Source organism: Alligator mississippiensis, chromosome 16, assembly GCF_030867095.1.
Source record: "Alligator mississippiensis isolate rAllMis1 chromosome 16, rAllMis1, whole genome shotgun sequence".
Lineage (NCBI taxonomy): Eukaryota > Metazoa > Chordata > Crocodylia > Alligatoridae > Alligator > Alligator mississippiensis.
The window spans coordinates 24,472,919-25,004,966 of record NC_081839.1 but is presented as its reverse complement, the minus strand read 5'-3'; the positions used below and the strand labels follow the sequence as shown (position 1 = coordinate 25,004,966).

Here is a 532,048-nt window from a genome sequence, read left to right as displayed (position 1 = left end):
GCCTTTCTCGTTAGAAAAGCCGGAATAAAAAACCCCAAAACAAAACAGAAAGATACACTCATTTCCCTTAAATAAGGACCGATTTTTATAAAAGTCTAGATAGGTAATTTTTCAAACGTTTCCACAATGTCGTAGTCATTACATAGAGAAGATAGATCATTTTCTTCCTTAAAAGCAATGAAGGACGGCACCGGCATTTACCATCAATAATAGTTCATGCGAGCTCCTTGCCATCTCTTTATTCCTTTTGCTGCGGAGAAAATTGAAGGTGTTGGGTTGTTTTGTTTTTTTTTTAAATCAACAAGATCTCATTAAAAGCTCTGATGAGGTCAAAGAAAAAATGTTTCCTACTACCCATTTTTTCTTTGCAAAGGGTGGGTTGCGGTGCAGAAATCGCGAAGCGTGCAACGATTGTATCGGGACAGTAACAAGCAGGGCTTTGCGGTAATGCACGGCTCACCTCCTCACTCCCTTCCAAAACGCTGTTTAGGAACATTTGCAGGTAACGGAATTATAGGGATAAAGATTATTGCTGGGAAATTAAACCCGGGACCACATGCCCCCGGTGCCAGAGGAAATGGTGAGAGTCACGGAAGGAGAAACTAAGCCCCTGTTTGCGTCCTGGAAAGGAGGAACCGAGCACGAAGGGAATCGAGGCAGTTTGTGCTCGTGGCTCGTGCTGCCAGACGTGCCCTGCATTTTATGCCGCTTCATCTGAAAGTGACACGAGCCCCGGGACACGCGCGCGTGAAACTGCCCAGCCCAGAAACCCGGGGCACGGGCACGGGCACGGACCGATCGCCGCAGGATCGAGTCCTTTTACTCTGCTCTAGACAGAGATGCGGGGCTGACACTTCGGCCCGGGCCCACGGCCCATGATCGCATCACACTCCGGGAGCCAGCGACGCCTCCGCTAGATCCCAGGGAGAGATGCATCGGCAGATGGGATCTGAGCTCTCTGAAGGTTGCAAGGGAAGGGTTTTTTTTTTCTTTAATAAGCAGAATTCTTTTTGAAAAGTGGTTAGAGCAATAACACGGTGTATGAAACACACGCTGACTGTCAATCAAAACGAGGGTGCTTTGGTCAGAAATAATCAGGGGTTTTGTTTCCAACATTAATGAAGTGGCTGGAATAGCAAACATCTGCCAAGGGGACTCAAACCCTGCACAGCTGTTGGAGCCACCAAGACCCTTCCCATGCAAGGCCGCCTGGCTGGTAACTACCTCTCCCCTATGATTTCTGTGCTTGCAGAATGGGGTTGGGGGAGGGAAATTGTACGCCTTGAAAGGTTTGGAGACAGGCTGGCATTTCAGAGAAAGGGACTGGATACCTGCACTCTACAAAAGCTGTATCCACCTGAGGTGTGATAGCAGCTGGCTGGGACTGACACGTGTGCCTTTGTACGGTGTGTGCATGTGTTGGAAAGGGTAAGGAGCCCGGGAACCAGATCCTTCTGCCCACTGACTGTAGTAGGAATTTCTTTTTGTGTAAGGACTGTATCAAATCAGGGATGAAGCTGGCTGCGTTGGAGTGAAGCTGTAGCCATGATGGTCCAGGAAATATGCTAGCGGCAAGGATTTTGGGGGAGATGGTATCTTTTATTGGACCCACTGCACGGTTGGGATAAAGTTAGACAAGCTTTTGAATGGAGGGCATTCTTCATCAGGTCAGAGAGCATGAAACCACTAATCATCTAAGTGTGTCAAACAGTTCTGTGTCCTTACATGATAAAGGCAAGAGGGGTCATCCTTGCTTCAGGGAAATGAGAGCAGAGTGTCCGGATGATAAAGTCACCTGCCTGGGCAGTCAGCAGAGAAATGAGTGGCCTTGCATTCAGGGCTTCAGGTGACTCAAGTTCTGCTCCCCACTTTGGGGCAAGCTTCTTGCCTGGCCTCAATCAAACCATGCAGGACTTTTCAGACAAGCCTGCCTCACTACTGCTCTGCACTTTGACCTACCATTTCCACCTGTGCAAAGTCATTGGGAAATGCATGACTATACTCACTTTATACAGATGGAAATGATGGCAAGGGATGCAGGAGATGCTGAACTGGGCCCTGAGAACTTGGGTAATTCCAGCATTGTTGGATGTACTAGTTTAGACAAGGTACAGGGCGTTAAGCTTCTGTGCTGGTGGCTAACACTGCCCTGAGAAGTTTGTACAGCACCTAGCACAGTGGGTCCTGGTTCATGACTGGGGCCCCAAATGGAATAGAAACAATGGTAGGAAACCTGTTCTTTCTGTCAACACTAGCTCTTGTATTGCTAATACCGGTGCAACCTCAGTGAGGAAAGTTTGCCATCTGCATGCCCGTGCTATACCTGACCTGCGGATAGAGAGAGCAGTTCAGTCTCGATGTCAACAGCACAAAATTCACACACACAAAGAATTTAATATGCAAAAACCATTTATTATCTGTCTGGTTCAGCTTAAAGGCACCCAAGCCTAAGAACACATCACTTGTTTCTCCACACTGTTTCTTTGCTGAATCTGAGGATAAAGGCACAGTTCACACAATGCCAGTGGCAGTAATTGTAATTCTCTAGATGAATTTCTTTTCGTTTCCAAATAAATTTAACCCATCCAAAAAAAAAGTAACACAAAGTCTATCTCTCACAGTAGGGTTATAACTTCAGGGAGTACAAATTTCACATCAGAGGTTTTCATTGGAACCTGAAAGAAAGGGATCAAAAAGGATACAGAGATGAGAGGGAAGGTGCTTGATATGTAGTTAGTGGGTGAAATGTCTCTGTATGTAAAATCACTGCTCATTGCTTCATTAGCATCTGTGGATTCAGTTTCTCTGTTTCACTCCCCCTAGCAACTTAGCCACCCTGCCCAAAGAGATCAGAAGGAAGATTTGCCTTTACGTGATGGTCTTCAGAATTTGTTTCCCAGCTGGGGGTCTGTCACATAACCAGTGTGCCAGGTCAATTGAGCTACCTTGAGTGTCAGGTCATATGCGTGTTGTTTCAGTGACCAGGCTGTTACTGAGTCCTTCCTGGCATTTACTGGAGTTCCCAGCCTCTTCTGTCCTGGTTTCTCACTCCTGATTCTGGGCTTCTAGCAACTGCAGGCAAAATCAAGTGTTCACTTAGCGAGGCCTATATTTGGCCTATGCTCTGGTACACATAGTATCTGTGCCACAGTCATCAGAAAATTATACCTGCCCTATAAACTGTTCGCTAAACACCTGCAGTCTGCCACGGAGCCGGTCCCAGGATCGGTGATTTATTCTCTCCAGTTTGGTGTGTTTCTTGATGCCTTAAAAAGATTGCAGGGCACACCCAGACATGAGCTCATGGAATCTCATCTGGCCACTAGGGAAACCAATGGCAAACTTCATATGATTTCAGTGGTAACAGACCCTAGAAGAGTAGAGGCTGCTAAGTTTGTGCCTATATATGCTTCCCCAAGCCCCATCTATGCTACCTGGAACGGGACTAAAATACAGACTTGGAACTACCTTGGAACTGCAATTTCCATTCTAGAGGACAAGCATGGCTGGTTTTAACATGGATCCCATTTTGACTGGAGACATGTTTTGTGGTTCACAACCCCAAGCCCAATTCAGGGAAGAACAAGATGAAAATAGCAGACCTGTGTTCACTGGGCTTTTGAATATCCTCACTTAGAGGCAGCAAGGCCCAGTGGCTAGAGCAATGCACTAGGCAGGAGACCTACGTTCCTCTCCTGGGTGCAGCTGAGTAACCATGAGATAGTCGCTTCCCCTCCCAGTGCAAGAGGGACTAATCCTTGTAGAGTACTTTGATACCTATTTATAAACTCTGTATAGATAGAGAGTACACAGACACACACTGCCACCGCTCAATCTGCTGAGGGTACCTCAGCAGACCCTTGCTGTCTGTGAAGTCTCTGTACAAGGCAATGAGTCTGATAAGTGCACACAGGCAGGACCGGATTCTGATTTTATACCAATGGAAATAAGACATGGGATTAACAAGGAGATTGGAATCAGGCCCTCATTCTGGAAGCTTTCTCCCTGCAACCTTCACAACACAAAAAGAAGCAATGTATATAAACAAATCTATGTGCACTCTAAGAAAAACCAGTTGCATTGATACTTCGCAAAGGAAGTACTTTAAACCGAAGGATCTTAATGGTCTTTGAGAACAGTGATTAATTGAGCCTCTTTGCCTAGTTGAGGTGTCATCATACCCCATTTCTAGATGATGAGGCTGAATCACAGGAAGATTAAGTGACTTGCCCAAGGTCAATAACAGAGCAGGAAATGGAACCTAAGTCCTGACTCATGGGGTCTGGCTCCAATCCCATGGCAATGAAAGTGAAGAAAATAAATCAAGTTTCATATCTCAGTTTATGTAACCACTCCCTCTATAATAGCTGTCACTGTCTCAGACTCATCTAATGGGATATTGCTGTCCTGCAGCCTTTTTGGCCCAGTCTTGCATACCTGGTGAAGCCAAAGCTCTTAGTGAAGCCAACCAGAGTTTGGCTTGCAGCATGGTACCCTGCTAGGCATAGTTATCACAGTGAGCCTTCATTGGAAACACTGCAAGGTTTGGAGTAGGGACATGCGAGGTGCGGCAAGGCGTTGAAAAGCATGGCTCTTGGAAATCAGCCCAGCTCAAACTGTGGCCCACAGCTGGCTGCAAATGGATGTAGAGAAGTCAAGAGAGTAATATCCTCGCGGGGCTTCAGGTGTGTTTTGCACAGCTCAAGAGTCACAAATCCATGAGGACAGCTGCATTTTGAATGCTGGCATCCTGCAGTTAGTCCATTTGGGAGCTGTGTCCCTTTGTAAAAGATAAACCAGAAACCACATCTTTTCTGAAGGTAGCAAAGCAGGTGTGGATACATGACAGCATCGGGATTTCTATTGCACTGTACATTGTGTTACCCTGTGGTATCATAGACCAGATTCTGAAGTCTACAAAAGAGGAGTGGGTAGGCCCAGAGGTAAAAATGAGGCAGACTTCACTGCTATCCCACAGCAGGGCTCCTAACTCTGCAGAAGCCTTCCAATGGTAGGGTGGAGGGATGCTCTGTGGTAACCCACTCTGTATCACCATGCAGGGAAGGGTGAGGACAGAGAGTAAGTAGCCTGAGGAATCTGCATGAGCATTGATTGCTAGTTGCTCAAAAATGATGTAGATCCACTGATCAAATTGCTCTCATGGTGGCAGGACTTGGAGGATAAGAGCCTTGGAGAGGCTGGTTGGGGGAGGAGTCCACCCACCACCCCTGCAGCAAGGCTCCTGAAGCTCAGGATATTCCTCATGTTTTGTGCAGTCTTTAGGATCTCTCACTGGATCCTGGGCCATGCTGCCTCCAAGTCAGGATTCGCATAACATGCATAATCTAAACTTGTTTGATTGGCCTTGGATATTATAGGGGCTTCATGCATCAAGGCCTCTTGAATATAAAGGCCTATAGCACATCAATACGCTCTCTGTTCCCCTGGATTTCATATACCATTTACAAAACAGCAAGGCCAGGACCATCCCCTTCAGCGACATTCTGGATGAGTTCAATTCCAGAGCAGATATAAAACGCAGGGGGCCTCTTGTGATGTGGCTGAGATGATGTTTCCCTTTGCTTTGTGCCATAATCTTTGTGCAAGATTTTCATTGTGTCTCATGAGATTCTCAATCCTAGCTTGAAGCTGGAATGTGTTGAAAGCACACACTGGCTGTGTTTTGGGTCAGCAATGCCAACTCACCTGATTTTGGCAATGCTGACCTTGAAGTCCAGGGCCAGGCTGGCTGTTAATCTACACCAGAGCTGAAAACTGGTCAGGATCCACACAAGAGTGCATCTAGCATCCAGCTTACTGAAAGCCAATGATTTGTGCACAGCTCAGGATAGATCTTAGTTAAATTAGGTAGCAGCTTGTAAAAAATCAAGACAACTTCAATTCCTTTTGCAAAAGACACCAGGACCCTTTGGCCTTCAATGACTGATGCATCATCCACGGCCACAGGGCTTGTGCCTAACTGATTTTTTCTTTTTCTACAGAAATATTTACCTGAAAGTAGAGAAAAAGAATTCCAAGCCCATAGCCCAAACATGTGTCTCTAATCTCCATAGAGACACCAGCAAAACACTGGTCATGTGGGCTTTACACAAGGAGTCTATTCATACAGGAAAGGGTGGTGTCCTAGGAGGTTAAGTAACTTTAATATTCTGCCACCACCTCAGCCTGCGAGAATCAGCCCAGAGCGACTTTGTGATGCCATCAGACATCAATCTTTATAACCGGTTTGTACACAGGTGTCTTTGTTCAAGGCTCTACAGTTCTGCAAGATGTCAGATGGGAGCCTGGACTGCGACTCTACATGACCCTACAGCAGAAACACACTGCCACCGCTCAATCTGCTGAGGGTACCTCAGCAGACCCTTGCTGTCTGTGAAGTCTCTGTAAGAAGCTGACAGATGTAATGGGAGGGCAATGCGCTAAGATACCAGGGGACAGAATAAACACACAGATCCCATTTCTCTCCTCACTTATACAAGCTGCACAAAGATGCAATCCATTAACTTCAATGGAGTAACTTCTAACTTACTCTAGTCTAAGGGAAGGGAGATATAGGCCCTGGGGATAAATACAAGATGATGTATGAGAATATACTGTACCAACTTTGGCCTGCAGATCCCATTGCCTGTGTGGGCACCTTATACCCTTTCCTGACCCTAATAGGAGGTTAGTATATTGTAATGATCAGAACGTGTGTATTTATAGCTATGATTAGTTTCTACAGGACACCTGCTTAAAGGTGCAAAAGTCCATTCCAAAGATGGCCTTGACCAAAGCGTCCCTAATACACAATCCATTTTTGTAGCACTTTCCCTCCTAAAGCTCCTATTCACAGGATGAGGAATCATCACATCATTAAAAAGAAGCACCTGGGGGGATGGTAATCAACTGGTAGACAGTCATAAAAGAAACTGGAATGTAGGTGGACAGTCTTGGAATAGGGAGGGAAGATCTCATCTCTTATAAAAAGAGCCTTTGGCCTGATCTTGCTGACCAGGAATTCTTAAGGTGCACTCAGATTAAAGTAGTAGGCCAGTTTTAATGGTCACTGCCTACAGATTGGGACTCAATTTGATGATTATGGGAAGATGAAGGATTGAGTCAGCCAACAGATTCCTGAGGTTTCAGAGAGCCCAGGAACTTTAACCGCAGCGTTTAGCATGAATGCAAGAATTAATGCTCTGCTCTCCGGGTTCAGAGCACTGTGTTCTGGTGACCTGTGCTAAGGGGGATATCCTGTCCCCAGTAGTGTAATGTGGGGTGGGTGAGTAGGGCATGTGCCTTGTCACCAAAGGGGAGAGGCACACCTCACTGTCCTGTTCCCCACTGGGTTTGCACTTCCCAGTGGTGTGGGCAATACGCGTCACAGAGTGTAAAGCATTCTGGGGACTCGTTTTGTACAGCAACAGTGGAGTTTGCTTCTGCTGGGGGAGAATTGACCCCGTGTTTTTGCTGCCGAAATCTTCAATCTTTTTAGCTTTTTGATATGGCTTTGGTGGCAAAAAAATGGGGTGAAAGTTCCACCCAGCAGCAGTGAGCTCGCCTGCTACCTTAGAGAACTACAGTTCCCAGAACACCTTGCACTCCATGACACACACTGCCTGCACCTGCTGCTTGCTGGTTCTCTGCATACGGCCTCATGGGGAAGGGCGAGAGGTCTGCCTTGGGTGCATTATTCAGATGTTATGTCTCTGCCTGTCCCCTTACTTGGACAAAGATCAATGAAGCCAAGTTGTCTAGTAAAGACTAATGGATTCAGATTCATAGATTCGTAGATTGTAGAGTCGGAAGGGACCACAATGAATCATCATGTCCGACCCCCTGCCCCTGGCAGGAAAGAGGACCAAGGTCAGACGACCCCAGCCAGGTGACTATCTAGCCTCCTCTTAAAGACCTCCAAACTAGGTGATAGCACCACCTCTCTTGGAAGCCCATTGCAGATCCTGGCCACCCTTACTGTGAAAAATGTCTTCCTAATGTCTAACCTAAATCCACTCTCAACTAGTTTACACCCATTGTTCCTAGTCACTCCCTGGGGCACCTTAGTAAACAGCGCTTCCCCTATTCCCCGTTGACCTCCCCTAATAAATTTATAGGCGGCCACAAGATCTCCCCTCAGCCGTCTCTTGTGAAGGCTGAAGAGATTCAGCTCTCTCAACCTCCCCCCGTAGGGTCTATCATGAAGACCACTAATCATGCGAGTGGCCCTCCTCTGGACCCTCTCCAGATTCCCCTCGTCCCTCTTGAAGTGCAGTGCCCAAAAGTGGACACAGTACTCCAGCTGCGGCCTGACCTGTGCCGCATAGAGGGGATAGAGGGAGAGCATCATCTCCTTTGATCTATTAGTCATGCACCTGCTAATGCACGACAAGGTGTGATTGGCCTTGTTGATGGCCTCGTTACACTGCCGGCTCATATTCATCTTGGAGTCAATTATGACTCCAAGATTTCTCTCTGCCTCCAAGCTGCTGGGAAGGACACTCCCCAACCTATAGGGGTGCTGGGGGTTCCTCCTTCCCAGGTGGAGTACCTTACATTAATCTTTATTAAATTGCATTCAGGCCTACGCTTGTGAAGAATAAGCAGTTTATGTCAACCCGGTTGTAGAGCTGGGGCTATTAGAATAATATGGTATTCCTGTATATTTCTACATGCTGTGTTTTCACTCAGTAGGATTCAAATCTTTTCAGGAATCTGCAATCATTTCAGTTTTGGCAGCACTTATAACCCCAGCGCTGGCCTGGTCCTTCATGTGTCTTGTTCCTGAGACATTTGCTAGTTTACACTTTTTGCACAAAATGTAGCCCCACAATAGGCATAGATAACCCAACACCAGTTGTGGTCTCAGAGGGAGAACATGCAGTATCAATGAGAAACAGAGGGAAGTCAGACATAATTCAATTGCCACTGAGCTTAATTAGGAAATTCAAATGCATGTAGCTGTTAAGACCCTGCACTGAGCTCTGGTGCCATTGGTTAAGCCCAAGAGCTTCCTCTGTGTTATATTGAGCTAAGGGGTGGAGTATTACAACAAACAACTGACACATAATTCCAAGCCCCATGTGTTTAAGGAACATCTTCAGACATAGCTCCCTTATCTCCTGGACTCAAACATCCATCAAAAGAGCCCCTTGGAATTGTCCCAGATCCCTGCCTTTCTTTTACCATAGCATAGTGCAGCATTGCTTTCCATTGCTCCTTTCACACCCACTGCATTACACTGCAAACCCCTTGCAGCATGGATTCTCATTGTGTTCTGTGTTGGCCCAGAACCTAACACAAAGGAGTCCAGCTCCAAGACTTGGACTTCCTGGGATCTATAGATAGAAAAGTACTGATTTTTTTCTGCAAAGTGATAGTACAAGGTCAGTAGCATAGACATTTTGAGTTCTTATCTGGATACAAAGATCTTTGGGGCATGGCTTGTCTTACTGTAGCTGCAAAGGACACATGTACAATGAAAGGGTGCGACAGGCGCAATGCAAAGCAATGCTACACTTATACTATGGTAAAAGGAAGACGGGAAGAAAGAAAGAACATGAGGTCTTGTCACTGCCAGGAGTGTTGCCATTACAGAAAACAAGCTAAGATCAGACACTTCTCTTTGCTTTGCCATTCAAAACTCTTCTGTATTCTGCCTCAGATATGTGCAGTGCTTCTCAGCTCGCTTTGGGGAGGGCTCTCAGCAAGGTCAGTGGGGTAGTTTTAGGTCAGGCCAGGAGTTGCTTTTAGCAAACAGAGAGGAATCTATCATTCTCCAAGGAAGGATGCTTCCTGTGGGTGATGGCCCATAGCGGGGATCTTCAGCAGTTCCCAGAGGCTCTTGTGATCGCACGGACATTAATGCAACCCAACACTACCACCACCACCCTTCTCTGCATCCTGCCCAGCTCCTTCGAAGCAATTTATTTTTCATAACAGAAAATCGGCAGTCATCAGATTTGTGCACAACACTACAATGAGAGGCGGTGGCAGCAAATACACAGGCGGCAGGAAAAAGACTCCGAAGTGTCCAGAGAAGATGATAGAATCATAGAAAGCTAGGGATGAAAGAGAACTCAGGACGTCATCTAGTCCAACTCCCTGTCTCAAGGCAGGATCATCCCTGCCTCAACCACTTCAGCCAAGTGTTTGTTTAATATTGTCTTGAAAAACCTCCAGTGATGGAGAAGTCTACACCTCATCTAGGAAGTCTTCTAATCCTTAACCACCCTCAGGGGTGGCTAGCCACATTAGTCTGAAGTCAGGCAGAAGGCAGAGCAGAATGGCCCCTTGGAAACTAAGTGGTTCAGAGAAGCATGATATTTCAAAGGCGACAGCCGGCTTTGTTAGATGCTAGGAAACAACAACCTATTTTGTCAGATGTTTCATCAGATTCCTAGCACCTGATGAAGTAGGTTGTTGCCTATGAAACCTCATAGACTCTGAAGCAGTCAGTCTGTAAGGTGCCAACCTGCTCAACCTCCTGCAGTGGTGATTATTATCCCTTAGGTGGGCTGTCTGCCAAAGCAGGACAGAACATGTACCTTATAAGTGTGTAATATTAGATCTGTAGTTACTGCAGGGAAGGCACAGGACAGGACTGGGTGGGGAGCTGGCCTGGGGGAGGAGATCGGTTTTTAACACTGATAATATCAGGTAGGGCATATGTTTGTAGGTCAAGTCTGTAAGGCTGCACACTCAACTCGATGCATCTCTCTGCTTGGATGTAATACAGTAATTGTGGGACACCACAGTCCATCAATCCCAGAACACAATGGAACATTTTGGGCACCAATGAGCAGAATGAACCCTCTTGATTTTGGTGAAAATCAGAAAAACTGGAAGCAGAGCTTCCAGCTTCAACTCACTCCTGTAGCCGTTGGTTAGCAGCAGCCAAAACACGACTCCTCTCAGTTTGGCCCATCTTATCAGCACAGAGTGAAAAGTCTAGTACCTTGGAAGGGAAAGAAAAGGAGGCAGAGAGAGGAAATAAAAATTGGGGGAAGGGGGCTCCATGTAGAGCCCCTGAGAGAGGGAGAATGTAGGATGATAGTTTGGGGAAGCTGGGAGTAAAAGGAGATAGGGAAAACAAGGAATGCAAATATCCTGTAATGTATACAGTGAGCTACAGGGGCAACACTAGGCAACCCCTTGTTTTAAATTGTGAGGCATGGTTTTTCACATGTTCAGTTCATGTCTCCAGTTGCAGCAGCGTAAAACTCTGCAGCCAGTCTGTGTCTGACACCTGCCTGGCACAGGTGTGATCGATTACACAGAGAGCTGCTGTTTCCATTGTCATTCATAGAAAATTTCCCATTGACTTCAAGGAGTCTGGATTGCAATCGAGGGCTAAATCCTCAGCTGATGTAAACTGCTTTCATTCCATTAGCCACGATGGAAATATGCTGCTTAAATTAGCTGAGTTCCTGGCCAATGCTCCAGAACAAGGCAAAGCCTGAGCAACATTAGCACTCACTAGATGCACTTTGTTAAATACTACTCTCAGTTGAACCAGAATAAATGCCAGATTAACTCCATGGTCTCCTGTAGACTTGTCCTGGATTGACGACAGTTTCCCTGGGAGCAGAGTTTGTCCCTCCGTATGTTATTACCCATATTTCTGCATAACAGCCAACCTATGAGAAGACTTTTAGCTGAAGCCCAGAATGTAAAATAGCCAGGTTTTATTTAAAATTTGCTGGTAAGCCACAAATTGCTCCTGGGGAAAGGCCAGGAGATGACTGTCAGGTTTTACATGCCTAATCATTTTCAGCAGAACTGGTATGGCCACATTGCTGCAAGAGACTCCTCTTTTTATGAGAGTACAAATGTCTCCCTCGTGGTCCAGGAAGATCATTCAAAGAGGCACTCCTTAAAGCTGGAGCAGTGGCTTTTTATTTTTATGCCCAAAGCTTGGCTGTCATTGTAAAGATATAACTACATTGGCCAAATCCTCAGCTAGTGCCAATGAGGTCTGTTCTGGCTTCAATGGAGCTATGTCAATTTATACCAGATGAGGATATGGAACATATATGAATATCCCCAAACTTCCCTGTGTCAGAACTAGAAATGCTGCTACCTTCTGTTCCTCTTTTAGATGGATGAGGAAGATTAGAAAACTATGGCTTGGTTATCTGTAGAGTGGGTATGAAATGCTATGTTTCCAGGTATTATTACTGCAGAGCGTTAGGCGTTGACCAGGATCCTATTGTGCTAAGTGCTGTACAAACACAGAACAAAAGAAGGTCCCAATTCCAAGGAACCTGCATATGTAACCTGCTATTGCATATATATAAACAGAGAAGGAGGAATTACCTGTGAGAGGTATAATAACAAAAGAGGCTGCAGTTAGAGCCTCCTTCAGGCCAGCAGTTCTTGGGCTTTCTGGTCACCCTGGATCACAAACTCTGAAGAAGTGCAAAGGAGAGTGGATTTACAGGCACATGGCTTGCAAACTGCAGCTATAGAAACCTGCTCTCAGCAAGTACAATTCAAACCCTCCTGGCACACAGAAGTACCGCACATTGATAACTATGAGGACAGATTCTCAGCTGGCATGAACTGGCACAGCCCCATGGACTTCAGCAGGGATGAGGCCCAGGCGTATCAATGAATGCACTCACACAGCACGCACCCGCTAGCATTGTTGTGGCTGAGACTGGCAGCAGCTCAGAGGGGCTAATGAGCCCCTCATTAAAATGCTGATTTCAAGAAGGGGCTGTCTGTGGAACACATGGAGATGTGTGTGTGGTTAGAATAGACAGCACCATAGAAACCCAAAAGCTGGATAAAGAGACAGGGAAACAAATATCCTCTTGGTCCATTCCATCCCCAGATGCCACCCAACCAAAGTTCAAATGTTCAGACGGGCCTGTTATGTTTTCCTAACCAACTGACTCTCCCTTTAACAAGTGTGGGGTCAGAGACTAGCGGGTTATTCATGTTTAAAGTCAGGCAGCAAAACTCTTCCATAAAAGTCCATCAGCCAGACACATTAACCCCTGTAATCCCTTCCAACAGTTTAGGAGACGCCACCCAGATTTATTAATTAAACCCTGTTATCCGGTGGCCACTGTCAATTAAGCATTTCCTTGTAACGGGTGTAATGAGGACTCATTCATTAGCAAATATTTCCATTACATTTATGGTAGTGGGTGTCTCCTCTGTTCTGATTCTCCTTCCCCCTCCTCCCATCCCCAGCAAATTGAGGTGCAACAGTTTTGTGATAGGATTTCGGATCAAAAGTAGAGAAAGAAAGAAAGAAAGAAAGAAAGAAAGAAAGAAAGAAAGAAAGAAAGAAACCAGGAACAAATGCAAGTCATGAACCTTGAAGAATGGTTACAAATCATCACAGCTGATCTTGGAGATACCAAATGGTTTCTGGGTAGAATATTCACCTGGCTCTCAGGTGCTATAGCATAACAGAGTGGGGCAACCAGGGCAGTAACCCCAGGGGCCACCCTCGTGGTAGGGGTGGGGGGTACAAAAGCAGCCACTGTGCAAGAAGCAGCTGATCACACCACTGTGGTTGGCGTGGCAGGAGCTGGCACTGCCCCGGGTGCCATGCAGCTGCCCCTGGTGCAGAACTGCCCTGTTACACCTCTGCTCAGGAGACCTGTTATTCCTGTTTTTGTCACGGACTTCTTCTGTGATCTTGTACAAGTCACTTTACTCCTCAGTACTTCTGTTTTCCACCCCCCTCTTTTTCCCGTTAAAGAGAAAGCTCCTTGGAGCAAATGTTACTCCAAAGAGTAACATTTACTGTGTCTTTTACTATGTGGACATACAGCATCTAAGCAGAGGAGGAGGAAACCGTGTTCCTACAAAAATTAGGTAGGAGTTCATCACAGTGGGGCCTTAGGTCATGCTAATATTGTTAGCCATAATATTATGCTAATGTTATTGCACTTCCTCAGTTTGTTTGACCAGAGGAGCAGGAATCGGCCAACAAGTGGTCATTAATCCCAGAGGCTCCCTGTTTGTCCATGAAAGCACTGCGCAGAGTTCACTGGCGTCTAGATTTGCATCTCCATTTCAGACTCTTTGGGCACGTCCCCACAAGCAGAAACGTGCATTCCCCGGGGACAATTAACAGCAGCACATATTTGCGGCACTGCTAGTTGTCCCCAAGGAACACCCCTGCACATGCACTCTGGTGCATGGCAGGTTGCCCCAAGTGGGGTAGGGGCCCCAGCAGCCTTACCTGGGGTCCTGGGGGCCTCCTGGGGTTGCAGTGGCAGCAATTTGGGCACGTGGAGTCTGGCCGGCAGCCGGAGCACGGCTCTGGTCAGGCAGGCTCCAGTTTCAGATGGTGCACACTGTCACCACATGCGCTGCCCTGCTTTTTCCTAGAATGTTTTTTTCTGATACCAGGATCTCCCGGTGTCAACCTCCACCCCCACCCCCATGCTGCAAATTAGCAGCACGAGGAATACCTGCATGTGCGGTTTGCGGTGCTGCAGATGGGTCTGCAGTGCCACGAACCACACATGCAAGCTCGTCTGGACATGCCCTTCATGTGCAGTTATAAGGCTCTACTCAGCTTTGCCTTTGTTCATGTCCTGTCTTTACGCTCTGCCAGTTCTGCTTCCCTCCTCAGCTGGCACCTCTAAGCCTCTCCTTCAAAGGCTGCTTAGACCAGGATGTTTCTAAAAGGATGCTCCAGCCCCAGCAAAAATTATGAACTTGATGTTGGAATCACTGGATGAAACCCACAATTTCTAGGGGAGCTAGAGCATTTCCTTTAGAAACACCCTGGCTTTGAAGAGGCTTGGATGGAGAACATAGAAATAGCAAAGCCCCCCCTTTGAGAAGGGTGTTTCCAGCACAAGACTCAGTATGAAAGAACAGGCCATGGACCCTACCCTAGAAATTTCTCTATCTTCACAAGTGGCTGAACATGTACAGCCATCCTTCAGGGCTGCCAGAGCTTACTAAAAGTCCCAGCTCTTGGATTCAGTTGATTATATCAAAATCTAAACTTCTTTGAGTAAACTTCTAGCAGTGGAGAAAAGCTTTCGGTCAGGGGCGGGCAATTATTTCAGGCGGAGGGCTGCTTACTGAGTTTTGGCAAGCCATCGACGGCCACATGACAGGCAGCCAGGGGCAGATAAATATTAATTTTCTAATTATTTTAGGGGCCCCATGGGTCAGATTGAATGGCCTGGCAGGCAGCATTTGGCCCACGGGCTGCATTTTGCCCACCCCTGCTTTAGGTGTTCCCCCTAAAGACTACAACACAGGCAGACAAATACAAAGAAAAACTATTTATGTTTTGAAATCTCAAGATTTTTAAGCCATTTTTTTTTTTTTTATTTCTTCAAGCCTAAAAGTTAATTTTTGCAAGGTTTGTTTGGCAATAGCTTTTGTCGGAACAAGTCTATAGTTGTTGTCACCCCTACAATAGCACCCTGAGCCGACTACAATTCCTTTTGGAGCATCTGGTGGAGGTAGTATCAATCTGGTAGGATTGTCACTCCATGCTGTATGTTCCCTGTTCCCTCCTGATGTCACAAGAAAACCCAGAGCCTTTAAAACAGCTGCTTCAGGAGAAAGACGTGAAGGAATTAGCCTACCAGAAGCTTTCAGTGATTCTCTTAGTACTTTTACCAGCAGTGCCCAGTGCTTTAGCAGCTGCTGGAGGATGGAGCCACAGCTCACTCTGCTGGCTTGGCTTTTAAACAACAGCTCCAGCTATTTCCTAAATGACTAATTTTGAATTTTGTATAGCATAGGAGATTTAAGCAGTCAAAGACTTATATCATGCCAGTCTTCCCTCCTTCCCTCTATCTGGCCCTGGACTAAGCAAGTCTCAAGCAGACCAGAAAGCTACTGAATCATTGGAAACATGCATTTCACTGGGGAAAATCAAACTCTTTTGGCAGATCATTCACGAATTGCTCAAAGGCTAATGTCATCCAGCAACTTATTGGCCCTGACCAGTTCACCTCACATCATTGCAGTCACAGAAGTGCAATCAACATTTTAGCTAAGGATCTCCAAGAGTTTCAAACTTCCCAGCACCCCCCAGGGACAGGGCGCCTCTTTCAGACTGATGCTTCAAAAGCAGAAGTGACTTGCTCGGGGTCCCAAGACAGGGCAGTGGTTAAGCCAGGAGACAACCCAGACTTCATGATTCCTGTGTCTTTTAACCAGCTGTCCTTGTTTTTTCTTCTCAGCCAGCTGCTATGAACACTGGACTAGTCCATGTTACACACCAGCATCAAGAAACGGGACGAGCAGCCACCGGGAAGACTGGAAGAGTCCCAAAGAGGAGATTTCTGTCAGACATTCTCCCCTCCCAACTTCCCTGTGGACTGGCTGAGTGAATGATCCATTACCGCCTTCATGGAAAAGATGACCTTATCAAATCAAAATCACTGGGAAAAAAGACAGTGCCATCTGGCCACTTCTGGAAGAGCTGCATACCATGCTGTCGGAGTCTACTGTGTGCTATACCCTCATCCCTCCCCATGCATTCCTAGGCCATTTCTAATCATAACTGTGAATGGAGTCCCACAGAGCCTTTCTGGGATCAGGTTCCCATCTACAAATGCCCAATCCTGGGTTCACATACAGCGAAACTGCCACAGAAGTGAGCTGACGTTTACCCTGCCTCAAGAGGATCAGACTTTTTCATTCAACTTCATTAATATTAAGTCTTAGACTTCAGTATTTTACCTATTTTAAGTTAAATGAATTTCCTACCATCTCTCAAAAAGTCAGCAACAGAACAAGGCAGGGGACTCAGGAGTCCTTTTCTCTGACTGTCTCAATATTTGTGGATAACTAGTCAAGAAAAGCAAAAAATGAAATTATTTTTTCAAATCCATGTCAACTTGTCCCCATGGGTATGTTCCTGTATCTCTAGCTGGATTGAGTTTGATAGCTAGAAACTTACCATGCAGCCTGTCTACACAGTGCATTACCATGCATTCCTATCTATCTATCTAATGTAAGATGTTTCTAAAGCACTCATCACTGAAATATCGAAGTGCAGACATACAATCTAATTACTAATCGTCAAAGAAAAGCACTTGCTTTGATGCCTGGTTGGGAGAAAACAAAGTCATTACAAAGTTAGGTATCTGATGGCTGCCTATCATGCATTCATAGACTATATAGCTGCTTGGCTTTCTTATTCCACTGAGGGGTGCCTGCATGTTGTGTTCAACAGAGGCTCAATGCAATACAGAGCTATCGTTCTATCCAGATTTGTAAAGCGCTAAGGCCTGCACTGTGCCATTTACAACGAGCAGTTGATGTTTGCCATGAAATTGTTTCATTATTTTGCCTGTTGGCTTTGCAGGTCTGAATACTCTGCAAACATTAAGGGATGAGTCCTCACAACACTGCTGTGAAGCAGAGCATCAAAATTCTCCCTATTTGGCACATAGGGAAACTGTGACAAAGATGAATGATGTGACTTTCCCAAGGCCGCACAGTGAGTTGCAGCAGAGCTCCATCACAGTCCAGGACTATAATTACCAGGCTATCTTCCTTCTCTAATGGTAAGGCCGGGGGGGTTTATTTATTGGAAGCATTTTTATCTTGCATTCTGTGAGCTACTATAAACTATTGGGCAGACACGCCAATAAGGTCAGGTTAAATAAAGCCCTAATGTTCAAGTTAACTTCCATAACCCTTTGCTCAAGGAAGTCTGTGTTAATTTTCAGAAGATGTAAAAGAGCTTACAGTAAGACACAGCACTTAGCCACAGAGTGCATCACTTTCCATAAGGTGGAACAGTTGTGTACCGAGATAACTGTATAGCTATTACAGACATCTCTCCTGACCTGGGTTTCTCCTTTCCATTGCCTTTGCCTAAGTGACAAGACACCCTGTAGGCATGCTTAGTGCTCTTCCAGGGTCATTGACTGCACTCCCTACTTTAAAGGGTCTACAGGCCTTAACCACTTATGGTACCACTTATGTTCAGTGCTCTGTGGAGATGCTGAGGAGGGAAGCTCAGGCCCTACGCCCCTTATGGTGCAGCACGTACTTCTCTTCATAGCTTGGTCTGAGGTTGCATCCCTGAAAGCACCAGCAGTTGAGATTATGATCACCCACTGGGAAGAGGAGAAGACTTCTGACCTACTATATAGAACCTGCAGAGAACCAGACAAGGAAATCCCCACCCATCCAGTCACTAATGATAATGACCAGATAATCACACGTTGTCCTTTTATTGCCTCATTTCCTGGAGGGTGTCAACACATATCACAAACTTTAACAAAGCCTCATAACCCCATTGTAGTGTAGGCGTTCGTGGCTGAGCTAGGACTAGAACTTGCAAGTCCTGACTCCAGCATTATCCACCCACAAGAGTCCACACATTCGAGTCCATTTCAGTTCATTTCTCTCACCATTCAGTGCATAAGTCATAGATCTGTTTTCACCAACCAGTCCTCTCCCGGGCCAGTTCCTTCAGTCTCTTTACATTATTGATTATAAGGTTCAGTTATGGTGTTGAGATGCTCCCTATTCATTGACAGCTTTCTTTTGCCTTGGGGTTCTCAAAATAGGGTTTGTATAGAAAGCCCATCTCAGCACATGGCCAAGGGTAAGTCCATGTCCTCACCTGTACTGTTGGTGTGGCTGTACGTGCTTGTGCTCATTCCCAGATCTTGACATTCTTTATTTGATTTGACCACTTTACTCTGGATTTCCAGCAGGCATCCACACTGAACGCTGCTCAACTTCCAGTGACTAGACCTGTTGCTCTTTCATGACTCTTCACACAAGAGTATGCTTGGTATTTTTGCTACTAAGGATTTGTAGCTTAATGCTGATGGTGTTAGGTTTCCATATTGGCATGAGTTCTGAAAACAGCACTTCCCTTACCTTTCTGAGTCATTACTACGCCTGTGCAAAGCAGCTAGTATTAGGTTCGGTTCGGACTTGGCCAATTTGGGGGCCAGTGATTCAATTCGGTGATTCGAATCACTGTCCCAAATTGATTCGGCCGAATCTTCTCATCCTGAGCCCACTCTCCCAGCCCGGCAATGGCTGCCCCGCCTGCCACAGCTCCTGGCACTTGGAAAAAAAAGATCAAGGCAGGTCAAGGCACGGTTCAAGACCGTGCCTGGAGCCAGTCTTCCAAAAGAGACACTCTCATTTTGGCCACAGCATCTCTTTTGGGTTCCTGCTGCCCCTGGCACTGCCCAAGGTAAGCTGCAGGGGGGCGTTCATGGGTGTCGGAGGGGGAGGGGTGGCAGAGGGATGGCGCGGGGGAGGTTGGAGACTGGCAGGGGGGGTGATGTCCCTGGGGCTGCGGGGGAGGACCTGGCCCAGATCCCTGAGGCTTGCTAGTCTGGCTTTGCACTGGAGGGGATTGCACGGCTCCAGGAGGCACGCACAGGAGCTGCACCTCCCAGAGCCCTGTGACCCACTCCAATGCAAGGCCACTCTAGCGAGCCACATGGGGCTTGGCCAGGTCCTCACCCCCACCCGCAGGCACAGGGGGCAGAGGCAGGAGCTGGCCCTGGAGCCCAGCCCATGCTGACAGGAGCTGGCGTGGCATGCGGTTCTTGCGTGCCACGCCGGGTCCTGCCGCGGCCGGGCCCTTCCTATAGCTGTAGGACCTGGCCCGGTGCATGGTGACTGCGCGGAGCCGAGCCGGATCCTGCTGGCCCTGGGGCTGCTCGTGTGGCATTTGGAAACCCATTTCTACATCAAAGATGGAATTCAAGTCCATCATGGTAGAAAGCCTGTTTGAGAGATGAGGCTGCAACCCCGTTTTTGTTTGAGAGTCTGTAAGTCTCTCTCTCACCTGGCCAGGGAGGTGATACTTCCCCTCTATCGGGCGCTGGTCAGATCGCAGTTGGAGTACTGCGTGCAATTCTGGGCGCCGCACTTCAAGAAGGATGCGGATAACCTGGAGAGGGTCCAGAGAAGGGAAACTCGTATGGTCAAGGGCCTGCAGACCAGGCCCTACGAGGAGAGACTAGAGAAACTGGACCTTTTCAGCCTCCGCAAGAGAAGGTTGAGAGGCGACCTTGTGGCTGCCTTTAAGTTCATCACGGGGGCACAGAAGGGAATTGGTGAGTATTTATTCACCAAGGCGCCCCCGGGGGTTACAAGAAACAATGGCCACAAGCTAGCAGAGAGCAGATTTAGACTGGACATTAGGAAGAACTTCTTCACAGTTCGAGTGGCCAAGGTCTGGAACGGGCTCCCAAGGGAGGTGGTGCTCTCCCCTACCCTGGGGGTCTTCAAGAGGAGGTTAGATGAGTATCTAGCTGGGGTCATCTAGACCCAGCACTCTTTCCTGCTTATGCAGGGGGTCGGACTCGATGATCTATTGAGGTCCCTTCCGACCCTAGCATCTATGAATCTATGAATCTATAAGTCAGGAGGAATTAATTTTCTTCATTGCCTTGTTTGTAAGGAATTTCTTTAATTCTTTGTTCATGGTAGGAATACACAACTGATGGTCATTGCCAAGTCTGCTGGGCTGTATGTACCAAAAGGGATGAATTTTTTTTTATCAGATTAAAAAGTGGTCTGTCTGATTCTCTGTTATTCCATCAAATAATATCCATGCTTGTTTGAGAATTTCTTTGTGGAAAAAATGTTCTTGCCACACAACAATGATTTTTGGCAGACTTCCACAAGCTGTTCTCTATTGCTATTACATGAACCAATTCCTTTTAATATCAATGTTGTCACTTAGGCCATGATTGTCTGTCCCTCTTGCACATTCGCTCTCCATTGAGAAAGAGGATGTTGTATCATTGGGTTCTGCTAATGAGGTCCTGAAGGATGCTATGGAACCTGCTTTTGCATTCTTACTTCCACTCATTTTAGGGGCATAGCAGTGGATATTATCACCTTTATACATTACATCTGTAATCTTGCACACATTTTTCTCTTGTTAGTTGGTACTCAGGCAAGCATGGTTCTCTGCACAGTGTCACTTGTGATCAGGACAACCATTTCTCTTCCTCCAGCTGAGGTTTTTTAATAGATCTTTTGTTGTTGTCATTTTTTGCTATTCTCTGCCATCTGCTCTTGGCCCCTATGCACTTACTCATGTTAAGAATGTCAATGCCATTGTTTTCCATATCTCTTATAGCTGAATGGCAGAATTGTAGAGATATTCCAGATCCCTAGGCATAACGTAGAGCCAGCCAAAGGCAAGGTTTGGTCGGTCTGTTATGTAGGTCACTTGGGCAGTGTCTACTGATCCAGGGATCCGAAACTGAGGTTGGCAAGATGTTTCATCTGTTTCCATGGCAAGGCTATGAGGTGAAGTTGTTGGACAACCTGGAGGGCTAGGAAATTAGTTTGTAAGATCTTAACCCTTTGACCCAGAGTCTATGTTTAACCCTTTGACCGATACAGCATAGATCACCATATAGGGAAAATCCGTTGCAAAATTGTTCACAAAAATATTTTTTCATCAAAGAAAAGAAACTTTGGAAAGTTTTGACCATCTCTACAATTGCATATTTACCATTTGCACTCCTCTGCCAGCTGTCCGTCCCAAAGTTCAGCCACCAGAGAGTGAATCTTGTGCTGATGCAGGGTTCGCTGAGCAGCCCCTGTCTCTCCAGGGTTCAATACCATTGCAAGTACCAGTAGGAACCGACTAAAAACAGCATGCAGCGGGACTTGCAAGGGTGCAGAGCACTGTGAATTTCTTTTTGCAGGTGGAAGTCCACCAGATGGCAGTCTATCAATGGGGAGTGCTTGCTGGGATGGTAACCAACAGAACCTCTCTTATTACTGTAACATGAGCAAATGCCTCATCATCACAAGCAGGGGAAATATTTCAAAAACCTTTGGCACTGAGCAAATTACCAAAATGTCCCATGAGTTTGTATGATGAGCTCAATCCTTCTAAACTACAAAGCAGTTAACTGAAGATCTGTATCGCAGTGGGCATCATTATTAACGCACCTTTCTGCATCTCTTCATCATCTTTCCTCTGCCACCTTGGCATTATTATTACAAATATAATTAGCATCACAACCGCACCGCTCAGTATCAGAGCCACAGTGGACTACCTACTGAAGAATCGTGCAGTGAATGATGGTCTCCAGCTCAAAGAATTTACAATCTAATTCTCCTCCATCCCTTCCCCTCTGTCCTTCCTCACAAAGGTATGTCTTTCCTACCACACCCAACCTGTGTCTTCTAATGTTACCTGGAAGAATTGTGAAATGAAAGGTAACTGTTGATCAACATTCAGGAGCCTTCCTGGAGATCAGTACACTTGCCTGATTACTTCATGCAATATGCTCAGAATACTACAGCAGGCAGGCAACACACGGACAGATAGGAACAACATGACTGATACTACTCTACTGTCATCTGTCCTCCTTTTAGTCTTTTCCCTTTCTCTTTCCTCCATTTTTATTTGCTATTTTTCTTTTTTTTTTCTCCTTCAAAAACGTGCTGTGTCTTCTGCAAATCTCATGGGGTATAGACTAATCTCAGCCCACAAGTGCTTGAGCTAGAAGGAAAAGAAAAAGGCAAAGCAACCATTCTAATGATACATGAAACTGCTTTATATATTCAAAATACCAGCTAACTGGTCCTTCAAAAATGCATCCCTGTGAACACCAGCATAAGGGAATAGAAGGGGTCTGCTCAACTACTGAGTTCACGCCCTTGTATTTGGAGGCAACCATTTAACCAAGGATTCCCCCCAATTGCCACTTCCAGCTTGCACAAAGAGAAACAAGGTGCAAAGCCAGAAACACCAGGAAGACCTTACGGTGTACATTGGTAGAAGCAGGGGAGCTGAGGGCATTGCTACTGCTATGCCACTGCCAAGACAGAGAAGTCATTAGTTAACATATGGTTAAAAGATCCCAGGAGAAGGACTTTGTCCTCCGCTATAGAGGAAGGCAATACCCCACAGTCCTGAAGTAGTTGGATAAACAGTATTATTGTACAGATGTGGAAACTGCAAGAAATGATTACCCAAAATGTTACAGAGGTTCAACGGCAGTAACAGCACTAGAAAGCAGACCTCCATGAGGCCTGACGCTGCCCGTTGCTTTTCCTTTTCTTCATGCAATGCTCTCCTCCAGTAGGCCCACCACAGCCTTCATTTAATCCCTCCCCGCAAACCCCTCCTTTAAAAGCTACCTTCACACGACATTTCCAAGAAGTGCTTGAACATGCTAGACATCCTCCTGTATGGAAATCATCACACCACTTTATTGCTGTAAGTCAGTGTCTTATCTTCCTTATCCTTCCTTGTTTGTGTCTCCATCAGATCGTTACATTAGTGCTGTAAAGAAATTCAATAACGTTTAACACTAAATATGCAGAGGAAACGATGGCACATTTTTATATGGTCAATAGGGAGCCAGGGCAAAAATCTGGCCCATTGAAATTAGTGGGAGTTTCACCACGACTTCACTGCAATTAGGATGTGGCATGCAGGGAACAGCAGATCAAGGTCGATGCTGGGAACTGCGCAGAAGTCAGGAGCAGCAGAGGGAGCTATTAGGCTGGATGCAAGAATCACTGGGTGAAATCCTCTGGCTTCTATTACACAGGAGATCAGACGAGATGATTATTACGGTCCCTTTTGGCCTCAGAAACTGGGGCCTGTGCTCCACAGGGCTGTTGTGTATTGGGAAAAGAATAGGACCTTTAAAAATAAGACATGCAGCTGTATCCTGAGTTAAAAAAAAAAACCTGTGGGCCTCCACACCCAGGGCAGTAGACAGCTGTGTGTAGCCCTGATTCTGTGTAAAGCTGGCAAGGATGGTCATGGATACTGAAAAGCAGATCATAGGCTTTGTCCTTGGGTTGCACTTTGTAATAGTGTTGCTCTGTTCTCCCACATGAGCCCATGTGATATAAAGTCACCTGATTAAAAAGTCACCAATGCTGTGTGCTGCAGTACAGCAGGATCTGGCTCTCCTGTATCCAGTGCAGAGTTGCACTGTCCGTTGCAGCAGCCAGAGATGCCTGAGAACACATCTGGGATCATTAAAAGCTGCATCTGGAAGCTGTTGGGAGTGTCAAGGAAAACCATAAGTTTTTAATCCTGGTCTGTGTCCTCTGTCTCTGCTGATCTATCATCAGCCATTCCCTCTTCCTGGTGCAGCTCCCAGTGCACTGCAGATGGCACCTGTAGTGGCTCAAGAAGCATCAGGCCTTCTCCTGTCCTACCACACCAGACTCAAGCACAAGCAAGCAGCAGCATGAAGTTTTCAGTTAAACAGAGGCTGCAATAAAGAGGAAGGCATCTGAGTTTCCTAGAGGGACCAGGCAGGTATCTCCGTTGTGCTCTCAATCTGAATGTCCTCGTGCTGGGTTATGAGTGGGCAGCCCACATAGCAGCTCTTGGGTTAATATCATTGTCTGAACCATCCTCGAGAAGACAGGGAAAACAAATACATCCAGGAGAGTTTGTGTCTAGAAGTTGTCCTTGTTTCTTTGCCACCTCCCACAATTTCTTACAAATATCCAGCAGATCAGCTCTACATGGGAGACATTCCCATCCATCTCCCGGTCTCTCTTCCACTTCTATGCTTGCTTCTCAGAATGAAAGAGTTAAGCAGATTCTGCCATGCTTTTTTTCCTGCAGCACGAACAGGAGGATTTGGGAGTGGGGGCATTGCTGATTATCTGAACACATGCCTTCAAGACTGAAGTACCTCTGGAACAGTTATATCTTCCCCTTCTGCCTCCAGCAATGCCTCTCAGGTCAAGGGCTTTCACCCAGGATAGCTGATCCCAATGTCCAGGCAACTGTCCTGAAGTGAGGTGGGTTATTTTAGTGCTTAGCAGAACATAAGGAAAACAGAATGAAAAAGCCTACAGGAATGCCAATAAGTCTGGGAGGTAGGAGGAGATGGGGAAGTGCCTCGGATCCAAGGTGAAAGAGTACGCGGATGACAGCAGCAGGCCAGGAGAAGTGATTCAGACATGGCCAGAATGCAGAGGAGGGAGAGAAAACTCCTGGAACGGGACTGGACTCCTAAGGATGCATCTTAGAGCTCAGCTCACATGAACAACAAGCAGCCAGATGTCTGCATTTCCCAGAGAGAGCCCACTGGGAAAGGAAATGAAGAGGGGGGGAAGGGGCCAGGGTCAATTCAACATGCCTCGCCATTCCCAGTGGAAGAGGAAGAGGAAATGTAAATGATGATCTATCTTCATGGTTTCAGCACTGGCTGAGCCAATGCAAGAGCAAGAGGCAGAAACACAGGCAGATTATTTTTGTTTCTCTCTATTTCTCTTGCTCTTTTCCTTCTCATCTTCTCCCTCATTTTATGCACTTATGTGTCTCTCTGTCCACTTCTCTCCTTTCCTTTCTGCATTTATGATGTCCTCTCTTACTCAGCCCCTGGCAGCAGGAATTGATCTGTAGGACTACAAGCCTCCCAAATATTACTCCTGTTATTCGCCTCCCATTCTGAAAGCTTTGCTGTCCTCTGTAAACCGCCCTGGAGTGCAGAGCTGTTTTCAAGGCTTGCGATCAGGTGAGGGCTTTGCTAGACAAAGTACTAAGCCCTCCAGCCAGGCAGGGGGGTGGTCCAGAACAGCCTTCCTAGCACTGATAAGCTGACTCTGTGACATATCACCTTTCAGCAGAGCCACTGGGATGCGGGTCTTGGCCATACTCACCACAGTCAGGGATATTCATTGTCTTGTTGCTCATTTCTTGCTTCGCCATCTGCAACTTGCTCTGTTTCTTTTGGAACCATCTCTTAAACAACAGCGTTTTGTAAAATTTGCTATTCCCATTAACAGTCATAGGTCACAATGCTGTCACAAACTAGCTGTCATCTCTGTGTGTATTACTGTCCTCCACTGGATAAAACCAGACCTGTGCTAACTGATTACACAGACCCGGAGGTCTCTGCGGTCCGGTGACGAAGGCATGCGCTTCTACAGCACAAAGCTCTGAGCTCTCTTTCCACCGCTTCCATCAAAAACAGCCACAACATGGAGCAGCTGTGATGATGTGGGTGGCTGTGGGTTTCTTGCATCTTATATTTCTAGAGAACTTTTCATCTCACAGGATCTCAATGTGTATGAACATAGCCATCTCTGGTGTGCAGGACAACTAGTGCATAGCACAACGTACAACACTTTGTGGAAAGGATAGTTTTGCACGTGATACGGCAAATCTCGCCTCCCATGCGAAATGCCTTATGGGCATAGCCAGATCCTCACTCTTTTAAAGATCCTTTGGCTAGAATTTTTCCATCTATTTTCTTTCCTTTTTTTGAAATGTGATTTCCACAAACATTTCCATGGGAAAATGTGGTCTTCCCTCTCTCTGACTCGACCTGTCTCTGGCTAAGAGTCATATGACCATGGTGCACCATGGAAGATGTGATAAGGAAGCCCAACTCATAGAGGAGACCGGGAACAAGAATATTTGAATTCCAGTTTCCATGAGGTACCATGGCAGTTCAAGCAGAAAGATTCATTTTAAATGGGCTGAAGCATCTCATTGCAGGAATTTTCCAGTTTCCATTCATCAAGAAGTGTCAACATGAAACATTTCACAGTGGAAATATTTTGGAACTTTCCACTCTAGAAAAGATTTTGATACTTCAGTTTTTCTGGCCCAAAGGCAAAGGACAAGATTACACACATTTTCTGTTTGATGGAAGATGCTGGGTTTTTTGCTGATTCTGAAAACGAATAACCTGCTTAAGGAATAAAAAGGAATGGACTGTGCTCCAGGGCACTAGGGTGTCCTGCTCCTTTAAGGACTGAAACTGCTAGGGAGGGAGCAGGAGGAGTCAGTGGGGAGCCCCAGCTGCTGGTTACCAGAGCAGCCAGAACGAGTTAGTTGGCCCATACCTGCCATTGGTCAGCTGACCGGAAGGGGCAGGGCCTGGCTCATATATAAACCCCAGGGCTGAGGCCATGAAGGCAGTTCCCTGCTAGCAGCCAGAGGAGAAGGAGCCTCCAGGGAGGAAGTGCCCAGTGATGCTACAACTGCCTGGTATGCTGCACCTAGGGCTAAGGGGGCTCCATGAGCTCCACAGGTATCCTTGCCTACTAGATGCTTAGTGCCGGGGACGAAATCTGATTCTTTTAAAGGGTCAGAGCATACCCTGATCTTTTGTATCATTTTATAGCCCAGGGGCTTATGTCTTGTTTGCTGCTGTATAACACCGGTGGTTTGAGAGAGGCTACTGGGGAAGGAGGAGGCCTCATTGGAGCCCCGCTATAGTGTGAGTGCAGTATTTGGGGTGCACAGGCCCTGATGCCTGTGAGGGCGCAGAGACAGGGCCATGGAGAGCCCGCCCGGTGCCCATGGAGGTGCAGAGACGGGGCCACGGAGAGCCCAGTGAGGACAAGGGGGCTTGAGTTGTACTGAGGCCTAGGTGAGACAATGCCAGTACCATCTGCGAGGCTTGGGGTGTGGTCAACGGGCGGTTTGGAGCCACAAATATAGCCCATAAGGCTGGGGTGTCCCGTGACATCTATTTTGAAACGGGATCCACAAGGGGTCTGGGAACCCACGGGGTTCAAGGAAATCCATCAGGACCATGTCCAATGGGACGTGAAGGCAGCCTCTCTATAAGTACATCAAGACGTGGAGGGCGAGAATAGAGGGTGCCCATCGGGCTGAATTGGCATGGTCGAGGGGCCCTAGGGGTAACACAGCCATCCTTGAGGACCCCATCCCGTGACGGACTGTGTGTGTTAGGGACAGAGAAGTAGATATAGATAATGGTCAAGATCATGGATTAGGAGACAGGATACTTGCATATCTCTCTTGAGTAAGACACCACTTACCGAGCCATGACTATAAGTCATATCACCTAAAACTGAGTCACTTCTCTGTAACTCAGTTTTGCCATGTGTGATAATGCTGTCCTTACCTTTAAAGTGCTTTTAAGACTTTGAATGAAAATTGCTGTATCAGTTCAAAGGATTATTGTCAAATGAACTGGTAGACAGTGAGATGTGCTGATAGCCCCTCTCCACTGTAACATACTGCACAAGTAAATACTATGCAAGCTTCAGCCTCCAAATGTCTGAGAAACTGGCAAGTGTTACAGACTTCCAAAGCAGGAAGATTTTTCTTTCCCGTTGGGCTCTGCCTGTCTCTCACTCAAGGCTCCCTTTGTGGTTTGTTCTGTAGGCGTTGTGTGTCCAATATGGATTCTTTTGTCCTCGGTGGATTCTACTTGAATAGGATAAGTTCACACCAGAAGTAAGGGAGATGAGAAAGTTCTCTTTATGCATCAGTTAGCTATGCGTATAGAGCTGGCCAAAGTAAAATCAGAATTAGTTGGTGCTTCTGTTCAGCTGGCAAAGGAGCACAGACTTGTTTTCCTTTGATACGTTCCTCTCCATTAACGTTTATTCTTTTACCTACTCAAAGGAATAGCATCCTCAATTAAAACTAAATGGCTGTGAGGGGTAAGGGAATGATGTGATTACATAAGGAACATGCAGTTAAAAAATAAAGTAAAAAAGTCTGGAAATGGAAAAAGAGATTTCTCACAGCAATGATAAGTCAATCATTTTACATGCCCTGTGATGGGCTAGACACTCAGCTGCTGTAAATCAACATAACTTCATTAACTTTGGTGCCTCATTTACAGAGCACTACCAGCATGCAGTAGAGCCCAGCCCCTGGCCCTGGCATGTGCGCGACAAGCCAGTGGCATTGCATAAGGACTCTTCTCTGCTTCCCAGAACCCTGAAGCTGCTATAATTTACCCTGAGGACTGGGTGTATTTTTGCACAGCCCCAAGGGACAGGGAGGACAACAGTGACTCAAAGCCATCTCTTATACACATCCCACCCAAGGGTAAGAATAGAGTAACTGATAATCATGCTCTCTATAGGGCATGGCCTGTGACCAGAGTGGGGTGAAAGCATTACCTGTAGTTTGGCTGCAATGAAGCTGGCAAAATTTATTCTTCTCATGCTGAACCTAAGACCAAAGGAGATACTAAGACTTTAAAGGGGTTAAACTAGACTAGAAATGGAGATGTTAGAAATCAATGGAGATAATTCTCTGAAAGTGAGAGGCAGAGAACAGCTTGTGCTCTCTTGGAGCCTATCAAAGCCTGCAAAGATTCAGTTTTGAGGAAGGGGAACTATGCATATGGACATGTGCTGTTTTCATCCTTTCTTCTAAAAATATCCCTTCCAGGATACAGGTTGTAGCCATATAATATATATTCTTTTTTTTTTTTTCTCTTTTTTGCAAATATCTAGTTGATCTAAGAAAAGATATCGCCTCTACCACAAGGTCTAATTCCATGTACCTTCAGGGGCATAAATAATGCTCTGTTTTGAAGAAGCTGTTCTTGTACCACTTTAAACAGCTCTCTAGTCACAGGCCCCCAGAGGAAAAGGGCTGCCAATGCAGCTGGGCCTGTCATGTTAACATGATTAGGAGATGAGCCGCTACCACCCAGAGATCCAGTCCAAAAGGGGTTGAACTGTAAGGGTCCATCCTTTGAGAGAAGCGAAGAAAGCCAGGCCTGTCATCTCAGGGAAGAAGTCATGAGAGAATAAATGAGTCTACAACCAACTCAACCTCGAAACACAACAAATAGGATTAAGTTCTGCTGATATGAGGTCAGAGAAGAAATCCACTGAGGCCCTGCAGCTGGGTGCACCTAGGTGATAGGAAGGGACTAGTGGTGAGTGCAGGGATGGTGTTGAAATAATAAGGCAGCATTTTGGTTGGGGGAAGGTGGGTGACTATACTGGTCCGAGTCCTTATTTGATGGAAATGATACTGCGGGTAGGGTCATAGAAAGGAAATATTGGTGTTGCTTTGTGTGCAGCAGAGAAGATCACACTGCTGGTGCTGAGAAGTGAAATGAAAGATTGAGGTAAGTATGTAAGTTAGTAGTCAGGAGTATTGGAGCGCTGGGTATGTGGGAAAGTGGACAGAGCAGAAAACATGGAACCTGGAGAGAGAAGTTAGTGTGTTGTTACAAGAATGTATTTAATTAAGTGCACATGTGCTGGAGGGAAACCAAGAGAGCGTGCTGGAGCTGCAGGGCAGACTGGGATCCTAGTGCAGGGTGGCAGTGTGCCTGTTGTGGGGAAAATAGAGATATTTGAGACTTTTTTTTTTCCTTCACTCCTCTTCCTTAGCTCTTTCTTACTGTCTGTAAGTGACTTTTCATTCTTTCTTATCTATCTTTCAGAGGAGATTAGAGTTCAACAACTGGGAAGGTTTCTATGACGGCACCCTGGGTACTGAATGAATGAAAGATTGCAGAATTTTCTGAGACACCAGCTCTATGGGCCAGATCTCATTCCACCTAGTAGGTGCCTAAATGTGATCCTAGTCCACCCTGCTCAAACCCAGATAGGCACCTATGTTCATAACATACCTTATGACTATGTCACAGAAGGCAGCGAGCACTTTTTGTTTAATTATCAGTAACTGCTTTTCAGAGACTTAGTGGAATAGATCTCACTTATGCACTTAATAGATGGAACAGGATCTGGCAGTAGCATAACAAAATTGTGTCCCCTTGGGGAGTCTGTTCCATGGCAACAGCAGCAGGCCCAGGTGCAGGGACATCTTGCTGGTGCTACAGCAGCAACATCTGGGGAGGGCAAACTTCACCATGGCAGCAGCAGCCAGGGAGTTTTGAGTCCCTAGAGCAGATAAGACTCCTGCCACCTGTTCCCCTCCAGCACTCTGCCTCACCCTCTGCTCTCTCCCATGCCTCCAACTCTGGCAGGGTTTTGCCCAAGGCACAAAGCCTGCTACAGTAATTACATCTCTGGGCTCAGGCCCTAACACCATCAAAGGGAAAATGGAAATGAAATCTTTTGCTCAATAATATAAGACCTTATTAACAGAATAGCTAAGAACCATATTATTTGAGCTCAGTGCTTCTCAGCCTTTTCTATATTGTGAGCTCCTCTTCTATACTGAAACACGCCCCTGGCTTGAAACTCTCCCACCTATTAAAAAATCGGGGAAGGACAAGGTCATTTTCACTGCAGCTATTCATAATTCCTCTGAGGCCTCTGATCTTACAGGTTTTTTGATGAGCTGAAATATGATGTGTTCGTTGTTTTCTAAGGCCTCTTAAGGGTAAGTTGGTGGGAACTGAGAGCACTCATTCCTGGCAGGATATTAACTCTCCCATGAAAGCTCGTTCTCTAACTCATTAGTTTCCTAACTGTGTTTCCTGGGACCCTGGGGCTCCATGACAGGTCATCGAGGGCTCCACAAAGAGACTGGAGGTCACGGCAGAGTGGGCTGAGCTGAGTCGCTGGCTCCCCATCAACTCACAGGATAGGTGGTGAGGGTTGCAGAGCAGAAAAAGTTATTTGAAAGTCTTCTATGACATTAGGAAACTTGAAAACCACTGCTCAAGTGTTTACCTTCCAGGAAAAGAGGTATTGCAAAACCTCTGATCGCATTTTGTTGGATCAAAACCATGGAGATGTGCTATTGACATCCATCTTAATGAGTACTTCCTCACAGTGGGTGTGGGTACCTCTATTAGCAGCCTTTGATAACCCAATTTTGCGTTGTTGTCTTGCCAGCTGAATTCTATGGGAGTGGACAGGTCAACCTTTGTTTGGTTTCCTTTCTTTTTCTCTTTGAGATCTCAAACCCTGCATGTGAATTCCTCAATAGGTCTACCATGCAAGAGTGACAGAGACTAGCGGAAGAGGGCTAGGCACAGAGTATTTAAATATTGAACAAGACACTTTATGGCACTTCATGTTTCCTCCTGAGAAGCAGCAAAAGGAGGATGGGAGAATGAAGAGCATGTTCTGGATCTTTAAAACAATATCAGTAAATGTTTTTATTCCTAAAAAGCATGAAAGACAGGGAGGGATAAGGCAAGGGGCATAGAGAACAGATGGAGCTTTAAAACATTGAGAAAACAAACTCTGAAATAATTTTGTAGCTCATATTCTGATATAGCAGGTTACTAAGTTTCAGGACCTGACTAAGCGTCTATTTGGAAACAGCCTTGGGTGCCAAGATAAATGCAAGGGCCTGAGTGGTCTACTTTTCAACTTGGAAATGTTGCATCTACTGAGAAGCAGGACTGTAAATGCTATTAACAGGGGCAGTGCTTAGGCAGGAATGCTAGGGGGAAATAGTCTTTCTGATTTCGGAGACAATGCAACCACAGCTGATATACGTGGGCAGGCACACCTAGATAAAGCCCACGGAAGTCGGAAGGAATCTTCCCTAAATCAGTCCCTATCTGCTCGGTCCCTCAAGGTATTGAGCACTGAGTGATTTTTGTTTGGAAGTGGAAAATATTCAGTCCCTGATAGGATCTGGCCCTCACTGCATTTCAGGTTGTCTCTTTCTTTTTCCGCTTGAAGTCAATGGAATGACTCGCATGAACAAAATTGGGCACAAACCTATGTATCAGTACTCATAGTAGATGCAGTCATCCACTTGGCTAGCAGCTTGAAATATGCCAACAATCCAGTTAGATCGCACACACCATATTTAATGCTGCACAGTGAAACCGTGATATTTCCACCTCCATAAAACAGCTGCCTGGGAGCCTTGCTGTTAATAACTAATAATAATCCTTTGCACATATGTAGCATCCTTCATTCAAGGGTCTCAAAGCACTTAATAAATAACAGTTAATTAACCCTCCCAGAATTTAATTGTGGTAGTTATGGCATCTATATAGGGAATAATTGCACAAAATACTTCAGATGTCAGCAATGCCACTGAAATGCAGGAGAGATTTAACAGCAGTTTGCACAGTGATGTGATATAACAGTGTAGGGCAATAACTGAAGAACAGTGCCAAATTCTGGATCAAAATGTCAGGGGAAATGTAAAGAGACAGAATGCAAATAACTAAAATGGAAATAAGCCAAGATGCCAAGGTTAGTATCCCTACTCTGCAGAAAAAAGACTTCTGGCTGGCAGGGCTTTATCACCTTCTAAACAGAGTATTGCCAAGAGCACAAAGCTCCCTAGCATCATCCAAACACTGTATTGCTGGTCCAGTGTTACTACAGACTAAAGTGCAATGTATCCGTCACAAACAGGATTTTCAGCAGTGCATAAGATGTTTCCCATCTAAGTTCTGTTCCAGCCTGACCATGTGTCATCTGCAAGTTCAGGGTATGCATGTTTCAGATCAATTAGCCAAGATTATCAAAACGGGTTTTGAGTTCCCAGCTGATGCCTCTAGGAGAGCTCTTGTGGAGATCTTCAGACAAAGGACCAAGGAGAATATAAAGTGCTATTCTGCTTTCATCCCAGAGTTTGGGATGCAAGTCAGGCATCTCATCTCTTCTCTTGTCCATGAAAAAGGAAAAGCACCTTGATGTGAAATATTTATTATTAGCCTCTCTCCTCATGACCTGGTTTATGTGATCATTTTGGTGGTACTTACATGTTTCATTATTGACTTATATGAATGGGTCTCTTATCTCCTCTTTCTAGTGCTACATTAGCTTCTTTCCCACTCCTTTCATACTTCCTTTAGCAATAATAGCTCCCCGATCTTCCTATGCAGTTATGCCATTTTATTCCAAGAGCCAGATAAAGAAAGAAAATTGTTCCTTTAGAGATCTTTCATCTGCACATGATGCTTAAGACAGCTGCCTAAATCTAAACAGTTTCAGACAGTTTTTAAAGGTGGAACAATAACAACAATGGCAGGACTTGCTTCTTATATAGCAGCTTTTGTCCAAGCACCTTCATGGACATTATGGTAATTAAGCCTTAATACACCTGCATATAGTAGGTCAGTGTCTTGATTCCTATTTTGGACAGTGGGAAACTGAAGCACAAGGAGTAAAAATGACTTGCCCAAAATTTCAAAATCAGTCGGTGAAAGAGTCAACTCTCAAATCCACATGTCCATCTGGGCTGAACCTTAATCTTGCCCTATTTCTTCCACTATTTAATGAAAACGTATTTTATTTAAATATGGTTTGCAGGGAGTAGCACTACATTCCTTCATCCTCCCAGGTCTCTTATTTCCTACCTCCTCAATCCCGTACCTACATTCCTCCAGTCAGTTCTAACACCACCTGCTGAGAGCACCTGTCCTTACAAAATACTACAAAGCTGTTCCACAGCAATAGTCTAAAAAGGTAAATTTTACCAGTGTTATCCCCATGGCGCTGCAGGGCCCCAGATTGTTACTCTACAACACTGACGATTTGGAGGTTTTCTACATATGTGAGTATGAAACACCCAGCAAGTTTCTGCAAGATGCCAATCACGGACCAAAGCTTCACGTGATTTAAACTGCCAGACCTTTATGTGGATTTATTCCAAGGCCAAAGCAGTTAGTTTCAAAAAAGGCTGGACCTCTGCGGACATCAAGAATGTGTATAGTTATAAGTAATAACGATACAAATTGTGGAAAGGTGATACAATTTCTGCTTCCTGGCTTAATCCAGTCTCCAATTATTAGAGAGCAGGAACAGACAATGCCAGGGCAGATTATTTTACATTTGCCACTGTGGACAGGTCCACAGAGGACACAGGACTAGATATATTTTGGCTGTAATCCAGTATGACACACCTGTACATATTCGCTAACGAACTGTGCTAGATTGTGCCATTAAGAACTGCCTTGACTAGGAGGTGGAGCAAAGAGAGTTCCCTTAATCTCTAGGGCTGAAGATAACACTAGCAGTGCAGCAGAGAGCCAGCAGTGAAATTGTTAATGTAGATCCAGGTTTGTGCTGTCCCGGAGCCATCATTGCAAAAGCAGCAAAAAAGATTCATGAGTCCTTGGATCTGAAAGCTCAGAAGCCATCAGCCATAACTTCAGCTGCATGGGCGGCCGCTATTTTAAAGCTTTAACGTGTTCTGTATACCAGTCCCTCCTGAAGATAAAACAAATGAGTGGCATAAAATGTGTTGTTAATTAGGGGCTTTCAATAACCCAAGCCTTCTACATGTCTTACCAACTGCCCCACTCAGCAGTTCGACTAGGCTTGGCTTAGGACTGCAAACCGTTTTGGCGGCCTCTGGCAGCAGTGCGCTGTTATTTAGAAGAACACTCAGCCAGCACTTAACCCTCTGCTAAGAGACATCCACATCTTGTTTAAATTTATCAGACGGTTTGCTCATGTAAAGGAGTACTTGATACAGCAAAACTCTTCCAAAGGGCTCAGAGATCGCAGTTGTTGTCTAGAGAACTGGAGGACCCAAAGTGATGGTAAGAACATACTAGCATGGCTCAGCTGGGTGTGAGATCATGGGAAAGGCAGTGTTGCTGCTTAAAAAGAGGATAGCAGTACTGTCCAGAGACAATGCAAAATTCCTTAGGTTTTATTAGAATTATTAGAGCATTGAAGACTTACAGTTGTAAAATATACTGTGTAGGTACGTAAAAAGGTTAATCTCGTCAATCAAAAGCATCTCTGATACCTAGCAAAAGAGGGCACTGTTTAGCACATGAAATAGGGCTGGCTGGAAAACAAGGATTTAATTTTCATAATGAAAGTCAAGATTTTGATGTTTGTTTATATTCTTCTTAAGCCAAGACTGAGTATTTGGGGATGGAAAGGGAGCGAAAAAGAGAAGCCCTCCCCCTCCCCCCCCCCCAAATAAATATAGGGCACTTACTTGGGATGTGGGAGACCCAAATCAAAACTGAGAGAGAGAGAGACATCCCACAATAATCAATGTCCTGATGGTTATGGAAATCATTTGTCTCCCAGGTGAGTGGCCTGATAACTGGGCTACTGGCTATTTTGGAGCACACATGCGCACACGTGCATTATTACATATATACGTTGACCAGAAATTCCACTGGGACCTGAGGATCCTACCTGATGAGAGTTTCATTAATATGATTACACTTCCGAGCAAAAAGAGAAATCATTTCTGAAAAAATCCTAACTGGCTCTAATATTACATCAAAGAGATACAGAAGATATATGGGAGGTAGTGCAGACTACAGTATTAGAGTGGAGGATTGAGGAACAGGAGTCCTATAATATATCTCATTCAACGAGTACCTAATATTCTTTGGGGACGGTGGGTGTTGAGCACCTCTGAAAATCAGTTCTTTGAACATCACTGGTGGTCTGCAATGTCATGGTAGGTGGTCCACAGATAACTTGGTTCTCCCTTTTCAACTAACAGCTCGATGATAAGAGTGTGCGGTGGCCTGAGAGACATGTTGAGGGTTGATATTGCTCCACAAAGCTTGAGAAGCATTGATTTAAGGGAAATGGGAGCATAAGTTATAAGGGAAACAGATCCAAGGGGAAACCAGTCTCAAGAATGCTGGTTCCTCCTGGTGGTCACAGGAGATTGCAGGAAGATTTCTTCAAGAGTATTCACATCATAATATATGCAAGCCCAGATTTAAAAAAAAAAAAAAAAGCGAACAAACCTGCAAATTGTGCAAAATCCTCCTCTTCTTCAGGTATGGAAACCCTGCTGTATTAGAAAGGTTCTTGTTTAAATGCTAGATAAATGGCCTTCTTCTGATTCTGTTTGCTTTTGCCTTCTTTAATCTCTATTAATCATCAAAATTATTTTTCCTTCTGTGATGCAGCTGACCTACTTGCAGCTTCCCTATCCTGCTGCTCTTTTTAGTTACATTCTTCTGATGTATCTGTTTCCCCTCCCTCTGCCCTTTTTTTTTTTTTAACATTTGAAAGAAAATCAATAAAAATATGTAAAAAAAAAAAAAAAATAAGATCCTCAGGCAAACCAGGAAAGGTTTTGATTCGCACATGCAGTGAACTTTGGGGATATTCTGCTGATGGGATTCTTCCTCCTTGATAGACCCAGCTACTGACTTTAATCAGTCCCTGGATGATGCTCACTCGACTGGAATTTGTTGAAGTACATGAACCACACAGTTCTGACAGAGACCCGTAAACCACAAGTAATAGTGGTAAGATTTTACATCTTATATCATCTTAGCAAGAGCACAATTCAAGCAAGAAAAATCTTTAAGACTCAAACAGGAAGAAAACAACCTGGAAAGTTTTAAATAGAGGCGAGCGGGCAATGTCAACAAGTAAGAATCTAGGTAAAACTTCATCCGGAATTCTGATTACGGAGGAAGGCAGGTCCAATGGTTAAGGCACTGACATGGGTCCTGGAAATCCTGGGTTCAAGTCCCTCCCCCACTCCAGGCTTTCTGCTTGACCTTGATCAAGTGACTAAGCATCTCAATTCCCCATCTACACAATAGAAATAATATTGTCCCCCATTTCTTCAGCTGTGAGGATGAAAACAGTGAAGAGGAGTAGGGGCTTAGATGCTAGTGCAATGGATGTCCTGCATTAGTAACAGAATATTGCTAGGCTTCAGCAGGAAAAAAACATGTATTTACTATTTCTGTTCAGTTTTTAATTATTTTCTGATTTTATGCAACAATTTTGCTCATCCCCTGAGATGAGCAGTGGAAGTGGCATTTCTAAGCAAGAACAGCCGCTCCTATTCGATTTCTGGCCCAGCTAGAAGGAAAAAGTAGCAGAGAGTTCAGCTCCAGTTGTTGGGGTCACCACTCCTGCAAGCTCTCTGTGCCCTATTCTGAATCAGAGACATTCTAGTTTTTACCTCCTGCTCCTGCAAGTTGTCTCATTACATAACTGTTTTGCCTGCCTGCCTTTACAAGCTGACAGCCTCCACTGCAAGCAAGCCTGACCTTTGGAGATGCCAGCCAGCACGGTTCTGCTGAGCCACAAGAAGCAAAGCACCTTTGGATGGAGAATGGTGCATGCTGATTATCAAGCAGTAAAGCTGAGCCAGTGAATTGAAAATGCAGTGCAAACTGATCAAGGGCAGGGCAGACTACCTTAGCCTAGAATCAGGTCTGGACAGTAGGTCTAATACTCCACTTTCTGTGAACAATGCTATAGCATGTCTTGTCTAACCATGCCCTTGATTTTCCTTTAATTTGTATCAAGACAAATTAGTTCTCCTTACTTCAGTAGTGGTCCTCCTCATTTGCCCTGGACAGCAGAACCCGGCCCTCTGTCCTGAAGGAAGACAAAGGCAAAGGGGTGCTGCATCTGGTACAAGCATATCTGGCACGTAGAAAAATAGACTTGCCATGTGCTCAGGGGAAAATTGCAATAAGTGGCAGGACTCATAACAGCTGCAGAGCTGAGAAACTAAGTTATTTCCTGTGCAAAAAACCAAGGGATATTATATAAAACAGAAACAAATTTAAGGAACAGCCTTTCTTGCTTCAAAATACTATCCATTCAACCATTCACTGACAAAAGCCCAGTATCATAGCACCCAGCTGCCTCACCACACCCCTCTATCATACCCATGTTGTATATAGGTGGAGAAGTGAAGCAGAAGAGACTGACTGGCCTAGGGTCACACGAGACATTTGTCGTAAAGCAGGAATTAAGCTAGGTTTCCCACAGTCCAGGCTAGCACTCTTCCCACTGAACCATCCTTCCTCCTTAAGGCAGCTTTCATAGCTGTTCCCTTTAGCATCTTACTTACAACAGTTAAGGGGAACAGCTGAAGTGGAGTTAACATACCAGGGACCCGTTAGACCTGGACCCATCCCAGCCTGGCCTTAGTAACGTAATATATAGCCTTTCAGGCTGCCTGTCTGAATTCAGGTGAAAACCAGCAACCAAAATCATTCAGCAACCAAGAGACATGATTTGGATGATAGTATATGGTGACTTACACAGGATGAATTTGCTTGGTCTCAATCCGGGTTCTTCATCACGAAACCAGCACCCCACCTACTTTTGGGAGCCTTGTTGGGAAACCCAAGAACCAAGCGGCTCACAGAGACTGAACATCCTTCTTCCCCTCAAGCTTTTCCCCTATTTGTGCTGTGTATAAGTTCTGTGGGTTAACAAAAGGCATCATTGTCAATGGCTGGTAACCTTGCACTTGACAAAGGGCTAAATACAAAAAAGTGAAAAAAAGAAAGAAAAACATTCAGATAAAAGGACATTGCTTCTCTCCACTGAGCTTACATGTTTTTGTTTTTGCATCCATTACATATTTTTACTATTTGCAGGTGACAAAATATTAGCCATCCCCAAAAGATACGCAATCTAATAAATGTTTGCTGGAAAGCTCACTCCTAAATCTGCTGCCTGCTGTGGTAATAAAGAGTGATTCAGTCAGACGGAGACATCCTTTTAATTTTCAGGTGCAATGTTCCTGTTCAGCATCGAGCGGGGCCCCTGTAGACCAAGGCAAGGGAACAGTGGGGGACTAAAATACACAGGCTACTTCCAGACCAGACTGCCAGGCAGCAGGCCTGTGTCTGATTCAACAGGGGCTGCAAGACAAGGGAGGAGGAAGAGGGCCACGTGAAAGGGGGAGAAGTGGTGTGCAGGTTCCTGGGATGATTTTTAGTTTGGTGTCTCTCTGTAGAGACTGGTGTACATATTTATTCCTGAAGCACATTGGCAGAACATACACAGATTCTGCTTTTCAGCTGCCATTTCATCAGAGGCTAATCACCTTTCTCTTGCAACAATTCCCCTGTACATAGTCTTACCTCTCTTCAGACTTTTTTTTTTAATTCACTGTTATTTATTATACTTGTATCTCTCCATCGGGCAGCTACACCTCTAACACCTAGTCTAAGCCTACATGATCTTTGTTACATAGACTACATGAGCTGTTTCTTGCAGAGCTCCAGCAGCTTAGTCCACCTATATTTTAAAGTAAGGCTGTTCCTGGTGTCGCACAGCCCTGCTTTTGGGTATCCAGACACCAAGGTATTATTAGGAAGCATTGTGGCTCATGAGCAACATCCCATCCCCAGTTCCCAGGACTCTGTGACTGGGGAGCCTGGAGGGTAGGGTTGGGCTTTGGCTGATGAAGTGGTTGGTGGGGAATGTAGCAGAGAGCAGCTCCTGTGAAGACTGCTCCTTGTGACCTTCCCCACCTGCCTGCAAAAAAGCCACAGGGCATACCATAATTCTCAGATGTTTAAAATGGTGACACCACATGCTAACAGTAACTGTTTTAGCTCCCTGTCTCCTTTCTCTAGCAGAGCTTCTGGACATGTCCTTCACCTGGCCTCTGGTAGGGTCATTTAGAAGTCTGCAGGCACAAAACCCTGCAGACAAATGAATCCACTCTTCCCAATCTCTTTGCAAATAGCACCTTGTATTATTCAGCTGATAATTTTCAGCCAAGCAGCCCAGCTATGACTCCAGAAAAGCCACTTTCTTTTATTGACTCTTCACCCCCAATCCATTCTCCAGCCACATCTTTCAATGCTACTTCTCCATCTGTTTCCCAAAGCAACCAGCCTCCAGTCCCTCTTGATCACGTTTGCTTCCTTCAGCCTGTCCCTGTCCCATCACCGTTTTGCTTCCTCCCTGAGATCACTTGCCCTTATCTGCGACTCCTGTCTCATAATAATAACCAAATGATCCTGAAAGCCATTGCCCCGCAAATTTAAAATAAACAGGCTTTCCACCATTACTCTGCTCTGTGGACCCAGCCAGTCCAGAATTAAGTTGGTTTCTATATGGCTTTTCTAGAATCACTCTTGTCTTGCTGCTGAGCTTGCCCATGTCCTTGTAAATCATGTTCTGGAATTTGCATTCCCTGACTCCCTGTGCCATTTTATGGGCCTAACTCTGTGTCATGCATGATACCATCTCTCCCGAGTAGAATTACCCCTCATCAATTCAGAGCCTTCAAGGGAGCTAATACAGGGCAGAGCTCTTCACACCCAGCGCTAGGGACAGTCCTGTTTTAGTTACCAACGACTCCAGCTTTCTAGGACTGGATTGTCTGTGGGCTTGCACATTCACCCGCATTGTGAACTGCAACATATTCTCTTCCAGTCCTGATCATGTCCATCTAGTTCTATATTCACTTATTCCAGTACCTATTCTCCTTGTACGTGTGTGTAGACCTTCTCTGTCAACTTCTCACTTCTGGCCTTCAATTCACCCTTACTCCAGTCCAGGGTCCTGACCACAATTCTGCTAAAGCACTTCAGACTTCACCTGCTATGGCTCTTATCTAGAGAATTTCCTACTAAGTCTAAAGCTTATGCCTTGAGCCATTTTTTTATATCTCCTGTTTTGTATCTGCAGTTTGTATTAAGCATTGCAGCTTTAAGCTCTGTGTCTTATTTCCATCTCCTCTTAAGCTTCATATAAAGCACTTAAAGTGCAATAGTATCTATAATGGACTTTAAAAAATTGTGGGCCAATGCCTAGCCTCATTGAAATCACTGGGAGTTTTGCTACTGACTTCAGTGAGATTAGAAACTGACCCTAAAATGCAGCAACTGTCTGCACTAAGATTTGCAGGGTTTAAAAATATTGTAGTAAATTTGTAATTTTGTTTCTGTCAAGCTAAGTAGGGTGCTAAGCTTTCAGTTTTTCTTTGGTTTTCCACTTTCCAGATCTCTAGTCTATGGTGTATTTTATACGGTCAAAAGTTGCTTACAGAGTTTATCTTCAATTTGTGTTCAGCATTAAAGGGCTTAATTAACTTAAATTAAGTCTTATATTTATAGGATTATTAAGTACATTTCTACATAGCATCATTGATCAGATTATGCAAAGAAAATTCTTGTGCTGTAATGTGAGTTAATGAGAGATTCAGTGCATGGCTGATTTTTGTCCCAAATTCATATTTTGCTGAGAATTATTTCAGCATATTATGCTGAATTTATACAGAAAAAACAGCAGTTATTTTGGGAACTAAAGTTAGTTCATTCTTAGTATTTAAGATCTGTCTTAAAAATATTCTGAGAAGGCTTTTTGTTTTGTTATAGACAGATTTGTGATGCAGGCAACTCCCCATTATGGAACACGGCTACAAAACCTATTTTTGCTCATGAAATACATCAGGAATTTTAAATAATAATTGCCATAAAATATCAACTTGGTAAGCCATTTAATTCAGTGTACTGTCCACTGCTGTGGCTAGTAGCAGCAGGCTCAGGGGAAGGTGAAAAAAATAACCTGCCTACAGAAGAGGTTTCTACCTAACCTATCATCACGCTTGGAAGTTTATGGGTTTAAACATTCCTTCTAAGAAGATTAATTTGATCCTATTTTATGTAACAGTGGTTGTTTTTACTTTCATACTTTCCAATCCTTTTCAAACCCCATAAACTCTAGCCTGCCATAACTCATCACAGAGAGTTCCATCAATTTTAATTATCTGTAGCTCAGCTATCTATAGCTGACTTTGCAGTCCTATGGCTCTGATCTATGTTGACATTAGGAAAAATTCTGCTCTTGGGTACACCTGTGAAAAGGGAGAGGAACCCCATTAACTTTAAATGTGGGAGATGAAACACTCTGGAAGTTCAGATCCAAATCCATTCTACTCAGCTCAGGCTTCTCTCTAGTTACTGCCATCTGCTGTAAGGTTTTTCCCACTCCTGAATTTCACAGCCCATTTGCTAACAAGAAAGAAATTTAACAAAAGCTTGAAAAGTAAACCCTGTTCTACTCGTCTTACAAGTAAGATCAATTTAATGGAATAATAAAACAGTGAGAAGGCTGCATCAGAGTGATCAGGTTTTTAGGTGAATTAAACTGACACTGATCCATCAAAACTGTGCTTCCCTCTCCCATTACCATTACAAATCTTCCCACACCAGATCCTGTGGAGTCAGCAATGTGTGTGATGAACACTAACCAAGCTGAAGTCGCACGCATCTCGGATGATGTACTCCTGCCCACTGCCTTGAGTCATTTTGATACAGAGAGAACTCCAGTTGTACAGTGCATCTCCTCTTCCCTGGATGATGCTCCAACTGCTGTGTGTTGTGATCCTGGAACCACCTCTGGCTGTGCTGCCTGGGTTCTCTCTCCTGATTGACAGTGCTACAAACACTTCTCAAAATCAGGACTGGTTTTTGTATTATGCAATGATGACAACAAAAACACGAATTTGATGCAACAGGAGCTGCATAAGATGTAAATCACAGGATGCAATACAAACATTGTTTTGAAAGCCCTGGCATGCATTCTCACCAGCTGACTGAGGTACCCTACGTAAAGCAAGGCTGCAAAAATTGGCTGCCATTGCTGATGCTAGCAACCAGAGGTCATTGTGTCACCTGGCCTGTATGTAGCCATGAGACCCCTTCAGTATTCTCCCATCATTTGATTATGTTGCTGGACCCAGTTTGCAAGGTTGATGTTGAAGCCAGACTTCCCTAGACAACCAATTACTCCAGCCCCAGGATCCCTCCCATTTTTCTAACTTCTCACCCAAACCAGACCCCGTGTTCCTCCCACCCTCTGAAATCATGCAGTGCTTGTGAAAATCTGTTTCCCAGTCAGCTATTTACAACACTACCACTACCCAGCACCCCAGACAGCCTCGAACAATTGCAGACACCCACTACTGCCTGCAGATACCCTTGGGCATTTCTCTACCCAAGCAACTCTCCAGACTCCCTTCCACCTATTCCAGTTTCAGCTGCTAAATTTTGTATAGTTCCATACCCTGTAACTGGATATTAAACATAAGCAGAGTTGTTATAACTAAAAATAACAGACATTTTGGAAGAGATATTAAACTTCATGCTTCAGGGTTTAAGCCAGTGTAATGGAGACAGGGGTGTAACCTAATGTTGGACAAAGATTATTTCACATCTGCTACTGCGTGGTTCCAACATCTTTCTCCGAAGCATCTACTTCTTGCCTTTGTTGGAGACAGCGGGTGCATCTATATGTGCAATTAATGCATAGCAATAAACTCCGGCACTGCATCTTCACATGCACCCAGGACTGCAGCCCGTTGAGCCAACCCAGCTCACAGGGGGCCCCAGGAGTTTCCTGCAGCCCAATAGGGCCACACATGTAGACACTAGGGCTGTGCGAAATTTCACCAGCTGTTCTGTTTCTACACTGTTTCAACTCATTTCGAGCTCGAAACAGTGAAATCAAAATGAAATGAAGGGCTTCGAAACAGCCTCAAAATGAGATGAGGCCTGATGAAATGTTTCAAAAGTATCGAAACTTTTCAAGATTCAAAGCTGAAGCTGGGCTTGCCCACCGGGAAACAGAAAGTAAGGAGAGAGTGGGAGAAGAGGGGAGAAGGACTGCTCTCATATTGACTGTATAGCTGCCCAGTAACTGTGATCCTTCTCTGAGGTCCTTTCCAATCCCAGTGCTCTGGGGGAGGGATGGAAAAACTGCATAAAAGGCAGCATTGTTTGAACTGCCCTGCTTTCACGAGTTTTGCTCATCTGCAGCCTGAGGTGCAGTTTCCCAGAAACCCTGGCACCTATCTCCTTGAAACCTGGCAGGCTGATGTGCCCAAGGGATGCATCTACACGAGCCTCTAACTGCACAGTAGCCTAATAATGCTGCACAGTAGCATGTCAGGCAAAACCTGTGCTAATGTGCTACTGAGCACAGTATTAGCACCTGTGCTAATTAGGCTACTTGGCACAGTTAGCACCTGTAAAAACCTGTGTGCTGGTGCTACTGTGCAGTTACTGTGCATCAATTTAGTATTTGGTAGGCCTGTGCAAAGCAGCTAGTATTCGCTTCAGATTTGGATTCGGACGATTCGGGGGACAGCAATTCAATTTGGTAATTCGAATCACTGCCCTGAATCGATATGGCTGAATCTCCGAATCAGCCAGGCCCATGCCCCACAGCCCGGCAATGGCTGCCCCACCTGCCCCAGCTCCGGGCACTTTGAAAAAAAAAAAAGCCCCAGCTCACCGGATGAGCTCACCGGGTGCTGCTGGGTGTGGGGGGTGATCCCCACTGCCCCTTGCTGCCCCACGCTGCATAGGAGCCTCTGCACAAGCCTCCCAACCCTCCCTGCTCCCCCAGCCCCCCTATGACTGCCTCACCCACTGTGGCTCCGGCCCTTTAAGAAAAAATAACCCGACAAAAACCATTCCTGCCAGTGGGGGATGATCCCTGCTGCTCCCCACTGCCGCGCACCATGTGGGGGGCTCTGCATGAGCCCCCCAAATCCCAAGGCTGCTGCAGGAGCGGTGAGTCCATGGCTTTTCTCCATTTTTTTTCCTTAAAGGGCTGGAGCCACGGCAGGCAGGGCAGCCGTGGGGGGCTAGGGGAATGGGGGAGGTTGGGGGGCTTGTGCAGAGCCCCCCATGCAGTGTGGGGCAGGACCTGGTGAGCGCCGGGGCTTTTCTTTAAAGTACTGAGCTGGGGTGGGCAGGGTAGCCATGGGGTGGGCAGGGCAGTAGGGCAACCCCGAGCTAAGGTGGGCTGGGGGAGCAGGTGGGGGTCGGGGGGGCTGGGGGAACAGGGAGGGGCTGGGGGCTGGCGTGGGTCCCCCCATGGTCCTCTTCCCCCTTCCCCCCTCCCCCACCCCTACTTACCAGCTCAGAGTCCGAGTCCGGGTCCAGCTCCCTGCTGCAGTCACCGAGGACTGCCCGAATCATCAGAGCTCTCCGAATCTTTTGATTTCTCTCTCCAAAGATTTGGAGAGATTTGAATTGATTCAGACCTTTTAACTGGTCCCCTGATTCGATTCGGATTCGAAGATTCAGCCACTGAATCGGGCTGAATCTCCTCTGAATCGAATCACTACCTGAAGCTTTGCATAGCCCTAATATTTGGTTATCCAAGTACTAAACTTAATGGGTAGTAATTATGGCATATTAATGAATGTGTAGACCCACCCAGTATGTTGGGCCTCTGGTCTGATGCAGTATGGCAATTCCTATGTTCCTGCCACTGCTTAGGGCAATATGTGAGGAATGTAAGTAGGAGGTTCAAGTCATAGGTAATGGGCACATCTACACAAGATGCTTTGAGTACTGTAGACTACTTCTACTGAGCATTAGTGTGGAAGGCAAAACCCATGCTAATGCACTAATGCACAGTAGAGTTAGTCTACTGCGCATTAGCATCGCCAAAAAAGCTTGCCCTGTGACTAATGTGCAGTAGCGCTGATTATGGCACATTAAGGTAGTACCTGTAATTACAGGCACTAAACTTAATGTACCGTAATTACAGAGCATTATTGAATGTGCAGTGATGCCCAATTAGTCACAAATATGCAAATAAGCAATGTATGCAATTTGAATAAAGTATAAAAAAGAGCTGCACAAAACTTAGCAGTTATACAATCAAGGCCAAATACTGTCCTCCATATTTCTGAAATGCATGTTACAGTCCTTAGCAATGAATTTCAAGTGAAACAACTATTCAGCCCTTGCATCTTGCTGCATGGAGCCAATCATGGCCAGACTTAGGCAAAGTGACAAGTAGTACAGCAGCATGGGGATCTCTAACGTATGTGCCGGCCAGCACACATCCAGGACCTTGGACACTGAATGAACCACTATGAGTTTCTATTTTAAAGATAAGTTTTGCGATATACTAGTACATTTTTCATACTTACCTAATTCATCACAACGATAGAAGACCTTTCCCCATTTCTTAAATCCACATGATTTAATGATATGCAGGTACATCCCTGACTGCCCTGGTACCACATCCCAATCAAGCATATAGTTATGCTAAGCACGATTTGGACATCTTGTACGATGACCACATCTTAGTTCACACAAGGATTCCCAAAACCTAGGGCTGGCTTTGCATTCAGCAAAAAATACAGCAGTGTCTATAATACATTGTTGACCTTAAAAGCTTGTTTAATAAGTCATAAAGTTGGTCTTGAACTTAAAGGAATTGCTTAGGTTCCTGAGTCTTCAAAGACTGCTGCTGACTCACAAGCAATTGGCTGGCCACAATCTCAGATTATAGCCAAAACATTGCAAACCCGGGAACATAAAGAAGATTGGAAAATGGACAGTGTAAAGAAAGATACGAAAAAAATGAGTATTTCCAATAAATGCCTCCCTCCTTCCACTGCCTTCAAAAGCATTGTGGCTTGAGAATGATTGCTTGAAGGTCACTTTTGTCTGAGGCACACACATGTGATAGACCCAACTAGCCTCATGATTTCACAGATGTTTTGTGTCAGTATATTTGCAGGATCATTTCTGACACTATAAAAGGGGATTAAAAGAGCAAACAGTGAAAGAAGTGATTTTAGCTTGTCCTAAACATCTGGAAGAATTCCAATCAGTGGGCTGAGTTTTAACTCGGAGGGGCTTGGCTGTTAAGGAGGCAGAGTGAAACAAGAAAGCAGGCCTTGCTTGCTCCTACCGTTACTTATGTAAGTATTTGATTTTATACATATGTCTAGTCTGACGGACTAACTGTACCATCTACTCAAATCCAAAACCAAGCACTCATGATCCCCACCTTGCTGTATGGAGCTGAGACAAGGAAGACATACAGGAGACATATAAAGTTGTTGGAGAAATACCATTAACGCTGCCTGTGGAATCCTACGAATTAATTGGGAAAACAGATGCACTAACATTAAGTCCTTCTGCAAGCAAATACCATGAGTATTGAGGCGACAATCATCCGATGTCAACTTCGTTGGGCTGGCCACATCATCCAGATGTCCGTCTCTAGACTCCCGAAGCAAGTTTTATTCTCCCAGCTCAGCAAAGGTATACGCTCAAGAGGAGAGGGGAGAAAGCACTTCAGTAATGTCCTCAAGGCTAAGTTAAACAAAAATGCAACATCAATGTCAGCTCATGGGAGACTATTGCCCAGGACTGCCCCAAATGGAGGAAGAGTCTGCTGAAGGGATCTCAATATTTTGAAACCTCACGACAACAACAGGAGATGGAAAAGCAGGAGTGGCAGAAACAGCATATCCTGGACCAAATCAAGAATCCAGCACCACCCAACCCACATACAAACATGTCTGAGCTGCAGTTGAGTCTGTTGATCCCAGATAGGCCTCATTGGTCTTCTTTGGATGCACAGATAAGACAGTCATGGAAGACAATCATCCTTGATTGTGAGGGATTGCCAAAGAAAGAGTTGTACACAAAGTTAGGAACATACGTAACTGTTTGCAGGACTGGGGCCTTAATCTCCATCCATCTGGTGGTCACCTTCATAAAATTCTCAATTGTTTTCCATATTAAACACAATGTTTTAAGTAGCTGTGGTAGAATAACATTAATTGGAAGAAAAATTGATTAATTTTTACCTTTTTCAGGAAGAGGCTACAGATCATCCAAATTAGTCCCATTAGCAGCAAATGCATTCAGTATTCGCTGAATATTTCAGACAAATCATTTTCACACTATGGTTTTTTTATGAAACATTCACTTGGAACATTTGTCAAGCAATTCTGCGCTTAGTTACTATTTGTAAGTCCATTTAAATTAATGAGGTTATGCCAGATTCACATTGATGTAAATGTGAACAGTGTATCAGAGTTTTAAAGGTAAAACAAATTTCAGGCATCTTAGATCTACTTCATGAAATTGCTTTGAAATATTTATATACCCTTGTAAAAAAAAATTTAAAAACCCACCGAGAAGCAGTTTTCACCAAAACCATATCTGTAATCAAAGCTTGCAAGCGTCAGCACGCGGTCCAGCATCCAAGCCAAAGAATCTGTTATTAACCACCCACATCTTCATCACTTGTAGTAGCAGATTGTATTTGGTAACAGTGATATGTTATGACATCATCCCTGAGTACTTCCTTGAAATCTGCTTCATTGTCCAAGAATGAACAGTATAGTCAGGCAATGTTTCTGGCATGGAACGGGTTATCTAGGGTTTGAGAACTGGGGAGAGAAGTAGAACAGTGTTTCCCACAAGAAGAGATGAAGAGGATGAGTAGCACGACAGTATAGTTCCACCTCAGGGGTCCTCTCTATCCCGAGCAATGTATAGCTTTTATTTCACATCTGCTACTGCATGGTTCCAACATCTTTCTCTGAAGCACCTACTTCTTGCCTTTGTTGGAGACAGTGGGTGCATCTACAGTGGGTGCAACTTTCATATTGGTATAGCTGAGATGAGGTTGTAGCTGTGATGGTCCAGGAAAAATAAGAAAAGCAAGGATTTTTGTGAGTGACAGGCAAGCTTTTGGATATGAAGTACCTTTCCTCAGTTTTCACTCTCTTAGGGAGAACTGAGGAATGATACTTCATTCCTAAACATGTTTCTATAGCCCCCCCCCCCCCCAACTCTACAGTTGGTGCAATAAAAGATATCGCCCACAAAAATTCTTGCTGCTAAATTTTATTGAGATTTAAAAGCCAATTTTTAAGAGGCATTTAGAGTTTATCCTCTGTGAATTAAACTCATTTCAAAATCACACTGAGACACTTATCTGGCCCTACGTCACTTATGACAATATGTGCAATATCTCTAATTAGAAAGAACTCAAGTTTTGAAAAAGCTATGCAGATGGTTATATATCGCGCTGCCTGTTAAAAGCATAGTCACACTCAGTAAAAACTTTAGACTTAGCTTAAACATATTTTGTTGAAATTTGATCAGAAATAGTTTTAAAACAACCCACCCATAAATACTGTGAGAGAGTTGGACCATGTCATGAGCTCTCATTACTGTAGAGCCTCATTTCCAACTCCTTGCGGGATGGAATCCAGCCCCACCGAAATCAATGACAACTTGCCTGTTGGTTCAAGGGCTCGGAGTATACTCCCTCTTTGTGAGCCTCGGCACACTGCCAAAATAAAGTCACTCATACCTGTTTTGCATGTGCCCAAGCCCACAAATTGGGCATAGAGCCTGAATGCAGCATTGGTGTGCACATTCAGGAGCTGTTCTTAGTCACTTGGTTGTCTACTCTGGCTAATTTGCAGGCCAAGGTACATATGGTGCGGGTACAGCTTATTTCTCAGCAGCAAGCCCAGAGCTCACTGTCAAACCCCAAAAGGTCAAGAGGTCACAACTAATTTCTGGGGGCTTCGGTGTATCCAAGTTGCACTAATTGAACTAAATATGCATTTTTAAACCAGTTTAGCTAAATGTATGCAAATGTGTGCATAGGTACTTGTTTTGGATAAAGAACGGTTTATATTGGTTTAGTTCATGTACGTGAAAGTTAATTCTAATCACCTTATTTATGATTATTATATAATGTCTAGAAGCTCTAGTCGTGAACTGGAACCCCACTGTCGGGCAGTGGACAAACAGCAAACCGCTCTTAAATCAAGAAGAAAAAGCTTGTTCAATCTTGCATTAATTTAATTTAAGAAACAAGTTTGTGGCAGGCAAGTTCTAGCATTCCCATGCAGTTTCTACAGCCCACATGAAAGGACAAGTCAGACATCTCAGCCTTGAGTTGAATCGACATTAAATGATTCTGGCCATCCCTGGAAACCTGACATTTTCATCAAAGATGCCACACCAAGCTCTGTCTAACCTGACTCACTTGGGTGTCTACCTAATTTGATTTATTGCATTGAAGATTGGTTGGCTTTCCTCCTACTAGTAAAATAATGGGCTATTAATATCCCTATGCTACTTCCAGTTCACATCATTTGGCTGTATGACTTTATGTAGATTCTGTATACCTAAGTGGCTATTGTATCGTGTCCATTCCTTTAGCTATTCCATGGCAGACAGATAAATGATTACAACAAATATTGTATCATATGGATCAGCCTTTTAGGAGTATAAATTGCCTGCTAGAGGGTATTTTTTTCAGGTTTGAATGTACTTAGTACTTTCATGGCACTTAAAACCAATATTAATTTAATTAAGCTTCACAACATTTCATAAGAACTTTGACTTACATGTGTGAAAGTGAAGCAGACGGGTGATGTGGCCTGCCCTAGCTCTGGTAAGCAGGCTCTCTATTCACACTATATTATGAACAATCAAAAGACCAATCTTCCTCTAATAAATAGTGCTAATACTTGCCTTAACATCTAACAGGGCTGGCATGAAGCATGATTAATGTCTATTAAATTCTGTGACCTACTGGGATGAAAGGTGCTATAGAAATGCAAAGCAGTATTGTTGAATAGCAGCCTATTTCCCTCAACCTTCCCTTCTACCTTTTCCTTTGCTCTTTCACCCTTTTTGTTCAGGTTTCAATTTTACTTTATACTTGTCATTAGTTGCACTGTCCTCTAAAGCCAAAGGGAAAAATCACCAAATGCAGTTGATTTTCTTTCCTTGTGCCATTCATTTGTATCTATAACATTTTAGCAACATTTTTAGTGAAAAAGAGAAGGTTGGAGGAAATGGGAGCAGGAAAGAGAATATCTGGCACACAAAAATTTTCAATGCAGTACCAGGGAAGTTTGATTTAAAAGCACAGGTTAGATTATTTTTTAGCTAGCTAGCAACATACTGTGTGGCTCTCCATAATTTTCCTCAGCAATAGGTAGTCTGCCTTTTTCATGGTGATGATCCCAGTAGAAAAAGAACAGTTCTATATAGCAAAGATCCTTTCTTCACAATCCATAATCTTTATTTAGTGGGAAAGAAAAGCCTTATAGCTGATTAAGTCTGTGGGAAAACCATGCCTGTGACAAGCCATGTTACCTTCAAAGAGGTCTCTCACAATAAGGAGACAAAATTCTCATTCACGATAATAAATATGCATTGCTATTTCTCCAAGGTAGTGGCATACAGGGCTGGAAGGACAGAAAAGACTCAAATATGTCACAGTAATGGGACTTGTTTGTCATTTCTATGCTTTTGCCAAAGATTCTTCTAAAAGCACTGCTTAATGTGCTATTAGAGTGAATAAAACTGAGTGACCTTTACATTTGGACTGCAAAGGGAAGAAAAGCCTTCCAGATACCCCACAACAAACTGATTAGCAAGGGACAAAACCAGTCTTTTCCAATTTGGGTGAGCTGGATGCAAGGGTTTGCACTGGTTTGGTCTTTCAACCTGCAGGTATTCCCTGACATAACCAAGACCCATGACATTGTCAGACAAATGACAGAAATCAAGAACACAGAGAATAATAAAATAATACTCAAAGGAAAAAAAAATTAGATCAGAAAAGAGTTTTTCCTTTTCTTTTTTTGGAAAAAAATCAGAATTACTTTAGATTTTATTAAAAAAAACACCAGTCAGCTTTAAGTCACCATATGCAGCATTGTGGGAGGCAGCTAAAGACGGGAAATGCAGCAGGAAATCTCAGGATATAGAGTTCATAGAGTCAAGACCTTTCTTTCATCTTCAGTTTTCTCAAGCCACTTTCCCATGTGCAGCCTTACCATTTGTTTTAAGTAATGTGGACATAATGAAAGAAATATTGTGATGGGGAGCAGCAGCAGCAGCAATTTTGCAAACATCACTGAGACATGAAGAATATGACACAATTATACATACAAGCAAACTTTTGAGACTACATTCGTGGTGTAACTGTGCAGTAAATAAGACTTCAGGGCTGTATTATTCTGGGGTGGTTACAATCCTAGCAATATTTGAAAGCACCTTTCACATAAGAATTGCAAAACACTTGAAGTAAAAAATAGCAGTAGTGAGAGAGGATAAAAAATGATCCTCTGTCACTACTGACATGCATTTTCCCCTGTGCAGAGACTACCAGGTTTAAATTTGGTATCATAAATTGGCAATACCTTAGGCTTTTCTGTATGCCTCTAGTGGTTCCGTTACTTTTTGGAAAAGTGCAGCATATTTATTGGCCAGCTGACTCTTAGAGCAACTATAGACAATAAATACTACTACTAATAATAATACTAAATTGTAACCAGTAGAAAACAGAGGCAAGCTGAACAATTCTAATGGAGTTTACTTGACTTTCCATTGTAGTAGTCTTGTGAATGTGGTGTTATCTTCACGACAGCCAAAGAAACAAGTGGAGAGATGGGGAAACCGAAACAGTTAACATTGGGCTTTATTTTCGATGGCTTACATATAAAACAGAGAAATCAGGTTTTACTGATGAGAGTGAAGGAGGGAAGAAAATGAAGGTAGAAATCCACGCAATCTTGTGTCAAAACTAGTCATAAAAGTGATTGGTAAAGCATATGGAAACTTTAGAAAAACAACATGGAGGTCATATCTAAAGTAACAAACTCACAGATAAAAAGAAAAGCCCTAGGGCTGGGTCAGGCAAAATGCAGCCTGAGGACCAGATTGGGCCCTCAGCAGACTCCATTTCCCAGCAGCCCCTGCCTGCGCCACTCCAGCCAGTCTCCATGAAGACCCCAGGAGTGGTGGGGCTGTGACAGTTCAGGGCCAGGGTCTCCATGGAGACTGGCCCGAGCCACACTGGCTGGGTGCACGGCTGGGCAGGGGGCTGCTCCGGGGCTAGGGCTGGGATCTTGCAGCAGAGACAGTGTGGGCCAAGGTCAGGGCAGAGCTGTGATCTGTTGCCTGCATGCTCTGGGTCAGGCTCACACTGCCCACATACTCTGGCTCGAGCCCATGCTGTCACCAATACAAAATCCTGGCCCCTGCCCCAGAGCAGCTCCCTGCCCAGCTGCACGCCCTGCAAGCGTGGCTTGAGACGGTCTCCATGGAGACCCTGGTCCTGCACTGTCATGGCCCTGCTGCTCCTCAGGTCTTCATGGAGACTGGCTAGAGTGACGCAGGCAGGGGATGGTGGGAAATGGAGTCTGGCCACCGGCCAGATCTGCCATTTTGCACACCCCTGCCCTAGGGTCTTAAACTTCAGAAGGGGCCTAGGAGACCTTAATTTAGACTTCCCTACATGGTGGAAAACAAGCCTTTAACAGGTTACAGTTATTACAGCTTTTACCAGGGGTAATGAAGAATCTTATACCCATAAAAATCCAAGAGGAACTGTAGGTAAATGGAAAGTATTTGGTCTGGAAACCAGGATACTTTCTCATATGAAAAAAGCCCCTAGCATCTTTGCTGTAACCATTAAAGACCAGACCTTAGGTGTTATGTCTTGCAATATGTAGTATTTTCAGTGAAACGTTGCTCTTGAGCACCATGGTGGGGCCAGGATGTGGTACACACTGAAAGGGAAAAGTGCCCTCCGTTGAATCAACACAAGTACATCTTGCAGTACTCCAGGGGTGCTGACAGATATACAGATCCCTGCTGTAAGTCATGGTGCTTCACAGGAAGCGCTATGAGTTACAGTGATCCCCCCACAACCCAACAGACATTCACTGTTGAGTCAAAGGGGTTAGGGGATTGGGGATCAAGCTCCAGTTTGGAGTGGCTGTATGTCTGCAGCTTCTCTCTTATAGCCCCATGCCCTTCCTCCCAGCTCCAGTGCTATCTTCAGGATGGGAATGGGGAGAAGTGAGGGGAGGAAGCTTTGTGGGGTTTGCCCAACGTGCTATGGAGGGTGGGGTGGGTGGATTTGAGGTGGGAGGGTGCTCCAATCCATCTGCCCCACCCTCCAGCACAGGCTGGGCAAGCCCTAAACTGATTTCTCCTCCCCTCCTTCCTGAAGACATCACTGCGGGCAGGGATCTGGTGCATCGGCCCTGCCCTGCTCCTGGCAGGGACTAAAAGAAGTTAGTGAAGGTGCTCTGCTTTGTAGTGCCTTCATCTGAATGCTTGTGTAATGAGGGTTCAGGTTATCATGCAGTTGTCATGTTTGACAGCATCACAAGAGAAAGCTGCAAAGCCACAGGCCATAGCCTAATGTCCCTCAAACAAATCACACACCGCTCTGCAATTTTGCCATCTTAAATGATGCATCCCACTTTAGCCAGTATTTCTTTGAACCCACTGCCTGCCCTCACTGCCACTTCAGGACATACTTATATACATCTTCATAGCATACTTTCTCTTGTTTCATGTGCAGCCAAATATATGTCAACATTGTTAAGTATCCTTCATCAGCATGAGTTGGCACGGAGAGACTAGAAGCAGTTCACACCTCTCAGAGCTATTGTATCAGGCTCTCTGCATGCTTGCAGTCATCACTACAACGGTGACTCTAACATTGTGTTTTGAAGGTTTTCTTTGTGACCGTAACAGCTAGACACATATTTGCTTCCCCCCTCCTCTTGAATGAAAGCTCAGCCTGCAAAACAATTTAGGGACCAATATGCATGTCCTCAGTCAGCTCTTTGTATTCTTCCAACACTCTGGCATAGTTTCTACCAATAATATTATCAGATAGCTGATATCACCAGGCTAGTCATATATATTTTAACAGCCCCACTGCCAATTGGCACAGGCAAAAGAAAACAAAAAGACAAAACAAAAACCTGAGAAGAAGCCAAGATAGGAATATTCCCAGGGCTGCATTTAATACTAACTGTCCCTCCCTGCTTCTCATAAAACTGTTTTTAAAGCACACCCTTCCCTGACCTTTTAAAAAGCAGTTTTGCAATCCCTATGTGTCTCTACCCACCTCCCACCTGTGCTGGAAGGCAAAGTAAACACTACAGCACCTGTGCAGACTGCCCAGTGCAAGGCACTTACTTGCCATACACCTCTGTGCCCGTACTAGAGGCTGGAGCGCTCTCAACGACAGACCTGCAGTACTAATTCTTTGGTAGCAAATACGCGCCAATAGCCACATTTTTAAAGCTATGTGGACAGTTAAAGGGACCGATAAGCAGCTATAGTATTGAACTGGCACTGAAACCCATAGGTGTTCGGTGCCTTTGTGCATCAGAAAAAGTCTCTAGATATGGAGTTGCCCACTTAGGTGTCTGTTTCAGAGCCTAGTCCCAAGTGCTTACAGGGCAGCACACACTAAAGAGGCTTGACGTGTCCTGCCTAGTGTCCTGTGTTGAGGGACCTGAGGAAGAAGCTCTTCCATGGGAAAGCGCGTCTGACGTCCCGACTGCCCAGCTGGTCCCAGAAAAGCCGTCGCGCTAGGAAATTGCTGCCTCTTGTATCACGTCTGGAGCATCAGGGCTGCCGCACGGCTCCGACACTCCCCGCTGACACGCAGCTCAGGTGCTTCGAGTGGGCCGAGCGCTGCGGTGCGAACGGGAGCGATAGGATGCCCGTTTGTCCAGTTTTATAGAGGACAGCCCGCTTTCCTGCTACTCCGATTGAGCCAAACCGGACGCCTTTATGTCAGACTGGTGGAAGTCTGCGGAGGAAAGTAGAGGACATAAAGGCGCCCGGTTTCATGTCAATTGGACAGAGTAGCAGAAAACCGGCTGTCCTGTGTGAAATGGGATGAATGGCCACCCTAGGCAGCAATGGGCCGGGGGCGCCTGGCGAAACACCCAGTGGCGCTTTCCGGGGTGCCCCTTGCGTAGGGGCGAGGTGGGCGGCAGGCGAGGAGGAGGCCTCTCTCACACGACTACAACTCTGGCCGGAGAACAGCATGAAGGACGCGTGCCCTGGGGAGCACGGTGACCACCCGCAGGTGGTGGCAGCACTTCTTTGGGGGGTGCCCCACCAATCTCAGGGGCCCCCCCCATTATGCCTTTTAGGAAACCCTGCGTGGGCAGGCGCTGCAAGGAGGTGGCACCTCCTCCCTTGCAGGTGGCCGAGGCCCCGCCCCCGGCCGCGCGGGGTGCCCCGCCCACACGGCGACTCGCGCCGCCGCGGGGCACGAAGCCCCGCCCCCTCGCATAGGCCCCGCCCCCCGCGGCCGGGGATGGGGATGAGGAGGGGCGGGGCCTGGCAGTGCGCATGCGCGCGGGTGAGGCGCGGGCGGTGAGTGCGGTGCGGGCGGGCGGGCGCAGCGAGGCGAGGCGGGGGCCGCCGCCGCCCGGCCTTCCCCTGCCCCAGCCCCAGCGCAGCCGGGTCAGTCGGCAGCCCGGGCCGCGTGGAGGACGGAGGGGGGGAGCCGGTGTCCCAGGGGCGTTTTGCTGCTTCCTTTTCCCTCCTCCCTCCCCTCCTCCCGCCGCTCGCTTCTAACCAGGTTTCTTTCTCCTCCCCTCGCAGCGCGGGGGTCGCGGGTCGTGGGCGGCGGATGGCGAGCCCGTGATGTGGCCTTGCCCGGAGCCGACGTCTGTGGGTCCGTGCGGCTGGTGGGTGAGTGCACGTTGACGGCGCGCCCCGTGTCTTTATCCCACGCTCGCTGCTTGCCCACCTGCCTGGCATTTTGGCGCGGGGGGCGCTTATAACGGCCCCCGCGCGTCCACGAGAGGGGCGTCCGGACCGCGCTACGTTTCGCGACCGTCGAGAGACGTCGGGGCTGGGTGCGGAGGCGCCCGCGTGCGTGACATCTGCCCGCCGCCGCTCGAGCAGAAAGGGACCCGGGGGTCGATGCCATTCGTGCCTCGTCCCCCCGGCACCTCGAACGCGGGCGTCGCGGTCTGTGTCTGTCGCCAGCTTGGTTTACGAGCGATCGAATTAGACCGTCCTCCCCCCTTCTGCCTTGTCTGGTACCCTCATTTGTTGCGTACAACTACACGTATGTGTGTGCCGGTAACTGTAGAAATCAAGCGTGGAGATGGTGGGTATACGGAAAATTAATTTAGACATTTCTCTCTGAACGGGTGCAATAAAACAGCACTTTGGACAGAGACTCGCGAGGCCTGAGCTGTGACTAGAAGCCCGGTGTCCTGTAATGACTGATCCTGCTTATCCTGGGACTTTCCTCTAGTGTGACGATGAGGGAGAAGGCTAATAGATGACTCTTTTTTGTGTCATATAGTTGTCTCGTTTAATGGGAGAGGTGTCGTACTGAGCAGTATTTTCCGGTACGATCAGAACATTTCTCTCTCCGTGATACAGGACTCTGCGCTCGTGATTCAAAGACTGTTATAGCAACCTCTGTTCAGCGCGTTTGAAATGCTGGGATCATAGTAATGTAGCTGAGGAGTAAACATGGGATAAATGCATCCATTTCCACAGAACAGGGACAGACCTCCTAACACGCGTACTTGGTAACATACAATTTGTTTCCTTCCCCGCAGATGTCTTTTCATTCCTGTTTTGCAAAATTGCGTTAGCCTTGGGTGAACAATTTATTTTGACTGGCATGTAAAATATTATACTTGCATACATTCATTGTGATAAAGAGCAAGCAAGTATATTTTGTTCCTGGGCTGGTAAATTTTCATGATGATTATCCAAGGACTCTTTGTGCTACACAGTACCACAAACTTACCCTGGTATATTTGACAGTTTTATAATGTTTGAACATATTGTAGCCATCTGGAAGAATCAAACTTATATTCCGTGGAGGATATGACACGATTGGGAAGATAAAAGGAGAAAAATGGGGTCAGAGTCTAGCAGCATGCAGCTGTAAGACCTATTATTTGGGACAATTACAGAATTAAAAGCATTAACGTGGTGAAAGTAGGTGTATTTATAACGTACTGGAATATCTTTACATTGCCAGAAGCAAACTGGTTTTACTGAATTAACTCGCAGTTCAGTATTGCATTGTGCCATCTTTATCTGAAAAGTGTCCATCCAAAATAAAGTTGCTGGTGGAGTTTCTGAATTAACAAGTGAGGCTTGAGCCTGATCAGCCTAGCTGGCAGTAGGGATTGATGATTATTAACCTTAAGTGTTTATGTAGGTTGTTAACAAGACGTTGCAGTCTAAATGTGTTGCTTCAATATGGATCTGTCACTGTCTTCTTTTAAATTTTAGTTTTGAGCCTTCCTGTGACAGAAATAAGGTTATTTCGCTGAATACCAGGAAAAAGAAAACTTCCTAGCTTAGTCTTAAACTATGGAACAGATTTCCAAGGAAGTTGTCTTTTTGCTTGGGGCACTTAACATTTAGACTGGGGATGGTACCAGCTAATGTAAAATAGGGAGCAGTCTTGCCTTGGCTGTTTTCCCTGGAGCTTGTCATTTTCAAACTTACCTTCTGAAGAGTAAATATTTTGCCATTTGCTTGCACCAGATCGCATAAACTTCAAAACGTTCTGTGTGGGAAGATCCCTGCAACCCCCATTTCAAATGCATAAGTTGAACTAGATGGTATTCTGTCAGTCTATTCAAAGTATGTTATTTTCCCCAGGATCCATCTTATAAATATTTCCTTGGCCACGGTTATAGGCGAGAGTTTGTTTGAAGGGAAATTCTGAATAAATTCCCAGGCCTTATCCACCATATTCTCTTTTGCAAACAAGTGCACTCCGGTTCTATCATAAAACGGGGAGGATTGCTTTCACTGGAGCTTCCTGTTATAATATTGGCAGAATATCTCAGTAACAGTCCCTTTCCATCTCTCATATCTGTAAGGGCTGTTGCCTTACATTTATTGGTTATGATGATACAACATCTGCTGATGTGCTGCTGAGGAAGGGAGAGAGATGGAATGGTGAAAAGTCTAAGGAGACATAGTTAACTTGAAAGGATTCTAGAAATTTGAATGGAGCAATTGCTCTCATGGGACTACAACGATATTGCAGGGGGTCAGGCTAGATGATCTATTCAGGTCCCTCCCGACCCTAGCTACTATGAATATGTGGCTTCAGCCAGGTGTAAGATGGGTTTGATTCCTTGCACAGCAGTTGTAGTGTTCCTGATTCCTAGTCTGCTGCTGCTCCTGCTGTTTCAGCTACAGGCCCTCTACCATGCTGAGGCAGCAAAGTTGTGTTAGGTTATGCCATCTTGTTTGTGGGGTAGTTTTATGATGGGCATGAGAACGGGGAAGGGGACTAGGAAGAGACCCATAAAAGTTTCCTCACTTATCCTAAGCAAAACTTGCACTCGGAATTGAATATCTGATGGGGGTAATCAGCTGTGCCACCAGTACTGAATGATACCACCAGAGCAGAACACAAACCATCCCACACTAAGAGCGGCCAGCCCATTTGCCCAAAACAACATTGTGGTTTCCACTACTCATTCTCTTTCCAGGCCCTTAGAACCGATAGCTGGTATTCGTTTTTAAAAATAAATCCTTTTTTATATCTGATCTAAAATGGGCCAACAGGCATGAATGGTTAAAATGCATGGATTTGTATAGTGGCAACCATTTTCATGTTAATTCTTTATACTATACCAACTGGCTGAGTACAGTTAACCAGTCTAAGTATAGGGATTTGCATATTGATTATGTACAGAAATAGCAGCATGGCCATTATTATGTAGATTAGATGCTCTAGTAAATTATGGTTCAGAGGATAACATAACTGAAAAATAGTGCAGCTGTGGGTACTACCTTCTTAATAGCCTGAGCTCTGCTTGATTGAAACTAAAAAGTTTTCAGCTTTAATTTTTGAAGATAAATAAAGTAGGTAACTTAGATCTGTAAGCAAATAGGGAATTTTGGATTATGTAGATATGTAGAGACAGCAAATAAAATTTCTTAGTTAATTTTGAGGAACAAATCCATTTTAAATGATTAGGTTAGGTAAAAGGATAGAAAAAGGCAGAAGTTCAAGTTACCATTCTTTAGTTGATAGGTGTTGAGTTGGTTGTCAGGAGACCTGGATACTATTCCTACTTCTCTTTGACATGCTTTTATACTCTGACTCCATTTCCCCTTATAAAAATGGGATAACACTACTTACCCTGCGTTGTAAAGGACTTTACATACTTTGGCTGAAAAAGCACTAGTATGTATTTATGCATATGTTAATTATTGATGTGTCAAAAGCGAATATTAAGTTTAGGTAGAATTTTGGTTTCCTAGAGGCATGACTTTTGTTGTAAAATTGTAACCTTGGAATAGAAGTCTGAGTTTTATTTATTAAATGCTTTAAGCCTGTCAGTTTACAGACATTTTAATAATTTGTGCAGGCCATGTACGCACAGATCTCTTTCAGTTTTGCCCTCTGCTAACACAGCTTTCCACCTATGTGGACTGGGGCTTTTAGGTTGGAGCTGTTCTTTATAGGAATATCATCAGATCTTTGGGATATTATTTAAGTTGCTTTCCCTGTTGCTAGAATCCATGTCTACTTGACTACACCAACATACCATACTCCTGCATCATGGGTTGTATAATGACCCTTTAGAAGTGAGTTTGAAGTAAGTACAAACTGCCCTTTAAACTAGTTACTAAATTGGATTTACTTCACCAGTAATGGAAAGGAAGATGATAATGTTTAAGTTGGCATTGACTTTCCAATCTGTTTTCCTCTATCTAAAAAGAAACTGCAGTGGCAGCATTAATTGTAGCTTCCCTGCTGCCAAATTTCAGGATCTGTTGGGAGCCCTGTGGGCTGGATAGTGTGGCCCTACACATTAGGTTGGACAGGCAGGACTGGGGTCTGATTGGGGTGGCATAGGGCCTGACTCTGCAAGGGATCTGGTCCATGGACTGGCCCTATGCTACTTATCTGGCCTATGGGGCTGAAAGGCTGAGCATCACTAATATAATATACTGAATATTTTCAACCATTAAGCAGTTGGTATAGCTATTTAGTATTCATTGACGGATTATTACTCCTCAGACAAATTCTGATCTCAGCTATGCATGAAAAGGTCTAGAGTACCCATAGATTTGCAGTGGTGTAATTGAGAACGGCATCTGTTTCTATGGTGTGTTTAGAAGAACAAAGTACTGTGAATATCTTTTACTATGGGTATTTTAGGAACCCACATTGTATTCCTGTCTGGTTTCTGTGGCTGAATTGGTCAATGGCTTCTGAGCAGGTCATCTAATTATTAGTGGTTTGGTTTGGGGTGGGAGGCAGGACTGTGAACTGGAATCCTATTTCAGCATGTGATCAGTGAATAGCTTGGCACATGCAACTGTTACAGTAATGAAAGGTCAGGAGGCAGTGTTGTTTAGTGGATTGATTATGGCTCCTGGAGTCTGAGAAATTAAATTCACTTCCAGGTTTTGTCACTGGCTCATGAAGGGCCAGATCCACGAAGGTGTATAGGGGTCTAAATAACTTTTGGTAACAGATCTGAGAGACCTTGAGCAAGTCACTTCTCAGTGGAATGCAGTAGTCTTTCCCCATATCTAAAGAGGGTCAATATTGTTTACCTACCTTTTGTGTTGTGCTTTTAGATGCTTACATGAAAAGTGCTCAGTTAAATATTTTATTACTATTTACTTATTGGCAAATCTAGGTAATCAGTGTTGCTAAAAATAACCCAGATAGTGGGGTTGCTTTTTATAAGTGTCTAGAAGATTATTGCCTCCAAAATAAAACTATGTTTAATCTTTTCTGTATCTTTTATTATCAGAAGGATGATGATCACCTGCTAAACAAGTGTCTAATAAAGTTTAACAAGATATTTAGACTTTAAATTGCTTTGATTAACAGAGTAAATTGCCACATAGAATCCTTGCTGCTAATCAATTAGTAGTTTTCCCTAATTTATTTTACTAAAAGTGTTCCCCGAAAATGATCAGAAGAATCCTGCAACCCTTGCATTAATCAAAGCCATATAGGCACACACTGGGGGAGGAGAGAAAGAAAGTTTGCAGTGGTTAGTATTACAGAAGCAATTTGATGCGTTTTGGCATCACTCTGAAAACAAGAGAGGCAGCAGGATTTGGAGAGCCAAGGGAACTGGCTTGAGTCTTGCAACTGGAGCTGTCGCATTGCAGGCTGACCTCATGCAAGGGGAAGAGAAAAGAGCAAAGATAGGCAGAGCAGGTAGGAGAAGAATGGGAGGGATATAGAGGGGGGTGTGTGGAGAGGAGCAGAAGGAACTTGGTTTAACTTAGGGAAACCTTACTGGAAGTGGACTTTGGGAAACAGAAGGCCAGATTTTTGGAAATAATAGATACCTAATATTCAGGGACCTACCCATTGACTTCAAAGTGAGTTAGGCATCTCCATGCTTTTGAAAATTCCAAGGCTTCTGCATCTTTACTCTCTAAAAACATGTGGCTTCTCCTGGAAATGGAGATTTGTGATGTATTGCACGAAAAACATTCAGGGTTAATATCTGCTTGATGCAGACTTGGAACACGTCTACACTAATACTGTTTTGCTGTAATATACTGGCATAGCCAAGCTAGGCACAAATCACACCTGATTATCACAAGTATGCTTCAAAAGATTGTAAGGTAGACCTAGACTTAACCTTTCCCTGTCAGAAATTTCTCTCTCTCATTTTTAAAAAAATTGTTTCAAAATCAGGAAAGCTTAAGTTGTAGAATTGGCTGCTATTTGGGATTACAGCTAGGCAAAACAAGGACCTGATCCTGCACAGCTTACCTCCTTGGGAGTTTTGTAGGACCATGAACAGGGCTATAGTGAAGAAAATTGTTCTTAGACGAGGCCTGTTTTGAGAATTGCTTTGTATGTTGCTGCTTCTTTTGAGTATTTGCTTGAACTTATGCTTTTACTCCTTGTTTTGAACCACAAACGCTTTCGTTTGATTTCACAATAGCTAACCTATGTGCTATTGTATAGAAATCTATTAAGTAAACTGAGATTTTTCCCTTTAAAGTTTCCCCCCCACACACCTTTCCACCCTTCAAAACTGTAATTGAAACAACTGACAGTTCACAGTACTGAAGTTGCTTTATCCATAATTGAGGAAATACAATCCTGTTTCAGTAACTGCTTGCTGTAACTTGCAAGTGTTTGTTATCCTCCCAGTCTAGGATGTTTTGAGTTGCATTATATAAATAATGATAATTTTCCTACCTAGAATAAATGCATCTATTTTGAATACTTATGGTTGGTTGCTTCTTCCTTTAGTACTGCAAATAATACTGTAGTTAAAAAGAAAAATGCGGTGACTGATTTGTCTTATTCTTTTTTTTACCGAGTAGAATCTGTGAAGTGAATGAATGAGGAATAGTTTCAAACCTGTGCTCAGGAGAGCCAGATATAAACAAAGGATTCCTTCTTCATATTTATAAGTGCATGAAATTATAATATTTTGACTCAATAAACAATAATTGATTTTTCTTTTTTCTGCAAGGAGCTCTGATAATTTATTCCTCAAGTGTAAGTGAGATTCCAGAGTCCTTTAGTTGAATGATGTGCATGCAAGCTTCAGATGTAGAGTTCAGTCATTGTAACTGCTTCAGCTTCTTTCACTGAAGAAACCGGAACAATAGTTTGTTTGTAACGACCCTGAAACTGAGTACAAAGGCTTATCTGACCTTTGAACCTTGGTGGCTGTGCATCTGAAGGAGGAATTGTTAATGAATGGGAAGGACTGCCCCCCACTCCAACTTTCCCCAGGAATGTATAATGTCATTTCTTCCAATTAACAGATGAAAAAAAATGTGTTGATTTTTTATATGACTAGGTACCTTCCTACCACTCTGATATGATGCTCTTGTATGTTGAGGAAAAGGAAGGGAAAAAAAAGTTGGCTACTATTGTTTGCCTTAAAGGAATTTTTTTCTAAGTGTGGTTACATTACTTTGAAGTCTCACTTTGTTTATTGCATGCTACTTGGCTGAAATCACGGTCATGAAAATATTGTCAGTTTTATGTCATGATTATCTCTTTGTTCTCTAATGCGATTATTTTATCACAACCAGTAGGAGGCAACAGGAAGGAATAGTTAGCCTTCTGAAGACATCGTTATCCTTCTGTATAATGTGCTGACTGTGTCATTCCCTGTTACAGTTTTTAGCAAGTTGAAGCAGTGTCTTGTAATAGTTATAGTCATCAGTTCTTAAAATTCAACAAGATGAAGAGTAAATCATACAGGTTTTGAAATTGGATAAGCCATGTTGAGCCAATAGAGGCTTTAAAACGTTCATGCCACATTCATGCTCAGCCTTAAGTATGCAAGCTTTTAGTTTAAGTACAGAACATACAGAAAAGTAATCTTTTAATATATTTTTATTGCTCATTCAAACACCTTGTCCTGTATACATGTGCTTGCACACATGTTCATGTGCGCAGTAATCTAATCTAAACACTGCCCTCTGAAGAAGTATTGTGGATTTGCCTTGTTCAGATCAAGGAAAGAGGAATGGGATTACACTCCTGGCCCCATTGGGGCGGAGACTGGGTGTATTCTAGAACCTGTACCACCAAAAAAGCCCTCAGGAAGTCAAAGCTGTCCAAGTGCCAACACTACTCCTGATTCTGGGGTCCCCTGCCCTCCTTTAGTCTAGCACCTGAGAGAGAGCTCAGCCACCAGAAGGTGACCGCATCAGCTTGAATGAGAGTGGCACCCAGCATCTGTAGCTTGATTGACCCTGGGCATCTTCACTCTTGGGTATTGTTGTTAGTGTCCTTAAGAACATTTTAAATATCTTTGTCATGCTCTAGAAATCTGGCAGAGGAAAAGCAGCAGCAACCAAGGATACTTTTCAATAACAGATCCTTAGTACAAGTAGTGGTTCTTGTTACTGTTTCAAGAACAAATTCCACTTATTTTGTGGTGTGCAAGGTGATTAAACTTGTTGTTTCCCAAAGGAGTATGAAGAGCTTTGGATGGCACTGGTAAAGTTTTAGCTTCCACGGGTTTGCATGATTCTTTCCTCCCTTTGCCTGTTCTTTTGTTCCAAAAGCAGGATTGAAGCTTTTTCTGTCACATAGACCACTTCTGAAGATGGAGACTTCCTTAGCTTCCTGATCTGGATTATGTAACATCAGTAAAAAAGGACCTTCAAGGGTAATCTTCTTTCAAGGGTTGATTCTGAATCTGGGCTACTGAGAATCTTGGAAATGTGTGGGAACATGGGGATGTGTGAACATCTTCTGTTTCTATATAACGCGAGCTGGCTGTTACTACTTTCGTTGCCACTACAGAAGCACTTAGGTAGTTGGTAGCACTAATATGTCACTTTGACAGGGTAACGCTATGCTTTCTCTACTTGCCTGGGCAGATATAGGGATCACTAAAGAGTAAATTCTCTTGCCTCATAGTGAAATGCTGCTGAGTTTATGAACATCCCAGCTAGTGTTTTTTAGTCTTATACATTTTCTTGTGTGTCCTCAATAATGCTTTTTCCACCTGTCTTTTAAAAATAGCTTATTTCTCTTTGATGTAATCAATGGGTCTGTGCACTAGCAAACCTCTTATTTATAGGGTTGGTTTTACATCCTGAGCAATCCTTTTTTTTTCTTTTTCAGCTGCCACGTGTTGACAAGGGGAAGTAATCCACCTTGTCTGGGTTGGCATAGGATGACTCGAGGAAAGTTTGTCATCATCGTTTAATGAATGGAGCATGTAGCCATAAATAAAGCCAGTTTTGAATGCAGCCAGAAAAAGCAACCGCACTTTTTTTTTTATTTTCACAGTACTTAAAATTATAATGTAGGTGTTTTTCACTTTTGGAAGCTGAGCATATGTGTAAACAAATTCAAATAAACACTTTGAGAACTGGCCTTTCATTGTAAGGAAGGTGCACAAAATGGTGACTGGCATAGGCTTAGGCAGATCAAACCCTGTTGTTACATGCAGGGAAACCCAACAGAGAGCACATTTTAACACATCCAACCCACATCTACCTGGCTGGGGTCATTTGAGCCTGGTTTTCTCTCCTGCCCAGGGCAGGTGGTTGGACTTGATCATCTACGAGGTCCCTTCTGACCGTACTTCTATGAATCTATGAAACTTCTATGAATCATATCCCCCCTGCTTCCCAAATGCACACCTTAGCATAAATCAAGAATAAAGTTGTAGCCCAAAAAATGATGGGGCATTTCAGTGCAAGAATGTGCAAAGTTTAAATAGTTTTATCTCTTCCAAAAATCTAGGTATCCTCAGTAATATGAAGTTGATATTCTAAAACAGCATGCTTTTATATCCCTTCCAAAAATAATAGATACCTAGAGATTTGGAGGGGATATTAACCTCCCTTCCCGCCCAGTGCACAGCCTGCAGAGGTTAGGGGTGGAGGAAAGGGGGTTTCTGTCCCCCCAGCCACCCTGGCTCTGTAGTGCACCAGAGCCCAGCCAGGAGGAGGCTCCAGGGTCCCTCTTCCCATAGCTGTCCCTGTTGGGCTCCAGTGCAACCTGGATAGGGGGGCTACAGGGAGAGGGGTCTGGGGTTTCCCCCCAGCAGCAGCCCTGGCCAGGCAGCAGCTTGAGGAGGAAGGTGAGGGAGAGGTGGTACATGGGAGATGCTTCTCCCCTTGGCTGAAGTTGTCTGTGGGCTCTCGCATGTCAGTGCCTTTCCCTATGAATCCCTGCCTCAGGAACATGGGAGGAGTAGAGGGGACAAGCTGGGCTGCAAAGCCTGGCTCTGACCACACATCCACTCATCTGTCTACCTGCAGTAGAGCACATTGCTGGCAGCATTGGGGGTGCTAGGAGTGGGGAGAGGGCAGCTGCAGCAACAGTCTTCAGAGGAGAAACTGCAGGTGCTGCTGAGTGGCAATGGCAGGACATTAAACTAGGGTAGGGGAGCTTTTTACTCTTTCATACTGGGGCTGGGCAGCATGGCATCCTTAATGGGATCTTAGGGCACCCTGGTTGAGAATCACTGCTCTACATTTCATATTGATTAGCATTGGTGATGAGGTGTTACATCAGTGGGGTGTTGGTCTGATTCTGTATGGTTATTCCTTTGTTGACTGATAATTCAGCAAATGATGACAACAACCAATGACCCTAAACTCCTATCTGTCAGCTGTCCTTTTTACATGCGAGACGCAGGAGTGAGTTGGCTTTTGAAGCATGTCCAGAAGGCTAGTACTTCGAGGTCTTGCTGGACCAAGACAAGACTGCCAACTCCAGTGGTGAGGATTTTTCCAGAAGCTGGCTTCTTGATCAACCCAACAACTAGGCACATCAGTTTGTAACTTTTAAAACTTCATGTGTTAGCTATTGTGCCCCCACCTGTCCCTCTGCAGGAGGTGGCTTAAGACCTAGAAGTCTACCTACTGTACATGTAACTGGTAGATCTGGTAGAAAAGTACGAAACACCCCAAATTAAAAATTGTTTAAAGCCAATAAACAAAATACATTGCACTTATATTATGAGCCAAGAGTATGTTTTCATTGTAAAAAGTGCCAATGACATACTGGGTTGTATTAACAGGAGTGTCACTTGCAAATCAAGGAGTGTAATTCTTCCAGTTTGTTCAGTGAGGCCTTGCCTGGAGTATTGTCTAGTTTTGGGCCCTACACCTTCAAGAAGGCTGTGGACAGTTTGGAAAGAGTCCAGTGCAGAACAACAAAAATAATTAGGAGCCTGGGAGGCAAGATTTAGGAGAAAAGTCTGGAAGGGCTAGGATTATTTAGTTTGGAGAAGAGAAGACTAAGAAGGGATTTGATAACAGTCTTCAAGTACCTGAAGGACTATTAGAGAGAGGATGGAAATTGGGCTTTTCTCAGTGGCTGTAGGGGATAGAACTAGGAGCAATGGCCTCAAGCTGCAACAGGAGAAATTTAGGTTGGAGATTAGGAGAACATTTCTGATGGTCAAGCACTGGAAGAGGCTACCTAAAGAAAATGTGCAATCTTCATCCTTGGAAGTTTTCAAAAGCAGGTTAGATAGTGACTTGGCTGGGATGGATTGGTCAGGGCCTTGAGCAGGGGGCTGGACGGTACCTTCCAGTCCTACTTTCCTATGTAAGGGCAACTGACAACATGCTAAACAAAATTAAAAGTTTTTTTGCATTTTACCTTAAACTTTGCAAATTTGGACTCTATGTGGATTGCACTGGGAAGAAAATCCAAAAGGTGATGCTCAGTTCTGAGTGCCATCAGCCATCTGTCACATGAACTACATAAGAAGCAAGCCCTTGAGATATTTGATTAACTAGTTATGTAGTAAGTGAAATGTTATTCCACTGAACTCTAAAGGGGTAGTATCGTGCATCTTTCAAAACATCTTCACCTAATTCAGAAGGAAACTTTTCTTTCTTGTATCACTCACTCCAGGTACATCTGGTGTACCCTGGTCTGTCAAAATCTGGATTTAATTATTAAAGCACAGTTAACTTCTAAGATATCAAGTAGAAATGAAAAATTATAGATCAGTGGTTTAAAAATTAATTTTTCAGGTCTTATAGCCAGAAACCATGTGTGTGGAGGAGGGAGGCCATATGGCTGCTAAATATAACACAACTTTCTCTTGAAAGCTTTCTAAAAAGTACAGAAGTTCACAATCTGGTATCTGTATTTTAATAAGAAAATGTCAGAGAACTTATGAGGAATCTTATGATGTGGCAAGTGCGAGCTAAGGTAATTGGATTAGGGGCAAAAAGGATTTGAGTACGTACTGCGAGGAAACTGAGGGTGCCCAGCATTTCCAATGAGGTTCTTAGCACCTTCAAGTTTGAGACCTTTGGGCACATCCAGATGAGTGTGGATGTTTGGTTCCCTGGGGACAAGTAGCAGCGGTGCACCTTGTGCCACGGCTACTTGTCCCCGGGGAATGCTGGTGCCACATGAGCATTGGTGTGTGGCAGGTTACCCTGGAGGCAGTAGGGGAGGCTGGGGCCAGCACTTTGCTGGCCCCAGCAGCCTTACCTGGGGTCCTGGAGGCCTCCCGGGGCTGCAGCAGTGGTGATCCTGCCAGGTGGAGCCTGGCCAGCAGCCGCAGCGTGGCTTCGGGCAGCCCGTGCTGCCCAAGTATATGCTGCTCTGTTTTTTCTTCCACGGATATCCAGGAGTCAAGAAAACTGGAGCAGCGCACACATGGGCAGCATGCTCTTGCAGCGTGGAGAAAGCCTGACTCTGTGGTATGTGGCACTGCAGACATGTTTGCAGTGCCACATACCACACAGCCATACTCATCTGGATGCGCCCTTTGAGAGCGTTATGGTGGCTCTGAGTCATTATGGTGACTATGAGGGTGGTGGTAGTTGTTTGGCTTGTGTAGATAGTCAGTGTACAAGTTGCTGCTCCTTCCCCTTGGGTTCCAGCAGCTTGCGTTCTTGTTTTATTCATCTTCTGAAGTATTGCAGTGCAGTGCTGAGATGCTAGAGAACTTGATCCTTTTGCGTTCATGTTTGTTTCTATTTACATAAAGACCTGGTAGACTAGGTGATGGTTGCAAGCTCTGGGAAAGGCATAGGTGCGTTTGAGCGTGGAGTGCATTTTGTTTTAATGCTCTTAACCTATCCTACTCCAGAGGTAATATTATCAGGGTACATGTCCAGAGACTGATTATAGGTCTTAAGAAAAGAAACACGATCAAAGCAGGCTAGCATTTTTAATTTTAACAAATATTCTTTAAAAAAATCACTCCTAATTAATTCCTGAGAGAGACAAATATTAGCAAAAGGTATTATTGGGTATTTTTTCAATGTAAGTTTGAACAGTGGGCAGTTCTGACATCACTTGCCATCCAGGTCAATTAAGTTCTGAGAAGAGAAAAAATAATTAAAAAAGAGAATAACACCCCCCCCCCCTTTTAATTCATATTCGAAGTGTCCACTTTTTGTAACTAAACTGCACTTATCCGGGTAAATGTAGATAACCTTTCCTATACAGGTATTAGCAATAGGGTTCCTTTAAACTAGTGGGGGACTGACCTTTTTGGTAGGCATGCCATAAACTAGGATTCATGTAATGCTGCATTTTAGGCAACAGAAGTATAGTTGGTTGTTCATTAATAACAGTGACTTAGCAGTTTTCATTTTTAAAGTACAGCACAGACCTTAATTAATTTTCATAATAGCCTTTCAAGGTAGGTAAATATCCCATTTTGTAGATGAGGAAACTCTAGAAAAGACACGCGAGATGATTTACCAAAGGCAGAGTTGCGTCGGCGTTGGACTGACAGCTCAGAAGTTCTTGGCAGCTAATACTTGGATCAGTCCTGTAGGCCTTGTTATCTGTTTTATTTATTCATTTAAACCTTTAATTTTAACAAGTGCCTAAATCCTAACAAATTCCTAATTTTTAGTGCTTGAATGTGTGTACAAAAAGTATCTGCTATGTTTAATGCTTTTGCACATGCACATTCATGTTTAGCTTCTACGAAGGTGTCTGGGGGGGGGAGGGGGTGGCTCTCCACACGCACCGGGAAGAGCCGAGGCTGCGCTGGGTGGGCAGTGGTGGTGCTGGGAGCGGGGCTATGGCAAAATTTGGAGTGGCTGCAGCCTCCTCTGTAGCCCCCTCCCAGTGCTGTTGCTGCCCCCGCCCCAAGCCCAGCCCCTGCTGAGAAGAGCCTGGTGCAGCCCTGGCTCCAGCCTGCCCTCCCCACCCTGCGCAGATCCCAGGGCACCCCCTCCCCCCATGCCCTCCTGGGCTGCACGTAGCAGCAGGAGCCGCCCCTGACAAGCTGCAGCTCTATCCTGTGCCCATGCCACCCTGGCTGGGCAGTGCCTGCACCTGCCCCTTCCCTCCTACATCACAGGGGGCGTTGACCTGCTCCCCCTCCCCTTCCACCACAACAGACTTACCAGCTGCATGCTGCTGGGCTCTGCTCCTAAGCTGCCGGCGTGCTGTGCTGCGGCTGCACACATGCATGGGCGTTTATCGACCAAATTATCAGCCACTTGCTGATTTCTGATACAGCCAATTTTCTTTATATCACTACTGATCTGATATTAGTGTAAGGGCAACCAAAATTGCAGTTCTGAAAACTTGGACTACAATATTTAGATGACTTGTTTCTTAGTTCTTGTGGCACATAATGCTTTGAAATCTGTAGAATATGCAGTGTTTAATATATGGTTCAGGATGTGAAGAGCCTCAAAATTCCATTCAATGGATACTTGCTCACTTAGCACCAACTTAACATAAGAGGGAGAAAAGGAAATGATGCAGATATTTAATTTTCAGAGTAGCTCCCAGGTAATCATCTGTTAATTTTCATTATAGATCCAAGACATGAAGACAGAACACTTATCTGAGAAGCTGCTTTCTGCTTGTGAAGAATAATGTGAGAATAACAAAATAAAAATGAGACTATTCAATCCATCTGGAGAGATGAATCATCAGTGAATGGCATTTAAAGGCAGTGATCGTTTTAAATAACCCTATGCTGCTAGCGCCTGGAAGAGAACAGTTTAGCTTCTTAAACAGCGTATTTTTCATAAGCAATAGGGGACTATGCTTTATAAATATGGTTGTATTGGTTTGTGGTTCCTGAAAGTGAGGGACTGAAAACACAAACCTGGGCCAGAAATGCTGTGGACGTGTGGTGTAGTAGTACTTTATATATCTGCCGGTCACTGTAAAATCCTGTAAAATCTGGAACTAGACATGCATCCTAGCATAGTCTGGCCACTCAAAATCTTTAATAGTATTAATGTTTACTGTGTACTGCTTTTTGTTGATCCCCTCTCCTGGTTTTTGAAACTAGGTTAAGTCTGGGGGGTCATCAGATACAACTCCTGCTTGAAGTTGTACCAGTTTGTCAGGACTGAATTTGGTGCTGTCTCTCTGGAGCAGAAAGTTGGCAGCTAGACCATCTGCTTTAGCTCACAAGCTGAATATTGGACAGATTCTTAAATATAAACTGTAAAGTCAGTGACTTGGACCTCTATACCTGATGGCAGGAATCCCGGTCATATTTAACCTTGGTTGCCTTGTTAAGCAAACTCTCTCCACAATGACATGATGCCTCCAGAATGACTTGAGAGACAGCCTCTTCTGCAATTCACCTTCCTGTAGTTCAAGAGCAGCTGATCATTTGGCATGTGTGAGCTGTGCAGTTGTGTGGGGGTGTGTGTTTTTTTTAAACTGAAATGTAGTGTCATTTAACTTAAGTTGCCCCAAGGACGAAGTATAAATTTGATTTGTTTTGAATTCGGAGAGACAAATGGCATTTCCACCCATGAGGTTTATTAATGACTTTCAGAAGTCCTGATCTGCCTGTTCTTATATTATTTTGGCATGCAGTACTGATGCACATTAGCTCATAGGAGAGTTTGAGAATAACTTTTGCAATACCTTTCCCTAAGAACATATGCAAAAGAAAAGTGTCAGATGCAGAGGTTTCGTGGGGTTTATATATATAATCTTATTGCTGGATCAAGTTAGTGCCCACTGTTAGTCACAGAAGATTTAGCAGGTCCACTTGTTTGCTGTACCATAACACAGATTTATGGCAGTATCCCCAAATGATTTTTGGTTACGTCCTCATTCTTCAAAGACTTAGATATGTGGTTAAACTTCCCCACTGTAAGTAGTTCTGTTGAAGTTTCATATAAATGCTTGCAGTATATAAAAGTTAGATGTATCTGTAGTCTTTTTCTGGGTGGGGAGGTTCTGAAATACAAATGTCTCTGGATTCAAGTATTGACTTAGTAGACAGTAAAGATCTTGTTAAATTATGACGTTGCCATCCCATAATCTACAATATGACAAACAAATAAAACCTACCATAGATCTCCTTCCTATCAAATAGTTCTCTGAAATACATCATCACATTTCTGAAGACTGCTTCAGTGTTCATGCCGGTAAATCGGACACAGGCAAGCCTGAAAAGCATAATGCATATAGTAGGCTCTTGGATGCAGTGGCAGGGAGAGCAAAGCATAAAAGACTAGATGGATGAAGAACCAAATATTTTTAGAAACATCAGTGTCTAGAGGGACGTGCATACCAATCCGAAGAATCGAGTAGGTGGCCATATTTATGGGCGACTTTCAAGCAAGAGCCCTGGCTTCCCTTTCTGAAGGAATAAATTCTACTTGAAAAATGTTCCCCTTGTAGTGGTGGTGTTGTTTTGAATAAAACCATGAATTGGGAGCTGAAGTCTTAATATCTGCATATATGTTGCACAGTTGCTTCTTCAGTTGCTGTACCATCGAGTCAGATGATGACAGTAATCAGCTTTGTGCCTGCAGCTCATTTGTGAGCTCTGCTTTATGACAACTTGTTCCTTGGGGTTACTCCAAAGGGAGTTTTAATTTTCTACCTGGACTTTAGCCTAGACCACAGACACATGGAGTTGAGCATCTCATTAAGACGTAGGTTTTATTTCGTTTTACGGAAAAATCATCATTGATACTTTACTCTTGCCCAACATCTTTTTTGACGTTAGAAATTGTATGTTTAGTGTATTAATACATGCATGTTTGCATGAAGTAAGGCTAACAGATATTTTCATAAGGCCCTAATTCTTGTTTGAACATCTGCCTGGAAGTTCACAGAGTAGCTGCTGTGTAGAAGTAACAATAACTAAATATTAAGGTGACATTTGAAAGCACTTGATGACAATGATTAATGATTCAAAATGCCAGTAAAGTGGAATTGCTCTCTTATTTCAGTGTTGTATATAGCAAGTACAGCCAGCCTATCCAATTTTTAAAGGTTAAAGGATGAACTTTTCATTTTGGGGCAAGTAGTGCTCTTTTCTTATGTAATTATGGACAGCCCAGAACCAGGGAGGATTCAGCATGTGGGGAGAGTGGATGGGATTTGGGGAGTGCCTAGCGCAGTCCATATTGTCCTATTACTTTGCAAAAGATGAAGGTCTCTATCTTGTTTCCAGTTGTGGAGCAGCTTTGCATCTGTGCTCTGAATGCTGGGTCAGCTGAAGTAGATGGCCCAGCAGTGAAACTTTCTGGTGCTTATGTGGCCTACAGTACATATTCCCTAATGCTGCTTCAAAAAATGCATTACTGCAATTGGTTCTTAAGGTTTCCACTCGTTAGACTCAGTCTTAAAATGCAAACAGTGTTGTATACCGATTGTCAAGGTCTAGCGGGGAAGAAAATGTTATGTCAGACCCCAATTTAGCAAAGCATCTAGGTCTGTGGTATATAACTTGCAGAATGTGAATAATCCCTGAATGTAAAATGTGCTGAACTTAATTAAGCAGTCTGTGGCATTATTCACTGGACTACTCACGCAGTTGCGTTGGGCATGTCCTTACGTGCTTTACCGTCACACATAGTTCCAAGCATGTTGGTGCTTAAAAACCATCACCCATTCCCAATCTCTCACTTCTTCTGTGACAGCTGTTACATAGGTTTTCATACAACAGTTTCAAAAGTATTGAGACAAAATATGTAGAGCTATACAGAGGATGGAGATTTTGTTATGCAGTGGATTTCAAGGTGTTTTAAATTGTTTTGTTTTGATAGCCTTGAGATAAAACACTTTGTCACTGTTGGAACTTTTTTTTCCTGTTTTTTCCCTTCTTAACATTTTGTCACAATTATAGTTTTCCTTCCTACTCGGGCAACAGAGCTAGAGTAGGATGTAAATTAGAGAATTTCTATTTTATGTTGATGCCCTAGTTTCCCTTTGTTTTATTCGCTTGTTCATTCTCCTGTTTTACAAGTTATTCTGTCCTCTTAGCCTTTGTTCGGAAGGGTGGCAAATAAATCAATACGTTTTAACAGAATGCGTTCTCCAGAGGAAAATGGTTCTGTTGAACTTTTTTTATTTCCTGTTAAAACTAAGATTTCATTAGTGTTTTAGGGATATGCGTGTCATGCCCACATGTCTGAACTGATGGGGGGGGGGGGAATATTAGGATTTTTTTTCTTTTATCAAATATTAAAACTATTATCTGAGTCTAGTAGCAAATGTTTTCCAATAATATTTCTGACCAAATCTGCTTACACTTTTCTTTTTTTTTTTTGTTCGTCCTGTTTGCTTGCAAGCTGTTTTGTTTGTTCTTCTGATGCATTGCAATTAGAGGTGCACCGATACATCAGTCCGATATCGGATCGGTACCAATATAAAGAAAATTTGCTGCATCACATCTGCCTGATGGGGCCGATAATTTAGCTGATAAATGCCCGTGCTGCGCGCAGCTACAGCACAGCACGGAGCAGAGCCAGCAGCATGGAGAGATGCCTCCAGCTGGTAAGTTGGAAGGGGAGGCGGGAGAGAAGGGGCATGGGAGTGGGGCAGATCAGTGCCCCTGAGGTGAGAGGGGGGGGCAGGGCCAGGCGCTGTCCAGCGGCGGGTTGGGGCATGGGACAGAGGCATGGCTGGTGTGGGGGGGTGCGGGGGGGGCAGCTCCTGTCACTGCTTGCACGCCCGGAGGACAGGGGAGTGCGCCCAGGATCTGGGCAGGGCAGGGCAGGCTGGAGCCGGCGATGTGTGCCTCGTCCCAGCAGCAGCTGGGCTCGGAGCATGTGCCGGCAGCACTGGGAGGGGCTGCAGCCACCCCAAATTTCACTGCAGCTCTGCTCCCAGCTCTGTGTCCCTGGGCAATGCCTGCCCCCTTTCTCTCTCACCACGGGGACATTGATCTGCACCCCCAGCCCCTTCCCTCCCCCCCAACAGACTTACCACCTGGAGGCAGCTGTATTGGAAATCGAATTGGTATCAGCCAATATGCCTCCTTAAATATCAGCTATCGGTATTGGCCCCCCAAATCTCTATTGGTGCACCCCTAATTGCAATGGTTCTAGGGGCCTGGATTCTCAGGAGTGCCTAGAAACTATTTTAGGACAGCTCAAGTCTCTTCCCTTTAGCTGCCTCCTTCAGAGACCTGTCTTAATTTCCAACTAAAGGCCAGGGCCACTAAGTACCTTAATTTGCAGTCTGGTAATGTCGAGAATAATTTTGACATAGTTTAAGCTACTGTAATTCCCTTGGGGAGTGAGAGCCGGGGAATTCCTGAAGATTATTGGAGACACAAAGACAGTGAAGATGACTGACATAGATAGTTTAACAGAAAAAAAACAAGCATGGGAAGACTATATATTTGTGTTGTTGTGGGAGGGAAGGCGGGGGGAAGAAATATCCATAAGAAATTCTTAAAAGTTAAGTTAAATTGTTAGTAAGGACTCTGGAAGAGCTCTGAAAAAGGGAATAACTTTACTAGTAGTAATACTAGCAGTACTTTTTCAGGTAATACTTCTCCGCAGGTTTTGAGGCCCACAAACCATGAAAAGGCATTTGAAAAACTAGAAGTATCAATGATTAAATATATCTTGTATCATAGACTGCAATTTAAAAAGGCCTTCTCAACCTGTCTAAAACCTTTCCCACCTGAAACCTTCCACCCTTGGGGGAAAAATATGGAACATGCACTGTTTAGACTACCAGCTAATTCTCATTCTGTCAGACAAAAGTAAGGGTGCAGAGTGTCCCTCTGACAACACTTTGCCTCTAACGTTATGTATACATGTGTCAGCTGTGTGCACATTAGATGCAGCATTTGGGCCAAGTTATGAAGCAGAAGATCTTTAGGATGCCTAGAATCCAAGCCTGTAAGGATTTTGCAGGCTTGCACCTGGAAACAAACTGGTAATCAGCGCAGTGTAGAGAAGTGGTGTGATGTGGTGTGAAATGCTGCTATGAAAACGGGAGTCTAACGCTTTGTATAGAGCAAGTGTTGCAGGTGTTGATTTTGGCATTGAGAGGATAATACGAAAACTGCAGTGAGAATACTGTTTTAACCTTGTTACAGTCCCCTGTGTGCTAGTGTCAGAAAACATTTGACAGTGAGAAGGAAAGAAAGAAAGCTGGATTTGAATTTACTAGGCTTTACTTTGGGAAGTTGCATTTCCCTAATGAAAGCTGTAATCCTCCTATACAAAGAAGAGACACCAGGATGGTTTAAGACTATTGCCTAGAAGGACCTGACTCTGTAGCTTGATCTCCCCTTGTTTACGTCACTGGATTGGGATTGTGCTGACATGAAGCTGTGGCATCAGGATTAGGCCCATATTTCTCTCATCTGTTTTATTGGCTCCCTGGAGTTGGCTGAGTAAACTTCTAATGAGAGTTTCATTTTAAAGAGACAAGAGTGCGTGTTCATCTTGAACACAGTGTCTGTTTTATCTTGTTCATTTTATTGGACAAATGATGGTAACCCAATTCTAGGTAGCAGGCTTATTGAAATACTGAGGCTGGTGGTTTAAACATAACAGGAACAGTAGATTGATTCATACTGAGTTTATGAAGGTCTTCCCCTATTTACTACTCAGGACAACGTATGGGAAGGCATTGTTGTGTGTTACTAATTTCGTAAATGCATTTAATGCAAGAAATGCTTGAGCATGGGCTTTATTCCTTGCCTGTTTCTCAGAGGTTAAACTGTTTGAACTTTCTTTCTTTTCTGTCTGTACAGCACTTTGCACAGTGGTGGTGTTGCAGATATAAGAATTAGTCAGGAGCACATGCATAGGTACCTCTTATTCTTTACCCTGCCAAAATTTAAACTAATTACAGCATACAGGTACAAAAAAAGAAAATTTAAATTGCATGGAACTGTGCATAAAGTGGCATATTTTGGCTAAGTACAGACAGTCAGAAAGCCCAAGGTGGAATCAGATCAGTCTCTTCAGATTAGCATAAATTGCAGAGATTAAACTGAGAAACAACTGGACACACATTCACTTTTGATTTAGGAAACGCAGCTGCATACCTGCAGTGGCTCAAGCCAGGGGGTGCAAGAGCACAGCTGTCTGGCATGTAGCCAGCATAGGCAATGTGTTTGCTTCCTCTTCCTGCTGCCCCAGAGGTCTCTGGGATTTTCAGTTCAGCATTACAGCACCAGGACTCTGCAGGATTGCTCATCATCACGTCTTCTTACTTCCAGGTGCCTCTGGGATTTGTAGTCTACAGTCATAGCCAGCAGCAAGTTTTTAGCAGGGCAGGGCAGTGCTCTGTACTCTGGAGGGGGTGAGGGGGGAGAAGGAAGTTTAACCCCCCTCCCTGGCCCCAGACCCCAACCAGGATTTGACTTGGGGGTGGGCATGGGGGATGGGACAGACCCTGCCTTCTTCCCCCCCACCCCCACACACCCAGCCTCCGCACACCCCTTCTCTGCTGGAGCAGACAGCACAGCACAGGGCTGGAAAAAACATGCTGGGATGCTGGGGGACTGTGATTTAACTTGAACCAGGAAGGGGTCTAGGACAGAATTTTGTAAACCGGTTTGACCCAGATCAGATAAGTCCAATACTACATTCAACCAGGTTTATCTTAAACCAGTTTCAGCCATTTTGAAACTGGTTTATGTGCACTGAACTTCTGTTCGTTACAAGTTTAAACCAGTTTCTGATGACTTAAGCCAGTTTATGTGTAAATTCTGTCCCTAGCTTTTGAGCCAAACCTTATCAGACCATACTTAGCCAGGACTTCTGTTGACTTTTGTAGAGTCTTCTAACTGAAGAGATCGTCACCTAACCGTAACCTCCCTGGGCTAATGCTTTGAGCACTACCTTCATTTCACCATTTTGGAAGGTCCCTCTTTGACTTCGGGTGAGTCATTTGCCTCTCTTCCTTCTGTAAAATGGGTATTGTGAAGGGGAATATATTTATAAAAAACAATACTGAGGTGCTCAGGGGCTGGAGCAGTTGGGGCATATAAATACCATAGAGAGAGAGATTTATGTGGTATAGGGCTTGGCACTATGACTGACTGAGCCTTGATTGATGGTCTCTGGGTGCTGTTGCAGGATGAGTACTATTCGACTATAGGCTTTGTCTCTTTCTGAAAGGAAAGGGAATAACGGAAGGGTGTTTAATATTTTATAGAACTTACTAAAGATCAGAGGCTACAAAACTGATGAGTTACTGAGATTTATTATTTACAAATCTGAATGCAGTTTTTCAGAATGGAGAGAAATGGCATGAGCAAGGGCATCATAACTAAAGATGCCACGAGACATGGAAAAAACTGGGTGATGGGTGCTGATATTTGCCTATAGTTTTAAAGACATCCAGGTGAACCCTTAGAATCAGATTTGTCTCGGCAGTGAAAGGGAAGATTATTGGGTAATTTAAACTTTGCCTGCCCGATCTAATTCCAAATTTAAATACATTTCTTTTTCATGAGTGGGAGCAGGACTGCCAGAGTTATGGAGGGTGTCACTTTTAAGCAATTTGATAAGACAATAAATAATATGAAGCAAGAGTACCTTTCTTGCTCCCCCTCCCCATTTTCTGCGGGACAGCTGTTGTCACTGTTAAGAAAGCATAAGGCATTTAAGAGGGACTGAGCAGGAGTGGGAGATAGGAGGTCATGAGAAGGTCATGAAGGGCAGAGGGGGCTCCACTAGATTAGTGCATTATCCCAGGGCACCACCTTCTGACCCCATCTCTAGGCATTTCTCCATCTATTTTCTAAACTGCAGCACTTCATCACTGCCACATGTTGAAAAATGGCAAAGATAAATATTACATTGAGGGCATTATTTTTTCCATTTCTTCCCTGTGCGCTGTCCTTGAGAAACGGTTGTGCAGTTGTGAATCTGTGTCCAAGGGAACATTTCCTCTGCAGAATCTTTGGCCGTGTCCTGGCACCGTTTTCCTTGCATTCATAGCTAAAGTCCTACTTCTGAAATGGGTATCAGTTCAGTGGTTGCCTTGTAAGTAATTAAAGCTCTGTTGAATTTGGCCACCACCGTTTTTCAAACCACAATGGGACATTGTATATGATGTTTTTATGTATTTCAACTGAGTCAGCTTATCAGCAGCTGCTGCCTGAAGTGACAGAAGGTGTTTTGTTCGGGATTGTTCTGGGAGTGTGGACTTGTTTCTTAGCCTGCTGACCCTCATGACCAGGGTCTCTACCGAAGAGGCACTTGATTATTTGAAGTACTGACTTGGCATATCACTCCCATAATCTGATTTTTGTTTCTGAAGGTTAGGTTTAGTGTTTTTGCATGTGAGGTAGGTATTTTCAAAACCTTTTTTGTAGACTTAGATGTGGATCTTCCAATAAGATAAATCTTCTGCTTTGTAAAATCTAAACCCAAGGCTATAACAAGAAGCTTTTCTTTCATTATATAATGTGTTTCATGACTCATTCACATATGCTTCATAATGATAGAAGCAGGCTTTTTAGTCTTTATGCAAGTCTATGATGCGAGCTCATATTACATACGTTGTATTTTTCTAAGGTTTGCTTCTCTGCTCCTACTGATATAGTACGTTGTTGTATCTTTGCCAAATGACATTTTTGGCTTTGACCAAACTCAGAGAAATTGTAAGATTTATTAAATGCCTCAGTCAGTGTTGTGTATATGCTACCACTTGCATCCAACCTTTTCTGGGCACTTTCATGGTGGTTTAAAAGCCTGTTACAGTGATAAAATAAACCATGTATGTGTTTCACAGTGTGTTCCCCCTATAATGGTCTAGATAATCTCCTACAAAACCACCAGCCTGATTCTTTTTCCACTTGTTAAAGAAGATGGTCTTTGCAGCATGTCAAGAAAGCTAGTAGGGAGGGGAGTAACTGAGTACTAAACCTTCACACACTCCGCCTTGTCAGCAGACCTCACCCATTTAAATGGTGCACTGTTTCATAGGAGGTGAAATGTATCCCTCTGAGGAGCAGGCACATCACTTGAAGCTTTATTTTGATCGCTTCTGGGTGATGATAATGGTACTTAGGCTGTGCTATGCCTCTGTGCAGGGACAAATTCCACCAAGTGGAGGTTTCCTCTTGGGTAACCAGCACGGTTACTAAACCATTACTGTTATCGATAATATACATTTAATGGAAAAAATACAGATGCATTTATTTTAAAGGAAGACTATAGTGACAGAGGGAATTTGTCAGTGTTGTATTACGTTAGAACTTTACCTGTCAAATTGATGATTCTCCTTTGTGGTTTTGTCCAAAGATAAATGCTAATTTTTTTTCCTGAATCTTGGTATTGAAACCTATAATATGCTGTAAATTGCCTTAGAACATAAAGGTTACATATACATATTTTGATATTTTCTTATATATTGAAAATTACTTTAAAAAAGCTTCTGGTTAACTCTGTTTTCACACTTTTTTTTGGTAGGAGCTCCTTCTCTCCTCTCCTTCAACTCTGCCTGTTCACCCCATAATGTAGAATCAGGAGATAAAATGAACAGATGCTGACAATGGAAATAAATCTCTCTAATATAGCATTAAGAAAGTCTGATTCATGTTTGATGTCCGTGCTTTGGAGGAAGTGTTGGCAGAGTAGTTGAAAGTTTCACCTCCTTTGATGTATATGGATTGTGAAATGTCTTCAAAATCATTCCTGCTTTAAATAGTCTCAAATGAGCAGGAGAAGTAAATGAATGAAAAGACAGATCTTCTTAGGAACTTCACTTTTAGTCTGAGGCACAACCTTTTTCATCTCTTAACATTAACCAATTTTATAGTAACAGGAGAAATTGATTTGTATGACCAATTTTGTATGCGTGCTGAAAAGTTTAATCCCCAAACCAAAGCTTATTTCAAAAGAAAATGTATAAACTGTAAATGAAAATTTGGAAGGAATTACTTTTGTTGAAACAGTTGCTGCATATAAAAATTGGTGTGACAGATGTTTTCAAATATAGCCAATGATTTTTGAGTAACTATCAGTGTGCCAACCTCGGCTGGCGCTGTGGGTATTTCCTCTGCTCCCTGGGTCGGGCCCCCAACTTGCCCACCACAACTTGATGGAATTTGAAAAAAGGAGGGGTTTGGTGGCATTCTCCTCCACAACCCGGAAACGGGGGTACTCACAGACTCGCTGCAGTGGGTCCTGGGGCTCTGCCTCCCCTACACCCCGTCTACTCACCAACCACCAGCTGCGTTGGGCTGCTGTGCCAGCTCCTTGCTTGGCTCCTTGCATCTGGACTCTGGATCTCAGACTACCCGGCCTCTGCTCGAAGTGCTGGCTTGTAGCCACAGCCAGCCCTTCCCTCCTGCCTCCCTTCTCCTGGCTGTACCCCAGTGCTGGGTCTCCTGCTGAGACCCGTGGCTGGCTTGAGGCTGGATATGCCTGGCCTGGGCTTCAGGGGTCATGGCCGACCCTGAGCCCCTTCCCTTGGGACTGGTGATATGGACAGCGTCACGCGGGGCTTGATCGACAGTCACTTGAAAAGCTGGCGTGCCTCCTTCTCGTCCCTGTCCTGTCCCTCAGGTAAGTTTTGAGTGGGGCTGGGGTCCCTGAGCCCTCTGCCGGGAGCGTTGGGGTCTGTCCCCAGTGCTTCTGGATCCTGAGGACGGTCCCCGCCACCACAATCAGCGTACAGTGTTCTTTGTTCCAAGGATGTTGGGAGTGCTAGCAGAAACTTAAGCAGGGAATCTTTTGTCTCAAATCTCCAAGCAGGTGGTCTGGTTGGTAATCGTATTACCTGAGTTCTGTCTATACGAGCACTTCTGTTTGCTAACACTGTTGGAGCTGCCTTGGTGCTAGTGGAATGCTGGGATATTTCCCTAGTTTGTAGTGTCACTAGGGCCGGAGTCTCATTTAGCAGCAAGGTGCGTACTAAGGTGTATATACGTGATTAAAAGCATACTGTTTTTAGTGACTTGCATAAAGTGCTGTGTTGTATTCTGGTGAGAACTAGTAGTATGAAACGTGTGGTTGCTCATCTGCCTAGGGTATATCTTACAGCAATTATTTTGGCTGAACACATGCCTCTAATTGTGAAAGCACTTGTAAGACTTGTGAGGTAAATTGATATACTCTCAAGAGCTACTGTGGGTATCAGAATGCTTTTAAAGTCATTGAGTTTTCATGGAATTGCCAGGGTCAAACCCAAAATTCGGGTGTGAATTTATGAGTATGACTTTTACACTGAGCTGAGAAAATAAAGTTTTGACTTTGTGTGGAGAAAGCCAAGTGGATCAAAAAATTAGCAGTAATTTCCTGACCACGTTGAAATAATGCTTTAAAAAAAAAAAAAGACAATGTAAAGGGAGAAATGGGGCTAAGAAATGAGAAGCTTTTATTTTGATAGTGATTTCCAGCTTGACTCTCAGCAGGGTCGACTGATTTAAATCAACTCCATTGAAATCAGCAAGCAAAAGCCCAATTTAAATAATTGATTTCTTTCCCGTTATATATATTTTGTTGTTGTGTAAAGAAAGGTATATTCTCATTTGTTGATATAACTATTAAACCATGTTGCTTTACAACTAAATACTGTTTTACAGTAGATTTGCTACATATGCTTCATAGGTACACAATCTTTCTGTGTGCATCTCTGTCTCTCAGAAATATACAGTTTAACATATTTGAATGGTTAGAAATCCTACATTTTAGTATGTTATGAAATGGTGAAATTTATTCACTAGATGATACATTTTTTGCTCAGATTTTTATCAAGCTGAAATAAGATGTTAACTTTGAATTTAATTAAACACAAAACCAGCACTTCAGATTTATTAAACAGAACTTTAATAACATAAACTTTTAAACAAACTTTTTAAAAATCAAACGATGGTGCACATTTACAACAAACTAATTTATTAAACACTAGTATTGCTGTTATAGTATGAGAAATATGAACTGTGGTTGGTTAATTAACTAAACCAATTATTTCAGGCCTCAGTGAAAGTCATTCAAGCATACATTTCTACTTGCCTAATTCTCTTTAAAATGAGAGAATTATTTTTTTTTAAACTTAGGTTGTTTTGAAAAATGTTACCCCCTTTTTTCAAGTTTTTAGAACTCATAAATCTCACCCTCCTCCCCCTTTTTATTCATAGGCTAGAAGAGAAAACCAAGCTTTCCTGCTTTTTCAGCTCCTGGTCAAATTCTCAGCTTTCACTGAACCACTCCAAATGAAGAAAATATTCCTTCTGCACCTACAGAAGAGGCTACTGCTGGTAAAAGCTGGTTTAGCACTTCAACAAACTCTGATTCCAGGTGCTTTGCTAGTGAATTCCACCAGTTCAGTGATATGATTTTCTTTAAAACATCCCCAGTAAAGATGTACTGCTTAAGTGGTTCACCTATAGCTTCGAAATGTATTATGGTTGCCATAATTGATATGCGATTAGTAGATGCCTATGTCATAGCAGCACTTTCCTCTTTGGCAGTTAGACATCTACCCTGTTACTTTGTGTTAAGAATACTGGCAAGAAGATGAGGTGGAATAAGTGCTTGATCCATCCACTTCTTTACTGCCTACAATTTAATGTTGGTGTTGGGTGTTTCTTGCTGTAGTGTTTTTTGAATCTTCCCAAATTTCAGCAGCATCTATAGTACAGCAGCAATCTTTCTGTAGTTTGCCCAAGACCATGGAAATAGGTTTTAGTGTATTCAGCTTACCTTTTACATTTCTCTTGAGTCCAGTGTTGACTACTCTAGCTGTGATACTTCCATTGATTCTCAAAACAAGTGCTCTTCTCCCAGTCTAGTAACAGCCTGAGATGTCACCATGGAAAGAGGAAACTACAAGGACACAGTCAAGGTCCAGTTGAAGTAAATGGATGCTGACATAAAGAAGTGGGAGGAGCTGGCTGCTAACCAACTCCAATGGCGCTGCAACCTCAACCACCAGCAGCCTGTTTTGAGGCATCTTGACCTTGAAGCAGAGAAGGGAGAGTAGAGGAAGGAAGAGGAGAGTAGGCTCCAGGCTGGGATTTCTTTCCCCTGAGGGAAGACCTGTAATGTCTGCAAATTGGTCTGTGGCTCAAGGTTTGGACTCTTAAGACCCATCAATAAGCCGTAGTCAGGATCATCCTTGAATTGAGGGACTGCTGATACTGCTGACTACTGTCAATTTTGTCTCAATTTTCTCCACACAGTTCTTAATAAATAGCTTAAAGTAGAGGTGCACCGATATATCAGTTCTATATCGGGTTGGCACTGATGTAAGGAAAATTGATTGTATAAGAAATTGACTTGATGTGGCTGATAATTTGGCCGATAAATGCCCGTGCGTGCATGCAGGCACAGTGCAGCATGCAGGCAGTGAGGAGCACAGCCCAGCAGCTTGGAGAGCTGGTAAGTGGTGGAAGGGGTGTGGGAGGGGAGGGTGCAGATCAGTGCCCTCTGTGGTGAGGGAAGGGAGTGGGGCTGGGGCAGGCACTGTCTAGCCAGGACGGGGCCTGGTGCGGGATGGAAATACAGCTTGTCTGGAGGTGGGCGGCTTCCGCCGCTGCGCACCCCCTGTGAGGGCACGGGGGGAGGGGGGGATGTACCCCCAGATCTGTGCAAGGGGGTGGGGGAGTGCTGCAGCTGGGGGCTGGGGCTGCGCCAGGCTCTTCCAGGGGAGGGAGGGAGCTGGACCAGTGGCGCTGGGATGGGAGGCTATGGTGGGGTGCTACAGTGAGATTTGAGGTGGCTGCAACCCCCCCTGTAGGCCTCTTGCCAGCACCACCCTGAGCGCAGCCTGGCCCAGCCACCGCCAGGAAGAGCCCTGCACAGCCCCGGCTCCAGCCCACAGCTGCAGCCTGCCCTGCTTGCGCCCCACGCAGATCCAGGGGCACACCCCCTCTCCCTCTGGGTGCACACTGCGGTGTCCCCTCCCCATGCCCCCTGGATGAGCCACGGCTCTGTCCTGCGCCCCACCATGGCTGGGCAGCCTCTGCCTCAGCTGCTTCCTCTGCAGCCAGCCCCACTCCCTCCCTCACTGCAGAGGCCTTGATCTGTGCCCCTCCATGCTCCTCCCCGTCCCCCTTCCACCACAGCGACTTGCCAGCTGCATGCAGCTGTATTGGAAATCGGCTTGGTATCGGCTGATATGCCTCCTTAAAAATCAGCTATTGGTATTGGCCACCAAAATATCTATTGGTGCACCCCCAGCTCAAAGCAATCAACCACTGAGTTCAGTTCTACATCCTGGGGAAGAATTAGCTTGGATTTCCCTGGTCCCTTTAGTGAAGCTGAAGCAAACTTTGTTACAGAAGTAGTTTGCTATTTCAGCAACCTTTTCCTTTATTTCTGGGGTACTTAAACCTCTGGCAAAAAGATGCATCAAATGAGCACTGCACTGTTATGTTATAAGTTTAAGGTTTGCTGCTTTATCTTCTAAGTTTCTTCTCATTTTTGCTTCTGGAGAATAAGCCCCTATTATGAGTGCTGAATCAAGAAATATTCATGATTTGAGAGCTAAGCCAATTAGAGCTCAGGTAGAGAGAATAAAACAGGAGTGTGATAACATACAAGTGGGCTCAGTAGATAATCCTGATCAAGCAGTACATAAGATGGTGTCTATTGGAGTCAGAGGCCAGGTTTCAACACTTGTGATAACTTTGCTGATCTTTTGCATCCAGAAGTATAGCCCCTGTATTCCTTGCAGGGTCAAGCCCCTAATACAGTAAATATTTTGCCATATTTTTAGAGCTTGAACTTCAAAAGTGAAATGTTTTACGCTTCGTTCTTCTATAGAAGAAAATCAGCCTTTAATGTCAGAGATTTTAGTAGGGGCTTATTGTCTCAGTGTCTTATTTTATTTAAATTATTTTAATAGATTATACTAATTTATATCATAGCCTATACTGTATTAAATTCAAATGTCATTTTTATTTTTAAAAAGGAAAACTTAATTCTAAATTAAATAAAAAAATTAAATATCCTATTTACATTTAAAAAAATCCATTTTAAATGGAAAAAAGCCAATTTTCAATTTTTTTTAAATGATCAATTTTTATTTTAATCCAGCCTAACCTGGTCAGTGGAAGATGAGTATTTTATTATATTTTGAACTCAATTAATGGACACTGGTGTGAATGTTCCCTGTGGGTATTATAAAGAACAATCCTACTCCTATAGGACTTATTGATAAATACATTGTGAAACTAAAAGCAAAAATGAACAAACAAAATAACTTGGTGCTGGGAGGGGGGTTGTGTAATTATAATAATTTAAAGTCCATGCTGGTGGAGAAACCTCAGTAACAGCTGATGCAAATCCAGTTATACGTCTCAATTTCCTTTATGTGGCAATTTCTGTAAGTTTTAAAGAATTAACTCAAAATAAGTAAACTACCATATGGGAACATTTTCCAGTGTTTAAAAACAAAATGCACTTTTGTTTTATTTAACTCTGTATATGATTCATGGTGGCCTAACAACACCAGTACTGCCTCTTGCAGCAAAATAAATTCACTTCATATTAAAAAGGCTGATTAACAAATAATTTTTCAGTTTGAGAAATAATTTTACCTAAGAAAACAGTTCGAGATTACGCAAAGAGAACACATTAATGCAAAATTTCTGAACAAGCTTGATCACTGTTTGCCTATAAAATGCCGTCCGTCATTCTGAAAGTTGAGTGCATGAAAATCATGTTCAGGCTGCAGCTTTTTGCAAAAATGTCATGCACTCCATGGCTCTTAAAACTAAACTTGAAACAGATTCTGTGGAATGGATCACATAATATCACAGTAAATAATCTGTTTTCCCTAAAAGATAAAACTTTTGGGCAGTTGGCATGATAAAATAGTATACAGATAACCAAGTTGTTGCACGAGAACAGGGCTAGGCAATTATGTGGCTTGCTCTTCAAATTAGGGCCTGGAGAAACAACAAATCTATACTGGTGTATAAAAATAGAAGACAAATGACATAGAGCATTAAACTGGGGTAACTGATACCAAATTGGTCGAGACTTGCCCCTGAAAGGATTGTGGTAGAACTCCATGGTGTAAATTATGCTGGTTTAGCTGCATCATCCTGGGGTTGCTGTTTGCTAAATGCAAATAGGCCATTATTACCTGGTCCCCTAGTAGCTAACTGGAAAGTGCAGCAGTAACCATCTATTATATGTACACCACCCTGCCTCTCTGTTCTTGATCTTGGTGTTTATTTACACTGATAAATCTAACCGATTAAAATTACATTAGATTTTGTCTGTGTATGTCCATGCCCATAGTTGGCCTACAGCAATATGAATGTTTAGTGTATATGTCTTCCTATGAATCCTCTGTTGACAGGTGTCTTTCATAGCTACTACCCCAATTTTCTTATTGGGTAGAAGAGAGAAGTCTAAAAAAGCAATGTTTTTGAGTCACGGTTAAAACCCAGCTCTACTCAATGAGAATAAAAAAAAAAAGTGGTAGTTTATTGCTCATACCCTTCTTATAATTTTGCCACAGAGTTATAGCTAATCAAACACCAAGACAGTGTATTGACTTGGAGATAAATGTCACAGGAACAAGAAAGAGAGCTGCTGTCATCTAGAGAAGAAGAATTAATGCCTGCAGGTGATCTCTTATTTTTTTTTATTGCTATGATTGTAATACAGTTCCCATGTAGAAGCCAAGTTGCCCTTTTGACTCTAAGGGCCAAATCTTGGTCTATAAGTACAATGCCAGAGTGAATAGCCTTCATGGCAATGAATGTACACAAGCTTGTATTAAATGAAAGCCTGTTGGGCAGATCCTCAGCTGGTGTGAGTTGTCGTTTCTCTGTTGAATTCAATAGAGCTGTGATAGTTTATGCCAGCTGGGGCTCTTTCTTGTATCTTTCTCAGTGCAACTGCTGTTATAGTTTGTATTTCATATGCTTTGTTTGCATGGATGGTTACTCAGTACATGGGCATCATAATGGTAGAGTTTCTGGCTGTCCTCTTCCACACTCTAGGGCTGCTTTTATGGTACCATGAAAGAGCGGAGGAGTCCTGCTGTGCAGTCCCTAAGCAGCCAGGGGTGGTGTAATGAAGGCAGCTCCCTAGCATGTCCACCCTGCTTCTGTGGTGAGCCTGGGAGTATGGCTGAGAAGCAGGACCCACTTGCTTGCCCCTGCTTAGGGTGTATGAGCACCCAGAAATTAGACAGTCTAGATGGCTCAGTGTGACCATGAGCAGCTCTGAGGCATGCTGCTTGATGCTCACGCAGGGCTGTACTGCCTGACTTCTGAGGTTTGACATACCTAGCAGAAGCAAGTAGTGAAGCATGCTTTTTGGTATTGTTCCCGGCTTACCATGGAGGCAGTGTAGATAGATAGCTCTTAGTGCCCTCGAGACTAGGTGTTATGGGTAGGCAGGGTCGGCCTGTCTGTTGTGTTTGCACTAACAACTCCCAACTCCTTTGAACTGTGGACTGTACAGACATAAGATAGTCCATGCCTCTGATACTTGGCAATGTAGCGATGCATATGTTTATTTAGATGCTCATCTTTTTATAGGAAGATCTCAGAATTTTCTCAATACTTATGTCAACTGAAGCTTGTATGGTATTTTCCCCCCCGAGTCCTTATAAACGTCCAACTTCATTTTAGCTACGGATCGGCTGTGACGTTTCCTCACTTCCATGCGTTTTCCAGAGAGTCAAAGTGTGGTGGGAAGACCAGAGCATTTGCAACTTCATTTTTTTTTTTTTTTTATCCTATTGGAAACTTAATTATTTCTGCAACTTCTGTCTGCTTCTAAATACCTTGAATATAGTGGGTTGTTGTTTTTATTTCTGCCAGGGGTCAGAGGCCAGTTCCAGATGTGCAGGCACTTGCGTTTCCCTGGGCATAAACAGCAGTGGCACAGTATGGGCTGCTGCTACTTGTCCCTGGGGAATGCCTGTGCACACGTGCCCTGGCGCATGGCACGTTGTCTTGGGTTGGGTAGGGGAGGCTGGGACCAGCAACTGAGCTGGCCCCAGCAGCCTTACCTGGGGGCCCCCTGGGGCTGCAGGGTTGGCAATCTGGTAGCAGAGTGTGTGTCTCTGGCCAGCCAGACTCCAGTTTCAGGTGGTGCATGCTGCCACCATGTGCACTGCTCCACTTTTTTCCACTGTGGGTGTCAAAAACCACCCAGCCTGTGCTGCAAATTAGTAGTGTGGGGAACACCTGCACGTGCTATGTATGCAGTCTGTGGCACCACATACTACATGTGTGCGCTTGTCTGGACACACCCAGAGAGATTGTAATTTTCAGTCAGGTACCTACAATGCAAGCGGGTGGGTTAGCAGCCATATTTATTGTATTTATAATATTACAGTTTTGATTGGGTATCTCCTAAGGCCTGTAACGCATCATTAGCCTCAGCCATCATTAAGGGAGAGTTGGGGGGCATATTATACTGCACAACTCCATTTGCAGCCTAGGGGAGGCATTCTGATTCGGAGGCTGTAAACAGATCTCATTTGACCTGGGACTCATTGTCCCAGGGTTTGACCCAGATAGAAGCAGGAATGTTCATTTACACACATCACCAGGGAACCTGGTTTTCTCTTTTTAAAAATGGCAACTCTTCTGATTAAAAAAAAGCCCTAAAGCTGCATTTTTCCATGATTAAAATGAAGCGCCATTATATATATAGATATATATAGATATACTGATATATATAGATATATATCTATATATATAGAGATATATAAGTATGTTGAACAAGAGGTTTTATTGAAATATTTACAATTTTAAAGCCATTTGGAAGTTTAGCAGTGCCTCAGTCCATTATAATAAAATAAATTCTAAGTACCTGTATATTTTGGCGCTTGGCTTTTGTTTTTTTATCTTGGAATAAGATCCTCCTGCTCCCTTCACTCACCAGGATGTGGGTCCAGCTGTAGCTGTCCCCCCTGTCGCCCCTGCTGCTTTGTGGTGCTGAGCAGCCCTCATATGCCAGTGCCCTGCCCATGCTGTTGCTCCTTACTTCTCCTGACCCACAGCCCACCCAGCTCTGCTGGTGCCCCTCACTTGTACCCACTGCCCTCCAACTCCCCAGTGTATGAGGAAGAGGGTGGATGTGTGGGGCAGTGGGGGGGTGTGGGCACAGGTGACAAGTTGGGGGGAGAGGAGGGCACGCACATGACACATGGGAGGCATGTGCTGCCCCCAGATGTCTGCACCCACAGCAGGGTGTGGGGCTACAGCCCAACCGGAACAGCACCAAGCAGGAGTCGCCTCTGTGGCCCAGCAAGTGGGAAGGAGCACTGTGCCACCATGGCTGCCAAGGTGAGGTACCTCCTGCCCACCTGGCAGTAGCAGAGGACACAAGACTGCATCACTGCCGCCACACCTCACCTTGGTGGCTATGGTGGCAGGGCATTCCCTCCCAAGACAGGTCCTGCCTGCCGGGCCATGGAGGTGGCTCCTACCTGGAGCTGGTCTGGCCCAGCTGCAGCCCTGTGTCCCACTGTAGGTGCAGAAATCTAGGGGAGCACATATCCCCTCCCGCCCCCAATGAGTCACCTGTGCCCTCCCCTCCCCCCACATAGACTTACCTGAAAGGAGCTGGGGGAGCTGCTCTCTCCAATGCCTAGTTGCCGTGTGCATGTGTTCGCATGCACATATGCACGTGGCATCCCTTGCATCTCACTCCTTCAGTACCAAGCAGCCCCTTGCAGGCTGGAACTCTGTTAGCCTTTAAAGGAGAAAATCCATGTTTTTCCATGGCAAATAGAAAACCCAGATCCCTGCACATCACCCTTCCAAGTTACATTGCTGCTTCTTCACCAGTAGGTGGTTAGTGAGAGCACACAGTCTGACCAACTTGTCCCTGGAATGAATTGCTGTAACCGTACAGATATACAACAGGCTGCTGCAAGAAAAAAATGTTTGTACGTTTTATCTGTCTTACTTCAGAGGGACTTGAAACAGGACAGTGGATGTGTACATCCATACGATTTTGGGACATAACGCTTTCTCCCAAGATAAATCTGGCAACTGGTCATGGCCAGAGACAGTTCTTTATCCAATGCTCTTCATTCTGTTATAGGAATTAAGTTACCTTTTATAGTTTGCAATTTATTGTTCTCCAAAGTTTGCCCTTGTCAATTAATGATAGTCAGCAGGCCTGAGGGTGGGGTGAAGGCTTTGTTGCACTTCTTCACTGGGCAAAGAAACCAGAGAATGAGGGATGTAATCTGCACCAAATCCCTGATCTTGACAGAGAAGACAGATGGGAAGAAAGGCTTCCTCGCCTCTCCTGCTTGGCTGAGCAAGATGAAGACTCAGTCAAACTCTAGGCAACTTATTTTTAAAAGGTTTGAGAGAAGTACTGGGAAGATTTTGCTCACTACTGTTACTGTTGAAGAGCACAGCATCTTGATTAATTAGCTTTCTGATTTTAGGATCTTGAACAAGTTGACTTTTTTTTGGCTCAGTCCCCCAAGTGCAAATTGGGCCAAAATACTCTAGAAACCTCAAAAAGGTGTTTTGAGGCTTAATTAATATTTTTATGAATTTAAGCATGCTAAGAGCTGATCTGAAAAGCCCTAAGCAGTGTTATCTCCACAACGGGTAATTACTTCACAAAACCCTTAGAGAAGTATTCTGTAGCACTTAATGGGGATGAAGGGCTTCTATAGAAATTCATTTTATATAATAATACATGCTATAGAATTTAATTAGAAAATTATTTTTATACACGAGATGCTGACTGCACAGTAGCTTGTGACCACTGTGCAGTAGTGTCATGTGGCAGGAGGTGTGATGCAACACTGCTGTGCAGTGGTCACAAGCTGCTGTGCAGTCAGCGTCACTAAACAGCTGTTCCTTGGTGTGACTGTGCAGTAACTCTGGTTCCTGCGCAATCATTTCATTTGGTACTTGTTTATACAGGTATGAAATGACTGTCTAGTGACAACTGTGCAGTCAGTGTCTTGTGTAGACATGGTCACTGTGTACAGAATTGTATAGAGAACTTTATCCTTTTTATAGAAATCTGTGGCTGGATTAAAAACATTATAATTTTCACATGCGTGGTTGATTTTTACACGGGGTCTTTTCATTAAGGAGATTGCTAAGGATGTATGTATTGAAGAAAACAAAGCATTGACAAAACAAGGAGCTTGTAAATTTGACAGAAGAAAAAGACATAACATTTGCCAGTGGTGACAGGATAGCTAGTAAATTATTATTTCCATTATCTTTCCATTTGCCCTGGGGAATTCCTTTCCTATGTCAACTTTTTCTGCTTTGGTTGTGTCATTACAGACTTCTCTGACCATGAACCGTATGCCATTCCCTTGGAATCTTAGCCTGAAGCCTTGGACTGCCAGTCTTGTTGCCAGCAGGATTTGGGTCACAGGCCCCAAGTGAGGGCCTGTGACCCAAATCCTGCTGGCAACAATCCTGCTGGCAACAATCCTGCTGGCCTGTGACCCCAAAAGAACCCTCTAAAAGGCTCTTCTGAAAAGAGCCCTCTAAAAGGTTATATTATTATTTTTTTCCCCAGCAGAGTAATTTGTATTAATTTTAAAGTAGATTCTAATTAATGTCAGTTCTAGAAAAGAAAATGTAAATAGTGAAATATTTTGCATAGACCCAAAGCCTGGTGCATCGCTGAACTTTGGAGAAACCCAGAGCCAGCTTTGTGGCTAGCCCCTAATTCAAAGCAGGCCTATAGAATGTCTCCCAATAGGCAAGAGAAGGGATCAGTTGTAATGAATATCAATGAGCTTTTTTTTTTTTTGCATCTGTTGAAAACAGACAAGACTGTATTTCTCCCTTGGCTTGCTTGTTTCCAGACGAAAGCTACAACTCCTGTGCACTGTCACCGTATAGTCCTGCCTTGAACCAGTTAATTGTCTATTGCGGTACTGATTATGGCATGTTGAGCTTGTCACGTCAATTAGCATTGGATGTAGTGTAGTTGCTAAAATATTATTTCTGAGCTGTTTTTTCAGAGTTCACAAAAGCTTCTTTTATTTGGCATCTTTTTAGTCTAGCTTACTTGTATTTTTGGCTAGAAGTATTGCGTTTTTTTTTCTTGTAGAAACCACTGAATGACTTGCTAAGCATTTTTAGTTAACTTCTACTTAGTGGTCTTATTGCCATTAGAAAACCTGGGCACCATATACTCTCAGGAGATTGAAATGATTGGTGACTTTCCTAGTAAGCTCTTTGGGACAGGGAACACATTGCTAGGTATTGTAAAGGCAAAACAAAAAGTAGGTTCCTTGTCAATGTTTGCATCATATTGAATGTATATAAAGTAGTTTGTATTGTAAAAACTAAATTGGGTGCATCATTTTAGAATCCTTAGAATTCTTAATGAGCGTAGACATTAATGCATGGATGATTAGTTACAGTGAAATTTTTTTCAAGGCTATCGGTATTGGCCCCTGATTTTTTTTTTCTGATTGATGGTGTCTAATAATACTCTGGGAATGTGTTTTATTCATTCCGTACAATGTAGCTAGATAAAGTATGTGAATCCAACATGGATTAGCAATTTAGATTAGCAACGGGAATCAAGGATAACAGAAAGTCCTTCTTTAGATACGTAGGGAACAAGAGGAAAGCAGATGGGAGTGTGGGGTCACTGCTCAACACCTCAGGACAGCTGCTTACTGACACTCAGGAGAAAACTTGACTCCTGAATGACTTTGCCTTGGGCCACAGGGAAAATCATGACGGATAGGGTACAGAATGAGCAGGGCTGAAATGACTGCCTTCCTACTGTTGCCGTAGAACTGGTGTGTGATCAATTAAAGAAATTAGACATATATATGTCAGCAGAGCCGATTGCACTCCATCCGAGGGTGCTGAAGGAGCTGGCCAACGTCATTGCAGAGTTCCTGGTGAAACTGTTCCAAAACTTGTAGCGCTCCAGAGAGGTCCCTGAGGACTGGAAGAGGGCCATTGTTGTGCCCGTCTTCAAGAAAGGGAGGAGGGAGGACCTGGGCAGCTATCGGCCAGTTAGCTTAACTTCTATCCCAGGGAAAATCCTGGAAAAATCCATTAAGGAGTCCATGTGCGATAGGCTTGTAGAAGGTAAGGTTCTGAATGACAGCCAGCATGGCTTCGTTGTGGAAAGGTCTTGTCTAACCAGCCTCATCTGCTTTTATGATCGGGTGACTTGCCACCTGGATAATGGAGAAGTGGTGGATATTGTATACCTTGACTTCCAAAAAGCCATTGATCTGGTATCCCACAATGTTCCTGCAAGAAAATTGGATGATAGTGGGCTTAACTGCGAGATGGTTAGGTGGGTACAAAGCTCTCTCTGGGGTAGGACCCAGAGAGTCCTAATGAACGGATCTGTCGTCTTGGCCAGAAGTGGGCAGTGGTGTCCCGTAGGGATCAGTGTTTGGTCCTGTACTTTTCAACATCTTCATCAGTGATTTGGGTGAGGGGGTGAAGAGCTCACTGTCCAAGTTTGCAGATGACACCAAGTTATGGGGAAGCATGGTAACTCTTGACGATGGGCTACAGATACAGGAGGATCTAGACAGGCTAGTAAGTTGGGTGAGTCAGAACCAGATAAAGTTCAACATTGAGAAATGTAAAGTGCTCCACCTGGGGCCAAACAATCCCTCGCACGCCTATAGGCTTGGCAACGTCAATCTGACCAGCACTACGAATGAAAGAGACCTGGGGGTAATAATAGACCACAGCATGAATATGAGCCGGCGGTGCGACTCTGTTGCCAGCAAGGCAAGTAATACCTTGCCATGCATCAATCGATGCACTTCTAGCAAGACCTAGGAGGTGATTCTTTTGCTCTACTCGGCACTGATGAGACTGCAGCTGGAGTACTGCATCCAGTTCTGGGCACCACACTTTAACAAGGATATGGTACAACTTGAGGGAGTCCAGAGAAGAGCCACCTATACGATTAGAGGTTTGCACGGCAAGCCATATGAAGAAAGGCTCAGGGACTTGGGGCACTTCAGCCTGAAAAAGAGAAAAGGCTGAGAGGGGTCTTGGTAGCAGTTTATCGCTACATCAGGGGAGTTCATCAGGGGCTCGGTGAACAAAACTTCACCAAGGTGCCCTTGGGGAGAACCAGAAGTAATGGCCACAAACTCCTGAAAGACTGTTTCAGCTTCAACATTAGGAAAAATTTCTTCACAGTCAGGGGTGCAGACTGGAATAAGCTCCTTCCAGAGGTGCTGCAATCACCTACCCTGGAAATGTTCAAGAGGAGACTGGACAGTCACCTCGCTGGGGTCACCAGACCCCACTTGTCTTTCCTGCCTAGTGCAGGGAGCTGGACCTGATGATTTTCTGAGGTCCCTTCCAACCAGAGATGTTGGTTTTCGAGAAAATTTTGAATTGGAAAATTTTACAATGCCCTAAATAGAGCATGATCTGATTTAACATGTTTATTTGACTTATTTAGTAAACAAAACTCAAAAAGTACCCCCATGTTAATTTTGTCCCGATAGCCACAAATATTTGAACTGAAATATGTGATTAGGAAAAAAATTAAACACAGCACACTTAATGTGGTTTAAATGTTATATTCAAACAAATTCAAAGTTTTATTTGGAAATAAATTATTTTTATTGGAATACTTGTAAATATGTAAAGACAATACACAATAGCATGTATTTTCCTTAAATTTAAGAAAAAAATGAAGGCACCGAAAACTGTTGATACACTAATTTTAGCACACCCAAAGAACTGTGCATGATATGCCATGGTTGTCCACTCATGTACTTCAACAGAGTTTACCTCTGCCACTGAGGTCTTTGCAGCACCTCCAGTTTCACTGTCACTATCTGTAGAATCGCTTGCACGACTTATTAGTTTCATTTCAGAATCAGATTGAGGCAAACCTGATTCAGAACGACTTGAGCCACATCCTCTTTCACTAAAGGTTGGTTTTACCAATGAGCCTATGTGCAAGGACAACTTATCATCACACTGCATCTTCTTCACTAATTGTGCTTCTGACCTATTCTCCAGAAGCAAGAGATTTCGAGAAATAGAAACAAGCTTAGTGGCCATTCATTTGGTTTTCATTTGACCTGCACTACCGATTAGGTGAATTCATAACTTGATTTTTGGTTTGGATTATTATGTGAGTGTACTTACCCTCCTGTTTACAAATCAGTAAAACATATATGTACTCTCTCTCACATTTCCTAGGGATAATCACCTGCAAAATATTAATTACAACTTTGAAACAGCCAAGCTTGCGTAATATTGTATGGGCATCTATTCATTGTTACTAATTAATTTTTATGAAACAATGAATTTTTAGAAATGGACAATTTCCCACAGAAAAACAAAGCACTGGAGAATTTTCCATTTTGGAAAATGTTACACCCCATGTCTCTGCTTCCAGCTTTACAATCTATGAATCTATCTATGGTGAAAAATATATTGATGATTTCATGTAGGATGAAGATGGCTAAACTTCCATTGGTACCAGCTGAATTACTGTTGAGCATTGCACAAAATGTTTCATAGTAATAGATCATTGTGGTAAATTTTCTGTCTCTGTGCTAATAAAATATATTTGACATGTTAATTTTGTCTATGGTAACTGCTTTTTGTCCCCCTGATTTTTTTTTTTTTTTAATTTGACTCTGAAGAAACTGTTCTTGTGTTTAAAAATTAAACTGTTATCAACCAAAAACACATGGATGCTTTCCAGCAAGATATATTTTATTGCTATAGAGATGACCCTTTCATTTTATCTTCTCTATTTGTGGACATTGATTTTCTTTCTTTTTCTTCTTCCTTGAGACTGAATTCTTATTTTATTTGAAATCTTTAGTAGAGCAGGTAGATTTCTAACTTTGGGGAGAAAAAGAGAATTGGATGTCTGCTCACTGTCTCTTTCTTTTACATGATGTACTCTTTCTTGAGTATCTCACTGTGATCATCCAAAGATGGGGTTTAAAAGCAGGCTATTATGAATCCTTCCCCTCTGCTTCGATTTGATCAGTCTTGCCCTCTGTGTTGGGTGTTTAGTCTGTTGGCTTTAATTTCCAAAAGAAGGGTTTTTTTTCAGGAGGAAAAGGAATAACTTTAGCCAGCACAGAAAAGCTGCACAAGTTATATATACTGCTGTTGTGATTTTTTTTTTTCAGACTTGGGATAAAATGAGAAGCCTCATTATTGGCTTCTCGGACACATGTGAGAGCAAGGCCTTTTATTGCATCTTTGAGTCCCTAATGAGTGTGTAAGCCAGTAGCAGGTTGCCATCTGAATCTCAACATTAATCTTGTGAGGTTGAAGTATGTAATGGTATGGCACGTAGTATGCATAATAGTAATGTTACCATAGCATTAGAATGAAGTTGTAGCCAAGGTGGTCCCAGGACTTACATGAGAGTCAAGGTTTTTTGGAGGCGATTCTTTTTATTGGACCAACTTCACTGTTGGAGTAAAGTTAGACAAACTTTCAAGTATAAGACATTCTTCGTCAGGTTTTGATGAAGTGGTTGTGATTCTGAATGTAACTCCACTTTTGTAGATCATAAGCAAATCCATTGAAATCAGTGTTGGTTTACTGGAATAAAATAAGGATGAGATCAAAGCAATATCTGTTCTGGTAAGCTACTATTGCAAAACTTTCTGAAATTGTTTGAAAATTCACCTTTTCTAATGTCATTCAAATTCATCAAGCAATATAAAATGCGTGCAAGGTTTTAGAACTGAAGTCTGTACCACTCCTTTTCTTAGGCAGGAAGGAAACCTAACAAATGAGAGACCTAGTACTAAATTTTGGGGGGTTCTAGTGGCACAGTTTGACAAGGAATCGGAGCAAATGGCTGTTCTGATTTGAATGTGCGTGTTTCTAAAAGCATGTCCCTAGTGTTGGTTGACCTTGGGTAAATGTTGGTGTGTTATGTAAAATAAGAGAATTCAGTGGGAGTTAAGTGTTTAAAAACTTAAGAATAGGATCATAGGAGAGTAGGGTTAGAAGGGACCTCATGAGGTTATTGAGTCCAGCCCCTTACTCAATGCAGGATTGTCCCTGAGTAAACCATCCTAATCAAAGTGTTTGGCTAACCTGCTTTTGAAAATATGCAGGAATGGAGAGTTCATGTCTCTAGGTAGCCTGTTTCAATGCTTGACTGCATTTGTAGTCAAAAAAATTCTTCCTAATCTCCAGCCCCTGCTGCTAAATTTCCATTGCTGCAACTTGCATTCAGTGCTCCTAGTCCTGTCCATTACAACCACAGAGAAAAGCCCATCTCCATCCTCTCTGTAATCACCCTCCAGGTATTTGAAGAGTTATCAAATCCCCTCAGTCTTTTCTTCTCCAGACAAAATAGCCCTAGTCCTTTTAGCCTTTCTTCAGTCCTGCTCCCCAGGCTTCTAATAATTTATGTCTTTCTGCTGTACTCTTTCCAATCTCTGTCCACATCTTCCTTGAACTGGACACAGTGCTCTAAATGTGGCCTCACCAGTACCAAATAGAGTGGAAGAATCACTTTGCTTGAGTTACAAGCGGCTTTTTGTTAATGCCATATTTTCTAACATACAGTACCCTCCCAAATACAACACATACCTTTCTTTGTACACGTGTGGTCTGCAGCGCCACAAATCACACATGGCGCACATGTACCTGTTTGGTGCACTGCTAATTTGCAGTGCAGTGGTTTTTTTGATGCTGGGAGCAGTGCACGCCTCTAGAAACTGGAGCATGCCATGCTCTGGCTGCCAGCCAGGCTCTGAGCTGCTGGCTTAGCACCACTTGCTACCCCCGGAGGCCCCCAGGTAAAGGTTACTGGGACCAGTACAGGTGCTGGATCCACTCTCTCCTACCCCACCCAGATCACTCTGCTGTGCACCAGAGCACATCCCCAGGCACAGCCTTTCACAAATAGCAGCGGTGCAAGTATGTGCCGCTGCTATTTGTCCCATAGGAAACGCACGCCCCTGCATATGCAGACTTGTTGAAATGCATCCAGAGTGTCTAAGAAGTGTGTTATCAGGAACTTCCTGGAGTGGCAGACTGTCTTTTGCTATGCCGTACTTCCTGGACACTGTTTTCAAGAGGACTTGCTCTGTTGCATAAGGTTAGGTCCCAAAGGGCAGTAGCAAAACTGTTTAGTTCTTTATATACGTTCCTATAAATAAAGTATTGTATCCACATCAGGATACAACCAACAGATCACTTGCTGCTTTGGGCACAAGGTTTAGTACTCAGTCAATAGCCACAGCTACGAGAGACTTAACACAAGACTCCACCCAGCAGACCCACGCAAGAGTCAGCTTGGCAGTGGCATGGTATACATGGTGTCTCTAAGAATGCACTTCTTCCAGCAAAGAAAATGGCTTCTGTACGCAAAACGTGCACCCCAATTTTGGGAGGTTGATTTTTGGTTAAAAAAGTGCGTTTTGTATGCGAGAAAACGTTACAACACAGTATGCTGTTAGCTGTTTTTGGAAAAAGAGCACGCTGGCTCATTCAGTTTATGGTCCATGGTGACACCCCAGGTCCTTTGCTGCAGTAGTACCACAACCTAGCCAGTCATTCTACAGTCGGCATTTGTGCATGCAATTATTCCACGCCAAGTGCAGCGCTTTGCACATGTCCTTGTTGAATCTGATGTGGTTGATTGCAGACCATTTCTGCAGTCTATCCAGGTCATTCTGGTTCTAAGCCCTGCCCTCCAGAATAACTGGAACTCTGTTCAACTTGGTGTTGTCTGCAAATTTGCTAAGCATGTTCAGTCCCGGGTCCAAATTGTTAACGAGGATGCTGAACAATGCTGGCCTTGGGAGACTGCCTGGGAACCCCACTTGATACCTTCTCCCCACTAGACATTGAGCCATTGATGACTGCTCGTTGAGCTTGATGATCCAAACAGTTTTGTTTCCACCTTACAGTTCTTTTGTCTGGTCTGCATTTCCTTAGCTTGTTAATGAGAGCGTTGTGAAAGAAAGGGTCAAAAGCCTTTGTAAAGTCAAAGTATGTCACATCCGCCGTTGGTCCCCCCATCCATAGTGCCTATCACCTTATCATCGAAGGAAGGTTGCAATATAAGTAAATAAGAGAAAACAGCTGCTTGTTAGATGATGGGAAAAAGTGATTGAGACTCATCCCCTCAAATAATGAGGGATTGTTTGGTACAATGGCTGAATGAATTATTTCAGGATCCCAGTGGGATTTAAGCCCTGTATAGCCTCTTCACAGCACTGTGTGCGCTCATTATAAAGTTGTTTGTGATAATCTTACCTGATGACAGGCTGGTAAGTTTTCCTTCAAGCTCCATTAAAGTGTATTGTGGATGCTTTAAACCTGCACTTCGATATAATTTGTGGATTCCTTGACTTTGAAAAACTGCTTCATAGGAGAACAAGATGTACTTAGTCATCTCAAAACAGAAAACTCAATCCCTGTAATTAGAGCATTGCATATAAATCTGACACCATGACTCAAGAGCTATTACTGATGGGCAGTCTTAAAAATAAAATGCTTAAGATGTGTGTGAACACACATGCACATACACGCACGTGTGCACACATTATTTGTGTGTACACATTTATGAGATATTCACTTGTCCCTACTATGAACAAGGATATTATGGTGCTAAAAAAGGCTCTCTCATTTTCTGCCCTTTTGGAACTAAAGGGTTAAAGAAGCAGCAGATCTGCCTGTGTTCAGAAGTCTCTGTCAAAAATAACTTGATATTCACTCTAGAGAGGAGTCCCTCTTCTGCCATACTGACCCTACAATTAGTCAACCAGGATTTAACTGGCCACACTGATATTGAGCACTTCATGACCGTTTTTGAACTGAAGAAGGGTCACTGTGCCTCAAACCTATACCAGTGGGGCTCACACAATGACAACAAATGCCCCTGTGGACAAGTTCAAACCATGTCCAACATTGTTGACTTGTGTCCATTTACTATGCTTGCTACCTGGTGGCTTTCAAGATCTTCACGCTGGTAATGACGTCTACGGATGCACCGATTAGAGAATTTTTGGGCCAATACGGCTGAGTTTTAATGAGCCATATTGACCAACATGCAGCTGGGCAGCTTAGAGAGTGGTGTCTAGCTGGTAAGTCTGTTGTGGAGGAAGGGGCGAAAGGGGAAAGAAGGGGCATGCAAGGGGGAAATGGAGGCCTCCATAGTGAGGGAGGGAGTGGGGCTGGGGTATGTGCTGCACAGCCAGGGTGGAGCGTGGGACAGAATCGCAAGCTGATTGTCTGGGGGATGTATGGGGGGCCACGGGGGGGGGCATGTGCCCCTGCATCTGTGCATGGGGCAGGTAGGCTGCCACTGTGGGCTGAAGCTGGGGTGGTGCTGAGCTCTTCCTGGCAGGGGGCTGCTCTCAGGGCTGGTGGCAGCAGCATTGGGAGAAGAGGTGGGGGGGCTGCAGCCACCCCAAAATTCATCGTAGCCTCCTCCCAGCACCATTGTTGCTTGCTCTGAGCGCAGCCCGGCCCAGACCCCTGCCAGGTGCTCCAATATGGGATCAACGAATTGCTGCACCTCTAATGACATTGCCTTAAGATGAGTGAAACAATATGCCAAAACAGGAAATGCAAAAAAAAAAAAAGAATCCCAAACCCTGCCCTGCCACCCCCAAAATATAATGCACCAGTTGGCAAAACCTTTACAAATCAGTGCTACAAATGGTTACTAGAGAGATTGCTTCCTGGTTACTTGTATTACACCTAATTCTTTGATTTGCATTTCATGGGCCCCTGGCAGATGTTAATATAATTGCATGTTTGGGATCAGAAGAATTTTATCCCTGATTTTGAACATTGCGCATCCTGCCATGACAGAGAAATTTTCTCTGATCTTAATTGCATGACTGCTGGTGTGGGGAGCCCATCACTTGGATATGGTCCGCTCGCCAGCAACTTCAAAGGTGAGCCATTCTGACTGGCATGGGGAGGGAGACACTTTACCGTGGCAGGCTGCACACATGCTTTGTTAAAGTCCCAGGAGCCTGACATTAGGGAGAGGCTACCTGATCTTAGGCTCTCCAAGCTTGAGATTTTTAAAAGGCTCGGTGCATCTTGGCAGTACTGCAGCTCTTTGACCATGCTGGCTTCTGCATACAGCTGGGATGCGTGTCCTGCTCCTGGATGCCGTCATGTCACGGATTCAGAATTAAGTGCAATACAAACCAGCTACAAAAATGCTCCATATTAAATGTGAAACATTTTGTCTGGTTTGGCATTTTATCTGGACTTAAATATCTTGTGGTATGCTGCCATTTATCATGTGACTAATGCATTAATTGCATGAGAAATATAACATCTGCCAGGGGCTTGCAGTGTGTGATTTCAATTCTGATGTCAAAGCTTTGTAACTGCTTATTATCTGAAAAGTTTGCTAAAACTTTTGCAACAGTTGTGTTTTAATGGGCGTCATTTGATTTAAAGTAAATCACTCATGCTTTACTAAAAGCAAAGCTGAATGTGTGAAATAGTATTTATAAAGCAGCAGCAGTTTGCTTTCTGCAAAGAATAGGTCACAGTCCAAGTTGCTGGTTCTTCAGAGGGGGCAGTTTGGCCCTGGCTTTCATAAACATGTTTTTGGAGTCATATAAAAACTCGGATTTAGCACAGCACTTAATGCATGCTTAACTGTAAGCGCAAGTAGTCTTACTGAAGTCAGGACAGTTACATGTGGGCTTAACTTCAAGTACCTACTGAACTGGGCATAAGACTGTATAATGTAGGATCTAGCAGCTTCTTTGCACTCCAGTCAGTCACCTTGGGTTTCTGTGCTGTTGGATGTGGATGGGAAGAAATGGGACACAAGATACTTTCTCCAGGCTCACTGATAGCTTATTCACTGATAATTTTTCAGTCTCTTTAGAAATTGGATTTTTTTTAATTAGAAGAAAATTCTGAGTCTGGAGTGCAATTTGTGTGTAGGAGGAACAAGCCAATTCTCACAACTAAGCTACTAGGTTTGTTAATGCTAAGATAAAGAATTTAGACAAAAGAAGTTGGGAAATTCCTAGTTTGGGTACCTATGTTAGTCTGACCTTTTGCCCTCTGACCTTTCTATCCAACCTGGAAACACCGTATTTTTACCTTTGCTATCTTTAGTCTCTCACATCCACCTAGAGATGCATTCAAAATTTCATCCTATCTTTGTCTACGCTTCCAACATAGAGCCCAATACCACCCACACCTCTAAAACGTTCTTTCTCCACAGGCTGAAGTTTTCCCCCGAGCGCTTATGCTCTAACAAGTTTGCAGGAGACGTACTGCTTTGGGATCTTACTAGCATGGCGAATGGTACTTTGATTTTACAGCATTTTTCATTTCTCAGATGTCTTTACATTTCCCCCATTTTACAGGTAGAGAAAGTGACACACAGAGGCAAAGCGAATCACCAAAAGTCACTCAGGCAGCCACTGGCATAGCTGGAAATAGATATGGGGGATAAGTGCTACAGTTTTCTATCTGCTAGAAGTGCAGATGGTTGAAAGGACATGTCATAACTACGACATGCAATTTTGTATGAAAGTAGTCTGTTCTTATTTTTCAATTGTGCTGCAGTCGAGGACATGGAAGAAGTTTGAAATATTTCAAAGATTAAAAAAATAATCAAAATTGAATCCTATAGTGTTTTGAGCATGTCCCTTTAAATGTAGATTATTTGATCTGCAAATCCCTGGGTTTTGGCTGCATCCTCTCTTCGGGGACTTGTGTATTTAAGAAGAGGTCACCACTTGAGCGTGAGAAAAAGGGGTTTATTGAATTGCAAAAGAGCGTACTTGTCTCTGTGAATTCCTTTGAGAACAGGCGTACACGATGTGTAATGCTGTTCTGAATTGGCCCCATGCAGTTGGCAAGTACAAATGGAGATGGATAATAGGGCCAGAATATTGTACTTGTTCTTCTAGGGCCAAATCCTGAGAGAGGCAAATGGGATTTAGCTCAGAATAATCAATTTGTACACTGAATATTTGCTGCCATTAAGAACGTCCTCTCCACGTTTCATAATAAAGGTTCTATCAGTAAAATGTTCGACTAGGGGGAAAACTACACGTATCCTGGGGCAGGTTCACTGGCGCTACAACAGTTTACACCAGCTGAGGCTCTCCCTTTCCGGTTTGGTTGAAGCCTCTAATTTGTGATAAACATTTAGGAAATGTCACTGTTCCACCATTACACCAGTACTGGTCTATGAGGAGGGCTAATGAAATACTAAGTGTTTACTTGCCTTAGCCTGCAGAAAAATGGGCATCCTCAGAGTGGTTATAAAATGTAAGGCCCAGTTTTTCATCTACTCAATGAATTTAGTAGCAAATTTGCTGGTGACTTTTAGCTGGAGCAGAGTTGAGTCCACAAAATGCTGATAGAAAGGAAGCTCAAATGATTGTTTGTAGAAGTGTTTCCTTTCCTTTTTCGGCACCCTCCCAGCTGATGTCAGTGAGAGCAAAATGGCTTCACTTTTGAGGTGGAGAAGGGAATTCAAGGGTTTGATCAGCTGCAACCCTCCATCCCCCCCAACATGCGCACATACACACATAATTGTTTTGGGATTTGCAGTCATCTTCCCTTTATGATTTATTGAGCACAGTTGCTTTTGCTGCATTGATCTCAAGCACTCACGGCAAATGATGGTTTAAAAAAAAAAAAGCCCAGCCATGTTCGAAAGCTGTTCTCTGCTTTTGATTGGATCAATAATGCATTGAAATATATAAACTATTATCCACTCATAAAAACAAGTATCTCTTGGGAAATGGGGCCTGGAGATTTGGAAATAATTTTTTTTGCATTATCTTGAATGTAAAACCTGAGCTTGTACAGTCTTTGTAATCAGTATGTGGCATGCTTTCTATCTCTTAAGAGCTGCAGCAGATGTAGAGGTATTGTCATTATTGATAATCTAATCAAAACTTTGTAAGTGCTAAGCTTTTGGAAGGCATTATTTTAATTGAGCCGTTTGCAGCAGCAGTACTAATAAAGCATTCCAGCCAAGTCAGGCATTTTTTAAAATAATGGCAAAGTGTTGTGAAATGTCTGTGTTACTGTGGGGTTTTAAATAGGTAATAGGGAAACCTTTTAAGTTTGACCAAATTGGCCATCTGGAAACATATTTTGGAGTAGATGCACAGATTTTTCTTAAAGGCAACCAAAGGGGGGAGGGGGTGGAAGAGAAGGGAGAGAAGAGAAAACCCCAAACCAGGAGAGAGCAGTTAATGCTTAATTGTTGCAACAGCTTTTTCAGTTCTCTTAAATTATTTTGCAGAAGAACTTATATTTTGCAGACACATAAGCATGTGAAATGCTTGACAGTGAAGAGACATGAAGATTTTTATGACTTTTAAAAATATTCCAGGTATGTAGGGAGGATGCTACCCTCACATGGATTCAATAGCATTTTCTTTGTCTCTGTATGGCATAACGTTAAAAATACAGTGACCTTTGTGTCAATTCATTGTTATGCTAGTAAAACTTTACGCCAGCCAAAATGGTGTCTGTCAGTTCCTGGTCTGACTTGGTTGGGCAGAAGGGACTGATAAGGAAGTGGAGAACTGATTTTATTGTGGGTTGTATTTTTAATTTATATTTTCCAAGCTAGAAAGGAATGTTTTGGTGGACTAACCCATCTGGGTTTTGATGCACCTTTAATTTGCTAAATGGTGAGAACTTTAATCAGGCTGGCTGCTGCAGATGGAAGGAGAAACAAGTCATAGGAACTTTACTGGCATAAATCCACTTCTAGATTGGCAAATCTGTCTTTCCTTGCCAGGCCTTCCTACATTTATTTTGAGATTTATTTAACTTTATACCATTATTTTTGTTTAGAGTCTGCCGAGTGTTTTCCAGGAGTTGATTATTTTGGCATAGATTCTCCACTGAAATATGGCTGATTAATTAATTAAAAACATAGTACGTGACTTCTATAGACTCCTTCAATGACATTTTTTTTTAAAGGAAAGCTACAAGATTGTTCTCTGACATTTTGCTCCTTCTTGGCTTGCTGAGCATTAGCTGTTTTCTCTATCTAAAAAATCTTCTGCATTCAAGGAACCAAAATCCCCTTTTTTGTTTCAATGTACAATGGCAAATTTCTCAAATAAATAGTGTAAAAAGTTTTGCCTCAGAACCATGAGGACAGTCTATTTATACATTGGTGTGATAATAGCATATTTTGGTTGGCAGCAGCTGCTAAATTTAAGAATGTCTGAACAGCTAGGGACAGATATTACAAACTGGTATACGTGATTGGAAACTGGTTCAAAGTTGTAACACAACAGAAGTTCAGTGCACATAAACCACTTTCAAAATGGCTGAAACCAGTTTAAGATAAACCTGGATGGATGTGGAATCAGATTTAACTGGTTTAGGTTAAATTGGTTTCTTGAACTTCTGTCCCAGATCTCTTCCAGATTCAAGTTAATTCATAGTCCCTCAGCATCCCAGGATGCTTTGTACCTCCCCTCTAGCCTTGGCCCAAGCTGTCCACTCCAGCCAAGGAGAGAGGTGTGCTCTAGCTCTCCCCCGCCAACTTTTGGCCTGGGCCACTGCAGGCATGTGGCTGTATTTCCAGAATCGAAAGTGAATGTCTGTTCACTTGCTTATCGGTTCAGTCTGTGCAGCTTAAACTAACCTGCAAAGATTGAATTGATTCAGCCTCGGGCTTTTTGACTGTCTGTACGTAGCCAAAGAGAGAAGAATTAATCTAAAACAGGGAAGGGAAAATCTATGATTTAAAAACAAAAAAAATTCCCAAACACGATGTATTTATTTTTAAAATTAAAATTATTTAGATTTGAATTTGATTCTCTATATTAAAACCCAACCTTTCAATATTTTTATGATTATTATTTATTTTTTTCCGATCTATAAATAAAAACTAGATGAGAGGGTGAAATCTACCTCTATTAAATGTACTAGTTCTATTAAAAATCTTTTAAGGTTAGGGCGACTGTAAAAATGAGTTCCATCAAGTAACTACAGATTATTCTTCCTTTGCTTTATAGATGTTAGTTTTAAATGCAAAACATGTTTGGTTGAACTAATTTTCCCTTGTGAATGCAGCATGTTCAACATTTTTTTTATTACTTGAAGAAATAATCTATTTTAGAATGCCAGTTTTGATGTTTAATTTAATTCCAGTTTCTCTCCGAAAGTGGCTTGACATCGAGTAAGAACTAATGATTTAGTAGACAAAAAATGTTATTAACTATTTTCTAATGTGATAAAATGTAAAAATTGAGACTCTGAATAAAAGTATTGTAGGCTACACAATTCAGTACGTGTGCACATTGGGTATCCTGGTTAGCAAATAAACACAGAAAGAAACAGCAAAACACCGAGCAAAATTCACTCTACTTGCAAATCAACGTTGACTTAATGGCTTCATGGTTACTAATCAGTGAGAATCAACCTTTCTTTTAGGAAAATATCTAAAAAGGTATAACTATAACAGGTGATTAAAACTGATTATTTAAATCAAGGTTTCTTGCTCAATTTGAATTAGTTAAAATTGGTGATTTAAATCATCCTCTCTGTTCTCTAAGCTTTTTGTATAGGAAAAGGTTAAAAATCTGCCTCTGTTATAAAAATGAAATGTGCGCTGAGGAACTGAGACAGAGATTTTTCTTACTAATAATTGACTTCAGTGCTTCTGTAAAAGGAATGATAATTGCCAGTTGTCATGTACAGAGCCCAATGTTTTTAAACCCTTTAATACTGGTCTATGAATAATTTAGCAAAATAAGGTCTATTCACTTTCATTAGCTTCAAACAATCACTCTGTGGTAAGCTGAGTGTTTGATGATGGGAAAGACGCTTTGTCGGACTAAGTACTAAGAACAAATATTTTAGCTCTTCAAAATACCTTTTGTACTGAATACAGGCTCTGGCTCTGTGCTGTGGAGGTACAGGTTTTTGCTGCGTTAAACTATTTTTGTGATCGTAGTTGGATATGAACATCAACGTTTTCTGCTGTGGAGCATCTGAAACATTACTCCAGTATGACAGTGGTCTGAGTTTCATTGCATATTAATATTAATTTGGTTCAGTGCTGTGCTGCATACTGTAAGTGAAACCGCATGAGTGAACATGTTAGAAGCAGAGTGGGACACTTGGAAATAAACTGTGGGATTTGATCTGCTCTGGAATGAGTAAGTGATGTATCCAGTATACCAGATACATTTCTTGAAGAAGTTTCTAAGTGCTTGTAGAAGTACTGGCTAAAATGCTCAAGCTTGGAGGCTCAGAGTTCTGCATTGACATAAAAGTAATTTGATTCTCCAAAGTGATCAGCACATGCTGTTTGTGTTGAGTTTAGTAGGAGTGATTGAGTGCTTTATATTCCTCTGAAAACTGGGCCAGTTGTGTTTAGATGCTTAAATGTGGGGGTTTAGCTGTTTGTTGAATGCCTTTTTAAGAGTATGCATAATATATTCCAAGTGAGAATAATCTTACTGTTCATTTTGCAGTTTGTGTTTCTTTAACTTCCATTTTTTGTGTGTGGGTATATTTTTTTTATCAAAGCTTCCTGTTATGTGACACACAATCTAAACTGTAGGCATTTGTATATGAGAAATTATATCAAGTGTTTTACCTACATCCTACTGCTTGTTTTGAGAGCTGAATCCTTGGGATGGTATAATTTATCTTCCCTTTTTTATGTTTTTGGTGGGGTTTTTTTTTCCTAATTTGGTTTAATATAATCTCTGTAGCTATTTTTTAATTAATTTAGTCCAATAATTTAGTTTACTGTAATCATTTTTGTGGGCCTAATTCTTCTCTGGCACCAGACATAATTCCATGTTAAGGGCCTTGTTGCAGTCTGTACCGTGAGCTGCATGAATATTGATCCATGTTGGCGCTAGCTCGGCTTTGGAGCAGTCTCCTGTTCAGGCCAGCAGTGGTCTGGAGGACTGAAAGGTAATAATTTCCCCCCACATCCTGGCTTTCTCCCTGGCCCATGCCTCCTGGGGCTGTCCTACTTTTTGCACCCCACTAGCGCTCACCCCTCTCCGCTTAGGCCTCCCCTTTACTTGTGGGTGCCTGTGCTGTCTTTCCCGGGGTAGCAGGCAGGGAAGGGTTAACCTGCCTGCCCGGCTGCCACTACTGGGTGCTGCTCTTCTTTGGACTGAGCCTTGCCTAGAGAGCAGCAGCAGTAGTGGTGACGGCAGGGCGGGTAGGTTAACCCTCCTCTGCCATCTCCCCTGGGACAGACAATGCAGGCAGGCACGTGTGTGAGGGGGTGAGGGGAAAACACAGAGGGGCATTGAGTGGGGATCTGGGATGCTAGGGAGCATGGGGAAAGGGGCAGTGGACCCAATATGGGCTAGCAGGGGTGGGTGGGGTGTTTACATGAAGGAGTAGTCTAGAGTGGCTATCTATACCTTAGTGTAACGTAAGACAGGTAACACAGATCAGAGATAATTTTGCCCTGCAGTGGCTTAACTTTGAGCTGCCTAACAAGTGCTTAAAACTAGTTTCAGATGTTAATGTGCGGACGGTTCGGATATTAAGAGCTTCAGGAGCCACCCAAAATTACTGTGCAACAAGGTCCTAACTCTAGCAATTTAACTTGATTTACTTTTGATACACACAAGCGCAAGAGCATAATGAGCCTTGGCACTCTTAATAAGGAAAACTATCGTAGTCTCATGACTAGGTCAGTCTGTAGGCATTCCCTCTGCATTCTGCTTTTAGCAATTCTTCTTTTTGAGCATATGTCAGTATGGATCCCATTGTGTGAGCACGTGCACATTTGGCATGTCTAGTATACATTTGGCATATAGGATATAGTAACTGAAATCCGCCTTTAGTTTCCTGTTGTTGGATCATACTGATCCTTCTTGAGTGAATGCTAACAGTTGCATCTTCTGTACTTCCTCCCTACATAATATGTGAATAAGGCATTGTTGTAATCTGAATCCTGTGATGGAGTAACCACCTCTAAAAGGTGAACACGGTATGTGCCCCATCTCCTTATGGGAATTGTGCATAATTGGCAGATGCTTGCTATACCTGTCACTTCCTCCTAGGATGTAAAAGTTACAAGATGCACTGTTCAAACTCTGGATTTTGAAAAAACAAACTAAAGTGGAAGTTTCCATGAGCTGATGAACTCTTAAGATCCTGAAAGTGATAAATTGGCATCCTCCACTACCCCACTGAGGACAGTTGGTGCCTAAGTTCAGTATAGATCCACCATAGGGCTCTGCTACCGCTGCACCAAGAGTGGTACTGCACTGGACAATGCTTACTGAGTCAGCCATTTCAACCATTCTTGTAGAGCCTGTCATTGCACTCCTAACGGGGTCTAGTCCATCAGGCACTGAGGAGCCAGGCTCCATTATGCTATCCCTCTCAGCATCTATATGGGAGAATATCAGGAGGAACTGGACACAAAGAATGGACAACAGCAGTACCCACTGTCTCTATCTATGAAGGCAACAGGTCCTTACCCTTTTGAGGAGGCTCCTTTGGCACCAATACGGGCATTAAATGATTTAAAATAATTCCAAAAGTTCTTTGTGTGCATTATTGGGAATTGGAAAAAAAAACAAGATGTGGAAAATGAGGTATTCTGGAGAGCCGTATCCTTTTTACAAAGGAACAGTACCTTACATGTCACGGTGATCGTCTAGTTTTATTTTTATTTATCCTAAATTTTCAGCAGTTATATGTGTTCTGATTAACACAGCAAACATGAGAGATTTTAGTTTGTCTGGTGAAGTGCAGAAGGGAAAGCTGATGTTTCCTACTAATACTGTATTATCTGTATACCATATATATAAGAAGCTTAAGAAAAACTAGTTAATCTTAAAATAGATTTAAATTTGCTTTGCTTAGTAGGCTAATACAGCTCCAGATTTTAAGGTGATTCAAGAAAAAATCATACGCTTTTTATTAAGTTCAAGAGATGCTTGAATCTGTTTTACCCAGTAGTCTTTTAATAATATATTCTGTAATTGCCTTTCTTTGAGAACAAACCCCGAGTCCAATTTCCGAATGTCTTGCACCTTCGGAGTGTTTACACCTCTGGAAAGAGGATGCAAAATGCTACCAAATCAGATTTTTGCACTTGCGTCAATGATGGTGTTTTTTGCATCCACTTTGCACAGATATAAATTATGCTTATATGAAGCAGGACCAGGGATTTGGGTCCTTTGAACCTTCATCTGCATCATCCTTTGGGCACCTTGTTCAGCCTGCCAGTCCACCATCATCTTTTCCTTATGATTTTTTCAAAAGACTCATTTCCTCTACAGAGCTCACAAGAGAGGATTCACTGACATGAATACTAAATAATTTTTTTTTTTTTAAATCCAGCTGTTCCAATGTCTTGTTATTCCATGACAACTGATGTACTGTGTCCTATTTAAGGTACAAGTCTTTTGGGACTGTGATTCATTACCTTTTGTATCTCTTGTATAGCCATCTTCACTTTGTTACTGCTGTGATAAATAGCAATAATGAGCTTTATCCAACTTATTTTTTTGTGTACTGTTATTCATTCATTCATAGCTACTTGCTTTGGCTTTTTCACACAGAAGCAGGTGAGTCAGGCATGTGATTTAAGAAGATATTTTCACTAACAAGTCTTAACAAATTTATATTTACAAAAAGGTGGCTTCATTTGATTAAAGCATAGGACTCCCAGACTGATAATGTGGCCTGTATTCCTGGCCGTGCCATTGACATGCTCTGTGGTTTTGGGCAAGCTGTTTAGGATGCTGACAGATGTACAGCACCCCGCTGTAACTCATGGCTACTCGCAGGCCTGGGACAGACCAGGTCGACAGTCTGGGCAAAGGCAGCAAGAAAACGCCTGATAGAGCAGGGGCAGGCACACCCTGCTTAACGTGATTTCACTAGAGCGCTATTTTGCTATAGTGCTCATTTAAAATTAATACCTGATTTCACTTAGCACTGAGCCAGTTTCATTATAGCGCTCAGCAAAGCAGCAGCCATGGCAAGAAACGGTGATTGGCAGCGAGTGGGCAGGAGGGTATGAGCTTGGGGCCGCACTGGTGTAGTAGAGCCAGGGCCAGCAGGGGCCCAGGGCAGGGCAGCAGGAGCAGAGTGGGGTGGGGTGGCAGCAAGAAGCAGCAAGTGGAGGGGGCAGGCATGAGTGCAGTGCCCCTGCCAGAGTGCCTGGATCATCATCTTCATTAAGATGTGCCTGGATCATCTGCCTGTCTTCTGGTGTGGATGCTTTGCCCCAAAGTTTGGTGTCATCTGCGAACTTGGCCAGTCCGCTTCTGACTCCAGTGTCCACATCGTTAATGAAGATGTTGAACAGTATGGGTCCAAGGACAGAGCCCTGGGGGACCCCACTGGTCACAGGACACCACGATGAGCGACTTCCATCAATTACTACCCTCTGGGTCTGACCCCGGAGCCAATTTTCCAGCCAGTGGATCGTGGGGGACCCAAGGCGACAATTGGCCAGTTTCTCCAAGAGACGATCATGGGACACCAGATCGAAGGCTTTTTTGAAGTCAAGATATATGACATCAATCTCTTCTCCCTTGTCCAGGTGATAGGTCACCTGGTCGTAGAAGGAAATGAGATTGGTCAAGCAAGACCTACCCGCAACAAACCCGTGCTGGCTATCCCTTAAGATGTTGGCGTCGGCCAGTCCATTAAGGATGGCCTCCTTAATAAACTTTTCTAAGATCTTCCCCGGGATAGAAGTCAGGCTGATGGGCCTATAGTTAGCCGGATCCACTTTCCTCCCTTTCTTGAAGATAGGCACCACGTTGGCCTTCTTCCAGTCTTCGGGCACTACACCAGAGCGCCAAGAGTTTTCAAAGATCCGCGCTAGAGGCTGGGCTATGATGCTCGCCAGCTCCTTGAGTACCCTGGGGTGAAGATTGTCAGGGCCGGCTGACTTGAAGGTATCCAGCTTCTCAAGATGTTCCTTCATGAAGTCAGCATTAATGGAGGGCAGGGGATCACCCTCACCCGGACTTCCCGGCCCTGTAGCGGGCACGGGCGTCCCATGGGGCTGATGAAAGACCGACGCAAAGTACCTATTTAATAGGTTGGCTTTTTCCTGGGCGTCAGTTGTCAGTTGCCCCATCTGGTTCAGCAGGGGTCCAACGTTGCCCCTGCTTTTCCTCCGGCTCCCCACATATCTGAAAAAGGACTTTTTATTGTCCTTGATGCTCAAAGCTAGCTGGAGTTCAGTTGCAGCCTTGGCTTTCCAGGTCAGCTCCATACAAGACTGGACCAGTGCAGAATAATCCTCCTTGGAGGTGACTCCCATCCTCCATCCTTTGTAGGCCTTTCTTTTTAGCCTCAGGAGGTCTGCTAGGTCCCTGGAGAGCCAGGGGGGCTGCTGTGCCCTCTTGCTGCCTTTCCTTCGAGATGGAATAGACTTAGTTTGTGCATTGAGGATCGCTCCCTTGAGGAGCAACCACTCTTCTTGAACTCCCCTCTCCCTGTGGTCACAGTCCCTTAGGGCCTCACTGACAAGCCTCCTGAGCTTGTCAAAGTTGGCTTTCCTCAAGTCAAGGACTTGCGTGTTGCTGACTGACTTGCTAGCTTTTCGGCGGATGGTGAAGGTGATCGGCTCGTGGTCGTTGTCACCCAGCTTCCCATTGATCACTAGGTCGCCGACTAGGTCATCCCCAGTAGCCAGCACCAGGTCGAGCAGCGCTTTGCCTCTCGTTGGCCCATAGACTTCTTGAGTCAGGTAGAGGTCATCCACGCACGAGAGGAAGCTCTGCAACCGCTCAGATTTTGCTGAGCGATCCTCCCGCGGGATGTCTGGGTAATTGAAGTCACCCATGACAACCATGGTCCTGGAGCAAGCTGCCTCAGCCAGTTCCTGGGCAAACTCCTGGTCAAGCTCAGGACTTTGGGTGGGAGGTCTGTAATAGACTCCCACCTTTGTGTCCCCTGTGCCGTGTTCCCCACGGATTTTAACCCAGAGGGTCTCCAGCCGTCCACCCTGGTCGCCAATATCGGCTTGCAGGGACGCGTAGTTTTCCTTAACATGGAGAGCTACACCCCCGCCCCTTTTCTCTACACGATCCCTCCTGTACAGGGTATAGCCATCAATCCCCGTGGTCCAGTCATGGGTGGAGTCCCACCAGGTCTCCGTTATCCCTATGACATCGTAACTGTTAGAACTGAGCAGGAGGATGAGCTCCTCCTGCTTATTCCCCAGGCTCCTGGCATTTGTGTACAGGCAGGCAAGTGCCCCCTGGGGGGCTTCTTCCTTGCCCACAGATTTTACCAGGGCCGAGGTGGGGTCCCTTGAGTGCCGTGATCCGCTGGCTTTGCAAAGATTGCTCAGCGGGGCAGCAGTGGTGGTAGTCCCCCCCGTCCCCCAATGGGCTTAGTTTAAAGCCCGGTGGAGCAGGTCAGCCAGTCTGGCTGAGAAGAGCCTCCTCCCTAGGGGAGAGAGGTGGAGACCATCTCTTCCCAGCAGCTCGCTGCCTCTCTCGCCAAAGAGCGGGCTGTGGTCATGAAAGCCAAAGCCTTCCTGACGACACCAGCGCTGCAGGTCCCTGTTCCCTACATACCTAAAGAAGGGCTTCTTCTTATCCTTGATTTCGGTTGCTAGTTTAAATTCCATTGCTGCCTTAGCCTTTCTGATCTCCTCCCTACAAGTGTGGGCTGTTGTTCTATTGTCCTCCTTGGGGACTGTCCCAAGCTCCCGTTGTTTATATGCATCTTTCTTCTTTTGCAAGAGGACCATATCTCTACCAGCCCTTCTGCTACCTTTCTTCCGCATGGGAATGGACTTCTTTTTTGCTTCGAGGATCGTGTCTTTGAGGAACAACCACTCTTTGTGCACTCCTTTCACCTTCGGTTGCCCAGACTACCCTCTATACTCAAGTTGCTTACCAGATTGTTTCCTTTGGCCAAGACCAAGTCTAGGAAAGTGTTACCTCTGGTTGGCCCATGCACTTTCTGAGTCAGGTAGAGCCCTTCAATACAGGTCAGGAAGCAGTGCGACTGATCCAATTTAGCCAACTGTTCCTCCCAAGTGATCTCTGGGTGATTTGAAGTCACCCATGACAACTGTGTCCCACGTGCATGCGGCCTCTGCCAGTTCTTAAGAAAACTCCAGATTGAGTTCTTCCCCCTGGTTTGGTAGTCTGTAGTATACACCTATAGTGAGGTCTCTCTCACCATGCCCGTTCCCTTTCCCTCCCCTTCACCATAGTTGGATCCAGAGGGTTTTGAGCCACTTTTCTTTGGAGCAGATGTCGGCCTCCAAGGAGGTGTACTGCTCCCTCACATAGATAGCTACACCTCCACCTTTCATCCCTACTTGGTTACTTTTGTGCAGGTTGTAGCCCTCTATGGCTACATTCCTATTACGTGAGAAGTCCCACCAGGTTGCTGTGATCCCTATTAGATTATAATGCCCACCGGAGAGTAGGAGGGCTAGCTCCTCCTGATTGTTCCCCATGCTCCTGGTGTTAGTGTACAGGCACCTGATTCCTCCCCTTGATTTCCTGTCACGCTGAGGGAGAACCGTTCCCTCAGCTCTTGCAAGAGTGGCTTTCCTAGTGTCCTTGACTTTGGAGCTTTCTTGTGTGCCGGTCCCTGGGCATGCTCCACTCAGTGTTTCTCCCAGTGATCTTAGTTTAAAGCCCTATATAGAAGATTGGCCATCCTGGCCAAGAACAGGGACTTAGCCTTCTGCATGAGGTGGATGCCGTCCCTTCCCAGGAGTCCTCTCTCCCTGAAGTGCATGCTGTGGTCGAAGAAACCAAAGCCCTCTCGGTAGCACCATCACCAGTTGTCGGTTCACGTTTTGATGCATCCTTCCCTCCTAGGTCCATGGCCTGCAACTGGGAGCACAGAAGAAAAGACTACCTGTGCCCCCGACCCCTCGAGCCCAGCCCCCAGAGCCCTGTAGTCGCTCATGATCCAGTCTGGATTACTCTTGGCCATGTCATTCATGCCCATGTGGATGAGGAGCGTGGGGTAGTGGTTGGAGGGCCAGATGAGCTTAGGTAGGGATCCTTTCTACAACATCCTGGATGTGGGCCCCAGGGAGGCAGCAGACCTCATGGGCTAGGGGGTCTGGATTGCAGATGGGTCCCTCTGTGCCCTGCAGGAGGGAGTCCCCCACCACCGCCACCCTGCTTCTCTTCTTGGGTGTGGCTCTTTGCTCAGCCCAGCCCTTCGGACACCTTCCGCATGCATCTCTGTGTGAACTGCTGTGCCCGAGCAGAGCTGTGCCTGTTTGCGTGCTCTGCTTGCGTGGCTCCAGACATGGGGCTCCCTGGGGGCCTCAGCTAAGTTGGGGGGTGGGGGGGACGGACGACTTTCCTTCCCTGGTCCTGGTTCGTCAACGCATCCCACCCAGCGTGGCCTCCACATGCTCTCACACACGTGCACACATGCTTATGCTCACATGCACTCCAAGTGCCCCTATGCTTGCCCACCCTTTCCTTGCCCTGGTTCCTTTACCTCGTGGCTCTGTGCTGGGGGGTTTGTAGTGTCCATTTGGCATCCAGGTCTTTGGCTTCCGGGGGGGCAACGTGTTTACACCCATGTGCCTCCACCAAGGAGCAGGCCTGACCCCTCTGCCTAAGGAAGATCATCCTTTGTCTATACCATTGCAAGCAAAGCCTGTCTAAACTGCACTTAAATTTCTTATGATGGAAATTTTGCAATCTCCCTAAGTAATTTGTTCTCGTTCTTGATGGTCTTGATATTTATTCCAAATACGTACCCTAAACGTTTCTTGTAATCTAAGCCAATTACTTCTCATGTTATCCCCTTGGGCACAGAGAACAGCTGATCATCCTCTTTATTACAGCCCTCAGGGTTCTGTTCCAAAGATTATCTCAACTCTTCCAAACTTTCCTCATACGCATGCTTTTCTAGGTCTCTGATCATTTTTGTTGGATTCTTTCCAAGATGTTCATATTTCTCTCAAAGTGCGGTGCCCAAAACTAGTTACAGTATGCCAGATGAGGCCTCACTCGTACTAAACTGAGTGGAAGAATTGCCTCCTATGTGGCGCATATTCCAGTGTGCTGTTTTTGTTTTTTTTTTGTTTTTTGTTTTTTGCATGTTGCTGCCTGATAATCAGCTTGTGATCCACTAGGACTTTTGTATTATAGTCACCTTGGTATTTGTTCCCCATGTTGTATTTGCGCATTCAGTTGTGCATACTCAAATCGTAACTATTTGACAATGTAAACACTAAAAACAGCTTTTATGCCTGGCATTCATGATGGCCACGTGTAAGTTTTAATAGTTTTAAAAATAGATCAAGATTGGCATCTTGACTGAATGATGAAGCTGCTATACCCATAGTACTCTGACAGCATAAAAGACTTCTGCACAAATTGACGCCTTATCCTTATTTTATGTCTGTCGTTAAGATGGAATTTTCTTACATTCCCGTCTCCCACAACCTATTTCACTAGCTCTGATGGAAAGTAGCATAATTAAGCAACAAGAGGTATGTACGATGCTCTGAGATTATCAACAACACTTGCTTTAGTATATTTGAAAGAATATAGCAATTGCTGAATGTTGATGCATTTCTGTTCCCCGTATTTTTAGCAGTTGAGACTCGGTGTGACTTCTTGTCTTTACAGTACCCATAATATTAGAATGTAAGCATGAGGCCAAATTTCATAATGATACAGGTAGTATTTGAACACATTTTCTGTATCTACAATCCAGACTATCCAGTTTTTCTATAATTGGGTGATGATTATCTTCATCTTTCTTCCTTTATTGCTTCCCAATGGCTATGTCTGTCCCTGCAGCAAAGGGGAGTGTAGTGAGAATAAGATATACTGTGATCAAAAGATTATAAAAGAAAAAAAATGGTAAGCTGAGCTGAGTCCTATCTCATTTCCTTCAACATGTGTTCAACAGTGGTGGAATAGAAAGGACACCTGAAGGAAACGGATGCCCTCACATCAGAGCAGTTGGAATTTGTAGCTCCCAGATACTGCAATGCAATTTGAGGCACCTTGTGCTTTTCTATCTACTAGATGCAGCGGTCCAAATAGCTTAGTTCTCAGTTACTTGATTTGATGAGAATTAAGGAAGAGGGTCTGAAGGCCTAATTCTGATCTCAGCCTGCACAAATCACTGAACATGTGAGAGCAGAGTTCATGAACCAGCTCCACAGCTGGTGTAAATCACTATAGCTTTATGGGCCGTGCTGAGAATCTTGTTCTGTGTATTTTTGGATAGGTTGTGCCATGACAGGAAAGGACTGTAAGGGTCATTACCGAAGGCTTTTACCGTGAAGAATACCATATGGATATATCTATAAGATACTTTGTGCATAGTTGCATGTACTTCTTAATTTCATGGTACTGTTACATTTATAATCTGTACCCAGACTGGTAAGGACACTCTCCATTTATGTATAAATGAAATAAACACAGAAAAAATTGTCCCACTTTTCCCCTGATCTTAATTTTTCTATTATGTGAAAATGGCATTAGAAACGGGAGTTTTTCTACTGCTGAAGAGGGAATGGGTTTTTTCCCCCCTTGAGGCATGTCAGACATTTCAGATAGGGTTATCAATCATTTTAACGTCTACTGGGATTTCATTGGATTATGGAATTCATCAATATCCTTGATGAGTAGTAGAGTTAAAATGTGACCTTTGGGACAGCTCTGAATATTCCTATCGAGTCGGAATTAACTTCGAAAATGTACCGTTTAGTAGGCCAAGAACACAACTAATGACCTTGGTTTAAAAAAAAATAGTAGAGAGGCCTTTGGATTTCCTTTTATTTAGAGTGGGGGAGATAATTTCTCTACACAAATATGGATACATGGAAAGTGCTATATGTGGCTGTGGATAGGAAATTAGAGCAGGTATCTGGAGACCAGAGCTCTATTCCTAGCTCTGCTACTAACTCTATGTGACCTTGGTTAAGCTAAAGAGCTATTCTGTGGCTCAGTTTACCCTGTTGTAAAATACTACTACACCTTTGCACAGCACAGCAAGATGTACATGTGAAAAGCACTCTGTAATTGCCATGTATTACACAGTCTCAGTTGATGTTAAATGGCATATACATCAGGAAGAGAGATAGATATACGTTCCCTGTGTCCAAAGATGGAAGGGCATATCTACACAGTGCAAGGCATTGCCATGAAGAGGTACTGCATGAGTCAGCCCTGAGACCAGAAACAAGGACAGGCAAGTTAGCATGGCACCCTATCTGGGCTCATTACTCTTCTGAGGGTTTGTTATTACTGGTAGGTTGTTCTGATAATACTGTTCAGTTCTGAAGATTGGGATGTCTCTGCATGACACTGCCTTGTGCCGTTGGCTTGGCTATCTACCCAAGGTGTTGTTTAAATTGGTATACAAATGCACGTAAGCAGCCTTTCGTAGCCCCGTCATTAGTCTTTCAGAATCTGTGAAAGAACTTATTTCATTTCACTAATTTTGACTCCAGTTAAACAATTCCACATTTCCAGATGGTTGTTATTTCTTTTGCACACATTGCATCACAATTTATGTTCTGACACACTTTTGGCATCCGACTGTGTTGTTTCCAGAAACATGTGACACTAACTGTTGTACTTTGCACTTGAAATCAGTAATTCCCTTCCCTCCTGGGCTCTTGGGAGTTACATTTTCTGAATCTTTTAATTTTACACTGAGGTCAACTTTATTATTTTTGTTACAGTAACTCGCATTCTTTAGACATGAATCACACATCTTGAAAACTTGGGGTGAAGTTGAGGAGTGCTGTTGATCGCAAAAGAAAACTTTCCCCAGAGGGAGAGGAAGCATTAGTAGTTAGGACTCGAAGAAAAAAAATTCTTTGAGCACTTGTACTATCATGATATACCTTGGATATCACTCTCCAGGAAGGCCTTCCACTTTGCATAGAATAAGCAGCGTAAGTGTTGAGCATCCTTTTGTAAAGCTTCAACTCATAATGTTTTCTCTCCAGATGTGGTTACATTTGTTTAATCCCAAGGTTTCTTTTTTCTGCAAAAGATGTACACTGTCTCTCCCCTCCACCTCCTTATTTATTGATGTGCACAATCTGAAAATCAAAATTTCTTGCTGCTGATCTCCTGAAGGGCCATCACAATGAGGTCATTGCTATTAACAGCTCTCAGTTGGCTACCTACAAAAATCTGTTGTTACCACTGTGTTATGCTACTTCATGGCTGCCATGGTAACAGATGAGAAATGGTGCTTGCATACTAAAGCTTAATGGCATAGAAGAATAGTATAGTGGTGAATTTAGCTGGGGGTGAGGGAATCTACAAACCCATTAATTATCTTAGAAAATGAGATGCCAGTGAAATCATGGGTGGGGGAGGGTTTCCACAGTTCTCTACTAATGTTCTGAATCTGATTTGCTAATTTTGCAAAGAACAGAACGAAGAACAGACTGGATTCCTGACACCTTTTCCATGATCCCCCCTCTGATATGTCAGTATGCAAGCCTAAAACCAACCTAAAAGTTGAAGGGATTGGGGAGCCTGTCCTGGAACTGCCATAGCTACATCTTCTTTAGCTATTTTACACCAAAAAAGAGGGTTAAGCAAAAGCTGAACAATAGTCTGATATATAGCAAATGAAAGTTTTCCCAGAATTCATGAGCAGTGGAGAAACCATAACTTGTTCAGCTCCAAATGACTGCATTTGAATTACTGGTACATCTCGGTTTAAAATAGATTTGGGGTACTTTTGTTTTCACTTTCTCTTCCTGTATTCATATAAATTCATAGATTCATAGACATTAAGGGCTGGAAGGGACCTCACAAGATCAGGTCCAGCCCCCCTGCCATGAGGAGGAAGCCTGCTGGGGTCAAATGACCCCTAAGATAAGCATCCAAACACCATTTGAATGAGCGCAGAGTAGGTTCTTGCACCACCTTTGGGGGAGTCTGTTCCGGACCTTGGACATTCGGACTGTAAAGAAGTTTTTCCTGATGTCCAGTCTAAATCGGCCTTCCAGAAGTTTGTGGCCATTAGACCTTGTTATATCTTGGGGAGCCCTGGTGAACAACTGCTCTCCCAGATCCTGGTGCACCCCTCCTATGTATTTATGGGCTACCACCAAGTGCCCCCCAAGCCTTCTCTTCCCCAGGCTGAAGAGTCCCATGTCCCTTAGCCTCCCCCTGTAAGGCTTGCTCTCTTGGCCTTTGATCACACAGGTGGCTCTCCTCTGGACTCTCTCAAGCTATGAATCTATGAATTTGTATGGATACAGGGAGAGAAAATGGAAATAAAATACCCAAAATCAATTTTAAATGGAGATATACCAGTAATTCATATGCAGTTATTTGGAGCTGAAAAAGGTATGGTTTCTTCATTGCTCATGAATTCTGGTAAAACTTTAATTATCACATTGAATTACAGAAAAACATTTCCTTGAACACCTGGGAAAAATATTTGTCATCTTAAGTTGTCTTTGTGAACTGTTGAGAGAGAATGATCATTAGTGCTTTTGAGGGAGGTTTTCGTGTAGATGCAAGGTTTCAGGGAACAGAGGCCTGGCTCCAAAGACATTACCCTGGCCTTAGTACTAGTTGAAATGCGGTACAGAGAGATGCAGGAAAAAAAGTAAAATAAAAAATGAGCAAATTAAGAGGAACTGGAGACATTTCTCATTCTTTTTTACAAACTATATAGGGGCGAATCCCTCAGTGTGTGCTATGGGAGGAATGCTTATGTCATGCCACTGGAAGCAAAGGGTCAGCACCTTTATGTGCTCATCTTTGCTGTGGCTTTTCTCAGCTTTTTCTGTCTGTAATCAGAAAGATGATGCTTCCCAATTCTGTTACTTAAACCAGTCCGTCAGTGCCCCACCTACCAGTGATTGGTAGGACAGCATAGGTAGGAGATTGCAGTTCTCTCACCTGAATGCTTGTTCTGATCAATTTTCACTCCCACCTGCAAAGGGAAATGCTCTTGGGCCTCTGCAGCTGACTGGCCAAAAAAAATAACCTTGGTTTGCAATTTTGCCCTTTGAATTAATAAGCTGTGTTGTGAAGGAAGGGCCTGATGGGAAGTTGGGTATGGCACTAGTTCTTTGTGGAGCGGGGAGCAGGCCAGCAGATAACATTTTGTGGTTGTAGGAATCTACGTATTTGTCATTGTTAAAGGGGTGCCATGGTAAATGATATAATTGATCGTGTTAACTCCTTAGATTCTTGCAACGGACTGTTTCTCCCATTCACCGCTGTTTTTTCTTCTGCACCTCGCTTGGTATAACCAGGCTTGTTCCTTTGTAGGCATCTTTGTTCTCTGTGTTATAATAAATGAGCTCTGTGCATCACGGAAGATCTCGTCTAAATTCTGCCACTGAACTGAAGGAGGGGTTGAGGTGATTAGCTTGCCTTGCTATTGCTAAACTATCACTGGTCAGGATGATTTAATTCTGTTGGCTCATAAAAGAGAAAATCTTCCGAAGAGCTGATAGAGATAGAGATTTTTTTTTTGCCTCTAAAATAATTGACAGTGCACCAACTGACAGGTAATTTCAACCATATCTTTATCTACAGCCTCCCTATTCATATTTTATCAGTAGAGCACTTGGTCCACATCCCACTGGGTTTGGGATTCTCCAGGTTCTGTTGTGCCAGTGCCTTCTTGGTGAAATGTTTTTTTTTCCTTATCCGAAGCTTCAGATTGATATGGGAAGCTGTGCTTTGTGGGTTTTTGCACAGCAGTCCCTTACCTTGCATCAGGAAATTGATTTCTTCACTTCGTTATACAAGCTCCAGCTAACAGTCCTCAGCAATACTACGGGGAGAGTGTGCTGAAGCAACCGAACACCCCTGAATTGTAAATTAGCTCCAGGAGTAGAAGCAGCCAGACTGGCTTCTTGTGGAAAGGGCTTTGAGGCGGCTGTTTTTCCAGCAGCATATTCTGCCAGCGGCCCTTTTTTCCTCCTTATATCCAGTGTTTATTTACAGGTGACAGAGTAAGGCTTCAAGGTTATTGCCTGTGCATTGCTCAGAAAAAGTTTCTCTCCAACTACTATAATTGGATGTAAAATATTTGAAGCAGATGCATTCGTGGTTGAATTTTACTTAACAATGTACATCTATATAAACCACCAGGCCCAGTAAATATAGTCAGTCGGTTTTACCCAGGGTCAACTTAATTACTTCTCTCAGCTCATTGAGACTAAACCAGGGGTGGGCAAAATACGGCCTGTGAGCTGGATCTGGCCCACCGATTGATTGTATCAGGATGTGGGTGCCCCCACGGCATAGGGTGGGCTGCGCTGCACTCTGGCCCACACCAGCCCCATGCCCGCTGATGGCCCTGGCTCCTGCCAGCATGCACAGCTTCCTAGTAGGGCTGGTCCCATTGCTGCTGCAGCTGCCTGGGTACCGCTTGGCTCCCCCTGCCTCTAACCGCTCTTCCTCCTGCCCCTGCTTTGCTGCTCCAGGCAGCAGGTAGAACAGGGAAGTGGCGGCGGCTATGAGGACACGTGCTAGACACCACGTGCCCAGCCATGTGGGAGGGGGAAGCTTCAGTTGGGTGGCTCCTGCCCCAGCATGCAGAGCTCCAGCTTCAGCTCCTGGCCTCCTTCCATCTGCTCAGCCACCCGGCGTGATGAGCACCCACCTACAGGTGGTGGACTGGGTGGAAGGCAGCCGGGCTGGGAAGTTGTGTGCGCTGCCTGGGGCTGGGGGCATAATATCAGCTGCCCTGGGCAGGAGCGGGTGGGAGCATGGAGTGCGCAGTGCTTGGCCCCATGCAGAGTGCTGTGGGGGTAGGTGCAGGCTGGACTAGAGCTGGGGGAGGAGAGGTTCCTGCAGTGTACCTGCACCACGTTGCCCAGGTGAGCTCTGCTGCACACACCCCCTGTCCCTCCCTCCCTCCACCCCTGACAGCTCCCAGGACCTAGCGCATGGGCCCTCCACACACATGCACAACCCCACCCACACACCTACCCCCACTACACACCCAAAATGTATGAGAGATGAGAGTAATATTTTATTTTAAACTATTACGCAGTCACCTTTATATACTCTACTAATAAACCCCCCTGGAAATGGGGACAAAAAATATATATATTTTAAAATAAAATTAAGTTATAGTAGATGTTTGATTTCAACATATGATTTTTGTATCTATAATTTGTTAAAATTCTATTTTCGGAAAGACTTTGTGCATGTGTCTTTCAACAGTTCACCAAAACTCATTAAGTGGCCTGCCAACCAAAATAATTGCCCAGTCCTGGATTAAACTGTCAATTGGCTCGCTGGCATCGAGTCTGTATCCTAACCCTTTTGACTTGATTTGGAACAGGATTTAGCCCTGTGGGATAATTTTTGTCAATTTGGCAAGGAATGCTTTTTTCCAAAATGGAGCTGCTCATAATTATAACCTGAACAAGTTCTAAGGAAGGAAGAATACAATCATTACTGGGACGGCTCTCAATGTCCTTCACTGCTAAGAAGTAAAACAAGGGTATTCATTTGTTTGTTTGTTTTTTACGCTTGTGGTAGAAAATGAAGGATTTCATATACCAAAACCTTATTCCTCTTTTGATTTGTCACCCTCAATATAGTCTTGAAAGTATTCTCTTGATTGTCATATTATATGTTGCTCTTATTATGTGTATATTAACATAGGTGGCTATGGTGTTTTTCACATGCAGATGACTACTGTTGCCCTTAGGATCTTTGGTATTTCTTTGATATTTCTACTACTTTGATATTTCTACTTCTATTTATGCAAGTAGTCTTATTACAATCGACAGATTATGTAGGCAATGTGAGTAAGTAAGTAATAGAGTTTGGGGTTGATGCTGTAGCTATGATGGTTCAGGAAAAAAGGTGAGAGGCAGGGATTTTTGTGAGCGCTTAACTTTTACTGGACAAACTGTATTGTTGGGAGAGACGGTCAGATTTTCGGGTACCATGTGCTCAAGTGTCAAATTTCTAAGTAACCAAGCAAACATTATGTAAATAGTTATGCACACATGTAATCGTTTGCATGGTTGAGCCTAAAAAATTCTGGCCATAGTCAATGTAAATAATACTAATTGTTGTCTTGTGGGTTTTTTTTCAACTTGTTCTCAGTATGTGTTTAAAACATGATGTGTCATGACATACAGATGGTTTTAATTGTTGGCATATTTGACCAATATGATCCCATCTAGGGCCCATGGTATACGTTACATTGACGGTGCAATTAACATGTTAATTACACTATAAATAGTAACAGTGCTATACATGCAATTGACTTAGTGCCATAAAGTGGCAAACCAGCCCCAAAGACTCTCCACAAAATATGTGGAACACCTTTGTAGCTCATTTGTATGACATTTGTGATTTGGCGTGTGTCCCTGTTGATACTGACAATCAGCTGATTGTCAGCTTTGGCCTCAAGAATGGGCTGCTGGGGAAGTGGGTTGCATCATCCCGGTGCAGCCCTGGCTGGAATGATATAGTTGGGGTTAGTCCTGCTTTGAGCAGTGGGTTGGAAGGGACCAATAGTTTTCTATGATTTTATGATTCTTTGATCCTGGGGAGTGGGCAGAAAGAAGCCAAGGGGCTCCACCTAGCTGCACATGTGGTTTTTAAAGTTCCTAGAACACTAGGACCCTAGGCACAGGGAGCCTTTTCCTGATGCTGGGGTCCTTTAAAAAGCAGGTGTACAGTCCAGCTATACATGCGGTTTTTAGGCATCCACAAGGACCCCATATCAGGGACAGGCTCCCTAATCCTATGGTCCTGGAAGGAAGCCCATGGGTTTGCAAGCGCCAGATGAGATTTGATTGACTCTGTCCAGCAGTTGCAGACCCATATCCCAGGCTCCCTGCTGGCAGTGATGTCATTGAAATCTGATCTGAATAATTGTACCTTCTGCCAGGGATCAGGGATTAGATTCCATTTCACCATTAAATGAATGTCTCCTGGCCCCTGAGGTGTATTATGTTATTGACCAATCATCACCTATACAGATGGCTTAAATGGACCTTCTTTGAAATGAAAATGAAAATGCAGGGCTCTAACCTTTCCTTGCATGCCAATGAGAAGTAATCATGTACTGTATCCAATACTGTCTCTTCTTCAGTGTCCTAGAATTTAAATCACCACCTGATCCCATTATGTCCTGTTAAGTCTCTGTAACCTACGTGGGGAGGATCAAGACATGAATTATTAACTGTTCCAAAGAGTGCTGTCTCTGCTTCCTGGCAGAATACTCTTGACCCCAAGATGCCTCTCAACATTAGCCTAGAATTTAGTTCACAGAGTACCCGATGTGCAGTATGCTGCCTTTTTAAAGAGTAGGCTGTGCTTTTCAGTTCTTGTGCTCCACTTGTATGACAGTCTTCAGTGGCAATGAAGACTGGCAAACAGAAACTTGAAGAGTGCACTGAATTCAAAAGCTTGTATAAGCGTATCCCAACCATGCAGTTCGTCCAATAAAAGATATCACCCACAAAGCATAAGAACACAAGAACCTAGGAAGTGCCGTACTAGGTCACACCAGTGGTTCGTCTAGCCTCATATCCTTTCTTCAACAGTGGCAGAAGTGGATGCTATACGAGGACATTACTGAACCAGATATCTAGAGTGATCTAACCCTTCTTCAGTACGCACCCTGTCATCCACCCTCTGTTGGGTTACAGATGCCAGAGGAAATCTCTCCGACCATTTTTTTTCCATAGCTATGAATAGATCTATCATCCATAGATTTATTCAGTCCCTTTTTGAATCTGGATGTTCTGTGTCTCCCCCACCTCCTGTGGGAATGAATCCTGCAAGTTAACTGTGTTGCTTAAAAAAGTACTTCCTCTTGTTAGTTTTAAGTCACCTACTAGTATCAGTGGGTGCCGCCTAGTTCCAATATTCTGAGATTTAGTGAGCAACAGTTCCCTTTTGGCTTCATCCACACCCTTCGTGATTTTGTAGATTCATAGAATCATAGGAAGTTAGGGTTAGAAGGGACCTCAGGACATCATCTAGTCCAATCTCCTGCACAAAGCAGGCTCAGCCCCAACTAGATCATTCCAGCCAGGGCTTTGTCTAGCCAAGCCTTAAAAACCACCAAGGATGGAGGTTCAGCCACCTCTAATTGGTAACCTGGTCCAGTGTTTCACCACCCTCCTAGTGAGAGAGTTTTTCTTAATATCCAACCTAAACTTCCCTTGCTACAACTTGTGACCATTGCTCCTTGTTCTGTCATCTGCCACCACTAAGAACAGTCCAGCTCCATCCTCTTTTGAATCCCAGTTCAGGTAGTGACCCCTTGGTCTTTTCTCCTAAACACTAAATAAGCCCTGTTCCCACAGCCTCTCCTCACAAGTCATGTGCCCCAGGCCCTCCCCATTTTGCTTCCTGTCCACTGGACTCTCTCCAACTTGTCCACATCCTTTCTGTAGTTGAGCAGGGTGGGGGGCCCAAACTGGACACAGGACTCCAGATGTGGCCTCACCCATGCAGAATAGAAGGGAATAATTACTTCCCTTGATCTGTTGGCAATGCTTCTACTAATGCAGCCTAGTATGCTGTTAGCTTTCTTGGTAACAAGGGTACACTGTTGACTTGTATCCAGTTTCTTGTTCACTGTAAGACTCTGGGTCTTTTTCTGCAGAGCTGCTGTTGGCCCCAAGCTGGTAGTGGTGCATGGGTTTGTTCATCCTAAGTGCAGGACTTTGCACTTCTCCGTGTTGAACCTCATGAGATTTCTTTTTGGCTCAGTCCTCCAATTTACCTAGGTCACTCTGAATCCCAGCCCTACCCTCCAGCGTATCTACTACCTCGCCCCTCTTCCCCCCAGTCTGGTGTCATCCATGAACTTGCTGAGGGTGCACTCCATCCCGTCTTCCACATCATTAATGAAGATTTTGAACATAACTGGCCTTAGGACCGACCCCTGGGGCACTCCATTTGATACCAGCACCTAACTAGACATTGAGCCATTGATCACTAACCATTTAGCCCAATGATGCAGCCAGCTTTCAGTCCGCCTTACAGTCCATTCATCCAGTCTGTACTTCCTTAGCTTGCTTGCGAGACTGCTGTGGGAGACCATATCAAAAGCCTTGCTAAAATCAAGGTACATCTTATCCACTGCTCTTCTTGCATCCACAGAGCCAGGCATCTGATCGTAGAAGGCAATCAGGTTGGTCAGGCATGATTTCTCTTGGTGAATCAATGCTGACTGTTCCTGATTACTTTCCTCCTCCAAGTGCTTAGAAATGGATTCCTTGAGGATCTGCTCATGATTTTTCCAGGGACTGTGGTGAAGCTGACTGGTCTGTAGTTCCCTGTCCTTCTTTTTCCCTCTATCACATCCCCTCTCAGCCTTCTGCTTTCCAAACTGAATACTGTTAACCTTTTTAGTCTCTCCTGTTATGGCAGCTGCTCCAGGCCCCTGATCATTTTGGTTGCCCTTCTCTGTACCTTTTCTAATTCTACTACATCCTTTTTTTAGATGTGAGGACCAGAGCTGCACACAGTATTCAAAATGTAGCTGCACCATGGATTTGTATAATGACATGATGATGTACTCCGTAATCCTTGCCTCTCTCATTTCCTGGATCACTGTCAAGGCTACATCATCATTTCAACATTGGTTAATTCAAGTAACTTAAAAAAAAAAAAAAAATGAACGTAATAATCGATAAAGCTTTAGCGACAAATAATTATGTAGGGATGGAAAGATTAATTCCAAGTTCTTAATATTGTAATATGCAGCTAATTTCGTCGCAGGCCTTTTGAGGAACTGGGTATCCACAGAATTCCCTGAAAGGTGAAGGGCTTTTCAGTACCTGAGGTTTATGCTGATATGTCTGTATTTGTAGTAAATGAAGCCTGGTTACTCTCACACTACTGCAATTTAAGCATTTGAGTAAAATCAGTGTGGGTAAGTCTAACCTCATTAACATTTTGGTTGTTCTTTTATGATCTTGAGCATAAGCCAATTAAGGTCAATAGGAGAGTTTGCACTCTGGATCAGGTCCTTAGCACCTCTGAAGTTTAAAATGAGATTTGAAAATTGACAGAAGTCTAGTTAGGGGATTTTTAAACTTACTTTCTTTAATTGAAGGATGTTTTGTAGCAAAATGCTGAAGGCTGTTGAATAGTTCACTGAGGATCAGTAGGTGAAGTGGAAGCCCGTGTTAAATATTTAGCTATATACAGTTGATAGCCTTCAAAGATGGAAGGCCAATCTGCCTCCCCAGACATCTTTAGAGAGCAGGTGACTATAGATTATTTAAAAACTAAGCTATCCGCTAATTAAGCCAGTGTCTGCCACTCCTCATTTGTCAGAAGTTGCAGGATGCAGAACTCCATCTGTTGACCCACTTTTGAAATCTAATCTCAAAAACCACATTTTATGTCACTGCAGTGACTTTATGATTCTTTGTGTGACTGTAGGAAATTTAAAATATGCAGCTCTGTTAATAAGTAGCTCTGAGTTCTTCTTGAAGCATTGAGTTTCTCTTGGATCCCCCAGGCTTTTTGCTGTCCTCTCCACCTCCGTCCTTGAGGCCTTATATTAGAGCCAACACCTTCTGTCAGAAGGAAGTCTCTCTGAAAACTGTGCAGCCTACTCCTTAATTAGCCAGAGGGGCCTTTCATGGTTGATGAGAATCACTCTCTCCCATAAGGTGTTGCTCCTTTGGTCCTTTCAGTCCTTGCTGGCTTGGGAACGAACAATTCTTTTGTAACCAAACTTATGAAAAATAGTTGTCATCTCCGCACATCATTTTTGAGGGATAAAGGGGAATAAATCAAAGCTCCCAGAAGAATGGAACATAACAGCTATCTCTAATTTAGCACAACATTGACTGTATTTATTTCCTGCATTATCTTTCCTAACCTGGCTCAACAAAGCACAAGGTTTAGTGACTCCTGGAAGTCTTCATTTAAAAAAAACTGTTTTGTTGTAACGTGCAGAGAAACTGCTACTATTGAAATCTGCTCCTGTTTGATTCTTTTAGGATGTCAGTGGCTTGGAAAGACGTTTCCTGCACTATAGGCCCTGATTTTTGCTTCTGAAGGTCTCTTCATATCAAACAAGGTGGGAGTCAGGTTAAAAAGGCTAGCGAGGCAACGTGAGTCAGTGGATGCTCAGTGGAATGGGTATCAGCTGGGATAAGGGGCTCTACCTTCCTATACCTGCCATTGCATCTCTGTAACGTTTTGCAGATCATTTAACTTTCTTGTGCCTTGAATTCTCTTCTGTAAGATTGAACTAATGCTTAGTTAAAGACACAGATCTATGGGTTCAGCTTTACTTGAAGCTGGCTGTATCTCACTGGATCCCTCATTGTATCCTACACACTTCAGTTCTGAGGTTGACACTAGTTCTACTTAGTCCGTGCAGGCTAGGAATGCAATATAGAAAATAAGAATGGTAAGAAAACTATTTATTTCTCTCAATGCTGGAATGAATAGGTGCTCCAAAATTAAAAGGTGTCATGGTTAAAATGGATGCGGAAATAACAATTTGTGAAATAGCAAATTCCACACATTAATTATGTAATGCAGGATGTTGTGGAGAATAATAGTTCAAAGGGATAAATAATAGGTTTGTTAGAGCTCCTAAATCTTTTTAAAAAGGTAACAGCATCATAACAGAGAGACTGTCTTGTGGAGAGACAACCCTCCAGTTCACCAGCACATAAGATCAACCCGGTGGGAATTGCATAACATTTTAGCAGCTGCTCCACATAAAAAGCATAAAAGTGTTGGGAGCACGTTGGATTCTTTTTGAAGCTGTTTCTAATGCAGGTTAGCAGCTGAAAATGAGAGAGAGTCAGTACCAGGTGACCAGCCAGGTCTCTACAAACTACCCTCTAAACCACAGCTTGAAACCTAATGGGCAAAAAGGATAGAAACTAAAAGATAAGAATTAGCTATTTTGGGCAGAAGATTTAATATCTCAACAGAGGTTGATGGCTGGGAAAGAAGTTAGCCATCAATTATTAAATAATTCATAAATTATACTCCTAGTAGGAATGTTAATTAGCAAAAAACCCCAAATTTCTTGATCTTATTTCTTTTCACATCAAGTAGGAAAATAAGCATGAGAATAAAAGCTGATTGCTTGTTTGATGCCTGTTGATTTGTGTTTGCGTGTGTCCTTTGTGCATGTTTCCAAAACTAAACAATAATCAAAACAATTAGTGCCCAGAAGTACATGTGGTGCAAATCATAAGACAGATAAAAAGACATGGACCTCAGACCTGTGTTTAATTTTCTATAGGTGAATTGCTCCATCTTCATGGGGACCCACTGGATTGTACTGAACTCTGCATGGTTTGCAGTATAGGATTGTAGGCATAGTACCTCCTTGAGGTGCTCACATGTTCATTTTGAGTTCAAAGGGAAGAAGAGGGAATGGATTGTGGACTCAAAAAGCTTACAAAGAGAGATTACGTAGTTACTCAGTTGTGGAGTACGTACATCTTCTATCTCGTGATAATCAGTGCTTTGCGAGTATTAAGCTCCTATGTAGAGCATTATTTAAATAGTAGTTTTCTCCATTATGGAGAGAAAGAAACCAAGATATAGAAAGGTTAAGAGCCTTGCTTTCAGGCACTTTAATATACCAACAGAAGTTAATGGGAGCTGTAGGTGCTCAGCAAAGCAGGCTCAACGTGGCAGCCGATATCAAGTGGCGTGCCCTAGGTGTTGGTCCTGGGGCCAGTTTTGTTCAATATCTTCATTAGCGAAGATGGGATGGAGTGCATCTTCAGCAAGTTTGTGGCTGACACCAGGGTGGAGGGATGAATAGATACACTGGAGGGTAGGGCTAGGATTCAATGCGACCTAGACGATTGGAAGATTGGGCCAAAAGAAATCTCATGTGGTTCAATAAGGAGAATTGCGAAGTCCTGCACTTAGGATGAAACAGTCCCTTGGACTGCTACAGGCTTGGGACCAGCTGGCTAAGCAGCAGCTCTGCAGAAAAGGACCTGGGGGCTACAGTGGACAAGAAGCTGGATACAAGTCAACAGCGTACCCTTGTTGCCAAGAAGGCTAGCAGCGTACTGGGCCGCATTAGTAGGAATGTTGCCAGCAGATCGAAAGAAGTAATTATTTCCCTCTATTCAGCACTGGTGAGGCCACATCTAGAGTACTGTGTCCAGTTTGGGCCCCCTACTACAGAAAGCATGTGAACAAGTTGGACAGTGGACAGCAAGGAAAATGGTGAGGGGGCTGGGGCACGTGACTTGTGAGGAGAGGCTGAGGGAACTGGGCTTATTTAGTCTGCAGAAGAGAAGACCGAGGGGGATTTGACAGCATCCTTTACTACCTGAAGAGTTGTTACAAAGAGGGTGGCAGTAGACCAGGTGTGGGCAAAATATGGCCCGCAGGCCAGATATGGCTTACAGAAGGACTTTGACCAGCCCCCAATGCGTTCCTTGGTCCAGGTGCCATTCAGGCTGTGGCGTGCATGCTGCTACCCCAAGGTGTGCAGTGAAGTTGGAATGGCTTCACCACTGGACTCCATTTCTAGGCATCCCAGCCCCTGGCCCCATGGAGGTGGGCGGCGACCCAGGTTGCACATCCCTGACCCCACCCCACCCCACGCCTGTTCTTGACCTCCCCCAGCTGGAGTGAACCAGCTCAAGACCAGTTGGGACCTGCACGCACTCTCCTGACTCCAGCCCAGCCCAGTCCAGCCCATGCCTGCTCTGGACTGGCCTACCCACGAACAGTGGCAGCACCCGCGCAGAAGCTGTTGCCGGGCACAGGAAAAGGTGGGCTCTTCTTGCTGCAGCCACCCAGAGCCTGCACCCAAGCTGCCCTGTGGCTCCTCTCTGCTGCTTTCACCACGGGCACCAGTGCCACCCAGTAGGGCAGTGGTGACAGTGGAGAGGAGCCACAGGATGGCCTGGGCATAGGCTCTAATTGGCTTCAGTAAGAAGAGCCGGGGGGTTGTGATAGCCACTTTTCTCTCGTACCCAGCAGCAGCTTCTGCCAGGCTGCCATCACTCAACATGGGCGGGTCGGTCCAGAGCAGGTGTGGGGTGGCCTGAGCTGGGGGCCAGGGGCTGTGCATGTGGTTCCTGGGTTGGTCTGGACCTGGTTGCTCCAAATGGGATGAATCTACAGTAGATGCGGGGTGAGCAGGGGCACTGGGCACTGGTGACAGTGACAGAGAGGAGGGCCGCAGGGCCTGCGGGCTCGGGTTGGTGAGCTGTTGCAAGGAGAAGTAGGGGGGCGTTAATGCTGACTGGCCCACAACAGCTCCCCAAAACAGCCTGTGTGGCCTGTGGGCCCATATAATGGCCCACCCTTGAGCTAGACTGTTCTCAGTGGTGACAGATGACAGAACAAGGAGCAATGGTCCTAAGTTGCAGCAAGGGAGGTTCAGGTTGGATTTGAGTGTCTCACTAGGAGGGTGGGGAAGTGCTGAAATCAGTTACCCAGAGAGGTGGTGGGATCTCCATCCTTGGAGGTTTTTAAGTTTTGGCTCAACGAAGTCTTGGCTTGAATGATCTAGCTGGCAATGGTCCTGCTTTGCGGACCTCCTGAGGTACCTACCAACCCTCATTTTCTATGATGCTATGAAAGTGACTTTTTCGGCATGACTCAGGGCGTCTGTTGGAGCCAGGAAAAGAACCTAGGATGGTTTAATGTTGGACCTGTGCTCTAATCACGAAATCATTCTCCCTTCCTAGCAAAAAATCCCTTTCAATGTAATTAGGCCGTTAGTAGTAATGTGCTGAGCTAGAAAACATTAATTTCCTGCTTTGTGGCACTTCTTGTTTGCCTTTGATTTTTTTTTTTTTTTCTGTTTTGCAGTAAATATCACAACTGGAGAGTTAAAACTAGCTACTGGTGGTACTTATAGCCTGTGTAGTTTTAAACGTTGCAGAGCAGGTTGTATTGTAGTGCTTGCAGGAAGGGGGCACTGGAAGCCGCTGTGCAGGAGATCAGCGGGTGAGGGTTAACTCCTCCTGATAGCCCCAGCCCTGTAGTCCCAATTCTGCTCTGCTTAGTTTCATTCTTATGATCCCTGTTGACTTGACTGGGACATGGTTTGGTTGTCTCACCAGCTGGCTTTTTCCAACTGGGGTGAGTTTCATGATACTGCTTCCCTATCAGTTTTCTGCTATGGGCTAGGAGCCCATGTGAGATGAGGTTTGGTGTGTACTGCAGAATGGTGAGTCTGGGAGTCATCTACTACAAAGCTGGCAAGTGGAATCAGGAATCAGCTGTTTGCATCTAGGAGTGTGGGTGTGGTAAGGAGAAAGAAGAGGCTTTATTTTAAGTGGAAGGCTTGGTCACCTTCTTAGGTAAGGTTAAGGTACAGTTGTTTAATGAGATGCAGAGTGACGCATCTATTAGGGTTGCCTGATGGTTTCTATTCAACTTGTAGCTGTCACCTGATTTGCTGAGGTCCCTACAGCATCTGTGCCTTGGAACTGAAATTCAGGGTGCTCAGCACTTAGGTGAAATCAGACCCCAAGAGACAGCTATTCCTTTCTAATGTTTCCAAGGGTTTTGACAAAGTCATCACCAAGTAATACTTCTAATCTATTCAAACTGTATGAAACGTGGGTGGACAACCCAGTGCTTCTAATAACCATTTGTTTTCTGTAGAATAGGCATAGAGCTATTTTTGGCTCTTTGCTGTCATTGACCTTAAATGTTAAGAGATGAAAGCTGGAGAGAAGCAATTCTGGTTGCTACAGAACACACATTGCTCCTTACAAGCAAAACCGTTTTCCTTTGCTGAAAGTGGACACAGCAGTGTTTCCCGCAAGGCCTCCTATAGATTAGGCAAGGTGAGGTGTGGTAGAACTAATTTTGTCTGAGCACGGTTGCAAATTTATATATTTTCTTTTGAAGAGAGGCCGTGAAACCCTGGCGGGAGATGGGAGCTGTGGCTGAGTTCTACATCTTTTAAAGTGCTTGAATCAGGCTTCACATTCCCAGTGCTCAGTTGAGCTTGTAGGCTCTTAAGTGTCTTTTATATTTTATGTTCCCCGTAGGAACACACCTTTTTTATTCCATTTACTTCTGGAGGAAATGTCTGTTTGCAGGTTGTAAAACTAGGCAGTCCTAGGAAGTCCTATTTCTGAGGGTCTGAGAGAGCCATTTACATTATTTATCAGCCAGAAAATACTTGTACACATAACACAGGCTCACAGACATAATAATCACTTGGAAGAGTAGTGATTTTTGGCCATTAGCTACAGGTTGGATAAAGTTAGGATTCAATAACTTCTGAAAACGTATAATCCCAATGCTTGTGTATTATAACTGCAGTAAGTATATACAAACAGGTGTTGGGCATTGCCTGGGAAATTCAACAGGCACTTGTACTGGTCCAATTAAGTGTTTCTGAGTTTGGTGGATCGTGAGGCCATACATTTATTGAATTCTGATTATTATTATTATTGATATAATTATAATTACTGATATCGTTTTAGCAGTCACTGTCATGGGTTCTGCTGCCAACCAATGTATTATGTCATCAGGAAACTTTGAGCTCCATTTTTCAGGTAATGTAAAGCAATCTCTAATTCTGTCAATTTAATTGCAACTAAAATGGTTGGGAGCCCTGGCTGTTTGCAGAAGCACGGTATCTTAAGTTACTTGTCCTGAAAGCTACCCTTGGCCTTCTGGTTTGCCAGTGCTTTAATAGCAAGTGATCTAGGAAATCCTGGACCAATGTAACCTTCAGCTGTTTCCATGTCTTTTGTTTTTTGGTATGTTTAAGAAACTGGTTCCCAACTTTCACTAGCCCCAGGACAACCGTACTCGGTGAGTAATGTACTGAAGGCAACCTCAGATTTTGCTGCCCGGTCAACTTCCACTTTAACTTCTTTTTAATTTCCTGTGAGCAACATCCAGGGTGTTTCATGGGCAACATGCTACTCACAAGCCATGGATTGTGGGGGGAGGAGTGCACTGATTTTAATGTCTCTTATTCTTCTTCTCTTGCTATAATCTCCTGGAAAACCTTTTTTCTCCCTGTTCACTTGGGGTGAAGTGCACCCTGCTGGAGCAGGACATAGATCAAGCGTTTGTAATCTGCACTGGGATGGATTTAGTTTTATCTTGCACATACTTGGCAAAATTGTTGCTCTCACCTACTTCCAATAGAGGTGAAATGAATGTGGTTTTTAACTTGATTGGATGGGCAGTGTGGTTTGGTGATTTAGAAAAGTGGCTTGGCAGGAGTCCTGGTTTCTGTTTCCAGTTCCATAACTGACCTGCTCTGTGACCTGAACCATTTTACCTTTGCTTCTCCTTCTCTAGAAAGGGGTAAAGGATACAAATGAGTTAACGCAGAGTAGTTTTTTGATAGCAATACTGCCAGTGCATTGAAAACAGTGCAGGGTATAGATTTTATTTTGCAGTTATATCTATGCCCTTGTTACATTGCAGAAGGAAGCAAGGTGTGTGTTGGAGGGTGGGGGGAGGTGTGTATTTAGTGACTTCTAAGATAACAGATATAAGAAATTTTAAACACCAGAAAGAGACAGGCAGAGGAGCTCTTTGTAAACCTATTACAACAAGCAGTTTAGTTTTTTAAGAGGAAATTATTGAAGAGTTTGTATGTGTTAGACAGGAGGAAGGAAACTTAATGTAACTGTAACAAAAGGCTTCTAGAGTTGGATCCAGCAGAGCGCTTCAAACATGGGAGTGCTCTGTTGCAGCTAATGGGACTACACTCATGTTTGAGTTTTAAGCACGTGCCGAATTGCTGGCCCTTGAATTCAGGTTTTGTCATGAGCTGCGAGGGATCGAGCGCTATGATTCTCTTTCTAGCAATATGGTTTTGAGGTGCTTATTGACCATTAGAGTTGATTTCATCTAACATTTGAGTTAATCTAACGTTAAGGTTGTTTGTGGTTTGCAAAATAAGTGTGTCAAGTTGACAAAGACTGTGTCAGTGTTTGTATTTTCACATTCTTTAAGGGTACGAGGAGTTGGGTGCTGGGGAAGAGTGGTTAAGGAAAGAAATCTTTCCCAGTCTATGTTCACTACTGCTTTGTCAAGGCTCCAAGTATTCCCTTTGGCTCTAAAGCCAATCTGCTGGAGATGAGGAAGATGAATAAATCCATGTAGCAGATTATGCTCAGAGAGAGCCCTATGGAAGCAAGCACACTGGGGCTGTGATGTGAACATCCTAAGTAGTCCTCCAAATCCTGCCCTCCCTGTTGTGAAAAGCAGAACAATACTTGCTGTGCTGCCACAATAGATGCTGCATAGCCATAGTCAAGGATTAACCCTTGCAAGCAAGTTTGCAGGAAGAGTAAGTTGTCCTACTCATGGATCGAAGTAGAAATTAATCTAAACCCTAGATCCAAACATCCTTGATCTTTGAAAGAAGACTGGCTCCGAGTCTTACCCAGGTAGTACGGTGCAGGGTACCCCATCTGTCTAACTGTCCAAGTAAAAAAGACTTGATCTGAGCACTTCTGGATTTTGCAAATTGAATTGCCTCTGAAAAGTCCATCAGGAAATTTATCTTTGAAGCATGGAAATAAAGTTTCCAAAATAACTTTATTGTTAGAATAGTACTGATCTGCCTTTCAGATGAGGAAACTGTTAGATAAAATTCCAAGGGATGCGTCACCTATTTTTGTCATTCCTGTCCTCCTTTTAGATGCTGATGTGAGCAGGTGGAAAGTTTGTGAGGTTCGTGTTGGAACCAAAACACATAGCCAATTACCCTAGATAAATGCTAGACACTTAATATGGCATGTGGTCACCTTGAAAATAGTAATGACAATTATTGTCTTGGTGTTCTCACAAATGTAGCAGGACGTTAGAGTAACATTATCTCCAGTCTATAATATGGAAATGAGGCACAGATTGTCAATATAAATTGTCTATGGAGGCTTGTGGTAGAGCTGGAAATGGAACACTAATCTCTCCAGTCCTAGTCAGGTGCTGTCATCGTGGGATCATTTTTGTTCTCTACATACCAGGAAACTGGTGTGCACTAACATAGCAATCCTGCAATGGTTTGTGCAAAGTGGGATGCACAGGACATTTGTCTCTCTGTTTTTGTGTCCGTCTGGCTCCTAGTTCTTGTTTTAATTTTTGACTACCCATCCTTAAAGTGTAAAATTGTAAATACCTTCTGTGCCATGTTTAAGAAGGTACTTGTTAAGCAAATGGTTTCTTTGGAGTTAGGACCTAGAATATTTTGTGGAGACAAAAATAATTTTGAACACTGGGGCATTCTGTAATACAAAGAGAAAGTCATCCATGCATTCAGTCAGTTGAAACGAAGATAAATCCTTCTGTCCAGAAGCAAATGCATGTAATCTCTTGAGGTTAAACATATTCAATTGCACACAAGGTAATTAAAAAAAATGGGCAAGGGGGCTGAGGGGTTGGGTAACTTGTTACAGGTTGTACAGTACCAGAGATGAAATTGGTGAGCCTCTTTTAATTAGCTGAGGTGACAGCACCAGGAACCATCCAAAAACAATTATTCTGCAAATAAATGATCTTTTAGCGTTACCGAGAGGTGTTTACTGCCTTAATGGAACCTAATTTCAAATTTTGAAAGCTTCAGGCAAAATTGAAATTTAAGGTTTCTGAATGGTGTATACTACAAAGAGCTGTTTCTCACCCAGCAGTTCCCAGGCCATTTAGATCAATCTGCATTCACAAAACTAAGCTGATAGGAATGGCTTGCTGTTTAATAGTCAAATAAATACAGTACTGCAGGAAAGGTACATAGCTAACAAATTCTAAACCGTTTTAATCTGTTAGTCTTTCTGTTGGCACGTTTTGTCCGATCTCAGCCTAAAAGGGTTTTAGAGAAAAGTAATATATTAAAAATCTGCACAGCCAGAAGCAGTGTGAGATGAAAATGGTCTGAGTGACAGTAGCTTCTGCAATCCAAGTTTAGGGCCCAGCCCTACAAACACTCTATATACATGGTAACATTTGCAATACGGGGCCATTGCTGTAATATATAAAGTTACTGTATGTCTGGGTTTTTCCGGACGTGTCTTCTTTTTGAGTCCTCTGATCCCCATTCGGGTGGTTTTTTAAAATCTGAACCTATGTCCGGTATTTTTGCTTTGCTCCACTGGTGGGAGCGGGTAGGAGTGGGGGCGATTGGAGGCTGGGGCTGAGACAGGGCAGGGGGGACGGGGGAAGTGCCTGCCCCTCCAGCAGGGGAAGGGACGGGGAGAGAGGGGGGTGGCCTTGGAGGGCAGCAGGGAACTCCATGGCCAGGCTGGCAGCACAGGGGTCGGTGCCCATGTTTATGGGGGCAAGGTGGCTGAGAGACACTGCCCGGGGGAAGGGGGGTGAGGGGTGTAGCCAGGCCACCTGGCACGGTGCAGGGGTGTGAGAGGCATTCCCTCTTCCTTCCCATCTGTACTGGGGCCAGACTCGCTCCACTACTGCTGTCGTGAACCAGAGTCACCGCGCTCTAGCCCAGTTGGGATGGGGGCAGCTGGGGCCCCCTCCAGCAGGGCTGCAGGGACCAGGGGGCTGGAGGTCAGGAGCGAGGGGCACTGGCAGGGCTGGTAGGGGCTGTGGCTTGAGAATGAGGGTATGGGAGGAGCAGGGAGAGTGGGGGTCCGGAGTGTGTGTGTGGGGCGGGGGGGAGGTGGGGCTGCGGGGCAGGAATGCAGGGCACTGGCAGGGCCAGGGGGCTTCAGGTTGGGACAGAGGGCCACCAGCATAGCTCAGGGGAGCAAGGGGCAGCAGTAAGGATTGGTGGGGGGGTGAGGTGTCCCCCTCATAAGTGTCTTCTTTTTTGGAACTGGAAATATGGAAACCCTAATAATATATTACAGCTGGAGGGTTCTCCTGCATTGTTTGCAACAAAAGCCATTTGAGACTTTGGGCTGCTCTGAGTACTGAGACCTGCTCACCTGGCTGCCTGTGGCTCAGAGACAGCTGCCAACTACAGTTTCTCAACAACCTTGTCGGGCTTCCCCAAACCCATCAGTCAGTTTTGGGCTCTTTATGTGTTGTCTTAACGTCATGGCTTTTAGGATGCATGGCTTCAGCCTTTATTTTTCAATCGTGATGGCTAAAAACTTGATTTTTAATGAAAATTTAGTTTGTCATGTACATAAAATTATTCCAAGGGCTGAGTCTTTAAGAAAAGCTTTAAATATTGCAATGATTTATGTTAAAAAAAACAAACAAACCTGCAAGTCCTGGCAGCAGTTCAAGGATTGTAGTTACCAGTGCTGTTAACTCCAGTGTGTATTTAGGGTCTGAGTCAAAGGTAGATCAGCATGTGCATAAGCTTAATTAGCGAGTTCTCATAGTTTTGTTTGCTATTGGGCCATAGGAAGAAGGGAAAAACCCAGCTTGTTTTTCAGATCCAGGTTAAGTGTTCAGGGCCAGCAGTGAACACTGCCTCTGTTATGGAAGTCATTGAGACAAATTTCATGCGCAATGGGTGCATCTACACAAGACGCTGACTGTGCAGTAGCCGAAAAATACTGCGCAGTAATGTGTCACAGCACAAACAGTGCTAATATACTACTACGCAGTATTATTAGGCTACTTGCACAGTAGTGTCACTTAAAAGATGTTCGCTGGTGCTACTGCACAGTAACTCCGGTTACTGTGCATTTATTTTGGACATGCTAATACAAGTACTAAATAAATGTGCAGTAACGACTGTGAAGTAGCATCTCGTGTAGACGTGCCCAATTAGAATAAAAACTCCATTTTCAAGGAGCAAGCTGAATTAACAATGTGGTATGTTCTGGACTCTGCTAATCAACTTCTGCTGTGCTGTTTTAATTGGTTTATTCATCCTGGGGTTCAGTTCCTTTAAATTAGTGCTTGGCATTTTACAGAGGAAGTAAGGCAACTAGCAAGACAAGACTTTGGGGCCAAACCTCAGCTGGTGTAAATCATTCATCGAGGCCTGTGGAGTAGTGTCAGTTCATGCCAGCTGAGGTGTTCCGGACTTTTAGACCTAACGCCAGTATAAAATTTGGATGATTTGCTGACTTCTCTCTCCATTGCTCTCTTCCTTACGAAGAAAAGTACTGACAAACGATTTACTTGGCATAGCCTATAGCCCATTTTAAGCCCTTGCCTGCAATATCTTAATATTTACAAAAAGTAAGATAACATGGTTGGGATATAACTTGGGACTCAGGGGGAGAAAATTCCTTAGTCTGTCCTATATTATGGATATGATCTTGGGCAAACTGCTTAGTTTTTCCCTGCCTCAATCCCATGTGTTAAGTGGGGATAATAGCACTTCCTCATTTCACTGGGGGATTGTGAGATTAAATACACGAAAGAGGAGGAAAATGCATTAGAGAAGAGTACTCAGATTTTTCTGTTTCATTACTCTTTTGCTAATGACTTTGGACACATGTGGTGTAGGGCCTGTTGCCTGCCTACTGCTGCATTGTATTCTTGGCATGGGTATCCTTTCTTTTACTCAGTGTGGATTTTGAGTCATTCACTCTGCTATATTTGTGGGAAGCTTATCTATATTGCACAGCTTTATCTAACTTGAGTCTTGTATTAGCGGTGAATTTCTCAGCCATTGCACAGGGTCAGCAAAAGTTTTATGAGGCATATAAATATTTTTAAGCCCCATTTTGAGAATATTGGTGGTTCTTGGGCCTTGTGTTGGCTGTTGCAAAGGGGTTGAACTTTTCCTTTTGGATGCGATTTACCTAAAAACACTTGTGGGCCTGATTCCATTGTGCTGCAGTCAATGGGAGCTTTCCCAGTAACTTCAACAGCATAAGATTATGCCTTGCATGTAGAGTGACCACCTGTACCTAATTGGGTGGGACAGTCCCAGAATGGGAACCTCAAGTCCCAGTCGTGGGCTGCATGACTCTGGGACAGCATTTGTCCTGGATTCGCAGCATTGTGCGGGTGCCAGTCTGCAAGGGGCTGCTTGGGGCTACTGGGAGCAGGATGCCGGGGGCACCATGTGCATGTGCGCACCTGCACATATGCATGTGGCCAGGAATACAGCTAGGCAGTGCGGAGAGCATCTCCCTGCAGGTAAGTCTTTGGGGGAGGAGCGGGCATGGGGGGGGGGGGTAGATCGAAGCCCCCATGGTGAGGGAGGGAGTGGGACAAGGGCTGGGGACACTGCCCAGCCAGGGTGGTGCATGGGGTCAGGGCATGAAGTGGGATGGAGCCACGGATGGCTCATCCAGGGGGCACGGGGCATGGGGAGAGCAGCTTCCTGGTGCTGTGTGCACCCCTGGGGGGCCATGGGGGGCACATTTCCCCTAAATTTGTGTGTGGCAGGGGCAGGCTGCCCAGTGTTGGCTTGGGGCTCCCCACCTTGGTGCACTCCACCCAGGAGCGCTGTCTCCATGGCATAATGCCGTATAATGTATTAGGTGAGCAGGAGCATCTTCATTTTCCTCCTGTGCTGAAGAGGATTCTCGATTTGGGAGCAGTTTAAACCATAGCAAAGATTAGTAGCCGGGTCAGGATTTATGTAGACCTGCTTTACATCCATTCAGATACCATCAAGCAGATGTTCAAACAAACAAACAAACAAACAAACAAACAGAAAAGTGACCTTTCCTCGGTATCAGCTGCATTTAGAAAAGGTGGAAGTTTTTATCATCATGCAGAATTAACATTTGCAAGGATGCAAGGAAGGTCATTGCTTTCTAGGACATCAGATGATGTTCTTCAGTAGAAATATTGTAACCCCTTCCCTGCCCCCCCTCCCCCGCCAAATTGATCAATTGATGGCTTCCTTGTTGTTTTTTGGGGGGTGGGGGGGGCTAAAGTTTATTTCTGTCAGGCTTTTTGTTGAACAGTTTTCTTGAATCTCTTTTTGCCCAGGCCCCCCTCCTCCTGAGCGGGTTGCTTTTATTTATTTAATTAATTCATTAATCCATTCATTCATTCATTCATGTATTTTACTTGAATGAAGACCTTGCTGGGTAAGATTATAGACCACTGAGATATTGACATTGTCATGGTAACTAGAGCTGCATGCTGGCTAACAACTAGGAATCATGGGGAATCATGTGGGTGTCTCTGGAAATGGAATATCTTCTTCTCTTAATGGGATGAATCATTAAAGTAGTATTTATGTGTTTTTTAATTTAAGAAAATTTCAGCTGATTTCTCCAGTGCCCCCCATTTTATTGCCATAATTTTCAGGCTAGGATGTTAAAACAATCCATTTCCTTCATCTTTCTGAACAATATGTACACTTTTGTGCAGCATGTGTTGCATGGGAATGTTTTATTGCTGTTTGAATGCAAAGCTTAATTAAAAAAAAAATGGCAAAAGAATTTAAAGAACCCTGATGATTGAGTGCTACCTCCCTTTTTTTACGTGTTGTTTGGCACAACCCTCTTTTCCTGTTGCTATGCCAAGTGTAAATCTTAACACTTAGATGGCTAACAACCTGATTCTCGGCACACATTTTAAATACTGGGATTGTTGAAGATCCTATTTAACCCACCTCAGCATCATGAGACTGGAGCAGAAGACACCATCTTAAAATTGGGTCCCTTAGGCTTCGCTCTATACCACTGTATTCATAGATGTTAGGGTCAGAAGGGACCTCAATAGATCATCGAGTCCGACCCCCTGCATAGGCAAAATTAGTACCGTATTAGTACAGTTACTGTACTGTTAGTTGAGTGAATAGTGTTTGGCCCTTGCAGACATAGGTCTTAAACTAAGGAGTGTCTCCTTTTTTGTAAAAAAGGACTGGTGTGTCAGAAAGTGATTCTCACAGGAAGTTCATGGAGGTGTATGTGTGTGGTTCTTGCTTCAGAGAGAAAATGAAAACGTGTAACAGCAGTAAGAAGAGAAGCTGTCTTCCTGTAACAAATCAATGTGGTTGTGTTGTTTAGTTGCATTTATGCCAGTGCCATCATTTACGTTTTAGTGGAAAACCTATAAGAAATAGTAAGCTTGTATAAGTGTCGAGGCATGTATAGAGTGTACAATTTGGGGTTAAATCTCAGAGAAGGGAGGCAAATGAAAAGACACTGTGGGAAGCTTAAAATATTGCCTGTTTCATTTTCACTGGCAAACATTTCCTGCCATGCCAGCTGTTTGAGTCAATATTTAAGCTATCAGCTTTCAGGAATAATAATAAAAAAAGATTATATGATCTGATGGATGAAGTAAAATGAGTCTAAAGCAATGTGTATCCCTCTTTGTGAGAGAGCATAGGAAAAAAGTAACACCTGTTTACATTAGATATTTTTGGATGCTAACAGACATGCAGCTTCCCTCTGTAACTCATGGTGCTTCACTGGAAGCGCCATGAGTTCAGTGTTTCCCCCCAACCCAACAGATATTTGCTGTTGGGTCCAGGGAGTTGGGGGATCGAGCACCAGTTTGGAGCAGGTGTTCTCCCTCAGCCCTGTCCTCCCCACTCCCAGCTCTGGTGCTATCTTCAGGATGGGAAGGGGAGAAGGGAGGGGAGGGAGCTCCATCTGGGGTATGGAGCCTCCCAAACTCCAATCCACCTGCCCCACACTCCAGTGCAGGCCGGGCAAACCCCAAATGGAGCTTCCCCTCCCCCCCCCCCATTCTGAAAACAGCACTGGGGGCAGGGCTGGGCTTTATCCACTCAGTCCTCCCGGTGTGTGCTGACAGACATTAATGAAGGCACTCTGCTTTAGAGCACCTTCATCTGAACCCATGTCATGAGGGTCTAGGTTTCACGATCGCCACTTTTAAAGCGCTCTGCAGCCATACGCTTCTATAAGGGCATGGTTGTAGAGTGCTTTTAAGAGACCGATTGCAAGACAAATGTAACTTCTGTCTGTGCCTTTTATGGCTAATTATCTTATAGCTGCCTGACGAGATGGAGGATTGGTTTTATACATACTTTTGAACGCTATTTTGTGAAACCTAAATAGTTCAGATGACCTATTTTTAAAGTACTTGAATGCTGAAAATAAGATGTGCTTTTGTATCATGTAGTTATCCCATTTAGAGGCCAGTCCTGCAAATTCTGGCTCATTCCTGATTGTGTAAGGCAGTGGTTGGCAACCTTTTCTGCTTGTGAGTTGGAATGACCTACCTTGAGTCAATGGTGGGGAGTGGGCAAGTGCTAGGGCTGTGGCTGAAGACCCACATCCATAGGCCAAATCCAGTGACTTTGCAGGCCACAGGTTGTTGATCCCTGGTGCAAGAAATACTCATGTGAGTAAGGATGTGCAGGATGAGGTTCTGTGTTTACACTGAAGACCAGTGAAATGTCATTGCAGTGAATAAGAACCTCTTAATTGCCGTTAATGCAGTTTGAATTGGGCTGTAAGGATTGCACGGTATATCAAAGAGCTTTTCCTCCATCTTAAGTGGAAACAGAATTGAGTCTGAAGACCTTGAGCCACATGGCAAAAAGCCTTCTTCAGCCATGTTCTGTAGATTTGATGGATGTCTTTTGCTGGGGAAGGAAGAGGTCAAGGAGGCTGTGGAAAGTAGAATATCTGGAGTCATCAACTGCTTTTAAGCACATGCACTAGGGAGAGGATCTGTTGCTTATCTGCTGTTTTGTTAGCTGGTGTCACAGGTCAAAGAATTATGTTGCTATGTTTTCAGGCTTTCGGGGGCTGTGTAGTAGTAGTGATTTAAGATATAAGCTTTGGATAAAGCTCACTGAAATGAAACCTGTTATTGATTTGAATCTCCTTTAGGAATGCTTGGGAGTGAGTGCTTTGCCAGCCAATACACGATCACTACTGTGCAGTAATTAAAAGTTACAGTGAATCATTCTTATATTAACATAAAGTGGTTTTGTTCTGTGATTTATTAGAAGGCTCCCATTTATCTTAAAAAAAAAAAAATCACGTTCTCGTCTGAATATTTTCTAACCTCCCATTGTTATAAGGAGCACCCATGACATTTTTTTCATGTGTTGTTTTGTGTTTTTCTGTTTTTTGTGCATTTTGCAGCATCTTATGCTGAGTAACTTTCATCATTTCCTTCCGTAGCCAGTCAGTTTCCTCCGTCTGTGGATTTTCCGCATGCAGCAGGGAATAGAGAGAGGTTGAGGGGAAAAGTGTGGGAACGTTTTGTTGTAAAATAACAAGAAACAATAGGGAAATTCTGGGGGTAAGTGCAGAACCTGAAATGACTTTTAACTTCAAAATCCTGTATTTTATATTACAGCCAATGGAGACCCACTGAGCTAAGCACTGTGGCATATTACTCAATACAATAATAGACTGTAAATGATTTGGGACGCGGTCTACATAAGTAGACAAAAGAAGCAAATGTTGGAAGGAAAAACAAGGGCAAAGTGAAAGTGATTTTCCTGAGATCAAGGACACATCTAGGAATAGATCCTAAGTTTCCTGAATGTCAGCACAGTGCCCTACCCGGGAAATGCTCAGGCCTTCTAAATTTTGCATCACTGATGTCCCTTTATTTAGCTATCGAGGAACTCTTGGAGAAGAAGTGGAGGGTATCATTACTCTGGACTGTAGTTTTTGGGGAAGCACTTAATTGTCTTAAAAGAAACCAGTACTTAAAATACTAGGATTACAGTAACCATTCAGGTGTATTAGAATCAATTTTGTGTTATACGGATGTTTACTCTTTTTTTAATCATGATGCCTGGTGACTGAGGGATGGAGTGAGTTGCTGTATAGGACGGGCTTACTGTGGACACCAGCAGGATGGTGAAGAACATCCGTTTTCTAAGAACCATTGAAGTTACTGCAATATTTTTCGTAATAGTTCATTATGTAAATTCAGTTGTATTGATGGAAGAGAAGTGCAAAAAAAGACACCAAACTAGATCAGCTTTCTGTTTTAAGTGTGTGTATATATAGAGAAGAAAGCATAAATATGAGTGCTTCATTAGGAGGAACTTCTGACTACGAGGGTGGTCAAGCATTGGAACAGGCGACCTGGAGAAGTTGTGCAATCTCCATCCTTGGAAACTTTCAAGAGCAGTTTGGAGAGACAATTGGTTGGGATAGCTTAGTCAGGGATGATCCTGCCTTGAGCAGGGTGGCTGGACTTGATGACCTTATGAAGTTCATTTCAGCCCTACTTTTCTGTAATCATTCATCAAGTACAGGGTTCCCCCCCTGGCTTAACGCTGTTTTGCTTAGTGCTATTTTGCTATAACACTCATTTTAAATGGATACTTGATTTCACTTAGCGCTCAGAGACTTTCATAATGCTTGTGGTTCTTATCTTGGGCCATTAAAAACACTTGCAGTGGCCATCTTGGGTCATCATATGCTTTTGGTTTTGCTTAATTCTCATTTCGCTTAACGCTCATTTTTTCAGGAACCAATTAAGGGCGCTGTGTGAGGATTGCCTGTAAGACCTGAATATTATTGTAAGTCCTGAATCTTATTGTAACCTTCTCAGAAGTGGTGTTACTTCCTTTTAACAGAGGTATAAAGAGATTATATATAACTTCAAGCATTGGAACAGGCGACCTGGAAAAGTTGTTTAATCTCTATCCTTGGAAACTTTCAAGAGCAGTTTGGACAGACACTTGGCTGGGATGGCTTAGTTAGCGATGATCCTGCCTTGAGCAGGGGGGGCTGGACTTGATGACCTTATGAGGTTCATTTCAGTCCTACTTTTCTGTAATCATTCATCAAGTACAGGGTCTCCCCCCCCCCCCCCCCCCCCCCCCCGGCTTAACACTGTTTTGCTTAGCGCTATTTCGCTATAACACTCATTTTAAATGGATACTTGATTTCACTTAGTGCTCAGAGACTTTCATTATAATGCTTGTGGTCGCTATCTTGGGTCATTAAAAACACTTGCAAATCTTGGGTCGTCAAATACTTTTGGTTTTGCTTAATTCTCATTTCGCTTAATGCTCATTTTTTCAAGAACCAGTTAAGGGCGCTGTGTGAGGGTTGCCTATAAGACCTGAATATTATTATAAGTCCTGAATCTTATTGTAACCTTCTCAGAAGTGGTGTTACTTCCTTTTAACAGAGGTATAAAGAGATTATATAACTTGTCCAAAGTCATGTTGGGGCTGGATGGCAGACCTGGGGATAAAACTCAGATCTCTTCCATCTCGCAGCCCTAGACTTTAACCAGCAGCCCAAGCTTTGTTTTACTGCTGTCACTTCCTTGCTTATTATACCTGGTTTCATGTGCTTTACAATTTAGTCAAGCAGAGCACGATAAAATCCTGGCTTTCAGATTGTAGCATCATCTTCTTGGCTAGCTTACTGCTTATCGGGAGTCGATCCTTAACGTCATTTGTGCTCAGTTCTTTCAGTTGTGTTTTACTCTAGTTTGCTACCTTAGTCTGTCTCAGAAAGTCACTGGGGCTGCTCACGCAGTTAGGTGCTACCTAGTGTCAGTAATAGGAGAGAAGAGGCCTTGAGGAGAGACCGTGTATTGATCTAATCCAAGGATGCTGGTGGCTCTCAACAAATAATAAACAGACTTTTTTGGTTTCCATTAAAAACGATTTCAATTCAGTACATGAAGAAAGCTCATGTGTGTTTTGTTTTCTTTAGAGGCAGTGTTGATTTAGTATTTGATTTCTCTCCAGACTCTCCCAGAGAAACAGCACATGTATTTTTTTCTGCTTTGCAAAGCGAGCTCTTTGATTCATTGAAAAGAAGGTAGTTAGCTGAAATCCAGTCCTTTTGAAAAAATTGTAATGAGACTCTTGAATGTCAGCAGCCTCGGTCCCAGTCTCCGCCAGACGTGCATTGTGGTAGCGCCGCGAGAGGTGTTTCTATTCATTTGCATGTGATATTTGATAAGTTGCTCCAGCTGTCACCCACTTGTGAATAAGACTACTACCACCTGGCTCCGTATAAAAAGTATTTGTTGGGGTGGAGGGAGGGAGTTCAGACAAGCCTGTAAAGTACACAGACTTTTCTAGATGTGTCTCTTTTCTTTTCCATTCAACAAGGGTGCCATGACTCAAAACCACACTAAACAAAAAAAATATCAAGCCAGGGATGGCCTTCTTTCATGATAATCGTTTCCCTTCTCCTCCTTTTTCCCAAATGCCTGCCAACACTGGCAAACTATTTGGGACATTTGGTGAGGAAAAACAGTTTTGCAAAACAGTGTTGCTGTGCAATGCCATTCATTTATGGAGAGCCGTAGGATGACTAGACAGGGAATATGGAAGTGCATTCTCTGTCTGTCTGTCTTCCAGTTAAGGGCAGCTGGTATGCATGCCTTCTTGCCAACCCATAACTCAAGAATGCCTCAAATTCATGAATGTTTAAACTCTTGGACTAACTCTTCCATTGATGAGTATTTTCAGAGGCAGCTTGTCACTCAAGAGGTCCCGGTATCTGACATTTGAGATCGTTGCTGCTGAGATCATTTATCCCATGGAAGTTTGTAACAGGTTTTTTAGTGCTGCCTTGAGCTTCACACCTGTGGTGTAATACCACTCTTGAGAAATAATAGTTTTAAGCCTGTGCTCCAGCTGTGTATAAATGGCGTGTTGACATCACAGGTTCAGCTGGGCATTAGGCTCAACATGGGCATATCTACTACACAGCTGCTTGGTGATACTGAGAATGTGTGGAGAAAAGAAATTAGTTATGCATTTCATCAAAAATGCTTTATTGGAAAGTCTCTTGGACCAAACTTGGTGTGCTTTTCAGCCTCCTTTTTTTAAGCTAAAACAAAAGAACAAATTTGTTCCAGAACACAATAGCTTCATTATATTCTGCTGCTGGCACATTTGCAGCATGTACAAGTGAGAGAGATTAGGTGTGGGAGAGTGGGGGAAAAAGAAAACTCCCTAGATCTTGTGCATTTTCAAAAGCATCTCTCTCTTTCCAAGGTGCACTTGAATTCCTTCTCTTTATCTTGAGTTGGTCTGTATAGGTTTCTGCTACTCTTAAGTATTAAATTAGTTTCTTTCACTGTTTTTTATCCATAGTAAAATAATAGGGGCTTGTGATGGAGTGAATATCCAATAACCAGGATTAATGCCATCTGCTGAGTCTTTATTTTTCTTTCCCACTCAATCTATATGTTATTGAAAACCACTTTTTCTTGCTTCCTAAGCTGGCAGGAGCTGGCAGGAGCAGTACCTGTTATGGATTTAGCTGATGGAAAGGACAGGATCTTTCTGTGGCACCATGCACATCAGTACTGCTTTCCTGCTGAACCTGGGACTGTCACTGAGAAGCAGCCCACTTACTCTGCTCTGCCGCCACCCAAGCCTAGCAATTAGGCAGAGTAGATTGCTTAATCTATTTTATCTATACAGTTTCTCTGGCATCCCTGAGATGGCTACCAAGAAGTCAGAAAGGCCAAAGTGCAACTGGAGTTGCAGCTAGCAAGGGATGTGAAGGGTAATAAGAAGGCTTTCCACAAGTATGTTGGTAGCAAGAGGAGGATCAGAGAAAGTGTGGGTCTGTTACTGAATGGGGGAGGCAAGCTTATGACAGAGGATGCAGAAAAGGCTGAAGTGCTCAATGCCTTCTTTGCCTCAGCCTTCACAGGCAAGGTCAGCTCCCACGCTACTGCACTGGGCAGCACAGTTTGGGGAGGAGGTGGGCAGCCAACAGTGGTGAAAGAACAGGTTAGGGACTATTTAGAAAAGCTGGATGCATACGAGTCCATGAGGTCAGATGGGATGCTGAGGGAGTTGGCTGATGAGATTACAGAGCCACTGGCCATCTTCTTTGAAAACTCATGGTGATCAGGGGAGGTCCTGGATAATTGGAAAAGGGCAAACATAGTGCCCATGTTTAAGAAAGGGAAAGAGGAGGATCCAGGGAACTACAGACCAGTCAGCTTCATCTCAATCCCTGGAAAAATCATGGAGCAGATTCTCAAGGAATCTATTTCTAAGCACTTGAAGGAGATGAAGGTGATTAGGAACAGTCAGCATGGATTCACCAAGGGCAAGCCATGCCTGACCGACCTGATTGCCTTCTATGATCAGATGACTGGCTGTGTGGATGCAGGAGACCAGTGGATGTGGTATACGTTGGTTTTAGCAAGGTTTTCGATATGGTCTCCCACAATCTCTCGCAGGCAGGCTTAGGAAGTACGGGCTGATTGAATGGACTGTAAGGTGGATAGAAAACTGGCTGGAGCATTGGGCTTAGTAATCAATGGCTCAATATCTAGTTGGCAGCTGGTATTAAGTGGAGTGCCCCAAGGGTCAGTCCTGGAGCTGGTTTTGTTCAATGTCTTCATCACCGACCTGGAAGCTGGCATAGAGCGCACCCTCAGCAAGTTTGCAGATGACACCAAGCTGGTGGGAGTAGTAGATACACTGGAGGGTAGGGCTAGGATTCAGTTATCTAGACAAATTGGAAGATTGGGACAAAAGGAATCTCATGAGGTTCAGCAAGGACAAGTGCAAAGTCCTGCACTTAGGATGAAACAAACCCATGCACCACTACCGGCTTGGGGCCAGCAGGTTAAGCAACAGCTGTGCAGAAAAGGACCTGGGGGCTACAGTGGACAAGAAGTTGGATACAAGTCAGCAGTGTACCCTTGTTGCCAAGAAGGCTAACAACATCCTGGGATGCATTAGCGTTGCCAACAGATCAAGGGAAGTAATTATTCCCCTCTCTTCTGCATTGGTGAGGCCACCTCTGGAGTCCTGTGTCCAGTTTGCGGCCCCCCACTACAGAAAGGATGTGGACAAGTTGGAGAGTCCAGGGGACAGCAAGGAAAATGGTGAGGGCCTGGGGCACATGACTTGTGAGGAGAGGGTGTGGGAACTGGGCTTATTGCAAGGAGTAGTGGTCTCAAGTTGCAGCAAGGGAAGTTTAGGTTAGATATTAGGAAGAATTTTCTTACTTGAAAGGTAGTAAAACACTGGAACAGGTTACCCAGAGAGGCGGTGGAATCTCCATCCTTGGAGGTTTTTAAGACCCGGTTAGACAAAGCCCTGGCTAGAATGATCTAGCTGGGGATGGTCCTTCCTTGAGCACGGGTTTGGACTAGATGAGCTCCTGAGGTCCCTTCAAACCCTAATTTTACCTGATTCTAAGAAACAAGCCTTGCAGTGTGAAATAACGTTGTGGGTTGGATTTTTGCTGCGTGCCCAGGGACTCTCAGGTTCGTGGTCTTGGGCGTTTCTGAGAGTGGAGCTGAGTGTACTTGGTGCTAGTCTGATGGTGGCCGCTTGGCACGCTTTTTTCCCAGTGCATGGAACAAGTAGGTGGCCTTTGTTCTCAGTATCAGTCTTAGCATCACTGTGGGATCTCTCTAGGTACATATACATGAAGAGTCTGGAGCGCACAGCCCAGCAGTCATCTGCACCTCTCCAAGAGTCTGAGAATGGTGCTGGGCCATGCACCTATGATCTCTCTAAGCCATCTAAATCTGCCTAATGGCCAGGCAGGGTGTATAGGTGGAGGAGGTGGCAGGGGTCATCTCTAGACAGTAGTCTTTGGCTTAGAGGGAGGTGTTATACATGTGGGGACTTCTAAGACAATCTCTTGCATAGGGTTTTGATTGTATATTGAGCTCTGCTTTGATGGATCTCCACTGATGTTAGTAGAGCTTTGAGTGGTTGTACAGATCCTTACATGAAGAACTCGTGCCAAGATCAGAGCGTGCAGTGAGATCCAAAAGTAGGGCATAAGAGGTTGCAAGGATCTTGTTGCAGGATAATTGCCTAAAGCTGGATTTTTGGCAGTTTGGAGCGTACTTGCTCCTTGTTTGAAATTGGTATCTGAAAGGCCCAGACCCTTTAGGAGGATTTTATCTCAGTTCCAAATGGGAATCCTGAGGCCTTTAAGCACAGTATAAAATTGGGAACAAGTAGGAGCTTTTGTGAGTTTGTTGCAGAAAACTTGCCTCTAACCTGTTGGGGGGAAATAAGCATCTGCAATTTATAGTTGTTTCTTTCTTTCAATGTCTCTGGTAAGCTTTTGATTACTTAGTTTCAGAATCAAGCAGGTGTCAAATGGATTGTGCTGTTTTACTAGCTATTGAGGGTCAAGCTATGTTTGCCAGTTCAAGGTGAACTGGCATAGGGAGGGATTGTCTCCTCTCCCCTGTGCCCGGCTGAGTGTGGCAGCCATCGTATTACTGCTTGGGATACAGCTGCGATGGGCAGTGGCTAACTGTGCTTGTGGCATACAGAGGGGCTTGGTTCTCTGGTGGGTAGCACTTGCTCCTGCTGTACCAGGTTGCACATGAAAAGTGGCACTGGGAGATGCTTATTAGGGGTGTGCGAAGCGGGCCCTATTTGATTCGAATTCGGCCTGAATCAGGGACAGGGATTCTATTCGTTGATTCAGATCACTGTCCCTGATTTGATTTGGCTGAATCTGAAGATTCGATGCTGATTCGGACATAGACACAACTTTGAAAGTTTTTTCTACATACCTTGAGGTGCTTCCGCTCCACTTCTGGGAGCGCACTGGGGAGCCCCCTGTGCTTCTGTGGGACGCTCCACGCGCCCCAGCACTGCAGCACTCATGAGCCCCTGCTACCTAGAGGTATGTCATAAAAACATTTAAAGCTGTCTCGATGTCTGAATCTTTCCAAATCTCTCCAAATCGACTCGGAGGGTTCCGATTCAATTCAGAGAGATTAAAGGGTCCTCTGATCCGATTCGGAGATTCGGCCACTGAACCGGGTTGAATCTTCGCCAAATCGAATCGGGGACTGAAACATCACACATCCCTAATGCTCATTGTGCACGTGTTACAGCATGGCTGCCCAGTCCTGGCATGTGTCTGCCGTATCCTTCTGCAGGTACAACTCCTTTGCACCCGTATTAGTAAAGTTCAGCATCTCTTTATTCCACTCATGAAATTTGGATTTGCAGTTTCTACCCTTAACTACTTTTCCCCCCTCAGTTTCCCCCTGTAAAATGGGGGGAAATAATAGATTTCTACTTCACAGAGGAGTTGCAGGAGGCTTCCCTTACAGGTGCTGTTTGCCAGGAAACGTGTGCCTGTATATTCAAGCAAATGTTTAAGTTTGGGAGGTTGTCAGGTTCTTTGTGGTTGATGTAGATGGAAACAATTCCTGTGGATCATCGATCATCTGGGCGGCTTGTTAGCATGTTTGCATGTTTTTTGTAATATGTGAATAATGCGGATCTTAATTGCTTGTTTCTTTTGAGAATGAGCATAAAGGGGAAGGTGTTGGTTTGTTGAAAAGCCTTCATTGCATTTGATTATATTTACTACTGTGTATTCACCAGTTCAGTTGAAACTTTCTCATAGTTAAAGTGCTCAAGTGTTAGTAAAGACATGAATTACAGCCATCTGTGTCTAGATGAAGTATTGGCTTAGTCACCATAATAGAAGCACACAGTTGCTATATTAGATTTTGCTTGAGTCCACAAGGGTGTGCGTCTTGTCCATAAGACATTTAACAAGCCTACACATGAAATAAATTTTTGTAAAATATCCGACAGTTGCTAGAGGGGATGTGTCCAAAGAATAATGTCTGGGTTGAATATTGTTTTGACTCTTGAGAGAAGTAGTAGCACAGTGAATGTTCAATTTTTTTTTCCTATTTGAGTTTGTTACTCTTGTGCTTCAGCAATTGCAGATGGGAGCAAAGCTAATCGCCATTATTTTTAATGTGAAAATAAATGTCAGGATAGAAAGTAAACAGAAAATGCAGCCGTGGCAATTTTTGTTTCTTCCCTAAAAAACCTTAGGTCTGATTAACACGTCTTGTAAAAAGCAAACAAAACAGTGCAGCCACGTAAAACATCACTGGGTAGGGAAAAGAGCCCCGGGTTGAAGAGAGCGCTCAGTAGTTTTTGCAATTAGACTGAAGGACGGTATTCTGGGGCACAGATTGAACTGGTTTGTCCCTTGAGAGCCATGTCTGACAACATAGCAGATGTGCTGGAAACAGTTTAATGTAGGAAATTTCTGGGAAGTTCACAGTTTTTATCTTGATGGTGACTGGACTTGTGATGGCGTGTTTTAGCTGTCTGTGGTTGCATCTTTGTCAGAGAGTTGAAATACTGTTTGGAACTAGTTTCATCCTTGATGTCAGTTAAGAGAAACATTACTGGCTTTTGCATTAACCTAAATTTCTTAAGACTTTTGCCATCAGCTCTATCGAGTATGTACTGAAGGACTTCAGTGATGTTCACTGGTCCTGCACAGAGTTGAATTTCACCCCAGCTAGATAGGAGGAAGAACATTTCATCGTATTCAGAAGGTCAGCAGTCCTCCACAGGCTGTCTCCTATTACTGGAGGCAGCATTTCCAGAGGAGAAGACTGTCCTGAGTGAGACCGGCCCAGTCCCCAGGTGATGAGATCTAAAGATGCGAGGAAAATGCCTTGGCAAATCCATGCATGAGAGGTACCTATGTTGCTTCAACTCTGTGCTGAAAGAGCACTCCAAAATTGTAAAGCGCGTATCCTTATCAGCCTTATGTTGTCTTCATCTACATTTTATAGACAATGCAGAGTGATTGACTTTTCTAAGGCCACACAGGATGGCTAGCAGAGTGGGGAACTGTGCCCTTTTATTCCAGGTTTGATTCCAAGCTACAAGACTTTCTATAATGTCTCGGAGGTAGAGAGAAGAGCAGTCTTTGAGGCTCCAAGCCATGCAGGGCTCCTATAGCCTTCTATTAAACATACTAAATTGCTTCCACAAGCACTCAGTAGATAGTCCATCCTTTATACAGCTGATATAGTAGACTGCTGGTGGTGAGGCCTGATTAATAGATGTAATAGCATAGCACTGTTTTACGCAACAGATCTCCAACCTCTTTGCAAAAATAGTTAAGTGTCATTGCCCCTATTTTGCATGTAGGAAAATTGAGTTGCCAATAGGAAATCACTTAACCTATGTGTCAGTTTGTCCATTTCTCTCTCTGACTTTTTCTTATTGCTAAGCTGAGGCAATTTTCTCCTGGGAGTTGGAGGAAAAGTGACTCGATGGAAATACGAGGTTTGGGACGTTGCTTGAGTTTGATAGTTATTAATGCATATGTCCCTATGTAAAGAGAGAACATGTTTTCAGTCTCAAATAATGTAGGTGGAACATGGCAATGAAAACAAATCAAGTAGATGCACTCGTTTTCTTCTTCCTCATACACTCTTCCATTATGTAACGACTTGTTAGGTTATATCCGATTACCTTTTGTTCTCCGAAAGCGAACTCTACCTGGAGATCTGGGAAGAGGGAGAGTGGAAAGAGCAAGCAAGCTTGGAGACTTTTATTCAGGAGTAACAGTCCCCTGCTTAACACCTCGGGATAGCTGGTAATGGACACTCAGAAAAAAACTGAACTCCTGAATGCCCACTTTGCTTCGGTATTTCACCGGACCAAGAGGAAAGACAAGCGAGATAAGGATCACAGCGGGCATAGTGGGAATGACGGCCTTCCCACTGTGGAGGCTGAGCTGGGGCAAAACCAACTAGAAAAGCTAGACATTGATAAGTCAGCAGGACCAGATGGACTTCACCTGAGAGTGCTGAAGGAGCTGGCTGAGATCATCGCGGGACCCCTGGCAAAGCTCTTCCAGAAATCATGTTGCACAGGAGAGATCCCTGAAGACTGGAAGAGGGCCAACATTGTGCCCATCTTCAAGAAGGGAAGAGGGAGGACTGGGGCAACTATAGGCCAGTCAGCCTAACCTCCACCCCAGGGAAAATCGTGGAAAAACTCATAAAAAAATCTATATGCGATACACTTGCTGAGGGTAAGATTCTGAATGACAGCCAGCATGGCTTTGTCACAGGTAGGTCGTGTCTTACCAATCCCATCTCCTTCTACAAACAGGTGTCTCATCACCTGGACACGGGAGAGAAGGTCGACATTATATACCTAGATTTCCAAGGGGTTTTTGATCTAGTATCCCATGATATCCTTGTAGAAAAAATTGGAAGATCGTGGGCTTAACTGCTCAACAGTCCAGTGGGTGGAAAACTGGCTGCATGGCAGGACCCAGAGAGTTCTCATGAACGGATCTGTCTTGTCCTGACAAGAAGTGGCCAGTGGTGGCCCTCAGGGGTCCATGCTTGGACCGGTGCTTTTCAGCATCTTTATCAATGATTTGGATGTGGGGGTGAAAAGCTCGCTGGCCAAGTTTGCAGACAACACCAAGTTATGGGGGAGCGTGGCCATGCCAAAAGAGACTGCAGATGCAGGTGGACCTGGCCAGGCTGAAGAGTTGAGCAAACCGGAACCAGATGAAGTTCAACACTCAGAAGTGTAAGGTAGTCCATCTGGGGGCAAACAATCCCCAACATGCCTACAGGCTTGGTGGCGTCAGTTTTGTCTTGCACCGTGGCCGAAAGGGAGCTGAGGGTAGTGATCGACAATCGCATGAATGTGAGCTGGCAGTACGATGCTGTGGCCAGCAGGGCAAGCAACACACTGGCATGCATTAACCATTGCATCTCATGCAAAACTAAGGAAGTGATATTTCCACTGTAGTCTGCACCGTTGAGACCACAGCTGGAGTACTGTGTCCAGTTCTGGGCGCCGCACTTCAACAAGGACATGGAAGAACTTGAGAGGGTCCAGAGAAGAGCCACCCATATGATCAGGGACTTGCAAGACGTACGAGGAGAGGCTGAGGGACTTGGGCCTCTTCAGCCTACAGACGAGAAGGTTGAGAGGGGACTTGATAGCGGCTTATCGTTATATCAGGGAAGTACATCAAGAACTTGGTGAATGGCTGTTCACCAGAGCACCCCTGGGAAAGACCAGGAGCAATGGATACAAACTCCTGGAAGACCACTTTAGGCTCAATTCCAAGAAAAACTCCTTCACAGTCAGGGTGTCCAGACTGTGGAATAAACTCCCTCCAGTGGTGGTGCAGTCGCCTACCCTGGAAATCATCAAAAGGACACTGGACAGTTGTCACTTGACCCCAGTTGTCCTTTCCTGCCTAGTGCAGGGGGACAGGACCCGATGATCTACAAGGTCCCTTCCAGCCCCTAGCAATCTATGGGAAAAAAACAACAGGTCCCAAGGCAGTTTTTTTTAGTGCCGAAGAGAGCTTGACACTGATTTATATGGACCATGAGCAGTGAAAGTGTATTCAATTAAATGTTGTCTGTGGTTGTTTTTAATTCTTTACTGCTGGGTCTCATCATTTTTTGTGATCATCCTAAACATTATGAACAAGAATGTTTCAAGATCAATGTAATTGATTTCCTTCAAATGGGTTTGAGCCAGAATCAAGGGGCATTACCTTGCTATCTCTTGAAATCTGAGCCCAAGCTTGGTTAGATGTGAGCTAAAACATTTTAGGAGCTAAAAATATTTCATAAACTGTCGCACTAAATTATTACTTCCTCTGCGGTACCTAAACTTGGTGCAGGCTCTTGCATAGAAATCTGAGCGCAGATGTTGGTACTGCGTAAATCTAACAAAATGCTTACTATGGGGCAGGGCTTTCACTCACCTTTCTAGGTCTGAATCTTCCATGCGATTTTTGTGTAGTTTGAAGCTACATTTTTGGGACAAATTGAAGTGATACAAAGCATCTTTTTCACTGTATGGCTTTATAAAGTTGCAGAAGGCAAGGTAGATTTGTACCTTGTACACTTAACTAAACCAGAGATGCATAGCATACGCTCTTGTGAGTAGTGGGTTTACTTCTGATGATGTATGACGACGAAGTCATGATTCGGGAAATGAGGAAGTAAGCCCACTGCTCATAATGGCTTACTTCATCTGATGAAGTTGTATCACGGTGAAGTCAGGCCACTACTCTCAAAAGCTTATGCTCTGCATCTCTGATTTAGTTAATCTATAAGGGCTAAATCTATCCTGCCTTTTGTCTGCCTTCAGACTAATATGACTAACTACTTCTCTTTTTATGAAGCTGGATGATTGCTAGAAATGAGGTTGAAATCCTTGTTTTGTTGAAGTGAATTGCAGTTTTGCCATAGTTTTCCATAGCATAATTTTGCCCTTCTTTGCATCATGTTTGCTGGGGCTTCTGGTTTGGGTGGAGGGGAAAGAGAAGGTAGGGAAGAACATTCCTATTCTACATCCGGCAGCTCCTCACCTCTCAGGTAGATTCACCTACAGCAACATAACCAAATATATATAATTTTGAGGATATACATACATCTCTACAATTTTATCAGTCCTTTCTGTTCTGTAACTGAAAAGGATGCTTTTTCTACTCTCTGACAGAATTGTAGTACAAAGTTTAGCTGAAGTGAAAAAAAAAACTATAATAGAGCAGCATTTCATGTTTTAATGAGGTGGGAAGGTAGTCGGATTTTTTTTATTTTCTTGACTGCTAGGTTGTGAACTGAAATGGCTAAAATCTTAATGAGGGTTAAAGTAGTCCTACTGCAGGCATGGGGTCAAGCATGGTAGGAAACACTGAGCTCCATATAGTTTATCATGTATATCTAGCTTAATTAATAAGCCTAAAATGTTCTTTTCTAGTTGCAAAATTCATTGAGTTAGTCTATTTAATTCCTTCCTATACAGTGAATGTTTCAATAAAAGGGAGCAGTCCAGCATTGTGGATCATATAATAACAAAACAGGGTTTGAGCAGATGAAGAGATTATACTGTTACCACAGAGTAGCTCATGTACGGTAACTACTTGCCTACTCCCTCCTTAGCTTGGTAAAGTTTGGTCATCTGTCCATCCCCGCAGCGTGTCCACATAATGTGAAGGCACAGTTGATTTACATAAGGTATGAAGAAATATTTCAGCTGGAGGCTTACAGGGAGGGGATTCTAACCATACTGCCCCTGTGTTGTGCAGAATCCTCTCTGCTCTTGAAAGGGAACTCTAGCTTCCTACCGTGGTTCTCAACCTTTTTAGATTCAGGGCTTTCCTCAGAAAATGTTAACTCATTTTTACTCTCTTTTTAAAATGCAGAAAAAATAATAGAGCAGTTTTTCTGTTGCAGGGAACCCAGGAAAGAACTTGGTGTGTAGCACGTAGCACGTTTGAAAGGATCTCAAGGCATCCCGGCTGATAATCACTGGCTTATTGTAATTATTTTCTACAGAAATGTCTATGAAGATGAATCTGTGTTGCATCCTTTAGCCCCAAGCCTAGCAATGTGGTTAGTATGACTTGCATTTTGGTCGGGCAAAATCAGAAGCATAAGAATCATTAAAAACCGCACATCCAGTTTGGTTTCAAAGGACATATATTTTTTCTGTGGTATCTCAGAAGGAAGCCCTACCTCATGTTTGAGAATGAGTGGCACCACCACTTTTCTACAAGGCTGCTGTCTGAAATATGTAAGATCGTGGCAGCTACTAGATGTGTAGACCTCCAAATTGTAGAAAAATCCGCTGGTGAATAGACAATTACATTTTTAAAAAAAAGTTGGGAATATTTGTGAGAGAGAATCGCTTGCTCTCATTCCAGGTAAGAAGTGGGGGTAGCTGTAATTCAATACAGGCAGCATTCACCTGTTAAACTGTCTGAAAGCCAAATCTATGCTCACTGTAACAGGGTTCAATGTTATGGCAGCTTTTTAATCATCCCTCTCTTCACTGGGTGCTTTTTTTTCCAAAGGGAGACCTATGCCAAAAGCCTCTCTTCTTCCTTAACGATTGATCTTGTCAACCGACATTATGCTTGAATAACAAAATCTTAAAACCTGCCTCTTGGTTTGAGGAAAATAATTAGAAAGAAACACAAATCCGGCAGCTTTCCAGAGGGACAAGTTTAGTTCTTCTGATTTATAATTTCAAGTGGTAAAATATACAGCAACTGAAAAGGCTGCCACCAAAACAACACAAATTGCAAATAAGAATGTAGATTAGAAAAAGGTGATAAAAGTCTGGTTTATGCTACCATTTCTTCCCCTGCCTGTAAATGATTGATATTCCATTTCAGAAAAACCCAGTAGCGTCTTGCAGGAGAGGAAGATTTTTGACCTTCTTCAGCAAACAGGCCCATCATTTTAAGCTTGTTTTTAGCACCTTTTAAAACTGTCCTGAGACATAAAGAACAGCTTTTGATGGAATTAAAGGACTGAACCTCTAGCAGCCAACAAAGATGAACATACATGTTACAAAATAACCCCCTCCAACCTATTTTTCATTCCCCTTGAATGGCATATTTTCCATATATCCAGTGCACCTTCATGGAGGATGCCTGCTTCCAGAATATGACTATGGAAAAACATCCATCAGAGATGTAAGTCCCAACTTTTTGCTCCACTGGGGTCTCAATTTCAGTTGCTCACAGGACAGAGGACCCTAGGCCTGTTCTTTTTCATAGATTAAAAAAAAAAAAAAAAATTTCAGTTCCGTTTAACTCTTCTTGTCTGACCTTCTGCATAACATGGGCCATAATATCTGGCTGAATCTAGAATATATCTTTTGGAAAGACAAGTCTCGATTTGGGATTTTGTTTGTAGTCGTGTTGGTCTAAGGACATAGATAGGCACGGTTCTTTGAGTAGATGCGATATCTTTTATTAGACCAACTGTTGGTCTAATAAAAGATATCGCATCTACTCAAAGAACCGTGCCTGCCTATGTCTTGATCTGGACTTCTAAGAGTGACGGAAGAACACCTCCCCTTCCTCTGTCTCTCCCCACCCCTTACTACATCCAATAGCTTGTTACCCTTTAGTTCCTGCCTCTTCCTTTACTGTTTTACTTCCTTCAGTACTCCTCTGTATTTGCTTTTGGGGTATTTTTTCTTTCCATTACCCTTCACCCTCCTACCCTCCTTGTTTCCTGTACTGAGTAGGTAATGCATTTTTTTGGGTAGATGGAAGTGAATGCCTCATCTCATGGTGGCATCCCCAGGCTAGGCCACATGTGCTACTGTGGCTGAATTAAATGACCTGGGAACAGAGAACAGAAGCTGGCCAGATGGTGCTCTGAGACTATAGCCCACAGCACTGTAGAAGTGATCAGTTCCTGCAGTCCAGCTGTTAGGAAGGGCTGCAAGGAAAAAGAGGGGAGGGGAAGACAAGTGAGAAGTGGGACACATCTAGTAATGCCGCTGTTCTTCTCTGACACTACTTTTCACTTGAATCCTCTCTTAGGGCTTCTTTACTCTTGAAATTTGTTATGAATTGACTTGGCTGACTTTGTGTTAAATTCCCCTGTGTGTACAAACACATCTTTCTGTGCAAGTCATCAGACATTTTAATGGGCATTATTAAACCTACATCAGAAGCGGGTTAATTGGAATGCAAGATGAGCTTTACCTGCAGCAAAGTAGGTATAGAAGCATTCCCACCCCAGGCCAGCTGTTACACATCTGCTGCCTCATTCCCTAGGAGCCAGGCTAAGTGGAGCTCTCGTGTGGGTGAGTCTACAACAAACTTCGTACAGAGTTTTGGGAAAGGTCCATTTGACATCCTGAAGTTTGACTGTTGCTCCACGATCATCTCAGGTTTGCAGCTCTCTCCTGACCCCATCAGCTACTGACAGTTGGGAGAACCCAAAATCGGCATTGCTGAGTGCATCTGCTTTAGGAAAAGATAAAGGAGAAGTGTCCGCTTGATTCCAGCCTCCTCCTTGAGTGTTGTTATTGCCATGTATGAGTGGGTCACTCGCCTAGCTTCCTTCTCAAGGCCAGTTAGCATTGTGTTCTGGGTTTTCCAGCCAGTTTATTTTCATGGGGCCAACTTGTCACGCAGAAATAAAACAAGTGTTCAGCCGACAAAAAAGCAGACAGGTAAACTTGTGGTCTGTCTTCAGAATCTGGGATGACAACCCAGGCTCTGTGCTTCTTCCTCAGCACCACAGCTATCCCTCTATCTCATGCTTTGCTCCTGAAGCTATTAACCCTTTTTGTGGCTACACCCTCATTTGCTAATCATCAGTTGCAGCTTGATCCCAGCCTTATGGCTGCCTACCTGCAGTTGGAGTTTCAATCCCCCGAAGGCTGCACTCTTTACACCACGGCTCTGAAACCATTGTACAACTGTTAGAAGTAGCTCATTTACATTAAATCATCAAGGAAATCAGGACACTTGCCAGTGTTTTTCCTCATATGTTGTCTGGTCACTTGGTGGAAGTAGGTCTGGGTCGTAAAACCCTTGGGAATGATGGGGTGAAGTAAAAGGAATTATAGGGATTATATATTGGAGCAAAGCCCAAGAATTCCATTGCTAGCTTGTAGGAATACTGCAGGACACTGCACGAAATAGCCCAGAAATCCAGAATTGCAGCAACATGATTGTCTGACTAGGCCTCAGAGCACTTAAAACATCACCTTTCCTGTACGGCCATAATGATGCATGTCAAAATAACTGCAGGATAACGATGTGGTGGGTCTTGCACTATTCATTCCTTTTAACAGTTGTGTATCCATGCTAAGTGAGCTACAAACTCCACAACTAGATTCAAGTACAAACATGATCTTAGAGTATGTCAGGTCTCTCATCCCAGTTGGAAAACATTACATGTGTTCATTATCCTCCCTCTTCCAGTTGTTCCTGATTTCCCATCTGTAATTTCTTAACTGTCAGGGGCTGTTCCTGCTACCAAGTTAACAAAATCAGGTAAAGAAACTTCAAGTCAAGATGATTTCATATTGCTTCTGTTATCTCTCTTCTGCTAGAGCAATGTTACAGTCTTTTTTAGACTCTGTAATGTTCTGTCATTTAACAGTATGAATGCAAAATCATGTATTTAGGGAACAATCGGAAGTAATTTGGCTCTAAGAGGAAGATGCAAACTGGAAACAACTGAGAGGGGGACCTGAGTTGATTGGTGAACTGTAAGATAACCATGAGAAGCCAGTGCGATATGCATATGAAAGAAGCTAATGCAGTTGTAGGAAAGGTGTACTGTATTCAATAGGAACACAGAAATACTAAGTGGTAAGACCCAGTTTACAATATTGTGTACAGTTCTGGGCATTGGTGTTCAAAAATGATGAATTTAAACTGGAAGTCAGCAACATTTTTGCGCAGAGTGCCAAAAACACCCACAACCTCTATGCGGAAGATGTTGGTATGCCAGGTTGGATAGTGGGGGAACCACGAGGGGCCCAGCTCGACCCTTGTTGTGGCAGCACAGCCTAGCCAAGCAGCTGCCCCAGGGTCTGCAGAGCCCTGGCCTGGCTCATTGCCAGCAGCGGGTGCATGGATGCCTCAGGGCCGACAGTGGGAAAGGGGCCAAGGCTGCGCTACCACAACAAGGACCTGTGTGGCTCCCCCGTTGTCTGCCCCAGGTGCCCGTGCACCCACCGCCAGCCACAAGCCGGGTTGGGGTTCCACAGACCCCAGTGCAGTTGCTTGCAGTTTCCCGGCTGCCTGGCACAGCTGGCCTGGGCTCTGGGCAAGCCCCTGCTGCCTGCCGCAGAGCCTGGGCTGCTCACAGCAGTTGGCAGGGAGGCTGCAAGCAGCTGCACCAAGGTCTGTAGAGGCCCAACCCAGTTTGTTACTGGCAGCGGGTGCATGCATGCCTCCAGGCAGACCGCGGGAGAGCTGTGAAGGGTCTGATCCTTGTAGCAGTGCAGCCGTGGCCTCTTCTCCACCATCCACCCTGAGGCATGCATGCCAAGCAAAATGCCTTCACGTGCCTGGGGGTTGCTTACCTCTGACTTAAACTATAACAGGTACAAAGAAGGGCCAGTCAGATGGTTAAGGGAATGGGGACCTTCTGTTATGAATGAAGCTTTGAAAGCTTGTCCCATTTAGCTTAACAAAACAGATCAATAGAGAAAGGAATTCTTTTTATCAAATACGTAGGTGGCTGAGTGCTGGAGAAGAAAAAGAGCTATTTAGACCAAGGAACAGCACCAGCACAATATCACATAGCCGCAAACTGGTTAAAGGAGAACTTAGATTGAAAATTAGAACAAAGTTTTTTAACGGGCAGAGAAGTGAAGACCTGGAATGATTTTCTGAGTGAAGTAGCTGGGGCAAAGAACCTGGATCACTTTAAGACGGAGCTAAGTAAGTTTATGAAAGGGATGGTATGATAAGATGGGGAATTCTTGTTTCAGCAGTCAGTGTGGGAGATATTTGGAAACAGGACATTGCAACTCCAGCGTTGGGGTGTGGAGATAACTTGCTTGCATTGTGGAAGGTGCCTGGCAATGCCGTACTCCAAACAGTTTGCTTATTGCCTGCAGGGGCCAGGAAGGATCTCCCCCTCCATGAATACTGTTGGCTTCCTGATATTTTTTATGTTCCTCTGAAGTACTGGGATATGAGTCACAGTAAAGGGTGGGAGCAAGGAGGGGAGACAGGTGTTCTGCCAGTGTTTAGAAAAGTCAGAGGTTTCTTGCTCAGTGGTTCTGCTTCTCTGCTCATAGTCACAGTCATACTGGTTGCCAGATTGGCACATACTGTTAAGGCTTTTGCCCCCAAGCATGGGGCATGGTCCATTTCTTAGGAACCTTATATATGGACCAGTGCCATCTTTGTTATTGCATTGGCAGGGCATTGGTAATGCCCTTGTCTCCCCTTCTTTACCTATGGCCTGGTACATTATATTGGGGTTTTTGGGTTTAGTGCTTTGTAAATATGCATAAGGGTTTGCATGGTGATTTTGAGGAATGTGGTGAATGTCTGTGCATGCAAGGAACTGGTATCAGTTGCCCAGGAGACCTCTTCTAGTCCCATCTTCCTAGTCATCAGTAGGGAGTACCCTACTGATTTTGGTAAAAGTTGGAAAAATAAAAGGGGAAACACAACATGCAGAGCCCCTGACATGCATTTTTAGCCAAGCTACAGCTTCAAGTATCTCTAATTGTGTAGAGATCAAAGAACTGTTTAATGGCACCCGTGAATGCCTTCCAGCTGGTACTCCTATCACAGCTCTCCCCATCCTCCCTGTAAAGTTTTTACATGATGATCTGGGTTTTCTCGGATGAAAACACCCGCAAATTCTCTGATTAAAAACTGCAAAAACTAGGTTTTTCTGTGATTAAAATGAAACACCACTCATATGTATCAGCTGAACAAAATATTTTATTGTTATATTTACACTTGCAGTCCACCCTCACCTCACACACATCTGGGGGGCACATGCCCCCCCACGCCGGTGGATGAGCTGCCTGCAGCTCCATCCTGCAGCCATGCTTTCTGGCCCTGGGCCCCACACATTGCCTCAGCTGGGCAGCAGCCCCAGGTCCGGCCCAGACCAACTCCCTCTCTCCCTCTCTCGCTATGGGGGCCTATATTCCCCCCCACTCCTCCGTGCCAGACTTACCTGTGGAGAGCTGCTCTCCAGGCTGCCAGGTGGCCATGTGTACGTGAGCGCATACACATGGTGCCCCCTGATGCTCACCTGCTCCCCTGAGCCCCTTGCAGGCTGGAACTCTGCCAGCCTGCAAGGGGAAACCCATTGTTTCCTGTGTTTTTCTCTTTAAAAGGAGAAGATCTGGGTTTTTCTTCTTAAAAGGAGAAAATCTGGGTCCTACTGTGTTTTTTCCATGGCAAACAGAAAACCCGGATCCTGGATGATGACACTGTGAAAGGCTGTGTCAGACAGTAATATGGCAAATAACTGTGGGGGAGTGTGGGATAGGAAGCCCACAGAACCCCTGGCATAAGTGGAATAGAGGGGTAGAGCCTTTGATGGGGGTCCAGAGTGGAAGATGCAGGAATAGGAAATGGAGGTGTTCCCAGAGCATTTTTTTTAGGAAGTCTGAAATGCTGGGTGAGGGTGAAAGGGAGCCATGCAGAGAGCTTGTGGGGAGAATGGAAGAACGCAAGGAGCCCTAGAGTGTGCTGTGAGCTTAGTCTGCAAGAGCTGGGAGTGTGCAACCCATATGTGAGTAGTAACCAAACAGAATATTTTTTTCTTTTATTAATGCATTGCCTACATACTTCTTGCATTATCTTGTCATACAATGCTGTCAGCAGACTGGTTGATAACAGATTAAAAAGCAATCCACCGCCTAAAGTATCACCGTGGTTCAGTATCAGGCTTAAAGGGAAAGCTGGGCTGTGTCAAAGAAAACAGTTAAAACCCCGTATCTCCATTCAAGAGGAATGCAGATTTCTTGAGACTCAAAAATCCTGTTTTTGTTTTTGTTTCAGGTTTCCCCAGCATGAAAGTCTCTTCAAAGCTCTTATCCCTGATTTCTGTCTCAGAGCTCAGAGAGCAATGGAGAGCTTATCTGACACAGGAACAATACATAGACCTGACATACAATATAGATTTTATTTTAGTGTTTCAACTTTTAAAACATCAGAAAACAGCTTTTAAGTTAAATGCTTAAGAAATCACTCAGCTTTCCCTTTTCATTGAGTTAGTTCATGTATTAAATTGAAATCTGTACAAATTACCATTAATTATAATCAAACCAGAGTGAAGCCTAAAATAGGTCACATGTCTTAGCAAATAAAATACTCTGAAAATTATTTTGCTTGCTTGGTTGGACCTGAAAGCTATTTGAAGGTGCTTCTGCTTCCCCAGGCTGCTGTTTTTCAAAGCCAGGCACTGGCGGTTTATTAATATTGTTCCTTTGTGTTGCGATGGGCCTATTTTCTGTGGATGGCAAATCAGATGGTTTCCATGTCAAAATTGAAAAAAGAAATTATTACCAATCCTCCTGTTTTTAGCATTCTGCACTGAATTCTGTGATGGGTCCACATGTACCAAATTTTTCTGAATACAGTATGCTCTGGGGATAAGATACGTACCTGTTTTTTGAAAGGCAGAATAAAGACAAAAAAAAAGATCTTTCTTTGCAGTAAGTAACTGAGAAGTAGCAGGTAGGGAGCTGAGCCTGCTCATTATTCTGTTCTCTGTGGCATGGGTGCAGAATTGCTTTCACTTGGTGGCCACCGCTGTTACCATGTTTCCTCACTTATAATGCAAACCTCAGTTCCCAGCAGCTGGTTCCTTAAAAACAGTGTTTCTTTTATGCAAGATAATATGGTAATTTGTATATTTTTGATGCTTTAAGTGCCTTGTATAACCTGAGATTCTAGGTAGTGGTTTGTGGTCTCTGTACTCTGTCTTTCTCAAAATTTAAACACAAAATTAACATCTTCCATATGCAAGCATTTTATTGAATAGAAGTGAATCTCCTTTATCAGCATCTTCCTCCTAAATGCAGGTCTTCTTATCAAGTGAGTCTAAGTTTCCTTCCTTCCTTGGGGTTTGGCCTTATTGACATAAAACCTGGCTTCATAGATGTTAGGGTCGGAAGGGACCTCAATAGATCATTGAGTCCGACCCCCTGCATAGGCAGGAACGAGTGCTGGGTCTAGATGACCCCAGCTAGATGCCTATCTAACCTTCTCTTGAAGACCCCCAGGGTAGGGGAGAGCACCACCTTCCTTGGGAGCCCGTTCCAGACCTTGGCCATTCGAACTGTGAAGAAGTTCTTCCTAACGTCCAGTCTAAATCTGCTCTCTGCTAGCTTATGGCCATTATTTCTTGTAACCCCCAGGGGCACCTTGGTGAGTAAAGCCTCACCCATTCCCTCCTGTGCCCCCGTGATGAACTTATAGGCAGCCACAGGGTCGCCTCTCAACCTTCTCTTGCGGAGGCTGAAGAGGTCCAGGTGCCCTAGTCTCTCCTCATAGGGCTTGGCCTGCAAGTAGGCTTGGCTTGTGCCCACTTCCTCGAGCATCGCTGCTTCTTCCAAACCCTGCCCAGCCCATATCCTTTCTCCCAAGAAACCCTCCTCTGTCTATCCGATCTGAGAGGGCTAATGAACTGCTTGCCTTAGCGAGTCAGGAGAATCCAGTTAGCTCTCCTCCCGGTTAACTGTGATACTCACAGTGTTGGGTTTGTTAGCAGAGGCAGCATTGATGGTTGGCGCCCATCATGTTTTGTAATATTCATTACAGCAAGAGCAACCTTATACTTTTTGAAAATGATTCCAAATGCTATTGAGTTTTGGACTACTTGTAATGCATAAGAAGAAGAGGTGAACACCGGTGACCTGGAGCCAAACTGGATTCTACTATCCAACAACTTATCAGTTGCAGTTATGCTGATTTAAATAATACCTGCATGCTTCTCTGGGTGTAACATTTATTTCCCAAATAATATTTCTACCTGTAAATCCCTTACGCAAACTACATGTCTGTATGTAATGTGCCCAGTGTGCAAGTACCACCCCCCCTGCGGCCCCTCCAAACTCCCCAAATGATCTTTTTTTTTCCCCTTGTGCAAATGGCAGCCTTGAAAAGCAGGCTTCCTGTCCAGCTTGTGCGCTCAGCAATAATAAAGGTTCTGTGGACCAAGCCAGACTTCTTGCATTTAAAATCCTCGTGCAGTCACCCCACTGCCACACAGTTCTCAGTGGGCTTAAATTGAAGCCGCGCTTGCAGTCCTTTTGATGCACAAGATGACTAAAAAGGCTCTGACTTGTTTTTGTCACTAAAGCAGGCCGATCTGATGCTGGATAGTGATGAGCTTGCAGCAGCAAGGTGCCATTCACATGCACTTGTTTTTCAGAGTCATGCTGCAGTTCAAAGAAGCCTCCCTTTTTTTCCCCAGGAAGTGTTTTTCAATCCTGGATCTGGCCAGCATATGGAGCAACGTGCTGTAATGCTAAAGGAAGGTATTTAAAAGCAATGCAGTTCATCTTCCTGAAGGAGACCTTGCATACCAATTAAGCCTAATTTATGCCTTCCACGAGGGTCCTGAATGGGTCTGTGGGGCCTTGATTGTTCTGTACTAGGTTGATTTTCACTCAGTCGTGCTACCACTGCTTGCAAATTGTTTCTGTTCTTTAAGATCCCAGGGAAGTAGTTAATTAGATCATGATCCCTGATTTGTATTTCAAATTTTGAAGGATACTTGGCTTTAGATAGACAAATGATCTTTTCTTTAAATTAAAGTTTTGAGAAATGATAACCTCCCTGTTCCTGTGTGGTTAAAAAAAAAAAAAGTGTTTTTCTATTCTAGCTTTACAAAGATGTCATGAAAATGTACTGGGTCCAAAATGTACCTATTTATCTTTAGTTGGGAAGATTGGAAATGAAGAGACTATTTTACAAGTGAAGAAAATCTAATAGGGCATTACGTAGGCATTTAAAAGGACTTTTTTCCAATCTTAAATGATAGTCATGCGAGTTTAAAAACCACTGAAAATCAGACCTTTGTTGTCCTTGGTGTCTTCTGCTTCCATTGAGGGATAGTTTGTAGTCTAACTGCACATAACATCTCTGCTGCCAAGTTTTGGGAAAAAAAAGTCAGATCAGGCAATTATTATTTGCTTATTTGTCAACCATCGTTTAGAGCATGGGTGGGCAAAATGTGGCCCAGGGGCCGGATGCGGCCTGCCAGGCCATTCTATCTGGCCTGCGGGGCCCGTAAAAATTTAGAAAATTAATATTTATCTGGTCCTCGATGGCTTGCCAAAACTCAGTAAGCGGTCCTCTGCCCAAAATAATTGCCCACCCCTGGTTTAGAGCAATGAGGGCCAACCTTTTTGTCAGGCATGCCACAAATTAGCTCTGCACCCTCCTTGGGTACCACTCCAGTCCATTTCCCCTCCTGATCTGATGATCTGCTTTCTCCTCTCTGCTGTACCTGCCATTGTGCTGCCCCTGTCTCCTCCCCAGTCTGCCACGTGCCACGGAGAGGCGGCCTGTGACACTTATGGCGCCCATGCCTCAGGTTAGCCACCCCTGGTTTAGGGGGGACTGGTGGAGAAACTGGTGCACGGTGCAGCATTTTTACAGTAGAATTGCTAAAACTAATCAAATCCTCCCAAGCTGGTGGGAAACATAAATCCATGTCCTAATCCTGCCAAGCCTATGCTTAACTTGGGGTAGTTTCACTGCACTTGATAGGAGAGTACTCCAATGCTTAAATGGCAAAGAGAAAGTAAACAGATTTGTTACATACTGTCTCGCAATACAAGCAGTAGGCATAAAATGAAACTATTAGGTAGTTAGTTTAAAACTAGCAAATTATTTTTCACGCAGCATGTAAATGGAGTGTGGAAGTCATTGCCCCCAGATGTTGTGGAAGCTGACAGTTTAGCCAGATTGAAAAAGGGACTGGACAAATTCTCGGAGGAAAGGAGCATCAGTAGCTATTGAGCATGGGAGTTAGGGGTACAGCCTGTGAATCAGAGTTTGCTAGACCTTAAATGCTGGAGGCTGCAAGGGAGAGATGGACAGTGGAAAAAGCCTAGTTCACTCTCCTTTTCAACATCTGCTCTCTGCCACAGTGCGGCACAGTATACTGGGCAAGATGGACCTATGGTTTGACCCAGTAAATGGCAATTCTTATGTTTTAAGCATCTGTCTAAGTCATTCCCGGACCAGAGCTACTAAATATCCCATGCTTGATTTAAATATCGGTCATGGGCCTAATTCTGAAAAGTATTTCTCCTGAGAATGATTCCAATTGAATCACTGGGATGAGTTTTGTGAGTAAAGGTTTGCATGGTTGTGCCCTGATTTTTTGCCCTTTGTATTTCTTCTGCCTCCTTACCACCTCTCCTGGCTGTTTGTAGCTCATAAAGAAGCAGCCTCGTTTTTATAGAAGGCGTAGTCCTGGACATGAGCATCTGATGAGCAAGCTGGGGGCAAGAAGACGGTTCCTTGTAAAAGGGAATCATTTGTAGCTTTTTGAGCCCCAAACTTTACATTTGCTGCATTCCTTTCGCTACAAGCAATGGAGCAGATTAGTTAGCATAGTCTAATTAGGCAGCAGAGCAAAATTAGTGTTTAAGTGAAGAAAGGCAGAGTCAATTCTCTTTCCCAGGGCTTGCCTGCTAAAATCAAATGTAGATAGGGCATGTTATCTGTTGTGGTCCTTGAGCCATCAGAGGAAGTATGGCATGAGGTTTAATTAAATGACTTTCCCATGCCTTGGGACACTCCTAGTCTAGTGATTTGAGAGTATTTCTTCATCTGCCCTTTTTCCACAAAGTGGAGTGGGGGGAGAGAAAGGAACTGCTGGGCAGCCCTGCCCTTATGAACAAGGTGCATATGACTTAAGTTTTGTTCTGTATATGGTGACTATCATGAGCTGTCCACATTAGGCTCCCTTTACGGATGTTTACAATTATAATGGCAACTGTATTTACTCAAATCCAAGTTGACCCTGATTACCGCCCCCATTAGATTCTGTATATGTTAAATGTATAAAATTGCGGTGGAGGACCGAATGCAGCATTGCGAGAGGGAACAGAAAGGTCCTACCCTGCGTGTGTTGATACAGGTCATGCACTGGGTTTTGCAAAGATAAAGTATAGGCTTGGAACTCTGTTATTTGAGGGAGTGTGAGAATGAATAAGATGGCTGCAGGGAAACAGATGCATAATTATGAATAGAACCCAAAAGAAAAATGAGACTTGAATAAAATGTCATTTGGTTTGCAAAGGCCTAGTATTACTTGACTGCTTTTTATGGTTAGTAATTAAGTAGAATAGCTAAGGCATCACTGAGCACGTGAGAAGAGAATTGTCTACTGTGTACAATCAAGAACAATTATTACTAGTGGGGAAAGTCACCACCACCAAATTGAGTATTTATCTTTTTTTCTTTGCCAAACAAAATATAATTAGGGGGACAAAGAGAAAATGATTAGCGTTGGATAGAAACAAAATTCGTCCCCCAAATATTTTAATGCCTGGAGGTTCTCAACGTTAGCCCCAGTCCTTGCTTGTAGCTTCACTCTCAGCCTCCTGGAAGGGGAACTCGGACTTGATCATCCGTCCCTCGGGCCCTGAGCACGCAGTGTCTACAACTCGTTTCACTGCAGCAAAGCTCCTGTGTGCATTGGTTTTCTGTTCCCTCCTATAGCGCAAAAAATCAACGTAATTTTTATAGCTAATAGGTAAACAGTGCGGGGAAAGTGCTGATGAAAAATAGTTCAACTCCCTTTAGTCCCATGATGAGGCAGACTTGAGAACAGTTTCCCCTGGCAAAGCAAGGAAATCTCAGACCACTGACAGATGTTTATTGAAGGGCATGACGGGATCTGATCCCAGAACCCAACAATCAGCAGCCGACTAGATAAAGACCGTGCTGGCAGAACGCATGATTTTGAGGTTGGGGATGAGATCTGAATTGTGCCATACTTGGGCTCCCCCCATATCAACAAATTGAAAGCCAGGTGCTGACAACCAGCTGATAGTTAGCTCCACCGGAGGACAGCACAGCGGTCTGGAACCAGCCACGTTACAGTCCCTGTCGGGCCAACAATCAGCTGATTGTTAATCATGGCATAAATACAATGTGTAGCGGGGGGCCCTTCTTTTCTTAGATTCAAGAAGAGAGAGAAGAGGCAGCTAGGAGGTACCTAAATGAGAGTAATGTGAGTGGAGAGGCAAGGGAGCTTTGTTCTCTTCCCCTCCTTTTAGGTATACTAGGAAGACTGAATCTGGAGAGGTTTTTAGTCATCCTTCATATCAGGATCACCATCTGCAAAATACTTGTATCCTTCACAGTCCACAGAGTCCCAAAGTAGATTAGATGTTGCATTTTCCAGACTTTACATGGGAGCTCTCTTGGGACATGTCTCTCCAGGTCTCCCGCCAAGCTTCACTGCCTTTCTTGCCGTCTTTTTTCTTATAAGAGAATGTCTTCAATAAAAAGGCAGCAATAAAAAAAAAAAACCACTTTTGAGACCACAGTAAAAGAAATAGCTGTTCTACTTGCCTCACCTTTGGAGATGCCTCTGAAACTGCTGGAATGCATGTAGATCAGGATTTGGCTTTTCCAGTTTCCTATGTATTGCACCAATATGATAGATGGGGCAACAGAAAAGTCGCAAGGAGAGGTTATTGGGGCCTGCGGCTTCTTCTCTCCCTGCCTGCTTCTGATCAAATCACTGAATGCTCTTTAAAACGCCCATTTTCCAACGTTCTGGGATGAATGTTAGGAATGGACCATTATTTCCATTTTATTTCACTACTTTTTTTGTTATCGAGAAGGTGGAAGAACAACAGTGACTCAGAAGCAGTTCTAAGGTGAGTCATATTTATAAAAATAGAACTGCTGAGGATAGAGGGTAAGCTGCATTACGCTGTCACAGAGAAGACAAAAATGCTTCAGAGGAAGGAAACCTTCCTTATTAGAATGGTCACCCCGTTTTAAATGCATGTCCTTTAATACCGGTACCAAAGATACCAGCCATGTCCCCTTTTGTTCCTGTCATGCAGAATCATTCCAAATGAATGAATACAGTTGTTAACTCAGAGTAATGTCAATGAATAGGAGGTTATAGGACTGCCCATTCCCTCCTGTTTTAGGTGCTTGACAATGTAAGTAGAATATAGCAGTAATGGATAAGTTGTTATTTAGTGTAGAGTACTATACGGCAAATACCTGCAAGAGTGTGGTACCAATCCAGTTCTGGTTTAAGTTTTGGGGAGGCAGGAGCCGTTGAGAAAAGTGACTGCTATATCTCTTACTGAAGTCAGTGAGTGTTCAACACCTCATCAAACTTGGCCTGAAGGGCCTTAAATTGAATACCGCCCATTCTGGAAATGAGGGATTTCAAATCAGGGGCTGCTATGTTTAAAAAAATATATTTGATGCTGAACAGCGTGCAGGATACATGGTTGGAGGTGCATAGATCATAATGAAATGGAAGTTGGCCTTACTGTGGTGTCTAAACAAGGAGGAGACATTATGGGCGGATCCCGTTTCTATCTCCACCGTTGTGACCCACTTCTAGTTTTTTGTATTCATCAGCATGCAGGAGTCAGCCTAGTGCACCAGCCATTTTGACTAATGTTGACATAACAAAATGGGAATATCACGAACCAGATTAAGGAAGATGAAGTAATTTCTCCTGGGAAGATGCTCCCTGTTAAAGTGAATGGAAATGTGATGCTTTAAACCCTTGTTCCGTAATATTCAGCTGAGCGTTTGATGTTGTTTAAATTTGATTTTAATACTGAATTTTTACGTCTTAAAGGATAAGCGAGGGCAGAGTATGCATGCTTCAGCCACCCTTTCTTTGGCTGTGTGATAGTTTTAAGTCCTGAGAAAGGCATGAAATAGCATATTGTTTCCAATAATAATGACTCCTTCTGTGAGCAGCTGGTGATGTGTGATGGAAAATATTTTCGTGTATATAGGCTCTTTATTGTTTTTCTTTATCAGAACATTTAATTTTCCAATTTGTACTCGTTCATAAAGATATTGTAGTGGCAGCTGAGAGCTGCTTTGAGAGGTCAGCGCTCGTAGGACTGTCTGCATCAGGGGTGGGCAAAATGTGGCCCGCGGGCTGGATGCGGCCCGCCAGGCCATTCTATCTGGCCCACAGGGCCCCTAAAAATTTAAAAAAATAATATTTAGTTGCCCCTGCCTGCCTATCATGCGGCCCTCGATGGCTTGCCAAAACTCAGTAAGTGGCCCTCCACCCGAAATAATTGCCCGCCCTGGTCTATATGGTTGGTGGCAATGCAGCTGTACCTTATAGACTAACTAATTCAGAGATTGTTATGCATCTCAGACATGGTTAATCTACAAGATGCAACTCTGCCTTGTCTTCTGTCTGACTTCAGACTAAGATGGCTAACTACCTCTCCTTGCATGGCTTGTATTGAGTTGGAGCTGGTGGGTTGAAGTATGTAGACAGGCTCAAAGTGAACTCAAGTTGTTCCCTGAGTAAGCGAATTTCTTTAGCTTGACCAATACCTTCCAGATTTATGTATTTAAAGTGTGTGTGTGTGAATGAATACACACTGAGAGAGTATTACAGGGTCCAGTTTAACACTTAGGTAAATTTTTGGACCTGAGTCACTTAAAAAAAAAAAAATCTTAACATGTTTTACTGCTTTTGAAAGTGAAACTAAGGAGTCTGATTCATGCATGCACACCCAAAGTAGCAAGTAGAGGATTTAACTAATCCATCATGAAACTTAATTAGTGAGAAAATGTAGTCCAGTGGTTAGAAGAACGCTTCCTGACTGCCTCTGACTTTGCCACTATTACCTTATCTGAAAAGCAGGTCTAGTGCTATTCATCTGCTAGTAATGTAACTAGGGGTGGGTGAGTGGGGCACCTACTTAGAGGGGGCACTGGAGTGATGATGTAATGGTGTCCACAAAGCATTTGGGGTACAGGTTTCCCTCATTTTGTGCTGTACATGCATTCCTACAAAACGGCACATAACTCGAATCCATATAAAGGGAACCCACTTCACAATGTAACAAGCAGGGATACGTCCCAAGACCTCGGCTGTACTGACCCCCAGGCCCATTTCTACCACTTTTACAAGACAATTTCGGTACTCACCAACAGCAGACAGGGCACTATTGTAATGAGGACGGCAGCTACATAAACACGTGTCACGGACCACCAATGAGGAGCACAGATCCACACAAGAGACTATATTTTGGTGCGTGACACTCCCACAGTGCACTGCACAAAGCAGCTTGACTGCAGGCTCCCACCACGCCGATCTCATACGAGTGAATTTACCTTGCATATAACAATTTTTTTATATAAAAGGGGTCATCACATAAGAGCGAATTTGCACATACAGACCCTGCATAAAGCGAGGGAAACCTGTACCCTGATACTGCGTTACTCAAGACCAGAGGTCTCCAAGATCACTATGCAAGACAAGATTACAGTCTCTTAGGAATACAATTGAACCTTTTTTTTTGTATAAACATTTTGTTATTGTTGGTATATTTATCATCTTTGCCCTTCAAGTAGTGAATAATGCTACAGTAAAGGAATAATGTATTTTGAAGGCCTTATCTGAATGTGTTATTGAGGAATAATGTATTTTGAAGGCCTTATCTGAATGTACATATTGCATAATCTTACATTTCTGTAAGATTTCTGAAAAGAGATCTTACAGCAAAGTTGCCTTTTCTTTTTTCGTTCATTTGGAAATTCCTGATCTTGTGTATGGAAACCAAATGCAATGTATTCTGTACAATGTATTGAATCCTACCTAGACAATTCTTCCATGAGTAGGAAATAATATATTTTATGGAATGCTGCTGTAAAAATATAGAGTAACAAAAAATGTTATTTTTCATGCATTCTTGTTAGAACAAGTGTCATATTAGCAACTACATTTTGTAGGATGATTAACCAAAAAAAATCCCCCCCAACCCCCTCCCCCCCCCCCCAAAAAAAACAACAGACAAAACCAGCCAACCAATCAAATAATACTGAAATTGAGAATATTTCTGCTGTTTTTATAAGACTCTTCCAAAAAGGTTTGGTTTTCAGTTTTCCAATGTTTTATTCTTATACTAAACAGACCCAGTCCCAAGAAAAACTGGACTTCTCCAGCATCAAATACAGACTTTTCTTTCAAGATCAACATAAGTGAGTAACTCTGGCAAACAAACAACTTGGCTTCTTTAATTTTCATGGCGACTGTAACTTGCATTTCATTCAGCTTAATAGCATGTGCCTGGAATTTTCTCACCGCAATGTCTTTTTGTTCATGTCTTATTTTTTTAACTATAGTATCATTTTTTCTTTGTATTCAGAGCCACACATTCTTGTCTAACTATTAAATCAGTAAATGCTTCTCTAATTTCTCTGAGAAATAACAAGCTGCTGCTTCAGTTGGTTGAAACTTGGGGCTAAAACACTTTCTAAAATTGGCAAAATAGGACTGGTAAGATTAATTGCTAAGGATAATTCAAATTTCCATTTTCATGAGATCATTGGGTGAAAAATGAGAAGTATTGATTTGAAAACGGCAAACTCCTTCCAGAACATTTTAAGTGAAAGTTTACCCCTTCGGTACATTTTTAAGCTCTAGATAAGGAGAAAAGTGAATGTCTAAAGAGTTATGTGCTCTGGCTAACCAGCCACCAGTAGCATTTCTATTTAAAAAGGGGAAAAAACCTATTAGGAGGGTTGATCATACGTAGGATATCATGTATGTGGGAAGCCCCTGATAAGAGCAACAACGGTTTGGAAAACCTGTCTTACAATGAGACACTTAAAAACCTCAGTCTGTTTAGTTCAGGCTTGTCCAACATACGGCCCGTGGGCTGGCACGCGACCCTCCGAGATGTTTTCTGAGGCCCGTAGTGCTGCGACGGGAAACAGAAGTAAACACTATACTTTCATTTCGGGGGGGGGGGGGGGGAGGGTAATGCGATACTGCTTCCTGTGCGGTCTTTAAATATGGCTCGCCGGCCCACTGGTTGATAAAAAGTTCACAACCCAGCCCCACATTCAAAAAGGTTGGACACCCCTGATTTAGTTGATCCAGGAGAAGGTTAAGAAGATATTTAATCACTGTCCTGCCTGCTAAGTACTTGCATGAGAGAGATTTTGTATTAAGAGAGCACTTTAAGTTGGTAGATAAAGATATAAAGAGAATCGCATGCTAAATACTGGAAGTGGACAAATTCCAGCTATAAATGAGGTGCATGTTTAACGGTGACAGTCAGTAAGTGTTGGAAAAACTTAACCAGAAATAAGATGGATTCTCCAAAACCACAGCATTACTTCAAGATAGACATCTCGTTAGCAGCAGCTCCTGGATCAGAAGTTATGGACCTGATGTGGAAATCATTAGCTTATGCTGTGCAGAAAGTCAGACAAGATCATCAGTTTTCAGAGATACTTTGGCACTCCAAGATAAACGTATAGGTGCAGAGAGGTGCTGCCTCTTGAGAAGATCGTATATTGAAAGCTGCTTCCTCAACTCTTGAGGGCTGCCAGGGAGAAGGAAATGATATAGAGTAACCGTTCCACTCTTTTGGCACCCTTACCTGCTATCATTGCCAAATATGCCTCATATGGTTTCCCTCCATGGAAGAAGAAGGGATGAATCACGCATAAGTGAATATCCTTGAATGCAGCCTTTCTTGTTAGCCTGTCAGTATTTCATATCAGTCAACTTACTTTGATCTTTTGGCTCTCATTCCAGGTTTTCTCTTATTCAGCTCCATGACCCTGTGATTTATAGCATGTTGCATATAGAAGTAGAAGTAGCATTGTTTCCATTCATTGCTTAACTTAGCTTATCATAAAAGTAGTAGTATTGTAAGCTTTCCTAATTGTCCTGCAAATTTTAGCAATGGGAATACTCATGAAGAGCAAATTTAACCTATTTAAGGTGAACACTGTGTCCTCTGATGACAGGGGAAAAAAAAGAGACTCAAAATCCCCAGCTATGTAATTAAAAACCCACTCTTTTTTTTCCCTTCCTGTTATTACTTGTCAGCTTGGGTTACATATATAGCTCAGAAGTATGAAGACATACCTGCCCTCCAGTAAGAAACACATTTCCATCATGATTGGGATTAACGTGATTATATTACTGAGAGCGGAACAGCAGTAAAACCTGGCAAGGAGGTAATCGGGCTTTCTGCTTAGTGCATGGAACTGGAAGCTGAATTTGTTCAAAATGGATTAATCACATAACCTTAGACATGCTACTTCTCTCTCTCTTTTTTAGCTATATGTTAAATGGGGAGAAAGACATTATAATAGTTGTGCAGCCACCCCGGGTTTCACAGCTTGTCGTAATAGTGGAGATTAGGCATCAAGTTCTCCTCCAATTATTTGAGGAGAATTCCTACCATGTGAGGGAAAGGAAAATCTCTTCAGATGCTGTGATGTATTTTAGTTCTCATTCCTTCTAGTAAGAAGCAGTGGTCCTTGGGGGTACACCAATAAATCTTGGTTTTGATCGATACTAATGGCCGATTATTTACCAGCCATATTGGCTGATACCGATCCGATTGCCAAAATGCAGCCTGGCAGCTTGGAGAGCAGCATCCAGCTGGTAAGTCTGTTGGGGGGGAAAGAGCGAGGGATGAGGGGTGGGGAGGGGGGAAATTGAGGCCCCTGCTATGAGGGAAGGAGTGAGGCAGGGACAGCTGGAGTGGGGTGGGGTGTGGGATGGAACCAGTGGCTCATTCAGGGAGCGCAGGGATGGGGGGGTGCTGCTCTCGCCACTGCATGCACCCCCAAAGGGAGGCATGTGCCCCCCCCAATGTATGCACGGGATGAGGGTGGGCTGCCCATTACAGGCTTGAGGCTGGGGCTGCTCCAGCCTCTTCCTGGTGACTGCGCTTGGGCTGGGTGGGGCAGGTGGCGGAGGTGCTGAGAGGGAGGCTATGGCGAATTTTGGGGTGGCTGTAACCCCCCCCCGTAGTCCTCTCCCCAGTGCCGCTGCCGCCAGCCCCGACCGCAGCTGCTGGGAAGAGGCTTGGAGCAGTCCCAACCACAGCCTGCAGTGGCAGCCTGCCCTTGTCCCTTGCACAGATCGGAGGGGGCACATGCCCTGCATGCCTCCCCTGGGGGTTTGCACAGCTCTGTCCTGCACCCTGCCCTACCCCAGCTGGGCAGCACCTGCCTCTGCCTCAGTCCTTGCCCCAGCCCCACTCCCTCCTTCACTGGAGGGGCCTCGATCTGCTACCCCCACCCCCCAGCACCACCCCTTCCCCCCTCCACACCCCTTCCCCCCACAGACTTACTGGCCAGACGCTTCTCTCCAAGCTGCCAGGATGCACTCCTGACCACATGCATGCTGTGGCTGCGTGTGTACATGCAGCATTTATTGCTGACATTAGCAACCACATCAGCCAAAAAAAGCCATTTGCCAATAATGTCAATTTTCCTTTTATCGGTGCCAATACAATATGGATCAATGTATCAGTGCACCTCTAGTGGTCCTCATGTGATGCCAGCTTATTTCAGTTCCTACATAATTATATATGACATCTGAACTGTAAATGTTTGCAGAGCACTTGGAGATACTTAGACATTAGTCTCTCGAATAGTGCAGAAGATTTATGTAAGAAGATAGGAACAATAATAAGAGTAGTGAAGAAGTTGGAGCTAATCAGAATTAATTAGGAGGGTGCAAAGTCTTTTCTGTTTTGTGTGGGGGCCTTCTGAATTAGTTATAGTCCTGTAACTCAAAGCACTGTACTAGTTAGTGCCTCTTGTGTGGAGAAAAGATGGGTGTGTGTCTGCCCTCTGCCCCAGACCTTTAGTCTGGCAGGATAAAATAAGAATCTTAAATCTACTTGCGCTCTTAAGTTGAACAGCCACTAGTAAATTCTGCTGCCAGGAGAGCACAGGGGTGCCATCTGGGTGACTTGTGCTCATTTAAAATGTGTTGCTTGTTCTGCCCAGAGTTCAGCTGAACACTGCACAAACTGGGATGTGCCAGATGTGGATTTTCCATCACATATTTTTTGATGAAGGTTAACTGTCAGCTCCTTGCATGTTCCTGATCTACTAGGGGCAGAAGGAAAAATAAATTAGCTTTTGCTCTTTCATTAATATCCCCTTTAACCCTCATCACCTTGGTAATGATGGTTTTCTTTTCTTTTCTTTTTTTTTGCCTTCGGTTGGATACCTGAAAGCTGACTTAGTGAGAAAAGCCTTGTATTCCCTCTCTCTTCTGTCTTCTTTTGGTCCCCTGCCTTTGGAAACACAAGTTCCTAAAAACCATTAACCATAGCAACTGCTTTAGCCTGAATCTCCTCTAACTGTTTTGGTTTTTTTCCTAGTACGTGCTGGGTTGTTCCTAAAGAAATCTGACATTGTTTGATAAGTCAAGTTTACATTTCTGGATGGTGTAAACATAAAAAGGTAGCTGTGGCCAATTTTGTAAATTGGGGGATGCTTTAGATTTTAAAGCAGCAAGGTTACTCTGTTCTTATGCTGAAGGACGCACAGATAAAGCAGTCATGGAAGACAATCATCCTCAACTGTGAGGGGTTGCCAATGATGAAGTTAGTGAGAGAAGACCATGGCCCAGCATCCTTTCTCTGAGCATTGTTTGGTTTAAATACAGGGCATCTTTATTTCACTGCCAGCCTTTATTCCCACCCCCAACCTCCCAAGAGTAGAAAAGCTAAATGTTATGACAGTTCACAAATAGACTACCAGGTTGGTTTGTTATCTTTTCTGCTGAACCAGTAGGTTAAAGTTTAGGCAAGAGAAACGAGTAGTGTTGGTAACTCTCATGCCATTTGTTTCTATTCTTCTTCAAAGCTGCAGCTGCTGACCTCATGTGACTAGGTGAAGATTTTGGTTTACATTTAAAAAGAAGAAAAAAGGTAATTGCAGAGAAATGCAGCCAAAAAGTCTTGGGAGGCAGAAGACAAAATAGAGCCCAACATTTATTTTATTATTTTTAAACTCAATTTTAAAGCAGCCTAGTGACTATTTGAGACCTGACTCATGATTTGTGAGTGGTTGGGTGAGGAATACTGAGTAGGTTAGTTCTTCATGGTTTCATAGTAGCTAGGGTCAGGAGGGATCTGAACAGATCATCTATCCTGACCCCCTGCCACAGGCAGGAATGAATGCTGGTTCACAAAACCCCAGACAGGTGATCGTCCAACCTCCTTTTGCATTTGCCCAAGGTAGGGGTGAGGACCACTTCCCTGGGAAGCTGGTTCCAGATTTTGGTCACCCTACTGTAAAATATTGCCTTCTGATCTCTAACCTAAACCTATTCTTCTCCAGCTTATGACCATTGTTCCTTGTGACCCCAGGTGGTGCTGGGGAGAAAAGAGCTCTGCCTATTTGCTGTTGATCTCCCCTGATGAGTTTGTAGGCAGCCACCAGGTCCCCCCTCAGCCTCCTCTTGCTGAGGCTGAACAGGTTCAGGTCCTTCAGTCTCTCCTCGTAGGGCCTGTCCTGCTGCCCTCTCACCAAGTGGGTGGCCCTCCTCTGAACCCTCTCCAGGCTGGCCACATCCCTTTTGAAGTGCGGCGCCCAGTACTGGACGCAGTACTCCCAACTGCGGCCTGACCAAAGTCGCATAGAGGGGGAGCATCACCTCTCTGGACCAGCTTGAGATGCACCTTTGGATGCATGACAAGGTATGGCTGGCCTTGCTGGCTGTGGTCTGGCATTGGTGGCTCATGTTCATCTTGGAGTTGATAATGACTCCAAGCTCCCTTTCTGCCTCTGTGCTTTCAAGAAGGGAACTCCCCAGCCTGTATGTATGCTGTGGATTCCTTCTCCCAAGGTGCAGCATCCTGCATTTGTCTACGTTGAAGCCCATCCTATTCTCATCTGCCCACTTTTGTAGTCTGTCTATATCTATTTGCAGCCTCTCTCTTCCTTCAAGTGTGTCCACCTCGCCCCACATCTTAGTGTCATCAGCAACCTTGGACAGCGTACTTTCCACCCCCTCGTCCAAGTTGCTGATGAAGATGTTAAACAGTGTGGGCCTGAGGACCGAGCCCTGGGTTACTGCACTGTTCACATCCCGCCGGGTTGAGTACAACCCGTCCACTACTACTCTCTGGGTGCACCGCATCAGCCAAATTTTTACCCATCCAACTGTGTAGGCATCAATGCCACAGTTGCTTAATTTATTGATGAGGATGGGGTGAGAGACAGTGTCAAAGGCCTTCTTAAAGTCTAGAAAGACTATGTCCACAGTGACACCGTCATCTAGGGATTTAGTTACTTGGTTATAAAAGGCAATCAGGTTGGTCAGGCAGGACCTGCCTTTGATGAACCCATGCTGGTTGCCCCTGAGCATGATCTCCCCTGCAGGCCCCCCACAGATGTAATCCTTGATGATCCTCTCCAAGATCTTCCCGAGAACTGAGGTGAGCCTTACAGGTCTATAGTTACTTGGGTCCTCCTTCTTCCCTAAGTGACACTTGGGTCAAGTGATAAAATGACACTTGGGTTTTCTTCCCGCTGTACACTAGGTTTCACCCACCAGACCAGCACTGGGCTGGCATAAGACCTATGCACTGTTTGCATCCCATGTATGCACTGTTTTAAAGTATTCATTTTATGTAGTCCTTGTATTGCCCCTCTGCTTAAAGATGAATTTCACTCCTCTTTTTTTTTTTTTTTTGAGGTGGTTTTTCCTTTGATCAAAGATAAAGGCTGGGTAGAGGTTAAGGCTGGATAACTGTACACCATACAGAGTAGCTGAATCAGAGGCATGGAGATAAGGTGCATCTCTACCCTGCCTCCTGTCTGACTTCTGAATAACATGGCTAATTACCTCTCCGAACAAAGATGGGAATAACAGCAACAATTCTTGACAATTCCTCCTTCATGGCTCCTGCTAAAACACCTGCGTTCTAGTCCTTTTTTCCTCTGTCAGTTCCCCTAACAAGACACCTTTAAATAGGGTCTTTTAAATGGATAACGACTTGGTAAGCAAATCTTTAAAGGCTTTATTATTGTAACAGATTTGTGGCTGCCATTGTCACGTTTCATGCTCTACTGCTATTCAGAAATTCCTACTGATGTGTGAGAGAGAAATCAGGACTTCCCGCTCTGTAAACTCAGTTGGGCGACTTAATTTAAAGAAGAATCCTTTAACTCTCGGCAGTATAAGGTCTGATTCCACCCCCCTAGATGCCAGTGGTTTTCAACCCGTGGTCCGTGGACCTCTGGGCATCTGCAGACTATGTCTAAGGGATCCACAAAAATGACTTAGATCAGTCAAAAGTAGGTGACTAATACCCGCACTTACAATCCAAAGGGGTCTGCACCTCCATTTGAAATATCCAAAGGGGTCCTCACCTCCATTCAAAACTTAGGGGTCTGAAAATAAAAACCAGGTTGAAAACCACTGCCCCAGAAGATAGTCATGCACTTGCAGTGTAGACAGGAAGCATTTGCTAAGGTCAGAATTTGGTTCATTTATAATTTATATAGAGGCATTTTTCAAAAACATTAGTTTAGTATCTTTATTAAATAAGGGTCTTTTCATCACGTATGCACTAGCAGGCCATAGTGACCTGCTTGCAATAGAAGCGATAAGGAAAACAACTAAAGACAGAAGTAGCAGGTCTTCAAATATGAACACTCCCAGTCTTACCCAGTTACATTTAGATAAATTTTTCCTCAAGTTTGGATTCCCAGCATGCCCCAGTTGTCTTCTTCCCGGCGGGGGTTGTGTTCTGTCCAAACTGTGAAGCCCTAGATGCTTTCCAGTTCCAGCACTGGTAGGAGAGAGAGTCTAGAATAGCAAAAGCAGTCAATAGCCAGAGAACATTTTCTTTAAGTCTTGGTTAAAAACCTCTTTGTAGTAACGACTGCTTATATCTTTAAAACATATTTTCTGTAGGTAATTGTTACTTTGAACATTGTCATTTCCCCATTTAAAAGGGAGTTAAATGTCCATTTCATTTTCATAATCTTCATTTAGATGGACTGCCTTGAACAATATGAGCAATAATTGGATACCCAGTTTACTAGTTCTCAAATGTTGGCACTAAGTGAATAAGAATTAAATTGGCTATGAATTTTCCTGTTTGAACTATAAATAACATGTTTTCAATCAAGCGTTTCTTCACCAATTTAAGATTATGGAAAGGCCTCTTGATCTTGATTTAATTTGTAAAATAAATTAATAAATAAGTAAGCTTTGGTGTGATATTTGAAAGGAAAGCTGATCTTCTAGAAGATTTCCAAGTGAGATTCAAGGCCTGGATATATAGTATGCTAATGCTGGTGTAATTTTATATTGATTTTGTACACTGATGTACATAACATTCGGACATGCAGCAGACAGGCTACCAGTTATTCTGTGGTAGCTGCCTTAGTAGGCATTATTACAACAGTTTGCCATTTGATGGGTGGGAGCTGTGAAGAGCCTGTTTGCCCCAAGTCTAGTGGTTATTCCAGGATAACTGCAGGCATACAATACCTGTGCCAGTGTAACTTATATCACTTTATTGCTCTTCTTGTTTTGTTTATTTTTTCCTTGGCTAAAATTATACACCAGATCTAGTAAGCTGCGTGTTTCCAGGGTTGTGTTGTGTGTGCTCTTCTTTTTTGCCTTTTGAAAGTGGGTTTCATATGTCCATCCCCTCTGAAGCCTGTAAGTTTGTGGTGGTTATGGCTCTGGCTAGCAAAATGAGTGACTACACTGTACAGACCATTGCTTTACCTTTCTTTGCTACTGAATACCTCTTTTTTTTTAGGCTAGGGACAGAAATGACACATAAACTGATATAAATGATTGGAAAGCAGTTCAAATCTGTAACACAACAGTTCGGTGCACAGAAACTGCTTTCAAAATGGTTGAAACCACTTTAAGATAAACCTGGGTGGATGTAGTATCAGACTTAACTGATTTAGGTTATATTGGTTTATTGAACATGTGTCCCAAATCCCCTCCAGATTCAAGCTGTCTGCTCCAGCAGAGCAGGGAGGTGTGCTCTAGTGGCTCCCTGGCTTCTGGCCTGGGCCACTGCAGGCACGTAGCTGCATTTCTGGAATCAAAAGTGAAGGTCTGCTCACTTACTTATTGGTTTAATCTACGCAGCTTAAACTAACCTGTGAAGATTGAATCGATTAAGTCTAGGGCTTCTTGACTGTCTGAACGTAGCTTTAGAAATCATTAGGGTGGTAGACTGTAAAACAGCTCTGTGCAAGGTATGCTTTTGTTTTACAATCGATAGGCTTCCGTGCGTGATGGACAATACAAAACTTTCTAAAATGTAGTTGACACATCTTCCTTAGTGAGACTGCAGTCAGTGGAATGCCTATTCAGGTCTAGGTTTCTTATTTGCTACCTTCAGAAGTGTGTGTGTATCTGTAATAGGATGCCTGGTACTAAGATTGCACATCTGATGGGGTAGTGGGTAGGTTTTCTCTTGAAAGAAAGAATGTACTGCTCAGAAGTGGGAAACAGAAAAATTCAGCTAATTTCACATGCTTAGACCCCACTTAGTTCTTCCCCTTGAGGAGCTTGTCCCCTGTGAGTTTTTGACATTGTTTTGTTCTGTGATTGTAGCATGTACGTACTTAAACAATAAAGCGTCATACGTTTTCAAAGCACTTTACAAACCAGCTTGTGATCGATAAATATTCAGCATTTGTGGAGGGTGACCATGCCATGAAATTAGAGAAACCGTAACCACCCCCCTGCATTGTTTAAGAGGATAACCATGGTACTTTAGATTCCAGTGTGATCACTTGTATGTATGTTCAGCCCTTCTGAGCAGTGTCACTGCCTACCTGTAATAATTGTGCTTAGTTCTCTAAATCAGCTACGAAAGGAAAATATGCTTTCTTCATCATTTCAGTTCATGTTGTCCAATCAGTCCTTTTCATTTGTGCAAGGCAGTAAATGTTGATGTATAAATTAAAATCTTAGGGCTTTTATACACATGGTCTGGGAGTGGGGTGGGGGAGCGCTCCAAATGAGCTTTAAAGTGCCCCTGCTGCCATTTTTCTGCACAGGGATGCCGGAGTCTGCTGGAGCGTGGTAATTACCATGCTGCAGCAGTCGCAATTAATCGGTTTTTTGTTTTTATTATCTTTGAGCTATTGAAATATTTATATTCAAAGAGGATTCTCAAATTTTTTCTTGTGTTGACAAATATAAAGTCTCTTTTGAAAAATATGTACATATGAAAAAATGGATTATGATAACATCTTTATACAACATTACAGCTTTCTATGTGCCAGTGTTTATGATTCACCCACCTACTGTATAGCAGTTGTTAGAGTCTGGACCTCTTATTTCTTTATTTTATGGAAGTAGGCTAAGGATTGTGGTGAATCTCTTTTCCAGTTTAGAAATTAGAAATTCAAGTCCCAAAACATTTTAAGTCTTAAAGTTTTTCGCAGGACTTTAAAAATAGCCAACCATTTTTTTTCGTGGAAGAATGACTTTATTGGAGTCTCATGTAGTGTTCCTGAATATGCACCACTATTCATGATAAAGCCTGTTTGCTTGCTCTCAAGTATACATGCGTAGCCTGTAGCTGCATAAGACCAAGCATGTACACAGTAATTTATCTCACTTGTGACTCCATAAATATTTGACAAATACAAGAGATATTAAAAAGGGGGTTTTGCCATTTAGAATGTGAACGTAGGACCAACTTATGCCTGTCCTGTTGCATTTTGTGTAAGGGAGTATAAAGAGGCTCCCAAGCTATAGCTGAAAAGGACTGTTCTTATATGTATGTGTTTTTGGGGTGAAGGCAGTGTTCTTTCAGTCCTTTTTGCCTGGATTGCCTTTTCCATTTTCTTCTCTGTTTAGGATTTAGGGCAGACTCTGACTAGTAGCATCCTAGACACGATTGCCGCTTCTCAGCTCTGTTCATGATCCCATCAGCAGCTGGTTAGATAAAGAGAATGCTGACTTCATTTCATATGCTGCTGACAAAGGAAAACCACTGCTATTTCATGCCAACAGGATGTGACAGAGGCAGCCTTACAAGCATGAAAGAAAGGCCCCAGAGATTTTCAGATGAAATGGTAGACGCAACACACAAGTAGAAAGCGGTTATAGCTGCCATTGTAATCCAGAGAGAAAACGTCTGGTTTGGGATGGTTATAGCTTTAACTCACTGTGCAGGGGGAAGTAGCACAAGGGCTGGACTGTGCATGCTCCACCTCTTATATGCATATAGCAACTGCTGGCGTTGAGCAGATTCAGCCCAGAGCTCTTGAAGGGGTGTCTGCTCCAGGTTCCTGGCTCTATAATGCCTTCATATACTTGGTAGTTGAACTGCCTCAACTCTCAAGTCACAACTGAAGACTTAGTGTAGGTTACTTTGTCAAAGCCTTGTATACCCATTGTGATTTCAAGGCACAGCTGTCCAACTGGCAGCCCATAATGTGCTGTGAGGGGTCAACATGTGGTCCTTGGGCCCCGACCTGGCCACCACTCTACCCATTGCTCTTGCAGCCGTGGCAGCTGGGGTCTCCAGGCTCCCCTCACCCTTTTTTGACTTCTGGCTCCTGCCCCTGCTTCTGGGGGTAAGGCGGTGTGGTGGGAGGGGGGCAAACTGAGGAAGCTGCATACTGGATAGAGGAAGGAGCCAGGTTTCCTATGCCGTGGACAACTCTGCTCAGTTGGGAGGAGAGTAGAGGCGTTGCGTGCATGGTGGCAGGGGGAGGCAGGGCTGCACGTCTAACGAAGGAGTTGGGGGGGAAGGAAGGGGCGCGAGCATCTCCTGCAGTGTGCGGGTGCAAGGTCTGTGTCCCACACTGAGTGGGCCCTGGCTGCCCAGAAGTTGTATCTGTGTCATACATACGTGTAGGGACGAGCTGAGTCTCAATTCTGTGCGGTTGTGGTTGAACTAAATGGTGTACCTGCTGCTGCAAGCCTGCATTTTAGGTACTTTTGATTCTGGTTTTAAAGGAGAGTTTACCTGTACTCCACTTAGCATTTGCATTCATTTTGTATTCAACTCTCGGACAAAATTGCTTTTCAGCACCTGCACTTCAGTGCAGAAAGACATGTGCTTATATGATGATACAGAGTCTTTCATCCCGTGCATGTTAAGTAATACTCGGCTTGGGCTGGGCACACATTCTTTCATGACGGTCAGGGAGGAACTATCTGCTTGTCCCTTGTTTGGTTTGTTAGCATTTGGAAATTTTTAGAAAACACTGAGTTTCCTGTCTGGCTCATTTTAGCATTACATAATTAGACAGAAGAAAACCTTCACTTTGCTACGTGTTTGCCTTCAGCCAGAGACAAAAATGTCTGTTTTCCTCTCTGACGCCATGGATGTTTTTGCTGCGGTTTAAAAAAAACGTTTTTTGGGGGGGTGGTTGTAAGGGCAGCATATTCCAGTGGCCAGGGTACTGGATCAGCAGTTGGGAGAAATGGGTTTTAGTCTCAACCAGAACAAAAATCTACCGTGTGACCTCGAGAAAGTCACTTCATTTATCAAAGCAGGCTGTCCGTTCTTCAGGGCACTGGCTTCTCTTCAGGTGTTTCTGGAGAGTAGGACTTTGATATCAGTTGAGGCTCTTAAACACTCGCAATAAAAATTAATATTTATATTGTGAAATTATTTTCCTCATTTTAAGATCAGGCAGGACTCAACTTTATTATCTGTAGAGATCAGAGGCCACTGTTGTGTTCTTCCCTGTTTGTCTTGAACATCCTTTCATAGGCTTTGGCACCTGTGAGAGCACTGGTGGGCACCGAATAGATGACAGATGTGATAACCCAGGAACCTCAGCCCCCTGTGCCCCAGAAATCACGAGTCTAAAGCTAAAGGCCTGAGGTTAGGTGGGGATAGTACTTTTGAAGAAAATGCATCATTTTACCAGGTTACATCAGCTAACTTTGTTTTGTGAAGAATTGGAAAATAGCTTGATTTTATGCCAACAGCCCAGTTTAGCCAATAATGAAAGCAAGTCTGAGCCAAGAGAGAGAGGTCAGCTTAACCAGTGACTTGGCTAATGGGCGAATGCTGTTTTCCCATATGTAGGATGTTACTGGGCTTATAAACAACAAACAGGGGCTTATTTTTTATTTGTCTCTTTAACTGCAACTCTCCAGTCTAATCTAATTTGTTCAGTAGTAGCCTACACGCAAGTACTGTTCACGAGTCTTTGATTTCAGACTGTTGATAAGGCGTGTTGTTTTTCACAGTGCTGTACAAGACCGGTTTTCTTTCATGTGACAGCAAAGACAGCTACGACATACAGGCAACAACAGAACCTCCCTGTTGGGTGTTTCTCCGCTTGTCACCTACCAGGGTCCTTTCTTGCACAGTCCCGCGTGAGCTTTAGAAACATTACAAAAATTAAAAAATTTAAAATATCCTGTTTTATCTTTAACTCGATAAACAAGACTGCAAGTAATTGCATTCTGGAGGCCTGCGCTAATAAAAAAAGAAAAAAGAACAAAAAAGAACCGCACCAAATTGAGCTGCAGAAATCGGGGCATGAAGCGAAGTCTCGTTCTTTTTGTAGCCATGAAATCTCCACTTAGTTCCAATTACTGCGGAAATGTTACAAATAAATTTTCCTAGTTTGTTTAACGCTACCTGTGGATTTGTGTGTATTTTTAAATGGTACCTTGTAGAGATAAGAGAGGCTGGGTGCATTTCCTCCTTAATTGCTGGTTTTTACATCCTTCATGCTCATTAAACTGATGAAATTTAATCAGGAATAACCTATTGGTCTAGAGGGGGCTGTTTCCATTTCACCTATGGAGCTTTCCTGTCTTTTCAGTGATGGAAGTTCAGGCGCTCAAGCATCAGGAGCCTTGAAAAATGAAGGACCCAGTGCTATAAGAAGCTGAGTTCTTGTGAATATTTATTGATCTCTGATCTCTGAGCTATTTCGGAGGGCCACTCTTATGAATACCAGGGTGCTTGGAGTTTAGTATAAACATGCTGTTTTTTCCCTAGCTTCAGCTCTTGGTTTCTTAATGAGTTCAATTTTGCCTGCTTCCCACTTCTGTATGCACATGTACCTATACTCATTGGCCTGTGCGTATGCCGTATTCCAGATCTTGGGCCTTGAAAACAATGCTAACTTTGCAATTTTTCCATCTTTGTTTCCCAGACTCACTGCTGATTTGCGTTTTAATGGTCTGATGCCGTGATGGGTACACATGCTTCTGGAGGGTTTTTCAACAAAAATAAAAACTTTGTTATAATCCTAGGTTATATTGTTGGTGGTGTGAAATGTTCAGGTTTTCCCTAAAATGAAGAGTTTGAAATGGAAATTTTTTTCCCCTTTCCTTTTCCTTCCTTTTTTCGTACTAGACAATCCAAAAAGGGGCAGAAAAGGAAAAAAACAAAGAACGCCCAAAAACTTTGGTCAAAAGAACAAAACGAAAACAAAAACTTCTAGTTCCATTTAATTGAATTTAGTTGTTAATTTTATATCAGAATCAAATGTCTTGCTGTGATAGTTTTGTGTAAAAATATATATATTTTTGAACAAACAATATTTTAGGCAACAGTTCTTTTTTCACAGAAATAATTCTCATTTTTAATAAGTCGGTGACATATAGTTGTTTTATGTTGTTAAAGTCTGTTTTTCAGGGATAGCGAGGATTGTTCTTTACCTTCCAAAATCATATTTTCAGTTGGAATTGAAAATTCAAGTGAAATCCTCAGTTAAGTGCTAATTGTTCAGTGTCTGCCGCTCTCTGCTGTTTCACAGCCTTGCTGTTTTGTACTGTGTATAACATAAATTTCCTTTTTTATCCATGTTTCAGGGGTATAGGTTATAGCTGTGTTGGTCTAAGGACATAGGCAGACAAGGTCCTTCGGGTAAATACAATATCTTTTATTAAACCAACTCAAATAATTGGAAAAATTCTTCTTTGCAAGCTTTCAAGTACAAGTACCCTTCATCAAGCTGAGGAAGCATCTGCAGGTGAACTGTGCTCTTCCTGGATGGAATAATAAAGAAGGCAGAGGCTGGGATGCATGGGAGAGCCAGTCACTGAAGATGTTAATTGAGGTAATCAGTGGGTGAGAGGTAGGTAGGGGGGTGGCTACCTCAATTTACATTTTCAGTGACTGGCTCTCCCATGCATCCCAGCCTCTGCCTTCTTTATTATTCCATCCAGGAAGAGCACAGACCAACTGCAGATGCTTCCTCAGCCTGATGAAGGGTACTTGTACCTGAAAACTTGCAAAGAAGAACTTTTTCCAACCGTTTGAATTGGTCTAATAAAATATATCTTATTTCCCCTAAGAACCTTTTCTGTCTTTTTATCCACGCACTCCAGTATACAGATATAATAAGAGACTGTCAGCTGATGTTATCTATTGGCTACATTGATTCAGCATCTTAAGACACCTTTACTAAGGGGTAGAGATCCAGTTACAGAAAGCATTTTGTTTAGTCATAAAATCAAAATAAGTATGTCCTAAAATCAAGACTAACAAACCAGTGAAAAATTGCAAGTAGGAAATTATGCTGGCATAAAGTTGTTTTACTGGTGGCAAGGGCGAGAGACTGGACCATTTGGCGAGTAGTTCCAGCCCTACATTTGAAAGTTATGAATGTTTTGTTTCTGGTTTTTGACTGCTTCAAAGGCTGTCCCTATAAAAATGCTGAACAAGATTGAATCAGCACTGGCTCTTCTCCTAGCATACCAGCAGAAGCTCATTGATCTCTTCCTTCCCTCCCCCCTGTCTCCCCTGCCATCCGTTTTAGCCCGAGTTTGCCTTTCATTGGAACGTGTATTAGGAAGTGTGTCTTGTGCATTTCCATGGTGGATCAACAAGATTTGCTATTAATACAATTCTGTTGGCAGGATTTTTTTCTTGAAGTCCAGAATTTGGAGTCAGTAGGAGGAACTCTACTTGCTCATTATTTCGTGATCTAGTTTGTGATGTTCTCTACCAGGAAAAGGCCCTCCCCTTCTCTTGCAGTCACCCCAGGGCCCTCCAGAGAGAGCTTGCCATTGAAGAAGGACTTGGGTAGAGGACTTCACCACTGTCCATGCTGCAGCCTCGGGGTGCTGCAGTAGCAGTGGATTTTCTTCCTTGGAGAGATGAGCAAATCTATGTTGCTTTCTGGTGACATGCTGCTTTTAATTTAGGAGTAGCTCTGATGTGCTCTGCATGTACAGCTGTATCCTGCTACTCCTTTGTAGAGCAAAGGATGGCCAGCCAAAGGTGAAGGAGGTTTGAATAAAGATGGAGAGTGGTGATTAAAGGACTTTGGAGCTTATTTACGCTAAGCCCCACACACCAGCCAGGCTGGCTTATAAAAATTGGTGGATGGAAGAACTTGACTTGGCATGCCTTGTCACAACTCCTTGCATCATCTTGTTTTAGCCTAGTTTAATTGTATTTTAAAAATACTCAATGACTAAGCCATTCTGTGTTGTTCATTTATTTAATTAAACATCTCACTCAAAGATATTTTGCAAGGAAGTAGAAAGGTTTCCAGAGCTAGTAATTTTTTTTTGAAAACAAAACCTTATTTTTAATGAAGTTTTCTTCTGCAACATCAAAACATGTATAAAGACTTTGTGGAATACGTTTTTGTATGTGGTATAACCTCCCCAAGCAAATGTTTATCCCTTTGTTATAATCCCTTGCAAAATAGGATTTATAAATCAAAGTATAGGTAAGGTTGTATTATCGCCAGGGATCCTGGTTTCTCTGTTTAAAATTGCAAATTCTCTGATAAAACCATCACAAATTCTGGGATTAAAACCCCCCAAATCTGCAATTAAAATGACACACCACTCTCTATATAGGTATCAATTGAATACAGTGTTTTATTGATATATTTACAATTTTAAATAATTTTGGAAGCCTACCAGTATCTTAGGCACCATAATAAAATCAATTCTAAATACCTGTAAATGTTGATATTTGATTTTTGGGTTTTTTATAATGGAAAGTCAGAGTTCCTCCTGCCCCCTTCACTCACCAGGATGCAGCTCCAGGCCTCTCACTCCCCACCCACAGCCCCCTTGCTCCCCCCAGCTCTGCCAGAGGGGACCCCCAGCTGCCAGGACTACAGGGCCAGGGACCTGGGTCCTCAGTCCCCTGCCCCGCTGCCCCCCACAGCAGCGCCCTAGCCCTGGCTGCCATGTGCGGCTGCTGTAGTGGAGCCTGGATTCCCATCCACTCTTAGGCAGCACAGCCAGAGCAGAGCCTGTGGCGGGGAGAGGAGGGGTGCAGGCTGCCTGGTGCAGGCTTGGGCTCCCTGTCCTGCTGCCTTGCCTTTGGGAGCTCTGTGGCCCAGCAGGCGGGACCCAGCATGGCAAGCCCCATGCTGCCATGGCAAGGTGCCCCCTGCCTGCGCAGCATAACTTCACGCCAGGGCAGCAAGGGGCGCAACTCCGCACTGCTGCCCCTGCCCCTGCTCCTGCTGGGCAGGCAGGGGGTGCTTCACCAGGGCAGCGTGGGGCTTGCAGTGGCAAGGAGCTCCCCCACCTAGCCCCACTCTGCCCTGCCGTGCTGGGTCCCACCTGCTGGGCAGCAGGGTGGGGAGGATGAGCCTGCAGTGAGCAGCCTATCCCTTCCCGTGCATGGATCTGGGGGGTACGTGCCTCCCTGCCCCCTTAGGGAGTGCACACAGTGGTGGGAAGCCAGCCCCATTCCCCCTGCCCCCCGGATGAGCTGCCTGCGGCTCTGTCCTCCCCACCGGTGCCCTCCGGCCATGCATTTATGCCTTGGGCCCTAAGCCCCACACACTGCCCAGGCTGGGCAGCAGCCCTAGCTCCAGACCTGCCCTACTCCCTCCCTCCATCCCTCCCTATGGGGGCCTCAATCCTCCCTCTCCCCTGCCGGACTTACCTGTGGGAGCACTTGAAGCCCCCTGCATCACTGCACTGCCCGCAGCCCTCCTCCCGCTGCCCCTAGCCCCTTGCAGGCTGCAGGTCTGCCAGCCTGCAGAGAGCTGTTTGTAAAAGTGGAAAATCCATGCGTTTCTCTGTTAAAATGAAAAAATCCACATTTTTGTCTGTCAAAAGGGAAAATCTGCTGTTTTTTTTCTGTGAGAAATGGAAAACCTGGATCCCTGGTCATCACAAATTGCACAGCTGTAATGATGCAGTCTATTTTTATAAGTCCGTGTATAGGTACTGTGTATGGGAGTGTGTGTGAGAGCGATCTGAATATGTTGACACAAACATGTGTGAAATGTTTTGCAATTTCCTGTGATGCGTGTATTGAGGAAACAAAAACTGAATATTTTTGTGATTTCCTAAATACTAAAATACCTGTGATTTTTGTGGGACCCGGTTTTCTTAACTGGGAGTGCTTAGCTGTGCATTACCCGGATTCTGTAAACACGATCCTTACCTTTAAGCATGTGGCTAGTCCCACGGACTTCAGCAGCGGGTCTCAGTACGTAGAGAGTGAACAGGGATGAGGCTCAACGACATGGGGGGCTCTTGATAAGTTATAGTTTTCCATCAGAACGTATCCTATTTCTCTGTTACTTAATGAATGAGTCCCCTTCTCAAGGTTTCTTCTAAGGAAGGTGGATGACCTGGTTCAGAGGAGAAAATAGCTGCATCTCTGCCTGGAGCGGGTCGTGTGTGCATTCACCGTCAGCCTGCCCTGTGAAAACCAAGCAAGTAGTGAGTGTAGCTTTTCACTGTGAGACAGGCCTTTCTTCCTTGGTGCCTGTGCTTAGTAAGGGGCATGTTCAGTAGTAATGAGTTATGTTAAAGGTCCTGGTGGCATTTTTTCACCTGTGTTTTCACCACGTGTTCGGTGTACGCTGCATACTGAATCTGTCTGAAAATGCTTTTGCCCCGTTCCACTCATGTGGCTTTTTGTGAGCTTTGCCCTCCTGTATTATCCTCTCATAGCTTTGTACTCGTGATACGTGGCACATATAGTATCTCACGAACTTGGCTGCTGTGCTGTGCCACAAGTGACTTTGCCGGGGGGGGTGTTTATGGTAGGATGGTAGGACAAGTCCCTGCAATCTTATTAAAACATCTCAGAATCGATTTGTTAAATCTTTGTAAGTGCCTGTTCATGGTTTATTTGAAACATTCTGGACAGGAGCGTGTGATAGCAAGAAAGAAAGGCCTGCCTTAATAAGGACTTTAGCTACTTGATTTGACTTGCATTGGCGATGGCATTCACATTTTATTTGTCTATTAAGTACCTTTGAGTCAAAGCATTGAGTACAGGAAGCAGAAGGACATAACCAAGAAAACAAACCAACCCTGATAATCAACAAAACACATTTCACAACTAGCAGAGCCACCTAAAACAGGATATTAATTTTACAACACAAAGGGCACTTGCTTCCATTAGAAAAGCAGCGCTAGGGGCTAGAAAACAGAAGAGAAGAGGTGGTTAATTGACTTGGAAAAAAAAGTGTGGGGTTAGGTGAGAGAGGCAGATTTAGGAAAGGAAATTGGGGAACAAATGATAAAATAAAAGTGGGATGATGAAATACAGAAACAGGAAAGTAAGGAGTAAAATGAATGATGGGATGAAATGAAGGGGTTAGGATTTTAAGAAGGAAATGTAATTAGGAAGGGAGCCAGTGAAGTGGAGAAAGACATGTGAAGCAGAGAAAGGGAGGACACAAAGACGAAGTGAAAAGCAGATGGGTGCTGTAGTTTGGGTGAATTGAAGGGGCCGAAAAGAGGATTTTTATCCTTTAGTGGAAGCAGTTGCTGTAGAAAACGTAATGCTGTGGGGACGCAGCGCCCATGGATGAAAATTTAGGTCATGGCACCACAACAGGACGATAGTGCAATGGGGCGTAGGCAGAATCCAAGTGAAATCAATGGCACAGCGGTCCACCTTCACAGATACGGTTATGATTGTAGTCTTGGGGGGTTCGTTAGTAGCCTTTTTGGATTGGATCCAGGTTGTATGCTTTTTTTTTGTTTTTTTTTTTTAATTTCAGTGTTCATTTCTGTTAACCAGGCAGTGTTATGGGGCTGTGTAAGTAGGGACCTACTCAACTGGCGATTTTGCAGATTTCATGGAAATCCTCGCGGTCTCTGCGGCCCGGCTGTGCAGCCCACTGGCGCGGGGGCCGCTGGCACAAAAGGGAGCTGCTAAAATGCCCCTCCCCCCGCCTTTCACTGCTGATTGGCTGAGAGACCTGACTGTTGTGCAGCCCTTTTCTTCTCCTCCAATCAGCAGCAAGGGATGGGGCCTTATGATGGAGAACCCTTCTGGCCAATCAGTGACAAGGGACGGGGCTGCATGTTGCACAACCTTCTCAGCCCCTGAGCGGTGAGAGTTGGAGCCATGTGATGGGCAGCTCTCAACGAATCAGAGGTGTGTGCGTCCCCCACTGCAATAAGCCCCCAGACACGGCAGCCGGCCCCACGATCTGCCCATGGATTCAGCTACCCGTCTCCTTGATTTGGGTAGGTCCATATATGTATTAACTAGAAAGGTTTTGTGTTTAAAGGAGGGAATATTGGTGTCGCCCTTAGTCCTGGTCTAGGCTGCGAGTGTACTGAGTGCAGGTCCTGCTCCTCCACGAGCAAGTGTCTGTGACCAGGAGCTATAGATAGTTCCCCATCTACACATATGCAGCTCTCCCTGCAACTTGTATCTGGGAAAGCTGCAAAATGTGCTTGGATCAACGTGGCGAGATATGGTAGAAGGCTGGATTCCAGCCATCCCTTTCCTCCTCTCAGCTTCCTTGCTCTGCCCCTTCCTGCTGCTCAGGGCCCGCTCTCGGCACACTAACTTCCCTACTGCTCGCTCCCGTGGTCAGCTCCCCCCCATATTTTCATTCCCACCTCTCTCCATGATTATCTGTTGAAGATTGGGTTAACTGATCGACCCCCTTTTTCTGGCCAGTAATGACTGGATAGAGTAATTAGAAAAATTACTAGCAAGATATCCAGTCTCCTTTTTTCCTCCCCTATGCCCAAAAGCCACATTTTGAATTTGCATCGGTATGTATTCTTTATACAAATGCACTTGTGCTGTCCCTTCTCCTGCTACTACTTTGGAGAGCTGTTTCCATCCCGCAACAGCAGCAAGCGCCTGACAACGTTCCCCTGCACCCAGCTCTGCTCCCCGGCTGCTTGGTAGGGATGCGAGACTGCTGCAGCCCAACCCTGGAGCTCTCCTTCCTCTAGAGCAGGGCCGGGCAATTATTTTGGGTGGAGGGCCGCATGCTGAGTTTTGGCAAGCCATCGAGGGCCGCATGACAGGCAGCCAGGGGCAGATAAATATTAATTTTCTAAATTTTTTAGGGGCCCCATGAGCTGAATAGTGCTCCTGTTTGAGTTTAAAAGGAAGCACTCATCAAATACAGTTGAGGGCTTTGTATTTGGATCTGAAGTGAAACTACTTTTTATTTATAATACCGAATTCTTATCATGCTCTAATTAGAGGTGTATCTGAAGTGAGCAGAGTTTGTGTGTGCCACCCCCTTCCTCCCCCCCCCGTGATGGAGGTTAAGCAGTGTAGGGTGTTATCTTTGAACCCGTAGAGGGCAGGTGGTTGAGACATGGGACTTGTGTTGAGCAGGTGGATTTCACAGACGGTCCTTGAGAAAATACACGTACAAGTATAGACACGTTCCAAATGGCAGATCTTTCAGACTGTTTTACTGAGAATGAAAGCTAGCGTAGAGATAATGAAATTAGTCATCTAGTCTGTGTTTGCTTTGCAAAACTTGGTTTCTCTTGCTCTGGCATATTATTGTACTCACAAAGTGTATCAAAGGGCTCTCTAGTTCTCCAAGCTCTCAGCAGAAGTTGCGGTAGGGAAGATTTTGCTCCTCTGGATCAGATGCCTGGTGTGGGATTAGTAGCTGAGCTGCTTACCTTCATGTGGTGTTTTGATTGAATCCAAACTGTAGGTGTGTGACTTCAGGTTGGTAATTTTCTAATTTTAGTAAATAACTTTGTCTTTAATTTTTGGGTTTTTTTTTTTAATGCATTTCTTTGGGTCTGGATTGTGGCCACACAGGGTGCGTCCAGACAAGCACGGTCGTGTAGTACGTGGCGCTGCAAACACATTTGCGTACTGCATAGTCCGGAGTTCTCTGTGCTGCAAGGGCATGCTGCCCGAGCATGCGTTGCTCTGTTTCCCCCCCGCAGTTTTTTTTAATATAAAAAAACCCATGTAAAAGCCCCCCGAAGCAGCGCACACTTGGGCAGCGTGAGCTGCTAAAAAGTGGAGCCACGCTGCTCAGAGCTGTGCTGCGGCTGCCGGCTAGGCTTCACCTGGCAGGATCACCATGGCTGGCTGCAGCTCCAGGAAGCCTCCAGGACCCCAGGTAAGGGTGCTGGGACCAGCACGGTGCTGGCCCCAGCCTCCCCTATGCCACCAAAGTGTGTGTGGCACAGGCATTTCCCAGATACAAGAAGCGGTGTGGCAAGGTGCACCGCTGCTACTTGTCCCTGGAAAACAAAAAGTCCATGCACATCTGCACACACCCACAGACTTTTTTGCATTGGGATGCTGTTTAGATTTATTGCCCTGAAAAAAAAGTCTTTGTGCCTTAAGCAAGTGCAATGCCTTCAGAAGTGCAGCTGTTACAGCTGACGCAAGGGTTCAGCACATGCTCCCTGGCTGAAGGGCTAAACCTGCTGGCTGGTTACGGATGCGATGCTTGTCCCAGAACTCACTCTGCCTGCTTGTGGAGATGCATCTATTATCAACTAGATGGTGAATCTTTTGATCTTCTATAAAGAATACCCTCAACTGCCCTGCATTAGGTGAGACCAGGCCCCAGATCACAAGGGTGATGGAAAGCTTCCCTGAGCCCTGTCAATCAACTCTCTGTGATTGAATTTATTTTCAGGCAGGTCAAGGAAGTTCTGGTTCAGGGTGTTGAGGAACGAGATTTTTTTTTTTAAAACTACTTTTATTGTGTTGTTTTTAGATTTGTTGTAACTGCCACATTAATTTTCTTTTAAATGAATCTGGGAAACAATAGTAGACATCAGTGCTTTTAGTTATCAGAGTGGTGACCGAGACTACGTAAAGTAATCTACTGAGAAGATAATTGTCGTGGTGGATTAATAATGCATAGCAGAATAAATGGTTTATGTAGGTGATTAATTGCTGGGATGTATGATAGTGGCAAAGGCCTTTGATTGTGAGTAATGCCTTGGGCATATGGCAAGATGGGAGAAGATCTAGAAATACAAACTCTCTTTTGGAAGGGTTTGAAAATTGTGCACTGCAGCTTGCTCAGCGTTTCCATTGTCTTCATGTTGGGGGTGTGGTGAAGAGTGGGGCTGGATGTGATTGTTCAAAGGGAGTGGCTGGTGCAGCCAAGGATCCAGGTGGTTGGGCACATGGTCTATCAATCAGAATTTCAGGGTAGTTTGATAAAGCATAATTTTCTCCCTGTCCTCAGATTGGCTGAAATCCTACCATTGTCATCATTTTCCATGTAGCATGAGAGACTGAACAGGTCATGAGTGATTGTGTTCTGTGTTGGTATATTGAGCGTAGGCAAATATGCTGTACTGTGTGTGTATAGAAGGCGTATGGTGGCCTCTTATTAATTAGCAATGACATTTTTTTGTTTTAGACTACAAAATAGATTTCCTTTAAGTAGTTTTTGTTTTGTCTGTGATAGCTGGCCAATTTATAGTTGCTTTTCCTGACATCGTTCCCTTGCACATTAAGTTAATGTATAATGCTAAAACTGCAGTTGAAATGTGTAGTATGAGAGTGTGACTTTCTGTTTAAATCTGTTCTGAACATTTCGATCTTTTCCCTGTTAAATTTGGTTTGCTTTTGGTATCAAAAGCAATCTTACGTTATCTTGCCATGCATACATTATTAATTACAATCCATTTTTAATTTAATGAAGAATTATGTGAAGAGCAAAGCAGGAAGCAGTCTTGCATCGTTTTTGGTCCTTCGTTATAGAGAGAACCTCAAGCAATTTCTGACATTAAATTTAAAATCCGGCAGATCACATCTGGATTTGTAATTTTTACTATGGAGTATTATTTAAACTCGGGGATATTATCTAAGGAGAGCAGATATATCGGTAAAAATGAGAAATGGTGTTTGAGTTGTATAATCCTGTTCATCGTGAAGATGGTAGGAGGGTTTTTTTTTTAAGAATGAATTCTGTTTCTAATAGGAATGCCTGGTACATTCTCTCCAAGTTTATTGAAGTAGTAGAAAGCTGAATCAATATGTAAATCAAATTATCATCCTTGGGAGATGAAAAGCAGGAAGTTGGGCATGAGTGTCGCTCTCTGGATTGGAGATTAGTTTTTAAATGTGATTCTTTCTCCCCCTAAGGATTAAAAGATGAATTGTTTCCCAGTCTATTGCTAATTTAACAGTAAGTCAAAGCCCACAGTTAACAACATGATTCTCATCTTCTCAACTTCCACTTAGTAGTTGTATGGTCTAATAGAATGGTGCGGCAAAGTCGTAATTATCTGCCAACTAACTTAAAAAAAAAATCAGCATTGTTTTGTCATCATGGTGATTGCAGCACAAATGTAGGTGAAATGGAGTTGGCTGAAGAGAGAAGGCCTTGTCTGTGCTAGAAAAATTACCCACGACAGGCAGTAGTTTTCTCTGATGGATATAACTGAGCCAGCTTGGAATATGGCTTAGTTTCATAAGCAGACGCAGTCAGACTGGATTCAGTGCCATTTTGAAGCGGAGTTTGAAAGAGGAGCTTTCCCAGAGGTGTGTTGTAGTCTAATCTCAAGCAAGATATTGTTTATTTAGGCATGATTTATTATCAAAATATATACTACTAGTACTTTGCTACTGGTTATAGTATCATAGCATGTAGACTCCTAATCACGGACCAAGGCCCCATGGTGCCATGTGCTGTACAAACACAGATGAAAGAACTACGTGCCTCAAAGAGTTTACGGTCCAAGGCAAGAGATAACAAATTGATGCAGATGGGCGTTGGAGCACAGGGAGACAGTGAAACTCTGCATCAGCCTGTTAAGCAGTAGTGATGTCAGACTTACTTTATTGTTGTTTCATGTATCATCTTGCATGTACCAGAGTGCATTCAGTCTCCTCGAATGGGCGTGTTTGCACTTCCATCTCCTTTCAACGGATAGGCTCAAATTAGTAGGCAAAAGTCTCTGGCTGTGTTTATGCAAGGGTGTGTCTGCTAAAACTTTCCATGACTATTACTACCGTTTCAACTCCACTAATAATAGCCATGATGATCTTAACTAGAAACACAGAGCTGTAGCAGGTGTAAATAAAGGTTTGGGCACCTGTTGACTGTTGTTGTAAGTCGTCACTTCATAAAATACAGACCTGTTCACTTGCTCTGTATTTATTATTCTTTGGGCTAGAACTTGTGGATGCCGAGTGGTTGGAAAGCGGGATTTTTTTCACTCCCCCAAATTCTTCTATAATCCAGTTTCTGGAGGAAAGGTGTTCTGGAGCTGCTGTAAAGTACAGAAGACGCTTCTCCCACTTTTTACTTGCTTATTTGCACGTTCTCACTGCAGTCCAGTGGCTATGGCCTTTGTGACCTGGTTGTGTACCTGTCTATTTGGGCTACTCCATGACCTTGGGCAACTTGCTTCACCTTCTGCTACATGCCTGTTTCACCTCCAGCCAGTCCCTGTCTGTTCTAATGAATACTTAATTTCTGAGAGGGAGAACAATTCAGTGGGACGTATTGAGACAGTGGTTGGCTGCAGGCCAGAGATTCCCATCACCCCCGCATTCCCACCTTCAGAAGCCAGTAATCCAATGGTTTGCTCAAGTCCCTGCTCTGATAACCATTTACTGATTTATACATAGTGGAACTGTCACAGATGAGACACTCGCGTGGTATGTAGGAGATGCAAGCCGAGTTTCTGATTTATATCGGGTGAGCAGGGCCCCGAACCTTGGTCTCCCACATCTCAAGTAAGTGCTATCGACTGTTCAGCGGTGGGCAAGTTTTTTGGGGTGCCTGTACAGGGGCGGCGACGTATTCTGATCAGTCGAGTCTGCTCTGTCTTCTGACACCCTGGCATCACTGCAGCATCATGTGTATAAGCCCCTGTGCGTTTCGAAATGGGCTTTAACTACAGCTCATCAAATGAGCTGTAGTTAAAGCATCACACGGCCATTTTTAAATGTATTGGGGCTTAATACACTGCAGCATTTTAATTAGAGCGGCTCTCCAGGAACCACTCTAATTAAAACACACCCTCCCACCCCTGCACCTCTGAGAACATGTGTAGCACCCTCGGGTTTTAATTTGGAGAGGTCTTGGTTTTGGCAGCGTTTCTGAAATCTCCCATTTTTGTGGTTGGAGAAGTTTCTTATTCGGCTTTTGTCCCAATTAGCCTATCCTGTTTTCTGCATACTTGCCTTGGTGAACAAAGGTAAATTGGCATTGGCCCGGTGCTGGGAGGAAGGTACACACAACAAAAATCAGGTTCTCAAGGCACAGAACCAGTCTAACCTGTTTCATTCTTTTCCCTTTTGCCAATTTACCTGCTTGCATTCTCCCTCAACCTGCTCAGCAAACGTTGAACAGGACGGTGCTTAAGCATTAGAATTATGAAAGAATTATATTGTTATTAATTTGCACAATACTTTGCAAACGTTGATGTGGAGCCTGCAGACACTGACTACTGAGTATAATGTTCATTGCAACGGGATTTCACTCTGTAGTCAAAACTATGGTAAGCATTGCAGCAACTCCTCTGTTCATGAAGGATATACGTTTACTGCTCCAAAGAAACTATAAAGTAAGGGCCTGAAGTATCATGTGGGGGACTTGCAAAGGCTACTCATGTGGATAAAATTACTTATATGCTTGTGATTTGAGATTCTTGGGTGCTAAATAACTGATTAAAAATGTATCTGCAGTCTTCCATGGAAGGGGAAAGGGGGGACATTTCAATTTAGACCGGTTCCCAGACAGTCACTCTAATTAAAACTTTGCAGTGTCATGTGTATTCAGCACTGCACATTTCAAAATGGCTGTGGGGGAGCTTTAACTAAAGCTCGTATGACGAGTTTTAGTTAAAGCACCACCGCTGCTATTTTGAAACTTGGGATGCCGAATACATGTGACGGTGAGGCATGCTGAAGCGTTTTAATTCGAATGCATCGGAGCATGTATATAGGCACCCATATTGTATCTTCTGGTTGACAGGAGCTGTTTCATTTCTTAATTCTGGTGCATTTCAGATGCTAGTATTTATAGATCTCTAGGTATTTGCTGTCCTCTGACACTTCAGTGCTTCTACTCAGCTGACAACGATGTAAAGTCCTTTCTTAAGGCTGTTTTATTCCACCACTGTTTATATTGAGTAGCCACATACTCGGAGTAATCCCACTGAGATTACTAGGGTATTCACCAGGTAAAATGACCTTAGTTTATAAATTTTGTTTGGAAGGGAACATGCTTTTAATGTGTGTGGCAGACTGATCCTAACTAACGTTTGCTGTTGCAGGTTTATAAATACTGAATACCAAATTAGTTAGACGGATTGTTATTTATATATATTGCTATTCAAAAATACTGTGATTCAAATATGTAATTATGCCTTGAAGCGTTGACTTGGAGCCCTCTCAGACAATAGTAATAATGTAAAGAAATTTCAACTTCTTACAAATGTGTGAAACATTCTTCACCTTGTACCACTAGAGGAGATTAAGATGACTGAGGTCACAAAAATTAAGGCAACACCAGAATTAGAGCCCAGATAGTCAAACCCAGTCCTCTACTATGTTTGCTAGACCAGGCTGGCTCTCCTAGGAGTATTTAATTGCTTGCTATTGCATAGTGATGGCTGAAGTTCAGTATTTTTAGGGGATTTGAAAGTACAGTTCTAAATTACACTAGTGTTTACTCCTTGCTTATGGGTTCATACATAAACTGATGAAATTTAACACAACATTGCTGTTGCACAGCTCTTTTAAATCTTTGGATGTCAAAATGGTTTGCCAGTGTAAATAAGATGAGTTGTGCAATCTCCCCTGAGAGGCAAGTGAATCTTATCTCCATTTGAGAAAGGGGGAAGCAGAATTGCAGAGAAATTAATGTGATCTATCCAAGGTCACACTTTGTGGCAGAACTGAGAATAAACTCCAGATTTTATACCGTACCTCTAGTTTTAGCTTGCTACTTGATTCACAGTTAATTAACATTTATTTAGGTTGTCCAGATCTTGCAAGGACATCCTTTCTTGGGTGCTGCAGAGAAGAATAAGTATACAAGGCACAGAAGCTGTATGTTCTTCCTATTGCAGCCTGGAAAGGGTTACAGCTGAAATGCCTGTAGCAGCCTTGGGAGAACGTGAATCAGTATTAGCAAGTAAAGACAGAATGGGAGCCCAGTCTTGCAAGCTGTTTTGTGCTTCTCATTTATGATTTTTTTTTTAACCTCCAATGTTTCAAGAAGTGCAGCACACAGCTGACCTTTCTGAGCCTGCCCGCGGTGGGAAGCAGTCTGTTTGTATGTACCGTATCATTGAAAGGGGAGGTTGGTGGTGGTAAGGGGGGGAATAACCTTATTCTTAGCCCTTTCTCTCTTTGCCTTCTCATGTGTTCTCCTTCTCTTGCTGCCTCTAGCCAGCTGCTCCTGCAGTGTGCGCGCGCGTGTGTGTGTGTGTGTATGCGTGCAACATGGAGGGAGGGACTGAAACTGCTGCTGCTGCTGCTTTTACTAATATCCATACAGCAGCTTCCACTGCAGGGACGATAGCAACTGGAAGCAATCTTGATGAATCCGAAAGGTCAGTAATATCAATAAATCACCTGCAGATAGACACTCCTGAAAGGCGCTGCTTTTTAAAAACATTTAAAACCTTCTTCTCATAAAAGGAATATTAAGCAGATACTTTAGCTGGCTGTAGGGAACATAATTGTTTCACGTTGTGTCTTAGCCAACAATGTGTAATACAAATTTAAAGCGTGACAGTATTAAGAAGCATGTCATTTTCACGTAGATAATGCAAGTTTCTTTTGACTGTATGTATATACTGAGTCTAAAATGTAAGACTGTACAGCTTTTAAGTGATAGCATGTTGTATAAATGAAAGGAAAAGTGTGCCCTTTGGTCAGGTTTTCATAAAGATTATATCAATATATGAAAAGTAAGTAGAGTATAATAATCACCCCCCCCTTCATTTTACAGCCTCTTCTGAAACATTTTCCTGTAAATTCGGTGTAAAGTGCAGCTATTCGTGTTTCTGAAACTTGCTTTTATTTCATCTAAAAATAACATGATCTCTGTGGTGCTACCTACAGTAGGGTAAAACGCGTAATCTGCACTTCAGCTGTATTAAATCAGGGATAGCTGCTGGTGTGTGTGGTGCCGGGTTGTACTTTTTAATGGTTAACTACCAGTAAGTGCTTATTGCCACTGTATGGTTTTGGAGCTATAGCTTCGGAGGGCCAGGTTATCATGTCATTAAAATTCCTGTGGAGTGAAGCAGAGCTGATTATCTTTAGGGCAAATCTTCTCCTTCACCCTGGGCTTAGATTTATACCACGGCTCATGTGAAAGAAGTCTATTGCTGTTCCAGTCCAATTGGGATTTTCTGCTTCAGGGCTGAGAGCACATAAATATTTCTTTGTGGAGAAGGAAGATGGGTGGGGAGGCATTTAAATTAAATTTGCCTTCCCTGGGATGACTGCCACCACCTACCTGGTTTGCAGGTTCAGGGTGCTTTTCAAAACCTAAACTTATTTAAGAACATAGCTGCAGGAAGCAGAAGGCGCAGGCTCTCCTATTTCAACGTACAATGCATATACATTAAGTTTAGTTAATTTATGCTGGCTCCACCCACAGGTTTACACAGCCCTAGGGTTGTGGTAGCTAGTTCATACTAGTATTGCAAAATTTCTTTGAATTTGTGGTTTGTTTTCCCCCCCCTGGGCTTTGTTGCCTTAGGGGAACTGTTAGTGGGCTCGCCTTACTGTATTTGCATCATCCAGGAACTAAATACCTTTAGACAGTTGACTGCTGTGTCATTGGCTCTCTTATTTAGTTCATCAGAAAATTTGGTCAGAAACCTGAAAGCAAACACCTGAGCTACAAATAGGAGAATCCACGCCTCGGGTTTCTGTTGCTTTGGCATGTAGTAATGACTGCGTGATCCCTCACACAGGCAGATTGCCTCTCTCTCACTAAATATCGAGGGGTCTGTAAACAGAGGAATTGGGGATTTTGTTGGAAACTCCTTAGGTAATGTACCCGCTTTGTGTGCCGTTCATGCCGAACAAGAATCCTAATGTTTGCGAGTAGATACTTGCAGGCAGTGTTATGGTTTAGTCTTGTGTCTACTGCTAAAAAGTGAGGTTGTTTGCCTTTAATTTCCTGTACACTGTATGCAGCCTTCATCTAAACGGGTCCCAAAATTCAGGGTTGTCTCTAGGTTAACTCTATTTTAATTCCAGGCGTGCCACCATCTCTTTTTGTGTAAATAGTTCAGGGCATGATGGAATTTGGTATTATCTAGCTATGATTGCATCTCCAAAGGGGAGACCTCTTGCCCCAGGGCTCCTTAGCGTCCTGCTTTTCAGAGTACAGATAAAAATCTGCATTGACTCTCTCAGGCAAGACTAACATTTAAAAGGATTATGGAAGTATTTTTTTTTAACTCCGCACCTTCCATCCAGTGCGGCTGTCACTGCTATCTAGTTTTGCTGTAGCAACTGCTTTCATTATGGTCTTTGGGGTCAACTGTGGCATGGGTGAGAAGACTAGCAGCTCCTAAAGGATAACTAGAGTGTAGGGGGGGCAAGCATTGTTTTAGCTCCTCTCTCATTACAAAGCAATATGCTTTAATTCTGTCTCACAGCACTCGCTCATAATGCCAGTCTTTGGCATATTATATTTATCCCCGTGCCAAGTTGTGGGATGCTTTGTGTGATGTGGCATTACCTCCCAGAAGAGCTAGTCTGAGACCGCAAAACTCATGTTCACTTGTGACCCGAGTGCGCCCTCTAGCTCCACCTCTCTTTATTTTCCTTGCATTTGTCTATGAGATGAAACTCTACCCTAACTTTGGATGAACACCGAGAACTACATCTCTCTTGCATTGGGAAGTAACACGTTCTTCTGAACTTCCCCCTCAGGATCGCTGTGCGTTCCTTGGAAGGAATATTGAGCTCTATGCTCACTAGTTGAGACAAATATTGAAAAAAGGGGCAATTTGTCATAGCTATAATAATCAACATATAATTGTTGGGGGGGGGGGGGATGTGTGCATGTGGATGTGCCAGATTTTTTGGTGGTCAGATGTGCATTTTGTTATAAATAGCATATCAGTTGGATCATCTCTCTATGGCTTATAAAAACACTTTCCTGTAGACAATGAGGAAAACTAGTAATTTAAAAAGTGACCTAAGTTTGCCAGTTGGAGATTTTTTCTTTCATTAAACTGCCTTTCTTCTGCACAGCTGAAACTTTTGAGGGAACTAGAGACATACAGTAGGCATGTTGAGATTTTAAAGGATGGCGTACATCTTCCACCTTTCACTTAATTTTACAGGGCTGCACCACAGGCAGAAATTTCTTCTTGACCCCCAGCTGGTGATCAGATCAATGTACGAGTCCTGAGAACGGATGGCTTTTCAGTTTTTTTCTTTTTCTAGCTAGCGGAAGCAGGTTCTTTTCTTATTTGTGTTGCCCCAATCTGCCTCTTAAATCTAGCTCTTGCATTTGCATCACGGATATCCTGCAGGAATATGTTCCATGGGTTAATTACAGATCTCGTACAACACCAATAATATTTGACTGCAGCTGGTTTAAAATTTGTTTTTGAGGACTAATGTCCACTTATTGCTGTCTTATTGAAAATGGTAAGTAGGCATGGCCTCTTGCCATGCCCTTTCATCCTCTGATTCGTATACTTCTGATTATTAGCAGCAGTAATTAATGATTTATGAGTGTACAATGCATTGTGAAACACAGATTAAAATATGCATTCCCTTCCCTGAGGAGCTTCCATCATGGGGAGACAAGATGTGACATGGGAAAGCAGTTCAAAACAGGTGAGGGTGTGGAGACTCCTGCGAGGAGAACAGGACAGAAAGGATTCTTAATAGAGGTGGAGCTGCAAAAGATATGCTGGGTAGACCAACCTCATTCAACCTTTAGTTTCCCCCTATGAACATTTTGATAAAAATGAAAACAAAAGCGTATTGAAGTTGGATTTTTAAAAATATTTTTTGGGAAATCTGAAATCAGAATTTTTGCATTTGATGAAAATTTACCAGAAATAGTTGGCTTTCAGGAACAGAAAAATGTAGCAAGTCAAGCACGACATTTTGGTTTTCACCTAACCAGCCCAAACATTTCTGCTTTGGTTGTTGAAATTCCAGTTTTTAGAATACTTTTGCATTTCAAATGGACTTTTCCTCCAGTAGTTTCCATTCTGAGTAAAACATAGACATTATGCATCCAAAAAGTTTTAAAAAACTTTTCAGCAACCTCAAGTATTTCAAGGAGAGATGGAGGTCAAGTGACTGACAAGAAGTTGACCCAAGACTAATTGGCAGGGGAGGTTCAGACCTGATCACGAAAGAGGCATCGGTGGAGGAGGGCAGATTAGTGAAAAGATGAGCAAAGGGGGCAAGATCAGAGATGGAAGGGTGGGAAAGCAGCTATGGGAAAGCGAGATGACTTTGAAGGAGTGAGTAGGACAGAAAGAGGTAGGACAAAATGGGAGGGGACTGAGTTTAGGAGAAGAGCATATCGAGGTGAGAAATGATCAAGACACGAGTAAGGGATTGAGGAACTCGGTTAGGGCAAAAAGGATAGATGTTAGGGTAGCTGAAACAGGAAAATACATGCATTGGCATACCCATTTCAATTTTAATTTACTATGCATGCGGCACAATAGTAGTGAGGATGCAGTGCTACGTGGTTCAGCAAGGCTAGCACTATAGGTCCCCAGAGGGCTTGTAGTATGTTCGGGTCCATGCTGGGACCCATCATGGTGCTACGTTTTCACTGCTTTTACTTGTGCAAGGTGTGTTAAAGCTTGCATGGACCTTAAAGCCCACTAGTATATATGCCACTTGGGGTGTGCCTAAACAGTGAACGTGAAATGAGAGTACAGCGTTCATTTTCTTTATTTGAAAAGGAAACTGCTAATCCCTGTTGGTGGGGAAAAGCTTGAGAACACGGTCAGCGTGCCCTGAAGTCTTCATATCAAAAGGCAGTTAAAAAACCCTACATTTGTTCATACCTGTGCTGCAGTTAGCCTGTATTTGTGTCCTGAGGGGTCAAGAAATAGCCTTAAGAAGCAGATCACAGCTAGAGCTTGAATATGGGGAAGGGTGAGGGAGGAAGCTCAACTCCAGCTTTTCTTTTTAGCAGCACCATTTGAATCTCAAGTTTGTCTTTAAGTCTGGGTTATTTCTTCTAACTTCAGTTTATACCTTTGAAAATTGTGTTCAAGTGGGGCTATTGTGTTCCACGCAGATGGCTGAGAACCTGACTGAGGCTTGCCTTTGTCTGCTCCTTTCTCTCTTCTTTTCCTGCACGTTTTAAGCCTCCGTCATTGTCCTTCCTTATTGGGAAGGAGCAATAAAATGGCAGTACTTGCTTGGGGACATCACTGCCATTTTCCTTTTAAGTCGACACGAGCCCTGCATCTGATCTTTAATGATGTGTCATTGCAGAGTGCTGTGGGGAGGAAAGCAGTGAATAAAGGCAGGTGGTTGTGCTGGTTGGCAGCGAGCAGGCCAGCGGAGCAGTGATTTGGACCTAGAATGAGACCGTCATCCTGACCGTACCAGGGGAGAGGCCTCTTAGTCCTGCTCTGGTGATCGTGAGCACTCTCGTTCCTGAGACTGTCCTTGCATTATGGTGCATGGCCGGATACATTTCTGAGGCATCCTGAAGATGACAGTGCATTACTTGATGTTGGATTACATATTTACAAGTGCCGTAAATTCAATTTAAAACTCCTTGGAGTATTAAAAATCTCTGGCTACTCAAACGTGGACAGTAAACCTTTTGGCCTGATACTTCTCATGACGTCAGAAACTAGAAAGCCCTTGTTATATTTGCACGCCCAGCGTTTAACACAGCACTTTGGTTTTAATTAAGGCAGTTCAAGCTGGGGGCGAGTTGAGCTGGATGATCACAAATATCCCTTTTCTTTTGTTGAGATAAGTTGATGGCTTTGTTGGTTGTTGAGTTGATGTACACAAAGCTAAGACATCAGCTTTTTCGTTTCCCTCCGCGAGTGAATCGAATTGCGTGTCTAGTCTTGTTGGGATATGGCTCTGTGAAGGAGCCAGCTCTTTTTTTTCTTTTCTGCTTGATCTGACTGTCTGGGTGCAGCTTGTTGTCATGAAGTAAATGTGACATAGTAATGGGCTCTAGCAGCGTGTGCGTTCTTCTGTTCATTATTTATTATACAGTCATTTTCCTATTCACCGTGCTGTTGAATACGCCAGGGTTTTTCAATATTTTTTCCCAAGGGTTTATAAATTAGTGCTATAAACTTTGTTCAAGAGGGGAATGTATGAGATGAGCTTTCAGCCTCGGAGCAGTTTTTCTTTCTACCACACAAATAATCTTTTTATAATTTCTGGTGAGAAGTGAAGCTTTTGGGGGGTAATGTATTTTATTGCACCAACGATATAGTCGGGAGAGATGTCAAAAAAAGCTTATGAGCACAAAAGGCCCTTCCTTAGGTCTGGGAAAGGAGCAGATACAACCTGCGTACTGGGTAAAACCATCATTTTTGTGCAACTCAAGGGTGTTAAGCATATGGCCGGTGGGCCTGGTCCAGCCAGAAGTTGGGGGGCATTGCAGGGAAAGTGGCCTGCTGTACAGTCCAGAGCTCTTGGGCCCCGGTGGATGTGGCGATCAGTGGTAGAAGGGGTAGCGAGGGCTGATCCAGTTCCAGCACCCTCTGACACCCCTCTGCACTGCATGGCCCACGCTGCCCCTCTGTTGGTCTCGCTGTCACCTTTTGGTGGAGGAGCTGCCATCGTATGTCCCACCAGAGCTCCCATTGCTGGAGCCCGTGTGCTGGAGCTGGAGCTGCATCTAGAGCCGCAGCTGGAGTTGTCATCGTGGCACAGGGGAGCCAAAGCTGGAGCTACTGCCATGGTGTGTCCTGTTCCTGTGAGAGCACGGCTGCTGCTGCGTGCACAAGGCTGCATCTGGCCTACAAGGACCCCTGAGCCCCCCCCAGGGCACATTTTAAAGTACTGCCATAAATAAGCTTTTTCGGGGCACATTCCAGCAGCCTCCGGCGTCACACGTACCCAAATTGATTATTGGATTGGTATTGGCCAATATGGATTGTTAATAATTGGCTATAGGTATCGGCCAAGAAAATCTTTATCGGTGCACCCCGACTCATTGCATTTCTTCACTGGTGTAAGTCAGAAGGCATCCTCTTTAAAAAGTAAACCATGACAAGGGATTACTCGAGCCCTCTTTATGTTTTCAAGGCAAAAATATGATAGCCAAGTTGAAATCTGCTGTCATCCCATACTATACATCTTTCCCCTAAGGGCATTTCACTAGATCAGACGATATTTATTGTACCTTCTAAATAATACTGCTTGAATCCATGACCGCCTAGTTCTTGTCAGTTGTTACCATGCTGAATCCCATCGCCATTTCCTGGCGGTAGTAGCAACATTGCCAGCTCTTTCATGCTTTTTATTGCAATATTTTATTTAAAGACCCTTCTGGTGGAGGCAGGTAATTATGTGAAAATACCAGCTTTCATTTATATTTTTTAAAAAGTTTCTAGCCCACATGTTTGTGGAGAACAGCTTGGAAACATGACCCAAGCACATCCTTTGCTCTCTGGAATCGAAAGGGGAATTTAAAAAAACCAAATCTATTGTTTTTAAAATCTTAAACTCACAATTTTTGAATGTCTGGGGTTGCCATTTTGCAGTAAGGGTAGAACACACATTCTCTTCCTGCAAAGTAAAGACTTCTTGCTTCTACCAAAGGTGGAGATCGGTGACCTATTAGCAATATGCGGTGTTTGATACACAGCTGAGGGTTTTCAGTTCCCTCCAGTAGAATATATTGCTTTCATGGCATATGTTTTAGCAACTTTAGAAACATGTAAAAGCTCCAAGTTCTCCCCTGGAAATGTTCTGATCTGCCAACTAAACTATCCCAACTTCAAAACTCCCTTGAAAAGGCAGTTAAGTAAGCAGAATTCAGTTTAGAAAGTATGTAATTGTACCCCAGAGCTGCTTGGAGAAGGTTGCCATGGTTAGGTTTGGTGAACACCCAAAATGTAGAAATAACACCTGAAGAATCATCTAAAGTTTAAATTAGGCCTTACACAATACTAAAGGGGAGGATGTGCGAGGTGGAGTGGTTTCAGAAGGGAGGCAATGTATATGGGACGCAACACAAAAATAAAGACAACTTTAATGATTTGCATAACTTTGTATCATTTAATACATTTAATACAGTTGTTCATTTAATACATATTTTGGACCGCTGCTTTTTAAAATAATATGGACCGATCCCAGTTTTCATATTTGCAGGGGCAGCCAGTTATGTGCAAACTTAAAAACATTTTGAGTTCCATGGCTTGGAAAACTCTGTTCACCACTGGCGAATGGGAGAAGTTCCCATGATAAATGAGGGGGTTTAAGACCTCTATTTCAGAATTATTGGTATGTTTTAATGGTAAGCTCTATTCCTTGTGGTTGCGAAGATACAGGATTCATGCCTGGGAATTTAAAACAAAGCGATGATGTTTTTTACTATCTCTAGACCAATGTGGCTAGTGCTGTCATGGTTGCTCGTATCTTTTGCAAGCATCAGCAGCAGCACAGTGAGATAAAATAGGACTAGTGTCTCATTTATCTGATGGTGTGACCCTAATGAGAACCTGTGAAACTGCAGCAGTGGTGTTACTCTCATATGGGTATTGGTCCTTTGAGCAGAAGTGCTTGGGGGAGAGGACCTACAGTCAGCACCTAGATGATGGGTAGACTGAATAGCTGAGCAGGTTTCCTCTTTCTTGTAGGAGCCGGCGGGGAGGGAGTGAAGGGTCTGGGAAACAGGCAGGAGAAGTTGTGGCTACAAATCAGGAAGTTCTGGAATGGAAAGGAAAGATGGAAATTTCCTTTTATCTTCTAGCCCTGAAGAAGAGGAGGGAGTTTTGCAAGGAGGTAAACTTACCAAAGCGTGACAAATACAGACAAAATTGTGAACCTCATATCCCATGGTTTCTTTAACTATTGCCTAATAGCTTCTATGAGATATTTATAGCTACGCTATGTATTTTCAAGAATTCTGCATGACTATTTCAGATCGGTGTGCATGTCACTAACTCTCATTTAAAAAAAAAATTAACATGCTGATCTGTGTTTTTATTGCTTAGCCCCAGTTTCTCAGTCATCTCTCTCCTTTTGCCTAATGTTTCCAACTGCTGAGTAGCAGCAGCTAACCTGATGGAGCTGATAGTTTTAGTTAGTGGGCAGGGACCACCAGTATTTAGAGAGTACTACTTCTCCTCCTGGGATGCTGTGCATAAAAATCCCTGGCTCTAGCAAATACGACTTATCTTGAAGGGCTGGCCTACAAAGGAACCACGGTGCAGTGAACTGCATTGGCCATCCACGCACTGACATAGGTTTTCCTTTGATAGTCTCTCTTTTTTTTTTTTTGGTTTTGGTGCCTAGAATTGTCACTCAGATCATTTTAAGGCTAAAAAGTAGTTATTTCTACATATGGGTCTAGTGTAAAAATCTGAAGGTTAATTTCCTCAGGGTTCTAGTTTTCATTTACACCATGAATCCCTAACTTCCCTCCCCTATGCATCTGACTAGCTGTGTTTCTCACAGTGATTGATGTTAAGCTTACCTTGGATGGAGATTGTGTTTGCATACAGTCTAGCTTGTTGCCAAATTTCAATCCAGTATTTGGAAATGCCATTAATAATTGCATGTGAAAAATGTGGTATTTCATTTTTACAGTTAAAATATGAATAATTATTTTCCCCCATTTTTTTGTATATACATTTTTTTGTTTGAAATACAGCACTGGCAGACACTGTAATATTGGCAAAAGAGTTATTTTCAGCTATAGATTGGTTTATTTCGTAGCATCAAAAAACCTAAGTGGCATCAGTACTCCATTGGGTTAAATACTGTAGTCCCTGTTATGACAGTGTCCCCTGGAGAAGACAGTGAGGTAATATTGTGCATAACCTCAAAACTCTTTTTGAATTTCCATTAATAGGGAAAGAGATTAGGGCAAGTTGGGGGAACAGCCAAGGCCATCTAGGCTCTACAGGATCTGGGAGTGAGTGAGCAAGTAAAGAAATACAGATTTATGCTACAACTACATGCACTCTTTCTGGAGTCACTCCCCTAACGTCTGTAGGACCTCTGAGTGCTAACCATTAGGACTATGCAAAGCTTTGGTCGCTGATTCGATTCGGCAGAGATTTGGCCCAATTTGGCAGCTGAATCTCCAAATCTGAATCGAATCAGGAGACCCTTTAATCTCTCCAAATCAAATCGGAACCCTCCAAATCGATTTGGAGAGGTTCGACAATTTGGACATAGGCACAGCTTTAAATGTATTTTGCCGCGGAACATGCGGTGGACTTGCCCCCCAGCTTGGCGACTGGTGCCTCCTAGGTCTGGGGGGGGAGCACCTGGGGTCCCCCCATACCTGATCACTGACTTGGGGGGCGTGTCCGTCCACACATGGACCTGCAAGTGGACTGGAAGTACTTCTGGTCTACTTCTGGGTTTGCCACCAAGCACGTGGGGGACACCCCACCCCCGCCATGCTCCTGTGGGACGCTCCATCCACCCCAATATTGCAGCATTCACGAGCCGCCTGGAACTTCGAAGTCTGTAGAAAAAACATTTAAAGCTGTGTCTAAGACCGAGTCACTGATTCTCTGAATCAGCATCAAATCTTCAGATTCGGCCGAATTGAATCGGGACAGTGATCCAAATCAACTAATCTAATCACTGTCCCCCAAATCGGGCTGAATCCAGATTGAATACAGCCTGCTCTGCACACCCCTACTAACCACCTCTGAAAACATGTCCCATATTAGGGTGCGTCCCCTTAGGTGTCTAAATCAGAAACGGTGACTCTTGTAGGACAGTTGGAATTCTGAAACTTCAGGCCTGAAAGCTCTCTTAATGATTTCAGGGTCCCCTAAAAAGAGCATAAAATACAGTTTCTTCACTTTGATTTTTTCCCCTGATCTATTTTTTTTTCTTGCATAGTTGTGTTAGTACAAGGATAAATGTAAAATCCTCTAAATGATTTTCAGATGAGTCAACATGCAGCAGATTTGCTGCTGGAATGTAGAGTTGACCGCGTTGACCAAAAAAGCATCCCAAAACAGTGGGGATGGGGGAGCCTGAGAACTTTTTGGCTGTCTGCTGTGTGTGGAAGAGCATGCCGAGCTGTGCCAGCTGGGACGCAGCTGCTCCTCAAATCTGGCCCCTTGTCTGGATCATGTCAAAGTATATAATGCAGTTGCAGACCATTCTGATCAGCTAGCACATAGCTGAGTGATTTTCAGTGAAGATTGTACAAAGCGAAAACCGCAGGGTCTTCATTTGCGAGTCAAACTCCTGTTTCCTGGACAAGTCAATTTTTCAGTGAAGGAACGTGCAAGTCCAATGGCTAAACATACCATAAACCTTTGGGGTCCAAATAGATAGAAACTATTTGTATCCGACAGTGAGGGAGTCAATCTTAGAATTTAATGTTGATTCCATTTCTATCCGAGCCTGTGGCCCACCAATGATCTGCTGCCACCTCAAACTGATTCCTGCATAGTTTGAGTGGCACCAGTAGAAAGGGTTTCATGCCTGAGCACAGAATGGTGTAGGAAATTGTGCCAGTGAAAGAATCGATAAAAATCCAAACTTCAATTTCATCGGCAGCTGTATTTTTAAGGTAGGGCATTAGCATGGGATAGGGGAATTCTGCTTGCATACATCACAGAAATGTTTTTTCTTTCTTTTAGACTATACTTATGACAGCATAAATATTCTTGGTGTGGTTGGGCTCCAAAATAATTTATCACTGATGCTACAGTGCAGGACATTCTATAAAAGCCAGAGATTGAAACGGAAACTAGCTTGCAAACTAGCATTTTATTTTTGTGCGGTTTCATTGTTCATGCTTGGCATATCTTACAAGTTATCATAGCAGAAATTTATAACAAACTGTTCCCATTTCTTTTCAATTACTTGTTACTTTGCATGCTCAACCTAGTTGAACTATCTGTAGGCACAGCAGCTTTAGATCTATATAAATTGGGGTTAATGGATTTAGTGTCCAGAAAAAACAATGCTACCAAATCTCTATCAAGGATAGAATAGGAGGGAAAAATGGCAATATTGACGTGGGTAAATAGTTGTAGTTTTACAGCTCTTATGTTCCTGACATCTGCTTTGTTGGCTGTTACCCAGACACATCCCTTTTTACATGTACAAGTGTTGGACAGATGAATGAGATGCAGTCATGTAAAAGGGAAGCAGGCCTGTCTTAAAACAATGGTGAAAAATATGTTAGGCCTATAGGGTATTTGATATATGAGTGAACTAAGAGAGAATTTATGCATTTGTCCTAATGTATCCTCTCCCTCCTTTCTCTCCTACTGTTGGGATAAAGGAGAGAAGAGAGCAAACGGTGATGTTCTTCTCTGACTAGGGAAAAACTGCTTTAGCTAATACCTGCATGCCAAAACAAACATGGGGAAATGGTTTTAAAAGGTTGCTATTCATTTGAGATCTTTTTGGTTTAAAACATCTAATTTTTGGCATGCCTTTTATGTTTCAGTATTTTGAATTTTGTTTTCCTTCCTTTCCTTGTCATCCGGGAAGGCTGACTGCTTCCAATATGTGCTCAATAGTAATCAAGGCAGAGGCCAGTATGATGAACTAACATGCGATGCCTGCTCCCTTGGTTGGTGAGAAGTGGTGGGGAAGGTATAGGTGTACGCTGACCCATAATTGCATACTCAGCGTAATCTGAGGATAATCTTAGTGACTTGGCAGAGAGGATGTGAAGCTAAACTTATTAATGTGAGTGGAACACATTAGGATCCTCAATGGAAGATACTGAACAAGAGCAAAAATCATGTTTGTTCTGTGGCATCTTGACACGCAGCATCATTTCCATATTAATATGGAAAGACAGATTGATACAAGTGTGATCTCTTCAAAATAAGGTTTCAAAGAGGATGGGCCACCCTTTTCATTCTAAATTCTCTGTCTCACCCTCTTGCTCTGTAATTGCTTTCTTTCTTATGCAGAAATGCTGTGCCCACTGTTGTCCTGCTTCAGCTCCTCTCCGAGTCATTGATAACTTTCCCATTCTTCTTAAGAGAGGGAGTGAACAGGCATTTCAAACTGCAGCTGCCCCTTTCCCCTGCTCCTGTCACCTCCCTCTGATCAGGGTCACCCCAGTCTGGAGAAGGCGCAGGAAGCAGCTGCTGCATGACTCCTCTCGATTCCTGGGAGGAGCGGAGTGGTGGGAAAATGCTCCCCGCACCTTCCCCAGACTGAGGAGTGCTCGGGGGACATTTTCCTGATTTCTGACTCCTCTGGTTCTGGGAGGAGTTCAGCTGCCACTCTTCCTCGCACTTTCCCCAGAGTGGGGGGATCCTGGTGTGGGGAAGGCATGAGGACCCTTTCCCTGCTAGCAACTCCTCTCTTTTCAGTCCTGGGTATCACAGGAATATCCCTGTATGCTTCTTCACTGCTTGATTCCTGCTAGAAATGGCCATGCCCACTGTCTACACCAGGGGGCTCTGCCGTCATAACTGTGGTGGCAGAGTCTAATGCAGATGAGCCCATTTGGATGGAAGGGCAAATGCTCAAGGGAGACTTAAAAGACAGTATGGCTAAGTACAAACACTCAAAAAGCCTGACGCTGAATTGATTCAGTCTTCACAGGTTAGTCTAAGCTGCATAGACTGAACCAATAAGCAATTGAACAGACACTCGCTTTTGATTCCAGAAATGCAGCCACATGCCTGCAGTGGCTTAGGCCAGAAGCTGGGTGGTGCTAGAGCGCAGGTCCCTGCTCAGCTGGAGCAGACAGCTTGGGCCAAAGCTAGCCCACCCACCCTGTGAGAGGGGGCTTGTGGAGGAGGTGCAAAGCATCCTGGGATGCTGGGGGACCGAGTTAACTTGAATCTGGAGGGTGTCAGGGACAGAAGTTCAATAAACCGATTTAACCTAAATCAGTTAAATCTGATACCGCATCCATCCAGGTTTCTTTTAAATTGGTTTCAACCATTTTGAAAGTGGTTTGTGTGCACTGGACTCTGTTATGTTGCAGATTTGAACTGGTTTCTGATCACTTATACTGGTTCAAGTGTAATTTCTATCCCTACCCCTTAAGTGCAGTTACCCAGGAAATCAAGAGCCTTGTTTCAAATAAGTTTATTTTTCATTGATTAGTCTTGACAACCTCAAAAGCTGTGAGTTGGAACCCCAGAAAAATCACAAGATTGATGTTAAAATGATGGAGGGGAGGATTTGGAGAGGGAAGGGAGGAGAGGTTAATGTATTTTGGGATTTTTCTGTTTCTCTCTCACTTTGGAGACATTTCGAATCACATTTTTTGAGGTTTTCTTTGAAGACAGAAGGGCTAGTAAAACATAAATTGAATAACATTTTCTTATTGAAAGCTGAGAGGCTGATCATAATGCATGGCTCTAGGAACTGGGCCTTGAAGAGAGGCCAAGTATTGAGACTTGAATGCTTTTACTGTCTTTCACACATGATATCTGTATGTGTTTGAAAATTTAAGCACCAAGCCACGGCCTATGGAAGACAACTCAAGTTAACTTGGCTCTGAATGGTTGACCTAGCCCAATGAGGTCAACCTTCCAGGTCCACAGCCTGGATGAATAGCATGGGGCCAGGCCACAGGTGTGATCTGGCACACTCCCTGCGTGCATTATCTAGCTTGTGGATTTGCAGACCCTTATGGGTCTGCAGCAGGGGAGCAACGTTAACACCATCACTGCTTCCCCAGCACCAAATTTCCAGACCTCTTTGGAGACCCACAGGCTCGATGACATGGCTCTGTGGGCCAGATCTGGCCCACAGGCCAGAGGTTGAGCACCGTTGGTCTAGCCAGAAAGAGACTTCTCGTTTATCTTCCCCGCAAAGAAAAACAAACTAGACAAACAAACTTGTTCCAAGTTCATACTTTTTTTGCTTTAATTCCCTACAGCAGCCAATAGATGACAAGACACCACACTAGCAAGTATAGTTGACTGTGCAAATTGGGTTACATATCACATTACGGATAACAATATAGCGACATTGGATACGGCATTGGTAACAAATACCCACTGCAATCTAAATATTATGTTAAACACCAGCTGATGCCATATAGACATTTAAATTAGAATGTGGCTTGCTTTTTCAATCAAGCTGTTCTTCACAGGTGAAATATGTGACAAATCCCTTATGGCCCACAAGAGAATATCAGCTAATTTTTCTCTCTCTGTCTGTCTGTCTGTCTGTCGCTCCCTCTCTCTCTTTTTTTTTCTCTCGTCCACATACACAAAGGGTTCAGGCATCTGCTAGAGGAAGTATTATCAGGAACTGTAATTCTCAGAATCTGAAAAAAGCATACTGAGGAATCGCAAATTGCTATTTAATGAAAAAAGGCATTTTTGTAACTACAGACAATTTCACAACGTGGCATTGCATCTTTAAGAACCTTTAATGGAGTCAGATAGAAGGTGTTAAACAAGGCAACCAGCCCAGCCCCTTTTCTACAAGGAAAGGCCAAGGTATATTGCAACTAATGAACAACCTCTTTTCTACAAGGAAAGGCCAAGGTATATTGCAAATAATGAACAACCGGCGCTGTCTAGCCCTTTCTGGAATTGTTGGATTTGTTTGTTCTTTAAGCTCTTTGTCTTCTAGAGTTTGAGTTGGATGTAACTGCACATTGTTGCAGTTATTATTTGCAGGGTTTACATTAATCTAGTGTGCGTTTATGAAATAAATAAAGCCGAAGAAGACAGGTTAGAAAAATGCCAAGCACTGTTGAGTAACAGCTGCATTGCGGTGCCCAGGCTCAGGCCTCAGCTTGCTTTTGTGGATTAACATTACTGGGGGTTGCAATTATCTTTCTCTTCTCACATTGCTAACTGCACGGGGAGTTTCTAGCTGGGTGAGAGGAAGTGCAGACGAGGACTCAGTCCCGAGAATTTGGAATGAATACACAATTAGAACCGAAGGCATGCTTTCTTCATGGTCACCACAAGGTAGTGTCCATGTTCCAGGCAGGTATGTGAGCATGCTGCTACGCTTTTAGCAAATGGTTCAAAGCCCAATAGCGATAGCAGCATGCCACCATGTTATGAATCTTGTGGGCAGCTACATGCTTTGAGAAATGTTTTGTTTAATCTATTTTAGTTTTTCTTATCTCACTCATCACTGCTACAGAAATGCTGGTCTCCAGGGGCCACGGTGCTGTGCACAGTAGAAACGGAGAATGGGACATGCAGGTTCTGGAAATCACTTTCTTTGTCATCCTCAATACTGTTGTAATAGGGGATTAATACAGCGGCAGTGGGAACTATTTCCTAGTTATTTATTACATACTTTACAAGCATCATTTAACAGTTATGGATTTAACATGCTATATATTTCATAAATCTCTACACAAATTGCTTATTTGAGCACTCATTCTAGTATTTATCTTGAGGGAAGCAGGTAAAGATTTGGACATTTTTTTAGTTAATGCATAGTATATCAGAATATGTACAGCTCTAACTGTCCTATCAATCAGTTTTCTTTACTTACACAGTTCTCATGGTTATAATACTGTTATTACAGCATCTAAATACCTATTAATCTAGAGACATGTCACACGTACTCTTTTTTTAAAACTCCAAGATTCTTAATGGTGGCTACTTCAAAGTACATGGGCCATTTAATTCAGGATAGCTTCTGTGATGATGAGTACAGTACAGTAAATTGGATAGAAAAGAAAAATAAATGTTTATAGCAAGGAACACTGTGTGGTAAAGATTTGCAAACCCAATTAAACTATTTCTATTAAACTAGGACATTTTCTTTATTATGTTAGCATTTTAACACCTTTTGATTTAATAATAACTCCTAATAATGCTTTGCACTTGCTTGCAGTAGAACCTGCCACATGAAATGGAAATGCAAAATGATGTCATGTTAGTTTGCACATTCCGTAACTCCTGTATTTATAACAAAAAGAAGCCTGGGCGGAAAGGAGTAATTATACACTATAACAGTAATAGAAGGTGGTTCCTTCTTTATCTAACAAAACAGGTGAGGTTATTATGCCAGCCAGAGAAAATGTTGCACTACCGGACTAAACTTGCTCTTTCATCAGTGATGATGCAACAACAGAAAAATGCAGGCTGATATTGTTTACTCATTCATTGCAGCAAAAAATAAAGTATGCCAGATAAATAGAGGATGTTAATGTAGTTGGAGGTCTTTCTAGATTTTGCTTGAAAGGCTTTTAAAATCAGCATGGAGAATCCCAGGAAATTCATGTTAATTAACGTTGAGGGTTCTCTTGCAAAACGTGTCACTAAATCTTGTGTTTAATGTAAGAATCCATGGATAATTATCTGATTAACATGATACATTGCAGAGATTAGGTAAGAATACAGCGGTTGCGTCTTCATTCATGTGCTATTTGGTTAAAGGAAAGCTTCAGTAGGTAGTTCAGTAAATCTTTTCTAAATAAGAAGTGAATTGTTTAAAATTTTCAAAACAATTTGGATGGAGAACATGGGGTTTGCTTTTTAAATATTTGTCATTGGGCCAAAATGTACCTTTTGGTGCAAGATGCATAGAAGATGGGAAACTCAGGTTTATGCTCTGCTGGACCTCCTAAGGCCAAGTTGTACCTTTACATTTTAACAATGCTTTTGATATTAACAATATTTCAGGAGGAAGGTGCTGCTTACAGGCAATGAAGGATAAAAGAATTTACCGCTCTATGAGATTCTTATTTTTGAGTTTCCAGCTAACTATTATGTAGGTGTGTACAGGTGAAGGGCGAGTGGAAGAGTGCTGATCTCTGTGACAGAGCCAGGAGGGAACGAATGAATATGCATGTGTACACGTGCACAGGTGTGCACAATACATGTACCCATCCACACACTGAAAAATCTCGCCAACTAATCTCTGTATCCAGCCCAAGTACGTTTTGGTTGATCCAGTTTGGGAAGTTTGGTCTAGCCACATAGATGAGCTGTGCAGACAGCTTCCACTAGGCCCAGCTATCTCTGGGCCCCTTTGCTATACTGTTTCTGACCATAGAAAGAGAGTGTGTATAAGTAAATGCAGCTGAAGGTTTGCTGTCATGCTCATTGCCAGCCTTGTCCCGTGTGAATTATGGACACCAGAGAATGCGCTGCACGGGGGCTGTGGGCACGATGGTACTTGGCCTTCTGTGCATGTTGTACAGAATGGCTCTTGGGCAGGGGCGGGCAATTATTTCAGCTGGAGGGCCGCTTAGTAAGTTTTGGTAAGCAGCTGAGGGCTGCAAGGTTGGCCCCACGCCTTGACAAGAGCCCAGTCCCCTGGTCACCACCTTGGGACTAGAAGTCCCGCCCCTTAATCCCTGATTTGCCACTGGAAGTCTCTCCCCTTGCCCTGGGGAAGTAGTTCTTTTGGGAAGGGGTTTTGCCATCTTGGAACCGGAAAAATAACCAAATTATATACTAAAAATCAAACATCTGCAATAACATATTTTAAAAACATAATTTTGCCCTGATTTGTGTGTTTGCTCTCTGTATATAGAGGTGATTGCATAATAGCTTAAAAGGAAGTCTTACTCTTTTATATTGCGGGGGTAAGGGTGGGTGGGTATGGGGTTTGTGGGGGAAAGTTGGTGGGTGTGTGTGTGTGGCGGAGGGTGTGGGGGCATGTCTGGATCTGGGTGGGTGGTATGGGGGGTTGTGGGGATGTGTGGTGTGTGTCGGTGGGTATGGGATTTGTGGGGTCTGTGGAGGGGGAGGGTGGCGGGGGGTGTCTGTCTGGGTGCATGCATGTGGTCATGTGTTTGTGTGTGTATAGCAGTGGGCAGGGCTCCCCCCAGAGGTGCACAGGTCTGTGTGGGGGGTTCTTGGGGGGTGTAAGGGAGGGTGTTGGTAGGTGCAATGTTTGTGGGGGGGGTGATTGTGTGTGGGGGAAGGTGTGGTTGTGGGGTTTGGTGGGGTGTGCATGGGAGCCCCCTCACACATGCCTCCCTGAGCCAGTCAGCACCCACCCCACAACAGCCCAGAGCCTTCGTGCCCTATGGCATCTCCTTGCTGCCACTAGCAGCCCCAGCCCACCCTGCACCTGCTTCATACCACTTGGCTGTGGCGTGCCCTGCCGCCCCCTGGGTATGAAGTAGAGTTGGGGTGGCTCCTTCCAGCTACCACTGCTACTGGCCCCAGGCCTGTGGTACCAGTGGGGACCTGTGCACTCAGCCCCAACCTGGAGCCCCCTGTGCCCGCTCCGGATTCACCCTTCCAGGTTCAGCAATGGTGGCAGCACCAGGCAGAAACTCCCCTCTCCATTGCCAGGCAGTTCCTGGTGCAGCTGCCTGGAGCCCGCGCAGTGGCTCTGCCACTGTCACCGCTGCCCAGTTCGGGAGTGGTGGCAGGGTAGAGCAGACACAGGGCAGCCTGGCATGGCACGGGTTCTGGGCAGTTGCACCAAGAACTGCCTGGCAACGGAGAGTAGGTGAGGCCACTTTCCCCCCATGGCAAACAACAGTTTCTGCCCAGCAGCTGCCACTGCTGAGCCTGGACGGGTGAGCAGGTGCACAGTGCACCGGGTAGGGCCTCCGTGCGCAGGTCCCCGCCAGTACCACGGGGCTGGGGCCAGCAGAGCTGCTGCTGCCTAGAAAGGCAGTCCAGCCGTGGAGCCACCCCAGCCCCACTGCGTGCCCGGGGCGGCAGGACGCACCATGGCCACATGGTACCTGAACGAGGCAGGACCAAGGAGTCTGCCGCAGGCCAGATTTGGCTCACGGGTTGTACGTTGCCCACCCCTGCTCTTGAGGGAACAATTCGGGGAGCTCTTTGCAATAGGCACTTTAGAAAATGTTACACCCCAAAACCCTGGTTTAAAAAATTGGAGTCCCATCCTCAAAAGTATCTCAGTGTCCTAAATCCTATTGGACTTAATGAAATTTAAGCTCTCAAGTGCTTGATTTTTTTTTTTTTTAAATGGGTCTGAGGCCTCCAAGTCACTCAGTAAAAGTTTGAAAAGCACTGACTAACCTATTTAAATGGATCCGAAATGGTCAGATATTGATTGACCTTTTTTAAAATGGGTTTTGATTTATTTATTTTTTTGCTAAGCTAGTAGTCTCCTTTTTGATTATTAATTCTTTTTTCATCGTTTTTCACACGCTTCATTTTTCTCTAGTGCAGCTTTTCTTCCTTGTAATCAGATTTAGTGGTCAGGATGTCTTCCTTTTTTTGGTTTTGTTTTGTTATGCTGGAGTTTGCTGTTTGACTGGTATGAGACCTGCTGACAGATGAGCCTTCTATTCATAGCATTATGGTAATGGGACTAACCATTTAAAGAGTGAGTGGCAGTTGACTTGTTTTCCGGGACATTTTGTTAGCTACTGGCTGGTTGGTAAGCATTACTCTTATCAGAAATTTTTGGAAGCGCTGTCTGTCATATCAGTTCGCTCCCTGGCGGATGCATTATAATTCAGCGTTCCATTGCTTCGGTTCACTATCAGAAGCTCTTCTTTCTGTAATCGTTACGCTGTCATGGCTGTTTTTTGACACAGCTCTTTGATTTATGCAGAACAGACTTTCTTTGTCATGTTTTATATCAGTGATTTTTGATCCTCCCCTCCAACCCTTTTCTCTTGCTCTTCCCACCCCCTCATTTCCCCCAAGAAAAGCACCTCAAAGCAGATGGTTTACTGTTGTTTTCCTGGACAATAAAATTAATGCACACTAATTTCAACAATACCTTGTTTCTTGCAAAAGGCTAATAGCCTGGTCATTTCATTTTCCTGCTTTTCTTTACTGCTGTCAGCATAATAGAAATCTTACTCATTCTTCATTCTGCAGACACTATGCCTAGATGCCTGAGACAGGTATTTTCAAAGGTGAGATTACATGTTTCGTTGGAAAACCAATTAAACTGGGATTCTGTTTCGCAACCTGTCTTTTCAGGTTAGAATGTTATTACACCTGTGGTGGGTTTTTTATGCCTTTTAAAATTAAAGAACAGGTTTTATGCCATAATGCTGGATCATTTATGGCTTTTTTAAATTCTGTATTGATAAAGGCATTTCATTATCGACTGTGACTCGGGACAGTTAAAAGGTTACGATGAAATATACCAGCTTCTTACACAAGGCAGTGTTAATTGCACTGAAATAATCAACTTAGTCATAGTGGAAAAACAATTACATTGAATTGCTATATATTACCCTTAAGACAGTATCCATCGTTCCTCTCTTTACAACAGCATTTCCCCCCCCATCTCATAGTTTTGAAGTGAGAGGGAGGGAGTGTCTTCCAAAGAGAAAACTGGGCTTCTGTGATATAGTCAATTCTGCTTTTTTATTAATTAGGTTGTTAGCATGGAGTGGAAAGCATGCTTAATGGTCAAAGCTCACGGAGAATGCTTTAAGAAAGAGAAGGGAGTCGGGACTCCTGGGGCATCTGTACACGTGCTCCGGGGTGGAGGGGGGTGCACTTTAATTAGAGCGGCTCCAAGCCCCTCTTTAATTAAAGTGCCCTTAGCGTCATGTGTATTTAGCGTCCTGCACTTCAAAATGCCAGCAGGGCGCTTTAACTAAAGCTCATTCCACAAACTTTAGTTGGTGCCCCCACCACCACTTTGAAGCTGCTGAAGACTCAATTATTTGAGTCTGCTCAATGTGTGCTAATTAGTATGCATTGGAGTGGATGGCTGGCACATACATAGGTGTCCCTAGGTTCTATTCCATACTGCTGCTACCTCGCTTAGGTGGTTTGTACACACACTCACCATTTTCTAAACCGTGTTAAACTGATTTGATTCACACGGTTTAAATCAAATTTCAATTTTCATTTAAGGCTAATAGATGATCAAAAGGGTTTGCCCCTTCTTCACACCAGTAGCCCAGTGTGTTTGGGATACTGATACTGGGTCAGGGTAAGGTGGTGTTGGCACATTTGACTTTGTACGGGGATGGAGATGAAGGATAGTCTCTTCTGTTGCAAAAACCCAATTTGCAGTACTTATCTGCATTCCTAAGGATTTCTTATCTGAGTTCCTAAGGACTGTTTTTCCTAAAAGCAATGCCTATATACATGTTAATTAATACATTTTTAAATGGCCTAATTTTGACTGCCCTTGTCTGCATTCATTTTAATCCTCATTCAATGAGCAGTAGTTAATTTGGACTGGAGCCAGTTGTTGTTTCAACTACAGACATCCCCGTGTATATAGTGATGGCTGTAGTCTGGATTAAACCTAGAAAAACCTAATGTCTATATACAGGCTTAGTGAGTAAATTCCTTTCATTCCTCTTATGCTTCCTTTTCCCCGTTTGTTCCCTTGGGGTAGTCTACTTAGCTCAAGTCACAGAGGCATTGTTCCTAAATAGTTACAAAGAGCTTTAAGACCTTAGGCTAGAATATGCTTCAGAAATAAAAAAATATTAGCTTAAACCTATGGATCTGGGCCTCTTTCTGAAACAGTTCCATAAAGATGGTTGTCAGGATCTGACTTTGACTTTTTCAGGTGAAATTGTCCTCTTTATTATCCCTTCGTTCCTTTTAATTTTAGGGAATTGTGCTTGAGGCATTCAGGAGTGGTAAATGAGTGGCACAGGTGCAACCGTATTGTTGCAGCCTTGATCTCAGGAAAGCAACTTCCTGTTTTAATCACTGTAATTAACGCTGAGGTAACAGCCCATGGTCTGCCTTGATCCCTTATTGCTGGCAGTTCAGACACATGCATACATGCATGAGCATGGCTAGCCAGCGCTGGCTCTTCACTTCAGGACAGTAGGCTTAATTTTCTCAGCAATGGAAACTGAAAGTGAGAAGTTTGCCGTATCAGACACTGTCTTAATGTCAGAAACTGAAGCCAGCTGTGGCACGGACAAGGAGGAGGAGGGTTTGGAAAATGATTCCAGGTATTCTTGTATTAACTCTTTAGCTGCTATATTTGAACTTGCCTACTCGAGCCTTTTTTCCTCCTTGACATTCCCCACCAGTGTTACTGTAGTTGTAATTGTAGTGATTATAATATAGATATGCTACTGCTAGTCCTTTAACTCTGTGGCATTTAGGCTTATTATAAGCGAGTTTAGACAATGTGATGATTAAAGCGCTGGTAGATAAGCTACATGGGGTTTCTGTAATGTATTGAAGGTTGTACTGGTGCTAGTAAAGTTCTGGAAAATGATAAAAGACTGGTGGGAGAGAAATGTTAAGATACGAGCTTTGTAAGCATCAGGATTTTGGGGAGGGCAAGAAAATAGGGCTACCTGAATTTATATATTGCAAGGCACTCTATCATGTGCTTACATGTCATTTTGCTTAATTGGGCTAGGTACAGACATTCGAAAACCCGAGGTGGAATTGATCTAAGCGACGTGGTTTTCTGTAAGCGGTGTAGTTTAGATCTGTAGTGAACACAACATATATTCACCCTGGTGTGGAGAGGATGGACAGATCTTGGACCTCTTCCATTTTTAAACTAGTCTGAGATTGCCGAACTTGCTTTTTTTTTTTTTATTAATGAATATAGACCGCTTTTGCGTGCCAGACTTCTGCTCTGTTCCGGTTTCCCATTGCTTTCTTCTCCTTTTTTGTTTCCTTGTAACAAAGTATTTAGCAGAGTTCACAGATTTGTTGGAGTCTGACGGCCGCACCTTGAGCACTTCTGCTGTGGCCTTGAACCTACGATCTGTGGTTTGCCTTATTGTTTGTGCCACCCCATCCCCCTCCAATCACGTTATACCTGTAAAGGTGTACGTCTCTACCTTGCCTTGGACTTTAGCATCTGCTTAAAGCAAAGAGCAGCAGGTTTGCTGTTCTTCATATAGATAGACTCTGAGTTAGGAGTATGCTGTTGCTACGATTCCAGTTTAGGAAGGGGGAAGATTTCACATCCTTTTTGAACATTTTGTTAGCATCTTCATCCTAACATTTTGTTAGGATGCCTTCATCCATGTTTGTACAGAGCAGGCGTGTTTGGGAGCTGAGGGAGTGGTGGCCCTATGACCTAGCGAGGTTCATTCACCGTTCTGGAATTTCTGAGCTCTTTGTACTAGACTAGGTTCATCCTGCTGGTGCTGGGATGATGTTGTGCAAGGTCTGCTGAGCCTCGGGACTGCACGGCCAGGAGAGGGGTGGGTGCAGAGCTTATGGCATTATACAGTGCGAAGGGCAGATTCATTTTGTGCTGTTTCCTAAATAGAAGGACCCCCCCACTGGAGAAGGGATGCCATCCAGTATTGCCACCTCATCTGGCTGCCTTCCTACAGCCCCTCCCTTTTTCTGGGGTCAGAAGTTAGGGAAGTTCCTACCTCCTCATCCTGCCGTAATCACGCCTCATCCCTTTGCCGGCATTTGCCCCAGCTCCTCCAGGCTAGTGGGCATGTTTCTCTTTGCATGCTTGTCTAACTTCAAACTGCTTTTTCCATTTACTACCCCAGGTGCTGCATCTTCCTGCGCTCCTGTTCTGCAATCAGATTGCCCTCAGTAGAGAGATGCCTTGCAAGTGCCTCCATGGAGAGGCCCTGCCAAACAAGGGGTTAACAGAAGCCCAGCTGCAGTCTCTTTCTATGTTTGGGTGTGGGAAGAGGGGATAAGAGGGGCTGATTGGGAGATGAGGTCCACTGCCCACCTGGGAACCCATAGGACTGGACAGAATCCCAAGCTGGGCACTCTTTCTGTTTTTCTTCATTTATTTTAGTTTCTTGTGATAAGTACCGTCTGTTGTGGAAAAGCATGTGCTGCCTGCTCTTGGCTTTTTTTTTTCTTGCTCAGTCATTCCTCCACTCGACAGTCATTTCCAGGGTTCACTCTGGAGACTTGACTTGGTTTGTCATGTATCCCTTCTGCATTCGCTGTGCCTCTGCACAGCTTCCAGATACTCTGCTTCAGTACACGGAGGTATTTGTCTGGGGCCGGTGAGGCATGAAGTGTTGGTGGAATCTGGCCTGTTCTCAGTAAATTACTATTCTTGTAATAGTGATACCATTTAAAAATTATTTATATTGGCCTTCTGCAAGCAGAGGTATCTTATTCAAGAGTATGCGTTCTCTTGGGGGAGAAAGTAACACAAAAACCCATTTACTGGAGTTTTTCTTCATATGTTCCAGCACTGCCACCTACATAGGCAATTAAACACCTTTTCTTTTTCTTTCCTTTTTTCACCCTCCCCTCTCTCCCAAATCTTTGGGAAAGTGATCATTTTATATCAGAGCTTCTCTTCCCTTGTGAAGTCTGAAAATGCAGTTCATCTTCTATTTTTTCCTTTTAAGATTGAATTGGAGGTTTGGTTGGTAATTCAAAGATGCATTCTTTGCCTGTCTGATTTAAAATATTATGGTTTCTATAAGCCTGTAATTTTAAAGCACTGTAGTTAACATTTTTGTTTTAGATGAATGCACATTCTTGGTTAATATTTTTCAAATCACGATTAAAGTAGTCCTGCTTCAAATCGTGGTTGTTTATGAAATGTCCAAATGGTGTTCAGAAAAGAAAATACAGTAAATCCTTTACATCCGCTTAGGTGAATAGCCTTTTTGAAAAAAGTTTGTGCTTTGGATACTTTCCTTGCAAGTTCATCTGTTTCCTTTTTTTAAAAAAAGGACATTTTGCATGTACTCTAGAAGTTTCTGCTGTTGGCATTTGATAGGCATATGATAGCCACAAAGCTGGATGATTTGGACATTAAGTTAGGCAGATGCTCTCATAGGTAACTTCATAAAACTTCCAAGGATGTTGCCAACAGGGGAAAAAAAAAAGTAATAATAGAACAGCTTGGTTTGTTTCTTGGGGAGTGAAAGCAAAACTTGAAAACTTTATTTATTGATTTATTCATGTATTTATTTGCCTATTTTATCTATAGCAATATAAAAATATACAATGATCATCTGGAAACTGGCTCACAGAAACTATTGGTGATCTGTGTGAGCAAGGAGGCACTGTCAGACTTAGACATGGATTCAATTCCTGCCTCTGCTACAAATGCACTCTGTGATCCCCAAGTCATTCGATTCCTTTGCCTCAGTTCCCTATCAGTAGAATGGAAATATTTCCCTCCTGTCACCTTTTTTCTGCCTAATTGGTTTAGCTCTCATCTCTTTATTATATGTAAATATAACACTTAAAGGGATTGGGATCCAAGCTCAGTTAGGACCTTTAGGCACTTATATAATAGAGATTATACATAACAATATTAGAAATAAGGATCAAAATGGGTTTTAAAGTTTCAGAGCATGCTTTCAGCTTGTATGTTTTCTGGGGACGGGAATCTCCTCTTTATACACGTCACTAAAAATTCTTGCAATTAACACATTTCATAATAATAAGAGTTGCAATAGGAGTATAGTAGTAATAGTAATAATAGTGCGGCAGCAGTAATAGTATTTAGATTTATGAAGAGTTAGCATTTTGATCCATGTCAGAATATCTGTGATGCTCAGACAGAAATGCAACAACATAGCGTTAAAACTTGGGCTCCTGTTAGCTGTGCAGGTAAAGGCCCAAGGAGATCTGATGTGCAGTCCACACAGTCATGCTTCCTGCCATGCCACATGTGCATGGCAGGAGGTGTGATTGTAGGATTGAGAACCATATCCCATGTGCAGGGGGGAGCCTGGGATCACGGGCTGCATGGTGTGCCCCCATGGGTGGGAGCCTGGATCAGCTGAAGGGATCCTAGCCATGGGGGCACATCTGGCCACATGTTCAACTAATGACATGACAGGAACCAGCCACAAAGCTGTTACGGTTTTTTCTGGAATAACTTTTTGGCTTATTCTTTGTTTTATGATGCCTTTAATTGCTTTAATGTGTGGTTGCGTTACAACTTAAGATGTGATTAATTGATTAATCAAGTCTTAAGTATAATGTGTGACAGGGGCCTCAAATACTTTCAGCGACCTTCCCCTGGCCCCCCCTTCCCCCCCCGAAACCCCCCCCCCCCAAACCAACAACCCAAAACAAAACAACCCCAAACTGTTCCAACTTAACTGTCCTCCTCCTTCCTCCTCTGCCAGGCCCTGAATACTCTTTAGAAAGTTATTTTGTTTTATGATGTAACCACCCCTCTGTATACCCTCCAAAAAAAAGCTAAATGAGATTTGAAACTCTGGCTAATTGTTCTCCAGCTATTCATCTCCGTGGCAGCAGGAAACATAGCAGCGGGGTTTCCATTCACAGTAGACATGCATGCCAGCTCCAACGCTTTGTTACAAAAAATGTGTGTGTGGGTGTTGAAGGTAAAATGATTGGATAGTAGTGGTTGCAGCTGTAGCCTTGAGAACACTAGACAAGAGAATCAGTGGCTTCACTTGCATAGTTGTGGCTTTTATTACATAGATTTAACAATAAAAAATTATTTTAGCAGTGTTAAAGTATGCTGATTGATCCTTTGAGAGCTTGACAGTCTGTCAATACTGGGTCTATTTGTATTGATGTGGCTGATTCTGCACTGGGGCAGTATGATAATCACAGTAGTGTTATACCCATTTAGCACTGAAATAGCTAGACAAAAACAGGCTGCGGTGGTACAGATTTCTATGCTGTAGACATGTGATTCCTTGGGATCTCAGATCAGCAGAGACTCCCTATGCCAGAAGAAGGCTGCTTGTGCCCCAAAAGCTTGCAAAGAACATTTGTCCAACTACTCAGTTGGTCTAATACAAGATATCGCGTCTACTCAAAGAACCGTGCTTGCATGTTGTAGACAGATTCTTTACTTATGGCTTGGTCCCTATGATGCTAAAACACTGAGGTTTTGCTGGAATTTGCTATGACATGTATTAGCTGACCCCAAACATGTGTAGGCAGAGGTTACCTCAACTTAGCTGTCTGATGTCAACTAGGAGGGCATTTATTGCATAGTAATTATTATTTTAGTATTGACATAAGTTTTTTGCTTATATATTGGAATTTTATGTACAGTATTATTAAAGTATTTATTAACTGTCTTCTTGTGGGAATAATTTCAAGCGGACCTGCCCTCTGTTCAGTTTAAGTTTTTAAAAAAAAGGTCTGGGTTAGCGTCTTTTCTATGTGGTGTTTGACAGAATTTGGGTCTGCCAGTTGTCTAGTATACACTAATATCTTACGTGAGGAGATGGCCTAAAGGAGTTGTGGGGGCTGTCACAGAAACCACAATTGCTTGTGCTGCTGCCGCCTCCTAGCACACTTTTGCAGGCCTAAGCTCATAGCAGGTTTTATTTCAGCGTTAGTAAATGTGATCTCTCCCAGCACCTAATTGGCACCTAGCCCATCCAACAGGTGTGCCGTGCAATGTGAGAAAATTCCAGAGATATTACTTGTGTATCACGCTTTTCTTTTCCAGTTTCGATTAGACTTTCGTTCCTTTAACGTTTTCTTTAAAGCAAATCTCAAGAGTCGTCATGCCTAAGACTCCTAAAATGTTCTCCCGGGCCTCATTTATGTAATTTTATTCCTGCCTCTGTGCATAAGGAGGGGAAAAACCATATCCATGCTTTAGTCTGGCTCGAAAGATATTTCTCTAAGCTTATGCCTATGTTTGTCTATTTTGTTTCCTGTTTCTGAGTAAGTGATGGGAGTGATGCTGTTGTAAAAAGGGTCACAATGACCAGTAGTGTTTCAAACATCTTGAACTGTGATGGTCAGGAAAAGATGAGGGGGTAAAATGTCTTGTGTATTTCTTTGCTGTAGCTTCATTTTTGGTGAGAAGCAATAGCCATGATTACTTGTAATAGATCTTACTATTGCCAGTGAATATTCAGTCTAGTATGGTTGTAAAAGAGATTGTTTTGTAGTTTTGGGGCTTTCTTAGAGTAAGATTAAGGAAGTTTTTATGTTGCATTTGTCTCGGTGTGGGATAAGTTTTCCTGCTAACTTGGCATCTGACAGAACATATTCTAAACAGCGTCTCATGCTATGGTTAGCGATTGATCCAAGGTTAATTGTAGCTGATTATTTTATTGCACTTGACTATTCAGTGTGTTGAAAGTATCCCCCTCAACCTCCCCCCCTTCCCCCCCTTAAATGTTTGGGGGAGATTTAAATCGGTTGATCATGGCTTTGCATTGCCACGAAATGGTAAGCGAACATTTCAAGTAGCTCTAGGCCTGAACTACCATATTTATTCACATATAAGATGTCCCTGTATATAAGACAACCCCCACAATAATAAGGTTATATAAAAATGTATCTCACACACACACACACACACACACACACACACACACTCCCTTTCCAGGTATAGAATCTAATTATTGGAGGTTTGCCTTGAATTTGTTCCCTTTCCATTGCTACAGTATGGAGGGGGGTGTCAGGTGGCCTGTTGCCCTCAACTTCTTCCCTCTGCAACCCCCCCCCCCCCCCCCCCCCACTTACTGTCAGAGCACATGGCAGTGAGGGGCAAATTTGAAAACACTGACTTTGAAATTAATATAGAATCATAGAAAATTAAGGTTGGAAGGGACCTCAGGAGGTCACATCTAGTCCAGCCCCTGCTTGAAGCAGGACCAGCCCCAACTACGTCATCCCAGGCAAAGTTTTGTCTAGCCAGGTCTTAAAAACCTCCAGGGATGGAGCTTCCACCACTTCTCTGGTTAACCTGTTCTAGTGTTTTACTACCCTCCTTGTGGGAGAGTTTGAACCTAAACTCCCTTGCTGCAACTTGAACCCATTGCTCCTTGTTCTGTCATCTGCCCCCACTGAGAACAGTCCAGCTTCAGCAGTTGAAGGCTGCTATTAAATCTCCCCTCAGATTTCTCCGACACTAAATAAGCCCACTTCCCTCAGCCTCTCCTCATCATTCATGTCCCCCAGGCCCCCAAACCATTTTTGTCACCCTCTGCTGGACTCTCTCCAATTTGTCCACAACTTTTCTGTAGTGGGGGGTCCAAAACTGAACACATTACTACAGATGTGGCCTCACCAATGTAGAATAGAGGGGAATAATCTTTTCCCTTGATCTGCTGGCAACACACCTACCAATGCAGCCCAGGATGCTGTTAGCCTTCTTGGTAACAAGAGCACACTGCTGGCTCATTCAGCTTATTGTCCTCTGTAACCCCCAGGTCCTTTTCTGCAGGGCTTCTGCTTAGCCATTTAGTCCCCGGCCTGTACCGATGCATGGGATTGTTCTGTCATAAGTGTAGGACTTTGCACTTGTTCTTGTTGAACCTCATGAGATTTCTTTTAGTCCAGTCCTCCAATTTGTCAAGGTCTCTCTGAATACTGGCCTTACCCCCAGCATATCCACTACTCCCCCCAGCTTAATGTCATCTGCAAATTTGCTGAAGGTGTTCTCCATCACATCTTCCGGGTTGTTGGTGAAGATATTGAACAGAACTGGCCTCAGGACTGACCCTGGGGCACTCCACTTTATATCAGCTGCCAACTAGACGTAGGGCCATTGATTACTACCCTCTGAGTTTGAAGATCCAGCCACTTTTCTGTCCACCTTACAGTCCATTCATTTAACCCATACTTCCTTAGCTTGCTTGTGAGAATGTTTCAGGAGACCAAATCAAAGGCCTTGATATCAAAAGTCAAGGTATATCATGTCCACTGCTCTTCCTGCATCCACAGAGCCAGTCACCTCATCATAGAAGGCAATCAGGTTGGTCAGTTGTGACTTGTCTGGTGAATCCATGCTGACTGTTCCTCATCACCTTCTTCTCCTCCAAGCATGTAGAAATGAATTCCTTGAGCACCTGCTCCATGATTTTTCCAGGGACTGAGGTGAGGCTGACTGATCTGTAGTTCCCTTGTTCTTTCTTTTCCCCTTTCTTAAATATGGGCACTATGTTTGCCCTTTTCCAGTCATCTGGGACCTCTGTCTACCATCACACATTTTCAAAGATAATGACCAGCAACTTTGCAGTCATGTTGGCCAACTCCTTCAGGTGCATCACATCTGGCCCCATGGATTTGTCCACATCTAGCTTTTCTAAATAGTCCCTAACCTGTTCTTTCATATATAGGCAAATTACTGTGGGTACCTATAGATTTAGTTAATTGAGAATTGATGCAGCTTACATGTTTTAAAACTGCTGCAAGTTTTAGCACAGGTACTCCATAAACACACTTTTGAGCAACACCTGAGTAGCTATTTATATATACTATATATAAACTATGCATGACATTAGTCCAGAACCAAAAACCTTATGATTTACCATATAGTTCATTGGGCTGGGCCCCACTAGCATCAACAGTGTTTCAAGCCATGGTGACCCTACAGCTCAGCACTGCTCAGTATGCGTGTGTACACCAGGTACCCTGCCGCCACAAAGGAGCCATGTGCTAATTAGCCCCCCCACTTATGACCGTCCTGGGAAAATGGTAAAAAAAAAAAAAAAGTACGGCTCAGCTGTAGGAATAGAGGAAGTCGAAATGTATTCAGTGTAGTGGCTCACCAAGAGTCAGCACTGAGGGAGACCTGAGGACAAGGGGCACTACTGTATATATTATTTAGATGGGTTGCACTAACTTTATTCTTGTGGTAGGTTCCCATCACTATGCTTGCCCAATAGGGGCTATGTGTTTTATAGTCATGTTCAGCATTGGCTGTCTTTAATCAACTTCATAGTTGGTTTCTATGACTGAGCACGTGCTGTTTTTGGCAGCAGTTGTATAATAGATGATGTGTTTAGTGAGGTTTCATTGTATGCTAATGTAAGATGAGGGAGTTTTTCCCCCATGCTGATTGTGGGGTGAAAACTTCTTCTTATATTTAATTTAACATGGATTTAGGTCCAAGCTTGCAATAAAGATGAACTTCCCGATATTTGGGGCAGTTTGGATTCAGGTTCTTCTCACCATTTAAAAAAAAAAAAAAATTAGTAGCCCGTAAAGGACCTTCTGACATTAGAGCACCTCTTGTGCTGCATGCTGTACAACACAAAGTAAGTGACAGTTCCTGCCTCGATGACCTTACAGCCCAAGTAAACAAGACAAATAATAAGAGAGGAAAGGAGCACTATCTTCATTTTATAGAACAAAGCTACAGAGAGACTAATATCCAGATCTAGGGACATAGGCATGATGCCGTATAGTATTGTTAAGTCCCCCTTTGGTTCAGATCCTCAGTTTGAATTATTTTAAGGTGAAGAGGGCCTATGGCCCATGTTTCCCTTCTGAGGAAGAGCCCTAATGAGTAGTATCACATCTCTTCCCCAGATCATATTTTCTAAATGAAAATGGCCATGGGTTTTGTGCTGAACTCTGTGCTATTGGTGCATTTCTAACTGGTCTCAGCATACCTATTGAACTGGGCTCCTCAATAGATTTGGGGGCTGGGTTACTTATTTCATGAATCCAAAACAAGCTTATGCATAAGATCCGCGCTGAGATGTTTCACTCAGCCAAGGTTGGCGTGAAGGGGTATATAAGTGGTCAGGTGGGATTTTAGTGGATTGCTATCTGGGATTTAGATTCTTAAATTCCCTATAATTTGCACTTTTGGGGAATGCTTTTGTGGATCTGGCTCTAAGTGACTTGTCCAAGATTAGTCAAGTCTGTGGCAGAGGCAAGAATTAAAACTGAGGTGGATCAGCTGATGGCGCAAGTAATTGTAGCTCTGCACCAAGCAAGCAACCATCTCAATTCTCACGAGTTTCAGCGTAGTGCAGTAACCTCTAGGTTGACTTTCCAGGTTCCCGTTCTTGCTGGTTAGAGGCCATGTTCAGTTCTGCAGTTTTAATTTGAGTCTGTCCTTAATCCCTCTTCTAAGAATTTGACCGGATTATGTTGGGCCCATGATTTCCAAGGGACTACCAAGGGGAGTACAGTTAGCATTTCCAAGATCGGGGCTTTGTTGATGATGTGCTCTGGGTAGTCTAAGGAGGCACCAGTTAGATTACAAAATTAATTGGAAAGAAATTTTGGTCATTGTTATCCCTTGAAACAATAGATTTTTATAGCTGAACTACAGATAGCTAGTTTTCTCTTTGGCATTTATACACCTCTCTTACCCCTCATCATTTACAATGAAAACACGTTAAGGAATCTTCCCTTTTTCTCTGTCTGGTTTGCATACAGTAGTATAACATCTGCATTATTTGGGGTCAGCTGATTGAGCTAGATATTACAGTGCTCTACTTCATAATGGAAAAAAAATGCTGGAGTTTATTTTTGATTCCATAATTTAATTTCAGCGCCAGTTCTGGTATTTTCATAGCCCTGAACTAGATGATAAGATGTGAATTATTTATTTTCTGGAGGCTTTTTCTGACTACTTGTTACACTAATATTTAAATTGGCAGATATGTTCTTTAAATAGATTAAAAAAAAAATCACAAGCTGACCTAAACTCATTGATTTTAATCTCTCAGTGTGTTTTTAACTTTTTATATCAGTGCAGTTACTTCTGACTTCCTGTAACAAAGCAGACAAGAGTCATATTCTCAATTTATATTATTAATCTGTTGTTCTTTTGAAAGAAAATGAATAGAAGAATCTGCTAAAGCAATGTCTCTTATGTGCTGCTACATAAGAGGTTTGTGCTCCAATGTGTGTATATATGCAAAAGCAGAGATTCTTTGATTTTTATTTTACTTTTATAAAACTATTTACTAACTTGTAGCATGACTCGGAGCTAGTAAAAACTGTAGGGAACTATTCAAAGCTCTTAATTTTTTTGAAAACCTGTTTAAAAGAATTCCAGTTTTGCAAAAACTGATTGCAAATCATTAAGCAAAGCCTTTAAACATATGCTCAAATCCATCCCAGTGCTACAAAATATTTAAGCACAAACTTAAGCCCTTTTTTAAGTAGAGAAGTACTGCTGAAACGGTTGCTAAAAGAGCAGCAGCGAGAGGGAGAAAGCAGTAAACAGAGTTACTGGAATTAGAAGAGATGAAGAGCTAATACACAATGGACAGCTCTCCGAGTTGCAAATGTGTTTTTTTAGGTTTCAGGTAGCACTGGAGAAGAACTTGAATGTCTTGCCTTAGATTAAGAGCCTTGTGGTCGGGAGCTCTGACTTGATACACAATTTAAAAAAACAAAGAAGTGGCATGTTTCTGGGTTTCTTTTTTGCTTGAATTTTTTTTTATATTTTATTTAACAGGGGGAGCACCTGTTCACCAGAGTGCCCCAAGGGATGGCAAGGTTAAATGGTCACAAACTCCTCCAAGACCGTTTCAGGCTGGACATAAGGAAAAGCTTCTTTACTGTCCGAGCCCCCAAGGCCTGGGATAGACTGCCTCCAGAGGTGGTGCAAGCACCTACCCTGGACACTTTTAAGAAACGTTTGGATGCCTATCTTGCTGGGATCCTTTGACCCTAGCTGACTTCCTAGCTCCAGGTAGGAAGCTGGACTCAATGATCTTCTGAGATCCGTTCCAGCCCTAATGTCTATGAAATCTATGAAATGCATTTCATAGGTGTATTTTCAGAATTGGCCCTTGACACCTTGCAACTTGATCCCGGGTATCTGGGGCTTTTAGAGCTGTTGTAGTTGACTCAACTGTGGGAGTCACCTTGACAGCCAGTTCAAGTGCATTTCCAACCAGAAACATTCAAAGTGCCATCCGGCATTGGAATGTGCTTTTTACCTTTTTCCCCCCAAATAAGGGCCACAATGGACTTTGTGGTTAAAACTGCATGTTGGCAGGGGGAGAGCATAAATAAACCTGGCAAATGCTTAAAAGATATTGTTCCTGTAGATCCTTGGAGAGATTCCCTCCCCTAAATACAGTCCACTGAGCCACAGATGTGGCCAAAGATTACTGAACTCTCAGTGGTCTAGTCTGTCTTGTGCAACTCTGATGGCAGCGTTAGAAGCTGCTGTTTAAATATTCATGCAACTGAATACATAGTTTAGGCAAATTTGATAGATATTATCAAGTCTCAGAGTTCAGCTGAACTTTGGATACATGGAACATTTAACTAGGTTGACTGCATTACAGCCTGCATTAAAAGCTTGTCTAGAGATAAAAGAGAAGAGCAGTCAAGGTTGCAGAGGGCATGGAAACAATATGTTGATTAAAAGCTGCTGTGCAGCTTACCTACTCCTGTGCAGACCATAATAGGATGTATTAAAAATGGTAGGACTGACCTCATCACCTTGACAGTTTTTAGAATTATTCAGTGTGCCATTGCTGCTTTTTAACACGTTCTATTTAAAGTTTTGCATCTTTCTTTTTAACAGTAGCATGCATCTGACGTTTGAAAATCCTAAATGAAAGGCTAATGTGGAAAAATAGGACAAGCTCTTCCTTTTAAAGGAAGGAGAATTTGTTCAGGAGAGTCTATTTGCAGGGAATCTCATTCCTGTAACAGTTGGTGATGCAGAGAGAGTGAGAGAGTGATTATTTTGATAATGCCAAGCATCTAAAAAAAGTGCTGAAAACCTCATTCTTTAAGCTGCCACCTATACACACAGTCCTAAAATAGTTGGAGCAGCAGTCATGCTATTCCTTCAGCCATGGTGGGAGATTCCAAACTCAGTACTTTCCTGGGTATTTGCACTGTTTGCTACTCTGAGTTTTTCATCTGCAGGCATAGATCAGAAGTCTTCAGCACTGGGAAGTATTCCTGTGCTGTCCCTATGGCATTGATTTTTAGAGTATTCACTGGGGAAAAAGTCAGGAAGCTTTTCAAAACCAAATTCATGCTTGCCTGCATATCCTCGCACTAATGATAGAGATAGTGCTTGTGTTCATAAGCATACAAAAGTGGAAAGAATCGATATCTTTATTTGATGTGGAAGAAGTAATGCACTGTGAGTAGCTTGTAGCACTGTATTTTTATTCTTGATTACTGAAGTTTGGACCAGAATGGTAATTTTTTTACCGTTTGCATTTATTACGGATTGTCCTGTAGTTGAGAGTTAACTGCATTGCATGTCTCTTGTTGTTCTGTTCTATCTATGCTGGACAAAGCACCCGAACACTTGTGTGTTGGCAGGGGGATGGATTAGATGACCTGGGAGGTCTTTTCCATCTCCAGGTTTTATGATTCCTTGTGACAGGATATAATGTAATCAGCAAGGTGTTGACAGTGCTGGTCTAAAACACTTGAAGGGAATTATGCTCCCAGCTGAAGCCTTGCTGAGCCTTCCGTTCCCATTTCATGTTTCACGTTTTCAGGAGCTCTCATGCCTTCTCTGCTTTTCAAAATGTTGCCTTGTTTCATAGTTTCTTTGTTCCAGCCTTCATTTTATGGGGCAGAGAACTCAGGCATATTCACTTGAAGAAAAGTAGGTTTTGCACAAATTGCTGCCTGTCCCCTCTCCACTCTTTCCCCCCTGTTAAAGGTCTTGAGTCATTGATGCTTTCCATTTTAATCCAGTTTCCTGTTGCATTGGGATTTGCAGCAGATGAACTCGCATGTCATACCACAGCTATACTTGTCTAATTTTCCCTTTTCCAGTTTTCCTCATGGGCATAGGGAAAAAGCATTTACAAGAAGAGTCATCTTTCCTCTGTATCTGGTTCATCTTGCATTAACATATCTCTAGTATTTATAGCATCACACCTCCACAGTAGGGGTGTCTTGGCAAGCGTGGCTACCTTACCATCTTCATCGGGGGGTCCTCTGCACCTAGGTCAAACAGAGCTCTTAAATTAGTGACCAGATTTTTAAGCATCTAAGGGAAAACTAACACATTATTCTTACTACTATCACCTGGATGTTTCAAGGTCAGGAAAGATTTCAGCACCTAGGTTGGCATCTGGTGTTTCTGGTGGGGGGGTAGAGAGAGGTTTCCACTCGCAATTACTTTGCAGCCTTCTTTCCCGTACAGCCACCAGCCCCTTCCGTGGTCCCTGCCTTAAGGGACCTCAGATCCTAACTACTTCTGCAGTAGGTTCAAGTGGCATGTCCGCTATTTAAATCATGCATGCTATGTACTCTGGCATCATAGATCACATTCTGAATGTGGCTCAGCACTCAGTTAGATCTAAAATGGCCTATTTGGCCTCCTCGATCAAGCTGTCCCTCTAGCTTTGATTGCTGCAAACTTGTAGGCCTGTGGTTCATCTGTATTGCAGTCCTGAAGCCTGAAATAAACCCAAACCCCAGGCACTGCAAAACCCTGTGCTAGTTCCAGCCCTGGGACATGATGCAACTCGACCTATGCAGTTCGCTCCTAAGTGAAGCATGTGAACACCTCCACGTTGGATCCCTGCTCTGCTACGGTGCTTTAATCTTGATTTGCAGCATCTGCTGCGTTTTTGTCTTGGGTCTCTCTTTAACAGCGTTGGTCAACTGCCTCAAATGACATAGTGCGTTTAAGGACAAGTAAGAAGAACCAGTTTCCAAGAAGTGATGCAAAGCCAGATCCTTTTAATGCACTGGGTTTCTAAGCACCCTCGTGAAGACTGTGCCATCTTGGCCTACCATGCTCTCTGAGCAGTGCAACTTCCAACTCCTTTCGACACTCAAAACCTTCTGATCAGCATTACTTTGTCTCCTCAAAGGTCTTATTTAAGAAGGGTTCTTTGCATGGGAATAATCTCTCTAGAAACATTGCTATCAATGGAGTTCTAAATCCTCTTGGATCATAAACTGCTGAGGCCAGGGGCCATGCTTTGTCATTGGCTGAGTGTCCCCATGCACAGTAGTACCATATAAAGAATAAATACAATAATGAATCAGTTATCGCTGACCCTTGCCTCTTTGATTGAGGTCAGAGAGAAAAGCCACCAGAAGGGGAAAATGGCATGGAAGACTGAAATCTCTAATGCCTCCCTGGGGAAGCATAACCCAAAGTTCAGGCATAGCATTTAATTAAAAAAAATATATACAGACACCCAAAAATGAGCATCTGTCAAACAGACAATTAACTGTCTGATGTGAGGAGTCTGGCGTCCCAGTACATAATACTTCATGCTAACGCACAACCTCCAAACCATCAAGCAGCTACGAGCTAATATGTCAACACCCTAGCTCCCAAAGGAGCGTGATTAATTCAAATGTCATCAGCAATGCAGACGATATTGTAGTTCATGACCACCACACATCTCAAACTGCCAGGGCTCAGATGTGAAACGTGATGTGTGACAAAGACCTGAAAGGAGGGATACACAAACCTTTTTAAAGTGCTGTTGGATTCCTGCCTGTGCTTCAGATGACTCCTTAAATCAGCCCAATTTCATGATTCTTTGTTTCAAATGGAACTAATTTTCATCGCTAAAACTGATGAGACATCTTATTTGTGTGGAGCGCAGATAGCATACAAGGATTCCTAGAAATAAGCAGGATTTGAGAGAGAGAGAGTGATCTAGTACGCCGTGAAAGCAATATTCCCTGTAGAAAACAGAGGGTCCTGCAAATACTAAGGGTAACATCTTACTCTTATTTTTAGAGCACAGGGTATCTAAAGTGTTTCCTGTCTGTTTAGGGGGCCAGATCCTCAAATGCTTGACACCGATGCATTGAAGCTAATGGTGCAAGAGCAGCTTATACCCACTGAGGCTCTGGCCTTATATTGAGGCTTGTGACACAAGTTCTTTTGGGAGCTGTAAACAAGCGCTCGAGTCAGCAGCCCACGGTGATGGATACTCATTCTTAGAAAAAGAATAAGGCCAAGTCTGCAATGGGAAGTTGAATGGCATTAGCATGCCAGTGTACTTATAGTAATATAGCTACTGCTGCACGTGGTGCGGAGTCAGGTGTACAGGTATACAAGTGCTCTATAACCAGCAAAACTAACTCCCTTTTTGGTAAGAAAAGGGTCAGGATAAGCTATTCTGGAGTAGTTGGTATAACGGAATCTATTTAGGGATTATTCTGGCATAACAATAGCTATATTTAAAAAGCAAACCTCACAGCTCTAATTGCACTAGTTATACCAGTACAAAAATCCACAGATGGACCAGGCCTTAGACTACTGAAATGTCAGGGCTTTCCCCAGTCATTTCTATTCATGTTTTGATCTCAGACACATCTATTTACAGAGCCCGAAGTAATTGCGTGTAATTATGAAAAGCAGAGTGCTGAAACAGAGAAATTAGTCAGAGAAAGATTCAGTTGCAATATCATTTTGCAGAGTTGTTGTAAGCACTGGTGTAGTCTGACCCTCAGAAATGTAGTACTGTACACGAACTTTGCCAGGAGAATATTGCAGCTGTTAAAATGGAGTGCTTAATTCCTCACGGGCAGAAATGGCAATGCAGTAATTGATGGGACCAGCAAATTAGATTTGGAGGATCCCAAAAAGGGCATCAAGATATTTTCCCAATACAAATGTGTTAACATGACATGAACTATATTTGGCTATAACTTGCAATTGCTCTAGCGGTGAGCTTTTTAGGATGCTTGGAAATGGGTGTGAATGCAAGCTGTGCTTTTTGTGAAATGTCCAGGTCATATTTGTTACAGTACATTTGATTCTCAATTTACAGTGAAGGGCTCGTTCATCTGAAGAGAGATTGCTTAATTGCCTCCCATATAGTGAGAACTTTTTATTAATATATAGTGGTGACTGACTGCATTTGAGGGGCATTCAGAGATACTAAGCAGACCAAGAGATGACATTTTAAATGAATAGATTTGATTTGATATATATGAAGTTCTGTATTACATTTTGATTCATGACAGATGCCTCTGAAGGGGCCAGTGGAGGGCCTTATTAGCCTTAGGGAAGATGGTTTGTTTTGCAATTACTATCTATGAACCGGCTGTTTATAAGCTAGATCAAGGGGTTTTTTTGGGCAACGGTCAATCCTTCTGGATCATGGTGTATGCATGAAAGGTCACCCAGACCTTTGACACACGTGCCTAGGCAGGAGTTTTTAGAGGAGTGGAGGCTGCCCATTCCCCTTTAGGCCACTGAGACAGACTGCAAAGACCAGACATTTGGTGCTCCCATGGCTGTCGTTGTATAAGCATCTGGGAATCAGACCTGGTCTCCAGCGTGGCAGATGAGGAGGCTGCCACTGAACCACAGGGAACTCCTGGCTAGCTAGGTCAGTGGTTCTCAACCTTGTTACGCTCAAGGCACCCCTCCAAAAATGCTAACTCTTAACTTTCACTCATTTTTTGACTGTGGGAAAATAATAAGAGTCATTCTTCTGTTGCAGAGAGCTCAGAAAGATCACGTGTGAATGCTTTTGATGCTGTGGATTTGTGTGCATGTTGAGGGGGGGTGCACTTTAATTAGAGCAGCTCTGAAAGTCAGAGCTCCTGGGAAACTTGAAGAGAAGGAAGATTGCTGATTCGCAGGCTTATTTCAGGATGTAACCTATCCTATATAGGTTCTTATACCACCATCACCGTAGTATTTGTTTTCTGGGGAGAGGATGAGAGGTATGTGCTGTGGGGTGCCCTATTTTGGTGCCACAGTGGGTGGTGGTGGTAGTGATACAGGTTGCAGCATTTGTTAGAGAAGACGAGGCCCATAATATCTCCTTGCATTTGGAGCAGAAGTGGGTGTAGCTGGTGAGGAATCCTGAGTTTCTAGCATTTTACAGTCTCGGACTAGTCCCTAGTTCTGTTTTTTCACTGAGCACGTGTCCTCGTTTTAGAGAGCAAAGTATAGCTGTGACACAATGTTGCTCCCATTAGTATTAAAACTACTGTATTTGCTTGAACACAAGGCAAGGTTCCCCTCCGTATCAATCAGCATGGGGGGAATAAAGGCCCCATCTTATATTTGCGCATGAGGAAACCTCACTAAATGCATTGTCTGTCATCAGACTGCTGCCAGAAGCAGCATGTGCTCCATAATGGAAACCAATTATAAATTTGATTAAAGTCAGCAAACAGTAAGCATGACTATAAAACACACATGGCCCATATTGGACAAATATACTGATGGGAACCTATTTTTTTTTTTAAAACAAATTTTATTAAAAACACACTTACTACACTTCTAAAGCTATACATATTGAGCATCCTTATTTTACCAAGACTTCATATCACAGAAACAACTACATATCAAAACTGTACAGTGACATATATTAAACCCTTAAACAACATACATTGACTTTCCATAGAAAAAAATCCCCTTTCTTCATACAGAGCCCCGTCAAAAACTGTTACCTCATTAACCACCTGAAACGCTCAGTCCCTCCCACAAGTCCTCTCTGTTGGTTTAGTGAAACAAGTGTGTCCAGTCCTTTCCCCCCCACTTTTCTGCTTCTTCCTCTCTGACCTCTTCTTTGTCCTGATCAACGTAGTATTTCAGTTCATGCAGCCCCAGTTTTGGCACTCTTTCAGTAAACGCCATCCGCTTAAGCATCCAGAAGTTTCTTATTTTCCATAAACTAGTTTTAACACATGCTAATAAAGTCCTTAATAATGTTTCCTCTGGTCCCTTTGGTCAGAGTCCATATAGTGCCATCTCCTGCACTAATGACAGGTTTCTTTTGGTGACGCTCAGAAAGCGGCAGACCCTTTCCCACACCCACTTTACATTCCCAAAATACATGCCCTGCTGTTTCTTCTTCCCCACAGCTCTCCATTGGGCACTGTGAGCCCGTCGAGCCTCATCTGTGATGCAGCTCTCTCACCAGTAAGATGTTTCTTACAACCATCCACACTGGGTCAGCATCAACCCTTTTAGTTGTATACCCACCATGGCTCCCCACACCTTCCTCGCTCATCCTTCTGTGAAGTTTCCCAGCAGCGCCATCCAGTCTTTCTTCCTTACTGCTTTCATCAGTTTCTTCTGATCCTTTTGATCATTCAGGACCTTCAGCCTCTTGTAATTGCCTTTCAGTTGCAAAGAAATTGGTTGATCTTCCAGCCCTGAATTTGCACCGAGATTCAGGGTAGACACAACTCGCCAGCTGCTGTAGGTGCACCAAGATGAACTTTGTGTAAGCTTTTCCTGCTATGCTTAGTAGTGAGATGCCTCTGTAGTTGTTGCACTCGCCTTTATCCTCTATATAAAGAGTGACGATGTTTGCATTGCTCATATCTTGTGGTATCTCACCCTCTTTCCAGCTGATGAAGATATGGTAGTTGAGAATTTCTGCTAGGATGCCATCTTTTCCGGGAGCCTTGCTGCTTGATAATGAATCAATGGCCTTGCTTAGTTCTCCTGTAGTGGGCTCCACATCTAACTCTGACATGACCTGTAGAGTTGGTATTTGGTCCAGTGATGTTTCTTTCTTGTGAGTAGTGTTGAAGCCAACGGGACATCTGCTTGCTTTTATCTGGAATGGCTTCACCACTGCATGACTTGAGGGGCAACCTTGTTGACAGTAGGGCCTAGAGCTTTCTTCAGACCATCATATATGTCTTCTAGATTTCCTGTGTCTGAAGATGTTTGTATTTCATCACAAAGCTTAATCCAGTACTGATTTGCATAGCGTCTGGCTGCTCTCTGCACCTAGTTTTTTTGCCTGTCGAAGTCTCGTTGTGGTGCCCTCTGTTGGCTTCCCGTTGTGTTCCAGATAGGCTGTTTTCTTGATGTTGATGAGAGGTAGTAGTTCTTTTGCATTGTCTTTGAACCAGTCCTTATTCTTGGATGGTCATCCATTTCTTCCATCAAGGCCCCCTTCTCAGATGCTTATCTGCCCAAACCTGTTGGCACTTCCGGAGGTTGCCGGGTTAATTTAACTGCTGCCTAGCACTCGGCATTGACCAGCACAGGTTGGACCACTTATGGTCAGAACAGTGTCAGGTTTTCAGTCCTGACCCGACAATGGCCTTGTTGCAGCCATACATTTAACTTCCACAGTCTCTTCCCTCTTACGGGGCTCTTAGCAAGATCCATTTCCACCTGTAGCATCCAGTCATCACTAAAAGCCACATGTACGGTTTCTTTCTGCCTTATCCCTATTTCTTTTGATACAAATACAAAGTCAATTCTTGGTTGTTTCTTTCCACTGGGTCTGTTCTAGTGAAAGCTTTCTCTCCTGTCCACACATCTCTTAGCAACTCTTGCTTTATTATATTTGTTAACAGTGTGGCTGAGCTGTGTAAAGCTCCATTTCCGCCTTCTCCTGTTCTTTGATTATACAATTGAAATCTCCTGCTATTATACACAGTCTCCCTCTGACCATGTAAACGGCTAGCTTTCTAAGCAGTGCATTCCTTTCCTCTCTCTCCAGTGCTGCATATATACATTCAAAATTTCTAATTGTGTTCCCCTGCCTGATAGTATCATTTGTTGCTATCTGCCACTAATGACTTCTGTCTGCTTTGCGCTCAGCTCTGGGTCCTTGAATAATATTGCCACTCCAGCCACTTTGTTCTCATTTGTCCCTGACCTCCAAGACTGTCTCCATCTTCACCTCCTTTTCAAAACATTTATAACCCCTGTCCCTGGTATATCACAGTATTAGAGGTAGATTATATCTGCTCTCACTTGGTTCAGCACTGGTTCAATCTGTTCCCATCATTGCTTTGTTAAGATACTCCTGATGTTAAGTAAAACTGTTGTCAATGCCATTTATGCTTTTTTTAAAAATGAAAGCGCCTGTCCCTCTAAGGTTTGTCCATGCTTGCTTTGAGTTGAATGTGTCTGTCCCTTGAAGGTTCGTCTGTGCCACTGTTCGGGGCGTTCGACTCCTCCCCGTCCCTCACTCACATTTCAGTACCGTTGCAAGCTTCAGGATTGCTTTCACATTTAGGAAGGCTTTTATATTCCCACCTTCCTGCTACTTCCCACCTCTGGTCTACACTCTGAGCGGGATCCCAGAGATGATAGCAGCAGAAACTGGTCTTTGTCTTTGGTACTTCCTTTGACTCATGTCCCTCATTATTAGGAGTCATCTTCTTGGTCTTCAGCCCTTGTGCGTTCTTTCTTTTCCCGTCCTGTCTCTCCGGTTCTTTTTCTTGCTCCATTTCCATTTCAGTTGTCTATAGTGTGCCTTCTCTTTTCCCCAGCTCTACCTCTGTGTCTGAACTGTTTGCTGTTCCTGCCTTCCCTTCCATTTCACCTCCTATCTTCTCCTTCTCTACCTCAATCACTGAAATTTTGCCCCCCTCTTCTCTGCTCCACACTTCTGCAGGGTTTCTTCCACCATTTCTACCTCAGTGTCCAATCCCTCCTCTCCTCTGCTCTCCTTCTCCAGGTTTTGCTGTTCCTCTGGGGATCTGACTATACTTGCAAAGGCTTTGGGGCATCTCATCTACATATAAAGTTTTGGAGGATTCGTGGTTCCGGTCATGAGCGGAGGTTGTGGTCGCTGTGGCTTGAAACACTGTTGTCTGCTGGGGCCCAGCTCAATGAATTGTATATACATTATGAGCATTGTAGTTTTGGACTAATATCATGCATACTTATGGCTGGGTGGTGTAGGGGAGAGTAAGTGAATTCCTCCAGATGGTGACAGGGTCAAGACCCTAACCAGAGAGGCAGCGCTGTTCGACCACCTGACCAAGCAGCAAGCGACCCTGACAGCCCATTTCAACCAGCTGATCTCCTCCTTCAGGAACATCCTATGGACAACCAGGAACCTGGCCATGAGCCTTCCAGTCTGGGACTGTGTCAGGATCGGGGTGAGTGAGCTACAGCTGCACTAGAAGGATGTGGGTGATGGAGAGAAGGTGGTGGAAGACGCATGGAAAAGAAAAGAACGGCACAGACTGTTCAAGAGTGAGACCATCAGAGAGGAGGATGAGGAGGAAGATAATAACGAAGATATCAGGGACTCGGGAGCAGCAGAGCCGTGAAAGGATTGGGGAAAGAAACAAAGAAGTTATAAGGGGGGTGGAGGGTGGGAACGGAAGGGGCATGGAGCCAGTTTGTGTGGTTGTAATGGGAAGAGGAGATGGAGACGGGCATGCAGGTGCGCAGTTGCGGTTACTACTGATGGTTAATTATACTTTTGTGTTATGGACTGTCAAGTGAACAATGTCAGTCATGAGACAGGTTGGTAAAACTATAGGGTGCGTGTGTGTGTATGCATACATAGAAATACATATTTTTGCAAAAAAAAAAAAAAAAAAAGGTTTATTTTTTATAACTAGGTACAGAAGTCCTTCTTAAAAGTGTGTATACAGAACACCTGTGCTGAAACTTGCAGCCGTTTCAAAAGAGGTACACCACATCAATTCTGGATGAGCTAAGTTTATGGGTACCTGTAATATTTTTTCTGTATGCAAGTTATTAGAGGTATATTTATTTCAAAGTCAGTGTTTAAAATGTGTCCCTCACTTCCATGTGCTTGGGCAGAGCTGGGTCTGACAGTAAGGAGTGGAGGAGGAGAGGTTGCAGGGGGAAGTACTTGGGATGGGGGCAGAGGGCAAGGGGACTATTTGTCCCCCCCCAAATTATTTTCCCTGTTATAGCAGCGGGAAGGGGACTAATTCAAGGCAAACCTCTGATAATTAAATTCTGTACCTGGAGAGATATAAAAATTTTAATAATTATCTGTATATAGAATCTAATGATGGGGGGGATCATATTTATATTCGAGTAAATATGGCACCAAAGGCTTTCACTGGGATCTACTATATAGCTTGTATAGCGTATGCTGCATGTGTCTGTTTTATAATCACAGTCGTCTGTAAATCCACTTCCCATTTTATGGTCTCTGTATGCATTTAGTGTAAATTAAATTAACACATGTTAAACTTAATCTTTTTGTCAGGACTGTATTTTTGGTTACTTAGCTCAAGAAGCCAGAGACCTGGGCCTCCTGCCAGCTCTCAAGTGACATGAGATGCATAGCATTGCTTCAGCAGGAATGTGGTTTCCTACATCAGTAGTTCTCAAACTTTGTAGATTCAAAGTCATTTTTTAATCTGGCAGCTCTCCGGTTGAGAACCACTGTTGGGCTGCCTCATCTTTAAATGAGTGGTTCTTAGTTGGGGTGAAGTTGATGTGATGGCAGCCAGGTAGACTGCCTTTGGACCTTGTGCACAACCAGATCAGGAAGCGGCTGCAGCAGGAGCAGGCAGGATCCTGCACCCGTTCTTACTGCAGAGCTGCCTGGTCTGGTCCCCCCATGAGCAATTCCTGGAAACAGAGGCATGCAGTGCAAGGCCACCTCTTTTGCACACCTACTGTTTCTGGGTGATACCATGCAAAGCCAAACCAGGAAGTCTGTGGCATGATGGGTACTCTTGCCTGCTTAGACACCCCTGAAAGGGTCTTGCAGCACCCTGCATGACACCCCTGATGTCAACTGTTAGGGGGTTTTATACCTAATTCAGTTCCTGTGCATTTCTGTACCTGTGCATTTTTATACCTAATTCAGTTCCTTCAAGAGATTTATTAAATCTTGTGAATTTTCAAGATCAGAATGTCATTTACTGGTTGCCCGTAAACTCTTGAGCAGAAGAAAGCTGACATTGTTATTATGTTGCAGGTAGAATTTCAGAAATGTAAAAAACGTACCCGTCAGAAGGAAATAAATTTTTTTTGGCTGCAGAATATTGTTAAGAAACCAGGGGTAAGTGTCTGATAAAGAATCGAAGAGGACTCTTTATGAAGGCTGAGGAGCAGCGCAGTAAACCTGTTTGTAATCTGAATCGATCCTAAATTCATACATAATGGCTTTATTGCTTTGAGCGCTTTAATCTAAGCGAAACATGTATTTGATATGTTGCTGCTGGGTAGAAAGTTCATTCTGGAGCTTGCTTCTTCCCTTTCTTGGTGCATAGCAATGATACTCTAATGCTGTTGTGGAGAGACCATTTTAAGTATTCCCTGAGCAATTGCAGCATTGCCAAACCCCAGCATTCAAAAATTATGAGCCAAGCGCCCCAACATCGTGGGATCAGCTTAGGAAAAAGCAAGATGAAATTTAATAACATATAATTTTGAGTTCTTTTAGTTCCTTTCTTGATTTTTTTTTTTTTTTTTTTTTTTTTGAGCTTGGGGCCATGGCTTTTTAAGCCTTTTCTCCACAACCATAAAGCTAGAAATGTACTTTTGCTTTCGGCGGAAGGCCGAGGTTCTCACAGAGCAGCACAGCATTCCAGGAGCTTGGGCTATTCAAAAAACACCAGGTCTTGAGATTTATGATTAAAATTGCATGAGATGGGAACACTGTAATGGCACACCCAATTTTCAAGTTTAAAATGATGTGTTTGTTTTTTTTAAACTGTATTTGCGGTATAGAAGTACAGTCACCCATCTCATATGGCATATTACTCTTGCCTTCTGAATCAGACTGTACAAATGAGGAAGGCCACGATGCTGACCTTCAAGCTGTAGACTAGGTGCGGGCTTACACTTTGTGAGTGTTTGTCTTGCACACTTATGGGTGGTCTGGTTTTAATTTTTGTTGTTTGTGTCATGCAGTTGGGATAAAAACGCTTTACAAAGATAGTGTAGGGCAATGTGACTTAGATGTTAAGGGCTAAGAGACGGATACATTTTCTGAAGCACTGGCTAATTAAAGAAAATATGATTGTGAGGCTTAGATAAAAATGATGTCAAATCTGACTGGAAAACAGTCATCCTATTACTAGGAACATTATTTGTATGCTTATGTCTTGTGTAAGCCCACACCTAGTCTACAGCTTGAAGGTCAGCATCGTGGCCTTCCTCATTTGTACAGTCTGATTTGTACAAGGAAGGAGAATGACATTCTGTGTCCCAACTGCAAACTGCATGTACAAGTTTAGGATCTTGCTCATTCAGTGGATCTGATTTAAGGCCAGTGTTTGTCTCTTTGGATTCTTCCCTGACGTTAAGGTCATGAAACAATTTGTGGGTCTTCTTGAGTGTGGTAGTTAGGCAGCTCCTGAGATGGTTTGCCCTCCAGAATACCTTTTTCTGTTGCCTTGCTTATAAAGCAAGGGATTTTTTTTTTTCTCCATATAAAATTGGGGCTGGTGGTATGAGGAGGAGAGAAGATAAGATCCCGCAGATAATTGTGGCAATTATTCTCCAAAGATTAGTTGCACAGTTCAACTATTGACTTATTGCTTATCAGTGCTGCATCTCTAGTGTGGTAGAGGAATTGGCCAACTCTGAAGGAGAAAGCCAAACTGTGATGTCAATTATTGATGCCAGGTGTGGGGTTGAGGGGTAAATGACTGATTGTTATTCTATGTTTCCTAGGCTAATGGAGCCAATGCTAGCTTCTTAGTTTGATGCTCCTCTATAAGTAAACTGCACACATTTCTTGTGTTCAAGAAGCCAGTTGGTCTCCAGTCTATCTAATTTTACTGTTTTGTAAAATAAATATTTTGTTTTACACATATTTGAACCTCATAGATGAGTTACTCTGTCACATATTTGTTTTTCATATCCCTTGGGCTCCGTTATCTGGCAATTTTCAACTGTGCAAGAAGTTTTCAGTTCAAATGGTGATGATTTACACCCTCTTTGCGTGGTGCAGAATTGAAGGACAGGGGTGGATGTCCTACGCACTGAAGTAAAACTACGGTGCAGTAGGCTTATTTTTAAATGAAACAAGAAATAGATTGCACATTATCAAGGTTATAGCTACTATACAATCACTTCAGTTTTTGCACATCAGCCTATTGATTTAATATATTTTACTTCCTAATGATGCCCTCTAAAAAGTTGTAATTATTTGCAATATTTGTTCAGTTGATCTGCACTGCAAGCTTATTGCTGAATAAACTGAAATATTTCATAAACTGTGGGGATTCTTATAAGACCTTTATAGCTCAGGTTTTTATGATCAAATACTAATAAGTAGTGTTGGTTGTCAATACAGATAAAAAACGGTTAGAAAATAGCATTTCTTGGTTAACATTTGTTCTGTGGCATCTAAACTTGTGTTTTAAAGAAATGCAGAGTGCTCAGCAGTGTTATTTAAAAGGCTTTCAATATTTATTTCTTTAGTCAAACCATGTGATTAATCAGCACAGCTAACATTTGGTTTAGCCAGGCTTCCTTCGGGTTCATGTGTATGCAGTGCTGATTAATCAAATGATTTGTCTAAATAAATAAATATGTCAGCCTATTAATAAAAACCTGCTTTGAATTGTGCATGTTAATGAAATCAGGTGGATTGTTCTAGATACTCAGCAGGATTTGGCACTTTAAATCTGTGCCTCAATCTCTTTGCCAAGGCATGTTTTTATGGCCTGTGGAAGTGATATTTCATAGCTTTCCAGTGATAACAATAGCGATGCCTTTAGGGTGAATTGTAAATAATGCCTTTTGTAAATAATGTTTAAAAAAAGTTTGAGACCCAAATACCTGAATCTTTGTGCAGTCTTAAAAATACACAGGGCAAGGTGCAGCAAAAGCTGTGTTAACCGGCACTTTATTAGCTGGAAAACTCTATTAAGCGGCATCCGAGGGATGTGGCAAAAACGAAATTGGAAGTACCACTTCCAGGTTTCGCCACTGTGAGCAGAGTTTTTCTTTGCCTCTTCTTCAGCCCACAGCCCAGGGCAAAGCAGCCTGTGTAGGACCCCCTCCCTGTCCCCCGGTACACTGATGCTGGGCAGTGCAGCAGGCGGTGCACATTTGATTAACCAGAATATTCGTTTAACCGGCATCCCCCATTCCCGGGGAATGCCGGATAACAGAGCTTTTACTGTACTTGAAAAATATCCTTATCTGAGGATATTTTTGCCCTGATAGCACTAGGTGCTGAACTCATGCCAAATCATAGTGAAGTCAGTGGGAGTGAAGAGCACTGACACCACACAGAGCACGGGGAAGAAAAGAGCCATTGGCTCTGACAGTGGGCCAGGGGTGTCTAGTCCTAGCAAGTTACATGGGCCACTTTCTTAACACTTCACCCCTACCTCCCATGCCTTTCTCTTCCTTTCTTTTTTCCTTGGGCATTTAAGGTAAAAATGGGACAGCTAATAGGGATTGAACATTAGCTTCATACAGACGTTCAGTTTCTCTTAGGAGAAACAACAGGTGTACAGATGTTTAGGCTTTTTTCCCTGAGAGTAAAAATGTTAGCTTCAGGAAAAAAATAACTTGGGGACAATCAGGGTTAAATTTCTTCCAAGAGAGTTTCTCCTGGGAGAGTGAATATCTGGACATGCTGTGGCTTCTCTTGGAAGAGAATAATAGTCCTCCAGCATCAGCCCTTCCCTCCCTCCCACCCAGGAGACAGTGTGCTGCTGGCTGGATTTTACTGCCCCAGTAGGGAGCAGAATACACCCCCTTTGCAATCCCTACACTGTGCTGCAGGGAAACCCAGACTGGCCATGGAGAGTCTGAGTCAGCCAACGGGGACAGCTATTAAGTTTTCATATAAGCACGTTCACTTTTTTTTACCACTTTCAAAGGCTCCATGATTACCGTGGAGGCTTAAAGTGAAATAAATCAGTAATTAAAATCAGGTAGGGAATGCGAATTGTTTTATTAAGATTTATGTTCTTGAGTTTCTGTTAAGTTTTGGGAAGAAGGAGACCCAAGAGAAGATGCCAAAATTACCAAGTATCTAAAAGCATTTGTATTTTGATATGCAAACATGTCTTAGAATAAAACCCCAAGGGTAGATATCCCTAAAATTTACTTGAAATGGCAATCCAGTGACAAACGTGTCTCTTTCTCCTTCCTAGAATGATGAAGTCCTCTGTACACGCAGAAGAAGATGACTTTGTGCCAGAGCTTCAGAGGAGCATTCATCCCCGTGAGAGACCAGATTGGGAAGAGACCCTCAGTGCAATGGTAAAACTTGGCTTCATTTTATATGTGCTTTCTTTTCTGCCTCGCTCACCTTTACAATGATCCACCCCTTTGTTCTTTTATTTTCTAGTCAGACTGTGGGTTATGTTCCTAGATTTGAAATCATACAGGAGGCTTGAGATTGAAAGATGCTTTCTTTCTTCTGGAAACCTATAAGCGAGAGAGAGAGCACATGCACAGTGCTCTGGTCCTATTAATATGTGCCCCAAAGCAGGCCTAGTAATCAGTTAAGTGCTGCATGATGTCAGAACGATTCTCATCTGCATTAACCTATTTTTCAGCAAATATCCTGAGCAGGAGGAGAACTGGTAAAAACACGCTCTTGGGAGCAAACTGCATTTGTACAAAGAAGATTAGCAAGATGTTTTAGTTATGTCTATAGGAAGAAAACATCCACTCTCCAAGTTGAACCTCAGAATGAACAGATCCGTAGAAAAGGCACCACCAAGGACCTGTTCCCAGGCTGAATAAAGTCAATAGAAAGTGGGCACTGGGTCAGGTCCTTTGGCAATTGTGGCCTATTTTTCTTTAAGTGAGCTGAACACCTGCAGCTCCACACAGTGCCAAGGGGAGCTGGGGCTGCTGTGCTTTTAACACTGGGTCATTATTCTGTGAGAAAATTGAGAGCTTTCTTACTAGGTGGTCTTGTTAAATGATCTCGTCTTCCAGCAGTGTTGCCTTCTCTGCTTGTAGTGTAGGGCTGGTTGACAGATATACTACTACTTCACTTTACGTTTTCTATATGAACTTGTGATGTTTCATAGGGTTGGAAGGGACCTCAAGGGCCTCTTTTCCAACCCCCTGCACAGATGGAGACTTGCTATTTCTAAACCGTCCTGGATAGATGCCTGCACAGTCTATTCTCGAAAACCTCCTGTGTAGGAGATTTCTCAGGTTCCCGAAGCAGTTTGTTCCACAGTCCTGCTGTTCTTATAGTTAGGATTTTTTGTCTTAAGATTTGATCAAAGTCTGCTTCCTCTTGACTTGTGATCACCAGTAAATAGTTTTTGGTTTAATTGTTTTCACTTTGGATTTACAGAGCTTAGGTTGCATTTCTCAGAGCAACCCCACCCTTCCTCCCCAACCATTGTAAATAGTATACTAACCCCACAGTTGTTTCCTTCCTTTTGGTTGGGTGATTCTTACTCAACCCTGACACTGGACTTGCTTTTCTGGAGGAGGCCGAACTGGTAGCTTGGAGATGGCAAGATAAATTCTTTCTCATCCTCTTTCTTTTCCTTCCTTTCACATGCCCTTCACTCTTAAAACACTAATAGCATTACATGCTAATAGTCTGGGAAGGGGTGTTTTAATTAGAGGGCACCACTCTAATTAAAATGCCCACAGTGGCTCATGTATTCAGCTTCCTGTATTTCAAAATGGCAGTGGGAGCACTTTAACTAAAGCTCACTCGACAAGCTTTAATTAAAGTGCCCCGGTGACGTATTGAAGTGCAGGGATGCTGAATACATGAGGCGCTGCAGCAGATTTGATTAATCGGGTCTGCTCCAACGTGTTTTAATCAGAACGTGTTGGAGCATGTGTATAGGTGCCACTGGTAGTTCTGATGTCTGGTGCTAGAAGCTCTATTAGCAGTAATGTCCAGTTAGCCTGCTGAGGCAGCATGCTGTGCTATCTAGGGAATGGGAAGAAGGATTACACACATAAGGTGCTGCCTTATACTCCAAAATATAAGGTATGTTTAGAAGTGTTTTAACCCTTTCTATGCTATTGTGTGTATGGTGTCATTGGTGCTTCCAGTGTTTCAGGGACAGGATGTTATCATTCCAATATAATAAAAGGCTTAGTACTTCTGTCGGTCTGTCTGTACCACTGGGGGCCCATCGGGGGTGGGTGTGGGTGTGCAGCCAGGGGAACAGTGGGTGGGTGGGTGGGTGGGTGTGGGTTGTGCAGCCATGGGCAGAGTGGGTGGAGGTAGGTTTCATAGTTTCCTAGTGCTTAGGGTCGGAAGGGACCTAAATAGATCATCAGGTCTGACTCCCTGCCCCGGGAAGGAGTGAGTGCAGGGTCATAACACCCCAACCACATATAGGTCCAGCCTCCTCTTGAAGACCCCCAAAGTAGGAGACAGTACCACTTCCCTTGGGAGTCCACTCCAGAGCCTGGCAACCCTAACTGGAAAGTAATGTCTTCTGATGTCCAGCCTGAACCTTCTCTCTAACAATTTGTAGCCGTTATTCCTAGTAACCCATGGTAGTGCCCAGGGGAACAGAGTCTCCCCCAATTAGCGCTGGTCCCCCCTGGTGAGTTTGAGATCCCCTCTCAGCCTTCTTTTGTGGAGGCTGAATAGATTCAGGGCCTTTAGCCTCTCTTCGTAGGGCCTGACCCGCTGCCCCTTAACCATGCGAGTGGCCCTCCTCTGGACCTTCTCAGTGCTAGCCACATCCCACTTGAAGTGCTACGCCCAGAACTGGACGCAGTACTTCAACTGTGGCCTGACTAACGCTGCATAGCAGGGAAGGATCACCTCCCTGAACCTGTTTGTGATGCATCTGTAGATGCATGACAAGGTGTGGTTAACCTTACTGACCTTTTCCTTGCATTGGCGGCTCATGTTCATCCTGGAGTCAACAGTGACTCCAAGATCCCTTTCTGCCACTGTGTTAACAAGAAGGGTGTTCCCCAGCCTATAGGTGTTTTCTGATTCCTTCTCCCTAGATGCAGTACTGTGTACTTGTCGGCATTGAATTCCATCGTATTCTCATCCGTGCACCTCTGTAACCTGTCTAGATCTAGCTGGATTCTGTCCCTCCCCTCCAGTGTGCCCACCTCGCCCCACATCTTGGTGTCGTCAGCGAATTTGGACAGCGTACTTTCCACGCCCACATCCAGATCACTGATAAAGATGTTGAACAGTACAGGCCCCAGGACCAAGCCCTGGGGGACTCCACATCCCTCCGGGGGTGGGTGGGTGGGTGGGTGTGTGTGTGTGTGTGTGTGTGTGTGTGCAGTTGGAGCAGAGTGCATGGGGGTGTGTGCATTCATTGGATGAGTCTCACATGCACTCCCTACCATACACATGCACCCACACGCCTCTTGCACTGTCATACATACAGACCCCCACGTGCACACTCCCCCACACAGCCCAGGCACCTTCCCCCACACACAATCCCCCACAAACCCCATACCCTCCCACACCCCACATATCCACACATACCCACATGCTCCCTCACCCCACATACCCACAGCCCCCCACCAGCCTATACCCACCCCCACAATATACAAGTGTAAAACTTCGTTTTAAGCTATTGTGCAATCACTTCTATGTACATTGCACAAACACATGTCAATTGGGACAACAATATTTTTTTAAATCAGATTAATGAATGCTGTAGATGTTTCCTTTTTAGAATATAGTTTGGTATTTTGCTGATTCCAAGATGGCACAACCCCTTGCTGAAAGGAGTACTTCCAGGGGCAAGGGGAAAGACTTCTGGTGGCAGAGGTCAGGGGTTAGGGAGCGGGATGTCTGGTCCCAAGATGGAGACCAGGGGATGGGGCTACCCATGCGGCCTTTGACAGCTTGCCAAAACTTGGTAAGTGGCCCTCCACCCAAAATAATTGCCCACCCCTGGTGTACATGGCCATCCCCAAAGGGTGAGTGGTGGGGGGCATGTAGGATCTCCCTGAAATGCTCCATCATTCATGACAGGCAATTGGCTAGTGTTTCTATAATACCCTTCCATTGTATTCCTAATGTAGCGTACCTTAATACGCTTACAAGGAGGGATGCATATTTCCGTTGATAATTGTGCACTGGCAGTTTTGGTTTCTTTTGTGGTGGGCCTGCACTAGATATGCACTACATGTTTCAGGCCAACAACAAAGAAAGTGAGTATAGATCCAGCGTACCAATCTTCAAATCTAGGGCTTGGCAGAATTTTTGTGGTTTTCTTGCTCTTTTTGTTGCAGGTTAAGATCATTAAAATCCCAGCAGGTGAGCTGAGTAGCAATGAGATTTCTCCATCCATAAGTTATAACCCTGTCATATGCAACTGTTTTCTATGGCAGCACCTTGCCAAATGACCTTTAAAGCAAGGATGTAGGACAGTCTAGATTGGTACTGTGCCCTAGAATGAGGAAGCGTGCTTTTCAACATCACTTATTTTCATAAAGCCAACAAGCCATGTTGAAGCATGGCTGACGTGAAATAGTGTTTCTCATAAAGCTGCACAAAAATCAGACAGACTGCAAACCTGAGCTAGATATTTTGGCTTCAAAATCAGATCTTCTAGAACAGGTGGAACGAGAATGTATATACACCCATAACGATTATTAAAGCACGAAAGGTGATTTTGATATGGAGTGGTGTTTAAATGAGAGCATGTTTGGTAGAGGTGTGCAGAGTGGGCTGTATTCGATTTGGATTCGTCCCGATTTGCTGATTCAGATCACTGTCTCAATTTGATTAGGCCGAATCTGAAGATTTGATGCTGATTCAGAGAACCAGTGATTTGGACATAGATACAGCTTTAAAAGTTTTTTCTACACACCTCGAGGTACCAGGCATAGCTTGTGAATGCTGCGATGGTGGGGTGGAAGGAGTGTCCCACAGGAGCGTTTGGGGGTCCCCCACATGCTCAGCGGCACAGGGGGGCCCCCTGCAGCCCCCTCGGCTTGGTGATCAGCCGTGGGGGTACCCAGGGTGCCCTCCCAGACCCAGAAGGCACTAGTCGCCAAGTGGGGGTGGGTGGGAAGGGGTAGGTCCCCCCCGTGCTCTCCCCAGTGGACTGGAAGTGCTTCTGGTCCACTTCCAGGCCCACTACCGAGCATGTTGGGGACACCCCCGCACTCCCGTGGGACGCTCCATCTGCCCCACCATCTCATAGTTCATGAGCCACCTGGTACCTTTAGGTATGTAGAAAAAGCATTTAAAGCGGTGTCTGAATCATCGAATCTTTCCTAATCTCTCCGAATTGATTTAGAGAGATTAAAGGGTCTCCTGATTCGGTTTGGAGATTTGGCCGCTGCATTGGGCTTAATCTCTGCTGAATTGAATCAGCGACCAAAGCTTCGCGCAGCCCTAAGGTATGGTGCTGTTTTTTTTTTCCCAGACTCCTCTGAAGGTGTGCAGCTAATGAACTCCTCACAGTTAGATGATACGCCCATTTTACAGATAGGAAACAGGCTGCACCTGCGTAATCAGAAGGGCCATGCAGATTTATGTGATAGGATCATAATATTTTGTTCTCAAATGTATTTTAAAGCAAAAAAAGTTATTTTAGGTTCCCTAGGGTCTTGCCTATTTACTTGTGTTGCTCTATCTCTTAGGCCCCATATTTCCAGCCACCCTGCATTATTTCTGTCCTTTTCCAGTCATTCTTGCCCAAACAGCAGCTGCACGGGCACATCATAAACATTGTCCGCATGAGAACAGTGTCTGTTGTAATCCGTCTTGTTCAGTATGCTCGTATCCTCAGAGGGTGGTGCTAGCCCAGTGCTTCCTGGCATCCTAGACCTGGTAGTTGGTGTAAATCACTGGTTGTACCATGTATTTGTAACCTGTAGGCGTTTCTCAGGAATGCAGACCTGTAATTGAAAACTTCCACCTGTGGGAAGTGAGGTGAGTCCTGCTAACCTTCTTTGTTTGGTTGGGGTTTTTTTCCCCCTTATTACTGATTAACAGTAGATGGAAGCTGTTCTTGTTCCAGCTTGATACCTTTGAATTCTCATCTTGGTTACTGCCCAGCCTCCGTTTTACTTGCAGATATTCCCTAATATTATGTCTCTAGTAATCAACATTTATATAAAATACAAAGAAATTACATCTGCGGGTGCTGACATTGGGGTGGTTGTTCTTTGGCTGGCATTGGGTATGGCACAGTCTTGAAGCCTATTGCAGAGTATTGAAGCTGCTATCTTCACCAGTTCACTAAAGCAAATACCTTCCCTCCACCTCTCCCCCAGGTTAATTTAAAATGAATGTGGTGCTGATAGAAATCCAAGCAGTCCGTGACTACGCACATATTTTCCAGGAAGCACGTTGAATTGTCCTCAGTGACATATTTTCACAAAATCGCCCCTTCTGAATCTCTGGATCCATTCAGGCTTGTAACAGTAATGGAAAAGGTGTCAGTCACAGTCATGGTAGCTTTGATCGTTATCAAGTTTTAAGTATATTTAACCTGCCGTACAGATAAACCCATCTCAAAAGCTAGCTTGATTCCTTTCTAGCATAAATTTACTTATTGGTCGGACGGTTAATTATGAAAATATTTCATACAAATTCAGGTCCTCTTAGACATTTTGTTTGTGAGCAAATTCCAATTTTCTCCCAATACCAGTGGTTGAAAATATTGGCCAGATTGGTTGACATTTCAGAGTCGTGGCTAGTCCTGGATTGTTTGCTTCGATGTATTATTTGTTTTTATTTATACCATGCGTGTTGTCATCTCATCGACATAACACTGGGTGACTACACTTTTAAAAATAAGGCTAAGTTACTTTGCACTGGGAATGTGAAGACAAATATGCATTTGTGATAAATCCTGAAAGATTTTCAAATTTTGTGAAAGGCTACCGATAAATACCCAATGGGTACCTCATTTATTAATGACTCATAAGTGAGGTTACCCTCTGAATCGAACCGAACCCAACTTGGCATTTTTATTGACAAAATATTTGCAAATGTATTGTTTTGTTGCTTGCCCATCTCAAAGTTTCCAGCACAAATTTTTAATTGAGCAGTGTTGTCCAGAAGCAATTTCAGTAGCGAGCCAAAGCAGTTGTGGTCTGTGGACCTATGAGACCAAATGAGCATTACAACCCTTGGCTAACTTCCTTTTTTTAATTCTGTTAACCACTGGAAGGGTGTCAGCTGTCTTCTGAAATTTCTGATAGATTTAATAGTAGATACAATTCCCAGAGCCTTCCTGTCTTAATCTAGTCTTGCTGGTAAGGCAACTTTGCACAGGTCTACTTACCCCTTTAGTTGTACTTAATTTGGTGAAGGGGTGGCATGGACAGAATAACCTGATCGGTGAGACTATTCCAGTCTTAAATCTGAAATTTTTTAAACACTTATGCAATACCAGCACACAACTCCAGGCTGTCTATAAAGGTATCCTTACGTAGGCCTTCCAAACCAAGTGAGGACTTGCCTGGCCAGGTATTGTCATAGCACCAGGGGCCACAATCACAGCTGGTGGGTGTTGTTTGCTTCTCTGGCTTGCCAAATGTTCAGCTGCTGCTTTGGCTATTTATAGGTTCTTACAACTTCTTTTCCCATATGATTGACAAGCTCCCACAGGTTGTGTCACAGACTCCCACCAATCACCCCTTCATAGCAACTATCCCCGTTGCTTTGTTGCCCACAATCTGTCTCTCAACTTTCTTATTGCTGGGAATGTCATTCTTATGGCCAAGTAGGTCATTTATGTAGGTCAGCTAAACAGGTCACCCCCTGCAAACTGCTATGTGCTTGCCCCATATTCATCTAATGGTGTTGGTTATGTCAAGGCTTACATAGGCAATAATTTTTTATTTGATAGATGAGTCATGTTTATCATCATGTAAAAGGGTAATAGAAAATGTTTTGTGTCTAGGTTGATAAATTTTCATCACTCTTTTATAAGGCTGCATTAATGTCTAGCATCCAGATGATAACATCTTTTTGGGAAGCCATGTTCTGCAGCAGCAGTTTATTTCCCCATACGACACATTGTGCTTTACGTATATGTGCACTGCCTTGAAGTATCCGCGTACTGTGGAGAGAAGTGAGCAGAAATTATTTGGTTTGAGGTGGCATAATAATTGACACAGGACGGACTGCTTGTTGATTTCCATGAAACGACTGCTTCGAAACTTAGGGATGGCTGTTCTATTTTTCCTGTCTGGAATGTGCCTTTGCCTGTTGTTCATCTGAGTTTTTGGCTGCCAGCTCGATAAACCTGATGCAAACAGTCACATCCTTTGTTCAACTTACCGAGTCCTCCTAGATTTGAGTACGTTACCTAATCCCAAGGACATCATTTTCAACCATCTTATTGCATCAGACTGAAGTCTGAGTTCAGCTTTTCACTGAAAATATAAAGTATATAAATAATAAATCCTGAATTTTCATGTGAAAGTTCAGACACACGTTTTGTATCAACTACCAGGTGATGGAGCCGGTACTTGTGCAGGTGACTTTTTCCTAGAGTTGCAGTAGCAGCTTGCATCCCCTTTCTTGTCCTTGATGTCACAGCAGTTTGGTTGCTCCTAGGATTCCTCAGGTGAGGCTGTGCCAGTTCTGTTAAATATTCAGTACACATTAGCATTTATATTAAGACATATGTATCAAATAACTTGCATCTTCCTAACTCGTTTCTCAGCTACTTAATGACACATAAGACTGATTCTGATCTCGGATCACTTTTGCGTCGGTATAACACTACTGACGTCAGTGGAATTGCATTCAGTTTACTGCTGGCGCGAGGTAAAACTCGTTAGCCTTTATAGTTAACATTCAGATCACATTCTTATCTTTGTCTTATAAACTTAGACATTTGCATTGCAATTAAAATGCTGTCAGGCTCTTAGTTAAAACAATGAATTAAGAAATCTGGGTAATGTTAATAGTGAACCTGCTTCTCCAAATTTGAAATTATATTTTTTAGTTTCGAGTTGATGACAGAACTGCCACTTCTGTGCCTGGGGTGGTATTTCCAACACTTATGTCTTTAATAACTTCGGTTATCTTGTTCCTTCTATTTTTTTCCATTTTGTTTCCCTAAGGCAGTTTTATTTTGTCTTAAGTGGCTGTCTTAATTTTTTTTTTTACAAATGTTGGCTATTAAAAAGTATATGGATCACATCCTTTCTGCTGGTCAGGCTAAATCAACATGAAGTCAGGTCTTTGGAGAAGCTCAGCACCCCTAATTTTGAACAAGATCCCACCACAATGTCAGTTTAGGGCCAAGCGAGTGTCTAGTAATGCCGATGTAAATATTCCCTGTAGAGTTACATAGGCATTAGACTAGAGGGCACCACTATTTCCCATCACTAGTGTAACTAGGGATTGGCAAGAGAGGCACCTGCTTCAGGCACCAAGTTAAGAGGGGTGCTGAAATTGCCCCCGTCCCTAAAGAGCCTGTGCCCCAGCAGCATGTCCATGCTGGGAATTTCAAACCAGTTCTCAGCTGCTGCTGCTATAAGAGCAAGAGCCGGGGTGGGCAGAGCACACGCAGCAGCTCAGCGGGGACTGTTCAGGAGTTCCCAGTGTGGGTAAGAAACTACATGCCCTCCCGCACCCTTAAGTCTCCTGCAGGGTTTGTTTGCCCTGGGTGCCAACTCTGCTTCTTATGCCACTGTTTCCCGTGGTGCCAGTACAAACTGCCAGTGAAGAAGGCAGGGAGGAAGTAGAAATGAAAGAGCAACAAAGCCTGCCAGCAGATACCTTAGGGTGTCTGCCAAAGTCCTCAAGCTCGGAGCAAAGCTCCTGTGAAGAGCTGTTTTATGTCGCATACAAAGATGGAGACTGGGAAAAGCTTAGGCATGGAAAGATGTTCCTAAAGCAAAACAAAACCTGCTACTGTCGCTTTTGTAGGCATGGTTCATCTACAAATCCCTAAACTAAAATGTTCTAGGTATAGAAGAACACAAGCGTGCCGCCTGCAAACATAGGTGTGTTGTAGGGCTGTGCGAAGCTTCGGGTGGTGATTCAGTTCAGAGGAGATTTGGCCAGGTTTCGGTGGCTGAATCTCCGAATCCGAATAGAACCAGGGCACCAATTTAAAGGTCCGAATCGATTTAAAGCGCTCCAGACCTTCAGCAAAGATTCAGAGAGCTTTGATTCGGACAGTCCCCAGCCACTCCGTGCTGGTAAGTACTAGGAGTGGAGGAGCGGGGGCTGGGGGAGAGGGGAGGGGACCCCTGCCAGCCCCCCTGACTTCCCCAGCCGCCCTGACCCCCGCCTGCTCTCCCACCCCCCCAGGGCTGCCCTGCCCGCCCCAGCTCGGTACTTGAAAAAAAAAAGCCTCGGGGGTCACCGGATGCAGCCGGCCAGGGGGGCCGTCTCCGCTGCCCCACACTGCATGGGGGGCTCGCACGAGCCTTTTCGAATCGCTGAATTGAATCGCTGTCCTCCGAATCGGACAAATCTGAAGTGAATATTAGTGGCTTCGCACAGGCCTTGTGTGTTGCTGTATTTTTAAAAAATCACTTGGATGTTATAATGAAGGTAATATTTGGGATTATACAAGTTTGCATTAATATAAGAGGGTTGTACATTCGGGCGTTTGGAAAGTATGTGTAACAATGGGGTTTATCATGTTTGTGCTAATGTGACACCGAATTTTAGTGTATTTTCCTCATAATTTCATATTTGGAAAGTTATTTTCCTTGTTTGAGGTTGTGTGTTAATTCTTTCAGTTTGTCTGAATGAACTGGAGGTCAGTCACCTTGGTTTTCATTTCCTATTGCACGCTTTCCTACTAATACAGATTTTGGTGCTTGTTGGAAGGTTTCATTCAAAACCATTATTCTGTATCACAATAGCATTTCTTCTAGCCAACGTCTGTTTTCCAGCTATAGCAAACACCATAAAACCATTTTTATTTGGCTTGACTCATTCTCTTGCTGACTCGCTCACTGGCTTGACTCACTCACTCGAGCTCTGTCTCTTGCTTGCACTCTGAAAGGGACAGAAGTTTGTTGCTAATTGGTGTCAGCCATCGGTGACCTGCTATGAGTCTCATTGGTCTTGTTTGGCTGGAGCAATGACTGAGCTAGCATGACAAATTTTGCTGCAATATTGGCAGTGATGCCTGTTTTATCGCGGGTCAGCACCCAGTTCTGTTTTTCTCAGTGTGGCAGTGGTAGCTGACGGATTATCTGCATGTGTGATAGCTGTTCATGCATCGCTCTTACCCTGCCTATGCATGTGTCCCCAGCAGGAGATAATGGAGATAGAGGAATGTATTTCTTTTAGCATTAAAATGGGGTCTTTCATAGCGACTTCATAACAATCCATTGCATTAGTATGAATGCTCCCTTAAAACTTAGAGAAAAATTTATCTCGGTGAGTCAAATGTAGGTTTTTACCTTTCTTCAAGGTTAATAAAGTCTACCTCAAGGAACTAAAATGAATACAATCTGCCCTCGGTCACACCTTCATTGATTTCAGTGGAATTGCAGAAAGTGCAAATACAAGCAGGGTTTGCATTGAATCTAAGAATATAGGATGGCTTCCTTGGCATGAGGACAGAAGTCTCAACTTGTTTTTTAAAAATAAAGTTAAATTGTTTAATATTGAAAAATTTTTAAAACTACAACCAATTACATTTGGGTTTAAGCACTTCTCACCCACCTTTGCAAACTTTGTGGAATTGTAAAGAGAAAATGAAACAGTCCACTTCATTCAGTTTAGGTAATGATCGTAATTACAGTGTATTGTGTATTCAGAGCCCAAACACTAGGGGTGTGCAAAACAGACCGTATTTGATTCGGATTCAGCCCGAATTTAATAGATGTCATAGATTTTGTAGACATTAGGGCTGGAAGAGACCTTGGAAGATCATCGAGTCCAGCCCCCAGCCTGAAGGGCAGGAAGTCAGCTGGGGTCATAGGATCCCAGCAAGATAAGCATCCAATTTACTTTTGAAGGTGTTCAATGTAGGTGCTTGAACCACCTCCGATGGCAGGCTCTTCCAGACCTTGGGGGCTCGGACAGTAAAGAAATTCTTCCTTATGTCCAGCCTGAATTGGTCTTGCAGTAGTTTGCAACTGTTCGACCTCGTCATCCCTTGGGGCGCTCTGGTGAACAAACGTTCCCCCAGATCCTGGTGAGCACCTCTGATAAACTTATAGGTGGCCATCAGATCACCCCTAAGCCTGCGCTTTTCCAGGCTAAAGAGCCCAATGGCTCTCAGCCTGTCATCGTAAGGTCTGTTTTCCTGACCTCCGATCATGCATGTGGCTCTTCTCTGGACTCTCTCAAGCTTCTCCACATCCTTCTTGAATTGTGGAGCCCAAAACTGGATGCAGTACTCCAGCTACGGCCTCACCAAGGCCGAGTACAAAGGGCAAATGATATCCCGGGATTTGCTTGAGACGCATCTATGGATGCAAGCCAGCGTTTTGCTCGCTTTACTAGCTGCAGCATCACGTTGCAGGCTCATGTTCATCTTGTGGTCAATGATGACCCCAAAGTCGCTTTCTTCCATAGTGCTAGCCAGCGTAGCGCTGCCGAGCCTATAAGGATGCTGCAGGTTTTTCCTCCCAAGGTGAAGAACCTTATGTTTTTCAGTGTTAAACACCATCAGGTTCTCATCTGCCCACTTGCTGAGCCTATCCAGGTCACCCTGGATCACCCTTCTGTCTTCAGGTGTGGATGCTTTGCCCCAAAGTTTGGTGTCCTTGGCGAACTTGGCCAGTCCACTTCTGATTCCAGTGTCCACATCATTAATGACGATGTTGAACAATATGGGTCCAATCACAGAGCCTTGGGGGACCCCACTGGTCGCAGGGCACCACGACGATTGACTTCCATCAACCACCACCCTGTGGGTCTGACCACGGAGCCAATTTCCCAGCCTGCGGATCGTGGTGGACCCACAGCCACAATTGGCCAGTTTCGCTAGGAGGTGATCATGGGAAACCAGATCGAAGGCTTTTTTGAAGTCAAGATATATGACATCAGTCTCTTCTCCCTTATCCAGGTGATAGGTCACCTGGTTGTAGAAGGAAATGAGGTTGGTCAAGCAAGACCTACCCGCAACAAACCTGCGCTGGCTATCCCTCAGGATGTTGGCGTCGGCCAATCCAATAAGAATGGCTTCTTTAATAAACTTTTCTAAGATCTGCCCCAGGATAGAAATCAGGCTGATGGGCCTATAGTTTGCCAGATCCACTTTCCTCCCTTTCTTGAAGATAGGCACCACATTGGCCGCCTTCCAGTCTTCGGGCATTACACCAGAGCGCCAGGAGTTTTCAAAGATCTGTGCCAGTGGCTGAGCTATGATGCTCGCCAGCTCCTTGAGTACCCTGGGGTGTAGATTGTCTGGGTCGGCTGACTTGAAGGTATCCAGCCTCTCAAGGTGTTCCTTCATGACGTCAGCATTGATGGAGGGCAGGGGATCTCCCTGACCCGGACTGGGGACAATGATTCAATTTGTTGATTTGGATCGCTGTCCCCGATTCAATTCAGCCGATTCTGAATCTGAAGATTCGATGCTGATTCAGAGAATCAGCAATTCGGCCATAGATACAGCTTTAAATGTTTTTTCTACAAACCTTGAGGTACCAGCGTGGCTTGTGATCGCTGTGATGGTGGGGTGGATGGAGCGTCCCACAGGAGTGCGGGGGGCTAAGTACTTCCGGTCTACTTCCAGGTCTGCTGGGGAGTTTGTATCCATTGGTCCTGGTCTTCCCCAGGGGTGCCCTGGTGAACAGGTGTTTACCGAGTTCTTGATGTACTCCCCTGATGTAACGATAAGCTGCTACCAAGTCCCCTCTCAGCCTTCTTGTCTATAGGCTGAAGAGGCCCAAGTCCCACAGCCTCTGAAAAAGCTAACTTTTTAAAATTCTGGATGAAGTAAATGAATGAGTACTGTATGCAAATTGCTATAGCCATAGTTAATGTCAAGGTTATCTTCAAATTTGATTCTCATTGCTATGTGCTAAGGGAGGGCAGGGTCTGACAGTAAGGTGACAGGGAAGGAGCTGTCAGTGAAGAAAAAGTTGGGATAAAGCAGAGAGCAAAGAGGCTACCTGACCTCTCACATTTATTTCCCCTGGTGTAGCAGTGGAAAGGGGACAGATTAGAGGCAGACCTCCAATAATTAGATTCTATACCTGGAAAATCATAGCAAATTTATAAATTTTCCTTATATAGAATCTTATAATTGGGCAGTTGTCTTATAATTAGGCTCATCTTCTGTTCAAGCAAATACAGTATGTAAAGCCTTGTCCTGTGGCTGGTTACACATGCACTTAAGCGTTGCTCTTTGGATGTGGCCTAAAGAGATAATGGAAGGAATGTAACAGCATGTAGGTAGCTGAGGAAATGCATATATCATGCATTTTGCTAACTCCATTTTTTGTCTAGCTATCTATACTTCTTTAATCTACTGCATCTCCCATTTTGCCACTTCTTTGAGGATTGGTCTGAGTGTGCAAAGTTGTATGTGCTTTTTTTAAGTGAGTTTGTAATGAGATGGGGAATATTTTTGAAATTTTCTGATTATTTCTTCTTTCTATCGTATCTTTTGTTTGTACTGGTCCTTCCAGAAGTAGTGATTACTAGTTTTCTGTTGATCTGAGTGATTAGCTGTTTGAATAGAAATATGGATTAACAAGCTTTTGTGCCTTAGGGTAAGTAGGATACTGAAGGAAAGGATAGCGATGCCTGTATAAATGTCTGCAAATTCAGCCAGGATTTTCTCACTGCTTTTGCTCAGAGCAAGCCTCTCTCTACCCAGGAAAAAGAGCCTGGCCAAACTCCTGCCCCCACTGAGGACCTGTGAAATCCTTTACTTCCAAGAGAGAAAAGGGGATATATTTATATTTTGGGTAAGGGTAGAATGGGTAGACTTTTCCTAGCAAGAAGCCAACAGTTTTACCAGGATTTGTGCCATGCAGCTAACAAACCAGGATGAAAACGGCACCATGGGGGAAATGCGGAAAAGTCCCTGTGTATTTATTACCATTTCCCCAGCAAGTTTCCAGTAGCCCAAATCACAGATCTTGAGGCCAGGGTTTGAATTACGCTTTGACTCTTGTGGGGATCTGCAAACATTTAAACCGGTTCAATGGAAGGAGCAATCCGATCAGAGACCCCCCCCTTTTATGATTTTCAAATCTTATGGGCGGAGGGCAGCTCTTGTCTCTTATGGGGGAACTTAGCCCCCCCAAGCTCCCCCACTGAGGCACGTTTTCCCCAGTAGTGGAGCTGGGGCTTTTAGAAAATGGAGAGGCAGTATTTCTAATGACAGCACCGGGCTGGGTTCATCATTTCCTTAAGCACAACCCTTAGACCTGGTTTTCCAGGATGGTGGAGGTTTCTCAACCCATGACGTGTGTGGGATTCACAGAGGTATGGGGTGCACCCACAGGACGGGGACCTTGGGCCTTTTGGTTCAAGTCACTGCGTACACCATTCCAGCAGTCCTCCTGAACAGCTGTGTATAGGCAACCTACTCATGTGCTAAATGTCTCTAGCAAATAATGTTAGAGAAGAGTGAAGATGAAAATTCAGCTCTAGCATTCCCTGCTGGTGATTCATTGCACAGTCGGGTGGGAGGCAGCGCAGCGCACAACCGAAGCAGAAGCCTGCCCAAGCTGACGTGTGTGAAGGCTTTGATTCATAACTTAGAACACAATGATCATCTGAATAAATTGTCGGCGGACAGAAACATTATCAGTCACTCCTATTTATTGCATTCAAGGTGTCAAATTTATTTTTCAGCCTTCCCTCCCCAATTTCATGTCAATGGTGGAAGGAAGTATATAGAGTTTGAAGTGAATGGTTGCAGGCTGTTCTAGAATGGGAAGCTCTGAATGAAAGATCCCTGTCATTTGGTTGGCCTTTGCATTTACCAGATTTCCCCCTTTACCATCCTTTTTTTTGCCTCTCTTTTCACTGCACTCTTAGCAGCCTTCAAGTTCAGAGCCTCCTGCCACTTTTTTTCTTGTGTAACCTCCGAGTGTCTTGTACTCGCATCAGAAGTTTAAATTTGGCTTAGTAACTGCAGGGGTCGCAGACTGCAGGTTTTGCCGCCTCTTCACTCAGGCCCTGGATAATGGAGTTTCCAGTGAGTGGTTATACTTTGAGAATAAGTCCACATATAGATTCTTTATTGCTTCTCAACAAGTAAACAGCTGGCACAGATGTGCACAGGACTTTGCACAGGGCTTTTCATTACAAGTGAATTATGTATGCTGCCCAGATAAGCAAATGCTAAGACTGGCAACAAAACAGAGGCCTCAAAGTGGTCTGTAGTGCTAACCCATTAGACTGCTGAACTTTGCTGTTTGCCCTGTATTCTTTCTCTTAGAAAAGTTTGTGTTTATTTAGAGTAAGATAAGCTCTCTGGTTGTCTTTCCTCCTTTTCCTTCTATAGACATAAAATAGTAATAACCACTTACATAGTGCTTTATGTTTTCAGGGCTTTCAGTAATAAATAAATAATGGCCTTTATAGATGTGTATACATTATAAAGAGCTGGTGCTTTGTGATGCTGTGAACATTAATATGGGCACAAACCTTCTTTAAAGAAAAAAAACCCAACCCACGTCTTTCCTATAAATTAATTCTGGGTGCCTGGATACTTGCTAACTCATTTTGTTTGGAGTGATTTTCCTGTCTTTCAGTGCAGATCATGAGAAGCAGTTGTCAAATTTTAGAGATAAGCAGTGAGAAGTGGTTTTGGTCGTAGACTTTGTGTTTTTTGTTTGCCTTCCTGATAAATTTGAGAGAGAAACTGAGTGAAGCTTAATAGGAGTGAAGAGATCTTATATGCTTTGGAATAAGTCCCGCTGGTCACTGGCAATGGGCATTTGTCTTTCGAGTATTGGGATGTTTTGTTGGTATATGTAAGTGGCAGTTTCTGAAAGCCAGTCATGTCAGTGAATTCCAAGGAGGTGAAGAAAATTTTTAGTAGGCTTGTCACATGCAGTTCAAGTTTTGGATCAACAGTAGGACTGCGCGAAGCTTCGGTCGCTAATTCGATTCAGTGGAGATTTGGTCCGATTCGATGACCGAATCTCCAAATCCGAATCGAATCAGGAGACGCTTTAATCTCTCCGAATTGAATCAGAACCCTCCAAATCGATTTGGAGAGATTCGACAATTCAGATATAGACACAGCTTTAAATGTTTTTTTCTACCTACCTCTAGGTAGCAGGCAGCTCATGAATGCTGTGATGGTGGGGCGAATGGAGCATCCCAAAGGAGCGCGGGGTGGGTCCCCAGCGTGCTCTGCCGCTGACCCAGAAGTCTGGGTCGCCTGCCTTTAATCAACAACACTATCCACATCTGCTTTTTTGAAGAGGAGATAAGAATGAGTCCATCCTGCTGGGCTTTTTCCCAAGTCTTTCATTTTAAGGTAGAAATATCACATGTGCATGTAATATGCTAAGAGTCTGATCAGCTGGAAGATGTCCAGTGACTTCAGTGAGGTTTGGATTATACTTTACCTGAATCCCATTCCCCTGCAAGAGTTGATCCATTGAGAAGATAAGAGCCCATTACCATCTACAGGACTTATCCCTTAGGAGATATGGTAGCAGTCCATGCTTTGGACTTGATGGCTCAGTATTTTCTCCCTACTCATGACCCATATTTGAGGATATTGGGGTGTCCTTACATGTATCATTTTGATGACATTCCCGGTTGTGTTCCTGACTCTGCCACTGATCTACTGGGTGATGTTCTACAAATCATTTTCCTGCTGTGCCCTACTTTTCCCATCTGTATAATGGGAATACTGACCATGACCTTCTTTGTAAAGTGCCCTGACAGCCACAGGTGAGAAGTGCTGTGTAAGAGCAAGATATTATTATAGTCTGTGTTTTAATAGATTTTCTCTTAGGGGTTTATGTTTAGATAGAAGAACTCTGTTTTATCCTATCTGAAAAGAACTGAGGGACAGTGTATTTCTGTTCAATAAGAAAAGAAGTGATAAAAGGAGCTTTCTTGTGTACAAAAAAAAATATATAATACGTGTTGTGTTTGCAGTCAGTCCATGTCTCAGTTTATGATTGGATTATGTGTGTATGTGACATTTTATGGGATCAATACATTTATTACACCTCCTTAAACATCAAACCTATACTCTCCTCTACCATTCAGGAGCTCCAAATGGGATCCAACAGCTGAGATTTTTTAAAAACCATATACTTAGAATCTTTCCTTCTTGTCCCCAAATATAGAAAAGTCAAACCCTGCCCTCCAAATCCCGCTGCCCCTCACAGTGACACTGTTCTGCAGTTGCATTTGGTCAACCGTTCACCCAGTGACAAGCTGAAGTGAACTCTATCTTAAGGGCTAGAAATGTGACTTTTCTGTTATTGAAAAGGGGAGATGTCCAGCTTCCTTGCAGTGCTTGTCATTTGCTTCTAGCACAGAAAGGTCCCCAGCTACTGGGTCTTACAGTGTGACATTTTTATTTACTGTGACATTCTAGATGCTTGCCCTAAATGACTTCATTGTAAGGAAAGCAGTAAGAGCTTTTTACGCTTGGGCCCAGTCCTGCAATGACCATCTCCTGGGATCTGCTCCTGCAGGTGAAGATCAGCCTGGAATTGGGACCTTGCTTTCATTTTCAGTGACAATATTTGATTTAGCTTTCTAAACCTTGCTTTCTTTGCTGTACTTCATCTCCTATTGTTCTGTGTAAGAGTTCTCATTCATTCATATTCCAAATGTAAGGGCTACTGTACAGCTTTCAGAGCTGGAAGTGTGCTAGCTGCGGTATCTTCAAGTGGTCTATAAGATCTTACAAACTTATAACCAGGGATCCTGGTTTTCTCTGATTAAAAAAAAATCCAAAATTTTCTGATTAACCCCCTCCCCACCAAAATCCACATTGTTTCATGATTAAAACAAAATGCCACTGTGTGTGTGTGTATTTTTCCATGATTAAAATGAAATGCCACTCTGTGTGTGTGCATATGTATAAGTGACATTTTGTTTTAATCATGGAAAAATACACATACACATGTGTGCGTGTGTGTGTAGTGGTTTTTCTTTTTAATCACAGAAAAATGTGGATGGGGGCGGGGGCGTTAACTCAGAAAATTGTGGATTTTTTTAAGTTGGAGAAAACTAGGATCCCTGCTTTTAATCAGAGTGGTTAGAAAGTAGTTGCCTTATGCAGCTAGACAGAAACTCATCTAATTCACGTGGATTTGGAACCATTATGTACTCATCAATTTGGCAAATTAGTAAGTGAAGGAGAGTGAGAACAGTCAACAGCAGCGATGCATTATTTGTCTGTACTTGTCGGTACTGCAGAAATTTTCTTAAAATTCAACCTGGCTTTAAAACCAGCATAAACAGCTTTTTGCCACTGAAGTTCTTGGGAACTTTGTTTTTTTTATTAGTTGGATTAGGAGGTTGATAACTGTAGTAGTTCCTTTTTTTTCTTGGCTTTCAGTACTTTTTGATGATCTGAATGAGGTAAGTGACAAATATTTGTAAATGAGACCTCAATATATCACTTTTGTTAAATCTGTGACAGCAGTGAAGAGAGAACTATTTTTGTATGCCGATTATATGTACAGACAGCTGAATTATGAAGTTCTTTTTATGTTAGATTTTCTTCAGGCCAGGAACTACTCTAGGAGTTTGTACAGTGCCTGGCACAGTGAGGCCCTAAATCTTGACTGGGGTCTTTTGAGTGCCTGTAATAAAACATGAAACATGCAAGTAGGTGCAATTTAAATGTAAAACATCATTAGGAGGGCACTGAGACTGTCAGTGCTGGTTCTCACAAAGATGAACAGTTCTGGCACTCACATAAGGAATTAAAAGGCATTTGAGTACTGTAGAACCCATTTACTTGACACTTATAACTGATGTTTTCCAGGAAGTAGATTTAACCCAGTTCATTTCAGCTACGTACATTTATACATCAGTCCTGTAACCTGTCAGAACTGACACTGCACATTGTTTTTTTAGTAGCTCTTTGGTTCCTTTTGCATATATGTGAATTAAGGTCAAAATTTTCAAATGTGAGAGGCTAAGTTTGTGCTCCAAAATGTGTCTGCTGATGCTTAATGAAAAATGGCCCTTTTGCAAAGATTCTGAACAGCAGAGATTCTCCTCTCCTCTCCTCTCCTCTCCTCTCCTCTCCTCTCCTCTCCTCTCCTCTCTATTGAAATGAAGGAGATCCACTGATTACTTTAAGGCTAGGGGGGTCGTTTGACCCCAGTACTCTTTCCTGCCATGGCAGGGGGTCGGACTTGATGATCTGCTCAGGTCCCTTCCAGCCTTACCAACTACAAAACGATCTATGAAATAATTACACATAAACCAGTTTAAGTGATCAGAAACTGGTTTAAACCTGTAACAGAGCAGGTGTTCAGTGCACATAAACCAGTTTGAAAATGGCTGAAACTGTTTTGGGATAAACCTGGTTGAATGTAGTATCAGACTTAACTGATTTGGCTCCAACCAGTTTATGCAATGTCTGTCCCAGACCCCTTGCTAGTTTAAGATAAACCAGACACCCTCAGCATCCCAGCATGCTCCCTGGGCTGGGCAAGGCTCTCTGCTCCACAGCAGGACTGGACCCTCTGCTCTGCTCCCTGGCCAGAGCTCCAGTGAAGATTTGCAGACACAGAGCGCCTGCCTGGCTTCCCCTTGCTAAGTAGGGATTATTCCCCGCTCCCCTCTACCTTACACAGATACCTCAGCATTAGCTAGCAGACCACATGCTGGCTGCCCGTGTTGTGGGAGACGACAGGCAGACAGGCTTTTTGAAGCTAATCAACAGGTAGCTTAATATCTTTCCTTGGAAGAGCTGTTTAAAAAGAGCTCCATTAGTTAATGGAGAGAGGCTTTGTTTTCTTAATAGGTTGATAAGCACTGAGTGAGGGGTGATAAACATTCCCTGCTGGGCTGTTGGGGGGGAGTGGGGGGCAGGGATGATCAGAGCATCCTGCATAGGCCTGGTCATGCCCCCCTCAGCTCAGCTCTGTGGCAGAGAAGGGAGGGCTGCTGTACCACCCCCTGGCTTCTAGCCTGAGCCACTACAGGCACGTGCCTGCAGTTCTGGGATGTCTGTATGGTTACAAAACTGATTTAGCCTAGCCAGGTTAGACTAACCTGCAAAGATTGAATCAGTTCAGGCTCAGGTTTTTTGAATGTCTGTCCCTAGCCTAAATGCTCAAATATACTTTTAAAATTATGTTCCAAGGGTTATGTGTTTTTGTATCCAAGGAGCAGAAGTTTCATTTTAATCTTTCATTTTCATCCTTCTGTGCCTTTTAAAAACTTGGCCCATATGAACCTATGCCTTGCTGAAAGTTAGTGGGACTTGTGTGCTTTGGAAAAAGTGGAAGTTCTGTTCTTATGGTGCTGTCAGTTTCTAGACTTCCCTGGACAAAAATTCCTGTTAGGGCTGTCAATTAATCGCTGTTATTGTGCACAATTAACACAAGAACATAACTCTTTAATGTTCTTAACACGTTAATAACGCATGTGGTTTTAGAGCCTGCACCCAGGCTGCCCTGCCCTGCTGTCATCATCACTTCTGGGCCACCCAACGGGGCAGCGGTGGCAGTGCAGAGGAAGGTGGGGGGAAAGCAGGAAGGGGTGGCAGCAGGAAGGTAGGGGGAAAGAGGGCTGCACCCACCCGCCCACAACCCCCATTCAGGGCCCCAAGCAGCCAGGTTGGCAGTGCTGGGGGTTTTGGGGAAGGTGGCACTGAGCCATGGAGGGCTGCTTAGCAGCCTGGGATCCAGGGCAGGCTGGGACTGCCTGGGATCTGCTGAGCAAGTAAGCAGGGAAGTTTGGGCCCGAGCCAGGGCTGGGGCCGGAGCAGCTGCTCGCAGCCCAGGCTGCCCATAGCCGCTGCTGCTGAGCCTGCTGCTGCTAGAGCCATGCTAGGGCAGGGGGTGTGCCCCAGGCCCAGGGCAGATCTGGAGACTCCACGCAGGCTCCAACCCCCCCCTCCCCCCCATAGCTCCCCACACCTTCACTAATGCCCCCCCCCCAAATCCCACACCTACTCCCCCAACCATGCAAAGTATCTGCATAATTTTCAGTTTTTCTGTACATAAAATCCTGATTAATTGCTACTTATTTTTTTAATTGCACAATTATTTGCAATCAATTTTTAAAAATCGTTTGACAGCCCTAATTCCTATATGAATTCAGAGAAAACCTGTTACGCGAGGAGGGACTGTGCATGCTTCCAGTGCAGTCCTATTAATACACATTCACTTTGATGTGAGGGTGAGTGAGTCTTCTGGGAGAGATGGGACAGCTCAGGCTCTGTAGTTTGGGACTGCTGGCAGAAAGGTCATTTTTTGCAATTTATTAGAAAGATGCTATTAGGTGATAATGGGATTTTGAGTGGTCTGGACAATAGAACCTGAAATGAGACTAATGTAATGTCCCAGATGTGCCACCAAGCAGCCTTCAGGCTGTAATAACTATTTGATCACTATGGTCCTGGGCTGAGGGCGAACCTGTGACCTGTCTTCATGACCCTATGGGCTTTGTTCACTTAACTTTTTCCTGGCCCTTATTGCTGCTGCCTGAGTCACATGTATAGTTTCCCTTTTCTGTGATTTTGGAGAGGTCTTATTTGCTGTCTGTGGTAGATTGCTTAGCTTTGAAAAGAATTCATGAAATAAAAATGACTGTCTCCCAGCATGGAGCATCCTTGGGAGTTTCTGATAATTGGGACAATCACTTAAATGGCACATTGTCTTCCACTTGGGTCTGCCAATTAAGAGGATTCAATTACAGGAGAATGGATACTGCCTCTTTGACAGTAGACATTAATTTACAACAATCATTTCATTTTAATTTGTGACACTGGAGAAGTTTCTTATTTATATACTCTGTAAGGAGAGCAAATCCGTCGTGCAGTGCAGTATTACCCCATGGAGAAAGCTTCCCAGTCGACCAGAATTCCTTTGAGTCCTAAATGCAGCATAAATCCAACTGTTAGTAAGGAAGAAGTGTTTTAGTATTTGGGGGATTTAGTGCTTAAGAGTTCATCATTTACCATCAAACAAAATTGGTCTAAGGCTCTCTCTTTACTGCACCTGCATTTTCTTCAGAGGAGCTTGCCCAGTTTCATATATGCTCACAGGGTTGGTTTTGTTTTTTTTTTGTTTTGTTTCAGTACAAAGCTCAGCAATTAAGTAGGAGTTTACATTCAGCCTCTAGTTTTTAGCTTAACTAGTTGTTTGTCCTCCTGACCCCGGAAGGTTTCTTGTTCAGATGAAGATAAATCAGTGTTGCAAATGTATCTATTCTATCAGATGTCTGTTGCTATTAAGCCCTTTGAAAGGCGGGTGAAGAGAGATTTAAATGATTAACGAATGTAGCAGTTACCTAATTTAAGGTTAACAATGTGTATTAATGTCCTGCCAGAACTGCGCGTTTGTTCTTTTTCAACTGTTGCTCTTTCTCATCTGTCTCTCTTATTTTGAATGTGCTCATCATCTCTGTGTTTTTATCTGAGTCTCTTCGCTTGGAGATAAACACAGCTGTGTTTGGCTATCTGCTCACACATGGCACATTTACGTTCCTTTGCCCTTATGGATGTCCACTTTGCATGCACACAGCACGGATGTCTGCTGCGGAACGAACAATCTCATGTTCCAGTAAAGGCAACGTGAAATAGTTGGGTCGTGTATTCACATACCAGCATTAGTGTCTCTTCTCCTTTTAGTTTTAAATGAGAGGGGTAACTGAAAAAAGAAGTGGCCCTGCACTGTCAGAACTGAGATTTGAGACATAGTTTTATATTTCAGTGTTAAGTTTGCCACAATAGTAGCATCCCTTTGCCAAATTGCCTATGAAGACATAAAAGTACATTAGTATGCACTGCACACAGTGTGCTTCTGCAAATCCTATTGTACATTGAGCACTATACTAAATGACACACATGATTTCAATACTGACTAATTTGGCAATGAAGATCTCATTATGATTAGTGAGAGCGCCACAGCTTTGAATTTCCTGGTGTGTATTTATTAGTTTGGTCATAACTTTACACCAAGATACAGACCCTTTCACCTCTATTCATATCACACTGTACTGATCATCTAATGGCTGTTCTGTAGCTCTTGACCCAGTTTCTTACTGGTGACAGCATCACACCACCATTGGCACTTTTTCATTCTCAAGAGAGATGCAGTGTCTCAGATGAGCTTTGGTAATTGAATTATCTTGTCACCACCTATGGAAATTGTCTCTCTTCATTGTGCCATCGCAGTGTGCCTGTAGGACATGCTGCAATTGTCTGTGGTGTATCTGTTCTATAGATAAGTCATCTTCTAGGTTTCTTAGGCTGTCAGTTACTTCCCGCTAGCCTTCACTTGCTTAAAAATAGTCATGTATGCAGCAGGAGAAGAAATTGCTTTCTGTATGGGAAATTACTTAAAATCAACCGCCTTTGACAGTTCATGGAAAGCTGGTGTTTAACTTTCTCTCCTTTATTTTCCAAACTGGTGAGTGGATCTTAATTACAGTCCAAAAGGGCTGGTGAAGACAAGTGCTTCAGTAGGTTTCCAGGCTTGAATGTTCTACTTGGCATTTTAAATGCATAGAATGAAAAGGAGACAGAAGAGTGGGGTTTTTTTCAGCAGCTACTAGTATGTTTACAGAAAATCAATAAATTCCCTTGTAGAAGTGCTGTGTAGTTGAAAGTTGTGAGATTTAATTCCCGGTCATAATGCAGCCACTGTAATGATGAAGCAGCAAGTTAGCCACTGAGGCTAAGTACAGACGGTCAAAAAATCCAAGGCTGAATTGATTCAGTCTTTGCAGGTTAGTCTAGATTAAATTGAGAAATAACTTGGACAGACATTCACTTTTGATTCAGGAAATGCAGCCACATGCCTGCAGTGGCTCAGGCCAGAAGACAGAGTGTGTTAGAGCACGGCTCTCTGGTACATAGCCAGCATAGGCTGTGTATTTGCTTCCTCTTCCTGCTGTCCTTGAGGTCTCTGGGATTTGCAGTCCAGATTCACAGCAGCAGGTCTCTGCTGCATTGCTCATCACTTCCTCTTTCTGTTTCCATGTGCCTCTGGGATTTGTAGTCCGTAGTCACAACCTGGAGTATGTTTTTAGCAGAGCAGGGCAGGGCAGCTCTGTGCTTGGAGGAAGGGAAGTTTAAATTCTGTCCCTGGCCCACGCCCCAGCCGGGGTTTGCTTTGGAGGGCAGGGGGCAGTCCCTGCTCCACCCCCAGCCCCCTCTGCCCTCCCCTTCTCTGCTGGAGCAGACAGCACAGCACAGCCCAGGGCTGGAAAGCATGCTGGGGGACTGTGATTTAACTTGAACCAGGAAGGGCTCTGGGACAGAAGTTTCATAAACCTGTTTGACCCAAATCAATTAAGTCTGACACTGTATTCAACCGAGTTTATCTTAAACCAGTTTCAGCCATTTTGAAACTGGTTTATGTGCATTGAGCTTCTGCTCTGTTCCAGGTTTAAACCAATTTCTGATCACTTAAACTGGTTGATGTGCAGCTTCTGTCCCTAGCCTGAGAGTCCTAGAGCTGTTTATCTCAACCTTTAGCTTGGGCCATTCAAGGTAACACCCTTCTGCTAGACTTCGGCTGGTCATTGTGATGTTAGTGTAATTTTGCATGGCAGTACGTAATATTGTGGTGTTTTCACAGTGCATGTGTTGTTATCATAAGCATGTGTTTGGAGAATTTAGTTGCTGAGTCTTGGATGGTTCGGAGCACAATCAAAGGGGTGATAACTTTATGGAATGGCCCTTATTCTGTGTATTTGTCACAACAAAACAGGCATGGCTGCCAGGGCTCTTCCTTTGTGTGAGGCTTTAAATTGCTTGATCATTGGGAGCCTGCAAAACCATGTGGTGGATCTCGTACGGTTCCTATACCCTCGGCCAGATGAAAGCACAGATTTTACATGCTTGTGTTTGGAGTTCCAGACCACAAGACATGAGTACATCAGCCCTGGTTTATTATGTTTTTTAATGAAAGTTTGTTTCTCATAGTTGTAGAACGAGAATGTTCAGACCTCAGGAGTGACCCAGGTGGTAGTATCGGTTTTGGTTTTTAGATAGTCTGAAGTAATATCGCTGGGCACATCTACATGTGCAATTAGTGTGGCTGAATAAACTCTGGCACAGTCTGTGCTGGAGTTATTGTTCCCAGGTGCTGCATTTACAACTGTGGCACGTTGAGCTAGAGTGGTGCAACCCTGGCTGGCAAGAGGTCCAGGGGATCAGCCTGCCAGTGTGGAGCTGCTCTGCCTGGGCCCAGCGTGCTGCAGAGGGGTTGGTTGGGGCATAAGAGTGCTACAGTGCCCCAGTCAACCCTGGTCACCATCTACACATTTGTTGCGGTACACTAAATAAATCTGCCATAGGATAGCACTCGTGTTGGGCAGTGCTATCCTATGGCAGAGTTAATTAGTTTACTCTGACGTATATGTAGACGGTGACACTTTACTGTGGAGCTAATTAGTTAACTGTAAAGTGCATATGTAGATGCCCCCATTGAGAAGTGAAAATCTCTCCATGTATATCGCCAGGTAAGTTTGTGCTGTGGTCAGGAGTAGGGCTGTGCGAAGCTTTGGTCCCTGATTCAATTCGGCGGAGATTCAGCTCGATTTGGTGGCCATATCTCCCAATCCGAATCAAATCAGAGGATGCTTTCATCTCTCCAAATAGATTTGTAGAGATTCGGAGGGATTCAGCGATTCGGACATAGACGCAGCTTTAAATGTTTTTTCTACATACCTCTAGGTAGCAGGCAGCTCATGAGTGCTGTGATGCTGGGGCAGATGGAGCATCCCACAGCATGCTTTGCAGCAGACCCAGAAGTGGACTGGAAGCACTTCTGGTCCACTTCTGGGTCCACTGGGGAGCACTCAGGGGGGCCCTCTGGCTGGGTGACTGGTGCCTCGTGGGTCTGGGGGGGCACCCAGGGTCCCTCCAGGGCCGATCACTGATCTGGGGGGGTGCAGAGGGGGCCTCTCCTGCGTGCTCCCCAGCGGACCTGGAAGTGGACTGGAAGTACTTCCGGTCCATTTCTGGGTTTGCTGTCGACCACATGGAGGGCCTGCCTGCACTCCTGTGGGATGCTCCATGTGCCCCAGCATCGTAGCGTTCACAAGCTGCGCTGTTACTTCCAGGTATGTAGGAAAAAACTTTTAAAGCTGTGTCTGAATCACTGATTCTCTGAATCGGCATCAAATCTTCAGATTCGGATTCAGCTGAAACAAATCAGGGAGAGTGGTCCAAATCAATGAATCAAATCATTGTCCTTGATTCGATTCATCCGAATCTGAATTGAATAGGGCCCGGTTCGCATACCCCTAGTCAGGAGGCTTGAATGCAGGCATGCCTGCTGTCAATGTACTCTAGCTAGCTTGGGTAATGGAAGCAGTGAAGAGCTGACCGCACAGCCTTTAAGCAGGGCTGTACAATCCTGGGTACATTCGTGGATTGTTAACTGGCTGATTTTCGTGCATCTTTTACTGCTGCTCTTTTCTAATATGCCTAGTTTCAGGCTAGCACTGTGAAACCGGCCTGTGCTGTTATTCCATCCATTTCTTAGATTCATAGCTTCCTAGAGTCAGAAGGGACCTTGGTGGGCCACTTAGTCCGACCCCCTGCCCCTGGCAGGCAAGAAAAGAAACGCCATCCCTGGGGTCATGTGATCCCAGCCAGGTGCTTGTCCAGTCTCTTCTTGAAGACCCCAAGGATGGGGCGAGCACCACCTCCCTTGGGAGCCCATTCCAGATTCTGGCAACCCTGACCGTGAAGAACTTTTTCCTAATGTCCAGCCTGAACCTTCTCTCTAGTAGCTTATGGCCACTGTTCCTTGTCATTCCAGGGGTGCCCTGGTGAGCAGATCATCGCCTACTTCGTGTTGCTCTCCCCTTATGAATTTGTACACCACCACAAGGTCCCCTCTCAGCCGTCTCTTGGAGAGGCTGAAGAGGTTAAGGTCCCTTAGCCTTTCCTTTTAGGGCCTTCCCTGCAGGCCTCCAGTCAGGCAAGTGGCTGTTCTTTGGACCCTCTTCTTGCTTGCAGTGTAGACATTGCCTCTTTGCAGCCTCGTTGATCACTGTAACCCCCGCCCCCCCCATACTCTTACACACAGAGGCCTCTCTAGATCAGGGATGTTAAATTCATCCAGCCCTGCAGGTGCCACTTGCAGCACAAGTCCTGGACTGGCTGGAGCGCAGGCTGCGGGTGGTGCAGTCCTGGAGCTGCTGACTTGGTCCAGCGGAGGTGGCTGCCATAGCTGCTGCTGTGCCTAGACTGAGCTGCATGCAGTGCCCGTTCTGGCCACTCTGGTATCCGTGCCTCATGCAACCTGGGTCCCAGATGGCTGGAGGAACCACCAGATCAGGTATGTGGGGGCAGAAGGACAGGAAAGGAAAGGGCGAGGGGTCCATGGGCTGGATCAGGCCTGCAGGCTGGCTTTGCACCATGGGTTCATGTCATGCCCTGTGTGGGTCTCATCAGAACCAGTGGCAGCACTGGGGGCCGGATGGCAGGGCTCTGCAGGCCGGATCCGGCTCACAGGACTGTACGTTTGACATCCATGCTCTCGAGCATAGTAGATCCTGCATCATGGTACTTAGGGATCCCCTTAAAATTCAGCCCTGCTTTTTTACTTTTCTTTGTCTGAGTGGGCAGTTTGCAAAAGGCCATTTTTTCTGTTCTCCTCCACACATTACAAGTGGGATTTTTAAAAATGCTCAGCATTGAACTCCCCCTGTTACTTATCCTGTGGGAGGTTCTCATTGATTTCAGTGACTGTTGGGCCTTTTCAGAAATCCCAGCCTGAAGTCCTAGCTCTGATCTGGCAGCATTGTAGCAAGAGGAGAGTTACGCCAGCTTTCAGGGGCATAAACAAGATCAGAATCAGATTTGCAGAAGTTCAGGGCTGGGAGGGACCTCATGAGATCACTGAGTCCAGCCCCGCTGCTCTGGGCAGGAAAGACCACTGGGGTCAAATAACCCCAGCAAGGTGTGTGTCCACTCTCCTTTTGAAGATCCCCAGGGTAGGTGCCTGCACCACCTCCGCGGGGAGTCTGTTCCAGTCCGTCACATGAACCGTGAAGAAGGTTTTCCTTATATGTAGTCTGAAACCTTCTAGGAGTTTATGGCCATTGCTCCTGATTTTCCCCTGGGGTGCTTTGGTGAATAGTTGTTTGCCTAGCCCCTGATGCTCACCCCGATATAGTTGTAAGCTGCCACCAAATCCCCCTGAAGTCTTCTCTTTTCTAGGCTGAACAGTCCCATATCTATCAGCCTTTCCTCATATGGCTTGCTCTTCAGGCCTCTAATCATATGCGTAGCTATTCTCTGGACTCTCAAGCTTGAATCGTGCTCTCAACAAGAATCGTGGCTTTTGTGTCTGCACATCTTGTTCTGCTTTGTGGCCTGAAAGCAAGAAATTTGTCCTTTGCTTGAAAGCCTCTACAGCAGGGGTGGGCAGTTATTTGGGCTGGAGGGCCATTTAAGGAGTTTTGGTGAGCTGGGGAGGCAGGGACTGGGAGATGCCAGTTGATCCCGTCTCCTGTTTGGCCCACTGGCTGCCACCAAGAGCCTGGAGAGGGACAGCTGCTTAATACAGCGTGCTGAACAGCTGCCTCACCTGCCCACTGCAATGAACCGCTGCACCACACCAGAAAAGTCAGGGGCAACTGCCCTGGTCCAAGCAGCCCCCCATCCCATGGCTGGCACAGACTAGTGGTGCCGTGGCGGCAGCAGCTCATTGCGGTGGGCAGGCAGGTAGAATGGCTGCTCAGTGCGCTGCATCACACCTTGGCCCATGTGGGCCCAGCAGCCGCAGTGCCAAGACTGCAGCTGCAGCACCAAGAGGAAGCCTGCTGTGGGGTGGGAGGTTGCTGGGGAGGGGGCAGAGGAGTCTGGCCCCGGCTGCAGCAGAGTGGAGTGGCGCTTTCCCTCCTCAGGCTCCTGGTGGCGGCCACCGGGTCGTATATAGCCTTCGGGGTGTATTTTGCCCACCCCTGCTCTAGAGGAACTCTTTGGCATTGTTAGCGAACCAGAAATTGTAACTATTCTTGCTCTGTGGAGCAGCATTTTCCTTTTGTTTATATGTGGTTAATTGACTGCTATTGGTTGCTGAAGCTGAATATTGTATATAGTATTGCAGTTCTGGGTGGTCTGTCTTTTATCTCAGTGTCAGTGCTTCTAATGATCAGTGCCGCTCACCTAATTGTGCCGGAGAGAAGGAACATTTGCTTGGAGAATGAAAGGTCTAAGCTGGGGCTGTTCAGCTGGTGGTTAATGTAGGATCTTACCTGGTGCCACTCCTCTCATCGCTCTGGCTGCAATAGCAGCTGAAGTCTCCAGGCTGCCCCCTCTTTCCTCCAGCTGCCACTTCCTGCCTTTGCCCCAGGGGTGGGGCAGCCCATGGGGTCAAGGGTGAGTCTGGGACTGCAGCCGGCGTGGTGGATGGGGGGAGAACGGAGGAGTTGCACACATACATTGCAGTGGTGGGGGGATGGATGCATCTGCATGATGCACCCAACGCTGTCCCTGCTGGTGTGGCTCTGGTCTTGGCCATCGATTTCTGTGGAACCCAAGCTCCCTTGTCAGTACTCCAAGTTGCTAGCCGATGTCCTTGTTCTTCTGACAGACGGCCCTGGAGCTTCGGCAGCTGCTCTTAAGCGTTTCCAAACAGCAGTGAAATGAAGTTAAACTCCTAGTTGCTTAATTGATGAAGAGTTGATTTAAGTTGCATGCTACGTGCAAGTTACATAACTCACATTTCTGTTGATATTTTGAGTTGTGCAAACTGAACGTGATGCCAGTTATGTGTTTAGAATCTATTTTAAAATGATTGCAGCCCACATGGAAGTCAAAATTCTGGGCCAAATTCTACTCTTGGTTGCATTGGTGTAAATTCAAGATAACGCCAGTGGCTCAAGCATATATCAAGCCTAAAAAGGGGCATTTTTCCTGCCATCTTTCCAGTTCTCACACCCCACCCCATCGCAGTGTGCCAAACACTTGCTTTGCAGACACCTCTTTTATGATCAGTTTATACTTAAGACATAACAAAATGTCATTTAATTAATCACTGAGTATAGCCAAAAGACTTTCACTGAATTCTGATTGCTTGTTCCATGCTGAATTGAGCTCGGTAATATTTAATTCGTTTTCCATGTGAAAGAAATTGTATTTTAGCATAACAACCCAAAGCTCAGTTGTCCCTTTGTATCTAAACCGTGACTGGGGGAAAAAGCCTCCAAAACAATAGCCTATAGAAATTGTTCATCAAACAGTGCGGGATGTTTTTTAAGAGCAAATAAGTAATTGAAATGAAGGCATGATGTTCATTGGGCGTTTTGTTTCCTGTGGTCTGTTTTGAAATATATTCTGTAAGCTGTACAGAAGAAGGACTTTAACCCTGACTGCCTTTCCCACGCATATTATATGTGGGGGTTTTGTTCACTAAAGAAAGTAAATTCCTGAGCTAGTATACTGTTAAGTAGGGCTCTGGTACTGTACCATTGCAGCTTCCTGGGTTGAAATCTTTGTGAGCAGAAATGAGGAAATCTCAGTGTTGCCTTGCTATAGCAATGTCAAGTCCAACCTTCAAGTTGGCAGGTAGTTATCATGCTAAGGCTGTCCTCAGTTTTGTTTGGTGCATCCATTTTATCTCGAAAAGAAACCGCAGATATGAAAGAACAAACTGGAAACTCAGGACTGGGATTTTTGGTGGGAGTAACCACCACACTATAGGTGACGTTCAGCACTAGGCAGAGGGTAGCGTAAGCCTGTGCACCCTTTAAGTCTCTCTTAAATCCTGTTTGAGGGTGAAAGTCTTGGATAGGCCCTGGACTGGCTGGCTGTGCATGGGTGAATTTTACTCTGAGTGCAGAAAGCTTTGCCAGAGGGTGTTCATGGTTGGTGCCAAGATGTGTATTCTGTGCCACAGGTCCCATTTCCAAGGTTCATTTTACTTATGTCCCTAGACCTAAAGAGCTGGAAGTACTTTTAGTGACACACATCTGATCACTAGGCCCATCAGACTTCCGCTGAAGAGGGCTAGACCCAAATTGTGAGGGTGAGCTTCATGTTTCTGTGTGGCCCATTGAACCACGATAAACGGATGGCCCAGACCCAGCTTCTCCATAATATTACTGCTACTCTGAAGAGAGAAACTTCCCTTAAAATTTGTCTTGTCATGGCAATGTTTGATGGTCTCTCTTTTTTTTTTTCCTCTTTTTTTTTTGGATGGCATAGAAAAACACATCCTGGGTGGTCTTTGAAAGAGAAGAATTCACTGTAAATTGTACCATGGAATAATTGTTGGCTGAAACAGTTCAACAGGGACAAAGAATGCAGAAAATGGAATTAAGAGAACTAAGTAGGAAAAAATAAAATCTTTCTCGCTCTCTAATGCATGTATCTGTCTTTTTTTTAATTTTTATTTATTTCCTTTTTTTTTTTTTTTAAGTGCTGGAATCAACAACTTTCAGAGTTGATGCCTTGATCCTACAGGAAAAATTGCTCATTTTCTGAATGCTCTATTCTGTGATGAGATTTTTGAAAAGACACCTCTATCTGAATGGCTTTTTCTCCATTTAAAAGGATTTTTCGTATTCTAGGATGAACTATCCACAAATAAATAATAGCATTTTGCCCTCTTTCTCTGCCTTTCGTTTCAGTAACTCAAAAGCACTTCAGAAGCTTTTTAATGAATATAGACCTACAGTGTTCTTGAGAGTTGTATTACTGTTATTAGAGGTGCACCGATGCATCAGTCCGATGTAAAATCGGCACCGATATAAAGACAATTGACTATAATGGAAATCAGCCTGTTGTGGCCGTTAATTTGGCCGATAAATGCCCATGCGTGTGCACAGCTGCAGCACAGCACACCGGCAGCGAGGAGCACAGCCTGGCAATGTGGAGAACTGTGTGCAGCTGGTAAGTCTGTTGTGGTGAAAGAGGAGGGGGAGGGAAGGGGCGTTGGGGGGCAGATCAACACCCCCCCCCTGTGGTGAGGGATAGAGTGGGGCAGGGCCTGGGGCAGGTGCTGTCCCGGTGGGGCAGAGCCATGGCTCGTCCAGAGGCAGTGCCGGGGGGTGGGGGGGGGACAGGAGGTGGCTGCTGCGCATTGCTCATGTGGCAGCTCCCGCTGCTCATCCAGGAGGGCACGAGGGAGGAAGGGGGCAGGCCGAGTGGGCAAATTTTGGGGTGGCTGCAGCCACTCCTATAGCGCCTTTTCCAGCACCACCACTGGCTGCCCCAAGCGCAGCACTGCAACCCACCTGGCCTGCCCCACGCATATCTGGGGGCACATACCCCCCCCATGCCCTCCTGGATGAGTCGGGCAGGAGCTGCCTCCTGGATAAGCTGTAGCTCCATCCTGCCCTATCCCGGCTGGGCTGTGCCAGCCCCACTCTCTCCCTCACGGCAGGGGGCGTTGATCTACCTCCCATGCTCCTTCCCTCCCCTTTCACCACAACAGACTTACCAGCTGCACACAGCTGTATTGGAAATCAGATCAGTATTAGCCAATATGCCTCCTTAAATATCAGCTATTGGTATGAGCCCTCAAAATCTCCATTGGTGTACCACTAACTGTTATTCCTCTATTGCATATAAAGCACCAAAGAGATGAGAAGTGAAGTGACTTTTCTAAGGTCGTGAAGCAATTTTTTGGCAGAGCTGAGAAGAGAGCTCAGGCCTCCTGAATCCCCAGTCTTGTTCCTTAATCAGAAAAACTGAACTTCCTCCAATTATTCTGACAATGTCTTCTTGCCCAGCTGTAAAAAAAGAAAAAAAAAAAGTATATATAATTGGTGGTGAAAATATATATATAATATACATACACACTCTGAAGCCACGCAGTGGGACATAAGTAGAGTTTTCAGGCCTTTATGTAATGGAAATCAAGGGACTGTGCAAGAACAAGGAGATGACTTAATACAGATTTCTTTTTTGTACAATTATTTTCTTTTTCCATAATTCAGTAAGGTTCTCAATCCTTCATTCTCTCCTGAGAATGCCTTTGTGACCTGTGCTGGATTCTCAAAGCTGTTTCCCTACACAGAGTGGCATGGGATTGGTGAAATTAATAGACTATTAGGACTTCCAACCTTAACTTGCTGGCTTCAAAATGTAAACCTTGCCAAATCCTTTCTCGATGTATCATGGGGTCTTAGTCTATTCTGTGAAAGTTGCATGACTGTGTTCGTTAGATACACAATTAGGCCTTTTGGACTTTATTGAAGAGCAAGTGCCCTTGGTTTGCACTTTTGCACATTCTTGAGGTCATTGTTAAGTGTGTTGCTGCTGCACTCTGCTGATCAGGCTGTGGATAGCATCTAAATCCAGTACACTTTCCCACTGACATTTGAGTTAAGAACCCAGTTTTTTCTTTCATGTGGAAGGTCTTGAAGAGTGATGTGCCAGGAGAGTTTTTCAGGCTGACAGTTCCACTTAATTTTAATAAGGTGTCCATATCTCCTAATCATTTTAAAAAACTCAATCCACGTCCATTAAAATGTGCCTTTGTGAGATTTACCAGCACATGCAGAAATACTTATAAAAACCATGGCTAGGGATGGAAGTTACACCTAAACTGGTTTAAGTGATCAGAAACTGGCTTAAACCTGTAACATAACAGAAGTTCAGGGCACATAAACCAGTTTCAAAACGGCTGAAACTGGTTTAAGATAAACCTGGTTGAATGTAGCATCGGACTTAACTGATTTAGGTCAAACTGGTTTATGGAACTTCTGTCCCAGACCCCTTCCTGGTTTAAGTTAAATCACAGTCCCCCAACATCCCAGCATGCTTTGCATCCACGGGCTGTGCTGTGCTGTCTGCTCCAGAGAGCAGAGCTGGTCCTACTCCTCTGCTGTCAAGCCAGATGCCAGCCAGGCATGGCTCCCTAAAGCAAAGGGGTAGCGAGGGGGTCTATTCCCCCCTCTCTCCCTGGGGAACCCCAGCCGGGGTCTGCCTGGCTGGGGTTTAGCAGCCTCTGCCAGGCATTCCCTCCCCCACCCCTCACTGCTCCAGTGGCAAGGGGGTGTGGCAGCCTGAGGCAAACAAGCAGGGGGGAATGGGATTTAATCCCGCCCATCTCCCCCGTTCCACCGGCACGGACCCCAGCCAGGGGCAGGGACTGCAGCACTCCTGCCTGGCAGACTCCAGCTGGGGGCTGTGCTGGTGGGATGGGAGGGAGGGAGGGAGGGGAATTAAATCCCCCTCTAGCGCCCTGTTCGCTTCAGGCTGCCTCCAGGGCTGGCCATGCCCCATGTGGCCTGAGCCACTGCTGGCATGTGGCTGCATTTCCAGAATCAGAAGTGAATGTCTACTCGCTTGCTTGCCTGTTCAATCTATGCAAGTTAGACTAACCTGCCAGGACTGGATTGATTCAGGCTTGGGCTTTTTGGGTGTCTGTGCTTAGACCAGGGGCAGGCAATTATTTTGGGTGGGGGGCCACTTACTGAGTTTTGGCAAGCCGTCGAGGGCCGCATGACAGGCAGCCCAGGGCAGATAAAAATTTGAGAACATTAATATTAAGGGGCCCAATGGGCCCGATAGAATGGCTTGGCGGGCCGCATCTGGCCCCCGGGTCGCATTTTGCGCACCCCTGGCTTAGCCCATATGAGATTCTTAAATTCTGTAACTGAACCCATGATAACTGCTGATACAAGCTTACTAAATATGTTTATTCACATTAAACAGTGGTACTGTATTCGAGACGTTTTGGTGGTCCTGTATTCAAGATGCAGTTGCTACATTCTTGCCGAGCCATCAGCCCTATTTTGCGCAAAAAAGCCTTTTTACCTTTTATGGTGCTTTTTGTTTGAGAAAAGAATGCAAGATTCGTCTGGTTAATATTGAAGTAACTTCTGTTTTAACTAAATAACACAAAACAAGTGTCAGTTTTTACCAGATTTTGGTGAGGAGGATCTTTCTGACATTTTAAGCAAGGATAAAAATAAATCTGTCTTCAAGAAGGACATGTAGTTTTGTGGCTAGGGCGTAGGTGTGAATTTGAGGTTAGCAATCCTCCTTGCCTCATTGTGCTCTAGGCAAGATAGCTCTGCATCAGTACAAAACAACAAGATGATGCTAATGGTACATTATCTGTTTTCTTTAAGTAATCAAGGAAAGTTGTCAAATGCTGGTTTTGTTTGTTTTGTTCCTTTTCATTTTTAATTTGAAGAGTGAAAGTGGTATGTGCTGTAACTGGAGCTTGCACTGAGCCAGCGTTGGTGTGTAGTTATTCTTGAGGGCTAGATGCTAAAGAGTAGGGCTGTGCGAAGCTTCGGGTGGTGATTCAATTCGGAGGAGATTTGGCCCGATTCAGTGGCTGAATCTCTGAATCTGAATCGAATCAGGGGACCAATTTAAAGGTCCGAATCAATTCAAAGCTCTCCGAATCTTTTCCAAAGATTCGGAGAGCTTTGATGATTTGGACAGTCCCCGGTGGCTGCAGCAGGGACCTGGAGCCAGACTCCAAGCTGGTAAGTACGGCAGGGGAGGGGACCATGGGGGGTACCCCTGCCAGCCCCCTGACCCCACTGCTCCCCCAACCCCCCCATGGCTGCCCCCCCAGTTCCCAGACCTTTAAAGAAAAGTCCCAGTGCTCACTGGGTGTTGCTGCACAGGGGCAATCCCTACTGCCCCATGCTGCATGGGGGGCTCTGCCACAAGCCCCCAGCCCTCCATGCGTATCCTGCCCAGGCCAGCTCCAGCCCTTTAAGGAAAAAAAACTGAGAAAAGCCCTGGGACTCACCGCTCCTGCAGCATCTTCGGGGGGCTTGTGCAGAGCCCCTCACATGGCGCAGTGCAGCGGGGGCAGCGGGGATCGCACCCCCACCCCCAGCAGAAAGGGGTTTCCCTCAGGTTTTTTTTTCTTAAAGGGCCAGAGCTGGCCCAGGCACCCATGGCGGGGCTGGGGGAGTGAGGGGGGGGTTGGGGGGCTTTGTGCAGAGCCACTCATGCAGTGGGGGGGCAGCGGGATCACCCCCACGCCTGCAGCATCCGGTGAGCCCGGGCTTTTTTTCCAAGTGCTGGGGCATGTGGGGCAGCCATTGACGGGCTGGGGGGATGGGCCTGGCTGATTTGCCAAATCGCTGAATTGGATTTGGCCGAATTGATTCGGGACAGTGATTCGAATCACCGAATCGAGTCACTGTCCCCTGAATCGTCCAAATCCGAAGTGAATATTAGCCACTTTGCACAGGCCTACTAAAGAGATGTTAATCAAATTCTTTGTGCACAAAGACTCTATCATAACACATTCTGATGGCTGCCCTTAGCGCTTTTACAAGAGTTGGGCAAAATGTTTTCATTGGACTATTGTGATTGGTTTTGAAAGAAATTATTCACAAGTAGCTGGGAGTGTTTGTGGGAAGAAACAGTTGTTAAACAAGTCCCAAAGAAATCACCTGGTATTTTTTGACCAGCTCTAGCTGTTAGCTGAGAGACCAAGAATGGAAAGGGTCCAGCTATTGAACCACTTCCACCAACAAAACCAGTTCAGCCTTTCCAGATCTGGTTTGATACGCGTTGCCTGGGAGTGGGAGGAAGCAGGGATGTTGATGCCAACAATATCCATTCCATGGGGGTAACTTTCACCCCTGTAGAGGCCTTGAACTAGACCTTCTAGGTGCTCTGAAGACCATGCATCAAAATCCACCCTGGTCTTCTGTTTTGCATAGCCAAGGAATGGGTCTCAAGAGGGTGGATATGGCTTCCAGATTCTCTGCCAGTTTCTGTAGAATAGCTTTGTGGAAAACAGGCCCTAGGAACCAACACGTTTTGGAGATTCCTGGGGTGTTTGATGTTTCCAGCCTTTCTTCTGCACCCCTCCGCACCTGGAGCTATGCAGAGGGAAACATAAGAGCCAGTAGGCAGGCAGCTCCCTCATGCTGAAAACTTTCCCAGCTGGGGACTTGAGTGTCTGTGGCTGCCTTTGTGCATCACAGATAGCAAAGATTCCCATCTTGAGTATTACTTGCTTGCAAATTGAACTGCTCTTCTTTGCACAGAAAGAACCTTGACTTGTTTCCTGATAAATTCATGATTTGTTTTAAAGAGAGAACCATTTTATGCTCCATGCTATGCTATTTAGTTGTTGGTTTTAAATTTTTTATGCCTGTGAAGTGTTACTTAAACTTCAGCACAGCTGTGTGCACTAAATAATGAGCATAAACATCAAAGCTAAAAGTTTCAAATCTGGATGCTTGCAGTTACTCACCAAAGGAAGTGTTCCAGTTTGCAGAAGTGCGGGGAGTCCCTGGCTTCTCTTGAATTGCAGTAACATTCGCAAAAGTACAAAGGTGACTAATGCGGTTTAGGGCATGGACGGATGTAAAATAACATCAGTGTAGTGGTTCTCAACCTCTTTAGACTTAAAGCACTGCTCAGAAAATACTAGCTCTGAGCTTTCACATGTTTTTTTGATGACAGAAAATTAATAGGACATTTCTTCTGTAACGGAGAGCTCAGACCACAACAGGCCAAAATTGTTTCGACACGATAGATTCCTATTTGAAACCTCTGGGTTTACCTTGTGAATCGGGCACACCTTAGCGTACAAATATGCTGTCCTTTAAAGGATCTTATTTCATTCTGGTTGAGAATCACTGCGTTAGTACAAAATGGAGAGAGGGACTTTATTCTCAAGGGCGTGTGCAGACATTTGACATAACCAGTCTACAATCACAGGGCTTACTTTCTGTTGCATGACTGTAGATCAGGAGTGGCATGTGCCGATTTTCACTGGTGCTGGGAGTCATGCTGGGAACCTGGTGTTAAGTAATTCAGGGTGGGGGGAAGTGTGGGTGGGATCAGGGGAGGAAGCTAGTGGGTTTGGGAAGGTGGGGGGAGGCTCACAGAATTGGGCTGGGGGTTGGTGGGGCCTTGGGGTAGGGGGAGGTCCATCTGGAGGTGTGGGGGAAGAAGCAGGGGGCTAAAAGTAGCCCAGTCAGCATTAGAGGGAGGTAGGAACAGTGCAGCTGTGGGCCTGGGGTAAATGACTGGGCTTTCCCAGCCCTGGAACTACACTCCAAATAAGTACAGACATTCACTAGGTGGGGCTAACCCAGGGGTTGGCAACCCCTGGCACGCATGGCCATTTTGCTCAGCACACCACTGCTGGCCCGGGCTCTAGGCAGCTGCTGCCTGCCAGCCACAGACCCTGGGCTGCTCCCAGCAGCCGACTAGGAGGCTGCAAGCCCTGCTGCAAGCAGCCCAAACTCCATGGCTGGCAGCGGCTACCCAGAGCCCGTACTCTGATCTAAGTTAGTTCACCTCTGCCGATGAACTAATTTAGCCTGCCATTTGTCACCTGTCTTAACCTCCCCAAATGTCTGCACAGATTAGCATTTAGATTGACTTAATTCTATTTATGTTGATAGAAATGTAACATTTGCATGTACAGGTCCAGATTAACCCTTTAGTGGGTCCTAGGCAAGCAAACTTGTGGGCCATATGCAGGCCAGTCAACACCTCCCTTGCCACCCCAGCGTTGCTGCCCGCGGGGAGCAGGGCTTGGAGACACTTCTAGGAAGCAGCCACCGCAGCGGGAAGGCCAGAGGAAGGGAAAGGAGGTGGATGCGGCCATTCACACTCCTGCCTTGGAGGGAAGGGGGAAGGACTGGGCCCCCTTACACTTCCATCTGCTCGTAACCCTCAGTGAAGGAAGGTATACCAAAGTATCTACCCCTAAAATGGCTATGCCTTAGCTTCACTTACTACGGACTAAGAATGGGCAGACCAAACAGTTATATCAGGTTCAGCTGCACAGTAGCAACATCCCCCACATTTATGGGGCTGTAGTTTATCTGTCCATACCTTAAGTCTTATTGATTTTCAGTGGGGCTTAGGCACGTCCAAAATTTCCAAAGCATCTGTGCTTCATGTAGAATTTGGGTGTCTCACTTAAGGTACCCACATTTGAAAATATTGTCTTAGTTGTCCATAATGTATGTGTATGGTGGTGAAATGCGTAAAATAAATAATTAAATTAAATAAAAAAGTTTCATTTTTAATTGGAAAAGAATGTTAAAATCACTGCATTGCAGTGAAAAACTCTGATCTAAAGCCGCTTGAAGTCAATTGACTAGGTTCTGGGAGGCCCTAATTTGATTACTAAGTTTTGGACTAGTGCAGACTTGAAGCAACATTGACATTAAACCATGAAAATCGGACTAAATAATTTGCATAAACAGATTTGTTATGCAATTACTGGGTTTCCACAGAACACTGATGCATAAAAAATAAGGAACGAAAAGTAACAACTGCAGATGCTTGTGAGCTAATTTTAAAATGTAAATAATTCAGCTGTTTCAAAATGATTTTTAAAATCAAATTGCTGTGACAAGAGGCACAAAAGACGACAAATCTCATTTTAGTGGATTTTGTTTATATTTTGAGAGAAGACTTATCAAGGGGAACAATTTGTATTCCCGGTTTCAGAGCAAAACAAGTATAAATCAGTAATAATGGTATAGTGTATGTGTGCACACAACTGTGCGTGTGCATGTGCGCATGCATTTGGGAAAGAAAGTAGCTGCTTTTATTTTGGTGGCACACTTAAGCTACAATAATTATGTGTTATTTATCAATACTCTTCCGTTTCTGGTTCCATTGATGGAAATTTCTCCTGCTGGTACTTCATATAAGGGCTTCTAGCTCAGAGGAGAACCATCATTCCTCTCACGCTTCCTGATTTTTGAGATTTCTCAAACTGGGCCCACTGGTAACAAGATTGCTTTTCTGCAGCTGGCTCCAACTTCAATACATTTGGAAACACAACCCTTTAATTTAACAATAAAAGGAAATGTACAGCATCTCATTATGGACTGTTTAAATGAATGCACACTGAAAGAATACTGAGGCTAGGGACAGACATTACATATAAACTGGTTTAAGTGATCAGAAACTGGTTTAAACCTGTAACAGAACAAATGTTCAGTGCACATAAGCCAGTTTGAAAATGGCTGAAATCAGTTTGAGATAAAACCTGGTTGAATGTAGTATCAGACTTAACTGATTTGGCACCAATGTCTGTCCCAGACCCCTTGCTGGTTTAAGATGAACCAGACTCCTCCAGCATCCCAGAATGCTCTTTGGGCTGGGTGCTGCTCTCTGCTCCACAGCAGAGCTGGCCCCTGCCCTCTGCTCGTTGGCCGATGCTCCAGTAGAGACTTGCAGGCACAGCAGGGTCTGCTGGCTTCCCCGTGCTCCTCTCCCAGCTCTCACCACTCACTGTTTAAGCAGAGATCCTTTCCCCCTCTCTCTCACAGCACCAACCATAGCCAGCATGTGGTATGCTAGCTAATGCTGTGTAAAGCAGATGGGGCCGTGTCCACGTAGGGCTTTTCGAGCTAATCAACAGCTCAGCTGGTAATGTCCCTGCATTCCTTCCTTTGGAAAAAGCTGTTTAAGAAGAGCTTGAACTAAAGAGCAAGGCTTTGTTTTCTGATGGGGTGCTAAATGCTGATAACAAAGCTGATAAATGCTTGGTTATCAAGGAAGGGGGGACCTCTCCATAATCACAGCATCCTCAGCCATGCCTATGGCCCCCTCAGCTCAGCCCTCTGGAAGGGAAGGGAGGGCTGCTCTAGCGTCCCCTGGCTTCTAGCCTGAACAGCTTCAGGCACGTGCCTGCATGTCTGGGATGTCTGTGCAGTTACAAAGTGATTTAGCCTAGCCAGGTTAGACTAACCTGCAAAGATTAAATCAATTCAGGCTCAGGCTTTTTGGATGTCTGTCCCTAGCCAGAGGGGCCCAGATCTCCCTCCAGCATGATTTGGACGCAAGTCAACTGGGAAGGGGAGAATAAAATGAGTTTTCCAAAGAGAAATGTTGGCACTGGAGTCTCTTCAAGTGTGGGCTTCTGCCTACACAGCTTTGAGTCAGACAGGGCGATCTCTACCCACAGCTGTAAAATGGCTTGGAGCCCACCGTTTGCTGTCAGATTCACTTACCAATTTTCACATGACGCCAGCTTCTGCTGCAGGTGGGAGATGGAAAAGTTATGTTTCTTCCCACAAAAGTTCTTTCCCATGGAAATCCAGACGGGCAATATATCAGGCTCTGCTTAAAAACTGCTTACAGGAGTGGCATATTTAGTACTGTAATTAGTTATTTTATTATGTAAAAGAGCTAGAAGGTTTATTAAATTGGCTATCCTCAACACTAGAATTCACAGTTGAGACTCTTAAGTATTTTATTAATGCTATAGATTAAAGCAATTGTTTAATTAATAAAGTTCAGTCAAGGATTGTTTTATTTAAGGATATAAATATTGTAATTGTTTTCCTTCAGCGTGTAGGTGGACATTTTACACACAGACTGCTTATAGGACAGTGGTATTAAAATACTGCCTAGGTGCAAGTGCAGTGAGAGTAGCTGTGTCATTGATTCCAATTGAATCAGTAATGCCCAGGGGAGAAGGCATCATTCATAATTGCTGCAACATTGCTCTTCCAAGGGCAGCACATAATGCAATTAGGGAGGAATTCACCTTTGTGCAGAGAATCTCTGCATCGCTGAAATCCTACACAAACCCTCAGGGATTTTGTTCCTGCTTCTCAGAGTCGATACCCCTTTTTCCCCTTAGACCTCTGTTATTATTTTAAATAAAACATGAAGTGATGGCTGATGGATATTTTTTACTATTAATTTTTCAGCTCTGTATGCTGGGGTGAGGCTGGGCTATTTGATCCCACATGGTTTAAGATAATTGCTGGCACAAGAGGCACAGGAAAGATCCCCATGCCCTATATGAGGTAATACACAGCGTAGCACATACTAAACGGAGGATTCTTTCTTTTCTCTGAAGCTTTAGGTACTGGCTAATGGTGGCAGCAGCAGCAGCAACAACAGTGAACTGTACTAGGCTTGCAAGTAGTTACCCAGTCTTTTAAGACCGTTTCAGTAATATTATAGAGTTGTCTGAGAACTGAGCCTTGGCCTCTTTCTACCTTGGCCTCTTCCTGCATCTTTTGACATTCACATACACAGAAACCACTTGGTATGCTCTTACTTTGGATTGTATGAATGGAAGCTTTCTGGGGCACGGCCCATTTTCTTTTTCTGTGTTTTGGAAACCACAGGGTATACTTAAGCTCTATTACCCTTCTGGCATGTATTAGCTCTGCTCAGCCGTCTCTCTCTGGATTTGTTTGGGAACACAAGAATTAGCATGCCGGATCAGAGCACTGGACCACTATGCCTGTCATTAGTGAATGGATTTCACAGAATGCTACTTTGTTCTTGCATTCAAGTTGAAATGCCCACCTTACCGTCTCTTGACCATTCGTTATTCTGGACACTGCTCATGTGCATAATTTGGTCTGTGTTTGACCTGTAGTTGGCCTTGTCCTTGCTTTGCTGTTTTCCTCCAGGTCACTAATAGGCTTCTCCTGGCCAGGACCAAAGGGTCATGTATTTGTCTGTTCCCTGAGCTTCCACACTTCTTGGTTTCCACTGTGCCTTTTTATTTTGCTCTTGCTAATTCCTTTTACAGTTGTGTGCCATGCACTTTCTGTGTCCTCTTCCCAGCGTCTCTGTGGGTCTTCTTATGCACTTTCTGTATCCTCTTCCCAGCTTCTCTGTGGGTCTTCTTGGTTGCCTAGGTTTTCCATGACTGAGCTGTACCCACCCTTCATTCTGGATAAATTTTATTTGAAAAAAGGAACTTGATTATGTGCATAGGTGGATAGTTGATGCCAGGGAGATAAGATGGGAGATCATCATTCTAGACGTGCCCCATTCAATATTCCTCCTCTACAACTTGCCGTTGCATTGCTAACTTGTCATTATGAAGACAGGATACTGTGCTGGATAGATCATTGTCCTGTCCCAGTATGACTTATGCTTATGGAGACTCGGTCCTTGTAGTATTCAGGTACCTTTCTTTACTCAAAGAACCTTGTCTGCCAAGTACCTTTCAGTCTCGGGAATGCAAGTGACAAGTCAAGCATATGTCCTATGAAGCTTATAAATTATGGGTAATCTGTAATGATAGGCTTAAGTAGGACTTGTAATGCATCATCAGCATTGGCGTTCCTCACAGTTGAGGACAATTATCTTCAGTGATTGTCCTGTCTGTGGGTCCAAAGATGACTGATGAGGCCTATCCAGGATCAGCAGATTCTGTTGCAGCTCAGGCACGTGTTTCTGTGTGGGGTGGGTGGCTCTGGGTTCTTGGTTCAGTCCGTGACGTGCTGTTTCTGCTGCTCCTGTTCCATCTCCTGTTATCACAAGGTTTCAAAGTACTGAGATCTTTGCAGCAGACTCTTCCTCCGTTTGGGGCGGTCCTGGGCAAGTCTCCCACAAGTCGATATCGATGCATGTGATGTGATGCATAAACCACATAAAGGCCCTGTGCACAGGGTCACTTTTGCCCAGCGTGAATTGAATCAATTTGAGGTTCGTAGGTGGCTCTATTTAAGGTAGTAGCCAAGTCTTGCCTAATCGTCAGTGTAGTTAACCTTGTAGTACCTCTGTGATGTGGGTCAGGGCTCGTGTCTGTTTACCAGAGGAACAGCTGAGGCGCAGAAAAGCAAATTGACTTGTTAATGAGGTCTGAGGCAGCGCAAGTAACTGAAGTCAGGTTCAAGTGTCACACTAGTGTCCTAAGCTGGGACCATCCAGCTTCCCCTACATGTGTATATTATTGCCAAATTAATATGTAATAATGAGCACCTCTCAGGTCGAATTTTTTTTTATTATTTCAAGCTATTCCTGACCTCTGTTGTAGAAAGTCAAGGAGACAGTCAGGTCTCTTGTGACCTTTTAGCATTGCAGCCCTTGTTGGTCCATTTTAGGGGCCTTGTTACACATTGCACTTTGAGCTGCTTAAATGTTGATCAGTGTTAGTACTAGCTTGAGTTCGGAGCAGTCACACCTTAAGGCTAAAAACCTCTGTCTCTCTCCCACCTGAGCAGCTGTGACTTGTCACTTAGAGGGCTGGCAAGCAGGGGCCTGACTAGGAGCTACAACTGAGTTGCCACTGCAGGGCTGTTGAGCCAGGACAGGCTTCTAGCCCTGCTCTACGTGTGGGGTGTGAGGAATGGGTTGGGGGAAGGAGGGAACCCGAAGCTGAGAGGCGGAGAGCTGTGGGATGGGGGTGAGTAATGAAATGGGAGCTGGAAAAGAAATGGAGGTGGGGGGAAGAGTGGTGAAACGAAGGCAGTCACTGAAGGATAAAATAAAAAGAAGTATTAAAAAAAAAAAAGAGAGAATTTAAAAAGAAATAAAGAGGAAGTAAATTATAGAAGGCCTTATTCTAATATAATAAAAGCCTGTGTCTGTTTGTCTGTCTGTCTGTCCGTAACTCTCCAGGCCAACTGCGCACGCACTGGCGAGAGGGCGCCCCCTGATTGGCTGAAGGGCCTGGAGCATTACAGACAGAGGGGGCAAGGGAGCTGCCTCCCCCCACAACAGCAGCTGGCAGAGAGGGGGAGGCTGGAAGAGGGGAGGACGGGAGGGAGAAAGGGGAACGGGAAGGGGAAGGCAGGGTTTCTGGTGGCAGCACTCCCTGCACTGCCCCCCCTGCCAACTGCTGCCCAGCCCTGACAACATCCGGCAGAGAAGGGGAGGTGGGAAGGTTGTGTGCCACCAGGTGTCAGCAGCCATGCAAGCTCCCCTCCCCACTGTCCCTGGGACCCGGTGGCAGCATGCGGTGGGGTGGGGGGGCACCTGGGGCCATACTGGGAGAGGTGGGGAGTGAGACTCACGGGGCTGGACAGCGGGTGGGGCGGGGATGTCATTCGTGACAGGCAGTTTGCTAGTGTTTTAATAAATTGGGTTTAGGATTGGGGTGTGGGGGTGCTGGTTGTATTTCCCAAGGTGGCTGGGATGTGGGAGCAGTGAAGGAAGGTGCTTTTGGGGGTGCTACTGCCCCTGCCCCAGGAAGGAAGTGCCAGCTCATGGGGACCCAATCCAGTCCCCTACCTTGTTCCTGCCATAACCAACTAGACGGCTTCTGGACCCATCCGTGCTGTGCAACCTGGCTAGCTGGTATGTGCACGGGCTTGCACCCCTGGAAGTGGGAAAGTCACGCTATTGGGAGGAGGGGTGTAGTTGACTTGGTGCTACAACTGCCCCCTGATCAGTAGAGAACAGGGGATGGAAAGTTTGTCCACACAGAGCAGGAGGGTGGGGTGGTTATACTGCACCCAGGGGTGCTGGAGGACTGCAGCTTGGGTGGCTCATCTGTGAGGAGTGGCTGCACAGTGATGGAACATGAGCCGGGTAACATGGACCAGAGAAACCTGCCCTGGAGTGGTGTAACTTTAAGGTGCTTAAAACTAGTGTCAGCTATTAATGTGTGGACAATCCGGGGGTGAAGAGCTCCGGGAGCTGCTTAAAATTCCTGCGTAACAAGGCCCTAAATTGTCATCTCTATATGGTATCTCTTTATCTGGCTGGGAAGCCACTGAAAGCAAGGGCCGTGTTACTTTGAACAGTATGTAAAGTACTGATGTAGCCTCTGGCACTTCATTGCCTTGTGCTGTGAAAAGAAAAGAAAAGGTTTAAGAGTTAGTAATGAAGCTGTGCTGAAACTGTGACTCTAAATGCCTTCAATCTAAAGAGGTGCTTCAAATCTAGTTCTGAATGTTACTACTGTGAATACCTGTTAAATAGCCAAGGGCAGGTTCTTTTGCTGCAGATCAAATGCCTATTTTTATTCTAAGGGTAAATGTCACCAATAACATATATTTAAAGGCTCAGGTCCCTATTTATTTGTGGCCTGATACATAAAGTAAGTTGTCTTCCCTACAAAGAGAGTAAAACTGTTATTTTGAATAAGGATACACAGAACAGTGTAGAAAAAGTACAATCATCCTGTTCTTCTGTGTTCAGTATGAAGCTCACAAGAGAAGAAAACGGCGAAGTAGGAAGATTGAGCCTCTGGCAATATTGAACCCACTCCAGCTTCTTCTGAAGTTTCTGGATCCCCTTCATGTCTTTGTCATCCATCATTAAAGCATGAACCAATTCTTTCTTAAAATTGTGGTGACAGTTACTACAAATAACAAACTTAATGCTTCAGCCCTATTTCCTATGTACGTGGCTGAGCCTGTGTACATCTTTATAGAGGTTTACTAGGCCTGTGGGTGGACATGATTTTGATTCTGGGATCTGGAAAAATCAGAGCTGCACCACAAGATGAAGTTCTGGCCTAGGTGAACAACTATGCACCAAAGGACCCTATATCTGTACCTTTTATTTTTATATGTTTTAATGATACAGAATTCCTATGCATTCTATGAGATATGTGGAGAAACTGAGAAGGTAACTCAGGCCTCCAATAAAATCATCTTTTTAGTGGAGGTAAATGAGTATCTAAGGGATGTAAATGCAGTTCAGATTTATCCTTCTGAGTGAGGCAAGATATAAAGACACAACTGCTGCCATTGCACCAGCTATGTGCTTTTCACCCTTTCTCTTTTGGTCTGAAACTTCATTAGTGACAGGACAGTAAAAGTTTATAAAGGTCTAGAATGTGAATGACTAGAAAGTTAGGAATGTGAAACAACAACGCAACATGCAGTCAAAGCTGCCTCGGCCCACAAAACAGCACTTACAACCAGATGTGTATCTTGTGATCCCTTTTTGTTGTACCTTTTAGTATTGATCCAGGCTTTTTATTGTGTACGTTTACTTAGGCCAAGAATCCAAAACATTTCCATGTTTAGGCACTTAAATAATTAAACTGATTTTCAACAGTGCTGAGGTCCTAGTTGCTTCTATTGCCTTCAGTGGCTGCTGTTCTGAAAATCAGGATACTTGTTTAGGTCCATGGATTAGCTCCTAGTTTTGAAAAGCTCTTCCTTATTAATTCCTTGGGTTTATCATCTCTTGTATCTGTTACTGATTAATGAGAATCAGCAGGGCTCTGTGGGAAGCTAAAGCATCAGCTTTAGCTGCTTATGTGAGATCAGAAACCCTGGACTCAGGCTACAAACAGACGTCACATTTGTCCCAGAGTAAACCATTTTATGCTAGGACAAAGTGACATTGTTTAAATGTCCATGTCCGTTGTCCTGGGATACATCCTAAAAAGGTTCACGCATAGCGAAATACATCTGAATGGTTATTTTGGGACTGCATCATTGAAGCAATGGTGGAAAAGTGGCAATTTATTTAGTCTTACCTAACCCCTTATTGGAAGAGCTATGTACGGACATGCCAGTTTTGGGATATTTCCGTTTTAGGACACACACAGACACAACTTGTCCAGGGACAAATGCCGTGTCTGTTCCTAGCCTCAATGTATGAACGAAAAATGCATTTGGAAAATCGAATGGGCAGGGTGTACAAGTAGCTGGTGCTGGAGGCAACAAAATGTAGTGTGCAACCATTAACGATTCCATTTCTTCATTTTTTGCAGGCAAGAGGCGCAGATATCCCAGATATTACAGGGGAGCTGCCACTTCGGACATGTGGCAGCACAGCCAGCATGAAAGTGAAGAATGTGAAAAAGTAAGAGCAAAACCATTGCTTTTCTTAGCTCTGTAGCTTTTCTGTCCTCTCAGCACCCCCTGTTAATCTCCATTGCATTAGCTATGTTCAGCAGAACCAATACATCCAGAAGCCTAGCGGGGTTTGCGGTAGTCTCCGTATCAGAGCTGCACAGACCTTCAACCTGTGAAAAGTGGCCTGCTGGTCAGCAGTTCCCAAACCAGGGGTTAAAGTAGTTGTGAGCGGGTTTATGAGCCTGTAGAGTCCGTAACAATTCTGCAGTTAACAAGTAGTGCGCTTTCCGAGGCCTCAGCTGCTTTGCAGTGACTGTCCCCGTGACTGCAGTTGCTCCATTATAATGAGAGCTAAAACGGGGGCAAATTAGCCTCTTTTTAATTCAGGTTTCATTCATTCTCTGCAAGCAGCGCTGCCTGGGCTGTGCCAGCCAAGCACCAAGCCGGCCCCATCCCATGCAGGTGGCGCTGCCTGGGCCATGCCTGCCGAGTGCTGAACCTGGCCCCGTCCACTATGTGAGGTGCTGCCAAGCCCAGTTCTGCCCCTGTGAGTGGTGCCGGGCTTGGCGCTCAGCAGTGCCACTTGCAGCAGACAGGGCTAGGCTTAGCGCTTGGCTGGCACAGCTTCATCCTAGGTGAGCGGTGCTGGGCTCAGCACCCAGCTGACACAGTCCGGGCAGTGCTGCTTGCAGGGAATGGGGCCGTGCCAGCCAAGCCCAGCCCCATTCCCTTATGAGGAATGCTGTAGCACGTGTCTACCTCCCTGGGTACCCAGCCTGCAGCGAGGGCATACAAGGGCTGGTATAAGTCAACCCCATATTTCTGATCCAAAAAGTTAAGTCAACTTGATGCACCAGATCTATGAAATTCCTAACTTTTTGGATCAAAAAACTGGTTCGACTTACACACTGCATGGGGCCTATATACCATAAAATTCAGTAATTGTGATCAAGGTTCCCTCAAAGGTGCGTGTGTGCGTGCCGTGTACCTGCTGGGATAGGAGCTGGACTGCGGCATGGGACACTTACATGATGGTAAGTTCCTCCAAGAGGCAAGACAGAGGCAGAGGTGGGGGCAGGAACAGGAGCCTGGCGCGGGCTCCACTGGCTCCAGGGAACCGCTTCATTCTCCTGCTTTGCCTTAGGGAGTGAGGAGGCACGTGGCATCAGGGCTGGGGAGTGGAGCACTTCCCCGGAGCCGGCGGAGCCTGCACCAGACCCCAGCCCCAGCCTCCATCCCTGCCTTGCCTCACCTCGGGGAGGAGCCACTGCCTGCCCCAGTGAGGCTCTGCCAGTGCTGGGGAACTGCTCCGTGGGCTCTGCCAGCTCCAGGGAAGTCCTCCATTGCCCAGCCCTGATGCCACGAGCGGTTCCCCGGAGCCAGCAGAGCCTCACTCGGGGCAGACAGTGGCTCCTCCCTGAGGTGAGGCAAGGCAGGGATAGAGGCTGGGGCTGGCGCAGACTCTGTTGGCTCTGGGGAACTGCTCCATGGGCTCCTCCAGCCCCATGGAAGTGCTCCAATCCCTAGCTCTGATGCCACGTACCTCCTTGCTTGCTGAGGCAAAGCAAGGGAGCGGAGCAATGTCCCAGAGCTGGCGGAGCCCGCCCCAGGCTCCAGCCCTGAAGCCCCCTAGCCCTGAAGCCTCCAGGCCCCAGCCCCCGCTGCCTGCCTCGGGTGAGGAGCTTACCTTTGGTAAGTGTCCTACGACACACCAAAAGCAGCGTGCTCACGGACCACTAATCCTTAGAGGGAACATTGTGATCAGTTAAGATAACTGGCCTGGATGCTAAGGCCAGGAATGGATGTAACTTGTGGTGTTGGTGCTGGTAACACTTGCCTGCTCTTTTGGAGTGGTTCCAAAGCTCGCTTGGATTTTGGATCTCACTCTTGTGATTCAAGCTCTTGTAATTTCCCACCTGAATGTGGCTCATTAAAACAAACTAAGGGGAAGCTTGTTCGGTGCATAAGTGTGATATTTCCCGCATCTTCCTGTGCTCTGCAGGAAAGCTAAAAGCAAGTGTGTGGCCTTTCTATGTGTTTTCATTAGAATTTTTCCCTCTTTCTGCTGCCTTTTTTCAATCTCTTTTTTCCCTTTAACCTGTTCAAAGTGCTTTTTTTTCACTCCTTTTTTTTCTCCAGCTTCTGTCTGCCAAGGGAATGAATACATTCCCTTGGCAGAATGTATTCAACTGCTAGAAGCTGAAGTTTTAAACTCATAATCTGTGAGTGGGTTCAAAATCTGGCATTATAACTTGGCCCATACTTACCTAGAGTGCTGACCTAACATCCAGAACTGTCCAGCACTGATCTGTGCATTCAGAGCCCTCCTTTTGTCACGCTGTGATGCTGTTAGGGAAAATGGCTCTTTGTTCTAGTGCTTAGCAGCCAGATGCTGTCTCACTTCCCACTTAAATTCCCGTGGGAAGAGAGAGCCAGATAATGACAATCTCATTGGCTCACAACCAGAAATATCTATAGGAGTCTATAGCAGCTTCGGCAGAAGCAAGAGCATGTAGCAGAGCCAGAGACGTCTCCCCTGTCAGCCATCGCAGTAGCTTGGGACACTTGGGGATGATTATGCCTCACCTCTGAATCTTAAAAAAGCCAAAGGATAAAAAACATTTCTTCTGCATCCTCAGATACACCCACCCAGGACTGATGGGCTGTGATGCCTTTCACAGGTAAAGTTCTACTTTCATACATGTCTCTCCTGCGTCAGGGTGTTGGTGTCACAGATGAATACTCCCAGCGAAGGTGAAGGTGGACCAGGTCTCGGGGCATACTTCCCTATAGACACTATAGATGGTGATGGAACGCATGCTCTTCCCCAAAGTGGCAATGATAAATGTCCCTTTGTGGCTCAGTTTACCTTCCTCACCAAATCCCTATCCTCACTGCTTTTTAATGCCTCACATAAAAGGTGTTGTACATTCCGGTGGCTTGAAGATGATGGAGCTTCCTGGACAGGCACTTTAATAATGGGTTAGCTGCATTTTGTCACTGCACTTGATTCCAGCAATTTTTTCAGTGATTTGCATCTTATGGATTGCTTTTAATGTGCTTCAGGTTATCCTTTACTAAGGGCCACTTCCCGAAGATGGCTGAGTGCGCACACTTCCATTATGAGAATGTGGACTTTGGCAACATACAGGTGAGTTTTTTTGCTTTCTTTTATATATAATTGGGTTTATTTTTGTCATTGTATTAAGCTGGACCAAGCATTTGATAGCACTCCAGGTAGGTACACTTTAATTTTCTGTTATCTGGGTAATTTCCTACACTAAGCAAGATTCTACTTTCATTATACCTATGCCCTCTTGAAATAAAAGGGAGAATTATCTTTCTCTGGGTTTGATTAATGTCAATATTTTAAGACAGCTGTTGGAAACAATTTTGAATTTTTACAGCCGACTCGACTGATAACGAGCATTTGTTTCCTGCATGGGTGTGCATTTATATAAAGATGTATATGCAAATATATGTAAATAAAGTATTTATAGACTAGAAGTGAGTTCAGGTTTGGTTTATGTGGTATTTGCCACACATACACCCAGCAGGTCTGTCCTCCTTAAACGAATAACAGGAGGCTGTCAACCAACTCATGCTCTTTAATGTGGTGCTTGCTTTCAGAGACCAGTATCACCACTGATGCCTCTAGGATCCACCAGCTTTGTAGCCAAGGGAGGATTGAATTCCCAGGCTGCCCCCCTTTAGCATCTGAATCATTTTGTGTAAAGTGAAGTGAGTTAGTTACAGATTTCTAATGTTCTGCCCTTGAAAGTTGTGCTTCTGCCAGTGTGCATCCACTCTCCCACTGCTGTGCAATGTTTTGACTGATAAGGAATCAAATGATCACATCCCAGTTTCAACTTATTGTTCAAGTATGTCTGCCTTTGGAATGAAAGGTTTGCCCAGTAGCACTGGTGAGAGGGAAGAGTGGAACAGTCTTGTAGGAGATAGCTGATAAAGAAAACAGTAGACAAAGTTCAATCCCTGTTCTCAGAACTAAGAGGCAACAGACTATGTTCAAAGCCACATGTTTTGCTAGATGTTGCATGCATGTGTGCATGCGAATGTACATGCAAAAGCCCTAACCTTCTAAACAGGCAAGGGAAAATGGGCACAGCACGGAGAGGTGAAGTCACTTGCCTGAGCTCATGCAGCTGATCAATAGCAGAGCCAAGACTAGAACTTGTATTGTGGGACTTGTATCAAGTGCCAGTCTTGGAGCATGCTGCCTTTCCATGCTGCTCTAGTGTTTACTTCCAGTTCTTACTGAAGTCAATGGAAGATATGCCACTGAACCAAGAAGAGCAGGATCCAGCTTTTGTATTGCATTATGTTTCAAATGAGAATCACAACTGTTTTCTGCTCCTCTGTATCTGGAGAGCATGACTAGCTCTGCCTCTCTACCCAGATCCCTTTTTATGTTCTGAATTGACACCATTAATCTTTTTGTTGTTTTGAAGAGGGTTTCATACAGGAGTAAGTGCTGAGCAGGACTCTGTCTAGATTTATATTGTATTGCATTGTGCATTCCTCTGAGAATGCTCTTGTCTCTTCCATCATTCAAAGATAATAAGAGTATTGAGTGCATTACCAGACCTCCAACATAATGATTTACTTGAGCAAGATTGCATCCTGTGGCTCTCTATTATTGCTTAAAATATTTTGAGGACAAATGATTGGACTGTGTTTGTGGTTTCAGTACATCTTGATGTGTGTTAATACTTCAGGCATGGTTAGATGGCAGTGAGGCTGAATTTAGTGTTTGTGAAAAGGAGCTTCTAATCACAACGGTAACAGCATGTGTGATCTTTTCAAATTTCCTTCATGTTATTCTGCCAGCGAACCTTAATCTGGGGGAAAATTTTGAAATGTGAAACTCTTGGCTTTTAATTGCCCACAGTACTCTTGAAAGTTAGGACTTCAGATTCGAAGTCATTTACATGTTTTAAATATTTTTCCCCAGGCTCTTTGCAAAAAAACCCATGCTTAACTGTAGGACTACTTTCTTGCATAATGTTAAGCATGTGCTTAAATTTATTTATTGAATCAGAGCCCAGTAGACCCTACCTTCTAGTTTCTAAGTTCTAGCAGTGATAGCTGGTAGAGTCCCATTGGGCAGCAACTTTCTAACAGGAATAAGAAGCACTGTAAGAGAGTGGTTGGGACTCACTGCTCCTGTGAACTAAACCACATTCCCCAGATCTCCCACCGTGAAAGGCCATGGGCATTACTGTGGTTTCTTGGGAGAAGACCAAGTATTAAAAGCTGTCAAAGACAAACAAATTAAAGCTCTTAGTTTTATCTATTGACGCAGTTCCCTGGTGTAAAGCATAGTGCTGTATTGAACCTTAAACAAGTGACAGTCCTTAGCGGTTCTTTTGTGCTAACAGATTGAAGTAGACAAGAGAATAGCAGTAGGCTGGAATGACATGCTTCTTGAATGACAGCTTGGTACCCAGTTGCAAATTATTAATGTGCATCTGAAGGCATGGTGGGTGTAATTTCTTGGGAAAAATGATGTGCTCTTAATAATTTGCATAAGAGAAATGCAGCGTTTTATAGCTAGAACAGTAATTGCATAAAGGTGCCTATTAACAGTCTGGCCAGCTTTCAAATCGCTTTGTAATGTTTATACCATATGCAATAGGGGCTTGGTTGTGCAATGGATGTTAATACCTTGACATTTCACCTCTAGATGCTCTTAAATCAGCCTCATGAGACATGAAAATGGATTTGTTCTGTTCTTACTCTAGTGCTAGTTCAACACAACCCCACTCACATCAGCTTGATTTTTCTCTTTTTAAAGAGACCCAGGGCTGGTCCAAAAGGGTTGTTGCCCGTCACCAGTGAGGTGCCCTGGCAGTTGCATGACCATCATGCTGAACACTGCATGGGTTACACAGTGAAGGAGCTGTGTGGAGCCTGGATTCATCCACCGGATGGGAACTCCCTTGTTTTTGTGTCTCAAATTCAGATACACATTTAAGCTGAGATTTCCAAAGCAGCTTAATGAGCTTTGGGCATGAAATTCCATCTGAAATGAAGGGCAGAAGGCAGTGCTTCGTTCATGTGATGAAGTGGGCTGTTGCCTGCAAAAACCTATGCCTCTCTGAACTAGCTAGTCTCTAAGGTGCCACTCGGCTCTGCCAACTGCCTGACTTCTCATGAGCATGGCTAACTTACTTGTCTCTATTGTGTAATGAATGGAGAGCTGAGAGCCCAAGGAGACTTTGAAAATCGGTTTGAAAAAACTGCATAATTTCTATAAAATAAAATGCAAATGACATTTATGGAATAAACCGTATTCCTGTGAGGGTTTCTGTGTGGTGTGAGTCACCAGAGGGCACTAGAGCTGACCATCTCTTCTTTGAATTGACTTGCTACTATTCAAAACGCTTTAAAGGCTGATTATAAAATGTTATAAATGGGATGTGGGGTTGTGTCTATCCAGTCAGTGTCCTGGTTCCATGGGCGGCATGACACCCAAGGCGTGAAGGGTGGGCCAGCAGCCCTATTTGTCAACGATGAGAAATATTTTCTTTGCTCTCTTATTGTGAGAAGTAACTTCCTGGGTTTTACACTTGATTTAGTTGTGCATTTTCAGCTCTCAGCAGGTTGGTCTGGTATATGGTTGGCTGTCATCTACGTGGCGGACACCATAATATACTGAGCTCTCATCCTGATCACATCGCTTGCTTGCCCTGACCTCAGACAAATTAATTAAACGCCTTTGTAACAGGATGTGCTTTGATGATTGCAGCAGTATAAGGAACTCACTGGTATAGAGACAAATTATATTTAGCTTGTCAGTGTCTTGGTTTTCACTTGTGTTAGTAAGGATAATAACACCTACTTCACATTGGGAGTTACGTAAGCTATTTGCTAAGGTTTGTGCAGTGCTGTGGAAAGCTGGAGCATAATATGATATAAAGTATTATTATCTTAGCAATCCACTCTAGAACAGGAGGTTGCGTTAGCACAAAAGGTAAGAAGCAAAGCAAAGCTTTGGAAGGCTCTTTCCCTTTTGTACTGTTTTTTAAGCAGTGAAACTATACAATATACTTTCAGCCTGGAGTTGAGACTGTGAAATTAAATCCTTTCACAGAGAGCAGCTTTAACTGGCAGGAAAAAAAATGGCCATAGCTGTAAGGCCAAAGGCTGACTAGCCAGGCAAGTAGCTCTCTTTATTGGGACACCCTGTTGATACCAACACTTCAGTAATGGGACGTGCTTTGTTGATCACAGCAGTGTAAAGAATGCACTGGTGTGTTGATTAAATACATTATTTTATCGTTGCATTTATCTTTCAAGTCTGCACTGTTGACTCTTTAATTTGAGGATGAAAGGCCAACCTCCTGCGTAGCGCCTTTGTTGTAGTCTAAGGGTGGGTGAGGTTTTGCAAGTCTCACTCGTTTGGAGAAGCGGGGACGGGAGCTAAACCTCTTGCAGCCTCTCTGCAAGCCATATTTTCGATAGCAGGCATTGCTACGCAGTGGTTGGAATGTGCTGATTCAGATTGGATAGGATGGACTGACAAAGCTTCCTTCTCCCCTGCTTAGCTCCTCTCCCCTTTCCACCATTTTTGTCTGGTATCTGTGATGCGGTGTTTCATATATATCCTCCGAATTTGATTAATGATAAATGGGAAAATATTGGTGAAAAGACTAGCAGGTATATACATTGGACTTGTTCATACATATTATATTCAGCAGCATAATCTACGGGAAAGCACCAGGCTTCCAGAAGATCAAGCTCCTTTCCCCCTGTTCTCCCACTTGCTTGCTTTATTTGTTAGGTAACCCATTTAGAGCCCAGTTAAGCAAAGCAGCTTAGCAGACAGTACCTTAGAAAGCACTTGAGAAGTATCATTTATAATGTAAGGGTAACGTTTTCAAAATCCCCCGGAGCTCCCATTTTTAAAAAGGACTGAAGTGATTCCAGGGGAGTTAGCTATATCTGTGCCTTTAAAAGTGTGGGTCTTAGTCTCTTAAAGCCCCTTAACTTTCAGTGAGACTTAGGACTTGTCTGCACATAACAGTTGTACCATTTTAACAAAAATGTAGTAGTTGCATAGCTCAGTGACCTAGTAAAGTATCCATAAAGGTGCTCATAGCAGTACAGAACAGCATTTCTGTGAGCGTGGCTGGAGTGGTGTTGTAGCCAGGGCGGTCCCGGAAGCGAACAAGAGGCAAGGGGGTTTCTTGTGATATCTTTTCTACGACCAGCTGTGTCGCTGTGCTGCAGGTTCACCGTCTATGAGGTGGCTATTGCGGTGATAGTTGATTTTACTCTTCCTTGTTGTGTTGGATTGCTGTCATCGTGCTTTTCTTGGGTCTGCTGCATGATGACCAAAAGCTACTCTCTAGGTTTATATGGCTTAGTTTAGTGGAATAATGAGTATGTCCTCTCTAAGCTGATCTCTTCTGGAGAAAGTTAGGTGAAGACGACGATTTCTCAGTTTTCTTCCTTTTACAACTATGTGTACAATTGGCCCAATAAAAGATGAGACACAGACCCTCTTGTTTCAGAGGGAGAGAGAGGGATGGATAGTAATAATAATGAACTCCATCAGTATATTTTATTTGGTGCATGCGTTAGAAGTAGAGTGTGCTCTGCTGGTCAGCCTTGTAATTCCAGTGTATTTTGTTCTATCCAGAACCCAATAAGCTGGAATAAAGGGAGCACAGAATATTTGCTTTCATCTAATGACCTAATGATTGAAGCAAAGTACCCTTTCAGTCAGCGTGCTCCATATGTGCTTTATAGTAGCAAGGAAAAAATCCAGAGACTCAATATTAGAAGAGGGCTGGATTACTACAGATGAAAGATCCAGTCTCTTATCCATTAAACCCTGGCACTGAAAGTAGCAGGAGCATGTTATCAGTGACAGAGGAAGTATTTAAACTCAGAATCGCTTCCTCCAGTCCAGGCAGCAGCTGCCAGGAGCCACTGTTGCACGCTCTGCAGTACCGTTTCCTGTGAAATGCTTTGGCAAGCTGTGACTGTCCAGCCGTGTTCTTTTCCTGCGGTGGCTGTGGTTGTATTTTGTCGGTCCTTTTCTGGCGTGCCTTAGGAAGTAGTAGTCTTGTAGAAATCAGTTTTGTCCCCTCTGTCTTTTGTGAACAATGTTGATAAACAGGGATCTGGGTTTTCCATTTGTCATGGCAAAACACTGTATTTTCTCCTTTTTAGGAGAAAAACGGGGGAAATGGCTGCGGGGAGTGGGAGGAGGCAATCAGCAGGGGGTGCTATGTGCATGTGCACACACGTACACCTGCACATGGCTGCCAGGCAGTCTGGAGAGCAGCTTGTCACAGGTAAGTCTGGTGGGGTGGCGGTGGGAATTGAGGCTCCCATAGTGAAGGAGAGAGTTGGGCAAGGGCTGGGGATGCTGCCCAGCTGGGGCAGAGCGTGGGGCTCAGGGCACGGGGCCAGAATGTGTGGCTGCAGGGCCCAGGTGGGGAGCGGGACAGGGTCACGGGCAGCTCGCCCAGGGAACTGGGGTGGGGGGTGGCTCTCTACTGCTATGCGCACTCCTTGGGAGAGCATGGGAGTTACATGCCCCCCTGATTTGTGTGCAAGGTGGGGGTGGGCTGGCTTCTGTGGGCTCAGGCTCCCCACCGAGCTGCTCTCTCCTGGGGCCCCCGCAGCCCAGCAGGCAGGACCCAACATGGCAGGGCAGAGCAGAGCGGGAAAGCTTGTTGCCACTGCTGTGAGCCCCGCATCACCAGGGTGAAGTGCCCCCTACCCTCCCGGCAGTAGTGGGGTTGGCGGCACGGAGTTGTGCCCTCGGCAGTCCCTCTCTGCCCGAGGGGGGATGGGGAGCTGGGCTCCATGCTTTGCTCTACCACAGTTGGGGCTCAGGAGCTGCCAGGGAGGCAGGGGGCTGTGGACCTGGGTCCCTGGCCCTGTAGCCCTGGCAGCTGGGTGTCCCCTCCAGTGGGGCTGAGAGGCCCGGGGGTCTGTGGTAGGGAGCAAGGGTGTCAGCAGGGCCAGGGATGCTGTGGGTGGGGAGTGAGGGGCACCAGCAAGGTTGGGGGTGCTGTGGGTGGGGAGTGAGGGGCACCAGCAGGGCCCAGGGTGCTGTGGGTGAGGAGGGAGGAACAATGGCAGGGCACCAGCAGCAGGGCTGCTCAGCACCCAGCTGCAGCTAGCCCCATGCCCTTGTGAGCAAAGGGGTCGGGGGAGCTCTGACTTTTCACAATAAAAACCCCCCAAATTAAATGCCAAAATGTATAGATATTTAAAATGTATTTTATTATAGTGATTGAGGCACTGGTAGGCTTCCAAATTGCTTTAACATTATAAATATATCAATAAAAAATTGCATTCAGCTGATACCTTTATATATTATGGTGTTTCGTTCTAATCACGGAAAACCATGGATTTGGGGGTTCTTAATCAGAGACTTTTTATGGTGGGTGTTTATCAGACTATTTGTGATTTTCAAACACTGGAAACCAGGATCCCTGTTGATAAGGTTATATGTTTTGCCTTTAAGTAATGCTATGGGGGAGAAGATACGCTTATACATTTAAAGCTGTGTCTATGTCCGAATCTCCGAATCTTTCTGAATCTCTCCGAATCGATTCAGAGAGTCTAAAGGATCCTCTGATTTGATATGGATTCGGAGATATGGCCACCAAATTGGGCCAGATCTCCGCCGAATTGAATCAGGAACTGAAGCTTTGCAGAGTCCTACTTCTTATCTCTTCACATAGTTTCCTGCCTCCCCCCGATCTCAAGAGCAATCTTTCCTGCCTTCTGGCCAGAACCAGCTGCCCCCTCTAATAGGCTCCTTTCACAGTTAATCCTCAGTGGAGGGAAAATTTGCAAGTGCCTTTGGGGACCGAGGGGTTTCAGAGCAGCCAAATCTAGAGCGTATGTGGAAACTGCTTCTAATAACTTAATTCCACCAACACCTTCCTCAGAATTGGCCCCAGCCCTTGCCAGGATCAACAGATTAAAAAAATTGGAGTTTGGAGGCCAAGCTTTTTGATGCCAAACGGAGCCAGGAAAATATTCAAGGAGTAAGTTCACCTCAGCTTTTGGATCCTCATGTTTCCCACATGCCGTGCCCAATTTACCGTTAACTTCTCAAAAACTTTTACTCTGGAATTATTTCATACCTGTGAAATTTCAGCCAAATTGGTCTTCTTCCAGTGAACTGGGAAGGAATCAAGAATAACTTCAGCGTGAAGTATGGAACAACTGACATCTCTCCAGAATACAATACGATTGTTGCTAGCACTGTTATTTTTTGGGAACAACGCAAATGACCTTATAAAGGGACTTTCCTCGCTCTTTAGTGGCTGGTTCGAATAACAAGAGGTTCCCAAGTGTCCGGTGTGCATCCTTCTAGAAGCACCAGTCCTTTAGATCAAGTAATAGTCCCTCTTGCTTTGAACCCTAATGAAACCATTTTCAAATCTTGCTGATGGCCTCGGTGGAGTCGGCTAGGTTTCCATTTTTAATATAAAGCCTTTAATTTTCTATTTATTTAGTTTTGGAAGGCATTCAAATCCTTTTGGTGCTGTGCCTAAGTCAGTCATATTACTGGAAATATGATGTCCCTCCTGCAAAAGGGACAAAGGACATGCACGGACCAGGTTCTTCAGCGGGGTGGAGCTGACATTAATAGCGGTTCCCTGGGAGCAGTTCAGAGCGGGCAGTGCAGCCCCCTCGTTTCTGCCACTTGTAGGTACATACAGATGACTAGTCCGCGTTTGTTTGGGGTTGTTTCCAGCTGCCTGTTCCTTCTCTGAATGTGCTTCCTCCGTGAAGCAGTGATTTCCTCCCTAACTAGCAATTTCTGAAGCAAAGTAGAGTTGTAAAACCTATTTATCTTTCTTTGTATAAAATAATAATTCAGTTTTCTGCCAGTACTAAATCAAAAGTAGTATGTGGCTATTGAATTATCTTCCAAATGAGAGGGTCTTTCCGTTCCTATCACTTTGGATTAAATGCCTATGTCTGGTGCCATGTATTCCCTTTATTTTAGACCGAGTCATTTTTAAGTCTAAATTGAATCATTATGTAGTGTCACCCACTAACATTTGCCAGAAGTGAATGTTTCGCTTTTGATTCATGTGGCCGTTATCCTGCCTTCTCTTGTCACGGATGGAGCACAGGTCACCAGCTAAATCTTAGACGCCAGCTCCAGCTGCAAGGTTTCGAACTTCATCTTGAGGGGCGTTTATGGTCAAAGTTTTGATTTGGACCAAAATGCTGATCCTTTCTGATGTTTTCATGCCCGGTCAAATTGGTCTGGGCACTTGCACGACATACTAACTGGAGGATAGCAAATGTAGAAATAGGCACTTCTTAGAAGAATACGGTGAGTCTAATTTAAAATGTCCAGACCATGGGACACTTTTATAAACTTACTGAGAATAATCTGTTTTGTAGCCCTATGCCTCAAGAGAAGCAATGAATCCATACCATTTCCTTCAGGACTGGGACACTTTGGTGAATGTTAGCTGTTCCAGTGACCAACATATTTTTGAATCTCTGCCACTTGAATGTGTTTCTTTTTGCTCAGACTTTATTTGGCTATAATAGTAAAGCTATGAATCATTTTTTTCTTTCAAGCTTGGAACTCTAATATGAGTATTTAAAGTCATATTGCGGCCCTTTATTTTTCAGATGGGCTGAGAATCCCCAGCTCAGACTGACTGGAGAAAGATCTATGGGTAGCTTCACCCTTTTTTGCAGTTTAGGTAATTTTTATTAAGCCATCTAACTTTTGGCACATAACTTTAAAAATGTTGGCTTACTGCTTTTTTTTTTCTTTTCACGCTTTAGGTACGGGGAGGTCATTTGAGTAGTTTTGGTCTTTATCAGCAGGCAGTGGCTATTGCATGACCTGAGTAAATCTTAAAAGAAACTAAGAGCTGGAACAAGCCCAATTGCTAACTTTGGCAGTGACCTACACTGTTTGCTGCCATCATAAATCATCTTTAGCAGCATGTCACAGAAATATATAAAAATTGTTTTAATCAGCAACTGGAGCAGGGTTGTGTTGGAAAATTGTTCTTCCCTGAGGGTTAATGATCTGGAAAAAACAGAAAGATGTATTGTGTGTGTAATTAAAATATATTAAAAAAAAAAAAGAATCTATGCGCTCCAGCAAAATAGTCCTTATTTCATAGTGTTACATACTTTGAGAGGGGATTAAATCTTACAGTTTTATATACAGTAAGTCATTCTGTTTAACAAGAAGAACATTAGAAATACAGGCTATATAGCACTCAGGGCATTACAAATATGCCAAGGTGGTATGGATTTAATAACTAGCAAACTTTATATACATATGATCCCTTGGATTTATAGAAGCAGGGAATATTTTTGTTCTCCAGTGGAGGTTTGACATGCCGGTGGATGTATTAGCTGTTAAACCAAACATTATTTGGAACATTTACATTGTTTATACTATACCTGCTTGGATAAAGGACAGTTTATTTAGTTTGTGCTTATGTGCCAGAGATCCTGGTTTCCATGAGAGAGTTGGCTGCTTAGAGGCAGCAAGTTAAGGTACCAGAGTTGAACGCTACTCATCATTAGTTTTAGATTTTCAGTAGTATATTTTAATACTGTAATATTGGTGTTTTCATGCATGTCCTCATTAAAACGCCTGGATAATGTGACCTAATCTTGTATAGTGCGTTTGTTTGAGCAACTGCATCGTCTTTTGCTGCGGATTAAGGTTGATACACGTGACTTAGAGCAACTGCTTTAATTTGACCCATACATTGGAACCCTGGAGAGATCATTTACTACCTGCGGAGGTGGGATTTACTTCCCAGGTTGTTTGGGTCTTCACATGTCTGCCGACTTCTTGTGTGGATCTGAAATGTCCCAGAGGTAACGGCTACCAAGAACAGGTTTTTTGTTCTGGCCTGATAGACACATCCCTTCACCAGCACTAATACAGGCATGGTTTGTAGGAGGCATTTTGGCAAGTCTGTAGATTTCTCCATGCTTTAAATATTATTGTCCTGTTCTCTGCTGTAGCATGGTGCTTAGGATGTGAGGTTCCTATTACGATGTCCTACAAACATAGCATGACCTTCAAGACCCTAGGACTTTTGTACTGAGGGGCAGCTTTGATTTCTGTTAGAGATCCAGAGGTTATCAATTATCCTTCCCCTTTTTTCTCTTTGCCTACGACTTTTGCCTTCTGGTCATTGTGTTATTAGATCCTTGACATTCAGTTTGCAAGTGTGGTGCTAACAGCACTTGAACCTGAATGCTTCTAATTACACACCCACTAGAAGCCCAGATTAGCAATGCAATAACGACTCAATGGTTATATGGCTCATTTTGATTAAAATATTTAAACTGAACTGCACGTGGACTCTGTGGGCCTCTCCATCTTCAAGACCCTAGAAAGAAAGAAGGGAAATGATAATTGATAATCTCTGGCTCGATAACAGAGATCAGATACTATACAATTGGTCATCTCTAATTTCTAGCTATGCTGAAGCCCATGCAGCTCATTCCTCAGTACAAATAAGCAAGTGGCTCCATTTTTTTTCCTCTACCAATGTCTGAAAGAACTACTAAAAACAAGTAAGTAGGTGGTTTGCTTTTCTACGTGTTTTCAATGTATAAAAATTCCCCTCTTACTGGACTGAATTAGTTTCCCTTGAAAGCTCTTGATCTTTTAAGAGCAGATTCTACAGAAAGCTTGTTTGGGTATTTTGACCATTACATTGCTCATAGTTGATCTACTCAGGCCAATGAGGCTAATAACTCCCCTTTTCGTCTTTCTTGCTTTGTTTTTTAATGCCTTGTGAGGTTTCTAATTATTCTAAGTGGTAAGAACTTGGGCTTTTGAGCCTCAGTTAAAGGGGTTTATGCCTCCAGCACCAGTTTGCTGCCAGCACTGCAGCCCCAGAGAGACATTTGTCAGCAATAACTGAAGTCAGAAGTGTTGCCCAGTGAGTCGCACTAAACCCCATGTATAACAAACTACTGAAATAAAAATCTACAGTGTCGTGTACCTTATAATATATGCTTAGAATCCACAAGCCTGCCTTAAAATTAACTCTCCTCTATCGGGTGGATGATGAAGCTTTTAAACACGGTGATAAAACAAATTGCCTACTAGAAAAGCTCATTTTCAGGCAAGCTTTATGGTTTTGTCCTGCCAGTTTATGTCTAGGTACTAATAAAAATCCTCCTGAGTTACTCTACCCTGCAGCTGTATAGCCACTGTTTGTGGTGCTTTACTCTTCCCTTCATTTATTGTAAATCAGGAACATCAAACAGTCCGTCTTTTTAATTGACTCGAGAATGATTATGGCATGGGTTTTTATTTACCATGGTTCAGACTGCAGAGATTCAAACAAACTAGTTTTACAGCATGAGTTCTGATTATCCTTAAAATGGGATTTTTTTCTGGAAAGAGTGGCAGATGGATTGATACGGTCCATTTGTGGTGAGCCCTGTGATGACTCCAGGTCTAGTGCTCCCGACTGAGTGTGGGAACCTAGCATGGACTTTAAGCCTTTGGTTTCAGGTGAAAGAGAGCTGAAAGGTTCATCAGGCAAGGGAGCTCTGAGATGGGTGATGTGGGCCATGGGATCATGTTGAAGGCCTGAAGTGTTGGGAACAACAGAACCTACTTCATAGACTGCCTCCCATCTCCCTGGTTTTGTGGGCTGAGGTTAGATGTACGGTTGCAGGATTTGGCCAGTTCATAATTTTAAATAACCAGCGGATAGTTTTGGTTTCGAAACCCTGCTGGGGTCAGTCAACTGGAGCTGGTGCACACCCTTTGCATTGACAGCAGAGCTGCAGCACGCGGGCCAGCTCATGCCTGCCTGCCAATTTTCACTTCCCAAGTTGTGGGCTCTCTACATTCCCTATCAAACCCTCACAACACCCATACCCCATTATACACAGAGTCAGGGGTCACACAGCTGGTTTTCCGCTAATTCTGGCCACAGGATGAAAAGGAACTTCCTTTAGAGCTTGTCAGTGCTGCTGCTTGACCTGATACAGAAACAGTTACCGCTGGTTAGGAAAAGGTTTGCCCTTTGCTGAAAGCTCTGAGCCATGCTGCTTCTGCATCTGCCAGCTCCAGGATGCATAAAAATCAACCTTTTTTTTAATTACAAAAATGGATTTTTATTTAAATCAGATTTTTTGATTAAATTGTATTTTTGATTTTTTTAAGATTCTTTTAAAACAAAAACAAAAACCAACCCTATATAAAGATAGTTTTAATTTAAGATGTGTTAAAAATCAAAGATATTATCATGGAACAGGGATTATCACTTCTATCATATGCTCTTTGAGACAATATATTCATGTAACCTTTTTAGAAAAGCTTTATAAATAAGTCACAACAGGCCATGGACTATATTAGGGGTCCAATCTTATGGGGTTCCCAGAGGCTTCTGTATAGATTAGTAAAGATTAAAGAATACCACTCTACCCAGTGGGACTCGGTGCTCAGCCTAGATTGAAGATGTCATTAAGCATCTCTGTGATGCTTAGTTTTAGTTCTCAAACTGTGGCTTTGTGTCTCAGAGATAACGTCCTTGTTGAGAGCAGTATATGGAAATGAGAGAGAACAGATCTGACTACCTACCCATCAGCCCCATTTCATAGATTTCATAGACATTAGGGCTGGAAGGGACCTCGGAAGATCATCGAGTACAAACTCTGTAAGTTTGTGTACACGGAGTCAAGCTCTTACCTCTCTCAAAGTGTGAAGTTTCAAGAAGTTAAATGAATAAAGGATATCAAACAAGACTGCACATGATTAAATCAAGGCTTCCTGACTGATGATTTAAATCTTGATTTAAATCAAATCCACCATGGCCATCCCTTGGGAATCTAGAGACCAAGCATGGAAATCCAAAAGCTGGCTCTCACAAGGGCACAAAAAGCACCCCATTCACGGGGGTTCACTGTTCACTAGTTTTGTTTTTTATCTTCTTGCCTGAATGAGGCATCTGAGACTCACGTACTTGCACCTACCCAGTGTGTCTGCATTTGCAGGAATGGCTTTTGGGTTTCCAGGTGTTTATGCTGCATTTATTAGAAGTTTCATCTTCCCTAGTTCAAGGTGACCTGGAAAAGGAGAAAGTAAGTTAGTGATGTGCCTTGTCTGCCTTATGATGACGACCTGCAAGAGGTTTCTTACATTTTTTTGTTCTGTTTGTTCTTCTGTTTGCCATTTATTTTAGAAACTCAGGTCTTGTCTCTTGTGGTACAGGGCTCTGGGGTGAACAAGAGGTGGAATATTGAGCAACCGTGGGAGGAAAGGGGTTTTGATCAAGCTGTGTAAAGAGCTTTTTTTTTTTCCTTCTCACTACTAACACAAGCACCTAATAAATTGGCAGATGGGTTACCTTAGGAAACTTCAGCCCCCCACTTCACTCAGTTAAGGGCTGGAAGAGCGCGCGAACCATATCAGAGACCCTCCAGCAAAACCGAGGGATTATCAGGTCCATTTGGTGTATTTTGAAAGGTAAAAACAATAAAGAAAAGAAATATAACCCAGAACAGTAAAAACCACCCAAATAAGAACAATAACAACAAAGACCCCAGTTCATAAAATGTAGGTGCTTTCAGAACATCATTTTAAGAAATATATCTTTATGAAACTCTGGTAATGAAGGTAAAATAAGAAACCATGATGGGAAAGAAAAAAACCCAAACCAAACTGAAGACTGAAGTCTTAAGATGGTAGCCCTAGGAGAAAGTCCATTTGGTAACTTCCCATCACATTCCAGACACACATTGGGTTTTTGTTCATTGCTTAGAGGATTTTGTGGAAAGATAGGTTTTTTTCAGGTGATTTCGAAGTTTTTCAGGTTTGCCTGGTGAAAGCTAAGTCAACCTGGCAGCCGTCTCTTGAGTAAGTCATGCGGAAACTTTTGTTAACAGGGATATTGCTAAATTAAAAGCAGGTTCCGCATCGTTCCATTCATTTTATAACAGGGGAAAAAAAGTAATCCTTTCTTGTCTTCAAATGTTGCCATGTCCTTCAGTACCTGCTGTTCTTCTGGGAGCTTACTATCAGAACTGTGATATTTTTAAGCTTAATTATCCATAATTACAATTCTAGTTCAGAGAGGCCAAAAATAATGGGGGCTTGTAATTGCAGCTGTGTTTGAGGCCTGGTAATTAGTATTTTACCTAATTACATCCAAAGCCCAATGACCCCTAGCTGTGATCTTGTCATGTGTCAGGTTGGACCTGATCAGAATTTGAACGGGAGTGCTCCTAGGGAGCTGTCCCTAGTGATTCAGGCCACTGGCTTTTTTCCCTTGGAATTTGTATTAAACCACGATGCAGCTCAACAAGTTGGCCCAGATTTTCAAAAGCGACTAGGAAGCTTTAAGTCAGACATCCAAAATCACAGGACTTCTTAATATCTTGGCTCGTGTCTTTGGGAGGAGAGTTGTCAAAGCTCCCAACCAATGTGTCCGTTGGAGATCCTGGGCATGATTCTCATTTACAATAAGATCCCTCCTCAGTAAACTACATTTAGACCCATCTTTCATTGCCAGAGATGGGCAAAGGAGCCTTAGAATTAGCTGTCTTCTTCATGTGTTAGGGTGTCTTGATCCGGTTTCAAGTTGGATAACTAAATTCAGTTTCTTCTGAACTGTCTTTTGGCACAATATTCAGCTTCACTTCCTATCCTAAGCCAGTTATTTTTGGCATAAATTGTTAGCTGCCATGAGTCATGCCCAGATACAGCTTCACTTCAAGGGTAAGTGAAATAAATTTCACTATATATGGAAACTATCTAAGACGTATATGAAAATGGTGTTTCTGCCTTCCCTTCTAACTTTCTAGTGTGTGTAAAAGTCTGTCTTTTGGATTTATTTTATTTTCAGATACCTCTTATGTCATAAGAGGTCTTACCTGAATTAGCTGGGAGTTTTATCTGAGGTCTCGCATGTGGATGGTGATCTTTCTTGTTCCTTAATTGGAGGGACAGCTATTCAGAATCCTTTGCAATGACATCTTTTCTCCCAACTTCTCAGACATTTATGTTAATACCAGTCAAAAAACAAAGTATTTTAAACAGTCTGAATAAATATCGCTTTATCGTCTTAATCAGGCCTCACTTCCTTGGTATTTCTAGTGTTATAAACATGGCAAGACCCCATTCATCTGTAGATTCTTTCAGGACAAATTCAGAAAAAAAATAGTTCTGTTAAGATTTAAAATGCATAGAGAAGCAGGAGTAGGACCTTTAAAAAAAAAACAAAACAAAACCCAGAAGGTACATGCACTCCTGCACATTTACGAAGTCCCTTTGTACACTGAACTGGAGCCTTGTACCTCCAACATTTTTATGTTCCATTTATGAGTCATTTAAGGTGGAAGAGGCTGTTATAGGTGGTCCTCAATGGAGATTTTATTGTAGGTAACTTGTAAAGTGCTTTAAGCACATTCAGGATGAAACCATCTCAATAAACAAAAGTTATTGCAGCAGCAGTAGCAGCATTTAAACCCCACCATCAACATAACATGCCTTTGAATTCAACAAATCAAGACTATGGCAACAGATTTCATATAATGTTTATACTCCAGAGTGTGCCCTGTATGTGCACTCTCTGGTATACAGCAGACATAAATTAGTTCAAGAGACTTTTAATATTAGAATACACACAGCTCAGGGGTTGAATGTTCGGCCTACACAGAACTATAACTTGGTTGTCTATTGTGTGCATATGTGTGTGCATGCACGTGCATGTGTTTGTGCATTTTGCTTGCCTGTGTGGATATGTATATATTATACACTCTGGCTAAGATGGGCATGTTAACTGAAATTAATGGGTGATTATGATTATCTTAGCCTGTGAGGATAGAATTTTAAGTATACCTAGACATGCATCTATTCCTGAGCCCTTCCAAGCCTGGGAGCTGTATGTATTTATAACAAGCCCCCCTGCTTGAGAGATTTACAGTTAAGTTTAGGATGCACGTCTCATGCCAGGTGAAGAGTTGGGCGGGGAATTTGAAGAGCATATGATCATGGCTCAGAGGATATTTGTTTCTGGTGTCATATTTTGTTCTTGCATTGGTTTCAAAAGTTGCAGGACCTGATCCAGAACCAGCTGAAGTTAATGGAGGATTTCCAGTTGACTTCATTTGGGGTTGCATCAGACCTGTAAATGAGGTCCTTACAAAACAAGAAGTAAAAAATAAAAAAAGGTTTTCTCAAAGTGGGGCAGGGAAGATGTTAGTTTGAGAGCAGGAAGTGGTAGAGAGTTCAGCATGTCATATTGTATATACCTGTAGGAAGCTGTTGTCCTTTCCTTTTAATTTTGCCTCATTGATTATTTGAATGATTTCCCCTTCCTCCATTTTTCTTTCCCTCCTCCCCCCATCTTCTACTCCCCTCTCCCCCCAAAAGCAAAATCTTGTCACATTAAACATGACTCAGACAAGTGGCTATCTGCAATTAAAAGCTTAATCCACAGAGGACTGGTGGTGGCACATTGCTTCCTTTTGGAGACAAGTATGGCTCTTAATTGAAATTCCAGTGTAAGAAAACAACTTAAAATTATTAAATCCTCCCTTTTTATATTATATGAAATTGCTCGTGGGGCCTGTCTTTTGTAATTGGTCTGCCTTTTGATCCCTTGTACAAAATAGAGCTTTGTAGCTCTGAGGGCAGCAATTTATCATCGTTATTACCTCTAATCCGTCTTCTGATGATTTTAGGGCTTGACTGTTTGATTTGAGTCTCATTTTACCTGCCTAGATTGACACTGGTTGTTCAAATTCAGCAATGTGACACAAGTGGCAATTCAGAGAGACTTCAGAGATGTTACTCCAGATTGACACTGCTATGAGAGAGAGCAGAATATGGCTGTCTTTCTTGCATTTTATACAAGGGTTTTTTTTATATTTTATGTAACATACCAGTTACTTTATCCAAAGTACTTATTATTTCCCATTCAGTTTTTATTCCGGGCACATTCCTATTGAAATTATCACAAGGTTTAAATGAGTAAAGACCTTAATACCCTATCCCTTTCTGGAGGACAAATGAGGCATATCAATACATTCGTATGAGCTCCCGGAGACCATGTTATGCTGGACTGGGAACGTGCCAAACACACTGTTTTCTGGGAATGCAGTGAACTTTTAATTATAAGATGGAGGATATGGACAGAAAAGTTGCATCAAGTTGGGGTAAGGGGATAATTTAGTGAAGCTACATGTTACACTTAGAGCAGTGGTTTTCAAACTGTGTGTCATGATCCCAAATGGGGTTGCAACAGCAGCGGATGAGGTCGTGATAAACGTGGCCTCTGAGATTTCTGCACCCACAGCAGGGAGTGGGGTTGCAGCCAAGCTGGACCAGCTCCGTGACTCAGCCGGTGGGACCCATTGTGAGAGGGAGTGCTGCACCACCACGTACAACAGCGACATCAGTGCAGATTTGTGCCCGTGCTGCTGCTGGGTGACCAGGGGGTTCCTCAGCTCGCCAGCCGTGGTGGCGCAGTGCTCTCTCCCTCCCACGTCGGGTCCTGCCCACTGAGCCGTGGAGCTCCCAGAGGGACGGCAGCAGGACAGGGAGCCCTGAGTGCACACCCCACCGCTCCACTTGCTGCACTTCGGCAGTGCTGCCCATGGGAGAGCGGATGGGTTGCGGGGCGGAGGGGGGGAGCCGGGCTCCGCACTCTGCTCTGGCCACAGCAGCCGGCGCCGCCTCCCATGGATGCCAGCCAGGGCTCGGGCACTGCTGCAGGTCCAGCAGGCTGTTGGCCCTGGGGCACCTGAAGGGGGTGGGGGGCTGTGGGGGGCACGTGCACTAGGGGTTGCGGAGGGGCTGCAGGTTGGGAGTGCGGTGCCATGCTGAGGAAATGGGGTCATGCTGAGGAAAAGTTTGGAAAGTGCTGCCTTAGGCCATACGAAGGGCACTTAAAACGTGGATGCTGCACATTAAAGCTTGTAAACTCATCATGCTAAGTGCCCTCTGAGCATCTTGACGTTATACCACTTCAGGCACGGGTTAACTCTGGGTCATGCTTCCTAGCTCATATTAGAGTAACTTTGGTTATGGAGGTAAAATGAGCAATTTGCAGTCCTTCAATATCCCAGGATGCACAGTTGCTATCCCTCAGCCACCAGAGCAATGGTTGAACCCAGGTGCCCTGGCTCCTAGGGATGGCCCTGCTCACCAGCCCTCTAGTACCAAGTCAGAGCTGTCCAGGCAAGAAACAGTATTGACTTTAGTGTACAGCTGCTCACAGAAGTTTCTGACTTTAACACCACTTAACGCTGAACAGATTTGGTCCAAGTAACTGTAACCTGTAACTTGTAAATAACTAACCTTTAACTTCACCCTTACTGTACATCAGCGTATCGATGATAACTGTTTGTGGACCTGTTCTAATTTGCAATACATGGAAGCTAAACGGTGGCATTTTCTCTGAATGAACCAACTGCTGAATTGCAGCATGGTTTGGTTTGGTTTACCAGGATAGCAGACCCACAAAATATTTACCATGGATCACGTCCCTCCTCCCCTTTTTACCTATACATAATTGGTTTGTCCACACTCCGGAAACCTGGTTTTTTTTAATTGTAATGGGAAATGTTCAAGTAAAACCTGAAAGAAATGGGACCTGCATTTACCATCTGGACTTGTGCTGTAGCACAAAAACCTCTTCCTTGTCACTGGCTTGTTCCTGTGTGTGAAATATCATTTGCGAAGATTAAAAATATTCAGTTCAGATCTTTATGATTTACTCTTATGTTTCTTAATAAATCTTAATAAAATGTCCCAGATAAAAAATCAAAATGGAGTTTCTGATCGGGCCATAACCCTCTATAATACCACTTTACCTTTATTCTTAGCCATTGAAGTGCTGACTTTGAAGCTGACCAATTATAATTTTGATTCTGAGCTCAAAAAGAACAGGCTGCTTTTCCAAGACACAATTTATGAACTGATTGTCTCGTAAGAGTTAATCCAATGTATCATGTTTTCCTGGCAGAATTTGATCCTGCAATTTTGAGGTTTTTCCCTTTTTCAACCAGTATATTGCTTCTCTTTACCGTGTTTTATTCAGAATTCATCTGTGTCCTTTCCTATCTTCAGAACTGTATATTTTTCCCTCTCCTTGAATTTCAGAAGTGCATATTGCTTTTCCTATGTGATATATATAGTCGGTAGCAGGCAAGTAATGAGGTATTGCTGGTGTGTCCTCGCTTGCTGGGAAATGCAGGTTTGCGATTTCTAGTTGGCTTTTTCTAGGTTTCTATGTGTAATATATTTGCATACACCCATATTAGTGGAGTGCTTATCCTGTCCACTGACAGGCGATGTCAAAGGTTAGGTCGCTCCCTGGTGTATCGTGATACAGGCTCTATTTATGTGATTGCAACTTCTTGTCAAATAACACGGTATCATGCAGTTTTCTCTACTGCCTTATGGATCGCTGCCTTGCCTTAGCACAAATGCTGAGGTTCACAGGGACTTAGAACCTCTGCCTTAGCCGTCACGTGCTTTGTGAAGGGACAGATGGCAAAGCCTTCACTAGCCCATAATGAGCACTTAAGCAAGTCCTACTTTATTTTTTGGGTCAGTCACACAAGTAAGAGCTAACCAAGTGTAAAACAGTTTTCCATTCTGGTTCATATTCTCCAGGAGCCTTTCTTTTAACACCTTATGAAAGCTAAAGGAGCCCTTCTCCAGATCGCTGTCTTTGCCTACACACAACCCGGATGAACTGAGTTGATTTTTAAAAGGATGCATTGCAGTACACGGATGAGGAGGGAGCTTAATTTCAATACTGACAACTTGAGCTTTAAAAAGTCAAGAGACTAGATTGAATGTCATGGGATTTAAAAATAAATCGGGGCTCATTTTTATTTGCCTTTTGGGTGTTTTGTTGGGGGGGGTTGCCTTTTAGTGTTTTTGTCATGTTTTCTCTCTGTACCTGGGAAGGCTAGAAGTGTTTTGGTTTGTTTGTAATGAAAGCTTAGATTTTCACGTAATTGTTTCCTGGATCTGGGGCTTTAAACAAAACTTGGATCCTCAGATTTGAGGTTAGTGACATTGCTGCCAGTACTCACCTTAAGCTGCCCTCTTGCCTGCTGTGTAGTGCTTTTCAGATCTGCACCTAGGTGGCAATTGCTTACAACTTAAGAGCATGAAAAAAAAATCAAATTTTCAGCAAAATCTATTTTTACAGCATTTTTTTCTCAGTTTGGCTGATCCAAAAGGAGAGCAAATTGCTCACACAATCCAGGAACTATTGGTGGCTTGCATGTAACTCATGGTGCATCATGGTATTGGTACAGCGATTTTTCAACCAGGGTGAACCAAGGTGTAGAACAAGATAAACCCAAAGATTTCAAGTAGGCATCCATAGTATCATAACTATTCTGGTCTGTTATGGTCTTGCATGGTCTTGCGTTCTTTGCAGCGGACAAACTAGTGGAAGCTAAGAGCTGGCATTTTCTGAAGGATGTTTTGAGTCTAACAAGGGATGCCCTGAGCCTAAAAAGGTTGAAAAGCACTGTTCTCGGACGTATGCAAGCCACCACGTTTCAGCAGCTCTGCCTTTATAAGTTCTTAGTCAAATTCAGCAGTATAAATCCGGAGTGGACGCACCAAAGTCTACAGTCACTCCAGGCCTACATAGGTATGTCTGAAAAGAGAATCAGGCTCCTCTTTCGTCCTTGTAGCACAATTAACTATGCAGCACTACCATAATTACTGTAAATGTGCTAATGGGCATGAATATAACCACATGATTGTATTCTGTAATAACTTCATTTCATGTATTGAGAGGCAAATTTGTTCAAATGACACAACTGCGGTGAATGTCATTCGCTGTGTTTATCATAAATACACAAAGGCCTCACTAGAACATCTAATTGTGTTGTGTAACGGTGCAATTACAGCCAAGCGTATCATCACTTAGAGAATGGAGTGGAGGGGGGAAAGTAAAAGTCTTCCAGTATGAAATGTAATTTCTTAGCTGACTTGTCTTCATTCTCAAGTTAGCCTAAGGGTTTAATTCATACTGTAGAAACAATTCATACTTTAAAGAGTAAGGGCCTTAAGTAGGGCTACTATAGCTCTGCTATCTCTGCTCTGGAGGGGGTGGGAATTGGGAGAAGTGCATCCTGGGATGTTGGAGGACTGCAAATTGCTCATTTTATCTCTGTAGAGCAGGCTGAAGTTACCCTAACACAGGCTGCACGATCCAGAATTAACCCACGCCTGAAGTGGCATAATGTTGAGACACTCAGAGGACACTTGGTTACTGAGCTGTAACCTGTGAACACTCACATTTTAAGAGCCTGTAGTATGGTTTGAGTATTATGTGCATCTTTATCCTGAGAAGAGGGACCTGCTTGGCACAGGAGCCTGAGTTTTTACAGCTTCACTTTATCAAGTAAGGCACTGGACTAATGAATGGGTCTGCTAGTTAAGGAAGATGAATCACTGTTGTATTTCCTATGTAAATATAACAAGTGTGGTAGTAATGGCTGAGATAATCTGTTTAGGAAACGCTAGGGATGGGATGTTGGAAATCTTGTTTTCATGATTTAAAAAGGGAGTTGAAGAAAGGTGGCGAGGCAGGACTTTTCCAGACAACCCTTGCATTGTTTGGGAGTGCGGAGTTCAAGTAGAGGCTCTGCCTTTCCCTGGCCAGCAGCAAAACAGCACCATCAGTGCTCTCCAGAGGCCCCAAAAAGACAGAGCCTCAAGGCTGCTTCCAGTCTTGCATGACCTAATTTTATAGCTATAAACAACCCAAGAGTCTGCTTTAATGAAGAACTTCGTATTAGTCTTTCTTGGGTCTCAAGAGACCCCCGCTAACATAGAAACCTCCATTTGCAGAGTGAGGTCAAAAACAAACAAACAAAAAAGTCCCTCTTACTCTGTGTGAACTGGTAGCAGTGCCAACGAGAGAATGACGGATGAGTTTTCTGCCAGCGTTTTCATTAAGAACCATATCCAAAGGTCCATAAACTCAGTGGGCAGCTTTCCAGTTACTTCATTGGTTTTGTAGTATGTGATAAGGAGGGAGGACCTCCTGAGTGCTCATCCTGCCTCTGCCACTGCCTCACTTTGTGGACTTGGGATATTCACTTACCGCTTTCATCAATTTCTTCTGATCCTTCAGGACCTTCCGCCCTGCCTTCCCAGCTTTATACCTCTGTATAAATCCTTCCATCCTGATGTAATGAATCAGCGGGTGCCATGCCCATGGACTCTTCGGAGAGGTCTGAGATACTTCCCATTTCCTCAAAACTGCAGCTGTGTGAAATTGGGTGATACACACTGCCTTCTTCTCTTCCTCTGTTACCGCCTTGCACATCTCGCTTACATATTTTGCATAGATGAACAGTTCTAGGTCCGGTAGCCCCCATCCCCTCAACTCTCTTGCTTTGTACAGTTCAGATCTAACCAACCTTTCTCTTTTGTCATTCCAGAAGAACAGGCATATTTCCTGCTGTACTTTTGCTATATACTATTCCCGTATATAGAACAATAATTGGCAGTAGCACAGCCTTAAACGGACCGTGTCTGCCTTAAACACTGTTACTTTTCCAGTGAAGGATGATTACATATTTGTATGTATTTCAATCCATAACCAAAGCATTTGCCGTAGCCTTGCCGTCACCATTTCCCATGCCATATTACCTTTCCCTTCGGCACCCATTGGGATCCCTAGCACTCTGATTTCTCTCACTTTTATTTGAAGGCCCAGCTTCTCCAAGTCCCTCCAGTATCCCACTCCCATTATGGTGCTTTTTGATCTGTGTAGTTTATCCTCCATGGCTTCTCCACGCTCTGATGTATGCTTCAGCACTGTTTCCATAAAAAATCTATAACTACTATATTTATATCTTCCATGCATAGTACACATTTTACCTTTACCTCCTCCTGGTATCTTTACTCTAGTTATGACCTTATCTTTTCTTATTCTTTGTGCTAACAGTTCCATGCCACACACAAACGGTGGTGACAGGGGGCACCCTGGTCTCGCCCTGTATGGATTTTAAAGACCCTGCCTAGGTGCCCATTGATTTTGACCTGACCCTCTGTTTTTCTATACAATAGCTTTATCCATCATATACATTTCTCTGGGAACCCCATTTTTCCTAGCATCTCGAATATGTAATCATGATCCACTTGATCACGTGATTTTTCTAAATCTAGGTTTGCTATAACTGCTTGTTTTCTTGTCTTCTGACCAACATACTTTCTCCTGTTGCTCCTGCTCTGTCTCCCATTCTCCTCTGCTCCTGTCTTCCTTCTGGTGTCATCACTCTCATCGTTGCTACCTCCCCTGTTGCTCCCACTGTCACCTTCTTTCTTTCCTTTCTTCTTCACCTTCATCCATTCTCCATCTGTCTCTAGATCTTCATTTCTACTTTTCAACTCTTTTTTTACCTTCTACTTACTTGCCGACCCTGGGATTGGTTTGAGTTTTGGGTCCTCCTCCTCCATTCTTACCTCCCCACCGCCAATGCTCAGTTGATCTCTTCCTCTGCCTTTGTCTCAGATCAGGTTTTCAGTACTGATGGGAACCTGCCACAAGGATAGGTGAGTGTAGCCCACCTGTAAAAGACATATCATAGTGCCCAATGAGCACAGTCTCCCTCAGCACTGACTCAAGTCATGGTGAACTACTATATTGCACATATTTTGACTTCCTCTTTGTTCCCAAAGCTGAGCTGCACATTTCTTTCTCATTTCCAATGATTTCTGTTTCTCCACCAGTTTTAAATGTCTGGCAAACATAATAAAATTGTTCCTCAAACAGTTTACCCAGAATCCCTGTTGGCCCCTGTCTCAGCTTGTCACACATGATTACTGTAGCCCCACCCTTCATAAGGTTAAAGCTGGAGCATGTTGCCCTGCGCCTCATCTGCATATCATATTTGGAGGACCCCAGAACTCATGACAAGAACACCTATTTGATCATGAGTGGGGGACTAATTAGCACATGGATCTTCCTGGGGGTAGTATGTGAAGGATGCGCACATACTGAGCAGTGCTGAGCTACGGACTCACTATGGCTTGAAATGCTGTTATCTCTGCTGGGGTCCATCCCAAATAATTACATGGTAAATCATAAGCCTTTTGACTTTGGACTAATAGCTTGCATAGTTTTTATTCTCTCAGCTTTTTGGCTAAGATCAAGTGAGACAAGGGGAATCTGAGCTCCAGGGCTGGGGCTTACACATGGGATGCCTGCCTAGATTGGGGAGTGTTGGAAGTGCCAGACCAACTGGTCTGGGAGGCAGGACAGTTGCCTGGTGGTGGAGCCACACAGACGTGACAATTGAGCTCAGCTCAGTCGAATTTTGGAACGTGAATGTTGGTATTGGGCTTTGCCCAATGGAGTTTGGAACGGATTTGGCCTTAAGTAAGAAAAAAAAGTGTATTCTCTCTAAGTAAATGCTAGAGTGCTATGTAAAAGTGTGTCTGTGGAGCATGTGCATTACAACTTGCAGCAGTTTTTAAAAGATGGTAAAATACGTCATTTCTGGGTGAACTAAGTCTATGGGCACTATGTACAAATTGGTGCAGCTGTGTTTATTTCAAAGTCATTTTTTCAAATGTATTCCTACTGTCCATGTGGTTAGGGACTGCAGAGTCTGACAGTAAAGAAGGGAGAAGGGGCTTCCAGGGGAATACGTTAGGGGAAGTAGAGTGCCACAGGGCTACCTGACACCGTGGATTTATTTTTCCTGCTGCTGCAGTGGAAGGGGGACAGATTCAAAGCAAACCTCCAATAACTAGTTTCTATACCTGGAAAATTATATCAAATTTATTAGAGGTGCATGGATAAAGATTTTCTTGGCTGATACCAATAGCCAGTTATTAATATTAACCAGCCATATTGGCCAATACCGATCCGATAACTGATATTAACTGTGAGTTGAGTCATGCTGAGTGGGACAGCTCAGCAGAGCTCTACCTGGCCCTCTCTGCCCCAGTCGCATCTGCGGCATTTGGTGCCTTTTACGCCCAGGACACCGCACTAGCTGCTGTGCTCCAGCCCGGCCTGGCCTGCTGGTAAGGGGTTGGGAATGTATCCGGGGTTACCCTGGCTTGCAGGAGGCAATCCAGGTGTTTGGGGACCCCAGCCAGAATACATAATTATTGGGGAATATTATCAGCTACAATGGCCAAAAAAAGCTGATAGCTGATAATGGCAATTTCCCCTTTTATTGGTGCCAATCCAATAGGCAACCGATATATCGGTACACCTCTAAAATTTATAAATTATTCCAAATATAAAAGCTAATAGTTGGAGATCCATCTTATAAACAGGGTCATCATATATTTGAATAAATATGGTGATTTTGTATACATCGGTTCTGTGATGGACTAACAGAACTAGGGAGTGTGATCACGTTACGATGAAGTTAGGAGACCTGACCAGGTCATTCTGGCAAGTTTGAATACTTTGAAGCCGGGAAGGGCAGCAGCCTCAGTCTGGGAATGAAGAGTAAATCCCCCCATTTTGGTGGGAGGAAGTGGTATACTGTCAAGGGGAGAAGCTGGTGTCCACGTCCAGCCAAGTGTTGTGCTGTGAAAAGAACCATTTCTTGTGCCTCTGTATGGTCTCCAAACATCAACTTTCTCTTCTCTTTTCCTTTCATATTTTGGGCCTGGTCCTGCAAAACATTCTCCTAGAAATGCAGTTTGCATGGTTGTGTATCTGCAAGATCTGTTACTTTTAAATCAGAGGCTTATCTAGGGACATGGACACCTGATTTAAAAAATCTGTGAATGCCCACTGCACCCCAAGAATGTGCTGTAGCCCTGTCCCAACAGTAGCAAATCTACCCTAGCATAAACCAGGAGCAGTTTTCTCATACTTTCAGATGCCTGCCTTTCAGTGCACTGCCTCATTTTGTTTGTCGCTGTCATGGTATAGTTTGCTTCAGGGTTATGCCTCAAGCTTTGCTTCTCTGTTCATGTGCCCATCACCAAAGGCTTTTAAGAGGTTCTTAGGCTATTTCTATGTGCAACTTCAAATCAGACATGCCACCTTGCTGGTACAGTCACTGCTGTAATGACATCCTGCTATAATTCCCCTTATCATTTTCTCCATAAGCATTTTCAGACCCCCACAGTTTGCTTGCTATCTTCTTAATATTTGGAGGAGACACTATTCAATGCACCTTTATAGATATTACTGTTTACTGGCTATAGTACCCACTAAGGCCAAGTACAGAGATTCAAAAAACTTAAGGCAAGATCGATTCAATCTGCAGTTTCTTCTGTGCTGTTTAGATTGAACTGATAACAAACTGAACTGATGATGTTCAGTGTTTGGGTGGCCAAACAACCTTGTGGGTGCTTTCCCCCTGTCTCCCCTTTTCCCCCTGCCCCCTATCTCCTGGAGGTAAAAGGCTGAGGAGGGGGCATTGGGCTGAGCCAATCCCTGCCTAGCTTAGCCAAGAGGGGGGGATGTAAAGCCCCCCATTGGGAGCTACCCCCTCCCCCCCACCCTGCTTGGCAGCCCTGGTTGGGGGAGCGAGTATCAGATGGGAGCAGAGAGGTGTGTTCTTCTCCCATCCTCCTAGGACACAGAAGCTGAGGAGAAGGTAGGGCTGAGCCAATCCCAGCCCTGCTCACTGGGCTGCAACATGGGGGGAGCAAGAAGTCCCCACCACAGGGGTTTTTGTCCTCCTTGCTGCACAGGCCCCAAGCCCAGGGATCCGTTCCTCTGTGCCCCGTGCTGCTGGGCTGACAGGTGCAGGCAGGAAGCAGGCTGGAGAGCAGAGGCTTAATTGCCTCGCTCTTTGACAGCTGGGAGCAGAGCCAATCCTTCTCCACTGGAGCAGACAGCACAGCCCAGGGCTGCAAAGCATTCTGGGGTGCTGGGGGACTATGAGCTAACTTGAGTCAGGAGGGGATCCTTAAACCAGTTTAACCTAAATCAGTTAGGTCTTGATAGTACGTCCAACCAGGTTTATCTTAAACTGGTTTGGGCCATTTTGAAACCGGTTTAAATGCACTGAGCTTCTTATAGATTCATAGATGTTAGGGTCGGAAGGGACCTCAATAGATCATCGAGTCCGACCCCCTGCATAGGCAGGAAAGAGTGCTGGGTTTAGATGACCCCAGCTAGATACTCATCTAACCTCCTCTTGAAGACCCCCAGGGTAGGGGAGAGCACCACCTCCCTTGGGAGCCCGTTCCAGACCTTGGTCACTCGAACTGTGAAGAAGTTCTTCCTAATGTCCAATCTAAATCTGCTCTCTGCTAGCTTGTGGCCATTGTTTCTTGTAACCCCCGGGGGCGCCTTGGTGAATAAATCCTCACCAATTCCCTTCTGTGCCCCCGTGATGAACTTATAGGCAGCCACAAGGTCGCCTCTCAACCTTCTCTTGCGGAGGCTGAAAAGATCCAGTTTCTCTAGTCTCTCCTTGTAGGGCTTGGTCTGTAGGCCCTTGACCATACGAGTTTCCCTTCTCTGGACCCTCTCCAGGTTATCCGCATCCTTCTTGAAGTGCGGCGCCCAGAATTGCACGCAGTACTCCAACTGCGGTCTGACCAGCGCCCGATAGAGGGGAAGTATCACCTCCTCGGACCTATTCATCATGCTTCTGTTCTGTTACAGGTTAAAACCAGTTTCTTAAACCAGTTTATGTGTAACTTCTGTCCATAGCCTAAATCTATGGCATCCTTTGTGAGTTTGTTTTATCGCAACCCCAAGCTTTCTAATTGTTATTTAAGTACCATAATTTCATGAACTAGATCTGAAAGGTTTGCAGATGTAGGTGCATTGATTGTATATATTGCCCTTTATGTAATTGTTGGCAGTTGGCCTCTAAATAGAGTAAACACATCTAAGTGAGTCCTTTCAGTTTCCTGTGAATTGAATGAAACTTAGTGGGTGTGGTTACAGAGAGGATGAAACTAGGTTATGATGGAAAGAAAAAAGGTCAAAACTAAGGTCGTTGGGTCAAAAAACAGAATATTAGCGTCAAAAGAATTAAAGGGCAGGCATGATTTTTTGGGTAGACATGATATCTTTTATTAGACCAACTGAGTATTAAAATTAAAGTATTAAAGAATTAAAATAATTTTCATTTGGAATGGGCCAGAATATGTATTTTTAATTTAAACTTCCTACAGCAGAGGTCAACCATGTTTTCTGGTGTGAGGGGTCGGACTGCCCCATCTGGGGTGGTCATAAAGACTGAGCCGCCGGGGGGGGGGGCGGCAGGGAATATGGCACCACGGTGGGGGGAGCTGAGGTGGGCTAGACAGAAAACTGGAGGGACCGCACTATACATTTTCTGTCCATACATACGTACTTATTTTTTTTAACAATACCCACTTAAACATGCGTTTTATAAATGTTATCTGCCAAAGGAGAATACATTTATATACTGTATGCAAACAGATCAGGCCGGGAGCACCACACATCTGTGGGTTGCAGGAGGAAGTGTGGTGGGCTTAGGTGCACTGGGCAGCCTGGAAAGGAGGCTGGTGGCTTGGACAGGGGCAGTGCTGGGAAGGGGGGCTGCCCCTATAACTGCCCCCCTCAAGCTCGCCACTAGTGCTGCCCCTATGAGCCACTGCCACTGCTTCTCCCAGCCCCTCAGTCGCAGCATGGTTCGGTGAAAGCCCCCCTCTGCCAGAGCTCATGCTGCCGGACTACAGCACGGCATGGGCAGAGCCCTCCTTCCCCTGGAGCCCGGCAGCTGCCTGCGGCACAGTGCACGGAGAGCCCTCTACCGATAAATCCAATGCATAGGCTGGATCCCAAGGCTCTGTGGGCTGTAGGTTGCTATCCTTTCTTCTATGCAATGAAAACCTGGCAATTTTGAACCCAACATGTTGAAAGGGAACTTGTTGAAATGAAGGAAGAAAAGTCCCAAGAGTGACTGTTGTGAGATGATTTCTCAGAGTATGGGCAGGCAGGACCAGGAAGAAGGAGGTGACTTACCTCTCTTTGCTGATGACATGGCCTTGTTTTCTCGTCCTGGGCTGTGGCCTCCTGGGTGCAACAGTAGTGCAGACAGTAAACACCCACACCGGGAAGCAGAATGTCAGACTACATCAACATGAATTAAAATCCCTGCCTGAATCAGTGGGGCTGAGGAAGTAGGAACAAGGTGGCTATATTGAGGGTAACAGACTATGGGCTGGGAGTATTTCTCTGTGGTTGTAAGAAGGCTGGCTGTGATTTCAGGTGGGGGTCAGGGAAGGGATTCACATAGTAGTGGGGTTAGGCATCAGAAGCCCCAGTACTTTGTAGGGACACCTCTGCAGGAGTTACTGGGTGGCACAATATTCCCGAGATGCTGCCAACCCTATTCTTCCCTCTCACCTTCATTGCAGTCTGGACCTGATACCTGTACGGGAAGAGCTGATATCTGTAAGCTCTTTGGAACAGGGTAGTCTTTTCTTTCTGTGCTTGGATTATTAATTTTTTTATGGCTTCCATTCCCAGAAGCCCCATTCATTGACTATTGTTGTGTTAAGTGCTCTGCAAAACAAAAAAGTACTTGGCACAGTGAGAATGCAGTTCCCGATCTGGGCCTGTATGCGTACTTCAATAAAAATAATAGCAATGTGTCTTCCCAGTGTAGATAAGAAACCTTTGGTGTGAACTAATGGCTCTTTGCTCTGGGTAGGGAAGAAGATGCTTAGTAATGTGAATGGTGTGAATGGATGGATACATTAGACGTATTTAAATCTCACTGTTACAGTTCTCTCTATTCTGCTGAAAACAATGTGGTTTTTTTCCTCCTATGCTTCTTGCCTGGGACTCCAGATGTATAATGCTTGGTGGAAATAGGCATTTTTCAGTTACTTTAATTTTTGTCAGCTTAAAAAAACCCTTAATATTGATTTAAGAAGAGGGGAGCAGAGAGAGAGAGAGATTCATAACCTAGAATGACAGGACTGTATCAGTTTTCAAGTCTCTCAGAGGAATAATATGCTTGTTTCCAGCAAAGGGAAAGTAGGCTATGACTAAAACTGTCACTGACCTCGCGCAGAATGTAATGGTTCCTGGAGTTTAAAGAAGAATGCAGCAATAACTAATTCAGTGATTTTTAATACACTTTCCCTAAAAGTCAGCAGTTTTATGGAATGCTCTGCTCAGAAAGAGAAAATATATATCTTTTGTTGCTGTACAACAAATGTATTCACTGGATTTCTGTTCTGAATATAGATGGATGCCTTTCTCAATAAGGTTAAACAATAAATTACTATAGATCTTGACTGCTCTATAGTCTTACATATGTTGCCAGGACATAAAATGAGCCCTTCCTTTGCTTTTTTGTTTTTATACGATGGATTTAATGCAATCTCATTTTTGGGCTAGTGAAGTAGCTTTTACGTGCAAATTTATTTAAATAACAGGCTAACTTTAAAAACAGTCATTTTCTTACAATAAATGGAATATTGCAATGTATGTCCGTGAACTGACAACAGCTAAAGTAAGTACCAGGTTTTGTCTGGAGAGAGCGAGTGTATAAAAGGATGCTTTGTTTGTGTAAAACCACTTTTTTTTTTTTAAGTCAGCTCTTACCATTTAAGTGCCTCTTTGTTTTTGTCTGAAACCACCAAGTGACTGGTTCCTCTCACAGAGCTGTCTCCATTGTCACGGCTGTGTACCTATCCGGTCAGTGGAGCTGAGCCTTTCGTTAGCTAAAACATGAGAATATATGAAGAAGAAGATAATTTTGCAGAAGCGTCTGGTTGGGTTTACATAAGATGGGGCGGGCTCTGGGTATTCCTTTCTGCTCTGTAGAGCAGTGCCATCTAGCGTGCACATCTACGAAGACGTGTTGCCTCTCGGGTTTTTCCTGTCCTGCTGTTGTGAATTATTACTGCTGATAGAATATTTATTGGTTGTTTCAAACTTGCCGTTTTTTACATCTCTCTCTGATAGGCTGTATGAGTCCTGGTCTCCCAGGTTTCCAAATCTCTACCCAAACCAATTATAACAAATATAATGGTTTCCATCCCTCAACCGAGATTGCATGATGTGTTGCACTGATGTGGGTAGAAGAGTAAATTGTCCATCTTTAAGCCTTTTCACATGACTATTCAGGGACTTTTCTTTGTTATATGATTGGTCATTGTTCAAGGAATTTGATAATGAAAAGTGATTTTTTTTTCTTTTTCTTTTCACTGAGGTACTTTTAATCAGAAGTCTCTTGGATGTATTTTTTTTTATTGGTATTAATAGATACTCCTTTAGCTATTTTCTCCATTGAGGAGGTGGAGCATTATATGAGTAAAGGCCTAACCTGCAAAATTTGTATCTAGGTTTCCATCTCCAGTATTGGAGGCCATTTATACCTGGTGCTTTGTTTAGGCTGGTCATAAAGGTGAGGCTGGCTTGTGTAAAATGGGTTGTAATATGTGTTCAGTGCAGTTTGAAATTTCCCCAGATTTGGAAGAATTTGAATCGCATGGTTCAGGCACCTCTTAATTTATACACTACAAAAGGAACGTATTTTGCCTTTGGTAACATCTTCCCTCACCTGGCTGTCAGTGTCTCTTTTAGACATGGAAAAGATTTTTTCTTTCTTTGCAGTGGAATAGAAGTCGTCTTCCCTTTTTGTTCTATACAATACTTCACGTGAGAGCCACTCTGGGCACCCTCTCACATCCACTGTTTGATTCCCAAAATATTTCATTCTGCATAGTACCAGGAGGGACTCTAGAGCTCTCTTACTAGGCACTGGTTCTGAGTTTGAGAAGCATTGAAAGGGTGAATTTATTTTGGAATAATCTCATTTTGTTTCCTGTTAATTGCTAAATAAGACTTTAATGGTCTGTGAAGTGGAACTAACGAGTTATAGCACTGGACTCTCTTATTTACATCTATATTAATCAACCCAACCCGTACCCAAAATAAAGGATGCAAACTGAAGGCACAGTTCTGGTCTTTGAAGTGCTTCATGCATTGCATTGCTACAAACCCTGGAAGTCTCTTACTATACGGATATGTATAAGCTCCTTTTCTGCTATGTAGAAATGATCCAGGAATCGTATCTGAATGCTGCTGTTATGCCATCGAAGAGATACCAAAGGAGGCTATGGAAACCCATCATTACATTAAATTAGTCTCTCTTTGAACAGTAACATGGAAAATATTTCTTTTTCCTTTTTGAGCATAGTCTGTGGTGTAACGAATAACACAGAAGAGCAGGCATGTGTACTTCATATATCAAAGTGCCTATTTCCAAATGTCTGGTATTATAGTCACCAGGGTCAATTAACTAGTGACTAAAGGTGGTTTCCTTTGGAGACAGACTGCGTTTTTCTTTTTGGCTGCTGCTAGTTAAATAATAGGCATTACAATTTTATGGAAATTTGTGTCGGAAACAAAGCATGGTACATAGCCAGAAAGGTGTCCAATTAACTGTCTCAGCTCATGAACTCATTACAAGAAATGTTGTAGCCTTTCCATGTTTACGCTGCAGGTATTGATAGTAATGGAAGATTGCTTGATTTCTATAATTTCAGGATAAATATCCTGATTGTTCACAACGCTGCTTCGGTTTGTGTTCCTGAAGTCTCCGGGGCTTTTAGCAGCCTGTGGACTCCAGTTCGGAGATTTATGGGGTCTGCTGGTGCTGCTGAAAAATTGGTCTCCATGGTGATGAGGACGGTGCTTGACCTAGGGAAAGGCTCCGGGTGGGTGCGGGGAGGCTTTTGCGGCAGTCTTGCAAGATCCTCGCGATGCAGAAGTAGAAGGGTCAAAGGCATCTTGCTTGCCGCAGTCATCAGAAAGGCGGCTCACAGGTTATCAGTGCTGGGCCCAGACAACATTGTCCTTGTGACAATGGGAGAGAAATATTTTGGTGATTAAAGGTGTGCAATGCAAGTAGCAAAGAAACATTTCTCAAAAGAGACTCCAGCCTTGCAGCAAAGCAAAGTGAAGCAGCCGTATTCTGGAAAAGCTGTGCCTCAGAAAAAGCTGTCCACCTGTAAGGGTGGGGGTAGGCTTCATGTCCTTTCTTCAGGGGCTTTATCTCCTTATCCCATAGACAGCTTCTCTGGTCCTGGGGCTGGTCCAACCGTGGCCTTTCTCTTCATTCATTTCTTTGTTTGGTTGTAGTAATGCCTGTCACGTGCAAGGTGTTTTCCCCACAAGTTGTGATCCTTGCCCTGGAAGTTAGGTTTGCTTTAAAGAACTCCTAAAATGTTCAAGGCAGACATGAATATTGAAGGTACTCGGATAACCTTAATTCTGTCCTACGAAGCTGCTACAAGAAGGAATAATATGGGAAAGTGTCCAATAAGCCTTCAAAAATCAGTATTTTGAAACTGTGAACATTTACAATGTCTTAGTAATAGTCTTGTGGTCACTGAACATCACTGCAATGCAGAGTTGATGTTGAACAGGTTTATTCACTCTGCTATTCTTACTTTAACAAATTTAGCTTTCTTCCAGGTTCAACTTTAACACTGAATTTACTGCTTGCATTATTGATGTTGGAAAGATCAGAACATCTTTGTATGCTTTCTATGCCATTTTTACACTGATACGTGATCTCATATATAATCTCACTGTCTTCTAGGTTTTTTTAGGCAGGGAACATAATGTGGGAGCAAGGGTGGTTGTATCTTACCATAGTTGTCAGTTCAATGGTGGGCACATATATTGCTGATTTCACTCTTTGTGGGACTGTGCATAAGCTGATGCCAAATGTATGCCTAATAGATGTGTAAGTCTTAAAAGTTCGACCAACATTTATAGTTCAGCATCTATCATGCTTGAATCCTGTTTAAATCGTCTTCCTCTGAGGCTGACACTTGTAGCCAGTCTGGTTTTGGAGAGCATACAGCTGATCTTTTTCTCTTCGAAATATGAGCAGAAACCTCCCTGGTTTAGCTGAAAGGAGTCCCAAGACCAGCTCTGAATTTGGTTTGAAACGTGAGTGTCAGAAGCCTTCGTCAGAGTAACGGGATCATGTGGCTTTCCATCACAGCAGTCCGTCACGCAGGTAGATGTTCACAGTTGTGTTTCAGCAAGTACCAAGCATCTAGTTCAGGATTTGGATTTTTTTCTTGTGTGCGGGGGAGGGAAATGTATTGGATCCTTTTTATACTTGGCCATTATTTTCTTATCAGTAGGTGCCAAGATGAGTGGCATGTTAAGGTTGATATAGTTTTAGTTGATCAGATTAAATCATCAGCTGAAACCTGGCAGCTATGAGAGTGAGTAGATAATGCATCTGTGTTGCTATATGTATGGAGATGAAATACATAAAATATCGGTGCCTGCTTTTTGCTCTCTAGGGTATAATCAGGAAGCAAAAATTCTGTACTGCAAGTAGCTAAGGGAGAGTCTCCTGTGGCTCAGGTGCTTGGATCCTTTTGCCTTAGAGGAGAAGGATGTAAATCTGACCTTTGTTGCTCTGATGTATGGCACAATGATGAATTCAAAGCCCAAGATAGCCCCCCTCCCTTTTTTTTAACAATGAAATGCATGATATCATGCTAGATAGAGGCTTGAGAAAGATTACTGAATTTACTTTGCATTTAAGTTCTCTAGCTGTAAAATGGAGGGAGTGCATCTCAGCCTTACTAGGACACTGGGAAGATAAATTGACTGATGTACTTGAGTAACTCGCATGCTACAGTAGGTGCCATATAGATATTTAAACAGCAAAGGCAGGCTACGTTAACACCATGTGCATTGATACTAATACTTCGTGTGCTCTGTTAACAGTCAACAAAGCTCAAATATATTGACAAACCCCTACGTTTTCCAGTGCTATGTTCTTGAACTATTAAGCATCCGTTCCCCAAGAAGAGTCTCTTAGAGCTGATCAGCCTTACCTAATGCCTGGAGGGCTGTGAGTTAGGGCCCTTGTTAACATAATGCTGAGACGAAATCAGTTGTGCTGCATCGTGTGTGATGCCATTAGGTCCTTGAGTCAGGTTTGAAGCTGTGAGACATCATCCCATGATTTATTTTTGGCCCATTGCCATTGTTGCATCATGTTTCTATTAAGATCTAGCACGCAGCAAAAGTGGCTATAGAGACCATGTGCTCAGTCCGTGGTTGAGATCAGGAGGATTTTGCATGCTAATCTCATAAAAGCAGTTGTGACTTCTGTCCAAAACACTTCTGCCAACTCATGGCTGTGGCACGGTGTCATTTCTGTACGTTTGTGTAAACCAAGGTAAGTGCGTCTGTGTGAGAGAGGAGGGCAGATGATGATCAGTGCTCTGAAAATGGTGTGTAGAAACCCTGGCATAGAGGTAAATCTGTTTTAGTTGCAATACTTGCTGTGTGAAGTCAGGATTTACGAAGTTGCAGTACTTGAAATCCTGAAGTTATTTTCTATAATTTTCTCTTTTTAATATGAGAAACTACTTTAATGTCTGACAGTCCTCTGGCCATGGTTCTCATTTATACTCTTACACCCACTTGGCAAATGAGAACGGTGTCATACCATGTTTTAGGATATATACAATAACTGTTTAACAATAGCTACTTGTACCCCCAGGGTACAATCAGCATTGTATACAGCAGTCGTCGTATTTACCTAATTAGGGAAAGGCTCCATTTTTGTTGGTTATTGGATTTTCCCTTTCTAGCCAGAGGGAATTTGGCTTCCATTCAGCCTTCCAGAAGGATCAGTGAGTTGAAATGCCTAACTGGTTTTAAGAAGGAGATTTGATCAATTTATTAACAGGATCTTATGTGATAACAAAAGGGGACTAGACATGTTGCCCCTGGAGGACCCTTTCTACTTTCTGTTTTTATGAATAATATATGGTATTAGTTGTATAAAATAATCAGTGGTATGGCCTAGCATCCACATGTTTGTCTTTTGTGTTTTACTGACTAGCTCAGGGCATTATTGGTCTTTGCATTCATATTTCCAGTATGAAAAGAGAGATTTCTTTCTTTTAGTTTCTGTCACAATCTCTCCTTGCAGTTGAGAGGCCAGTCCACAAATCATAATGGCAGCGGTCCTGCACATGGGTTTGCTTTCTAATTTTATTGGGGAAGACCAGATGCAATGGAAGGAGCCACGTCAGGGAATGAAGGAGAATGAGGAAAGATCAGGAACTTGAAGACCAGTGCTTGAATAAATCTACTTGCTCAAAAATAAGACTGCTATTGAGGTGACTTATGCTTTACAATTACCATAATAACAAGGCAGTAGCTTTATCTTTATTACGTCTTATATATTCACTCACCACTACGACTGCAACCGATACTCTGACTGTTTTGCTGTGAGTGGTGGCGGGAGCGATTCGTCTGTAGGGTGAGCCAATTTGGCACACCGTCACCATTTGAAATACACTAATGAACTGCACTTTCTGAGAAGTTTCCCCAGTTTCAAATAAAGGCCTACAAGACATTTTTGTTTCAGATCTCTGCTTGAAGTACAACAGTACATTGTTCCTTGGGAAAAAAAACAAACAAACCTGTGTTACCTGTTATGCAGCTTTGCAACCTATTTCCCTTGCCCTTATTTTGTATTCAGTCTGCAAGCAAATGCATAGCCCAAATTTTTGCTTCCTGGTTCAGGGGCTTGTACTGAGTGCTGTGTCAATTGGAATCGTCTAGAGCAGCGGTTCCAAAACCGTGGTACGTGCACCGCCCATGGTACTCAGATAGCCTGTCAGTGGTACACGTGCTCCGCCCAGACGTTCTGCCCACGAGAGGGGGAGCGAGGCACCCATGTGTACACACACCCCAAGCATACCCTTTTGCCTTGCTCCCACCCTTGTGGGCAGAAGGACGTGGCCCTGCCAGCACACCGCTTCCGGGCAGGGCTGCTGATGCCACTGCTGCAGCCCCCAGGGACATGCTCGGCTTCCCCGATCTCCTGCTGGCTCCGGGCATCAGGTAGGGAAGTGGCGGGGATGTGGCTGCAGCTGAGTGGGAGTGCGGAGCATGGGGCTGGGGCTGGCAGCAGCACGGAGCCTGTGCCAGGGGGTGGCAGCTGTGCAGAGCTTGGGTGTGCAGCATGTGGGTGCAAGGGAGTGTGGGGGGTATGGGGACCCCCCCACATGCTCCCCATGGTGCACAGCCCCATCAGGTGGTGGCAGTAGCAGCAACAGGCAGGGATACTCAATTCACCTGTGCCCAGCACAGGCGCCTGGCAGGGCATGGCTCTGGCCAATGCTACACATTGCAGCGAGGGATACAGCCTTTGCTAGGCCATCTGTATCTCCAGCGCTCCCTGTGCACACATGCAGCTCTTGCACTCGCTAGGCAGGCGAGGGAAGCCCCACATGCTGGAGCCAGCTGTCTTCCCTGTCGGGGCTGCGCAGTGTGGGAGGGAAGCCCCAGGTACCTTCCCCTGGGGGGTGAGGAAGGCAGCCAGCTTCAGCGCGTACTGACTGCCTGGCGGAGGATGCACCCCTCGATGTGATGTGCAGTGCTGGCCCGAGCCGTGCCTGTGCCCTGAGCACGCTCGGCTGCTGCTGTGCCATGGGGGGAGCGTGTGGGGTCCCCACACCTCCCCACCCTCCCTCACACCCCACACACCCACACCCTGGCCCCACAGCCCCCCACATATACACAACCCTGCAACATGCCCCCCACACACACAGCCACACCCCCTCACTAATCCTCCCTTACACCCCCATACACACCACCTTAAGTGCTGGTGGTACTTAAGATTGTATCATTTTAAATTGGTGGTACACAATCTGTCCGAGTTCGGTCACTACTGCTTTCGCAGATTTGGGTGTGTTGTAAATCAAGGGAAACAGCAAAAGAAATATTGTCCCCGGCTACATTTATTTGTTTTTATTTATATATTTCTTAAAGATCCAGTTGGAGGAAAGGTGCTGTAATAGAGTAGCACATTGTACACGCCTGAGAACAGTGGGGTCTCTGATGGACTGTCTTCGCAAATCAGTGTTTCAGCTTTGTTTTCCACCTCAGCAGCAAGGGTTTCCATTTTTTGACTACAGAAACCTAGCCAGGTTACTGTGAAATGTCTTTTTTCTTATGTGATGATGTTAGAGGGTGCAGAGTCCTTACCACTACTTCTACATTTGAGGCTAGGGAATGAAAAGCCTTTAGAACAGGGGTAGGCAATTACTTTGGCTGGAGGGCCACTTAATGAGTTTTGTTGAACTGTCAAGGGCTGCAAGGGTAGCCCTGCCCCTTGATAGTTGCACCGTCCCCTGTTGCCATCGTGGGACCTGAAGTCTTGCCCATGACCCCCAACCTTTGCCATTGGAAGTCCCTCCCATTGCCCCCAGAAGGACTCCTTTCCGGAGGGGGGTTTGCCGTCTTGGAACCAGAAAAAAACCCAACAAATTATATACTAAAAATCAAGCATCTACTATAACATATTTTAATTTTATTTCAAAAAATGTATTTGTCTTATTTGTGTGGGTTTGTGGGGTATATGTAGTGTCGATTACATAATAGCTCAAAATGTTTATTCTCGTACAGTAAAAGCTCTGTTATCCGGCATCCCCTGGGAATGGGGAATACTGGATAACAAAATGTGCTGGTTAATTGAGCAGCCTGAACAGGTGTCCTTACTTGTTCGGGCTGCTGCTTCGCCCGCTGTGTCTGGGGTGTCGCCACCCCTCCCTCAGCATTACCGACCCTCCCATGGGCCCTGCGGGCCCCGCGGGACAGGGAGGCAGGCCCCACGCAGTCTGTTATGCCCCTGGGCCGTGGGGCCTCAGCAGCACTAGCTGCTTTGCCCCGCCATGGGGGCTCGGAGAAACTGGGAAGTGCCATGGTGGGTGCTTCCAATTTCACTTTACCTTACAAGCCGGCATGCCGGTTAGTAGAGCATGCTGGCTTGTAAGGTGCCGGATAACACGGCTTTCACTGTATGTTGTGGAGGGGAGGGGATGGAGAGAGTGGTATAGGGTTTGTGGGGGGTGTTTATGCGGTTTGTGGGGGGTTGTGGGTGTGTGGGGGGAGTTGTGGGGTGTGTGGAAGGAGGATATGTAGGGGTGTGGCTGGGGGGTTGTGAATGCACGTGTATGGTGGGGTGTGCATGTGGGAGCCCGTCCTACAGCCACCCCCCACACACACGCCCCCCTCCTCCCCCCTTGCACACAGCTCCTGCCACCAGCAATAGCGGCAGGCCTTCAGGGTGCTCACGACCTGTGGCAGGCAGAGCCCCCCAGCAGCGCGTGGTTCTACCACAGCTTCCCCACCTGTGGGTCCAGGGTCAGGACCGTCCCATGGGTGAGGGTGGGAGGGCAGTGTATGCTGCCCTTGCAGGAGTGAGCGGGGCTCGGCCCTATGCACACACAGCAGGGGCAGCCTGGGGCCAAGCTGAATATAGTAAATTGGTAGGCATCCACTCGTGGGCCAGATGAAATCATCTGGTGGGCTGGATGCGGCCCACAGGCCGTATTTTGCCCACCCCTATTTTAGAACATGAAGCTAGCCTCAACCCACCATGTATGACCCACTGCATCTGCATGTGTGGGAGGAAGGGTGCCCATGGGAACCAGGTGACCTTAACCAAGGTGGCTAGGGCTGCATGTGTGATGAAATAACTGCGAACGTACAAGTCGCACCAGCAGTTTGCAGTTCTGATATAAGGAGTTAATTAGTGTGGGAAGAGGAAAGAAAGAAAAAATTCACATCAGGGCGGAATGATCACTTGGTTAGGGCAAGAATAATGTCTATTTTCACTTGTAGTTTCTATGTTGGAAATGGCATTATTTGGATAGGCATGGCCTATACTGCTTTCCTTGGGTTTGGTGGGCGAGTGGTGGGGTAGAAGGTGAGGGGGCCTGGATTTTGTGCTGAAATGGCCGATCTGAGTTGCACACTATTAGACCAAGGAGTTCAGCAGGAAGTAAAGGAATTTGTATTCAGAAAAACAGCAAAGACCTTTCAAATCACAAGGATGTGTACAGCATTTCAGCATGGGACCTGAAAAAGTGGGAGTGATGGATTAAATTGTGCTGCTTTTGTAGAGGAGACATACATATGGGCAGAGTAGCCAAGTGCCAAAGGCGGCATGGAGACATTTCACTGAAAGACATTGGCACAGGCCCTGCTTAAATAGGTATCAGTTGTGTGAAAGGAGAGAGTTTATTTAAAATTCATAGTCTACAGAGCTAAGAGACCTGAGATGTGATTTTATGGGACTAGTCAGTGGAACAAACCATGGTGTTAATCTTGGTGGATGCTAATGTGATAAATTATCACCCCATCCTGTGGCCGCCAGCCCATCCCTCCAGTGTTTAGTCAGAATATTCTAAACAGGAAACCAGTTTAAAACAATCCACTCAAGTTACCTTCTTCATGGGGACCGAAGAGCCCATCTTGGGACAGTGACAGCTTTTTCTAGACAAGGCAATATTACAGTGTTAATGGTGAATGTCTCTTAGCCTTGCTAGAAACGGAGGATTTGTCCCTTTGGAAAGAGACAATTCTCCCACGGGACATGCAGAGCCTTCAAACTTTTGATGTGCTTATCATCCTGCAAAACTAGTTTTGGAGGTATTTTAGTTTCATTTTTCTGTATTTTCTGTTTCCGTTTTTTGTTGAAGAAAGGTTGAGAAGTTTCTAAAAGACTTTGGGCTTTTTTTCTATAAGGTGTATAAAGACTTTTCAGAGCATAAATTTGGGCTGGCTGCATAACTCTCTCCTCATTCACTACTTGTGATGCCATCCACAAACTCTTGGTGAGAAAGCCTTTTACACTCCTGCACTTTGTACTTGCTGTTCAATATGTTCTTGAAGGACAGATTTAGGCACGGTACAGAGAACAAAGCTAGCCTCGAGGTAATTTAGGTGATTATTCTAGCCACACAGCTTCCACGAACCTGGTGGGCGCGTGGTACAGGAGAGCACCTTCTGCTGAAGAAGACCCAGAAAATTAAAATGTGGCTGCTTTCATTAAGAGTTAAATTAAACTATATGAGCAAACTGAATGGAAGCCAATTCCAGTTTAATCCAGAGCTCTAGCCACTCAGCTCTTCCACAACCTATAGAAAAACAACATACTCAACTAATGAAACACGAGAGAGAACCGTGACATCATCAGAATCACCACCCATTGGCTCATCGGTGGCATGAAGGAAGATACTGTAACCTAGCAACTTCTAAGAACTGATTTAACTCTTTCTGAGAACTGCTTTAACTCTTTCTTGCATGACACCCTAGGTAATTTTGGATTAAACTAAAAGAATTAAATTGTAATTTGTCCAAAGACCTGCTTGACACAGCCGTTAGACAAAATTACTTTAGGTAAAATTCCATTTTACCCTGGGAATTTGTAATTGCCACAGTGACAAGTATGGGAAGAGCTATCTGCATTTTCTTCCCTTTTATAGAGCAAAAATGACATGCATGGATACACTGGATAATATTAGAACCACTTGCATCCTTAATACATTGTGAAGTGCTGCTGCTCACAATGGAAATGCTGGTAATAGTGTTAAGAAGCTCATTAACTGGTTCCTGGCATTCTGGACCCTGCTGCAATAACAATATAATATAATCTTCAGTGGAACTGGTGGTTCTTTGGACAGTTGACTTATCAGATGCACTTAAAACTAAGACCAAAATTGTTGGCTGGAAGGGAAGGAAATGTTTTCCCTTTAATAATATATCTGCACCTGGGTGCGGAATGATCAAATCACAGCAGTGAATATGACCTGTAATTTGATTTGCAAGCACTTAGGCATTTCTCATTCCATGGTGATAACACAGAGTCCTTGTACAAACTAACACAGTAATAAAAACACATTCAGGTAATTACTTGAATAGGGCAGTCCTGGCTTCTGCTGGGAGACTTCAGCAGCAGATTCTTTCTTCCTCTTCCGAATCTTACTTATTATCCTTAGCAATCTGCATGGGGAACAGAATTATCATATTCCAAACATTAAGGAGAAGATCCTGCCCTGACCTGCACTCTGTGCAGCATGCTTGCTTACGCTGGGATTTCATGCAGCTGGAAGTCTGGGCAGTTTGATAGCAATGGAAGAGAAGGAAGACTCCAAAATCAGCTGGCGTTAAACAGTGCTGTGTTTCAGGCATGTGATGGCAGTTTGCTGTCACTTTTTTTTTCTTTTCTTTTTTTTTTCCCTTTTGAGCTGTAGCAGCAGACTTTCATGCCTAGCTTGAACACAATCCCTGCATGCATTCCCTCCCTCTCTGTTTCTCTTGGCTCTTGTTAAGCTCCACGGCTTGTCTTGTGGGACCTTTCCAATGAGAGCGAGAGAGAGAGAAAGGAACACCACTGATTTCTCTACAGTGCAAATTGAGCATGAAATGGGCAGTGTGGAAACGGCTAACGGGGCTACGGAGGGAGATCTTAAATGCTATTCATAGGCACATTCATCTGAAAGAGCACCGGCACCAGGAAAAGGGGAGAGTGAGTGAACCGAATGTGGGGAATTTAATTTGATTTTGCTAGGCTGGAGTTCTTGCGTTTCGGAGCTGATGCCTGGAAGGTTTTTTCAATTAGCTGCTGGGAGACTAAGGAGAGACCTGGAACTGTTAGGCCTTGGCTAGGGATTTCATCCATGGAAAGAATAGATCATTGTAGCAGGGGTAAGTAGAGTACAGACTTGCAGAGATCCTGTTCGTTTTATAAACAATCCTTTTATTTATTTATTTTTTTTAATATTGAAAAATTGAATTTTACCAAGAGTCGGGGAAATGAGTGAAGCCTGGCATCAAATGGTAACAGGAAGATAAAGTAAATGAAAGAGACTCCAGCTTAGCAGGCGGTGTTTTCTGTGCAGAGCTCTCAGATGTTGCTGGAAGGAGCTTTTGTGTAAAATCTGTTGCTTTGCAGCCTTTAAAACCGATGACAAAATGATCAGATTTCCCCACCCTCACAGGGATTAACCTTTGGCCTTTTGTTAGGTTTTATACACTGAGGAAGTCATTGTAACAGAATTACTGTGAAGGAAGGGGTTAACTTGGGGGAAAAAAAGTTAATGTTTGTGTTTCTCACCCTATTCAACAAATGGGCTGATTTGTTTTTTTAAAATTGTTAACTTACAGTGAATTCATTAATGTCTATTAGAGAAACCAGAGAGTAATAATACAAAGCATTTGTTGCATTTTATGTGCCATGTTATGCTTGCTCTTAATTGTTGCTTATAACACGCACACAACATATCCTCGTTAGGAAGTAGGACGTACATGAGTTTTTGGTGAAACTGATTGAAATGTAGTGATATTTTCTTCCTTCGCTAATCTTTCCCCTTCCTGTCCGTGCCCATGAAAACAGTCATTGCAATACAGTGATATATAGCGGGAGAGTGCACATTCGCTCCACACAAAGAATTTAATAAACATCTTCTGACTGTTCAGCTACTGAATACGCCACAGGGATGTGTAATTCCAGTTGTAGATGCCACGCAGAGAAACCTAAGAGAGGTGGATAAATCTTTCCGTAGGATTGTGAACAAACTTTTCATTCGGAGCCAGTAAATAATTCACCCAGCAGGCTCCTGCACTTTTTAGGAATACAAACTTCACTCTTTAGCGGTTGGCTTTTAAAAATCCTGCTATTTTACAGCTACTGTAGTTTGGTTAGGGTTAGCTGGAGCTGGCAGATGTGCAAATAAATACACCACTCCCGGGAGGAGTTTGGGGAAGGACTCGAGAATTGCCCCTTGTTCCTGGTGAGGTGGGTAGTAGTTACTGCAGCCTTTTCCAGGGTATTGCCTTCCCGTTTGTGGCGACTCGGCTCGGTTGGCTTTTGCTCAGAGGGGGTGGAGTTAAGGCCCTGCTCATAGGCCCTGCCTATTTGCTTCTGGAGAGCCTGCTCTCCCTCTTCTCACTTTCACCTGGGGTAGCGATCCAGTCCCGTCATACCCGGGCTGCGGAGACCTTTTAAATGCCCTTATAGCTCTGGATGGAAGGATTGGGCTGAGTGATGCTTGAGCCACATATTTGATTTTCATTTGAGATGATGCATTTCCCATCACGCTAGCTTAAAGGGACACTGTGATACAAATTATACGACAGTAAAGGACCTTACCATTCTTACAAGCGCAGTAAGGACAAAGATGATGTGAAATCCTTAAACACTGAAGCTCCTTTTCCTCCATCCTGAGTCCTGCTTGCATTTTTCTGCATCAGCCTCAGGAGCAGGAGCCGTGTCTCCACGCTACTCTCAGCTAAACACTTTCGGAAGATTGAATGGGTTGCCCTGCAGGCAGGCAGCGTTACCAGTCCCAGCGGCTCAAGAATCAGGAGATTGGCTTCAAAATGCAAAACTTAAAAGTGCATAAATTGTGTGAGCTTTCTTTATTTGGGGCCTGGTTCATTGTGATGCACCAGTGTCATGTTTTCACACTTTGAAGGCTTTGAATTGTCACTCGCCTCTGTTCGGGGGCTTCTGGAAAAATAACGAATATCGAAACAGTCGCAATGAAATCTCAAGAGTGGGAATTAGCGAGATAAAGATTTTTTAAAAATTCCCCTGTGACCTCCATAGCACATTGCTTTCCTGATTTATTTGAAAGGCAGCTTCCATAAAAATACTCTTATTAAAATAAAACCAGAAAAGAAGACGTACAGTTGGGACCTAGTGTATTGTACCAGGAGGTGTCTCTAGAAGTGCTGTAATGTTTGCAATTAAACCTTTCTCACCAATATGAAATGAATGCAATTTTATATCCTTGAGTATTTAACATATGCTTGCAATTGCTTTTATCAGGGACATAGTTCAATGATACAATACCTTGTTTTACGGAAAATTATTTTTCATTTTCTACGCTTATACCTGGAGAAAATTTTAATTTCTTTTTGGCTGCATTATTCTTATTGCTTTCTTTACTTCCTCTGGAAGTCCTGATGTCTGCAGAGCAGATCACATGGGGCTATGGGCAATGAAATGATGGTTGCTTTCCTCCCGCAGAACCGATGTGATAATCTTTGAGGGATGTCAGCACTCAAGTATCTCATCATGAAAATGCAGTGGCTACTATATAAGACATTGTGTCCCTCCCCCACTTTCCTTCTTTCTCAGAGTGAAATGTTCTGTTTTTTCATCAGGGCAAAAATATAACTTAATCAACAACGTGCCATAATGGCGACAGTGTGGATGGTTATCTGCGTGTCTCAAAGGCCAAATCTACATGCAGACTTTTGTTGGCATAGCTGCGTGTCTGTCAGTGGTGTGATTCGTCACAGTCAGAGCTGTGCCCATGAAAGTCCCCAGTGTATATATAGCTGTGCTGGCAAAACTGTGCTTTTGCTGTTAGTGCTTGTTTCGAACTGAGGAGAGAGGACTGGAATAAACACTGGCTTCTCTTTGTTTGCTTCCAGGCTCTTAAGCTTTTAAGATGCACTTATGTCATGTTTCCCAATTTTCCCTGAAACCAAAAGGACTAGAAATGGGGGTTTCTAGGGTTCCAGGAAAAAAATTAAAACATCCAAAATGTACTGGCAACACATAGCCTCATCAGAAGCATCTCCTCTCACCCTTGCGTTTTGCCCAGTGCTTTGTCAAACTTTCCAGAAAAAGGAATAAGCTTAAGTTCAGACCTAAAAGGCACAGGCAAGTTTAACTGGTCAAAGAAAGAAGCAGATTCTAGTCTATAGGCCTTACCTTGGCTATATGTATTAAGTAGGCTACGGCTTCAGCATCGTCAATGGTCGCACCTGCTATATATTCTGGTTTGTGAAGAAGCAGCTTCTCAGTAGGCAAATTAATACAGAATGGAAGGCAGTGGCAGTTCCATCTAGGAAACCCACAGGTGGCATGCAGCTTACGGAGAAATCATTATGGTACATACTCAGCCGTTCAGCAAATATAGTGCCTAAGGCTGTGCTCTGAGTCTGTAATTTTTGTTTTTCTGAATGTCAGATATTTTAACCATATGACAACATTCTGTTTTCAAGCTTTGAAGCCAGCCCCTCATTGACTGTAACTGGAAAATTACATCTAACAATGGGCAGCATCAACAGGTGACTTTTTATGAGCAATTCTATTCTTAGGAGGATTTTTTCTTCTTACATATTTAGAAATGGAATCACAAAACCATACAAGAAAGTTGTTACAACTTAATACAGGTCTGCTCTGAAAATGGATCTTATGATGTGGTTTTATGGAGTTGTCTCTCAATAATTTTCAGATCCGAATATGCTCAGCTTACAAGTAGAAAAGTGTATCCTAGATATGAGATCTGAAATTTAAGATGAGTTCTTTGCAAACGTGTCATCACCAGGGATCCTGGTTCTCTCTGTTTAAAATCCCAGATTCTCTGATAAAAATCCCCAAATCCACATTTTTCCATGATTAAAATGAAACACCACTATATACATATAGTACCAGTTGCACACAATGTTTTATTGATATCTGGAAGTCTTAGTGCCTCAATCATTATATTAAAATAAATTCTAAGTATCTATACAGTTTGGCATTTGATTTAGTTTTTTTCAGTCACGGAAAATCAAAGCTGCTTCTGCCCTCTTCACTCACCAGGACGTGGGTCCAGCTGTGGCTGTCCCCACCACTGCTCTGTGGCATCAAACAGCCCTGATCATGCCGGTGCTCTGTCCCTGCCCATGTCATTGTTCCTCACTCATGACCCCGCAGCCCCCCCGAGCCCTGCTGATGCCCCTCACTCCTAACCCACAGCCCACAGCTCCCCCAGTGTGTGAGAAAGGGAGTGGGTGTGTGGGGAAGGCAGAGGGACACAGGCAACATGGCAGTGGGGGCATGTACCCCCCCCCGAGATTTCTGCACCCACAACAGAGTGCATGGCATGGGGCTGCAGCTGGGCCAAACCAGCTCCAGCAGGAGCTGCCTCTGCAGCCCAGCAGGTGGGAGGGAGCGTGGCACCGCTGTGGTGAGGCACAGCAGTGGCAGTGATGGCAGTGTGGAGTTGTGATCCCACCAGTGCTGGCGAGCAGGGGGTGCCTCACCTTGGTGGCCATGGTGGTACATCACACCCTCCCACATCAGGTCCTACCTGCTGGGTGGTGGAGGCAGTACTTGCTTGGAGCTGGTCTGACCTGGCTGCAGCCCAATGCCCTGCTAGGGGCGCAGAAATCTTGTGGGGCACATGCTCCACCTGCCCCTCCACTGCATCACCTGTGCCTCCCTCCCTCCCCTCAAATGCATGTCCTGTGGCCCTTCCCTTCTGCCCCCTTAGACTTACCTGGAGGGAACTGCAGGAGCTACTCTCTACACTGCCTAGCTGTCCCGTGCATGTGTGCGCATGCACATACATGTGGTCCCTCTGCCTGATTGCTTTCTTCCTGCTTCCGCCAGCCTCAAGAAGCCCCTTGCAGGCTGGAATTCTGCTAGCTTTCAAGGGGAAACCCATAGTTTCCTGGGTTTTTTCCTCCTTTAAAGGGGAAAATCCATGATTTTCTTTTTAAAGAAAAAATTAAGAGAAAATCAGCGTTTTTCTTTGTTAAAGGAGAAAATCTGCATTTTTCCACAACAGACAGAAAATTTGGATCTCTGATCATCACCAGCAGTGACAGTTCTTCAGACCAAATTGTTATAGCTTATTCCTGTGTATAATCCTGCTTTCTGCTTTGAATATGTGTCGTTACTGATCCTGTTGTTGGTGTGCGTGTGCTTCAGGCATATGAGATCAGATTTTTTTGAATAACAGCAGCCAGCAGAAGCATGCATGTCATGCATACCACCTCAGGCTTCTGTTTAGGGATGCAAAGGATGGAGAGGCCTGAGTCTTTCTACTGCCTATAGCAGCAAGATGAAGCCTGGCAAGCACCTTCCAATTAGCTTCACAAGGTTTTTTGGGTAGATGTGCTATCTTTTTTTTAGACTAACTAAATAGTTAGAAAAATGTTCTTTGCAAGCTTTTGGGCACAAACACACTTCTTCAGACATTGGGAGACTATGCTGGTGTTAGGTGTTCTCCAAGGTAGAAAAGAAGCTAAAGTATAACAAGAAGTCTGTGAAAAGGCAAGTGAGTGGAAGTTTGGAAGACAGTGGATAGAGCTGGGAGGAGAGGGGAGAAGGAAGGGAAATGTGTGAAGGAATGCAAGTGGTCAGCTTGAGACAGGTTACCTGGTATGTCATATGTCAAGCAGGTTATAATGTGTCATAAATCCAAGGTCTATATTAGGTCCATAATTTTTTGTATCCCCCAGATTTATGAAGTGAAGTTTGTAGGCTTGTCTACAAAAGGTGTTTTGTAAGTTCCCTTTGAAGATAGAACTGTGAGATCCAAGAGGGAGTGATTGTCCTGTGAGAAGTGGGCATTTGACTGGCCTGTGTGGCATTCATACTCCATGGCATCAGAGTTTCTTCAGGGACTTTTACATAATTGTTCTCTGGTCAGAAAACCTTCCTGGGGGCCTCAGTTTTAGCCTCCCTGAGATTTAAGAAGCCTTTGTTCAAGCCTCTCCCATCACCTCACTTTGAAACTGGTTTTCTTTGGGGCTATCACTGTAGCCATGAGAGTGAGCAAGCTGGATTCGTAGACTGTGAGGCTGGAAGGAACCTCAGGAGATCATAGAGTCCAGCCCCCCTGCACCAACCAGGAAAGACAATTGGGGTCAGGTGACCCCAGCAAGGTGACCTTAGCTGCACATTTCTGCTTCTCTCATCTCCCCAACAGCATTCCAGTGGGACCAAGTAGTGCTTAGACCTCATCTAAAGTTCATTACCAGAAATGTCTTGGATTTTCATTTGCCTCAGTCTATCAGCATACCCAAAACCACACTTGACCCTGGGAGAGATTAAATTACAGATGCTTACTAGTTCCTGGGCTGTATTTTATTATATTCTAAAGAACAAACCTGATTGTTGCCCTGTTTCCTGCCTCAGCCAGATGTTTTCTAGGCCCAGCTATCTTTTCACAGAGACTATTAAAATGGATATTATTAGATATTTTATTATGTTACCCACTAACTGACATTCCCTTCCAGTTCACCCCAGCACAATCAGCATGGTCTACCTGCTCAATTAATATGCCAGTAGCAGAAATATGGGAGGGAACAATGTAATATAGCCTACCAAGCTTTATCAAAAATTATGCCTTGATGTAACCTGCCAGGTCAGATTCCAGATTCTTGAGTACTTGAATCACCATTGAACTGATGTAACTGGAACTCCTCATTCCCACCATTTGGGGGTGGGGAGTGGGGATGGTACTTATTAGGCACCCACTTAGATACATACTTGAAGAGGACAGAACAAATAATTGTCACAGAATGACTGTGCTTTAAGATGCTTCAGTCAGCGCAGATCTGTGACCCACCTTTCATCCTCACCTTTTTGGAGTCCCCAGTGACCATAGGCTTTGAACTGGGAGGGAGTTAAAGGAGTGTTGTAACCACTCTGCTTTTATACCCCTTCATAGGAGCACACGGCAGCATGATGGATGCTGATTTTGTGTGCATGAGGTATGTGTGTACTTATGGTGGGATCCACGTGCGTGGCAGCATCTCAGAGACCTGCAGTTCTCCATTGGTTCTGTCCATTCACAATTGAAGGTAGCATTTCATTTTGCAGTTAAAGACACTCTTAAGAATCACGCTTCCATCAGATAATGCTGCTGGCTATTTTTGCATCTAACAAAGGGAGAAAAAAATTGGAAGGAATTAGGGGAAAAACAGATTTTCCCCTATTTTTACCAGCTTGTTTAGAGCTTTCAGTTACCTAGAAGAAGGTGTGTAGAGGACATGACATTCCCCTGTCTCAGTGTGCATTAGGAAAGGGGCATAGGCCACAATTTAATTTCATACAACTCACGGGACTGCTGTTGTATCATAATACCTCTTCTAGTATATTCTAGAGGCATTTTCTATTGGAGGCTTTACTGCATCATCCTAACAGCTGTTTAAAAGCAATGAATAGAAAACATCTTTTGAATGCTCTCAGCCTTTACATAAGAGATGTGGTGGTATCTGGATTAAAAATACAACCACACTATTGAATTTATAACTAACCAAAATAGCAGCACTTAGTAAACTAATGGGGCCTGAGCAGATTGATCCTTGAGATGCTTATACACAGATGTGTCATGCACGTGCAAAACAAAAGGGGGCAACTGATGAACAATGTTGCTTGCATGTCCCTTGCCATGATGATAAGGGTGGTAGTAGCAAGCTCATGTTGCAACAAGGTAAAGGCTCCATTGGTTGCCTATGGATGGTTTGTGATGCTTGTGGTCTCAGGGTGGTGACAGATGTGTAGGCCCCCACTCTAACTCATGGTGCTTTATGTAAAGCACCACGAGCTAGTGTCCCGTCCCTGTCCCGTCCATCCCCCCACACACACTCTGTGGTTGTTCACAGGAAAGGATGGGGAAGGGGGAAAAAGCTGCCAGCTGGGGTTTGCCTGGCCTGAGTTCAAAGGGGTGGGGCTGAGGGCGGCTGCAAGGTGGGGGGGACTCCAGTCCACCCAGTTCCCCTCCCCCTCAGGCCATGCAAACCCCAGCCGTAGCTCACTCCCCTTTCTTTCCAGCCCAGCCCAGCCTTGATTGCATGACAGATTAAGCCTAGATTAAGACAAATTCCCTAAGGCACTCCACCATGCCTTCATCTAATCCCTCATTTGATGAGGGTTAATTTGTCGTGTGAGTGGCCACTTTAAACGTGTTCTGCAGCCATGCACGTGTCACAGCATAGCTGTAGAGTGCTTTCAGGGGGCCAGTCGTGTAACAAACATAACTTCTGTTTGCACCCCGAGTTTATAGGTACAGGTGGATCGTTTGCCTCCGCTTGTTTGGCTTTTGTTACTTTTGGCTAATCTCTGCTAAATTACAGGAGCCATTTTGTTTGGTTTCTTGGTTCTTTTGTTGCCTTCTGCGTGCTTGTTCCTGGCTGTTACTGACCAGTTCTTGTAAGCTCTTAAAGGAAGGGATGTTTTCAAATGGCAGTTAAGATGTGAATGTATATATTCTTTGAACAGTTCTTTTCCGTTTTCCCTTTGGTCATTATTTGAGGTGTTTGTGCTTGGGTAAAGAATACGTTGTAACAGATGTACTTTCCCTGCTCTGCAGACATAGGTTTGATATTAAGACATTATGGCAGGAGCAGGTAGGCGGAGATGGGCTGCGTGGGAGTCAAATTAGTAGATTTGGCAAGATAAATTCTGTCAAAAGTCTGGGTGAATGAATTTATGCTGTAAATATTATGTATTGGAAAGTTTTCCCCAGTAGGAGAAGGGCTCTTCTACCCGAAACGGCGCTTGTAATAAAACAGCACATGCAAATTTAGCAAAACCCACTTTTAGAATGAGCATCGTTAAAAGAAAAATAAATGTAGGTAATTGACTCAATGTGCTAAACTGAGATTAAATGGTGTTTGAGGCAGTGGAGTAATTTAGAAGATAGTGAAATTACTGCCTATTGCTTCTGGGCGAGTCTGGAATTGAAAAGAGATGGTGGTAATAGCTTCTGTTTCTAGGCTGAGCTTGTGCATCTGATCTCTGAGATTTCGTTGTAATAACATAAAGAGTGCATTTGGCCTCACGTCTGTGTATGATTAAAGCTTTGTTTCAATTTATTTGTAAGGGCCCAATAGTGAAAGGTGACAAGCGCTGTCATTATAGTTGAAGTCCATGGTGGAAGCCGAGCACGCTACGTATCTGATGGGGTGGTGCAGTATACATAAATGACTGCTACAGGTTCCCCTCACTTTATGCGGGTTCTGTATGTGCAAATTCACTCGTATACGATGGCTCTTTTTATACCAAAAATGTGTTATATGCAAGGTAAATTCACTCTTATGCGATTGGTGTGGTGGAAGCCCGTAGTCAGGTGCATTGTGGGAGTGACGCGCACCAAAATATAGTCTCCTGCGTAGATCTGTGCGCCACGCTCGTTGCCTGCGACATGTGTTTCTGTAGTTGCCATCCCCATTATGATAGTGTGTATGATAGTGTGCTTGTGTGTGCTGTTTGCTGTTGGTGAGTACCAAAACGGTCTTGTAAAAGTGGTAGAAATGGGTCTGGGGGTCAGTACAGTCGAGGTCTTGGAATGTATCCCTGTTTGTTACATTGTGAAGTGGGTTCCCTTCATGCAAATTTGATTTATGCGCCGTTTTCCAGGAACATATGTACAGCGTAAAGCAAGGGAAACCTGTATCCCTTTTATAATTAAACTACATGATGTACAGTGATGGAAGTTAAGTGTGTAGTGGCAAAGAGGATGCTTGCTCCACTTCCATGGAGCTCCAGGGTAGCATCCCTCTCAAATACAGGCTCCCTTCTTGCTCCTATTCCGTGTGCACTAGTCCTGAAAATGAGGCAGTGAAGCCAACTCAGAGGTGCCCCATGCCTCTGTTCTTGAGACCTGTATCTCTAGCTTTCTTGAGAGAGGTGGCAGGGGGTGCCCTGAGGGTAGATTTACTGCTTCATTTCCAAGATGAGGGCCAGATTAGGAGGGGTGCCTCCCAGCGGTTGCTACAGAAGCACTGTGCATGCCCTCAAAATATCGTAGTCCTTTTGTCAGGCCTAGCACTGACCCAACCTCCCAGGAGTTTATACAGAGTTAAGACTCCACAGTGCTGTAGGATTTCACCCAAGGACTTTTTGGCTTTGGGGTTTTTTTATTTGGGCAAAGAAATATTTCACAAGAAAAATTAGCTTCATATTTCTTGCTCATGGCCATCAGACATACTTTTCACCCAATATGTGCATTCCAGAGCAGTGTATAAAGGTGGCATTTGTACTGTGGTTTTAACTTGTCTGATTTGCTAAGTTGCACAAACATTGTAAATTAATGAGAGGACAGACTCCAAGGAGGTAGTAAAAGTGTGGGGATTTAAAAGGAAAAGAAGTAAGTTTCAAATATTGTCTGAAAAATTGTCAAATTCAGTAGTGGCTTAGAAACTTAATGAGCTTTTGCTATGACTGAGCATGAGCAGCAGCAGTTTCAGCTGCATGTGTCTGGCTGCCTTTGCCAGGGAGTAACCTTAAATTCCATTTTGGAAAAATGTAAGAAGATTACCAGCTTTCCTTGGAACAATGACACATGCTCTGCCAGGAAAAGCATCAGCCTTTCCACTGACTTATAACTCCTGGCAAGAGACAGTCCTTCAACATTCATGCGTCTCTCCTCACTTGATAATTCTATTTACATACAGCAGTGGCCAGCAGCAGGGTTTCTTAGTTGCAGGGTGAATGTATTTGGATATTTTGCCATTGTGAGAGATTAAATTAACGCATCTTTTCTGTTAAATGTGTTGCATTATTTCACAGGAGATGTATTTTGCCTCTCTATGGGTGTGTGTTTGTCGCAGATAATTTGACTGATTAGCACCCAAGTCTGAGCACCAAAATTGGACTAACATGCATGACCAGCCATGCTGCAAAGTAACTTCTGAATGACCGTGTCCTCACTCATGCCGCATTCGTGTTTGTGTGTTACTAGGCTATTGTTACTCAGTACTGCATCATCACTGTAAAGTGGCAGGTGGAGCCCAGAGTCTGGTTCCCACTTCTATTCCAGGTCAGCTAGTCCAGGTTGAAAGTACCTCTTGGAGCACTATGTGCTTAAGCAGGACAAGGGATAAAGAACAATGCTTAGAATCATACGATCATAGAAATTAGGGTTGGAAGGGACCTCAGGAGGTCATCTAGTCTGTCCCCCTGCTCAAAGCAGAACCGTTCCCACTGTCATGAGCCAAGGCTTTGTCTACCTGGGTCCTAGAGGTTTTTAAGGATGCAGATTTCACAACGTCCGCGGGTAGCACGTTCTAGTGCTTTACTACCCTTGTAGTGAGAGAGAGTAAGAACCCACTTGAAGACATTCCCCAGGTGTGGGTCCACACAAGTTTGAAGGTAAGGTGCCTCCTTGCAATATAAATGCCCATATCCTTTCTTTATGTTGCCTTTCTTTATAGCATAGCCCAGCTATTTCTTAATATCGTTTTCCCTCTGTTTGCTTAGCACAGGTCTGCAAAGAGGCTATAAATTGGGAGTTCCTGCTTGCATAGAGCATACTTTTGTGCTTGGCAGGCCTATCTTGCTAACTCTTCACAGCAAATACCTTCACATATTCCTCACAAAGATGCCTGGGTCTAATAATACTTACAGCATTAGGTTTAATTTTTCAAAGTTTTGCTTGTCTTTATAGGTAAATACTCTTCTTGATGGACAAATAAATTTATTTTTTAATTTCATTATGGTATGGGTGTAATTTGCCTGTATATGTCCCTGGGCGGCTTTTATGAGTGTAACATACAGTTGTCCATATGATTGGATAATCATCAGCAATCCCTCGCAATCAAGGATGATAGTCTTCCATGATTGCTTTATCTGTGGGTCTAAAGATAACTGACAAGGCATATCCAGGACACAGGTTCTGTTGCAACTCAGGCACGTGTTTGTGCCTGAGTTGCAATACAAATTTAGGCACATGGTCAGGCACATGTCTGGTGGAAGGGCAACATAGTGTGCAGGCAATCCAGGAAGTTTTTGGAGAGTACTGGGTACAACTTCCTGGTGCAAGTGCTGGAGCAGCCAACGAGGGGCTGTGGTCTTCTTGATCTGCTGCTCACAAACAGGGATGAATTAGTGGGGAGTTTAGTAATGGATGGCAACTTGGGTAGCAGTGACCATGAGATGATTGAGTTCAGGATCCTGAGGAAAGGAAGGATGGAGAGCAGCAGAGTAAGGACCCAGGGCTTCAGAAAAGCAGACTTCGAATCACACAGGGAACTCATGGACAGGATCCCCAGGGAAGCCAGATTCATGGAGAGAGGAGTCCAGAAGAGCTGGCTATACTTTAAAGAAGCCTTACTGAAAGTGCAGGAACAAACCATCCCAATGTGCAGGAAGACTAGCGAATATGGCATAAGCCCAGCTTGGCTTAGCAGGGAACTCTTCAGTAAACTAAATCAGAAAAAGGAAGCTTATAAGAAGTGGAAACTTGGACAAATATCTGGGGAACAATATAAGAGCATTGCTCGGGCATGCAGGGATGAAGTCAAGAAGGCCAAAGAGCAATTGGAGTTGCAGCTAGCAAGGAATGTGAAGGGGAACAAGAAGGGTTTCTATAAGTATGTCAGTAGCAAGAGGAGGATCAGGGAAAGTGTGGGTCCCTTACTGAATGAGGGAGGCAGCCTTGTGACAGAGGATGCAGAAAAGGCTGAAGTGCTCAATGCCTTCTTTACCTCAGTCTTCACAGGCAAGGTCAGCTCCCAGACTACTGCACTGGGCAGCACAGTTTGGGGAGTTGGTGAGCAGCCCTCAGTGGTGAAAGGGACTACTTATAACAGCTGGACATGTACAAGTCCATGGGGCTGGATGGGATGCACCCAAGGGTGCTGAGGGAGTTGGTTGATATGATTGCAGAACCATTGGCCAACATCTTTGAAAACTCATGGTGATCAGGAGAGGTCCTGGATGATTTGAAAAGGTTAAACAAAGTGTCCATTTTTAAGAAAGGGAAAAAGGAGGATCCAGGGAACTACAGACCAGTCAGCCTCACCTCAGTCCCTGGAAAAATCATGGAACAGATCCGCAAGGAATCCATTTGTAAGCACTTGGAGGAGAAGGCGGCGATTAGGAACAGGCAGCATGGATTCACCAAGGGCAAGTTGCACCTGACCAACCTGATCGCTTTCTGTGACGAGGTGACGGGCTCTGTGAATGCAGAAGACCAATGGATATGGTGTGCCTTGATTTTAGCAAGGTTTTGATACTGTCTCCCACAACATTCTCGTGGGCAAGCTAAGGAAATACGGGCTGGATGAATGGACTGTAAGGTGGATAGAAAACTGGCTGGAGCATGAGTCTCAGAGAGTAGTAATCAATGGCTCAATGTCAGGAAGTATCAAGTGATGCACTTCAGGGGTCGGTCCTGGTGCCAGTTTTGTTCAATGTCTTCATCAACAACTTGGAAGATGGCATAGAGCGCACCCTCAGCAGGTTTGCAGATGACACCAAGCTGAGGGGAGTAGTGGATATGCTGGAGGGTAGGGCTAGGATTCAGAGACCTAGACAAATTGGAGGATTGGACCAAAAGATATCTCATGAGGTTCATCAAGGACAGGTGTGAAGTCCTGCACTTAGGATGGAACAATCCCATGCCCGGTACAGGCTGCGGGGCTGACTGGCTGGGCAGCGGCTCTGCAGAAAATGACCTAGGGGTCACAGTGGACAATAAGTTGAATATGAGTCAACAGTTTGCCCTCGTTGCCAAGATGGCTAACGGCATCCTGGGCTGCATTGGTAGGAAAGTTGCCAGTAGGTCAAGGGAAGTGATTATTCCTCTCTATTCAGCACTGGTGAGGCCACATCTGGAGTCCTGTGTTCAGTTTTGGGCCCCCCACTACAGAAAAGATGTAGACAAACTGAAGAGAGTCCAGTGGAGGGCAATGAAAATGGTGAAGGAGCTGGGGCACATAACTGTGGGAACTGGGCTTATTTAGTCTAGAGAAGAGGAGACTGAGTGGGGATTTAATAGCAGCCTTCAACTACCTGAAGGGGGGTTCGAAAGAGGATGGAGCTGGACTGCTCTCAGTGGTGGCAAATGACAGAACAAGGAGCAATGGTCTGAAGTTGCAGCAAGTGAAGCTTAGGTTAGATATTAGGAAGAATTTTCTCACTAGGAGGGTAGTAAAACACTGGAGCAGGTTACCCAAAGAGGTGGTAGAAGATCCATCCTTGGAGATTTTCAAAATCCAGCTAGACAGATCTTTGGCTGGGATGATCTAGTTGGGTATGGTCCTGCTGTGAGCAGGGGATTGGACTAGATGTGACCTCCTGAGGTCCCTTCCACCCTAACTTTCTATGGTTCTTTGTTTCCGTGAGGGGTGGCTGACTCTGGATTCTTGGTTCGGTCCATGACACACAGTTTCTGCTCCAACTTTTTCATCTCCTGTTGTCATGGTGAGGTTTCAAAGTACTGAAATCCTTGCAGCAGACTCATCCTCCGTTTGGGCTGAGCAATAGCCTCACAGGAGTTGATGTCGATGTTGCATTTTTTTCAAGTTGGCCTTGAGGAAGGATGTCCTTGAAGCACTTTCTCTGCCCTCCTCTTTGAATATATGCTTTGACTGAGCTGGGAGTATAAAACTTGCTTCAGGAGTCTGGAGCTGGACATCTGGATGATGTGGCCGGCCCAGCAAAGTTGATGTTGGATGATCATCGCTTCAATGCTTGTAGTATTTGCTTGCGAGAGGATGCCAGCATTGGTGTACCTGTCTTCCCACTGGATTTGAAGGATCTTTCACTGACTGTGTTGAAGGTACTTCTCCAGAGAAGTGAGGTGTCTCTTGTATGTTGTCCACGTCTCAGCTCCATACAGTCAAGTAAAGATCATGACTGCTTGATAAACCGTGAGATTGGTTCTGAATCTGATGTCTCAGTCTTCAAACACCCACTTCCTCAGGCGTCTGAAGGCTACGCTTGCACATTTGTGGTGACACTTCCTTCATTGATGTCAGCCTTCTGTGAGAGATGGCTTCTCAGATGTAGCAAATACTCAGCCTTCTCCAGAGTCTCACCACGGATCTGAAGTATGGGAGCCAGTCCGAGTGACAGAAACAAATAGATGAGTCAGTGATTGGCTCAGTAATCATCAGCTCCTAGCATAGCTCGGGTGATGTGCGCATCTTTGCGATCCCAGGTATGAACGATGGCATAATCAGTCAAGTGCCAGTGCTTAGATTGTGAGCCTTGCCATGATGTTTTGTACCTGTTTTTCTGGTGGAATGGAGTGCACAGACCAAACCACTGCACAGTTTGCAAGGGTATCCACATGCTTAAGAGATTTATTCTGAAATATTATAAAAATTCCCTTTGCGGTAGCTCAGGAAGTTATAGCAATGTCTTATGATTATTCACATGATGACTCTAAGGTCAGATCTCCCCAGCTGCCAGTCATGAGTCGATGTGGGTCCTGTGTTTGTCTCTGCATGATAGTTCAGTATGTGGATTCGTATGCACAGAACATATTTGCCTGATGATGCAGTTTGAGAGGTGTGATCTCTCTTCTGAGTTCAGTGGAAGCAAATTTGGTTCTAGGGTGGTGTTTTTAGATCAGGTAGGTTTTCTACAGCTTGTTGTATCTTGGTATATCTTTCCCTACTAATGAACTTAACTTTAAAGATAACTTAAGGACGGTTTTGAGTAAAAAACAGTTGAGTGGGTAAAGTTTTTGGTTAATGAAGTATGCAGGTTTGATATAGAATTGAAGCTGGCAAGTTCATGAACTTGGTCACAAAATCCACAAGGTTTCTTTGGCAAAGCTGTTTTTCTCACTGTGCTCTATGATGATGCCCACATCCTTTGGGAAAGGGGGGAGACAAGGAAATATAAAGTCAGAAAATCCAAATGAAATGGCTTTGACCTTATGTGCCACAGGCTTAGCTGATGTAAATGGCAATGCAATGCCAGCTGACCCCAGTTGAGGATCTGATCCTACAGCTTAGTAGCCAACAGCTCTAGTATTTGTAACTCACGTAGAAATTTTCTTTTAAAAACTTTTTTTTTAAATTACAGTATATGGGAGGAGACTTCTGGAGTCTATCACTGCAACACAAAGCATAAAACAGTCTGTTGCATGCTTCTTATTAGTTGTACATTACTTTTATATTTCTGGTCACCTTGACAAATGAAATGTGCTCATTAAAGCAGGGCCACTTAAAAAGTTGCCTTCAATCTAATTGAAGTCCTCAACATTGTCCTTGCCTTCCCCCCTTTTTTTTTCTTGGGTCCTTCAGTATGGAGGGTGGCAGGTTTTGTGTGCCTTGCATACAGCCAGGTTCTCAGCCAGCATTTGCAATGGTAGAGCTCCAGACAAATAAATGAGACTGTGAAATGCCCACTCTTTGGTCCAAATGATGATTTTTCCACAACTTAATGCATAGTTTATTCATAGCAGCCTACTAGAAGGTTTCCAAAACCACTTCAAATGGGACAGATCGGGCGGGGGAGAGGGGAAGGCGAGCTGTGTGTGTGTATTTTTACCCCCAGTAAAAAAAAAAAAAAAAAAAGCAGCAAGAGTTACTAGCCTGTTTAAAAAAAAAAAAGGCATGTGGTATAAAACTGTTTAATGCTGTTAACTGCATAATATAAGTCACACTTCTGGATGGTATTATACCATTCACTGTTGAAATCCTTTCTCTAATTATTTATTTCTAGGAGAGGAATCCTGAGAGCCAATACATTTTTCTATTTAGGAAACCCATTTAATCACTGTATATCTCCTGCTTATTAGAGATGAGCTGCTTTATCTCAGAAAATGAAGAGACCAATGAACAAGAAGCTTATTTTTTTTGGCTATTCCTGCCTATGTGAATGATCAGAAAAGTCCTTGACTAGCAACTGTTACTCTTTTTAGCAAAACCTATGTAAACGAGTTATATAATTTAGCGTTGCATTTCATGATTCGGAGGGTACAACTATTCCCATTAGAGTGTATTGATATGGTGAAGTCATGGTTGTTTCTTTGGCTGGCTTTCTTGTTTTGGATATCTTTTCTGCTACTCAATTTACTGTCGTTAGCCTGTTTTCAGCAGATCATTATATTACGATCTATGGCACTTATTACTGTCAGCTGCATATTTGCGAATTTGAAGGTAAAAGAAAAACGAGATCCCAGTTCCCTGACAGACTGCAGCTGAGCCAAACAAAAAGCTAATAGGCCTATAGGATTTTTCACACTTGTCTTTCCTGCATTGATTTGTGCCATAATGCTGAATGCATACTCCCAAACTTGTCTTCATCTGTGCATTTTTACAGCACAAGAAGTTGTACATGTAATTATCAAAGCACAATGTCTTATTAGGTGGCTATGTAACTCGGGCAGGATGACCACGGCAGGTGCCACTGCCCCAGGCACCCAGACTTGTCACTGCACCACTGCTGTTAGAGCCATCTTTAAAATAAAAGTGTGTGTTTATTGTCTGTTCATAAATGTCTATCTCTGTGCTTGGCCTCTTCTTTGGTCCTGTAATTTAGTAGGTAATCTGTATCCTGTAGTTCATACATCTCAAGGGTTTTCTTTACTACTGTGCTGTTGATTTGGGATTTTTTCTTTGCGCTCTTAACTTTCTCTCATGACCTCATAATCTTAGCCCGTGTCATTGTAAAATGCTGCCATTGTGAAGATTATGATGCTGTAAACAAGATTCATGAAGTCAGTTGATCTACTTATATTAGTTGAGTGTTTACAAGAATAAATTAAATGGGCATAACTCTGTCACTAAATAGCTGTTGGTTACTTTCAGACAATTTGACTATACATTTAAAGAAGTGATATATATATAGTGCAAGACTTCCATGAATTTTTTAGTTAGTGCCTGGGCCGATGATAGAGACTGAGACTGCTGGGAAGGATGGGGGATCCTTGTATCGCTGCTGTCTCTGAAAACAGATGAAGCAGGTTGCCAATCTTTGTGTCTCTCAGTTCTGCCCATAAGACCTCATACAGAGCCCACCGAGGTCAATGAACTGTATAGTAACAAACTCTCTGGTCATCCATCTGTACGGATTAGGACACTTCTGCCATCGTTTCAAAGCCGTCTTTTAGAAATGTAGCGGAATGGGGGAATGAAAAAGAGAAGAGTTTATAAGCGAGGAAGCTGTTACACAAAACAGCTGCTTTCTCTTTCCTTCCAGTCCAGATCACCAGGCTTTCCAGATTCCAGACTCCAGTTGTTTTCTTGTAGGAATACATATGGAGCTGGCTGAGCAAAGAGCGGCGCGTCTTCTGCGAGATGAAATGAGAGAGGTGCTTTTGAATATAGTAGGGTTGAAATTTCACTTCTTGGTACAGAGACAGTTAGAGAGAGGACATTACTGAGGAATGACACATCGTGCCAAAATGCTGATTGCTAATATTTTGTAACCCGATGCAATATTCTGTACAGGCTCTCTGCTAGCATCTCAGAAACAGCTGGATAGCTTGTTTTCAGACACTTCAGTGTTGGTTTGTTCAAATGCAAACTTCAGAATGGTGTCCAGGTGACACGCTTGCTCTTCTTGAGTGCTGTGTTGTATTGCTAAACACACTGCTCTTAAATTATCTCCTGCCAGTTTACTGATCGGGGCATTGGTGAGTGTTTACATAATGGAACAGAAGTGAATTTCAGAAGATAAATGGCCAAACTCAGAGGTGACGTGATGCACCTTACTCTTGGTTTGGACTCTAACACCTTTTCTCCTGAGGTCAGTATAGGAACTTGTCTATGTGGGCACTAAGGGGGAAGATGAAGTGAATTTTTTAAAGGTACAAAGTCAATGTGTATAAATTAAAGCATGTTAATCCCTGCATGGCTACCTCACATTTAGGCATAAAGTAGCTGTGTTTTGCTGTAAGTGAATTCTTCTCTGCATGATGCCTTAACCCCTTCACTTAATTCACTTGAAGTGCTATAAATTACACCCCAAAGAGCCAGGGAGAAGACATAATTTAACCCTCACCTGAATTTAATTTTTATTTTCTCTGTGCACCCTAGTGTGTTAAGTCAGACCAAGTGATGTATTGAATAAGCACATGAGTTTAGGTCAGGGGTGCTCAACCTGTGGCCTGCAGGCCAAATCTGGCCTGCAGAACCATGACGTCTGGCCTGCAGAGATCCCCAGGGGTTGGCGGCCAGGGAGCGATGGAAGCTGTGTGCACCTGGATCCAGCCCCGCATCAGGATCAGGGCTGGGCTGTGTACCCCCTTCCCCCACCCCACAGTAGCTGGTGGATTGGGCCCTTGCTGTGCCTGCCTCATACTGGATCGAGCCCAGCAGCCAGATCCAGCCTGCAGACGAACCTGGCACTGACAATCTAACCCATGGGGCAAAAAGGTTGGGCACCATTGGTCTAGGTGGATCTGCATCAATCTAGTCACATTTATACAAACTCCCAACGTACGTCAACTGCTTAAAATGCTGTAGTTTAGTGCCAGTTTTCACATTGCAGGCAAGAACCGAAATGCCCTGTTATGCTGGTTAAGTATGTGTATGCACATCTAAACGCGCATGACAGAGGGTATGTGGCAGTGGGGCACTGAGAGGGTGGATACCTTTTTCTTTAGGAATAGGAAGCGCACTTTTAACTGGACTGGCTGGAGCTGTCCACTGCCTTGCAGACATGGAAGGTATTTTCTTTAATACACAGCGGCACTTCAAATATAAAATGTGATTGTAAATAAAAACTTGGGGCGGGAGGGGGAGGAACTCAGCACAAATGCAACCATGTCGTTGATCCAATAAAAGATACCCATAAAAATCCTTGTGTAAATGCAACCATGTAGTTGATCCAATAAAAGATATCCATAAAAATCCTTGTGTGTCTTATATTTCCTGGACCATTATGGCCATGACATCACTCCAGTAGTACTAAAGCTTTATTGTCATATTTGAACACCTTAACTGGAAGCAGACCACACCCAGTGCTGAACAACGGGTTACACATGTGAGCAGGTAGCTTTGAGGCTTTGAACTTCCATCTGTCCGGCTTTTTACAGAAACTCAGTGTTACACCATGGAATTCATCTTGGAGGCTACAAAATCTCCTCCAGAGCAGGTAGAAAAATATACCTCCCGGACTGCATAGTACAGTGGGTATCCCTGTGGTGTATTGGGAGGTGTGGAAATTTTGCATAGGTCCCTGGTGAAAGACCTTTGGAAGAAATGTGCAAAAGAGGATTTGGAGGTGGAATGAAGGGTTTGTCTGGAGCGTAAGATGGAAATAAATACAAACATTGCAGTGTGTGGATGAGAGCGGGGGGAGAAACTTGAAGTTTTTTTACAACAGAGGCTTGTGGTTAAGCAGGAAAAGTCAGGCGACGGTTTAGGCTGGTGCTGGCACCGGAAGCAAAGTTGTCTTCATATTTGAGAGTCCACATAAGTTCTGAGACTCACTGTAGCCTGGTTGCAATGGATAGAGAGGTAGTTAGCTGTGTTAGCCATAGCATAGCACCAGTAAAGGATCTTCTAAATGCCCCATGTCTTATGCAGATACTTTTCCTGAAATGTCTGTCCCCCTTTATCAAACAAGCAGCAATATTAGAGATCACCTCTGTTTTTGATAACAGTAATTCCCAGTGGAGACTTTATTTGCTATGTAGACTGAGCTGTTTCAAAGCAGTAGAAAATTTTACCTGTACAAGAAATGAGTGTCAGTTGAACTCTTTCTCAAGATATTTAATACCCTGAATATAAAATAAATGGTCCAAATCCTAAGGTTTTTTTGGGGGCCAAAACACCTTTTCATTGCCTACTCGAATGTATATAGCCAGCAGAAGAGTAGTTAGGAGTCAGGAAGTGATGTCTAGTTGATGAAGACTGCAGAACTTGTTTCAAGTTTTGGCACACTTTCTGGAGTTTGTTTAATATGTTCTGCAACTTCCTTGTATAAAGGTGCAAAGGGAACAAGATATTGGCAGAAATCAGGTTTTGTACAGTGCTATGAATTGATAAGCTATTAATTTGCTAATCTTTTCACAACCTCTTGTTGGGTTCAGCTTTGATTTGGGCTGGGATTTGCTCCTGGGTAATTTTAAAGTGTTACAGATGAATGAACTGTGTATACATTTCCCAGAAAGAAAATTCCATTTTAAGGATCATTCTCTATAAGTCCTTCATTCGTTTAATGTGTGTGTTTTTGTTTGTTTTTTTAAAAGCTGAATTTATTTTTGCTTGAAATAGGAAGCAAATAATTCTTGTGGCAAATGCAGCCAATGTCTTCATTGTTCAATTTAGTTACCACACTGCAAGTCATCAGCATTATGGTTAGGGGTGTCTTTTCCTGGAAAGCTGGCGTGCAGTGCAAATAAGGGAGGATGAGATATTCATTAGGTTCAATGCAACTTTCAGAGAAGTTTACCTTGATTTCCCTGGAGCTCTGCAACACATAAGGATCCTTGTGATTCGTTTATAAACCATAATTTTCTATAGATACATTTTCAGTGCTTTAAATTGCTTTGGTTTGCAACTGTGTATAGACTTTAAGCTATTTGTGTGCAATTTTTAAGCCTCTTTAATTATAGAGAATCATACCTGCCAAAATGTCTTCTTGCTTCAGATGATATTTTTCAACCTTCATTAAGTTTAAAAAATGACCTTTTATGGGCAATGACTAATATGGATGCATGCCCGTGACATATTTTGGGGGTAGGTGGTCTGCTGGTTAATGGAAAACCTCCCAAGTTCTATTCCTGGCTCTTCCACTTACTCACTGTGTGTTGCTGGACAAATCCTTTCCCTTCTCATCTCATTTTTCCCATCTCTAAATTAGGGATAGCCATAATGATCCATCTTTGTAACAAGATGTGTAGAAGGAAATCGTCACAGTGCTTTAGTAGAAGTGCAGAGGATTTTCAGGCCGAATGTGAACACAGCTAAAATGTTCATAATTAATTTTGAAATCCTGAGCATGGATCTTATGCCATTGTTATTGTTGTTATTTATACAATTTCCATTAACAGTCTTCAGAGAGTATTCTTTTATTTACGAGCCCTCATTTTTCACTGATCGTTTGAATAGCAATGGACGTGTCTACATGTGCATTTATGCCAGCTTATAACTTTACTGCGCAATAAGTGGGAATAGGCAGATATCTACACGTGCAGGCATTAAAGCTCGTTAACACTGTGCATGGACAGATTTGGGGCTAAAGTTAGTCACAAGTCAGTCCACACACACAATATTACTGCGCAGCAAGGCATCTACATGCGTGTTACTGTGCAGTAAATAATCGGGTGTACATTTGATACCTGCATGATTCAGGTATCAAATTTACCCTCAAGTCAGATTAGGCCACCATATTTACTGCATAGTACGGGCGTACACGTGAGGACACATGCCCGTACTGCGCAGAAATTTTGGTTACTATGCAGTAAATGGGCATATGTAGATGCACCCAATGAGCATCTTCCTCCCCAGTACCTGTGGGTAAGTGTCATTGCCACTCGCCCACTTTTCAGCATGGCTGCAGATGGGCACAAGGAGAACTCAGAGAGGAGCTAGAAGAAGATGACTGATGACATGAGATACTTGCAGAGGAAGTCTTGTAGCAGTAGCAGAGAGCATGAAAAAATTAAGCGAAGATAGGATAATTGGGCTAAATTCTTTCCTATGCAGTTTTATTGTAGGCAGGGTTGCATGGTGGTGTACATTTCTTGATTATCCAAGAGTATTTTCATTAGGGCTGTGCAAAGCATCAGGTGGTGATTCAATTCGGAGGAGATTTGGCCTGATTCAGTGGCCGAATCTCCAAATTCGAATCGAATCAAGGGACCAATTTAAATGTCAGAATCGATTCAAAGCTCTCCACACCTTTGGAAAAGATTCGGAGAGCTTCAATGATTTGAGCAGTCCCTGGTGCCTGCAGCAGGGAGCTGCAGCCGACTCCAGCTGGTAAGTACTAGGGCTGGGGGAGGGGACCATGGGGGGGACCCCTGCCAGCCTGCCCTCTCCCTCAGCCCCCCCGACCTGCGCCCGCTCCCCCAGCCCCCCTATGGCTGTCCTGCCCGCCCCAGCTCCTGGTGCTTTAAAAAAAAGCCCCGGTACTCACCGGGTGCTGCTGGGTGGGGGGGAGGGGGTGATCCCCGCTGCCCCCCATTGCATGGGGGGGCTCTGCACGAGTCCTCTGACCTCCCCCCTTGCTCCCCTAGTCCCCCACGGGTGCCCTGGTGTTTTCCCTTTTTAATTTTTTTCTTTAAAGGGCCGGAGCTGGTGTGGGCAGGGCACCCATGGGGGAGCAATGGGGGGCTCATGCAGAGCCCCCCACGTAGCGTGGGCCAGTGGGGGGCAGCAGGGATCGCCCCACCCCCACCCAGCAGCACCTGGTGAGCACTAGGGCTTTTCTTTAAAATGCTGGGAGCTGGGGCCAGCCGTGGCAGCCATTGTCAGGCAGGGCGAGGGATGGGCCTGGCTGATTCAGAGATTAGGAGATTCATCAGCAGCCGAATCGCCGAGTCAGATTCGGCCGAGTCGAATCGGGACAGTGATTTCGAATCACCGAATCGAATCGCTGTCTCCCAAATCGGCCGAATCTGAATCTGAAGCGAATACTAGCCGCTTCGCACAGGCCTAATTATCATATTGAATTGCCTGACCAGATGCTATTTCTATTGGAGTCTTCTGCTCACAAGGAGGTTACGCTTGCTAGAACACAGATTGGGAACTGCACAAGGGTGGCCATCCCTGGAAAGGCTGCAGATCAGGCTTATGTACATAGTCCCAGCTAAGAACTGCTGCATGTTGGTTACTCCAAAGCTTGCTGCTTCTGGAGAAGCATCGCACCCACTGCAGTAGAAAGGCAGCGCTGACTTTGTCCAGTATTTCAGAGGATCCTAGATAATGGTTCATCATCCTTGCAATGCCTAGGCACACTCAGCAACTTAGAGAGGTGGTGCTGGGACATGAGACTAGTTTCTTTTATAGAGTTAAGTCAGCTCCTTAAGAGTAGTGGAAGGAATAGTTTTGTCAGCTAAGGGGGTGAGTGTTTTGTTTTCACCCCCAGTATAGCTTTACTGACAGACGCACAAGTAAAGGTGCAGTCTTGTCTTGTCTGCAAAACAACCTTTTTTTGCCAGCATAGCTTAATTTGAGTGGGGAACCTCAGGCATGAAAAGATTTTCTTGCAGGTGTAAATATTCAGCAGGTTGGCTGGTCAAGCTTTCCTGGCAGATCAGGTAAGAAGGTGGGGTAGATGTGCACCTTAGAGACTAAATAAAATATGTGCATATGTGTGCGCCCCGCCCCAGTTTTCATGAGTTGAAGCTCACTTCATCAGCAGACAAGGGCTTCCATTTAGCCACGCCTCCCCCAGACCCCACCTGCACCCCAGGTATTTGAACAGGAATGCCGCAGTTAATCTCTGCATGCTGCTTGGACAAAGCACATCATAACATTGTTTAAAATGACTTTTCATATTGATGAATGGCATTGTAAAGCCTTCTGTTGTGGTCAATTGCTTGATAACATTGAAATTTGGAGACATGTTTTATTATCTAGTGCCTGCCCAAACTTATAAAATAAAAATGGAATAAAGTGGGTAGTTAGAATAAAAGGATCTCTGATATGTGAATATTTATGGGGATGTTTCCAGGGAGCGTTTCATTTTACAGACCTCTATAGCTGAAGATTTAATCCTTGGCTTGAACAGTTTGCCTTCCTGTGATTTGTTTTATTGTAGCACCAATTTAAAAAAAAAAGATCAGATAAGATGCAGAATCAAATGCTTTTTTGGAAGGTCTGTGTAAGTCGCAAATGTTGAGTATTTTCAATCTGGCAACTTCAGACGAGCACAGTCCTGGTTCCTGATCCCCAGCATCTCTCAGAGCAAGTTAATATGAATGTGGTGCTTCATGCATTATTACATGCCTGGCTTATCCCTGCTCACTGACCTGGTCTCTCTCTCTCTCTCTCCCCTCCCTTCCCCCTCCTTGCTCCTTTGATGTAGCTCTCACTCCCAGAGGAACAGAATGAAGTAACAAGAAACGGCTGCGAATCCAAGGAACTAGTCTACCTTGTGCAAATCTCGTGTCAGGTAAATGTCATGTTTTTCCCCCTTATCTTGCATACAGCATTGCATTGTTTAATAATGTGGCCTCATAATACATTGATGTCACTTGATTTTCATGTGCATTTTTTCACCTCTTTGCTGGCTTAGTCCTCAGAAGGATTCTTTATGTTTTGCTGTGGTTGGCTAATTTTTAAGGAAAGAAATACTGAGCTTTAAAGAGCGAAAAACCAGCTTGTTCAGCAAACAATCCTTACTGCAGTACATGGGGAGCTGTAAAATATTTAGCCAAAAGACACAGGCGTGGGTGCTTATGGGGGAGGGGAGGGGAGTGTAAATAGGGATATGTGCATACATTATGACTTGCATACAAAATGTATATAAAAAAAAAATAGAGTGGCTTGAGTAAGAACAGAGGCCAGTATCTCCCACTGATTAAAGGATGGAGGTAGGGATCATGAGGTTAACTTGGCATCTCGACTTACTGTTTTGTTTTCTTTAATCACTTTTATTACTGGTGCACTGGTGCATTCAAGTTATGCAAATATGCAAATAACTTTGCTGCTCTCCTTTCTTTAAAATGGGTATAGAAACCCCAGAATGAGTGGTCATTTTGTAAACTACTTTCATATCCTCAGATGATAGGGTAAACTATATACGTTCATTGAGTGTGGGAAGACTTAGTAGATCCAGGTAGAAGTAAATTAAAATAGGATGTGATGCCTAGTCATTTTTCCACCCTAGGCTATAGCACTTCTCCCTAATATTACCTGTCTTGGCATGTTGTAAGCAAAGTAATTGTTAACTTACAGTACATTAATGCTGTTGTATTATTTGCACACTCTTTATTTGGTTCTGTTGTGAAAGTCCAAAGAATTATAGCTAAGGGAATATTATGGGCATATTGATAGTAGATCACAGCATGTCTGAATTGCCTGAGTGAGGAAGAGTTGGTTATTTTCCCACCATGGTCTCATTTAGATGGGGAAGTTATAGCAAGTTGTATAAGCCAGGCTGTGAATTTATAGCACACGAGTGATTCCTTTCTGACTCCTTGCGTGCTTACTTTCGGGGTTTGTCTGTGCCAACTCTGCCATACACGAACACCTCGATGTCTCATGCCACTTCCAGCAAAGCCCAGGAAAGAGGCAGCCCCGACCACACGCCCAGAGGCTACTCTTAGGCTTTCGGCCCTGACCACATACTGTATATTGGATGTCTCCTCAAGTCATCTCAAAGGCAGCAACATCGCCTCATTCCTGAAATGTAGCACCTGCTAGGTGGCGTTGAGTGGACAGGGCATGCCTCTTGGCAGTGATCCCAGGTTCAGCATGGAAGAAGTACAGATATGACTTTAGCACCCAATTGGAAGGCCTTGCTGGGAGGCAACTTGTTTAACTTTGAAACTGGAATAAGTTACCTCGTAATTAGTGCAAATTAAATGTTTCCACACAGGAGGGAGCTAGTGCAGAGTACCCAGGGTTGCTATAAATTAACTCCTTAGCTTTCTACAAGCTAACTTCCTTGGCTTGATAAGCACGTTTTTTAAAAAGTATCTTTGCATTAGAGAAGACCAGGGCCCATGGGAGTGGGAGAAGGGGCCAAAATTTCACAGGTGAATGAAGTTTAATATTGCCTGCGATTTGTGAGCATCTCACAGATACCGTTTGCCCCTGCTGTGCTTGTAGACCAGATGGTAATTTAACAAAAATCAACGCGACTGCTCAGAAGGCAGCACCGAAAAACGAATGGAGGGCATGTGCCTACATCTGTGCCAATTGGATTGTTTTTAACAATGAAAGGGTCGAGGCTGCAATTTTTCAAGGAAGTTTGGATTTCTCTAGGTTTTGGAGGGGTGATTTTATTTATGCCCTGTTTATATCACATTGTGCCAAGTGCTGTGACCAGGAGGTGGATGCCAATAGATGATGCTCGGGTAGATGCTCAGAACCTGCCACTTGTTTCAAGCGTCTCAAGTTTGAACACCCTCCCTCTACTTCTGCAGTGTAGAGTTTTAACTCTGCCGGCCAGAGCAGCCCTGCTTAGCTCTCTCAGGGTTAATTGGGTCTCCTCCAGTGTAACTAGGTGTCTGAACATTCAGGTTTTTCGAGATGGTAGCCAGCACTTGAACCATGCCAAGAAGTGTGTGTATAGCCAGTGCAGTCTATACTGCTTGCCTGTAACAACCCAGTGCAACCAGGATTTATACCGATGTTTGTGCTGGTTTATACTGATGTTTGCTGGTTTATACTCATGTTTGCTTCTGGGTGTTTTTTCCGAGGTATAAAGGGTGTTTATACACATGCTCCAGGAGCATTGGGCGGGGGGGGGGGTGCTTTAATTAGAAGCGGGTCTGCTGGAGCACAGTAATTACCATGCTCCAGCAGACTCAATGAATCGAATCTGCTCCGATGCACTGTAATTACCACGCAGTAGAGCAGCCTCGCTGCTCGTGTATAGGCACCCAAAGAAAGTGGTGCCAGCATTTCAGGAAGATGCATGTAAGTGGACCATCATAGAGAAGTCTTCAGCAGATGGGGGCAAGACACTGCTTTTCCAGCCGTTAGAAGGATCTAGGAGCTTCAACGATCCTCAAGAATGCGAGCCACAGCCACAAGAATGTGAGCGATGAAATTGTTCTCCCATTGAAGTGCCTCACCGAACTAAACCAAAGTCATTGGGAGCTGTGAGTATTCACACTACTCAGGATTGCACAGCCTTAAAGGGTGAGCATATAAGCACTCGCTTGTCCCTCGTGGTAGTTCTCCCTCCTAATCAACTAGCGTTCCTTGTTATCTAGACTAAGTTTCAGTTCTCTTGCTTTAGTGCATATCATATCTTGCCAACACTAAGAAATTAGAGACACTTAACTTACAGCAGTGGTTCCCAACCTTTTTTGTGCCATGGACTGGCACAGGAGTGGTGGAGCCGGCTGCCTACCTCTCAGGGCTGCCCTGCCCCCAATTTTCACCCCGCATGTCACTGCTGGCACCGAAGCCGCTCGCCCGGGTGGACAGGTCAGGGGCTGAATGGGGGGCTCGTGCCACGACTCGGCAGCCAACCCACTGCGGCCCAGTACTGGGCCGTGGCCTGGTGGCTGGGAATATCTGACTTACAGCATCTGGATTCAATGAAAAGCATGGAAGGAACAATACTTAGCTGCAGTTGTTACAGTGGAGATACTGTAACCTCAGACATCTCACAGGCCCCCCTAATGTCCAGGGAAATATTCCAGTCCATCACACACTGCATACAGAAGGGTGTCAGAATGGACTTAGCCTTACATTAATATTAAATGGGAGGTGGGAATAGTTTACACAAGATGATAGCGCTGTAGGGAGAGGTTCTGGCACAACTTGTCTACATCAAGCCAAAAAACTGAAAGAGGAAAAAATTATAAACCAAACTTTGCTCAACCTTAGTTTGCATTTGCTACCAGTGCTGGTATTTGACTGCTTGAGCCAATTTACAGAAATCCTTTAACGTGTCCAAGTGGACGCCAAAATAAAAAAACATTTAAAGGTCAGGTCTGGAAACTTGTTCATTTGATCCAGATCCACACACACAAAAGCTTTGAGAAGTTCATGTGTGTTTTGCTGCAAATGTAAATAGCATGGTAAAATATAAGATGCAAGTCAGCTATCCTGGCAACTTCAGATTAAAGCTCTCATAGAAATGGGCAGAAAACCCCATGCTCCAGGACTGGTTGCATTGTACCACTGTGCTATCCAAGATGGGCACTGTGCTTATAGCAGTCTGCATTTTGCGTGTGGCCTATTGAAAAGACATTTACTTTTATCATCTCACTTTGCAACCGATAACCAAACAAAAGCTTTCAAACAGCAGACCTTTAAAGAGCCTAGCTCAAACTTAGCTGTACTTGGCCGACTCCCATCTAGCATTTGCACCTAGGAAAATCTGTTTGATGCTTTCCCATCTATAAAAATAATTTTATTAGCATAAAGAGAATTATTGTTCGGTGAATATTTTGGAAAACTCTTCCAGATAAGTTTCAAAATCTTTTCTTAATAAAAAAAAAAATTAAAAGATGCCTTTGGTGACTACTTTGCTTTATGCCAGTGTACAAAATACTGGTTTTCTGTGATGATCTAATTTTGAACACATTTGTCTCTGTTTTAGGGATTATATAAACTAATCCAAGTCAATAATTTTGAAGCAAAAAGATGGATAAAGAGCTATAACTCATTTATTTAAAAAACAGAACGCTACAGTTCATCTTTCGGCTTCTTGAATCAGGTTTAGGATAGTAAACTATAGCTAATGTTCTGTATAGTTTTTGGCTTGTTTTTTAGTCTAAGTGAGGTCATTTTAGAGTAAAAAAATAAGCTTTATACACTCCTGGGCAAAGCTTGGTATGTATCGGGCATCCAAACCGTTACCATAGTACTAAGATTGGTATTGTTAAAAATAATGAAACTTTCTTCCATGGGAAAAGAAAGGATGGATAGAAGTCCTGTAAGAAAACCATGAATGCTTTAAATCTGAGGAAATGTTTTTTGGAAAGAGCAGATTCTTCATTAAAAGCAGTAATGTCTAGCTTTCTTGCCATCAAAACTATTTTAGTTTTCCACCTTCTTCAAATGCAGACAATATTTAAGATGCATTTTACTGGTGAAGAAAAGTCCTTCCAAAGGTTGCAAAGCAGTGGTCATTTTCTTTACAGGAAACAGAGAAACACCAAATCTTCCTGGGGAGGATGTTGAGACTGTACCTGTGGACTTTATAAGCTCTATAGACGATAGCAACAAGACATAATCACAGATCTTAAAAAGACCACAGGAGACGTCAGAGGCCTTTGTAGGGATCATGCTGTACCTGAGTACTTTGAAAGTCCATGGATGGTGTTCACAAACCTTTTCAGTTTTAGAGGGATAAGCAAAGAATTTACAAAAGGTCTGCAGTGCATTTAATGAGGGCTACAATGCATGCTGGGAAATAAAAGAAACAGAATTCAGGACTCCGAAAGGATGGAATTGAGCTCAACATTGTTTTTTGTTGGGTATCAAGCAGGTTTAAATGTTGCACTTTTCAGCACATCTGTGGATTTGTTTAAATAATGAATTAGAGCAGGGGTCGGCAACCCACAGCCCACGTGCCGGATCTGGCAGCCTGACCTGGCTCCGGCAGCTTGGAGGATTGTGATTGTGCTGAGCCACCCGTGCCATCTGCAGCACCCTCCTCGGGAGCCCTCCCTGCTGCTCTCCTACCTGCATTTACCAGCACTGCAGGGTGGCCAGGTTTCTGCAGGAAGGGAAGCACAGGCAGCATGAGCTGTCCACAGGGTGGATGTTTGTAGCCTGTGGCAGGGCACTGGGTCACAGACTCTGGCCCGGGGGTGGCAAAATGTTGCCAACCCCTGAATTAGAACAATTTTCAAACTGCCAACTCCAGGGCCTAGATGCATGATATTAATTCATTTCGTTTCCTGTGAACTGTACCCATGTGAACTTCACCCTTTCTAGCCCATGTGAATTTTGTTTAAGTGCATGAGGATCTCGATATATTGGGTCAAGGCAATTGTATACATTTATGCCTTGCTGGAAATGGAGATTCAGTATCTCCTTTTCAAAGAGCAGCATTGACATGGCTCCAAAGCAAATGCCATCCAGAGTCCCACAGCTGGAGGAGTGGTTGCAGTAGCATGCGTTTCCAGGGCAGTGGAGATGAAGCCAGGAAAATTGGGATCCTGGTATGAAGAGCAAACAGGACTGCCCATCCTAGGCGGTTTGTGAGGAGAGGAGAATTGGAATAGGTTTCTGCAGAGAGGAACATCTTACTCACCCTAGAAATGTCTTGAACCATGGTTACTGCTTCTATTTCCCAGTGCTAGTGCATGCTAAAAACCACAAATTGTAGTCAAATTTCTGGCCTAACCATTTGATAGCTATTTGTGCAATTGCATTCAGTCTTCAGGGTCTTCTTTTTAGCGTATTAATAATTTTATCTTGTGGGAATGAAGCCGAAGCACCAAGAATGCAGTTATGAAATACATGCCACGGAGGTGTCTCTTGCCAGGCTGAGATTTCTTAGAGGTGGACTCATGGGGCCAGATACTATCAAACACACCCAGGCGTTAGACCTGCGCGAAGTGGCTAGTATTCACTTCAGAGTCGGATTCGGCCGATTCGGGGGGACAGTTATTTGATTCGGTGATTCGAATCGCTGTCCCAAATTGATTCAGAGACTCAGCTACTGCCGAATCTGCCAGGCCAGGCTCATCCCCTGCCCACTCTCCCTGCCTGCCCCAGTTCCCAGCTCTTTGGGAGGAAAAAAGCCCCAACTCAGCGGATGCTGCCGGGTGGGAGGCGATCCCCACTGCCCCACGCTGCATGGGGGGACGCTGCATGAGCCCCCGCAACTGCCTCAGACCCGCCCCCCCATGGCTGTCTCACCCGCTGCAGCTCCAGCCCTTTAAGAAAAAAAAACAAATGAGAAAAGACTTGCACTCACTTTTCCTGCCAGGCGAGGGGCAATCCCTGCTGCCCCACGCCACATGGAGGGCTCTTCCATGAGCCCAGCCCCAAGGCCGCTGCAGGAGTGGCGAGTCCAGGGGGTTTTCTCGGTTTTTATTTTCTTTAAGGGCCGGAGCTGGGGTGGGTGGGGCAGCCATGGGGGGGGGAGTTGGGGGAGTGAGTGGGGGTTGGGAGGGCTCGTGGAAGAGACCCCCATGCAGCATTAGGCAGTGGGGGGGCAGCAGGGATCGTGCCACCCCACCCTGCCCGGCAACAGTTGGTTAGCACTGGGGCATTTTTTTTAAAACACTGGGAGCTGGGGCAGGCAAGGCAGCCTTGGGAGGGCTGGGGGAGTGGGCAGGGGTTGAGGCCTGGTAGGGGTCCCCCTATGGTCCCCTCCCTCCCCTCCCCCGCCCTCTATTTACTAGCCCTGAGTCTGGGTCCAGCTCCCTGCTGCAGCCACCGGGGACTGCCCATATCATCAAAGCTCTCCAAATCTTTTCTGAAGATTCAGAGAGCTTTGAATCGATTCAGACCTTTAAATCGGTCCCCTGATTCGATTCGGTTTCAGAGATTCAGTCACCGAATCGGGCCGAATCTCCTCCGAATCGAATCAGCACCCAAAGCTTCGCACAGCCCTACCAGGCATGTCCCATCATTGTAACAGGATCTGCACGTGGTGGTTCGGAGTTTGGCTCTGCTTCTAAACACAAACCAACCAACCCCAAAATCTTTGCCTGGGAGTATTTGGCACCTAATTCTCTTATCCTTTACATGGAATTTTCTGTTGCTACAACTGAGGATAAATTTACTAAACAAAAAGATCAGATCACCCTAGTTGTGGTGCCAGTTCCCAGCGCAACTGTTATTCATAAAAGTGCCAGTATTTTTTTTAACATGAGGTTGTTTTTATCTAAAAGAGAGTTTATTTAAAAATAACAAACAGGGGAGTGAAATCCCACTAGAAGATTCAAAATTGTGATCTAGGTTATATTCATAGCATATGAAAAAAGAAGACTCATAATTTTTTCTCCTGACCAGCGTATATATTTCACATTGCTAATCTGGCGTTATTTAGTGTTCCCAAAGCATGCCGTTACCTTTGTTGTTACAGCTCTTTGTAACTCTCCTTTTCCTGCCCCCACATCACTCTGCTTCACGTGGACAAGCATCTCATTGCTCTGATTTTTGTACACTGCTTGGTGACCTGGCATCATTCATAGTTTGAGGGCAAGCCCGTTCCAAAAAAAGAGTGCATTTGATATAACCGTACATTGTTTTTAGACCAGACCTATAAAATCAGCTGTTGTCAGCATTTGCAGGGAATTCTTTTGGAATAGTTGGTTTGTGTGTTTTAGGAATCTGGAGGATAGCTGTGTTAAACAATAGCAAGTTAGAGGGAAAAAAATTTGGGGCCTAGGCTGCCAGATACTTTCAGCTTTAATGACTATGGGAAGTTGCACTCAAATGAACCCTGCTTTGTCCTCCTAGGCTACACTGCTGCTGGTATGGGAGGTTGCACACATGGAGAAGCATGGCACATCTCAGCATGTCTCTGCCTGGTGCAGTAATTGGGTGGTATAAACTTCCCCTATAGAACTGATGATAAGAATCCACCATTGTTATAAGCTCTAAAATTTGTCCTCTGTTCTGTTGATTCCTATTGTATAAGGAAGATATTTTACAGTGCAGAATGGTAATGCAGAATCCTTACATCATACAACTTGAAAATGCATTGAGTTACTTCACGTGAATTCAGCTAATGCAGGAGAACAGAGAGACTGCATGCATTATATTTTCCAATTGCTTCTAAGAGGCTGAGGCTTTTGTGTTAGCGTCCTAACTAGGGAAAAACAGTGGGCAAGGGGGTTTGTCACACGAGCCATTGTGTCCCATGCAAGCTGAGTCTGTCAGCTGAAACGAGTGGCTTTGTGTAAATGCAGAAGGACACACTGGCAGACAAAAATGAACCTTGCCTGGTTTCCCACTATTGCTGTCGTGCGAGGGTTTTTCTACAGAGGGAAATTAGTGTTCATCAGGCAATTTACAGTGCACTGACTCCCTGTATGATTGCTCTTAGTGCTCTTGACAGGCTTATCTACAGGGGAGACTCAGAAAAGCAGTAGGAATGGACTTTAAGGTAGAGCAGTTGAACTGCATTAAGATCTTGTGTAGATATTCCATTTCAGAATTAAAGTAACCATAATTTTATTCACCTAAATTCTCTTTGGAAGCAAGATAAACTCAATTGAATTAAAGACACTTTAATTCTGGATAAAAGTGCCCATGCAGGGATTTAATGCTGTTTAACTTAATTGTTTTAAAAATTACTCAGTTTAACTTTCCGACTGGTTCTATGTGGACACTCCCGAGGCGGGGGGTAGCTTACTTCACTTTCAAGATGGAGTAAGCTATCTTGTACAGAGGATTTGTTTGCAGATGCTCTTGTGTGTCAATGTGAGGCTTGAAGCGGAGCACTGAAAATTCACACCCTAGCTTCCTGTTACTGACTTCCCCCTATAGACAGGGTCTGAGCAAAATACCTAACTAGTAACAATTCTTGGACTTATATCCCAAAACAGTCATCTTAAAGGAAAACACTACTTTATTTCTATTGCAAAGATCTGTTCCAGTGACACATTATTCCTGTATTGGTATAAGGGAAGGGTGGGCTGGAGAGCATGCAACAGCTGTTTCAGTCTTAACTGCTCCATCTGTGTGATCCAGTAGTGATACAGGGTAGTTAAATCCCACTAACTCTGACCCTGAATGAAGGAAGATTAAAATAACAGTGTTTTGGCTGCACTTGTATCACTACAGAATTGCATAGATATAAGGGTTGCATCTTAACAGATTGTATCAGTATCCTTTGGTATGGATATACTTGTTAGGTCTATCTGTAGGTCAGCTAATAAGCAGTGCAGGTGCTGCAGCGAAGGCGTGGAGTCTTATGCAGGTGTGTGGATGGTGGCAAGAGAAGCTCGACTGGAACTGTGCAAAGCAGAAGAGATTTGGGAGGCATCTGAATGCAGTGGGCGAGCTGAGATCAAGGTGGTTGTGGAAACATGTCTGCTGCTGCTGGAGAAGATGAAGGAGCAGTCAATCATTCGGAAGTGAATTCTCCATCGTCATAGTGAGGGGTTTGGTGCTTTGGCAGGGGTGCCTTCCACTCTCCGTTTGCTATTGTTGTTTTTATTCATGTGGATAATGCTAGTGTGCAAAAACCAGCCAAAGAGGGGTGTCCAGGTGTGCCAGGTCCTGTACAGACACAAGAGTAGAGGACAATCCCTGCCCTGTAAAAGTAATACTATAAATAGAGAAGATGCAGGATGAAGGAAAGAAGTGCACCAGGCAGAAAGAACATCAAATAGTTTAGTAGTATCACAGGTGGATTTTTTGGAGGGTGTGGGTTAGTCAGGGGAGAGAAACAGGAAGAAAACAGAAGGAAGAGGGCATGTGGTGTGGAGGAAGGGATGCTCCCCACTGCCCAGGTGTCTGTCCGCCCTGTGCCCACTGCTGGGGGCACCAGATGGAGCAGGCAGGTGGAGTCTCCACAAAGAATGGGCCAGGACCCCCACGGGCAGGGTGTGCTCAGCTGGGCAGATGGGATGGGGCCATGGGCAGGTGGGGAGCAGCATCCAGGAGTGGGATGGGCAGATGGGGCTGAGGTCAGAGTTGAGGCCAGGACAGCACGAGGCTAGGGCCCAGGTGACAGCACAGGGCTAGGACCGAGGGCAGAGCTGCAATCTGCTCCACACAGGTCCTTGCAACAGACACCAGGTCTGTGGGCAGGGCCTGGCCCTGGCCCCATCCGCCTGTCCTGCTCCTGAGCTCTGCTCCCCATCCGCCTGTGGCCCCATCCCACCTGCCTGGCTGAGCATGTCCTACCCATGGGGGTCCTGGCCTGCTCTCAATGGAAACCCTGCCTGCCCACCCACCCACCCACTCCATCCTGTGCCCCCAGTGGCGAGTGCAAGACAGATGGGTCCAGAGCCAGATAGGATCAACTAGCATCTCCCCATCCTGCTTCCCCTTGCCCACCACACTAGGCAGTGTAAACAGCTGTGACAGGGGGCTGAGGACAGGTCAGCACTCCCCTCCCAGCCATCAACAGCTCACCAAAACTATGGGTCAGCACCCCCTCTCCATTCCCCCCACCCTCCCAACAGCTCACCCAAACTTTGTAAGTGGCCCTCCAGCCCAAATAATTCTCCACCCCTGTCCTTACCTCTGTTCAAATCTGCTTATTGCCACTGAAACCTCTTAATTCTAATAATCTCTCAGAGAAGTTCTGTGTTTCATATGAATGGAAAACAAAGCTAATAAAATCTGCCCACACTCCCTAACTTGTCATCCAGTGTTCTGTCTGAAAGGTTGATGTCAGGCCAGATTCTGTATGCTTTCCACTTCTGGCAAGCAGGGAATAAAAATAATAATAATAAAAAAAAAGATTAATGTAGAATTTTCAAAGCTGGCAAGTGTATTAAGAAAAACCTTGTGCTGATGCTGTAAGTTAAGATGATGCCAAAACCTTGTGAGTTAATGTTTTTGCTAAAGCGTTGCTTCTTCCAGGTGTTTAAAAAATAAAATGTCACCTGCAAATGTTGAAGACGAGATATTAGCATATACAAGAGGCTTGCTAAGGAACAGCCAAGTACTGTAGGTTTTTGCCCAGAGGGAAAGCAAATGGCATGTCTAATTATCAGTTAATGTTCCTTGTTCTGTACCTGTGATACTGTTGGTTAGGACAGGGTAAGTTCATCAATTAAGATAGTGGTCAATAGAGACAGTAAGCTTGTTTCACCTGTCTCTTTCTATCAGCTGTATTTTGATGTAACTTCATAGGGTTGAATGGTATTACACCCATATTAAACAAGATTCATATCATGATGTATTGGGCCCTTTTGTTGTGAAGCACAGACTTAGCTCTTAACCCTCCCACTTGACCATGGGACTTAAGCATAAGTCCTTGATCTGTGATTCATCACTGTTCCAGGTATGCAGAGTAGTGCCGAGGGACAGAAGGGATATCTGACCATCAATCTGCAGTCCGCTCTCACAATGCAGGTGGTCATTCTGCATAATGCCTCCCCTCTGTATTAGAAGGCTGGCTAGTATCAAGCCCTTGAATAACGCTACTAGCTCTCTTGAGTTAGAGTGCAATTGCATGCTAACAGATGGGCAGCCGATAGAGTAGGAATGCTGCAGTTACCGTTTGTCTTGTATCGCATATGAAGATATGGCGGAAATATTGAATCTGATGGCAGCGTTGCACAGACCTGTGCTAGTTTGACAGATTATTTCCTATCCTCCAACCACAGCTGCTAGAACAATATGCTCTTGTACCATCCTGGCATCTATAGCTAAAATCAGACAAGTGGGTTTATCCTTGGGGTGGTTGTCCAGAGCAAGTAACTTGAATTATCTGTGATTGTCCCTGATCAATTCAGATACTTCTATATGGGTATTTAAAGTGGGACAGTGGACGTGTACGTCTGCAGGATCCCAGACTAAAAGATGTTGTCCTAGGAGAATCCAGTGTCTGTTTTTAGCCTGTGTGTGGTATGACCCATAACCCAACTGGTGATGACCTTGGCTCATAACCATTACTCTTATGCATGTAAACTTATCCACTTGCAGAACTTTCCTTTCCTTATGCTTTGTATCCCAAAGTCCTGCATTTAATTTTTCCATTCATGGCTTCCTTTGATCATTCATCATTTAAATACACAGTGGCAAAGCAAGTGGGGACAGCATTGCCTTCTGCTGTTTTTGGCTTCTGCACAGCTTAGATATAATAACAGGATCACCATTATGCATGGGTCTGGGTTTTAGTGGTGTATAACTTAGCTGTTGAGTATTTATTAATTTAAACTGCAGAGATCAATGCAGTGTCATGGAGCTGCCTGTGCTAAGCCAAATTCTTTTACCAGATGCAAAATTAGGCCTGCTTTTAGACTTGTCATTTTGGCTTATCCAACAAAGTCACGGGGGGCTTCTGATCTATTTAGGTAAGATTTCAGCATCAAATCCTAGTGCAGAAATTATTCAGTGGATTGATTTGAGGATGGTAGCATTTGTACATCAGCAAGTCATGACTTTAAGGGTGGTCGCTGACTAGTTCATCAGGTCTCTTTTGACCTAAACTGCTCCCAGTTGCTGGTGTATGGAGCTTGAAGATTAGTATGTAATCCTTTCTTATTCCTATACACTGTATACATCATTCTGTGGATGGGAACGTAATCAATGGTGTAGTAATTAGCTCAGAGGGTAGTAATCAATGGCTTAATATTTAGTTGGCAGATAGTATCAAGTAGAGTGCCCCAGAGATCAGTCCTGGGGTCAGTTTTGTTTAACATCTTGATCAGTGACCTGGAAGATGGGATGGAGTTGCACCCTCAGCAAGTCTGCAGATGACACAAAGCTGGGAGGAGTATTAGATGTACTGGAGGCTGGGCTAGGATTCGGAGAGACCTAGACAACTTGGAGGATTGGACTAAAAGAAATGTCATGAGATTCAGTAAGGAAAAGTGCAAAGTCCTGCATTTAGGATGGAACAATCCCATGCACCAGTACAGGCTGGGGGCTGACTGGCTGGGCAGCAGCCCTGCAGAAAAGGACCTTGAGGTTACAGCGGGCAATAAGATGAATGTGAGCCAGTAGTGTGCCCTTGTTGCCAAGAAAGCTAACAGCATACTGGACTGCATTGCCATCAGATAGAGGGAAGCGATTCTTCCCTTCTGTTCAACACTGGTGAGGCCACATCTGGAGTCCTGTGCCCAGTTTTGGGCCCCCCAGTACAGAAGGATGTGGACAGGTTGGAGAGAGTCCAGTGGAAGGCGGTGAAAATGGTTTGGGGGCTGGGATGCATGACTTCTGAGGAGAGACTGAGGGAACTGGACTTATTGGGAGTATTTACATGTACTCTGGGGGTGAGGGGGAAGGGGGGCTCTTTAATTACAGTGGCTCCAAGAGCCGCTCTGATTAAAGTGCCTGCAGCATCTCGTGTATCAGGGTCCCTGTGCTTCAGAATGATGACAGAGCACTTTAGCTAAAGCGCATCGAACAAGCTTTAGTTAAAGCGCCCCTGTTACCAATATAAAGATCAGGGACGCTGATGCATGAGACATGGAAGCTGCTGGAGTGTGCTAATTAGCATGTTCCCGCAGACTCGATTAATCAAATCTGCTCTGGTGCACTGTAATTACAGTGCATCAGAGCAGCCTCCCCACTCATCTACATGCGCCCACGTAGTCTGGAGAAGAGAAGACCAAAAGGGGATTTAATAGCAGCGTTGGACTACCGAAGGGTGGTTCCAAAGAGGATGGAGCTAGACTGTCTCAGGGGTGGCAGATTACTGGGCAATGAGCAATGGGCTTAAGTTGCTGCAAGGGAAGTTTAGGTTTGATATTAGGAAAAACTTTCTCACAAGGAGGGTATTAAAGCACTGCATCAGGTTACCCAGAGAGGCTGTGGACCCTCCATCCTTGGAGGTTTTTAAGACCCAGCTAAACAAAGCCTTTGGTGTGATGATGGCTGGGACTGGTCCTGCTTTGAGCAGGAGGTTGGACTAGATGTGGATGCCTGAGGTCCTTTCCAGCCCTGACTTTCTATGATTCTGAAAGGGCTGAAGAGCATGCACAGGCACACTCCCAGTCAGGAAGGGAAGATGAGCAAGAGTGAAAGCTGTTTCTCAAAACAAAAAAGCACATCATGTGGCTGTTCCGCCATGAATGTTTTTTGAAGCTGTAAAGGCTTTTACAATTATATGAAGTTTGTTAATGTTGTGTCCCTTGGGCATCATGCCTGCCAGGAAAGCTTTGAATTAGAGAGATCAATCTTCTTGTATCCAAATGTATTCTGTTCAGTGCTGGAGGAAAAGTTAAAGTCTCTGTTGAAATTTAAGCGGACAGAATAGTGATTATGGTTTCTCTTTGAGTGATGCATTTTGGCAGGGCCTCTGATTGTCATGTGGTGCTTTGTAGGGCAAGGCTGGGCCCAGCCACAAATTGAAGAGGACAGTTGGCTTGAAATTGTTCTAAAGAAGCACTGTTTTTTGTTTCGTAACAAAACAAGTGTAAATGCATCTCAGGGCAGCAGTTTCTCTACAATTTTACTTGTTTTACAACTTTTCCAAGACCAGGTTTGGTGGAAATCCAAAAAAGAAAGGATTCTGCTGTGCGTTCCTGCTTTTCTTAGCCATCTTGCTGTTCAGCTTCTATGGCAAACTTTGGCATGTTTGTATGTATAAAAACTGACGTTTGGGCTTGTCTATGCAGGGAGATTGATGGACTTAGTTATTCCAGGGCATTTATTTTGTAACACCAGTTCTGGAATTGGTTCCCCATGTGAACACTCCCTGTTTCAGAATCAAAGTGCCTTTATTCCAGAACAGTATGTCCACCCAGGAGAGTTATTCCAGCATAGGTAGGCGTATCAGTTTTCCTTGTGTACTAAAAAGCCTTGGTGGTCTCTAGGTAAGTAAAATTTTAGGACACATAAAATTGCAAACAAAACACACATTTCAAGGGAGCATACTAACTAATGCACAGATCCATATTTTGGCCAAGTTTCTGTCTTGGGTACAGAATGACAAAGAGAGATGTATTCAGTATTTCCAACCACGAATGTTCAAAATTCAGTAACCAGGAATTATAATATGAGCATAAAAAATAATGGATGCCTATACACAAGCAGTTTTGATTAATTGAATCTGCTGGACTGGTAATTACCATGCTCCAGCAACCTCCAGCGTCTCATGTATCAGCATCCCCACACTTCAAAATGAGCTTTAAATAAAGACAAGTTTTAGATAAAGGGCCCCACCACCATTTAGAAGTGTGGGGATGCTGATACATGAGGTGCTCTGGACACTTTAATTAGAGGGGCTCTTGGAGTTGCTCTAATTAAAACGCTCCCCTTCCCTCCCACACACACACTCTCCTGAAGCACATGTATAAAATGCCCAATCAGATTTTAAAAACCCTCTCTATAAATTAGAGCCCCCACCATGCTTTTAGTGTTTTAAGCCTTTACAGTACCTGTTTTCATCCTTTTCTCTATTATCAGGACCAGTGGGAGCTTAAATTTATTTCTCTAAATGAAAACCAAGTTTTTTTTCCATGTCATCACAAGACTCCTGGGCTAGGGACAGACATTCAAAAAGCCTGAGCCTGAATTGATTCAATCTTTGCAGGTTAGTCTAACCTGGCTAGGCTGAATCAGTTTGTAACCGAACAGAGATCCCATGCCTACAGTGGCTCAGGCTAGAAGCCGGGGGGTGCTAGAGCAGCCCTCCCTTCCCTTCTACAGTGCTGAGCTGAGGGGGGGCATGGCCAGGTCCTGGCAAGACGCTTTGATTAGGGAGAGGTTCCCCCCTGTCTTCTGACCAGCCCAGCAGGGAATTGATAACACAGTGTTTCTTACCCCTAACTCAATGCTTTATCTCACTTTATTAAGAAAACAACACAGGAACATTACCAGCTATCTGTTGGTTCTGCCTTTGTCCTGTCTGCCGCAGAACGGATCGTAGCCAGCATGTGGTCTGTTAGCTGATGCTGAGATGTGTCTGTGTAAGGCAGAGAGGATGGGGAGGGAAGTGGGGGGAGCAGGGGGAAGCCAGGCAGGGAGCAGAGGGGCCAACCCTGCTGTGGAGCAGAGATCCCCACCCAGCCCTGAGAGCATGCCGGGATGCTGGGGGACTCTGGTGTAACTTAAACCAGCAAGAGGTCTGGAACAGACATTGTATAAACCGATTTGACCCAAATCAGTTAAGTTTGATACCACATTCAACTAGGTTTATCTCAAACCAGTTTCAGCCATTTTCAAGTTGGTTTATGTGCACTGAATGAACATCTGCTCTGTTACAGGTTTAAATTAATTTCTGATCGTTTAAACTGGTTTATGTGTAATGTCTGTCCCTAGCCCAGGAGCTGGGGCTTTAAGGAGAAAGTACCAAATATGAAACTTTCAATAAAAGGTGTTGCATTTTTATTGCCTGCTATAGCTCTTGGCCCCATTTGGGCCTCCACACAGACTGAAACGTTACTCTGAGCACGTATCATGGTGGATTGCATGCAACATAGTCACTGAACGCTTGCCTTCTGGCTTTTCAAGAGATTTCTTTTGAACTGTTGACATTTGAAGCAAGTTGCAGCTGACTTGAAGATGTGTTGGCTCCAAAGTGGGTTGGGGACCCATAACTTCTAGGCTTCGTTTGGAGGTCAATGCCCTCAAAGATAGGACTTTTGTGCCATGAAAATCAGGAAGGGTTCCCTACCCTGTGGATTGTGCTGACAGATGGCCATTTCGGCTTTGCAGAGAGGACACGGTGATCTTGGCAGCGCATCCCACTTTGTCAGGTCAGCAAGAACCCTTAACACTGTAACCAGTTTTCTCTGGGGGAAATGTCAATATTTATACTTTGGGAAACAGGTTTCCAGTTACCTTGCCGCTTACCGTCATGGGTCCCACTCCATGCTGTGCTATATGACATCTGTTTTGGAGTACAGCATATGCAGAGCAAATATGCCAAATTTCATGGCGGTTGGCATCTGGTTTACAATGCTGGGCAACTCTGGTTGCTGCTGGGCAGGCTCATGACCTGATTTGACATGTTCAACATTAACCCTGGGTTTTCAGTGGCTCAAGACATCACTGTACAATAGCTGATGCACTATCAATGATATATGTAACTCTTCCCGTGCTGCATACCTCCGCAACACACACTCTAGATTTTCACAGCGCCGCGTGGCACAAGCACTTGGAACTTCTTTGATGCTGTGAAAAGGTCTTTCGTCGTCCTGACCCAAAAATTCAAGCATCTTCCAGAGGAATCTTTATTAACTGTTGACATTACGGGGCTGTGATGTACAATAAACACCAGGGAACAATTTAAAAAAGCTGCCTTCCACAGAGAATATTTAGGGGTAGGCGTGGAGAAACATTTCTTTTTTTATGAAATCTTTTCACTGGCAGAAATTCAGCTGGCCCACATTATGGCACTTATCATAGCTTGGCTATAAGCTTGCCTCCTTTGCTGCACAGTTCTGCAGTAATTTCAGAAAGGATTTTACAAAGGGAATTTTTGTGCACGTAAATAGCCTTTGCCATATGGTCCTGGTCCTAGACAAAATTGCCCTACTGCAGTGCTTTATTATGCTATGCTGTGTACGATGCATTGAATCACACCCCCCAAAAATGGTTTGTGCAGTGACATAAATCTTCTGTTGAAATTAGTGGCAAAGCTCTTGTTGACCTCACGCCCACCTGTATTTACACAATTCTTCCCCTATTGACTGATAATTTGGTGGGGTAGGAAACGCATCTTCCTGTGTTTTGTGTGCAGCTTCTATCACGCTGTCCAAATTCAGTAACTAACTGAGCTCACGAGTCAGTAACAGACTTGGCAGACTTCCATTCAAAAGGGGGGAATATGCCCTCCGAACACAAAACAACACAAAACCAACCTGTTTCTGCGTGTTTCCGAGTTCTCCCTTTTTTCTGCAAGTGTTGATACCCTCCTGGCTACTGTGAGCAGTGCTTGGGCGGTAGAGTGTGTCTATTAAGCGAAGGGGCAGGCACAGCTGTTGCAGTAAACACGGCAGTAGGAGCTCAGTTATTAATAGGTCAGAGAAGAGGGAAGCGATTTCCTTGCGTATATTTTTTAATTGATCCATTTTCTTGCTAATTTGTGGCTGTGAGGCATTTTGTTTCTTTGTTTGTTTTTAGGCTTTTGTGGCTTACCTTTCAAAGGAACCCTGTCGGTGATGGCACACGTTAAAGAAAAATGACCCACCCTAAATATTCCATTTTGTAGGTCTTGGCGTCGCTGTTCAATCTGTTTTTTCTTAAAATCAGTGTGTGCAACTGCCAAAAAAGCAGCTATTTTTCCATTTTGGCTACAGTGTTGGTTCAGTTATAAAACTTCTCCAAGCCCTCCCGGATTTCTTCTGCTGTGTGCTTTTTATTTAGCGTTCTAATCTCCTGCATCTTTTCCTTAACTTTTGGTCATATTCAGCTTTGAAAGCTGTTCACTGGTGGTGCTTTCTGGCCTTTAAGATAGCCCAGAAAGGGCCATAAGCCAGTCTCTGCAGCGCTTCTCAGAAATAGGTATAGATGCTTCAGCAAATTTGCTTTGTTCTCGTGTATGCTCAGGATGCACAGTGTGTTTGAAGACACTTGGAGAGGACACAGACTGTACCCTAAAGTGTTGAGCATCCTGCAGTGTAGGCCTTCAGTCCTCCATACTGTGCCACAGAAGTGAAATGCTAAAGCTTTGTGTAGCCCAGGGACCTGCACATTGCAGAGAAATTTGGGGATTGTGCTTAGACAAAACACAAGGATAATGGCAGATAGAAGGAGCAGGCTTAGAGCAAGGGAGGACACCACTTGTTGCATGAAAATAACAGATGGCTGTTGTTCTCACATCCTAAAAGCAGGTGGAGACAGATGTTCACCCACTACATCGTGTGGTTCTAGCACACCGTGTTCACTCCAGCCTAATTTATTTTTTATTGATCCTCAAACCAAGTCTGAGGACGAACCGTGGTGTTTGTACGGAGGCTGCACCTTAGAGCACTACCAGTGTTTGTCTTTGCTACACTATTCATGCTGCTGCCCAGCCAAAATGTTTTAAGGTCTGGTATTATAATTGCGATGAGCCCTGCATTTATCTGTACTCTGCAGGAATACGTTGTGTTTCTGTAATGGAAGCAGTGTCAAATATATCACGTCTTTAATCATTTTCACACCTTTAAATTTATGTGTTTGGCAAATGATGTGATAGGTAAGTGCAGTGTTGTTGCTTAGCAACCTTAACTGGGTTTTTTTTAAACAAAGTTTCTTGCCTTGGGAACTGTAACCTCTTTCATAGATTTGCTCCCTGGTGATTACTTTTACTGAATGATCACTGAATAATACTGCTTTGATGCTTTGATCAGCCTTCAAAAAAATGCATTCAATTTGTTAGATGAGACACAATAGTGAGGATCAAGAAATGGAGGTTTATTTGCTACTCTGCCACTGCTTGTCTTGGTGACCTCTGGCAAGTTGCTTTCAAATTTAACCATTCAGAAAATAGGGATAATGGTACCTCCTTTCGTTTGTAAAGCACTTCAGCGTGTCAGGAAGAAAAGTGTTAAAGAGTTACTGTTGCTGTCTGAGGGGTTTGGGTTGTAGCTGTGTTGGTCTAAGGACATAGGCAGACAAGGTTCCTTGGGTGAATTTGATATCTTTTATTAGACCAACTCAAATGGTTGGAGAATAGTTATTAAGCAAGCTTTTGGGTTCAAAAACCCTTCGTCAGGCTAAGGAAGTTTCAGCAGTTGGTGTGTGCTCTTCCTGGATGTTGTTGTCTGACACATATGGGAGCATAGACAGGGGTCAGTGGCTTACTCCTTTTAAATATACATAAAGAGTGTATATAACCACCTGTAAATAGATATACATTCATTTGCTGCGATGATGCCTTTAAACTGGTAGAGTTTGAGTTCCCAGTACTCAGCCGTTAGTTTTTTGGTGGCTTTGAGTCGTTTCTTCTGTGATGCCTGCTCAAGTTGGGATCTGATTTTAATTTTCTGACACGTAGAAAGGCAGGCCCCTAGGCACCGCATTCTCTCACCCTTCCTTATCCTGTCCCCCCTTCCTCCATGGCTCTCTGACCCATTGATCTTGCTATATAATTTTACTAGGGAGATGATTGATGTCAGAGTGTTTACATTACAAGATGTCAGGAGGGAAGGGAATTTCATTAAGGCACTGAAAGATGTAAATCTTGTTTCAGATTCCAAGAGCTTTAAGGTCTCACTTTTTTCAGTCTGTGGTTCAGAAACAAACTTAGCTCAGGAGGGAAAAAAAGGGGGGGGGGATCATCATCTCCTTAGATGCTGTGCACCATTTGTATGATTCTAAAATGTCTTATTCCACTGCAGCTCCAAAACGTGAGTATTTCCAGCAAAGACTGGACAAAACCATTGCCTGGTGGCTGGTTATTTCTTATGGCTTTAGTGATGGCCCCTGGCCAAAAGGCTCTCTGCCCCTTTTTCAGATTAGCAACCTAAAGTCTGTTCATTTATCCTAGTTAACCTAACTGGGCTGGAATGCATGGGAGAACAGCTCTTCTTAAGAGATTTTGGTTATTATTCAGTTGGGTCAGGATTATGGGAGACCAGTTTTCCTAAACAGCTTTTCAACACATCTTCTTCCTTTTCCTGTTCAAAAGGCGCAATCAAGAAGTGCACAGAAGAATGGTTTGTAGGACAGGGACAAGAGGAGGTGTGGAAGAGAGAGGAGATGAGAACTTAGGGTGGTTACTATATTTTTGCCTTTTGCAAGTAATTAACATTGCTACATCAATCTGTGTTAACAATTTAATAAGAGCATTAGTTTCTACCGTGGAATTAGGCTGCTCAGTGCGCACTGGGCAATCACATTGGGCTTTCTTATGTGCCTTCCATATCTTACAGTCTGAGCTATATCTGTTCTTATCTTTCTCTTGCAGCAGTGTCTTTCTCACATATGTCCATCTTAAGCAATTCCAAGTGAAGCCCTGAATTGGAGGCTTGTTGTCATTTTTCCCTTGTTTAAAACCAATCTTTCCTCTGTGTATTTTGCACCCACAGCTTCCCATTGCTGAAAAGTTATATTCCAGTTGCATTCATGAGGCATTTTGTAGAGCCTGCTAATGCTCTGTATTAAGCCATATTAACTGAAGGTGTGAATTTAATGTGTGGAAGTCAGAATGCTTTAAACCCCTGTGAAGATGCTCTCATGCAGTAGTAAATTGGCCTTGCTTGACTCCAGTCCAAACTCCCTTCACTTTTATGTTGGTTTTAATATTTTCTTAATATTAAGGAAGTTGTTAGACTATACTAGGAGGTGGGAAATCTAAGAATGTTTGATAAATAGACTTCAACTTTTATATAAAGCCACCTCTGATGCCAGACAAAAATATTTCCTGGGGAAACCCTAAGTAGTTGATTTGTTCTCTGTTTTGACTATATTTTACGCCATTTTCCACTGTGATTTGTTGCAAAAAAGGGCTGAAGGGTCATGTTGGAATAACATACAAACCCTAAAACCCAGACTGCTGTAAATGTCACCCCCACAGCAGAGCTGAAGCCTCCAGTTAGATTCTGGCATTTTCCCAGTGATGTTTTTTCTCACTGTTTTTGCTATGGCATCAGTGATATCTGACTTTTGTGCCATTTACTTTCTCTTTGATTTCCTGTCTATCGTCACATGGATTGGTATGTGGTTCATAGGGCAGCCACGTGACTTTTGTCAAAAATTCAGGATGACTGAGCGTTTGAACCTGGAAGGAATAATCCCATCCATCGTACAAAATAAATAAATAAAATAAATCATGGAGATATTACAGAGGAAGCATGCTCAGTCCTTAGGACAGGACAGCGTCCTATCTATACAATGTGTAGACAGCACTGGGCGCCTCACTGGGCTGTAGAATCGGGCTCTATCTTGCATGCTCTATCAGGCTCCTGGCGCCATGGATCTTGTATTCTTTGCTGCTCAGTGGCCCAGCTTCAGCAAGAAGGTTGGAGGAAGTCCTCAGCTCATCTAGCCCATGGCTGGATAGTTAGGGCACATCACTGGGAAGTGTGAGATGTGAGTTCAGACTCCCTTCAATTAAGTGTAGCCGGCTCCCTGTGTTTCCCACTGCCCGGGTAAATGTTCTAACCCTGAAATTACCGAGCAAGAGGTTGGTGGGTTGTTGTGCTTCTTTTCCCTGGTAGCATGGGATCCTGAGATGATGAAGGTGCATAAGGGTTCTGAGTCCAATGCCCGAGAAGCAAGAATCCTCAAACCCTGGTGCCTGACGTTGCCTTTTTTGCTGCCTGGTCATTGGTTCTGTGAATATGGCTGTGCGTTGAGAGAAGAGGAGAGCCATGTGCCTCCCTGGATGAAGCAGGATCTTTCTCTTGCAGCAGTGGCTGGGGAATTGGCTCCGTGGTCGGATCCAGAGGGTGGTGGTCGATGGAAGTCAATCGTCATGGTGCCCTGTGACCAGTGGGGTCCCCCAAGGCTCTGTCCTTGGACCTGTATTGTTCAACATCTTCATCAACGATGTGGGCGTTGGAGTCAGAAGCGGACTGGCCAAGTTCGCCGACGATACCAAACTCTGGGGTAAAGCATCCACACCTGAGGACAGGAGGGCGATCCAGGCTAACCTTGACAGGCTCAGAAAATGGGTGGATGAGAACCTGATGGCGTTTAACCCCGAAAAATGCAAGGTTCTCCACCTTGGGAGGAAAAACCCACAGCATGCTTGAGCATGCTTATAGGCTTGGCAGAGCTACGCTGGTTAGCACTACAGATGAAAGGGACTTGGGGGTCATGATTGACCACAAGATGAACACGAGCCTGCAATGTGATGCTGCAGCTAGTAAAGCAAGCAAAATGCTGGCTTGCATCCATAGATGCTTCTCAAGCAAATCCCGGGATGTCATTCTCCCGTTGTACTCGGCCGAGGTAAGGCTGCAGCTGGAGTACTGCGTCCAGTTTTGGGCTCCACAATTCAAAAAGGATGTGGAGAGGCTTGAGAGAGTGCAGAGGAGAGCCACGCGCATGATCAGAGGTCAGGAAAACAGACCTTATGACAACAGGCTGAGAGCTATGGGGCTCTTTAGCCTGGAAAAGCTCAGGCTCAGGGGCAATCTGGTGGCCACCTATAAGTTTATCAGGGGTGTTCACCAGGATCTGGGGGAACGATTGTTCACCAGAGCGCCCCAAGGGATGACAAGGTCTAATGGTTATAAACTCCAGCAAGACCGTTTCAGGCTGGACATAAGGAAGAATTTCTTCACTGTCCGAACCCCCAAGGTCTGGAATAGACTGCCATAGAAGGTGGTTCAGGCACCCACGTTGAATGCCTTCAAGAGAAATTTGGATGCTTATCTTGCTGGGATCCTATGACCCCAGCTGACTTCCTGCCCCTGGGGCAGGGGCTGGACTTTATGAACTTCCAAGGTCCCTTCCAGCCCTAATGTCTATGAAATCTTGAGACAGGAGGCTGTCTTTTTTCTGCCAAGCTTAAGTGTTTCATAAAAGAAGCAGGATCTGAGCCTCTGTGAGAGGCATCCTTATTTATTAAGTTTCACAGAAATGAGCAGTGGAGCTGCCCATTAACTTTCTTGGTGGTTCAGTTCCTCTTACAACCCAGCAGAAGCTGCTTAGACAGCCACAGGGGAGGCTCTTCAGGCCAGACTCTAAGCAGAAAAAATCAAGCCACCTCTAAAAATATCCCCATATTTAATTGTCGTCAGGGTAGTGGGAGCTGTTTTTGGAAGCAAACAACCCCTGCGTGGGGCAACAGGCTACGAACAGTTTGAGAAGTGCTGGAATAGAGGTGCTGGTTGAACCCGGACTGGGAGTGAAATGAAATAAAGATGAGAGAGAAAAAAGACTCGGTTTAATTTGTCTTTTTTTGTTCCCAGTCCAATAATAACCGAGAAGTGCAGCAGAGAGCAAGTTAATTTCATGACTAATGAAGCCAGCTCCATGGCACCCTCCAGCATTGTGTATCTAGTGTGGGGAGGGGGCGAGGGAGAAATGATACCGTGCTTTGGAAATCACCAAATGAGAATGGTTCGTGAGACTGCATAACCCCCTTCTGGCTATGGCCGTCTGTCAGCTCTCTGATGCTATTTGATCGGGGGAGCTAAAAATATGGATTTGAGGAGCTGTGTTTGTGAATCTCCGTCACTGAATCTGTTTCCCGTGATGCCCAGCAGCGGTAGCTTTCTATAAATTGAATGCAGCTGAATGTTTTCACTAATCGAAGGTTCAACTCTCTGCCTCGGTGGAAATTAAATGATTGGTTCAGTAATCTCTAATCATATTTACCGTGACATTTTTGTCACTGAGCTAGCAGGAAGGAATGGAGTGCTTCATTGCAGTGAACTCATTACATTGAGTTGAAATCTCATCTTGCTTTTATAGCAAAGAGTATTTTAAATCCTATGCAGCAACGTGTAAAGAAGAAAGCAGTTGAAGAAGAGGTTGGAATTGAAACAAAAAAAATCTGATTTCGAGGAAGTTGCATGATTTCAGCATGGTTTTTTTTCTCTCCGAAATGGAACGAAGGCAAAATTTTGACATTTCCTACAAAACAAAATTCTGAAAGCAGTACTCTGGGTACAACCAAAACACTATGGTTTGATTTCATCCTCCTTGTTTATCATTTTATGTACTTGTGTATACAACCGGTTTGTCTTTTAAAGTCATTTTGAAATGAAAATTCAACATTTTTCATTCTAAAATGTTTAAAAGGGGGGCATTGTTGTGTTATTTAAATGTTTCGGTTTGTCAACATTGGCACGTCATTTGAAACGTTTAGGTTTTTTATGGACTGTGTTTTCTGTCAAAATAAAATCTTTTTTTAGAAAATTTCTCACTAGTTTCAGCTGCTTTTCTTTACTGAGCATATAATGCCTTGGAAATGAAAAGCCCCTGAATTCATAAACACGAGCCCTGATCCAAGATGTCCCCGATGCCAGCGATTCTTAATCAGGGAGCTGTGGCACCCAGGGGTGCTGCCAGATTGTATGAAGGCTGCCATGAGGTTTGAGGAGATAAGTGAAGAGATAAGCAGGTAAGTGCAGGGTCAAGATTGTCTCTGTCTGGTCAATCCACTGCCCAGCCTCTCTGCAGGGAATGAAGTATTGTAACATGTACATTATTTTTTGAAACTGGGCACAACTCAGTTCACAAAAGTTATGGAGGGGTGCCTCGAGCCCATTGAGGCATGCCTTGAGTCCAAAAAGATTGAGCTCTACTGCCATACATGCATGCCTAAATGTAGGTGTATGATTATGTCCCATTAACTTGAATAGCAGTTAAGTGTGTATTTAAGTGCTCTGAACAGAGCATCTTTTCGGAATAAGGGCCAGCCATAAATCAGACTGGGGGAAAATAATTAAATAAAACTGGCAGTGTAGAAATTAGCAAGTGAACAGGAATTGACATGGAAGGGCAGTTTAAGAGACCATGTATAATGAAAAGAAATCATTCTTACTTGTTAATATGTATTAGTTGCCTGAGGCACCTGTAATGTTTAGCTTCTCTATAAAATGCAAACATGAAGATGAAACCATGAGGCTGGTTTAATTGTTTTTCTCTGTCTCATTTCTATGGTTTCATTAAATTTCTGAAGAAAGCAATTTACTTCTGCAAAACCTTCTGGTGTTTTAGAATTAGAAAAGACATTGCAGTCAATGTAATAGTGAACTGTAGGATCTTCATTTGATTGATGTTTCTTTCACAAGGTAGCTGCTGGCCTGATTTTGGCTGTATAGCCCTACAGGTCTGGCTGAGAACTTAATTCAGGTACTTACCTACCTGTTTTTATCTTGGGAAGATCATCCAAGAAGCTGGTATTGATGTGTACTGACTGTTCGTTGGCAACCAAAATGATTAGAGGCCTGGGAAACGTGGCTTGGGAGGAAAGGCTGAAAGAACTTGGGTTATTTATTCTGGAGAAGAGAAGACTGTGAGCAGAATTTGATAATAGTCTTCAAATACTTGAAGGGCAGTTATAGAGAGGATGGAGATATATTAATCTCTGTGGCTATAGGGGTCAAATTAGGAGCAGTGGTCTTAAACTTCAGCAGAGGAAATTTAGGTTGGAGATTAGGAAGAGGTTTCTCACTGTGAGGGTGGTTAAGGCTTGGAACAAGCTACCTAGAGAGATTGTGGAATCTCCTTTCTCAGAAATGTTCAAGACTAGGTTATACAGACACTTTACTGGAAGGTTTAGTCAGGGATGATTATGCCTGGAGCAGGGGACTGGACTAGATGATCTCCTGAGGTCCCTTCTGGCTCTGCTTTTCTACAATTCTGTGTGATTGGATTCATTACTATACACATCTCCACTAAATGATGTCCAATTTCTTGTGAAGCCCATTGCAAGGATTTCCTTCCCCTGAAATTATATTGCATCCTAAAGTAATGTGACTGCATTCTGTTTCCATAAAACTTAACCATGTAGGTCCCAGTTGTGCAAAGGCTTTCCCTTAGAAATACTCATGAATGGAAAATTAAACACACGAGTGCGTTGTTTCAGGCTCGGAGCCTGAGAATGTAAGGAAATATTTGCATTCAGCATACTGGAACATTTCTTCTGGCCATCAGTGCATGAAATGCAATTCCGGAAGACGATTCGGTATATAACTGCCAGGGTTATTATTGTTCTGACTGAGGTTAGTTAGCAGTCAGTGAACCCAGCGTGCCTAGAAACTATCCATACATGAATCTGATAGACTTAGTAGCTACCAGTAGCCTAGATACTGTGTCATTAAACAATGAGCAAAGGTCTATTATATCATCTATTCTGTTCCACAGCCTGATTCCACACGCTCCGCTGCTCCAAACCGCAGTGTTTGCTGACCCCAGCCATTCCTGTCTTGTAAATTTATGTCTTATTGTCTTAATTACGACTAAGTGACACCGCATATCTACAGCAAGCTGGTATTTAAGCAAAAGATATCATGGAAGCATTGTCATTCATGACACAGTAATAATCAGTGGTTGAAAAATGCCGTGGAAATTTATTGACCTTTGGACAAGTAGCCTACAGGACTTTATGGAAATGTCCTGTTAATATGCAGCTGGCAAACGCAAAAGAAAGGACTGCAACAGTTTCTTGATCTGTGTGTCTGCGTGGTGGGGCCCTGCTGCTGCTCAGTTGAGGGTCATGTTGAACTTGCCCAAAGAGTAAGGGTCACAATTCAGTTGTATAAGACAGAGTGAGTTGCAAATGTCTTTTATCTTGTAAAGAAATAAAGCAAGACAACATGGACAGACGAGAGAAAGGAAAACACGAATTAAAGTTAAAAAACTTCAGTGCTTCAAGTGTAGTGGAACTTACCTTTCCAGGCTTGTGAAATATTGATTGATACTTGTGGTATGAAAGTGGGAGTTATAAGTACAGTACACACAGACTGGAGCTGTGAAACCCATATATATATATATATATATATATATATATATATATATATATATATATATATATATATATGAATTAGACAGAAAATAGCTAGTGCTGTCGAGGAGATTACAGAGCTGAATTTACAGCTTCTGTAGAAACTTTGTGTATTAACTGACCCCAAAGTGATTGCTGGCACTTCTTTGGTAAATAACATTTGGATTTAGCAGTTAAAAATAGCAAATTAAGTTGCTGGAAAAATTAAGCAAATTCCCACATTGAAGAATGGGCATCATCCTAAGCTTGCACAATAGTGTGCAAGCAGAGATTTTAATAATCAAACAGGGTCTTTGAGGAAATACGAGCTTCTTATGTCACTCCTGACATAGAGCGAAGCCATAAATAGAAACAAGTTTGATTTATTTCTGCAAGAAACTGTGGAGAACTGGGCACAAATATGGTAGGAAGTTTGTATTTTTTATCCACTTTCCATTTTGTTTCGGGCAGCTTAATTTTTAATAGAGAGCTGCTGGGCCTGAAGATCTCAGCTGGCAGCTTTGTAGCTTGGCTTGGCCTGAGCAAGCAATTGCTTGGATCTTAGCAGAACATTGTGTGATGGGACCAGCAGTGTCTGCAGACTGCACCTTTGTGCCAGGGGTTAGGAAGCCACAACGTGGAGTCCAGACCATCATGGGCTATATTAGACCCATCGGCCAGAGCTTGGACAGCAGACTCTAGCAGACCTACAAATGCACCTCTTAAAATATTTGAAAACAAGGCGACAAGTTTTAGTGTTGTGGTTGCCACTGGCTCTCGTGTTCCACTTCACCTATTATACCACGTATCGCGGTTGTGCCTATTGGCCGTTTCATGTCATTTCTTGAATTCGGATCCCTGGCTCTGCAGTAACATTGCTGTATGTGATATGGAGCAAATTCACTCCCCATCTCTATGGTGCTGTTCTGTTCAGGCGCTCAGCACGGGAGCCCCTCTCAGTTGCATATTAAGCAACATGACTAACGTGTCGTGCTTGATTCATTGTCTCATTTTCTCCCCGCTGGGTGTAGAGTGCTCTGTGTTGGTGGGATTTAAAAAAAAAAATGCTCATGCCACTCTTTGTTAGGAAAGTCAGGCTGAAAAAGCATCTTGGCTTGGAAAGGGAAGATGGAGATGCTTTGTGGAGGTCCTTAGTCCCTGCTTCAGTTTCCTTCTCTGTAAAACAGAGAGATCATCATCTTGCCTCCCTCAGAGGGGAGCTGAAAGGATTAATTACTGTTCATAAAGTGCTTTGAAACTGTAAACTGCTGTATTAGTGCAACAGTTTTTATTGATTATAATAGGCTGGGAAGCAATTGGAACATGGTGTCTGTGTATTAAAAGCTTCACAAAAATAAATTGCACTTTGTTGCTAGGGTAAGATTTTGCTTCTGTCTCCCAAGGCAGCAACAGCATGAAATGTATTTTTGCCCATATTTTAAATTGTGAAAATGATATATTCAGAAGCAGTTCCTCAGTGAATGCCAAGTTATCTTCCACTGATGACCTTCCTCTTGAATGTCTACTACCAATGGTACGGACTCCAGACCTGCTGGTTGTGCTTTGTGTCCATGTAAAGTCCCATTTGAAGCCACTAAGGCTAAGCTCTACAGCTTGCAACATCTTATTTTAATTTACCTGGATGCAGAGGTACTCTGGGGGTGAGCAAGGTATGAAACCCTTGTAGGATAGGCAGAACAAACGGGCTTTTACACGCATCATCTTTTAGAATTAGTGGGTCAGATCAAGTCCCCGTGTAACTTTATTAAATCTGAGGGACTAATGCCAGGGATGAGGTTGAATCATTGCATTTTAAACTGTTTACAAGCTAAAGTTTAAAATAAAAATAAGAACTGGGCTTCCAGTATTTACACTCAAGTGTTTCGTAAGGGAAGATTGGCAGCAAAGGATGAATTGCTTCTGGTAGGATTGTCATTTTACACTGCTCATCAGAGTGGTCTGAGTTGGTGGTGAATATATGAAGACGTGGTGCTTTTTTCTCTCCCTCTGCAGGGCAGAAGCTGGATTGTAAAGCGGAGTTATGAAGACTTCAGAGTACTTGACAAACATCTCCACCTGTGTATTTATGACCGGCGCTTCTCCCAGCTCTCAGAGCTACCCCGCTCCGATGCCCTGAAGGACAGTCCAGAGGTAAAATGCAAACACTGTCAGCAGCTAAAGTAGTGATCAGACTCAGAACTACCTGCAAATGCTCAGAAGGTTTTTCACAGCATTAAAAAGCAGAGTTTTTATGGACTCTGAATTAGACTTGGGGAGTTGATTAGGAGTAATAGAAACTGCATATTCCTCCTACCCTGAACTTGAAGGGCTCAAAGGAAAGTGCTGAGCAAATCAGTAGAAACTGCAGCACTGCTAAATGCAAAACGGTTGTTGAGAAATCAGAGAAACAGGAAAATCCATGCTGTACTGTCAGCTATTTAGATCAAAATATTATTGTATCATTGGAAACATTTTCAGTGACGTGGATATTTGCTGACTTGACTTTAACAATGACAGCTCTCTCTGAATGCTCTGTGGTTTAAAGGACTAGAGTAATTTAAAGGAGAGAAAATTGTAAGCGTAAGCATAAAATTTATATGCTTAAAATTGTTCCAGAGTTTGTAAAGAAAACAGGAGAAGAAAAGAAATGAAAAAATAAAGCATTTGTGTTCCAGCTTGCTTAATTATACATTCAAATGAGTGTTAGAGCTAGTGTTTGTTCAAGCGTTCTTAAAAGGAGCTGCAGAAAATGTATTTAAAAAGACAAGGTCCTTATGTGTCAGTGTGTAAAGATATTTTTCATTACTTGTTGAACTGCCTGTACCTGAAATCTGGTTGGTTAAAAGAATACTTTCAGCTTGGCTGCTTATGAAAGCAGTAATGTTCCTCTTGCTTTATTTCAAACTTCCTGCTTTATTTATAATTTGAAGGCTTTATTATATCCAAAATAATCTGGATGAAGCAGGTGCATCTTTTCTGCATCGCTTCAGAAGACTGTAAGGGGAAAGTAGCATAATGTGTAATTGCAGAAGGCTGTTTGAACCGAGAGAGAGGACGTAACAAAGCATCCTCTGTTAAAACTCACTGCGTCTGTGGGAGGAGCGTGCATTACCATGGAGGACAGTACCCGTGGCTTCATTTCATAGGTCACTTCCCAGTGGGTCCGGTGGCCGCACACATGTCCCTCACTGCAGTAGCATGGGTGTCAAAAAATCCTGACTCATTGTGCCTGGAGGTCAGTGGTCACCTGCCTACAAGATGTGTGACTGAAAATATTAATCTCCTAAATTTAACAAGGACATGGAGGAATTAAAAGAGCGGTAGGATAACATGCTCCAAGGTTAATTTTGTGGCAGTCTCATCCTGCAGCATTGGCTCTGCTGGCCTGTGGAGGCTCATTATTTTTCACAAGCATTGCTAGCAGTGGAATTTGTGCATTTTTTGAAGTAGCTCAGAGCCTTGAAGGGTTGCTGTGGGATAGTGAGCGGGCGAGGGAGTAGATTATACTGCACCTGTTGCAAACTGAGCTGTCATAAAATACTGTGGAATCTACTTGAATTGTGTTGCATTTATGTGCCTTTCTCTAAAATATCAAACTATACCTTTGACAGTTCAAACTGGAGTCAGGTGGAGTTTGCTCTGAGAAACAGCCACAGGATCTAGTCTTGGCATGAGGGCACCTGTCCATGTGAATTTAGATGCCTCCTTTCCCCCAGAGCCCTAGCAACTTCACTGAAACTCCGCATGGTCTTGGAGCTACCCGGAGGGCTCAGCTTCCAACATCAAGGACTTTCATCTTGAAGACGATGCAGGACCAAGCTAAATTGCAGTTCTGTTGATCCTAATGGAGCATTGACATTGGCTTCATTGTGAGACTTTTTCTGAGATCTGCATTTTGGAGCACTGTTAGGGCTGTGCAAAGCTTTAGGTGCTGATTTGATTTGGAGGAGATTTGGCCCAATTTGGTGGCTGAATCTCCAAATCCAAATCGAATCAGGGGACCAGTAAAAAGGTCCAAATAGACTCAAAGCTCTGTGTCTTTGGAAAAGATTCAGAGAGCTTTGATGATTTGGGCAGTCCCTGGTGGCTGCAGCAGGGAGCTGGAGCCAACTCCAAGCTGGTAAGTAGGGGATGGAGGAGGGGACAATGAGGGGACCCCTGCCAGTCCCCATCCCCTGCCTGCTCCCCTAGCCCCCCCCCCATGACTTCCCCGCACACCCCAGCTCCTGGTTCTTTAAAAAAAAGCCCCCACTCACCAGGTGCTGCTGGTTGGGGGGGGGGGGGGGGCACTGCCCCATGCTGCATGGAGGGCTCTGCCATGAACCTTCCAACCTGACCCCTGCTCTCACAGTCCACCCCCCCCCCCCATGGCTGCCCTGCCCACCCCAGCTCTGGCCCTTTAAGAAAAAACAAAAAACTCTGAACTCATCAGCTTCTGCAGCAGCCTTGGGACTTTGGGGGGGCTCATGGAAGAGCCCCCCATGCACCGCAGGACAACGGGAGGCAGCAGGGATCACACCCGGTGAGGCAGGAACCTGTGAGTGCGGGGTTTTTTGGTTGTTTTTTTTTCTTAAAGGGCCAGAGCTGGGGCAGGTGGGGCAACCAAGGGATGGGGGGGCTGCGAGAGCGGGGTGGGGGTTGGGCAGCTTGTGCAGAGCCACCCACACTGCATGGGACAGTGGGGGGCAGTGGGGATTGCCTCCCCCCACCCCCTCCCAGCCGCACCTACCGAGTCAGACTTTTTTTATCCAAGTGCCGGGTGCTGGGGTGGGTGGGGCAGCCATTGCCATGCTGAAACAGTGGGCAGGGAATTGGCCCGCGTGATTCGGCAGCAGCCAAATCTCCAAATCAGATTCGGCCGAATCAAATTGGGACAGTGATTCAAATCACCAAATCGAATCGCTGTCCCCCGAATCAGCCAAATCTGCCGTGAATACTAGTCACTTCACACAGGCCTAAGCATTGTTTTCCCAGTGCACCTACTGTACTTTGTATAGGGTTGACTGTAGAGGATCCAGATGCATAAGAGATGCAATGAAACTAAATGTCACTGCTGCTCCTTGGAATGTGGTTTTGCAGCTGTGTGGTATCCTGCAGCTTTTTGATTTGTTTTTATTTTAGATTAAACAAACTAGAACAGATGCTCAGGAGAACAGCATTTTTTGCTCCTGCAGGCTCTAACCTGCACTGATATTTCACATTACTATCACCGCAACTTAGCATCAGTGTCCAAACTCACTTTCCTTTTTGTGAAAGTGGTTTTACCACTGCAAACAGGGCGCTCGGAAGGATATTTTTAAACTCGTTCTTTGTTGTTTGAGAAAAATGGATGTTTCACAAAGGGACCGATCTGACTTGCCACATTCCAAAGTGTTTACAACTGTGTGGAAATGGCAGCCTCTGTTATGTTTTACTAAATGACTCTCAGATGTGTTTGATTGTCATAATTGAAATGATCTGTTTGAATATGAAATTCATAGTAAAAGAAGGACTTTAACATTTAAGGCCTTCGTCATTTAAGGTACCTTGAAATATCAAGAAGCAAGAGACAGGACCCATATTCCTTAAAAGACAAATGCTTGTTGCTGAAAGGGTAATTCCTGTAACAAAATTTCCACCAATTTCTCGCCTCCTTCAAACAACAGAATCCCACTTTGTCCAGGAAAAAAATGGAATTGATGCAGAACGCCCCTACGTTCCTCGTGCATTAACCTCATGCACTGCTAAAAGGTCTCTGGTATGGCCTTTCAACAGAAGATCCATGCTCATTCTCTTTTTTCTTTTGCTTCCTCAGCTGGTCACCCAGATGCTGATGGCTTATCTGTCACGGCTCTCGGCCATTGCAGGCAACAAGATCAACTGTGGGCCTGCTCTCACATGGATGGAGGTACTGTGTAGTCTATGGACTGCTTTTCATTTCCTAAGTCTCCCTCTCTACAAAAGTTGTTAAATAATTTTATGTCCAAATTTGCACCATTGGTAACGTTTGCTATCTAAGCAGCTATACACAGTAGGGGAGAATCAAATCCTACTTTGAGAGGGGTTTTTTTTCCCCTCTCCCATTTGGATTTTTGTCATCTGAAACACCCTTCATTTTTGATTGCAAAACAATAGAAGATAGCAACACGAGTGATACATAAATGTAGTCAATGGGCAATGTGCTACTTGGTAAAGTAGGGTGCAGGAATAGAATAAGACAAGTAATATTCAGAGGGAGATGCACATATCTGTTCCTGCATTCCCTATCAGCAGCTAGATATTGCTAATGTAGCAAGCCTTTTGAAAGTTGTTGATATCTTTCTCGTACTTTATTTGTAATGGCATCTGCATAGAAACAGCAAATATTGTGCCTGTTTGCCATCACTGTTAAGTGGCTCAACAGAGCCTGTGCTGTGCTTTCAGTGGCACTATTTACATCTAATGGATTGCAGCTGTAGCACTGATTTATCCGTTAATGGTCTTCCTCCAGCTCAAACAATAGACCTTATTGGACAGAGGGTGAAGGAAAGAATAGTGGGAGTAAGTGCTCAAGACCACCTGTGTTTCTTAGTCAACAATGCCAACCCTAATCCGGCTGGGTAGAGATGCATGAGAGTCTTCCTATTGCCTACTGATGTAAGGGCTCCTTCTATGCTTTGTAAGACAGTAATTAGACTGCAAAACCCTTGAGAAATTTGCTAGCTTTCTCCTGTAGCTGATTTTTAAATGCTTATCATTTGGGTCAGTGCATTCTCCTCTAATTTACCAAAAAAAAAAAAAAAAAAACCCTTTGGGTTGAGACATGGAAAATTTTCGGCCCAAAAAGAGAATTGAACAGGAATTTTGAGAGGCAAATGATAGTGGAGAATTTACAGAAACACCGTGAAAGTGAAGGTTACAGCAAAGCCATTGCACATGCTAGTGAAATAGCTGCAATAAAATGTAACTTCTTCTGAACAACGTTTCTGAATTTACTGAGAATCTTATAAAATTGTCTCTTACCTAGTGCTTTAGAGAGGTGAACTGATCAGAATTTTAAAACCAAACAGGGAAGGCAGGCAAGGGGGAAATAGCCAGCAGAGCCATCATTTCTCACTGGAATTTAAAAATCATGTTCCCTTCCTATCCTTGACCGTCCTCCTCCGAGTGACGCACTCCTTGTCAGTCATTTTTGTAGTTGCATAACTATGTTAAGTATATAAAGAAAATCAGAATAATTCTGTGAGAACAGGAGGTGTTAACTTTCATCCCCGTGTTAAAATGATGTAAAAGGATGCAGAAAGGGACCGTTCTCATTGCCTGCCACATGGATGGAAAGGAGATTTGACCTTCTGAAATGTTCTTTATTAACTCTCCTTCCCCTTCAGTTCTACGTATGCTCTGTCCTACATTGTTCCTCCACGCTGTTCTCTTCAGGGGGAGCCCAAGCTGTGCTGTCTTTGTGAATCAGCTTGAAATCTCTGCCATGCATGAGCACCAGTAAAATATATCCTCGCAAGCACACATCTTCAGCTTGTTCACAATCCACCATTTTCTCTCTTTCAGATTGATAACAAGGGGAATCATCTCCTAGTCCATGAAGAATCGTCCATTAACGTTCCTGCCATTGCTGCTGCCCATGTTATTAAGAGATACATTGCTCAAGCAGCAGATGAACTGTCCTTTGAGGTAAATAATTAGAAGAGCTTGCGTTCCTCATTGTTGACATACGAGGTAGCTTGCTTGCGCACGTGCGTGAAAATATATTTGTGCATTTTGAGGCTCTAATGTGAAATGTAGCCTAAAATTCTGATTCAGTCAACATACTTGAACAAACTAGGGTAAAGGAGTTGAGTTATCTGTAAAACACAAATTTGCTAGGCAGTAGAACAGGGGTAGGCAACCCCTGACATGAGTGCCAGAGCACGGGGTTGAAGGCGTGGAAGGGGATGGGGTTGCACTGCCACAATAAGGATAGCACACCTTGTGGGTCATCCACTGTCCAACATCTTACAAGTCCAGGTTGTGGGTGTTTTTGGCACTGTACCTAAAACCGTTGCTGACACTGGCAGTAGGATCTTTAGGTTAAATAGGTGCTATTTAGTGTTTTAGCTTAGGTTCTGAATAGCTCATTCTGCACCACCTTAAAAATTGTCTAGAGATAATTTTAGAGCATTCTGGTATGCATGTGTATGTGGGCATGTGTGCATGTTTAATTGGAGTGAGGAATATTACTCAAAGAACAGTTTTCCACTTAGAGCAGTAGTTCCCAAACTGAGTCGTGACCTGCGGGCATCAGCCAAAGCTCAGGCGCTGCTGGGGTGAAGGGGCAAGGGGCTGTGGGCCCCTGTGTGCACCTGGGGAGTGGCGGGGGGTGTGGATTGGGAGTGAAGGGCACCAGCAGGGCCAGGGGTCTATGGGTTGGGAGTGAGGGGCATCTGGAGGGGATGAGGGCCTGCGAGTTGGGAGTGAGGGGTCATGCTGAGGAAAGGGGGTCATAAACGAGGTAATGCTGAGGAAATGTTTGGGAAGCGCTGATTTAGAGTCACAGTTTCAAAAGCATGCACCTCTCATATAACATGAGAAGCATGCACCTCTCATATGCACCCCCACCAAAAGAAGGGGGCATCATTTCAAAACAGCTCAGCTCTTCATGTATGCAGGGCTGTGAACTGAAAATTTGGTCTCAAGTATCACCAATGCTGGGTATTCTGCACTTGAAAATCTGGCCTTGGGCTCTATTGAAATCTGGTTCTGGTCCCTCCAGGCTATTAAGCTGTGCCTGTGCAGCGTGCGTACACTGTTACTGTTTATGGAGTTTGGAAAGCATTGCACACAAATATTAAGGAACATGCAGTCACTGCCTCCAAGGGTTTCTACCATCACAGTTTTAACAATGGGCAAATAATACAGATAGTTTGGTGCTCTGGAGGTTTTGTCCAGATTCCGAGTTCGAAACAATTATTGGAAACATGCACTGAGTTAATCAGAAAGACATAAGTAAATAGACTGTGTGCCACCTTTCAAGTTACATTATGTACAGTTTGGGGCACAAGCTATTTGGCAGTATCCCAACACTAATAATAACAATAAAATAGTTTGCACTAATAAGAGTATTCTGTAAGCTATCACAAAGCTCTGTGCAAACCATTGGTTTACTTTCGCAACAAGCTCGGTAAGGTGTTGCTACTAGCCTTACATAGGTTTTACAGACAGGGCAACCAAGGCATAGAGATTACTGCTTGAATGAGTTCACAGAGTTGATACAGTTTTGGTATAAAATTACAGGTCTCCACTATCTCTGCATATGGACATCCGTACATCTGGAGCCATTTCAGAAAGGGAATGATTCAAAAGGGCTGCAGCTGTTACATTTTAATATGTAGGTACTATCGGGGAATGATACAAATGTAGCAAAAGTGCTCCAACTTCATCACTGCTTCATCTAGGGTTAAAATTGGAGCCATTTTGCCATAGTTGTATCATTCCTGTCTTGTCTTTTGGTAGCAATTACAACGTAACAGCTGTTGCTCTTTTGAAACTGCTGCAATTCTGTATGTGTCCATACCCTTTCTGCTGTGTCCTAACCACTATTCCATCCCTCCCTTGCTGTATCCCAAACACTGTGCAGAAGCTATCTCCTACAACCTTCCTCTCAGACTAAATACTCAGGAGATCTGGCTGATTTCTGCTTTCCTAATCACAAGGGGTGGTAATGCAACATAGCAGATAGAGTGCTCCAGTTCTGCTTGGGCGAATTGCTCCAGTTCTCTGTGCTAGTCTCTGAAATCATGGTGATGATCTCTCTTTTGCACAGCACTCTGAAATCTACTGATGAAAAGCACTGGAGAAAAGCTGGTTATTGCTGTTGTAAATTATTATAGTACTTAGCACAATATTGTGTCAGATCAGAAGAACAGTATCACCATTCTGCTTCACAGTTGGCAAAATCCTCACGTGCATGTGCACGCATACCTGCTTCCACAAAAACCCCAGGCCGTACCATTTTTGCAAGTGAAGTAGTCTTAAAGGAAAAAAGCAAAGCTTCAGTAACCTTTCTAGGCTACTCTGTCAAGTTTGATATTGCTGTCTTCCTGTCCTCCTCTTGTAACATCCTGCTGTTTCACTGCTGTGTTAGCCTCCTAATTCAGGGGAGCATGCACCTGTCAGTTCAGGAGCACTACATACATTTCTTCCCTTCCTGGGCACAACAGGGAGGGGACAGAGAGAGAGGCAGGCGTACACGGTGCACAAGGCAAACATGAATTTAGCTTCTAGAGAACATTTCCCAAGAGGTTTTGTGCTTTATTTCCACAACACGTACTGCACAGTTTAATCAGAACATTTCTGTTCCCTGTGGCTCCTTTTAAACACCTTCTCCTTATGAATACATTAAAAGGTGCATCCTGTAGGTTTTACAGTGCATTAAGTCTCTTACTCCACTGGTAGCTTATACAAGGCACGATGCCTCAGGGCACTTGTTTGTGCAGTTACTCATGTGGCTGTTGGACTGCACGCACAGCAGAAGAATGTGTGTTCAGTCTAGCAGTGCTTTCTCTGTAACCATGTTAATGGGTGGCTATTTTATTTCCTAGGTGGGAGACATTGTGTCTGTTATCGACATGCCTCCAAAGGAGTTGACCACGTGGTGGAGAGGCAAACATGGATTTCAGGTATGCACCGGTATTATAGCCGAGGACACGACATGAATAGAGAGGCAAGATTCTCTGAACTGCCATTGCTGCTGATAGCTCTGTGATGCATGATTTTCTACACCAAGGCTAGGCCAAGTGACCCTGCATTTGCTTTCTGAGTAGGGAAGGGAAAAGTGCAAAGAGATTTCCCTATTCCTTTGCAAGCTTGAGCAGGGCCTGAAACAGTCCAGCTGGGAGGGCACAGATTGTTCCATGCCGGGAGTGATAACAAATTTGCCAAAGAGTCGAGAAAGATGTGACCACACGCCCCATTTTTCCCCCTCCCCACAGACTTGCAGAGTTGGTCTGGAACTCATGGGAGGCCTCACAATTAAATAGATCTATTGTACTCTATTGCAATACTGGAGGACTCTGGAAAAAATTCGGACTCGCTCCATGAACATTTGCCTCATTGTTCCATCCCTTGAAACATTTAAAGCTAGGAGGGGCAAAGCAGTGGTGAACCAAGGAGAGAAGGATTGCTCTAGTGAGCAGACACCTCATTGCACTCGGAGTCGGGAGACCTGAGTTCTGGTTTGCTGTGTTGCCTCAGAAAAGCAACCCGCACAATATGTGCTTTGATTCCTGCATTTGGTAGAAGGGGATTAGGCTGACTTGACTTTATAAAGCACTAGGTGATCAGTGAATTAAATGTGCTGTCAGAGGTGTTTGGCATGTTAATTGGAGGATTAGTCATTTCCAGGTGGATGGACTTGGTGTTTTCTGTTCTGTACCGTAATGAGAACTGTATGTGTAGAGTCAGTCGTCCTCCCTGTTGACTGTAGCAGAGATTTAGGCTAATTTTCCAGAGACTTTTATTGGAGTTAGGCACCAATTAGGCACTATTAAACTGAAAGGAAGTTGGGGTCCTCACCCCCTTAGGTGCCTTTTAGAATTTCAGCTTGACAGCCGCTCTCACCCCTTTGTTTTCCCAGTGCTGGCGATGTGCAGTAAAGAAAGCTACATTTCTGAGAAAGCAGAGGCTTTGATGGGTGAGGGAGCTGATATTCCACCCCTTTGTGCTCTGTGTTTCACCACAAAGGCTGCATTTCAAACAGGAGAGAGTCTTTCATCCTGTAGCTGTTGCCTGTTGTAAACTGATGGAATTTCCAATTTGCTCTGAATAGCAGAATCCGTTGAATAGATTCAAAACCTACCTGAAATTGGTGCTTATTGTTAACGGCAAACGCAAATGCTGACCTATGTTCTCTCTCCAAATTTGGAAGATCCTAGGATTTCGTTGACAAACTTTTATGTCTCTCCCTCTGGCTTGCTCTTTCCCAGGGAGATATTTGGAACCCTCTCCTTGGAATAGGGTGCGTTTCATTTAACCTCAGCAAAAGATGCCTTCTTAGCTTGAGATGGGCAGCTGAGAGCAAGCTGCACTGCATCCCTATTGTGTCGCCCTAGAATTTGCCACTTTGTTTTATGTCACTCCTCCCACCAGGTCCCGTTGTGACTATATGCACCCTATTGGTGAAGAAAGGCTTGAACTAATCAGAGAAATGTTTGCTGCTCAGAGCTACCTTGTACTCCCCTCTGTCGCCAAATTGCAAAACAAATTATATGGATATTTATGCATCACACAAGTGAACAGAAACTTTGATAGGCAACTGTGAACATGGATTCATCTGTATCCATGGGCAGTTACTTATAACACATCCCAGCAGCTGCTAAAATAAAGCACTGTCATTAAGGTAAATAGAAAACGAGGAATTTTAATTGCACCTTCCATCCCCCACGTGTCCCAGAGGTCTTCATAAAGCAATAAATTAGATACTGACAGTCCCATCTTAATATTGGAAATGCAGCAGCTGTTTTATGCATTCAGAAGCTCTCATACAGCTATGAATCTGGTTTGCTGGGGGATGCAGCTCTCTCGAGGACCTCCAGTGTTTAACCCATAATCTCTCTGAAATGTTTCCATCACACCCCATCAGAAATCAGAAGCCACGAATTCCATAGCTGTACAAAGAAAAAGATACTTTTAATCCTGCGTTTTAAGTGCAGAGCCCATTGGAATGTTTGTGTGGGGGGAAAAATCCTGTTTCCCAATTTAGCACGGGTTTTTGAGAGTGCTGCCCACTGCAGGGAAGGGAGAGGAAGGAAAAAAATCTTAGTATCTTGCCACTGCAAGCAACCCTAGAAATGCATTGCAATCTACAAAGAGCCTGGTTGTAAAATGCTTCAAACAGTCATATGGCAAGAGTATCAATGCCTGTGGAAACAATTGGAAGTATGGCAACTTTCCAGCATTCCTGGGTGGGCAACCACTTGCTGTTGCCATTTGAAAACTATAACTGTTGCAAAATTAATACTAATTGATGTCCAAATAATTTTAATTATTCAAATGAATCAGCAGAGACCCAATGACTTTGTGTAGATCTTTATGCTTTTGTTCCCTTTGGGGAAGTCACTCTTTTTAGAAAACTTGTCTCTAATCCTATATGCTGTGTGAAATCCTTTTTCAAACTACGATGTCAGCCTGGGTTTCACATCAAGTCTTTTCTCATTTTCGAGGCACAGACACTAGTGGCAAAAGGATAGTGATTTAAGTCTAAGTCGCAAGCCACCTTCAACCTCCTCCTGAGATAAATTCTATGACTTTGTTTTTGAAATATCTAAGCTTTGTTGCATGGTCCAGGGACAGGGAATGCTCACTCTGGACAGACTAAGGAAAGGGTGTTGTTCCCTCCCAGCTTTTAACACAAACTTAGGTGCACTTCTCTAGGATGGGAAGCAGCAGGAACCCAGTCCTGCCCAATGAATAGGTCGGGCCCTTGTATTAGCGGATCAAGTTGTTGGCTTCTTCTTGTATAGAGTTGTATCTGAGGGCAAGTTCTTGCTTACTTTTCTCATCTCTAAGCTACTGATGGTGTAAATGAGCTTTCTGCCTTCCCTGGCTTGATCAACTGAGTGATTGTTTCCTTTGACTGTTCTTTACCTTTCTCTGTAGGTTAAAAAGAAAGTTTATTTTTGTTTTTAATTGCAGTTCCTTTCTTTCTACTTCCGCTAGCCCAGGGGTAGGCAAATTATGGTCCGTGGGCTGGATCCGGCCTGTGGCAGGTCTTTGTCTGGCCTGTGGTGGGTACCTTGGTCCTGCCTGGCCCGGGCACCTGTGGCATGTCCTGCTGCTCCTTGGGCATGCAGTGGGGCAGCTCCATAGCTGGACTGCCTTTCTAGGCAGCCCAGGTGGCATGCGCAGCCCTGACCCTGCACAAGCTGTGGGCTTGTCCGTCCAGGCTCAGGAGCAGCGCGGGACAGAAGCTCCTGCTCCAGCTTGGGGTAAAAGCAGTCACTGCCAGTGCTTCCTGGTGTAGCTGTCTGGAGCCCACGCAGGGCTGCCCTGTGCCTATGCTGTGTCACCACTGCCTCTGGGCTGCCCAGCGGAGCAGCGGTGGCAGTGCAGATCTGGTGCAGGGCAGCCTGGCATGGCCCAGGTTCCAGGAAGCTACACCAGAAAGCTCTGGCAGTGGCAAAGGAGAGGGACTGCTTTTCCTCCTATGCTGAGCAACAGATTCTGTCCCACGCCACCCTGCTGAGCCTGATCCGCTTTGATGGGAGTGAGTCAGGTACAGGCACAGGGCATTTTGGGGCTGTTCTCTGTTGGCGGTGGCAGGGTGCATGGGCTTTGGGCTGTTGTGAGGCATGGACTGAACAGCTCAGGGAGCATGTGCGAGAGGCTTCCATGTACACCCAAATGCACCCTCAAACACCACAGCGACACCCTTCCCCCCACACAGTCAGACACCCCACAAACACTGTACACACCCACATCCTCCCCCCCTACACACACCTGTGCACCTCTGGGGGAGCCTCACACACAGCTACATGCACACACCCCAGCAAACACACATGCACCAACACTCTCCCACGCACACCCCACAGCCCCCAATGCACACCCTACAAGCCCCCACAAACCCCATACCCACCCACACATTCCCCCACACATCCCTACAAACGCCCCATACCCACCCACCCACATCGACATACACCCCCACACCTCACATACACACATCCTGCCACACACCTATAACCCCCCACAAACCCCGTGAAGACAAGGGATAAAATCTAGGAAAAATAGACTGAAGCAAAGAAATAAATAAGGGGAGATATTTGAAAAGAAAATTGGCTGTATCATATATCAGCCCAATGGGGCCAATAATTTGGCCGATAAACAAATGTCCCTGCTGCATCCAGCCACAGCACAGCACTCAGGCAGCGAGGAGCACAGCCGGCAGTGTGGAGAGCTGCCTCCAGCAGGTAAATCCAGTGTAGTGGAAGGGCAGGTGGGAGGGAAGGGGCATGGGAGGTACTCAGTGCCCCCTGAGGTGAGGGAGGGGGCAGAGACAGGTGCTGCCCAGGTGGGGCGCATGGCTTCTGCCACTGCTTGCACCCCCCCCCTTCCCTCCCAGGGTGCATGCCCCCTGGATCTGCATGGGGCAGGGCAGGCTGCAGCCAGGGATGCGTGGGGCTCTTCTCAGCGAGTGCTGGGCTTGGAGTGGGTGACGGCAGCACTGGGAGGATGCTGCATCCACCCCTTATTTCACTGCCACTCCGGTCCCAGTACCGCTGCCACCAGCTACCCGGCGCAGCCCCGGCTCAACACCTCGCATCCACCCACATGCTGGGAAAAGCTGGGGCTGTGGCAGGTGGCTGGTGGCAGCAACGCTGGGAGCAGAGTGGCTGCAAAATTTGGGGTGGATGCAGCATCTTCTCAGTGCTGCTGGCGTCCTCTCTGAGCCCAGTGCCTATGAGAAAAGCCCTGTGCAGCCCTGGCTGCATCACACCCTGCCCCACGCAGATCCGGGGGCACACTCCCCCTCCCCCCATGCCCTCCCAGGGTGCAAGCAGCGATGGTAGCTGCCGCCGCCCCCCCCGGCAGCGCCTGCCCCTGCTCCCTCCCTCGCTGTGGGGGGCATTGACCTGCCAGGCTGGAGGCAGCTGTATTGGATATCAGATCAGTATCGGCCGATAAGCCTCCTTAAATATTGGCTATCAGTATCAGCCCCAAAAATCTCTATTAGCTCACCCCTAATTTTTGTAGTAAAAAAATGACCAAAAGCTAAAAATTGGTATTTTCCAAGGGGTACCTTGAGTCTAATGAGCGGTTTCTTGAATCTAAAAAGGTTGAGAACCACTGACTCACACAATGAACACTATTAGACAGACACGTCTCTCTGTCTCGCTCCCTCACTCTTTCTTTCTCTTTCTTTTTTTTTTTTTTGGTCTTTATTAAAACTTTCTCCTTGCCCCTCCTAGCCACTTCATCTTTCCAGGTTACATTTGACCCATTGGTATTGAATTAAGACTTATTCTCTCATATGAAGGAATTTGGAGCAAACTAAGTCATCATTCATGTGAGTACAAAACATACACACCTGCAAGTGCACATTCACAACACAGAACAATGCAATTTTCTCGGAAGTTTTTGAGTGGAAAGTCCAGCTTTACAGTACATGCATTCGGGTGCAGATAACGCCTGAGAAATTGCGTCATGTCTGGGAAAAGTGTCCGCAGTCACAGGCTGAAGATAAGATCAAGAATAAGATAACAGGCAGTTGGTGGTGATTTCAGGAGCAAGGGAGCTGATTCACGTGTCCTCCCTGCCTATCATAAGGCAAGCGTCAAGTTTATAGTGCTTCTTTTTGTGGGAGCTAATCCTTTACTCACTCGGATTCCCATTGTGAAAGCTAAGACTGTGTATGAATATTTCTGTTTGATATGGGATGTCTTGTTTTGTTAAGGCTAAGGTATCTCCCTGCAATGGCAATTAAGTGGAATGTCATATAAATTCCAAACAGAGCTGTCCCACATTGACTGTCATGCTAGCTGAGCCTAGACAGCTCCATCTAGCAAATGGACCTTCACTCTCCATGACTGGGCCTAATGTGGGGGGGGGGGAGGGGGGGGTGGAGAAGAGGAGAGCAGCCAGAGGCTGAACTGGTTGGACTGTTTGTTGCAAGATATGTGTCTGCTTTTGGTAGTTTGTGTGTGTGATGGGAGCAGTGATTCCCATATGGTTCACAATCTATGCTGAGCACATCTATAAATACTTACGTTGAGTTAATCAATGATTAAGTTAGTCATTGCTAGACTCCAGCAGTTCAGTAAGTTGCTTATAACCAGGGATCCTAGTTTTCCCTGATAAAAAAAAATTGCAAATTCTCTGATTAAAAACTCCAAAATCCATTATTAAAATGAAAAGCCCCTCACTGCACCCTCCCCCCACCCCCCCAACCCCCTGGCCCTGCTCGTGCCCTTCACTCCCCCTCCGTAGCTCCTCTAGCCCTGCTAGTGCCCCTCGACTCCCACCCACAGCCCCCTGCCCCACCCCCCCCACCGAAGGGGCTACCCAGCTGCCAGGGCTACGGGGCCAGGGACCCAGGTCCACAGCCCTCTGCCCCCAGCAGGAGGTGGCAGCTGCTGCAGTGAAGTGGAGCCGAGCTCCCCCAACCCCGTTGCCTGCCTGGTGTTGGTTTGGGCCGGGGGGGGCAGCTGTGTGCATGGGGTGGATGCGGGCTGCCCACTGTGGGCTCAAGCTCTTGCCGTGCTGCAGTTTCTTGGGGCCTGTGCAGCCCAGCGGGTGCAACTCACTGCTTCAGGGAACAGCGGGGCCACATGGGGATCTCCTTGCGACTGTGAGCTCTGTGCTGCACTGGCAACATGTCCCCTGCACGCATGGCAGCAGCAGGGGTTTGCAGCGCAGGGTTGTGTTCTTCGTTGCTGCTGCACGGGTAGGGAACGCAGCGCCAGAGCAGCGTGGAGCTCGCAGCAGCAAGAACATCCCCATGCAGCCCTGCTGTGTCCTGCAGCGCTGAGTCACACGCAGTGGGCTATGGAGGCTCCATGGGAGGGCAGCAGGACGAGAGCCCTACCCTGTACCCGCCCCCACCCCACACAGATCTGGGTGGCATGGGTCCCCCCTGCCTTGCAGGAGTGCGCGCAGCAGTGGGGAGCTGGCCCCACTCCCCCTGGCCCCTGGACAAGCCACCCGCCACCCCGTCTTGCTCCCTGCTGGGGCCGTGCAGCTGTGCATTGTGGCCCCGGGCCCCAAGCCCCACACACTGCTCAGCTGGGCAGCAGTCCCAGCCTCAGCCCCAACCCCAGCCCTGCCCCACTAACTTCCTCCCTCCTTATCAGGGGCCTCAGTCCCCCCCCACACACACACACTTACCTGTGGGAGCTGCTGTCCTGGCTGCCAGGCGGCCGTGTGCATGTACGTGCACATGGTGCCCCCTGCCTGCCCATCCTCCTCCCGCTCCCTCCCAGCCCCTTGCAGGCTGAAACTCTGCCAGCCCACAGAGAGCTCTTTGCAAAACTGCAAAATCTGCGGGTTTCTCCGTTAACGTTTTTCTCTTTTTTTCCATGGGAAACGGAAAATCCAGATCCTTGCGTATAACCTTTTGTCTGGTGAGAGCCTTAGACCTATCAGTAGGATCTACTACTCAGATCTAGAGCAGGCTGGTAGCATCTATTAATTTATTAACCTTTTATGCGCTCTAATATACTAAATAGAAAAATGATATCACTATTTTGTGTGTGTTGTGCATAATTGTTCAATAGCCACAAATACATTTGGGCTGCTGTGATTTCCTAAACCACTCGCCGCAAGCCCTCCTTGGAGATGTGTATGCTGATTCAGCCTGCATGAGTGGGCTCCAGAAACGCATGGTTTAGTATCTGGTTCCTGCCTAGATGACCTAATGGTTTTAAACAGGAACGGTGCCTGAGGGAATCATTGGGGTGCTGAATCTGGGGGATGGAGGAGATGTAGACTTAAGCACAGTAAGACAGGCCCTTGTTCCGTTTCATTCAAGAAGGGGCATCAACAAAATCAGAAGAGTCGTTATTATTTCTTTATTGAATTTTTGCTTGAATTTATTTATCAGGAGCAGGCAATAATGCTCCCAGTGTGTGAGGCACTTTCCATACACAAGGGGCATCTCAATTCTTGTCTTAAAGAACACACCGTTTCCTTCTGCCTGGACCATGTGTGTTGGCTTTTTAACAGGCTTCACCCTAAATGTTCTCCTGTTATGTCCCTACCAAAGGACCGCATACATAGACACAAGATGAACCCTCTGGCTCAAAAATATTCATGTGCATGCACACCCCCATGTTCCTTCACACAGTTGAAGGGTTTCCCTTTCTAATTCCTGTAGGCAGAGCCGGTCCTACAGGTGTTCAAAGAAGAGCACATATGAAAGGATGTTGACAGCCCTGGATTGGGCTAAGGTGCAGATTCAGGGGAGCTGAATGGGAGCAGGTCCTCTTGTTCTTTGCCTCTTCAGGCAGAAACATCTTACTTCAACCCCCCCAACTAACAAAAAATCAAACAAAAAAGCCCATACCCCCCCCCCCCCAAAAAAAAAAAAAAAAAAAGGTTTCCTAATGCTCACCCCTCTGCTATAGCAGCAATCTCTCCTGATGGGTGGTCTGGTGGATGTGCCACCAGACACCTACACCTATGCAGAACAAAGCAGCCACGTATTGTTCAGATTGCTCTCCATAATACAAGTAATGCTGAGTTTCTCATGGCATTTTCACTGAGCTTTTTCATTCAAATGTCCCAAATGAATCACTAGCTTAATGCATCCTCCTCCACATTAACAGGCTGTCATCCTTCTCATTCTCTTCCCTGCTATTTTCCCTCCTTCCTTCACTTTCCTCCACCTGTCCTGACAGTCTCCCACTCCATCCCCACAGCGCTCAACAGCTGAATCACTTGGGAACAATTTCTGTTTGCCACTTCTTTGATGCACTGTCCTTTTTTTAACCACTTTTGATGGCTGTCAACAGATATGAGGTCAACCAGGACTATGAGCCTTTGGCCTTTCAAACTGCCCTTTTAAGTTTGATTCTTCACTGAGCATGGTTAAGATTTGTTAACTTGAACCATAGCTCTGCCTGGTGTTTCAAAAATCACAACATTCCCCGAGAGGCCTGTAGCTCCATCTTTAATTCTTCAGCAGAGCAAAACAGACGGTGAATTGAAAGTATATTTTTCTTAGTGAGTTATTTTGCAATAGATACCTTTTCAGAGTAAAACCAAATGGATACGAAAACAACAGAAGGCCCCCAGCTGGGCAACATCAGCCAAAGAAAGACAAGCAAATTTATGTGAATTTAGTACTAGTTTGCAAACTCCCTTTTACATTAAAAAATGGCGAGCCAAAGCTAGAACTCCAGTTGGTGTCTATTGATTTGAGAGCCCAGTGCCAGAGCCAGCCGGCTGGCCAGAGAGTGATGTCACTCGTGACATGGGCATTGTGAAAGAGCCCAGTGGACGTGTCACTGATGACATCATTTCTTGGCCAGCTCCATCTGCAGGCTCAGGAGTGCCAATTGCAATAACTGGTTTAACAAAATTATATCTGAATTGATTTATGGTGACACCGAGAGCCCTACTCTGAGAGTGTCCATGCTGCTGGGCTGAGCAGAGAAGGGCAGCATTTTTCCTGTAAGTAGGTGACAAAAGTGCATGCTTTTGACGTGTTTGTGTGTATACATGCAAATGTAGTACCACCATATTCATGCATACATGCATTCAAACATGTCCCATGTAGCTGTAAGTTGCCGTACACAGTAGGGTTAGTGGGCAATGCAGCACAATGCTCACAGCTAATGCTGCAGTCCTGCATGAGATACCATGCCCATTACCTCAGGTCGCCTGGAAAGACAATGTGAGCATGTGTGTGTGAGAGGGAGGTGACTCGTGGTCCTTCCCTAGATCTATGCATTTTCTTGTACCACCGCAGGCACTAAAGTCCCTTAGTCCTTGCACATCAACAGGACTGGGGCTAAAATGGTGCCTTGTCCTTGAAGAAAGGCTCTGGGGCGCTGCTTAGTATTCTTGTTGTTGGCGTGCAGGGCTGAGCACTGCCTAGCTTCAGGTACAGTTTGCAAAGGTGAACAAATTATACGTAGGCTGCAAATCTGAGCCTTTGTTTGCTACTAACCAGCTAGTTTGGGGGTCCCATGTTTGACATGACCACTTTCCCCTAATATGGCTCCTGTTCTGGCCTCGTATTGGGGTACAAAATAAAAACCTGTAACTGCCTTTCAGACACAGAAGGTGTCTGTGCCATCTGTGGTGCTGATCAGTATACCAGTGAAAGGTTTACTTTTGTGATTTGGTGACACATGCTGGTATGGGGAGATGGCTTTGCATTAGATCAAGGATTACGGAGCGCTTGAAAACAGAGGGTTGGATTTATGAGGTTGTCAGACTTGACGTCCCTGTCTGACACAGTTCAAAGTATTATCATTATCTCCCATTCTGCTACTAGAAAGGGTTATCTTTTTGTATGGATTTATCGGTGGCTTAAATAAAACAAAAGTGCTGGAGAACTGAGAGACCAAGAAAGAGGGAGAGAGAAGGAAATGTTCTCTCTCTCATCTTCTAGCAAGCAGCAAATGAAAGTCTGACAGGCGATGGCAGTGAGATCAAAGTAAGTAAATTAAATTCTTCCTTGATTTACTGATGTTATACTAGTGAGGGGCCTTCTCTCTCTGCCACCTCAGTCACAATTTTAACTACCTGGCAAACAGCACATGTGAAAATAAAGATGGTAACATGTCAATAAAGCAGGAGATCATGATAATGGAAACCAAAGTAGCAATAAAAAGGCGAGGTTTTAGAATCAGGGCTTGTTGGTCTATCACTGTTTAAAATTTAAAGGGACATGAATCCACAGCAGGGGAATTTAACCCATAGAGTCCAGGAAAAGGAAAAGCATTTTCCTTTTGCCCTGGAGTGCTTGATAAAACAGGAATGACGACTGATGGCTACATTCACTCCCTGCATACTGAAAGTGGCCACTGTTAATTTGATTCTAATTTCTGATCATAACATTTGAAAGCATTGTGCATCTTCCAGTGCTGGCATCAGAAGATACCTTGGGGCTGGCATAAAAACTAAGAGTCAGGTATAATTACTGTAGTAACAGAAACCTTAAGATTGTGTCATAGTAACCCCAGCTCTTCTCCCTTTTAAGGTGTAAAGGGATTTTTACCTTTAGATGACCTTATATTTTAGATAAATATTTAGCATCCTCCCCTACCCCCATTCATTTTAGTGTGTTGCCAAATCCTTTAATCTTGGATCAAGCTCTCAGAAAGCCGTGCTGCATCTGTTGAGATTAACTTTTGGACTAACTCATTTATGTAAAACCATGAAAACTTTGTACGGAAGGAAAAGAAGCAGATGGAAACTGGGTGGGAACAAGGCTGGCTGTGCCCCAATAATGATCTTTGGAGCATCTGGGGAAAAATCGGTCACAAAGCTTCAGCCATAGCACTAGTATATCCATTCAGGAATTTGTTGGGACAAGTGCAGGTGAGAGAATCTCTCCTGTTGTTGGCATTTACTATTATTTGTTGCTAACCTGGCAGGATGGATGTATCCTGAATATGTACCATGGCTTGCTTGGAGAACCACAGTTGTTTGAAATGGTTTCCAAGATGTCTAGAAGTAATGCCACAGGTGCATGTCTTGGAGTTTGCTGTCAAGACTTCTGACTGAAGGTGAACAGCGTGTTAAGCACTGAAATAGTAAATCAACACTCGGTTATGCTTGGGATCATGGATATTGATTTCAACATACGCCAAACAAAAAGTGAAGAAAGACCCCTGACTTCCATTAACATTAATGGAATCTCTGCCATTTCCCTGCATTTCTTTGAAAAGTGCAACGACGGGCTTTACAGATGGTCATAGGCATGCACATTAAAAATCGTCTCGTAAAACAATGAGGAAAAGGGAAGAGAGGTTAGTGTTCTCTAGATCCCAGACCATGCCATGGGTTTATGGCTGTTACGACCCCAGAGGGGCTGAGCAGCATGCCAGAGTTCACACACTAACAATTTTGCAAGTCACCATCCTTCCCCTGTTAAAAGTCTAATGAGAGCATTCATGTGTCTAAATTAAAGCACATGAGCTGTACAGCAAACTGGCTGAAATCAGGACTTCCATCTCTTTGTTAGGTTGGCACACTTGGTTGAGTGCCTGTCGCTAGTTGTCCCAGAAGCCATGTGTCACTGCACTCAGATAAGTTCTCCTGCCTGATGCGTCAGTCGTTCAGAAAGGCAGTACTCGAGCCAGTCTTTCATTAATAACGAGACTGAGCCAGATCAGCCAAACCGATCTCATTGATCTGAAATGCTTCTGTAAGAAACAATATGGCTTTATTGGAGTAACCTAATGAAGAACATACTGCTGATCTTGGATATACTCCCTGATAGAATACAAACCATGCTCTCACTTGGTTGCAATTTTGGAACTTCTAATTGCCTTGATTAAATCTTCATCCTCCCTTTCAGGTTGTTTACAAATTTGAGTTTATAGCTTCAAAGTTTGGGATTAGCTGAAGTGCTTAGGGGCTACAGGGACCAATATACTGCTGTGCTCCAGCTAGACCAGGTGCTGCTGCAAGGGAGCTAGACTCTGAGTCCCCGTGCCTTGGCAGATCAGTACTATTCTGCTGGTGCCCATGCCCCCAGATCAGAGGAGCTTAATTATCTGCAACCCAGAAAATATAAAATGCTAGGTTTCTTTAAGTCTTTAAGATGGAGAGAAGAACAACCAGTCCTGCAGAGAGAGAATCCTGCAAGTAGCCAAGCTCAGGAGGAATTTCAGGTTAAGTTTTGTATTCGTTACAATTTAAACGTCAAGGACAGAGGTTGAAGAGGTTGTATTGTGCATATGTGCATGTGAATGCACTGTGTTGAGTAGAGTAGCTTCAAGAGTACTATATGATAGAGTGAGATTACACACTTCCCCATTGCTACAGGAATATAATGCAGTGACGGAAAGAGTAAGCTTACTGTAATTCTTGCAATTGTGTTAGTCTAGGACAGCCAAAGGAGTCAAATGGGCCATTTTCTAGCTCTGTGCTTGGGAGATGCACTGTCTTGATGATGATATACTAGGTGTGCATTTAAAGATTAAAATGAAGCTGGAGTTGGGGAAAACATTCTCATTTGAGAGAGAGCAGAACTGGAGATGCCAAGTAAGTAAAAGGGCACAATTTGCAAAATTTACTTTTAGCGCCTGTCTGCGTTATCGTTCTTCCAAACTTTGTAGATCAACTAAAAGGTGCTTTAAAATCTGCCAGAAATCCAGTTAACCAAAAAACTGGTTTCATGGGGCCCTTTGTAGTAGGCATCTGTCAGTCCTTCTGGATCATGGCGTATGCATGAGAGGTCCCCAGGACACTTCACACATACGCCTAGGCAGGAGTATGGAGGAGTGGATGCTGCCCACACCTTCCACCCCGCTCTAGACCACTGGGACAGTTATGTTATACTGATGTAGGAAATTGCTAATGCCTTCCTGACCTAGGTGGGATTCAAAAAAATGCAGTCTTAAAGGTCAGTGTGAGAATGCTGCCAATTAGCATTTGAAGATTATCACTCGGAGAATCTCCTTATAAATCAAGCTGATGACAACATCTCCATTTTCAGTGATGATTTGTCAGAGAGAGCGAGCGAGCACATTCTGCAGGCTGTAAGGTTTTGGCAGTCATGTCCCTGTGGGGCAATCCAGGGAAGATCACAACTATTGCAATATTTGTAAATACAGGCCAGGAAGGATTTGGTCTCTGGGATTTGTTTCTGGAATAGTGTTTCTGCTTCAGCTTGATTAATGACCCCAAGAATAATAGCACTCCTTTAAAAACGGATACTTGTATCAAGATTTCAGCCATAGACCTCAAACCACTTTCTAAGGGTGGCTGTGTGGTATTGCCCCTGTTTTATAGACAGGGGAAACCGAGACACAAAGTTGACATGATTTGTCAAATCCTGAAAGCAGAGTTGGGAGTTGAACCCGGGTGTCCTGGGTCTGGTGGTGCCCATTCCCCTGGATCCTGCTTTCCACCTCGCTCTTTTTCCCTTCCAGCATTTGTTTATTTTTAGACAAACTATGACTCACAAATTGGGAATGACAATCCCATTTACTCTATGTATATTTAATTAAGCCTAGTCTCAGTGTTTTGTTGAGGTTGGATTTAATCTGTTTTAAGCACAACCATATTGGGTTTTATCAGGTTCTATCAACACGTGCCTTACTTGAAGTACCTGAGTAGTGTCATTGAGTACTCATCTGCTTCAAGCCAGCTGCATGCATAAGGGCTTGTATATAATATGTCATTTATTTGTGAACTGTGCTCTGTGGACTCCTGGGGTTCTGCCATGCCTCATCAGGGGTCTGCAAAGGGACAGGGGTGATGGCAGAGCAGGCCAGGAGACGGAGCCACCTTGCTCGGTTGGGTCACTTGGCTCTTTGTCGGCTGTTTAGGATAGGAATAGGGTCCCACAGCAGAAGTGACTTGAGGAAATTTGAAAACCACTGCAGTATGTTGAGGTTGTGTATTCAGATAGGTTTTGTTTGCTTACAACAGCAGAAGCTGCAGGTTTTTAAGAGAGAGGATTGTAAAAACAACTGCAACAGAAAATGCACAAATGGAAGAATCAGTATTTCACTTCATTTTTAAAGCAATACAAGTGGAATGGATTTATAACCTTAATATTGATTGTAGAAAATATATATACTAACATATTGGGCTCAAATGAGTGAAATATATTAGGAGCTGCATGGGTATTGCCTCTTCCCTGGTATGTACAGTGGGGGAAATTCAACCCTGCACAGATGTCCAACACCACTAACTTAAACTCTTCTCTGTGTGGACATATGCATAGTTCATTGCAAGCTTAAGTATTTGTGTCCCATGTAAAGATAACAGCCAGGCTTTGAAAGTGGTTCAGTAGCAAAGTTCAGCATACATTACAGAGTGAAATATTTGACTCGTGGACTTTGGTTGCTTCTCTTTAAGAAAGCTATATTTTTATGCCAATTCCTAGTATGTTGAATAATGTCATATGCAGAGATTGGCAATGTATGGCTTATGGACTGAATCTGGGGGATTTTCTGCAGCGTGTTGGCTGTAGGAAGGCGGGGTGGGGGGGGCTTTAGTGTTATTCCAGCAGCAAAGGGATTCACCTGTGCCTGTGCTGGCACCAGGCGGCTGGGAGCTGCACCCACACTGCAGCAGGGGTTGGGTGGGAAGAAGCAATGGCAGGAAAATCTGCAGCAGTGACCAGGTCAGGATGCTGCCCCCCCTCAGACCTAAGCTGGGTTGTTCCAGCCTGCAGCCCTGAAAAATTGCTGACCACTGGTATATAGCAACATACAAATGCTCTTAAAAGAGGAAAGCTAACACCTGGCTTCACAGGCACAACGATGGGCTGTGTTTGAAACCTGAACCATACTATCCTTACTACATTGCACTCATGCCCTGCCTCTGCTTTTCTTTTTATTGCAGGTGGGATTCTTTCCTAGCGAGTGTGTTGAACTAATTAACGACAAAGTTCCTCAATCTGTGACTAACTCAGTGCCAAAACCAGGTATGTGCATACATCTTTATTCAGAACACTTTTTGGTGCTCCAAAAAGATAGTCAAGTCCTCTCTCCCACACTTCATATTTTATCATTTCTTTTCCACTTCTCTTAATGTGTGTTTCTCTTCATTAATTACCCATACATTCTGTCTCACTCCTGGTCTCATTGTTGAGCGTCTTGCTGCATTTTTCGTGTTTCCTTAGCTCATGTCAGTGGTCTTCTCATATATGTTTTGAAATATTTTAGACCTCCAAGGCACTGGAGTCCCTTCAGTGACTGCTAATACTCCCATCAGCATGTCTGATTTTGGTGTCTTTGTCAGAGTATAGTCTAGTATGTAGTTTCTTTCTTTGCCTGGAATGTAGAGATGGGCCAAAAACTAACGTGTCAACTTTGATACAGGGAGGGAGTTTGGTAGAGTAGAATCCTTTGGGGATGGAGGAGTTGGATATAATTGAACTTGGAGAGCCTAATCACAACAGGTTCTTGTTTTGCAACACAGGGCCCAAATCCATCCATTGTCTACTTCTTTGGGACAGTTAAGAATTATGTATAGAATTCGTATAGCATTATATTTAGTGTTATGCAGCATTCAGGGCCATTAATATTGGGATGAACTGATTAAAGAAAAAATAAGTGGAAGAAGAGAGCTTCAGCTTCCTCTCATTTAGACTGTTGCATACAGGAGTTTCTCCAAAGATAGGGGTAAGTCCTGCAACATCAGGTGTTTGTGTTTCTGTAGGACCTAATAGTGCTAAGATTGTTATGTGCCCTACTTTAAAAGGTCACCCTAACTTCAGTCTGTATATCAGGAGAAACATCTTGGAAGCACTGATCTGATATTAGCAAGTAAGTTGGTGAATGAGAGGGGACGAAGGGTTGGAGGGGAGTGGATGGGAGATCTCCCAGCTTAAAAACTTTTTCTTTAATCTGCCAAGAATGCTGATTTTAAAACAGAAATAAAAAGGGATGGGAAGAGCTTCTAGAGTTTGATTTTAATAATTAAAATGCATTTGGGCAAATTCTGTTTTGTTACTCAGGGCTTTTGCCTTACCAGTTAAAAGTCCTGAGCACAGGAAGGTCCTTTAGTACTTGCTACAGCAAAGTAGGGGTGCAGTGCATTAAACTGCATCCTTTAAAGAGCTTAGGAGTTTGAAGGAATATTTTTCTCAGCACCATGATCTCACTCCTTCATCCTTTCCAGAAATATGGGGTATGTATATTACTGTCTTTGTTGCACAGCTCATTAGTGAGTCAAGTCACTGCAGCAGGTTTGTACTTAGTAAATCCAATACGTGCCTCTTATTGTTCAAACTTGATCTCCAAATACTGCTGTAATTCACTTCTCTGATCATGGTTTATCAGTCCGAGTATGTAAACAAAGGCAACTTTAGACCTAGGTCAAAGCTGTGTTGATGAAGACCATCACAAGCAAGTGTTTATTATTAAATACACTCAGGCAATTAAATTAAATGTCATGAATTGCTATGAGTAGTTTCTCACTAAGCCTTAATGAGAGATAATGAAGCAGCATAGATTAATAGATTCTGTTTGGTTTTAAGGGCACACTGGGGGGAGGGGTGATTTCCTTTTGCAATCATAGGAAAATGCTTGTTTTAAATCTAGTGTAAAAATCTCAAGCTCTTTTATAATTAAAACATTAATGGATGCTGCAGGTCATTAGGTCTCACTGTTAACGTTCTTTAATGGTTATTCCATACAAATTATTAGATGCAACAATCTACATTAAAAGATTATAAAAGATCATCATTACTAAGGTTGCAGTGCCAGAATTAAAGTTACCATGAAACCCAAATTCAGCCCCTGTGTGTCTGTCTTACAATTCAGTCTTTAATTACAGTCTCACATGCTATATTTTCCACTTCAATTTGGGAATGTGTCCATGCTTGGTTGCAGAGGGAGGCTGTTTTCCATAGGACCCCCATCTTATTTATTACTGAAGTTAGAAGGGGTGGGGAGTGAATGAGGTAGAGGATTGCAAGAAAAGGATAGTGCCACCGTTAAGGACATTGAATGTCACCATGCAGAATTGGATTCTGTCTCAGTTTCTGCCATGGAGTTCCTGTGTGTTGCCAGAACAGTTATTTAACTAAATTATTCACATGTGGTCACTAACTGTTTTTTCCTTATCTTCTGAGAGTCCTATTTGAGAACTGGGGCCTGGCTTTGGATACTGAGGAGCCCTCACAGCTGCACGTGAAGTCAGTGAGAGCTGTGTTTTGAACATAGGCATTCCTATATCATTTGAAGTTCTCTGAAATATCAGCACCCAAAATTAGTAGATACCTTTGAACTTAATCTTGTGCTCTGTAAAATTGGGTCACACCTACTCATTTCATGCCCACCTTTACTTCTGAAATTCATTGAAGCTTGTGGAACATTTGGGTAGTACAAGTAGCATGGAAAAGACCACTCCAAAATTAATCTTTCTGTCTTCATAGCAGCGTTTGTATGGTATGGTCTGGGCCATACATACACTGAGCTGTAAAGAGAAATGAAATCCTGAATAGCTTCTTATTAAATGAAGACCATCCATTCTTTCTAGTGTATAAGACAGATTTCTTGTGGAAAACAGTAGTAGCAGTTAATAGTAATTAAAGACTACCTTAACACATCCAGTATTTTGGCACGTTTTCAAGTGCCTTGGCAAGCAGAGATTGATTTTAATCAGTTTAAAGTTCAGAAGATGTTTAGGCAGCTTGTTAATTAGGATTCAGATTAGAACCAATTCAGCACGTTATTGGCTCAGCTGAAGAAACAAGGCATGTAGAGTGCAGCCTGTTTTGGCCTCAGCAGCAGTTTTTCCCGACCCCGGCTAAGGTCCGGTTGAGAAGACAGTTGTGGAAATCCCTGTCTTTTCCCTGCTCAGGTTTTATCCATGCTATTATAATGCACAGCTCAAGCTTCTAGGCCTTTTCCCCCAAACACATTCAAATTTTGATAAGATTTTTTTTGCTGTTTTTATTGATCTGTATTTTCAATATTGCCATTCGCTGTTCCAGGGGGAAAAAGAGACCCTTTCAAGTGGCTTTATCCCTACTTGACCTGAACAGAGTCTTACATCACTAATCAACCCAAGATTTTAGATCTGGCCTTTATAAAGTATATGTATTGGCATGTGAAGCTTTTTCCCCTGAGAATATTATGTGCAAAACAACAAGGACATTTTGTATCTACACTATAAAGCAGTTTGCCATGAAGGAATTTCCAAACATAGGACTGATTGTGTTTTGTAATTGTCCATAGATTTGGTTGGATTAAGTGATGTAATGAAAAGCAGATGTAAAGCAAAGAACTTCCTGCCCTGCTTTTTTATTATTATTCATCATTATGTCTTGATTTTCAATGTTTTAATAGAACCATAACATGTTATATTATGCTTAAATAAAGTACAAGTAATGAGCAAGATTCAGCTGAAAATGAGGTGTAGAAGGTTCAAGAGGAGAAGTGGGTCTGGGTCCAATCTCTGCATTTAGGAATAGTGTTTCTGTCGTATCGGAGGAAGTGTGCTTGAACACCAGAAAAAAATACATCCGTGATGTGAGATGAATAAGAATGGAACTGGATTTGCATTAATACTTGACCTATTTTATTTAATTATTCTGAATTTTTGAAGGATGAGCACTTCTGGCCATAAGTAGGTTTAAAATATATTTGACATTAAAGTTTGTAATTAAAACTAGCATTTCTGAATATGCTGCTGGCATCATTCATGATCCATGCAACATAAAAACCCAACGTAACCTTTTAAACCAGTTTCGATCCCAATACAGTGATGATGGTGACAGGTGTAGATATATATGTAAATATAGACTTTTTTAACTATAACAGTAAAAAATTCATCTTCTGATAGCTGGTATGGGTTTCTGCATTGTTTAAAATAATTTAGCTTTTTCCTTTTAAATAAAGCCAGGGCGTTTATCACAAACATTGAACTTCAATTTCAAATAAGTTTCCAAATTTGTTCTGCAAGTGTGCCATCTCAGGCCATGATGCAGTGAGGCTCCACAAACTTCTTTGGAGAAGGCTCAATTGTTGCATACTTGGAAGACACAAATGTCAGACAGGTGTTTTAGGAGTTGTTAAAAGTTGTTAATTGAGTATCATTTTCCCCTTCAAATTGGTATCAAACTCATGCCTCAAATTATTTTCAGCGAGCTGTACACCATTATCCATATTCTTCAAGTAAACATCTAACCAATATCCTTAACCAGCTCTGTGTGTGTTACAAACCGTGTAACACACAGGTAATTATAGTTTTCCTTTCTACATTTCCCTGTAAATGTCATTTGGTTTTCTTGTCTTCGCTTCCTGTCCTGACTTATTATGTAGAGTTGGTGTGTGCCATGTGTGCGCCCCCATCCCAGAGGTAGCTGAAATTTAGTGCAGCACAAGGTGGAAGCACTTTTGTCTGCATAGCCTTTTAAAGAGCTTTGAGACCCTTTGGGATGAAAGATTATATGTGGATTCCAGATGATGATATTCTGCCTGGTGAGAAGCAAACTGTATAAAACTTCAGTCTGCTGCTTTGCTGAGTAAAATTATTAGTATTTTTCCCTAGTTGGACCATTTGGAAGTGCCTTTTATTTATAGTTGAACTGATTCTTCTCCTTTAGCACTGTCTACCTCGGTAGGTGTGGTTTTGGACAGAATGTGCATTTGCTTGTATCATCCCAGTGTGTCTGTTTTGCATCATGATGATTATAGGCATCATCTCTCTCTCTCTCTATATATATGTTGTCTATGGTCACTTTTATGTCATAACCTTGATATCATCTGTAGCAGTTAAATGTCATTTAAAAATGTGTGCTGTGCTTAACCTCATCCATACATCTTGTTGTACATCTCTCTTGTTAACATTTAACTTGTAACTGTGTGCAACTCATCTCTCACAAGTCTGCTTCCTAAATCTTGTCTCCAGAGTACTTTGGCTTGACAGTTTGTTGGAAGGTCTTTGAACATTGTCACCTCTTCAACTGTGGGATCCTAAAGTGAATATGGGAAATAGGAATAAATATGAACAGTCTGCAGCATGTGATTTTGAGCTAACCGAGGAAAGAGAAACTGGAATGTAACTTCTCTCCTTTTTTCAAAGCTGTGAAGCTCTTTAAAAAATGGCAGGCTGTATTATCACTCCCTCCAGTAACAGTTTTTCTTATGACAAAAGAATAGATGTCCCCATCAGCTCAGCTTAATGGGACAGACTTGATAAAAGTACTTCTCAAAGTATCCCATGCATTCATTTCATTTAGATTTAACAGGTAAATGTACTTTTATTATAAGCAAATTGGCAATAAGCCTGAAGGACTATTTGGTAGTCATGAGCACATATTTATTGCATACTGTTAACTGATGAATAAATAGCACGCTGGTCATCTAGTTTTGTGCAAACCTCTGACCTTTGACATTGGTTAAAACCTGTTAACTACCATAGCAGATATCCAAGAGATTGAGCTGTAGTGAAGTGGAACTGTCACTAAGTTGACAAATGGCAATATTTTCTTTATAATGTAGTTGAATGTGAATGCAAAGAGGGCAAGCAACACAGTTTCTATAATGGTGATTCCCTCTTTAAAATGGCTATTAATACTGGTCAGATCCTACTAGAAATAGCTTCTACCTGGCAGTCTTTTTTTTTAAAAATATGGATTGCTTGTAAAATATGTGCAATTAAATTACTGGTTTGGTGAATCTTTAACCATGATTTTAAAAATTATTAATTATTCAATATTTAATACACAGCATTCCTGTTAAATCTAAATTGAGTATTTTAAGTGAGTCATCTAGGAGGCAAATTTTCAGTGTGATGGTGGAGTAGAGCTGTATGTACATGTATATTGGGGGAGAACAGGGGCACGTGTAGCACTGTGGAGTAGACTGAAGATGTGCTGCTTGTATTGGCAAACAGAGAGAGTGACCCTCCAAGATGCCATGCCCCCTCAGGTCATATGAAATTCGGGTGGAGCTGCAAGTGGTCAGCAGCTTGCAGGACCAAAGGACCCTCTCCTACACCTGCATCCTGTTATTAAATGAATGATCATGGGGTTATTTTATTTTATTTGTCTTCCTTTATTGCACAGCATCCTTGAAACACTGCATGTGCATTTCTTAGCTGTTCTGGGCACCACTTGTGAGCTAGCCCAGCAGGCTTTGTGAGCATAATAAGACTTTAGCAGGACAATGTCAACTTGGTTTAGACCCCAGATTTGAACTGATCTAATCTGGTGGGAGGTTGTTTCTGGATTCTTATTGGCTTTGGATTTTTAAAATTCATCATCCAAAAAAATCAGCCCTTGGGGTTAATGCATTGAAAGGAACGTCTGTGCTCCTCTGCATTGAGCTCATGGAGAAAACCCTCTTGTCAGAGCTTAGCATTTTCCTCCAGACATGTTGATTGGCTTTAATACACAGACTCAGCAGTAAGTTAAAGCAGCTGTTTGCTATAGCACTATTAGAAATGAAGCAAAATAACATTTAACAAGGAACTTAGTTGGGTTCAGAAAGAAATTTATTCATAAATTTGATGTTGTAATTTCTGGAGAGATCTGTGTAATGGTTGGCATTGTCCCTCTTTATACAGAGATGTTAACACTCCTGAACCTGGCTGTCATTCAAAAAACACTTAAGTATATGCTTAACCTTAAAAGTCATGATTAAATCCCATTGAAAATTATGCCTGAAATGATGCGCTTCAGCATGTTGCTTGATAAGGATGGGGTTACCCACATAATAAAAGTTAAAACATGCATAAGTGTTTTTTCTGAATCAAGACCCATGTCATGTGCTGACCCCTTTGAACTCCCACTGATTTCAGTAGGGAAGTAAGCATATTCAAAGGGTTTCCAACACCTTGCAGGGATTGGATCCATACTAATTGAATCCGTAAATAAATGGGGTTGCACTGCATGTCGCCTAGCCAAGCTTTAATTGCAATTGACCCATTTTAATGGGTGCATGCTTTAACCATTTCTTTTTTTTTTAATTGTACCTCCCCAGTCTCCCCTGCCCATGGAGCCCGTCCAGCGTCTTGGAGCTACTTCCCCCCTTGTACGTTTTCATTTATTTCTTTTTTCTCTTTCTCTCTTTCTCTTTTCCTTTTTACCCATGTGCAAGTCTGTAGCTGCAATGCTTTGAAGGATGTTCAAGGAAGCCACAGTGAAATTTGCCTTTAAGATCTTTTGAACAAAAAAACAGACTCTGGAAAACAAAGGCATTGCTTATTCTAACTGTTTTGTGCCACAGAGGCTAGGCATAAAAACTGCAGTCAAATGCAGAGAAAATGCCATCTTTAATAATGAGCAAGCAAAATTGGTGTCACCAAGAGGAAAGAAGGATTAAAGACAGGGCGGAAAGGAATTAAATGTGGGCCTGGCAATTCATTACAATTTAAACACATCTATATGATGAAAAAAATGATTTTAAAAAAATGGGAAGGGGGAGGAAGGGAATAGAGAATAGTACTCATCCTGGACACCCACAGCCCCGAGAAAATCGGCGAGGTGTCCTGATCTAGAAACTAGTACCATCACCGCACCACCTGGGTCCTGATCCCAGCTGCGGCCTCAAAGCACTATTGTAGCACAAATGAATAATCTGATGTCAGTACAATTCTCCCCCCTCTCCAGAGAGTTAAGATCTTCAAGGTCTTATACATGTTGAGGCTCCTTGTACATCCTGTGATGTATTTTTTTTTTTATTCTTGGGTTTCATTATTCTAGAAATAAACTAGACATTTTCAAAACAGCATTGGTTTTAAAATGGTTTCCCCCCCCCCTGCATCCACTCTGCTGCTCTCTGAGAGCTGTGCTTTCCAGCACTGGAGTGCAAATGATAGATATGTGGTTCCTCTTCCCAGTATCCACTCACAGCAACATCCTTCTGGGGGTCCAAGACCCTTTTGAGAGGTGAGGAAAGGATGGGTGAGTGCTGTGTCCCTTTGCCAGCTTTGAGGACCCGCTATGCTGAGCTGTACCATTGAGCAAACGGAGGGTAGCGAGCTTTGTCTGAAGAAGGAATAGCACCAAGGCCTCAGAAGTGAAACAACAGGTAGAAAGCCCCTGCCTCTGCTAGGGCCATGGAAAAGAGGGACGCTTTTCCTGTCTCAGTTTCAGTATCTTTGACAGACTAGTTTCCTTAAATAGTCTCAATTTTTAGTAGCAAAACCCAAGGACCAAAGGATGCTTAAACTGGGCCACAGACTGCAGGAACGAGAACAAAATGGATTCATGAAGGGTTTTCCCCAGTAACACGCAGCATGAAACAAAATCTGGAAGATAAGGGGTGCTGACTGCTCAAAAGATCCAAGACTTTCCTTTGGACGTATATCCAAGACTTTCCTTTGGAGAAAACAGAGGAAGAACCATTTCCATTTCTTTATGGGAAAGAAGCATACCCTGAACCCTCCAAAGATGCCTTTTTTTGCTAAGGTTCAACAGCAGTTAACCTCAGATAATTGCCCCTTTTCCCAGCAATTTGTAACATGAAAACAAGCAATGGCTTCGTTTCTGGTTATTTCGTGCAATCTGAAAGCTCAGCATTCAGGATCTCTCTGCTTTTAAAACTATTTCACTACAGGGAAGAGTTCAAATACTAGATCAATTATAATATTTTTGCTCAAAGGTATACAGCCTGTTAATGGCTTTGCTTGGTTTTCATGTGAAATTAATTTCTTTTGGCAGCCCTTTCCCTTTGTGAGTCATAGGATTGCAACAAATAGATTATAAACTTGGCTGCCACAGTACATGGGATGCCAATATATCGGCTTCATTGATGTGCGTAAGTGTTCATCTGTGGTATGCATTGGTCATTCTTATTTTTAATGTTTTTATACATCAAAGGTCCCAGTTATACCTCTCTTGTTTCCAATGATTTAGGAAGATTATGCATGCGTTTTATTTGTAATGGAAGTTTTTGGGTTTTTTTCAACCGTGGCCAGTTGTAAAGAGGGATGTCTTTGCTCCTATAATTTCCTTTTGCTTGAAAGAGATCTATGTGCATCTAGAAGGAGGAATGTCAACCTGTTCTTAAAATTTGCTGATCACCAAAGGCTCCTATTGTTTTCATGAATCCCTCTGAAAATCTTTAGGCTCCTGACCCTGCTGCAGACCAGGTATGACCCTGTTTAAACACTGGTGAAAGCTATAACCCTGTTTAAACACCACTGCTTTTAGCAGAGTTTCTGCACTGCCACCATTCACTGTATTTCTTATTTGTACAGGCTTAGATCCCCGTTTATAAAATTCTGTAAATTCCCTAGAAAGCTACAAGCATATTTTTTTCAGTGGACAAAATAAATCTTTGTTTAGACCAGTCGAGATACAGTGCCAGCTGGGTACCAGTAGCAGTGCAGACAGGCTGACATGGACTATCCAAGTCCAACTGGGAACCAGGATGCACTAACATGGATGGCCGCTCTACATTGAAGCCTGTGCTACCATATTTTCACTGTCATTGGTACACGAGCCCTTTAGATAAGAGAGTAGCTTGGATATGTGAGTATGTGTTGCAATCATATTGCTAATTAACAGTGTCTGCATACTCCTGTAAGGGCTTCCTACCGAGTCTGTGCCTCTCAGCACAGAAGAGCAGAATCTAGACTTCAGAAGTGCTGTTTCTGTTAATGTCTCAGCAATTGAAATTGTTGGTCTCCAGCTGTCTATTCCATGAGCTTTTTTTAATTAAATGTGTTTGTCCTTTCTCTTGCCTTGTGTTTCCCTTCCCACCCTTAATTGTGTGCAGATTTGGAGATGGATAGTGTAAAGCCAGGTTCTGCCTGTGTTACAGAGACTCTGAACCAGTCCCAGCTGAGCTCAGGTAGAGGCTGTTATGGACAATTGGTCTCTAAATGTCCTAATCCAAAGTCTAACACTGTATGTGATAGCAATAACTCTGTACTAACATCCTAGGTTTGATCACAGAAGCTAGATGTAGAGGAAATAGATTATACTATTTTTCTTTTTCTTTCTGACAGCTGCAAAAGCAAGCGTTATATCCTAAAAATCCTCTTTCATGCAGGCATGAGTAATCTTATAGAAGTCAGTGGAATGACATGAGAGAATACGGTTCCTATCACATAGTTTGCAGTGTTGACGTTTTTCCCTTGCATCCCGGGTTAGCTCAGAAATCTCTTCAGTTGCATGAGCTCTGAATATCAAACACGCTTCCTTTTTCAGCGTGTTCACTTGTGTGTGAAAAACACAAGCTTGGATTGGTACAAACACTGGCTTATTCATGTACTGTGGAGAGAGCTTGCTTAGACAGCAGAGAGAAGAAATGTGGTTTAAATACTGTAGTCTGGTGTAACCGCTTAAACGAGCACGATGTGTACCCAGTTGCATAGTGCTAGTTGAGAACAATTGTGCTGTACCGATGTTGTCATGACAACACTGCAACAGTTTCTCAGGAGAAATATACGGTAAAATTAAAGCAGTCCAAGGAAGCTAAGGAACCAGAGAACGGATCTGGTTTTCTCTAGCATCCCCCCACCAGTCATTATGAATCACTCACGTTTGCATTTCTCTCTTTTGCAAATGGCATCTGGACTCTTGTCTGTTTTTAGAGATAAGCACAACAGCAGAAGAAAGGACAGCTGTATTTGGATATATTGTAGTCCACGGGTACTCAACTCCTGGCCCGTGGAGCCATGCCAAGTGGCCTGCAGGGGTCGGAAAATTTGGTGGCAGAGAAGCAGTGGCAGCAAGTGCTGTTCCCCTGTTGCCAAATTTCTGGACCTATGGGGTGCCCTGCAGGCCAGAAGGCCTGCTTGGATCTGTGTGGGGAGGCAGCCCAGGGCCTGATCCAGACCTATAGAGGCCTGCTGGAGCCAGTGCTGCACCCCAGAAGGCATCACAGGCTCTGGGAGGTGGTGTGGGGCTCCATGGGCCCCAGTCTATTCAAGTCAGCTCATTTTGCTGATGCCTGGTCAATCATCTTCAGTCTAGCTTCCACTAGAGAAAAGCCCGCCCCATAACTGATGCTAATTGTTGACCCCATTGGCAGCCTCAGCAAAAAAAAAAAGACCAAGGATTGAATGAATGCAAAAAGTGAGCACCCCGTCACCTGCTGCTCTCCATTCAAGGTAGGGCGGAGGTCTGCTGGGCCAGTGCAGAGGAAGCTTGTATAAAATGAGACAATCCAGTCCCGTTCTTTGGAGCTGGCAGAATGGCAGATTTTTACCAGCACTTAATTCAATTCCAGTGGTTAGGAGAGGCAGAATTAAAGGTTGTTTGGGGAGCGGGAAGGAAAGGAAGGAAAGTTTAAAAGATACTAAGGGTGACATTTTGCAAAAGGCATGAAGGATTTAGGAGCGTGGGTCCCACTGAAAGTCAAGGGAGGGTTGCCTCTGAATCCCTTAACTGCATTGAATAAAATCTAAATTTATTTTAACAAATGAATAAAAGAGCATGCATTTAGTCCTAGCTGTGCTAGTTCAATGCTGTGCAGTGATGGTGGGTTAATGTCATATCCCTTGCAGAGTCTCACAGTGGGTACCACGGGGCTCAGAGCTATAGATAACCTGCCGTCAGCATGTGTACTTTTGTACCACTCGCCTCCCTTTGCATTGAGATTCACATTTATTCAGGTCACTGCTACACAGTATTTATACACAATCCCTAATTATTATATTTACTGCATTTCCCCAGGTTTAATTAATATGGTAATGGAATGTCCCACAGATATTGAAGTTATTTAATGAATCGCCACCACTTCTAAATACCTATGCCAACCTGTTTGCCCCATTATCTACAGTGTTGCCATTATACTTCTTTTCCTCCTCCATCTGAAAGCTAATTAAGACTGGTAATGTTTCTATAGGGCTTTGATGTAAAAGGCTGAATAAGGACACATACTGTTTCTCATCATTTCTCACCCAGTTGCATCTTTTTCTATTGTGGTGTCCTCAATATTGCCTGTGCTTAACACCGCCTCAGCTGTACCTCTGCTGAAATTCTTGTCTTTGCTTTCATCTCATCACCTTTCAGGTCATCAGCAAAATATTTGGTTTTAATATTGAGCTTTTATCCTTTTCTGCCCTTTAAAATGGGTAAAGAAAGTCTGGAATAAAGATTTTGTTTTGGCCTCTTTTTCCCCTTGGTCTTCCTCTTCGTTATATTGCTGCTATTTATTACTTTTGAAATACCAATCATGCCAAGTCTCATCTTCCTTAATTTTGCTGGAGGACTTTTGTGGGGATCCATGATGCTTATTCCAAATGCCAAGCGTAATACTTACTATTGTGACATGTTCCAATGACTGCCTGTCATGAACGGGGTAGGATTTCTTGGGGGACAGCAACAGCGTCTTGACTGCTTAGGCCCTTAACATGATCATGAGATCCGGTATCTCATAAGAAACAATGACTGTCTTTTTGTTCTTGAATTCATGTCTTGTGAAAGTCTTGTTCAGAAACAGCAGCAACATTTGCCATCAAATTTCATTTCCCCAGGCCCTTCCTTCTCTCACTTTCTGCTGCATATTTGACTTGCCATTTTCTGCAGCAACAAAAAGGGGCCAGAGCTGTGTGCTGATATATTCTGGTGCTATTATATCTAGTTGTCATCTACTCTTTATTCACTTACATCAGTGATTCTAGCAGAAAGAGTGAGCTTGCAAGGCCAGCTTCTCAGACCTTGTATTCTGGGAAGAAATATTAGGAAACTGTACATTGTAGGTTTCCTTGTAGAAAAGTATGGAAAAAATCTAAAGCATGATCTGTAGACTCTGGTGTGTGCTGTGACAATGCATTAAAAGTGTTGCTGATTGGGCCTGGGAAACATCTAGCGTCTGTTCTTTGAAAACGCTATCAAAAGGACATCTTCACACGCCACAGCGTCTCTAGAAACTGCAATCACTCACTGGGCAGTGCATATGCAGTTCATCAAGTTTCAACAAGGATTTATAAGAGCAGTAAATCTACTCGGCGTGCTGTCCTCCCCTATTTATCAGCTGCAATCAGATTGGAAATCTCAAGCTCTTTGCTTGCTGATACGGAGCCAGTGAGAAGGGCAGTTTTTAAGGACAAACGTACCAAAGTTTATGATGACTGGTTAACACAACAAAACAAGGGAAAGCCTGTCCTGGAGATGGTCTGAAGGAGGAATATCTCCCTCTTTGGCCTTCAGCAAAAACCTGTGATTCAGTGTGATTGTCACATTATAATGTCTGGTTTCCATTGATGACCTCCACTCCAGCCTTGCCATCAGCTTCATAACAGTAAATCAAGGAACGTGGGCAGTCAAAAAGCCATAGTCTCTCCTTCTCCGCCAATGAGATTTTCCACCAAGGGAAGGAGGAAGAGGGAACCAGGGCCAGGACTGCCTGTTACTGTGTCCTCCTGCAGTCTATTCCACATAACCCCACCAGGCATTGTGGGATTTGTTCCTCACCCTCATGAAATAAGTAGGATTTGGGGGTGAAGCAATTCTGTGCCTAGAAAAAGTACACCTATGTGTGAGTCACAGACTGTCAGGTGGAGTAGAGGACAATTTCCAGAGAACGCCTTGTGCATTTATGCCAGCTCCAGCCCCACCATCCCTCCTCCTGGCTTCCTGGTGTCAGTGGCCTGTTGGAGTCCATAAAGTGACACTTCACAGCACTGAAGGTGCTTCAGGCTGTATCGTTGTTGCTGTGAATAGTGGGGAGGCATTTAACCTTCTTCCTGCTCTTAGCGTTAGTCTCAGCCTGTCCCTTCCCTGCACTGCTGACCAAGAAACAGTGATATGGAGACTCCTACTCAGCACCCAGCAGAGGCGGCAGGAGTGTCTGTGCACAGTACCCATGCACATGATCTGTTCCACATTCACAGTATACATAAGGTCTGGGGCAGTGCTGTCTGGCTTTATGGAGAGCTCAAGCCAGCTCATTTCTAGGCAGGTGTGCCAATATAATAATTAAATACACTGCAAACAAAGAAGCCTATCTCACACTGCATCAGAAGAATGTTATTAAAATTGCTAAGTCAAAAGTTAGGGGATGTCAGAATTAAAGTCTGCTTATTTCAACCTTAATTCAGCACGGTGTATGTACATACATTACCATACAGTCTTTAATATACATGATCATGTGCTGGGTTTTTTTTCCAGTAGATCCCCGTTTCATTCAGTGCAGAGGATGGACCTTTGGTGGGGTTGAATCAGCGTGGTGTAATAAAGGGGGTGTGTTCTCTGTAGGACCCTTGTCTTGCTGGCTGTGGAGGACACTTAAGCTAGGAACAGACATTCAGAAAAGCCCGAGGTGGAATCAGTCAAACCTACATGAGTTTCTGTAAGTGGTGCAGGTTACTTTGGGAGCAAACAAAACGCACATTTGCCCTTTGGTGCAGGGGTGGGGGGTTAACACGGACTGCCTGCAGTGGCCAAGAGCAGCAGGTTGGGGGCGCTCCTGCACACCTGCCAGCAGGCCCTGAGCACTGCCTGGGCTGCCGGAGGTGAATGCCACTATAGAGAACTGGATCCCATCCCTGCTTTTGGTACTAGAAGCAGGATAGCTGCATTAGCACAGCGTACCATCCTGCTTCTTGGTACAGCTAGTGATCCTGGATGGGGTAACAGGTTAACGTGGCTATACTGCTTCCAGTACCCAAGCTAGTTTGCTCAGAGCTAGCCTTAGGCTCTCCGCATGGCACTGGTTTATGTGGACATACCCCAAGTTGCTCTGTGATATCACTTCAAAAGAAGGTTTGTGCATTCTTCAGTGTACTTTAGTGCCATACTTGAGATCCTGGGGCCTGATTTACAGAAGCGCTCAGTAGTTCCACCTGCAGCTGGAGCCAGTAGGAACTGTGATGTGTATATGTATATTGTGTGTGTATCTATATACACACCCATTCACACACAAAGTAATATGGAATATTAAGTCCTCGCAGAAGCCCTAACCGTCCCAAAGTGGACACCTGAAACTAGCAGATACTATTCAGCTTTGTCCACACCTCAGTTTGTCCACACCACAGCTTTGTCCACACCTCATTTCCCTGTCTGTGTAATGGGGCTGATGAAAACCAGTCCCCAAATGTAGCAAAGGTGAGTCTATGCTCTTGTAATTCAGAAATGTGTGTTGACTAGGTTATTGGGATGGCACAGCTATTTGAGGATGCTTACTGGATAAGTATGTTGGTTTGCCTAAATAGCAGTCCATTGGGAAAGCAAGCAAGAAATGGAATTACCAACACTAAGGTGAAATGCTGGAGCCATTTATTTTGACATTTCATTTGACCAAATCTACCTCTTCAGTATGAGTCAGAGACCCCTAAGGGACTAAGCCATCAGTATAGAGTATTGCAGTTAACCTTTCAATTGTCATATGGGTGTTTAGTGCAAATAAATGTTGTGAATGTTTATGAAGCACCCAGCTATTATGCTGATCAGTGCCAGAGAAAAACACCAAAGGAGATTAATAATTCTTTCTTCAAAGCAGTGTTTAAATAATTTGCAATAACCAGGCCTTAGGCTCACACATGGAACAATGAAGAGAAAATAAAATGTTAAATGGCTGCTTAAGTGAGCCTTGTGTTCTGTGTAGTGAATGGGGCGGGGGTCCAATGATATGTAAGGTTGAACAAAGTGGCATTCCCCATTGCTGAGTTCCAGGTGCTAACATGAGAGTTAAGAGTTAATGACTTCTCCAGACAAATTTTATTGCATCTCACACTTAAGTATCTCACTCTGCCCGCAGTCAGAGGCAGGATGCTAGACTTGGAGGATAACTAACCTGATCCAGTATGGCATTTGCTGTGTTGCCCCATTCAGATAGCACAGCGATGAAGATTCATATGGAAATAGCACATTAACAGGAGGTCAGAAATAGTACTATGTCCCTTTAGCCCTCTGAAAGATGCTGAATGCAGCAATATGAAGACCATATTTAACAACACTTCCTTTGACATCAGTGAGAGAACCTCTGTAAGTCAAGGGTGTCATTGCTCTAGCACTAGTCCCTGAGACCATAATTACATTTGTAATTTGCCCTTTGAACAGAATGAGTGCGACACCTCCTTTCTGTACTGACTCTAGTTGCATGTGGCAGCTGTATAGATATAATAACATCATGGATTTACTGTGCACCAAAGTTCGTTCCAGTGGGGAGATACAATATAAAATTCTTCGCACTCATTTGGAACGTAGATTTTGTTTTCAAGCAAACATTGAAATAATTGCTTCCCCTTCAAATGCAGCTTTCGTGAAACCTTGTAGCAGTACTGACAAAGACATCCTCTTGAAATGTCGTCCTCAGTTCCTTGGACACGGGCACTGTTGTTTCGATTCTTTGAGGTTCTCTTCATGTTTGAAATAGCTAGTGCGAGAAGCATTTTTTTTTTTCTATAGACTTAATTACAAAGATCTCCTGAATGAATCAATCCTAGATGCTTGGGTTTTCTCCATAGTACAAGTGCAATGAAACCTCCTTTTTATATCAACACTATATAATGTGCTGTTGAGTCTTAAATAGACTCTGTCAAATAGTTTGAGCCCAGAAATGAAAATTTTTAAAGTTGTTTAGAGACTTAATAGGAGGGGAGGAAGAAACCCCACTTTATGCTGAATAAAAAATGATTTTTAGTTTGTCCTTCAACTTCAAATTCATCGCTTCCTTGCCAAGTAATGTTGGGGAAAATCCATTGTTTGTATAGGACTTGTGTTTAATCTTGTGCATTGATAATCACAGGAGGGGTGGAAACTTTGAGCTTTAACTTCCAGAGAGTTTGTGCAGTTCTGCAATTTTTGCGATTATTTAGGCCCACATAAAGGTAGAGGAGGGGGGCAGGGAGAACGCTATCCTCCAAACTTTGGTCAAACGTCAAGAGATGCACTGAACACGTTGGCTGTCAGGATGACTGCCTACTTCAAGTCTCAGAAGTCCATTGAGCTGTGCATCCAAAGGAGTCTCCCAATTTCAGTTTGACATTCAAGTAAGGCTTCCAGAATTAAGGCTGCTCCATAATGTAACTTTCTGGGAAGTCAGAGATAGCAAGAGTCAAGCGGTTACCAGAAGGCTTCTGGTGTCCATGCGTGACTGCTACTGTCAGCTCTCTGAAAGGAAAGGGTTTCCAATGAGCGTTAAAAAGTAGCTTATCAAGCTAAGTTAAAATGGTAAGTGTTGAATGCTTCCTCTCCTCACAGCTAAGACATTGGGGTTCTGAGCACATAGTACTGGATTTATCTCTGTTTTGAATTTAGCATTAAGTGACAGCTCTGAAAATACTCTGTCCAGGCACATAAATAAAATCCATAAATAACTACTTGGTTTAGCAAGTGAAAGACAAGCAAGAATTTAAAGTATTTCACATAAATTCCTAAGAATACATCACCTTAGAGGGTCAGTGCATTTTTGTTTCTTGTTTCCTAATCCTTTAATCCTTTAGTAATGCGGATGTTTTCTGGCAGTAGTAAAAAAGAAGAAACCCTACATTTGCCAATGGTGAGAAACAATGGGCTGTAAGTGTTCATGGGGGTGTTCCCACGGTTTTGCAGCTCCAGTGGCTGGGGTTCTGAAAAATATAATTATTCTAATTATATACGGGCCTACACCAGATAGTGAGGCCAGTGTTAGCAGTAAAGCCACAGAAATATAGTTATACTGGTGTATACCCATCCCATTGGAACCTGTGTTGAAGTATAAGAGGTTTTTTTCCAGCATAGCTTAAAACCCTTCACAAATGACACACATTATATGCATTTCTGTAAAAAGGGTATGTTTTATAGGAATGTCTACAGAGCAGGATATATTAATATAACTACATTCATTTATATTCACACTGTGGTCATTTGTGGATTTTCTCCAGGTATAGTTTATGGGTTCCACTTTGATATATAATGCATTATCTGTATCCTTATGTATTATGGCCATCTCTTACTGTGCACTGCTTCATGCTTCTTGCGCTAAAGAGATGGAGTGAGATGGACTTGTCTACCCAGGAAAAGGTTGATCTGTAGGCTATCGGAACATGAACAGAGAGTAAAAAAATAACTGCACCTAAGATAAGGCCTGTATTTTCTGACTTCTTTGCCACAGGCTGGGGGTTTGAGTCTGGGCTTGGAGGACCAGAAGGAGAACAAAGAGATCTGGAATTAGCTCGGTTCTTTAACTAGAAGGCTTGAGAGACGCAGATGCAGGAATCCCAGAAATAAAGGAAGCTTGGAGCGGTGAGACTCCATGGTTTAGAGGAGAAGCCATATGCTGGAGCAGGATGCTGGATACATTGGAGAACTCTGAGCTATGCCAACAAAATATCTAAAAATGTTGGGGGAGACTAAGGCAGAGACCTGTGTATGAGCACTTGCTGCTTTTCCCCCAAGTCTGAATATTCTTTATGCTAGGTAAAGAATGATTGGTTTTGGGATCGGCTAGAAAGCCTTTGTGGCTGTTTGCTGCCACTGTTTTATATCCTTGAAGAAGTGAATTATAGATTATATGCAAAAGGTAGAAGTCTGGAAATAAGTGTACTTAAGCAACTGGGATGTCTGAACATTGGTTCTGAGAAGCCTTAGGTCGGGCAACCGGACTAGGTCCAATTTCCACAAAGGGTTAACAGTCAGCCAGCCTGGCTAGGTACAGACATTCAAAAATGCCTGAGGCAGAATCCATCTACGTTAAGCAGTTTTCTGTAATGAGCAGGTCACACATTAGCTCGTTTTGCGAGGGTGGGGAGGGGGGAGGTGCAAATCTTATTTCCATCATCTTAAAACAAGTCTGTGTGCCAAACTCCTGTTCTGTTATGAGTATAGAGAGGTTTCTGATCACTTATACTAGTAAAAGTGTAGTTATCTGTACCTGGCCCCTATGTCTAGGAGGTGTGCTAGTGAGAAAAGTCAGTGATGTAGCCTGCTCAAAGCTCATGGGTTGTGTGCGTGATGCCAGCACAGGAAGGTGTAAGTGCGCAGTAGGGAAAGCTCTACAAGGTTTGCACTATATCCTTTACATTATATGGAAAAAACTTTCCCATGTAAGCATGGCCTAACTAGCAGAGAATTTCCAGGCATTAGGGTATGGTTTGCGAACACTGCCTTGCACCTGGAGTAGTTACATACTCTGAATAGGATAGCACTTCCCACCTAGTTTGGACAGGTCCCAATGATCATACAACAGGGACCCAGGCATTAAGTCTTTAAGTGGAGGTGAGGTCTACACTATAAAGTTTTGTTGGTATAGCTGTCAGGCAGGAGTGTTGGACAAATACATACCCCCAGCCAGCATAGACGTCTGGTGTAAAGACAGCAGTGCCAACAGGAGAAAGGTTTTGTTGGTTGTTTGCCACGTGGGGAAGCAGTGTGTCTGCCTGAACAGAGAACACCTTATGTCTGCAGGCACCGTGTCACCACTGGAGGGCTCTGGCATCCATAAGTGCAGCAGCTGTGGCTCGTCTAATGTGGATGAGACCTGAGAGCTTGTGTCAGCCTCAAGACAGGGTTTGCTGAAGAAGGTAGAGGTGGGAGAGTGGGAGGGGGTTAGTGTTGTGCACGTTTCCCCCCACTCGTGCCATCCCTGCCTTGTGCTTGGTCTATAGCAGCCCCAGGGAGCTTGAAACCTGGAGGTGTTTTTTGGAAGCTGAGTCTTTCTGACAGCAGTTTGGGCTTTTCCAGGTTGGATGCAGTGTTTTGTGGCAACTCTTGACTATGTTTTCTGGAAAATTTTAACCAGGAAAGAAACGCAGACAAATATAGTCTATTTTGGTCTAAGCATAATCTGTGTGCATCAGCCCAAAAGTAAATACATTGATAGAGATTGTCTAAATAGAGCTCAATTGAAGTCAGTGCAATTACTTTCAAAGTAACATGAGCAAAGATGGTAGAATTGGGTCCCAGGCAGCATTTCTGCAAGCACTGAAGTGCTGTTAATATAACATGGCTCCTTTTCATGTCCTGTGCCTTTGTTTCTCACTCCGCCTGCCCTCGCCTCCATTTTTCAAGGCTTTTTCAAACTGTGTTTTTTCTTTTCTCTTTGTCTCTGACCTGAACCTAATAACAGTCCGTTTGAGCTTTGAATTTATGATTATTAAAATAGGTTGACATTAGGCAAAGGGAGTCATGCCTTTTCCTGCTTTTTCCATGCTTGCTTAATAGCACCTTGTACCTGTAAATTAGTATAGGAGTCAAGCTGTGCATCAGAAATATTTTCAGGTAGATTAAACCTCTGATGCACAGCATATACCTCCAGTCTGTCATGCATTTGCATATGGATTTAACAAATGGCCAGAGCCGGCCCAGGCAGCAGCCTGAGGTGAAAGGGGGACAGGGAGGGGGATTAAACTCCCCTGTCTCCCCTCTCAAGCACAGGGACCCCAGACAAGGTCTGCCTAGTTCTCTGGCCCTCTGGTCACTCACATGGCAGAGGGCATGGCCAGAGCCAGCTCGGGCAGCACCTGCGGCTGTTCGGGCTGGTTCTGGCCACAGCCCCCAGTGCATGAACGACCAGCAGGGTGGAAAGCCAGGCAGACGCTGGCTGGTGTCCCCATGCTGGTGGGAGAGAGGGGAGTTTAATCCCCTTCCCTGCCCACCCTTTGCCCGAGGCGCTGCCCGGACCGGCTCTGGCAAAGCTCCTTGCTGCGCAAGCAGCAGAGAAAGCTGGGCATACCTGGGCTGGGGTCCCATGTGGGTGGGAGAGGGGAGGCAGGGGGATTTAATCTCCTTTCCTCCCCACTGAGCCCACTGGCCCAAGCCCCTGCCCCCTCCTTTCCAGTGGGGAAAAGTCTAGCAGGAGCTGCTCCACCCCTGCCAGACAGACCAGGCTACACCAGCCAGGTTTCTCACCCGCACCCCCTTGTCAGCCAGCCCTCACTACTCAGGCCAGGGAGCAGTGGGACATGGCCAACCCTGCTCTGCTCAAGCAGACACCACAGCCCAACCCAGTCCAGGGCTGCAAAGCATGCTGGGATGCTGGAGGACTCTGGTTTAACTTGACCCATGTCTGGGTCAGAAGTTCCATAAACCGGTTTGACCCAAATCAGTTAATTCTGATACTACATTCAACCAGGTTTATCTTAAACCAGTTTCGGCCATTTTGAAACTAGTTTATCTGTACTGTACTTCTGTAATGTTGCAGTTTTAAACCAGTTTCTGATCACTTAAACTGGTTTATGTGTAACTTTTGTCCCTAGCCTAAATGCACATGCCTACAGATCTTGGATTTTTACTGGTTTAACATTAACGTTGTTACACCTGCAGGGAAATGAAAAGAGCACTTCAAAGCAACAGGGTCCAAAGAGAGACAGCAAATTTACATTAGTCTCTAAGGCTTCCATGGAAGACCTGACAGGGCCTCAGTTTGGTCATGGTCATTGCTTACATCTGTGAAGCATCTTCAAATTGTCACACAGGAAGGCCTGTCTTTACAAGATTCGGAGGCAGGTGTTTCTGGTCTTTCATAGTCCATTTTCTGCTCTTCAGGACTTGGGAATCAGCCGCTGCCTGATCTGAAGTCACTTGCTGATCTGAAGCCTTAATTGCAGAATTTTTTAAGGTCTATGAGCTCTTTCTTCCTCCTTTTCAGTATTGATCCTGTAACAACAGGATGAAGCTTTTCAAATTTGAATCACTCTCACAGAAACTTGCTTTCTTCAGAAGGCAGGTGCGAGTCCTCAGCTGTCCGCTTGTTCCACCCTGGGCCACATATCTTCCCCAACGGCTTTTTACCTTGGTCAGTGAAATGCACAGGCCCCTATTCATTTCTTATAAACCCAAACACTAAGGGCAAAGCATTCCACTTTATGGCTTCCACCACAAAGAGAGAATGTAAGAGCAAAGTGCCCCTATCAATCCCCAGATGCTATGCAGCACAGAGACATCTTTATGGCAGCGTGCTTTGTAGGGGCTATGTGACTGCGGATCTAAAGCTGCTCGCACACCTGACTGTTGCTTAGTGGTATGAGGTTTGCTCTTCTGCCCTGAGGCTGGCTTTCAACTGAATTGGTCTCTTCTAAAAGATCTGGTAAGCAGGATTTTTCAGAAGACTTGGTTACAGGATAATTATGGCAGAATATGGAATAGTATTGAAAAATATTGACTACCTCCCTTCTAATAGGAGGAGATTCTGTCTTCTGAATTCAAATTCTTGGCTAAATTCTCCAAGATGGAGATCTGTGGGAACTTTTCCCAGTTTTATGGGAAAAGCTTGAGGGTTTTTAGTCATTAATGTTAATACAGTCTGGGAGACTTGGGCATCAGACTGAAAACGAACCATGTACGGGTTAATTAAGGTGCCTGTGCAGGTAGCTGAAAAGTAGAGTCAGGAAAACAAAGGTCAGCATTCAGACCAAACAGCATAAGCTGCCTGATCAAAGTCCATTAAAATCTGCTGAAAACTCCCTTTGACTTGGAACACGCGTTGGATTCAGCCCTCTACCCTTTCAGAAAATCAGTGTTTTTAGTTATGTGCTTGCATTGCAATAGTATTTGCAGGCCCTAGCCAAGGTCAAGGTACTGTTGTGCAAAGCATAACACCTGTGTGCATGGTATGAAGTTGAGTCTACACTGCAGCCGAAAGATGTGATTGTAGGTGGCATAGATGCATCCAAGCTAACTCTATACTTGGTAGCGTGCACACTAATACCAGTTCAGACCCCAGCAGCACAGGATTCAGTGTGGCTGAATCCCACCAAGGAATGTGGGTAAATACTTAATTGGGCAGCGTGAGTTGAGCTCTGTGCTTTCTACAGCTGCATTGTAATTGGTACCCCAGCTAGGTAGTGAGGCTAGGTCAGTATGTGCATATGAGCTATCATCACCCTTTTTGCATTGCAGTGTAGACCTATGCTAAAAGACCATCCCTGCCTGGAAGAGTTTACAGTCAAATGAGATAAGATGGACTAAAGATTGCAAGGGGAAATGGCAACACAGGTCACATGGGAGACCAGTTACGATAAACAGGCTACATCCAAGGATCTGGCACTGGCCCTGTTGAAGTCAATATGAGGTTGGCCTTTGCATTCTGTAGGGTCAGGATTCAAACCTAGCTCCCAGCTCCAACCCTGTCAAGTAGACCACACTGCCTCACCAGAACTTTACTTTCTCTGTGAGATATTAGGTGCATCTACATGTTCATTAGTATGCCATAATTGCAGTGCTTTAAGTTTTGTACTTGTAATTACAGGTACTACCTTAATGCACCATATTTGGTGCTACTGCGCATTAGCTTCAACACTTTTTTTGGTGATGTGAATGTGCAGTAGACTAATTCATTAGCACTAGTTTTGCCTGCTACTCTAATGCATAGTAGAATTAGTCTGCTGTGCTTGAAGCATCTCGTGTAGATGCACCCACTGTAACTGAAAAATAGGCTTAGGTCCTGCAATGTTTTTAATCCGTGATTTTTTTTTTCTGAAAAGGGTCTGACTGCAGCCACTTATGGATGGTATTGCTATATTTGTTTATTGTCCATCTATTTGGCTGTATTACACGATGATAAATACATAACTATCACAGAATGCATCTAATTCACTTGTTTTATTTCTTAAAATTATCAGGGGAAAAAATAGAAACAAAAAAATGAGATCCACATGTCAAGAGAATTTATTTCCAAATGAGACTCACTGAAAAATACAGGATCTCTTTCTTCCCTTGTTCATGCCTTTTACACTCTTGTGCTATCCATAGGCTTCAGTTGGGGTTATTTCCAGTTTATATAGGGGAAGGTGAGAGCAGACTCAAATCCCTAATTGCTGAGGTTTCATTTTATGCAAACAAGTCATTTGTTACCCAGCAGTAAGATATTTTACATGATACACAGAGAACCATAAGGGGGGAAACCATCATATTTGGAATGCGTTGAAAATTTAAAGCAGCACACCAATTGTGCCTATGTTAAAACGTAATAAAAACGTCCGTAGTGCCATGATGTGGCTGACTTGACTCATAAAACTGCCATCTTTCATGCAGCGTGAACATTGCTGTAGGTTCTCACACTGCATTATCTGTGGCGCAGAGCCATGCTCTTCATGTGACTCCATGTTTCCTCAGAGCAGATTGCTCCACCTCTAAACCACACATCATAAAATGTGTAGTAAAATCTTTCTTCAAGCTTTATGATCATCATCAGAGTGAATAGTCTCCCTGGGTAACGCACCAACCCACCATCACAACTAAGAGAGGGAGCTCCATGTGATTCATGACAAAGACCTTTCCTTCTCATTTCAGTGAGAGAGAGCATAAGAGCTGCAACCCGCAGCCTTGGTTTTAAGCCACCTCCCTGCAGCAGCAAACTGAGAAAACTTGAGTCTTTTGTCGCACACCCAATTAACTCAGCCTTACAGAATTATGCATGACCAAAGCAAGCCAGAAGTATTTATTTTCCCCAGTGTATCAGAGCAATATAGGGGGAAGAGGGGGATTTTGAGCCCACCTAATATATTTACTCAACTACTTCACATGGCTGATATAATTAACCTGTGCTTCTCTGTTTTCCGCTTCAGCTTCACTGATTTGAATATTTAATTGATTTTGCTTTTTTTGCATTCATACCTCTCTTGTCTTTACTTTTCCTTAACATTTAGCAAATTAATTTGAGGGCTGGAATGCCTGAGGAAGCAATTTTAAGTTGATATTGGAAAGTATTGAAGGAAAGTGTGCGTTACATTCAGAACGGCAAAGGCACACATGGGAATCCTGATTATAGGAGTCATGCTTGTACAATAAGGGGAAAGAATGATGCTTTCTTTTCGAGTCTCTGTCCAACCAAAATAACTCAAATGTTAAGAATCAAATACTTGCTACAAACTCTTTGGGAGCAACCTGGCTTAGCAGGCAGGACTTGGTGCATAATTTTGAACTAATCCATTCAAGAAAACTGTGATTTGCTTGAAGACAGTTTATAAACAGCAGATGAAATGAATTATGTATTGAGAATTGCTTAACTATTCCACCTGATTACCAAAGTGCTCTGTATGCAGAAGAAGATTCCTCTTTAACCCCTCTGACCTTGCGTTTGCCCGAGCAATTCCACATTTGCAAGTTTGTGACATCGGTTGCCATTATGTGAGACACTGCGCTGCCTTCAGCTGTGAGCTGGGTAAACTCGGGGACAGACTGATTTACACAAATTGATAGTAATACTTTGGCTTCAGTCCCTGCCCCACCTCCTCCCCATTGATGACTTTGGGTTAAAGTGGCAAGACTTCACCCACTGGGACTAAAAGTCATTCTTTGGTAAACATCCTCCCCTTTACACTGCTACTCTCTATCTTCAGAGGGGTTGGGGTCTGTTCTATAAGAGGAGGAAATCTTTTCCAAGCAGAAGGCTCTGTGTGTGTGTGTGCATGCGCACATGCATACCTGATCACATGCATGCACCAGCACCGTACCTAGACTCCTGGTGGCCCTGGGTGAACTTTTAGCATTGGGCCCCCCTTCGCCAGAGATATTGATAATAATAATTATTTTCATCATTTTCAGGCCCCCTATCTATCTGAGCCCTGGGTAGCCGCCTGGTTCGCCCATACCTCTGTCCAGCCCTGATCAGCACCCTCCACCAGAAGCAAAATGAGCCAGTGGCAACTAGGGAACTCCATCCAGAGATTCCTTTGCTGAGCCATAGCCAGATATCTGAGCTGAAGACTCATTGAGATTAGTGCAGCAGTTCACACTCTTAAAAAAAACTGTGGCTTTAGGCTATTTTTGAAACTCAGTTCTGAGGCTGTTTGTACACACCACAGGAGTTTAATTTGGTTTAGTTCTCCCTAAATTGAAACAGTGGGTTTTTAAAAATACTGCTTCAATTTAGGGAGAACTAAACCAAACTAACCCCCTGTGGCACGTACACAAGAATGGGGTCCCGGTCCTTACCTGCCTCTTCAAGGGGGCAGGGAGCAAGCTGCTGGCAGGCTGAGCAGTCCCTGAATTGCACGGGGGCCCCCCAGGTGCCATCCACCTGCTGCCATCCAGCCCAGGTGGTCCTGGGAGGTGCTGCAGCCAAGGAGGGAAGCACCGGATCCCCACACAGCTCAGGCAAGCAGGCCCCAGTGAGAAAAAAATAATCAGGCTTGCTGCTTTTTTTTTTTTTCAGTGGAGCATGTCTGCACAGGCTGCCTCCAGGTCCCACAGCTCCTGAGCTGCGTGGGGCCTGCCAAGCACATTGGCTTCCAACACCCAGTGCACTGTTGCACTTTAAGTAGCAAAATAAAACACTGTAGAGGTGTTTTATCTTCCTACATACCAAAGTAATTTAAAGTGGAATACGCCGTCGAGTGTGCAAACAGTGACACCATTAAAGTAGTGCAAAAGGGCATTTAAGCTGCTTTAAAGGCCAGTTCTGTGACATTTATAAAGGCTGAGAGTCTTAGAAAGTTTTGAAAACTGAAGTGAGCATCTTACAGCTTCATGTGACTTGAGAAGTGGGGGCCCTAGGCTGCATCCCTACCTACCTGCCTCCAGGGGCAGATAGTACCCACAACTCCCAAGCCTCCAGTGTGTACCATGCACTCTGGCAAAGCACCAGCTGCTAAATGGACAGCAGCAAGCACGAGAGCATCTGCGCAGGCCTTCAGCTCGCTGCCAGGTGTCAACAGAAGCGTTGCTCCACTTATCGAGGTGGGGTGTTTCAGACACGCTGGGAGCTGGTATTCCTGGGATGTCCACACTGTTGGCTCCATTGCTGGCAGCTAGTAAGGAGGCAGTGGTCCCAAATTTGCCAGTGTAGATTACAGGCCTTATGTGCCATCCAGCTCCCCTGCAATGAAAGTGCTCTTGCTTCTGTGTGCTAATGGGACCTGATACAGAGACTGACACAGTGTGAATCTCAATTTCCAAGGGGTCAGAAGTTAGCAAGTTTGAGTACTGTAACTGTCTTCCATTGTTATAACCCTGTTTTATCCCAGGGGATGTTATGGGTAAGTACTTAGGCCAGCATCACTGAAAACTTTGAGAGCTGCCAAGTTAAATAGGAGGCTGTGGATCAGATGCTCACATCCTGCTGGTGTAAATCAGGAGTATCTTCAGTCTGAATCAAACTTTGGGAGGTGCCCCACAGAGACTTGTGCAAAACAGATTCACTTGGGAATCCCTGGCAACAGCAGCTTCAGTCCCTTCCCCCTCGCCCTGCATTACTGCTGCAGAGCTAAACAGACAGGCATTGCGAAGGCAGGCTGGATTTTAGCTGGCCCGAAAGGATGGAGGGGGAACTGTGCGGATATCTTTGCTTAGTGTCCTGCTTAAAATTTCCAACCTTTAACCTCTAAACTAAATGGTGTTTTAGGGGTTTAAAAGTAGTAGTACCAAGATAAGAGAAGCGCCCTTTATTTTGATCTCCTGCCCAGCAGATCCAAACAATTGAGTAACCATTGAACAAAAAACCTTTGCTTCCCAGCAAACTGCATTAACAAAAGCTCTGGGCTGTGTTGGAAGCAGTGCAACTAAACTGATTACACTCAGTCCAGCTACATTAGTGCTCAATCTTGATGTAGACATAGTTAAACAAGTTTAAACCTTGCTTAAATCTGGTTTGCTAAATTAATAGCCCAGTTAAGCTTGTCAGAGGTGTGCATTGACCCTGGCCCTTGCTGTCTTTTGTGAATGGTTCTTTTGTGAATGTTTTTTTTGGGGTGGGGTGGGGAGGGCTGTTAATTGCAATGTTCTTTTCCCCCAGTACAAAGTGTTTCTTTAAATACATCTTTTCTACCCCTTCCTCATCTCTTCAGGAGTCTGCCATCAGGAGGTGCATCAGGAAGAGGTATTCAGGGGTGGAAAGAAACCTCTTCTCAGCTGGTTGCTGTATAGGTGCTTACTGTGAAGGTGTTTGCAGCATCCCCAGGGAGCACCAGCTGCTGGCAGAGGAAGGATTCTGCACTGGGCTCTAATCCAGTGCAACAGTTTTTACTCTCCAGTGGATGTGATTGCTGGAGCAGCAAAAGATCTGACACTAGCACGTGGTAATATGTGCACATGCATGTGCACATGTGTCAGTGAGAAAAGTGTGGTGGATTTTTTTTCCTAACCCCCCCATTACAAATGTAGTTATTTTTATAGTGACCTAAGCGTACAAAGCCCTTCACAGACATGCACAGGCTATGATCTTTGCCCTGAATAGCTTGGAGTCTAGGGAAGGAACCAGGAGTCACTTAGAGCTTCCACCTGAGACCCTGGGGCATAAAAAAGTGAATGGGTTGAGTTAAACAGAAATAAGGTACTTCCTCTGGAATAAGAGCATCTGCATGTGGGGTTAGTTTGGAATAGCTGTTGCACCTCAAATTCACACCTTGTAATCCAAATTAAGAGTGGATGAGCCCTAACATGCTGCAGAAGGAGAACTCTTCTGTGTGAACAGTCAGCCTCTTGCTCTTTTTCCTGTTGATTCAATCTCTTTTCTTATCTCCTGGGCTGGGGTGTTGTATTGTGCTGTTAACAGGTCATTCCTCGTGCTTTCAACCCCAGGAAAAAGCTATAAAAGCATCAAAGGGAATGAAACCAGATCCTGGAATCTAGCAAATCTAACTGATGTCTAAGCAGTCACCTGAGTGCAGGGGTGGCTCTGTGGGGTGGAGCTAGACTTGTGTAGCCTGTTTCACAAGTGCAGGCTCGGGGAGGGGCCTCCTCTGGAATTGCACAGCACGGCATGTGCTGGAGCAGCTCACCTCCAGATGGTTCACTGCCCAGGAAACAAAAGGCAGAGCACGAAAGGTTGAGCTGAGGGAAGAGGCACAGGAAAGCTGCGCCGTGCAAGATACAAGTGCTATATGGATATCTGAACCGGTGGCCTGTCACTGTCTGGATCTAACCCTCTGTGGCTGCACTGGGGAGCGGAGCTGATTAAACTCCATTGCTTTGGTGCTGCGTTCTCTGGAGTTAGTGGGACAGTGCCAAGGTACTGATTCTCTGGCCTGCAGCGAGGAGGACAAGGTAAGAGGTGCTTTTGCTTTGCTCTGGTGTCTGCCTTACGTAAGACTTGCAGAGTATTTTTAGGTTTCTTTCACCCACTTGTTGCTCAGTCGCTTTCTAGCTGGTATTGTCAGCAGCATTAGCAGTATTTTAAGCGGCAAACTGTTTGAAGGAAGCATCAGGAATGAGAGTCAGATGGGCATAGACGCACATTAAAATACTCTGAATGTGGACACAATGTACTCGAGTTACTTGGTAAATTCCTGGTTGCTTTGTACTGTCATCAGGCACAGGGATGTACAGTACAGAGCACTGGGCCCGGTACAGTAGCAGGAAGCATCATCCTTCCAGACTTTCAGAGGTAGAGCCTTGTATCGTGAGCAGCAGCTGTGTGTCATCATGGAGATCTCTTCATCCTCCGTGGCTAGGTACAGAATACTTCTCACTCACAAATTACTGGTGACACTCTGTTTCTGGAGCCATAACTACTGTATCTAGACCAACTTGTTTTTGTTGAGAAAAAATAGGCTCCTCTGGGATCCATGCCCTTGGGCAAGTTGCTTTGACTCTGGAGTTTGCTTCTTGTGCCAGCCAAACTTTGATTTACATGTCCCTTGGTAATTCTTGTCGCTCTGTTTACCCTTCCTCAATTATCTGCCATTAGGTTAGTATCAAACATTTATACTTATTGGGTTCCCAGTGGTAAACAGCATTTTAGCAAAGAAAGACATGGGGTAAGAGATGCGTTGCAAGCTGTTTTTACCATGCACATGTGAAAGCTGCTTGAAGGCGCTCACTAAAACCCCAGCAGAGAAGGAATTTCAGAGCATAAAACTCCCACGCCATCCTCCTTCACCCCCTGTGTTTGGATTGCAGAGAGCTGAGCACTTCCTGCACTCATCAAATGTGCAGGGGCAGCTAGTCACAAAAGAGCCATCTGATAGCTGGAGTGCCTGACATTTGAATGTTTGTTGTTTCGGGCATATGAGTTTAATCTTGTTTTAATTGCAACCTCCGATTTATAAAATTGCCACCCAAGGAGATGTTTCTGCGTTATTACCAAGCCTGCCCTTCCCAAAGGGGATATTCCATAGTTAAAAATGCTGGTCCATGGTGTGCGCTGCACCTCATGGGCAGTGAATGTACACTCTAAAAATAAAATCTTTGTGTAAAGTACTTACCATGCACTGTACATAGCAGATGGTTTACAAATAGCCATAGCTTGCTTGGTTCATTTATTTCCCTCAGCTCTTGAAAAGTGCAGTCCATTTTAAGGACTAAGTGGCCTGCATCAGCTTTTTATTTCAGTCAAGAGCACAGATGCGTCCCAATCAAGTCTGAGTTCAGTTGCACTGGGCACTATGCAAACATAGTAAAACCGGTCCCATTTGAAATCAAAGCTCTGTATTGGTAAGACGGGAAAAAATCCACATGAAACAATGGTGTACAGTATGGTGCATTGCTAGGGCTTATAGAACAAATTTGGCATGTTGGGCCTGCTTTACATTTAGGCCTTTACACCAACTTCAGGGCAACTTTACACAGTCAGAGTGATGTAAAGGAGCCTTAATGCAAAAGGGAATTGGGTCCATTGTCTTTAACCTTGCCTCTCTTGAGTTCAATGGGAATTTTGCCACCAATGGAAGTGGGAGCAGGATCAGGCCAAACCCCTCTGGGCCTGCAGTCAGGACTGCCTGTGTGAATGCAGTGTTTATTCTGAAATGACAAGTGTCTTGGAAAACAGGGAACAGAAAGGGGAAAAAAATAACACTTTTGTTTTTACTTTGCTGTTCTGAAAAGATCCTCTGTAATTCAAAGGCAGTTGCTGGGAGCCTGAGACCAGGAAAATAGCAGCTCTCGTGCTATTGATGATGATGTGTGAATCCCCTGTGGAGAGGTCAGCAGATCAGTATTAATTCCTCTTGGCTCATTGTTGTGGAAGAGCGCAGAGTCTTGTGGAGAGTATCACATCCTTCAGCTGAGTCACTGAGAAGCTGCTCAAGATAGTGGCTTTGCCATATGGTTTCAAAGAGCCTGCACTGGGTTTTGACCCAAGTCTCCGCCTAATTCCAGGTGCATTGCTCATATCCCTTCCTGCTGATGTAATGAGGATTTCTCTCCAGCCTGTTCTCTAGGCCTTGCACAACTGTAGATGTCTAAATGCCTCATACGGAGGATGGTAGAGGTCTTGGACAACCTCCACTGCTCCATACTCTTGCCTAGGCTTACACATAGATGGTCATGTTGTGATGATCACAGGACTCCATACAAGCAGATTCATCACTCAGGCGCCTGACTTAGACCTCTTATGTGTACACCATGATCCAGATGATTGAAGGTTGCCTGCTACTACATTGGACACTTGGGCCCTTCATGCATTATTCTCTGCTTTGCTCAGGGCTTCCATTTACCCTGGAAGATGTGCTCAAACTCTTCTTTCTCTCTTGGTTTTCTTCCCCTCTAAAGTGTGCCCCTTTCCTTCCCTTGACAAGACCAAGAGGTTTTAAACTCCATATTGGGCATTTATTTCTCTCTCTCTGGTACAAGCACAAACTATATTTTTCCCAATGTAGATGCCCATCTATTTAGTGTGTGTACTCCCTTCACTTGCTGGTTTCAAGTGAAGCACTGCTTAAATGTTCTCTAGTTGTCGTTTGTGTGCCCAGAAGATTTCAGCCGTGGTGCTACTCTGTTCCTCTGCTCAGGCTATTTTCTTAGTTCATGGGAGATTTGCCAAATAGTGGTTGTTCTGACAGCATCCAATGGAGCATCTTTTGTGTTGTCCCAAACTATGTACCAATAATTATAAAAACTCTTCAAGTACTTTGGGATCCCTGTAATGATTAGACACAGGTTCCAGGATTCCACCTGCTCGAATACAGAGGACTTTATGGTTACACCACACACACTTATTTGATGAGTTTATGTGCTGATGGAGTGGATGTCAAGGCATATTAAATCAAGTGTTAATGCCTCTCCCAAGGTGAACATTGGGGATAGACCGGCACGGTCTCCCTGATGGATACATGGATTTACCATTCAGCTATGCTAATAATTACAGATACTGGAGATGAATCATTGATCTCCAAGCTAGTAGGTAAAAGCAAAAAAGGCTCATTTAACCCTACAGCCATGGAGTTTAACAAAATGCAGCAGGACAAACAGAAATACGGCTTTGGCAGAAACCCCCCCTCTGGTCTTATTCCCCTACTTCTCACACCCCTTGTGCTCTGCTCTTCCCCCATCTTCTCTTCTTGCCTCCACCTGCAGTCTGGATGCCCTCCACCCCGCTCCCTCAATCCCTACTCCTCTGGAAAATCTCCCATATGTCCTTTTTGCCTTTGAACTGTGGTCCCCTGGTTTGCCTGACTGGGATGGCAAGTTCTGCCAGGTAGAGACGGTGTGAAGAGCCACAAGGCTGCTGCATAGCGAAGAAAGCCCCATTTGTCAGCATCAGCTTATATTTTTCTAATTCTTCAAAGATGCGCAGGCATTTGAGCCTGACCACCACTGCCCTGAGGGTAGCTTTCCCCTTCTTCCCTTACTCTTGTACCCTGCTTTGGGGCTCCTAGATATTACCTGGCTCCCTCAAGGGACAAGTTCTACTTCCAAGAAGAGCTAATTCAGGGAAGTCCTGTGTCCTGTGCTACCCAGGAGGTCAGACCAGATGACGGTTATACTTCCTTCTGGTAACTGTGACGCTGAGAAGCTGGACTTTTTCCTCTGGCAAGGCAGATTTTGCAATTTCCTCTTCTGAGTGCAAATTCACCTTCTCTGTGTGACCTGTTTCTCCAATTTGCTATTCCTGTCCTGTTATGCATCCTCAACCAGTTCAGTAACATGTTTGTGTACAAAGCAAACAGGGAAGCCTGTAAACTTCGCTCAGTTGGCTAGAGCAGTGGTTTTCAACCTTTTTTCACTTGCAGACCCCTAAACGTTTTCCAGTGGAGGTTTTGCTCCCTTTTGGAGATTTTGCGTGGAGGTGCCAGAGCCCTTTGAATTGTACGCGTGGGTATTCGCATATTTTTGATTGATCATAGTGATCTTTTGTGGATCCATAGTCTGTGGACCCCCAGGGGTCTGCAGACTGCAGGCTGAAAACCAATGGGCTAAAGCAGGGATGAGCAAAATATGGCCCGCAGGCCAGATCTGACCCACCAAGGGATTACATCTGGCCTGCAGTGGGTCCCTCAGCCCTGCCTGGACCAGACCAGGACTCAGCTTCACAGCAGCCCCCACAGAAGTGGCTCCTTCTGGTGGCATCAACTGGCATCGTTGCTGCTGCTGGACCTGGCCCCACTGCCCGGGCACCCCAGCCCGTCTGCCCTGCGCTCACCACCAAGAGCACCAAAAAAATCAGGCGGGCTAGCAGAGTCTTCATGGAGACCAGCCTGGGACCCCCATGGGCAAAGTGCACGAGATGGGGCTGTGGACAGGTGGGGAACGGCTTCCTAGAGTGGGATGGGCAGGCGGGAGCCAGGGCCAGGATCATGGGGCAGTGATAACTCTGAAGCCTGGGGCAGAGCCATGATTTACTCCCTGCACATCCCTGCGCAGAGATCTGGCTCCCATCACAAGGATATGCGGGCAGCAGATCGTGGCTCTGCCCTGGGCCCCGGCCCCACACGGTCACTGCCCATGATCCCAGCCCTGCTCCCTGTCCTGCTTCTGCCTGCCCACGGCCCCATCCCATCTGCCCAGCTGAGTGTACCCTGCTTGTGGAGGTCTCAGCTGCTCTCCATGGAGACCCTGCCCACCAACCCACCTGCTCACGCTGCTCCCAGCAGTGGGTGCAGGGCAAACAGGCCCGTGGCCAGATAGGATCAATTGTCCCCCTTCTCCCCCCAGCTGGCAACAGCTCACCAAAACTCCTTAAATGGCCCTCCAGCCCAAATAAATGCCCACCCCTCGGTTAGAGCACGGTGCTAACAACACTAAGGTTGCAATTCAATTCTCCAGTTACATTAAATGATCTCCTGAGGTCCCTTCCAGCCTTACTTGTCTATGATAACTGGCCCAGTCATTGTGATTGAACACATTTTTTGATTAAGGTAATCATATGGGACTGATTTGCAAAAGTGCTGGGCGCTGACACAGCAATCAGTGGGAGTTGAAGATGGACTGACAGTGTGGCTCCTGTGCTTATATTTAAAGGTGGGTGTGGGAGTGTGTGTCTGTGCATGCGTGTGTGCACACCCAAAGACTAATGCTGAGAGAAGTGAATGTTGCTGGACAGATATAATCATAGTTTGCTGATCCACCATTTTGTCTCTGGTAGAGGACTGATGTGATCCGGACGCAGGCCAGTTGACCGCGTTCTCTTTAAAATCTGAGTTGTGCCTCATTGGTAACTTAACAGCCATTCTGATAGTTTTCTGTATTTGTGCTAGAGCTTTAAACACCAACCTTAAAATAATTCTCAGATGCTCGCACCCCAGCCAGCAGTTGATGACGTATGTGCCTACGGAGAGGTTTCATTGCACATAGACTCTACTTGAAGTTGACCTCTACCAGCTAGGGCAGGAGCAAGCTTGTCCACTTCTGCTTTATCATCTTATTGCTGTAAGAAAGACCTGGCATATCAGTCATATCTCTTGTTTTTAATGACCCTCATTTACTCTTCCTCCACACAGTGCCCTTGTAACAGCTTGAAAAATAGCATAACCCCCCACCCCAATATTTTTCCATCCATTTTACGCTATTTCATTCATTTTAATGAATTTTTAGTTAATGACACTGAAATTAATAACCTTAAAGCGTACGTATTGACTTCGCCTGTCAAAAGGTCCTGCCTCAGCAGATGTCAGCGCTGCGCTGGAAAAGTGCTGTAGCAGCAAAAACCCCAGTGTATTTTTACAGAGCAACAAATCAGTGTGTAGGTTAGTGAAGGCTTAATTATTGGAGATGGGGGGGGATTTTTTTAAAGCTCCTGTATCCAAGGAATTCTGAAGAATATTTAGGGGCTGGATCTTGCACGTCGTGTTTGTCATTGTAATTTGTGCCATTCTTATGTATTTTGAATAATAATTAAAACAATATAGTAAAGTCAGTGACCCTCAGTCTTCCCTTGCAGGCTGTGGCTTTGCTGAGGGCAGGACGTATTATGCGCAGGGGCATGTGGTTGCAAATTCAGGTGCCCTGTAAATTTGTTAGGATCCAAAGTTAAGACCCTTTCTACTCAACTGTGGGAAGAGGAGAAGAGCAGTGTGCTCCCTGGTTAGAGGGGCCTGAGCCAGGAGACCTTAATCAGTTCCCAGCTCTGTGGGGTTTATACTTCAATACAATATGAGTTTGTTGCCTGATGCAGATTGTTAATTTTGGATGTCTTAAGGGAAGAAGGCATGACTCCCGTTTCATAGATCGGGAAACCGATGCACAGACTCCTTAAGAACTTTATCCAGGATCTCAGGGAGCCTGACTCAGACCTCAGAAATCAAAGGGAGTCAGGTGAATTCAGTGGGCCAACTTGCAGTGTGTACAATTAAGCATATGCATAAGTGTTTGCAGGTTTGGGAACATCGTGAACATGTGGTAGATCTGGGAATAGACCCACATCTCTTGACTCCCAGTCCTGTGTTTAGCTGCTGCTATTTCTCTCACCGCAGAGTCTAATTTTAGGGTGGAATGGCTCTTCTTCCTTTGAGGTCTAATAGCCTTGACAAATGTCCCTGTAGCCTGATTGAATGTAAACAACTCTCCCTTCAAGATGCTGGATCTCTTCCCTGGGCTGTGATATTTAGCTGTGCTTTTATTAAAGAGATTCCCACACCTCTTCCTCCTTTGATAGCAGTCCTCAGTTGTTGATTATGTATTTTAAACTGTGCAGTTACACATGCGCCAGCTTTTGACCTTAGCACAATGTTCTCCTCGCTGCAGGGGACAGCTGTGTTTCGTAGCGTTTAAAATCACAGTTAATAATAGGAGAAACAAGCACATTGGCTGGTGTGCTGGAAATGTGGGTCAGCATATCCACTGTAAGATTTTCTCTGAGTCAGGTTTCTAATCCTCTGTGAGAGATCATGCTGCCATCAGGAGTGTGAGCAAGACGATTGGCCTAAGGATGGATTGAACACAAAGCGGCATACGTAGTTATAAGGGATGGCAACTCTTATGATGAGAGGCATTTGCTTGTCTTAAGCTTTATTCTTGCTTTAACGCAATTAGATAACACATGAGCAGAGAGCAAGCAAGCGAGTACAAGCTCTCTGGTCGTGTCACTGCCTTGTTCACACACCTTAAAGCGTGTGCCCAAATGTCTGCTTGTGCAAGCAGTTTTCCAGTCCTTACATGCGAATGCAAAAGCATGTGCGAGCCCAGGACTGAAATAGTCAGGCTGTGTTGGCTTGCGGCACACGCTGCAGAGCTGATTTGTTTCATCTCATTTTGAATGCGAGCTAGGAGTCCTGAAGTAGAAGCTATTAGGTCAGAGTCCAGCTGTCTAATCGATCATGTGCTGTTCATTGCATTGCATTTTTTTTTTGCTTGAAATGTATTTTTGTTTCTTCCATGGCAAAAGAAAGTACATAACATAAAATCTGTTTTGTGGTACAGAGGCTGACTTCTGTGTCCCCTGCTTAGTCCTTGTAGTTCATAACCAAGATGCTAGAAGCCAGGAATATTTCAGGACTGGTTCTCTGGAGCCGGTTTCAGAGATCTCTTTCAGGACAAAGCTATTCTGCAACTAGCTTTGATACTGGTTGGATTTTGTGCCAGATGCTTGATGTCCTTGAGCTGGATTTCAGTCTCCTTCTGTGAACCTGCAAATCGAGGGTAATTCCACTGGAATCAACTTTCTACCAGTTTAAGAGATACGAATCTGTCCTTGTAGGTCTTGAGTGTGTCTCAGTGAAATCATGCTGCTGATAAGCAGAGCTCTCAGTGCATTAGGAAAGTATCCAAAGGAAGGGACATTAGCCCATGCAATAACTATAAAACCAGCACTGGTTTGCATATTAAACATCATATCAGTTGCTTGCTGACACATTTGTTGCTTACATTTCCAAAGATCTCTTTAGTCTCCCACAATAGTGAGTAAGCCCTGTGGTCATTGGCATGAACCAATAAATAATACATCATCACAAGAAAATAAAGCTTTACCGCTGTTAGGAAACGTTTGCTGGTAGAGCGACCACAGCAAACCCTCCCAGGGAGGCATAACTTATCCCAGGTCCCCAAACAAAATAAGCCATAGGAGCACAAACACTTTTTTTTTTTGGCTTCTTTTTTAGAACAGCATCTGCACTAGGCTTTTTCTGCCATCAAGGTTTGTGATCTTGTTTCACCCTCCTGACTAACATAGCTCTGCCAGCCAACCTTTTTAGAAGTGGGCTTTAGTTTCTTCTTCACCTGGTCTCTCCATTCCAGATGGTTGGCTCTGCATAGGTGTGTATATACACACCTGTTTCAGAGTGTAGGTTGTAGCCATGTTGGTCTAAAGACATAGGTTCTTTGAGTAAATCTGTTATCTTTTATTAGACCAGCCCAAATAGTTGGAAAAATTCTTCATAGCAAGCTTTTGGGCAAAAGCACCCTTCGTACTGGCCTCTGGCTGCTTTACCACTCCATCCAAGAAGAGCACAGACCATCTGCAGACGCTTCCTCAGCCTGATGAAGGGTGTTTGTGCCTGAAAGCTTGCTAAGAAGAGTTTTTCCAACTATTTGAGTTGGTCTAATAAAAGATACCGGATTTACCTTGTCTGCCTATATACCCACCTGTCATTTTGGGGAAGGGCTTTGCTGCACTTCTTCCTGGGAAGCCCCCTCCTTCCTGGGAGGCAGCCCCAGTTGGTTGGCAAAGGTTTTGTTTCCTAGTGATGAAACCTCAAATTAGAAGTGATATGGAGATGTAGCTGGCATGCTGGGGGGGAAAACCTTGTCTTGGAGTCAAATAAATATGGTCATATCCTCATTTAAAAGATGGGGAAACTGAGGCTTAGAGAGACTCAGTTATTTGGTTATGGTTACAGTGGAGTAGCAAGGGTGGGGTTATGTTCAGGATTCGATTTACGGGAGAGCCTGGGGGGGGCTGAGACCTCCGATAAGAGATGAGAATCCCCCTATAGGATTTAAAAATCATAACCTGGGTTGGGGGGGGGGGGGGGGGGGCTGATTTTATTAGGGCATTGTGATGGGCAACCCAATTCTTTTTGCAGACCTCTCCCCAAGAGTCAAAGTGTAATTCAAACCCTGATTATATTTAAGATGCATCCTTTTCTTTTATCATGTGACTGTCTTGCTCTTGCTTGTGCTGGGCTTTTAGAAGCACCTGAGAGACTTAGCAGCAAAAAGTCCATTGACTTTCGTTGGTATTTGTACTTTCCCGTAAGTAGGAACTTTGGAAAATTCTGTTAAGCTTCAGTTAGGGCAGGGGCAGGCAAAATACTACCTGTGGGTCAGATCCAGTCCACAGCTGGCCAGCCACCCACTCATTGGATCTGGCATGTGGGGAGGTGGCAGCTCTGGCTCCGGCTCCAGCCGCCGGGTGGGCAGTTGGGGCTCTTTCCGCTCAGCAGCATCAGCTTTTGACACGGTGATATCAGCTGTGGACCTGGACAGAGACTGCTGCCACAGGAGGTGGGCAGTGGCATCAGCTGTGGACGCTGTCTGTGCCGGCAGGTTCAGGAGCCCCAATGCAGAACCTGCTGGCGGCGCCCGCAGATGACACTGCTGCCTTCCCAGCGTGGCAGAAGCTCCCACCCAGGGCCCTGACTCAGAACCTGCTGGTGCATCAGCTGTGGACCCAAGCAGGAGCTTCTGCCATGCCAGGCGAGTGGCCGTGTCAGCTGTGGACACTACCATCAGGTGCTGCGTTGGGGCTCCAGAACCTGCTGGCTGCAACCACAGCCGACACTGCCACCCGACTGTGCCCACCGCAGCAGAAGTCCCTGTCTGAGTCCACAGCTAATGCCACCAGCTCCTGGCAAACTACAACTCCGGCTGGGCTCTGGAGCAAGGGAGGGGATAGAGAAAGGAAGAGATGGATGTGGCCCTTGACATGTCACCAAAACTCCTTAAGTGGGCCTCCAGCTGAAATAATTGCCCACCCTGGATGGTTAAGGGAAAAGCTGAATAGGGGTTGAGGGCTCAGTTTACTGTTTGCTTGCATTAATCCTTATTTATATTTTAACTGCCCTGATTCAGCAGAACACTGAAGCACAAGTGTAACTGCTCCATGGACAGGCCCTGGAGCAGGGCTGGCCAACAACTGGCACGGGCAGCCTCTGTGTGTGACACCCAGCAGGTCAGGATGGGGACAGGAATCACAGCTGCTCATGGGGGGTGGACTAGAATCACTAGATGACCTCCTGAGGTCCCTTCCAACCCTCATTTTCCATGAATCTGTGATGGGGCAGGAAGCTAAAAGCAGATCAGGGAGAGGAAAATTGGAGTGGCACTTAGAAAGGGCATAGGGCTAATTTATGGCACAACTTTAGGGCATAAAAATCTGTTCTGCAGGACTCTTGGAACCACCTCTGCAACTGTGGCTGCTGGCCTGATCTGCTGTATTTAAACATGCATGAGAGTATCTAGCTGTTATTTTGAGAGTCAAAGGAAATACTGTCCCTTCTTCCCCCACTAGCACAATAAGACTTACCTGGTATCTTGTTAAGCCCTGATGGCTCATCCGTATGCAAGTACCTACTTTTCTGACTCTTAAATCATGGGATAAAATCTTGCTTTTCCTCACTCTGTGTCCAGAGGAAAACCAGCTTCTGTGCAGTGAATCATCCTTGTGTACACATAAGGGTTTTAGTCTGAGAACTATAGTCAAGCCGTGATAGGGGAAAATGTGTTTAACAAAAGCACCATGTAAATGTTACAGCAGACTGTCAATAACTGAACTTCCAGTTACCTTTATTTGTTCAGGCATTGGACTGGCAGCTCTTTGGACTGGCAGGCAGGTGTAATATGGGAGCTTATTTGTAAGAGTCTATTTAATGGAGCAGAAAACAAGGCAATTATTTTAACCTAAACCAGTTGAGTGGCTTAAAATCACCTGAAATTTATCTTGATTTAAGACCCCAGGCTGATTTCTTGTTTGTTGTTTAAACAGGCATTGCTTAAATACCAAGAGTAAAATATATCATTTCAGTCGTCCATGCCATCAGTACATCTAGAGCAGTGGCACCTAATCTTCTGGCTCCATGGGCTGGCTGAGTGGTTGGTTCCTGGGTCTGATCCTGCACTGCCCCAGTCCAGTCCTGTGCTGCCTTCCCCCCAATCTCCATGGGTATAGAAATCTGGTTTTGGGGGAGCAGCAGTTAATGCTGCCACTGCTCCCCAAGCACCACATTTCCAGACCCTTGAGGAGCCCTGCCGGCCAGATGATATGACCCCACAGGCTGGGGGTTTAGCACCTCTGATTTAGAGCATTTTTATCCTTAAAGGCACTTTTTCTAGTAGCCAAATAATGTTTTTGTTAATGTAGTTGTTCATCCCGTTTGAATTTTCCAGGCTGGAAAATTCATTCACAATTTTATATACTGTGTTTTTAATCTATTTAAATAAATATTCATGATAGCTTGTTGAACTTATTTTCTTAAGAGTCCTTGTAAGAGTTTTCCTTGTTTATTAACTAAAGCTTAGTTTTGCGGGGTGTGACTTACCATATGGGGTGTTCAGGACTTCTCAGGACCATGCACAGTCTGTTCTCATGGCAGTCGATGGAAGACTGGCCACAACAGGAGCAGAGTTAGGCCCAAACAGAGAAGTACGGACATACCTACCCGAGAGGTTTTACTACTTGTGAACATAGGCAATTTGGTGCCTCCCGAGTCTGGGGGGCACCCACGGGCGGCGGCAGGGCCAGATCTGGCGAGCTTCCACAGGCACCGCTGTTGGTGGCAGCCTGGGCGGGGGGGCACATGCCCCCCCATGTCCCCCCTGCACGTTGCCTATGCCTGTGAAGTTGAGGGAACAATAGAAAATGGGCCCTAAAGTTTTATCCAAAAGTTTGTATCACATGTCTTCCTGTTCTGTGCAGTGCTTAGGATACTAAAAAGGCTCAGTAAGTAACAGCTGGGAAGATGCTGTGAGACACAGCAAGATGGACAGGATATGCCTCAATCATCATCCTACAGTTTACAGATTCACAGAAGTTTAGGGCTGGGAGGGACCTCGTGAGGTCATCAGGTCCAGCCCCCCTGCTCTGGGCAGGAAAGACCACTGGGGTCAAATAACTCCTGGAAGGTGTGCGTCCAGTCTCCTTTTGAAGGTCTCCAGGCTAGGTGCCTGCACCACCCCCGCTGGAAGTCTATTCCAGAGTCTGGACATACGAACCGTGAAGAAGTTTTTCCTTGTGTTAGCATAGCGTGTTTTCTTTTAAATAAAAAAGTGATCTGGCACAAATCCAAGATCACAATCTGTTCTGCTTGGTGATTCATTCAGCAGTTCATATTGGACTCTGGCGAGTGAAGCTCTTGGGTTTTGTTGGATTCTTAAGCCAGCTATTCAGATACACATGTCCTCTGCTGCCTAATAACCTTCTCTGTAAACACTTGGGGAGGAGCAAACTGAATGGGCTTCGCATTTATAGTGTTTTGTCATCCTGGCTTGGGTTTATAGCCAGCATGAGGCTAGGCATGCTCTATCCAAGTCTAACAAGGGAGTGAAGTCCAATGTAGATTATTATTCCTGCCTGCTCTGTCCGCTTCCTGAGGTTTATGTGCGAGGGCTGGTGTTTCTCAAGCATTGCAGTTTTGCCAAGCAATCAGGGATTCAATTTTTTTTTTGTTTTCTGCCCTTTTTTTCCCCTGAGACCTGAAAGTGCAGGTCAGCTTGGGGGGGAGGGGGGGGAGGGGAGGGAGTGTCATGTGTTACGCTGCAGGGACTGCGGCTGGCAGCTCTATGGTGAAAATGGAGAGTAGTCTTGCTGTCTGCTTCTTTCTTCCTCCTTTTGTGCCCTCATCTCACTGTGGCCAGGGGTTATGGTTAACATGATAATCCTCATTACCACCACCTTCATTAACTTTATTACTGTCTGCTCTTGCTCTTAGTGTGACATGCAAATGCTGTAAACCACTCTCAGGTAAATGGGTGTTTCCATCCACTGAGACTTGGGAGGCTGTTGAGAGAGAAGGAAAGACAGCTCCCTGCACTTGTTTCCTTGTGTGGCTGCTTTACAGTGTAGTAAACACCTCAGGCCAGGTAATGTAAGAGCAGGAGGAGGACAGTCAGGCGGGGGAATTGTGCATGTGCATGCACATGGCCACCAGGCAGCCTGGAAAGCAGCTCCTGCAGGTAAGTCTACTGGGGGGAGAGAGGATTGAGGCCCCCATAGGGAGGGAGGAAGTTGGGATGGGGCTGGGGCTGCTGCCCAGCTGGGGTGGGGCTTGGGGCCCAGGGTCGCAATGTGTGGCCACACGGCCCCGGTGGGGGGCAGGACAGAGCCACAGGTGGTTCTTCTGGGAGCGGGGGGGGGCTGACTCCCCGCTGCTGCATGCAGTCCCAGGGGGAGCACACGCCCCGCAGATCTGTGTATGGGATGGGCTGCCTGCCCTGTTGCCTCTCTCCCCCAGGGTTTCCATGGCCCGGTGGGCAGGACCCAGCAGAGCAGGGCATTGTGGGTTGGGGAAGCTCCTTGCTGCCGCAAGCCCTGCAGTGTCCTGGCAAGGCACCCCCTGCCCACCTGGCAGCAGCAGGGGTGGTGGCACAAAGCTGTGTCCCTTGTTGCTGCCAGATGGGCAGGGGGTGCCTCGCCAGGTTGGTTTGGAGGTCCCAGCAGTGGCAACGAGCTTCCCTGCCCAGCCGTGCCAGATCCTGCGTGCGGGCCCGTGGAGGCCCCAGGGGGAGGGCAGCAGGGTGGGGAACCCAAGCCTGAGCTTGCACTGGGTAGTCTGCACCTGCCTTCCTTCCCCCCCCCCCCCCACGGGCTCCGCTTTGCCCATGCCATCCATAAGGGAGGGGGGCTCTGCTTTGCCACAGCAGCCACCACCTCCTGCAGGTGGCAGCCAGGGCGTGGGCACTGCTGTGAGTGGCAGGGGGCTGCAGACCTGGGTCCCTGGCTCTATAGCCCTGGCAGCTGGGGGACCCCTGCAGAAGGGCTGGGGGGGTGGGGAGTGAGGGGCACCAGCAGGGCCAGGGGGCTGTGGGTAGGGGGTGAGGGGCACTAGCAGGGCTGGGGGGGGGGGGGGGGGGGGCTGTGGCTGTGGCTTGGGATTGAGGGTCCTGGACCTATGTCCCGCTGAACAAAGGGGGCAGAGGAAGCTCTGATTTTTCTATGCTAAAAAACCCAAAATCAAATACCAACATTTATAGGTACTTAGAATTAATTTTACTATAGTGATTGAGGCACTGGTAGGCTTCCAATTTGCTTTACAATTGTAAATATATCAATAAAACATTGTGTTCAGTTGATACCTATATATATTCCTATATATTCCTATCCTATATGTATAGGCGTTTCATTTTAATCACGGATTTGGGGTTTTTAAATCAGAGAACTTGTGGGGTGTTTTTTTTTAAAGCAAGAAAACTAGGATCCCTGCTGATTTGTTTTTACTGGATGGAGGGGAAAGCACAATGACAGAAAACTAAGGTCCCAGCCTCTGCTTTACAGTCACTAGCCTATACCCAGTCTGACCCTCTGTGGTCTGGGGAGTCGAACAGGAAAAGCAATGAGAGGAAAAATATTTTTTCTCTAATCTTTCACATACATTTAGTTGTAGAGGTAACTTTAGCTAGGAGATCCACCCCCCCCCCCCCAACAAACCACCTGACAAATGTGATGATGTTGAAACTTTAGTGCTTCATAATAAAAAGACACAACTTTGCTGACGATGGAGTACAACTAGAGGGAGGAAAGGGTCCTGGGGACGGACAGCCCTACCCTTGAGAAATAAAGCCTTCCACTGACTGCAGAGGGTTTTAGCTTTGGTCTGCGATGAGCAGAGGGAGTGTGTCAATATTCAGCAAGAGAAGGAAGGTCCGTTGCTATTGCAGAGGTTAGAATAAGCTGTATAAACGCTTATTTGATCTGGCTGTTAGCGGGTGAGGCTAAGTTTTGGGGTATTACTTGGAGAATTGTTTTATCATTTGTTTTATATTCTTTTATGACTTTTATTACTTTTACTGTAAGCTGCCTGGAGCCTTTTTGGCGGGGGGGGGAGGGAAGGAAGGGGAGGGAAGCATAAAACGCTACTATAATTTTTTTCCTAAGTATAGTGGTGGCAGTTCTTTACTTCTGGGATAAGGTTTTTCATAATAGCTAATTGACAAAGAGGAAGAAAAGTCACCTCCCCTTAAGAAGCTTTGCTGCAATCACCCTTCTGTTTGCAGAATCCCAAATTCCAAAGCAGCTCAAGAAATATGAAGTTTAAGTGCAATATTACAGAGCAGTAACAGCCCTTGGAGAAAAATATGCCTGTGTGCATGGGTACCTGTGCTGCCTTTTTTCTATTTAAGTTGACATATCTCCTAAATTCTGATTACTATAGTTAAGAGTTCAAAATCAGGTGAACTATAGGTTTCGCAGCTCTCTGGTGTTTGAGGAAGGTAGTTAATCTGATTGCTAGTATTGCAGCATACTGCTGCAGGGACCTTTACAACTTCATGGAACTATAAAGGCTCCTTGACAAAACAAGTCCTTTTATACCTGGTGATTCAGGTTTTTTCTTCTTTTTTAAAAAAAATAGAACTCTTCTTGAAGCCAAATTGCTTTTAAATCACATATACAATGGCACTTTTGTTAGGAGGAGCATTCTTTTGTGCTACCCTATTGCTTTCGGAGGGGTGTCTGGGGAAGAAAAGTTGATATTGAAGAACATTGTCTTGCTTTCTGATTCAAATGTATGCTAGGTCTGTTACTCCTATTTACATGCAAGCTGTTTTGTAGCTCTTGCTTCTTGTCTCCTCCAGAATGGCAGTTATCTGTGCAAATCTCCATTGAACTGATTGTAGATTGCATTCCTTAGTGGACTTGGAAGGTCTTTTCTCAGCTTGATAGCGAAATAAAGAGAAACAGCTTTGTTGGCTTTGTCTAGGAACAGGAGTTTAGGAGTCCAGGACTCATGGGTTCTATTCTTGTCTTTGCCATTGATTCATTCTGTGGCCTTTTGGGGGGACAAACTCTTGTGCCAACTCTTGTGTTCCAGTTTTCCATCCTTTGAATACGGATAGCAATTCACCTACCTGACAAGCAGCTGAAAGGAAATGAGTAAGTTAATAATGCTTCGAGCTCAGACTTCAGGAGTACCAAGCACCCACACTTACACATGAAGTCCAGGGACACTGCAGGTGCTCTGAAAAGCAGGCCCTTCATCTGTCTAAAGCTTTCCATCTAGATGTTGTACAAATATTATTGAAGGCAATCAAACATTATTAAGCCATAGGTTGCTGCCTGAGAGCCCTAATCCACACCCACAGAAATCAATAGCAAAGCATCTGAGACCCTTTATGGGATCATGCACTGTGTCTTCTTGGGCGTGGGAGCAGATTATTTTGCTTTCTGCCAGGGGAAGCATACAATTTGCAGCTCTCGGGTGCTGCCTGTCAGTCAGTGTACTGAATGGCAGTGATTTCTGTACACTTCCTGCAATAGATGTATTGCAAATTAATATCTCTTTAAATCAGGTTCTTCTGTTGCAGCCCTTCATACCTGCCTTGGCCAAAATACTGAAGAGTCTTTGTTTAATGTTGGGATTGAGAGCATTTGCTTGCATAAATAATCAATATTGGTGTTTGTCCCAGCCTCCTGCGCTCAGCTGCATCGTCTCACCCAGTTACGCTGGATGTAACATATGGTGGTTTTGTTTTATTGTGCAGTGTCAAAAAAGCACGGCAAGCTCATCACCTTCCTGCGTACCTTCATGAAGTCTCGCCCAACAAAGCAGAAACTGAAACAGCGCGGGATCCTGAAGGAGAGAGTGTTTGGCTGTGACCTGGGAGAGCATCTCCTCAACTCGGGCCATGATGGTAAGAAAGAACAACTTAGTGTTTATGTTGATTCTTGAATCTTAGTTACCGGATGCATTGTAAGGTCACTTTTTTCTTTGAACTCTATAAATATCTCCCTGCCCATTTTTTGTGTGATTCCGGCACAGTGTACAACCCAGATCTTTCCATCTGCCTTTTTTTTGCAAAATACCAAAGCTGGAGCAATTAATTGGATTTTACTTTTCATCTCAGAATTTTACTTTTCTCAAACCCATCTCAGCTTCCTGCCTGCTGTCCCTTTAGTCCCCATCCACCACTAAAATAAGAGTCAGGAAACAGGTGTTTGCTCCAAGGAGAATGCATATCCATTGCTTATCTTCCCATATACAACATCTGTTACTGTAGAGAGTGTGTTGGTGAACTGGAATTGCACCATTACTGCTGAGTACCACAACACTCAGGAAGAAGAGAGGGAGGGAAGCAGCTCCCAATAGAGTCCTTTCCAGCTGATCAGGAGTTAATGCCATAAGCAGCATCTCCCTCCTGATGGCTTTGAGGAAAGCAGCAGGCAGAGCAGCGCCCTGGGTGAGTGGTCAGGGATATGGCCTTGCCTCCCAGCTTATGTCTGTTTTTTCCCCCTTTGTTTTTTGGTTAACAAAAAAGATCATGAATCGCAGTAAGCGGCAAGTATAATCTGGCAAAGTCCGTACCTTGTGTTTTATGGCTTTTGTTTTGAGGCAGGAAAACAAGGTAGTGCAGGGAGGGGGGCTTTCTCTACTAAGTTTCCTCCAGTTGTACTTTAGATTCTGTCCCTGCAGATGTCTTGGTGGGGAGGGGATGTGTTTATGCAGAACTGCATGTGTTGAAAGCTAATTTTGCTGCTCACATCAAGTATGTTACTACCAGTTTTGGAATCAGATTGCATTTATGACATCAGGACTATGGCAAGGTTCACCCCCTTGTGAATTTGAACCAGTGGAGGTCTCACAGATTCACAGAAGTTTAGGGCTCATTTTTGCTGGGGCTAGAAAAGTACCTGAGAATTAGAGCGTGGCTGGTGTGGAAGCAGACACGGAGTCTGTGTCCCACCCAAGCCGTGGATCTGGGATGGCTGCTTTGTGTCATCAAGTTGCTGTAAAACTATTCAAAATGAACTTGCAGGGGGGGAAATCAAGAGGTTCAAAAGCAGGCCAGCAGAATAAGCTTGAGAACAGAGGGAACAGAAAGTGCTTGTCCCTCCTCTCGTTCCCTTCAGCTACATGAGCTGGAATTAGCTTCAGTCTTTTCTTAGTGTCCTGCCCTGCTATCATCCCAATTCATTAGGAGGGATGCAGATCCTCGACATCATATTTTCCTGAGAGCCAAGGGGCTGGTATAAACAGTCATGACTCCAGTGATGGCTCATCTCAGACACCGTGAAGCAGCTGAGGACTAGTCCCAGGTTTCAGCCCCCTGCCTCCCCTTCACACACACCTCCATGTGCATGGCTGTGCCGTGTTAATGAGGTCTCATCATTGAAGGAGTTTCCAGTTGCTTTCGATCTTGACTTAATAACTCTTTCCTAACTCCCCAGAGGGTGAAGCAGATCCAATTTGGATGTTGCTAACAGGGGCCAGGTCTCCATTTCTCACAGCAATGTTGGGTTTTTTTCAATGCAGTTCAGCTCCTTGACCTGTATTCCAAGTGATGTAATCTGAGGAATTAGTTTTGCAGAGACATTTTTGTGTTCCAGTAAATCAAACCATGTGTACATGCAGCATTTTAAGCATCCGTTATTGTGAAGTGTTAGATGCTTCAGTCTCAGAGCCAATTATAAAGCATAGCCGGGTGATCTATTTAAAGGGGATTGAGATAACATGAGACCCTATGTGAGTTAGATGGAGATGGACACAATAATATCCTTTCATCTCGGAGATCATACAGGAGCTCAGAGAGCATTTTCAGAGGAACTACTAGCACATAACACTGAAGATAGCATGCATATGGACAACTTTGCATCCACAAAACATTGCATCATGTTTCAATTCACAGAAATCCTTTTTATAGGTCAATAATAATTTTTGACGCGTTGGTTCACAGTCCCCAAAGACTCTGTATGGTTCAAAAAAAAACTTCTACACAGAATAACTTTGAAACAGATGACAGCCCATTTATATGCTCTCCAGAAATGCAGAATGGAGCCAGAGTTGAGTTCTGGATGTTGAGAATCATCAAGTGATCGCTGGCAAAGCCCCCTGCTAAGCATTTATTCCAGTCCCATATTTCTAAATAGCTATAAACTGGCTTTTCTCAGACATAGGTCCAATATTTATCATTACATTTCTTCTACCTGGAAGTATGCAAGATACTTTACAGCTCAGTTAAAACAAAGTCTAATATTTGATCCCATGTTACATTTGCATAAGTCATTCCTCTGAATTCAACGCAACTGTTTACATGAGTAAGAAAGAATAAGTTTTTGCAGAAATGGTTCTTAGTTTTAGATCTGAGGTGATGAGTAAGAGTAATTGAGAGACAAGGAGGAGAAAAGCCTCAAGGGAAAATAAAGACCATGGCAGGATTATGTGGTTACTTGGTTTGAAGAACAGGTACATCTCAGCAATGGATATATTTAATATTAAAACTTAAAAAACTAACAGTTAAACCTTGGTAAACAGTGAATGTTGGCGTCTGCTAATGAATGTTTTGATTTTATTAGTGGAAGTTAGGCATATAAGAAGAATTAGGTTTATGTAGGGCTGCAAATCTACAAGGGAATTTATAATCACAGATGAAGTATGGTCCCTATCGGAGAGTTTAAATCTGGACTGACAGGATGGAAGGGTGGCTAAGTGGACAGGGCCCTGGACTCAGAGTGGATGTGATGAGACGTGTGAGTAATTTGCTGCTGGTCACTTCATCAGTTTGATGCAGATGCAGTTTGCTGCTACTTGATTGTTGGATGTGGGCCTGCGGTTTATGCACACAGTGGCCGCATCTACATTAGCTACAGAGTAAATTGTCATCATGTAAATGTGGTTTTAGGCCTCAGTAAACTAATTAACAGTGCTGTGGCAGAGTCATTAACTGTGATTAAACACGTGTAGAACCTGATCATGCTCCCGGTCAGCCCAGAAAGCTGGGGGCCAGACTCCTGCCTGCTGCCTAGCCACGCAGCTCTGCACTTTCAGCACCCTTGTGCCCCAACCAGCTCCTCCACCACCCAACAGGGCTGCCCGACACCACCACTTGGAGCCCAGGGCTTATCCACGTGCCCTCTGCCAGCATGGAGCGAGCAGGGCAAGAGTGGCCCTGGTGTAAATTGCTCTGCCTTGGCTCAAATTGCTGCTGTCCCAGGTGCACATGTAGACACTGTGCCCAGGAGTAGCTTACTCCAGCTCAAACTGGTCCAACGTGTATTGCTTTGAATTAATTGCATGTGTCGATGCACCCAGTTGAAGGCAATTTGAGAGAGATAAAAATATGACATTAGACCTAGGGGTGACAGAGAACAGTGTTTAATATTGAGATGACTCTGTTTACCTGGATTGATTTTTACAGACATTACCCTGTTTGTTTTTGTCTCTATTATGCTAGCACATGGAACAGGGATTCTCAACCAGGGTGCCAGGGGTTACCTTGAGCTCCCTTCAAGGATGCCACATGGTGTTAGCACTGTTAGGGGTGAAAACATGAGTCACAAGATAAGCCCAAACATTTCACATAGGAATTCAGAATATTAAAGCCATTCTGACCTGCTGTGGTACTTCTGAGTTATTTGCAACCGAAGAATTGCTCCATTATTTGTCTGTAGTCAAAAATCAAGTGAAAGCTAAGAGCTGGCATTTTTTAAGGTGTGACTTGAGCCTATTGAGGGGTGCCTCAAGTTTTAAAAGGTTGAGAACCGTTGATCTTGACACTTGAGGGTGCACTGTGCTAAGGACGAAAGCTTAGCAATAGCACTCAGAGCTCTTTGAGCAGAGGCTGTGTAGACAAGACAGACACAGAATGAAAGTAAGGAAGCATCAGTATTCATAGAATCATAGAAAATGAGGGTGGGACGGGACCTTGGGAGGTCATCTAGTCCAACCCCGTGCTCAAAGCAGGACCCCAACTAGATCATCCCAGCCAAGGCTTTGTCTAGCAGGGTCTTAAAAGCCCCTAAGAATGAAGAGTCCACCACCTCTCTGGGTAACCTGTTCCAGTGTTTTTCTACCCTCCTAGTGAGAAAATCCCTCCTAATATCTAACTTAAACCTCCCTTGCTGCAACTTGACACCATTGCTCCTTGTTCTGTCATCTGCCACCGCTGAGAACAGTTCAGCTCCATCTTCTTTTGAACCCCCCTTCAAGTATTCGAAGACTGCTATTAAATCCCCCTTCATTCTTCTCTAGACTAAATTAGCCCAGTTCCCTCAGTCTCTCCTCACAAGTCATCTGCCCCAGCCCCTGAACCATTTTCATTGCCTTTTGCTGGACTCTTTCCAACCTGTCCACATCCTTTCTGTAGTGGGGGCCCAAAACTGAACACAGTACCCCAGATGTGGCCTTACCAGTGCTGAATAGAGGGGAATAATACTGGGCTGCTGGCAACACACCTACCAATGTAGCCCCTGATGCCCTTAGCCTTTTTGGCATCAAGGGCACACTGTGGCTCATATACATCTTATTGTCCACTGTAACCCCCAGGTCCTTTTCTGCAGAGCTGCTGTCCAGCCAGTCAGCCCCCAGCCTCAGTGCATGGGATTTTTCTGTCCTAAGTGCAGGACTTTACACTTGTCCTTGTTGAACCTCATGAAATTCCTTTTGGCCCAATCCTCCAATTTGTCTAGGTCACTCTGAATCCTAGCCCTACCCTCCAGCGTATCTACCACTCCCCCCAACTTGATGTCATGTGCAGACTTGCTCAGGGTGTGCTCTATGCTATCTTCCAAGTTGTTGATGAAGACATTGAACAAAACTGGCGCCAGGACCAACCCTTGGAGCGCATCACTTGATACTGGCTCCCAACTAGACATCGAGACATTGATTACTACCCTCTAAGCCTGATGCTCCAGCCAGTTTTCTATCCACCTTACAGTCCATTCATCCAGCCCGTGCTTTGTTAGCTTGTTTGTGAGAATGTTGTGGGAGACTGTATCAAAAGCCTTGCTAAAATCAAGGTACACCCTATCCACTGGTCTCCCTGCATCCACCTCATCATAGAAAGCAGTCATGTTGGTCAGGCATGACTTGCCCTTGGTGAATCCATCCTGACTGTTCCGAATCGCCACCTTTTCCTCCAAGTGCTTAGAAAAGGATTCCTTGAGCACATGCTCCGTGATTTTCCAGGGACTGAGGTGAGGCTGACTGGTCTGTAGTTCCCTGGATCCTCTTTTTTCCCTTTCCTAAATAAGGACACTGTTTGCCCTTCTCCAGTCATCTTTAACCATTCCTGATCACCATGAGTTGTCATAGATGATGGCCAATGGCTCTGCAATCTCTTCAGCGAAATCCCTCAGCGTCTTCAGGTGCATCCCATCCAACCCCATGAACTTGTACATGTCCAGCTTTTCTAAATAGTCCCTACCCTGTTCGTTCATCACTAAGGGCTGCCCACCTCCTCCCCAAACTGCGCTACCCGGTGCAGTAGTCTGGGAGCTGACCTTGCCTGTGAAGAGTGAGGTAAAGAAGGCATTGAGCACTTCAGCCTTTTCTGCATCCTCTGTCACGAGGCTGCCTCCCCCATTCAGTAAGGAACCCACACTTTTCTTGATCTTCCTCTTGCTACTGACATACTTGTAGAAACCCTTCTTGTTCCCCTTCACATCCCTTGCTAGCTGCAACTCCAATTGCTCTTTGGCCCTGCTTATACTCCTCCCTAGTTTTTGTCCAAGTTTCCACTTCTTATAGGCTTCCTTTTTCTGATTTAGTTTACTGAAGAGTTCCCTGCTAGGCCAAGCTGGTTTTCTGCCATACTTGCTAGTCTTCCTGCGCATCAGGACGGTTTGTTCCTGCACTCTCAGTAAGGCTTCTTTGAAGTACACCCAGCTCTCCTGGACTCCTTTCCTCCTCAGCCTGGCTTCCCAGGGGATCCTGCCCATGAGTTCCCTGAACAAGTCGAAGTCTGCTTTTCTGAAGTCCAGGTGCTGCTCTCCATCTTTCCTTTCCTCAAGATCCTGAACTCAATCATCTTGTGGTCGCTGCTGCCCAAGTTGCTGTCTTATTACATTCTCCACCAATTCTTCTCTGTTTGTGAGCAGCAGGTCAAGAAGACAATGGCCCCTAGTTGGCCGCTCCAACACTTGCAGCAGGAAGTTGTCCACAACACTCTCCCAAAACTTCCTGGATTGCCTGTGCATTGCTGTATTGCCCTCCCAGCAGATATCTGGGTGATTGAAGTCCCCCATGAGAACCAGGACTTGTGATCGGGGAAGCCTCATCCACCACTTTCTCTTGGTCTGGTGGTCTATAGCAGACCACGACATCACCCTTGTTGCTCTCGCCTCTGACCCTAACCCAGAGTCTTTCAACAGCCCTGTCTCCAGGTTCATACCGGAGCTCTGAGCAGTCACACAGCTCTTTTACATACAGCACAACTCCTCTTCTCCCCTGCCTGTCCTTCCTGAACAGTTTGTACCCATCCATGACAGTGCTCCAGTCATGCGAGCTCCCACCCAGTCTCTGTTATTCCAGTCAAGTCATAGATCTGTGAGTGTGTGAGGACTTCCAGTTTTTCCTGCTTGTTTCCCAGGCTACATGCACTCATGTACAGGCATCCCAGGTAACTAGTCGATTGCCCTGTTTTCTTGGCAAATATGAGAACAACCTCCTCTGTTGCTCCCTCCTGCTTGCTCTTCCTCCTGGTCCCCTGCTTCCCCACTTACCTCAGAGCTTTGGTCTCCATCCCCCGCCGGTGAACTGGGTTCGCTTTGCAGATGATCTGAATCAGAGAGAGAGAGAGAGAGTACCATTGCAAAAACACCCAAGTCCCATTTCAAAAGTGACTATTTTGAAAGTCCTGGACACTTAGGAGCTAAGTTAGTCTTGCTGAAAATCAGGGGTCTTGGATTCTGAAGTCAGTTGTGCTAGGAGGTTGGGGCATATTATGAAATTAAATCCCTTTCCCCCAAGTCTGGTGTTTTAGTCATGAAACCATCCTTCCCATGACTGTTACAGATATGCCCCCTCCCTATTTTCTAAGTAAAGGTTTTTGCCCTTTTAAACTAGGGAGCAAGGTCAGAAATTTGAAAATAAAAATGCTTAGCATTTAGCAAGTGCTTTAGGTCCTCAGTGGCCTTTAGAAACATTAACAAGCATCATCGCAACATCCTGGTGATTCTCCTTCACAGATGGGGAAACTTTCAGGGAGCTAAAGCAAATTGTCCAAGGCTGTAGATTGAGCAAGGATATTTGGAGATAGAATCGAGGCCTTCCAGTGTAGTCCTGTGCTCCAGCCAGTGGACTGTGCTGCCATTCCCTGGATGCAGACTCCAGCATGCCATCCTCAGTGAAACTAATGCTTTCTACTTGTGACAGTTAAACAGCACATTTTATATAGATGCAGAGTGCCTCACGTCTCTCATTTTCATCGGTCTTCCAGTTGAGCTGCAAATTGAACGATTGCCTTGAGCTATAAACTTTCCCTGCAGAATAAAAATCTTCATATATTTGGAGGCCGTTGAGTTCCAGTGTTCTCTTTCAGGTCTCCCTCTACCAATAAGGGTGACTGTATTAATCCCCCCTGGAGAGGTATTGATTTTCATTGCGCAGATCAGTTCTGTGAAAGTGCCCTCCATGCCAGACCTCTTAAGAGGTTTGCCTCCATTTATTTTTTAGTGCTTTACTCACTTGTTGACTTCTTTAGCTTCTAAATACTTCTCCCAGTGGTGAGGAGTCATTTGAAAACACCCTAGGCTTCCCACAGAATAGATGTTTCATCACCAGCTGGGAGAGAGGCATGTTCAGCATAGCTTTGACTAGGGAAATCTCTTTGTTCTTCCTTTTATGGCACAAGTAAGGATGGAAGCAAAGACCAGACTTTTTGGTAGGAAAACTAAGAAGTAATTCTTCAGCTTTTAACCCCAAATAGGAAGAATATTATTAATGAACTATTAAGAGTCAAGATCTGGGTGTTGGGTTCTTATAAACAAGGTGGGCAGCGGTGAGAGAGATGGTCCAGTGGTTTGGAAACTAAACTAGTAGTCTGCCTCCTGGTTTGGTCTTACCAGGTGTGGCAATGGACAAAGCTCTTCTCTCTCTGTACTTCAATTTTCCCATCTGTAAAATCTGGATAGTAACACCCAGTGCAAGGAAAGTGTTGTAGCAGGTATTCTGATAGGCAGCTGATTAAAATAGTCAAATGCACATGTTTTTTACATTAGCGCATAGCGTAACACACATTCTAAAGGAGCAAGGTAAGCCGTATTTTATGTGCAGTCAGAAATGGTGCCACGGGTAGCTTGTGGGAACTACTTGCATATCGAGGAATGTTGGAGAGAACCGCCTGTGTGTAACACGTGTCCTGAAGATATTCTTGCTGCCTTCTTAGATACCTGATAAAATAATCTCTCTCTGTCATTAGGATGGCACATAGGATAAACCTATTATGCACTAAAATTAAATGGCCGTATACTTTAATTCATCATGGGTGGGCATGTAAATTCCTTGATGTGCACAGTGCAAACTGCTACACCATAAATGAGCTGTAGTTGCTATCTGGGACTGAATTGAAAGGCAGCAGTTGAGAGAGAGGAGATGCTTTTTGTAGTCTCTCTGCAATTGTTGCGTTAGTTCCTAACCTGTGACCACAGTGGAAAAGACTCCTTTAGAAATGCAGAGTAGACTGTCTAGACTTCCTCTGTCTATGCGTTGCTGCTCCCTTTCAGACTCTGTCCTATTTTAAATGAGTAGAATAGCTCCAGAATATGTCTGTGCTGTGCCAGTAATAATAAATGCTGCCCTCTCCATCATATAAAAAAAAGAGGGCAGGTTTATTGGAGCATCTGATTTTTTTTTTCTCTGTTTATTGAAAAACAAGGAACATAGGTAGGATTTCTAAATAATGGCTCAAGGCTTGATTTGTAGTACAACATAGGCATTTCCAGTCCCTTGGTTGGTTTTGAGGCCCTTAGTAATGGAGAAGGTCACCAATCCTGCTGGTGCTAAGCCTCCTCCATTCCCGTTCGCTTACAAAAAGGTTTTATTCCTATGTGCTTTTAAAATAATTCATAAAGCAAGGGGCTTGTGCCACCTCGGGGTTTCCAGTTACAACACAACCTCTTTTGGTTCTTCTGGTGTTTAATATCACCAGAGTCCTGGCATCTGTGATTTGCCACCTGCCCATTGTTTATTTAATTTTTTCAGTAGTAAGTTGTTACAGGCTTCAATAAAGGACGAATGTGGTTAGAAAAGCAGGTTCGAACAAGAAAAGATGAGAGGCGAGATTTCAGTTGGGAGGCTCTGCGTGGGCAGGGGGAAAACCAGCTCCATTCCTGTTAGGTTGTCTAGCTCAAGAAAGACTTCACAACTGCTCTGTCATCTCTCTGGTTCCTAACACTCATGTGATTACCCCCTTGTCTTCATTAGTGATTTTAATTATAATAAATGTCTGTCTGGTTGCCCTTGAAACTTGGCCAAGTTATGAAGAAAACCACAGTTGTAGGTCTTGCTTTAGTATTTAGACTTGGTTTGGTCTTGCTTGACGTTGCAACACTGACATGTGCGTTGGCCCTGTTTCCATTGCCATCTCTCACATTTATTGGAGAATAACAAACCAAAGGGAAAAATTATACCTAGGGAATGAACATTAATTAACAGTGGGGAAACTACCTAAACCCACAAATGTGTGTGGGATTTTTTATTTCCTCTTTTTCTTTCATTAATTGTATCCGTAATGTGAAATATAAGGGCAGTCTGTGAAATTCAGGGGCCTTTGTGTAATTTGGAAGCATTACCAAGGCCCAAATGTAATTCTTACTCCAAGTGGCCTCCATTGGTCATTTCTTTTCCTTCTAGAGATCCCCGAGGAGCAGCTGTTTGAAAGAATTAAGTATTCCCGTTGCAAGATCTTTGCCCCCAGAGGCTGTCTGTCTTTTAATGTTTGCATAGCACCCAGTGCAACATGACCTCACTCCTGGTCAGGGTTTCTGGGTACTAATGCAGTACAAATAATCACATGAAACTAATAATCCCAGGGTTTAGGTCCCAAATTATTTTTGGAACAGTTAAGACTTGAATCTTAGCAACCACATCAACAGCTTTGCTTAACCAATAACTTCGTGTGCCTACACATAAGTTTGCTAACTGCTGCATGCAGAGTTAGATTGTGTGAATGGAAAATTTGGAACTGAATTGCAAAGTTGGCCACTTTCTTCTGATCCGAGCTTGAATTGAATATCTCTAGGACAGGTTCACTATCTATGAGTAATGGTGATCTCTAGTCTGGGAACTACTGCCTTTCATCCTGTTAGAAATGAATGCCCAGGGTCTGGATGCTCAAATGGGCTCTTAGGGACTTGGAAAAGACCTGTTTAAGGTGCAGAGAAATTCAAACATGGATTAAAATTACTCAGAACATCAGGGAGTTGGGGGGGGGGGGGTGTTCAAATTTGGCATTTTGCCTTGATTCTGTCCCTACTTTTAAGGAACTACATTCCCGAAGAGGTCCAGCAATTAAGGCACTTCTCTGGGGATTGAGAGACCTGCATTCAGTTCTGCCAGAGATTTCCTGTGTGACCTCAAGCATGTCACTGGATCTCACTTACCCATCTATACAATGGGGTTAATAGTACTGGCCTAACTCACAAGTCTGTTGTACAGATCGATAAATACCTTGGGGCATTCTGATAGTTTGGTGGCCGCCGCCTTAATAAAATTGAGCTCCCATGTGCAAGATTTTGACCTCAGGCTTAGAAATTGGTAGCTGGGCCCTTTCTTATGTTCTCCAGGTTCAGTGCACTCTAATGTGAAAACAGAGAGCTTTCCCCTCTTCTGCCATCCTTAATAGTGCCTTATTCTGCCAAGAGCCATTGAGAGAAGTTCGGCTACTCAGAGTAAGCATCTAATTGGTATAAGAAGACAGAACCTAGCTTGCTGTGTATTTCCTTCAGTCAGACCTAATTAAAATTACATACAAATGCATGTACGTATACAGGGAGAGTGTTTTAAAAGCTGTCTACTAGATTTATAGGCACTTACTGTATTCCCTGGGATCTGCGAACAGAATGTCTCTCGCATCAGTCAAATCTTTCCAAAGACTTAAACATTTTAAAGCGTGCCTATGTGTCTGTGTTTCTATCTATAAAGACATGTTTTATCCGTGATGGGTTTCAAGTGCATTTTTTTTTCATTAGCTAGTGGAGAAGGCTGATTGGGACGTTTATGTATTGTGTTTTTGTGCAATCTGTTTGTCATTCCAAACCTTCCAGCTGTTGCCTATGGCCCTTTATTGCTTTCTGTTAGCTCTATTTTACATAGCACAGAAATACTGTCTTGCGCCTGTAGTTTCCCTTAAATCTATTTCAGACAGCATTTATTGCAGTTCCACACAAGCACGTCATAAACCGGAAGAAGCAACTTGTAAAGTTGCATTACGGGGCAGTAATTCAGGAAGGCTGCTCTGGATGACTTTACAGCCCGTTTGAGCTTTTTGTCTTGCAAGTTCTAACATCATCCAGACCCCTTTTTTATATGGCTGTCCTGGCCAGCTATTACTCTGGCTGGCTAGCTTGTTACTATTGAGTTTGATTGTTTGGTTATTTTGCATCCTGAAGCCCACTACTCAACAGATGTATTTAAATCTAAGATTGCTTGTATTATTGTTGCTTTCAATCATTTTGTAAAGGAATCTGTAACGAGTGACATACACAGTCAAAGAGAGAGACGAGCTCAGTAAGAAACAGGTGCTCTAGCTGAGAACACAAGTCTCCTACAGTTTCTCTGTGATTGCAGGCAAATTACTGAACTCTTATCTCTGTTTCCTCATATTCATAACGGGGTTACTAACCAATCCCCATGTCCTAGCAGAGTCCTATGACAACAAGAATCAGCTGATCCATACAGTTGATGCCAAGAGAACTCCTCACCTACCACAGACCCATATACCACCCTAGGAGTGCTGCTAAAAATTAACATTGATACCTTTGAAGGTCAACTGTTTTGAGTCATTTGGTAGGGCTGTGCAAAGCTTCGGTAGCCGATTCGATTTGGAGGAGATTCGGCCATTTTGGTGGCCGAATCTCCGAATCTGAATCGAGTCGGAAGATCAGTTAAAAGGTCCAAATTGAATCGGAAGCCTCCGATTCGATTCGGAAAAGATTCGGTGCCACTTTGGAGATACGGCCATAGCCGTACTGCTGCCAAACAGGCAGCAGTCCTCACCACGCTGGACACAGCTGCCTCTACTGGTAAGTCTGTTGAGGTGGGCAGGTGGGGAGGGAAGGACTATGTGGAGGGGGCAGATCAGTGCCCCCATGGTGAGGGAGGGATTGGGGCTGGGACAAGCTGCTCAGCCAGGGCTGGGGGCACGGGACTTGGGGAGAGGGGTGGGGCATGATGCCTGTTTAGTCTATGACCGAATCGCCGAAGTGGCACCAAATCTTTGGATCCAATTCGGCTGAACTGAATTGGAAAAGTGATTTTGAATCTCCAAATTGAATCACTGTCCCTCTGAATCAGCTGAATCCAAATCGAATACTTGCCACTTCGCACAGGCCTATCATTTGGGACCAGTTTCCAAAGCTGATGGGTGCTTGTTTTACTGCTCCAATCTGCCTTCCACCAGGCTGATAGAACCCAAGCTCTTATTGCGTGGGTGAGCACAGTGAGGGAGAGCATTACAGATCTTGTGTAGAAATGCTGTCTCTCTGATGAAATGGAGACCTCTGAGCTGTATGGAGCTGAGAGGAAAAGTGCAAGCTGTTAAATTCCTAGAAGACATCATCTCTACCCTTTTCCAACCTGCTTCTGCAGCAGCCGGAAGTATAGCCTTGATGAAAGACATTCTTTATGCCTCAGCCATGCAGAGAACAGCAGGGGGTTGGTAATTAATTTGCATTTTGAAATAGTACTGCTATAAGGAGGGAAGACATGGAAAGAAAATTTATGCATTGCACAGGGACAGCTCACATTTCTTTTCCTCACTTTAAAGAAGTGAAGATATATATTTTTTCTCTTAAAATATTTAGGTGCAGTGAATTTTAGTGACCAGTTCAGGGAAAACAGAGGCCTGGTCTGCTGGTAAAAGCCCTGATGAGGATACAATTATATATATTGGTGTACAAGTACTGCAGAAGTATTCCCCTTTCTAGAAAGAAGCTATAAATAGCTATACCAGTATAAAGCATTTTATACTAATATAACTGCACCCATGTTAAGGGGCTTGTACCATTTATTTTACTCAAAGTGGTACAACTTTCAGTATAGAGCATGCCCAAACTTCAGGAAAGTAGGAGTGCACCAATAGAGATTATTGGGGCCAGTACTGAGGAGATATTTAAGGAGGCATATCAGGCAATACCGATCCAATTTCCGATACAGCTGCCTCCAGCTGGTAAGTTCAGTGTGGTGGAAGGGGAGGGAAGGGGCATGGTGGGGGCAAATCAATGCCCACCCCGGTGAGGGCAGGGGTAGGGGCTGGAGCTGCAGCTCATGGGGAGGGCGGGTCCCACCACTGCTTGCACCTTTGGAGGGCATGGCTCTTCCCGGAGCGTGGGTGGAGGTGGGGCATTTTGCTGGGCAGCGGTGGTGCTGGGAGTGGAGTGGCAGCAAAATTTGGGATAGATGCAGCATCCTCGCAGCACCACTGGTGCCCACACCAAGTCCAGCCCCTACCGAAAAGAGCCCCACGCAGCCCTGCCTGCAGCCCGCCTTGCCCAGTGCATATCTGGGGGGGGGGGGCACATGCCCCCCCCTTGCCCTCCTGGGGTGCAAGCAGTGGCAGGACCCACCCTCCCGTCCACAAGTCGTGGCTCTGGCCCCCACCTGAGCAGCACCTATTCCTGCCCATGCCCCCTCTCTCACTGCGGGGGGTGTTGATCTGCCCCCCACCCTCCAACGCCTCTTCCCTCTCCTTCCACCACACTGGACTGACCAGCTGGAGACAGTTCTCCACGCTGCCGGCTGTGCTTCTCGCTGCCTGAGTGCTGTGATGCGGCTGTATGCAGCACGGGCATTTATCAGCCAAATTATTGACCCCATCGGGCCACTATCCAATACAACCATTTTTTTTATATTGGTACCGATCTGATATCGGACTGATGTATTGGTGCACCTGTACAGGAAGGCACGCCAATTGGGACCTAAGCATGTGGCTAAGTGCTTTCTTAAGTTGGTGGGGGTGTAGGTTGTAGCCGTGTTGGTCTAAGGACATAGGCAGACAAGGAATCTTGTCTGTCTTTGTAAGTTGGTGGAACTCTTATTGGTCTTAAGTTTCTGAAAGCTAGACACTACTTTTGGCTGTAGCTAAGCTTTCAGAAGTAAATGACTATCAGCCTTCTTAAAATCCAGATTCTGTTGTAGTAGATTAGCTCCACTAGTTTTCTTATATTTTATAACCTTCTCTGAGATTTCTTTGAGAGCCGGTCACTTGTTTAAATACAAACAGTAGACAGTATCAGGAAGCAGTTCACCTTAAAAAGCTGGTTCAGACTTTATCCCCGCTCTTAAGTAATGCGTGTAATTTTAACAAGGTCTATCTTGTAAACTATACTACATCTTAAAGGAAGTCCATATTGGTTGCTTGTTGCATTACCTGTAAACTTGAGAGGGCATTGGAGGCATGAATTTAGGAGGCTTTTAAACAGTAGAGGAGACTGGTAAGTTTTATGCTCAAGTATGCAAAAGGTAGTGAACTGGGACATGGCCTGCAAGCTGCTTTCTGGAATGGCATGGATGTTTGTCCTGCCAGGAAGGACCTATGAATAAGAAGCAGTTCAAATCTCATATTGATTATATGATTGCAATATCCTATGTAATCGTGCCTGTGGTTAGGAAGTGCACTTGTGAGATAGTTTAAAGAAGCAAAGGCTACTGAAAAGAAAGCCAAATAGCAAAAGGGGTTAAAAATGGTTAACCCCTTTATGCCAGATGGTGACCGTTTTTAATTATTCTCTAGTTTCCAAAAAAAAAAAAGTTGACCAGCTCCAGTGAAAAGAAAGTAAGGTACCCAGAGTAAGATACAGTTTTCAGTATGTATTTTTAACAATGTCTTTTAGCTGTCTTGGCAATAGGAACTAAAAAATAGGAGTGTTCTTAAATATCTAAAGTATTTCATCTTCCATAAAGGATGTTTCTCACTGGGTTCTTATAGTAGTCACCTATCTGTGTGGTTAAATATTTAATAACCATTTAAATAACTGAAATTAGCATTCTAATATATCTGTATCTAAGTAGATAGATCTATATCAATATATATCTATATATTAGAAACTTCCTAGTTCATTCCTTTATTGAACTGCTTTTTTGGTAAACCTCTTGGATAATATGGGGACTAACAGGGCACCCAAGGTTATTACATTGTTTGGAAGGTTAGGTACTGGATATACAGCAGTTTATTTTATATGTGCTGTTCCTCTTCGAGTGATCATTTAACTTTTTACAGCCCTTTGCTATGTGTGGAATTCAGCTGAGCAGGCTTCATTTCTGTGTGATACAGTCCATTAACCAGCCAGAAAGGCCCTGGTTTATGTAGTAGTTCACCTTATTGCTGTAATATTATGAAAATGACACTGCTTCAGGGGAACTCGATGGGAGGCCGCATTCCTCATACTGAACAAATAATTGATTTCAATAATGCACCCCCCCCCACCCCCCCAAAAAAGTTTGCTAACATTATGAAAGATTAAAAGGAGAAAAGTCAAGATTGGAGGAGTGCAAAGGGCCTGTTTTTCAAGATGAATTAACATGCTTTTCAGAATGAGAACAGTAAAATTTACACTTCATCAGGATGGGAGGCGTTAACCCCTTCATTCAGTGAATAAACACAAGCTGTAGGAGATGCTGTAAACATTTCAAGCCAGCTGGAAGATGTTGTAGAATGAGCTGAAAAATTCCTTTAGCTGCCATGGTGATAAAAAAAAAAAAAGGCTGGAGTTTCCTTTATTAATTCTGCTATATTCCCAAGCTCCTGTACTTCAGTCCCTCGAGGCAGCGAGGGGAGAGAGGGATGGAACGGATCCTGAGCTAGGAGCACACACGGTGCTCTGAGCCTCCCAAAGAGGTGACTGATTAAATCTAGCAATGTTCAATGAACCCTTGGAGCTGCTTTATGAGCTGCTTTATCTGAGGTCAGTGGTTGAAGGAGATTGTCTTGAGTAAGAGAATAATGCCAGCAATGCAAACTGTTACCCTTTTATTATTACTTTTGTTTTATGATAGCACCTAGAAACCTCCATCATGGACCAAACAGAACAAAAAGATTCCCCAAGAGCTCACCGTTGAAGTATTAGGCAAAAGGCAGATGCTTACAACAGATGGAGGAGCCCAAGGAAGGCATCAGTCATCATGATAGCCTGATAGCTGCCTAGCTGTTCTCACGTGTTCTCTAGGCAATTTTTGCTACAATTTCTTATATCTTGAGGGTACCAACAGCTTTCCTCTTCATATGTCCAGTTACCAGGGGCTGAGAAAGCTCCTGTGAATTAATGGGGAAATATTAAAAAACAAAAACCCCCCCCACCTGCACGTATCTTAAATACCTTGCTTAGTAGCAACCTCAGATCACCCTGCCAGCAAAGGGCCTGTATGCATAGCTGGGTTGGGGGGCCAGGTGATGAGGCAGCTGTCCCATATCTCCCAGGCAAATGTGTTCGAGTCACCAGCCCAGCTCAGCATGTTTTAATGTCCCACCTCCACCACAGAATGGATCAGAATAGCAACCTGGGTAGGAAATTATTACATGACTGGACCCATTGGAAGTATTGGTGTCAAAGGGGGGCATAGTGTGAGACTTTGCCTTATCTTAATTGTAATATCACTGCCCGTGGTTTGCCTAGGTTAATGATCCAGCACAGTAAACGTATCACTATGACTACATCCCATTCTTTTTTCCCCTTCTTCCTGGACCTGATGCAAATCATCACAATAGGCCGTTCCTCAGATTTAATTATGACATAAATATAAAACTCGCCATGCTGTTTGTTTATACTGCTAAATAAGCCCAGAAACCTGAAGCCTTGGAAACGTTTGGAGTTTGATCCCTCTGACATGGTACTTCAATTAAGCAGCCCAGGCAGGTGTTCTGGCCATTGTTTGCTGGAGAAGGAAGGAGCAGAGCTTGCAGACGATGTTTTACCCTTTCTTGAATGGCACCAGCATCCCCTGGAGGAGAATGTGATGGCAGTGATGCAAAGGAAAGTGCTTTTTATGATTTTATTTTCTTCACTACCCAGTGCTAATCTCACTGCATCATTAACCTGGGCTCTGGGGCCCTTCCTCAGAGCCTGTCTCCAGCCTCACCCCCTGCCCTGTTCCCCATTGCTTTTGCCAGACTTTTTCCCCCTTGGCATTGCCAATAACACTTTGCTACTCCACTTCTCACCATTACAGTTATATTTATTTGTATGGTGTAGTGCTTCAAGGCCTCAGTTGGAGAGTAGCCCCACACTGCCCTAGACAGAGTACCAACAGAATAAAATGAGCCCTTGCCCCAAGAAGCTTCCAGTCTAACACAGCGGGATGTAGCAAAAGCCTCCTTTCCAATCTTAGGACTTCTCTCCCTCCCTTCTGTCCGTCATTGCTGGTCCCGACTCATTCATGGCTAGGCTAAGAGAAGCCTGTCATGTGGGCATAGTTTTTGTGAGTTAAAAGGTAAATGACTGGGCTCTTCAACTACAAGTGCTTTTAGGTACTAACCTCTCTTGGTGTTTGTAGGAGAGAGGGAAAGGTTGGTGTGTTTTTGCATTCCCTTTACATGTGGCACACTGTGGGTATTTTATTCACCAGGTGCTTGTAGCTGTGCTGTGCAACTAGGGTTAGAAGTGGGCCATCATGTGGGCACTTGTGGACAATTGTGAATGCAGGAGGCTTGACTGGCGTGGGAAGCTTTTCAGTCCTATAGCCCTATGTGGGTCTGTGAAGTGCCGTGCACCCTTATTTTCCATAGAAACAAAGAACAGATAATACACAGCATCATTCCTCGAAGCTAAAATGCATAGACAGAATTTGTGCTGCATCTGAAACTCGTTCTGACTGTCCAAGAATGGGTACTTTTTACTGAAGTAGTTTAAATTAGGGAGGGTTAATAGACAAAGGTAGGGGAGTTAACCTGCTAGGACTTCCTTTGCTTCAAAGATCTGTTTGAGCTGGTGGTCATGGTACCACTGAGGGGATAGCCTGGTTCTGCTTTTTACGTGCAAATATAGAAGAGGAGGAAACATTTTTGTGCAGGAGTTAAACTGAAGGAGGAAAAAATGGTTCTCTTCCAAGCTGCACCCACAATGAGCCCTGCCTATATGAGTCACCAGAACGATGGTAGTTTGTGGGGATGCTCAAAATATGCTTCAGCACTTTACTGAGGTTGCTCTTCAAAGGGGCTTAAAAGGACTGTGGGCTGTTTTGGCCCATCATCTTTTTAACTAGGTGAGGGTTGGTGGGAGATGAGCACTGGTGTCTCCCAAATGTTCTCCACGGAGGCCGTGTCTACATTGATAGGGCAAGTGTCAAGGTCAATCTCAAGTCCATGCTCACTGACTTCCATGCTGCAGCCGCCCTAGGTTCCTCCTGTGGCAGCGGTCCAGCCTGGCCTTGTAGCTCTGCTAAACTTCTGGTGTGAAGTTGGTCCCATCACTGTTCACCTCTACGCCTGTCCCTGACTGCAGAGTGTGCAGCACTCTCCTGGGCTCAAGCACAGGAAGACCACAAGCAGCAGTCCCCCAACTTGCAGTTCCGGTTTGATGCCCTTCTGCACCCCCATCCCTCTCTCCACAATCCTTAAGGAGAGACACTTACACCAGTGTAGACGCATGCTAAGTGGCACCCAAATGAGGAGCAACTTGCAGCGTATCTTACTCTTCTGGGCTGCGCTCTCCTTCCTAACACAAAAAAGGAACTGTTAACAGTGTTGACATGCAAAGGCATCTGAGCCTGGCATCTGAGCTAACACCTGGCTCGGATGGATAAGACGGTTCATACCTTTGACCCTCCTCTGCAGGCTCAGACAGCTCTGCAGTGATTACACCCCAGTCACAGTCATAACAGCTTTTCTTCTTTTACCATATTTACCTAAATCCAAGAAGACTTTAAATTTAAGGTGACCCTCCCCATAATTATATTCTATACATTTGTTATAATTGTCCATGTATAGAATCTAATTAGCAGAAGGCCATCTTAAGTTTGTCCTTCCCCTAACTGCTGCGGTGGGGAAAGCAGGTGGGTGGAGAGGGGCCAGTCCCCTGCTCCTTGCCCCTGTTCCTGTGTGCCGGCCCCCGCTCCACTTTCCCACCAGGCTCCAGATTTCCCCCTCCTGTACGCTGTGCCCCCCGCCCTGCCCCTCGTGCTCCCTCCCCTGCCAGATGAGCTATTGCAATCTGGAGCAGGCAGTGGCTCAGCTTCAACTTCAGCCCCAAGACAAAAGCTGAAGCTCAGCACTGAGCCCCATTGCCTGTCCTGTCAAACCTGCTCCCCCCACCCCCCGCCCTTGCTGATGGGGGAAGAAAATCTCATCTTGGATTACAGTAAATATGGGAATTTAAGATGAGATACTTGGAAGCTGTGGGCAATTTGAGAGGGATGCGAACATGCACTATGGACCCTATAAGCTGGTTGCTATCTCATCCTTTCAAGAGGGGATGCAAGCTATGTCCATGACTCCTTTATAGACCGTGGTGTTGGGACACAGTGTCTTGTTGAAACACAAGAGACATAAATGACACACAACGGAGTAACCTGGGTCACAGATGCTAATTACAGTCTCCAGCGTTTTCCCTCTTTTAGCCATCCGAAGGAAGAGAAGGTGTACTGTTCTCCTCTGCCCCACAGCCTGGCTTCCTTCTCATTTCCTTGCCCTCCTAGCCCTGTGATAGATTCAGGCTGGCACTCCATCCTTTCTTAACTCCATACCAGCCTAACCCAAGTTTTAAGATTTATCAACACAACTCTTGAAAAGTCCAATCAAGTAAAAAAACATGGTCGAAATATTGCTTGTAAATGTTCTTAGACTAGGAATGTAAGATTGGCTCTGCTGGGTCAAACCAGTGGTTCATCTAGCCCAGTAGATGCTTTAGACAGAGAATATGTGAGTGGGCTGTGTTTACTGTGATCCACCCCCGTCATACCTTCCCTTGCATCAGCAATCCTATGACCCTGTGGTTGATGGTTTTAGAAATGTCACAGGACACGTTTTTGACTGTTCTGTTTAATAGCCCCCATTGAATCTGTCCTCCCTGAACTTGTGTAATCTCTGGTTTTACTATCTGCGAACCTGAATTTGGGGCTGTTCTGATCTGGAGCGTTTCATGTATGCCACTCTGAATGATTGACTTTTGCTAGGGCTAGAAGGCTTCTCCGGAGTGCTTGAATGTGTGTTCACCCGGCAATGCAAAACTGTTGCATCCCCAAGCATAAATGTTCACGTGACAGCCACATCAGATTGATTTCTAACACTAATCCTTTAATTCAGTACTCTGGGCACATTGTACTGCTGTTCTTGGGCTGGGTGCTAACATAGGTCTGTCTGCCAGTGTTGACTGGCAGTGTAAGTGGACATTGAGGCACTCGGGGAGAGCAGGAGATGGCCAGCTCACATGAGCGAGTTGTTTCCAAGGCTTGGTGTGAGTTATTGCTTAGTGGATAATGGCTCTGTGTGCCCAACCCTCTCTGCATCTTGCATTAGAAAGCAGCTTGAGGTACAGTAAATATACAAGGTAAAACATCAGATTCTAGACTTCTCTTTCTTAACCCTCTCTTAGTGTCTTAGTTGGAGATGCACCGGTTAACTCCTGGGGCACCATTTAAGATGCCTGCTCCTTTTCTTCCCCTAGTCACTCATCTGCTTCTGCGCCTGATATAAGGTAGGAATGTAGCAGAGAGGCTGGGGGCACAAACAGAGCAGAGCATCTAAGTGCAACGGGGCTCAAAAGAGCAGAGTGATAGGTGGCATTTGCTGTTTGATGTAAGGGGATTTGCCACATGACCTATTCCGAATCTGTCACATGGCAAATTGATAAGACTTGGCATCCAATGTAAAAATAAATCTAGATTATCACCGGGGCTGTTGCAGGGGAGCTCACCTGCTGAGCACTGCACACGGACTGAGCTTTTCCACGAGGACGTGATGAGCCTCAGGAGGGTTTAATCGTAAGTGCTTGCCTTTGCGCAATCCAGCCTTCTATCCCTATTGGAGAGAATCAGCTTTGCTTTTTCCTTGCACTCCTGGGTGAGTGGGTAGATCACAAAGCAGAAACTGTTGGGTTGAGAAACCAGCTGGAGGGAGGTGGGGTACAGACAAACGAACCGATTACAGCAAGTTAGCAGGGGGCAGGGGCTTACTGTGCATCGTTCCTTGGTAATTCTCCAAGTGCCTGCTCCTACCTCCCACAGGAAGTGGGAGCTAACCTGGAGCAGCTTAACCCATGATGAAACAAGATGCAAAGAATTACCTTGGAGAGGCTGATGCACAGTAAATCCCCACCCCCTGATCGCATGCTGCAATTTGTTCATTTGCCTGTACCCTTGGTTGGTGATGCAGCTAAATATCACCATACATGTCATTGTCATTCCTGCTTTATCTGGGGCTGTCTGTGCACCTGCAGTTGTCTGTGAGCCTGGCAAGTCATGCAGCTCTCTGAGCTCTCCAGGCAGTCAAGCGTATGTCAATTAATACCCTACCTATTTGCCGATCAAGTTACTAATCACAGAAATGCCAAAAACACAGGGTGGACTGTGGCTTTTTACGCAGCAGTATAAACCGTTTAGGCCAAGCTGTGGAGAAGAACTGTGCATAGAACTAAACCTGTAGGAGCAATTTTAGGCAGACAGAACTGCTTAGTTTAAAATCATAGAAATCATAGAAATTAAGGGCTAGAAGGGACTTCAAAAGATCAAGTCCAGTCCCGCTCCTCTGGGCAGGAATACTGCTGAGATCAAATGAGCCCAGCAAGGTGTCTGTCTAGTCTCTTCCTGAAGACTTCCAAGGTTGGGGACTGCACCTCCTCCTTGGGAAGTCTATTGCAGATTCTGGTCACCCTTACCGTAAAGAGGTTCTTCCTTGCATCCAACCTGAAACCATCCTCTAACAGTTTATGGCCACTGCTGTGTCCTTCCTGGGTTGCCCCAGTGAACAGTTTTTCTCCCAGCTCCTGATATTCACACATTATGTACTTACAGACAGCCACCAAGTCCTCCCTCAGTCTTCTCTTCCCCAGGCCGAACAGTCCCAAATCCCTTAGTCTTTCCTCATAAGGTTTGTCCTCCAGGAGTTAATCCTCCGCTCTCCCCAGCTCTTCTAGGAGGCGATACAGATTGCTCAGAGTTGATCAGAATCTGTTGAAGACATGGCCTGTCTTTTAAGACGCTCTGTGCTTAGCTTATGAACTAAGGCATCAACACAGCCTGGGAGTAGACCTCAGTAGCATGGTTAGCTAAACACTGTCACTTTTTCTTTAGTCCCCCAGGTCCTCAAAAGCTGTACTGAATTCATTGAGAAACATGGCATTGTGGATGGAATTTATCGTCTCTCTGGGATTGCATCCAACATCCAGAAACTACGGTAAGGCCATATTGATTGGTATTAGATTAAGTTAATGAATGAAGCACATGCTCATTTTAAATGTTTTGGATTCAGAATCTCAAGCGTTCAGTGATTACAAGTTCTGGGTGTCTTGGGGAACTGACAGGTCCAGCAGCCTCACGGCAATCGTGGGCGGTGGTGGTTGCTGTTCTGGAGTCTTTAATATCCCAGCTGTCTTAAAGGAGAGAAGTGAAGTCTTATTTTATAGGAACTCAATGTTGGTCACTGGAACAAGCAAAGTCCCCTGGGACTGGGGAAATGGAGGTTTCCAGGATAGATTTCAATCTCATTCTCTTTATTGGTTTGTGGCCTAGGGGTGCTACGTTGTAAATCTCAAATGGAGGAGAGTGAATGTTGCTCTTGGCTTTTTGGGCATTAATTCACAGCTGGGCATGTTGCTATACTGCAGGGCTGATCGGGGAAGTCCAGTTCTGCACCATCCCAACCTGTTTTATTCTTCTCTAAAATTTTCCCATGGTGTTTTCCAAAGCAATGTTTTTACCTTAATGTTTTCATTAGACAACTCCCCAAACAGCCCACAGGGATCGATCACCTTGCTTATTTACAGAAATATTCAACTGTCAAGTTTTCTGAGATGGCAGGAAGAAGAGAAGGATGAGTAGGATACAATGTGAAGACTGCTCTGATCTTTCATACTAGTCACTGTCAGTGTGCTCAAATATTTGATTAGTACAGGACACGCTGCTGTGACTCCAGCTTGGAAGCAGCGTATTGGTCTGTTTGTAAAGTCTGATCTGATATTTCTTGATTAACGAGATTCATGTTTTTAATAATCAAGTACATGAACTCGTGAAAATGTAGGCTTTGGTAACTCAGGACATTAGAGCATTTCTTTCACCGAGGAGCTTTTCTTAGCGCTTCTTAGAGCAGTTCTGTCTCAGTGGCAGTGCAGCAGGACCTTTTATGTGATTGATTGGTAAAATCAAACCATTGCCACAAGCTGGTATGCTCAACTCCAGCATCCTAGGCCTGGCCTTGCTTTTGAGCTACCATCAAGGGAATTTTATTTGCGAGTAACATTCTTCCTAGCATCTAGAAGAAATATCAGAGAGCTATTAACATTCAGTGCAGAGAAATGTAGCTTTTACAGGAATTTAAATCGATCACAGAACTATAGCAGAGTCAGGTGGCAGGGCCGTCAGGTCACATCTAGATCAATCCCTTGCTCAACCTGGAGCCACCCCTGACAAAGATCAAGGAAATCAAAGAGATCATACATTTTTTCTGGCATTTCAGGGGAGGAGCAAGTCCTCATACAGATATTAGGCTGAGTCCTCCACCCAGCATATCCACAGAAAATGAGGGTAGGAAGGCACCTCAGGAGGTCACATCTAGTGCAACCCCCTGCTCAAAGTAGAACCAGCCCCAACTAGATCATCCCAGCCAAAGCTTTGTCTAGCCGTGTCTTAAAAACCTCCAAGGATGGAGATTGCACAACCTTTCTGAGTAACCTGTTCCAGTAGTTTACTACCCTCCTAGTGAGAAAATTCTTCCTAATACCTAACCTAAGATATTATCATCTCAGTGGCTTGGTTATACATAGAGCTTCTCCGTAGTTAGGGGCCAAAGAACCACTCCCTCCTATCCTGTTGCAGCAGAGCTTCCCTCTTTCTGCTACCACTCCTGCACATCCCCTTGGAAAAGAAAAAGCCAGCAGATCCAATCTGCTTGGGTGCAGTGATCCCATGAAGAAGACCCCACATCCTCCCCCGCGTATTGCTTCTGCTTAGTTGATGTTGGGATTAGGGCTCAGGATTTGGCTATCGGGGAGCATAGCGCATTACCAGGAGCAGAGTGAGCTTTGTCCCATGGACCATTTAACTGCCCATGAAGGCTCTTGCTCAAAGTTTTCTCTCTCCCGAGCTCGCAGGAACAACACGCTCCTTTGTGAGCTCCCTCTTACTCCTGTGCATCCAGGAGCAGGGAAGAAGTTTCTGTACTAAGTATAAGTAAGTGATGAGTCAAAGATGCTTGTGGGAGCCAGATAAAACGAACACTAAAGATTGTGGCTGCAGTGAATCAGTCAGGCAGCAGGGAGTGAAACCCTTCATTTCCATGTCCCGCTTTGCCTTCAGGGTGAAGAGCTGGGGTGGGGTGCATTTCAGCTGCTCATTATCAGATGCTTACCTCTGGACATTAATCCTGAAAAGTCCCCTTCTGCCTCCTCCTGATGTAGAAACAACTTTCCTAAAACAACCCAAGCAGCTGGGGCATGGGAGGGTAGTGCACCTTTTGGATACCACTCAAATTGTCTACAAATACACTTGTGTCTAAGCCTGTACCTGAATGTCCCTGCTTTTCCCAGGAAAGCTTTTCCACGGGGCATAGGCCTGATGTTACAGTCAGGGCTGACTGGTTCAGGGACCACATAATGCAGTCCACATTAACCAGAAGAGCCACAACAATACACACACACCTCTCTGGCTGGGTTGTGGTAAACACTGCAACTCATAAGCAAGACATCATGTGCAGTATGGAGCTACACGGGGTGCCTTAGTGCTGGCACTTGGGTTGCTTTATCCATGACTGCAGGAGACAGACCCAGTGCGCACAGCAAGGAAACAATAAACTTTGATAATGTTTTCTGCAGCTGATAAGTGGAAGAGCCACGCGCGGCTCGGGAGCCGAGTCTGAGGTCGTGGGTACAAGATGGTTCCACTTCGCAGCACAGTGAGGACCTGAGGTTTCAGGCAGGCCCTAGAAATGTGCTGTAGCACTGAGCATACATTGCCATCCACTTCTCCTACAAAGCAGAAGGGTGATGTAGCTGGGTAAGAGACCAGCCAGGGTTGTGGCGTGGGTAGGACTATCCGTTGAGCATGGGAGCAGCCTGGATTCACAGCTTGAAGAGTCTTATGAGGAGACAAGGCTTCGGATGCAGCAGTCGCGTTCTCACTGCTCCCAGTGGCCGGACTTGCCACGCTAGTCCCAGCAAATCTGTACTGGCTAATTTGAAACATCAATTTCCATGCACATATTCCAGCGGGGAGCAAGCCTTGCCAGCCCTGGCCCTCACAGCGCGGTTTTTGTTTCATAAACGTTTGTGCTTTGGGTTTCTCCCTCTCCCTCCCTATGTGAAAACCAAGAGAATACGCAGGGATTTTCTTCATGTGGTTCCTGGCTCCCTTCCCTCCTGCCGGCAGAGGCTTGCCGGGCTCTCGAGCTTGCATCCAAGGAATTTCTGCACACAGTAGTTTTGATGTACAGCAGCTGCTGATGGGTCTGGTGTCCAACATTGCTTCTAATTTTGATTTCCAGGCTTTCAAAATTTAAGGGGGATTGAGCTTTCATTTTGGCCCCTGGGGAATTTCACCCAGGCGGTTCCCAGTCAGAATCGTCAGCACTTCCCATGTAAGCGATCTGCATTAGAATTGAGAATATACCCTTAAGACTCTTAGTGAAGGGTGTCTGCACTGTTACCAGAAAACTGATTTCTGGGCTAGCCAGACAGCTGTAAAACCAACTGAAAATGCCTCAGAAGAAAGCGTCTCATTTCGGAAAAATGTGAGCTTGCAGCAGCATAAACGTGACTCTTGTGGCTTTGGCTCTTGCTCATTTATTTTTTCCTGTAAACCATGTCCTCACCGTCCTCCGACTGTAATTTGTTTTGGGCTTCTTTGCTCCCTTCTACCCCCCTGCACCCATCTCCTTTTTTTGTCTCCAGCCACGAGTTTGACTCTGAGCAGATCCCCGACTTGACTAAAGATATTTACATCCAAGATATCCATTGCGTGGGCTCCCTCTGTAAGCTCTACTTCCGGGAGCTCCCGAATCCCCTGCTCACGTATCAGCTCTATGAGAAGTTCTCAGTAAGTACAAGCACGCATGGTTCATTTTCCAGCCAACTCGCCTGTTCCCAGTGCTGTTCCCAGGCACTGCAGTGTCCACACACAATGCTCCGGTTTTGCATCCGCCTTGACCGTTTCTTTCTTAGCATTTAAATACCTCTGTGCCAGTGTATAAACACTAGATGAACAGTACTAACTCGCTCCAGGGAAGCCCTGCATCTAGGACATTTAAGGGCTATAATGATGGCTAGCACCACCAGGCTAGCAGCAGAAGAAGTCTTTCTGTGCCATCAGAGCAGAACGTGCAGGTCCCTGGACCAGATACACTGTAGCTCTGTCTTAACACTGGTTGTGCTTAAGTCTGTCTCTGAGGGACAGGGATACCAGAGTGCTGTGCCCTGCCTAGCAGCATAGGTAGGAAATCCCTTAAATACTACAACCCTGTGCACCGTCCACATTTGTCAAAATCTTACTGATTCATTACATTGTTTTAGGATGCTGTTTCTGCTGCTACAGATGAAGAACGATTGGTTAAAATTCACGATGTCATCCAGCAACTGCCTCCACCTCACTACAGGTTAGTGTGCATGGTTACACCATGCTTTCGGTCCTCAACCTGTCTACAACAGAGGGGTCACCGGCATGTGCTGACGTGACAGCACATTATGCTAGATGTCAGGACTGATGTAGCCGAGTTTGAGGAGCGTACACCTGTTGCTGAAAGGGACACCTGGCATTTTTGTGTGCTTTCCAACTCCCCTTTCCCCCCCCTCTCCACACAGAAAGCTGGTTCCTGAGACAGCATTCTTCCTGCATGCATCAAATTATATGGTTGAGCACACTTGGAAGGATTTAAAGCTGTAAAGTGGACTTCTATTTTAATTAGAGCAGTAATAAGACACGCATGCCATACATAAAGCATCTCTGATGTTTCCTACAAAACATGCCATAAGGGGCTACATCAGTGTCTGATTTCATTAAGGTGGATGGCAGGATTTTGCACAGGGTATTTCTAATGAGGAGGTAATAAATTAACTATCTTGAAAAAACTTCAGAGTGAGTGCAGTGGAGCAAGCAGCGGTTCAGACCTTCAGCTTGCCTTACTGGGCAGAGTCTGGGATCCAGGGTTAAGCTGGGCCGGTGAAGTTATGGCACAGAACAAGCAGCGTGGTACTGCCGGTGTGAAATGCCCTCTGTGCAGCTGATGTTTCTAACTAGCACCCTTGGCAGAACACCCTGGTTGTCAGGGCCATGAGCCATTTGCCTCAGAGCCAGTTACAGGTGCATGCATTGCCTTTGGCTGTGCCTTTGCTTCCAGTGTCCACTGTAGCCTGTTTGTGACACCTGACTAGTGGTTTTTATCCTGGGCTGGTGGAGAGTTGACCACCCACCTTCTGGCCGTATCATCACAAGGACCAGGTCTCTCCTATCCCCTGCGGTTGGCATAACTGAGCTGTCCCTCTGCGTGGCTTCAGATGCCCTTGATCGACCAATAAATCCAGCTCGGCATTTGCATGGTCCAAGTGTGCAGTAAGCGACTGGGCTGTGCCGTTTGCACCATCTCATTGGCCAAGTGGGCCTCTTGGCCTTTCTGATAGTTCTGCAGTCCTGCAATGAGTCCTTATCGAGCCAAGGGCATGTTGGCTTTCCCAGCCCACCCAGGCTTGTTCAAGTGGTCGTAGCAGATGCTTCTGAAATCACTCTTTGTCTTCATCTGTCTTGCTATCAGAGCAGAGGGCTTGACAAGGGACACAAACTTGGTTGGAAAATGGCTGAGAGCCTGCCTTTCCCATCCATGTGGAATAACTGTGCAGCCAGTGCTCCCTCTAGCGGGGATTGGGCAGAGCTGATGACTCACTCCAGGTTTCCTCAAAGCATTCCTGAGGCTTGGCACTGCTGCAGTCAGACTTTTTGGAAGGAGGAAAGTGCCTTTTTATTCTAATAATCTTTGGCCATGAGAGAGATCTTGTGCTGTAATCATGGTGCTTGGCAGCCTGGGCTGGAGAGGGGCTTTTGCAAGCCGTGGAGGATTTTGTCCCCTTTTATTTCCAGTAGATGTGGACTTCGTAGCTTAATGCCTTGTTCTTTGCACATGAGAACAGAAATCAGGCCTGGGGGGTTAGAAAGCTCCAGTGGTGGGCAGAGATTGCTTGGGTGTAGCAGCTCAAAAGGCTTTGACCTGCCCACTGCCTTGCTGATAAGGGCACAGGGTAAGAAAGTGAGACCTGGAGTGCTTCTTAGGGAGACATGGATCATCTCCAGATTCATGCCATGCTCCTCTAGTGTTTCTGCTGTTGCTCGTGGAGCAGGGGACAGCTCATCAATATTCTCATTAATGCAAGAACAGCTTTTCCCACACCATTGGTTTTCTTTACCTTGCACTTATACACGCAACCCTCCCCACTAGCACCAAGCAGGACTGAACCCACTGCTGATTGTGAGAAATTTATCTGACACTTGATCATGCCTGTCCGTGCTTGTCACTGAATGGGAAAGCTTGACCTTGTATCGTCAGATATGTATACACCTAACTGTAGGCACCCATCCTGTACACAACAGCACACAATCCTACCGTAGTACTTTAAAGGCAGGACTTTCCAAGGAGCTCTGACATATCATCTACCTTACAAAAGGATAATGTGGTAAGCCCTTTCCATGAGTGTCACAACGCAGCCGGAAACTTGCCAGACCCCAGTTCTGCCAGGTCAAATAGAGTGGAAGTGAGTTACTGCTGTTGCACAACCTCATAGTTACGTGGCCAAGTGATAAATGTGCAGAATGAGGGGCAGTTTCCTGCAGTGTGCTGTGATAGTGGACTCACGGGGGACTCCCCAAATGGAGAAACAGTCTGCTACAAGTACTTTGAAACCTTACAATGACAACAGGAGATGGAAAAGCAGGAACAGTAGAAACAGCGTGTTGCAGACCAAGAATCCAGAGCTAACCACCCCTCACAGAAACACGTGCCTGAGTTGCAAGAGTCTGTCAACCCTGGAACAGCCTCATCAGCCATCTTTGGAGTCACAGATAAAGTAATCATGGAAGATAATTGTCCTTGACTTCAAGGGATTGCTGCTGCTGATGTTTTGGCCCCTGTCAAGTTCTGTTTACCTGCCCGCTATGTTCTGTGATGCTCACATATGCCTCTATTTTTGCCCTTTCTCTGCCTTCAGTTGGGCAATCAGGAAACCCAGACACAAATATTTGCCCAAGGCAATTTTTTTTGCCTTGCTTGGTGCACATCATTCCTGACGCCTTGATTTTTTTTGCTACCACACAAATGCATATTAACTGTGTGTTTTCTGTTCTTGAAATTGCAGCATGGCATGCTAATTGGTATTGAGCGATTGCCTATCTGTTAACAGATTTTTGCATATCTCTCATTTTCCAGGACACTGGAGTTCCTAATGAGGCACTTGGCTCGTCTAGCTGATTATTGTTCCATCACGAATATGCACACCAAGAACTTAGCAATTGTCTGGGCACCAAACCTCCTAAGGTAGTAACTCTTCCCTCCCCCTGCCCCCTGTCATTTTTACATTTAACCCTACTTTGCACCAACTTCTTGAAATTAAATACTGTAAACCAGCTAAACAAACATAATGATTTCTTCTCTAGTCGGGCAACTGCAAGCACCCAAAACACTGGTGATGTGTAGGGGGTGCACATGGGTGCACGTGCACCCTCTGAGCGTGGTGGTGCACCCCCTGCGAAAAGGCACTGCTGGCGGCACCTGCGGGCAGTCAGCGCTCACAATTCCCCCTGTCACTGCTGACCGCAAGTGGTGTTGGCTGGTGGTCCACTGTCGACGGTGTCTGCGGGTGGTCACTGACCACCAGTCAATGCTCACCACACACACACCCCGCCACTGCTGCTGACAGCACCATGGCTGCCTGCAGGAGCTCCCTGCTTGCCACTGACAGCACTGCCACTGCCTGGGGGGGGCACACGGCATTCATGACTCAAAAAGCACTGAACTCCATCCTCCAAAGGCTTCCGTTATACTATGCTTACTTTGGCAAAGGTCCTTTTGCTTTTTGAGGGGAGAAAGGGAGCAGGGGTTCCTGAATAAGGGCTTCAAAATAGGGCAGGATTGGACCCAATTGGTCAGATCCTCAACTGGGTTAAATAGCATAGTTGTCATTGACTCCTGGAGAGCTGCACTGATAGGTAGTGATAGGGGAGTGTTTGAAGTGATTTTGGAGATTCGTTTGGTTAACGATTCCCTGTGAATGCAAAGGACCAGACTTAGTGACCGACAAGTCTCCTTCCAGTCCTGTGTTCCTGTGATGGCATGATCTGGCCCTTTGGACCTGCTTGTTCTTTTGCAGCAGTTGAACTCCACTGGCTTCAAAAGAATGACTCATTTATATAGAACTGGCCTTAGACAAATGGCGCCCTTGTAGTTTGGCACCCTGCCCTGCGGCACCTCAACTCAGCTGCACTGCTGCAGGCAGAGGCAGGTGGGGAGGGGAGCACAGCTACCCAGGAAGGTGGTCCAATCTTCAGGTCATCTCTGTCCCTGGCCACTGTTGTAGCCACTCAGGTGCCCGAGCGCCCATGTGGAGCCTCCACAAAGGCTGCGAGTGATCGTGACACCTCCAGTGCAGCTGCATGGTCAGCCCTGGCCAGGTGAGGGGGAGAGGAGAAGGGAGCACAGCTGTCTGGTGAGATGGCCATGTCCTCAGCTTCGTCTGCAGCACTGTGGGCATCTCCCCGGCTGCATGACGGGGGGCAAGGAATGTGCTTCCACAGCCATCTGTACTGCCCAGCTCAGCTCTTCCTGAGCAGCTTCTAGAGACTTTTCCCTTGAGACATCTTTCCCCCTCCTTTGGCAAGATGTGAATAATGTGTCCTTGGGTCATCCAGGAAAACTTGTTGTATTCTGTGACCCAACCAGCTTTCCATTGCATCAGTCTCTATAGTCTGACTTAAATGCTTTTGGCTAGTGGGTATCAGCTGTGTGGAAATAGTCTTGGATAAATACTGTCCTCTAGAATTGGCTGTGACTAACATTACAGTTCTAACTTTCATCATTTGAAAGCAAATCGCTGCACTCTCATTTTGTGGTATTAGTTTCTAGCCTGTTTTGTTACCAGGGTGAGAAGTGAGTCATTGATTTCCTCGTGTGCAGTTAATGAGTGTAAGCAGGCTTCTTTTTTCTGGTAATTTTGTCTTCCCACAAGTGATGAGAAAAAAAAAAGTTCTCTTGCTTGTGTGGCCTCTTGAACTGCAGTGCAGGGTAGGGGGGGACTGGAGGGGGACTTGCTGAGCAGTACTAGTTGAAGAAGTTTCCAGCTTATTAAAAAGGCCACAGTGAACTTTTAGTGAAGCTGCATTTTAAAATGAATGCATCTGCTCCCTCGAATGGAAGGAAGGAGACTGATCATGCCTACACTGCCATCTTCTCATGCAGCCTTAGTGCTCTCTTCAGTCTCTGTAGCTGCAACAGGTGCTCCCCTCTTGCCATCCCCAACCCCAGTTCAGGCTCGTATCTTGTTCTCGCTAACTTAGTAGGAGTCTTCACATCCACAAACTCAGCCTGCTCATTTGTGAAGGGCTCATTTCTCTGATATAACTAATTTAAAATGCTGGATGGGCCCAATGCGTAGCCTGGCCTATAAGTGTAGCTAAAGTTTTAACTGCCCAAGCCACTGTGTGCTGTAGCCCAACAGTAGCTGAGATGACTTATGTGCCCTCTGCATTGCTAATATTATGTTCACCTTGTCTTCCTTTCCAAGGTCAAAGCAGATCGAGTCTGCCTGCTTCAGTGGAACAGCTGCCTTCATGGAGGTGCGAATCCAGTCGGTGGTTGTGGAGTTCATCCTGAATCACGTAGATGTCCTCTTCAGTTCCAAACTCAGCTCAGTCATACGAGATGGGGCAGGTGCGTGCCTTCCTCCTTGGTTTCCACTCAACACCAATTAATGGCAGAGTTCAAGTGAAAACTCTTCCCTGTTCAGGAGCAAAGGAAATTTGGAATTGTTTTATACAGTGAAAGCGCAGACCCAAGTTTTCAGACTCGAGTGCCTTGAGTTGGTCACTATAGCTTGATTTGAGGGATGCTTGGGCACCTTCTTCTGGTGACCATTAGGCAATTGAGGGAACTCCACACAACTGTAGGGCTGGACCTCATGACTTGGCCAGAGCAACTGCTTCTATCTCTCTTCCTGTGATTCACAATTGTTTCTTGATCCTGATAGTTAGAACTCTTTGCTTATGAAAGGGATATGTTCATGTTTGAGGATAATTGTAATGAAGCACTTTCTCCTAGATGCTCATCTACTCAAGGTGCTTTTGCAGTACAGGCTGGTACACTGGGGTGCATACACCTGCCATTACAGCCAGCATTTTCTAAGTGCTGAAAACACGGCAGATGAAAAAAAGTGGACTGACCTAGAGAGGATCCACAACTCCCACTGACTTTAGCTGCCAGTGTCAGTGCTCAACGCTTCTAATAATTTCTTAGGTGCCTAACTTCAGACACCAAAACACTGAAGTTTTTGGCCCTGCTTCATAGGAACCATTTTAGTTTTTTAACTACCAGAGTAATTGATGTGTACATTTTCCACATGCCTTTCAGGAATTCATTAGTATGGCTCTCAGTTGTAAGCTTCACAGCCATTTCCATGTTTGTCATGTAGCTAGTGCCAATTCCGGTGTACAAGCGGTGTCTGCATCTGTAGGATGAGGCTGTGAAGCATCCACTGGCGGGGTGGGATTAGCATTGAACTGCAGCATATTGCACAAGGCATTGGGATAATTGAAGCATTACCTATTTGTTTGGCCATGGTTTGTTATACAGGTTAATCTCACTCCTCCCACAGCTCTACCATGTTATACCAAGGATGAATTTTACTCCATATGTTAGATCACTGTGAACGACGCACAGATTGTTTTTAAGAGGCATTAAATATCAACTAGCTGGTTTAATATATCTCACCCTTAGTATAAAAGGGTGCATGGTGAGCAGTTAGTGCTTGGTGAGCAGTTGCAAGCGTGAATAGCCAGCTTATTCCCCAGTATATTTCTCTGCCTTGGCTTCCTTTACTTCAGGTTAGCAAATCTGCTATCAGTCCAGCTTTGTTAGGTTGGTTCTCTTCTAAAACAATAGCAGCGAGTGCTTTGCTCAGCTGTACTAAGAGCCCTGCTTGAGCAATACATGCATGTTTCCAACCTGAGACTAGCTTATCTTTCCATATTCATTGCACTCACTCCAGGGGGTTTTCTGCCGGGGGGAAGATAATTAGTTGGCCCGAGTTCTTAGCCTGTTCCTGAGTTCAGAATGGAGTGTGTTAATGCAGGCAGTTGTTTAATTTGTTGGTCATTCTCAGAGAGTGCCTTAATGCTGAGCGGCGGGTCGGGGCTTGTTGCAGGGTATCAGCAGCTCTCAGGGAAGCACGCAGCATCCTTGCCAGTGCTCCACATGCATGTCTCTGGAGGGGATGGGTGAAGGGTGTGGCAGGCCAATAGGGGCTGCTCCTGCAACCCACCTCGCTGCGCCTGACCACCTTCCAGGCTCCAAGTCCCTCCCTGGGGGCGCCTCACGTCTAGCTGACCCCCTTCCTGGAGCACACCCGCTAGCCTGGGGTTCCACTGCCACCACCCAGGGCTGCACTTAATTCTGGCTCTGTGTGCCCTGGAAACACAGGCCTAGTAGCCCTCGAGGGTACTTGGCTCACTTCAAGAACTTGGGATGCTTCCCTCAGTCAGAAGCACAAGTAGTGAGTGGTCTCCCTTAGTCAGCCAAACCAAGGGGACCCCCAGGCATAATCTAGACCCATTCCCAATAAGTCTCCCACACTAGGTACAAAGGAGACCTTTATTGGTTACAAGGGGTAGGGTTAGAATAGGGTACAGGGTAGAGCAATATCAGAGAAATCCCATAGAGCAAACTCCCGTGGCTGGGTAGCCTTTGATCTCGCATCTGAGTTACTGCAAGCTAAATATCTAGTTAGATCTCGGGTAGCTTACTCACCGTTATCATCCAGAGGCAGGTGGAGATTCCCTCTGGAGGCAGGCAGTTCCTTGATCATGAGTTTTGAGAGAGAGAGCAAGTTTCAGATGGTTCAGCTCTTCTCTGTCTCTGAGTCTTCCTCGCGGCTGCTGCCCCCTCCTCCTGGGCAGTCCTTAACTTAAATAGCCCTTGTGACCTCATTTACCTGGTCCAGTGGAGGCCAGCACCTGTTGGCTGTCAGCCAGCCAATTTGAAATGCATCACTAGTTGCTGGGCAGACCGGCAGTTCCTAGCTCCCCAGGAAGCAAGCCCCTCACCCAGGTATGTGATACCAATCACGTAGGCAGAGGAAGCAGGTTTCCCCCCTCCCTCAGGAATGTATCCAGCTCAGGTTACCTAAAGAGAGAGGGTAAGGTGTGTATCCTCTGCTGGGCCCACCCTAACCAAATTGTCACAGAGCAGAGTTTTTGGGGAGAACAGAGGTGGCCTTGTGCCACAAAGGAAAAGGAAATGTATTGGTGCAAGATCTCCATTGGCCTTTGACGTGAGCTCAACCGTGGTTCCCGAACTTGATTTAAACAACTCCAGCTGAGACCATTTCTAACATGGTGTGAGTGGCCACTGAAGATCAGCCTGGGTTGGGACAAGATTTCTGGAATTTGGTACAATCCTTGCACTAGACTGGATGGTTGGCAGCACAGAAAAGCATTTACATTTGACTCAAAGGCCACTGCAGACACGGGCATGTGCACAATTTATCCAGGGTTGTGTTACTGCCAGTACTGATTCCTCTTGCTGAGCAACATCAGTGACGCTTACGGGGGACTGTCCTGTTAGCATTTCAGAGTTCAGACTCCAGAGGAGGGGGTGGTTATAACAGCTGTGTGCACATGTTTAGATACTTAAACTCTGCTCTAAGTTTCATCTGCAGCAGGATTTCCCCATTGTTTTCCAGTTGTAACCTGGTGGACAGAGTCATTAGTGTCCAGGCCACAGTTATCAGGGGGCAGGGATTTACTGCCTCTCTGCTCCTCTTCAGTAACTGTCTCTCTCTCATCCCAGGGTGGCAGGATTCCCAACCCAAAAACATTTTACTGAAAATCTTCAAATTTTTTACAGACAAAAACTTGCTTTACTGATATTTTTTCCACAATGTAAAGGGAGTGCAAAGTACAAAAATAAACAAGTTATTTATGTAGGTCATGGGCACAAGAGCACTTCAGTCCCCTCCCCTATGCCCCAGAAGCCAGACACTTAATAAAAATCCCAATATCATTAAATACAGGCCTACTGCTACAGCCAAGAGCCTGATCTGCCCTTTCTCATTGCTGCTGCAAAGCTGTTCCCACAGACGCCTGGATGGGGCAGTGGAACATGCAGGGGATGTGCACACTCCACAAGGTGGGCAAAGGGAAGAGAAGGGACCTTGAGCAAAGGACGGGGACGTGCCAAGCCCGACCCTCTACTCGGTAGACCCAAAGCATGTCTGGAAACGCCTGAAGGTCCCAGTGGGCAGCAGTGGTGGGAGCAGGGTTCCCATCCATCAGCAAATTTTACAGACATCTAAATATTTTTATGGATAATCACTTTCAGCCACTTCCTTTTTTCTACGGGTGGGTGCCAACCAGGGTGAGAGCAAAACTCAGCCTGCAAGGCTAAGCTGTCCTGGTCTATCTTCCTAAGGCTGTTTGTGTGCTGGTAACTACCCCAGGTTAAGTAAGAGCCAAAGAGGTCAGCTTAGTCCTGTTTCTTTCAGGGATACACTGCATTCACATATCATGGGGTAATTCTGGGGACACAGACATTTACCCCAGAGCAGCTGAGGGGCAGCAAAAGGCCTATCCTCTTGTTTAAGGACATATTGGATAATTGCAGGCTTGGAACAACTGAGGGATTTGTGGGGTTCACAACTATTGCAACCCCAAGTTAAGAACTACAGATCTGTAAGGAACAGTGATATAAGAAGTGTTCAGCTTGCTTACAACTTCCAAAAAAAAGAAGAAGAGAGAAACAGTCAGGCTTCTTCATTTCATCGCTACCAACAGGCCTTTTAGTATTGATTAAAGCAGGCAATCATGACAGTTAAATAGAAGTGGCTCCTGTTGCAATGCCTAGATTAGCCATTCCTCATTGCATGATAGACTAGGCATGCAGGCCACTATAGCTGGTAGTTACTGAAATGACAAGTGTAGGGTTTTGAGCCATCCCATAGGATAATTACAGATAACCTGTGTTTAGGGTGCAGAGGTGGTTAAATAAAAATATGCAATAGAACGGTTATGTTTAATCCCTATATGCTTTTTATATTGAACCAGATTAGACTTCTGCTTTTATATTATTTAAGGCCGAAGCAATTATTTGTGTCTTTTTATACTCATTCACACGCACCCCTAGAGCACAGCTGGAAGCAGGGGGTTGGTCTTTTCTTGTTGTCCTTGGGATTACAAGGTCCCAGGAAAATGTGCTACCACCAGTCCCTGGGTCTTGCTTTTCCTCCAGCTGCTCCTCCCTGAACCTCTTCCTTGCCTCTGGTTCTCCTTTGCAGGTCACAGCTCCTTATCGCGGCCCAAATCGCTGCTGGTGTCATCTCCCTCTACCAAGCTGCTCACGCTGGAGGAGGCCCAAGCACGGACGCAAGCCCAGATCAACTCCCCTATTGTGGCAGACAGCAAATACATCGAAGTAGGAGAAGGCCCCGCAGCTCTGCAGGGGAAATTCCACACGGTCATAGACTTCCCAGCTGAAAGGTAAAGGCGTTTCAGTTCACAGGGATGTGACCTTAGAGGGCATTGCTTATACGAACAATGTATACAGGATCATAGCCAAGCTCCCACTCCCATTGGGAATCAGGCTGTTCTGTCTTTGTGAGAATGTAGCAAGACATCCATAGATGTCTGAGAGGTAAATTCATCTGCAGTAAACTGGCTGTGCAATTTTTTCCCCCCACTCAAGACATAGTTAAATCCATAAAGCCAAGCTCCTTGCGTTAGGTATGGATATGTGCACACTAAGTCATTAGGTGCCAACCACAATCCTACCTCTGTAAAGGTCCAAAACGATTAAAACAAAGCCTAGTTCCATAAGTTGAAGTGCACAGACAGACAGTTGCCTGTAGGAGAGGGCCCTTATTCAGGCCGTGTGTATTGCTCTGCTGCAGGCAAGCAGAGAACAAGTCCTTTAGGCAGGAGCTCAGTCAGGTTTAATGAACTCCAGGCTGCACCTGTCCAGGCAGGGGAGTGCCAATGCCCTTCACTGCTGAAAGAGGCACATGTCAGATGTGCTAAGCCTCGTTCCAGCACCCGGCTCAGATGGAATTGGGCTTGGCATTTAGGATATAGCAACTGGCAGTGTGCCCTGAATGTAAACCCTTCTTCCCTCCACCCCCTATTCTCTCACTCCAGAAAAAGACCACCCAACAAGATGAAGAAGTCCCCAGTGGGTAGCTGGCGCTCCTTCTTCAACCTGGGCAAATCGTCTTCTGTGTCCAAGCGCAAGCTGCAGCGCAACCCAAGTGAGCCCTCCGAGATGAAAGCCATCGCCCTGGCTGGTGAGACCCTCACGAAAACCTGACCTGGACTTGCAGTATGGCTCTATCCCCCTCTAGCGTTTAGTCCAGGAACTGAAGTCCGGGCCTTTCAGCAGTCCCATGTGGGCTCTTCAGCACAGTCATGCTTTTAAAGCCAGGGGCTGCAGGTTCAGTCCCCATCCAGGGCTGTTGCGTTACAAAAATAGCAACATGCAGGGCTGACTGTCAAAGGTTTTTCTACCCAAGAAACTGTACTGGCATTGCTGTTTTACCTGTACCTCATAACTCTGCCCCTATAGAGTTTCACTGCTGAGTTAGGATGCTGTTTGCAGGTTCAGCTTTTACTGGTACAAGCTGAAGTTGAAATGGGTATCATAAGTACGCAATGAATGCCCACACAGGGATGGTAGAGCAGTGCCAGTCAGCTTCTCCCTGTAGACACACCATGCATTTTTCTACATATATTACAATCTTAGGAATATTCCTATCTTTTGCAAAAGAACTACATGAGAGAGGTTTGTGAGTATTTCTGTCCAGATTCTCTTAAATTACATCTTAACATATTTCAAAAAAAGACCAACTCAGATTTCCTGGAGACTGTGACATTGATTTTTTTTTTTTTCCTAATATAAAATGAAGTTTGAGACAAGGCACAAAAGTCCCAATATGACCTTGGGCCAATGTCAGGACAAGGTGGACTCAAAAGTACCAAACTTCCCCAAAGCCTTGAGCCTATAGTTAATGCTTATTCAGAGCTCTTAAAATGTATGGCCTGGGATCTTCTCTGCTACAAACCAGTTTTGTGTCAGGCTAGCATCACAAGGAAGCCATAACATTCATATAATAACGGCAGAGGCATCCTTTGGATGGAGGGAAGTAAAGGGGGCCTCTCTGAGACTGCTGGAGGAGAGGGGATAGAGGTGAGGATACTCATCTACACCAAAGATCCCTGGAGCTATTAGTTTTTTTTCAGCTAGGAGGGAGCTGTGGCTAGGGTACTCCTCAGCGCATGCCTGCCCTTCTGACAGTTCGTATCTCTTGTATCATTTTCTCTGTGTGGGATGTAGATGCTAAAGACTAATCTCAGTAGGTGCCGAGAGCTTATAAAGTTCTCTTGCCCAGTAGCCTGAGGCAGTGGCAGCATGATGCTGGATACCACTTCTCTCTGTGACGAGGATGATAGGAAAGCCAAATGTTATTAAGAGCATGGTACCGATGCCATGAGCCCATTTGTGTCCTCGTTCTGGGAGCACATGGCAGACTGCGAACGACTTCTCAGTCTCGATTTTGGTTCTTCAGGTGGAAGAGGAGATAGCGGAACGCTCCGCTCGGCTAAAAGTGAGGAGTCTCTCACTTCTTTGCATGCTGTTGATGGTAAGATGGAAATACAGTTGTTTTCTGAGAGTGGGGTAATTAAACCAAGGCAGCATGGACACCTGTGTGAGACCATGAATATTCTTGGCACTTGATAACATAGATGGGAATTCCTACAAATAAGTTCTGTGGCTTCTCCACTACAATTCTTTATAGACAGCTAGTATTCCCAGGCATCCCAGGTTGCCCCCTGTTCTGCTAATTCCTTTCTGATTATATTTCAGCAATTATTAATTATTATTATTTCTCCAATATCCTGTTCCTTTTTTGCATGCATAGTTCTAACTATCGGCAACTTAGCCATGCAGATGTAGCCAGACATCCATCACTGGTGGATGTTGGCATTGCTTTATAGCGTGAAGGAACCAAGCTTTGGTCATACACTTTGTGAAGAAGCTAGTACAACTGCATAATGAATTAGAACACCTAGCTGACAAGAGATCATGTTAAATCCAGGTTGCTTTCTCCTTGGATTTCAGTACAACACTAAAAGGCATGAGAATAAACCCATTGCAGGCAAACCAAAGCTCAGCAGGTATGGGTTGGACTGAGTTACTTTTTATAGGCAATTTAAACACATAAGAAAAATGTGGGAAAAGCCTTAGACACGCTGTATGTAAAAAAAACCCAGTTATTTTAGAGGGTGGAATAGCAAAGGGAGTAAAGTAACTTTATACAATCTAGGGAAAAACTCACTGGATTTCATTTTCAAAATGAGGAAAAAAGCAGTATGTACCATCCAGGATGCATGGACTGACTATAAAACAGACACAAGAAACAACTTCACGTGTTTCTGCATGTAAGGTCTGCATGTTGCATTCTTTTCTGGCCTTTATAGAGAACAAATTGCATAGGATTAAACTGAGTTTAAAAGAATTACAACATAAGGGTTTCTATAATGCTGCCCGTCACTATCGAGTGAAAGCATTCAGTGAAGGAAAAACAGGGTGACCTCTCCAAATCTCTTCTGTTAGGAAACAAGTGACTAAAAGCAGGGGTCTGGGCAGTGAAATATGTTCACATGCATTAAACGCAAAGCTCAGTGTAACCTTAACTGTTCTCCAAAATTAAGAGCCGTGATGCTTTTTAAGCAACTGATAAAGGAGTAATGGATTACAATTGCTTGCTGCTGCTGTCTGGATACCAGGCCAGTGCACTTCAGAGATCTTTTTTTAACTCCTCAGATCTCAAATAAAATGAAATAAACACATCCTGTTTTCTCTTAACCAGCATTTCTGATCAGATCTGCACGTGCTAACATTCACTTCCTCGGCCTCTTCCCGCTTCCTGTGCCTAAAAGGGGCACTGGGAGGAGAGGGAATTATCCAAAGAAGTATTATTTTTCTGGTCTAAACCATGCTGGGACTTGGGCACATTTGCAATTAGCTCATTTCGGAATAAACTGCTTAAAAACAGCTTAATCCAGAAACAGGACTTAGTTTAATGTTGATGCATTCAAATCAAGTGCTAAAGGAAAAGAGGCGCTGAGTGAACTTAACTGGTTTATTACTACTATTTCTATTACTCTGCCCATTGTTTTAAAATAGTTCAACAGAACTAGCTAGTAAGTAGCTGTCTCTTGCACTTTTATCTAGTGCTGTTAATGCTTCTGTACCTATTTATGGCTAGGTGAATCCAAGCTGTTCCGGCCCAGAAGACCCCGATCCAGCAGTGATGCATTGTCCGCTTCCTTTAACGGGGAACTCCTGGGAAACATGAACCGCTGCAATTCCTATGATAATTTGCCCCATGATGAGAGTGATGGGGATGAGGGACTGATTCATGTTCCTGCCCTCATCTCTCCTCGATCTGCTGAAGATGTTGACCTGAGCCCACCAGAGATTGGAGTAGCCAGCCTGGATTTTGACCCCATGTCTTTTCAGTGTAGCCCACCCCAGGCAGAGTCCGAGTGCCTGGATAGCAGTACTTCCATGCTGGAGTCGGTGGGCATCAGCAAGGACAAGCCAAGCGCAGGGAAGAGGGATTTGGAGTCTGGCAGTCAGTCTCAGACCCCTGGCAGTGCCACAAGCTCTGAACCAGTCTCCCCACTCCAAGAGAAGATGAGCCCCTTCTTCACGCTGGACATGAGCCCAACCGAGGAGAAGGCCTGTAAGCCTCTCTCATTCTCTGAGAAAGTTGTCCATGCCTTCTCACCTAAACTGGGGCGAAAGCCACTCAAGTCTCCACCGCTGACTATATCAGAGCCAGTGTCATTTACACTGCCCAGCCGGGTGTCAGAAGTGATTGGAGGGGTGCCCCACACAGCAGGGAACACCACTTCTCCAAACTGGAGCAAGGGGATCAGCATCAATGAAGCCACCAACAGGTCTCCGACCCAGATATCCTTGCCACTGAAAGCCTGCGAGATGGGAGCAAATGAAGGATGCCATCCAGAGGTCCGCACCCAAGTGGCTGCCGGTAAACCGGAGTTGCCAGATGAAGGGGCAAAACCGATGCCAGTCAGTCAGAATAAGACTGCACCCTCAGGACACACTCAGCCAGGTACAGTGCACTCTCCTCATTTCTTTCTTCATGTTCCAGCAGGACTTGCTCTCAGACCTCTTTGCCTGCCTTTTAGGAGCGGGGACCACCTGCCAAATTTTGGCTCTAGGCCCTCTTCAGGGTGGTGCAAATTAGGAAGTTCTTACTAGAAATCTTTCTGGCTTTCCCTGTATCACACAGCTCTTGAATACGACTTAAAGATTTTGCAAGGAAATGCCGTAGGCCTAGGCCCAAGATGCCTTTAAACCACAAGCATTTGGGGCAAAAAGTATAAGGGTCATGTTCTCTGCAATACCTGCTTCCTAACTGTTAAAATATAAGAGAATGCTTTAGATGATCTTGTTTTCTTGCAGCATTTCTATGTGCAATAGAAGATTACAGATACAGATACATGTGCATTTGGAGCCATTTTCAAGGGGGCTGGGGGGGCTCAGAACTGCTCAGCAGCTGTCAAGTTCTAACAGTTACATGTGGACAAGCTGGGAATATTTCAAATATAGCAAAATAGCTCTAACTTTAATGCTGCTTCATTGAGGGGTTAAAGTTGGAGCAGTTCACTCCCTACTTGTCCATACAGATGTTGGGACACAAGAGCTGGTGCGTGCTCCACAATCAGCAGCTCTCCTTTGGAAACTGCTCCAAATGTCCATGTGTCCTTGTTCATAGTGTTTTTACTTAACTCATTCATGTGCTACGAAGTGTGGAAAGCATATGTTTTTATAGTGATGGTTAACGGCTGCTGTCCTTGCTGGGATTCATCTCTCTCTCTCTCCACCTCTCCCCTGCCCCATTCCTTCCTTGCCCCTCCTCCCTCTCTCTCTCTGAATTTTCTCTCCCATTTCAGGAGCAGTTGCCCTCGACTCCCCTCAGGATCCTGTTCCTGTCAGTTCTGTGTCTCTGATCCCTCCTCCTCCTCCAAAAAATGCAGCGCGTATGCTAGCCCTAGCATTAGTCGAGTCTGCACAGCAGGCTTCTGCTCAATCCCAGAAGAAGCCAGGGGAGGCTCATTCTGACTGTGCAAATTATGGAGAGACTGAAACTGGCACAGCTCTAGAAAAGCTCCACCTCTGTGCTGGTGCTGCCCCCGACAAGCTGCATCTTTACGCTGGTGTGGCTGAGAACAGGCTCCACTTCCAGACTGGTGCATCCGGAGATCGCTTCCAGAATGGGGCACCGGTAGACAAGGATCTCCACAGTAGCGGCACACCTGGGGATCACAACCATTTGCATTTAGGCACATCTGGAAACCAAGACCAGCACTCGCACCTCCATACCAGCATGCCTGGGGATGCACCTAGTGGCAAAGACACAGAACGGGACCACTCCACCTTCCATACTGTAATGGGGGACAAGGATCACTTCCCCTCCCAGCTCAGGGATCGGGACCAGGTTCACCCCCATTTAGGTATACTACTTGACCAGGAACCATCTGCAACAGATGTGCCTACAGACAAGTCCCATCTACGTACCTGCATACCTGTGGACAAAAACCACATCCCGAGCTGCACAGCTGAAGACAGATTTCAGCTTTCTTCTGTAACTGGAGAGAATATCACCATGGCTACAGTGACATATGTTACAACTATCCAGACCCCAGCAACCACAGCAGGTCATGGAACAGCTGGTCAGCTTGCTGGTGTTGAACCCACCACGCAGGCAGACATCATTGTCACCACGACTCAGCGCACTCTAACAACCAGCCAAGCAGTTTTATCTCAGAGGCCAGGAGACCACCAGCCGGCAATGGGACAAGTTCCAGCAGCAACCACTAAAGGACCAAGTAGTTCCAACCATGTAAGTGGGGGCTCATACACCCAGCACCTAGTATATTTATACATACCGTGCACAGATAAAACTATAGCGTCAGAGGGAAAAGCTGAGGGAGGTAGTCTAGACCAGAGAGCAGCAAGGGAAGCACGCACTTTCTGCTCCAAAAGACAGGGAGTACAGGTGGGTTCCACAAATTACAAGGAACTGCAAGTACATGAATATATAACACACAGGCATGTGCACACAGAATTTCCTACTGTGTTCACTTATAACTTTGCAAAAACCTACCATGCTTTTCCTTTGACACGAGCGTGAAAGTTCCCTAGATTAATAGGATGCCACCCCATTGCTCTTAGATCCTAAAATAACACAGAGTGTTTTTAAGAGACAGATTTGGTTCTTGTAACATGGCGACTGTAGGGAAATGCGCTACTTAACTGTGCTACTGGGAAATTAGAGACGGGTTTGAATTCAGAAACATCTCTTTGGTGTCTTAGAAACAACTGTGGGATGACTGATACTGGGAATGCTGATTTAGAGCTCTCAAAGCTTCTATCAGAAGTGGGCACCTTGCACTTTTAGTGAGCAGTTCCCTAATTCCTGGTGTAGGATTTGGGTTTATATAATATCCTGGTTTCTACCTGCTGCCAACTAAACCACACTGAAAGATTAACTATGTTGACACCCCCCTACAGTCTGATTGTATTAGACATTGAGGGATAGTATCAATTCAGAGGAAGTTGTTAGTGTGATGCCATGATGGATTATGCATTCATTAATCCATGCTCAGAGCTGCACAAATGTAAAATCAAAGTGCATTTCTGCTAAAAGTAACTCTACTACTATGTATAAAAAAAAAACCAAAACACCCATCAAGTGCTCCAGGCTCTGTGGTTTCTAAGTGCCAGGTTATATAAAAGTTGTAATCTACTGACAACTACCATCTCTCCAGTTTGTTGTTTTCTTTCTGTTCTCATGATTGTAACATTTACCAGCCCTCTGAGCCTGGGGAAATGGTGCAAATTTCAGTTGGTCCCAAAGTTCACTTCAGTCTCTCCAAAAGGCAGCATTTGTTTCAGTTATCAAGACAGACATAGATTTGCATTCACACACTCTCTTTATTTCAAGACAATGCTGTGCAGTTTATTACGAGACTTGGGCTGTATTGTAGGCAAGGGAGTTTGCACAGAGCCAGGCCTACAGGTGCAGAGTATGTACTGCTGTTGCTTGCTGCTGACATCTGCCTATGATGTTTCCCTACCAGGTACGTGGAGCACTAGCTCCAGAAAAGCCGCCTGAGCCTCGAGTAGCTGAGCCTGCTCCCATTTTCGTCACCGAAAGCAGCTGCGCTCCCCGGTGTACCTCGTCCACTCCCGTGTCCTACCAGGCCCACTTAGAAAAGTCTCGGGAGAACACAAGGGCTCCTGCTTTGCACCTTCGGTCTGAATCAGTCCCTGGTCACTCCTCCTATGGCTTCACACCCCCAGTTCCACCTGTGAGAACGCTGGAGAGTAAAATTGCTGCAGCCATGCACTCCAACAGCGCTGATGCTGTCAACAACTCCAACTACCATTCCTTCCTGGTTTCCTCCATGCTGCCTTCCTCTGTGGAGGATGCCTTGCCACCGCCTCCCCCACCCAAGCATGCCTCTCTGCAGTCTCTGTATCTCGCCCATTCCAAGTCAGAGAGTGCCCCCGAGCCCCCCGCCCCCGAGAACTACCTGCACCACAAGCCAGCTTCCATCCACCAGTACAGACCTGAGAGCGTCCCACCACATGTCTCATACCACAGCAAGTCCGACCAGCACCAAGCCTATGCCTCTAGGTCAGAAACCCCTACATCCATGGGCCCCCGGTATAACACCTATGCCACTCAAGGGAAGAGCACCTCAGCCCTTCACTCCAAGCCTCGGAGCCGGGCTGAATTCATGTCCTCCATGAGCCCTACCACCATGCATAGCACCAGCTACACTGAGGAGGCTCCTCCCTACCCCACTATCAGGAGGGTGCAATCGCTGCACGTCCCTACCCCGTCTGCCTCCACTGCCACTATCCGCTCCGTGCCCATTTCACGGACAGAGGTGCCACCTGATGACGAGGCAGCGTATTGTCCACGGCCCCTCTATCAGTACAAGCCATACCAGCCCCACTCGGATTATCATGTCACTCAGCTGCAGCCATACTTTGAGAATGGGCGCGTGCATTACAGGTATAGCCCTTATTCAAGCTCTTCTGGCTCCCCCTACTACACTGCAGCAGACGGGAGCTTCTACGACCTGGACCCTTACAGCACCATGCGACTCAGGCAGTTCCACCCCCTTCCTAGCCGAGACTTTGCCTCGTACACCTCCAGGCTTCAGAGCAAGACTCTGTACCGTAATCCCGGCCTGCCTGCCTACCCTCGGGGCGGCCTCATCGGCCACCTGGCAGGGAAAGAGCACAGCTTTATTAGCAGAGATGTGCCCCCTGCCCCAGACATCAAGCACGTGTACATGTCGTGGGACCTGGAGGACATGGAGAAATACCGCATGCAGTCCATTCGCCGCGAGAGCCGCACGCGTCAGAAAGTGAAAGGGCCGGTGATGTCCCAGTATGACAATGTGGGCCCACTGCTGCCAGAGGAACTGGGGGGGCTGGACGTCATCCACCTGCGCAGCAAATCAGATCCTGGGAAAACTGGTCTCCTGACTGTGGCTGAAGGGAAAGAAGGGAGGTACCCAGCCAAGGCAGCCACCCCCGACGGGGAGGAGCGCTACTACGTGCAGCATGTGGAGCCAGAGCCTGACCGAGCTCACTACCATGGGGCCTATGGGAACGGGCAGGTGGAGAAGCCTTCCCTTCCTCAGAAGCAGAGCAGCATTAGGAGCAGAAAGTTGCATGAGACGGGCTGCAGCGCCAACGAGCACAGGACGCACCTGCAGCAGGAAGCAAGCCATAGGCAGACCTCAGAATCCAAAAACGGCCCTCCTTATCCGGACTACCGGCCAAAGGGTGGGCAGGAGCCCTGCTCTGAGCCCTTGAGCTACCAGCACTCAGGTGGGAAGTACATCACATCTAGCCAGGAGACCCTGAGGCTGAACCACAAGGAGATGAGGGGTGCAGAGGACAGACCAGATTTGGAAAGGCCTCGAGCCAGGCAGACCGCTCCTATGGAGAAACACCCCAGAGACTGCTATAAAGAGGAAGAGCACCATGCCCCCCCCGTGGCGCCACCCCCCAAGCCAGAGCGGAGCCACAGCCTCCGAATGCAGCACCCAGAGAGTATAGAGAGGGACCCTGCCCTCCTCTACCCATACCAAACCCTTGGCAAACGCCAAAGCACTATGACAGTGGTGTCCCAGTACGATAACCTGGAGGATTACCATAACATGCCTCAGCACCAAAGAGGGGGCTATGTCGGAGGAGGGGGCTTTGCACCCCCCAGCTTTCCCCATTCGCACAGTCGGACTTATGCCACAGCCTTGGGCCAGGGGGCCTTCCTCCCCACAGATCTATGTCTGCAGAGGCCCGAGACAGAGGTGCATGCCGAGTGAGCTGGGGGAAGGAGGGATAGAGTCTTAGCAGCCTCTGCTGGACAGTGGACTGTTCTATTTTTTCAGTGACAAAAAAAAAAAACACAAAAAAACCCAACCCTGCCCCAATGAGCAAAAGCAAACCCTGCCCCCAGCCCATCACTAACTGTTTTTATGTAGTAGAGGTACAGCTTTTTCCATGTAGTTTGAGAGGTTGGCATGATCCTGCAGGCTGCTGGCATGTAAAGAGACAACCCAGTCACGAGGGCAGACCTGAGGCATGGTGGGGAAGGGGCCAAGGGTTTTTCCTCCCCTGGTCTGACGTTACTTGGCTGCCATAGCACTCTCGCTACCCCCGCCATCATCTGGTGCATGAGGTGCTGGTGTATGCAGCAATTCTGGTAAATCTGGAACAAATGAGGTCACGTTCCCAGCTGCTGGCCTCAGAGGAGTAGTTTGAATGATGCATGCTGGGGCGGCCTCTGTCCTGACCCCTGTCAGGTGAAGCAGCAAATCAGTCGTGTGCTAAAAGCTGTGGGGAAAGAGCAGCTTGTTCCCTTGCAGACGATTCCTGATGCTCTAGTGGGCTTAATCCCAGCATTTGGAAGCAAACAGGAGTCTCTCCGCTGACTTCAGCAAGTGGGATCGGTCCCAGATGAAGGCAAGTGCTATTGTAGGATACAGGGGAGGGCGTTTAAAGACTCACTTGACAAGCTGCTTCTGACCACAGAAAGGATTTCTGCAGGAACTCAAGTATCCATGTTAATCTCCCTATTGACAATGGAGACCAGCTTTGGTAGCTGGGGGGAGGCAGGTCTGTGTTTCTAACATTGAAAGGAAAAACTCACACCCACCGCCACACCCAGCCCTTGAGAACAACACATGAATTTCACGATTCCTCTTTACTGATAGACTAAGGTCCAGACTATTTAATTCCAAGGGGTGGCTGGCCATATAATGCCATCCCTTTACAATGTCACCATAGGATTATGTCCAGCTTGTAAAGTAGAGCACAGGTTACCAGCTGGGAATGACTATATAAGCACCAAGTTAGCTGCATGACCAGGTATTTGCTCTGGGCCAAATCCCACAGTCCCTAGTTCAGGGAAGACTCCCACTGACTCTGGGATATGGCCTTCCATATCTATAGTACTGCATTACCAAGGGAACCCCTGTGAAGTTGCTGCAAGTACAGAGTAGTTACACGCTATCTGTGCACTGTGAAATAGTATTGCCTCTGTTGTTGCAAGTGTAGTTCACACCAGTATCCAGGCCATCAGTGGGGACTAAAGGGCCAGTACACCTCTATAAAACACTCCAGCAATGTTGCCCTGTGTATTTAAAGAGCTTTCTGTGTTGTAAAAGAAGCAATGTCTGATCTGCAGCCGCTTGAATTCCCAAGACTCAAAAGTCGCTGCAACCCCCCATCTAAGACACACGCATTGTGTTAACCAGGGCTTTCTAGCAGCACCTGAATTGTAGGAGTTTTAACGTGCTATGACAGCGGGGCCTTTCCTTGTTCTGCTTGGTCAAAAATGGCACTACTTACTTTGGACCTCCAAGGTGTTGTGTCCTTTTTAAGAAAACCCACCCATAGGTTTTCTTAAAGGTCCCACAGCTGGTGCATAGCTCACACTGGATCTTTAGACAAAAGAGTTCATTGCTATTTTCGGCTTTTAAGAAGTAATAAGAACTTACCACATCTCAGAGGAACACCCCATGGCTAGTAGCTAACCAGTCATTAGCCATTTGTTTCCTTTTAATCTTGTTGCCTTGTTTGGGCCTGTTTCATTAATGGGACCTTGTTAGTCCTATTTTGTTGTGTGATGCATTGTTTTAAAGATTGTTTTTTTCATACATAGAGTTGTTCTTAAGTGTTATGGAAATAAATCTGGTGAGGAAACAACGAACACTGTGATCCAGGTTACCATGATCCCATTCACCCTGTGAGTAACTCAAGAAGTGGGATTTGAGGGTGGGCAGGGGGGAGGGGGCTGCTAAAAGGAAAAAGCATGGAAAGGGTCTTTAGATGGAGGCATGGACTATGTTGGTTGTGGACCACCTGGTCTGTGCTACTAGCTAGTAAAGGCTGAACCCCTCTTCCAACTTTTCTGATGGAGTTTGCCTATATCGTACACAGGCTCTGTAGAGGTATACTTATATTTTAAAGATGTTGGTGGATGAGGGCTAACATTACCATTCCCCACAGCTGCCATCTGGCTGCTGCTTTACGTTCAGCCTCCCTTGTTCTGGAGTTGAGGCAAGAACAAATGCATTTGGTTCAGGCTCTTTGGGATTCAGGTAATGAGGGCTGCAGGTCAAACCTCTCTCCATGAAAGCCTTAATTCTCCCTCCTAACCTCTTGGTATTAGCCTTATATGACCAGGACTGTCCCCTGGTGAGAGAGCCCCACTGAGCTCCCTCTAGTTCTGTAAATGCCTCTCAATTTGCCTGCAGTCATCACGTGACTTGAAGCCAGTCTTCTCCCGTAGTGTATAAAGCTCCAGACCATTTCCCTGACTTACGAACAACAGCAACAAGAGACAGGGCCAGGGATTTTGAGCCTGCTTAGCAGTTCACAGCACTAACCTCTGCACTTGAGAGAGGCCCAACATGTGCCTGGTGCTGATCACTCTCTACCACCATTGACTTCAGTGGGTATCGAGGGCTCCTAGCACTTTGCAGGCCTCAGGCCATACAATGTGCAGCTGCCCTACTGGCTAGGATACACTTCACTCATAAAGTGTTGCTCACAGAAATGGAAACAAGCCCTGTGGAGACCAGAAAGCGCTCTGTCCTGGTCCAGAGATCTTAGTTATTTAGCTGCTTCCATTTCTTCTTCCCAGCCATAACAGCATGTGAGCAGAGGTCTGCTAGCCCTGCCTGTGTTCAGCATTGGGTGAAGACCCCTGAAGCAATAGGCTCAGGAAGCCTGGACCAAGCCCCCTTCCTTGAAAGGACGACCAGCTGCTCAAGCCATTCTTAAACCCTGCACCCCAGCCCCACAAGAAAGCCATATAGTGAACTATGCAGTTCTGCTCTGGACCTGTGGTTAGTGTTGGATCTTGATGCCCCTTAGGAAATGGGTCCCCTTCCCCGTTGATTAAAGATCAAGGTACTTGGTGTCTGCCCTGCCAGACCTGGAAAAATTCCCAGTATTCAGGGAAATAGGAGTCCTGTGCGGGCAGCTGAAGGGGGGAAATAGTTTAGCTGGCTACCGCTCATCCCCATTGTTTTCTAAAAGGTCCCATCTAGCCCTGGGCTAGGCAGGAACTGGGTATGGCATACGGTAGGGCACACAGGAGAAAGCTCTGCTTTCTGTCAGCAAATGGGACTTGGAGGGAGACCTCTGCTAGGGAGGAACAGTGAGGAAGACAGTGCATCAACAAGCGCCAATCTGCTCAGCTGTAGGAGCCCTATTGTCTGACCACATCTCCAGCAAGGGGACACGAGCAGCTCCAGGACTGACATAAAAGGTCTCCAATACATGGGTTATTTACTGCCTGCATTTTAGTTCCCACTTGCTGCATTTTTCAGCTGAAATTCTCTCTACCTCACATAAGAGGTAGGGCCCAATTCTGCTCTGGGTTTGTACCCCCAACTTTGGAGCAGCATTTGGCCCAGAAAGCAATCTTGCCCCATGGGGATAGATGTCAAGATGGGCCCTGTAGAGTCTCTTTTAGTTTCAACTTTCATTTTTTTTAAGAAAAAAAAAAAAGTCTGATCAGGTTAAAATGTATATGCATATATGACAGGAAAATACTTTGTGCCTATGTCTTTACAGAGGTAATGGGTTTACGCTTATCAGTTGGGAGGAGGCCAGTGAGGATTGCACAGCCGTAGCTAATTGCTACACAAAACCAAAACCAACTTGAAAATGTATTGTTCCCCTTCACCTACGGAAAGGAGAGCCCCTTGTGAGTTCCCTGCCATCCGTCCCATCAGTCTCTTGACAAAGCATTGACTGAAGCAGCGTGTTACATGTCAGAGGATGCAAAATTGTGGTTTTGACTTTTCTTGTTTAAACGCACAGACACGCACACAAACACACAAAAAAGGTGGCTTAGGCATGTGACTTTTTTCCAGACCCTTGTGCTACAGAAGTCTGACGCGAAAGGCATGGCATAGTTTAAACATATGTGCCCAGTAACCCCATTGTGCGTGAGAAATCTTGCATTGTACAGTTTTAGTGCAAAACAAAAGGACAAGAAAGGGTTGTCTTGCAGTTCACTTCCCTGCTATAGAAAACATGATTTTTCTTGCCTGGAGCCGCATGAGCGAAGCACCCAGAAAGCCTTGGGTTACCTTCAGAGTTCCCTTCACTTTAATTTATATAGTGTCTTATTTTTGTGTTCATTTTTTTTTTTTTTTTTTTTGTGAATTGGTGTAAAATGTATATGCCGACAAGCTCATGTATTTTTATGTAAATATTTTTGTGGTTTCCCACCAACCTTCTCTGTAAATATTTAGATTCTCATTTTCTTCCCACCGTGTACGATGCGGATGTGGTTTTGTTTCTGTTTTTTATTTGTACTGTAATGCAATGATCCAGACTGAGGTGTCTTGTGGTATTAAACAAAAAGCAACAGTCCCGCTGAGCTCACACTCAGATGTACAACTCAACCGCATTAATCAAGCCAGGGTAAAACCTACTCCTTTGCGTTCACGTGTGTTTGTGCCTCTGCCTTGTTAATTAACAATAACCTAGAAGAAGGACACAGGACATGGAAACGCTAGCTTAGGAGCCACGCACTCTTGGGGGCCAGATACCTCAGACGATGAGGGGGGTGAAGACTGTGCGTGTGCCAAGGCTCCTGTGAACCACTGGCCTTTGGTCCATCCCAGTGCTTATCTGTTCAGCTACGCCTGTGGCATAACTGTTCTGAAAAGAAAACAAAAATAAATCATCCTTGGCTTTCCTAGTCTCCCTTTCTTCTCACCTAGGATTGCTGCACTAGGAAAAGGCCAGGCAACAGATCTGACTCCTAAGGGTTGAACTGAAGTCACTGATTAAAGCAGGTTGGGGAAGAAGAGGGTGCCCGACCAAGCTTTTTGTTCCAGTGTTGTACAGCACCGAGCACAGTGGAGTCTTGGTCAAAGACTGGAGCTCCCAGGCCCTACCACTGCTGGTGTGTTAAATAGTGCATCAGCCCTTTGGTGTTCAGTCATCTTTGCCAATAGCATGATAAAGTAATTATTTCACTGCTTTCACAGTCTTCTCAGCAAGTGCACACGCTGCTGTCTGTCCCATCCCTTCCCCCTGAAGCATGCTTTTCCTTAGTGTGCAAAACCCCTGCTGGTGCACTGACACAATAAGCAGCTCACAGATTGCATCTAGAAAAGTAGTAGTATGGTGCGAGTCCAGCATAACCCCAGGAATCAGAAAAGCAGGGCTGGAAGGGACCCGAGGAGGTAATCTGGTCCAACCCTCTAATCAAGGCAGGATCATCCCTACCCAAGCCATCCCATCCAAGTCCTTGTCTAGCCCATTCCTGAAGCTACACAACTCTGTTGTACAACTACAAGACGTATTGCCTCAAGCCCAACCTGCCACAGGTAAAGCAAGAAGACGATGACTCCATACATGAATTTGGTGGTCATTACCATCTGTCCTTGCAAGAATCAGTCAGAGCAGAGTTCCAGCATGGCTTCTAAGCAGCTTTGCAAATGCGTCGGGGATAATTGTTGGCCCAGGCACCAAATCTGCTCACCATTGCAGGCAGCACAATTGCCAGATCACCCTATAGGAACGCACCACTTGAATTTGATGGCTTCTAAAGGGTTAATAGGATGAGGCAAAGAATCACCACTGGTCATCCCTCCCTTCCCCTGCTTATTGAAGTGCTGTACAGGGCCAAAGCCCTAGGTCTGGGGCAGGGCCTTGTGTTCGGTGTTCAGACAGACACAGAAGACTATTTGAAAACCCAGAAACTTAGAATCAGATTTGGAAGGGACCGCAGGAGGTCATTTAGTCCAACCCCCTGCTCAAAGCAGGACCAGCCCCAACTAGAGATCTTAAAAACCTCCAAGGATGGAGATTGCACTACCTCTCTATGTAACCTGTTCCAGTGCTTTACTACCCTCCTAGAGAGAGAGTTCTTCCTAATATCTAACCTAAACCTCCCTTGCTGCAACTTGAGCCCATTGCTCCTTGTTCTGTCATCTGCCCCCACTGAGAACAGTCCAGCTCCATCCTCTTTGGGTCCCCCTTCAGGCAGTTGAAAGATGCTATCAAATCCCCTCTTGCTCTTCTCTGGACAAAATAAGCCCAGTTTCCTCAGGCTCTCCTCACAAGTCATGTGTCCCAGCCCGCAAACCATTTTTATTGCCCTTTACTGGACTCTCTCCAACTTGTCCACATCCTTTCTGTAGTGGGAGACCCAAAACTGGGCACTACTCCAGGGGGAGGTCTTACAGGTGCTGTGTCAAGGAGAAGAATCATTTCCCTTGACCTGCTGGCAACACACCTACCAATGCAGCCCAGGATGTCATTCACCTTTTTAGCAACAAAGGCACACTGCTGGCTCATATTCAGCTTATTGTCCACTGTATCTCCAAGGTCCTTTTCTGCAGAGCTGCTGCCCAGCCAGTCAGCCCCCAGCCTGTCCCGGTGCATGGGATTGTTCTGTCCTAAGTGCCAGACTGCACTTGTCCTTGTTGAACCTCATGAGATTTCTTTTGGCCCAATCCTCCAATTTGTCTAGGTCACTCTGAATCCTAGCCCTACCCTCCAGCGCATCTACTACTCCAGCTTGGTGTCATCTGCAAAATTGCTGAAGGTGCACTCCATCCCCTCTTCCAGGTCTTTGATGAGCAAAACCTAAATTGTTTTTAAAAATTCTTTGAAACAAGTTCAAATTCTTGAAAAGAAGTTAAAGCATTTTAAGTCCAAGGCTAATTGGCAGGTCACTAATCTATGATTGCTGTTTCCCCTCACCTCACTGGAGTCACCTGCAGAAAGGGAATTCTGCAAGATGCTGGCAGCTTAAGGCTGGTAAGAAGAGGTGCTCAGCAACCTGACCTCCCGTTGGGAGACATGGAATAGATCAGCTCTAATGACCCGTCAAAAATGCTCTATGTGGCGTCTCAGAGCCGTGCTGTGAAGTGCACACACAATCCCAGAAAAGAGGCAATGTAGCTTTCTTAAAGGGGGTCCAAGTGAGTGGCCAGTGCTATTCTAACACATCTCCAGGATGTACCAAGAGCAAGGAGATGGGATATGATTCCCAGCCTAGCTCCTGGGCACAGCATAAGCAGGGTGTCGACATGTCCTATGATCACCTGTAATGCTGCCACATGGCAAAAGGGACAGCAGGATCAGTGAGCAGGTTGCCACATGGACCATAAAACCATTTCAGCACCATCTCTTAGTAATACAGCCACTTCCCTGCTTGCCTGCAAGGGTGCACACACTGCTCATTCCCTGACACACAGCACTCCTCCAGCTGGAGTCCCTTGACAGGATGCAGTTGTTCATCCAGTGGGTTTTATTTGCTCCCATGGGATTCAAGCAAACATCTGCTCCCATAGCTTTGCCTCTCATGGAGATGGGCTTTATGGCCTGGGTTTTGCAGAAGTCAGACTAGCTGTAATGGTCCTTGCTGACCTTAATATCTGTGGTGTTAAGAATGAGTGCATAATCCACTTTCAGCACCCAGATGCTTACAAGCAAGGCATGTCCGGCCCCCTCCCAAGAGGAGTTGTCAATGGGAATATTGAAGGGGATGAACAAAATCAACACATCGACAGAGGTAATTCAGTGCCAAGTTTCACCGCACATTCACACCTTCCTCAGATCACTGCCTGCTACCTCCGTGTTTCCAGGGCTCTATTCATTGGACCCTTTCTTCATCCTGAACACAGCAGAGGAGTCAAAAAAACTAGTCAAGGTAATGTTTGAGAACATCCTACACTACACTTCCCTCAAACTGCTGCCAAATCCTGTGCCGTGCTGTGCAAAAGGGTAAAAAGAAACCCCGGGAAAGGTAAAGTAGAAGACTGGGAAAGACGTACATAGCAATGAGTGGAATTGAAGGAGCCAGTAGATATCGCACCCTCACCCTCAATATTTCCACGATGACACAGCGGACCACAATTCTTTATAGAGCTGCTCTGCAATTCAGAGCAATAGCGCTTGTGTTTCTAGGAGCTTTGTTTCCAAGTGTTTAACTACATCCACATGTAACCAAAAATGGTGCGTAAGTCAAGTTACACCCTCCCAAATACCATTCTAGCTCCCTGCCCTCAGCTGGGCCACATCGGTATAGCTGGTCCCCGTGAACAATCCTGCTTTTCTGAGGGACATATGATACATCTCCAGCACAGTCAGTCTTTGTCCTGACAAACCAATGCACCCAGCAAAGGTGAAAAATAAATTGTGAGCACTCACTTGTAACACAAGGAGCAATGACCGAACCCAAACAGAGCAGCTCTAAAAGCCTCTTCTGGTTTTTCACCATCCTGTACAGGACAAATCAAGCCTCAGCAGTTCAACAACTGCACCGAGTTTAGCTATCCAAGTCCTCTGATAAAGACAGAGAACCAATACCTCAGATTCATGGAGCTATGCATTGCTCGCTTCATCTTTTGGCATGCGCCATTTGAAGAATATTACAGACAGGTTTGGTCTCCTGCCACAGGGGAGTTTGTGCTGGAAAAGCCGTGTGCTCAAAGGGGTTCAACAAAGTGAACAGTAATGAGACATTACCCCTGCTGGAACCAGTAAGTCTGAAAAAGCCCCAACAGATTGGAAGCCAGATGCCCAGGTCAGTGGCATGAGTCAGCAGCGATTGCCGGGTTGTGGATGTAGTACTTGTTAATTCAGCTGTACAGGTGCCCCTTGAAGGTGACAGACATTTTATATAGCAAGAAGAAAGCTCCAAAAATATACGGTTATTTTACACCCCTAACTTCCAAGATAAACATGCTGTTTTTCTCCCTTCCACCTCTTGGGGTCAAACTCATTTCACCCACATTAGCCAAGCACCCCAGTTGTATGCTGCTGGCACGGAAAGCAGTTCATGAACTGAACACTCTTTTTTAGGCTGCCCAGCTGAAGCCAGGTTTCTAGGAAGGGCTTGAAGATGGCGAGACCTGACAGGCAGAGCACAGCTAGGACACCACAGAGGTTGGCTTGGGCAGAACAGGGAAGAGACAAAAGAAATGGAGGCAAGCAAGCAAGGGCTGCTAGTGCCCAAGTATTTTTAAACAAATATTTCCTTGGTAACTCCTGAAATGCCACTTTATGGCCTGCTGCAGCAGCCCTACACAAGAGGCATTCCTGCAATTCCTGCCAGTGCAGGACCATTTCTCAGACCTATCCATTGCTGCAAGCCAGCCCCACCCAAAGGTCTGCAAACATCCTCTCTCTTGCCCGTTCCACAACAAGGTCTCCCTCCTCCAAGGACATCCTCCCAAAGGCTCAAAACCCAGCACTGGACCTAGCAAATCTCACTGCGAGCAAAGTGGAGGCTTGAACTTGCTGCTTCACTTCAAGTACCAACTGCAGTTGCTGGTGCAAGAAGAATAAAGCTTCACCGCTACTCACTGAAGCCCTGGGGGGCAGAGCAAAGAGCTCTTAATTGCTCAGCTGGATACAAGTCTCACCAGTCAGCCTACGCAGGTGGTTTCCCTGACCAGGCGTCAATGCTTGACAGCATTCAGGTAAGTGCAGAGCCTTGGGTTTTAAGCAACCTCCTCGGTTCTCTTCCCATCCTTCCCCCAAGGCACAAATGAGAATCTCACAAAAACAAGGAGGGTCACAATTCTCCTGTCTCACAAGCGAAATTTTCAGCTGGCATCGAGGGGCTAGATCAGGGGTAGGCAACCCCCGTCACGGGTGCCAGAGTGTGGCACATGAAGGCATTTTGTCTGGCGCACACGCCTCGGGGCAGACGGCAGGGAAGGGGCCAGAGCTGCACTCCCACGATAATGATCGGACCCCTCGTGGCTCCCCTGCCGTCTGCCCCCGGCACACCAACATCTTACAAATCGAGGTCGCAGGTGTTTTTGGCACACTGTCCAAAAACATTGCTGACCCCTGGGCTAGATGATGCCTTCCCATGGAGAAAGCTCACCAGAAGGAAAGCCTGGCATTTTCCTTTGTGGTCCACAAGTGCCTGAAACACAACGCTGCTCTTTTTCAAGGTCTCTAAGCTACTTCTGCAAAATGCAGTTGATAGCAGCGATGCCTCGGGAGGGCTGGTCATTATGGCGGGATGTTTTTCGGGATGAAGCTAATCAGCTGCATAGATTTATTAATCCCTTTGTCATCACAACCCATTGAGGTGCCCCTATGCCAGGCGGTGGCATAGACACTTCTGCCCAGCAAGGCAGGGACGTGCAATAAAATATGAATAAGGAGCTGATTCTCTAGCTCTCCCTCAGACAAAGTTGCTATTTACCAGCAAGGTCGTGAGCCATAAACTCCAAATTGCTGCTTCAAAGGCTGCGAACACTGCCTGCGGGGATTTAAGAGAAAAGTGTTTTCAGACGAGAGATCAGTCATGTTAGCTAAACTGGGGCAAGACCCC

General features: G+C 44.4%; 1 protein-coding gene and 2 long non-coding RNA genes across 12 annotated transcripts; 2 read left to right on the top strand and 1 right to left on the bottom strand.

Moving 5' to 3' along the window:
- The first annotated feature begins 56,288 nt into the window (after positions 1–56,288).
- ARHGAP32 (Rho GTPase activating protein 32) lies at positions 56,289–526,434 on the top strand. 7 transcript variants are annotated; one of them, XM_059719720.1, is made up of 26 exons: positions 56,289–56,375; positions 56,517–56,606; positions 177,292–177,359; positions 255,643–255,751; positions 303,806–303,897; positions 306,530–306,571; positions 306,957–307,041; positions 375,135–375,221; positions 404,658–404,795; positions 408,439–408,531; positions 410,169–410,291; positions 413,198–413,275; positions 428,622–428,703; positions 435,716–435,766; positions 474,274–474,423; positions 496,944–497,046; positions 500,753–500,897; positions 501,371–501,453; positions 504,268–504,375; positions 506,618–506,763; positions 511,379–511,580; positions 512,235–512,380; positions 513,659–513,733; positions 515,363–516,235; positions 517,080–518,029; positions 519,270–526,434. In XM_059719720.1, the coding sequence occupies exons 2-26, from the start codon at positions 56,559–56,561 to the stop codon at positions 521,535–521,537; spliced, it is 6,345 nt and encodes a 2,114-aa protein (XP_059575703.1). In that variant the 5' UTR covers positions 56,289–56,375; positions 56,517–56,558; the 3' UTR covers positions 521,538–526,434. The 7 variants fall into 7 exon arrangements, with proteins under 7 accessions (XP_059575703.1, XP_059575705.1, XP_059575706.1 ...); XM_059719724.1 differs by lacking the exon at positions 56,289–56,375 and adding an exon at positions 78,352–78,456 and having other exon boundaries at positions 56,524–56,606; XM_059719722.1 differs by lacking the exon at positions 435,716–435,766.
- On the top strand, positions 56,627–65,760 carry LOC109283761 (uncharacterized). Its single transcript, XR_002091037.2, has 2 exons — positions 56,627–65,044; positions 65,506–65,760. It is a non-coding gene; the product is annotated as an uncharacterized LOC109283761 (long non-coding RNA).
- LOC109283759 (uncharacterized) lies at positions 490,760–508,966 on the bottom strand. Of its 4 annotated transcripts, none has more exons than XR_009457918.1 (5): positions 508,855–508,966; positions 495,569–496,820; positions 493,290–493,372; positions 491,508–491,660; positions 490,760–490,974 (listed from the first exon to the last, which is right to left on the bottom strand). It is a non-coding gene; the product is annotated as an uncharacterized LOC109283759 (long non-coding RNA). The 4 variants fall into 4 exon arrangements; XR_009457919.1 differs by having other exon boundaries at positions 490,760–491,660; positions 495,569–495,672; positions 496,663–496,820; XR_009457917.1 differs by having other exon boundaries at positions 490,760–491,660.
- Positions 526,435–532,048: the final 5,614 nt, after the last annotated feature.

Excerpts from the sequence above, each read along its gene's own strand:
- ARHGAP32 (XM_059719720.1), top strand. The coding sequence starts at position 56,559 with ATGTGGCCTTGCCCGGAGCCGACGTCTGTGGGTCCGTGCGGCTGGTGG. Across the intron at positions 303,898-306,529 it reads AAAGTGAAGAATGTGAAAAA|ATACACCCACCCAGGACTGA; the intron begins GTAAGAGCAAAA and ends CTGCATCCTCAG. Across the intron at positions 512,381-513,658 it reads GAAAGCCATCGCCCTGGCTG|GTGGAAGAGGAGATAGCGGA; the intron begins GTGAGACCCTCA and ends TTGGTTCTTCAG.